Source organism: Sarcophilus harrisii, chromosome 3, assembly GCF_902635505.1.
Source record: "Sarcophilus harrisii chromosome 3, mSarHar1.11, whole genome shotgun sequence".
Taxonomy (NCBI): Eukaryota; Metazoa; Chordata; class Mammalia; order Dasyuromorphia; family Dasyuridae; genus Sarcophilus; species Sarcophilus harrisii.
Window position 1 is genome coordinate 274,471,471 of NC_045428.1, and position 509,387 is coordinate 274,980,857.

Here is a 509,387-nt window from a genome sequence, read left to right on the forward strand (position 1 = left end):
CTGAAATAGCATTTTACCACTGCTCTTCTGACTCAAAGTCTATGGTTATATCCCTCATTCTAGTTAGCTGCCTAATTATCCATTTACATTTAAACTCTATACTGGCATTGTTGTGTCAGTCAACAAACATTTAAGTTCTTATTATTTGACAGGCCCTGGGCTAAACTCAAAGAAAGGTGACAAGAAAATCTCCATTCTCAGAGATCACACTTTCTAATGGGATTAACATGTAAGTGTATCACAGGCTTTGTTTCACTCTTCCAATTGAAGAAGGCTGTATCGTTCTAGGGATCCTCCTGAGAGATTGAAAGACTACAGCAACATATTACAAAGATCATATACTCTGAACTGACTGAATATATACCAATGCAGAGCTGCTACAATAATAGTAAAACTATAAAACATAACTGGCCATAGTAAGAACAAAAAAAAAGCAAAAATCATGTTTGTATCAATAGATGGAGAAAATCTTTTGACAAAATAAAATACTCATTCCTGATTAAAAAAAAAAAAACATTAAAAAGCTATGATGTGATTTTAAAAGACAAAACCATGCAAGAAAAGGAAAAATAGGGGCAGCTAGATGGCACAGTGGATAAAGCATTGGTCCTAAGTTCAAATCTAGCCTCAGACACTTAACACTTCCTAGCTGTGTGACCCTGGGCAAAGTCACTCAACCCCAATTGCCTCAGCAAAAAAAGAAAAGAGAGAGAGAGAAAGAGAGAGAGAGAGAGAGAGAGAGAGAGAGGGAGGGAAGGAGGGAAGAAAGAAAGAGAAAGAAAATTAAGAAAGAAAGAAGAAAAGGTAAAAACAGTAATTGTGCTATACAAATGAGGTATAAGATTAAGAATTAGGAGGGAAAAATTAGATGGGGGAGGAGAGCTGGCAGTTCTGAAATCCTATTCACATTGGAAATGGGTTGAAGAAGAAACAATACATATATATCAAGAAGGGTATAGCACCTCCAAAACTTATAAAGAAATAAGAGGGGGAGGGAATAGGATAAGGTGGGGTTCAGAAGAGTTTAGATTGACAGGAGTGGAATAAGGTGTGTACATTAATAGGAATGGGGTAAAGAGGGAGGGAATGTAATGCCAAAGGTCACTTTTAATGGGGTGACCAGTCCCTACAATTGCCCTATTTCCTAATTCTGCCTTAAGGTCATGACCGTCCCCTCTTAATGGTTGAGATAAAGGTGTTATAGACATTCCTTAATGTCATTAGAATATCAGTAACCTCCATCTATGAGGCTATCCCCACCTAGGTCTCTGCATTATGTCATTGTTCTTGTTATTCCATAAAAGGCTTGCTGTCCCAATACTCAGGGCTAGACTCTTTGAGATGATAGTCTGTCTAGCCCTGGGATCCATTGGTCCCAGTATTTCTCTCCATTTAATAAACTATTGAATTGTTCTCTAATCTCTGTCTTGCTCAGTTTCTTTTGGCATAACAGGAAAAGATGAGAAGAGAAAATACAGGAAGGATTCTTGGGCTGGGGAGATTAAGTAATAGCAAAGCAAGTTAGCAGGTAAAAGTGAAGTAAAGTAAAAGAGTTAGCAGGGATAGGAAACAAGAAATAAAACATATGAATGTATATATGTTTTTGTGTAGGTGTGTGTGTGTGTGTGTGAACAAACATAAATATATATGTGCTTAATGATAGCCTGCTTGAGCAGGTAAAGAGAAGAAAGGGGAAAAAAGAATAAAGTAAAAAATGCACAGCAGAGAGCAAAGGAAAACCTATGAGGAAGCAAAGAAAAGATGAACAGTTCTAAATACAATATGTTTTATTATTATGTTTTCTTGAAATGGAAACTTATTTATACATATTTTGAATCCTCTGGAATGTTCTGTTGGACATATAACAATGGTTTTTTTCCCCCTTTTTATTTTCTATTTAAGTTTTAAAATTTAAAAAATTTATAACATAGGAATAAATAGAATTTTCTTTAAAATGATAGGCAGTATCTATCTAAAATCAGATAGGTGGTGAAATAAGTTGGTTCTAGAGTCAGGAAGACATATTTCTTCAGTTCAAATCTGGTCTCAAACACTTGCTAATTGTGTGTCCACGGGCAAGTCACATAACCCTGTTTGTCTCAGTTTCCTCTTCTGTAAAATGAGCTAGAGAAGGTAAAGCACAATATCTCTGCCAAGAAAATCCCAAATGGGGTCGTGAAGAGTCAGAAGAAAAACAACTGAGTAACATACAAGAGTTAGATTTAATTCAGATATGTTAGAGGCCAAAAAAAAAAATCAGGGGTATTATCATTTTTATTCAATATTGTGTTACAAATCTAGCTATGACAATAAGACACTGACACTTGTTTGTTCATTCTGTGAGAAGACTGTTAACATCAGGAAAGTCCCATCTTGACTTACAAGTGAATTGCATTTAAGTGAGGCAGAGATAAGCAAAGTCAGCTTCACTCTTTCCTTCAATTATGGTTGTCCATGACAACCATGGCAAGACAGAGGCAAGGTGAGGACTTCTGATGCAGTGGCCTTTTTGAGCTAATGCTTTTCCCAGTTCTCAGTTTGTCTGAGGCAACACCTATTCAGTAATTAAAGACGAGGTAAGAATGAGGGCAAAAGGGGGTTTATTTGCTTTCCCAAAATCAATCTGAGAGGGGAAGACTCTGAGATTTTCTAGCCAGAACAGAAACAATTACTATTCACACTCACGCTGAGCCATCAACATCTGAACAACTGGTAATAAAACACTAAAATGAAATTGAAGGAACAAACACAGGAAACAAAATTATCACCTTTTGCAGATTACATAATAGTTTACTTAGAAAACTTGAAAAAGTCAACTAAAAAACTCACGGAAATATCCAAAACTACCAGCAAAATTGCAGCATAGAAAATAAACCCACACAAATCATCAGCATCTTGGTATACTGCCAACCAAACCCAGCAGGAAAAGATAGAAAAAAATTCCATTTAAAATAATTGAAGATAATATGAAATACTTGAGAGTATCTGTCAAAAAATACACAGGAATTTATATGATCATATATAATCATTTTTTTGGGGGGAGGGGGGTCATAACATACCTTTATCTGCACACTGCACTAAGATAGAAGTCTTTCTAGAACACAGTCAAATTATTATCAAGAAAGTTTTTTTTCTTTTAATACTTAATCACATTTCTAGATGGATCAGCATTTAGTACAAATAATACAAATTCACACAAAATATATACAAAACAATTCTTGGTACTTTATGATAGGTGTGGAATGAGCTTATAACTATGTCCACATATTTGTCTTTCATTATTAAAAAAAAAAAATCTCTATATATTATGTTCCATTCAAAAAGCTCCTAGTACAGAGAGAATTGAACTTTAATTTTATAAAATACTCTTTACACAATTATAGATCTTGGATTGGAGAAATGTTAATTTTTCATGGTAGGCCAGATCAATACAATAAAAATCACAATACCATTTAAATCAATTTATTTATTCAGTGCCACATCAAACTACCAAAGGATTGCTTAATAGAGCTAGATAATAATGAAATTCATCTGGAAGAATAAAAGGTCAAGAATATCAAGGGAATTAATTTCAAAAGTGGGGAAATTATTAAACTCTTCTTATGCAAAATGACTAATATGGAAATGTTACACATAATTGAATATCTATAACCTATATCTGATTTTTTACTGTCCAAGAAGAGGGAAGGAAAAAGGGAGGAATAGAATTTGGAACTCAAACTTTTAAATAAAAATGTTTAAAAGTTGGAAAAATATATATATATAAAAACGTGAGAAAGAAAGACAAGGCACTAGCAATACCTGATTTCAAACTACAAACTACAAAACTGTAATCTTTGAAACAATTTGGTACTGAGTTAGAAATAATGTTGTCCTAATTGTTGTTCAAATAGCTGAGATCTTTGAGTTTATCACATATTGAGTTAGTGGTTTCATTTGCTTTGTCTTTTGTGTACCTCATCTGTTCTATTGATCAACCTATTTCTTACCAGTACTAAATTGTTTTGATAATTATGGTTTTATAGTATATAGTCGATCAGGTATTGCTAGGATGAGGGAGCATATTTGGAACTAAAAATAAAATAGAAATAAAAAAAAAGATTTTTGAAAAAAGGAATAATGGATTTTGCTCTAGACTCTTCTAACTAGCCATGGATCTCTGTGCTTCAAACATGTTTCTTTTGTATGACATATTATTGGATTCTCTTTTTAATCCATATTTTTTTTTAGCATTTCTTCTGGGTATATTTATTCTATTCACATTCACAGGTATAGCTATTAATTGTGTATTCCTCTTTCTCCTGTCTTCATATACTTTTTTCTTTTTGATACCTTCAAAGAAGATGGTAAAATGGGAGTTTGTATAACCCTAGAGATCTATGAATTTTCTTATTAAATTTCCCTTCATGTTCTGTATGCCAATGCAAAATGCTTCATTTTGCTTGTGACTGCCTTGTACTGATGCTGTCACCACCCATTTTTATTCTGAGCTTTGTTTCTGCAATAGAAACAAAGTGTGTGTGTGTGTGTTTGTCCAATTCAGATTAAAGTGAAGGTTTGTGGAATGCCTATTTCCTTTACTCCTTTCTCTGTTTGCATACTCTTCATCTCATGAATCTCTATTATGTGAGATAGTAAATTCCATCTCCCCTTTTTTCTTCTTTTCTTCCCAGCATATCTACAATTCTCTTTCATTTTTTTTCTTCTAAAACCATCAAAATAGAATAAAACCACCCTCAGCTCCATTGTCTGTCTTATTTCATTTTCTTTGTGACCCTTGTTGACACTAAAGGTTCTAAAGAAACGTTTGTTTCTTTTCTCTCTCTTATAATGTAAAAAATTCATGATTGCATAATCCCTACAAAGATCAAATGCATTGACTTTTCTTTTTCTCCTTTTCTTAACTCTTGAATTTTCATATTTTTACTCAATTCTGGCTTTTTTAAAACCAGAAATTTTATTTTACTTCATTAAAAATTCCTTTTTACTGCTCTGGGAATAGTTTTTCCAGATAAGTTATTTTTTCTTATAAACCTTATAAACCTTTGTTATTTTTCTTTTGTCATCTTATATTCCAATCTTTCCTTTCCGATATGGGACAGATTCTTATTGGCTCCTTGAAATTTGATCTCTGATTTTTTTAAACCTATTTTTAATATTTTTTCTTTCATTTGGAGCTCTAGATAGAACTTCTTAAATAAATTTTTTTTTAATCTGAGGCTCTAATTGGACTAGTGTGTTTACTCTCCTAGATCCTTCTTGAGATTCTCTCAGTCCATTATATGTCTTCATTGTATTAGACATTTACATCTGTCCAATCCTAGAACCAGCTTCCACTTTTAGTTAAAACTTTGTACATAGGTCAGACTCTGCTCTTTCCTGTACTTGTGTAGAGCAGATATTTTTCTTTGTTCTTGATTAAGGAACTAATACTAAGGCCAGGCTTCATTTTATCTAAGTAATTTCTGAGTTTTGCTGGAAACTGAGTGGATACCCATCAATTGGAGAATGGCTGAATAAATTGTGGTATATGAATATTATGGAATATTATTGTTCTGTAAGAAATGACCAGCAGGATGATTTCAGAAAGGCCTGGAGAGACTTACACCAACTGATGCTGAGTGTAATGAGCAGGGCCAAGAGATCATTATATACTTCAACAACAATACTATATGATGATCAATTCTGATGGACGTGACCATCTCCAGCAATGAGATGAACCAAACCATTTCCAATAGAACAGTAATGAATTGAACCAGCTACACCCAGTGAAAGAACTCTGGGAGATGACTAAGAACCATTACAGAGAATTCCCAATCCCCATCTTTTTGTCCACCTGCATTTTTGATTTCCTTCACAGGTTAATTGTACAATATTTCAGAGTCCGATTCTTTTTATACAGCAAAATAACTGTTTGGACATGTATACTTATTTTGTATTTAATTTATACTTTAACATATTTAACATGCATTGGTCAACCTGCCATCTGGGGGAGGGGGTTGGGAGGAGGGGAAAAATTGGAACAAAAGGTTTGGCAATTGTCAATGCTGTAAAATTACCCATGCATATAACTTGTAAATAAAAAGCTATAATAAAATTTTTTTTTTTTAAATTTGAGTTTTGACTCAGTTCTGATGGCTCTACTACTTAGGTTTTGGTTTAGGTTTTTCTTTGTCTCTTTTTCCATGAAAAGTTGGTTCCATCCCTTGAAGCAAAATCTGATAGGCTCTAAACAATTTTATTTGTTCTGGTAGACCTGTCAGACCATAAGTGTTTTGCTTTCCAGGTACTGCTTTGGCTTTTTCTCCTGCTCTAGCTCAGTATGTATGCTACCTGGTGGCAGAGCTTCTGGGATACTTATCTCCTACTGTGGCTCAAAATCAGGCTCATTTTCTTTCTACCTAGATCATTCATCAACTCCCCTGTTGCTGTGGAGGCTACTACCATCCTCCCAGTTACCCAGGCTTACAACCTAGGTGTCATCCTTATGCTCTATTACCTCCCCAGTATCAAGTTCTGTTGTTTCTCCTTTCATAGCATCTCTCTTCTGTGCTCCCTTCTCTCCTCTCTTTGGGGTTGTCCTGGTGCAGGTCCTTTTCACCTCCTGCCATGACTGTTGCAATAGCTTACAGGTTGGTTTCCCTTCTTCAAGTCTTCCCTCCACTCATCTGCCAAATTGATCTTCCTAAAATGAAGGGCTGACTATATTTTTCCCCCTCCCCTTTTTAGTAAACTTCAGTGGCAGCTTATAACTTCTTGAGTTGGATATAAATTCAATTCTCTGTTTGTCTTTTAAAGCCCTTCATAACCTAGCTGCTTCCTACCTTTCCAGTCTTCTTATGTAATGCCAAAGAAACTGAGGCAAGATAGAGATTAGAGTTTTTAATATTTTATTTGAAAGGAGAGATTGTGCTGCCCCCATGGCTGATGTCCAAACCATCCAGCCAACAATGTGAGTTCTCAATGACATATATATGCAGGTGACTCAGCTACAGGGGTAGACCAAGGCAGGGTTGGTGTCAGAGCAGTGAGAGTTGGAACTGACTATCAATCTGGTTCTGACAGGGTAGGGGAAGGCACAGGACATTCTGATAAATTGGGATTACAGAGTGGGGAGAGGCACCCAACATTCTGATGATGTCTAAGATAGAAGGTCTTTCTCTTTATCTGGATCATCATGAATAGAAGGGAGGGGTGGTGTTGCAGGGTTGGGCAGAACAATTAAGAACTGAAGCAGAACAATTCAGGGAAACTGAGTCAGGACAATACAAGGGAACTGTGGCACAACAGATCATAGCACATTCTTTCTGTTATGGTGTACAATGTATTCCTGGTTCTGCTTGTTTCACTCAGCTCAATTCATGTAAATCTTTCCAAGTCTTTCTAAAGTCAGCTTGTTCATCATTTTTACTAGAACAATAATATTCAATTACTTTCATATACCACAGTTTGTTCAGCCATTCCCCAACTGATAGGCATCTTTTCCAGTTCTTTGCTACCACAAAAAGAGCTGTTGCAAACATTTTTGCACATGTGGGTCCTTTTCCTTCCTTTAAGATTTTCTTGGGATATAGACCCAGTAATGACTATGTAGTGTCTTAATATTTCCCTGATGCAATGGAGGTCCTAGAGAATGAAGAACAAACAACAACAACAACAATAATTAGTCAAGATAAGATGCAAATTTCCATATTGCAGAGGATTTCCATGCTGGGAATTGTCCCTGCTAGTGCTGTATAATCAAAGGTTTTGATGAAAGAAAGAAAGAAAGGAAGGAAGGAAGGAAGGAAAGAAGGAAGGAAAGAAGGAAAAAAGGGAGGGAGGGAAGGAGGGAGGGAGGGAGGGAGGAAGGAAGGAAGGAAGGAAGAGAAAGGAAAAAATAGAGAAAGAGAAAGAAAATTTAAGAAGACCAAAACAATAAGTATAATTGCCATTATGTCGTTTAGGATAGTCATCCAAACTGGGGTAAAACTCCAAAATTTGAAACATATAAAATTCTATTAATAATCTTTATTTAAAAACTGATAACTTTGTACCTCTAAAGAAAACACTCTTCATTTCTGACTTTCATCCTATAACCAACTTAGTTGCCTCCAATATATTGCACAATATGTAACAGCTGATTTTAAATACAGTGTTTCCTTTGGAAACTATAATATAGTATAATAGTAATATAATAAGTATAATATAATAGTAAATAGTATACAGTATTTCCTTTGGAAACTGATCTGATTTTTTTTAACCCCTTTAAACATATTTCTACATTAGTCATGTAGTCAAGAAGAAACATAACAAAAGGAAAAAATATGAAAAAAATGAAAATAACATGTTTCGAACTGCATTCAGATTCCATGGATTTTTCTCTGCATATGGATAACATTTCTATCATGAGTTTTTTTGGAAATGTCTTGGATCATTGCGTTGCTGAGGACTGTATTTCATAGTTGGTCATCATAAATATTGCTGTCACTATGCACAATGTTCTCCTGATTCTGCTTACTTCACTCGGCATCAGTTCATGTTTCCAGGTTTTATTGAAGTCCACTTGTTTATCATTTTTTATAGAACAATAGTTTTCTATTACATTCATATAGTACAATTTGTTCAGTCAATCCCCAATTGATGGGTATCCTCTCAATTTCCAGTTCTTTACCACCATAAAAAGAACTACTCTAAATATTTTTATTGTTCTTTTCCCTTCTTTACAATCTCTTTGGGACTTAGTAGTGGATCTAGATCAAAGAGTATGCAATTTGATTGTCCTTTGGGCACCAATTTCAGTTTTTCCTGAAGTGTTTATTAGGGATCACACTGAAATATTTCCAATCTAAAAAAGATTAAAGACTCCTTTTGGAGACTGAATCAAAGGTATAAGTTGGAAACAAACTTTTGGAAGTATCAATGATGAACAATTGGCATGGCTATGGTTCTTCTGACCTGCCTTAGAATGGCTTTATGAGTATACATGTTAGTCATAGGACATTTCATAAAGTAACAGTTATGTCCTTGATTGGATTATAAAAGACATTTAAGAAATATGTCCATACCTGTGTACTACTTATAATTAAGATAAAATCTCTCTGTCCTGCAGCTTTGTGGTTTTTTAATTATCATATGCCTTCCAACAAAGGCATGTTGCAATCTTAAAATGATGTCACTTTTTATCACAATTAGTGGGAGAGTGTATGAATTCTATTCTCTGCTTTTTTACCTATGATTCTTTTCCCTCCTATTTCCCATGGGCCAGTGTTCCATTTATAATATAGTAAGTAATATAGTAATATAATATAGTATAGTAAAAAAAAAGAACAACTAGTAAGTATAATATAGTAAGTTGACCTATCTAGGACAACTAGATGGTAAAGTGGATAGAAGCACTGGGCTTGAAGTCAGGAAGACTCACTTTCCAGAATTTAAAATTGATCTCAGACACTTACAAGCTGTGTGAACTTGCATAAATCACTTGACACTATTTGCCTCAGTTCCTCATCTGTAAATAATAATTTTTTTTTAATGGCTGGAGAAGAGTTATCAAACTGTCCATACCCTTTGATCTAGCAGTGTTTTTACTGGGTTTATACCCCAAAGAGATTTTAAAGGAGGAAAAGGGACCCACATTTACAAAAATCTTTGTGGCAGCCCCTCTTTTTGTAGTGACAAGAAACTGGAAACTGAGTGGATGCCTATCAGTTGGAGAATGGCTGAATGAGTTTTGGTATGTGAATGCTATGGAATATTATTGTTCTATAAAAAATAACAAACTGGATGATTTCAGAGAGACCTGGAGAGACTTGCATGAATTGATGCTAAGTGAAATGAGCAGAACCAGGAGATCATTGTACATGGCAATAGCAATATTATACAATGATCAATTCTAATGGATGTAGCTTTCTTCAACAATGAGATGATTCAGACCAGTTCCAATGGTCTTGTGATCAAAAGAGCCATCTATACCCAGAGAGAGAACTGTGGGAAGTGAATATGTGGTTCACAACATAGCATTCTCGCTCTTTTTGTTGTTGTTTGCTTGAATTTAATTTTCTTCATCATTTTTTTCCTGGTTTGACTTGATTTTTCTTGTGCAGCAAGATAATTGTATAAATATGTATGCATATATTAGATTTAACATATATTTCTACCATATTTAACATATATTGGACTACTTGCCATCTAAGGGAGGGGGGGGTGGGAGAAGGGGGAAAACTGGAACACAAGGTTTTGCAAGGGCTAATGTTGCAGAATTATCCATGCATATGTTTTGAAAAATAAAAAGCTTTAATTAAAAAAAATAGATAGATAAATAGATAAATAAATAAAAATGGATGGAGAAGGAATTAGCAACCACTCCAGTATCTCTGCCAACAAAACCCTAAAAGGTGTTGTGGAGTGTTAGACATGACTGAAAAACAGCAATTGACCCTGTATCAAATTATGTATCCTTAGGGTTTTATAGATACAAAAGCATGTTCAATGTTCAACAAACATTTATTTAGTACTTACTTGCAAGTACCTACTCTTGTAATTTGTTTTCAAGAACTAGCTAGTTGAATTCTGTTTCTAGAGAACATTTATTCACTCATTCATTTAGCAAACATTGATGAATTGTTAGCTACATTTAAGAAACCAGGTGTTTGATGCTGGGGGTGATGAAAAGATAAATGATCCATTCATTAGCTTGAAGCAGGGGATTGATGTATACATAGAATAGGAGAGAAAGGTGATAAAGGGGCTATGAGAGTTTATAGGAAAATACCATCACCTGGGGCCATGTCTTGCTAGGGAGATAAAAGAAAGCTTCTTGGTAAAGGTGATGAGATTTAAAGCTACCAAGCTAGTTATGTGACAGAAATAAAGCAAAGAGTCAACAGGAATAGACAAAAATTGACTTTTATTTGTTACCTATCCTATTTTGCTTATTCCATAATGAAATTCAGGGGTCACCAATCAAGCTGATATTTTCTCTTTTTCTGACTTGATATTGAGTCTTTTAGTTTTTTACTGTCATCTTTACCACAAGATGATGGAAATGATAGGACAAATGTGTTGAAAACAGATATTTGTTATTACTTAGGATCATAGCTATGATTTAGAGCTGGAGATGAGGTAGTGATTGAATCCAACCTTTAAATGATTTGACCCAGATTTTGCAGGTCATAAATATAGCAGGGACTGTAGTATTAAAAACCTCATTTTAAAAAAAGGGGCTAAAATCAGACCATCTAGTTTTAAGTCTGTGGATTTGAAAAATGGGTACAAAATTTATTTATTTCATTATAATTTACACTTATTTGATTATTAACACCACTAACATCAATGAACCCTTTTTGAAGAGATTAAACCTCCACTGGGTCTCTGGACTCACTCTCCCAATCTATCCTGGCATTCATTAGTTAGATTTCTGAGTGGCAGCTGCTATTTTTCCCTAGGTTTTAGTGGTAACCCTGAGAGTGGCTATATTCCTAATGTGTAACAAGCTCTTCTGGAAGTTTTTCCTTTAAACAATTAAGTCATGTGGTGATTAAAAAGTTTTGGGAGACATAATTCCTGGATAATTTAATCACTTTATTATTAAGTCCAGCACGTTATTAATAAAACGACGTCCATTTGGCCCTCTCTGTTAGACTAAAGAGTCATGGGGACAGTTCAGGATATGTTCTTTTGGAACAGAAGTGGCAATCAACTTTGATTGATTAACACAATGAGAGGCGGGCTCAATTAAAATGAGAGGCCAAGAATGACATCATGTCACCCTTGGACAAAGAATCTTATCTCTATATCCAGATCACCACCAGCCTGGGGTTACATAAACAAAAGAATCTGTCTCCACTCAAGCTGGAGCAGAACACTATGGCTTCCACAGCAGGGTGGAGTCCTAGTCCAATCTCATTATCAGCAATGTTCTTCAAGACACTGAATTTTTAAAATCAGTACTTTAGTAGAAGGGGAGAACCCTGGATCTCCCCAAATTATTGGTTACTAAAAATTATTTCAGCCAGCACTCACTTACAAAGCATTGCCCCCCAAACCTGGACCATATTTTCCCACAAATATACACAGGGTTCACAGAAAGAAAGAATGTGTGTGAACTTAAAATACATTTGTAGTGAAGCACACAATAAGGAACAAATTAAGTTTGCTGAAGGCCATAGGCTCCATGATGGATGAATCCGGACGCTCAGCTGAAAAGGCGCCTTGAATGGGGGAAGGTGTCTCTCTTGGACAGGTTAGGCTTGTTCATGGGTTAGTTCACTACTGGACTAGGTCAAACAGGTTGCTCGGCTGCTGAGCTGGCTCCTAATTGCGTTCAGCTGGAATTTAGACTAGATGGGGCAGGTTGATTAGCTCCTGGGCAGCTGTTGCAATATTGTGCAGGAGCACTATTCCGCCACTAGGAGGCTGCTGCTCCATCTGGGCTGGGCAGATGGCTCATCTGTTGTACTTTTCCCTGGGTGTGTGGGGCATCTGCTTGGATGGGTCAATGAGCTAGATTTTCAAAACTTGCTCTATTTTAGGAGTCACATTGCTGTGTAGTATGCTCTCCCTTCATTTAGAATGTCACAGTATTCAATTGGAGTATGACTGTACACTTTCAGGTAGGGCCAATGACTCTTATTCTAGGACTGGAAGAAGCCTCATTTATTTATTTATTCATTCATTTATTCACTTATCTATTTATTTTTATTGCCACACAGTTTTAGCTCTGAGATTCATCATCTACAGGAATGAATTGGAAGGATTAGTTTTGTGCTACCAAACTTGCCTAGATTGGGTTTCCCACAGTTTTTGATTCCATTTATACTTACGATGATCTGATAAGATACCTTTCCCAGACTCCTGTTGTTTCTTATGTAGATGAGTGTCTGGGTGCAAAGATAATGAAGAGGTAAAGGCGTCTTAGAGGAAGTTCGTTGTTCCGTTGGTCTCTTCATATGCAATGAGCCAATTAACCCCAAGACACTTTTTAAGGCATGGAATTTCATCACTACATCTGAAGGTCTTCCCTCTTTACATTTCAGTGCCTGCCTTTTTGCTCTTACTTTCACCTTTGTTAAAATGCAAATGGAACCCAGGAATCTCATTTAATGATATCCACAAGATTAGGGAAGGAATCAGAAAGTTCTACCCCAACTTATATCAAAAGTAAAAGAATGAATTGTGAGACAGTGGAAGGTTCAGTATCAGGCAGAGAGTTGAACCCCATGTATTTGAATTCCTAATTGAGATAAACCAAAATAGACTCAATGGAATAAACAAATGGACTCAATGGTTAGTTATTAATTGTTAGATGTTTGATGTTAGGTGTTAGAAGGAAAATCTTCAGCCGTATATTACAGGGTTCTGTCCGGTTCAATATTTTTGCCAATGATTTAGATCAAAGTCTCAGGCTAAATAAGGGTTAATTACCAAGGGTGACTAAGAGATTACTAAGGCTTACTAAATTCAAAAGAAGAGTTCAGAAAGACGGCCATAGACTAGAATGATGAATCAAAACTATCAGCATACAACTGAACAGAAATGAAAATAAAATGTAACATGTTTTCAAAATATTTGCATAATTGAAGATGAAATTCTCACTTCATGTGAAAAAGTCCTACCTGCCATCTGGGGAGAGGGTGGGGGAAAAGAGGGGAAAAGTTAGAAAGAAGGTTTTGCAAGGGTCAATGTTGAAAAATTACCCATGCATATATTTTGTAAATAAAAAGCTATAATGAAAAAAAAAGAAAAAGTCCTGGGAGTTTTTATTGGTTGTATACTTAGACAAACCAGTTACCTGGCTGTCAAAACAAAATTGAAACTACAACCTTATATGGTCATAGGCTGTAGTAACAGAAGTACTGTTCAGGATCAGAGAGACACTTAGTACCTCTATTTTATTGTTGAGACACAGCACTGCCCAGGTGCTCTCATCCCAGAAACTGCTGTACTTTACCAGCAAATATGAATAAAGCAGAATTGAATTAGCTCAGAAGAAATGTGAGATGCACAATGTTAGAGAAGCCATTCCAAATGTTCATAGGGACTATTTGTGTTTGACTTGTGGTAAAGCATTCTGAGGTTGTGGATTGGTCTAATCAGCTACAGTCAGATACAGCGTAACTTGACTAACATAGTGATGTCATTTTGGTCCTCCTTCAAGAAGGAATGACAACAACCATGTCTCTCAATTTATGACCCCATGGACCACTGCATGTCAGGCCCTTCTATCATCCACTAAGTCTGTCCTGTCCATGTTCGTGTTCCTTATTTCCATGACACTACCTATCCATCTTATCCTATGCTGTCTCCTTTTCCTTATGTCCAATCTTTCCCAACACTGGAGGCTTTTTCAATGAGTCCTAAGTTTCAACTTCAGTATTAGTCAACTGAACCAAACTGGCCTCTAACCTGTGGATGGTCTGAACTGAAGAGGAGAAACAGGAGAGTCAGGAATCAAACTGGAAGTTTAGTTTCAAAGTGAGGGAAATAGTTTGCAAGGAAGGAGGCAGATTAGATACATTTTCCAGGGGCCCTCTCTAGTAGGGGACCCAAAGCAATGTGGGGGAGAGCCCAATAGTTATACCAACAGCTACACATCGAGCTGTAGCCCTGACAATGAGGGATAACAGAAATAACAAAACAAGTCTGATTCATAGCAAGGGTTCATGACTGGAACATGGGTACTTGTCTGGGTTTTTCTGGTGCTTGCCAAGCACAGAGAACACCTGGTGCTGATCAAAGCAATACAATAATTTTGTGATTTTGTGACTGTTGTTATGTCAAGCTCAAGGCACAGCCTGATTGCTGGATCTTAGTTCTTTAAAATCTTAGTTCTTCTTATGTCTCCTAATATCTTGACAACTTCCAATGAATATTCTGAGCCTTGTGTCGAAGTCTTCTTCAGCATCATGATTTGAAAGCATTAATTGTTCCTAGGCTCAGCTTTCCATATAGTCCAATTTTCACAGGTATATATTGCTATTGGAAAAAACAGTTTTGATTATATGGATCTTTGTTGGCAAGGTGATACCTCTGCTTTTTATTATGCTGTCCAGATTTTACCATAGCTTTCCTTCTAAAGAGTATCTTTTAATTTCATGGTTATAATAACTGTTTATAGTGATCTTTGAGCCCAAGAATATAAAATCTGACAGTGCTTCCATTTCTTCTCCATTTGCCAGAAAGTAATGGGACCAGCTACCAAAATCTTAGTTTTTTTGATGTTAAGCTTCAAACAAGCTTTTACACTCCTTGCTTGTTAGGTTTCATTTGTGGTATCATATTCAGTAATGTGTCAAAAGAAAAGTTTTGTTCAGGTCTTTGCCCTCAATAACAAAGCAAAGTCAAATAGAGAAAATTAGGAGTTTATTATAGCACCCAAGGCAAAAGTATGTTGAATGTGGTCAGGCAATTATTCCAAACTGACCTGCTGTTTTTACAGCAACTTTTTGTTATAAGAGAAAGTGAAAGACAATTTTGACAGACATACATGTGTGGGTCAGACAGCATTTAATAAAAAAGCTGGAGAGATATCTAGAAGCAAAGCAAAGTTTATTATACGATCTCGAGAATAGGGCGTCCCACCCATCGAGCAGACAATCTAAGGGAGGAAGCACGGTAGGGGGCAGGGTCAACACTTTTTATCCTTAACGCAAATACCCCCTCCCACCACTGACCCTCATCCTTATTGGCTGAAGACCTTACATTCTAACCGAGGGAACTACCCAAGAAATTGAACTTGACCAATAAGTACATAGTTGCCCATATCTGACCTAAATAGAAAGACACTGATATCATTCATAGGAGGATAACAAGGGAACTTAAGTATGCCCTTGACTTGATCCTTCAGGCCTACTCCACTCAGAAATAGATGGAAGCCTTACTCATTTTTCACAACTGTCTTAAAAGATCTCACCTCATCTCGTTCATACATTTCCAAAAAGGGATGGGTCATTAAATCTTAGGTCTTCTCCCTTTGCCACATCATAGGGGAATGAGATCAGAGATAAAGGGGCATGTGATTACTTGCTGCCTAACAGGGAATATAAAGAACAAGGGGATAAGATTAAAGTACATACCTCATCTCCCAACAGACTAGTTAACCTGTATCTGGAAGATAAGTAAGAATGGAAACCATGGGGTCATTTAGACTGACTGAGTATAAATTTCAATAAATAAGAGCCTCTTTTTAAGAGAAACATTGATAAAAATGAAATGTGGCAAGAGTGATGAGAGAAGTCTTAACGCCATGCCTTACAAAGAAAGACCCTAGTATGTTTATAAAGCATGGAAAAGACATAGAGAGAGCTTCAAATATTTGAAAGACTGTTCTTTTTTTTTAAAAAAAATAATTAATTAATTTCAATACATTGCTTTATAAATTGTGTTGGGAGAGTAAAATCAGAACAAAAGGGAAAAAACCATGGGAAAGGAAAAAAAAAAAAAAAAAAACAGAAAAAAGAAGTGAACATAGCATGTATTGATCCCCATAGTTCTTTATCTGGATGCCGATGGCATTTTGCGTCCAAGGTGCATTGTGATTTCTTTGGATCACTGAGAAGAACCAAGTCTTTCATAGTTGATCATCTCACCTTCTTGCATTGTGTACAATGTATTCCTGGTTCTGCTTATATCACTAAGCATCAGTTTGTGTAAATCTTTCCAGGCCTTTCTAAAATCAGCTTGTTCATCATTTTTTTTTAACAGAACAATACCATCATATACCATACCTTATTCGGTCATCACTCACTTGATGAGCATCTACTCATTTTCAATTCTCTGTCATCACAAAAAGAGCTGCTACAAACATTTGTGCACACGTGGGTTCTTTCCCCTTGAAAGGCTGTTCTTTATGATATTTGACTTTTAGATTATGTTCTGCAAACTTCAGAATGCCGCCCCAAATCGTCGAGTCCCTCAAAGCTATTATTTATTAGCTTTTCACCATTCTGGGTCTCATTTTTCCCCATTATAAAATTAGTTAGATCAGAGGGTCTCTAAGCTTTAGATTTATAGGCTGTGATTTGGCTTGTTATTCCAGAGAACTAAGGTCACTGGGTAGAATGTACAAGATTGAAGATTTAAATTCACCATAAATAATGGCTGCTAAGGACCAGGAGATCATTATATACTTCAACAACAATACTATATGATGACCAGTTCTGATGGACCTGGCCATCCTCAGCAACGAGATCAACCAAATCATTTCCAATGGAGCAGTAATGAACTGAACCAGCTATGCCCAGAAAAAGAACTCTGGGAGATGACTAAAAACCATTACATTGAATTCCCAATCCCTATATTTATGCACACCTGCATTTTGATTTCCTTCACAAGCTAATTGTACAATATTTCAGAGTCTGATTCTTTTTGTACAGCAAAATAACAGTTTAGTCATGTATACTTATTGTGTATCTAATTTATATTTTAATATATTTAACATCTACTGGTCATCCTGCCATCTGGGGGAAGGGGTGGGGAGTAAGAGGTGAAAAATTGGAACAAGAGGTTTGGCAATTGTTTTTTTTTTTTCTAGTTTCAGATATTTTATTTTATTTTTTTTATTTAATAGCCTTTTATTTACAGGATATATACATGGGTAACTTTACAGCATTAACAATTGGGTTTGACAATTGTTAATGCTGTAAAGTTACCCATGCATATAACCTGTAAATAAAAGGCTATTAAATAAAAAAAATAATTGTGTAGCAGAGAACAAAAGAACAATTTACAAGGAAATAAAGAAGAGATGAATAAAAAAAAAATAAAAATAATGGCTGCTAAGCAACGTGAGCCCTCGTCTCATTGTAAAGAGACTCTTAAACTTACAACTCCTTAAATGGAACCTTAAGATTCATTTTTTTAATTTATCAAATTCATGCTCCTGTTGCCGCTTTACCTGCTTCCCCTTTCCCGTTGCGCTGCCCCCCACCACATCACCCATTACCTGGTCAATGTCTATCCTAGTTGGTTTCTTCCTCAGCTGGGGGAGGGGATAACATGGTCTTCGCTACCAGCCCGGCGCTTTTCCCCTTCTGGTTTCCTAGACTTACTTTCTCATAACCATAAAAGGAGCCACTTTTAAGCGCTCCCCTCGCCAGTCCCCCGCCGCTTTTTGGCCTCCTCGGGTCCTCGTCTCCCTCCGGCCCTGCCCAGGATAGGATAGGATAGGTCCTCATCTCTTATCCCCCCCAGCACACTCCAGTCTCGCGGAATCTCGCGACGCTTCCCGACAGGCCGACAGCGTCTGGGTCGGCTCGGAGCCGCTGCAATTGCGGCTGCGGCAGCAACAGCTGCCCCCGTTGGAGAGGGTCGGACGCGGGCGCTCCGCCTGCGCCTCGAGGGGCGTGCGCAGCCTCGAGGGGCGATGCGCAGCCTCAGGGGCGTGCGCAGCCTCAGGGGCGATGCGCAGCCTCGAGGCGTGCGCAGCCTCAGGGGCGTGCGCAGCCTCGAGGGCGTGCGCAGCCTCAGGGGCGTGCGCAGCCTCGGGGCGTGCGCAGCCTCGAGGGGCGTGCGCAGCCTCGGGGCGTGCGCAGCCTCGAGGGGCGATGCGCAGCCTCGAGGGCGTGCGCAGCCTCGGGGCGTGCGCAGCCTCGGGGGCGTGCATGCCAGGGCGCGCTCGAGGGCGGCCTCTGCAGCCCTGCCCCCAGCCCCAGGCTTCCCCTCCCGGGAGCCCTGGGGCTTTAATGCACAGACGCTGACTTGACGTTTGCCACCCACCCCGCCCCTTTCCTCCCCCCTCCCGGTCCTAGCCCGGCCCTGAGGGAGCCGGGGCCGGAGCCGGAGCAGGAGCGGGTCCTCCCCGGCAGGCGGAGCCTCGGAGTAGAAGCTAGAGCCGCGGAGCTGCGGTTTGGAGGGGCGAGGACTGGGTGGCTGCCGCCGCTGCCGCTTCTTCCCTTTTTTTTTTTTTCAATTTTCATTTGAAGGGAGCAGGAAACACGGCGCAGCTGAGCGTAGCCAGCCACGATGCACCAGCAGCAGCGGCAGCAGCAGCCGCCCCGGGGTAGCAGCGGCAGCAGCAGCAGCAGCAGCGGCAGCAACAGCACCACCAGGAGCAGCGACAGCGGCAGCGCCGGCAGCAGCGACAGCGGCAGGCGGCCCTGAGGAGCCGGAGGGAGCCAGAGAGGGGCCGACTCCTGCTCCGCCCCACCCCTCGCGTCGCCCTCCCCCGGTGCTCCCCACCCCCGGACCCCCAGCCCCCGCGGCTTCCCCGGACCGGGGGACCCCCCCGCCCCCGATCTCTCCTCGCCGAGCTCTCCGCCTCCGCAAACTTTCACGCTGCCTCTGCTGCCCAGCCTGGCTCTACACCAATGGGTGAGTGCCGGGGGCTGGGGGGTCGGGGGGCCGCCTGAGGGGTCTCTGGGAGAAGAGGCGAGCGCGAGAGGAACGCAGCCACCGGCCCACCCCCGGCCGGGCTGGGCAGCGGGGGGAAGGCGAAGAGGGGAGCCTCTCCTGACTGCGTCTCTTCCACCCGATCAACTTTCTCTCCTCGTTTGTCTGTCCCCAGGATGGGCCGCGGGGTTTGCGTTTGCGGCGGTGGGAGAGCTTCTCCCCATCCTCGTTATCTCCGCTGCTGCCGAACTGGGGAGATGAACAAGTTAGAGAGAGAGAGAGAGAGAGAGAGAGAGGGAGAGAGAGAGAGAGCACCCCCCCCACCCCCCGAGCTGTGCAGTTTATCTCAGGTGGCTACTCATCCCCTTCCTCGAGCTTGTCACTGAGCGGGGTGATGCGCAAATCTAGGGCAATGCATTAGAGCTCAAGAGCGATGAAACGCACACCCAAGCGTGCCCACTCAGGATCCAGCCTGGCTGCCGGCGAGATACAGCCTCGGCGGTTAGACTCGGGCAAGGGGAGGGGGTCCGAACCGGTTCGTGGTCACATACACACCGCGTACGGTTGGCCGGTCACTGTGCAGACAGGAAATCCCAGCGGGCGTAGGTGGGGTTTGGCATCTCAGGACCGAAGGGGGTGTGTAGGGCACAGCTGGTGATGGAGAGGAAGTAAGCTACCCAGCCCGCCCCCTGCCTCCGAGGCTGCGGGGATTGGGAGGTCTCGGGAAGGTGAGAAGTGAGGTAGAGAGAGCGCTCGCTCTCTCTCTCTCTCTCTCTCTCTCTCTCTCTCTCTCTCTCTCTCTCTCTGAGGGTGGTCTCCACACCCCCTGGGTCAGCCAAGGAAGCCGCCTTTAATGACCCTACTTAGGATATGGGGAACCGACGCTGACAGCTCTGAAATTCCCAAGGTCTCCAGGGTCCCCGGTTTAATGTTAGACGTGTCTGAGAAGAGGGCGGGGAATGCTTTGCGGTTCTCCTTTTGCCTGGAGGACCCCCGAGAGCCGTAGGAAGATGCATTTTAGGGAGGATGAGGGGGGTGTGGTTCACTTTTTTTTTTGGAATGGGCGGGGAGAGTTTTCCCTATCCCTCCTCCTCCTCCTTCTCTTTTCCTGCCTTGGAACCGTTCCTCTGCTGGCTGCTGTTCGAGCCGGCTTAAATACCGAGGAAGCTAAGCCTCTCCATGCTGTTGGCCATTTAAATCCCACGCGGGTTGGCTGCCTCCACCCCGGGAGCCTGCGGCAGCTTTCAGAAAAGGACAGCTCTCCGAGTGCCTCCTGTTTGCACCCAGGCCCCTGGAGATGGTTCTAATGAATGAATCCTACCCAGAGGGCACAGGATTGGTGCGGGAGGGAGCTGTGTTTGACAGTGGCATCGCTGACTGCTCCAAAGTGTACCCACAGGCTGCCAGCTCCTGATGGGCCAGTCTGGGATCTGATGTAGCATATGTCTGTGGAAGGCATCTCTTTGTGTACAGTCAAGGCATCTGTGTTCTCTCTTTCTCAGTGGCTGAGGCTACTATGTTTGTCACGTTAAAAAAAAGGGGGGGGGGAATCTTAAGGCTGGAAAAGATCTTAGAGAGCATCAAATCCAACTCACCTCATTTGATAGCAAGAGAAACTGCGGACAACCCCAAATTCCCAATTTCTCTGAATGGGCAATCTGTCTGAAAAGGTTGAAACCCATTTATGTGTTTATTTATTCAATAAAGATTGCTTCTTATGGTAGCAACAAAACATTTAAGTAAATACTTTGTCCTTTTGGTTCTGTAATCTTCAGCATGTTTTGTTGTCAGAGTGAACCAGACAACTGCTTGGTGTGGAGATGGTACCTATTTAGCTGGTTGACTGAGAGAGATTTTTTTTTGCTGAGTCAGGTCTCTTAAACATTTTGTGATTGTCTCCTCCACTCAGACTCTTCTTGACCCCATTTGGGGTTTTCTTGGCAGAGACACTGGAGTAGTTTACCATTTCCTTCTCCAGCTCATTTTACAGATGAGAAAACTGAGGTAGAGTTAAGTGACTTGACCAAAGTCACACAGCTAGTATGTATTTGAAGCCAGGTTTGATGGGGTCCAATACCATCTACTTCAACACCTAGCTGCTCCAGTAATGGTAACTAACATCTATGTATAAGTCCTATACATAGGGCTTACTGTCAGCCAGACACTTTACAATTATTATCTCATTTGATCTTCACAATAACCACGGAAGGTAGATGTTGTTATCCTTATGACCGATAAGGAAACTAAGACAAACATTAGTTAAATGACTTGCTTTGGCTCACACAAGCTGAGGCTAGATTTGAATTAATGTCATCCTGACCCTAGGCCTTGCATTCTATCCCCTGTTCAACGCTTTGTTCTTGAGAACGGTTAGCTTTTTCCATTCTTCTCTTTTGGGTCCTCTTAGATTACCCACTAATCTCATTTAAACATCTGATTTAGGTTGCAGATTCTGACAAAGTGGGGCCTATTAATTGAAGTTAAAATTCAGAAACACTAATTCTGTATATTTTAGAGAAGATAAGAGACATATAGGAAGACTAAAACATAGCATAAACTATTATTATTTCCTAAAGTTATGTTTCAAGCAAGAAGAAAAGGAAAGGATAGCTCCACTGCTTGGGGCAGTGGTTTAATGTTAGCAGAGGAGAAAGCTTGAACTATTTAATCCTTATTTTACTTACATTTTTCTCTTAACTGTTTGATTTGAAAGGATAGAACACTATAGTTGAAAACAGATTGAAGTCTGAATCTAGGTAAAGAGATAATAAGAACACTAAACCCAAATGAACTACATCCAGGATTATTGTAAGGACTCAGAGTCCTTTGATCTTCTATTTGGAGAATAGGAGAGGTACTTTTGAACTGGAAAAAGGCAGATACCTTTTTTAAAGAGATAAAAGAAGCCCAGAAAAATTCTAGATGGATTATTCTAGGGCAGGTGGATGAATATGAATGAATTAAAAACATTAATTAAGCAGTTAGTTAAGGGATGGGGATACAAATATAAAAAGCGACAGTACCTGTACTTAAGGAGTTTATATTCTGATAGGGGGAATCAGTATATATAAAAGAGTGGTAATCAGGGAGGAGAGTTTTGATTAGGAAAGTAACAAGGATGGTAAGTGGAGTCATAGAACAATTGGTTGTCATTTCCTTTTTAAGAATAGAAGTATTATTTGTGATTATTAAGAAAGGAAGATGATGATTACTAGAAACCAAAATGGGTTCATTAAGAAGTCATATCAAACTAAGTTGTTTCTCTAAAAAAACAAAAAACAAAAACAAAAAAACTATTTCTTAATTGTTAGAGTAGGAAAACAGTGTAGACATTATGTATTTACTTTTTAACTAAGAATTTGACAGGTACCACTCTAATGGACAAGCTATAATACTTCTAGGTGAGTTTGGAACTGGTTGAACACACAAGTAACATCCATCTTGAAGGACATCTCTATTGTCATGCCAGAGAACTCTGCTTGGCTTTAACTCATTTACTCAGTGACAACAACAAAGAATCTATAAAATGGTCATTGCATGACAAAAGTAAAAGAAAAATTCTTAGGTTCTAAGAAGAAATTAAATCTTATATGATTAGAGGTAAAGGAAGAGGATCAGAATTAGTAAAAAGAATTTGGAAATTTATGAGAAATAGATGAATGGTTTGGAAATATTTAGCCTTTAAAAAATCAGATTTATGATAACTCTTCAAAATAGAAAAGTAATTAGACAGTTCTATAGGACTAAAGAGTAGAACTAGGAGCAATTAGTGAAAGTTATAAGGAAACAAATATTTAATCAATTTAAGAATCTTACAAACTTGCAAACAAATAGAGCAGTCTAGAAATGAAGGGGACTGGCTTTAAGAGTTACTAAGTTGCTAGAAGTATGTCAACAGAAGCTGGATGACAATCATTTATGTAATCTTCCCACTAGTTGTGACATTGCATTGCCCACTAATTTCTCATCCTACTATGGAAATTCTCTTGCGTAGTTGATACAGAAAGAGAAACATTATTCTAAAATATCAAGATGTAATACTTCAGAAAATGCATATCATACTCTGATTTGGCATGTATAAAATGTCATTCACTAAGCTACAAGATGCTTTCTAGAAATTAAATAAGGGGAAATGGGAACAATATAGCTTTTGATACTGTTGACCATCTAATCTACCTCATCCATATATCTATATATTCAGCCTTGATTTCTAGTCATGCATCATCATTTGATGCATGGAGCAAACCTTCTTAAACTTTTTCCACTTGCGACCCCTTTTTGCCCAAGGAATTTTTGCTTTACTTTGGTTATATAGGGTCATAAAATAGGTATGCAAATTAAAAATTTAATGAAAAAAATCATAAATTTATTTTAAAACAACTTCTTTGTTTTTCATATAATTTTATCATTTATTAAAGACAAAAGCAAATAGCATATTAATGAGATGGATGTGCTTGTTTATTTTTACATAAAGAATTAAATGTTTGTGGAATATTTGATATTATAGGATGTAGAGAGTTCAAAAACCTTTAACTGTTGTCAAAATTTTTTATAAATCTGACATTCAGTTATGTGACCCTATATGGGATTCCAACACACAGTTGAAGAAGTTTTGTCATTGGAGAGAGCCATCTGCTTCCAGAAAGATGATTATGGGGACTGAATGTGGATCACAACATATTATTTTCACTTTTTTTGTTGTTGTTTTCTTGGTTTTTTTTCTCATTTTTTTCCCCATTTTGATCTGTTTTTTTTCTTGTACAGTATGATAAATATGAAAATATGTTTGAAGAGTTGCTCATGTTAATATATATTGGATTACTTGCTATTTAGGGGAGGGGGGTGGAGGGCAGCGAGGGAGAAAAATTTGGAACCCAAGGTTTTGCAAGGGTGAATGCTGAAGACTATCTTTGTATGTATTTTGAAAATAAAAAGTTATTTTTAAACAACAACAAAAAATTTGTCAGAGGAGGCAGTGAGTGGGGCAGCTAGATGGCACAGTGGATAGAACACTGGCCCTGAAATCAGGAGGGCCTGAGTTCAAATCCAGTCTTATTAATTGTGTGACGCTTGGGCAAGACATTTAACTCCAACTGCCTTGCCAAAAAATAAAATAGAGGAGGCAGTATGATATAACATTAAGAGCACTGATTCTGGAGTCAAAGGACATGGATTCAAATTATGCCTTGGTTGTTTATTTTGTGAAATTTGAATAAGTCACAGAAACTCTCTGGGCCTCAGTTTCTTTATCTGTAAAAATGGAGAAGCTTGGACTAGATGACCTAGGGGTTTTTAATCCTTTCCTTTGGAAGTCTTGTGAAGCCCAAGAATAGCTAAGTGGTAGAGCACTGGGCCTGAAGTCAGACTCATCATTCTGAGTTCAAACCTGGCCTCAGACACTTAGTTTTGTGTTTTTGAATAAATCACTTAATTCTGTTTGTCTCAGTTTCCTCATTTGTGAAAGGAGCTAGAAATCACTCTAGTATCTTTGCCTAGAAAATGACAAATGGGGTCACAAAGAATTAGACACAAATGAAAAATGACTGAAGAACAACAAGAAGAAGCTCATGGGCTCCCTCTCAGAATTATATATCTTAAATATATAAAAAAAATACACAGGATTACAAAGGAAAATATATTGAAATAAAGATGTTGTTTTTCACCATTGACGTTTACTGACTTGGATGTCCTGGTTAAGAACAACTCTTTTAGTAGATCTCAGATACTGGGATTTGTGGTTCCCTAATATCTCTAGGATCCACTGTAAAAATGCTCTTTTTTTGGTACTTATAGTGTTTCACAATCTTGCCCTCTTCTTTATTTTTCCAGTTTTTTCTTCCCTGTTCTTTCCTAACTGCTTTTTTGCTGGTCTTTGCATTTGAATACTCCATCTCCTGACTTGGTATCTTTGTGATGGCTGTATCCCATGGTTGGAATATTCTTCCTTACTTCTGTCTACTAGCTTTCATCAAATCTTAGATCAAATTTCACTTTCTAAAGGAGCCCTTTCCCAGTCTTCTCCAGAACTGGTGTCTTCCTTCTCATCTACTCTGTCTAGAACTAATACTTAAATCTCTTTGCATATTGTCTCTCCCATTGGAACGTGAGCTCCATGAATGGAGGGACTGTGTTTGGCTATCTTTGTATCTTCTTGGTACTTGGTTAAATACCTTTGGCTGACGAATCTTCTCAAGTTCCATATCTTCCCTCCTAAACTTTTCCTCCTGACTTGCCTTTGTTTCTGTTGCTTCATCATTGTCTTTGTAAACCAGGATTTTTATTCTTAGTTTTCCTTGATTTCTCCTGTATTAACTCTCTCCCCTTTTCATGCACTTACCAAAATGTGTTGACTCTCTGACATCTCTTGAATCCTTATTACTGCTTCCCTGAACTATTTTTATAGATTTCTAATCTCCCTATTTCTCCCCATTTACAGTTTTTCCTTTCTCTAATACATCTTTTACATAGCTGGCAAAAGGCACAGGTCTGATTGGGTCACTCCTCTGCTCAAAAAACTTCAGTGGCTCTCCAGTGTCTATATGATAAAAATTCACATTTTTTAGCCTGATGTTTGAGGCCCTTCACAGCATGGCAGCTATTTACCCTTCTTGTCTTATCTAATTTTATTCTCTTTTGACACATACTTTCTAGCTTAACTGAATTACCTACAACTGCTCAACACTAGACTCTATCTTCTCTTTGAATTAATGAATGATAAGACACAAAGTGTTTACTTACTATGTACTAGATACAGTGATATACAAGGTGATACTAAAAAATAAAATTAAAGTACTTTCTCAAGGAATTTTCATTTTAACTGGGAAAAATAACACACAAAGAGAAGAAAAGAAGGTTTACAGATGGCCAGGAAATAAAATGGAGGCCTCATTTTTGCCAAAATAGGAACTTCTTGCAAAAACCTCTCAGAGCACAGTATCTGAGGGACAAAGTCAAGGTTCTTTTGGGATGAAGATTATGACTGAAGAACAGGCATTTAGAAATGACTAGGCATCCACTCAGATTGTTCCCTATCCTATAAATGCACCTCCCTCATCCATCTGACTTATCTGCTTTTTGAATCCTTGTCTTCAACATTCAGCTCAGATACTACCTATTCCATGAACTTTCAGTGATTCTTGCTCTTTCCTAATCAATTTTTCCATATACCATACACATTTATGGGGGTAGTTCCACCTCTTCTCTTTCTCCCTCTTATTTCATTTTTGTGTATGTATCCTCAGTACTTGGCATTTAATAGGTGATTAATAAATATTCATCAGATTACATCGAAAGTGAGCATATTAAAGGAGTCCTTACCACTGTGTGATTATACTGAGAGCTATTAGAACTAGTGGATCTGAATTTTGAAATGAGAATTTTTGTATCTCCACTTCTGAGGTTTAAAGACATTTGTTATCATTTCTAGGTTCTGCTACATTAAAGGTTAACTGTTACACACTTGTTTATATTAAGAAATGTAAACTCAGAAGAGAGAAGGCTCTCTCAGTAAAAACCATTTCATTCTAAATACAGACAACATTAACTCTCTTGACTTTTGTGTTAAAGTTATGGGCCTGTCAGTTTGCAAAATGGTGGCAATAGCTTTGTTTCACAGAGGTGGTGTGAAATCTACCCAAAATAGGATTTGTCAGATTTTGGAAACTAGAACGGCAAAGCAAACACATGAAGTTGTTTTTTGGGTGGCCCATGCCACATTGGCTTTGGTTATCATCATAAGTATGTCCAAAGCATTAACAGGTAATATTTTTAATGGATTAATTATTCTATCTTTAATGGAGGAAGGGCCAGGCATACCATTTTTCCTCATAGGTGGGAATACAACAAACATCTGGTTTGGAAGACTGTGCTGCAAGAACTATGTTGTGCATACCACAAATAGAAAAGAATCTCTTTAAAATCAAAAAAGTCAAGCCTGTCTTCCTTCATTTGTCACCTCAATGTTTTCCTTGTATCTCTAAGAAAATTCAAGAGTCCTTTCTGTTTTTAGTCACTCTGGTTTACTCTTCATCAATGTGGCTATCAACAAGGGCAATTTTTTCCCTTTAGAAAACAATTTTCAGGAATTTTAAATTGTCAGGCGTCAGTTCTCAGAGTCAGAGATTCAGTGTGAATATCTAACTTAATATATGTGTATATATCACAATGGTGAGAACAGTGTTCTATTGAAGACAATCTGCGTTTTTTTTTTTTTTTTTTTATGAAGCACGAGTATTGGCCTATTTGTGATAAAATGGATACATATATATTTATTTTAATAGGCTTTTGCAGTTTATTCAGTATATTGCTAGGCACACAATAGCTTTAGGTCCTTTTTTCTGTTTCTGCAAAAGAAAAAATGTGGTTGGTATGAAAGATTCAAAACTTCATTATCTATAGATTTACATAATCTATCCATTTAGAACTTATACTTCTCACATAACTATGTACAGAATGATTTTCTGTTAATGGAGCAGACAGTAAGGCTTACATAAAACATCTTGGCCTGATAGTGCCAAATCCTTTATATTTCAGTGAAATTGGTCATTCATGAAATATCTTGTTTCTAAGGTCCAGAAAACAGGCCCTTTGGATTTTCTGGTTAGATTTTATTGCTAAGCACTGGTTATATCCTCTTAAGAGGTACTATTGTATCCCCAAATTTCAATATAACAAAAGACTTGCTGACTGCAGTTTATGCCTCACCACTTGATAGGACCAAATTCCAGAGAAGATAAATTTAAATAGTCCTTTGGTATTTCTTGTAATGCTCGATAAATAACTCTTTGGTTTCAGATGACCTAATTGGCCCCCAACTTCATCCTGCCAGAACAGAAGCATTATCTCACTTCCTTTATGTTTAATCAGATAATTTCCCCTCAGGCAACTTTAGTGGTGTTTGAACTATTAACTCATTTTCCTATCTTCTGTTCTAGTAGGATTCAAGTAGTTTAAAAAGGCCCAGGTCTCCCACTGGATCCAGGGCTATCTCCAGTCATCTTGATCTGTATCTTGCCACTGGACCCAGATGGCTCTGGAGGAGACATTGAGGCTGATGACTTTGTACAGCCCTCTCATGCTCACCTCCCTGAGTCATGGGTCTCTAAAGAATGAAGGACAAACAACAAGGGAGATTGTAGAAAGAACACTGAATTTGGAATCAGGTAGCCAATCTTAGCCTGCACAACTCTTTGAACTATAGTTAGAATATGCATTTATCTTCTCGTTCCTTCTCTTGTTAGAAAAGATTGAAATAGGTTTTTTGTTTGTTTGTTGTTTTTAATAAGTCTTGCCACATTATCAGGATTTACATCGTGGATGCACAGTCAGTATTTGTTCATCATGGTGATACTTGCTTAGTTCCATCATGGTATAATTAGTCTTAGACATAGAAGCTGGTTATGGGTGACGTAGTACCGACACTCAGGCCCTCTGTCCCTTAAAAAGATGTCTGCTGGTTCTTTATATCCTGCTGCAGTGTTTGTGAAACCCATTTGGCAGATTGCCAGGATTAGGTTTTGAAAGCCTTCTATAGTACTACACTAGTAAATAAAGAAAAGTTGATGAAGAAGAGGGGGGGTGATATCTATCTAATTGTCCTTTCAAGGCATAAAAGATTTCAAGGTACAAAATCATTCACTGAGACTTCTTAACTGTCTTAAAGCAACAACAGCAACAACAACTGATAGCATAATGATTCCTATTATGGAGCCATCCTTTCAGTGAATGAAAGAAGAATCAGACTAGTAAAGCTTTTGTATTTTTGACTGTCTTTTCCCCTGTTCTTATAATAGTAACGTCATCTTTTTTCACTTCATCTCGGGATAGCTGAGTTGTAAACCTAGAGGGACAGGGTGGAGGCTTTGAGTAAAAGAAGTTCATTCTTCCATCTCTGCAAGTGTCTCCTATGGATTTTTCTTCCCTGAACTAGCCTTTGGGACTGTGTTTGACCTTCTTGTATCCTGGCCCTCACATTTACATTGATTCATGAAATCACAGAATCTTAGAGTTCAGAAGGGCAATTGGAAAGAGATAGAAAAAAGCTTTTACAGTGGAGAGGTAGAGAGGGAAGAGAGGGTGAGAAAATGAGCTGTACTCTCATTAGAATTGGCTCAAAGAGGAAATAGCATAAATATTCAATAGGGTATAGATAGATTTCTTTCTCTTACCATAGGAGGAGATATGGGAAGTGGGGGGGGGGGAGGTGATAAAAGAGAGGGCATATTGAGGGAGGAAATGGTCAGTACTAAAACACTTTTGAGGAGGGACAAGGTGAAAGGCTAGAATAAATGAGGGGAAATACAGTTAGCAATGGTAATTGTAAAAAGAATTTAGAAGAAAGTTTCTCTGATAAGCTATCATTTCTCAAAAAAAGAGGGAACTGATTCAAATTTATAAAGAGGAAAAAAGAGAACCATGCCCTAATTGAGAAATGATCTGTACTCAAAGGGCTATAAATTCATGCATATCCTTTGACCTAACAATATCACCATTTGGCATGAATACCAAAAGAGATTTGGGGGGAAAAATGAGGAAAATGACTTATATTGTACAAAAAAATATATTCATAGCAGCTTTCTTCTCAGAGCAAAAAAATTGGAGACTGAGGGGATGCTTATCAACTGGGGATGGCTTAATAAACTGTGGTATGTGTTTATGATGGAATATTATTGTGCTGTGGGAAATGATGAGCAGGATGCTGTCAGGAGGAGAAAAAAAGTCCTTTACAAACTCAAGCAAAGTGAAATATACTGTATAAAAAGTAATAGTGATGTTTCTGGGATGACCAGCTATGAATATCTTTGCTATTCTCAATAGTACAATCATCCATGAGGACTCTGAAGGACTTAATGATGAAAAATTCTATCTATACCCAAAGAAGGAACTGATTGTGTCTGAATACAGACTGAAGCATTCTCTCTTTCTCTTTCTGTTTTTCTCTCTTTTTTTTAACTTGAATTTTTTTGAAGGTTTTTATTTTCATAAGGGTGGGAGATCTATGTTTTTTTTTCCCCCCACAACTTGACTTTTATGGAAATGTTTTGCATATTCACAAATGCTTTATTAATCGTGGGTGGAGATAAGGGAGAGAAACTGGAACTCAAAACTTTTAGAAACAAATGTATCATTTTTTTGTTGTTGTTTTGAATGTAACAGGGGGAAAATATTAAATAAATAAAATAAAATCAGAAGGACAATTTGACCAATCTCACTTAATAAGTAGATGAGAAAACTGAGATAGATAGTGGCAGAACCACCAACTGAACTTTAAACTCTCTACTACCTCCTATGTTTTCAGTCATGAAATTAAATGTTTGATGATTTTTATTAATAATCTCTACTTAATAACCCATTTACTATGGAACACATAAAGTCTAAGTGTCCAGATTTGAGATTCTAGTTCACAAAAGAAACTGGGGTGGGGGAGGGGAGAGTTAAGTAAATGTAAGAAATGAGAAAAATAAATACAATTTAGTTCTTTCAAATTTTTATTTCAAGGTGACTTTCTTTTTTCATTCCCTTTGTGATGGCGTGTGTCATGAAAAGAGGACAATATATTAATTTGAAGGACCCACCTGAGTTTGAATGCTAGCTCTGTAACTTTCAAAAATTCCACAACTTATTTTGAAGAATAAAAAGCCATTATTTTAAAAAATTTCATAAATTAACCCGTTTATTATTAGGCTGTGGGTTATAGATTCTTTTTGCTCAATAGTATTTTATTTTTCCAAATACATGTAAAGATGGCTTTTAATATTCATTTTTGTAATACTTTGTGTTCCAAATTTTTCTCCTTCCTTCCCCTCTCCCAAAGACAGCAAACAATCTGATATAGGCTAAACATAAACAATCCTTGTAAACATATTTTTATATTTGTCATGTTGTGCAAGAAAAATCAGTCCAAAAACTCAGGGAAGAAAAAAAAAAAACAAGAGAAAGGAAAAAAGCAAAAAAGGTGAAAATACTATACTTCAGTCTTCATTCAGTCTTCAAAATTCTTTCTTTGGATGCAATTGCCATTTTTCATCCAAGTCTATTGGAATTGTCTTTTCACTATATTGCTGAGAAGAGCTAAGTCTACCACATAATTTTGTTGTTATAGTGTGTAATGTTCTCTTGGTTCTGCTCACTTCATTTAGTATCAATTCATGTAAATCTTCCCAGACTTTTCTGAAATCAGTCCTCATCTTTTCTTATAAAATGTTAATATTCCATTACATTCATATACCATAATTTATTCAACCATTCCCCAACTGATGGGCATGCACTCAGTTTTCAGTTCCTTGCTGCTATAAAAAGGGCTGCTACCAACATTTTTGTACATGTGAGTCCCTTTCCCTTCTTTATGATCTCTTTGCCATAAAGGTCCAGTTGAGACACTGCTGTATCAAATGGGTATGTGCAGTTTAACATGGTAGGGCTAACACTGCCCTTTTTGTCATGGTCCCTTTATGAATTTCCTTCTGTTCTTCTCTGGGTGTTTTTTAATGCTGTATTGATCCCCCCCCCCCACCTTTTTTAAAGCATCATCATCATCATTATTACTTTCCCACTCTCTTCCATAATTCTCCCTCCAAAAATGAGGGCCTCTTTTAAAACAAATTAATGCAAAGAAGCAAAAACAAATACATTGGCTGTGTCAAAAAATAAATGTGTGGCTCATTCTGTAATTGTCACCACCTTTCTGACATAAAATGGGAAATAAGCTTCATCCCTAGTCTCATTGAACTCATTGATCAACTTTTCAAGGCTGTTCTCCTTTGCAGAGTTATAAGTAATTGTATAAGAACTAGAACTTGTTAATCATTAAAGAACACTGAATAGCCACATGGAGTGTTCTGTAATAGTCTGATCCAGACATTTGAGCCATAATATATCTGTTTGAAAGTTTACAGGAAAGTTTACCTTTCTGTTTGTTTGTTTTATTAAGAAAGGATAGACATTGAATGTAAAAAGTTACAGAAACGATTCCTGTATCTGTTTAACATACAGTGGTGCTTCAGCACTTATTTATTTCAACATTTGTTACTTTAGTACTGGATGCAGGTAGGACTGTCAGATTGGAGCCCATGATGTTGGGATTGTTTTCATGGGTGGCCAGGTCACAGGACAGGTCCTTTAGGGCAATATGACTGTAGCTTATAGTGTCCTGGATCCAAAAGCAGTAGTAGTACTGGAAAGGCCATGCAGGGACCAGGATGCTCCAAAGAAGGGGAAGCAGCAGGAGAAGGAGCAGCAGCAGTAGTGGGAGCCCAGATGGAGACAGTGGAGGACCCAGTAACCCTGAGCCCTGGGCTGTGGTCAGAACCTTGGGTGGAAGGTGTTGGATTATAGCTTCTATTTCTCCCTCCAGGCCTCCCCCACCCCAAGGAAGCTTGGAGAGTATAAAGGTCACTTCTTTTCAGAAAAGGAGTTGGGTCAAGAAGAGAGAAGTCTGGCTGGGCTGGGTTGAGTTACCCTGTTTCTCTGCAGCTGGAAGCCTCATTTGCCTCTTTGGGGAATTGGATGGGGATGGATGGTTAGGCTATGGACTGGAAATATATTCATTATGGGGAAAAATCATTCTATACTCATTGTTTTTGCTTTTTGGAACCAATTAACAAGTGCCAAGGTACTGCTGTAGTAATTTTATAGGTCCAAATGTCTGCACCATACTCTTAAAAATTTTAATTATTTAGTTTTTCATTTTTCCCCAATTATATGTAAAAATAATTTGTAACATTCATTTTTAAAATATTGAGTTCTGCATTCTCTCCCTCCCTCTCTTCTTCTTCAATGAGAAGGCAAGCAATTTGATATAGGTTATACATGTGTAGTCATTGGGCCACACTTTTAAAGAAAGTCCATTAAAATTAACTTTTGCTCTCCTAATGTTCTTTATATATATATAATTTTAAAATTGATGTCTTTTGTTGTTTTTTTGTATTACCATAATTTCTCTGAATCTCTTTTTTGTCTTTCAGAAAGTTATCTCTTATAATTGATGACATTTTGTTTGCTTTTTGCAATAGGCAATTAGGGTTAAGTGAATCACCTAAGGTCATGCAGCTTGTAAGTGTTAATTGTATGAGGTCAAATTTGAACTCAGGTCCTGTTGACTCCAGGGTCAAGCTCTATCCACTGCAACATCTAGCTGCCCCCATGGTCATTTTTTTTTTTTTTTAAGATAGAAAAAGGAGAGGAAAAAAATCATTTTGCTAATTTTTGAAAGAACTTGGAAGATTTGGCAACAGAAAGAACATGCATATTAAGTATAATGAACAGCCAGTGCAAAAGTATGGAGGTGGAAAATGTCAAGTTTGAGGATCAGTGAGAGCCAGCTTGACTGGACCATTTCATGTAGGAAGGGAAGTGATGCATAATAAGTTTGGGAAGATAGGTTGGGGGCAGATTGTGAATTATTTTAAAACCCATGAGGAATTCACATTTGATCTTAGAAACAATATAGTCATTGGAGTCTGATCATGGTAAGAACTATGCTTAATGCAAATAACTTTGGCATATATGTAGGGGTGAATTTGTAGTGGAGTAAGACATGAGCCAGAGAGATTAATTAGCAGCATATACTAATGGTCTAGGTGAGAGGTGATTGGTGAGAAGGGGGAAAACAGAGCTAGAGCAGAGATGTAGAGATACATATCACAGGCTTGGGGAATTGATTGGATAAGTGGGATGAAGGGTCCTAGAGTATTCTTGAGCAATTCTGAGATTCTCAATTCTAGCAGGATGGTTGTGCAGAGACTATTGTGTATGGGAGTGAGGTGGGAGGGCAATTGGAAGGTTCAGATGCCAAAGATATGGTAATGAGGTGAATGTTGAAAAGCAGTTTTTTTTTTTGTTTTGAGATTTTTGTAGTTCAAGTTATGTGTTTGCTATTGTGTTTATAAAACATCTTCTCTTTTAATGTTGCTTATGTTATGTAAACGTTTCTTACATCTATCTTCTGTTTACCCCATTACTTTAGGACCTCAAGGGGAAACATTTATGGTCTAGCTTATGGGAACTTTCACTCTGACCAATTTGACAAGTGAATTGAATTAAAAAAAAAAAAAAAGGATTAACTGGAGAGACACACACACGCACACACACGCACACACACACACACAGAGACAGAGAGAGAGACAGAGAGAGACAGACACTTAGATAGTTCAGTTGATAGGAAGTTTGGCATAGAATCAAGAAGACTCATCTTCCTGAGTTCAGATCTGGCCTCAGATACTTCCTATCTGTGTCACCACTCTGGGCAAGTCACTTGTTTGTCTCAGTTTCCTCAAGTGTAAAATGAGCTGGAGAAGGAAATGACCAACCAATCTTTGCTGAGTAAATTCCAAAAGGGATCACAAAGAGTTGGACCCTATGGAACCATAATAGAGAAAATGGGCACTTTAGAGTTCTTCTAGCATCTAGCATGCCATGTACCTCTCCAACTCATTATCTTTTCACTAAGCTCATCCCCCTCTTCTTAACATCCTTATTTCTATTGAATATATAGTTTTCATTTAAGTTTGCTTTCATCTTTGTTTTCATTTAGGTTTGCAACCTGAGTCATCTTTGACTTACTTTTCTTTCTTACACCAATATGTTGCTAGGTCTTGTGGATTCTACCTTCCCCACATAGCGGTCCCCGTCTCTCAACAGACCAACCTCCTTTGGTTTAAGTTCCCTAATTACTTCTTCTCTGGACTATTGCTGTTCCCTCCTATTTCGGCTCCCTGCTGCCAAATTGTCTCTAGTCCTTTTTCATGCTGCTGTTAAACTAATATTCCTGAAACACGTATTGATACCAGACTCCTGCTTGAAAAGCTTCAGTGAAACCTCCTTATTGCCTTTAGAATAAGTTACAAACTCCTCTGTTAGGCATTTAAAGCTCTTAATGGTCTGGCTGTAGTCAGCCTTTCTTAGATGAGTTCCTCTTGTTCCTCCCTTGTGCTCACCCAGACAATCCTGAAATTCCATATAGTCAGCCCTCTCTCAGCCACCTCTGAAGCTGTACATAGTCTAGCCTTCTCCCATGCTAACAGTGCTCTCTTCTCATCTCCTCCTACAATTCCTAGCTTAGAATGTGAAGAATCTTCGTGAGACTTTTGATTCTTCATTAGGCCTTTTGCTAATTGAGCTTCTTATTAATTAGTGGGTTTTTCCCTATTTCTGTGTTGTGCTTTGTCCTTTGATCTAGAAGAGGGCCATGACATCAAGGAGATGATGACATGACATGCAAGTGAATTGGATTGAAATGAGGGAGGACTGTGTAGAGTTGCCTGCTTCACTTTCTCCTCCAGAACCATATGGGCTCAGTAGCCAGAATCAGATTAGGATGACTGGAGATGGCTTAGGATGCAATAGGAGACCTTGACATTTTTAAGCTAAGGTCTTTTAATAGGTCTAGGTTGGTCTAAGGCAACACCCAGTCAGTAATTAAGTCTAGGTAAGAATTGAGGTAAAGAATGACCTTTTTTACTAGTCAAAAGAAAAAATCCAATTTGGGAAGGGAAGATTCAGGATTTCTGGGCAAAACAACAATTACCATGGGCCCAAACAGTGACCAACTGGGGTCTGGCCTGGGACCTGTTGTTGGTCAATCAATGAGTTGGGTTTAAACCTTGGTCCTTAAGAAAGAAATCAAGCTGGTAAACCCCAAGATATCTTGGTAGCTTTTAGAGATTTAAAAATAAGAATTATATTCCTTTGGGAAGAGCAGCTCTACTTGTACAGGTTGTTTGTTCTTCAAGGGAACCATGACATCAGGGAGATGAGGATGTGACATACAAATGAATACTGTTTCTGTCTCTCTGTCTCTCTGTCTTTTTCTTTCTCTCTGTGAATATATATACATACAGATATTTATATTTATAGAGAATATACTTATCTATATTAGTATACTTATTAGTGTACACTGTATTAGCATACTTAGTATCACACTTATCTGTGTTAGTGCAAGATGCCCAAAATTAGAGAATCCATCCCAGATGTTCATATGGATTATTTGTATCTGACCTGTGGCAAAGCATTCTGAGCTCCTATGGGTCTGATCAGTCACAGTTGGACACATTGTAACAACTCTTAACATAGTAATGTCATTTTGATCCTTTTTGAGAATCAAGGACAACAGTCATTCCCTTAATAGAATATATGCTCCTTGAAGGCAGGGACTGTTTAGTATTTGTTCTTGTATCCTAAGCACTTATCATATTGTCTTGTACATAATAGGCACTTATTGAATAGAATTGAGATAATAAGTTGTTGTTTAGCCCTAACTCTTTATGGCTCCATGTAGGGTTTTCTTGGCAAAGATACTGGAGTGGTTTGCCATTTCCTTCTCCAGCTCATTTTTACAGGTGAAGAAACTGAGGCAAACAGGATTTAATGACTTGGTCTGGGTCATACTGTTAGGTAGTGTCTGAGATTTTAATTCAGGAAGACTGACTTCAGGCTGGCTGCTCCATCCACTTTTTTGTCACTTACTTGCCAACGATTTGTTGTCAGCTAGCTATTGACTGAATTTAAACCTTTTAGATTGTGAACTCCAGAGCTAAAGGCCCAGGACTGCCTTTTCCTTTTTTTGTATCCCCAGAATTTAGTATAATGTCTAGCAAAGAGTTGGTGCTTAATAAATGGTTTTTGACTGACTGATGACTGATCCTTGTTGAGATGTGGTAGTTATCACTTTGGGAAAGTTGTCTTGGCTGTTATGTGGTGCATGAATTAGAGTAGGGAGAAGCCTGAGATAGAAGATCATTTAGAAATCCATTGAAATCTTTCTGTTGATGGGTGATAAAGGACGAAAATAGGATAATTTCTTTCTTTCTTTCTTTCTTTTTTTTTATTATAGCCTTTTATTTACAAGATATATGCATGGGTAATTTTTCAACATTGACAGTTGCAAATCCTTTTGTTCCAACTTTTTCCCTCCTTCCCCCCACCCCTTCCTCTAGATGGCAGGTTGACTAATACATGTTAAATATGTTAAAGTATATGTTAAATACAACATATGTATATATGTCCATACAGTTATTTTGCTGTACAAAAAGAATAGGACTTCTTTGAAATAGTATACAATTAACCTGTGAAGGAAATAAAAAATGCAGGCGGACAAAAATAGAGGGATTGGGAATTCTATGTAATGGTTCTTAGTCATCTCCCAGAGTTCTTTCGTGGGTGTAGCTGGTTCACTTCATTACTGCTCTATTGGAACTGATTTGGTTCATCTCATTGTTGAAGACGGCCACGTCCATCAGAATTGATCATCATATAGTATTGTTGCTGAAGTATATAATGATCTCCTGGTTCTGCTCATTTTACTCAGAATCAGTTCGTGTAAGCCTCTCCAGGCTTTCTGAAATCATAGTAGGGTGATTTCTGAGTGAAGAGAAATAAGGAGGTTACTGCAGAGGCAGAAATGTAGAAAAGATATGGCAGCAGTTTGGACTCTTGGAGGTCAATGAGAGTAAAGGAATGGAAGATGACTTAAAGGAATGAATCTATTGCTAGAATTTCAGAATCCAAATCAATGGTGGGTGAAATATTTGGGGCAGCAAGATCTTCCTGGGATCCTTAACTTGCAACTAGAAGATGGCTTCATATTCTTTGTACTCCTTTTGCCTTTTCCTTCATGTATATCCTTAAAAAAATCAACTTCTGCACAACAGCTGTTGTAAAGTAAATAACACCTTTTAAGAAATGGTGCTGACTGAAAATGTAGAGGAGGTAAGAATGAATTTAGACAAATTTAAGAATAGGATATATAATGAGTCATTAAAGGACCCTGGAATGTTTTGGGGGAAGGCTATATACTAAACTTTTAAAGTTTATGTAACATGGAATAACCATATTTTCTCATTGATGCCATTGTCAAAAATATATTATATTAGTCTGAATATAGTTCTTCCCTTCCCCACAGTCCACCTCCAATCTGGTTTCAGATACTAGCTATGTGATCCTAAGAATGTTGATTAATTTTTGTCTGCCTTAAATTGCTCAACTCTAAAATGGAGATAATAATAGTGCCTACTTCCCAGGATCCTTATAAGGAACCAATGATGATATTTGTAAAGCATTTAATATAGTAACTGGCATATAGTAGGCACGTAATAAATATTCCTTCCTTTCTTTCTCCTCTCCTTTCCTCTTCTTCCTCCTTTTCCTTCCTTCTTCCCTCTTTTTATTTCTCCTCCTTCCTTCCTTTTTTTCTTTACTTGCCTTCTGTTTCCCTCTCTCCTACCTCCTTGCTTTAGAACTATAACTGTTGTGAGTAAAAGGATGTCCGAATTTAGAGACTTTTGGTGGTACTTGTATTCCTTTAACAAGTAGTAGAAACAACTGGGCTTTCCACTTAGTTAATTAGAATTAATTAATATAGGAGGGTATCAAAAGATATCATGTTTGAATGAGTGAGAAAGAGAATTTTAAAAAAATCTTTTGTGAGGCAGTTAAGGTTAGGTGACTTGTTCAGAGTCACACAGATACAAAGTGTTATGTATATGAAGGATTTTTAACTCAGGTCTTCCTGACCCAGAAACAGTTCTATTCACAGTTTTATCCTAACTGAGAGACAGATTTTTGAACATGGGAGCCTTCATCTGTGCTTTCCCCAACTTCCACTTCCTTTTACTCAGCCTGGGGTGGATGGGTGGGGAAACGCATCGAATTGGCATTGCAGTTGAAGATCATCTACCTGTTCCCTTTCCTCCTTCTTCTGCCCACCCCTCAAAAAAGCAAAAAAAAATTTTGTCATCCATTGGTGAGAAAACAACTAATCAGCAAATAAACTCTTAATAGTCACTATTTCCCCACCACTTAAAAGTATTTTATTTTTTCCAATTATATAAAAAGATAGTTTTCTTTTTTCTTAAAATTTATTTATTAGTTTTCAGCATTTAAGATTTTGATTTCCATTTTTCTTTCCCCCTACCCACCTTCTTCAAGATAGCAAGTAATCTTATATAGGTTATAAATCTATAATCATATTAAATATATTTCCACCTTACAATGTTGTGATAGAAGAATCATAACAAAGGAGTAAAATCATTAGAAAGAAAAAAATAACAAAAAAGTGAAAATAGTATGTTTTGATCTACATTCAGACTCCATAGTTCTTTCCCTGGAGGTGAATAGCATTTTCCATTGTGAGTTTTTTGGAATTGTCTTAGATCATTATGTTGCTGAGAAGAGAAAAATCTTTCATAGTTGATCATCATATAATCTTGCTGTTACTGTGTACAATGTTCTCTTGGTCCTGCTCACTTCATTCAATATCAGTTCAAGTAAATCTTTCTAAGTTTTTTCTGAAATCTGCCTGCTCATTATTTCTTCTAGAACAATAGTATTGCATTTCATTCAAATACCACAATTTGTTTAGTTTTACTTCAGTTGATGACCATCCCTTTAGTTTCTAGTTCTTTTACACTGCTATTACTATATTTCTATATATAGGTCCTTTTCTCTTCTTTTGGATCTCTTTGGGATACAGACCCAGTAGTGGTATTGCTTGGTTCAAAAGGTATGCATAGTTTTATAACCCTTTGGGCATAGTTCCAAATTGCTGTCCAGAAAAGTTGGATCAGTTCACAACTTCATCAACAATGTATTAGTATTCCAATTTTCTTACATCTTCTGTGACATCATTTTCCTTTTCTGTCATATTAGTCAATTGGATACCTGTGAGGTGGTACTTCAAAGTTGTTTTAGTTTGTATTTCTTTGATCAATCGTGATTTAGAGCATTTTTACATATGACTATGGATACCTTTAATTTTTTCATTTGAATTGAAGTCCTTTTTTTAAAAATAGCTTTTTATTGACAAAACTTATGCATAGATAATTTTACAACATTGACCCTTGCAAAAATTTCTGGTCCAACTTTTCCCCTCCTTCCCTCCATCCCCTCCCCTAGATGGCAGGTAGTCCCATACATGTTAAATATGTCAAAGTATATGTTAAATACAATATATGTGTGTATATATATATATGTATATATATTTATACAGTTATCTTGCTACACAAGAAAAATCGAATTTAGAAAGAAGGTAAAAATAACCTGGGAAGAAAAACAAAAATGCAAGCAAACATTAACAGAGAGAGTATAAATGCTTTGTTGTGGTCTACCCTATTGTGAAATAAGGGTATACAATGAATAGAAATCAGAATGAGTAGGAAAGATCTTAGATATTATCTAATCCAATCATCTCATTTTGCACATGAGGAAAATGAAAGGGCAAATTATTTCTCTAAGGTCTCATCAGTAAGTGAGTAGCAGAGATAAAATTTAAGCCTCTGGCATTTACACTTTCTCTGTTACTGTTTGCTTGCATTTTTTCTTCCCAGGTTATTTTTACCTTCTTTCTAAATTCAATTTTTCTTATGTAGCAAGACAACCGTATAAATATGTGTAATTGGTTCTGTTCATTACTGATCAATTGGAACTGATTTGGATCCTTTCATTGTTAAAGATAGCCATGAAGTCTTTTTCTTAATGGCAGCTTTGACTGAAAAGTCAGAGCAGAGGTCTGAGGCTTAAATTTTATCTTTGCTACTTACTTACTGGTGAGACCTTAGAGAAATAATTTGCCCTTTCATTTTCCTCATGTGCAAAATGAGATATTTGGGTTAGATAATATCTAAGATCTTTTCTACTCATTCTGATTTCTATTCATTGTATACCCTTATTTCACAATAGCTATTATAGGTAAATAATACATAAATCTTATTTAATCTAAATCATATCCTATAAAAATTCAACTGTAATTCAACATTTTAAGAGAAATGGTCTGGGAAGATTTTGTCATCTTTCTTTCCTGGTCTCCCTCTTCATGTTATAAAGATTATTCATATGATTTTAATATTGGATTTTAATGACAAATAACATTAAAAAGACGGGAATAGGCATATATGTAGTATCTCCTATGTGCCAAGTGCTTTAGAAATATTATTTCAATTACCCAGGCAAGGGTTCTGTCAATAAAAAGTTATAATTATTAAAAAAAAAATCTCATTTGATCCACACAAAAAAAAGAAATGTTATTTCATTTGACCCTTGAAGGCAGATGCTAGTATTATCCCATATTTTACAATTGAAGAAATTGAAGCAGACAGCAGTTAAGTGACTTGTCTAGGAACATACAAACAGTAAGTGCCTGTGGTTGGATTTGAATTCAGGTCCACTTGACTCCAGGTCCAGTGCTCTATCCATTGCCCCATTTAGCTGCATAGATATACCTGCTTCCTAGCAGCTTACAACCTAACATTGGATTATATTATATTATAAACAATACAATACAAAATATTAGACTTTTTTTTAAAAAGACTTAACTTGGTAGCTTCCTTTTCTCTTTCTCCTATGAACTCTCCTTCCTATAATTTTGCTATGTTGTTACCTGGGATAGCTTAGGTAATGATCTGATATTCTGAAAAGTGGTCCATTCTCTAATTTTTCACTTGGCAGACTTTAGGAAATAAAACAAGGTGTGCAGTTAGTGCTAAGTTTCTAGATTTTCCCTTTGATAGACTTATTATCATGGACCAAAACTCATCCCCTTTCTCTTTCTTGCTTAGTGGTAAGCTGAGAAACTTGCCACACTTCCTTCTTGGTGTATGATAAGTGTGTTCGTTAGTCACACTTCTGTTTTGCTTGAAGACTTTCTGATAAAAGTAGGTAGAGCTCTCTTTTCTGCAATGTTCTCATCCTGCATTTTAGGGAAGTGTCCCTGGGCCCCTTTGCATCCTGCAACATGAAATGTTTTGGGGTTTTTTTCTTGCTTTTCTCTTAAACTGTAGCTTCAGCAAGAATCAGTCTTTAGTGATTGGATTCACTTTTTCTCTCCTTCCCCTAGAGCACAGTTGCCCAGAAAAATGACCTCCTGTCAAAAATCTAAGCTCTTCAGTTTTGTAAATTGGAGGTGGCAGTCCCTCCTAGTTTCCCACTTGTGTTGTTTCAGTTAATATAGTTAACCACTGCTAATGTTTAAGGACTGTTATAGAACTGTCTTTTGCCTTTTAGGGGATGGGGTGGGGTGGGGTATTCTTAGCATGGAGCATATTGCCTGATACCTGCTTAATAGATATTGAGTAATTGACCAAATAAAGGATTATGGCTGCTTTCTTAGCTCTGCAATAGCCTTGATTCTGCTCTTTGTGAGCCTGGCAGTCTATAGGATCTCTCTCCGGGATAAGTTGGTTTTGTTGTGGGTTCTTTCAATGGGTTTCAGGGAAATATACTTCTGTAAGTACCATATGACTTAGAACAAGTTGCTAAACATAGTGGTTCAGTGGTATTATTCTCCTGTCACTTAGGAATGGGTGGATTTTTTTCCCCTTCCCAGTCTTCATTATCCCCATAGACAAGTTTGTGCCAAATGGAATCAGACAGTGTTTAAAACAGTTTGGCCACTAATGTAATGTACAATATTATATTTCCTGTCCTGTCATTCTAAAAAGTGTTTAAAAAAAAACCTCATAGTAAAGTTAAATAACATCTTTCTTTCCCTGTCTACCTCTTCATATTATAAAAATTATTCATATGGTTTTAATATTGGATTTTAAGTATAAATAACATAAGTTAAGAAGAAGGAAATAAGCATGTAAGTAATACCTACTATGTGCCAAGCACTGTGCTAAGTGCTTTAGAAATATTATTTCATTTGACCCTGGGATGCAGATGCTGCTATTATCCCACATTTTATAATTGAAGAAATTAAGACAGACAGCAGGTAAGTGACTTGCCCAGGATCATACAAATAGTAAATGCCTGTAGTCAAGTAAATTCTCCTTGACTCCAGGACCAGTGCTCTGTCCATTGCCCTATCTAGCAGCATAGATGTACTTGCTTTCTAGCAACTTACAATCTAACATTGGATGAGGTATTACAAGCAATATAATACGAACGCATTTGTTAAATACCTACTGTGTGTAGAATGCTGTAAATATCAGAAGATAAAGAATGACTGAAGAGACAACATAAGGGAAGTTGTGGTAGTTACTATAGTAGTTCTTTTTTTATTATAATACAATTAAGATGCATGAAGAATAAAAAATTTGGAAAGACAAAGTAATTTAAAGGAAGAAAACAGACATATATGTTGACCTTGATTATATAAAAGTAAAAAATAAAAATGCTAACATAGTTTTAGATCAAAACAAAATCTAAAAGAAAAAGTGATAATCAGCTGTTATAACATTTTCTACATTGACTTTTTTTTTCCCTTTCAAAAGCTAAAATTTTTAAAGATAAAATAAAGTATGGATAAATTAGAAGATGGCTGTAGATTGCAATTGTGTGGTCATTGCAAACCATTGTAAAGGTTAGAACTATAACTTAAATCTTCATGAATTTTGCATGTAGGATGTGTGAGTTACTTTCTAGAATTAGGAGTCTCTGAATAGAAATTAGCATCTTACTTAGTCACACACTTAGACAATAAATAAAGAAATCAAAAATAAATCACCCCGGTACCCTACCCCCACAAGTAATAGTCTCATCTTAATATATCCCTTACTTGCCTACCTTCTATTGCAAAAATAACTGTGAGTGGGTTTCCTTTTACAGATGTGTATCAAGCATATATATATTTTTAAAGTGGTGTGGGTATTTGTTGGGCTTTCATAGACAATGCTATGACCTGGGTCATTGTAATTTTCTATAGCTTGTCAAACGTTGTCTTTTGGTAGTCATTGTAGTAGAAACCCTTACTGGTAACTGATTCATTTGAAGCCTAAGTGTTCAGAATCCTGGATATACTTAGAATATATAGTTTAGTTGTTTTTATTAAAATCTACTTATTCCTCTTAAGTGGTCATATTAACTTATTGCTTTAGGATATCATGAATCTTATCTTTCTGATGGGACTGGGAACCTGAACTGAAGTAACTCTAGATAATTTCATGATAGGTGGTTTGTTTTCCTGATTCCAAAAATCTACAGAGGATGAAGACTACGGTACTTTCAGTTTCAGGGCTAGTAGTATAGAACTGTGGGCTTGGAATCTGGAAGCTTCATCTTCATGAGTTCAAATTCGATCTCAGACACCGTGTGATCTTTTCTCATGTTTTCTTATCTGTAAAATGAGCTGGAGAAGGAAATGTTTAAACCACTCCAGTGTCTTTGCCAAGAAAATCCCAAATGGGCATAAAGAATCAGATAGGATTGAAAAATGACTGAATTGACCTTCAGTTATATTTTCAGCACCCAAGACACTAATGATCTTTGCAAAGTTAAAGGAAATCAAGGAGAGTTATTTAAGGGAAAATTACTAGTCAGGAAAGGTCATCAGAAACATCACTAGAGTTAGTGGTTTTGTGAGCTGTGCACATAGTTATTTACTGATCATTCCCTTACTTTCCTGGGCAAAATTGGGAAAGTGAGTTTAATACCCAGGTTAATAAGGAGTGTGAAGAGGAAGCAGGGGATGGTTTTAGGAAGGAACTACTCAGCCCTTTTGGGAGGAAGTAAAGGAAGGTGAATGGTGAGACTGCTATTGTCTTGGACAAAAATAGAAAATAGAAGAAAAAAAGTGAAGATTTATTTTTATTCATACTCAGGCATAAGGAGACTTGTGTGATCATCTTTCTTAAGCATTCATGCCCTTCAGCCATTAACCTCTTCAATAATTTGTCTCTCCTTAGTCACTTGGCATTGTTTGTTCCTCAGTACTGTTCTGAAGGTTTTTATTTTATATGCACATTAGAACTCTTTTAGCCTCATGGGAAGGAGCTATAGAAAACAGCATCATTCCCTTTCACACTGAATGTTTCTACTGAAAAGAATTTAGGTCAGCTCTAGTATTCTCTTCAAATCACAGGAAAAACAAAACAAATAGCAAAATTAAACCCTGAATCAAAACTCCAGAAAAGTCTTTTCAGAAATTCTTAGAAATAACCATGGAAATGACTGTAGAAGGTCATTGTAGAATTAGATCTGATATGAAAAAACAACATATTCAAGGCATTAATTTTAATCTGATTAATTTTAATATCTGAAAATGGATGTCATAAATTATTATTGTAGTTGGGGACATATAGCTCATTTGGTAAGAGTTTATAGGTGATAAGGGCAAAGCTCATAGATTTGATTTTCCAGTTGGACAAATTCTGTTCCTGATCCTAACTAGCACTTTTGCAGTTAGATGCTTATGGTCAGTTAATCAACAAGCATTTATTAATTGATTTCTATAAGTTAAGTGCTAACATAACCTATATTTATTAAGTGCTTATTCCTTGACAAACAGAAAAGGCTCCTTTTACCTCGGCTCTAGGTTATTGCAATAACCTCCTAGTTATTCTCCTTTCCTCAATCTTTCACCATATGGTCTATCCACAAACTACTGCCCAAGTAATTTAGTTTAAGGACAGATCTGACTTAGTGACTCCCCTACTTAGCCAACTCTAGTGGCTTCTGGTTATCTCTAAGATAAAACATAAACTTCTTTGTTTAGCTTTTAAAGCATTACACTAGTGATCCAAAGTTGCTGTTCCAACCTTATTGGATATTCCTTTTTTTAAAGCTGTGATCTGGCCAGACTAGCCTTTTTTCTAGTTAGTCTTCACTCAAAACATTCCATCTCTTATCTCCAGTACTGAGCCATCATCCATGCTCAGCATGTACTTATTTCATGCACTACCTTCTGTATGAAATCTTTCCTGGTTTCCCCAACTGCAAATTGCTCTTTTACATGAGTGTTTCTACTAGATAGATTTCAGATTAGCTGTTACATTTACTTTAGATCATGAAAAAACAAACAAATCAATAATCAACAATAACAAAAAAAATCAAACCTCAAACTAAAATTCCTTGGAAATCTTTAAAGAGAATCCAGTCAGGTTATTTCTAACCTCAAACCCTCCCTCCCAAACTGTCTTGTATTTAATTACTTTGAATATATATATGTGTGTGTATAATAAACATATAAATGTAATGCTATATAAATATAAATAAACTCAACACATGGGTACACATATATGTCTTAAATTTATATTTATGATGGACATTTATTTGATACTGATATTTTTATATGTACTTGTCTCACCATTAGAATGTAAATTTACTACCACTAAGGATTGTTTCGTTCTTAGTATTTATGTATCCAGGGCTTATGACAGAACCTGGCACATCAATAGGTGCCTAATAAATACTTGTGAATTGATTGACAGTGTCAAAGGCTCAAAGGAGATCAAGAAAAGATTGAGGATTGAGAAGAGGCAAATAGATTTGGTAATTAAACAATCACTGGTCATTTGAACAGGTCAGTTGAATACTGGTATCAGGAGATCCAATGCAGAGGGTATAGAATGAGAGGAGAGGGAGGGATTTAGTATAAATAATACAAATACAAAATTGAGAGAGCTTCTTCTCTTCTGTAGCTTTCCTCATATATAGTCTATCAGGTAGTATAAACATATTTACAGATAAGCAAATATTCTAGATACACACATACACATATATTTTTATACATACACATACAAACAAGTACATGATTGGAAGGAATTAATGATGAAGAAAGGAGGTAGTACTTGAGTTGATTCCTGATCAATAGATTATAAACTTCTTGAGAGTAGATATTATCTTTTGCTTCTTTTTTGTGGCAGAGTACCTGCCTGTACATATTGTTGTTCAGTCTTTCAAACCTACTTAAGTCTTTGTGGACTATAGCAGGTTAAAGCTGTTAATGTGGCTTTCTTGGCAAAAACACTGGAGTAATTTGCCATTTCCTTCTTCAGTGGATTAAGGCAAACAGGGTCACACAGCTAGTGAGTATCTGAGACTAGATTTGAACTCAGATCTTCTTGATTATAGGCCCAGAGTTCTATCTACTGAGCCTCTAGCTTCCTGGCACAGCACATAGTAGGTAATTTTTTCAAGAGATCAAAATGATCTGAGTTTGGAGAACAGCAAGTAGATTGGTTTGTCTGAAGTACAAAGAATATGAGAGTCAGTAATGTGTAATCAGCCCACAAAATCCAACTGAATCCAGACTTTGGAGGGCTTTGAGTTCCAAGCAAAAATTTTTTCCTTTTGTTCAAAGAGCTCTGGAGAGCAACTGAAGCTTCTTGAGCAGAGGACGGATGTTGTCAGACCTGTACTTGAGGAATATCATCAGTGTGTGGAGGATGAATTGGAAAGAGGAAAGAACTGGATATAAAGGAGACCAATTAGGAAACTGTTGTAGTCTTCTGGAAAAGAACAGTGCCGACCTGGACTGACACGATTATGGTATAAGCACAGAGAAGGGGAAGTATGCAAGAGGTGGAAGTAAAAAAATAAATTAGGCAACTTTTTGTTAACTATTAATCAAAAAGGGAAGTGTGAATCTCAGTACAAACCCATTACTCCTACCATTAAATAATTAGCATTTCATGCCTTGATGAAGGTGTGAAGAAATGACTTAAGATATTTAGGCTTGAATGTGGAGGCCTAAGAGAAATAAACAGAATAAAGCATTTATTAAGTGCTTCCTGTGTGCATAGCACTGTGCTAAGGGCTGAGGGTTGGTGGCAATTAAGTGGTGCAGTGTATAGAACACCAGGCCTTGAGCCAGGAAGATTATTCTTCCCTGTGAAGACTGAGTTAGCACCCTGGATGCCTTAGAATCAGCCGGAGTCAGGATAAGCAAAAGTCCTTGGTCTTTATTCTTGGTTTTTAGGGGTAGAAGTGAAGGGGATGGACGGAAGCTCTCCACGACCTCCCTTTTCATCCACCGCCAAAAGTGACCCTGGTTTGTCTTACTCCACCCCCTAATCCCTCCTACAATTATCTGTATACACCAAAAGATGGAGCCAGCACAGAAAGGCCATTTTCCAAGCATATGCTAATAGAATATTTTCCAATGGGTAATTAGCCTTAAGTGCTCAGTTGTCTGATTCAAGTGCACCTATTTAGAGTTTCAGCCCTCTACATCTCCCTCTTTCTTTTGTTTTAGAATACAAGTGGTCATCCTCCCCTTTTTCCCCCTGACTTCTCAGGAAAGGGAGATGAAAAACACCAAAAGGAAGTGGGGATTGCTAGCAGGTTTCTGGGCTAAAGGGTTTTACTAGAAACAGAAATGCACAAACCCATCAGCATGGGAGGTATTACACAAGCACATAGAAATAAAGCACAGGCTAGCAGTGATGACTCTCCCCACAGTCAGTGCAGGCTCAATGTGATGCAACAAACATGAATTGTACATGCAAGTAGTGATATAACAAACAATATGGATCAATATGGTGTTGTAAAAGATTTCTAGAAGTCCTAGAAGGAGGGTATGTAAACAACACATACACCTTCTTCAGCAGCCAAGAGATAGTCCAAAACCAATCTATTGTCCATTGCTTCACGTGTCAGGGAATCCAATGATCCCTGAAAGTTTTTGAAGTTCTGCAACAGTCTTTTTATGTGTTAGGAATGATTCCTGCAGATTTTGAAGTCCTGCAACAGTCTTATCCAGAAAATTCAATGATTCCTGATGGTTTTCAAGTCCTACAACAGTCTTATTATGTCTCAGATAATCCAATGATTCCTGAGGATTTTGAAGTCTAACAATTTTTGATGTCCATGAGTCAAATGCCATAACTGCCATGCCCTTTCAGTGGTGGGCACAGTCAGCGATGGAACCACCCGATGTTTCTTGGGTCTTCTCCTTAGTTTCAAGGGTCTGCTCCGTCTCTCTCCACTGGACAAGGTGAATATGGCTAAAGGTCATTATTCAATTTCCTAGGAAACATTCTATATATATGACATAATACAATTGGCCTTAAAGAATACTGCAAGTTATAGAAAAAAAGAAAAGTTTTAAGAACAGCCAGATGAGGAAGTGTAAGGAGAAAGAGAGAAGAGAAAGGAGAGATTAATGGAAATATCGCCAGAGGGCATAGGAAGTTAAGTGAGGTTCAAGGGCAAATAAGGACCTTTATCATTGTAGTATTCACATAGTTGATCTCCTACTAGTTTCCAATTATTTGTCCCTATATCTTCTTTAAGAACCAAGGGGATGTGGATTCTAATGTATCTAAAGTCCAGCGATCTGCTTCCAAATTACAATTAAACCTTGTCCCTTGATCAACGTAAATATGCTTTCTATAGCACCCCCTTGGGGTGGGGGATGGGGGAGAATCTTTTCCTAATATCTGCCCCATTTCATCTAGAAAAGGTTACTAGTTTAGCCTTTAACAAAGTAAGTTCCCTGTTTGTCTATTAAAATACTCCCCCTATTTCCTGGTCATGGAGACTTCTTCAGTGAAATTAGGGTCCTTGGTCCACACATTGGGCACCAAATATGAAAACTGAGTTAGCACCCTGGATGCCTTAGAATCAGCCAGAATCAGGATAAGTAAAAGTCCTTGGAATTTATTCTTGGTTTTTAGGGGTAGAAGTGAAGGGGATGGACATAGGATCTCCACGACCTCCTTTCTCCTCGTCTACCACTAAAGTCACTCTGGCTTGTCTTACTCCACCCCCTAATCCCTCCTACAATTCTCTGTATACACCAAAAGATTCAGCCAGCACAGAATAGTGGGAAGGGTCATTTTCCAAGCATATGCTAATAGGGTATTGTCCAATGGATAATTAGCCTTATGTGCTCTGTTGTTTGATTCTAGTGCACATAATCAGAGTTTCAGCCCTTTACACTTCCCGAATTCAAATCTGACTTCAGACACATATTAACTATGACACTGGGCAAGTCACTCAACCCTGTTTACCTCATTTTCCTCATTTGTAAAAATTGAGCTGGAGAAGGAAATGGCAAACTACTCTACTATCCTTGCAAAAAAAAAAAATCTTGAATAGGGTCATAAAGAGTCAGATATGACTGAACAATAACAAAACAATCTCTGCTTACAGAGATTACATTCTACTGGGGAAGACTACATATGTACATATATAGAATGTTTTAGTACATGGTGTTTGTCAGTCTGAAAAAGAAGGAAGAAATGAAAGAAAACATTTCTTAAGCATCTAAGATTTGAAATTTTTTTCTTTTTGTAAGGGAAGGATCAGGACAAGTAGGTAGTGCCATGGAACACTCTCCTGCACTGGAGTCAGGAGGACTTGAGTTCAAATGTGACCTCAGACACTTATTAGCTGTATGATCCTAGGCAAGTAACTTGATCCTGTTTGCCATCTGGCAGTTTCCTCATCTGTAAAATGAGCTAGAAGGAATGACAAACAAACCATTCCCATATCTTTGCCAAGAAAATCCCAAATGGGGTCATGAAGAATCAGACATGACTGAAATGACTGAACAACGAAAATCTCATAGGATTATTTTTAAGAAAGTATTTTATAATTTAAAAAGTGCTGTGATAGTCATAGTGGAGAAAGGAGAGAGCATGTCAGGCATGGGAGACAAAGAAAGTTCCTGGAGCTGAGAGATGAATTGTCTTGTTAATGGAATGCCAGGTCAGTGTCACTTGATTGAAGAGTGCTATGTTGGGGAGTAAGATGTGGAAAGGTAGGAGGGGGCTAGTTTAAGAAAGGCTTTGAATGACAGAATTTTGTATTTGATTCCAGAGGCAATAGGGAATCACTGGAGCTAATATTGACTAGGGGGCTAGCATTGTCAGAGTTTCATTTTGATGAATTGCTGACTTCAAAACTGCTCCTAGTTTTGCATGTGATATCTCTATTAACTTTAGTGTTTTAACTGAATTGTGACTACATATCTTTGGGTACTTTTTCTACCCATACAGATTAAAACTTCTCTGTATCATGAATTGATCACCAAAGATTTTGATCATTGAATCATCTGTCTCTTAGCTGTGAGCTTTTCTGTTTTGGAGAGGCTGGGTCTCTGAATAAGGGAGCTCTATTTGTCGCTGGGTCCATACTTGAAGTTTCCTAACTTGGGAGGACCTGTCAGAGCTTATAACTCTCTGGATATATACTTCAGTATTCTATGATTAGACACTTCTTCAACACCACAGATCAATGGAGTCATCCTTCATTAGAGGGTTTATGACACATGGGACTTTAACTCCTTTTGTCAATAGCCGATGGTGTGAGGAGGAGGTATACTTGTACTTGCTTTTTCATTTAGTCCCTCTGAAATCCTAGGAGAAAGTGAGAAGTAGCCACTTCTTAATTAAGATGAATTCTATTATAGTTATTCCTTCCACATCACAACTTTCCCCATCATGATTTTGATTTTAAAATATTTTGGTTTGACATAAGAAATTTAGTGGAAGTTTTGGGGAGTGTTGCAGAGCTTATGACCAAATACTTAATCCAAAATTTACAGTGAGGTATTGTAAACATCCCATAAAAAAGAAAAAAAATCATCCCTCTCTCTCTACCATATTGCTTCCCCTCCAAATTAAGTACACATAATCACACATGCACTGCCCCCCTCCCCTAAGTATATTAAAGCAAAAAGATGTGGATAGAACACCAGGCCTGAAGTCAAAAGGACCTGAGTTCAAATCTGGTCTCAGATACTTAATATTTCCTAGCTGTGTGACCCTGGGCAAGTCACTTAACCCCAAATGTCTCAGGAAAAATAAAAAAGCAAAAAGAGTCCACGTTTGCCATGTTCAAAAATGTGCATTAATTTTGTACCTTAAGTCCCTCATTCTCATCAGGAGGTAGATAGCATGCCTCTTTGTTAGTCCTCTGGAACTGTCTTTGGTCATTGTTGTGGTCCTAGTTCCTTCTTCCGTTCCTCCCTCCATCTTTCTCTCTCTCCCTCGCTCCCTTCCTTTCTTCCTTCTTAATTTTTTCCCTAACTTCCTTCATCTCTCTCTCTAGTCCTCCCTTCCTTTTTTTCTTTCTTCCTTCTTTCCTTCCCTCTATCCTTCCTTCCTCCTTCCCGGAATCTGAGAAGTGCAAACTGAAAATTTATAATTATTTCTATTTTGCAATTCTCAATTTTATTTTAGAGATTTAGATATTTGGATTTTTTTCATTGAGGACTGTCTATTCATATCATTTGGTCAGAGATTAGATATATTTAAAAAAAATATGTTGACTTGCATTAAAGGACCAGTAATAATGTTTTTTAAAACTTGTTTTGTTTAGATTTCAGAAGAAAGTGCTTATTTGAAAGCCAAGATGAAAAAAGTAATTCTTTTGGTATCCCAAATACCAATTACATCCTTACTTGCTTTGGAGTTCATATGAGTGTGGCTTTTGGCTACAAGGGATATTAGAGATCATCTTGTCATTGTTTTCATTTTACAGATGAAGCAAATGAATTTCCAAGATAAGATGCTCAAGGTTGCCTGGATTGTAAGTTTCGGAGCTCATAGTCAAATCTAGGTCTTCTGGCTCTTGAGTCAGTACTAGTTTTCCTGAACCATACTGTTTGTTTTTCACAAGCTGTTGGTATTGGTGTTAAAGTACTGGCAAGAATCTGTTGACTTTAGATCAAGTTCATCTTATCAGGTAGTATCAGGTAATAGGTTCAGCAAACTCTTTTGCCCATGATAGTAGGAAAAGTAAGCAGCCAGAGCCAGAGATCTATCTCAGTTTTAGCATATAGAAATAATAAAGTGCCTTCATGATTTCTAAAGATTGCCTTCTATTTGTATTTTTTCCACCAATACTTACTTCTTGTGATTCATTTGGATACAAATGCCACCACCAAGAGGATTCTAGAAAGCTATTTATTTATTTACTTATTCATTTTTTCATTTATCTATTTATTTAATTTTTTAGGAATTATGAATCCCTAGGCAAAGAATCAACAACTTTAGGGCCATGTGTGATATCCACACCATCTTATTGTTTGGTCAAAGCTTTCTCTGATGGCATCCTTTATTCTGGTTTGTCTTTAGTTTGCCTTATTTTGTTATGTTTGGACTCTTGTCCACCATGCACTTTTCTATTGCCCTGATGCTCCTTTCTTCAGGGATTATGATATTGCATGACTTGCAGTTATAATACTAGTAGAATATTGTTATGAAAAAGATAGGCCTTTGTTTCTGTGAGCTTTTGAGTTCATTTGAGGTTGTTTTAGTTTTCTAAAAGCAATTCACCCAGTTTTCTTTTTCTTTAATTTTGGGCCCCATCTATAGTTCCTCTGCATTTTTGTTGTTTTTCAGTTGTTTTCATTGTGTGTCTGACTTTTTAGGATGCTATTCGAGGGTTTTCTTGGCAAAGATACTAGAGTGGTTTGCCATTTCCTTTTCCAACTGATTTTTACAGAGGAGGAACCTGAGGCAAACAGACTTAAATGACTTGCTTAGAGCCACATACTTAGTAAGTATCTGAAACCAGAGTTGTACTCAGGAAGGTGAGTCTTCCTGACAACAGGTCTTAACACTCTTTCCACCGAGCCCCAACTGCTGTCTTGCCAAGACTTAAATTCTGATGATGAATGAGCTCTGTGGTTATCTCTCTGGACAATAGTTGTCTTCAGTTTTTTTCTGATTATTGGGCCACACTGTTTTTGAGTACCAGGTATTCCTGGGCTTCATGTAACAGAACAATATCATTAATATATAGAGCTTCTAAAGGATTTCCCTGTCTAAAGAGAATCCCTTTTTAATTTATATTCTGCTGTGCTCTTCTCCGTGATAGTGGAGAACACCTTTGGAAGAATATATGCCTTGCCTCCTAATGATGAGAGAGTTACTGAATGAAGTTACCTCTGCTACGTATTTTTGGAAATTCTGAATAATTTTGCTGTATGAATGAGAGATTCCTTGTTGAGGGAGAGAGCCTTTAAGGTGACAATCGGCTCCAATGAATTGAGAGTTTTTAATAATCAAAAATTATAATTATAGTGAGTTCATAGTCTTTAGATCCCTCAGTCAAGTGTGTGATTGTAATGATGTAGTTTGCTGTGGAATATTGCTTGCAAAAGTCTGCCTTTTCTTTACCATTAATATTCATCTTTAAGAATGCTCTCAATGGGCATAGATGATTCTCACAATCATTTTATCTGCATTGGAAAGTAGGAGTATAAATTGGTATAGAGGCAGTTAGTGGCACAGTGGTTAGTGTGCTGGGCCTGGAGTCAGCAAGACCTGAATTTACCTATGACTTGAGACACTTATTAGTTGTATGACTGGACAAATCAAGTATCTCTATTTGCCTTAATTTCCTGAACTTTAAAATGAAGATAATAATAGCATCTTTTTTCCAGAATTGTTGTGAGTATCAGATGTTAGAATATTTGTTTTTGAAAAAAGGCACTTAAATGTTTGACCTGTATTGTATTGCTTGCTGTCTTGGGGAGGGAAGAGAAAAGGAAGGATAAAAATCTGGAACACAATATTTTCTAAAGGCAAAAGTAATTTGGAAAAATAAAACAATTGGCACAGTGCCTAGCACATAGTAGGTGCTTTTGTAAGCACCTTTTCCCTTCCCTTCCTCTACTGGCTTATTTTCTCTCAGTTGCCTTTTGGGAGGATTAAGTAAGATGAGATATTTTTTCCCATGTCTTTGTAATCTTACTTGAAATGCTTAGTAAATCATTTCTTCAAGGTTCTCACAATTGTGTACCTCGAGTACCAATCTCTATGTAGACTTGAATCAATTAATCTTGGAATATAAAAGATGAAATTTTATTACATGTAAATTGGAGCCCTAGATTTGGTTTTGAAAAATTAACTGTATAAGTACAGAATGTTATAAAAACACACTATAGTTCATGTGAAAAAAGTTCTGTGATTTTATTGGAATGCATACTAAACAATACTATAAGATTCCTCGAAACCTAATGCAAACTTAAACAATGTCAATATTGTACAAAGAGGTTATAATTCTACTGTACCCTGCTCGGGCTAGACCACATCTGAAGTATCTTGTTCTGTTCTGGCCATGCTTTAGGAAGAATGTTGGCAAGCTGGAGCATTACCTGAGAAGGGTATCTAAGAGAATGAAGGCACTTAAAACTATACCATGTAAGGACTGGATCAAGAAATTGGATGCTTAGGTTAGAGAATAAAGGATTTAAGGAGAATATGAAAACCTTCTTCTTGGATCTCCTGGGTCATAATGAAGAAGAAAAATTAAATGTGTTTTATTCCTGCCCCTCCAAAGGAATAACTAGAAGTACAAAGAAGCAGATTAAATTAAAATTTTTTTAATTTATAGAATAAAACAAGCATTTCTATAAGAGTATAATACAAAGCTTCTTAAAACTGTGGTTTGTGATTCCATAGAGTATCCTGTTATTGAATGTGGATGCCATGAAATTATGATTTATTATCAGCAAATGTTTGATTTGTATACCTGTTTTATATACCTATATGGCTGGGTCATATAAAAATTTCTTGGGCAAGAAGGAGTCATGAGGGGAAAAATTTTTAGAAGCCCTGGTATAATAAATAAAGATGATTGTACATGAAATTACAAATCTATTTTGCACAACTTGCTATTCTATTTAAATATATAATAAAGTTATCATTTAATTCTTCCCCCCTTTTTTCTTCCCTTTTTCTCCTCACCTTGCCCTAGAGATAGCTGCTATTAGACATAAATATGTATATGTATATATGTGAAGCCATTCTATTGAACCTTTTTTCCTTAATTTTTTTGGATGTAGTGTCTTCTTTGATATGTCCCTTTTAGTCAATTTGGGTAGTTATAATAATCAAAATGACTTAGTCACTCAAATTTGTTCTTAAAAACAATATTGTTATTACTATATATGATATTCTCTTGGTTCTGCCCATTTGCTTTTCATTGTTTCATGCAATGTGTGTTAGTTTTCTTGTAAGCATTAGAATTAACACATAAAGTACTAACGAGCTAATTAAGAAGACGATTATAAGTGTGTGGTCATGAAAATATATGAGTTCTTCTATGATAGGGGAGGTAGCATCTTGAAAGCCCAGCTGTATAGGATATGGCATGATAAGATATACAGGGCTTAAACCTATAATTTAACTATGGCAAAGTTATGTAATGGTTGTTACTAATATCTTCTGGAGAAAATCATAATGGTTATGGGGTTGACTTGAAATCAACTTTTTTGGGGTTCGATTCCTTCCTTTCTTGTTCACTTAAGCTTTAATGAAAACTGGTTGTTCGAATGTGTGATATGGTGGAGGGCAACCATAGTGTCACTCGATATTAGTAATAGTTAGTTCTATGGAAGATACCTCTCGTTTTGATGCAAAAACCTCTCAGATAATGAAGACTATTAGGATGACGGCTGTAAGATTGATGAAGGAGCCCATTGAAGATAGGACGTTTCATGCTGTGTAAGCATCTGGATAGTCTGAGTATCGTCGAGGTATGCCTGAAAGTCCTAGGAAATGTTGTGGGAAAAAGGTTATATTGACACCTATGAATATGATAGAGAAGTGGATTTTTGCCCATATGTCATTTAGTTTCATGCAAGTCTATCCGTGTTTTTCTAAGAACATTGTGCTCCTCATTAAAGAGGCAGATTTTGGGGCATCTAGTGGATAGAGTGTCAACTCTGAAATCAGGAGGACCTAAGTTCAAATCTGGCTTCAGGTATTTAGCACTTCCTAATTGTGTTTTCCTGGGCAAGTCACTTAACTCCAAGTACCTCAGGAGAAAGAGAGAGAGAGAGAGAGAGAGAGAGAGAGGAGAGAGAAAGAGAGAGAGAAGGAAAGGGAGAGGAAGAGGGAAAGGGTGAGGGAGAAGGAAAGAAAAAGGGAAAGGGAGGAGAGGGAGAAAGGCAAATTTTGACTAGATATAATAAGAAAAACTTTATCTTAGTTGATAGGAACCCATAAGTGAGGGGAGCTGTCATGTGAAATAGATACTTTTCTGTTTCTGAAGGTCTTTTAGCAAAGGCTGAAGGATCACTGGTTGGAAACTTTGTACGATGGTTTGCTAATCCAATGTGGTTTGGACCAGGTAGAGATTTCTTCTAATACTTTGAATCCCCTAGCAGAATCCTAGGAGGCAAGAAGGTTTGATGTAGAGTAGAAAAAAGGACATTTTTCCTGTTTTTCTGTTTTTGATCCTTGCTCTTCTTATTTTGCATTAGATGCTAGTCTAGATTAGAATGTTGGTCACTGAGGGGAACATAGAAAGTTGGAAAGTAGAAGGAAACAATATTTTTGTTGCCCAAAGAAGAATAAAGATTTGTATTTCTGTTCTTTTAACATTTAACCTTGGGGAGAAAATACCATAATGATCAAAAGACTGAAAACGTGTCATCTTATTTTTTTAATTGTAAGAAAAACTCATTGAGGTAGGTACTACAGATATACTTTTTCCTATTTTTATATATAGTATTAGGAATTGCTGTGAACCCTAGAGGGGCTATAGTACTTTTCCTTTCCAGCTTTGGACTTGTACATATGAACGAAATTCAACTTAGAGTGAATTCTGGCATCTATAGAGAAGGTTTTAGATCTTTTCCCCTCTTATATTCTTAATACTCCCTTTCTCCTAGAAAATCATTTATATCTTAGAACTTGCTCATGCTTAGGGGGAGTGGAAAGGACACTCAGAAATAGGACAACTATTTATTTCTGCTACATAAAGAAATGAGAAACACAAGATTTATAAGTAACATTGACAGACTTTTATTTTTTTATTTTTAGTCTTATTTTTAATATACATTGTTTTATGAATTATGTTGAGAGAAAAATCCGAACAAATGGTAAAAATGATGGGAGAGATTAAAAAAGCGTAAAAAAGAAGTGAACATAGCATGTGTTGATTTATACTCAGTGTCCTTAGTTCTTTCTCTGGTTGCAAATGACATTTTTTGTCCAAAATCTATTGGGATTGCTTTGGATCATTGACCTACTAATACGAACCAAGTCTTTCATAGTTGATCATTATACATTTTTGCTGTTACTGTGTACAATGCATTCCTGGTTTTGCTTGTTTTGCTCAACATCAGTTCATGTAAATTTTTCTAGGTCTTTCTAAAATCAACTTGTTGATCATTTTTTATAGAACAATAATATTTCATTACCTTCATGTACCACAACTTGTTCAGCCATTCCACAATTGGTAGGCATCCACTCCTTTTCCAATCCTTTGCTACCACAAAAAGAGCTACTACATACATTTTTGCATACTCTGGGGCTGCCGTATGGAAGCCACTCAAAGCAGAAAAGGCAGCCAGGGAACCAAGATGCAGACTTAATTCAGATAGTTCTGCTGTAGCTTCCATATACTTACAGCTGCTATATTGACAAAGTGTGTGTGTGTGTGTGTGTGTGTGTGTGTGTGTGCTTGCTTGCTGTCTTAGGAGTGGCCAAGGAATCTTGACACACCAGGTAAACAGTGAGAGGGTTTTTCTTTCTCTTAAATTTCTGAATTTTGTTCTGAATATTATTTTAATAGAATAGAATATTATTTTTCAGATTGTATGTAAAGATGGTTTTCAACATTTTTAAATTGAAGCTCAAAACATATGCAAGAATAATTTTTTAACACTACCCTTGCAAAACCTTGTGTTCCGATTTCCACCCCACTTCCTTCCTCCCCTTCCCCTAGATGGCAAGTAATCCAATATATCAACATTATTTTTGTAAGAGTTTGAGTTCCAGTTTTTCCCCTCTCTACTTTCCTTATTTTCCCTCTCCCCAAGACAGCAAATGGTCTGATATAGCTTATATATGTACAGTCATTTTTAAAACATTTCTGTTGGGAAAGAAGTCAGAACAAAAGAGAATAACCATGAGAAAGAAACAAAACAAAACAAAAAGATGAAAATAGTATCTGTGATCCATATTCACTTTCCCTGGATGTGGATGGCATTTTCCATTCAGTTTATTGGAAATGTCTTGGATCACTATTTCTGAGAACTAAGTCTATCATAATTGATCATCCCACAATGTTGCTGTTACTGTGCAGTTTTCTTCTGATTCTGTTCACTTCACTCAGCATCAGTTCATGTATGTCTTTCCAGGCTATTCTGAAATCAGTCTGTTCATCATTTCTTATAGAACAGTAGCATTTTATTACTTTCATATACTATAACTTATTCAGCCATTCCCTAATCGATGGGCATCCACTCAATTTCTAATTCCTTGTTGTCATACACAGAAAAAAGCTGCTATAAACATTTTTTGCATATGTGGGTCCTTTTCCCTTTTTTTATGAGAATTATTTCTTTCAAAAGTCACTGGGTGAGCCACTCCTCTTGGCTGAGTGGCCATTCTGTTCTGATACAAACATCTCATTCACATATTCCCATTCCACTGTAAGAATGAGGGCTGGGGATGAGAGAGGGTGAGATCATCTAAAGTTTGCTATATCTTTCCAAAGCAATAGAAATTCTTCAACAGTGAATCATATTTACCTGCAAATGGCCAGGGTGAAGGCTTAGCACCACAAAGGATATGCTTTAGATAGAATAGACCAAGAAGTCTTCCAAAAAGTCAAGTGACGCTATTCTCTAAGAGATGAAATTAAGGGTCACTATGGAAACTATATTCTAGGAGATTTTTTTAAATGTGCTGAACCACTTATTTCCATCTCTACAGATTCTATAGTCCAATCCTTTTTTTGACCTTTAGCTTTATGTGGTTTTAAATGGTCTTTGAGAATTTGTAAATGTTGTTCCTTTACCTTTTCTTTGATCAAATTTACCTACTTAAAAAGAAGACTTTTTTGGTGTCAATTTGATCTCTGTTTTTAGTTTCTCATCTGCTATTAACATTATTGACTGACCATGACCATACAGAATGATGAAATTATAAGATAGGAACTTCTATTAAACCACCCTAATAATTTTATTTTACTTGAAAGTGACCTTTTCATCTTTTTCATTTTATAGGCATTTTTAATTGAGAGAGTCCCTTTTGTTTTCCATTAAGCCTTTCTTCCTTTAAGATAACTAAAGGACTAGATTCTACAGGAAGCCTTTCCTGTTCACTCTTCAACTGCTAATGGTATACCTCCTCCCCTTGCTTTGTACTTGGCACATATTTTTATTTATTCCTTTTTTATTGATATTGTAAATTTTAAACTATGTACTACTACTTGTATCCTCCTATTAAAATGGAAACTTCTTGTGAATAGAGATTGTTTCATTTTTTATACTTTTATCCCCCTCCCACTCCCCAGTGCCTAATGAAATACCTGGCACACATTAAGGATTTTATAAGTAAATACGTTTATTTGTATTTGTACAAAGGACTGTACATTCCTTTCTCTACTAGCACAAAAAAAGTCATTGGAATAAGAGTCAGGAAGACTTGAGTTTGAGTTTCTATAGCGTTATTGTCATTTGACTTTATTCAAATCTTTTCACTTCTCAGAACTTCTGATCTTTCATGTTTAAAATAAAAAATGGTTGGGAATGGTATGTGTGAGTGGAGTTGACTAAAGGTCCTTTTTAGCTACAATAATCTGAGTCTATTATTGCATATTATCATATGATGGGGAAAATGCTTGAGGTTTAACTGTGTATTTCTGTGGATAAACAGTCCCCATTTCTTCTACTTATGTTAAAGTACTGCTGGAATGTGTTAGTCTTTTAAGTAGCTGCTGGAATGTGTTAGACCATCTGAGAAAAAGATTAAAAGGAAAAAATAAATCTGGAGAAAGTGTACCAGGAAAGTTCTTTAAAGTATTTTATAGCAAGAGGTCCAATAAAATTGACATAGTTACTGTTGGAGATTAATGAGTATATTTTCAGGACATAAATTTACTTCTCTCTTTTTAAAAAAAATAGCCTTTTATTTTCAAAATATATGCAAAGGTAGTTTTCAGCATTCATCCTTGCAAAAGCCTTGTGTTCCAAATTTTTCTTCCTCCTTCTTCCATTCTCTCCCCTAGACAGCAAGTAATCCAATATATGTTAAACATGTATAATTCTTCTATACATATTTCCACAACTATCATGCTGCAAAAGAAAAATCAAATCAAAAAGAAAAAAAATGAGAAAAAAGCAAGCAAATGACAATTTATAAAGGTGAAAAAACTGTTAGAATCCACATTCAGTCTCTACAGTTCTTTTTCTGGTTGCAGATGGCCTTCTCTATCACAAGACTATTGGAACTGGCCTGAATCACCTCATTGTTGAAAAGTCATATCCATAGGAATTGATCATCACATAATCTTGTTACTGCTATGTACAGTGTTGTTTTGGTTCTATTCATTTCACTCAGCACCACTTCGTGTAAGTTTCTCCAGCCCACTCTGAAATCATCCTGCTGGTTATTTCTTACAGAACAATAATATTCCATAACATTGATATATCATAACTTATTTAGCCATCCCCAACTGATGGGCATCTATTCAATTTCCAGTTTTCTGCCACTATAAAAAGGACTGGTGCAAACATTTTTGCACATGTGTGTTCCATAAATTTATTTCTCTAGGAAAAAAAAAACCCAAGCATAGAATGTAGCCTAATCATTGAACCAGTATTTATTTTTTAATTAATAAGCATTTATTTTTCTCTTCCCCTAAGATTTCCCCCCACTCCACGCAAAAAGGAAGAAAGAAAAAAAAAAACCCTTGTAACAAATATGCATTGTTAAGTGAAACAAATTCCACATTGAACTTGTCAAAAAAAGTATGTCTTTTTTGGTATATAAAGTACATTACCTTTTTTTTAAGGAAGTGGGTAACACCTGTCACTATCAGCACTCTGGAGTCATGGTTGGTCACTGCCTTGATCAAAGTTAAGTCTTTCAGAGTTGTTTGCTTTAGAACATTTCAGTCATTATCTCACTCAAAAGATACTTGAATGCTTTTCTGGGAGGGCCATAAAGTATAATTTATAATCTCTTTCTTTGAGGAACTATTAATTTAGTTAGACAACATATACATAGAAATGTTCAATAACAATGCAAAGAGTTAAATAAAGATAACAAAATAAATAAAAATTTAAAAAAGAAAAAGGATGTGACATTAATATTAGCTGATATTTTTATTGTACTCTCAGGTTTGCAAAGCATTTATATAATCTGAAAGCAAATTATTAAATGAGTGATCCAGATAGACTATTCATTCAGTTAGAAAGTCTAAAGATGGAGAGTGATTTGAATTGTTTTGGAAAAAATATAAGGCAGAAGGTGGAAGTTGAGTTGATTTATGCAGTATGGGTAGAATTCACATGAAAAAGAAAGAAGGCATTTTATCTTGAGGTGAGAATTTGTATGTTATAGTTAAGCATAGATAGACCAGGTCATATGGAGTGGCAAGTTAATGTTGGGAAATTATGAATAAGTGTGGAAATGTAGGTTGGGACCAGATTGTAAGAGATCTGGATGAGGAATGGAGCTAAACACTTTGTCTTTGAAAAGCTAAATGAAGAAATACTTTCAGACTCCTTAATATTTTTAGAATTGTTGTTATTCATTTGTTTCAGTCGTGTCCACTCTTCATGACTCCATTTGGGATTTTTTGGCAGAGTTACTGGAGTGGTTTGCCATTTCCTTCTCTGGCTTATTTTACAGATGAGGAAACAGGGTTAAGTGACTTGCCCAGAGTCATAGAGCTAATAAGTTTCCAAGGCTGAATGAGTTTTTCTGACTTTAATCAATCTACTGTGCCATTTGACTGCCCTAATATAATGGCAAATCTAGTTTGTTATTACATATTACATATATTATCATGTGTTCTATACATATGTATTATATTAAGTAGAACTGTTATTTGAGGTAAGGGACAATATGTTATCACAGAAAGTTGTCCTTTGGTCCCTGTATTATGGTAATTAACCACTTCAGTGGCTAGGTAATCATCCCCTTTTAGCAAAGAGATAGAAAGATTCCACAGAGTTGGGAAATTCAAGAAAGAATACTAAATTTTGGTCCAAAATCATGACTGTATTCTCAGCGACATAACCAGCTATGCTCTTCAGTGATACAGATTGCTTTCTGTCCATGTCTCTCCATTCAGTTCGGCTCTTGCTCTTCTCTCGTGTGTCTCAGGGATTCAGCCTTCCTCCTCACATTCTGGCAATAGCAATAGGGCACAAGAGCTTTCCATCAGTTATCCTGTATAACTTTCATCCATCTTTTTCACTCCTGTGTCTTTGATGTCCATTGTGAAGTATTTCAGCCTGTTTTTTTTCTCATTATATATCTTTCTTTGCCTTTGAGCTGTCATCAATTTTACTACTTTGAAAACCCTAGAGTTTCATGACTTTCTGCCATATATCACCAGAAGTATAATGGTATTAAAATTATATGGACTTGTGTTGCAGGGAGAAGTTGAGGGTTCAGAACATTATGGTTTTCCAAAGGTAATCTAGCCCGTTTGTTTTCTCCTTTCCCACTGAACGCAGTGTTTGTACTAGATGTATATGTCTTGGTGGAGATATATAGCATCCAGCATTTCATGGTCTGGGTAGCAGGCAATTTTCATTTTCTTGTTTTTCCTATAAGGTTACATTCTTTGGAATGGTTTTTGTATATTATTTTGGAGGTTCTGAAATGTTCTGGGTTCTATTGTAATCAGCACAACATTATCCATAAACAAGGGATTTGAAAAACCTCATTGTGTATATAGCAGGGACTCTTGATTTTTTTCTGTGTCTTGGATCTCAGCAGATGTTTCATGAATCCTATAATCCACCCCTCTATCCCAATCTCAGAATAATGTTTTTAAATGTATAAAATAAGATACATGGAATTACAAAAGAAACATATTACATAAAAATAAAAGTAAATTTTTTTTCTGATCCAAATTCATGGATCTGAACTCTTAAACCCTTAATCTATAGCGAATTACTTATATAGAAGTCATTTAACCTGAATTGCTTAAAAAAAAATTGTCTGAACTGTTTTTTTTAAAAGAATTATATGCATAACATAATGCAAGTCTTCGAATGCTCCACAAAATATTGCAAAGCTAAATACTTACCTTTTCTTTTTTTTTTTTTTTTTTTTTTTTTTTTGCTGAGGCAATTGGGGTTAAGTGATTTGCCCAGGGTCACACAGCTAGGAAGTATGAAGTGTCTGAGATCAAATTTGAACTCAGGTCCTCCTGACTTCAGGGCTGGTGCTCTATCCACTGTGCTACCTAGCTGCCCTTACTTATCTTTTCAATAAAATCTCCTTTTTAAATTTTTTAAAAGTCCTATTTATTGTTGTTCATTTGTTTCAGTGGTGCCCGACTCTTTGTGACACCATTTGGGGGTTTTCTTGGCAGAGATATTGAAGTGATTTGCCATTTCCTTCACTGGCTCATTTTATAGATGAGAAAACTGAGGCAAACAGAGTTAAGTGACTTGCCTAGACCAGAAATGAAAACACAAAAGATGAGCTCTTGACAGTAGAATTGTCACTATCCTTTGCACCACCTGGCTGCCCCCATTAAGCACTTTTACACATTCTGATTAAGGTTGCATGTAGTGAGTGCTGGCCAATCTTTTAAAATGACTTGTAGTATTTAGTTGTTTCCTACAAAGGAAGTTGTAGCTCCGATTATCACTGGGAAATAGTGACACTTTTCCCTCCTTGTATGCTGTACCACAGAAGAATTGAATTCAAGACTGGGTTTTCACCCAGAAGTAGAATTCCTTTCAAATGCCCTCCCCATTTCTGCCTTCACTCCTCATACCTTGCTGGTTGATGGGCCATACTACAGAGATTAGAAATTGTGAATAGGGAGTATCTCCTTTATATTAAGTATATCTATATGATAAAGAAAATATCTTATGTGTTTGCTTCCTTGTCTTACTCTCTGAGCCACCACATTCCCTCCCCCATCATGCCATTTTTTTCTCCCTTCCACATTTCAGACTTCCACTCATTTCCTCAACAGTTTTTCCTGAAGTACCTCTCATAGTTAATAATAGCTCATTTTTACTGATATATACATATTCCCAGAACACCATGACCTTAATATTATTGTATCATTTAACATAGATGAATGGTTTAAATTCTGAATTCAATTGTTCATTCATTTTTAAGATGCCTTTTAAAGATCATTCCATAGAAAAGTAATCTCCATGTTGTGTGCTTGGAATCTCCATTAGTATTTTAGAGTGTTAATATTGTGCCTTAAAAGCTTCTTGCTATAGTGAATAAAATTCATTGTTTTGGTAGGGTCTAAAAACACCAGGCAGCAAAAAGATCATAAAAAAGGGAAAAGGACCTATATGTGCAAAAATGTTTGTATTTTTTTATTTGTTGGCAAAGAACTGGAAGCTGAGTAAATGCCTATCAGTTGAAGAATGACTGAATAAGTTATGGTATATGAATGTTATGGAATATTATTGTTCTATAAAAATGATCAGCAGAATGATTTCAGAGATGCCTGGAGAGACTTACATGAACTGATGCTGAGTGAAGTGAGTAGAACCTGGAGATCAGTTCCAGTGATCTTGTGATAAAGAGAGTTATCTATACCTAGAGAGAGGATTTTGGGGACTGAGGGTGAATCATAACATAGTATTTTAATTTTTTTGTTGTTTGCTTGCATTTTGTTTTCTTTCTCATTTTTTCCTTATTTGACTTGATTTTTCTTGTGCAATGTAATAATATGGAAATATGTATAGAAGAATTGCACATGTTTAACATATATTATTTTACTTGTCCTCTAAGGGAGAGGGGAGAAAGGAAAGGAGGGAGAAAAATTTGGAACACAAGGTTTTGCAAGGGTGGAATGTTGAAAATTATTTATGTATATGTTTTGAAAATAAAAAGCTATTTTAATAATAAAAATAAAATTTCTAATGTATAAAAAATAAAAACATGAGGCAGTTTCTTAACTTTTCAAATTGACTTCTCAGAATGCAAAGTGAAGTTTTTTGAAACAAAAAAAATAGTCAAGAAAACAAAGAGTTTCTGAAATAATAATCATTGGAATTAGGAAGGGTACTAGAGCAATTCTTTGCTCCCCAGATGTTTGTTTTAGGTTAATTAGGTCAAGGGAAAGCTGCCCTAGAAATGCTAAGTGTGGACATTAAATAGGAACTGTTCAGTTCCATTGTGAGGAAAAAGATAGTCAAAACAAGAAAAAGATAAAATAGTTTAGTAAGCTTAAGTTGAATGTATGAATTAAATTTTTTTGATGAATTCATTTTTCAGACAAAGATATACTTAAAAAAAAAAGGCAAGTAAACATACCCATGCCCACTCCATAACTTGTGGACCTTGTAAGAAAATATGGAAGACTTTGTGGGAAATTCAAAAGAATAAATAATAATAGATTAGGAAACTCCTGGAAAATAATCCTCAAATATGGAGCATATGAAGATTAAAGTTATCCATGCTTACTTTATAAATAGATGAGTTTATTTACTGAGAATCTATAGTTATTTTTTATAAAAGTATTAGGGGCCTACCAAAAAAAATGTTGAAAGTAGTGATGGATTGGTAACCTTGTTATTAGAGGCTGTTATAAGACAAAGTGCCCAAGTTGACCTTGTAGCACTTCTCATTTTGCTTTATTAGTTTGAAAATGAAATGAGTGAAATCTTTTTCTGATCTTAAGCAGTACTCTCAAAAAGTTAAATAAAGAACATTTCATTGCATGACTGACTAAAAACAAAATAAAACATACAACAATCCTAGGAAAAGACTTCCTAAGGAGCAATACAGTTTCTCAGTCACTTAGTATCAAGGGGCATAGGTTGTCAGTGAATATTTACTAAACACCTACTATATGCCAGGGATATATCTATATCTATTTAGGGGATGTATATATATCTGTATATTTATGTAGGGGTATTTATTTATGGGGACGTATCTCTCTGTATATATAACGGCAAGGAAAAGGAATAAACATTTATATAGAGCTTACTCTGGACCAGACACTGTGCTAAACAATTTTTGAAAATATCTTGTTTGATCCTTATAATAAATTGGAGATAGGTGTTTTTATGTCCATTCTACAGTGGAGGAAATTGAGGCAAACAGTTCAAATGACTTGTCCATAGTCACACAGTGAATATATAAGTTTAGATTTGAACTTAGATCTCTTTGACTCTAGGCTCAGTACTCTATTACACCAACAGGTGACTTAAAAAAAAAAAAAAAAAAAAAAAAGGTGAAAGACTCTGCTTTCAAAGAGCTCATAATCTGAATGCCTCTTGGGTTTAATATGCTTATGGGATATCCATTTCAAAATGTCCAATAGGTACCTGGAGTTGCCGGATGGTTAGGATTGGATAAGTAGATTTGAGAATCATTAGCATAGACGTGATAATTGAATCTGTGAGAGATAATGATATCACTAATGATATCATCCTGAGTCCATTAGAATTGCTTCGAAATACCAGATTGTTGAAAAGAGGCAAGTCTGTCACAGTTGATCATCACATCATCTTGTTGCTGTGTACAGTGTTCTCTTGGTTCTGCTCACTTCATTTAGCTCAAATAAAAGGAAAAGATTTAATTTGAAAGCAAGTTTGTTGCCTATGGAACAGGCATTCCAGAGAGCACAGTGGAAGGGGAGGGAAGTATTGGGGTGGGCCATTGAAGGGGGGTGGATTATAGGGAATGGAAATAAGGTGTCAGGCATTGAGAGATGGCTATGGGGGCTCAGAATCACCAGAATGGGAAACGGTATAACTAGAGGGAAGTTTGTTAATCAATAAGGGAAGATTCCTAGATAAAATTTCAATGTGTATGGGTCTTTATCCCGAGGATGGAGTCCTTTCAAAGTCTTAGCCACTTCAAGGGAAAGGAAGTAAGAAGAAATTTAAGTTGAATAAATAATGTTACTCCCCTACTTCCAAGCAGGAGACTGTCCAAGTGTGGGAATGGTCCCCCTCCTCTTCCCCCAGGAGAAAGGATAGGCAGAAGAAACATGTCCAAGATAGAACAGCACTGTATCTTCCTCCCACAGGGGCAGAAAACAGACATGCATTGCCTTCTCTCCCTGATCCATAGCCAGTGGCACCAGGCATTGCTCCCCATAGTACCTTCTCCATTTATTTTTGTTTTTCCTTGTAATTTTGCTGGCTCCTGTTGCTGGGTATTGCTGTTATCAGACAAAGCCACATATGCAAGTTTTGTTTTGATTTTTAAATTGGATTGCTAAAGCAGATGGGCAGCTTTCCTGGTCATTGGACACAATCTTTGCCATCTTAGAGGGTAATCTCTAGTTTTCTGTCCGGATCTGCAGGCCCCTTCTCAGGGGCTATGACAGCTCTCAGGATGCTGGGCCAGAGTAAGGGACTGTCTCTCCATGAAGTTATTCTTTGGCATCTCTTCTGCCTCATACAAACTCATACAAGGAGTAAGAACTTATGGGTCTCCAACTTTAAAAGGGGACCTTTTCATCAACTCTAGGTTCCAGTCTAGTGATTTTACAAAAAAAGCTTTTATATACTTTTCTCCCTCTAATATCTGAGAGAAGGGACCCCCTACCCTAAGGAACACTTTTTAAGGATCAGCAAATCTCCAATTAGAATGTGAGCTCTCTTTAGGATTGGAGCTATTTTAACTTTTCCATTTATATCCCCAGTGCTTAACATGGTGCTGGTAGGTGCTTGTTTTTCTTTCTTTCCTTCAACACTGGGGCTTATTTAAACCATCGTGCATTATTATCCATATTATTTGCCAGTTATGCCTTAGGCAGAGAGGGTAGGTGGGAGGGAAAACATATTTTCTTCAAGTCACCGAATCTCAGTTTTGAATGGAGCAAAGGCCATCTTGTTCACCTCATACCTGAATGAGGAGATATTCTTTTTTTTTTTAACTTTTTTATTTTTATTTTTTTAATAAAGCTTTTTATTTACAAAACATATGCATGAGTAATTTTTCCAACATTGACTCTTGCATAACCTTTTATTCCAAATTTTCCCCTTCTTCCCCCACCCCCTCCCCTAGCTGGCAGGTAGTCCAATACATGTTAAATATGTTGAAATACACATTAGATCCAATATGTGTGTACATATTTATACAGTTATCTTGTTGCACAAGAAAAATCAGATCAAGAAGGAAGAAAAAGAAAAAGCGAGACAACAAATAACAACAGAGAGCGTGAGAATGCTATGCTGTGTTCCACCCTCTGTTCCCACAGTTCTCTCTCCGGGGGTAGATGGCTCTCTTCATCACTGAACAAGTGGAACTGGTTTGAATCATCTCAATGTTGAAGAGAGTCACACCCTTCAGAAATGATCATTGTATAATCTTGCTGTTGCCTTGCATAATAATCTCCTGGTTCTCCTCATTTCACTCAGATCAGTTCCTGTAAGTCTCTCCAGGCCTTTCTGAAATCATCCTGTTGGTTGTTTCTTACAGAACAATAATAATCCATAACGCTCATATACCACAATTCATTCAGCCATTCTCCAATTGATGGGCATCCATTCAGTTTCCAGTTTCTGGCCACTACGAAAAGGGCTGCCACAAACATTCGTGCACATACAGGTCCCTTTCCTTCCTTTAGTATCTCTTTGGGATATAAGCCCAGTAGTAACACTGCTGGATCAAAGGATATGCACAGTTTGATAACATTTTGAGCGTAGTTCCAAATTGCTCTCCAGAATGGTTGGAAAGGATCTATTCTTTAGCACTGAGGTTCTTAAACTTTTTCTACTTCTAACCGTTTTATGCCCAAGAAATTTTTTAATTTGGGAATACAAGTATATAAAGTAGGTATACACATTTACTGATAATAAATCATAAAGAAATTAATTTTAAAAATTCTTTGTTATACACATAATTTTATTATTTATTAAAGACCAAAGAAAATTTGCATATTAATGAATCGTATGTACTTGTTTATTTTTACATAAAGAACTAAATCTTGGTGGAATATTTGGTATCTTTTTCTGTTGCCAAATTTCTTTTTATGCTCCCATGCTTAGTTATGCAACCCCTGGATGGGGGTCTTGACTCACAGTTTTAGAAAGTTTGCTATAGCATACCAGACAAAGGAGTCAGGCTTCCAGTGTGGGGAAATCTATGATCTTTCAAAATCTATTGAGCTTTTCTGGGGAAGAGGTAGGTCACATTTAGTTTCTGAATCTGGTAAAAAGGTTCCAACATAGCAATTTACAAGCAACAGGAGAAAAAAATAGATAAGTAGATTTAGAAGATGAGTATTAGGTAGTCAAGGGATAAAATTGAAGAGAAAAAGGTAGGCTTTGGTAAAACAAAAGAAAACATTTCAGGTTGCAATAAGCACATACTGACTTAAGAGAAAGCTGAAGACTGCCCTCCTCTACTCTCATCCACCACCAAACCTTGAAAGTGAATGTAGTAATGTTCTAAGGATTGATGACTGACTAGTGGACTCTTTGGAAGAGAGATTAAACATTAAGGAATAATTAGAGTGATGACTAAGAGATGAAGGGATTTGGAATCTAGAACTAAGGTTATTAACTTCACAGTGTACCATAGAAACCTTAAGTAAAGATCTGTGATGAAAGGTGTAATTGTATTGCATTGGGATTGGGGGAAGAATGGAGAGATAGTAGGAAGAGTGGTTGGTTGGGTAGGATGATATCATTGTGAAAAGAGTGATAAGAAATCATCCATGGCCTTTAGGAAGCTCAAGAAGAGTAATGTACATATTGTTCCCATGAGTCACCATGGGACAATGAAGCTTCTTAGATTCATTTGAAAAGTGTATCCTCCATTCCTGACTTTTTACAGGAGATAGTAAAAGGAGTCTGTGATGATAGAAAATGGATTCCGAGGGCTAACAAGGAATCTTCAGGTTATCTTGGATTTAGCTGAAAATAGGAGAAATATTATTGTAGCCTCTTGCAAGAACTTGCTGACTGATATGAACCATATAATTATAGTATTGATTGTCAAATATTTTAGGATGTGTGAAATGAGAGGAGGGCAAGAATAAGAATTCCACAAGTTTTTTCTTTTTCAGATTTTCATTTTGCACCTTATCTCTTGATGAGAGAGAGTGGAGGGCAGGGTGGGAGGGAAGGGAGGATGGGTGAGTGGGAGGAAAGGAGAGAGAGAGAGAGAGAGAGAAAGAGAGAGAGAGAGAGAGAGAGAGAGAGAGAGAGAAATGTTTAAGTAAAAGCCCTCAGCTAGTATATGTGCTGGTGTGTTCTCTCCTTTTTTTAGGTGATACTGTGGGTAATTTTGTTATTCTATTGTATTCCTGTCAGGAAAACAATTAAGTCTTTGGTTAATAAGACATTAAATCTGGTCACTAAGGAGGAGGGAAGAGGCAGAACACTTAAATTAACCATTTTGAAGGAGAATAAGTACAATGATAATTCTTTCTATAGCTCAAATATTCTTTTCCTAACATACTTAGGGATTTCTGACATTGCAGAATATACCGTTTTACTAAAAAGGGATCACATTTGCAATCTTATTTCTTAAGAAAAGTAGTCTATTTTAGAGAAGCAATATAGCTTAGTGGATATAGAACTAACCTTGGATTCAGGAATGCTTGGTGGTATTAGTTGTGTGGCCCTGGGACCAGTCACTTAACTTTTTTATGCTTTAGATGACTTTTTAATAAAGTTGTAAATTTCAAAGAAGGTGGTTCTTATGTAGGAGATCTCAGTATCGTAGAAATCCCAGGTGTGGGTCTCCATTTCTTAGGAAACCCACTTTTTCTTGCTAGAGTGATCTTTTTATTGCTTTCTTACTTGGTTGGTCCTTTTCAGTTTAGTTTTTTTTTTCTTTAAACTTTGTGTCACAGTTTTTATTTTGAAAATTCAACTTCAGATTAGACAATATAAAGACTTAGGGATGAAGTGGAAATGGAAGGGTAGGGTATAAAAGAGACATAAGGTATGTTTCATCACAAAATGTTTATGCTGTGTTTTTAGGGGCACTTATGAAAGAAGAAAGAATGTCTGAAACCTAGGAGCTCCAGAAGTAGTCTAAGGGATGATTGTTTTATGTAGTTACTAATTTTGGAGACTGTTCTATGAGTATAGTAGTATGGGAGGAGAATCAAGTGATGCTGAGTAAAATCTGGGGCTGTGTTCACATTTCTTGTGGGTGCAGAATAATACTGAGTTCACATGATTATGGTGAGAGAACTGGACAGTTGGTGCTGACAGGTTGGAAACTTGGGAGTCAAGGAAGTGACTGGAGGGTGAGTGCATATATATATATTCATGAGGGTTGTGTGACTGTGATTTGGAAGCTTCCTACAAGTTACTGAAGATTGAGAAGAGAGGATGTGAATAGGAGAGAAGAGCCAATTGAAGAGAAGACCTACTAGTTAGTGACACTGTACTATCTAGTACATAGTACATAGCAATGTTGAAACTCAAAATCAGTCTTTTGTCCTCTGAGGTGTATCAGATACATTGCTGTATCTGAATTATGGGCATTTGGACCCACATTTTCTCTTTTTAGGAGGAGCATATAAATGGGAGTCTAGGTTGGAGTAATAGGGAAGTGGTTGATAGAGAATGTTTTGTTTTATTTTGTTTTTTAGCTTAATTTTTGTACAGTGTCATGCTTAGTAAATAGGTTTCACAAAAATATTTACAGGAGATTTGGTTAACGACCCTCTGAAGTAGGTGCTTGGTTATCAGATTTTATTCTATCCTGTTTTTATAATTTCTTATTTTTCATATTTACTCATGATTATTTACAAATTACAAGTAATTATTACAAATGATTACTTATTATAATTTGATAATTGTACTTATTTGCCTTTCTTATGTTTCTGTTTTTTGGAGATGTTTTCAAATTGATATTCTACTCACATTTTTTAAAAAAGGAATATAGTCCTTATTTTATTTTATTTTTATTGTTATTAAATGTTCATCTTATCTTGATGATGATTAAGCTCAACTTGGTCATTTTGCAGTTTAAGTGCTTTGCTCTTTGGAATATGTTATTCTATTTCCCTCTATAATTTCTTGTGGGTGCAGAATAATCTTGAGTTGTTCAAGTTTCCTTTTCTTTATTATATTTGAAGATCTTTGTTTTGTCTTCTTGTAGAGTTTGCTGTTTGTCATTGAAATAGTTAAATTTAACAATTATATGTTGTAAGAGTTTGAAGTATAAGGTTTGGAGTTTTAATTTTTTTTTTTTTTTTACTGGAGAATACCTGTATATGCTTTCCATCATTATTTTGTTTTCTATATTCTGAAGTTTTAGACTATTTTCATATATATTTCCTTTTATATTTTTTCTTTCTGGGAGATATGATTCTTTTTTTTTGGGGGGGGGGAGAGGGTAATTGGGGTTAAATGACTTGTCCACAGTCACATAGCTAGTGTCACTTGTCTGGGGCCAGATTTGAATTCAGGTTGTTTTGTCTCCAGATCTGGTGTTCTATCCATTATGTGGGCTACATAATTCTTAAATTGCATATCTTGTCTTTGAGATGAATTACTTTAGCTTATATAGAGATCATGTGATCTTTTAATGTTATTCACTTTTGGTTCTCCTTTGGCAGGTTACCCTTCACTTCAATATTTTTGTATTCTTAATTTGATTTCTTTTTTGCTTCTTTAAAAGAGAGCAACTTTCCATTGAACATTGCTTTTCTCACTTTTTTCTTTTTTTTTTTTAATTTGCTAGTTGGGTTTTAAAATTCCACATTGAAAGCTTTAAATTCTGACCTGTATTTACCTATAATTTCTTATATTGTGAATTTTATTTCTCTTTTAAACCATTCAACGATTTCTTGTTATTCGATGTTCCCTTGAGAATCCATAGAATTTCATCAAATGTCAGTCTACTTTCCTTTGTCTTGTAATAACTGAAAAAGAAAGCTTTCTAGTCTATTTAAGAATTATTACTTATTCTTCCTTTGGGTTTTAGAACTCTCTCTTGCCTTATATACTTGTTCTGGGCTCTTATTGATTTTTTTCTCTTTAAATCTTTGCTATTTCACTCATTTTTTTGTTTTGTATTTCCCTATTACTTTCTAACCTTTCCCCCTTTGCTGGTGAACATCTTCTTGAAGCTGGGTGATAAACTGTTAGTCTTCTCATGCTGTGGGATTTAGGGATTCCCAGACTATGATACTGTCTGATGTGACAACTCCAATCTGAGCTGGGTTTCAGTTCCAGTGCAGTTGTGCATATTGTCTTCCTTCCCTTCTCTTGCCTAATCTTCCTTGGCTCTTGTCTTTCCTTTTTCCGGTCAGTCTGAATCAGCATTTACTGCTTTTTGTAGCTGTTGGTAAAGGGGAGAGAAATAAGCATTTATTTAGTACCTGTTATGGTCCAGGAACTACTGTCAATACTTTTTTTCTTCAATACCTTATTTTTCCTAGTTACATGGAAAACAAGTTTAAATGTTTGTTTTTAAAATTTTAATTTGCAGATTCTCTCTTCTCTCCACCCCATGGGAAAACATATGTGAAGTTATGCAATATATTTCCATTAAAATCATGTTGCGAAAGAAAACATAGATCATTCCCCTCTCCCCCAAAAAATTCCTCCAGAAAAATAAAGTTAAAAAAGAAATGTGTTTCAATTTGTATTCAGACACAGTTTTCTCTTAAGGTATTTTTCAATTGTGACTCCTGAATAGCTCTGGATCATTAAATTCCTGAAAATAGCAAAGTTATTCATAGTTGATCATCTGTGGTCAATACTTTTTACAAATGATTATCTAATTTGATCCTCACAACAATTCTTCAATGTAGGTACTATTATTATCCCTATTAAATAATTGAAGAAGCTGGGGCAGAGGTAAATTTAGTTGCTCAGAATTATTCAGCTAGTAATTGCTGGAGACTGCATTTGAAATAAAGTCTTCATGATTACCAGCTTTACACTCTTGTCTACTGTTGTATCAGCTGGTAATTCTAGAAAAACTCTTAAGTACCCTTAGGACTATATAACCTAATGCCAGCCCTGGACAATAGGCAGCATGTTTTCATTTTTCATTACATTTCCCTTGTTTGTATAACTAGTAAAAGCTAAACATTAAAATGCCTTACAAGACATTTATATTTATTTATTATTTAATAATATTCTTTAATTCCTTTTATTGAAGTTCTGGCAGAGCTATAATTACTATGTAACAGGACATTTTACCAAAAGTATGTGTTCTAATTAGATCAGGTGGCACTAGGTGGTATTAGGTAGGACAGTGGGTAGAACTGGAGTCAGAGAGATTTGAGTTCAAATCTAGCATCAGATGCAGGCTGGATAAATCACTTAATCTCAGGGCAGCTAGGCGGTACAGTGGGTAGAGCACCAGCCCTGAAGTCAGGAGGACCTGAGTTCAAATGTGGTCTCAGACACTTAACACTTCCTGACTGTGTGACCTTGGGCAAGTCACTTAACCCCAATCGCCTTGCCTCAGGGGGGAAATATATATATATAAATCACTTAATCTCTGTCTGCCTCAATTTTTCCATCTGTAAAATGAGTCAAAGAAGCTAAAGAAGAGCCAAACAAAAATCCCTCCAATAACTTTGCCAAGAAAATTCCAAATGAGATTATGAATCAATGGATGGGACTGAAAAATAACTAAGCATCCTCCCCCAAAACCCCAACAATGAGTTAGGCAGTTTGCTAAGAACTTTTGCAAATATCATATTTGATCCTTACTTCAACGGTTCAGGTTGCTGTTGTTATTCCCATTTTACAGTTGAGGAAACTGAAGCAAACAGGTTAAATGAATCTAGGACTATGTGATAATATAGTTAGAAAATAGATAAGTATTTGTGTGAGTATGTTTATACATATGTGTATATATGCAAAGAACTAAAACAAAGTCCCTGCCCTCAAAGATGAGAAGCCAGGTGTTGCACTGGATCTGGAATCAGGAAGATCAGGTTCAAATCTGGTCCCAGACACTTACTAGCTGTGCAACCCTGGGCAAGTCATTTGGCCCTTTTGGCCTCAGTTTCCCCATCTGTAAAATGAACTGGAAAAGGAAATGACAAATGAACTCGTAGATTTGCGAAGAAAACCCCAAAAGGGGTCACAAAGAGTCAGACACAACTGAAACAACCGAACAGAAATCCGTTTCAGATGATGGCTTACCACATAGTTTAAAGGTCAGAGGTGATGTTTATTTTACAGTATTGTCTCCTCACAAGTTGTGTTGGGCAAGATAAGCTTTTATGGTAGTTGGGAATGTCAGAATGATATATATTGTGAATCTTTTTTACTTAGCAGTAATCTTCTTGGCCCGTTTACTCTTTCAATTGTATATCTTTGTCCCAGATTTCCCTCTTTTGCGGTCTCCAACTTCCTGTCACAATTTTTAACGGATATACCTTAATATCAATAACACTTTAAAAAATACCACAAAAAACAACAATAAAAGTACCACAAGCTTTGTTTCTCATCTCCCAGTTCTTTTCTCGAGACTATTTCTGCCAAACGTTAACAATGAATTCTTTTTGGGGGATAAATAGACTGAGATCCGTATCTTTTGACACCAAATGTATAAATTGTAGTCAGATTGAGGATCTCCCTCAGGTCCCTTCTACATTAAAATTCTAAAGGATCTCTTGAGCTGGTATTAATGAAGCCTGGTACAGATCTTAGTTTCACTGCTTTCCTCCTGTCACTTTGGCCACTTTGCTCCCGGATCCTTTTCTTTGTACACTTATAAAGGGATAGGATTAGTTTAGATGATTTCTGATGTTCTTTCCAACTTCAAATTCTATCATATCTCTTAATTTTTTTTTTAAGGTTAAACATTTATTTTCTTTCCTTCCACTTCTCACTCCCCCCAACTTAGAAAAAAAATTAGAAACAAAACCCTGTAACAAATATTCATGGTCAAATAAAACAAATTTCCATTTTGTTTTATGTCATATTTTGCATATTCAATCCATCATGTCTCTTTCAGGAGGGAGATAACATTCTTCAGCATTGACATTTAACTGGGGTTACTCTGACTCCATATTTTGAATTATAGATTTGTTTTGTTGACTTGTTTCATTCAAACTTAGTATTTTTTCTTAAATTATCAATCATCTTAATTTGATCTTATTCTTGCATGTATATGTATCTATATGTGGTCTTATTTTTTTTCTCTTCCATAATGAAATTGTTCTTCTTTATTTGGGGGAACAAAAAAAATCATTTGTAGGATCAAAGGTTCATAGATTTATTGCTGGAAGAGTGGCTAAGGCCCAATGCCCAAATTTAAGAGTAAACTGAGGCCCCAAAAGGCAAAATGACTTGCCAAAAGTTGTATAAATAGTTATGACCAAATTGCAATTTGAACTCAGATTCCATGATTCTAGGTTGATCACTGTTTTTACTGTACCACAGTACTTCTAGTGCTTCTATAGCTTTTTATAAACTACAAAAACTTTTTTCTTTATATTCAGTGACAATCAAAAACATGTTTTCTTCTTTATCCTTCCATTTTAAAAAGTCGTATAATTATTTTTAATTTAAAATTTTTAATTCTAAACTTAAACACCAAAAAAAGAACATTTCCATAGACATAGCAGAACACAAAAAAGAGGACTCTATTTGAAACCATGTGAATTTCTGTATTTCTGTTGCTTAATTATTTTCAGCACAGTTTACTTGGCTGGTGAAATTATAGTGCCATGGGCTCGTTTTAGAATGGTTTATTTTGGTTAATCTACATTTTTTCTTGTTTCTTCCTATTCTGTGCTGGGCATTATTCTGGGCACAGTGGAGATCCAGAGAAGGAAAAAGACAAGCTTGAAGGGAAGGATCTTTTCTGTTCAGGGAAGAATGTAATCAGGAGCACTTGTCTCTGCATGGTACTCAAGTGTTTGAAATAAATATTATGGTATTATGTGAAATGTGGCCATGATAGGCCTGGCTTTGAATTATAGCTGGCAATTAGGTTTCTTATGTGGTATTTCCTGGCTTACTTTTTTGAACTGTATAATTGGTGTAATGGGTTGTGTCAATATTATAAAGAATTGATTATGTTGATCTTGGAATACCTGTAGTTTTTTGGTCAAAACAACTTTAGTAATATTTGGAGAGGATTTCATCATGATGAGATATTATTTCCAACAATTTTTTTTGCTCTACCTAATGTTACACCTGAACCTACTAAGGTTTAAGAGGAAGTAGAAGAAGATAGTAAATATTTATTAAGTGCCTACTTTGTGCCCAGTGTTGAAGATAAAAGACAGTTCCTGATTTCAAAGAGCTCACGGTGTAAAAGGGTAGAAAACATACAAACAACTAGATATATACAAGGTATATTAGAAATAATTAATAATGGAAAGCAACTATAGAGCTAAGGGGAATTGGAAAATTGTAGAAAATTAGCTTTTATTTGGGATTTGAAGGAAACCAGGGAAACTAGGAAACAGTTTAATACTCTCTGCTCTGGTTAGACCTCTGGTTTTCTTTTTGGCACCTTGTTTTATGAGGGGCATTGTCAGTTGACACCTATACAGAAGGATTGTTGTGATGATGAGTGAGCTAGACAACATATCCTGGGGTGGCTGTTTAAAGGAAATGGTAATTTTTAGTTTGAGGGAGAGAAAAGATGCAGGGAACAGTAGTTGTTTTTCAGTTATTTTAAGGGTTCTTATGGAAGAAATTATTTTTGGAGGGAATAGAGAGGATCAATAAATGGAAGTTACAGAGAGACAGATTTCAGCTCAGAAAAAAAGGAAGAAGTTTCTAACAGTGAGCAATATCTAAAAATGTAAAGAGCTAGCATTTTAAGAGTAAATTTCTGTCTCTGGAGGTCTCAAAATGGGTTTTTTTTAGCAATGTTATAGAGAGATGCTCCAAGAAGTGATTATACAAACCATTCTAATCTTTGGGCTTCAGTTTCCTTCCTTGTAAAATGAAGTATTTGTATTATATTTCTAATTCCCCTTCCAGCTCTAAGTCTTATTATTCTATGATCCTCAATGGTTTTTATGATTCTTTGATAGTATGATGTGTAGGCTATCATGGTTAAACTGTATGAGTGGATTAGATGAAGATATATTGAATCTTCCAGGAACTTTAGATGATTCTAAAATCTGGGAAAGATATAGGCAACCTTTATTAAGGGTAGCAAAAGTGACCCTCAAAGCATTTCTTGATCATATAAACTCCTTTATGGGTTTTTTTCTTTTCTTGTTGATAATTTCTTATTTTTTAATCTTTTTCTTCCTGCCTTCTTTTCCTCTTCCTTTATTTCTATTCCCCCTTTGCCCTTTTCTTCTCGACTGTCTTAGACCAGCAAGCTTTATCTTAGGCAATTTTTTAAAATTCAATTTTATTTTATTTTCAGTTCCAAAATCTTTCCATTTTTCTTCCCCTCCCTTACCCATTGAGAAGGCAAAAAAAAGTTTACAAATACATACAGGTAAGCAAAACAAATCCTTAAATTGTCCATGTCCCAAAAAAAAAAAAAAAAAGGATAGCAGAGAAAAGAAAAGAGAAAGGAAAATATACTTAATCTCCATTCAGTCCATCAACTCTCTCTTTGGAGATAGATTGCATATTTTATCATGTGTCCTTTAGAATTGTAGTTATTCATGGCATTAAAATAGAATTCCTAAATCTTCCAAAGCTGATTATCTTTTCAATATTGTTTTTATTGCATAAATTATTCTCCTGGTTCTGCTTACTTCACTTTATATCAGTCCATACAGGTCTTCCTAGGTTTTTCTAAAACTATCTCTATCATTTCTTACAGTGCAATGTTATTTCATCATTTTCATATATCATAACTTATTTAGCCATTCCCTATCTGATGAGGTCTCCTTCAGTTTCTAATTCTTTGCTATCATGAAAAAAGCTACTATAAATATTTTTGTGTATATTCTTTTCTTTTTCTTTGATTTTTTTTGGACTAAGAGACCTATTATTAATATCATTAAATCAAAAAATATACACAGTTTAATAGCTTTGGGCATAGTTCCACATTGCTTTGCTGATGGACCATTTCATAGCTTCACCAACAGAGTATTAAAATTAGGTTATAGGTTTTTAACTTTTTGTTTTTGATCTCTTGGACTTCTTCGACAGTCCCAGGAAGCTTATGAAAACCTTCTCAGAGTAATAGTTTTAAATGCATAACATAAAATTCATAGGATTACAAAGTAAACCAGTTTTGCTAAAACAGTCAACAAAATATTTAACAAGTTTAGGACTCCTGATTAAGAATTCTTGCAATAGGTAAACACTGTTTAGTCTCTGCCTTGTAGGTTACCATTGTTAATAGTTAAGCTAGAGAATATGCTGGTAGAATGCTCAGATTAGGGGCTAAAGTCTGAAGTTATTTTGGTTCACTAACCTATCTCACTTTCCGTTAGGTATTCTCATAGCCTAGAAATCACTAACTAACTTGGTATGCATTAATAGTTAAGAAAATCTTGGTGAGCACTACTGTACACTGTGGTAAAGTAGTTCTAAAATCCCATACTGGGGTTGGCTGTTAGGAAGCCTAATTCTTGGATAGAAGTTGTTATCATTGTTTGTCCATTGTTCTTGAAGATGACCATAACATCAGGGAGGTGATGCTGTGACATGCAAGTGAATTGGATTTAAGTTTGGACTGTGCAGAGTCACCAGCCTCACTTTCAGCTCTGGAACCATCTGGGTCCAGTGGCCAAATATAGATCAGGATGATGGGAAGATGATCCTGGATGTAGTGAGAGACATCGGCTTTTTTAGCCAAGGTCTTCCGCTGGTCTCAGTTTGGCTGAGAACCTACCTTGACAAGGAAATAAAAAGGTCCAGTGCTAAGGACTGTATGTAATATGCAAGACTACACAGAGGAAGGAGAGATTTTGTGTTTAAGAAATGTTATTGAGCTTAGTAGGCATATATGTATATACCTACTAAGTTGTTAAAAGTATGTATTGTATAGGTGTTCCTATTCTTCTTTTTTAGTGGAGTTATTATGAACATATTAGGAGTTTGGGTATTTAAAAATTCGAAGGTAATTAGATGAAGATCTATCTCTCCACTCTCTCACCATTTCTTAGATTCCGCCCTTCCTTTGGTATGGTGGAAATAATTTGGAAAACTTGGATTCTAGTACTGGTTCTGATCCTAAATTTGGGCCATCTCTAAGATGAGGAAGAAAGAGCTCCATATTTGAGAGTCTGAAGACCCTTGTTCCATTTCCAGCCTTGCCATTCCCTAGCTGATTTTGGTCAACTTATTCATCTTCCTTTATGAAATAAGAAAGCTATTTTATCTAGATGATCTCTAAAGTCCTTGCTAGCTCTGGATCTCATATTTTAGTTTATGACCAGCTCTCCCATTACCCATAATTAGTAATTCTATGACCATTTTAGTTGAAGGAGTCTTATGTCAGATACTACTGTTGGTTTCGGATAAATTCAAAATGTCTATTTTACCTCCTCTGATTGAAAGTGTATTTTAGAAAAAGCTTTGTTCTATAGGGAAAAGTTACTTGTTGACTTCAGTTATTACTGTTTTACCCAAACTTTGGCATGGTTTTGGTTTTCTGACATTTTTCTTTGGTTATTTCTCAGAGGGAAGCATTTCATATCTATCAATTAGTGGGGTCCTCTTGAGGGCCAGAACTTTATCATTTGCCTTTATATTCCCCATGCTTTAGTACAATGCCTGACCCATAAAGCACCCATAGAGTGCTCATTGACTGCTTTTTATTGACTAACATAGACTTTGCCCCTTCCTTCTAAATTAATTATTGTTGCTTTCTCATTTCCTTAAGAAATGGATGTGTGAAGTTCTGAATTTTTTTGGCTCTCTTTTTAGCTAGAATGTCTAAGTTGCCTACTGTTCTGCCTCTGTGGTAGCTGTAGCATTGCTTTCTAAATAGCAAGTTGATGAACCTTTTTCTGATGGGAAGATATTGCAATCCTTTATAGTTAGTGATAGTCATCTTTAATCCATGATGTTGTTTACTACCATCCTAATTGTTATTTAGTTCTAATTTAATTTAATTTATTCTAATTCTATCTAATTTGATTTTTTAAATTTTATGTTCATGCCAGAAGACAGGTCCACAAAGGATTAATATTTAAGATTCCATCTAAAGTCATCTTTTATCCTTCTTATTTCTTTGCAGCTATAGATTTGTCAGGAAATGACTTCTGGGTACAGAACTTATACAGGGGTAAAGGTATACTTGGGTTAGATTCTGTACTATGTGCATATTCAGCACTGCATTTAACCCTTAAAAAATAGAAAACAGGTCCCTGTTTTTTTGTTTTGTTTTGTTTTTGTTTTTGCTGAGGCAATTGAAGTTAAGTGACTTGCCCAGGGTCACACAGTTAGGAAGTGTTAAGTGTCTGAAACCATATTTGAACTCAGGTCCTCTCAGGCCTGGCACTATCCACTGAGCCATCTAGCTGCCCCCGACCCCTGTTCTTAAGGAGTTGGGAGGGAGGATAGAGAGAGAATTGATAAACCCAGTCAAAAGATGAGGAATATTTAATAGGATACATATTACTTCTTCATGAGGTAGCTATTGTACTGGATTTATACAACAGATATTAGGAGATTGGAAAAGAATACTTTAGAAAAGAATGCATCAGAGAATTTTCCTAGTGCATTTTAAATATAATTGTTAGCAAAATTTGATCCATGTATTATTTTTGAGGATTGCATTTCTCAAAATCAGTCAGTTATTAAGCACCTTCTGTGGAGCTTAGCAAGGGGGATATAGATACAAAAGGGAGAGTCAGCCCTCAAGGAGCCTTCTATCCAGTAGGAGAAACCAAACACTCAAAAGGAAGCTCTAAAAGTTGGGGAGGAGGAAAGGTACTCTGAATGGAGGTTGATGGAAGAATCCAACCCAGTGGAAAATGAAGTGGTTGGCTTGGGAGACTTCTTTAAAATGGAGACTTTGGGAAGAATTCTTGGCTCTGCCTCCCAACCCTCCTGTCAGAGAGTATTGAGGATACTGATGAGGAAGGAGTTATGAGGCTGTTGAGATCTCTTAGAGTGACAGATTTCTTGATGCTGATGTTCCAGGGAACCTGATAGAGTGCAGAACAAGAAATTGTAGCTGGGTGGGGGAAAATGCTTAGATAGAGAAATGTTTATCTGTAGGAAGTTCAAATGAATAATATTCAATTTAACTTAAGTATTTATTGAGTTAAAGCACTATCTATAGCACTGCAATCTGAGGAAGGAGAAGTAGAGAGGTTAAAGGTGGGGGGAGATACAGGGGAACAGATAACAGAATAAAAAGATGGTTTTTGCAGGCTTTATCATACAGCATCATGGGGAGACCTCATTGGAACCTTTCCATCACCCTATGAGAGAGATATTATCCTCATTTTAGGGATGAGTAAAGGGAGACTCCAGAAAGTTAAAAGCCTTGCCATAAATCACGTGGCTAGTCTATGTCCCAGGCACAAAATCTTTCTAACCATATAAGTCCCCACTCTTTATCCATGGTACGCCTGTGAGGAGATCATGGGGGAGGCACCAGGAAGGAACACAAATGCTCACAAGGTTCCATGTTAGGTCATTTGTTATTCACTTGCATAAGCCTGTAGCTGTCTGACCCTTCCAGGACTTCTAGACATTGAGAGATGGTTCTCTGCCTGGAGGCAACTAGGTGGCTCAGTGCAAAGAGTGCTGGGAGTTCAAATTTAGCCTCAGATATTCATTTCCTGTGTGATCCTGGGCAAGTCAATTAATTTCTCTCTGCCTCCATTTCCTCATCTGTAAAATGGGGATGATAATGACATGTAATGCCTCAAAGTTACTATAGGGATTAAATGAGGTAATATGTGTAAAGTCCTTGTCATAGTGCCTGGCACATAGTGGATGCTTATATTTTTGTTTTTTATTTGCTTCCTTATTTAATTATTAATTAACCGATATTAATTAATTATTATTTATTATTATTTTTATTTGCATCTATGTATTTGATGATTATTGTTGGGCAGATTCATAGGGACCAAGTAAGGGCCAAACCCAGGGCCAGCTACTGAGTGACCCATATTGTAACACTCTCCCCCTCCTTTCCCATGGATCACAAGGGAATTGTGATTAGGAAAGCTTGCTAACTTTGCAACCAGGGGATTAGATGAAGTTTGCTAAATTGATTATGACCAGGAGAGCATTGTATTCATTGCCTAAATGCAGCTGACTAGAACCAATGGGATACATAGGAATTTTCTGGTAAAAGGCAGAGCAGTCAACCATGGAGTCACTGCTGTCAGTCAGGGCCTAGCTGTGGGCCAATCCTCACAGGTCATAGCCTTAGTGTTTAGAAGGGAGTTTAAGGGCTATCTAGCATAATTGTCTTGTTTTATAATTTAAGAAGCCAAGAACATAGAAATTGTGGCTTGCCCAAGATCATAAGGTTCTAAATAGCAAGAACATTTATTGGAACCCATTCCTCTGCCTCCAAATCTACCACTTCTTCCCTTGCACCATGATAGAAAGTTTCAGATCTTTGTTGAAATAAATAAAGCAAAAGGAATTCTAGAAAGGATTATCACAGGATATATCGTGGACAGACTTTTTACAAGTCCTCCAGTCATGGGGCAGTCAGAAGAGTGAACTTAGAAGCACAGGACCTGAGTTCAAACCTAGCTGTATCACTTGACTCTGTGTGATTGTGGGCAGAACACTAAATCTTCACCTGAAATGAAAGTTGAATGTCATTCAGTCTTCATTCTGAGTCTTCATGACCCTATTTGGGGTTTTCTTGGCAGAGATACTAGAATGGTTTGCCATTTCCTTCTCTAGTTCATTTTACAGATGAGGAAACTGAGGTAAACAGAGTTAAGTGACTTGTCCAGGGTCACAGAGCTAGTAAGTGACTGAAGCCAGATTTGAACTAAGAAATGTGATCCTGCACTTCATTCTCTCTGCCACCTAGCTATCCCCTGGGTTTGAATGAGAGGATCTCTGAGATCCCTGTAGCCATCTCCTGATCCATAGATCTTATCATAGAAGTACATACTCAAAAGAGTTGAAGTGATTTGTCCACGATTTTACAGACTGAAGTAATCTTAAAAAAAAAAAAAAAAAAAGATATGCAATTCCATTTACTGCAGGAAGAATGAATTATTCATTTTGTCTAGCCTCCCTCAACCAGCTTCCTGTTGTTCCCATTCAAGGAAAGAAAGAAATACCCTAGAAAGAAGAAGGAAGGTCAAGTTCAGGAAGTCATTCATTTTCTGAAGTCTTACAGTTAGAACTGGCTTAGATGCTGATTCACCAGTAGGAATTAGTCAGAGACAGAATTGTGATGTGGAGCAGAGGTAGCCAGTGCTGAACCAGCAAATGTCTCCCAGATCAGATTAAAATATAGTTGAGAAATATTTGACAAAAAATAGAAAAACACAGTAAAACATAGGTAATATTACATGTTAAAAACTAAGTTAATATGTGACCTATAGGGTTCTCATTTATAAAATGAGTTAGAGAAATTGAGAAGGAAATAGCAAATCACTCCAGTATCTCTGCCAAGAAACCCCCAAATGAGGTCTTGAGTCAGAATGAAGACTAAACAACATACAACTTTCATTTCAGATGAAGACAGTGTTCCACCCACGGTCACACAAAGAGTCAAATGGTACAGCTGTGTTTGAGCTCAGGTCCTGTGTTTCTAAGTTCACTCTTTCCACTGCCCCGGGACTAGAGGATTTCTAAAATCTCTGTTCACTATAAATCCTGTGATAATCCTTTCTTGAATTCCTTTGCTTATGTACTGGTCTGTTTCTATTTGTCTTTGACATCAGTGATGTGGGAGAAAGTTTGTTTTTGCCATTCTCAATCCAGGTGACCTAGATATAATTTATTACTTCTTTGACCATGACCTTTCATGCTTTCTATTCTCCCTTCAGGCCTTGGCACATATTTAAAAAAAGTTGTTTTTTTTTTTTTTTTTTTTTAACATAAAGATGTCTAATCACAGACATACCTACCCCTAGGGAAGGATTCCATCTGTCCTGCTAAAAACTCCTTAAAGAATACCCATCTGGAGGGAGCTGGGAGAGCTTAGGAGGCATTTCAGTGCCAGATTCCACTGGGCCTCAATGGCCACAGTAAGTGAAGCTCCAAGGATTTTTTGTTGTTGTTGTTGTTGTTGTTTTAAATGACTGCAGTTGACTTATGGGAGAGAATGTCCATGATTTCCAGCTGCTCCTACTCTCTGCTGAGCCATTATCTGTAGTCTAATCTTTTCCCCTAAAATTTGTCTTCTGACCTTATCCCAACATATCCATTAAGTCATAACTCTTTTCTTTGATCAAAAATTTGAGGTTATAGGATATTGGAATTCTAAAACATCAAAAGGTAGAGTTCATCTGAACTATTTTAATTGAAATAAGAAACAATTATCAGAAAGTCTCTGACTTATTCAAGGTTAAACAGCTTATTATGAATGGTATTTGCCTGAGTTGTATTCCCAATCATCTAACCAGTTACCTAGTTAATCCAACTTCCATTACTTCATACCCTTTTTTTCTTTCCCAATATCCTTACCCACAACATGATTATTTAGCAAAGAGCATTAGCTTTGAAGCCAGAGGAACCTGAATTCAAATCTTAGTTTTGTTATTTGTGTAATCTTGGGCAAACTATTTAATCTCTCTTGATCTCAGTGTCCAAATCTATAAAATGAAATGGACCATGTGACTTCTAAGCTCTAAATAATATGTCATAATAATGTCATGTTCTAAATAAAATAATAATTCTCTCTAAGTAATAATGATGATAGGAAGCTAGGGTGCGTATAGTGGGCCTAGACTATTGTCCTGGAATCAGGGACACTTGAATTCAAATCCAGCCTCACTTACTAACTATGTAATTTTGGATAAGTTGCAGAACCTCAATTTCCTCAACTCTAAAATGGTGGTAATAAGAGCAACAATTTATAAGATGTTGTGAGGACCTCATGAAGTAGTGAAAGTGCTTAGCACCAGTGCCATAGTAGATACTATATAAATGCTACCTATTGACATTATTATTCCCTAGAATGCCTCAAAGCCTCCTAAATGATATTCATAAACATCTAAGAATTCAGCTTAATAATCCATATAGAATAAATACTAGCCTTGAAGTCAGGAGGACCCGAGTTCAATTGTGATCACACACTTTATACTTCCTAACTGTACGACCCTGGGCAAGTCAGTTAACCTTAATTGCCTCACACACACACACAAATAAAAAAAAAATCCATAAGGGAAAAATCAAGTGGATAAAGATTTTCAATTGCTCAGACTATGAGAAGCAGTTAGATTGAACAGTCCTTATATATCTTGAATGGTTTGTAAAGATGAAAAATGAACTGGGCTCAGAATTAAATTTGAGTGAGAAAAAAAGTTTGGATTGTGTTTGAGGAATTTCATAGTGCTTTCTTTAAACTCATATTCTTCTAGTGATATTCTGTGGTTGTAGTATTCATGATTTGCTGCCTCTGAGTAATCATAATTGGGGGTGACCCAAACGGTGATCAATAAATATTTAGAGGATGGGTGTAAATTGACTACAGCATATTACAAACACTGAATTAATAATTTCATGTAAGAAGTAGCATCCTACATAAAATATCATCCAAGAGATGCATGACCAGAAAGGGAATTTGTCCATTTGTGTGAACAAGACTAAAGGATAAAAGATGGACATTCCTTTTGTTACATGAGTTTTCTAGAACAGAGGTCAGCCATACAGCATGAAATTGACGTGTGGCTCAAAACTCAGGCTCCTGAGGGTGACCTGAACCAGATTAAAATGTAATTGGGAAATATTTGACAAAATAAATAAAAATACAACAAAACAGATAATAATAATATCTGATTTTCTAAATCATTATTCAGCCCACTGGGCTCCATCTTCGATGTGAGTCTGATATTTATGCTATTAGCATATAGCATAGATCCCTTTTGAGGATTGATGGGAGAATATGGAGAAAAGATTTTTTCACTATTCCAGGAAATCCATATATCACAACTAAGTGTAAGTAAATCACTCTGTAGCATTGTTGATTTGGTATGTGTTTATATGTTTCTGTGTATTTGCATATTTACAGGAGGGGTCAGTCCTGTTGTCCACTTTTAGATCAAATATTATAATGGTGGAAAAGGCACTGGCCTAGAAAGCAGGAGATCTGGATCGTAATTATGATTCTTTTGCTAACTAGCTATTTGATTCTGTATTAGTTATTTTCCTCTTTCTGTGCCTCAGCTTGCTCAACTTTAAAAATTAAGGGATTGAATTCAGATGAATTCTTTTTTTAAAAAAGAATTATAACTTTTTATTGACAGAACCCATGCCAGGGTAATTTTTTACAACATTATCCCTTGCACTCACTTCTGTTACAACTTTTCCTCTCCCTCCCTTCACCCCCTCCCCCAGATGGCAAGCAATCCTATATATGTTAAATATGTCACAGTATATCCTAGATACAATGTATGTGTGCAGAACTGAACAGTTCTCTTGTTGCACAGGAAAATTGGATTCAGAAGGTAAAAATAACCCGGGAAGAAAAACCAAAATGCAAACAGTTTACATTCATTCCCCAGCGTTCTTTCTTTGGGTGTAGCTGCTTCTGTCCATCCTTGATCAATTGAAACTGAATTACATCTTCTCTTTGTCGAAGAAATCCACTTCCATCAGAATACATCCTCATACAGTATCGTTGTTGAAGTGTATAATGATCTCCTGGTTCTGCTCATTTCACTTAGCATCAGTTCAGATGAACTCTTTAGGTGCCTTCTGTATTTAAAATTCTATAATTCTGTGATTCCTTGAGATGGGGTATTTTGAAGGGGTTCCTCGAGATCGGGTACTCCCTCTTCAGGGGAGTCTGGCCTCTTGATAAATGCTCATGGTACATAATGGTGAGTCAAGAAATGGGAAGGGTAATGGAAACAAGGCCCCAGGTTATGTGCTTTCTGGATTTAGCAACCATTCCATTATAGCCCAATTTTTTATCTTATGATCTTTAGCACAACAATGCTGTGATTGGGTTAATAGAGCTTTTAAAGGGGGTGGAATGGGTTTACACATCAAGAAAAATGGTGTGGTACATGATATGTAGCAAGATATTACTGGTCAAGAAGGAGGGAAGCCCCAAACAAGAGAAGGAATTTGATTTTGGGTTCTTTTTTTATTAAGTCAAATACAACTTGATACTTTTTATATATTTGCACAGGTCTAACTGTTGATAGTCCTGACATAGCACATACTGGGTACCTACTAAATGTTGTCAGTGATGTCTGCTAAAGGATACTGCTTTGTTTAGTGTGAATTGGTAAAGAAACTTTGATCTATTTTGGTTTTTCTGAGGTGTTAAGATCTTGTGAATTTGTATATATAAAGCTCTTGGAACCAAAATGAATTAAATGTGTTTAAGTTTCTGTTGTTATTTGGAGAGTCTTAAGTCTAAGGTTTGAGGCATGGTGCCTCAGAGAAATTGAATAATTTGTTTTTGGAACAAAACCTGATATTTTGAAATACTTGGTAGTTGGATTACAATGTTTTGTTTTAAATCTGTGTTTAATCAGTTGTTAAGTCCTGCTTTTAGTAATAGATCCACAGCAACTTTCACATCTCTCCTCTCTTCTCTGTTCTTACTACCTTAACCTAAAAGAGATTCTCATTACCACCCACTTGGTCTGTTACAACTAACTATAACTGACTAGTATAACTATCTACCCCTATTTTCTCTCCTATCTATTCTATATAATACTTTATAGATTAATTCTCCTTATTCAGAGATCTGGTAATATGCTTCTATGTACAAAGCTCCTTTGATATTTCTTATTGCTTATTGAGTAATGTTCTTTTTTAATTATTTCATTTTGTCTGATTATACATGTATATTAACTTTTTAAATACACATTTCTTTATGAATTGACCTTGGAAAAAAATCAGAACAAAAGAGGAAAACCATGAAAAGAAAAAAAAAAAAAAAGGGAACATATTATGTATTGATTTACATGTCCATAGTTCTCTTTCTGAATGCAGATGGTACTTTCTATCCAAAGATAATTAGGATTGCCTTGGATCACCGAACTACTGAGAAGAACCAAGTCTTTCATAAGTTAATCATCACACAATCTTGTTATTACCATGTACAATTTTGTGGTTCTGCTTGCTTTGCTCAGTATCTGTTCATGTAAATCTTTCTAAAATCAGCTTGTTCATTATTTTTCATAGAACAATAATTTTGCATTACTTTCATTACTATAACTTATCCAGCCATTCCCCAATTGATGGACATCTATCTACTGAGTAATGTTCTAACCCTTTGGCCTGACATTCAAGTCTTTCCACGTTTTGGTCCTCTTTCCTCTACACATATCCTATTCTCTGATATTGGTGTCTTTGCCTTTGGTTATATTGTCTTTACTTCCATTGCTCCATTCTCTCCTCCCAAAAATTGTGATCTTCTGTTCATCTTCTAAGACCAAAGTTACTTCTTTTATGAAATGCCTACTCATTCTTAGTCAGTAATGATCCTTATACCTTGAAGGTCACCTAGCTTTTGATTTCAAGAGCTTCTCTACTCATATGTAATGGAAAAATAGAACTTTAGATAATTAATAAAGGATTCTTTTTTTTCTTTTGGTAGTATTAGTAGTAGTTCAGTAGACACAAAGGTAGAATGAATATACACCAGAGACAGAGATAAGTAAAAGCACCAAAGTGGAAAAAATGTATGATAGCTTCAAGTATGGCTTGATCATAGAGTCAGTGGAGAGGAATAATAGGAGATGAGACTAGGAAGGTGGCTTTGCTCTAGAATATTGGGGATCTTGAATACTAGGCAGAAGATCTTGAACTTTAATTTACTCTGTAGGTAATTGGTAACCATTAAATAGTTTTGAGCAGAGGAGTGACATGACCAACTTTATGTTGGAGAAAGAATAATCTGGCAATGGTATAAAAGATGAATTGGTGAGGGTAAGAAGCAGAATAAAAATATTTCCTAGTAGGAGGTTGTTAACAATTGTCTTTGTGATAATGATGGCCAATGCTGAGGAGGTAGGTAAGTATGTGAATACAAAGGAAGGGATGAATGGAGGTAATATTTGGTGAGAAGATTTGAGAGATGAGAGTAAGGAAAATTCAAAGATAAATGTAAAGTTTTCATTGTGGGAGGAATGGTGGTTCTGCTGATGGGAAAGGATGTTGTCAAATGCTGTTGGAGGAAAAGGCTTATTCAGTTAAACAACACATTTTCTAAGCACTTATAATGTACTAAATACTATGCTAGGACAACAAAAGCAAAAAAAGAAAAAGCCCAGGGAATCCTGCAGGGAGATTAGTTTTCTGTTGTATTTTTATAATTAATAGTGAGCCCAGTGGGGATCTATTGCTCTTTACAATCCATTGTGTGATTATGAACATGTTCACTGCTGTATGGTAGGTATTAGTAAATGCTTGGTTGACTGAAAGTCGGTATATGGAACAATATTATTGATACATGATATCTTTTTTTTTTTTTTTTTTTTAAGGCAGTTGGGGTCAAGTGACTTGCCTAGGGTCACATAGCTAGGACATGTGAAGTGTCAAATTTGAACTCAGATCCTCCTGACTTCAGGGCTGATGCTCTATTCACTGTTCCACCTAGCTGCCCCCGGGATATCTTTTTTAATATTAATGAAGTCCAGTTTTTTCTTTACCTTTTATATCTTCTTCCCCTTTGTAAAATACCTTGTCACAACATCTCTCAAAGTATGGTCAGGAACCTTTAGACACTCCAGGGACCTTTGAGAGCATCTGTGAGGTTAAAACTGTTTTTAATAATAATACTAAAATGTTTTAATTTCTAATAGTTCTAAAATATATTGTTCTCTGAGAGCAGATTTCTTGTGGGGCTTTTGGAGGCAGCCTTAGTTTCAGTTCAGCATAATAATCACTTCAAATTCAGCCAATAGCTAAAGTCCATATCCTTTATTGTCCTTCAAAATAGCCTGGTTAGCTTTCTTAGAGGCCTATCTCCTCCTTGGTTGCCACTTGTCCTTTACCTCTGCCAACTTCAACCTCTAGCTCCCTCTGAATCCAAAGTCTCCGACCAGCACAAAGGTGGAAGTCGGAATGACTCTGACTCTGCCTCCCAGAGAGAGGGCTTGTGGGTTTCTGACTTGTGAATCTCCTGAAGTCTCTAGTGGGCTTGTCCTTTAGTGGGCTCCTCCTTATATATGCTCTTTTAAAGGTGTGAACTCTAAAGGTGTGAAAGGTGTGAACTCTAATGTGTGAACTAATATGTGATCTTAAAGCTGTGAACGCCAAAGGTGTGAACCAAGTACATAAGCATTGTCTCTATCAATTCCAGTGACTTAGTACCAGTTTCAAGTTCTGACCCATAACAGTTAATAATGATAGATATAGCACATGTAAACAAAAAACTTTGGGTCCTCGGTAATTTTTAAGAATGTAAAAGGATTCTGAAACCAAAAAGTTTGTGAACTGATACCTTATTGCTTATTATATGTAAAGATAATTTTAAATTATAAATTATAAATTAAAATATATAATATAATTTATATAAATTATAAATTAAAATATAAAATATTTTATATAATATAAAATACATATTTATATAAATATATAGATATAATTATACATTCAATAAACTTTCCTTCAGATTATGAGATTTATTAGGGTAAGGATTTGTCTTGTTTGACTTTTGAATTTGTTCAAATGCTTGGCATAGGGCTCAACACCTTGGTAGATTCTCCGTGAACATTTTTTCAATTAATTGAAGACTAGGAATGTATTCAGTCTATAGATATTTGTTAAGCTAAGTTCTTGGGATATCTTGGGATAAAAAAGAAAAGCAATAAAATCTCCACCCAAAAGGAGTTCATATTCCAATGTAGAAAACAAGCTATCTTGTGTCTAGTTATTTACATGCTTTTCTGTGTGTATATATATATATATATATATATATATATATATGTATGTATATATATGTTGTTCATTTGCTTCAGTTGTATCCAACTTTTCTTGGCAAAGGAACTGGAGCAATTGGTCATTTCCTTTTGCAGCTCATTTTACAGATGAGGAACCTGAGGTAAACAGGGTTAAGTCACACAGCTAGTAAGTATCTGAAGCTGTATTTGAACTGAGAAAGATGAGTCTTTCTGATTTCCAATTCTATCTTCTGCATCACCTAGCATACATAAATACATACAGGGAACAAGATATCTGATATATATCAAGCTATGTACAAATAATACAAGTGTTCCATGGTTTACATATAGATAAGACATCTGCTATGTACTATTTATACATTATATATAACATTACACACATAAAGGATAGCCGTAATGTGTCTAGTTATTTACATGTTATGACACATTATATACACACACACACACACACACACACATATATATACACATTACATAATATTGCTATATATATAAGATATCTTATATGTACCTAGTTATTGACACATTTTATATGGTCATACTACATAATATCATTACATATATGAGATGTTGCATAATATCAATACATATGTATACAAGATGCTACATGCTGTCTATATATATATATATATATATATATATATATGTACATACATACATTTTGTGTATATATACATCCCGTAGCATGCATATATAAAAATGTGTCAATAACTAGGTACATACAAGATGTCTTGTATGTTAGATTTCATATATATATATATATATATATATATATATATATATATATATACATACATGCACATATATAGAATATCTTTTAGGATCTTAGTTATTTACTATCTGTTATGTGTGTGTGTACACAAATATAATATAATGAAAGGTCTCCTGAAGTATAGCTTTCAGGTGAATCTTCAACAAAGCCAGGGACACTTAAGAGTGAGACTGAGAAAGGAGGCACAGAACAACCTGTGTATAAAGCACAGAGGTTCCAATATGGATGAAATGTTGTGTTCAACAAACTACAAATAGGAGAGAGTAGTTGAATCATAGAGAAAAGTATTATCTCGTGTATGGTTTATCCATGTTAATTCCAAAATTCTTCCTACCATAAATATAATTATACCAGAACTGTGAAATAGTTTGGAAATCTATCTAAATTTCTCTGCTTTGTATTCCCTCTGGTGGAGAGTCACAAGTAATGCAGTGAGCAAAATTTGTTGGGGCTCTGGGTGTGCAAGGACATAGGGCAAAGGATTGGTTATCAGTGAATGGAATTCATGTGAATTCTGGAAGAATGGAAATATATGGCTTCTTCTTCTTTTTTTTTTTTTTTTTTTTTTTTTTTTTTGGTTTGTGAAGTAATTTGACCCTGTAGATTGTATTCTCCTGAGGGGAAAGGAATAGATGTTTTATTTTTTGTCTTGTGGTTGTTGGACTTGATTTGATTTGACAGTACCCTGTAGAAATAAATATGGTCCTAATTGGTCCTGTTGTAATGATAATATGTAGAAAAACACAAGTCTTTCAATTACTTCCAATGAATCATAGAATTTTAGAGGTGGGAGGCCTTCAGAGATCTTGTAGACCATTTTGAAGATGAGAAAATTTAGGTTGGGAGAAGACAAGTGAGTGGCCCCTTGTTCTACAAAGTTACATGACTGGTTTGTGGCTGAGTTCAGACTGAAATCTGGATCTATTGGTTTCTAAGGTATTACTCATTTTAATTTGAACCTTACCCCTTCACTGTTTCTCCCTTTCTTCCTTTCTCCCTCTCTCCCTCCTTCTTTCTTCCCTTCCTTGCCTTCCTATGCCCTGCCTTCCCCTCCCCTCTTTCCTCTGTTCTTCCCTCCCTCCCTTTACCATCCCTCTTTCCCTTTATCCTTCCTCTCTTGTCCCTCTCTCCCTCCTTCCCTTTTTCTCCCTTCTTCCCTCCTTCTTTCCTTCCTCCCTCCCTTCCTTCTTTCTCTCTTCCTTTTTTCCCTTTCTTCCCTCCTCCCTTCCTTCCTTTCCTTCTCTTCCTCTCTCCTCTCCTTCCGACTACATGGGGTATCATACCTTCCTTACCTGTGGATGTTTTGCCCAAAGGAATATACATTTTGATTTTTGAAATCTAGGGACATATCTTTATATTGTTTGGGGGCTAGATTTCTTTTTTATGAACCATGATTTAAAACCAAATCCCTCTGGTTTCCACTGACTGGGCAACAGTAGGTCCCAATTGAAGCTTCACTTAGTCATTATTTGGATTCTGATGGCTCCGAGTGACTGTAAATAGCATCTGATTTGGCCAGAAACCCAAAAGATCTTCTCCTCCCAGATTGATTTTTTTTTAACTAGGTAAAAGAATCTGTTCTTTGCCTCATTTTTACCTATCTTAATCACTGAATAGGCAGTACCTTAGTCAAGCTGAGACATAAAAAGGCTTGAAAAAGCCAAGGTCTCCCATTGCATCCAGAACCATTTCCAGTCCTCCTAATCTGTATCTGGCCAATGGATTCGGTGGCTCTAGAGGAGAAAGTGAGGCAGGTATACAGCGCTCTCTCAGTTAAATCCAATTCAGTTGCAAGTCATGATATCTCCTTCCTGGTGTTCATGGTCCTCTTCAAGAACAAGGACAAACAACAACCTATTTTCTTTTGTTTTTCTATCTCCTCTGTCTCTCTTCCTCATTCCTTTTTCCTTTCCTCTCTGCTCCAATCTGCCACTGTCTCTTTCCTCTGCTCTTCCTCACTTTCTCTTCCCTTCCTGACTCTTCTCCTTTCCTATCTTCCTTTCCCTTTCTCCAATTTGTTCTAGGATTGAACTTCATCAGTGTTATACAACTCCAACCATATTTCAGAGCAGCAAAATATCTGTTCTTTCTGCCTTTGATTACTGTGTACTTCACAATGTCATTGGATCTCTGGATTAGGAACTGGATGAAGCAAAGTGAGAGAGGGGAGCAAAGAGGCTACTTTGTTCTTCCTGGCTTGGTATTGGACAAGTCACAACAGCAATTCTTTTTTCTTGGTTGCAAATCTTTCTTCTCCCTTTTAAGTCTTGATGACTGTAGGGGAAAAGAGGAAAAGTGGAGAAATCCTAAAGCCTGGGGTAATGAATCTGGAACCCCAACTGCTTTGGGCTTTTTTTTAATGCTAATTTAAACATCCAGGGCATCTTTGTTCCTTTTGGCAAAAAATATTCGTGGGCATTTAGGTGCTATCAAGCAGAAGAATTCGACATCTGCAGCCTACACTTCAAAATACAACAAACCAGATTAAAATACTATTGAGAAATATTTAGCAAAAAAAAAAAATGAAAATATAATATAACAGATAATATTTTAAGCCAATATGTGGTCTCTGGTAATCCTTATATACTGAATAGTGGCCTTGTTTCCACGGGTATTACTACTGGTATTAATGGGGAAAGGGAATATTGGACCCCAAAAGTATATTAGGGTGATGGTTTGTGTGTCATGAAGTATATCAAGAATTTGTAGGCTTGGATCATCTCCAAATTAAGAGGCAGAAATTTTATTATGCTCAAATGGGCTAAATTCATAAGGGGTTTTTAGCAATTCACAAGGGGAAAAACAATAGAGGAAAGAGAGAATTCCCTAGCAGAACTTACAATTAATCAGGGGAAAGCTGCCATTAAAGAGGAAGATGCCATTAAAGCATGGCAGGTTCCTAATGAATCCTGGACTCTCCATATAGTAGATTAAATTCCTTTTTTTTTTTTTTTTTCTTTTTTTTAAAGGAGTTTTGAGATGGTGGTAGTGTTATAATATAAGTAGGTCCTTTTATAGGGAAAATATAATTTTAGGATTTGACATAATAACTTGGTTTTCTGATTAGATACAATAACTGTGGAGTTATGTTGGTTTTGTCATTGCAAAGAATTTGGCTAACAATTCAACCTGGGCCTTCATCTGGGGTGAGACTGTAGTTAAAGGCCCAATTAAGATCAAAATGTCAAGATAATCAATGTTCCTTCCTGTTTGCCACTGGGAGTAGTTTGAACTGCAAAATTCAAGGATTCCCCAAATTTTGGTCTATTTGTTCAGTGCCATACCAATCAAGCTGCCAAAAAATTATTTTAACGGGGTTAGAAAAAAAAAAAAAATTCATCTGGAAGAACAAAAATATCAAAGGAATTAATGAAAAAATAATAATAAAAAAGAAGGTTGTCTAGCCTTACCAGACCTAAAACCAGACTAAAAACCTTTAAAAAAAAAAAAAAAAAAAGCAGCAGTCATCAAAACCATTCACTACTAACTAGCTAAGAAATAAAGTGGTGGATCAGTGGAATACTTTAGATATCCATGACAATAATCAATGACTATAGTAACCTAGTATTTGATAAACCCTAAAACTATGGTTTCTGGAATAAAAACTCACGGTTTCATAAAAATTGCTGGGAAAACTAGAAAATAGTATGTCAGAAACTCGGCATACACCTATAGCTCATACCCCATACCAAAATAAAGTCAAAATGAGTACATGATTTGGGTATAGAGGGTGATATCATAAGCAAATTAGGAGAGCCAGGGATAGTTTACCTATTTGATCTTTGGAGAAGGAAGGAATTTATGATCAAAGAAGAACTAGAGAACATTATGCAATGCAAAACGGACAACTTTGATTACATTAATTTGCAAAGTTTTTGCACAAGCAAAACCAACACAAACAAGATTAAAAAGGAAGTACAAAGCTGGGAAAATTTTTTTATAGCTAATATTTTCTGATAAAGGCCTCATTTATTTTTTCTTTTTTAATATTTTTTGAAGCTTTTTATTTTCAAAACATATGCAAGGATAATTTTTCAACATTGACCCTTGCAAAACTTTGTGTTCCAATTTTTCTCTCCTTCCCCCTACCTCCTCCCCTAGATAGCAAGTAATTCAATATACGTTAAACATGATAAAAAATATATGTTAAATCCAATATAGGTATGCATATTTATTCAATTATCATGTTACACAAGAAAAATCAAAAAGGAAAAAACAAAAAAGAAAATAAAATTCAAGCAAACAACAACCAAAAAAGTGAAAATGCTATGTTGTGATCCACCTCCTCCTACAGCCCTCTCTTTGAATGTAGATGTCTCTCATTATCACAAAATCATTGGGACTGAAAGACCTCATTTTAAAAATATATAAAGAACTGTGTCAGATTGATAAAAATATAAGTCATTCCCCAATTGATAAATGGTCAGAGGATATGTACCTTTTCAAATGATGAAGTTAAAGCCATCAATAGTTCGATGAAAAAATGCTCTAAATCACTATTGATTAGAGAAATGCAAATTAAAGCAACTCTGAGGTACCAAGTCACAACTCTCAGATTGGCTAAACTGGCAGGAAAAGATAATGATAAAATGTTGGAGGGGATGTGGGAAAACTGGGACACTAATGCATTGTTGGTGGAGTTGTGAAATGCTCCAACCATTCTGAGAGCAATCTGGAACTGTGCCCAAAGGGCTATAAAATTGTGCATGCTCTTTGACCCAGCAGAGCCATTACTGGGCCTGTATCCCAAGGAAATCATAAAGTAGGGGAAAGGACCCACATAAAAATGTTTGTAGCAGTTCCTTTTATTTCTAGCAAAGAATTAGAAAAGGAGTGGATGTCCATCAAATGGAGAAAGACTGAACAAGTTTTGGTACATGAAGGTAATGAAATATTACTGTTCTATAAAAAATGGTGAACAAGCTGATTTTAGATTTTAGAAAGACCTGGAAAGATTTACACGAGTTGATGCTGAGTGAAACAAGCAGAACCAGGAATACACTATATACAATAACAATAAGAATGTGCAATGATCCACTATGAAACGCTTGGTTCTTCTCAATAGTTCAGTGATCCAAAGAGATCCCAATGGACTTTGGACAGAAAATGCCATCTACAATCAGAGAAAGAACTAAGGAGACTGAATGCAAATCAACACATGCTATGTTCACTTCTTTTTTCTGGGTTTTTTTTTTTTTCTCTCCCATGATTTTTCCCTTTTGCTCTGATTTTTCTCTTTCAATATAATTCATAAAACAATGTGTATTGAAAATAAATAAACTAAAAAAACAAAACAAAACAAAATAAAACCTAAGCAGAGGTCATCAAAATCATATGGTACCAGCTAAGAAATAGAGTAGTGATCAGTGGAGTAGATTAGATCCACAAGACACAAGAGTCAGTGATTAGAGTAATCTAGTATTTGATAACCCAAAGACTCCAACTTATGGGATAAACATTATTTGACAAAAATTGCTGGGAAAATTGGAAAATAGTATGGCAGAAACTAGGCATTGACTCACATCTAACACCCTATACCAAGATAAGGTTGAAATGGGTTCATGTTTTAGACATAAATATTTTAGACATAAAGGGTGATACCAATAAGTAAATTTGGAGAACAAGGGATAGTCTACCTCTCAGATCGATGGAGAAAGAAGGAATTTATGACCAAAGAACTAGAGAACATTATGAAATACAAAATGGATAATTTTGATTATATTAAATTTAAAAGGTCTTGCACAACCGAAACCAATGCAGCCAAGATTAGGAGGGAAGCAGAAAACTGGGAAAAAAAATTTTCCATCCAAGGGCTTGGATAAAGACCTCATTTCTAAAATATATGGAGTATATTATTTGCTATTACTGAGTCTTTATCCCAAGGAAGTCATAAAGGAGAGAAAAGGACCAACAAATGTTGGTAGCAGCTCTTTTTGTGGTAGCAAAGAAATGGAAAATAATTGGGGAATGGCTGAATAAGTTGTGGTATATGAAGGAAATGGAATATTATTGTTCTATAAAAAAAGGATGAATAAATTGATTTTAGCCTGGAAAGATTTACACTCACTCATCCTGAGTGAAACAAGTAGAACCAGGAATACATTGTACACAGTAAAAGCAAGATTGTGCAATGATCAGCTATAAAAGGCTTGGTTCTTCTCAGTGGTTTGGCAATCTAAAGCAATCCCAGTAAACTTTGGATAGAAAACACTATGCACACAGAGAAAGAATTATGGAGAATGAAAGTAAATCAACATATGCTATGTTCACTTTTTAAAAAATCTTTTTCTTTTGTTTTTTTTTAACTCCCATGGTTTTTCCCTTTTGTTCTGATTTTTTTCCTCCCAACATGATTCATAAAAAAATGTTCATTTTAAAAAATGAATGTACATGCATGTATGTACAGAAAAAAATATATATATTTTTAAACTCAGACTTTGTCTTAATGGTGTCAATACCTGTTATCTAAGACTTGTCAAATTATCAAAGATCTGGGGTCTTCTCCACTTTTATCAATATAATAGATAAGAGTACTGGAATCAGGAAGACTTACATTCAAATCTTGCTTTAAGTGGTAACTACCTTTCCTAAATCTATGCCTTAGTTTCTTGATCTGTAAAATGGGGATAATAATAGCATTTTCCTCTCAGATTATTGTAAAAATCAAATGAGATAATAATATGTGCAGCTTTTTGCAGATCTTAAAGTGCTATGTAAATACTGTTGTTATATATTATTTTAATTATTGTTATGATGAGTATGATAATGTGCCATGAGCTAAAAAAGTCTGAGAACTATTAATATTAGATGTGTGATTTCATCTCTTGATGATGGCAAGATTAGGCTGCTTAACTTCTACTGAAGTTGATAGAAGGTGGAAAGGGAAAGATATTCTCTTAAGATTTCTAGGGTAGTTTGGCACATTTTGGTTGCTACTAGGCTTCCTGTATCAGAAGAATAAGAACATTTATTATCTACTCTATTTCTAAGGGTTGAAGCTGGTTTCTGTCTTCGTTATGGTGCTAAAGTCATAGTTAGGGTAGTAAAGTCTTATGGTGATAGAGCTCTGGTTCTAATCTGCTGAAGGTGTGGATTTTTCCATCTTCCCATCCTTGCATGCAGGTTGCCCATGTAAAAAAGGTTGCCATATTTGCCTTAACATTCAGCATTTTTCTGTGGCTCGTATGGTATAGTTCTTTGGGTTCACCATTATGGCAGTGTTATTTTGTGTATTCATAAATGGAGAATCCATTTAATTTTGACTCCATGGTGTCTCTGGTAATGGATACCAACATTAACTTCTGTCCTGGTTCTCTGCTTTTGTTCCAGTGGAGGCGATAGTGGAGTTTGACTATAAAGCTCAGCACGATGACGAGCTGACAATCAGCGTGGGTGATATCATCACCAACATCAAAAAGGAAGATGGAGGCTGGTGGGAAGGACAGGTCAAAGGCAGAAGAGGTTTGTTCCCTGACAACTTTGTAAGAGTGAGTACAAAGTGAAACTGTTTTTGTGTTTTCTGTGTACAGTTTGCTTAAATCTAGTTGTGATTGTGTTTGTTGCTTACAGAACACAATTGTCTAATTTGAAGATTAATCTCATTATACTTTGTTTTTAGAATGCATTGCTGGTTAAAAAAGTTACTTGGTAATTGGGTATTATTTCTCATAGCCAGAATGGACAGCTGTGCTCATGATTTCTGTTCTGCCTGTTTTAAAATGTCCTTTTTATATTTAGGGTGGTTTCTTCCTCCCCAAACTGTTATTTAATAAATGGGATTTTCATTTTTCATGACATCCTTAACAATAATGTATTCATTACCATGTAGTATTATTTGTCTAAGTACATAGTACTTTAGTCCTAGTTTCTATAATATACAATGGCAACATTTTTATTTGTGTTTTTGAAACATTTCTGAGACCAAACCATTTAAAAAGATATATTTAAATTCATGTTAGTTCTGTAATGAACTTTTATATATTATATATATTATAAATATTATATATATATTATTTCTTAGCTAATGAAATATAAAAAATGTAAAATACATCAGGATGCATATTTGCCTTATGATAGTTTCAAGAACTTTACCTTTTAGGCATATGGTTTTTCCCCTACATTTAAAATGCAGCTAAAATGTATCTTTACCAGCCCTTATAAGGTGATATAAAAATAAAAGCATTTGTATTATTTCCTTCTACTATGTTCATGTAATTTTTGGCCTAAGATATTTCAGATTTTCATTTGCCATTGCTCCCCCCTCCCCACACACACACACACGCACATTGCTTGTAAAGAGAACAAAGTAGTATTTAGCATCAAAATTTTTATATATTGATATAAATATACACTTTTTTTTTTAAAATTGTTCATATTACAAAAATTGTATATTTTACAGAATTTTCTCCTTGGGAATTCAGAAAGGAAAATGGCATATTAATTATATTGAATTGGATATTATTATATAGTTACTCATAGTTCACAGTAATTTATGTATTTCCTCTCCTATTACAACCCTTGAGAGTAAGGCCCTTGTGTTTTTTGCTTTTCTTTGTAGCCATAATGAATCTTAGCACAATGACTGGCCAGAAGGGAGCACATAGCAAATTCCTGGGTCAGACTAACTCAACTTCAGATTTTCCATTTTTCTATTTCTTCATATCCAGTTATATTTCAGTTCTATTTTTCTTCAAACACCTGTGTGGTGACTTCTTTAGTTCCGAACCTTACTTGTTCATTAGAATCTTCTTGTTGTTTGTTCTTCCTTCTCAAAGAGGACTCTCACATCAGGGAAGGGATATCATAACTAGCAAGTGAGTTGGATATAAGTGAGTAAAGACTGTGCAAAGTCACCATCCTCACTTTTTCCTCCAGAGCCATCTGGGTTCAGTGGCCATAGACCAATTAAGTCTGCTTAAGAATTGAGGCAAAACATGTTTAATATACATTGGATTACTTGCTGTCTATGGGAAAGGTTGTAGGGAAGGGAGGGAGGAAAAAAAACTTGAAACACTAGGTTTGGCAAGAATGAATATTGCTATTTCCATTCACTCTGAGTCAATCATGGCCCAAATAATGACCAATTGGTGCTTGGGCTGGAACTGGGACCTATTGTTGGCTAGTTAATAAGAGTCAGAATGATTTGGGTTTAAAGCATGGTCCTTAAGAATGAAATCCAACTTGCAAACCAAAGATATCTTCAGATGTTTCAGCAATGTCCCCGAAAAAAACAGAAAACAAAAAATCTGGTCATCTTATCCTTCTTTTTTGATCCGTTCTTCACATGGGTGCCTGAGTAATTTTCTCTTTTTTTAAATTTTTTATTTTTTTCTGAATGATATTCCTAATGTATACCTCTGTTCAATAATTCAATACCTCTGTTTCTGCTCAAAAAACTGATTGGCTCCCCATTGTCTTTTCCCTTTCAAATCTACTTTATATGTTCATATTTATCCTAATTTAATCTGTGTAAAAATTCAATTTTTTGTTCATACAAAATAATTCATGTTTTGTATTTTGGAGTTCATTCCTTTAAAGATGTACTTGAAAAAAATAAATGAACACAATTTAATTTTTCTCTGACGTCCCTTCTTCTCCCTCAAATCTTTAGCATACCCTAGTAGTTCAGTGTTATAGTGAAATATTATCAGTGTGGTGCAGAATTTAACTGGGACTTCTGGTTAACAATATATATCAGATAGAATTTGTTTTAAAGAGTGAAAGAGTTTAAAAGAGTGAAACTCAACACTGAAAAAAATTGTTATCTGGCAGGCCTTTCTAGTCTTGGATAGACAGCATGGTGTACGTAGTAGATAGAGACATACTCTTGATGTTAGGAAGACTTGTTTTAAATCTTGCCTTTGATACTTATTAGCTGTCTCTACATCTGTGTATTTGTAAAAAGGGATTTGGGGGAATCATAAGATTATAGGATTTAGAGCTGTAAAGCTCCTTAGAGATCATCTAGTCTGAATCTCTCATTTTATGGATGAAATTGAAGGCTCCTGAGGTTAAATGAATTGCCCAAGATCTTACAGGTAGCATGTGGCAGAGCAGATATTTAAACTCAAATCTGCAGAATCCAAATCCAGGTTTCTTTATACTATTCCATGCTGTCTCACAGGATTATTATAATTAAATGAGATAAAGAATGTAAAGCATAAATGTATGTATGTATATGTAAATCCAGCTTTTAAAAAAAAAAATTTGAAGAAACTTTTGTAGATGGGTCATTGATAATTGACAATTCATTTGTTCACTGTTTTCTCTTAATAGTTGGAATCTCAGATAAAGCACATGTAAATGATTTAGCTCTGAGCCTTAAGTCTTCCTGAGCTGAATGAATAGTTTAGGGATTTCATCTCATCCATAGAGCTGATCCAGGGAAATTTTGTTACCAGCTCTAGAGCATTCTTCTTTCACCATTTTCTGAATCTTCGGTCACTGACTCCTAAATCATCATAAACCTTCTTTGCTTCCTGAAGGTGATTAGTTCTCTAGTTTCAGGATGTTAAGTGGCTCAGTGACCAGGAAAACTCGAAATCAAATCCTGTCTCAGAACTAACTGGGCAAGTTTGCTTTAGTTTCCTCATGTATAAAATGTGGGTAATAACATTGATCTCACATTTGTTGCAAGGTGACATGAGTATGTTCAGTTGTATATGACTATGACCCTGTTGGGGGTTCACCAAATGTTGGAGTATAGGAATGTTGGACCCTGAAAGTATATTAGGGTTACAGGCTGGTGGGATAAGGTGTCTCAGAAGAATTGGTAGGTTTAGCCCTTCTCCAAATCAAGAGGCAAGTATTTTATTATAGCTGACTAAATCCCTATTGGGTTTTTAGCAAGGAAAAGGGGGTACAGGGAAAATAACTTTGGGGATTGGGATTATATCTTTTTTTCTGACTGGATAAAGTAATTGTGGAGTTATGATGATTTTATCAATGCTAAGAATTCAGCTAACGATTCAACCAGAGGCCTCAACCAAGGGCATATAAGAAAAATCCACCTAAAGGTAACAAAAGACCCAATTAAGATCAAAAGGTCAAGATAATCAGTGCTCCTTACTGCTTACTTCAAGGAGTAGCTTAGTCTTTCTTTAGACTTTCTTTAAGTCTATTTGCTGATATCAATGTTATGCCCAATTATCAAAAATCTGAGTTTTTTCTCTTCCACCCTCAACCTTTTTTTGGAGTTTTTTTGGCAAAGATAATGGAGTGATTTACTATTTCCTTTTATGGTTTATTTTATTGATGAGGAAATCGAGACAAATAAAATAGCATTAAGTGACTTGCCCAGGATCACCCAGCTAGTAAGTGTCTGAGGCCAGATTTTAACTCAGGAAAATAGGTTTCCTTACTTCAGGCCTGGCTCTCTGTCCATTGTGCTACCTAGCTGCTATGTACATGTATAGAACTTTGTAAAGTCTTAAAATGCTATATAAATGATATCATCATCATCATCATTCAGAAATCTGCCATCCTTGATCTCTGATTACCCTTTCCTCTTTCTTTTGTTTCTGTCACCATCAGTCATTCATTCAACAAGCATTTAATTAAGAGCCTTTTATGTGTTAGACATATTTCATAAAACACAATGTGCCGCAGTTGGTAGAGAGCTGGCCTGGGAGTCAGGAAGACTTCCCTTCAAGTCTCATCCTTGACAACAGACAGTGTGACCTCAGGAAAATAAATCACCGAACTTCTCAGTGGCGGAGGCAGCTGAGACATAAATTTCAGAATGATTGATGATACCTGTAGATAGAGGGAATTTTATCATTGGAAGTTCCCTGTACCGGTGAAATCACAGGCTTGGTAAAAACAAAAACATAGATATAATGCACTCATACAGAGGCAAAAATGTTCTCAGATCTTAAAAGAATTTATATTCTATTATAACACTTGAATGGTTCCTGTAAATCTTTCCAGGTCTTTCTAAAATCAGACTGTTCATCATTTTTTATAGAACAATAATATTCCATCTCATTCATACACCATAACTTATGCAGCCATTTCCCAACTGATGGACATCCATTCTGTTTCCAGTTCCTTGCCACTACAAAAAGGGCTGCTATAAATATTTTTGTACATATGGGACCTTTTCCCTCTTTTATGATTTCTTCGGGATACAGACCCTGTAATGGTACTGCTGGGTCAAATGGCACAAGAATGGAGCCAAGGTGGCAGAGTAAAGGCAGGAACTTGCCCAACCTCTTTCCCAAACTGTTCTAAATTCCTTTAAATAATGACTGAATAAATTTTAGAGCCCCCAAAGACCTAAAGAAATGGAATAGAACATTTTTCAGCCAAAGGCAATCTAGAAGCTCAGCAGAAAATGTCTATTATTCCAGGGTGGGAATCCAGTATTCAGTTCCAGTCCAGGGTGCCCTAGCCCTAGCCCAGGCCCCATCTCTGAGTCAGTGGCAGTACTGGTGACTTCCAGAGCTCTCAGCCCAGAAACACCAAAGAGGACCTAATGGGTCAACAGAAAAAGGCTGTGGAACCAGAGTGGGACAGTGTTCAGTCCCAGCATGAGCCTGGCCTTGGTTCCAGCTCCAGCCAGACCCCAGCATCACCAAGGCAAGACCTCTGAATCAGCAGCAGTGCTGGAGGCTTCTGGACCTCTCAGCCCAGGACACCAGAGAGGACTCGGAAATTCAGTGGAGAGAAGGGTCTGTGACAATGGAGTGGGAGTCAGGTGTGCAGTCCCAGTGCAGCTCTCCAGTCAACAGCACACAAGATCTTACAGCTACAATGAGGTGGGAGCATATCTAACAGCTCCAGGGCAGAAAAGAGGGCTTGTGATCAGATTCCTAGAAGGATTTTTGAAAACAAACCCCTGAAGTAGGGACAGTGCCCCCTCCACCCTGGAAATAGAGCTCTACTTTTAACAAAGAGTTAAAAACAGAGTGATAGGCTAAGAAAATGAACAGAAAACAAAAAAAAGTTTCTGACCATTGAAAATTATTATGGTGACAAAGAAGATCAAAACACATAGAAGGTGATAACAAAGTCAAAGTTCCTACATCCAAAGCCTCCAAGAAAAGCAAGAATTGGGATCTGGCCATGGAAAGAGCTCAAAAGGGACTTTGAAAATCAAGTAAGAGAGAGGAAAAATTAGAGAAAGAATCGAGAGAGGTACAAAAAGGAAATACAAAAAGCTAATGAGGAAGTTAGGCACAGTTTTATAGCCCTTTGGCCATGGTATCAAATTGAAGAGCTTACAGTTTAATGAGGGAAACAACATTCAGACAAATATATACAAAGCAAACTATATATATAGGATAAATAAATAATAGAGGGAAGGCACTAGAACCGCTGAAAAAAGAGAATAACAAATTCAGGATTAATACATCAGGCTGAGTGAATTAGAAGCGAGGAAAAAAAAGAAGAAACAACCTTATAATTGGTATAGTCCTAGCCTGGATGGTATCTCTATTTCTTAAGAATTTTAATCTTGCTGTAGTTGCCAGGCATAGGTTAGTTAATTAGTCAACTTTGGCATTATTCTTTGTGCCTCAACTCAAATCTCAATCATCGCCCAGTCTTGCAGACTCTACCTTCTCATCATTTCTTGCCTTCATGCCCCTCTTTTTGGCTCACATGACTGCCATCTTTGTTCTCATCACCTCTGGTCTGGATAATTGTAGTAGTCTCCCATATGGTATTCCCTTCTTAAATCTTCCCCTTCCCCCAGTGTACCGCTGCTCTAATCTGTCCACTACACAGCCTCAGTAATTTCCCTTAATTTCATGTCTGATCATGTGATTTGCTTAAAGTGTCTGAGGTAGGATTTGAATTTGACTTTTCCTGACTTTTCCCAGTGCTCTTCCTAGTGCATTACCTAACTGCTCCTAACAACCTCAGTGGTTCTTTATTGCTTCTAGAATCCATATAAACTCCTCTATTTAAATTTCTTCCCAACCTCAATCTTTCCTATTTTTACAATCTTCTTAAATATTACTCTTCCACTTCCACTTTGTAAGCTAGCCATACTGGTTAAAACACCACATGATATTGTCTTCCATCTCTTGACTTTGGTTGTTCCTCATATTTCTCCCTATACCCCCATCTCTCAGAATCCCTTATTTACTTTAAAAAGCCACTCAAAGTACCATTTTGTACATGAAACCTTTCCTGATCTTCCCTGTGACTAGCACATGCTCTCCTCAGAGTATCTCATATTCATTTTGAATGTGTTATGGAAATTCTTTGGTATGTGCTGTTTCCTCCCATTAGAACCAAACTCCTTGAAGACAGGAATTGCTTGATTTTTGTCTTTACATCTTCAGGGCTTAGCATAATGTCTTGTTCAAGGTAGATGACTAATGAGCACTGATTGAGAGTTGCTTTTTAGCATTATAGGATAATTTATTTAAAAGTGGGAAAGATCTTTGAGACCCTTTGATCCTCAGTTTATAGCTGAGGAAACTGAGACAAGTAATTTGCCTAAAGGTTACACAGACAATAAATATGAAACTCCATATCCAACATTTTTTCCATGGCATTATTCCTTCCTGTTATAGATGTAAACATGTAACAGAAACATAACCATTTATCAGCATCAAATGTGTTCAATTTTTGTACATTACAAATTCTTCCTTCTGTACCTCATGAAGCAGCCTAGAGTAAGGAAGAACTATTCTTTTCAATGAATGATGTGGGCATGAACATGGTGGGTACTTGTCTTTTTCTGTGTATTATTGTGAATATTCTTTTTCAGACATGAAATGTGGGCAATTCTGCCCCACTGCAGGAAACATGGCAGTGACGCGTGGTTGTGGCAGAAAGTTGGGGAGAATCATGGTAGAAGTGAGATAATTTAGAAACAGCTTGCCTTCCTCATCCTTGGTTATTTTTCTTCACTGAACATTATAACTTTCCTGAGTCAGGGAATTATTAGATTATTTAATCAACCATTTAAACATACATATTCCCTTGAACCCTCAACAAAACCTTTTAAAGTTATACTGAAGTACATGACGTGTAAGCAGTCCATAATTTTACATTATAAAATAAGAAAATGTGGGAGGGTAGAGTGACAGAAACCAAAATAAGTTTTTTTTTTTTTTTCATTGTACTTGAAGATACAGGAGGAGCTGGAACCTTTTCTATTTTTCATCTCACAAATGGAGATGTAGAAAGCAGGAAGCTGTGGTGAGGGTAAAAAAGAATATGTTTGTGGACTTTTTTTCGGTTATACTTGACTGTGTGTGAAAGAGTAGTACCTCTCTGCCTGCTTATAGACACAAATGAGTACAAATGCATTTTCATTAAAAATCAGTGTATGTTTTTAAAGTAAATCTATACTTTGATAACTAAAATACAACTGAAATTTAATATTAATATTCTTGAGAATCACATTTGCTAGCTTGATTTTATTGCTTGCTGCTGCTTTTTGGAGAGGATGGGGTGAGTTGGGTAGCTCATTTGCATATCTTAGTGCCACATTCAAAGAAGGAAAGTTTGAGTCTGAGCTTTTTAAAGTACAGTTCAGTGGAGAAGTGGTTCACCATTTTGCATATTTGTGAGACTACTTATGGTAAGAATTGTTACCTTTCCTATTCTACTCTCTATGTGAAATGAGCTTTGCATACTGAAAGCCTATGTACTTTAACACTAAGATAGACTAGATTTTGTAATGAATGCAGAAACAAAAACAGAGTTAGTTTGCTGTTCTCTCAGAATGTTTCTTCTTACTGCCTTTTAAATTACCACTTGCTTTTGTCCTGAAAAATTATTATCTTGTGGAGACAGTAATTTTGTGAATTGATTCTTTAGGAAATTGATATTTTTAAACAAGTAAAAGGAATTTTTAAAAGGAGTTCAGAATGATTTTGGCCACAAAATTTTGCCTTGAATTTAATGTATACTTATAATTGTGTAGCTACCTATGGCACCCTTGCAAATATGAACTTCCTCAAAACTTCTATAATATGTCTCTTTAGGTACTAAATGATTTGGGAGTATGCATTTTTTAAATATGTAAAAAATAAAATTTCTTTTAAAAAAAGTTTTAATTAATAAAATTCCTTGGAAAGTCAAGGTTTTACTTCAGATAGAGTACACTTAACAGAAAAACAAATTATTGTAGAGGCCAGGGAATGAATCTCTATTTAGTTTCAGTTTGGGAAAATGATTTCTGCTTACTATATATTCCTATTGGTTATAAATACATATATAGTACTTATCTGATTTTGTTTAAATGTGAATAAGTCTATGGTTATTTTTCACTCTCTTCTATTTTTCCTTTTTTGATATACCTTGGGAAACCTTAGTATATAAAACCATCTGTACTTTTTGATAGATAGTGAGTTGTTTTTTTTTTATGTGGAGGGGAAATAAGTGTTCCTAACCCACCCATACTTGTAAATACAATTGCCACTCATGGGTCCATTACCACAATCAATCAACTCAGCAGATTTATTTAACCTGCTCTGTTTCTGAGCTGGGATGGTTTGGCTCTCCTCCTGAGAGCTCATCCCTAATGTTCTGGAATTAGTATGGACCCTCACTGGTTTAGTTTAGAACTCCCAGGCTTAATCCCAGCTATCTTGGACTCTCTGGTAATAGGATTACAGGTATGTGCAAACATGTTTATTCTAGGTATATGACTTTAGGCAAATGCCCTAATTTTCATGAATTTCAGTTTCCTCATCTATAAAGTGGTAATAATATTTGTGCTAGTTATCTCTTGCAAAGGTCAAATGAAACATTGTATATAAAGTGCTATTATTACTTTTAAATACATTTTCTTTGTCTTAAAATATGTTTGTCAATAGATGTGTCTGAAATATCAGTACTAAGAAATTTTAACTATAGTTATTTTTATAGCATTATTTATAATGAAGGAAAAATGCATTCTTAGTTTCAATACAAGAAGCTAGGAGTAATAGGACATTTTGATTGTAGGTGGCAGGAGTTGAATTAGGATTACATTAGAAACTCCTGGCCCAGTGCCTATATCCCCCTACCCCTACATCTGCTTAAACTTAGTATAGAGTGAAAAGCATTGGAGTGAGAATCAGGACATCCAGCTTAGAAACATAGCCCTGCTTAAGTAGAAGCTGACTGACTTGAAATCCCTAATGGGGATTGTAGAAGAGTTTGTATTTGATCCTAGTAGTTATGGAAAGCTTCTTGAGATAGAGAGTAAATTAATATTTTTAAACCACAAGTTTGGCTGTGTTGTTCCCTAGCTCAAGAAACTTCCCATTATTGCAATGGAATGGAGAAGAAGAGAGACTGGATACAGGGAGACTAATTATTGAATCAGTAAATAAATATTAATTTTCCATTATGTGCCAGGCACTACATTAAGCATTGGTGATACAAAGAAAGCTTTCTAGGGACAAACAACTATGTATAAACAAGAGGTAGATAGAATACATCGATAGGCTATTGCAGTATTGTGGCAAGAGGAAATGATGTCCTGAACTAGGATGATAGTGGTTTTAGTAGAGAAAGGGACAGATGTGAGAAATGTGGAGGACCAAGACTAAATAACTGATTAGTTTTTTTTTTTTAAATTATCCTGTTGGTCATTTCTTACAGAACAGTAATATTCCATACTTTTCATATACCACAATTTAGTCAACCATTCTCCAACTGATGGACATCCATTCAATAACTGATTAGTTTTGGGATTGAGTGAAAGTGAAGAGCCCAGCGTGATTTTTAGGTCGTAATTCTGTGAGATTTGAAGGAGCTAAGAAGGTTAGGAGGTTAGGCGAACTACAGGAGAGGAAAACTAGAATAAATTTTGTTTTGGATAGGTAGAATTTGTTGTGCCTATGGGAAATACATAAGGGAGAATACAAATGGCGGGTAGCCATTTCAGTTCTCTGAGTCCCACTTAGCTATAAAAGAAGGGGTTAGGATGCATGGGACCCAAGGTCATTTGCAGCTTGAAAAATTTTAGGGCTCTATAAGCTTAATAATTTGGGGAATTGGGGAACAAATGATGGTTGCCCTAATGGCATTTGGGCAGTGACTCAGACACGATTGTTCAATTGTTTTCCTTGGCAAAGATATTGGAATGATTTGCCATCTTCTTCAGATCATTTTACAGATGAGGAAACTGCGAGTTTCTTCAAATATTCTTAAGTGAATTGCCCAGTATCACATAGATAGTGAAGCCAAATTTGAACTCATGAAGAAGTCTTCTTGAATGTAGGTAGGCTTAGTGATCTATCCACTATGCCATCTAGCTACCCCATAAATGAATTTTTGGCAAGTAGGATAAAAAATTTTTAGAGCTTATAAGGGGCTTTAGAGATCACTTAGAATTGGGGATTCCTTCCTATAGCCTAATAATAACCATGAATATGATTATGATTCCAGAGACAATATAAATATTGTATTCAGATGTATGAATTAATCTAGCTTAGTAGACACTCAATTTTATAAACATTTTGGAACTAGATACCTCTTTAGAATCATGGCAATTGTGAAAGGGATCTTGGAGATTTTTTTTGTTCTTGTTTTATGTATCATGGATGTCATTTTGGTAGTCCAGGGAAGCTTTTTCAAAATAGGTTATTAAAATTAAAATTTAAATTCAATTTAATTAATTAATTTCTATATGATTATATGTAACAAATAATAAATTAATCACAAAATTAATAAATTAATAAAATTAAGTTAAATTTTAAATGAATATAATAAAAATAAAATAATGAAAGAAACTATTAATATTGAAATAATTACTAAAACATTAAAGATTAAAAAAAAGTTTGTAGATCCCAGGTTAAGATCATCCAGTCCAAGATATGACAGCTAACCCAGTGGACTCATGATGAAACATTCTGTCCACCGGGAGACAGAGTGAAGGAACTCAAACTGAAGCTTCCACTTTTCTTTTTTCCTTCTTCTTCCCTCTTTTCTTTCCTTCTTTATTTTTTGGAACATAGTTAATGTGAAAATTTTGCTTGACTCTATATATTTGTAATTTTTTTTTTTTTTTCCTAAATGAGTTGGGGATGGGTGAGAAGTAGAGAACTCAGAACTGAAAATAAAACAGAATAAAAAGAACCTCTAATCTGTTACACTCTCCTCATTTTACAGAAGAGGGAGCCAGACCCTCTAGAATTCAGGGGTCCTCAAACTTTTTAAATAGGGGGCCAGTTCACTGTCCTGAGGGACAGACTGTTGGAGGGCCGGACTGTAGTAAAAACAAAAACTTTGTTTTGTGGGCTTTTAAATAAAGAAACTTCATAGCTCTGGGTGAGGGGGATAAACGTCCTCAGCTGCTGCATCTGGCCCGCAGGCCGTAGTTTGAGGACCCAGCCTTTTTTTTTTTTTTAGTGACAGAGTCAAGCCAAGAACCTAGTCTTCTATATGCAATGGAATTTTATCTGGGAAATCAATGATACCCTTTTCTTTTGTCTTAAAAATATATTGTAGGTGATGAGATAGGAATGGGAAAAATCATTTACCACTATGAACAGATTATCAATTTTATATCTGTAACTTGGGAGTTATAAAATTCAATTGCAAAGCACCTCACAACACCCCTGTGAGATAGTTGCTATTATTATCTGTATTTTATAGAAGAAGAAACTAAAGTGAGAGAAGTTAGATTATTTATTTGTCCAGAGTCACACATGTAGTAACTTTCTGAGGCAGTATTCAAACTCAGATCTTGATTCTAGGTCCAGCAAGCTATCACTGCCAGACAAATTTCTTTCTCCTCATCTTTGGCAGCTAGTGCTTATAAAATGTAAAGTTTCTCCTTTTGGTGAATATTTCTTTAGGAGCCAAGATGTGCAATACTTCCCGTATTTTATGCTATGAAGGAGGATTGTTAGAGAGGATAGATTTATATGCTTGAATCTAATTTTGTGTGTTTTCTCTTCTTTAAATCTCTGGTTCCAATTCTATTTCTTTCCATTGTTGCCTTCCATTGCTAAAGTTGATGGAGGGCAGGGAAAGATATTTTATTTAAATTTTATGTTTTTCTGGAAGTCCATTCCCATGCTGGGCACACATTAGGTAGGCCTTTAACAAATGGTACTTCACTTGAGTTAGAATATACTAAAGAAGAAGCAAGAGAGATGGGGAGGAGTTTTCTCCAGGTTGTATTTTCTTATTGAATGTAAAACTATAATAATGGGCAGAAAAATAATCAACTCAAATCATTTACCCAAAATAAAATTAAAAAGTACCATTTTTGTCTGTAAGAACTCAAGCAACTGTAGGAATCAATTCAATCTTACTCCTCTCAAAACAATGTGTTTCACTCTTAGAAATAGTATAGTAAGGAGAGGCTAGAGTAGGCAAGCTTATTTCCAGTTAGTGTCAGCATCATCTATAATGGATTCACTTAACATTAAAACTGTTGATATTCAGTTACAGGATGTGGGGCAAGTCTGATGACTCAGGAAAACAGATATGACAAATTGCTCATTATTAATCCTAAATTATGATTCATTATTATTAGCTGTTTTTGATATTGGTGACTTAAAATAATGGAATCTTGTGATATCTGTTTCTATTTTATTTGTGTTTTTAAAAGTGCATGAATTATAGATCTGAAAAAAAAAGCTTCATAGGTTTTAGCATCCAACATTAGCAAGACAAAAATCCAAATGAAAATAATGAAAAATGAACACTACATATTTTAAAAATATGACTAGGCTGATGACATTTGAATTCTATTTTCATAGAATGTCTCATGCTATTACACTAATTTGGTAACTTCCTTCCTTCCTTCCTTCCTTCCTTCCTTCCTTCCTTCCTTCCTTCCTTTTTTCACCCTTCCTCCCTTCTTCCTTTCCTCCCTTCCTTCCTTCTTCCCTTTTTTTCCTCCTTTCTACCTTCCTTCCTTCTAACACAGGTTTTGTGATAGTCCTAGATTTGACCTTGGCACTAATTTAGATACTTCAGAGATTTTTGTGTGTTCCTGGAGAAAAAGATAAAGGGAAAAATATTATCATTGTGAATTTTATGTAAGAAATCTGATTGGCAAATGAATTCATTTTAAATGATAGAAACATTTACTTCTATGGCATTGAATAAATGTATGTTAAGACTTTGAAAAAAAATATTATGGTATTTTGGTATTGGTAAATTGTTTCCCAACATGGGGTCAGTTTCAAAAAATACTTTAATGTAGTATTTTAGTGATATTTGCATAGATTCTTTCTTTAGTGACTCATCCTGGTCCTACTCCTTTGTTTCTGTGTGACCTTGGGCAAGATGATCATTCTTTCTGGGCTTTAGTTTTCTTCTCTGTAAAATAAATGGATTGGATAAGATAACATCCCTTTCATCTTTAGATACTATGGTCCCATGAACTTTGACCTGAAGATTTCTCAAGTCATTATGATTCTTTTGATTTTTGCTCCCAAAGACATTTCCCAAATTGTTGTAAGCTCATTGAAAGTAAGGATTCTAACACATAAGCTATTAATATGTGTCAATTGATAGATGGTATCTAGAGAATAAGTCACAGTGGCAAGGCATTAGCAATAGGGAGAATAAAGGTTTTTACATCAAATCAGTCCATTTGAAGGTAGTGGTTACACCAGCAATTCAATGTATAAAGTTGTGAAGTTTACCAGGTTGTGCTGAATTGTGGTACCCTAAGTTCTTCCTCCCTCCTTTTTTTCTTCCTCCCTCCCTCCCCACTCCCCCTCTTTCTCTTTCTTGCTTTCTTCCTTTCTTGTCTTTTTCTTTCTTGTCTTCCTCTTTTTTCAACTAACAGGTTTTCTTTTAGGTGACCTTTTCTGGAGATTATTACTTCCCAATATGGTCAAGAAGTGGAAAATGACTATAATTGGTTACTTAAACCAAAACCCCCAAAGCTTTCAGCCCCCTCCTTTCCTTTTTTTTTTTTAGGCTGTAAAGCTCTAAAAGATTATTCATATGAGTGGTGCTCTTGGAGAGTTTTAACCACATTGTAAGTATTTCAATCCAAAAAACACATGCCAAGTGTATAGTTCATTCAGGCTGATGTATTTTTGCATGGGAGAAAATGCAATGTCTCCAATAACAGGAAATGGCTCTTTCCAAGTTTGCAGCACAGAGTAAACACTATGCTGTGGATGAATTTTGTTGAATAGAAGAGGCATTAAAGGAATATATGACGTCTTTGAGATTTTGTAATATAGTGGAATAAATGATGGATCTTTGGACTAAGAAATATAGCTCATTGATATAGCTCATTCATTGGTTGAAGTATTTCAGATGCCAAAGAGTTAAGGTCATTATCTGGATTTTAATTTTAGTCAGTACTGGTATATAGTGAAGGAGATGGAGGGTTAAGCTGGGTTGGACCTTACTACCTTTTGTGACCACAGGCAAGTCAACCCACCTATATAGGCTTGTTTAGGAGGAGATGATGTCCTTTCTAGGAATAAATTTTTGGATCCAAGGAATTGTTTAGATTTTAAATTTGGTAAACTTTTTTTTAACCTAATTATTTCCTTTAGTTAATATTTTTCCATTATTAGGAGTGGTGGGTAAAATATATTTTTAAAATCTGCCACAGAAATAATAAAACATATGTCATATTTTTCTTTCTTTAGCATTTGTGCTGGAGAAAAATCCTTGTTTTCCCTTATTGTTTTAATAGGCAGCTAGATAATATAGTTACCTTAGTCAGTTACTTGCAAGGTAACTCTGAGCAAGTCATTTAACCTCTCACAGATTCACTTTCTTCATCTGTAAAATGGAAATAATAGCACCTAAATCATAGGATTATTGTGAGGATCAATTGAGATAATATTTGTAAAGTGCTTTGGAAATCTTAAAACACTACATAAGTGGCATTTATTGTTGATTATTATTAATTATGAAATACAATTTGTTTGCACTGTTTTAGTTTAGTTTTTCTGGAATTACAGACAGATTTTCTGAGTTCATAGATTGTATTAAAGAAAGTATATTTTATTTCTGTTTAGTTTTCTAATTCGAAAATAGGTTTGAGATAATAGAATTTAACCTCAATTGAGATAAAGGAGGGGGAAATCCTATTATCTTTCTGTGAGTGAGAAAAATTTAGCCAATAGTTTTCTTGGAATTCCAAGAAGGTGAAGATAATGGAATGAAATGAATGTGTTTTCCAGGACATATATGGGTTTATATAGCATTTGCTAATATGGACTTAATTTCTAAAGTACTTTTTACATTCCTGTGAATTAAGGAGATAAAATCAACCTGAAATATATATTTTATCAATACCAGTAAGACTTGCTGTATTTGCTTATAGGAAGTATTATTCTACTACTAGTTGTATCAAAACTGTCCCCTCACCCTACTGTTTGTTAAATAAATTAATTAAAACCAACACAATAAGCCATGTCTAGGATCTTACAGCTGCTATTTATTAGCCAAAAAGTAGCATGAGTTTTTATTGTCCCTGAGTTTTTATTGAAAATTTTATTGAAAATTCTTGCTCTAAATTCAAACAGTGAGTATGATCGACATTTGCACTTGTGTAAGCCTATACTTTTCCTCTGTGTGCCTCTGAAATGAAGACTTATCAATCCATTCCCTTCAGATTCTAAGTTTAAAGGAAGAGCTTTGGAAGGTCTTACTGTGAAGTAAATATGGAACAAAAGACTCCTGGCACCTAAACAGAACCTTTCTTTTGAAGAGGGCAAGATATTTAGAAATAGCTTCTGGTAACATTCTTGGTAATTATGGAAAGCGCAAGATCTGGACTACACTACTACCCACAAGTGTGATTTTAAGTAAACATCAACCTTTTGCACTTTCATTTTCTCAGCTTTAAAATGGGAGCCTGTTCTAAGTAATCTTTAATTTAGTTTTATTCAAAGATTCTTCTTTAGGAGCGTATTTATATTTATAAAATACCATGTAGACAGTACAATATTTTTTGATAGCATACAACTACATCATCTATCATTTCTTCCACAACCATTGTGATAAGAAGTTGACCACCCTGCCCTCTATTCTTTCTGCTGGCTTTGCAGCAGAGTGCAAACTAGATTATGTTCTATGATGCTGGAAATTAGTTAATCAACAAACATTTATTAAATACCTCCTTTGTGATAGATACTTTGCTAAGTGCCTGGGATACAAAGAGTCAAAAGATGCTTTCTAAAAGCTTAAAATCTAGTTGGAGAGACAGCATGCAAACAAATATATACAAATTAAGCTGTATATAGAATAAATAGGAAACCATTAACAGAAGGAATGCAATTGGGATTAAGAGAGGCTTTCAGTAAAAGATGGAATTTTAGTTGGAGATCAAATGAAACCAGGGAGGTTAGTGGGTGGAACAGAAGAGGAAGAGGATTCCAGGAATGAAGTACATCCAGAAAAAAATGCCAGGAGTGTAGAGATGGAGTATCTCGTTCATTGAACAGCCTCTTCTATCATGCAAAAAAAAAAAAAAGCTTTGAATATGGTCCTGGGAACAGACTGAATCTGTTTTTCAAAGACAAACTTTGCTGATCACTGAGAGATATATCACCATTAGGTTGACCATCTGGTGATGAAACTTTTTTGGCAGCAGCAACTCATGAAACAAGGAAAAATTTAAAATGGTTCTCACTTCTCTGTGGCCACCTTCTGTTTTTCTGCAGTGAAAATGGCAAAATTGGAATAAAGGAAGCAGAAATTTCTGAGTATTCCACAAAATTTAAATCATTAATGAACTTTGATCATCTGTTTTCCAAATATGAAAATCCTTGTCCAATGATCCATGTTATTAGAGGAACTAAATTGTATTAATCTTGTCATTCTTGTCATTTTGACATTAATCTTATCAATTAAATCAGAAGAAGGAAGAAAATAGCAATTAAATAGGATAGTTGAAGGAGTTGGTACCATAGGCTTTATTATATTCCCCAATGATACAAGAAATATTATGTTAGTGGATATTTGGTCATCATGTATTGCAGTCCTAATTATAAGTATTTGCAAGTCTACCTAATAAGTAGCTACAGGTATGCATCAATATTAGTTGCTGAGAATGAAATAGTGAAGGATTTTATAAAGAACTTATTGTAACCCTTCAAATCAAATAAATATATATTCTGATTCTTGGGGACTTCAGAGAAAAGGTGAAAATGGGAAAAATATATGAAAAAATATGATTCAGAAGGAAAAATAAATGAGAGAGGCTAATATATGGTATAAAGAAAGTATAGTAATTACGTATATATATGACCTACCATTTAGTTTTTACCCTGAATTATTTAATTAAGCTATTGTAAAATTTTAAACTGGGAAATGGACAACAAACATTAATTTCAAGAGACTACAATTTCTAGAAGTTAAACTAATTTACACTAATTACCATAAAAAGAATAGCAAAAGAGCCCAGGAAGCACTGAGTCAGCAAATGTTTGACTTGCAAAATAGGGGAAGATGACCACTAAGGGCAACAACAGGTTAGAATACAAATCCATTTGTAAAATTTTATGAGGAAAAATGATAGATGATTATGAGCAGTCTCATCTCATAAAGCAGAGAGTAGCAGTGCAAAAAAATCTCTGAAAGATATCTAACTAAGCAAAGTCATACAAAGGGCATTCAGAGATGAAAACTTAAAGAAGACTGCACCCAGAAGAAAACTGGAAAAGATTTTCAAAATTTGTATAAGTATTTTATCATTAAGAATATAGAACTATTTATTTAGACTGTAATATCACAGTCTCTGAGTTGCTGATAGAAGTAGAGATGGCAACAAAGAGAACAGTCAGTCAATCTTTAAATATCTATTAAGTGCCTACTGTATACCTGTCACTGTACTAAGTGTTAGATATATAAAGAAGGGTAAAGGACAGTTTCTTCTCTTAAGAAGCTCAGAATCTAAAGGCATAGACAGCTTGCAAACAAACAACTATATGCAAACCAATTACATATAGTCCAAATTAGTAATAATCAACAGAGGAAAACACTAGAGTTAAGAGGATTAAGAAAGGCTTTCTATATAAGGTGAGATTTTAGCCAGCAATTGAAGGAAAGCAAGGGAAACAGGAGACAAAGATGAGAGGGAGGACATTCTAGGAATGTGGAACAGCTAGTGAAAATAATCTGGATTTGGAAGGTGGAGTATCTTGCTTAAAGGAAATCAAGATTATTATCGATGGCTTGTAGAGGTTGTGGGGGGAATATAAGGTATAAGATGGTATGGTAAGAAGGGCTTTGAATATCAAACAGAATTTTATAATTGATCTCGGAGGTGATAGTGAGCCATTGGAATTTAAGTGCTTTTGTGTATCTGTGTATGTGGATTTTACCTATTAAAAGAAGAAGAATATTGGGAAGATGTGCAGGGATGGGAGGGATCAAGTGAGAGATTTTTGATGATGAGAGTTAACATGGGTATATTTGTAGAATTTAAGGAAGCAGCCAATAGACAGGGAGAACTTGAAGATAAGTCAAAGAAGGGGGATGATAGAATGTGCAATGTGTGGGGAAAGCAGAATGGAATGGAAAGGCTTCTTCAGGTAGAGGAATTTGTTTTCGCAAGAAATACCTCTTCTTGTAAGACCGCTGTGAGGGAGGAGATAGGTACAGAAGGCATCTGGGTGATATGAGCTGTGAAGAGAAGAGAAAAGAAAGGAAAAAAAAAAAAAAAAGAAGAGAAAGAGTTTTTATCAAATGGCTTCGGTATGTGTGTGTGTGTGTATGTGTGTATGTATGTATGTGTATGTGTCTCTGTGTGTGTAGGAAAGAGGGAGAGAGACAGAGAGTCAGAGACAGAAACAGTAAGAATCAGAGAGAAACACAGAGAAAGACAGAGATAGAGAGAGAGAGACGGAAAGGGAAAGAGGAGGAAAGGAGGGAGGGAGGGAGATGAAGGGAAAGAGGAGAGAGGAAAGACACCCCACTGACCTGATCCAACAGTATGTCTGTAGGGGACCAACAAAACAGGTGAGCAGTGAGTTAGGTTTATTATTGAACAGAAGGGTAGGTTCCTTTTGGGAAATTGCAAAGCACTTTCACCAACCTCTGGATCTTCTTATAAAAACAGAGGTCCCCTTTTCCAATACAGAAATGGTACTAGGGTTGCTGTATGGCAGGGAGGTCTGAGATAACACTCCTGCTGAAGAACCAAAGATGACACACAGGGGGTAATAGAACGGAGTTTGGTACTCATGGACAGTCTGCAACACCTAACTAATGAGGAACTCCAGAGGATGTCATCAGAGAATGATGTGACAGAAGGAAAAGGTGGGCTGGTCCAAGACTTAGATGACAGGTAGGTAGGCAGAGTGCTCCACCAGTGCCCTCTTGAAGTGGAGGAAGGACCTCTGACAAGGTGAACGGTGGACTTTTGGGAGGGCAGAGAAGAGAGACACCCATGAGGAATCAGGTGTGGAGACTGTAACTTGAAAAACTAGAATCAATTACATCACAAATTCATTTGAAAATCCAAGTAGCTATTATTTGGCAGAAAAGTGATATAACAGTTAAGGTCCATAGAAGATTAGATTTCTCTAGGTTTCGAATGGTATTATATTCTAGGCCCATAGTAAATATTAAATAAATATTTGTTCAATTAACTGGAAATGAATATATGCTTTCATGGATAATCTGAAATGTTGGAGTGTTTAATTTTTAATAGACCATAATTTATTTAATATGTCATTAAGTGATTTGAATTAAAAAGGAAAGATCAAATAGTTTCATTAAGCTATTATTGTTGTTCATTTACATGTAATTACTAATTATAATAAATAATGAATGTTTGGAGGGAGAATTCATTCATTGGAGATTTCATATAGTAAGTGTTATATAATTCATTGTATTCTAGGAAACTATTCTCACTACCTTTCCACCCTTATCCTATTTGTCTATGATTTTCGTTTTTTAAAAATAATTCTCAAATTGTTATTGTTGGTGCAAGAAAAATACATTTATCACATGTTTTTTATTTTCATATGCTCTGATTTCAAAATAAGTTTTTGCGTATTTCAGATCTTGAGTCTTTTTTCTGTTTTGTTTTCTTTCTTTTTTATTATTATTATATCTTTTTATTTACCAAACATATGCATGGGTAATTTTTCAACACTGACCCTTGCAAAACCTTCTGTTCCAACTTTTCTCCTCCTTCCCTGCATCCCCTCCCTTAGATAGCAGGTAGTCCAATATATGTTAAATATGTTAAAGTGTATGTTAAATACAATATATGTATACATAGTTATACAGTTAGCTTGCTGCACAAGAAATATCACATCTAGAAAGAAGGTAAAAAAAAAAAAGCCCAAGAAAGAAAACAAAAACGCAAGCATTGTTTTCTCTTTCTTTTGGGATTATAATAGACGGAGACTGAAATTTATGGTGTCTTAGAGCAGTATTACAGCTTTCCCAAGACCCTCCCAGAAATTCTATTTGATATTTAATGAAAGAAGTGACCTTTGTGAAATATTAAATAAGAGGAATTAAGTACACATACTCTTGATTATTAGTATTAGAATTATGAATTTTGAAAGGATCATAACTACACCTCACCAAAAGCTTTATTGGTATAGAAAGTTAATAAGATTTAGGAATGAAAGATATCTTCTAGAAGTGGTCCAAATTTTTCTGATTTTGAATATCTGTTTCTGTCAGGGATGGTTAAAATATTTGAGTCACATAGTTAATTTTTACTATATTTTGTAGAGTTTTTTTTTTTTTTAAAGGAGTTCTGTTCTTGAAAGAAACTTTTTTTAAAATAAATATATAGATGGATTGTTCTCATCATTCTAGTTGTATTAGATATTTTTATGTAAGGCTTACTTTTTTTTCACATTTTCATTCACTTTATTAAGGCATTTGACTCTCTTCAGATTTTCTGAATTGTTTTATGTTTTTTGTGGTTAAGTATGGCTTGAAGTAGATGAAAAACTCAAGGCTATTTGGCCCTGTGGTTTGGTGTCATAGTGGTCTTGTGAAAGGAGCCACAGAGTAAGATTTAGACCACTTGGGTTCTAGCCCTGGTTCTGTCAATAAGTAGTTGTGTGATTGGGATGTTTCCTCAGCTGTAAAGGTAGTCTAATTGCTCTCTCCCAATTTTGGGGGATTTTTGCAGCTAAAATAAGACTTTAGACAGTATTTTGTTGAATTAAAAGGGTGATAGAATTATTTGTGAAAAACTTCAGCATCAGTTAATTAATTTGGCATAGAATAAAATAGAATAAATTCATTGTGTCTTTATTAAAATTAAAGATGAAGGTTCTGCTTTCCCTCCCTCACTCCCGAGTAATCTGTAACCACTCTATCAGAAGTGTTTAAATGAAAAATATCTTTGTATGTATTACTCCCTCTTTATTCTCACTGGCATCTTTCTGATTCATATGCTACTCATCCCCCATCTGAATTATAGACATAGGTCTGTCTCTCTTTCTTCAATCCTTCTCTTGTCAGAGTCTATACTGGACAATGCTGTCAGATTAATCTTCAGAAACCACATTTATCATGCTATTGACCTGCTCAGGAAGTTTCCCACCTTTTACCTGAAAGATCAAGGCCAAATCTACCTTTCCAGCTTGTAGCTATCACTAATTTTTGTCTTAACTCTTTGCTTCAGGTAGATTAATGCTTAACATGCTCGGCTTATTCCTAAATTATTCCCTTTGCCTTCTGTTTTAGTTATCCAATTTGTACCTGATAGCTTGTTCAAGTTTGTTCAAGCTTGACCCACTTCATTGAGGCTTTGATTTGGTCTTTATTAGTTTCCCCATTCAAAGAACTCCCACAGCATTTATTTTATTTTCCCATTTGTTGTAATAGTTAATTTTAGACTACTTGGTATTATTAGAAAGTACATTTATATTTTATACATAGATGTCTTATCTTTTCAACTAGGCACTGGACCTTCAGAGGACAAGTATTTCTTTTGTAGAGAGTTCCTGGGCCACTGAGAGATTAGGTAACTTTTAAAGGGTCATATGGTCACTGTGTCAGAAGCAGAACTTGAGTTCATGTCTCTTTGGCTTAAAAGGCTGGTTGGGCTGGGTCCCTAACTTTACACCCACACACCAACCTTCCTCTCAATAATTTTACATAAGGAACCTGATTTAATTAGATAAATAAAATAATTACTATATTAATTAATTTATAAATAGTGAGTGCTTTTTTAAGCACATGAAAAGTATTATTCTCTAAGTATTTTAAATAGTACTTAAGATTTCCCTGCAATATTATTTATATTATTAAACTTAAAGTTGTGTTTATTGATCCAGCCAGAAAAGTTTAGAAACTTACTGTTAGTGCCTCACTATTTAAATATTTGAAGCATTTTTTTCTTTAAGTAATAATTATACTAATTCACATATATGTGTATACATATACATATATATGCATTGTGCATGTGTGTATATATATGATTTTGGAAGTTGTGAAATGCTTTAAATATGATATATGGAGATGCATATGCATGTAAATATGTACATGTATACATGTGTACATATATGTGTGTATATGTAATTTTGGAAGTTATTAAGAACTTTAAATATTTTATTTCTTTTTATCCTTACAACAACCCTGTGAAGTAGGTACTGTTAATACTTCTCCCTTTCCCTCCCCTCCCATTTCTTCTCCTCTCCAACCATACTAATGTGGGACTGTTTTGAATGACTATATACAGTTGAATTAGACTTTGTTTTTCTTGCTTTCTAAGTTGATGGGGAAGGGAGAGGAAAGAGGGACAGAATTAAAAATCAAATTTAAAAAACATAGGTGCATGCATGCATGTGTGTACTTATTTAAACATACATATTCATATATATATATATATTTCATTTTCCTTATCTTAGAAGAAAAAATTATCTTTAGTATACTTCTCCACTGATTCTTATTGAATTCAAAGCTTTCTTCCTTTGTATTGTCATTTGCACTGGACTTAAAGTAAGAAAGGCAGGTTCATGTTTGTTTATTAATTGGGTGACCTTGGCCAGTCATTTTACCTCTAAATCTCGATTCCTCATTTGTAAAATACTTGTATCTATCTCCCATGTTGGTTGTGAGGTGTACTCCATAAGCTGAGTACTATGTAAATGAGTCAGCTAGGTCAGGTACTTTGGATCTGTGATTTCATCAACATGGATTTTCCATCTACCAGTGGACACTATAGCCGAGCCAGCCCATGTAAACCAGGTGTTTGTTTAATATATTCCATTTGTGTCCCACTCTCACACATGATATTACAGTAGTTGATCTATTTCATATACTAGTAATTAGCACTGGATTTTCTGTGGCACTAATTTTATGTATTTTGTATATTTATGTTTTTTATGATTTTGTTTAAACTTATAAAGCAGAATAATATCAAATCATATGTTCTTAGATTCAACTAGGTATTACCGTGTACATTGGCTGAGTTATCAGTCATATTTAAATACTTTCTCACTTTGTTTAAAACAATTTTTATTAATCTTATTGATTAATCTCTGCTGATTCTCTAGGGTTTTCTAAGTAAACTGTCTTTGTCATCTGCACATAGTTTAATCCTTTATTTAAAATATTCAAAAATAATATTTATTTATTTATTTTAAAAGACTTCAAGACTTGGTCCAATTTTTTGTCTGTCTCCTTAATTTCTTGTTTTGTATGTTATTATTAATATTGTTATTTGGATAATGTAATAATATAGAAGGGCTTATCAGTAGTTTTTGTAAGGATATTGGGATTTTGATTTTGGCAAGCATGTTGAGATGAAGCTGCATTTTTAAATGGAAATGTTTATCATGGATTCAGATTTAAATGTATTTGACATATTTTCTGATGTCCCTAGAAATCTTAGAGTGCTGACTCACTGTCCTGTGGAAATCTTAGAGCTAAGCTGCCTCAGCTAGTGAATTTGATCAGTTTCTTATGATTTTATCTAGAATGACTTAGAGGATCAAGGTCTTGTGGGGGAAAAAATGAGGAAAGCAAGAATGCATGGCTAGCTAACTGACCTGCCTAGCATTAGATAATGTCTGTTCAAGCTTTTTTTCAGTGTTTCCTGGACAGTTGTAGTATAAGTATGGAAAATAGCATTAATGATTTTGAGGTTGGAGAGCTCTTTCCATATGCTTCTATGTTCATGGTGCTGTTTATAGTTTTTTTTGGAGAGAAAATGGAAGCCAGAGTATGTGTGAGCTTTGAGAAATTCAGCTTGTGTTGAACCATGATTTTGGTGGAAGGGTAGGGGAGAAGAGTGGTAAGATGTGTGCTTATGGAACTCAGCTGTTGTTTTTTCCTCTCTGAAATAAAAAAGTTGCTTAAACCCGATTGTTCTTTCTCCTTAGATGAAAAGCAGGAAGATAGGGTGCTAACTGAAGGCTGACCTTCATGTTTTTACCTGTAGTTCAATGTGTTCTGCCATTCTTTCTTCTCTCCATCATCTTTCTTCTAAAAATAAGTGCTTCCCATTTTTATGTCTCTTGTATATTTTCTTTTTTCTTCTCCTCCCTTTCCCCCCATGTATTTCCTTTTCCTTAATGTATGTGAGGTATATCCTCTTCCTATTTTCTTAATTGAAAATGGATCTTAGAGCAACTTGGGATACAGGAAAATCTCTATTGACCTCCTGTCTGAATGACTATCCTCCCCAACTTCCTATTTTCTTAATTGAAAAGGGATGTTAGAGGAACTTGGGATACAGGAAAATCTCTACTGACCAAGATCTTATCTGAATGACTATCCTCCCCAACACATTTATTTTCAACTTTTGTTTTTGTATCCACAGTGCATAATATGGTGCCTTTCACCTAAAGGGTATTTATAATTCAGTAAACATTTATTAAATGCTTACCATGTGCCAAATACCATGCTAAACATTAGAGATACAAAACGAGAAAGAAAGTCATTACCCTCAAGAATATTACAGTCTAATGGGGGAATATGACATACGAAAGAAAGCTGGACAAAGGAGGGCACATTCTTCAGTGGATTTGAATCTCAGCAGAGACGCAGATGCAAAATAGAGCATTTTAAATAGTGCATATTGGATTGACTCATAGAATTTTGTCTTGGAAAAAAGTTGGAAAAAAGAATTTATTCGTTGTCTGACTTCCTCATTCAACAAATGAAGACATTAAAGTCAGAAAAGATGAAAGGACCTGACCAAAGTCACTCCAGTGGCAAGGAACAAATCTGGAACTGGAATTCAGATCCTCTGGCTACAAAAATCCACCGTTCCACATGGATTGAAGAATGGGTCCGAATAAATCCTTAATTATAATTTATAATTTTATAATACAGTAAATTCTGAAAGTCACCTATCGCTTATTTGTGAGCAAATTATTTGCTTTGAGGATTTCTCCCCCTTTTTTTGGTTCTGTGAATTCAGTGTTCTACGTAGTTCCTGGTCTTGGAATTTCCTCTACCATAGAAGTATGCAAGGGTTCTGCAATTTATAGTTTTAGAGCATTGCTGGAGGGAACTTAGAGATTGATTACTCAGAATTTCATGCTAATATCTGTAAGAAAGTAGCTGGAATCCTTGAAATCCCTTTTATTTCTTACACCAAGCTCCCTTTTGAATTTGAAGTCTACTACTGTCAATTTGAAGATCTTTCCTCTGTGTCTGGACTACTTCCTGAGCTGAGTGTAATGTTCTCTACCAACTTGAGAGAGGATTGAGATCAAGAAAGAATCTGAATGGCTATATAAAAGTCTTGAGTGTATGTCATTATGTGTCTCTTCATTTCAAAGTCAAATGTAAATGGGTTTTGCTCATTTTTATTTGCTCATTCAAACATTTCAAATGCCTACTATGTATAAAACATTGTGCTAGATAGTAGAGACAGACCTCACTCTTGAAGAGTTGACAGAGGAAAAATATGTACACAAATAACTAAGAGAGAAGGAATAAGACGAATGAAAAGGAGTGGTCCCGAAAAAGTGCTGTTAGATTTTAAAGGAGGGGGGAATTATTTTGACTTGGAAAGGTCATTTTGAATTTTATAATGCCTTAATCTTATCTCCTTCCTTCTTTTCCTCATCCAAAAATTTTGAGAAAAAACATAGTAGGATATTTAAGTTATAGTAGACTTTCAAAAATATTCACTGCCCAATGGTTATATAGAATCTTTTGAATAACAAGCTTTTAAAAAAATATTTAGTATTCTTAAAGCTGATCTGAATTTCAGTTTTTTGTTTAAAACCTCATTTCCAAACTCCCTTAATTCTGAAATTATGATAATTTGGATGGAAGGAGAACTGGGTTTTTTACCTTTGTAGGATAATTAACTATAAAACTAGGCAAATTCATAGTGTAAAAAAGATGAAAAACATACTCAGCTTTAGGATTTGTGTACAAACTTTGCTCCCTTAACTAACACAAAAACTGTGTCTTAGGCCAGAATAAAAAGGTGTCAATGATTTTTCCTGAAAGAACTGTGCTAAAATCAAATTATGAATAGAATCACTTTCTTCTCACAGGACATGAGCAAGCTCTATGTCATTAATCTCTTCCTCTTTTCTCTTCCCTAGTAATATTTGTAATTGTCTTGATTTTGACCCAGTTTTATTTTATTTTATTTTATTTTATTTAATAGCCTTTTATTTACAGGATATATGCATGGGTAACTTTACAGCATTAACAATTGCCAAACCTCTTGTTCCAATTTTTTACCTCTTACCCCCCCCACCCCCTCCCCTAGATGGCAGGATGACCAGTAGATGTTAAATATATTAAAATATAAATTAGATACACAATAAGTATACATGACCAAAACGTTATTTTGCTGTACAAAAAGAATCAGACTCTGAAATATTGTACAATTAGCTTGTGAAGGAAATCAAAAATGCAGGTGGGCATAAATATAGGGATTGGGAATTCAATGTAATGGTTTTTAGTCATCTCCCAGAGTTCTTTTTCTGGGCATAGCTGGTTCAGTTCATTACTGCTCCATTGGAAATGATTTTGTTGATCTCGTTGCTGAGGATGGCCTGGTCCATCAGAACTTTGACCCAGTTTTAGAGGAAATGTACCAAAATGTTTAAATGATAGAGACTTTTTTTTTTAACCAGGTAGAGATATTCACTACCCATAATTCCTTCCCCCCATCATCTCTAGATACTGAATCTATCTGATTAATGAGATTTCCCAATTACAAACATGTTTTTAAATGCTTAATATTCTTAGAGCTGATGTGGGCTCTAAATGATAAATTTGAACTAGTTGATATTTTTGAAAACTTTTCAAGTATTTGTTCATAAGAAGCTCTTAATAAAATTTTAAGTTGAATCTTATGTCCCATTTTCTTTCTATTCATTTGCACTACTTTCAAGTATTTGATTTGGTCACCAATTCCCAAATCTACTCTTTTATGATTCTATGTTTGGTTACTTTATGAACTTGAAATGACTAAAACTGTATTTTTTTTTTTTTTAAGAATATTCTTTTTTTTTAAGAATTTAATTTGCCCATCACCAATTCAAATGGACATTCTCTCAACTGGTACAAATTCATGAGATCTTGCTTTATATATGTAAAATCAAAGAAAGAAGGTAGTTGGCTTCTGCTAAAGAGTTTCTTTGATTAAGGGAAATATTTTAGACTGTAATTTTGGTGAGATTTGTACATGTGCGAGTTATCTACATACCATAGTATGAGTGGGGTGTTTGCTAGTGCAACTTTTATTGGAGAAAACATATATTGGAGTCAGCAAGCACCATATGCCCCATTTTGTGCTAACTCTGTGCAGATCATGTGCATACATTATTGGGGGTGGGGCAGGAATTGTCTAGAGCATTTCAGCTGTCTTAAATAATCCACATCTTGCTGTTACCACAGAGTCTGCTGTTCTCCAACTGTCTTTTCCTCTGATGCTAATTATAGTTTTTTCATGTTAGACTATGCTCTTCCTCTTTTTCTTGCAGTCAGAAATGTCCCAAACTCTTAACTGCCAGTGTTTTTGTTTTTTTGGAGAGGACACTCCATTTAAGTTAAAGAAAAAGATATGCAGAAATCAGATCGAATCTGTATGTTTTTATCAGGAGTGGTATGGTGGGCGTGGTGTTGTGTAGGATGGTAGAATAATTTTTCTGACCAATGAATTAGAGACTTTGTTCAGAAGTAATATGTTCCCCCTCTTTTCCAAAATAACTTTCAAGATCAGTTCATTTGAGCTACTTACTTCATGTTTAAATGAACATTCTTTTTCACTTATCAAAGCCCTAGGACAGCTGATTTATCCAGAATTGTAAGTAGGCTATATATTTTGGTTTTTGTTATGTCTTGATCTTCTCCAGTATGATAAAAAAGATAACTTGCTGATGCCCTGTGTGTATTGAGAGTGAAGTGATTTTATTACTAAGTTGATTAAAACATACTTCTTTCTTTCTGATCTAAAGCACAGCTTTCCCATTTGTTGAGAGAACAAAGTTTTTTATTTAATTCAGAAGGTCAGATTATAATTCTGTAGTGATTTTAAAAATTCCTTTGACAGGTTTGCAATGAGGTTTACAAACCTCATGTAAAATCCTTTTATTTTTACAAAATAGAATAGTCCCTTTCATCTCCCGTCATCTCTACGGCTTTTGGTCATGAACTCTTCTATCCATAGATTTGAAGTGTAATTTCTTTCTTGCCCCTCTAATTTGTTTATATCATTCTTTATGTCTAAGACATGTACCCATTTGGAGTTTATTTTAGTATTTGGCATAAAGTGTCAGTACATATCTAGTTTTTATTGAACTATTCCCAGTTTTTCCATATAACAATTTTGAAAAGTTTCTGAAGCATTTATCTAGCTTGGATGCAGTTTCTTACCTTTGTCTTTTGGTATAGAAAGATGTTTGGAGAGGGAGGTAGGGAGAAAGAGCAGGGGGGGAGGGGGACGGGTTTCAGAGAATACACTGCAGATGGTTATGTATATCAATGAATTGTATAACTGTAAAACCAGTTACTATGGTAGTAAAAATTACAGTTAAATGAGTTCATAATATTTCAGACGTTATGGGTAGATTTGGAAGTGTGACCAAATCAAATACTTGAAAGTAGTGAAAATGAATGGGAAGAAACTGGAAGGTGAGATTCAGTTTAAATTTTTATTAAGAGCCTCTTCTGAACAAGGCTCTGTATGATACTAATAATAGAACATCAACTTAGCATCTGTTTAAAGAGCCAAGAATTGCTCAAACTAGTCCTATGACAAAAACCAACAACAATCAATCAGTTAAAAGATTTTCAAAGTTTGGGATCTTCATTTTACATACAATTTACATACATATTCACACATATATAAAAGCTTTGTATTGTAAAATTAAGTACAAAGAAATGAGTTCTCCTGGCTTGTTTAGAGAGCTGAAAACTTAATGAATAATTATATTTACTCACTCTACAGTTAGCACTCTGTTTAACTCTACACCTGCAGCAGCTGTCTTCCAAACCATGATAAAGTTTGCTGCAAACCTTTTCCTGCAGATAATATCTGGGCACATTGTTCAAGAAATACTGAGAGTCACTTTGGTTAACATAATGTGCAGATGTTAAGATCTAAGCTTGTAGGCTAGACTTTGGCTAATAGAGGGAGAGGAACTGTTAATAGATTTACTGGGGCCTCTATTATATACCCTTTTACAAATATAGTCTTTTTTGGTAATGAGTTATCTTCATTTCATCTAAGTTACTCATACTTGTATATGGGACCTAAATTGCTTGAATTTCATAAATGTGTATGAATTAAACTTTTGCTGATTTTTCTAGTCCAAGCCTCTGTTTTTATTTATTGTTTTTTATAAAATGTCACATCATCAAAGCTCAAGATCTGAACTTAAAAATGCACATACTCTTCCATTGTCAAGGATGAAGCCATCATTAAGAAATTTACTTTTGAGGGGACAAGTCCCCCTTCATGGAGACAAATAACTCAATTCAGCTTTAACTGGAAACAAAAATAACTTGAAGTGCTTCTTGGAGTGAATTGTGTGTAACAGTGTTAGAAATAATGGGTTTTGAGTTTAAGATGACTACTCAAGGGATCCATGTTAGCAGTGTGTGTCTGTGTCTGTCTGTATGTATGTTTTTCAGAGAATACACTACTTAGGTAGGTCATCAAAAAAGGCCAACAGTTTTAAGTGACCTTCTATTAAGAGCCTTAGAACAGTATGTATAAAAACCACATGTATCTGTATTCATCCTGAGTGAATGAGGAGAAACCATCAGATGAGCCTTGATGAAAACTATCTTAGCAATTCATCTAACTTGTGGTTGGGAAGTAAGGAAATTACACAAGTGGTTGTCGTGGTGACTTTCCATCAATTTGTTTCAATTCACTCCTTCATAAAAGAAGGATGTATTATTCCTTGAAGAGGAGCTTGTTTTTTAAACCTGAAATAATCATTATATGTAGTTAATCTGCTCATTATGCTTTTCATAACCGAGTTTAACTTGGATTAGTATTTTTTTACAAATCAAGTCAAGTCAACAAACAATTGTTAAGTCCTTTTTATGTGCCTGGTTCTTACACTTTTATTTACACTTGAAGTCCTCTTCCCCATGTTATATGTTTCACTTCTTTTTAAAGGGAGAATTAAATGCTATACTCACTATTTATCTGAGAAGTATATATTAGCATTTCTAGTAACTTTTAGTACATTCACAAGTCTGATAATTTAATGTATATTATTTAATGTTGCCAATACAATTAAACATGCACACTATAGCTTATCATTAGTTTAGCAGCTTTAAAAGAACTTAGAGAAAATGTTAAACAATTAATGAATTACCTTTAAATAGCTCACAACATTTGGATGGATAATTAATTAACTATTGATGACAAATCATCCCCTCATGTATAATTTGGAAAGTTTTTTTGTTTTAAATTATTTTTGAAATATCACAGAATAATAAATTAAATAAGTAAGTATTGTTTTTAAAAGTTTCTGTTCTGTTTGAAGTAAATTTCTTATTGTATCAATCCCTGGTATTAGCCTAGGAATACTTTTGATACCATAGCTCTCTTTCCTTTATGGCCTAAATCTTTTCTGATCTCTATACTCAAGGAAAACAGGGTTAAAATTTGAGTAATCCTTAAAGAGTTTTAAACATAGATTTTGCCCTCAAAATGAAAGCCTTCTGCCTTCCAATTGATTTGTTTCACACAAATGCTTTTTTTTTTTTTTCCTTACCGAGACCTGTCTTTGCAGTTTCTTTCTTCCTGCCAAGAATAATGGGAAAGCCCTCTTATCTTGGTACTATTTTTCTGTTCAGTCAGAATCCAAGTTTCTGTGAGTCATTAGCAAGTGTTCAGGGGCAGCAGCATTTGGCTATACCTCTGTTGCCAATCTTTAGCAGATTTTTGTTCTCTAGTTCTTAAATATGGCGCCATCATAGACACAGGGGAGTAACTTTCAGATTTCTATTTCTCTCTCGCTCTCTCTGTGTGTGTGTGTGTGTGTGTGAAAAAGATTATTCCCATTTTATTAGTAAGTTCCCCTCCTGTTAGCTGTCTAAATATATACCCTTGGATTCACACTCCCAATTTTGCCAACAGTTATATATATTTAATTTTTTTTATTATGAACTTCACTTCATAAACAAAAATCAACATTTCTATAGGCAGAAGAAGAGAGAAAAAGAAAACTCCATAGCAAACCACGAATTTACCATTTATAGCTTTTTTTAAAAAATGTAGATATCAAATTTAACTTGGTAGTACTAAGATTGGCCATCTTGTGTGTGTTTTGTTAGGAACTTTTTGCAATCTTCTTTTTATTTTTTAAATGCTTTGTTAATGCTTTTTTCTTCATTAAAAAGCAAATAAACAGACAAGCCACCGCTGTTAGCTATGGGACTTTAGTATTGTAACTGTTAGGACTCAATAAATAGGATTTGTTCCCAGTGGTACCAAATAGGCCTTTATAGTTTTATGCAGTGGTCTATTTAATGTAAACATCTTTTTATTGGGATAGTAATACGAAGTGAAAGTAAACCCTTTTAATTTCTTTATTGTATTCTTAACATGAGGCAGCATGGTATAACAGATAAAGAGCTGGGTATAGGTGCTGGCTCAAGTCTTGTCTCTTATAAGTACCTGCTGGAAGATGATGTCACTTTTCTCCTCGGTGCTCCAGATAACTAATTGTTGGAAGATTTTAAGTTACAGATAAGTTGCTAATCTGTAGTAATGAAAATGAGTTTTCATATTGGAAATTTCACACACATAAAATTAGAGGTTCAGATTCCTTTTTTATTCCCATCTCTTCATTAACCCCCTCCCTCTAACCCCTAATAAATAAAACTCAGAGAACTTAATGGTAAAATTTTGTTTCTATAAGGACTTCTGAAGTTGGATAGTTTTTACTTCTTATTAAGTGAGATGCTGTTGTAGAATTCTGAGTTGCTGGTTACAGGGGTCAGATTAATTTTTCTGACCTAACATCTGGGGAAAGGGTGGAAAGATGGCATTCTGTCAAACTTTTCAGATGCAGGTTCCAAAGGAGAACTAAAGTAGAATGCTTTCCAGTTAGTCTGTGCTTGATAAAAATATGAACAAAGACGAGGAGGAGGAAGGGTGAGGCTGAAATCATTCATTATCTGAAAATGCCCCTATGAGAATTTTCTAGTGTATGAATTTATGGTGATAGCGATCAAGATAGTTATAGGGTAGTGGGTGGAGGAGGAAGGAAAGGGGAACTGTGCCATAAAAATGAGAGAGAGAGGGAAGAGGGACTTGTATGTTTAAAATCTTTAAAATTTTCACATAAAATAAAAGGAAACCAACCTTTTTAGAAATTGTGTCTTGTACACAACATTGGTTCATAATACTAGACTGAACAATGTATTTTATTTTTTTGGCAGGGAAAAGATAGACATGCTGAAAGAAACTACACTAATTTTTATTTTGGGGATTCTGCTCCCATTTTCTAAGTGATTATCGTGATGTACTGACTTGGCAAACTTGTATTCTAATGGGATGAGTCTAAGAATAAAAAAGGTTTGGGAATTAATTAATATTTTAAGTACTTTATTTACATTTAGTGCTAAGTAATTAAGCTTCATTGATTTAGTTCAAACTGTCTTTTAAAATACAATGAAGCTGTCTCTCAGAGGAAACTCAGAAATACAGTCATAGAATCTCGGAATTTGAAGGGAGCTCAGAAGTCATCTATCCCAATCATAGAGAACCAGAATTCGCTTCCACATGTCTGATAAAGGGTTATGCAGCCTTTGTTTAAAATACCCCCATAGGGAGGGAGAACTCATTATCTCCAAAGATTCTGAGTTTCATTAGGTTTTTTATTTTGTCCCATGTGATTGAGCCCTTGAACAAAGTGGGAAAATAATGGTTTTGAATCATTGCTGTTAGATAATACATGATTAGGAGAACATATTCCATATTCCATTATTAGTGATTTGTTTTCATCTTGGGAAGAACACATCAAGTTATTTCCTCTAGGGGCTAGTTTTAGGCCTGGAACTACATTTTTTTTTTCCCCAATGATATAACTGAAAGCATACCCCAAAAAATCTATAGATGAAACTGAGATAGATGTAGTTAGAATTTGAGAATATAATAATAATGATGATGATAGCATCTTACGATTTATAAAGTAATTAACTATATGATTTTATTTTATTCTTATTACAATCCAGTGAAATAGGTGCTTTCCCCCCCCGCATCTTTCAGTTGAGAAGGCTGAGGCAAACAGAAGTTTATATGGCTTGCCCAGATTTACTTAGCTACTAAATTTCAGAGGTGTCAAGTCCTGAAATAAATCAAAGACATGAGTGGAGGAATGAAGTATCTTTGATATTACAGGGTAGCAAATCTGCCACCCTGGGAATGTCCTGTGACTACAGAGCATAGTGGATTTCCCAACTGCATATCCAAGAAAAAGGTTCTTATATTTTTAGGAGAAAAGGGGGAGGAGGTTGTAAGAGATAACAAGGCTCAGTTAGGAGACTCTGGTTGTTATGAGCAATCTGACTAAGGGAAAACACTACATTTTGGCTCTTTTGTCCTTCATGTCATGAATCCCAGTGGATTGAGGCAAGGATGTTAAAAGTTGATACCCTGCTTAAGCTATATTTCTTTACAAGGTAAAATCTCAGGATGAGGTTCCGTGTAAGGAACCTGTGGTTCAGCTCAACTTGATTGAGAATAAATATCTTAAGAAGAGGAATGTAAGGGCATTACTAAAATTCTGACATTACTAGGATCTTTAAGAGTAAAATTACATTTGATATTAACAATTTCTTGTCAGAAGCCACTTTTGAACTCAGTTCTTCCTGCCCCCAGGCACAGTGCTCTATCCATCCCACCACCTACCTTTCTCTTATGTAGTGACTGAAAACTTTTCAATATAGAGTTCATACCTATCTCAGCTTGTATTTCCTTGGTAAAACCTTTGGGAATCAAGAGTCTTACAAACAGAAGTACTGCTATAGAATTTTATCACAGCAAAAAGATAGAACATAGGAAAAGTCTAGAGATGACCAAAATGTAAAATGTTTAAAAAGAAGACCATGAGAAAAACTTCAAGAAACTGAGATTATTGACTTTGAAATAATCTGAATCTCATAAAGGGTGTGGTGAGAGGGAGAAGGGGACATTTAAGGAGAGGGAAATATTTATGCCCATTTCTTATCTCTAGAATGATGATGATGAGGTTTGGCTCCCCTCAAATCCCAGTCAGGGAACCAAAAATGATGAGGTTTGGCGCAGGGCAGGGAGGTGTGGGAATCCCCTTCTGGTTGGCGCAGGTCCTTCACAAATGAATATATGACGTTAATTCCGAATGAAATTATGAAGTTAATAAAAAAGTTAAACTGGCAAAAGAAGTTTATTATTAGAACTGAAAAGTCAGCTTTTTTTGCCACCTTAGTGGCAAGGTCCCGACAGAGAACTAAAGAAGGGTAGGGTCCTGTTAGGGAAATAAGTGAGAGAATTAAAGAGGGAATAATGCTGAAAAGAGAGTATCTTTTCAGAGGGCAGAGGGTCGCAGATATGCCAAGGAGAGAGAATCATTCCCTGGCATGATTCCTGCTTTTGGACTTCTGCAAGGAATTGAAATGAAGGAAGCTTGTTATATGGGTAGCTCTTGGTGGGGGCTGGGAGCAGTTTAAGTTGAAATCAAAGTAGAGAATCTTCTAATTGAATGAGTGTCTCTGGGCTAATCTCCAGCTCAATAGATGTCCTTAGAAATCTCTAGCTCCTTCTAAGTAGGAGTGGTCCTGCACTCAACTAGTCCCACCCAGATAACAGAAGGAAACCACTTTATCTTGATTCCCTGGGGCTGGTCCCTCAGGGGAGAGTTTCTCTGAGGGAGTTTCCCAAGCTTTCTCCCCAAAGTCTGAGAGAGGGAGTTTCAGGGTTCCCCTCATCAATAAGAAATAAGTTTAAATGTTTAAAAACAGGAGCATACTGGTTAGGTTATAATATGTGTATGCAAATTTTAATTTTCAGTGACAAGTAAAATTTAAATGCACAAATAAAAGTAGAATGATGATGATGAGGTTTGGCTCCCCTCAAATCCCAGTCAGGGAACCAAAAATGATGAGGGATCCCCCCCATCCCCAGATCCTGAGATGTAGTTTTTTTCCAAGTATTTTCTAGCTTTCCCACTTTAAGATAACTTAACAGTTAATTGATATGCATCTAGCAAGGAGTGTATAGTTGGTCTCATCTAGCTGCTCTGCTTAAACTTCCTGTGGTACCTCTACAGTTGTGAGGTAAAAATTCAAATTCTTGCCTATCTGTATGTAAGCAAGCTAAAGTAATAACAGAGAACTGGAAAAAGAAAGAAATGCTTCTCTTTGTTTCTAGAAGCTAAATAATTATGCATGTGTCTAAAAACTTCAGGTATTACTGATTGTTAGCTAGCACCAACTAAAAGATATGTTTTACATTTAACAGATTCTATTGTTTCATTTTTGTCTCTGTATCCTCAGTTTTTACATATTGCTTGGCCTGTAGTACTATCATTTAGTAAATTTTTATTGACTTATTGATTAACTGTACCTACATCAACATTGATTTTGTGATCTTCTTTAACCTTGTCTGTGTATACTAAGGGGATATCGGGGTAGAGGCAAAAGAACAATGGATTAGAGTCAGATTGGCTCTGTCATTGTGTGACCTTGGAAAAAAAATCGTTTAACTTCTTGGGGCCTCCTTGGTTTCTTCATTTGTAAAGTGAGAGAGTTGAACCTGATGATCTAAAAATCTCTCTCCATGCTAAATCTTAAGTATTGTTGCTGTTATAAATTTTAAAAGTCATGTGGTTGTATTCAAGTTCTTTTGGTTCTTCTCTCTTTTTCTTGTTGTCATTTTCCTTAAATGTCTTCCTCTATAGAATTGACATCAGACATTTCTGATAAAAGTTTTACATCTATAAAAATGTATAAGAAACTGGCACAAATTTGAAAGTAAGAGCCATTCTATAGTATGTCAGTGATCAAACCCAAGGGAGGGTTCGTAGGTAAAGAAACACAAAATAATTGTGTTTTAATTTAAATATAAAGCAATTCTTTGGAGATCATGTATGTTGACTATTATAATTACTACACCCTCAGTCATCCTGCCGAATACTTCTTTTGTCACCCTTGCCACTCCTACTACTGTATGAAGTTAATGGAAAAAGAAAAGGAATGATTAAAGAGGAAAACCAGTTGACTAACTTTGGAAACCTTGGACAGTTCTAGTTATAAGAAAATCTTTTCTTAGGAAAACAGTGAAATTTGACTTTCTTTAATTTCTGTTGTTTCTAATTATTCATATACACAAAAAAGCTGATCAAAAAATATCAGTGACTATCTCCTCATATACCTATATATTCATCTTTAAAATATAGGAACAAGCTATGCCAGTAAAAAGGACATCTTCAAGGAAGGTATGAAGAGTAGACAGGTTTTCATAAAACATTTTCTGACACTATAATCACACAGGTGACAAAAAGTACAGTAAATATAAGATCCCACTGTGTTTGTTGTTTGTTGACAAAACATTTGATGAGATTGAGCAAAAGAGATTATAATTCTGTGACCTTGACCTGCTTCTTACTGCCTTTATTAGATTGTTTGGAGGTCTGATTTATAGCACTCTTGAGTATATTTGAGGGTTCCTTGAGAATGTCATTAAACCCGAAGGAACATTTTTAGAATCAGCCTTCCCAAGTTTCTTGGAGTCTGACTAGCTCTGAAATGAATTGAATTCTTGACATTAAAAGATCTGGAGGGACTCTCTAGAAGTTGTTCTGTTAGGAGCTCACCCTTTACTTGGTAGCTAAGTGCTTATTGGGGGTTTTGGATATTTGAATATCGGCCCTACTTCTTTGGCCTATGCTGATTAAATCAGAAATCCTGGATATGAGAGTTTTTGTTTTAAAAAAAGATCAATTTTTTGCTACTTATGGCTACCTTCTTTTTGTGTCTCAGGCCCATTATTATTTTGGTGGAAGAATAGTGGTTGGAGTGGAATTGGAAATGTGGTTCAGTAATGGTGTTGAATATAATGAAATATGAGTTAGTTTAAATTATATTGAATATTAGTTGGAAAGAGCAATTTTCTTTGACATACTTCTTTTTTGAGGGGAGAGGATGGGCACACTTCTTAACCTTTTCTGTCTCATTAACCCTTGGATAGTTTAATAAAGCTATTGGGATACAGGCCCAGTAGAGACACTGCTGGATCAAAGGGTATCCACACTTTGATAGTCCTTTGGGCATAAGAACAATGTATTTTAAATAAAATACATGCCATTACAAAGGAAACCAATTATATGGAAATAAAAATGTAATTTTTTTTTTCCCCTATCTAAGTTTATGAAATCAATTGGGGTATGTGTGGGTGTGTGTATGTAATTTCATACTATAAAAGGGATGCTGAAAAAAAATCCACCTTTCTATTGTTATGTAGCTAGGTCCTGATTAGAATAATGAATGCCCTGAAGTTACATTATTTAACTTCCCACTGGGAAGTCTTTCTATTAGTATATAACCTTAAATGATTCTGTAACAAGCAGTAAGTCATTAAGCATTTATTAAACATGTACTATGTGGCAGGTACTGTGTAAAACTTGGGCTACAAAGAGAGACAAAAGATAGTCCCTGCCCTTGAGGAGTTCACAATCTAATGGACAGCCTCTTTTGAGGATTCATGCACTCTAATAGGGAGCTAGCATGTGACTTTGTAATATGTATTGGCTACATCAAAAGCCCAGATTACAATAAAAAATCATGTTATATCTGGGAATTGAGATATCAAATAATTTCTAAATGTCATGATGCTTCTTGTTCCTCAGATATGGCATGTATTGAATGCTATTAAATCCCATTTTGCTGGATTCTGACATCTGCTATAAAAAGATAGAGTTCAATTATAATTTTATTACTGTACTTGATGTAAAAGTTACTAGAATCCTTCTCTGGTAAGGGCTTAACCAGATCTAGAAGAACATTGGATGAGAAATAAGAAAAGAATCATCTAATGTCATTCAGTAATTTCTGTCATTCAGACATTTCTGATAAAAATTTCACATCTATAAAAATGTATAAGAAACTGGCACAAATTTATAAGTAAAAGCCATTCTATAGTAGGTCAGTGATCAAAGGACCCAAAGGAAGGTTCTTAGGTAAAGAAACACAAAATAATTGTGTTTTAATTTAAACATAAAGCAATTCTTTGGAGATCATGTATTAAGTATTCCTTCAAATCCAAATGTATTATCATGATGAATGGAGTTTTTGTTTAATATCTGTCAGAAACAAAAAGAAATACCTTCTCTGCCTTCAAAGTATTTAGTATTTATCCATTAACTTAAACATTAAATCATTAGAAGTAAAAAATAACAATAATTAAATGCTCTATTATCTACTATAGACAAACTGGAAAAAATCTGTGGGAAAGATTGAATTTGATTTGAACTTTGGAGAATAGATCGGACTGGAATGAATGATGAACAAGCAGGGAAATTTCCAGATAAATGTATTTTTGGCTTTTGCATTTTTAATTGATACTGATCCATGTGGCATATGATATATGATGAATATGAAAGAAAATGTTGATTTATCTGTAAATCTCTCAAATCCTTTTGGGACACTAGGGACTATGGAAAAATGTGTTCTAGAACATTATGTTACAACTCTGCTAGAAGGAAATCTTAAGCTGATTTGAGTTTGTCTATTGCTTTGTGCTTTATTTGAAGGAAATAAGAAAAATGACTATGCTTACATGCTTGAGAAAACAACACTTTTGTTTTCACCTGTAACACGAGTTTCCTAATCAACTTGACCTTGTTCACATGTCAGTTTGAATCAAATATTATGAAGATACAATCTTTTAAGAAGTCATTCAAATCTATTGTGCTCCTAAATAACTAGTTTGAATTTTCATTCTAAAAAATAATTGTTTTAGAATTGTTATAAGGAAAATACAATTTTAAAATTTTCTTGTAAAAAGATATATTTATTTCATGATTTTATTTTGACCATATCACCGCCTTTTCAATGAAAAACTGAGTTTAAAATTGGATGACAGGGATTGGCAGACTCTCAGAAATGGGGTGTCAATTTGTTAACATATTTTTGTGAGTGGGAATTATTGTGGTGGTCCAAACTAGGCAAGCATCCCAAAGAACTCTAAAGATGATTGTAAATGACTTTAATTAGATGATTATAGTGCTTTCTTCCTGTCAGCTGTATTTTACATCACACTCAGATTGAAGATATATAGACACATTCAAAGGCTACTGTAAGTTGAGAGTAATCTCATCCAATGGACGAAGGCAGAAATCTGTATTGGATAGAAGGCTGATCTTAGAGTTAGGAAGACTTGGGTTCAAATTCTGCCCCTGCTGCTTACTGAGTGTAACCTTAAGCAAGACACTTAAACCTCTTAGTGCTCAAATATCTTAAGACTAGCAGTTGCCAGAAGGTACTAACTCTTTAAATCTAAGTGATTACATTGTGAGGTGAAAAAACAGTGGACCTGAATTCAAGATGAGCTGAATTCAAATATGATGTCAGACATATATTAGCTGTATAAATCTTGGTAAGTCACTTTCATTTAATTTTTGCCTCAGTTTCCTCATCTATAAAATGGGACTAATATTAGCATCTACCTCCTAGAATTATCATAAGGATCAAATGAAATAATATTTGTAAAGCACTTACCATAGCACCTAGCACATAGCAGGTACTGTATAAATAAATAATAGCAGGTCATTATTATTGACTTGCATTGATAGTTCTTCCCAAAGCACTTATGAAATCTTATTTCCAGTGAGAAAAAAAAATGTAACACCAAAAATACATTTATTCATTAACTTAATAGCTAGATAACTCACTGATTTTTATCTCATGCTTTTGCAAATTAACAACATTTTTTGTAGTTAGTTTTAACTCTGAAGTAAAATACTGAAGAGTAATTTGTAGTTGGGAAAAAAAATTCCAGAAACTGAAGATGAATTTATAATGGTATTCCATTGAATTTTGTCAGAAATAAGACATTTAATATTTGGAAAGTAGTTTTGTATAGTTTTTACTAGTGTGCTATATAGATCAGCATAGCCGTATTGAATACTTTTATTGATTGAGTGCAATGGCTTATTATTTATCTTGAAAATTAGTTGTATACCACCTCCTTTAGGTGATTAAGAATGATAGTTATAAAGTGACTAGGACTGGCTAGTCAAAACTAATGTATGCTCTATTCACTGCACCACTTAGCTACCCCACCTAAAGGATTTTTTAAAAGATATTTATTTCTTTCCCTCCTGATCACTCTCTTTCCATCACTCCACCCCTCCCCACATAAAAAAAAAGAGAGGTGATACTTTCTTCTTGAAATAATATCTGTGAAATTAATTTGTAAAATAAAATAAAATGTTATTATAATCTCATTTATTGTTATGTTTAATTATTTTTCATAAATCCTGGCCAATGCATTTTGATAGATAGACCATAGGTATGTTATAGCCCAATTTTCTTTTTTTATTTCATTATCAGTGTTGTCCTTGATAGGTCTAGATTATTCTCATAAAACTTTTTTTTTTAAATGATGGGAAAGTAGGAATATGGGTTAATGGTTGTTGGTGTTTTAAAAATTGTCTTAAAATAATACCTGCATTTTTTCTTAAGTGTTTTCTAGTCTTTCTACTTACAGTAACTTAATAATTGATCATTCAGTGTTCTCAGAATAGTGTTGGCCCCAGCAAGGAATGTATATTTGGTCTAATCCATCTGCTATATTTACTTCTTCATATTAATACTAGAGGCGGCTCCATTTTCTTTGATGGTAAAAAATATTTGTTATACAACTCTTGATAGATCTTTTCCATTTTTCATGGTTTTTATACTCCAACTTTCATCTTTAAATGTTCTTAAGATGATTTGAGTTAATTGAATCTTTCACCAGATCTTTTTCCTTCTACAATTCATCAATTTTTTGAGAATGGTGCTATTCATAATCTTCTGTCATCTTGTATTAGGTGTGATAAGTGGGTTTTTTATTTTAAATTAGTATTACCTTTACATGTCATGTCTCTCCATTTAATAAGGAGACAAGTAATTTTCTGTCTCAGGTGATTTCTAGGTTTGTGATTGGTTAAAGTTCCATAAAGTAATGGAGTTGTCTTTTCCTTATTCTTCCTTTTTTTCTTTTTAAAGTTATTTTTTGTCAAGATAAAATCAATTAAAATTAATCTGCATTAGTAGAAGTTTAACCTTAAGGGTGAGGGAGATAATATTTTGTATTGCCTACTCTTGTTAGACCTTACGTTACAGTAAGTTCTGATGCCACAAATCCAAAAAGATATTAATAAACTAGAGCTGGTCTTGAGGAAGGCAATTAGAATAGTAAGTACACTGGAAGCTATGTCATAATAGAATCCACTGAAGCTTGGATAAAAGCACACTTGGGTTAGCGATGAATATAAAAACTATTTTCAAGTTTCTGAAGGGCTGCTGTGAAATAAGAGCACATTTGTTCTTGACTGTAGAGGATATAATCAGTACTACTTAGTAGAAATTGCTGAGAGTTAGAGTTCAGCCTGATAGAACTTTCTTGTGTTGAAAGTATACTTACAAATAGAATGGACTGCCTCTGGAGATCATGGATTCCCATTTATATGGGGTCTTCAAGGGGCAATTAAATTATGACTTATTGGGTATGTTTTAGCATCAGTCTTGGTTAGGTTCAGGGTAGAAGAAATGACTTCTGAGTGAATTTCTTTTTTTATTGTAATAATTTTCTTTTTTTTTTTTAATTAACAAGCATTTATTCTCTCCCAATAAAAAAGAAAAAAGAAAAAAAACTCTTAAAAATATGCATAGTTAAGCAAAATAAATTTTCACCCTGACCATGTCCAAAAATTTATGTCTCATTTTGCATCTTGAGTCCATCACTTCTTCATCAGGAGGTAGGTAACAAATTCATCATTACTCCTCTGAAATTCTGGTTGGTTATTGTCATTGTAGTGATCAGATCTGTGAGATTCTGTGATTTAGATGATCCCCTTTAAAGTCTCTTTCATCTCTTAAGCCTAAATCTTCCCTATTGTCTAATCTCAACCCCTGCCCTTCCTCCCAATAGGTCTTTCCAGGCTGAATTTGACTAGCTTCTTTTATAACATTTTCAGACTTTTTATCTTTTTCTAAGCGTACTTGAGTTCATCATTGCTTCCTTTAAATATGATTCCTGGGATTTGATGGAAGAGAAATTAAGGAAATATTAATATCTGACAAGTAGCTACCTATTAATTTTGTCACTAATTTTTGTCACACATTAGAGTGTAGCATGATGCTCTCTGAGTACCATACTAGCTGTGGTAGAAATAATCCTGACTGGAATGCAGGAGATTTGGATGCCGGTTCCAGGTTTTTCATGAACTAATTGTGAGACTGCTCAAATAACCCTCATCTATAAAATGAGGAGATTGGTTTACATGGGCACATGGTAAGAAGATGATTTCACATATTACAGCACTTCTTAAATTCTAGCATGTAGGTGGCCATCTATACATAAAATCAACCCAAAGGTACAGTCCTCCTTAAAAATAACATCTTGAATCTAAGACTTCCTTCAAGTGTAGGAGTTGTTCCTTGCCTTATTTTTAAAACAAATAACAAAAAAAAAAAAAAAAAAATCCCAAACAAAGCAATGCTAGAAAAAGCATTTATAATTTTACTTAGTTCCTTATTCCTTAGGCTCATGCACCAGAATCACAGAACAAAAACAAGCTTTAATTTTTTTTCTCTTTTGGGAACTTTCATTTTCTAGACAATCTTAAAGGAAGTCATCAGTGATAATCTGACAATGAGAAAGAAAAAGCAAGGAAATAGCAAGAAAACACTGGATAAAAATGGAGCACAGTGGGAGTAGCTTGAGAAGGAAGTTTGAAACTAAATGACTTGCCTATAGACACAAAACTAATAAATGTCTGAGGCAGAATTTGATGTCAGGTTTTCCTTATTCCAGGGCCCACTTTCTATCTTTACTTAAAGTTCTTTGTGTGACAGTCTATGTTTGGCAACTGGATTTGTGATTTCACTAGTATTGAAAACTCTCCTGGGTGAGGAAACTCCCTCCACCAAGGCAGGTCAGCACCCTCTTTGCAATTTTGCATTTTGAGTCTTTCTTAAAACCTTGAAATGATGAATTACCTTTTTCTATGTGCACTTGAATTGGTTGTTGCTTCCTCTAAATATGATTTCTGGAAACAAATGGGAGAGAAATAAGGAAATATCCACACCTGACAAGTCATTGATTATTAACTTTGTCACTATCAGTTATTCGAGTTATTGCCCAAGATCCCACAGCCTATATGTGTCAATGTGACTTGCACCTATATTGTCCCTGACCTCATCCTGGTTTGGGGACCAACTGTATCATCTACCATGTTAGGCTTACCTTAGAATTCTATTAGCAAGAAAATTCCAAACTTTTCCAAAAGCAGATAAAAACAAAATCATTGTCAATTCACCTACAGAATGAATTAGTGCTTTAAAAAGTAGATATCTTTTTTATTTTGTGTTACAAATGTAAAACATTCAGTCTGTAGCTATTGAATGTAGTAATAATTGAAAAAAAAAAAAAAAACAGGCATTTTCTTTTTTCTTTTTACAGAATTGTTCCAGACCAATAGTCTGTTGTATAGTGACAGATAATAGTTTTGTTTAGCTTTTTCCTTTGTTATCCAGGAGAATTCATAAGATCACAGACAAAGTTGGAAGGGATATTATAGATATGGGATTCCACCCTTGTGTTTTACAGCTAAGAAAACTAAGATCCATTGAGATTAAGTGATTTGCTTTTATGGTTATTCAGGAGGTAAGCAGTTAAGTTGTGATTAGAAACAAGGTTCTCTGACTTGAAATCTATCCCTCATTTTGCACTGTTTTGGTTCAATGTATTTGGATATCTGAGGAATGACTTTGGTGTGGAGGAAAAAAGACAAAGAATATCAATACAACTTAAAAAAAAAATAAGGTCTTCTTGAGTGTTTCAAGGTAGAATTAGTTGTAAATGTTATTAATAGAAAACCATCTTTCCCCTAAAAAAATAAGCCCATAGTTTTTGCAGAAAAAAAAATGAGGCAGTGAATATCTCCAGGAATGATGAGCCTTTAATTGTCTGTTTTTGAAATGAGGTAGAGAAATGCATCATTGATTTGCTCTGATTTTTTCAGTGTGCTGGTGAGCACATCGTATTTCTGAAAATAATTACAAAAGGGGAGTAGGTCTGGTAGAAGCAGCCTCATATTATGATGAAGGCCCCTGAAGCACCATGACTGATGACAAGCAAGTAGACCTGTCAAAAGCAGTGACAAGATAATAGCGGAGAGCAGCTGTGCTGAGGAGCATTATTCTCTCAAATGCCCTTTTAATTAATTGATATTCCTTAGAATGTCACTAGGTGTTTCTAAAACGATCCCGTCTTGAAAAACATGACATAGGTTCTGTAAGCTATTTCTTTTATGTGTATGTATAAAAAAACCTGTCTCCATCCCTATGGTTGATTTGATTTAACCCTCTTACAAGCTAATAACTTGTGATTACTTGAGCTCCATTGCCAAACCAGTAAGTCTTTCCCATGAGCATCTCTAGTGGCATTTACAAGTCAGGTTGAAGTCTAATCAAGCACCTGATAGCCTTTTAGTCATATCCTACAATTACAGGAAGCTGTGAAATAAATGAAATGTCCAGTAAAGCCAGTTAGTGGTATAGGATTAGACCTCAGGGGTTCTATATCTAAAATGTAACAAAAAATTTAATTTAATTTTTAAAAAGAAAGAAAAAGTTGCCCGAGAAACAGAGATTAGGCAATTTCTTCATGGTCACAAAGGTGATGATAGCTGAATCTGTATGTAATTTTTCCCACTCCTTGAAGTGTCCAGATAGAGTTTATCATAGAAGAGCAGAGATTTTATTTGATCACATTTATTTATTTTATTTTTAATTTATGGAATAAGAGAAGCATTTCCATAATAATATAACAAAAATATGATTGCACAAAAATGACAAATCTCTTATGTACAATTTGTTATTCCTTTTAAATATATCATAAAATTATTATATAAATTTCTTTTTTCCCTTTCTTTTCCTCTCATTCCCCAGAGATGGCTACCATTAGACACAAGTAGGTATATATGTAAAATTATTCTATACCAACTTGTGTTTATCAATTCTTTTTTTGGATGATTGATAAATGGTCAAAGGATATGAACAGGCAGTTTTCCAAAGGAGAAATTCAATGATTATAAATTGTCATATGAGAATTAATAGATTTTAGAACAAAGGATCATTTCTAATTTAACTCCCTTATTTTAGGAATGAGGATACCAAGTCCCAGATTTTCCTAAGATCACAGTAATAGTAAAGTTGCTTTATATTAAAGGGAATCTACTAAATATTACTATGTTGTTATGCCTTTTCTGAATCAATTGGAATAGGTTTTAGTTTATTATTACTTTAGAATTTCTGCACTAGTGCGCTAGGGTCCATTTTCCTTGACAGTTCTATCGATTTGTTCCACACTGCTCTCCTCAGCATTAGAAGGAAGGGGTACTCTTCCCTCAAGAGTACTGGTATAGAATACGCTCTCCTTTGATGAATTGATTTGCCTTCCTTAGCTTAAAGATATGTCTTTTATATGTAGATATTTTTGTTTCCCCATCTCTTTATCTTTTTTTATTTCTTTTTTTTTTTCTTCCTTTTTACATTTCTACCTTTCTTTCTTTTTTTTCTTCCTAAGGAAGGGGGAAAGAAAATTTTACTATTGTTTCATTTTTTTTTTTAGTTTTAAAAAAAATATGAATTTAAGACACTAAAAAAGAGAGTATTTCTGTATTTACAAAAGAATATAAAAGACTATTCTGTGTGAAACTGACTCCATTTCATACTATTTTTTTTTCATAGTTTATTCTGTTTATTTCTCCTGGTGATTTTTTGTTGTTGTTCTCAATAGTGTTTTTCCAAATACATGTAAAGAGAGCTCATTTTTTGCAAGACTTCCAAATTTTTCTTTCTTCTTCCCTTATTCCCACCCCCTTCCCAAGACAGCAAATAATCTGATAAAGATTAAATATGTGCAATTCTTTTAAACATCTCTATATTTTTCATGTTGTGCAAGAAAAATCAGACCAAAGTGGGGGGGGGGGGGATCATGAGAAAGAAGCAAACAAGCAAAAAAGGTGAAAATACTATGCTTTGATCCATATTCAGTCTCCCTATTCTCTCTATTCTTTGTGAATTGAATTTTTCATCTTAACTTTTGGAATTGCCTTGAAACATCACATTGTTGACAAGAGCCAAGTCCATTGTATCATGCTACTTTTAAAAAGAAAATCATATAGTAAATTCTATACTTTATTTTCAAAATCTACCCTGTTTATTTGTGTATCCTTCTAAATTCCCTTCTGTTTTTTCTGTTCATTTTTAAAATTTAGTATTAAAAGGATTTTTTAAAATTATTTTTATTTTTAGTTCTACATTCCTTTTCTTTCTCTACCTCCTCCTTGATCCACTGAGAAACCAAGAAATATGATACCCATTTTACAAATTTAGTCATGGTAAAAGACTTCCACATCAACTATATTCTGAAAAAAAGCAAGAAAAATAAAGATTTTTAAAAATATGCTTCATAAGTTTTCTCTCCAAAGGGGAATAGTATTTTTCATCATGAGGCTGTAGGAATTGCCATGGTCATTACACTGATGCTAAGTCAGTTGATCAACAAATCAACTGATGATGATGATGATCAGTTGATCATCGTTGCACTATTTTTTTTATTGTATAAAATATTCACTGTGCATTAATTCATATAATTATGAATATGAATTATATTATATGAATTATTCCCAGCTTTTTCCAGAAACCACCTCTTCATCATTTCCTGTTGTATAATAGTATTCTATCACAACTGAATACTACAACTTGCTTAGCCATTCCTTAATTAATAGACATTCCCAGTTACTACAAAAAGAGCTGCTGACAATATTTTTCTAATGTGGATTTTTCTGTGAGCTATTTTAAAAGTTTTAATAATTCTCTTTGTATTATTTTTTTTTTTTGGTATCAGTTTTGCTAAGCCTTTCTACTCCCTCCCTCCCCGCCCCCCCCCAAAAAAAAAAAAACTTCATGAAAGGAAGAGAAGAAAAATAAAACCTTTGAGATAACTGTCAAGTAAAGAGTCAAATTAAATGAATCCACATGGAACCTTGTCCAAAAAGTATGGTTTTACACCTTGTGTCCATCACTTTTCTGTATTTTATCATAGATCTTTTAGATATATCTTTTGTCATTTCATTGATCAGAATTTTTAAGTCTTTCATCGTTATTTCCCTTCAGTTTGTATAGAAATTATTCCTCCTCACACCCATTTCACTCTGTTAGTTCATACTATCGAATATTCACTGAAATAATCTCATTTATCATTTCTTATGATGCAGTAATATTCCCTTGCACATAAGCATATCACATTTAGTTTAGCCCATTCTCATCTGTCTAAGATTCAATCTAGGATACACCCTGATTCTAATTCTTTTCTTTGTTGTTCCCCTTTAATATTTCACCTTTATAATTAGAAAGTTTATTTTGCTTAAGACTATATCCTTGTTATCTTCCTTAACTCCATACTTTCCTTATCCCTGGATGTTTCCCTGTAGAATTTGATGTTCAAATATAGTTTTGAACACTATTTCTAGTTGTATAATTCAAAGCACTTAAACGCTGATTGCCTTAATTTCTTTTTCTATAAGATGGGATGATAATAATAGTACCAGCAAAATAATGTTTTGGTCATGTATACTTATTGTGTATCTAAGTTATATTTTAATATATTTAACATCTACTGGTCATCCTGCCATTTAGGGGAGGGGGTGGGGGGGGTAAGAGGTGAAAAATTGGAACAAGAGGTTTGGCAATTGTTAATGCTGTAAAGTTACCCATATATATATCCTGTAAATTAAAGGCTATTAAATAAAAAAAAAAAAAAAAAAAAAAAAAGATAATAATAGTACCAATTTACTAAATGAAATAATAATTTAAAGCACTTAACACAGTTCCTCGCACAGAGTAAACATTATATAAATGTAAATTAATTATTTAATTTTTTTTTTAGTGCCCATCATATCATTAAGGCTTTGTTGTTTTTTTCCCCTTTATGAAATTATTAGCACCACATCATTGTGTAGTTCTTTCTAATTGTTGAAATAAATTTTTCTTTCTAAGTTTCTCTGAACTTCTGTGTTTGATTTCAAAATTCCTACTCTGCTCTGGTCTTTTCTTGAAAGTCCTCTATTCCATTAGAGATCAGTTTTTCCCTTTCCTTTCCAAGTGGGATTATACTCAGTTTTGCAAGATAAGTTATTGTAGGTATGCCTATATCTTTGGTTTTTGGAATATTATTTTCCAAGCTCTCCTTTAGTTTTTAGTAGAAGCTTCCATATCTTGTGTGATGCTGGTTGTTGATCTTTTGTGCTGGAACTACCTTTCTTTTCTCTTTTTCTTTTTATTCTGAATTCTTGAAGTATTTTTTTGACATGGAAGTCCTGTGTTTTTATTTTGACACTCTTGGGATTTTTCTTTTCAGAATACTTGTCAGAAGGTGATCAGTAGATTTTCTTGTTACTTTTTTCTGATCCTAATAAAGATTGGTAGTTTTGAGTTATGAGTTCTTGAAATGAAGTATTCAGGATTTTTTCTAGTCATGGATTTTGGGCTCTCTGTTGATTTTTAAAAATTATTTCTCTTTTGTATGTTTTTCTATGTAAAATATTTTACATTTTCTTCTATTTTTTCAATTATTTTGTTTTCAATTTTTTTATGAGATTATTAATTTTTGTTTAATTTGTTCTAGTTTTCAGGGAGTTTATTAAGTAAGATTTGATACTTATTTTTCTAAACTATGTAACCTTCCAGTTCTTTCCACAAGAATTTTATTTCATTTATTAATCTCTTGTTTTATTTCTTCTAAGTATTTACATAGTTCTTGTGGAAAATCCACATTTTTTTCTTTGAGTCACTGTTACACTGTTAGTTATAGTTATCTTTCCTTTTGAGGGATCCCTAGGTTTGCAATAATTTTTGGTGCAGTGTATACTTTCATTTACGTATCTTTCTACCATTATTTCTTGGAATAGGGTTTTATGCTAAGGTAAGACTTCATAAATACTGTTGTGTGAAGTGCCCAGCTCTGCTTGAATTCATCTTGGGCTCTCTGGGTTCTTGTGCTCACTTATACCTTTTAGTCTATCTTCATCGGCATCTCAAGATCAAGTATTAGAAACCATAAAAATTGCTATTGATTGCTACTCTCTGGGACTTTCTGACCATCTAATCATCCTGGGATTTTCTCATGAAGATGCACTATTCTTGCTGCCTTTGGACACATAATTTTCAGGCTATATGTGTCCTGCTTCTGGTTGTGCAGGGGAGGCTACCTTCTACTGTTACTGGATTTCTTGAGATTTATATTATACCCTCCCCACCTTTTTTTCTTCTTTCAATTTTAGAGTGGAATAAATAACTTACCATAACTTTTCTTTGAGTTTTTGGTCATTATTTAGTCTAGTATGTAGTTAGGGTTTTTCTGGAGTTCTTATATGAGAGCTGGGCATCTTCCTTTTGTTCAGGTAGCCATCTTGGCAGAAAGTTCCCTTGGTAAAGTTTCATTTTGAATGGTATTGAGCTAAATTGGCCTTTCCCAAATGAGAGAGAGGTCTCTTTCTGAAAATTCTAATTGGAGTGACAGGCACAAGTGGGTGTACTGAAAAATCAGAATTACATTTTAAACTTGAGAGAGATACTGTGCTTTTTTAAAAGCTAAAAAGGGACATTCAAGGGCAAATCAATGGTTTTGTTTGACTTTTCTTTCTTTGGAGAGAGAGTTCTATAGTGTGTGATTATGTTGCAAAAAAACAAAACAAAACACTCAGGCATTAATTAAACTTAAAAAAAAAAAGAAACAAAAAATGAATTTTTTTTTAAACAAAAAAGAAGTCAACCAAATTTTTTTTTATTATAACTTTTTATTGACAGAACCCATGCCTGGGTAATTTTTTTTTACAACATTATCCATTGCACTCACTTCTGTTCCGACTTTCCCCCTCCCTCTTTCACCCCCCTCCCCCAGATGGCAAGCAGTCTTATATATTCAACCAAAAATTAAAACAAAATTTCTATTTAATTTTATTAGTTCAATTTGCTTGTCATTGTGCACAATGGACATTTTACCTTAACACCACCAATTTTTTAAAAGTAGTTGGCTTGTAAGTCTCCCTCACTCATTCTTTCCCTACTTCTAAAAATAGCATATTAAGAACCACTTCTTTGCAGACCATTGTGCTAGATGTGGGGAAAATAGAAAATTTAACAAAAAACATGATTTAAAAGATTTCCCCCTTTTCTACCCTCTTCCCTAATGATATGTAATCCAATATATGTTAAACATAGTAAAAATATGTTATATCCAATATAGGCATACATATTTATACAATTATCTTGCTGCACAAGAAAAATCAGATCAAAAAGTTAAAAACAAAATAAAAAATAAAATTCAAGCAAACCACCACTAAAAGAATGAAAATGCTATGTTGTGATCTATCCTCAGTCCCCATAGTCCTCTCTTTGGGTGTAGATGACTCTCATCATCCCAAGATCATTAGAACTGGCTTGAATCATTTCATTATTAAAGAGAGCCACATCCATCAGATTTGATCATCATATAATCTTGTTCTTGCTGTGTATAATGATCTCCTGGTTCTTTCCATTCTCCAACTGATGGGCATCTACCCAGTTTCCAGTTTCTTGGCACTACAAAAAGGGCTGCCACAAACAGTTTTGCACCTGTGGGTCCGTTTCCCTCTTTTAAGATCTCTTTGGGATATAAGCATAAAAGAAATACTGCTGGGTCAAAGGATATGCACAGTTTGATAACCCTTTGGGCAAAGTTCCAAATTGCTAACCAGAATGGTTGGATCCATTCGCAACTCCCCGAACAATGTATCAGTATCCCAGTTTTCCCACATCCCCTCCAATATTTGTCGTTATCTTTTCCTGTCATCTTAACCAATCTGACAGGTGTGTAGTGGTATCTCAGGATTGTCTTAATTTGAATTTATCTGAGCAATAATGATTTAGAGCACCTTAAGAAGATCTTATTCTTGAAGATAAAAAAAAAAAAATTATCTTTTTCTTCTCTACTTTCATTCTTCCTTCTTTACTTTCTTGGGTGAATCTTCTAACTCATGGCAATGACAAAAAAAAATAAACAAATCCAGAATTTTAGAGTTGGAAGTTTCATGTTCATCTGCTATAACTTCCAGTCTGATGAAGAAATTTCCTTTCTTATAATTTCTTCCTACTATAGATAATAATGCTTTAAAGGAGATGGTCTGAAAAGTCCTCAATAATTGTGCAAATTTTTCTAGATGATTTTTAGAGACACCCAGACTTTACTAATACTTTACTAATATAAGTCACTGAAGAATAAATGCTAATTTTCTAAAGTCTTTGTTTCTTCTAGAGACATTGTAATAAGTAAACACATTCTTTGAATTTTGGGGTACACTTGGGTTTCCATTGAGCTGTTTATTTGGTTTTGTTACATACCCCACGAAGCACATTTTCCAAAATACATAATAATGAAAATGATTTTCTTTGAATAAGATCATCATTAGAGCACCATTTGTAGAATTTATGGTCATTTGAAATCACTAGGTTCTGAAAAAATTCATAAATGTGAAGTAAAGTAGCTATTCCTTTAGAATGATAAAATATATTTTTATGTTATTTTGAATAGCACAGAGCCTCAAAACATAGTAGGTGCTGAGTGAATATTTGTTGTCTGATTATACAGAACAAGAGTTAATATGCTCAAAAGATTTTGAATCATCATATTCACTGTGTGTAGAGTTGGATTACACTGAGCTCTTGGCAGGTAAAATTAATTCTGCCATCTAGATTTAATGCTTAATCTAATAATTTCCCAGTGATCTGGAATTAGGAAGACTGACAATTTAAGATATGATGTTGAGAGCATATGAAATGACATTGGAGAGATCTGCTTGTTCAAGTCACCAACTTTAAAGGCATAAAATGAAACCTTCCAGGAAAGTCGGTAGGCTTGAACAAAACTACTTAAAAAGGAGAAGATCAAGTCAACTCAATCATATAGCATACATTCAGGAATGAATGAAATAAGAAAGAAAACTAACTGTTGTCTGGTTTACACCCTTTACTTTCATGATGCATTTGTAGGTTTTGGAACATAAAACAAAAGGTCATCATTCTTTTGCCTACTTGCATTATCTATGGGTATTTTCTTACTTTATTTGGAAGAATCTAAAAGGAAGTTTATGTTTTGGAATCCTTGTGCTGATCATGCTGATAAATTTTCCCTAATGTGAGATTATTAGGTGGAGCTTGCATAAAAGAGGTTTTAAATGGCACTGTGTGTTATTTCTAAGAAGAGGAGTTAGAGAGGGATGAATTGTACTTCTGTGGAGGGTATAGGGCAAATTTATAGTATTAGATTTTATGGTTTTTTAAATATCTTTGTCATGTATTATTTTGAATTTAACCTCCAAAAATTATAATGTTGTTTGTTATTCAATTTTACACCCCACCCCACTCTTATATATGTGTGTGTGTGTGTGTGTGTGTGTGTGTGTATATATATATATATATATAATGTGTGTGTGTGTGTATACACATATATATGCTTGTGTGCACATTTATCCATATAAATACATATTCCAATGAATAAGTACAAATGTATGTTACAACACTGGCAATATACATGTTTTTTCCACTTAGTCTTTCTTATATGGATGGTTAAGCCAGACTGCTTTGAGTGATAACAGATTTCTTTCAGGAGGCTCTATAGTGTGCTAAGGCTTGAGGCAATTAGCATAAAATTAATTGAATGGCACCATTCTTTATGATTAATAAGATCCAATATCATGTAAAATTATAGTTGAATTCCCATTTCGTTTACTTGCTGGCTTAGGGTTTTTCTTTTTTGGTCATTCTGAATCTTCTCAATCAGTGACCACTGCTGGTACCACCAAAATGTTTTTACTTTAAAAGTAAATCCTGTTTGAAGCTGATTGTGCAATTACATCTGAAGATTTAGTCAGAGGAGAAATACTAAAATACTAAGAAAATGTTTTCTGTATTGACATTGTAGTTTTTAAAATGTATGGTGAAAATACAATTACAACATGGATATGTTATAGAATTAGAATATTATCTGATTTATTTTAACATTTGCAATGTTCTTTACATATTTTATCTTGATCTTCACAATAAACCTCTGAAATAGATGTTAGAGATATTAGAGATAATACTATCTCTAAACATGTATAATAATAAAACATCATGTTTTATACATGAAGAGACTGAATTTGAGGGTTTTTAGGGACTCACCCAGGATCATATGGTTTCGAAGTTTCATAGGATGGATTTCTGCCTTGATCGTTCTGCCTCCAAGTCCAGTTTTCTATTATCTATGTGCTACCTATATCTGAATAAGCTTTGTTGCTAAGAAATGAGGTTTGGGATACATTACATACATCGTGGTTTAGAATTGAACTGGTGGTTTAAGGACTCTAGTTCTAGTCTTAGCTCTATCACTGTTCATTTGATTTGGCAAATAATTTGATTTCCCTGCTTTTCAGTCTGCAAAAAGAAGGGTCTAAATGGCTGCTAAAGATTCAAGTCAGTTCAAATATTTCACAATTTTATAGTTGTAAAAAGTTAAGATTAATGCATTTTATGCAGATGATGATGATGCAGATATTTTGTTTTTTGATGATGCAAAGATTTATTAGTCAGGTCTATTTGGCTAAAGACTTTCTGGAAATAGATGATCTCACATCATGTGTAACATTTGTGATTTCTTGGCAACAGTTAATACTAGATCAACTTTATGAAACATTGGGTAACAATGTGCCCTCAGCATGTGAACTTTTCTTTAAGAACACACATTATTAAAAAGGAGGAAAACCAGGGGCCCAAATCTGTCTTCAAAACAGATATACTGGGATTAGTATAACCAAAATGAAGCTTAATATCTGGAAACTAGAATTTAGAATCCCAAATAGGGAAGAAGAAGATCCAATCTTTGCATAAGTTGAGATTTGTCATTTCATTTCATTATAGTACTTATAGACTCAAGAGTCCTGGATCTGGGAAATGGGTAGTCATTTCATCTCTCCCCATCATTCTTGCCTTTCTGTTTTTCTTTTTGTGCCAGGCACCCTGAAAACCAACAAGTTAATGTCCCCTTCTGTGTTTTAGCTATTCCCACTTCCCTCTTGCTTTCTTGTTTGCCCCAACATCAAGATATCTATAAGAGGAAGGCCACCTTTCAAGACATTTTCAAAATTTTCTATAAATATAAAACTAATGTTATAGAAGGGGATTTCTGTTTAAATATAGTTTAAATTTAATACTGGCTTATATATATTTTTCTAGTAACTAGCTTTAGATAATTTACATGGGAGTTGAGATATATGCTTATATCTGTGAGGGGACAAAAGAGACCAATGAAAGCTCAGGATTCATTATGACTCAAAAATAAACCCTAAAGAAAATAGAAGGCCTGCTTATCTCCTTCCCCTTGTTCTCTGATAACACTCTCATCTGTTAGGTATTTCAAGAAAGATTTAACTACAGAATACTGTGATGGAAACATGTTTTTGGGCGGAAGGTAACAGTAACAGAAGAAAAGGTTAATGGTTTCACAAGTTATAAGGGCTCTTAAAGTTTATTCCTGCTCATAGTACCAGTTATAGGAAGGAATTAGATCTATTGTTCTTTCCCCCTCACCTTTCTCTCTCACATCCCCCTTTAATTCCATTTCCTAGAAAATGTAGAATGCTTAATGGTGCCAAAGTGGACTGAATGTCCAGTCAGGAGTCAGGAAGACCTGAGTTCAAATGTGGCCTCAGACATACTATTTCCTCATCTATAAAATGAGCTGAAGAAGGAAATGGCAAACTACTCCTGTATTTTTGCCAAGAGAAACCAAATGAAGAGTGTGTCACTCATGAAGAGTGGACACAACTGAAACAACTGACCAATGATAAAGAAAATGTAAAATACACGCAAGACTCAGACAAACCCATAAGCAAATGACAGCATTATCTTCCCTTTCTAGAAGGAGGATGAGGAGGAAGAGGAGGAGTAGTAGCAGTAGTAGTAGCAGCAGCAGCAGCAGCAGCAGCAACAACAGAAACATTATTGCTGTAGCAGTAATAATGATGATTATAGCCAGCAATTTTAAAATACTTTAAGGTTTACAAAATGCTTAAACAATATTATCTCAAATTAGTCAGGGATATCACCCCCATTTTACAGAAGAAATATCTTTCCTCTGCCCTTTCTACATTAAACCCCCAAGTTCTTAAACCCCTCCAGGCTAATTATACTATTCTGTGGTTTGGAATCTCCTGTGACCAAAAAATACATCTGGGGTTACCAGATAGGGAAAGCCCCTTTCTTTCTTTTGAATTCATATAATTCATATAACTTACTGTAACTGTGAAGTATATAGTATATTCCATTTCTCCAATATTGAATCTTTGGTCCCTGACAGCATTTTTTCCAGGATCGGAGGCCACATAGAATCTTATTCTTCCAGGAGATATACTACTTGGGAAATCATCCTTCTCTTGGTAAGAAGGTGAGGTCCCCGAACTTTTAAAATATGGCGTTACTAGTGAGACAACTCCCAAGTCTAGTTACGTCCAGGAAATTTTCTCTTCTCTGGTGAGGAGACTGGTTCCTTACATAAAAATCCTCTTTTTCTAGAGAGTGGATTCTAGGATTCTTGATTGCTTGAGAAATCGCCCTTAAGAACTCTTCATGGCTTCCTTATATTGATTAGGCTTCTGTCTCTGTAAGTCTTGTTCCGGGAACTCAACACTGTTCAGATGCCATCCTTTCTTTGGTCACATAGGCAAGTTCATGACTGTCTCTGTCTTGTCCCCTTCTTGGTCTCTGCCCTAGTTATCAATAAGAGTTGCTCTCTTGTGATAAAGGTTGGTCGGGGATGATTAGTAGGTTTCTAGGGTTCAGGAATTTACCTCTTGGGATATATTGGCCGAAACATTTAAAATTACTCTGCATTTCTAACCTGACAGCCATTAATTCTGTGGGGAGGGGAATTCCCCTTCATTACCCTTCAAGATATATTTTCAAAATTTTCTATAAATGTGAAACTATATGTTATAGAAGGGGATTTCTGTTTAAATATAGTTTAGATTGAGTGGCATATGTATATATATAAAATTTTTTTCCCCTAGTAACTAGCTTTAGATAATTTACATGGGAGTTGAGATACATGCTTTTATCTGTGAGAGGAAAAAAGAGACCAATCAAAGCTCAGCATTCAGTATGACTCAAAAAATAAACCCTAAAGAGAATGGAACATGTGGTTTCATTTACAGAACATTTTTGAAATATATTTTTTGTTCGATTTGGCTAAGATGAGTTGAGGGATAGACTACTTAAAAGTGTGTAATAATCTGTGACTAAAGAAAGCCATTAGTTAACTGCTTTTCACTGAACTAAGGGTGTTAAGAAGAATGGGGGGTTACCTCTAATTTTAGAGCTTTCTTTATCAATTAGCAGGATTTTCAATGTTTTCTTAGTTGTGACAGAAACATTTAGTCCCAGGAAAGCATCTTTGCTGCAGTGAAAGAGTTGCATCAGGAACTCATGCCATGCCCAGTCTGACTAGTATTTGAATAGTAGGAAACCTGTTATTTGACTAGTGGGAAAACACTACAATGAGATGAGAAATAGGCAATTTCCAAGAAACACATCTTGAATAGATTTCATAACTATCATGTGACACTTGCAATGGGCGGGTGGAAAGGAAAACTAGAAATTTTGGATTCAAGTTTAATCCTGAATTTCCATTCTACTCTAGCACCATCATTTCTCTCCAAGAAACCTCCCTCATATTTCTCATTTTCTTTTTATTGATTGCTTTTTCTGTCTCCATGAGGGTATTACTAAAATTATGAATGCTTACTCTGGCCATTTTTTTTTGGCAGAAAATAATATTCCCTGATCTCATTTTAACACTTCCCTTTAGTTTTCTCAATCAATGATCTTTGCTATACATAGCAGAGGGGCTTGGGAAAGAAATAACTGTTGTTTACTCAAATTGCTGGATAAGGAACCCCCACAAATTTTTTTTTTTATGTTAGCAATTCTCTGTTTATTAACTAAACCGGCCCCTGACTCTTTCTCTTCCCCATTCAAATATAACTATGACACTTTCGTGATCACAGTGATGATGATTAATAATAATTTTATTATTGCCATTTTAAAAAATGGAGTTCACATGTAAATGGTCCTAGAAGTGGCTATTTCACAATTGTACTTTTTTATTTGGTGCTCAGGAGACAGTTATACAACTAGATAAAATTAAATGCCTTTTGTAACTGAGCAAATTATTTGGATTTAAGTTTATCTTAAGATAAACTTAAGTTAATCTAAAGTGTCTTCAGGTTGACTTTGGTAGGGAAGAAAAAGATGTGGATATTTAGATCTTATCCTATTTTCAGAAGATTTTGATTTCCTCTGCTAGCTCTTCAAATTTTGAAAATTTGTTATTCCATATAACTCTGTAGAGTCAGAATTTGGCATGGCGACATCTATTAAAAATATTATTCTTGAGTTTTTATGGGTTGGTAGGTGTTTGGATTGTTATGGACAGTGGTTCATTCTGCAGTTATATAATGATCTAGTTTCAGGACAGTTTATTGAATAAGTTTTCTGGGTTATTTCCCCCCTCTACTTATCTGTATCTTATTTTTAAGTGTATATTCAGAAGGTGAACTTTGAATTTAAAATGCTTGTGAAGATTCTTTAGCTGCTGAATTTTTACAGGTTGCAATGGTTCATGAATTTCTGTCTTTTCCTTGCAATACATTATCATCCTCATCCTCATCATTCCCTAGAGGATGACCTCCTTTTCAAACTCTTAACTTTTAAAAGTTGGCTCAAGCACCATCTCTTAAGTGAAGTCTTTCCTGATCTCTCCAAGTTTCAGTGCTTCCTCTTCAGTAAATTACTTTATATTTATTTTGTTTATGTCTTTTATATTCTTAACTACATACCTATTGTCTTCTCCAATAAAATGTGAATTCTTTGAAGGCAGAGATATCTTTCTTAATATTTCTGGTGCCTGATGTTATGTATCTTATGAAACCGGCATTTAATAATTCTTAGTTCATTGATGGAATTATCCTTTTCTCCGCTGGACAATGTAGAACTTTTCCAAAATGATTCAAATTATGTATGACTTCCTTTGTTGAGATTATTTTTGTTTATCATTTAAAAGATGAATTTGTAAAATATTCTATCAACCATAACATGTTTGCATTTCCATTATAAGCAGTGTTTTGTATTCTTTTAGATCATGAGATCTTGCATGTAGTATGTCCTTAATAAATGTTAAGTTGAATTTTAAGTTAAATTGAATATGTTTGAATTGAATGCTGAGATACTCAATATCAAATAATATTGAGTACCATATAGGTTAGTGTCTTTAAATATTTCTAGTGGATAATAATGAAAGAATTTTTCACTTTACACATAGACTGTGACTGAGATTATGTAAATGACAACAGAACTGAAAAGACTAGAGTAGTGGCCATGAGCAACAGTTTAAAATACTAATAAAAATTTGTTTAGTGATTTTTCCATTTTGTTCCATAGAGCATGGATTTGCATTTTTAAGTTTTTAAAAAATTTGGTCTAGATTTCTAATATTTTCTCCCATAGGATCTTTAGGTATGGAAACTTATTCCATTGATGCATTTTTTTGGTGTGAAATTTATTTTTGTTTGTGATTAGTTTTTAAAAATTTGTTTTATTATTATTTTGTTTTTGTTTTTTATTATCTTTAAAAAAAATTTTTTTTGGAAGGCAATTGGGGTTAAGGGACTTGCCCAGGTTCACACAGCTAGGTGTATGAGATTAGATTTGAACTCAGTTCCTCTTGATTCCAGGGCTGGTGCTCTATCCACTTGCACCATCTAATTGCCCCCATTGTTTGTTATTGTTGAGTTGTTTTCAATCATGTCTGCCTTTTCACAGCTCCATTGAGGTTTTCTTAGCATAAGATACTGGAGTAGCTTGCCATTTCCTTCTCCAGTTGAAACCTATGGCCTCTTAGAATCACATAGTCAAAAGCACAACTTTGAACCCCGGTTTTCAAATAAGATAATGTGTGTAAAGCAATTTATAAACATTAAAATCCTATGTAAATGCCAGCTACTTTTATTTCTGACTCCTGACCTAACCCCCTTATCTATTCACTTCACTACAATGCATCTTTGTACTATTTTGCATTGACATTCATATGATCAGAGAATGCAATTTTCTTTAGAAAATGGAAAAATAAGATAGTAAAGGACTTAAGATCAGTTAGTCATGAACTAGACTCCTTATAGGATTCACAACTTTTCTAGCCACTTTAGTTAGAATTATATATACATATAGCACCGTGCCTAGCACATAGTAAGCACTTAATAAATGTTTATTTGTATTGTATTATGTTATTGGATAAATATAATTTTTTTAAAAAATGAATGAATGGAGAAGGAAGGAGATGGAGAAATGAACAAAACTGGATATTCACAGAGCACATATATTTTGTAAGGAATATTGTTTTAAGGAAGTAGGGTATAGAAAAAGAAGAGCTTTGGATTTGAAAAAAGATCTGGGTCCACACCCTGGCCCTGTCACTTGCAAGATCTGTGACTGTGGGTTAATCATTTTACCTAGTTATTTGGGGAGATACATTCCAGGCATTCTGTGATTAATGATTCATCTTCAGCTGAAGTGAGGAATCCTCATCTAGTACTTATTTGTAGCTTTTATCTTGGGCCTGAGAGTGAGTCCTGGTTCCTTCAGTAATGGAGCACTAAGTTTGCCGAAGAAAGAGTCACTAAGGTCAGTCAAATGGCTAATCTTTAGAAATAGAGGTTTAAAATCTTGAAAAGAAGAATAGTTAGAAATTAGCAGGAGCTTGTTCACTAATTTAAATTGCCAAAAGTTCAGATTCCAGTTTTACTCCTTATTCCTTACTTTCTGTGGTGCTAGAGTCAAATTAGTCAATGATAAAAGAAATTAATTCAGGTTATTCCTTGAAAGGTCAAATACTGTAAGTGAAGCTTAACTACTTTGGCAAAGGAGAAGATTCATTGGAAAAGACCCTGATGTTGGGAAAGGTTGAAGGCAAAAAGAAAAGAGGATGGTAGAGAATGAGATGGATAGAGAATGGATAGAGATAGGTGGTGAGACATGAGAGATAGTGGCAGGTAGAAGGGCCTGGTGTGCTATGTTCCACTCTATGTACTCAATGATTATTTAACATTTCATTCTTTCTTTCTCTCTCCCATTTATGCTCCTATTTTCCTTCATTCCTGGCATGCCAAATTAGGATTTCCAACATCAAGAAAATGTCTTGATGTTTTTTAGAGAGAGGTGGAGATCTGTGGGTGCAGACAGTGCTGTTACAGTACCACCTACTTCTTCCAAGGATATCAATCCCAGCACAAATATTAATTTTTCTCATTCTACAGATGCGCAGACTGAGGATCAGAAAGGTTGTATGACTTGAGAAAGGTCATGGAGATAGTAAATAGTCAAGCCAAAGCCCCCAAATTACTTTATGCCTTCTTACTACATAATAATCTTTTGTCATTTCCACTGTGTATGCCATGTTAGCAGTACACATAGTTGTAACTAAGCAGTGGTCAGTGCAGGAGTTCCAGTCTTCTAAATCATTACAGTAATATAGTTCTTTAGTGTCTTGCCCTGGAGAGAAAACATTAAACATCAACATGTACAGTTTCAAATTTGAATTTTTCCTTTAAATCGTTTGTTAAATACATTTTACAAATAGCTCAGTTGGACTGGGTAAATTATACTAGAAGAAGATTAAGACTTTTAAATATATGTGAAGTAAGTATATAAGTATATATGTACTTACGTGTATGTACACACACGCACACACACACACTAAATCATAATTTTTTTTTTTCTGAAGCAATTGGGGTTAAGTGACTTGCTCAGGGTCACACAGCTAGGGAGTGTTAAGTGTATGAGACCAGATTTAAACTCAAGTCCTCCTAACTTCAGGGCTAGTGCTCTATCCACTGCATCACCTAGCTGCCCCATAATTTTTTTTTTTTTTTATTTGAAAAGAATGACAGTGAGCACACAGTTACTATTTATAGTGAAAATGTACGGAGATAACTAGGTGGTACAATGATTAGAGTGATGGATTTGTACTTGGGAAGATTGCTGTTCAAAGCCAACCTCAGATACTTTATAGCTGTGTGATGCTTGCCAAGTCATTTAACTTTCATTATCAGTTTTCTCATCTGAAAAATAGAAATAAGAAACTTAGCAAAGTTCTAATGAGAACAAAATGCAGCATCAGAGTAGGATTTAGTGTAAGAAAATAATAACAGTGGTTTGAAAATAATCTTGTTCTATTAAAATTTATAAACGGAGTTTGAAAGCTTTTATGTTGTAGCAGAGGATTTCCCTAATTTTAAAAGTCACAGATTTAACACATTTTCATACAAAGCCAATGTGTTTGTTTTGCTTGACTATAGTTTTTTTTTTTTTTTTTTTTTTAAATAAGGGAAGGCTTCTATTGAAAGAATATTCTCAGAGATATGGGGGGGGGGGGTGAAGTGCATTAGAAAAATAATTTTAAAATAGAAAAAAACCAAGAAATTCAGAAGACAACACAAATGAATAATTCACAGGTTTACATACAAGTCTCTTTTTTACTCTTTGTATCTGGAAATATTCATGTTTATAAATGATTGATAAGTTCACAAAAAAGAAAAATTTAAGAATGGATGTGTTCCATTTGGCAAAAGTATGACAGGTCTGCTTATGTTTTTATATGTGTGCCAAAAACTCAGAAGAACTGGAGAGCGATGAGCTGTGAGATGTGAAGCTTAATGTTCTCTTTTCAAACATTTGAGTCTTTAATTACAGATAAATATTATTTACTCATGATGTGGTAATACTGAAAATAATGGGCATTTCTGTTTTACTCATAAGTGAAAATATGAAATCATTCTTCCAGAAGAATCAGGGATAAACTATAATTGGTCACTTCCTCATTCTTTTGTTTTCACTTTTTAAAAAGTCCGAAATTAGAATATTGTTATTTAAAGTTTTTAAAATTTGAATCTCAAAATATGTTCTTTTACCTAAAGACAGGTATCAGAGACTGTTGCTTCTATCTCTGTGCTTTATGTTTAACTGTAAGGATGGCAGAGTCATTGCCTGTATAGTTAATTTCTAAGCCTAATAGTTAATAAGCATTTATTAAGCTCCTACTATGTGACTTATACTTAGGCTAAGCACTAGACAAGTACAATATCTGTCAGTCATTTTTCCAAAGCTCATTTTTGATGTAGTGTTTTGAAGTTTGCATATATGTGTTGGGATGACCTATTGTTATGTTTGGATAGAAATGATGCAAGTTAGGTTTTTACTTCATTTAACTCCATTGTTTGGATTTAGAGATAGACTCCTATTCACTTCTGAACTTTGATTCATGAGTTTGGGTGTTACATGAATGATACTATTTATTTTGAATGACTTGCTAACCTGTTGTTATTTGCATTAATTTTAACAAGACCAATCATGAAAATCAAAACTTTGTTAAGTGAAATCCCTGGGCAAAATACTTAGCTTCCTTAGACTTCAGTTTCCTCATCTGCTTCCAGATCTATATTTTTAGCCCTATATGAGTCCTTGCGATCCCATCTGTCAAACAAAGCATTCTTTAAATTATGGCAATGAGACAAAGGAGGTCAGTTCTCCATTATCTGCTGCTGCACATGGTTGGGTGCCTGTTCTCTAATCTCTGTTTTTCATTCATAGTTTAATCTTAACTAAAGAATTAAACCTCCAAGGAAACTGTCAAAGGACAATAAAACCTGGTAATCTTTGTGACTTAAATAACCAAAGAGATTTTGTGTTGCAATTTAAAATCCATATTAATAATACCCAGTGAGGACATTCACGTACACTGCCTTAAATTGTAAATTGATTAGAAAATAATTGCCAGGTCTTGATCGCCAATATTATCTGCTGCTGTATGTGTAATTTGAAAGCATACAAGGAGCCTTCTATTCATTGGAAGAAATTTTAGTAATGGGATTTCAGCCCAGGATGACTCAGTGAACACTGATTGAGAAAATACTTCAGTCTTTTCTTTTGGCTTGGGCTAAATGTTAACTGGCACATGCCCTCAGAAACAGTTTTTTCCTTTATGCCAACCAGTTATTCATTATAATTTCACAGAATGCCTCTAAGTAAAAACTATTTCAGTTGCAACTAAAATAATGTCTCTTCATTTTTGAGTTCATCTCATAATTAAAATAGACACACTAGTACTACCTGTAAAAACAAATTGAGGAGAAGGGAGTGCTAGAAGGCCATATTTGCATTCAAAAAAATATTGTATCAGACTGTCCTATTGGCCAAGTTGATTGGCAGTTTAGAAGTTTTTGTTGAGTTCTCAACAGATTTATTTATAAATTTTGAGAACGTGCAAAAAAATTTATCCCTTTCATTTCCATCTAAAAATAGTTCTCTGGGAAAAGAAGTTACTGTTTTAAAAATAATAATAATAATAACATGCAAAATCAGAAGCAGTACTAAATACATTTTTCAGTGGTTTTTGCTATAAACATAGAATAGAGAATCAGTCTCACAATTGCTATGAAAAGAATTTCTGGAGACAGTCACAAGGTTTCTGGAGTGCAGTTGAAATTGGGATGCTAAAAAATAATCCTTTAAGGAACATCTACAGCTGTGGTTCTCAAAGCTCCCAAAGCTCCCCAAATCCTTTCAAGTTATTTTGCAAAATCAAAACTTTTTATAATAATATTAAGATGTAATTTGCCTATTAAAATCCTACAGCGATTTCCATCTACACATCTGGGTAAGGACAAATCTCCTTTTCATATACTTCAACTGTTTATTTTAATTTTCAGCATATAAAGTGGATTGAGTGTAGAAGTCAATACGATATTCAGCAGCCTTTTATTAAACTAGACATTAAGGAGATTTGCAAAATATTTTTAAAAATACATTCTCATTGTTTTTTGCTTTGGAAAATATAGCTACTTTTTCATTAAAGTATTATTTATGTTAATATGTAATGATTTTGCAGTTACAACTTAATTGATTAATAAATATTTTAAAAGTATGTTAGTTTTAATTTCTGATATGAGAAATATTTATAAATATTTGGGGTCCTCAATAATTTTAAAAAGAATTAAAGGAATCCTTAGACTAAAAATCTGAAGAACCATTGATCTATACTATCATGGCTTATCTCCCTCATGGCATTACTTTTATACTCCAAAATACAAGTGAGATGGAGAATACCTCTTTTGCTTCGACTTCAAGAGAAAAGATCAGCATTCTCAGGTTGGGTGCTTAATCTTTCTGGGTTTTTTTTTTTTTTGTTGTTGTTGTTTTTGTTTTGTTTTGTTTTGTTTGGTTGTTTTTGTTTTTCTTTTTAGGAGAAATTAGAAGGAAGAAGGATCTAGGCTAATGAAGTTCAAAGTCGGAAATGTGTTCTCTTCACATGTACTAGAGCTTTCTTGGGGCATTGGGAGATAATAAGGAGGCAATCCAATTTTGTTGATGACTAAAACATATGTAACATCTAGTAAAGAAGAAATTCCAAGGTACAAAAGAAAATTCTTTCTTTCCCTCTGCTACAGGTATATGTTTTCTCCAAATTATCAGGTCTGAGCCTGAGAAATGCTTCCTCATCTCAAAATTAAGCCTTAGAAAGCAAGTAATTATAATGGGGACATAAGGCAGGTAGAGTCTAAAGGCTATCACAGCATAGAATTTATAGTTCTGCTCTATGTCTTATCATAATTATAGTACCATGTACATCATTCCTGTGGGCTCAATATGATTATTGTTATTGCTTTAGTACTTGGCTTCAAGCAGTGTAAAATTGTTACCTTTTTTCTTTCTTCCCTCCCACATTTTGAAATGACTCATTACTTGTGAACTTGTTACTTGATTTTATGGTTTATTTTATTTGGGTGTATATGAAGAAGTCATATGACTTCTTCACAGGTTAATTGAATTAACCTTCTGTACAAAAACAATATAAAAAAATTGGCATTTCTTTTCCAAACATTCTCCTTAGAGAAATGATTTTCGAGTTGTTCCATGATAATTCGCATAGCTTCCTGTAGCTTTGAGAAATTAAAATGCCCTGTTGTCTACCACCTTAAATCATGTAGTATGCATGACATTTCTTTGCTTTTGTCACTGGTCTTAGAATAATTTACTTATTAAGGCTAGAATATCCTGTGTAGAAATTTGTATCAATATAATTTCAAGAACTTATTTAAAGTCCTTTTTGTGTTCCATTGGTAAAATTCCTGATTCTTCTTTCCATAACTTTGGGGTTGAAACGATTTATTTATTTTATTACATATTTTTTAGAGCTGAATTTACTAAAGATTTATGTTATTTGCATTGATGTCCCCCTCTTTTAATACTTAAATTTTTGAGATTTTGACTGTTTAAAAAGCAATGATTATCCATATATCTATCTATTTGATAGAGACAAGGAGGCTGAGTGATATGTAATTTTTTTTTTTTTTTTGCTATTGTCCTATTGCTCTTTAATATAGTTATTTTCTATCACATCATTCATTTTAGGAGCTGTGGTGATAGTAAGGAATTAAAATTAAGTTGGAGCTACCTATAGTGCATATTTAGTGGTAAGGAAAGCTGGCCTTTGCTTGCATATGGATTGGTCCATAAATAACAATTTTGTTGCCCTAGACAGACACTCATGGGGGTCGTGGGGCTGACCAGCTGTACAAAATGAATCTTCAGATCAATTTTGCAATATATAGTGTGAAAATTATTCATGAAGTAATTAAGACTAATTCAGTTGAGTGGGAGGGTAAATTAGTAACTAAAATGGTTTAAGAGTATAGAATCTTAGAGCTGGGCAGGATCTCCATGGTCATCTGATCCAACTTATTGTATTTGATGTGTAATGAGCTTTCTCTTCCATCAGAAACTTGACCAAAATTGTTACCCCAGGTAGAGGAAAATGTTCTTGTTTGAGAGTAGGAGACAGACCTCAAAGGAAGGAAAGAGGAAAACTCAGGGAAATGGTGAGATTGGGGTTTGAAATGGAGGGGAAAGACAGGGAAAGAGGGAGATAATGAATATGCTATATGTAGTTGACTATCTCCCAAACCACCTAAACTCAGGCTTGCTCCTTCCCCTTTCTTCGCTAACATCTGAACTTAATGCTCTCTTTAACTACCTTTTGCTGTGTCAAAGTTTTTGCACTCTGACTTTTAGTGTCTTTTAAGGTTCTCACTTAGGAAACAAAACCTCCATGGTTTTTGCTAAGTGCAGTTTTGAATTAGACCCTAAGTAAATAGCACTAAACTGTACAATAAAATTTAGTAATGCAGAAATAGAAATGAACTCATTTTTTCCTTTGTAAAAGAAAGCTTTTTTCTTCCATATTTAGTCTTCTCCAGCTATAGTACATTAATATATTCAGTTAAAACACTATTTCCCACTGAACAGTTGCTATATTAATATTGATTGATTGATTAATATAGGAAAAAATTCTCATGCTTTAAAAAATTTTTAGACCAGATTTGTGTTTTAATTTGTATAAAGAATTCTCCCAGATATGTGAATGTTATGGAATATTATTGTTCCTATATAAGAAACAATAAGTAGCATGATTTCACATAGACTTACATGAACTGATACTAAGTGAAATGAGTATAACCAAGAAAATATTGTACACAGCAAAAACATGATTATGCAATGGTCAATTCTGATAGAGTGACTCTTCAATAATGAGATGCGTCAGACCAATTCTAATAGACTTGTGATGGAGAGGACCATCTGCACCCAGAGAAAGGATTGTGGGAACTGAATGTGGATCATAACATAGTCTTTTCACCTTTTTCTTGTTGTTTGCTTTTTTTTTTTTCCTTTTTGATCTGATTTTTCTTGTGCAGCATAATAAATGTGGAAATATTTATAGAAGAATTGCACATGGTTTAACCTATATTGGATTATTTGCTATCTAGGGGAGATGAGGAGGGAGAAAAATTTGAAATACAAGGTTTTGCAAGGGTGAATATAGACAACTATCTTTGCATATATATTTTGAAAATAAAAAAGTTATTATTTATAAAAAAGAATTCTCTGAGAATAAATTTTCTCTACCAGTACAGATTATCACTTACCCTGCAACCTAGGACCTTCAAGAGTTGCTTGGGTGTACTTGGAAATTTGGAGATTTGTCCAGGTTCCATAACCTGGCTGCAGGTACAGACTCCCCTGTCATGCTTCTCACGCCTAGTACCTTACTGTCCCTTTGGTAGGCTCCCCCATTCCCCCTGTTTAGCTTCCTTTTATGTATTGTCTTTTCCTATTAGAGGAGCAGTGGGCTGGTGCAGTAGGCAGCATACCAGACCTGGAGTCTGAAAGACTCATCTTCCTGAATTCAAATTCAGTCTCAGAAACTTGACTCTGGGCAAGTCACTTAATGCTTCCTGCCTCAGTTTCCTCATTTATAAAATGAGTTGGAGAGGGAAATGGCAAACCACTCTAGGATCTTTGCCAAGAAAACCCCAAGAGAAGTCATGAATAGTTGAATACGACTGAAAAAATGACTAAAATAACAACAAATTCCCATTAGAATGTAAGGTCTTTGAAGTCAGGGGGCTGTCATCTTTTTTATTTTTTATTTTTTTGTTGGAATGGGGTGGGTATATGTATTTTCAATACTCAACACTGTGCTGGCATGTAGTAGTTGCTTTATAAATGCTTGTTAACTGACCACCAGACTGACTACCACTTCACAGTATCTCTTTATGGGGAAAATTCCTTAACTTTAGTGATCTCCATTTCAGATTAAGAAATCAATCAACATACACAGATAAAACCAGTTTCTCACTGGTTTTGATAATGATGTAAAAAAGTAGTTTTTGAACATTTACTATGGGCTTAGGATTCTGTTAGGTTCTGTGTAGCACAAACAATAAAAAGCAAAATCTTACCTTACATTACTTACAGGTAAAATGGTAAAAGATCTTAAGTGATATTTTTTTTTTTTCTTTTCAGTATCCAAGTAAATTAGAGTATTGAAGCGTTTTATAAAGGAGGCATCTACCCTCTTTAAGTCTAAGAGAGCACATACCTAGCTATTCTCAATGTACTAAGAAAATGTGCTAAGTACTTTAGCAATATTTTTTCATGTGATTGTCAAAATAGTCCTGTGATGTAGGTGCTATTTTTTATCTCTATTCTATAGATAGGAGATCAAGACTGTCAAGGATTAAGGAACTTGACTAGGAGCTAGTCAACTAGTTATTGTCTGAGGTTAGATTTGAATTCAAGTCTTTCTTCCTCCAAGCTCAGCACTCTATGGATTGCCCTACATAGCTGTATCCATGTCTCCATCTCAGGGTACCAAAAGATCTGATAGATATGATCACTTAGCTCTTTGAAAAATCATGGCAAACTGCAGAGTTGCTGTGGGATTGATTTTCATGACAGTGAAGAGAAGGGTTTCTTTCACCTATGGGTCTATAAGTTGTTTTATACTATTCTCACTGGATAAGGTCAATGAGAAATTGTTTCATGATAAAGACCAAGAAATGTAGACTAGATGATTATAACAATTATCATTTGCATAGCATTTTAGATTTGCAGACTTTACAAATATCATCTTGCTTTATTATCACAACAACTTGAGAGGAGGGAAGTGCTGCTTTTAATCCCCATTTTACAGATAAGGAAACTGAGGCATACAGAGAGTAAGTGACTTGCTCAGGGTTACCAACTGGTTAAGTGTCTTAGGAAGAATTTGAACTCAATTACTGTTGATCTCTGGACTAGTACCAGATACATAATAGTTAAATTAGATGGATGTAGAACTAGCTGAATAGCTTGTCTCAAAGATTAGTGAATGGATGTTGATGTGAATCTTAAGTGGAATGTCATGGGGATTTGTTCCTGGCCCCCTTTGTTAAACATTTTTTATCAAGAATTTAGAGGAAGGTAGGGATGAAATTCGTGAATCCCTCCCTCTGAGATTATCTACAACTTTTTTTGTGTGTACTGCTTCATTGTATATAGTTGTTTGCATATTGTTGCCTCCAATAGACTATGAGCTCTTTGAGAGTAGGGACTGATATTTTTGTTAGTTTGTTTGTTTTTGTCATTCTTTGCATTCCCAATTGCTTAGTAGATTTTTAATGTTTATTGTCTTGACTTGAACTGGAATAAGCAGGAAAGAATGGCCCACTCTGAGTGGCAGAATTATGATCCATAAATTTTTTTAGAGGGAACAATGATGGGCCAAATAATACATAATATCAGCTAATATGAAATATAATTTAGATAAATATGGCACTCTATTGTTTGGTTGAGAATATTAATCTTAAAGGATATGAGTTGGTACCCATTTGTGTGAAAAAGGCCTGGGGGTTTAATGGATTGCTGATTCAGTCTGAGTCAGCACTGGCAATCAGAAAAGACAAGATAAAATTGCATGATTGCTAAAAGATAGCATATAGGAGAATAGCAACTTTCGAGAATTTGAAGGGCTGTCATAGAAATGGGGTTAGATTCCTCCAGAATATAGAATTAAGATTCTTCTTTACAATGGCCTATGGCAAATGAAAGTTGCAGAGTGGCAGAAACTTTCTAATGATTAGAGCTGCCTAAAAGCAGTGGGCTTAGGAGATAGTGAGTTCCTCATGGAGGTCTTCAAACAGAATTAAAATGTCACAAAGGCAATTCGTATTCATACATGGATGAGATGGGATGTTCTCTGAAGATTTTATTCATAGATTCGGTGATATAGTTACTTCTCTGGTTCCACTTGTCTGCTGAGTCAAGTGCAGACTTTTTGTGAGGTTAGTACACAGAGTTCTCCAAGATCTGGCACCCCTCTATCTATTGCAGCTTTTTCTCATACCATTCTCCTCCTACATGTATTCAGTGCTTCAGCCCAGCTGTGCTGTTTTGATTTTCCTTATGTGCTCAGTACTTTCCGAATCATGCTCATTCTATTTCCTGTACCAATACCTATTTACTTTATCAACAGGAAATCATACCTTCACAAAACTTAGTTAAAAAGTAGGTTTATTACAAGAGGAATGAACATGCATATGAAAATCAAAAGGAGTAAAGAATTCTCAGTCCTTACAAAAATTTACACTTTTTAAATAGCAGGACAAAGGAAGGAGGGAATATGAAAAAGGAGTATGACTTGGAAAGGAAGGGTGGGAATAAGACAAGATCATTCTCTATGGGGAAGAGCAAGTGATGGCAAAAGCCACTTTCTTTTCGCCTAGGACCTGCTAAATCATGAAGATAGGAAAGTACACTTACCTGCTAAGGACTCCAATTGCAAAACCATTATCCCTGCCTGACACAGACTGGTTGGTGTCCCATCTTGCTCCCAGATACAAACAGGGAATCCAGGGAATGTCACCCCAGGGAGGGTTTCATTCTTGACACATTCAAGATCTTCTACATGCTCTGGATCCAGTATTTCTGGAAAATCTGGCAACCCAAAAAAGACAAGTTCAGGGAACTCTTAATAACCCTTAACAAGTTCTATCATTTAAACAACCTATCATTTAAAAAATAAATTTAAGAATTTTTATTTTAACTTTCCAACTAGCAACAAAAACTTTCAGAGACAAACAAAAATTTAAAAATATAAAAAGTTTAGGGGCAGCTAGGTGGCTCAGTGGATAAAGCACCAGCCCTGAAGTCAGGAGGACCTGAGTTCAAATCTAGTCTCAGACACTTAACACTTCCTAGCTGTGTGACCCTGGGCAAGTCACTTAACTCTAGTTGCCTCAGCAATAAATAAATAAGTGAATAAGTAAATAAATAAGCAAACAAAGTTTACAGATGACTTTATTACCAAGAATGTAATTGTTTGTTATAAGAACATACTAATTTTAACAGGATGAAGAAAAGCAACCTATTACCTTCTCTGTTTTCTTAGTTCTTTTTCAAGTGACACTTTTATATAAACTTGACTTTTATATAAAACTTTAAAGTTCTCAAAGTGCTTTAGGTAAAGTCTTTTAATTGAGATTCAGAACAGTTTACATTCCATGTTGCTGTTGTTCAGTTATGTCCAATACTTCATGAACCCATTTGGGATTTTCTTGGCAGAGTTTCTGGAGTGGTCCGCCATTTCCTTCTCCAGCTCATTTTGCAGGTGAGGAAACTGAGGCAGGCAGCATTAAGTGACTTTCCCAGGCTCCTATGGAGCCTGGTGCTCTATGCTCTATGGTGCCACCTAGCTGCCAATAATAATAATATTAAGTAGCTTACATATTACCATCTCCATTTTACAGATGAGGAAACTAAAGCTCAAATAAGTAAGTGACCACACAGCTAATAAATATAAGAATTAATGTATTATTTAAAACTTAACCTAAATCCCATCTTCTTCAGGAAGCCTTACTGCAGGAATGACAAAAAGGGCCTCTTTCCCCTCCAGGCTACCATCTCTTACTACTCTTATGTACTGGCCATCTATTTTTTTATATTAATAATTATTTGTGAGACTATTGTATTTCCCTACTAGATTAATAATTTCCATGAAGGTAGATGCCATGTCTTAATCTAAACTTGTTCATTTTACAGCATAGCATTATGCACACAGGAGTGTTTACTGAATTAAATTAAAATTCTTATCCTATATTTTATTATTTTGCAGACTGACATGTTGTAAGCTCTATTTGTATTCTTTCAGGAGTAAGAAAACAATTTTGAGTTTAATGTGATATATTCAACTTCCAACTTCTGGCATCTCTATTATGTATCTAGTAGTCTTGCCAAGTTCTAGTTTTTCTTACCTTCTCTCCTTTTGCAAAGGAAGACTATAGTTTGAAAGGCTTCTGTTCAGTTTAATTCAACAAACATTCATTAAATGTCTTCTTTATGCCAGTGCTTGTAATTTGCAAGGACAAAAAATAAAATGAAATGGCCCTACCCTCAAGGAGCCTACCTAGCTGTGTGACCCTGGGCAAGTCACTTAACTCTAGTTGCCTCAGCAATAGGCATCTTAATGACCCATCTTAATGAATATTATTTATATACTGTTACTGTAAATTGCAGAGACTTCTACTATAGCAATATCTAAAAATAGTTTGTGGGAAAAACATAGCTAAAACGGTCAAATGAGGGATATAGTGAAACTGATCAAATCTGAATTAATAAATCATACAGATAAGAGTGATTCAACAGGCAATTTTCAATTCATGGATTTTGGTGCAGCAAAACTAGTTCAGTGATTAGAATCTCCCCTACCAGCCCTTTCTTCTTTGTGTTAATTCCTAAATTGTATCTGCATAAAATAAAGTATAAAGTTGATATTTAATTGGTAGATGCCTGTCTGGTCAATAATAAAAAAAATATTATTTTTTTGCATTGTAGAAGCTGATAACTTAACAGAAAGGTGTAATTCTTGTTACTAGAGAGCCTTTATTAAACATCCTAATACTCTTTTCATCTGCGTGGCTGATGCTAGATTGATTTGTTATTTTAGATTGGGAGTGTATCATCTGAAATGTGTGACACATGGGAAAAAGATGTACCAACCCCTAAGCAAGAGTGTTCAGCCTTCAATAAGAAGCATTTCTTCTCTTTGTCCTATACATTCACAGTGCTTCCAGTTTTTTTCTGCCCAGAATTTCATTCCCTAACAACAGGAGGGGGGGAAAAAAGATGAATACTATTCTTTAGAGTGGAGCGTTCTTGCTTGTGCTAGCTGCTTCAGGATTCTTGGGAGATATATTGCAAAATGTGTGAACTCTATAGTCGCCAAAGCCTAGGGGAAATACCCTTTGCCTGTTTGGTTCCAGGTCTCTTATACTTCTAAATCCTACAATCCTCAGATTTTTAACAAAAAAGACATCTTAAATTTATTTTAGATTCTGACAGTACTTTTATAGGACCCTGGTAAATGATGAGCAGATAACATGTTTGACTTGCTACATAGCTGTTTGGTGATGTAGCTTTTTGAGATATATACTATGTGTTTGCAGGTGTTTGGAGAATAACTAAAATTGGCTGATGAACGTGCTATTTGTGACAGAAAGTTCTGCCAGGGTAGTTGTTTGTGAGGTTCTGCCATTTGTGTAGGTGGCAGAAAAAGCAGAAAGACATGAATGTGTGGGGGGAGATGTGCTATTTCTAGGATCCAATTCAAAACTTTTCATCTATAGAAGAATTGACTTTGGTGAATCCCTGTTTTTTTGTAGCAAATAATAAAAAATTAGTTTCTTTTATGCATTAGAAATAGCATGACAACTCAATAGAAACTCATGACAGATTTCAAAAGGGGACAGTATGCCCAAGTGTGAAGTGCCATTTTGCATTGCAAATTTTATTATGAAAATGATTTTTGTGACTTTCTTGCCCTGGAGCCCAGCCTGTTCCTAATTTGCTCCAGGGTACACAACCGTTGCTTACAGGTCCAGTTTTGGTGGTGGAGATCTTTCTTTTTTCCTCTTTTTTGGCTCAGGAGACAGAGAAAAATGGTTCCAACTTATTCTCTTTATATGTGTGAAAATCATTTTTCCCCATGCCAGCATTTTGTATTCAGTCTCATTTATTTTTGCAGCCTCATTTCATCTCTTTGACACAGAGGTAGGGTGGACCTTAATAAAATGCAGTTGATGGACTAAACTAATCCAAGCAAGTGGCCACTGGTTTGTTTCTATTATCCTAACCCTTTGTGTGTGTGTGTGTGTGTGTGTGTGTGTGGATTGTGTAGGGAGGAAGGGACTGTTATAGGAAAAGAAGCCATTGGGGTTCTAGTTCTTGAGAAAAAAGACAAGAAAATATGAAGAAAGCAACTAAGGTATTAGATAATAATAGAATGCCTAATTATTACCTGAATTATAAGAATTAAATAAGGCTTTTGAATTCTTATACTTAAAAAATAACAACCTATTTCTCTACTATGCTATCAAAATATTAATGAGAATGGAAGTTGATTCTAGAAAACATTTCAATTCATGATCTTTTAAAGATTTAATAGATATATGTGTTTTGACTTTAAAAGATATAAAATAATCTTTGATCTATGTGGATTTGGGCGGGGAGAGGGAAAGCTTTATACATCATTTTTTCCTATAGATACTTTGATGAATGTGGATATTTCTTCAAAGGGATTGATCCATATTATCTCATCTTTTGTGATTCTTGTCCTTTTCCTTCCATAAATCCTTTATAATGCAGCTGTCTTTACATTAGGAGATTTTTATATGGGTTCTTTGAACTTACTTAAACATATTTTTATGACTATATTTCAAATATGATTGGGTTTCTTTTATAATCCATTGTATTTTATGTATTAAAACATTATCCTAAAAGGGGGTCCAAAAGCTTAACTAGACTTCAAGAGGATTCCTTGACATAGAAAGGTCACTTACAATTTTTAGGTACTCCCGGAGGAGCACACACAGCTTGTCTAGCTATCATCTCTTTCTTTTGCCACATTATCTCTTTTCCTAGTCACCTCTAATGATATCTTCGATTGTGTTTCTCCTCAATTCTTCATTGGTGATTATCACAGCCTATTCAAATCCCATATGCTCCTTTGGGTGACCTGAGAATTTAATTCTTAGAATCAGTGCTACTCTATTACTTGTAATCATCTGTCATCGCCTAAAAATTTCTGATGTTATTAGTCCATGCTATTTCTCAAAGGTAATCTAAAATACTTCTTATTATTCATTTCTTGACCCAACTTATTGGTTTATCTTCAATATTCATCTAAAATATATTTGTCTACAGGTTGTCTAACCAACTGCATGTCACAGTCTAAATAAGGGGCATTTTTGGATTTACTTGAATTTCGTATGTGAATAATTAGGCCTAAATCTTTTCAATAATTATGTTCCTTATTTAAAAAAAAAAAAACTGCAGTGTACTGAGGTTTGATTAAAAAAGCATACAATGTCATTTGTAGATAAGGAATCCACAGATCCTCATTATTTAGAAGAAATCCCTCTCTTTTGGATTCTGCCCTAGAAATTTTCTACTATGTTGGTGTTTTTTTGGTGAGTATTCATCTCCCAATTTTACGATCTGCTTCAATATTGTTAAAAATAGGATGGACAGAATTATTTCTCTTATCTTTCAAAGAATCTTTTAAAACTTCTCTTAAGTTATAAACATTTTATTTATTTGGGGAGGGGCAGTCAGAGTTCTGTGACTTGCCCAGAGTCACACATATTTGGTAAATATTTGATATTTGAATTCAGGTCCTCCTGTTTTCAGGACTGGTGCTCTATCCACTGTGCCATCTAACTGCCCCTTATGAACATTTTAATAAACAAACAAAAAAGAGGATTGTATATGAAATTGTGCACTTCTGTGTGAAATTTGCTCTTCCCCACATCATATATCTTCTTCTTTTTTAATAATTCAAATTGATCGTGGTATCCATAGCATTGCCATCTTGTCTGTGTTCCCTCTTAAGCTTATTTCTATCTTCTGTCTATTTGTAATAATTTAGAGAGCTTTAATATCTTTTCGGACATATTTAGCATTGCTATCAGTATTCTTCCACTACCTACTCCAACACTACCCTCCCATAAAGAAAATGAAAAGCCCTCTTTATAACAAGTATAGTCACACACAGATCTACACATTGTATATGAAAATGTCTCATTTTTCATTTCTAGTCCATTACCTCTCTGTCAAAAGTAGGGCAGCATGATTCATCATGAATCTTCTGGAGTCATTTTCTGCCACTGTTTTGTTCATAGTTTTAAAGTCTTTAATATATTAGTTTTTTTTTCTCCCTGAGGCAATTGGGGTTCAGTGACTTGCCCAGGATCACATAGCTGGGAAGTGTTACATGTCTGATGTCATATTTGAACTCAGGTCCTCCTGACTTCAGGGCTGGTGCTCTATCTACTGTGCCACCTACTTGCCCCAGCAGGTGTTTTTCTTTACAGTATTGAAGTCATTGTATAAATTGTTCTCCTGGTTCTGTTCACTTCACTCCTCATGAGTTTACAGAAATCTTCCCAGGTTTATTTTTTCATCATTTCATTCTTTTTCATCATTCTAATTGTTTGCTAATATTGCATTACAATTGAATATTAAAATGTGTTTGGCCATTCCCCAATTGATAATGACACAATTTGTTTCTGATACTTTGCCATGAAAAAAGATATTGTTATGAATACTTTCAGACATATGAATTCTACCCTTTTCTCTCTCAACAATTCTCATTTTCCCTTTTTTGTCATCTTTACAAATTTTATAAGTGTGAGATAGAATCTCAGAATGTTTTAATGTTCTTCTCTTCTGTTATATTAGTGAACAGTTTTCATTAGGTTATTGATAGCTTGTTGCCCTAGTTCTTTTGAGAACTGTTTATTCACCTTTAACCATATATGTATTACCAAATGCTTTTTCTTCTTACAAATTTGTTTTAATTGCTTATATATCTTATATATTATACTTTTGTCAGAAATTTGCTGCAAGGTTTTTCCTCAGTTAACTTTCCTGTGTAATTCTAAATATAACAATGTAATTCTTAAAAAAAAAACAAAAAACTTTATGTAATCAAAATTTATCTCCTTTGATTTTCACTTTCTTGTTTGGTCAAGAATTTTTTCCTTATCCATAGTTATGCAACGTATTATCTTCTCTTATCCTCTAATTTGTTTATAATATGAACCTTTACTTTACCCATTTGGAGCTTATTATAGTATATGGTAGAAAATTTTGGTCTAAACTTAATTTCTGCCAGGCAGTTTTCTAGTTTTATATGAAGTCTTTGTTATATTATTTTGGGAGTTGTGAGTATTGGGTGTACCAACTACTATGTTGCTGCTATGTTTGATTTATTCTGGGTTTTATGTTATCGTTATAAGCAACTTTTCTATTCTTTTTTTTTAACCAGTGCCACATAATTTTGACTATTATTATTTTGTCATATCGCTTGAGACCTGGTGCTGCTAGGCTTTCTTCCTTTCTACTTTTTTTCATTATTTATTTTGATATTCTTGATCTTTTACTTAAATAGATATGTAAAAAACCTTTTTTTTTGAAGTTATTTAATGTGGTACCAAATCTGCAAATTCACTTATATAATAAAAATGACAATAATGAATAAAATGAAAGTATTAAAATAGTCCAAATATAAATAAGTGATAGGATCACAGATTTTGAGTTAAAGGAAGGGAAAAAGGGAAAGAAGCAAGCATTTATTAAATGGCTATTATGTGCAAACACTGTCCTAAAGCTCATTTGATCCTTATAACAACTCTGGGATGTAGGTGCTATTATCATCCTCATTTTATAGTTGAGGAAACAAGCCAATTGTCAATTATTTAGATTTTAATTCATGTTTTCCTCACTTTAACATTAATACTCTATACACTGGACTACCTAGCTGACATAAAGATACTTTAAAGGATACCTTAAAGACCTTTCAATTCAGCTCCCTCATTCTCAACATGAAGAAACTGAGGTATCAAGGGTTTATTACCCAAACTCATCTAATGATAAGTTTCCTTAACTATACTGTTGCTGATCTTCCTAGTGATACCCCCTCCATTTATTGCTATTAGTTTTTGGTTTCTGTTTTCTGTACCTATACACTGATTGGAGGACCTTATTTCTTTTGGTTTTAATCATTGGTATATTTGTTGGAATTTATGGATTGGGCTTCCCTGTGGCCTTTTGTACCCCCATCTTAACTATCTATGTCAAAGGTTCTTATTTGATTTTGATATGATGGGGATGTGTTTTGTTGGAGATGATCCTGATTTGGTATTTTGAATCAAATTATTCAATAGCTAAATATTGTCAAATATTCATGGATGAAATTTTTGATCCAAAAATTTTGACCCAGAATCTGGTCTCCTACTTTCGGAATTTAGAAGTGATGGATAAGGATATTAAGAGTTTTTGAAGTTCAGATTTAAGAGTTAAAGCCAGGAGGCTGGTCTCAAACTGGGTTCCAGCATACTTCTACTTTGGGATCTCCTGGGAACTCTTGTAGGTACCAGGGTTGAATAATATTTTAGTTTCAAGGTTTTAGGGGTTTTTTAGGTGAATTGCATGGAATTTAGAACTATGTAGATAAGTACACCATAAAAGAAAATCCTTTGAATCCCAACAGATTAAAAAAAATTATGTTCGCAATAACTCATATATCTTGGATATTCTCTCAAAATAATGCTTTTAAATGCATAAAATAAAGGCAGTTGTTGAAGTAAATAGAATGCTGGTCCTCAAATCCAGGACCAGTCCTCTATATACTTTATCACCAGCTGCCTTTAAAAAAAAAAAAAAGAAAAGTGAAAGATACTACTATAGAGAAGCTCACTGCTTGATTACTGTGGGATATCCTCTGCTTGATTACTGTGGGATATCCTATTCACGATGTCCAATAGGTATTTGGAGGAAGTGCAAGACTGGAGGTCAGCTTAGTGGTTAGATGTGGATAAGTAATTTTGAGGATCATCAGCAAAGACATAATTTTATATACGGGAATTGATGAGCTCACCAAGAGAAATCACCCTGGACAGGATGTTCTTCTGTGAATTAGCTTTCAACATCTTCATTTTCACTTGTCAACTAGTAATAAATTTTCCTAGCACACATTACATTCCATAGAATGATATGACAGAAACTTTCCTGCAAAAGAATCAGCTTAAGGTTTGAAACAAAGCAAAGTATTTGCCTGCTCAGTTTTCCAGCAATCCACTGAAATGAATCACTTCCTATGTCTTTCAAAACCTCTTTTAGCCAGGGACAGCATTAAGAAAAATCAATTATTGGGTTCTCCCATAGTTAGTTAGCTAGCATTTATTGAGAATACTATGTACTAGGCACTGTGCTAAGTACTAAGTACAAGGAAAGGCAAACTCTCATGTCTAATGGGGAGAATATAACATGCAAATGACTGTATACAGACAAAATAGGTGCAAGACAAATTGGGGCCCGGACTCAGAGGGATGACAGTAAGATGTAAGAGAACTGGGAAAGGCTTCTTGTAGAAGGTGAGACTATTTAGGAGAATGTAGGAAACAGTGACAGAGTATTTTGGGATTTAATGGACCAAAAAGAAAAGTTTCTGAGGGTACCTTATGTTTGGCACCTGGTTCTTTAGCATTCAAGCCATTTGATTGTTCATTGATCACTCGTTTCAAACTTGTCACTTATCAACAACATTCTCTATACATCTTCACTTGATTGGTGAGTGCTTGTGAGAATTTATTGCTTCCACTATTTGCTATAGTTATCATTCTGTTGCTCGTGTAATTTGTCCATGATCACACAGGTAACAAATGAAAAAAGCCAGAATTAGAATCCAGGTTTTCTGACACCTGATTCAGGACTACACCACAGAGTGCATCTGTGTGGATTGCAGTACATGTTTGACTACAAAAGGAAAAACTATATATTTTTTTTTTTTGGCTTCTTCTTCAAAGATTCAACCTGAAAAAAGAATGGAAACCCAGCTGGTGTTTGGCTTCACTCCTGGGTAGATAATAGACTGCTTGCCATAGCTATAAACCTTATCTCAATGTGATCCTGGCATTTTAAAAATAACTTCTCCCACTGTGTCATCAGCCAATGAAGGAACAGGTCCTACCCTGAAGTATTGCTCTGAAAGGCAGGTGCTATGACTTTAGAACGGTCCACACACAAATAAAACACTGTGTGATACCTGATGATGGCCCAGATTTATCTGTCTCTGTGTAGAAAGGAGGCTATTTGGACCACAGGAATTTAACTTGAAGCCTCAGAGTTAGAATGAGCCAGCTGTTACCTAATTTCTCTGGTGATCAAAGTGGAAAATGATGAGGCTGTTTTGAATAGATCCAATGACCATAAATTTAGATATGCTACTAATATCATCCAGCATTGTATATAAAATCAGTATGAAGTAGTTCTTCTAATCTGTGCCATACATCTGTGTGGATCTTTATCCTCTTCTAGAATCTGACTCTAGGATTTGACTTGAAGTGATAAAGTATCATGGGGGGCAAAGTACCAGGTAGGGTTTGGAGAATCCCAACTCCTACTTAGTCTTTATTGCTAGCCAACTGGGTCATTTATTGTTATTGTGTAGAAGAGTGGAATTTTGTGAAGTAATGTGAAATAATTGTTAGAATAGAAAGATTTTAAAACTAAGAGTCTAAGAATATGATTAGTCAGTCCTAGTTATCAGAGAGGAATTGAGAACAGCCTATGAGTCACTCCACAAGCATTTATTAAATCTTTACTGGATGCCAGGAATTGTGCTGAGTACTTAGGATACAGATTGTTGAAAACACAGTTTCTGCCCTCAAGGAGGTCACATTCTAATGGGGAAGATAACATGGAAATAACTAGGTTTCCATTTCCATTTATAAGATACAATACATATTTGTGTGTGTGTCTGAGTCTGTGTCTTTGTATGTAGTGTAAATGAGAAGTATTGGTGGTAATAGCAGAAAGAGAATGGAAGGGTCTGCTGCAGAAGATGGGATCTGAACTGAGTTTAGATGGAAGCCAGAAGACAGAATTGCAGGAGGGAGAATATCCCATGATGTGAAGCAACCTTTACGAATCTATGAGATCTGGAGATGATGTATCTTTTGGGAGGGACAACAAGGGCAATGTTGCTGGATTCTAGAGTTCCATGGAAGAGATTTAAGTAGAAAAAGGCTGGAAAGGCAGGAAGAGCCAGGTTATAAAGGATTTTAAAAGCCAAGTCCAGGATTTTATATTTGATTCTGGAGAAGTCACTGGAGAGTCATTTGGGTAATGTGGTCAGATCTATACTTTAGAATGATAAGTTTGGCAATTGAAAACAGTGAAAAACTGAAATAGTATCATTTTTGTTAAAAGTGGTTTGTGATATTGGTCAAGTCATTTCTTCATGAACCTTAGTTTCTTTGCCTGTGAAATATGGGGCATCTGACTAGATGATCGTTAGGGGTTCCTTTGAGCTTTCTTTTTTAATTTTAAATTTATGTTGATATCTTTTGTGTTTATGTCACCTAAATTTCCCACTGTATCCTTCTTCCTTTTTCTCTTCCCTTCCTAGGAAGCCATCTCCTATAATAAAGGAAAAAGGGGGGAAATTAGTCAATGCCTTGGATACCGTCTGAGAATCTATGAAATTTTCAGTACCTATAGACCCCTCCCTGTGCAGAGACTAGAGGGAATTTTTTTCTTAAATCTTTGCTTGGGACCAAACGTGTTGTGTGTGTAGTAGTAGTAGTAGTTGTTGTTGTTGTTTTTTTTCATTTATGTTATTGTAGACCTTGTGTATATTGTTTTCCTAGTTCTTCAGTCAGCTTTTCTATTATTGTGTGAACTGCTTTACCATCTTAGTATAAAATCCAGGAATCCAACATGCTCTGATTTTCCATCCCACACTTTCTTTCTTTCAAAAAAATTCATTACTATTTCATTTGTAGCTTTATTTTAATGAGAGGATGATTGAGTACTACGGTACCATGAGCTGAAATGCTGGGGAAGAGTAGAAGAAAATTTTCTCATTGTATCAGAGGCTTTTTAAGAGAGATGCATAATTTCTCCTCAAAGCTGTTGTTCTTTATTTCACAATTTGTCAATTAAGTCAGTAAAGTAAATTAGTAAAGCACTTATTATGTGTGGACATTCTACTTAGTACTAGGAAGGCAAAAATAGCCCCTGCTCTCAAGGATCTTACATCGAAATGGAGATAACATGCAGATAAATGAGGTAATGTAAGATTAGAGTGGCTTAAGGTAACCTGAAAGAGTTTCTAGCCCATTGTGCATTTGTGGGAGAATGTCCCACGAGTTTAAGGGATATAATGTTTTGTGGCTATGAATGTCACAATGTCACTGTAGTCGATACATTTGCCATGACCTAATTGCTAATTATTAAGAGAAGCACACAAGGAATTAGTATTGAGAGAAGTCCCAGTGGATTGATCCTAGAATGCTTGGTGGCCACCATCACTGTCAAACACATCATATTAGACTGAGTTTGTGGCTGAAGGGGTACCTTAATAAGTACATAAATAACTTCATAGTTCAATCCGTGGGTTAGAAACTTGGTTCTTGGGACCACCTCTGGTATTTGTTTTTCCCCTTTGCTGGTTACATATTACCCCTTTTGTTTTGTTCAGATGTGCTCTTATTTTATAAAGGCATGGTCTTATTTTTACAGGTAGTTTTTAACACATTATAATCATGTGAAAACCTCAGCATTCATGATGAAGTCCTGTGACTGTAACAATTAAACAGGGGAAAGGCAGGAAGTCACACTCCTCATCCTATGCTTTGCCCATAATATTATAGTAAATGTTTAAAATTAAAATGTTTTTTAAATGAGGATCTAAAAGGAGGAATATTAGTCTACAAATGAATCTGTTACCTGCAATAAACAAGGAAATCATTGTAAGGAGCATTTTTTTTTTAAGTAGATGCCCAGGATCACAAAGCTAAGTAACTTAGGCTAAGTTGGAACTCCTCAGAGTTTTCTGAGCACTCCATAACCTCTGTATCCTAGCTACCTTCAGTCATCATGAAAATCAACATTTTTTACTTAATTTTTTTTCATCTAACTTGGAATTAAGTACTGAGAGGTGATCTGTGATTATGTCATTTGATCTCAGTTATCCTGTCAGAAAATTCCCTAAAACTATATATTGCTGACAATTTGCCTGTTTCTATTGCTAGAGGGAATTTCCACACTGGAAGTTCTCCCACTCCCTACTCCCAATAAAAAAGTTCAAAAACCAGTTTTTTTGTTTTTGCTAACTGCATATAAATTCTAATAGAGTGTTATTTCATCATGATTCCTGGTTAGTGTAATGCTATATACAATGCTAATGATTTAAAATGCTCTTCTTGAATCCCACATGGTCACCTTATGGCTTCAATAAATGGCGTGTACTCTTTGGGAGGTTGTAAAGTGTTGACAGACTCTTTCGGCATGACTTTGACAGGTCTCAGGATTTCCATCTTTAAAAAAGCAAAAATAAATGGTTCTGACCACATAATAAATGATATTGGGCTAATTCATTTATTTGTAAACCACAGTCTTAGCAGATGGCCTCTGAGGTCCTTTCTTGCCCCAGATCCACAACCTTGGCCACGTATTAATCACATCCTTGCAGTTGTCAGTTTTCTGTTTCATAAGACCCTCTTTCAAGTAGATAAAACAACTTGGGGGGAAAAAATGTTGGAAAGAACATGTGTTGGTCTCAAGTCTTGCAAGTCAGTGTTATTGTAGTTCACAAGTAGAATGTTTTTAGAAGGAAGAAGCTTAAAGTACTCAATGAGACATCCTAAAATTTCAAAGTAGTCCTATTTTTTTTTTTTTTTTTAATCCCTACAGGAGATAAAGAAGGAGATGAAGAAAGAAATCCTTTCCAGCAAGCCTCCCGAGAAGCCCATGCAGGAAGTGTCCAATGGAAGCTCTTTGCTGTCTTCTGACACAATTATAAGAACTAACAAAAGAGGTATGACAAGAGTTGCTTCATAATGTGAATCACTTAATTAACTTAATTATTATTCTCTCAAATAGATTATTGAATTTTTGATTGCCAAAAGTTAAATAAAATGCACTTACAAAAATATTTTCATCATGATAATAGGAAAAAAATTCAACTGCAAACAAATCCATCCAAACGAATGATGATCTGGAGACAATGTTCAGAGAACTTCTCTGGCAGAAGAGAGAAGGAATGATGAAGGGAGCATTCCTTTAGTGTTTTTTTTTTTTTTTTTTTTCTCTTTTTCGAAAGCTTTGGGATTATTTTCTATATCTCTTTATGAAAAGCCATTTGGACAAATGAATTAACTTTCAACTGAGTAAGGATACAAATACATTTGGACACAGTATCAGATGAGAGAAAGTGCTTTATGAAATGTTAAGCCTATGAATATTGCCTAAAATAATAATGATTATTTTATAGTACCCGAATTTTATGTGCCATACTCATTTATGCTAGAGTCAAAGGACCTCTTAGCATTATGCTGGCTTTGTCCTTCTGGAAATTTTTCTTCTGGGTACTGAGGAAGCATGTAAGTGGATATATTTAGTTCACAGTACCTTGTTTAACATTCATTAGCAATTCTTGGCGATGAGCTTCCTATCTCTAGGGATCTTCAAGCAGAAGCTGGATGAACACTTGTTGGGAATGTGGGTGGATGGCTGTTCTCCATTTGGGTTAAGGGTTGAACCAGATGGCTGTGAGATCTCTTGTAACCTCCTCTGATTCTTTGCTGTTGCTTTAGTTTTTGCTAAGCTTTCAGTTACAAGCTTGTGGTAGTTAATTTTCTGTTTTGTACACGTATATATTTATACAAATATGTGTATGCAATCTGTTCTTTATTTGACTTGCTTTGTTTCAAAGATAGAAGATCATTCAGAGGATACTGCCTATTTCCAGTATATTATATTAGAGTGCTCTATATGTATCTATCTTTCTATCTATCTATCTATCCATCTATCTATCTATCTACTTTCCTTTTATCCCTTCTCTATTTCTCTATCCCTGTTTGTCTGTCTGTTTGTCTGTCTATTCTCAGTTTTTTCTTCTTTCAGACTTCATTAACATAAATTCAATATCCATTAGAGGGAGAATCCTGTAAGTAGTTACAAAGGAAGGAGAAGACACTAAAGGTAGTGTCTCAGAAGTCCCTCAATTAGAGATATAAAAAATAGTGATTCCATCACTAAAAAAACTAAGACACAAGAAGGTTTTGAACCTGGGTTCAGGAGGGCTATGAACTTGGATAGGGGAAAAAATTTACATCTTTAATATAATTGGTTTCCTTTGTATTACCTGTGTTTTTTATTTTAAACAATTAAAAACATTATGCTGAGGAGTTCATATATAGCCCCCCCCCACACACACACAAAAAAAGTTAAGAACCCCTGATAGAGAAGAAAGAAGACAAGTTTATGGAATGATGGGGGTAGAAAAAGATAGTGAATGGCTGTCAGTCTCTTTTTTGTATACTGCTCTAGATAATGGTGGTGTATCTCTGCTCTTCTTGTCTCCCCTCCCTTCCTATCCATCCCTATTGCCCTTTTTAGCCCAATCCCTTTCTTACTTAATACACTCTCTCAGCCTCCCCTCCACCCCTCAGCTGTTCTGGTTAGATTTCCTTTTCAAACATGTTCAGAATGAATATTTGCTCCCTAGTTGCTAGAAGCTGTAGTGTTTATATTTTGCATTTAAAAGTTTCATGCTGCAGAGTAGGAGTCTCTTGGTTGTAAGAATTAGTATTATACTGTAAGTGAAAACCACAGACCTGCAGAAAGCATGATTCAATACAATCTTGAGAATTGGTTTCATAATTCTAGAGGCTTGGAAAAAAAATGGTTCAGGTCTCTAAATTTAATTTGGTACCCACCCACAGTTATCAGTATGTCCTTCCCCTTTCTGGATACTCCTACATTGTTGGTTTTTTTAACTGTTGTACTTCTGCCTAAAAGTACACTCAAGCTGTGAAGCCTACAAATTCACATCTAAATCAAACAAACATTTATTAGGCACCTGCTATGTGAAATTAAATCTGAATCAGTTTAAACTGAATGTGTATGGGAGGGAACAGTTTTCTTTGCTGGGTGGTACAGTAGTTACAGAGCCAAGTCTGGAGTCAGGAAGACTTGAAGCCTCATTAGCTCTGTGGCCCCAGGCAAATCATTTAACCTCTGTCTGCCTCAGTTTCCTCAACTGTAAAATGAGAATAATAGCAGATTTACTTCACAGGTTTCTTGTGAGAATTAAATAAGATACTATTTGTGAAGTGGTTAACACAGTGTCTGGTGCATATTTTGTTGTTGTTTAGTCATTTTTTCAGTTGTGTTTTACTCTGTGACCCCTTTTGGGGTTTTCTTGGGGAAGATACTAGACTGGTTTGCCATTTCCTTCTCCAACTCATTTTACAGAACTGTGGCCAACAGGATTAAGTGATAATAGATGCTGTATAAAATACCTAATCCCTTTACTTCTTCCCTATTTTAGAAGTTCTTTAACCTTTCATGTGTTTGTAAGCCATTCTGGCAATCTGGTAAAACCTATGGAGCTCTTTCTTCTCAGAACAGTATTTTTAACTACATAGAATAAAATACAGCTCCAACCTGTTGCCAAGGCCTATTGATTTCACCTTGGCAACATCTCTCAAATATATCCCTTTCTTTCCTCTGATACTGCCATCATTCTAGTGTAGGCCCTTATCACCTCACATCTCAATTATTGTCATAGCCCGCTGGTGGACTGCCTCAAATCTTTCCCCATTTTAATCCATCCTTCATTCAACCTCTAAAGTGATTTCCCAAAAGAACAGGTCTGACAATGTCACCTCTCACACTTAATAAACTCCAGTGGCTCCCTCCTGCTTCCAGATCAAGTATAAAACCCTCTGTTTAACTATTTATAACCTAGCCCTTTCTTGCCTTTCTAGGTTTATACCTTAAACCCAACATGTACTCTTTGATCCAGTGATACTGGCCACGAACTTCACAGTCCACCTCTTGGCTCTGGATATTTTTCCTGGCTGGCCCCTAGGCCTGGAATTTCTCCCTGCTCATCTCTGCTCACTAACCTTCCTGAGTGCCTTAACTAAATCCCATCTTCTACAAGAAGTCTTTCTGAAACCCTCTTTATTCTAGTGGCTTCTCTCTTAATTAGTTTCTATTTACCCTATGTATCACTTGTTTGTATATATTTGTTTGTATGCTGTTTCCCCTATTTGATTGTAACTGTCTCAACCTCTTTTTCTTTTTTTTTTTTCTTTTTAATGTATTTTTCCAAATACATGCAAAGATAATTTTTGACATTGGCTTTTGAAAAACCTTGTGTTCCAAATTTTTTCTCCTCCTCTCCCTTCCTTCCTCTCTAAGACAGCAAACAATCTGATTAAAAAAAACTTTAAATATGTGCAATTCTTCTAAACATATTTCCATATTTGGCTATCTCTTTTTCTGTCTCTAGTGTCAAGAACAGTGCCTATCACAAAGTAAGGGCTTAGTAAATGTCTGTTGACTGATTACAAAGGAAATCGATTATATTGATAAAGTTGTATTTTTTTTCTTATGCAAGTTCACAGACCTCCTCCCCCACTCCTCCAGGTCCTTCCAGTCTGTCCATTGTGTTCTAGATCATGGATCTCAGATGAAGAATCCTTGATATGGAAGAAAAATTTAACCAGTCCCTGACATCCATGAGCTTATATTCTGATAGAAGAAATGAAACATTTGCAAGTAGTTGTAATAATTAAAATACAACACAAATAGTTATAATAAAATTTACAGTGCAAAGAAAGGGACAAGATTCAGAAGAAAGAGAATAAGTTTGAAGTCTAAGGACCTGGGTTCAAATAACTGCCAATGGATGATGGAGCAAGTTCCTTCAACTCTTGGTTTTCTCATCTGGTTGGAATAAATCTCTCTTCTGTGGAAGGTGATCCTATGAGGTCAGGTGGAATGACCTAAAAGATTTAAGGAAGGAAAGATAATTTTTGGCTGAGAGGAAAGGGAAGGCTCCCAGAGAATGTTGATGGTGCCTGTGTTGGACCTTGAAGGAAGGGAAGGGTTTCCATAGGCGGCAATGTGAAGATGTTCCCTGCATGGAGGACAAATGTATGGATCTACAGAGACAGTGGAGGGCCAAGAAAAGGTCAGGAAATTGCTAATGATTCTGCGTGGTTAAACCAAGGATTGTTAACCTGGGTCTAAGAATCTTTTTTTTTTTTTTTTTTTTTTTTTTAACATTTTGATAACTGTGTATGTAATTGATTTCTTTAAAAATTTTACTCCTACACATCTGTACCAACTACTATGACATATACACATTGCTTTCAGCACTCCTAAACTTATAGCATAATAAAATCATAGGATTTAGAGCTAGAAAAACTTCTGAAATCATCTAGGTCAAGGGGGTTTCTCTTAATAGTATTTTAATTTTTACACTTACATGAAAAGATAGTTTTTAGCATTCATTTTTGTAAGATTTTGACTTCCAAATTCTTCTTCTTTGCTCCTTTCTCCCTCTCCTGCCCAAGATAGCAAGCAAACTGATATAGAAAAATCAGAAGAAAAGGGAAAAAAATATGGGAAAGAAAAAAACAAAAAAGTGAAAATAATTTTCTTCAATCTGTATTCAGTTAAAGCAAGGGTTTTTAATGTGGTATTCATGAATTTGTTTTTAAGAAATATTTTTAATATGAATTCAATATAATTGTTTTTCTTGGTAATTTTTTGTTTTTCATTTTATGAATTTATAAACATAATTTTGAGAAGAGCTCTATTGGATTCATCAAATTGTCCAAGGGTCCATGACACACAAAGGACCCCTGAGGCAGATCAAATGAAATAAGCATTTAACATAACTATACATGGAATATAGTACCTGCTATTGAAGTTTTTCTTTCCTTCCCCCTTCTTTAGACCATAGACACTTGAACAGGAATAGTAAGTTGTGTAAACATAATTAGTAACCTGAAATGAAAGCCTAATATCATTACATAGATATTATAGATAAAAATATTTAAATAGTTAAAATAAAAGTGGAAGTAACTTTTCTTATAATTGTTTCTATTTTCTCAAGAATTTGAGATTTGGCTCAGGAAAACCAGGCTTAGATACTTCCCTAGATACTTAGTAACTTTACAACCTTCTCTGTAACCTCTCTGGGTCTCAGTTTACTTATCTGTAAAATAAAATAGTCTGATCCTTCCAGTTCTAAGTTTACAATCTGTGAACTAAAAATGGCTTTTCTTTTCCTTACAAAGATTCTCATCACACAACAACAAAAAAGGCAGTAGAATGTATTAAAATTTCTTTTTCATTCAATGCTACTTTTGTTTAGGCCCTAACTCGCCCTGATGCTCAGTAAGACCATCCTAATTTCTTTTGGACTCTGGATTTAATGGAGACAAATAACAGTGTGCCAGTATTCCAGAGACTAAGTACATTGTGGACCATCTGTAAATATGAAACAATTAAAAAACAATCTTTGTTTTGTTCCAGGGCTCATCACTGACTCACTGTGTCACCTGGGCCAGACATAAATCTCTAGTTGTTTGGTGACAGGGTTGAAGTGAAGCATTGTGCAAAAGGAACCAATGACTAGATTTTGTCCCTACCCCCACTAACTCAAGACTAACAGTATTCTAGCACTACTGATAATAAATCAAAGTAAGTAGATTGATTGGCCCTGTCAGATCAGATAAATAGATCATTGTGTTGAAGTCAAAAGCTACATTTTTCCCACCCAAATCAATGAAAAAGCATTTCCCTTACCCTCAACTCTCCTCACCCCTACCCCCACTAGGGTTAGAGGCTAAATTGGTGGGATTTCTCTAGTAATTAATGACCTCTTTTATCCTCTTGGTCTTAATTTTTTCATATATTAGGGGAATCAGAAACTCTTTATTCTTGATGGATTTTCCCCATAGCGATTTATCCTTAGAAAGGATTTTTTTTCTATTACTTGTTCTTAGATGTGGGAGAAATGACTTTTAGAGAGTTGACCAGGAGAATCTATATGCATTTTTGTTAATTTATTTAGATTTACAGATTTGAGATGTAGCCTAGTATTTTAAGTTTCATTTTCCTTTGCTGCATTATCTAGAATGAGCTATGAAGCCTACTGGAATTTGGCAAAAATCCCTATTCCTCTTATTTATTTAAAAAAAAATAGAATTTTATAATCAAGGTATGCTGTTTTCTTTATGTGGGCCTGTCACTTTGTGTTAGATTTGTATTAGGTTTAGCAAAGAGAAATCGAAATCAGTTTCTACTCTCAGCTCCAGATGCTTTCATTCAGTTGTATCTCATATAGCAAAAGATTTCTTGAATTTGAGTTTGATTTAGCTGCCATCTCTACCAGTACTATCTAGTTGTTGCAGTATGTTTTTTGGCATGACAAAACATGATAATCAATGTATTGCCTAACTTTCATACTTGGAAAATGATAGCCCCCCTCAATAGGAGATAGGTATGAAACCTTAAAGTGAAACCTAAAAATCTAGAGTGGTCACATTTTATAGTAGTTAAAAATAAAGGAAGTTTGAGTAAATATTTACCATCATAATAAAAAATAGTTTTGGGGACAGATTAGTTACAGCTTTTTCTGTAACACATGCAGATTTCTTCAGTGTTTGTTTAGGGATAGATATAAACAAAAAGAGTTTAAATCTCGGACTGCGTTAAAATGGATAATGAACAAGTAAGTATCCACAGTTGGCTAAGCAGACATAAATTTTATATCCTGGTCATTAGGAAGCTGAGGAGCTGTTCTGTTTGTGCAAACACCTGGATCATTTCTAGTGCCATGACATGGATCACAGGGAGAGAGCATCTTGCTGAAAATAAACCTTTAATTCAAAGAATAAAACTTGATTTTTTTTTTTCCATTTTGGTTTTGTACAATAGCCACCAACCATATTTCAGAAGGTTATTCTAAACTTAAATATGTAACAAATCCAAGCCAGAAAATCTGGACTCTCTCATAATATTACACAGATCCTTAAGTAGAGCCAAATGTCATCCTTATTCATCAGGCAGTGACGCATTTTCTCTTACTTCAGAAGAAGATTTATTTTCCTTTTTTGCCTGCTTTGTAAACCAGTAAAAGAAAATGGTGATCGTTTCAATCTGGGAAAATTGATATCTGGACAAGTCTGTTTTTGTTTTTTGTTTTCCAAATGGATTCAATTAACTGATGCTGATAAAATGTATGCTAAAGGCTAATATATATATATTTAAGAGTATTTTTGCTCAGTTCTTCTATTTTTAAACCAATATGTGAAGGATGTATGTAGTATTTCCTTGGGGGGGGGGTTGTTGTTGTTTTCAATTGAAAATATTCTTACTAAGAATAAAAAAGTTTCGATATTGTCTTATAACAGTTAAATATTTTTAAGAATACATTTTACTCATATTTTTTTATTTTTATATATTTCCCAGAGCATCTCTCCCATTTCCTTTTTCAGAGACCACTCCTTAAAACAAAAATTTTATTTTTTGTAGTAATTTTATTTTACTTTTTTTCTTCTTTTCCTTTTTTTATTAAAGCTTTTTATTTAGAAAACATATGCATGAGTAATTTTTCAGCAAAACCTTGCATTCCATATTCCCCTCCTTCTCCTCACCCCTCCCCTAGATGGCAGGTAATCCAATACATGCTAAATATGGTAAAATATATGTAAAACAAAAATTTTAAAAAGATCATAATAAAAATAGATCAGCAAAACTTATCAACATATCAGAGAAGTCTGACATTATGTGTAGTGTTCTACAGCCCTAGTCGCTAATTATGCAAAATGGGGGGATTATTTGATTGAGGTTGGCCTTCATTATAATATTGCAGCATTCACTTTTTTTTGATCATCTTTTTTTCTCTCTGTTTACATTGTGATTGTTGGTAGTACTGTTTGTCTGCTTTTGCTTATTACACTTTTCATATGAGCATATAAATCTACCTGTGCTTCTCTTTATTCACTGTATTCATCATTTCTTATAGCACAGTGATACTTCATTACATTCACAGACTGCAACTTGGTAGCTATTCCTGAACAGATGGCTTCTAGTTTGTTTCCTGTTCTTTTAAAGTAGTTAAATCTTAGATGGTATACTTTGAACATATTTGTTTGGAAAGTCACTGTTTGATTTCTAAACATTTGTTTTGCTTAAGAATGTAAAATATCAGCCCAGAGGGCTATAAAATTCTGTATACCCTTTGACCAGTATTCTTAAGAGGTAAAATAGACACCAGAAATGGTAAATATGAAGTAGATTTGGGAGAGCAATTGTTTGTAAAAAAGAATAGTATATAAAAATAGCATAACAGAGATTCAGTTCACAACATGGAACAACCATCACAAGCTACCTATAACAGATTACAAAAGGATGCTACTTATTTATGTGAATTAATACATAGGAGTTAGGAAGGAAAGGGTTTTTTAACAATTAACAAGGGGAAAGAAAAGCTCCCTAGTGAAACTCCCAGTTAACCAACGGGAAGAAGCCATTAAAGGGAATATGTGATTAGGTGAGAGTATACCATTGTCTGTCAGGCTAAATCCATGGTGGAGTTTAGCAGACTAATCCCCAAAAGAGGTTAACAGAGAAAGGGGATTATACCATTGATTAATGTGCTAACCCTAAAAGGGATTTAGCACCCTAAAAGATTAGCTATAATATAGAGAAAGATGTCATGAAGGGATGGAGCAGAGGAGGTTTGAGAAGAAAGATACCAGGAGTTGGGAAGCCATGGCAGGCTAACCAGAAAAGAGATTTAGTAAAGAGCTATATATGCTGGGCAGATGTTTTATAGGGGAAATATTATCTTGGGGGTTTGCCATAACTTGGCTTCTTGATTAGTTACAATAAGATGGGGTTTCTTAAGAGCTCCACTTTGGGTGGGATTGTAATCAAAAGAACACTTGAACAAAAGACTATTTAACAACAAAAGTCTCACATAAGGTTGAAATGATCTCATCAGTACCTTTCCTGCTTGTTCCTGGGAGTATTATAATTATATCTACCTGGGACTTAATATCACTACTAAGTCTACATCCCAAAAAGATCTAAGGAAAAGAACCTATTTGTATAAAAGTATTTATAGTAACTCTTTTTCGAGGTGGCAAAGAATTTTTGAAGTTGAAGATATGTTATCATTTGGGGAATGACTGAACTAGTTGTATATGATTATGATTGAATATTATTATGCTATAAGAAATAAGAAATGCTATAAGAAAAGAGAATGGTTTTAGAAAAACCAGGGTGGTCTTAGACAAACTGATGCAAAGTGAAGTGAGCAGAACTAGGTTAACATTGTACATAGTAGTAAAAATTCTATGAATGTAATCAGCTTTGAAAGACTTAGCTACTCTGGTTAATACAATGATTCAAGAAAGTACCTAAGGACCAACGACAAAAAGTGCTGTCCCACAGAGATTATTAATGAACTCTGTGTACAGACAGAAGCATTATGTTTTTTACCTTGACTGTTTTTTGGGCTTTTTTTTTTTTTTTTTGCAACATGGCTAATATAAACATGTTTTGATGACTACACATATTAATGAGTAATATATTGTTTGCCTTATTAATGGGTAGGGGAAAGGCTAGGGGAAGGAAGAGAATTTGGATCTCAAAAAAGTTTAAAAAGGAAATATAAATAGAGCTAATACTGAAAAAGTGAATGTCTTAACAGTTAAATATAAAATATTTCCTGACATTTTGTTCTACTGTTCTTGAAAGGAAGTATTCAGGACTTTGACTACTTAAATATAAGCTGATCCAGTTCTAAATTGTCCATTCCACACAATCTAAATTATAAATTGTTACTGTCTTCTCTAAGAATTCGGTTTGTCCTGACTTGTGGTTTGAATTTCACTAGTAACATTATTGATGTGACAAGTTAAATATCTGAGGCCGTAGCTGATATTGATCTGTGTCAAGTACAAGGTTTTATTTCAGGTTTCTAATTTCTTCTTACCTGTTGATTTGAAAAGGAGTCCTATGCCTTCTTCCATTCCTTCCATTCCTTATATTTTGAGTGATGATTTTTTTCCTTCTTTTTTTCTCCTTTTGTGGTTATTTTGGTGTTACTTTAAAAAAAATTCTCTTCATGTCATTTTCTTTTATGGTGAGTCATGGGATGGCACTTGTTTTCTTTGTTCATTGTGAATGTGAACCCACTGCTTGAGTTTCTTGTTGGTTTTATATTTCCTTGTTTCTATTTCTAGTTTATCATGAATCCGATGTTTGATAAGTCTTCTTGTATTTTGTCCATTATATCCTTTGCATTTATTATTGTTATGTACTCTTTGATATGAAAGGTTTTACAGTCATTTTATTGGTTATCCTGCTACCTTACTATTTTTCTACGGGTAGACAATCTGTTCTTCTTATTATTATTTTAAAATCATTAATCTTGCTATGTACTTGCCTGAGTTTCCTTTTAGGGACTCTTATAATACCAGCTAGTTGCATTTAATATATTATCTATAATAGGTGGTGATCTGTTATTTCATGTGAGAGTTCATTTTTAATAGGCTAATTCATTCATAGTAATGATTTGGAAACACAGCCATATAAAAGTATTTTTAAAGAAATTATATACTTTTTTCCATCTCATCCAGACAAGGCATTGATTTAAAGGTTAGACAAATTTAATAAACATGTGTCTTGTTTATACTTATTGAGAGATAGGATTATTGAATGCCTGCAAACATATCAGGAACTGTGCTATGGCACTAGGGATACAGAAACAAAAATTAAAAATAAAAAAAGTAAGCAGTCTTTCAAGATAAGGGATAGGGAGGATACCCAGAATAGTATGATACAGGGTGATAGCTCATCCTATGGTCTGCTGTCAAGGTGAAGGGAAAAGCAAATAATACTCTAGTAATATTTGAGGAAGAATAGGACATCATTATCTAGGACAAGAGTAGAGCACTTTTTTTTTCTGCCAAGGGCCATTAGGATATTTATAACATCATTTGAGGACCATATAAAATTATCAACTTATAGAATTCAAGTAATGGGAGGTTGTACCTAGCTTTCAACTCACCATCACCTGTGGTCTCCTTAGCAAATAATTTCAAGTCCTTATATGGCCTGCAGGCCAGAAGTTCCCTACCTTTTCATCTAGGAATATTAAAGAAATCTAAATGGGGGAGGTGACATGTAGGCTGAATTGTAAAGGGAGATGAGTTTGAAAGTCTGAAATGAGGAGAGAGTGAGATTCAGGTGGATGGTTTGCATGTGTGCTTGAAGATGTCAGCACGAGTTTGGGAAACAGAAACCAAATTTGGTCCATGAATGGGAGGAATGTGAAATAAGGTAGACCGGAACTATGGTAGAAGGGGTCTTATGTGTCAACTAGCTAAAAGAGTTTGTCTTTTAGCTTAGAGATTAATAATGATGGTTTTGAATAGGGGTATGACAAGATTAGATCTGTGTCCTGGGAAGACTATTCTGGCAGCTTCATGAGAGTGGATTTGAGAGGGGAACTGCTTATGATTGTCCAGGAGGGAGGAAGAATGATGATTGTCTGACTAGAGAGAAGAGAATGATGGCCAGTGATTTTGTGGAGGTCCTGAGCAACTGATTATACCTTGGGGGTAGGGGGTGAGGATGTGGAAGAGCAGAGCTTCAGAAGTGACGTCCTATTTGGATGATTAAAAAGATGGTGGAATCCTTCTCAGGGTTCCTTGTTAGAAGTCAGATTTGATCTTGGGCTTTAATTATGCCTCTGCTACTGACTCTGTGACCCTGGGTAACATGATTCCTTTTAGCACCTCATTTTCTTTGAATTACTTCTTGAGCTAAATCCATGATTCTGTGATCACTTAAGACAGGGGCAACACACTGAAGTCTGTTGTCCCTTCAAATAATGATAGTAATAGTTAGAATTTACATAGTGCTTTAAGATTATAAAGCAAACCTTATTATTAAAAAAAAAACAAAATAAAAAAAAAGATATCATTTGAGCTTCCCAACAGCCCTGGAAGTAGGTGCTTTACAGATTTTTGCAGATTAAGCAAACTGAAGCAATTAGAAGTTAATGACTGTGATCACATAGCTAGTAAATATCTGAGGTAGGATTTAGACTTTAAAAAGGTAGGGGGGGAGAGGGGAGAAAATTTCTTGTATAATGATGGGAATAAAAAAAACATGCATATATGTATATGTATGTATATATAACATTCTGCTTCTCTATCCCACTTTATATTATAATGGGGGGTGGGGGGGAGGGAGAATTAGCTCCACCATAGGAAGACTTGAGTTTAAATCCTACCTGTTTCTGTCAAAAATACTACCATTCTTCTAATCTTCCAGGTTTATAATGGTTCTGAAGTCCTCACTCACCTTCAACTCACATGTCTAATCAGTTGCCAAATATTGCAATTTCTACCTTTATAACATCTCTCACATCTAATCCCTTCCTGCTCTTCACAAAGCTGCTACCTTCATTCATTTTCTCATTACCTCTCTATTAGATTATTGCAATATTCTCCTGATGAATCTCCCTGATTCTTAAGTCCATCCTCTGCTCTGCTGTCAAAGTAATATTCCCTAAGCATAATTCTGACCATGTCAGTCCTCTGCCCAATCATCTTTGGTGGCTTTGTTGCCTCTAAGTTAAAATAGAACTTCCTCTGTATAAATTGAACCATATAAACTGTATAATCTTTCCTCTCAAACCTTCCCCTCTTTCTAACTTTGCTCTCTCCAGGGTGCTTAGCATAGGACCTACACATGGTAGTAGATGCTTAATAAATTCTAGTTGGTTGACTGACTGTGTTAGCAGTCATTCTGGCTCACAACCTAAGTTTCATCTTTGTCTCTTCCCTGTACTCGCTATCTCCATCTGTTTCCAAGTTCTATGAAAGCTACCTTTAAAACACATGTGTACACATCCTTTTCTCTTCTGAGATTGGCTCCCACTGTGGTACAGGCTCTCATCACCTCTCACTCAGAATATTATTATAATCTTCTAGTTGGTTCTTCTACTTCCAGTCTCTTCCCATTCCAGTCCATTCTCTACTTAGCTGTCAAAGTGAACTTTTTATAATGTAGGTCTATGTTACTACTGCTCTTCCCTATTTCCCATTCTATATACTCCACTGACTCTCTTTTGCCTCAAAATCAAATATGAAACACTGTTTTGCATTCAGATCCCTTCATTCGCTCCCTTTTCTTCCCCACCCCATTTCCATTTTTCTTTCTCCTTCCTCTTCTCGACATATATGAAATGATATGTGATGGTCAGTGACTTTGTCTTGTTTAAGGAACAAGAAGGATGCCATTCTATCTCCTATTTCTCTGCATTTTCACCGATCAATCCTCAGCTCCTGACTTCCCTGGCTTCCTTTATGTCTCATCTAAAATTCACCTCCTGGTAAAGGCAGAGCCAAGACTGTAAAGGCAGGAACTTGCCCAACCTCTCCCTCAGACTGCTCCAAATTCCTTTAAATAATGACTCCAAACAACTTTTAGAATAAGAGAACACCCAAAAAGATAGCGTTGAATATTTTCCAGCTGAAGGCAACTTAGATGCTTAGCAGAAAAGGTTTAAGGCTGCAAGGTGGGAGTTGGTGTGCATTCCCAGCACAAGCTGCACCAGCACAGCCCTGCCCCAGCACAGCATCGGCAAAGCGAGAGTCTTGCTTTAGCACACTAGATCTTACAGCTTCTGTGAGGTGGAGACACTCCTAACAGCTCCAGGGCAGAAAAGGGGGCTTATGGTCAGGACTCTAGAAGGACCTCTGAAAACAGCAGCACAAAATCCCTGAAGCTTGGGAGAATGCACCTTTCACCCTAGAGACAGAGCCCTTCTTTAACAAAAAGTTAAAAGCTAAGTAATAGGTTAGGAAGATGAGCTGACAACAGAAAAAGTTTCTGACCATAGAAAATTATTATAGTAGCAAGGGGGATCAAAACATACACTCAGAAGATGATAAAGTAAAGCTCCTACATCCAAAGCTTCAAAGAAAAATAAGAATTGGGCTCAGGCCATGGAATAACTGAAAAGGAACTTAGAACATCAAATAAGAGAGATAGAGGAAAAATTAGGAAAAGAATTGAGAGTGGTGCAAAAGGATATATAAAAAGCTATTGAGGAGAAGAATTCCTTAAAAAGCAAAACTGGCCAATTGGGAAAGGAGATACAAAAGCTCATTGAGGACAATAATTCTTTAAAAATTAGAATCGAGCAAATGGAAACTAATGACTTTATGAGAAATTAAGATACAATAAAACAAAACCAAAAGAAAAGAGAAAAGAGAAAATTTGCTTTCTGTAAGAGGCTTTTCCCATCTCCCTTAATTTGAGTGACTTTCCTGAGGTTGTTTTTAATTTATTCTCTTTATACCTTGTTCATATGTAGTTGTTTTCATGCAGTCTCTCCCTTTAAAATGTGAGCTCCATAAAAATCTTCATTTGTTTTTGTATTCCTAGTCCTCGGCACAGTGCCTGATATACACATAGTGATTAATAAGTGCTGTTTGATTTATTAACTCTGTTTAGCTTTCCAAGTCCTTCACAATATTGTCCCAACCTATTTTTCCAGCTTCTCTGAACCTTATTTTCTTTGATGCAGTCTTTCATTTAGTTTTGACTAAATTTGTCTTTCTCTCTGTTCCTTACACACAATACTCCATCTCCCATGCCTGGAATGTACACCTACCTCACCTTTGAGTCAATGAATCAGAATCCTTCATTTCCTTCAGGACTCAAGCTCAAACACAGCCTCCTCCAGGAAGCTTTCGCCGAGCCTTCCATATGCTAGTGATTTCTTTTCCCACATCATTTCCCACATCATCCTGCATCATGTTTAGCTATTTTGTTGTTTATTTAGTTTATTAACTTTATATTTATTTGTGGCTGGCACAGTGGATAGAGTGCTGGGCCTGGAGTCAGGAAGGTTCATTTTCCTGAACCAGAAGGTTCAAATCTGGCCTCAGGCATTTACTAGCTGTGTGAACCTGGGTAAACCACTTAATCCTGCTTTCCTCAGTTTCCTTATCTATAAAATAAACTGGAGAAGGAAATGATAAATCACTCCAGTATTTTTGCCAAGAACATTCCAAATGGGGTTACACCGAACAACAAATTTATTCTGTTTTTATCAATGGACTTGCTGTCTCCCTCATCTTGGCATGGAAGCTCCTTGTGAGTAGGGATTGTTTTATTCCTTGTATTTGTGATGCCTGTGCCTGGCAGGACACAATTTAGGTGCTTAATTAAATCTTGCTAAGTGATTAACTCTTTGAAAAGAGATTAGGAGAACTCTCTTGGTTGTCTATTTTCTTTTACTTTTCAAAACTAATAAAGCTATTAATAGCTGACTTTTATATACTATTTCTAAGATTTGTAAAACATTGTACAACTATTGTCTCATTTGATCACGTACTACTATAATAGAGGCTATACATCATTACACCCATTTTGTGGCTGTAGAAACTGAGATGGAGAGTCTTGCCTAGGGCTACAAAAGTAGCTGGTAAGGATGGTGACAGAAAGTATCACCTTTCAATTATTTATTTGTTTCTTGCTTTAGTTTTGCTCACATTTTTCCTTAGAGAGAGGGGGAAAGGGAGAGAAAAAGAGAGAAAGAAGGAAGAGGAGGAGGTCACAGATGTCTTGAAATATCCTTCAGGTTTAGAGAAAAGGGAGATTGTGGTTTTGTAAGCCAAAATATGAGAACTGCAAGCAGAGTACATCAACAAAAAGTAGGATAATTAAAGAAAGGCTTAACAACTCATCCAAATATTGATACCTAGATATAATATGCCCACAAAACACTAAAATGTATCTTGCATCAAGTATCATCAATGGGGGAGGAGGGAGGGAAGAAGGAAGGAAGGAAAGAAGGAAGGAAGGAAGGAAGGAAGGAAGGAAGGAAGGAAGGAAGGAAGGAAGGAAGGAAGGAAGGAAGGAAAATAAGGATAGATAGGTAGATAGAGTTTGTGTTTTCCCCAGCAGAGTATTTTTCCCACTGATAGTTTTTGACCTCTCCAAGCCTCATGCTCCTGTTTGACTCTTATCCATGTAGTTTTACTGACTCCCAAGGACAGTGCTCTATCTACCATCACATTATCTAGTCTTTCCTTTTTCTGGAATGGTAGTTTCTGTTACTTCTCTGGCACACAAAGATGTTTCTGAGAGCTAATTTCACTAAGCATTTATTAGGTGACTGCCTAATTATTCCATTGTATGTTTTTTGTCTTTATTGTTAGGTTTGTTATTTGTATGTGGTGGGGACTGACATTTTTGCTATTATTCTGTTAAAATTATTTTCTAATGGATATGAGGGTGGGGGGAAGGAATGACTAGATTTTATGCTCATGGGTTGTGGTAGGACTATTTGCTCTTGCTTGATGTTACACTGTGTTAAATAATGAAAAAGATTGACCATGAGAACAAAGAAAGCACTATTTGTTTTGTCTTTGTAGTCACTGGCTGTTTGAAATAGAGGAGATCTGGGATTTTTTTTGTTAAAACATGCCATTTTTTTCAAATTTCCTTGTGAGGAAAAATATATGAATCAATAGTCGTTTTAAATTAGGGATTTCTGAGCTTGTGATCAAATTTCACTGATTCCTGGGTTTCAAAATCACCTTGGATTTTTATCTAAGAAGCTTTCTCTTAGGCATTAAAAGATTGTTTTAAAATTGTATTGAGAGTTCTCTTCTCACCTAGAGGGAATAAAGAGGGCCAGAAGGAAGGGGGAGAGGAAGAGAGTGGTATTCCTCATACCTGGGATACTTAAAGGAGAAAAGAGACAAAATTTGGGTAATCCAAAAGCAGAAGGTTATGAATTTAAAAGATATGCCTAAACATATCTATGTGCACAGATTTAAGGATTTACTGTTTGTGGAAATACTTTTTTTTTCCCCCTTTGGGTGCCTTTTCTCAGACTGTCTAGAGTCCGTGGCAAAGACTATTTAATCAATGGCTGCATATCTGATATATTAAAGGGAGCTGTTACATGTCAAAATTAGTAAGATTTTACTGTTAAACAATAAAGAATGTTAATTTCACTCTTTTTGTTATCTGTGCAGTACCAGGTATTACTGTCTGGACTGAGAATGATAGTAGGGAAAAACTATTTACTGTTAAAAAAACAAATTGGAGAGTGAAATATAAAATTTCATATACTTGAGATATATCATGGTTTAAATGGGACACTTTAAATCTGTTTCCCTACTTTTTAGTTTTTTTGTTTTTAAACTTTTTGAGTTGTGAGAACCATTTTTAAACATCTTGTTTGAGCAAGTAAGGAGCTATATACTATCTCATCTCCATTATATACATCTGAAATATAACAATCATGATTTGTGTGTTCCCGATGTGTGGGACTGGTGTGGACAACAGTCCTCCTTCCCTACAATTCCCTTTCTTCCTTCTTTCTCTTTCTGTGGAACATATTCAAATATTTTGTATTTTTCTTCTCATTTCCTTTTAATTCATATAGAGCTTGATGCGTATGTTGGGACAAAGGACTAACCTTTACAGTCTAGTTGTTGTGCTATTTGTATTTGTGTACAAAGTGTATGATTTGATCTTCAGATGTAATTATAAGCAAATTATATCAGGCATTCAAAGAAAAATGACTTTCAACTGTATATAAACTATTAAAATTGGGGGAAATTTATCAAATTCCTTTTATGGCACAGATATGGTCTTTTTTCTTTTTCTTCCTTTTTTTATGGGGGGTGGGGGGAGCAGGGCAGTCAGGGTTAAGTGATTTGTCAGAGTCACACAGCTAGCTAGTAAGTGTCAAGTATCTGAGGCTGGATTTAAACTCCAGGCTGGTGCTCTATTCACTGGGCCATCTAGCTGCTGGTCTTGATAGCTAAACAAGGGAGAAATGAAGTAAAGATAATTATAGAACAATACCTTTAATTAGCATTGATGCAAAAAGTTTAAATATAATATTAATAAAGTGGCTACAGTGACATTTTAAAAATACCATATATTATGACCACATTTGATTTTTTTTTTATTAAGGAGTGTAAGGTTAGTTCAATATTAAGAAAACCATAAATAATAGTAGAATGTTAATAAAAACAAAATTGCATACTTAATAGAGAAGAAAAAAGTTTAGGAAAGATACAGTACTCTTTTATGTTAAAAAACATTTTTATGTTAAAAGCATAGGAATTAATGGATCCTTAAGGTGATATATATATATATGTGTGTGTGTGTGTGTGTGTGTGTATGTAATATCTATCTAAAACTACAAGCCGTCATTACAAGAAATAGAGTGTGCTTCCCATAAAGATTAGAAATAGAGAAAAGAAATTTAGAAGCACCTCTGTTATTTGATATAGTTCTAGAAATGCTAATTCTAGAAATAAGAAAAACGGAATTGAAGGAGTAAACATAAGAAACAGGAAAATTATTGTTTTTTGCAGATAATGTGATGGTTTATTTGGAGAGTCCTAAAAAGTGAACTAAGAATTAATTGAAACAACTTCAATAAATGTAGCGGGATATAAACTATGATTCTTGGAGACTTGATGAAACATGTTTCCTACTTGTTGACAGAGAGGTGATAGTCATGAAGTGCAGAATGAGATAGAATCTTTTGGACATGATCATATGTAGTTCTTTTTGGCTTGACTCTATTATCTTGTTAAAAGGAAAGGGATTTTTTTTGAGGAGGAAGAGGCAGGAACAAGAGTGAGCTAATGATAACAATGCCAAAAAATGAGAAGAAAAAGAAGAACAATGAAGAATTTAACAACGATGCACAAAAGATCACAGAAAGGAGCTTCAGAATAAAACAAAAACAAACTGGACTACTTTGGAACTAATATGCTTTATGCTTCATGAAATAAAAAAAGCTGGATGTAACAGATTCATGGTTTTATATACAATCCTCTTTTTGTGTTTTTCCTGGTATGTGGAAATATTCTCTGTCAAGGTCAAAGTAACACACACACACACACACACACACACAATTAAAAAAGAAATCCAGAATGGTTATATCTTCAGAAACAGGTCATGACAGATTAACCTTATTTCCTGTCTTGACAGATTTATAGGGCGATAAATCAGAGGATTGCTGTAACTGTAGTTTACCTTTATTTCAGAAAATTATTTAACAAAGCTTCAGATATCCTTTTCTACAAGATTGATTGTTAGGTTGATTAAAAATATTCAATTGGAATGAAACAATATTTATTAATGTCTTAATATTAATGTGAAGGATGGACTCTAGTAGAATTCCCTAGAGGTACACTCTTGGCACTGTGATATTTAGCATTTTTAAATGACATTGATGAGAACACACATTTTATGCTTATCAAAATAACTACTGACAAAAAGCTAAGTGGATAGCTTAAACACACACACACACACACACACACACACACACACACACACATATATATATCCTTCTTTCTTGGTAACTTTGTTAACTCCCATGGGTTAAATTGTCAACTTTATGAAGAAAAATTCCAAATCTATATATACTACCCTAATCTATCTTCTGAACTCTAGTCTTACATTACTAATTACCCTTTGGAATCTCCACCTTGAGGTCCCTCATGCACCTGAAATAACACATCCAAAAGAGAATTCATTATATTTCTCCCTAAATCTTTCTTTCTAAACTTCTTTGTTATTCAGTGGTTTCAGTTGTGTCCAATTCTTCATAATTCCATTTGGGGTTTTCTAGGCAAAGAAATTGGAGCAATTTGCTATTTCCTTCTCTAGCTCATTATATAGATGAGGAAACTGAGGCAAACGGTTAAATTTCTGCCCAGGATGAGACAGGTAATAAATGTGTGAGGCTGGATGTGTACTCTGGTTTTCCTTTCTACAGGCCCTGCTGGGGCAAGGATGAGAAGATAAGTTTAAAAGTTGGAATAACTGAGAACATGTAATTAGGCTGCTCACAATAGGAGCTCTGAGTGGTAGTAGCAAATTTTCTATAGTATATAAGCAGGTGGTGCTGGAGGCAGCTCTAGCTATACTGTTAAATTATCAGAGTGAGCATTTAAATCATTTCAGAAATCACTACAAAAAAGTTTTATTTATTGTTTTGTTGATTAACTAGAGTTAAGAAAAGTGCTTATAATGTGGATTAAACAAAAATATGGGCAAATATTCTTCCTTTGCCATTTTACCAGTATTCCCCCCTGCGTTGCTCCATAACAGGGATTAGCAAACTACCACCCATTGTCCAAGTTCAGTTTATTGTCTAGGTATTCTTTTCCATATAGAGGAGGTAGGTGTGGCAAAGTGGGGTACAGAGGGCTCTTTTCTAATTTAGGAAGAACAGGAGTCAATTCAGGTTATTGATACATGCGGCTGTGGAAGTTTGGAATAGTCACTTAATCTCTGAATGTTCCAGCAGCCCTTTAAGGTCATGACAGAAATGGGTACTGCTCTGCTTTGGGGGACAGTTCCTCATTGTCATATGAAACCACAGGTCCAGGCCCCGGGCACCTGCCAAACATCTCCAGGAATTCTCTTCTTTTAGAAATAAGGAAACTGGGGCAACAAGGTGGCTCAAATGGATAGAGCCCCAGCCCTGAAGTCAGGAGGACCCAACTTAACACTTCCTAGCTGTGTGACCCTGGGCAAGTCACTTAACCCCAGTTTTCTCAAGGAAAAAAAAGAAGAAAAAAAAAGAAATAAGGAAACCGAAGTTCAGAGAGGTTGAATAACATAATCACAGTGTGAGCACTAAGTGTGAGAAGCCAGGTCTTCTGGATTTCAAGTTCAATATTCAGTCCATTATGTCCTACTTGTATATTTTAAAATATGCATATGTGTATAATATAATATATACACATACATGTGTGCACATGTATAAGTGTGTTATACCTGCATACATGCGTGGAGTTCATATATGTATGTGAATGTCACAACAATGTGTTCATGTGTGTACTGTGCATCTCAGAATAGGTATGCATGTGCATAATGCAAGTATATAACATGCATGTATGTGTGCGTATATGTATATAGACTGTATATATATAATTATATTGTGCATATATGAGCATTCATATATATGTAAGACAATTTTTACTTTTTTAAAAGTCACATCCTGCAAATGTGGATTTACATAAATAATTCTCCAAATCAGAGTAGCCAAACAGACATGCAGACAGACCATCCACTGCTTGATTCAGGGGTTGGCTTCCTAGTCCCTTATCCCCCTCCTTCAGACCTTGCCCGTCCCCATCCTCTCTCCTGTGTGGCCCCCACAAGCCTTCTTCCTCTCAGTTCTGGCCAGGCCCCCACGTATCTGTCCCCAGCTTCTTATTCTCCTCCTCCTTTTGCTTCTCTGTCCCAATCCCCCACGTATTCTTGAATCACTTGCTGTTGCAAGTTTGCCATTTTTACATAGAGTTCAAAGGACAGCTAGGTGGTAGGGTAGAGTTGGGAAAATCTGAGTTCAAATTGGCCTCAGACATTTGCTAGCTGTGTGGCTCTGAGCAGGTAACTGCCTCAGTTTCCTTATCTGTAAAAAGTGCTGCAGAAGGAAATGGCAAACCGTTCTGGTATCTTTGCCAGGAAAACCACAGATGGGTCAGGAAGAGACTGAAACAAATAACACAGAAGATTCACTTACATAAAGTGAGAACTATGTGTATATGTGTATGTGTTTAGGAGTATATGAACCCACATAAATGTATACATATACAGATCTATGGTTCACATAGACATGTGTAAATATGTGTTTATGTGTGTGTATATGAATGTATGTCTGAGTAAGTATATAAGTGTATGCATGCACTGCATAAGAACACATGTATAGTGTCCCCAGGGCATTTATGTAAATGTTTATATGCATACATATGTGCATGTTGAATGAATGAACGAAGCTCCCACAGTATTCTCTCAGAAACTACTGGAGGAGAGTTGTACAGGAATTCTTTGTCTTTCCTAAGGAAGCTCCATGGCGACTTCCTTCTTCAGTGAAGTCCAAAAAGCAGCTCTGTATTCGGCTAAACCCCTTTCCTTACTGATTTGTGGCAGTGCAGGCTGCTGTTGGCTCTTTAGCTCCTTGATTACAAGTGAGTTAAGTGGGCGTTTGAAATGCTTCACTTGTCAGCCTGCAGAGAGTGTTCACTTTGCATTCAGCTCAGTGCCCTTCAGAATTTCCCCCATAACTCAATTTAGGGAGGTAGGTGGAGAAGTCATTCAGTCATCATCACCTCAGGCTTTTTTCTCTTTAACAGCTTTTTAATATCGCCTAACATGCTCATTTCCCCAGTGGAAGTGGGATAGAATCATTCCCAATAAAGTGACCTGCAGCTACTCCCTCTATACCCATTTTCAGATGAAGGTTTATTCTGATAATTGTAACCATGCCTCTATCGTAGTTTTCTTTCTCTGTTAATGGTGCAAAGAGAACCATTTGTCTCTATGAGTAAAATTTTGCATGTGTTCATTTTAAATGAACAAAGATTTTTTGGGTAGATTTTGACCCTCCATTGCTTTATTTTATTTTTGGAGACCATATTCACACAGACTCAGTATTCTAGGGAGGAAATATAGGAAAAGTATCCTTTAGCTGTCTTTATAAAATTAATAGGCTTTTGCTTCAGGAAGTCTTTTTACCCATTTGGCCCTTGCCTTTTATAGAGAAACACTATATGACTAACCTGATAGGAAGATCGCAGTATTCTAGAAAGGAATTTGCAGGGTGGGCTAGTTTACTCTCCTTAACTTGCAAATGAAGAGAATTGATGTTAGCTTAGAAGAGAATTGAGGTTAGTCTAGGTTAAATGACTTGCCCAAGATAATCTCTTGGGGCTCCATTTTCCTTCTCTATAAGAGGAGAAGATGGACCCTTGATCTCTAGGGTTCCTTTTGGGCATAGAATTCTATTAGTTGCTTTAAACAGCAAACTCAAGGCTATGTAGCTAATTTTGTCTGAGAAGGACCAGATCTGAGGTTTCCTGCCTCCCAGATTAGTGTCCATGCCATTGTACCAATGTGGCTTTTCTTCTGAACATGCCATAAAACAGTATGAAGCCTCTTTACGTCCATCCTGGGCTGTATCTTAGCCATATTTATTTCCTGGTTCTTTATGAGTATGCCTTCATGCAAATGTTCTTAACCTTTGTATGGGTGTTATTGACCCCTTTTGGCAGGCTGGAGAAGTCTATGGGTTTTTTATTGCATAAATGCATACATTTAAAAAAATTTAATGCATAAAATAAAGTGCATAAATTAAAAATACATAGGATGACAAAGGAAACCTATTTGCAAATCAGTGAGCTACTGTGTGTGTGTGTGTGTTTATTGATATTGATTAGGAAGAAAATTTTCTTACAGATTATATGCTTGCATCTCTAATTGATTAGCCAGATTGATACCCAAATAGCTTGCTTACAGTCTTTGACTGCTTCCTAAATTAGGCCATATTCTACAGAAGGTCTAGATAAATCCATTCATTTCATCTTTTCTGAGCAGGTTCTACAGACCCAGCATTAGGGCGGGACTTGCATGATACAAAAAAAGCCTGTCAGAAAATTGGTAGAAAAAATTACATAATTGGTAGAAAAAAGAAGATGTATGCTTCAGACAATAAATGTATTGGAAGGTCAAGATGAATCCAGTCTCTTCTCCCTTTTATCCCTATTTCAGTTGTTGGCTTTAAGGTGTTCATATATATTAGGCTTTTCATTAATTCAAACTGCCTTTCTCAAAAAGTGGATTTGAGAATATTCAAATAAACAAATAAAAACTACAAACGAGAGAACTTTTTGTGCATAGGTTATAATTTACCCTGGCAAAAGGGAATATTTGAAACAGTAAAGCAAGCTCCTACATCCATTGAACCATGAGTTTGAATCATGAGTTTATACTCTCAAGTATAAATATAATATATATAAATATTTATATAAACTTCAAATAAAAGCAGAGCAATTTTATTTGTCTTAGAAAAATCATCAGTATCCTTAATGAATGGTTACAATCATCTTGAAAGCAAATGCAAGAGCTGCAGTCATTTGTCATTCACTAGGCTAATATTCTTCTTGTTTTCCTATTTAATTTGCTTGGTGAAGGTGCGATGGGGTCCTTTTCCTTTGTTAAATCTGATGGGAACCCTCCATTACCTGTGGAGGGTACACAGGAGGCAGTGATGTCGTTCAGCATATAACCTTATACAAAAAACTTGCTTTCCATGATTTAAAAAGCAGCCACCAAAAAACCTCCACAAGCAAAGCCTCACGTAATCCTGATTTTATTTGGTGAGCTTGCCCAATATTGCTGCCTGTTTTTCTTCGGGTTCACCCTCATTTTTTTGAACGCCTTCCATCTGTGCCAGTTTTTACTGCTAGCCTGGCTGACCTACTAGAGCTCCTGTTAACTGTATAACTCTGAGGGGAATGCACATTGGGCACGGTCAGAAGAGCACTCTGCACTTGCCCATTGGCACAGCCCTAACTTGGAGAATTGTCCATCCCCTGTGGAGACAGACAACGTCCTGTAGTTTTCTAGAGCTGTACCAGCTTGCAAAGTGAGAGACACATTCTGCTGGAATCTGGCCTTGGGCTGCTTTCTGGTCTGACAGCCTGCAGCGTAGCTATAAGCTGGCATTTGCAGAGCTGGGGAAGGGCATTCAGTTCAGCTGAGCTGAAGCACAAGTTGAGAAAACAGGACTATTAGGAACCGTTGACCCGCGTAATAGGAGGGCAGGCAGCAGCCATTCTCATTAGCAGCAGCACGACACGCTGGTATTTGTGGATCACATCTTGTTAAGTTGCATAATTTGGCTCATTTGTCTTCCTGTTCTTCCTCAAAGTCTATGAAACATTCAGATGAGGGAGTCAAAACGTTGTGATTGCTGATTATTTCCTTTTCTGCCTGTTTCTTGAGGTCTCCTTAGAAACCATATTCACCTTATGCAAATTTAAGGATTTTAGCCTTTTAGAAAGAAGAATCCACAAACACAGAAAATGATCATTTACATTTAAAGAAAAATTTAAATACTTAGGGTTACTTCCTTATTTTATATTTAAAAATGCCATTTTGATTATTTTAAATGAATTTAATTAATGTACACCTGATTTTCATGAAAAGACTGCAAAATGTTCTTTAATATTCCCTATACATGAGGCTGGTGTTAGCATTGCCATATTTGTAAAAACCGAAAGACAGTGGATTCATTTATTGTGGATAATCATGAACTGGTAAGTATCTTCCCAGATCTGTGATATACTTTATAAAATGTACTGTAATTTCTATCTTTGCTGAAATGTAAAAGTTTGTGAGCTTCTGTCCTGTGAAAAATTAATGCTCTGGAAGGAGTAGGTTTTGGAGAAGGGGAAATCTTGTTTATAGTCAACAAACTAAATTTATTTAGACTCTCCCCTTAGTTGTTCCTTTGAAAGTCTTTGGTATTGAATAACTCTGCATGGGGCATTTTAAAATGAGATTGGGCAAAAACACTATAAATATATTACATTCTCTTTGGCATTTTGCCAAATACAGCCTGGCTGAGAAAAAGAAAGAGTATAAAATGATTTTGTTTGTTCTTCCCTTTTCTCTTTAAGATCTTGAATTTCTCTTGTTCTATCTTTGATTTTGGTATACATCTGACCTTTGGAAACACAGAGAATAGATAATACAAAGTGTTTGGATGGCTTTCCCTTTAGATAATGTGAAAGTAGAAACAAGATACTTGGGGCCATTCTAGGGAATATATCTGCACCAGAGAGGTAGAAATGAACAATGGCTTTGTTTTAGCACTAAGATACTCTCATTGTATTCTCTTGTGGGCAGAAGGCCAGGGTAGCCAAAAGAAAATTGTATAAGCTAGTTTTAATAATTTAAAAAGCTTCATTAACTGATTAATGAATGTGGAATTCCCTGGACTGTACAAGAATGCAGTCCTATAAGACAGTTCAGTCTGTATCCCATTTTTGTAAATGAGAAAACTGAGACAGAACATTCAAGTGTCTTTAACCAAGGTTGTTTCAATGTTTGCTTGTGGTTGGAATTATTGGCTCTACTGTGGTTTTTTTTTTTTTTTTTTTTTTTTTTTTTTTGCTTGCCTTCTAATAAGATAAGGAAAAGGTTGTTTCCTTTTGCATACTTCTATCTTATTATTAATAATAATGATAATAATAGTTGATATTAACATGGCCCTTTCTTCATAACAGTCCTTTGAAGTAGCTAGTGTTTTTATTCTTTAAATTATTATTAATATATATTAATACATTATATATAATATTAATATAACATATATAATGATAAATATTATTACAGCACATTTGTAATTATGAGATATCTTCACTGTAGAAGTATTCGTATGCATTTTTTAAATGATTAAGTCATTTTCTTTATTATATAGAACATTTATAAAAAGGCAGGCCAGAGAGTTGATATACTTGGGGGGAGATATGAATGCATTCCACTCCTAGGTAAATGGCAAGTGACCAATCAGAATATTGGATGTGGGAGCCACAAAGGACCGGCCTCATATTACCAAAGGTGAATCATTTAAACTTCCCTGAAGCTGCTTCCTCATTGGTTAAACTGTACTAATACCCACCTCGAATGTTGACCTCACAGGTTTGTTGTGAGACTGGAATGAGGTACCACGTATAAAACATCTGTGCACATTTTAAAATGCCATATTGTTAGATGTTACTAATAGTCTTGTTAATAAACCTTATGGCTGGCATTTTGATTCAGAATTGTATTTATCAAACAGTATACCTTCCTTTTTTAATATTACATTTTAGTCAGAATTCAGCATGTTAGCAGATTTCTGTGGCTTTTTTGAGGAATATGATTCAAGGATCTAGGATATTGAAACATAGGAGTCAGGATCAAGGCTAGAAAGCACTGTTCTTCAGCTTTCTGCTTTGTAGTTATAGTTCTAATTCTTATCACTGGTCCTCAAAAATGATCTTTCTCCTTGGGTGTGTGTGTGTGTGTGTGTGTGTGTGTGTGTGTGTGTGTGAGAGAGAGAGAGAGAGAGAGAGAGAGAGAGAGAGAGAGAGAGAAACAGAGACAGAGAGATAAAGTGCTTTAGCAGTGCTCTTTGAATGAATATAAATGTGGGAATGAATTTGAGTGTATTGAGTGAATTCATTCATTGAATGAATAAATGTAGAGAGTGGGTACCATGATGGATTCTGAGTAATTGGAGTAAGATGGAAATATGAGAGCCAGAATATATTGTAAAGGGCATGGAATTTGGCACCTGCCTTAGAATTGAAAGGGACCTAAGAGACAATTTAATCGTGACTTCCAAACTCATTCAACCAAAGCTACTCTCTCCAAAGTTACCGGGTGTCTCTTAATCACCACATCTACTGATCATTTCTCAACCCTCATCCTAATCAACCTCTTTGTAGTATTTGTCCCTGTGTATCACCATTTGCTGCTAGATGGCCTCTCTTCTCTTGGTTTTTGTAGATGTTCTCTTAGCTCATCTTGTACTTGTCTAATCCCCTTAATCTCGTTTATTGGATTTTTAATTCATGTTATATCCATTAATTGTCGACTCAGCACTCTGTCTTGGACTCTTTTTTTCTCCATATACTTTCTTACTTTGGCAGTCTCATCAGCCCCAGTAACTTCAGCGATCACTTCTCTTTAGGTAAATAACTGGATCTATATATCCAGCCCTCATCTTTTTCTTGTATACCTGTATCACTTCATTATTGGACATTTTGAACTACTTGGCTCAACAACTCAAATTCAACATACCTAAAAGAGAACTCATTTTTCCCTTTCAAATTTTCTCCTATTCTGAAGTTGTCTATTAATGTTGAAAGCATCACTATCTTCCCAGTTATTTTGGTTTGAAATGTTAGTGTCATTGGTGGCCCATCAATCTCACTCCTGTCAGTCATCACATCTTACAGTTTCTGTCTTTACATCTCTCCTCTATGGGCCCTTCTCCCTGCTTACACAGCCAATAACTTAGTTCAGATGCTCTCCCCCTCTCTCTGTGACTGTTGCAGAGCCTTTTTAGTGGATCTCCCTGCTTCAAGTCTCTTCTAACTCCAGTCCATCTCTAACTCATGATTGTCCTAAACCATAGGTCTGACTATATCACTTCCCCCCTCAATAAATGCCAGTCTAGGATCAAATAAAAGTACTTTGGCATTTTAATTTCTTTCTAGTTTTCTTATGCCTTAATCCCCTCCACATACTTGCTGCCTACTTCATTTTTCTCACCCATAAAATCCCCATGTCTTTGTACTGACTTTTCTCTGTGCCTGAAATATTTTCCCTTCTCACCTTTGCTTCTTAGGTACTTACTCCAAAATAGCTCAAATGTTCCTCAAGTCTTTTCCAGGTCCCCAGCTGCTCATAATCTCCCACTCACAGGTTACTTTTCAGTCAACTCTGCATTTATTTTACAAATCCTAGTTAAATAACTAAATAACTAGATAAATAACTAAATAAATAAAAATCTCTTGTTTTTCATGTTGGAATGTATGCTCCCTGGGGACAGAAGTAGGGATTTTGTTGTTGTCAGGAGTGTTTTTGCTCTTCTTTGTATTCCCGATACTTAGCATAGTGCTTGGCACATATAGGCACTTAATAAATGCTTGCTGACTTGACTTTCTACCTTCATTTTAATTCACTTAAATTTCTATTTATTCAATGATGTCTTTCTTGACCCCCCCCTCCTTCCAAATGAAATTGATTTGTGTTTGTTTAGTTCCATAATATTTTGTTCGAACATATCTTTTATACTTTTTCCATTATTCCTTATTTCATGAGTCAGCTTGGTGGCATAGTGGATAGAGTATCAGGTTTGTAGTCAGGAAGATCTGAGTTCAAATACAGCCTCTAACACTTTCTAACTGTGTGTGACCTGGCCAGGTCACTTAAATTCTGTTTACCATAGTTTTCTCATCTGTAAAATGGAGATAAAAATAGAATTTTTTTAGGGATCAAATGAAATAGTATTTGCAAGCTTAATATAGTGCTTGGTACACAGTAGGCATTTAATAAATGCTTATTCCTTTCCCTCTCTCACAAGGCTTAGAGAGTTTATGTTTTTCCCAAGTGTACATGTCTCTTATTTTTTTACCCCATTAGATTCAGAGTCCTTGAGAAGAGCATCTTTTGTCACAGCTCTCTGTGCTTGAGATTCCCAGTTCCCATCATGTATACATTAGTATGCCAAGTATGGAGACTTGCTTCACCAAAAAAAAGTGGTTGTAATTTTTTAGCTTTATATTTTCAAAACACATGCATAATTAGTTTTTAACACTCACCCTTGCAAAACCTTGTGTTCCAAATTTTTTTTCCTCTTCCTTAGACAGCAAATAATCCAATATATGTGAAACACGTGCAATTCTTCTATACCTATTTCCACAATCAACATACTGTACAAGAAAAATCAGATCAAAAAGGAAAAAAAAGAGAAAGAAACAAAAAGCAAGCAAACAACAACAAAAAAAGTGAAAATACTGTGTTGTGATCCACATTCAGTCTACAATCCTCTTTCTGGATGCAAATGGCCCCCTTCATCACAAGTCTGTTGGAATGGGCCTGAATCACCTCATTTTTGAAAAGAGTGGCTGTAATTTAGTAGATATATTTTGGGAGTTGTTTGAGGCTCAGAGACATTAAATGACTTTTAGGTGTTCACCCAGCAATAAATGCAAGGAGTGGGTCTCTAAGACTCCTCACATCCAGATCGCTAAGTACCATAGCTAGTGCCTTTCCCTTTGCTCCTAGGAAGCCCTTAGTGACTGTTTCTTGAATTGTTAAAATTTTTTTGTTAAATCAAAGAGCTCCATATTTCTTGCAGGTCCCTAAATGTCATAGCATTGTAAAATAATTGATGTCTTTTTTTTAGCGAAACTACTTTTATTTAAAAATAGAACATATTTCATTCTTGGACACAGCAGTAGTCTGTTGTCTCAGCAGGGACCTTTAGTAAAGGTTACTTAAACATGATTTATTGGGGGAATGGAATAAAGTGAAATCTCATTGCAATGGAAGGGCTTAATGAAGAGGCAGAGACCTGATTGAATACCCAGAGATCTAGACTAGCCAAGAGAAGAATGGAGCTTTACAGTAGGGATGACTTGAAGAAATAGGGTTTTAGGTGCAGGTGGATGTGGATCACTTCCTGTTTTGTTATCTTTCAAGAGAGAGACTCCTTTCCCACTGGTGATTTCTTTCTGCTATCCCCATTTTGATAAAGGGCTGTATTTTTCAGTGCAAGCATAGTTCTTGATGCATGTTTATTGATTTGGTTTGACTCTCCTAGTCTGATAACATTCTCTCAATGTTGGGATCATAGAAGTTAAAAGTGGAAGGTATTTTTAATATAAATCCCTTTTTTAAATTTTTAATTTTTTAATCCCCTGATTTTATAGGTGAAAAAATTGAGGTCCAGAATTTGCCTTACCTTATGTTGTTTAGGTAATGTGTAAACTAGCTAGAATTAGTTTATTCTTTATAATTATAGTTTATATTATTGGTCTATTGAATCTAAATCTAGTGAATTTCTTTTTTTTACACTGTGGCTTTCCCAAGGTTAGGTCCCAAATGAAAGTTCTTGCCCCTCCTCGAGATGCCCATGAAGTCCAACTGGGCTCTAGCTTAACCAATGTATCACAGCCTCAAGCCTACCAAAGTGGATTTTCTTTTTGCTTATCCTATGTTTTCCATGGCATGAGTTGAGATGTCGTGGCACTCTAGAATACAGTACTGGCTGAATAAAGACCAGTTAAGGGAGTGTAAGAAGCTTGAATTAATTGGTCGCACAGCAGGAAAAATTTATAGACTTTATAAAGTGCCAGGGGTTCTCTCAGAACCTTATTGAGAAGATTAGCATCAGATTTTTCAAAACAGATAAAGGCCAGAGGCAAAAGTATAGTCCAGCTTCAAGAAAACAACTGGCAGAGAGGGCAAACATAATTAATAATTCATAGTCAAAGCAATGTTTCTACAAAAAGAGTAGCAGATTAAAAGAAGAGCCAGTTCCAAATCTTAGCATCCTTTTCTGGGTTTTAAGCATAACTATCAGGGGGAATAAGCCCATTAACTGTTTTTTTTTTTTTTTTTTTTTTTTTCTGAATGGGAGACAGCTCTTTTAGAGAATCGAAGAACAAGGCTAGTCAGACCTGGCTTCAGATTTCTTGGAGCAATTGGTAAGATGAAAAGTAGGTGATTCTACAGGGCAGCAGACTACTCTAAGACTTCTTTGAAAACTCTCCAATTTGAGTTTCAGATAACTGGATCTCTACTCCCTTGGTGAACCACCATTAGAATATTATTAGAGCCTAGAATGGTGGAATGTTAGACTAGGAAAGGCCCTTAAATGGAAATAATTTAACTCGGCTTTTTAAGAAAAAATGAAACCCATAAATATGAAGTGATTTTCTGTCTGAAGTCACAATCTGCCAGAGCCATCCTCTCATACTAGTTGTCTTTTCATTAAATCTTATTATGATTTTTCTGTGTTTAAAATTATTCCCTCAGTTATACTTTGTAATCTTCTATCCATCACAGATTCATTTGTTATCCCCTCCCTTTTTTCTTAACACACTTCGGGAGTAAAAAGACTCTGTATTGTTCATTCATACTTTAGTGTGAATTGATTTAAACAAGTCATTTTCTAAGTAGATTCCACTTTTCTATTTTGGTATAAGTTTTGAGGTAAAGAATTAAGTAAGAATTAGTTTAAACATGTCTTTTTCCAAACAGAGACCATCTTTCCTTTTTGGGTGTTGATTTTGGTGGAGTTAGCATAAGTTTAAAGGTAAAAAATTAAACAAGAATTAATTTGATGGTGTTAGTGTAAGTTTGGAGGTAAAAAATTAAACAAAAATTAATTTAAACAAGACTTTTTCTAAGCAGAGACTACCTTTCCATTTTGGATGAGAGTTTTGAAGGTACTGGTATTAAGTTTAGAACCTAAGACAATGGCCATGTCCACTCATCATGGTTTTTATCTGGTCACTGGACCCAGATGGCTCCAGAGTTAAAAATGAGGCTGGTTAAGGATCTCTTTTCAGCAAATAGCCTGAGAGAGGAGAACCTCAATGCTTTGACCTTCATTTTCAAGTTGTCACTTTTCTCTGAATTCCTAATCTACTAGCTGCTTATGCCACTTGTTATATTATGCTGTTTCATGTGATCAGTCTTTTTATGTGAATGTGTTTACCTAAAACACTTATGTTCCCATAAATATATGTGAACACCTGAAGGACAGAGACTTTTTTTCCCATTGTACTTTCCCTGAAGCACTAATCAAGTTGTATGTTTTGGTTCATATTGATAGATGTTGGTTGATTGATTAAATTAAATAGTTTTATGATTCTTATTCAAGTTTTTAAAATAAAGGAGTGGAATATATTAAATGTTCTTGATCTATAAAAAATTAAACTCAATATCTATATTTAGTTGCTTTTATTTGTGTAGCCCTTGATGAATGTTTTCTTTGGGGGAAGTGATCATCCATAGATCTGTTTTACAATCTCTTCACTCCACCATCCCACACCACCTCTCTTAAAATTCCCTTCCTAAATTCAGAGGAAAAGTCAACTTTGGCACAACTGTGCTCCTCCCAACCTTCCCCTTGCTTGTTGTACATCCCCAGGTAATTTCTGACTTTGAAGTAGTAAATAAATGGTTTCCTGTTTCTCTTGCAAATATGCTATTTTCTCACACTCCCCGGTGAGCCAAGCCAACTTTTTCTGGAGAAAACCAAACAGCACTTGTTAATGGCAAAGGGTAAGGTTGCAGCAGCTCAATGCTTAACCTCAGCAAGGGGTTTTTGTATAGAAGAAACCAGTTTCTTCCTTATTTGGAGTGACTGGCAGCTTCCTGAACCCTCATGCTTCTTCTACATTACATTACAAAAATGCAAGGTAAATAGAAATTCTACCAATTATGGGCAGAGAACTTGGGTTAGCAAGAGTAAATAGTTTGGCTTGCATTGCCAAAGGTATCCAGAGACCCCAGGATTTTCCTGCTACCCTTGGGATTCCATTTTCTCCATGTTTTCTGTTTAGTTCTGTTTGGATCACGTTTTTGTTATGCACTCATTTAAGTCATGTCCAGCTCTTTGTGACTCCATTGGGGGTTTTCTTGGCAAAGATATTGGAGTGGTTTGCCATTTTTTCTCCTGCTTATTTTAAGATGAGTAACTAAGGTAAATGGGTTAAGTGACTACCCAGAATCATGCTGCTAGAATTTAAACTCAAGTCTTCCTATTCCAGCCTTGGCACACTATCCACTTAGGCTCCTAGCTATTTGGATCATATTCTCTCCTGAAAAGGGAAAGATTAAGAACTTTCATAATGCCATAAAAGGTAACAATACCTCAGTTTAATTTCTCCAGTAATAAAAAATAATAAATAAATAATAATTATATAATACAATAATTAACAATAATAAATATATAATAATTATCTATAATATAATTAAAGATAAAAATAAAAACAATAAAATTAAAAATAGTTAAGAAAAACAAAACAAAGCATTGTGATATCCTCCAGTGATGCTCATAAATGAATTGTGGCGTGGATCATTGTCAGCATCTGTTGAGGAACAGGTCACAAAATGTAGAACAATTACTCTTTAAGGCAACTTTAAGACGGGTAGCAGCTGCATCCTGTTAGTCACCTAATGAGAGACAGCTCTAAATAATATCTGTAAAGGACAGATCAATGGTGAGAACACAGATTGGGGAATAGGGTTTTTTACTTGAATTTTGCTACTAATTTTCTTACTTTTCCAAAAGCCTGTCACTTATCAAGAAAAGCAATGCATATTGGTGAGTTTGTTTTCTCTAGATCAAGCCACACCACCAAGTTGCAAATGTACATACAGACTCAAAATGCAGAATGCATTTTTTGGGGGATAGTGACTAGTGTGGTAATTAGTTATGCTTGACTATTTATGTTTATTTTAAGTGTTTTGTTTTTGTTTTCCCACAGGGAATTGGGAGGAAAAGAACATAAATGCTTGTCGATTGAAAATAATGAAATTTAATTTAAAAATAGGAAATGGGGAAAATGTTCATATGGTTGGTAATCTCTTCAAAATGTATACTCTGCAGCAATGGGGTTGATGTGAGGAAGGTAACTGTGGATCCTCATCTACTAAATTTGTGTGGCAATTTAAGATTGAGGAGTGGAGAAGCTCTTATGTGGTTTTGGGAGCACAAGTTCTGGAAATGCAAATTGAAAAGTGTCTGAATGTTAGCACTAGGACACTCATTGTGTCTGTTGTCTGAGAACCTCAGGGCAGAGATGCTCACCTCCACAAGGTTGGGCCCAAACTATACACCAAATTTATGCAGAGGTTGCCAATCTGTGTGGGTATACTCAGACATATCTTCTAAAGAACTGAAGCTGTGGCTTCATCCTTTTGTTACAAACTCCTCAATGGGATTTGAATTCCTTTCATTCCTTTGGTTACTTACTACACTCCTTATTGCTAAAGAAGCTTGGCACAAAGTCAAAATAAAAGTAAATGAATTTTAAATGTAAGTGATTTTTTTAGAAAATATGTCCTAGTGTGTATATATTTAGCCACTGGACTAAGAACTGGAATATAGTTTTTTCCTCTCTCCTCCTTTAGACCTCATGTGTTTTATTTTTTTTTTTTTATTAATAGTATTTTATTTTTCCAGATACATGCAAAAGTAGTTTTCAACATTCATCCTGTTAAGACTGTTGTGATCCATATTTTTTCTCCTTCCCCCAAGACATCAAGCAATCTGATATAAGTTAAACATGTGTGATCCTTTTAAACATATTTCCATATTCCTCATGTGTTTAACTCTGTCATGTGGCTACCACATCCCATTTTGTATTTATCATAAAGAGAAGAATTACATTGGGAGTTCTTAATTTGAGACCTGTAAACTTATTTTTAGAAAAATATTTTTAAATAATTTGATAACTATTTCAACACAATTGAGTTCCTTTGTAATCCTTTCTGTTTTATATTATACATTTAAAAACTTTATTCAGAGAAGTGTTCTATAGGATTCATTAGGTTATCAAAGGGGCCTATGATACATAAAAAGCAAAAAAACTCCCAGACTAGGTTTTACTTACACTCTTGTCTAACCCAGGGTCTTATAGGGTATTCTATACACAGTATAACATTAACAAATCTCCTCTGAAAGCTGTACCGCTGATATTTCTATTACTCTTCATAGTGTACCATTTGGTTTGGGAGCTCAGGTTTCTGGATGGGGGTCTGGCCAGTCCTTCCCTTGGTGTCCATGGTGTAATGGAAAGAGTTGTTGTTGGTCAGTCATGTCTGACTCTTTTTGTCTTTCCCATTAGGATGTCCACTCCTAGATTTGTTCATAAAAACAGGGATCATGATTTTGCCTTTCTTTGTATTCCCAGTGTACAACACAATGCTCTGCACCTAGTATCTAATAAATGCTCAAGGACTGACTAATGAAGGTATTACAGACATCTGCCCACAAGTGCTTAAAAACTGAGAGAGATGAAGGCTTCCAGTTCTTTCTGAAAGGTTTGTGGAAGCATTGGACAAGACTGGAACAAGATGAAAAGGTCTGAATGAGTTGTGATGTCATCTCTAGTAGTAAGAGCATCCATATATTTGAAATCTGCAGTTCTTCCAAGTCTATACATACATTTATACACACATATCCATATACACATAACCATACATGTACATACATGTGTGTACACATACTGTATATATATATATATATATAGCCACACACACATATAAAATACACACTCAAAAATATAAAATATGCACACACATATAATATATACTACATGCATATTGCATATACAGACATACAGTATGCTTGTGTGTATGTGTGTGTGTATACACACACACACATACACACACAGTTGCAGTATGGAGATTGTTTTTGCCTCTCCCTTCCCTTCCCCCAGCATAAGAAATAATAATCCTTGAGGAGGAATATTTGTATAGTTTCTCCCACTGATCTTAAGAGTTATAATGAGGAGAAAGAAAGAATATGAAATAGGAGTCATCCAGAAGAGAAGAAAAACACTAAATTTTTTTTTAAAACTTTCATTTTAAATGAAGAACATCTTATTATTGGATTAGAGCAGAGGTTCTCAAACCTTTGTTCTCAGTATCTTCATGTTAAAAAACTATCGAGGATCTGTTCAAAGAGTTTTTGTTCACATGGGTTATATTTATAGCTACTTACTATATTAGAAATAAAAAATAATTTTGAATTTTTACTCTCTGAAAGGATTTCAGAGACGCCAACAATTCTTTGGACTACACTTTGAGGACCACTGGATTAGAGCAATGGTGTCAAATTCAGATAAAAAAGGGAGCACCCCAAGCCATATATATAGGATCCTTGCCAGTAGCATATTGAGTTAGAAAACTATATTTTAACATGATCTACAGTCTATTGTATTTTTACTGACTTTATTAAATATTTCCTAATTATATTTTAATCTGGTTTCAGAAACCATGTTTGAAACCTCAGGACTAGAGGACGATAGAGATTCCAGACCCTGACTGTAGAAACAATGAACTGGGGGTGCTAAAGCTGGGAAGGTTAGGAGGACATTGTGGAGAGAGGGGAATGGCTTTCACCATCACCCTTCTCTTCCTTAGAATCACAGGGACCACATAGCTCAGAGGAGGGGCTGGTTCTCTGAAGGAACACTGAAGATTTACACCTATCTTTTTGAGTCATTAGTCAACAAACACTTAAATTATTTACCTGGAAGCACAGGTGGGGATTTAAAAAAATATACAAAAAGGCAAAAAACCTGAATCTTTGATCTTATGGAGCTCACATTCTAATGGGAAGGAAAGCATCCAAGTGATCATATACATACAATATCAATAAAGTATACATGGGATGTAGTCTCAGAGGGAAGGTGCTAGTGTTGGGAATAGGATTGAGGAAGGATAGAGAAGGTTCTCTTACGGAAGGTGGCATTTGAGTTGGGTCTTGGAGGAAACCAGAGAAGGCAGGAGGCCATGGAGAAGTGGGAGAACATTCTGTGCATGGGAGTGGGCAGCAAGTGAAAAAGCATGGAGTTTATCCAGAGAAAGAACTGATAGAGTCTGAATGCCCCGTCAATTAATATAATGATGAATTAAGTGAAAAAATTATTCTTTTTTATGTTTTTTTCCTTTTGTTCTGTTTCTCCTTTCATAACATGATTAATATGGAAATAGGTTTTACGTGATTGCACATATATAATGTCTATCAGATTGCTTATCATCTTAGGGAAAAGGGAGGAAAATTTGAAACTCAAAATTGTATGAAAATAAATTTTAAAAATTGTCTTTAGGGTAGCTAAATGGCATAGTGGATGGAGCATTGGTCCTGAAGCTTAGGAGGACCCGAGTTCAAATTTGGCCTCAGATCCTTAACACTTATTAGCTATGTGATCTTGGGCAAGTCACTTAATCTCAATTTCCTTGCCAGAAAAAAATTCTGTATATGTATTTGGAAAAATATAAAATACTATTTAAAAAAAAAGTTATGGAGTTGGGAGATAGGGTCCTGTGTGAGGAACAGCAAAATCACTGGCCCATGTGTATGTGAAGGAAGGTAAAAGTTAAGATTGAAGAGGTAGGAAAGAATCAGATTGTGAAGGGATTTAGAAGCCCCTTTCTCCCAAAAGAGAGGATTTTATTTGTGATTCTGGAGGTAATAGGGAGCCACTGAAGTTTGTTGAATAGGAGAGATGATCACCTTGGCAGTTGAGTGTTAGGTGGATTAGATTGGGAAGAAACTTGAGGGTGAGACACCAAATTATGCAGTAGTCTGAGATAGAGAGGAAGGTCTGCTTCAGGTGGCCATTGTGTGAGTAGAGATATGGGGACATATATGAAAGGTAGTATGATGATCGAAATAACTGGACTTGGTGGCAGATTGGCTGTGTGGGATGAATGCAAGTAAGTCAGGTGTGACACAAAATTGTGAGCCTTTGTCAGTGTGACAGTGGTGCTTCTGTGGACTGTTGTAGAGAAGTTCAGAAGAGAAATTTTGGGGGAAAGATAATGACTTCTGTTTTGGACATACTAAATTAGAGATATCTAAATAATAGCCAGTTTGAAATATCCAAGAGGCAATGGGTGATACCAGTAATTTGGGACAAAGAATAGATCTAATACTTATTACCTGGGTGATACAGGGCAAGTCACTTAGCCATTTTGCCTCAGTTTCCTTATCTATAAAATGAACTGGAGAAGAAACCCTTCACATCCAGTATCTTTGCCAAGAGGAACCCACATGGGTTTATGAACAGTCAGACATGACTGAAAAACTATGGGATAAACAGGGAATTAGGAGCCTAGCAGCTGAACAGCTGCAAACTGAAAATACTCTTTAGGATGGTGATTAACGATGGTAGCATTGGCAGACACTACACCCCCAGGTAGGGAAAAAAAAATGTTTAGTACTTTTCTCTATCTAGTTACTTTAGTGTGTTTTCTTATTGCCAGCCAGAAGGAGAACATAAAACTGGCTGTTTTGAAGCAAGATAGTTTTTCATTGAAAACTCATTCTCTTCAGCAAGAAAACCTCATCATAACATTGTAAAACTCAAGTTTAATGTTCTTCCTCAGGTCTGAGGATTTTTAGGCAACTCAGGTATTCTAATTCTATATGAATTAATTCTATATGAATTCTATATGAATTAACAACTGCTCTGTAGATGTTGACCTGTTGGTGACTGGGTCAAGATTAATCTGTTAACATTGGTTTAGTGTTCTGAGATGACGGGGAAAAAGATTATAACTAGCAGGGGATGTTATTTCATTTTCCCAACTGTTGAGGGAATTGGGTGGTGAATCACAGCTACCAAAAGTAGATTGGGCTGCTTTGGGAGAGAGTGGATTGTCCCTTCCTGTGTTCACCCCATTAGGATCCTTTTCTGGCCTGAAGACAAAATTCAAATGATCATTACTTGTGAAGGATTTCTATTCAAATATCAGTAGCTTTCTTGGATGCCTTCTAACTCTGTAATTCTTTAAATTCCCCAAGATTTCTTCCAAATTCAGCATCAACTTGTTGAATTGAACTGCATAGAGATAAACAGAAGTGGTAATAATGTTGGTGGGAGATTTAGCTTTACTTTGGTCAAGTTATTTTCTTTTCTGACTCTCAGCAGCCTCCACTATAGAATTATGAGGTTTGGATTTCACAGTCTCCAACCTTCCTTTCAACTCTATATTTGATTCTTACACTAGTAAGAATTCAATAAATGTGGTGCAGTGGATAGAGCACCAGACCTGAAGTCGGAAGGACTCAAGACACTTAACACTTCCTAGCTGTGTGATCCTGGGCAAGTCACTTAACTCCAGTTGCCTCAGCTAATAATAATAATAATAATAAAAATAAAAAATAAAACCTAGTTTTGAGTAAGGCGTACTTTACCAAAGGGATTTATGACTGAAAAAAAAGGTTGAGAATTCTTTAATTAGTTTCATCCTCTTACTTTGAAGATGAAGAAACTGAGGCCTTCAGAAATTAAGGTTAAAGAAGTAATAAAAGATGTTAAAAGTGTAAGCCCCTTGAGGACTGCCTTATGCACTTTTTGTATCTCTGTAGCACAGCAAAATACCTGGCACATAATAGGCACCGAATAAGTATTTTTATGGAGACTCTGGTTTTCAGTCTGGTCCTCTCCAAATTTACAACTCTTTCCTTCTTCTAGTCAGCTGTAATTAAAAATCAAAGTGAAAGACTAAAATTGGATATATTTGTTTTTTTAAATAATGGCTAGAGCTACAGAGAATTTTTGCCTTTTACTAGTTCATCCAATTCCATTCACTAGGTTCAGGGCCAGAAAATGTTTTCTAGAGTCATCTCTTTCTACCTGTATATATGAGCTGTGCGTCTCATGTACGAGTAAGTTTCTGTTTTCCTGGTTTCCCGAGTAAAGCTGATGTTATAAAACATTGTCCAGTGTCCAGACCTTAAGACTTCAAGTTCCCTGGTGGGTTTTCAGGTCACCTTCTGACACAGAAATTTGGTCTGTGAGAAATATAATTATTTTGTTGCTAGATCCTGAAGCTGCTTTTGCGTACTTCTGTAGGAGTCACTTGAGCTTTTCACTTTGACATTTATGCAGTCTTGGTTTTGGTCATCCTTTTGTTCAAGATGGTAACTTGTAGCTTTGCTGTTAGTGTATTGCCTCTGGCAGTTACTAGCAAGGTAGATCTTGACTTTAAAAGGTATTTAGGTCAAAAGATGATGTCATAGCTTTCTTGTTATGAGCAGCTGGTGGCTCACAGTGGGTAGAGTATGAGACTTGAGTTTTCTCAGACACTTAATGTGTGGCTCAGGCCATGTCATTTAACCTATTTGCCCCAATTTCCTCATCTCAAAAATGAGGTTGCTGATAGCATCTATATCCCAGCATTGTTGTGAAGAATAATATTTGTAAAGCACTTAGCCCAGTGCCTGACACATAAGGAGCACTATGTAAATGTTATCATTACCAAAAAATAATGCAAATTACTGATTATTATTATTAATTATTCTTAGAGCTAGAAGAATTTTTAGGGATCTTAGACCACTCCTCTCATTTCGTAGACAAAGAAAGAGTAAATGATTCGCCACAAGTCACTTAGCTTATGAAGGAGCAGAAATAGAACTTTTCTCCTCTAGTTTTACAATAGTCTTTCCAGGTCATCATACCCCTCTGTTTGTATATCTTTTTTTTCCTCTGGATAGTCCTGTCTCATCTATGTAGACACCTGGATAGTTTTCCCTTTCATGCTATTTGTTCTGATTTTAAGGAATTCAGTATCTAGCTAGAACAAGGCAAATAATAGCTTTCTTAGTAAAAAACAGAAGACCTTTCTTTATAATGTGGGGTATGCTTGGTGGGAGAACTAGGACAAGTCTTATGAAATCCTTTTTCCTTGTTATAGTAAGACATATGTGATATGTCACTAGATACTGTATGTGAAGAAAATTATTTGATCCATAATATAATCAAATCATGTATTAGCAAGGAAGTTCCCTTCAGAAGAGATGGTAGCCAGATATGATATCAGACCTGTCAGGTTTTGAGTCAGAGAAACTTGGTTAAAAATCTTGTCTTACTCAATAAACTTTAAGGGGCAGGTGGATGCTACAGTGGATAGAATTACTGGTCCTGAAGTCAGAAGGATCTGGGTTCAAATCCAGTCTTCAGACACTTAACATTTACTATCTGTGTGACTCTAGGCAAGTCACTTTTTGCCTCAAATCCTTTGCTCTGTCAATAAAAGGCTTCAAAAATCAAGTAAGAGAAATTGATGAAAAAAAAAATTTAAGAACAAGCCAAGAAAAATGAAGATTATGAAAAGAAAGTCAGGCAACTAGAAAAGGAGATCCAGAATACTATGGAAGAAAATGACGCCTTGAAAAGTAGAATTGGTCAAGGGGAAGCCAGCAAAGTTATGAGACCAAGAAATAATAAAATGAAATATAAAGAATGAAAAAAAGTAGAAAAGGAGACATCTCATAAAAATATAGATCCGGAGAACAAATCTGGAGAAAATATAAGTATTATTGATATTACCTGAAAGCCCACAATTTTAAAAAAAGAATCTTGTTACAATAATTCAAGAAATAATTAAAGAAAATTGTCCTACAGTATTACAATAAGAGGGGAAAAGTAGGAATAGAAAAAAAATCCACCAATCACTACTTGAAAGAGACTCTTTGAGGAAAACATACAGGGACATCATAGCCAAATTCCAAAAATCCCAGGTCAAGGAGAAAATATTATGTATGAACAACTAGAAAAAAACAATTCAAATATAGCAGAGCCACAATTAGAATCATACAAGACACAACCCACTACATTAAAAGACCACAGATCTTGGAAGAATAACCCATAGAGCAAAAGAACTGGAGTTATGGCTGAAAATATCATACCCATTAAAGTTAAGTATAATAATGGAAAAAAAAAGGACATACAATAAAAGACCTGAGCTTAATAGAAAATTTGACATATAAGATCCAAGAAAAAAAGGATATTCTGTTTGTGTCTTCTATATGGAAATGTAAACCATATGTCTAAGACTGTTATTATAATTGGATAGTGTAAAAGAAAGATTGGGGTAGGGTCAGTTAGGTGATGCAGTGGATAGAGAACCAGCCCTGAAGTCAGAAGGACCTTAGTTCAAATTTGGCCTCAGACACAACACTTCCTAGCTGTGTGATCCTGGGCAAGTTACTTAACCCCAATTGCCTCAGGAAAAAAAAAGAAAGAAAAGAAAAGAAAGAAAGAAAGATTGGGTAAAGCTGAGGGTAGAGCAAAATCATGTAGGAAAAAGTAAAAAAGAGTAATTATCTTATACAAATGAGGTGTAAGAGATGAGATTAAAGAGGGAAAAATGTGTGTGTATCTTAAAAAGTACAAAAATATTCTAAATTCAGGAAAAAAATAAGGTTAAGGGGATAGGGAGGGAGAAAATAAGGGATTTTTAGAGGAAACCCCATTCACATTAGATCAAGGATAGAGAGAGAACAACATATACATTTAGAAAGGAATAAAATCTTCTAAATTTATAAAGAAATAAAAGGATGAGGGAATAGGATAAGAGCAAAGTGTATAGAAAAAATATATAAATGAACAGGAATGGATTAAAGAGGAATAGGGTGGGGAGATTCTGGGGGAGAAAGTTAAAGAATAGGAGGGCAAGGTAACAGGTAGAAGTAGATCAAAAGAATCAGGAGGAATAGGAAATAAGAGACACACCAATATAAAATAAAGATCAGGAGTAGAATTTATTAGATTAAAAAAAATCAGAGTTAATAATCATGATCTCAACAAAGTTAAAGTTAAAACAGATTTACTTAAAAGAGGAAAATAGGGAAATTGCACTATATGTTAGCCATATTAATCAATATTGTAGTAGACTATTTAAAATAATTAGATAGTATAAGGTTGTAATAATGATGTGGTGTAAGAAATGATGAGATGGTGGAGTTAGAAAAATATGGAAAGGCTTGGACTTGTGAAGGAAAATGTTATCTACCTTCAGAAAAAAAAGAGGACAAATACATACAATATAGCCTTCCAAAGAGGGTTAAGAGTATATGTGTGTGTTATATATATGTATATATGACTATAGAGATCTATATATGTAAATATTTGTATGCATGTGTATGTGTGTGTCTGTCTGTCTATCCATTTCTGCACTTACTTGTAGCCTTCTTGGACAGGACAAGGAAGTGGGAAAAACAAAATAAAAAGTGTACAGCTAAGAAAAAAAGAAAACACAAGGAAGCAAACAAAAACAGAAAATGATAGATAGCTCTGATGTTTTAACTTCTCTGGGGCTTTTTATTAAATAGGGCAGTTGGAAGCAATTTAATAAATGACTTTTGAGTTGGCTTCTAAGCAGTTGAATCAAATAAGCATTTGTTAAATGTTTATTATAGACACTGTGGCCATGTTCTAGGCTTACAAATACAAATAAAACTATAATTCCTGCTCTCAAGAAGCTGATATTAAAATAGGGCAAACAACATACAACTTTGTGTATATAAAAGAAACATACAGTAAAAATGGAAGGTCATCTTGGAGAGAACATACAGGTAGCATAAGGGACAAGAGAAAGGTTATATTTGAACCAATTTAAATGAAACTTGGAGGCTGAGATAAAAAATAAAAGAGACTACCAGAAGAAAGTCATGGTGCAGGGCAGCTAGGTGGCTTAGTGCATAGAGCACCAGTCCTGAAATCAGGAGGACCTGAGTTCAAATCTAGTCTGAGACACTTAACACTTTCTAGCTGTGTGACCCTGGGCAAGTCACTTAACCCCAATTGCCTCAGCAAAAAAGAAAGAAAAAAAAAACAAAAGAAAGTTGGGAGATGAAGTATTAAGGTCTTTTCAAAGGCTACACTGTATGTGGAGTGGGGTAAAATATAAGAAATGTTACAAGACTGGAAAGATAGGAAGGAGTCAAGTTATTGTGACAAATGAACTGTTCTCTCCTATTTAATAACTGATTATTGTGTTAGGATCAGTTTTTCCCCTTTTCTACTTCCTCAACCAGAAATCAAGTAGCTTGGAAAATTTATCTTAGACATTTGCATGGACCAAAATCTAATTGTTCAGTAAAAGAAATTCTAAGTTTGGGCTAATGGGTATATTTTGCTCATTGTGTTTGCTTGATAGGTTCTGGGAAAATGTTGATGTTCCCTATTATCAAGGTAGATGATATGGAAACTGGTGAATCTTTGACCAAGATTTGAGCGACCTAAGCTACATACCCCAAGATAGCTCATCTCCTATTTGATTAATCAATCAGAATTGAGCAGGCATCTCGCAGGGACAGTTTCTCTTTGAAATGCATATAAGCTGTAACCCCACTGCCATTAGGAGTCTTCTGTCTAGATGGTCAAATGACCTTCTGGCCTTATTAATAAAATGATTAGGTTACCTAGAAACTACATCTTTCAAATTTTTTAAATGTCACATTATGGAGGACATTCATTGCCAAATGGAGTACTCAAGTATTCAATCTTGAATTTATCTGGGGTTATAGGGCTTATGATGCCATGGAAATGGAGGAATAAAACATTATTTGACTTTCTACTTTGGATAACAAGCAGGAAGGGGTCCATCATCTGCTCCAGAGATTCATGTCCCCATTGATGTTGCTGCCATTGGGTCTGTTGGCAAGAAAGAATCTTGAGAATTGTTCTGTTGGATATATCCAGTGTCTTGTTGTTATTAAATTATCTTGGCTCTTTTCTTAAAGAAAAAGAGATTGAAATATTGTTTGTCAGTGTCAGGAGAGAATCACCAAATGTCAGAGCAGGAAAGACCTTTACATGTCATGGAATTCAAATACCAGTTTTGTAAATGAGGAAAACAACCCCAAACAAGACTAATGATTTGTTCAGCATCACACAGCTAGGCTTTAACAAATCTAGGTCTTATGAGTCTGGCTCTCAGACTATTCCTGATAGCTCCAGATTTACATATATCCTACTGATGAGTCAACTCTGTCCATTCAGCCACTAAAATGATTTATATGTATCCACCTACCCAATAAACTCCAGTAGCAAATACAGAATGCTCTGTTGGCGTTCAAAGCCTATGCCCTCCTACTTTTCCCATCTTCTTAGGCCTTCATTCCCTCACATATTCTTTGATCCCATAACATGGCCTCCAGGATGTTCCATGAACAAGACATCCTTTCTCTTGGCTCTGGGCATTCCCCCTAGCTGCCTAGAATACCCTTCCTCCTTTTTTCTGACTACTGACCTCCAACTAAATCCCACTTTCTCCTGGAAGCCTTCCTCAGCTTTTCTTAATTCCACATGCCTTCTCCCTGTTGAATCATTTCCCATTTATGCTGTTCAGCTTGCTTTCTATATATTTGTTTATATGTCTGTGTAAGTGTATATGTATGTATACACACATATATGTATAGATAGAAAGATTTTTTTATACCTTGTCTCCCTCATTGAATTGTAAACTCCTTGAGGGCAGGGATTGTCTTTTTGTATCCCCAATGCTCAGCACAGTGCCTGGCACATAGTAGGCACTTGATAAATGTTTATTGATGAATTATTATCCTGATTATTTAAATTATGCTTCCGCCCCATCATAGATCATGCGTCTATTCAAATGTGCTTTTATTTAGAATAATCCAGACGGAGGAAAACGAAAGAGAGAGAATTAGGCTACCAACCGAATAGCATGCAGAGGCTTTTGAGGAATATTGATTAGCCTGGCTAGGTGATAGAATAGATCGGCCTTTTCCCTTTCTGGTCCCCTGCTGTTTGCAGACCGGAATGCGCTCCGCAGGGAGCTAGTATTGCGGCTGCATGTGGATCTCCTTGCCTTAGAGCAGGCTTCCCACCAAATCCCTACGGGGACCCACATAGCTTTAAAACCGTTTGGAACGCTTCTTTTGTCACCATCCCCTTGCGACTTCATGGCTGTGATGGAGAGGGATGAGGCGAGGGACTGGCCCCGGCTCAGAGTTCTGCAGCGCTCAAGCCTTCCTCTGTGTCAGCTCTCACGGGAAGCGGAGAAATGAGTCCCCTGCCCCCAGAGAGCTTAGAGTTTGGCTGGAAGCGGTATAGTTCCAACAGTTACCAAAGGGAGAGTGCTTAACCTTTTGTGGTGGTGTTTTTTTTTTTTTTTCTTTCACCTTTTGGTCTGATTTTTCTTGTGATGAATAGGGAAGTATCTTTAAAAGAATTGCACATATTTAGCCTATCTTGGATCCCTTGCTGTCTGTGGGAAGGGGGAGAGAGAGAGAAAAAAAAATTTGGAACACAAGATTTTGCAAAGGTGAATGTTGAAAATTATCTTTACACATATTTTGGAAAAATAAAAATAATAAAAAGCTATTTAAAAATCCCTAAGTTCTCGGGTTCTAGGTTAAGAATTCTTATACTATAAAGTATTATTCTATATTGGATTTATTCATTTCCCAGGTCATTTTTGACTCGCAAATCTTTATAAAAATTAGATCGCTGAATCATAGATTTAGAATTGAAAACTGAGGATTAATTTTTATTTTTTTAACAGATGAAGGAACAGATTGGAAATGTTGTCCAAAGTGACATAGGTAGAGGCAAGATTTGAATCCCAAATCTGCTTTGCACAAAGAATATTGGGGAAGGGTAGTGACAATTAATTATTATGACTCTTATTTGTGGGTTTTTATTATGTGGATTATGGAAAGTGCTGTGAGCTCAGTCTTTTTTTTTTTTTTTTTTTTGCATGGGTGATTTTTCAGCATTGACAATTGCAAAATCTTTTGTTCCAATTTTTCCCTCCCTCCTTCCCCCAGATGGCAGGTTGACCAATACATGTTAAATATGTTAAAGTATAAATTAAATACAATATAAGTACACAAGTCCGTACTGTTATTTTGCTGAAAAAAAGAATTGGAGTTTGAAATAGTGTACCATTAGCCTGCGAAGGAAATCAAAAATGCAGGTGGACAAAAATAGAGGGATTGGGAATTCTATGTAGTGGTTCATACTCATCTCCCAGAGTTCTTTCGCTGTGTGTAGCTGGTTTAGTTCATTACTGCTGTGAGCTCAGTCTTAAAGGTCTTAAAAATAAAGAAAAAAGAATTTCAGGGGTAGGGAAATAAATTATTAATTTTTGTTACTGCTTTAGTGAAGTATAGATTTAGTTTAGTTTAATTTTGTTTTTACCTTGATTTGATTTATATGATTCTGGAGATAGGAATTATTGATTTATATGACAAGTATGGTTATCATACAAAAATATGACTAGTCCCAGTTCACATGGATTATAAATGGGGTAGTTCCCATATGCTTCCCTTTTCCCCCATAGCAGATCAGTTTTACCTTTTGTTTTTGTTTTGTTTTGTTTGTCAAATTCTCCCTGTCCAGTCTTCAGCATTTGAATTAAACTATTCTTTTATTTTTTTCCTTCCTTTTTTAAAATAGTATTTTTTTTTTCAATTACTTATGTAAGTCTTTCCAGGTTTTTCTGAAATTTGTTTGCTCATCATTTCTTATAGAACAATAGTATTCCATTATATTCATATAGCACAATTTGTTTAGTCATTTCCCAATTGATGGGCATTTCCTCAATCTCCAGTTCTTTGCCACCACAAAAAAAAGAGCTGCTATAAATATTTACATTTGTCCTCCCTTTTTAATGATGTCTTTGGGGTACACATTTAATAGTGATATTGCTGGAGCAAAGGGTATGTAGAGTTTTATAGCCCCTTGAGCATAGTCCCAAAATGTCCTCTAAAATGAATGCATTTACAACTTCACCAATCATGCCTTAGTGTCCCAATTTTCCCACATGTTCTCCAAAATTAACATTTTCTTTTTCTCTTAATCAGACATTTCTTATTTCTAGGTAATACTCCATTAGTTTAAAAAATACTTTGGAAAATAGCCCCAGTGTGCCTAGGATTTGGGGTTTTATGCTTCTCCTACAATTTGATAAGTTATTCATCTTCATTTCTACCAGATTCAGCAGTTTTTTGTTAAATTTAAAAAAAAAAAGACTTTTTAAATGATGTATTGTCTTGTTCATTCCTAAGAGATCAATGCTGATGTACTCCTTGTCATCTTCCAAAGATCATAAGCAAGATTTGTGAGCTTTAATCCATCTTTGTGCTCAGGAAACTTTATTCATTTTTTAAACATTTTCAGAAATTTATGTATTTACTTTTTCAAAGGCTGTATCTGAATATTCTGTTTTTCCTTTTATTTAGAGCGCAATCGAAGACGAAGATGTCAGGTAGCTTTTAGTTACCTGCCCCAGAATGATGATGAATTGGAACTGAAAGTTGGTGACATCATAGAGGTAGTAGGAGAGGTAAGCAATTTTTTATGCACTATGTGTATGATATGGACATTCCTAGTTCTTGGAAATATTGGTTTCTAGAATCTCATACATATGAATCTCTTTGATTATATCTTGGCCAGAATATCCATGAGGAGCCAGTGACAGAATCATGTTGTTTTAGATTAAAATAGGACCTTAGAAGGCAGTGGAACTATGCTCAAATAGAGTGCCACATCTAGAGTCTTCCTGAGTTCAACTCTGGTCTCAGATACTTGCTAGCTGTGTGACCTTGGAAACTCACATAATCCTGTTTATCTCAGTTTCCTCATCTGTAAAATGAGCTGGAAGGAAATTTTGTACTACTCCAGTATCTTTGCCAAGAAAATCCAAATAAAATCATGAAGAGTCAGATATGACTGAATTTAGAGTGGCTAGGTAGTGCAATGTATAGAGTTCTGAGTTTAGAATCATTAAAATGTAAATTTCTTGAGAACATGATTTTTTTTTTCATTTTTGAATTTATATTACCATCAGCTAGCATGTTGCTTAGCATGATAGTTGTTTAAAAATGCTTGCTGAATTTGATTTGAATTAGATGATCCTTTAAGGTTTGATGATGGGAAAGAATGCATAGTAGATAAAAAGTAAAAATAGAAACATTAAGTTCCAAATGAATATTTGACCTAAAATGTAGATCCTAAGTGAACCAGGCTTGTATAAAGTAGCATATATTCTCAGTCTTAGCTATTATGTTCGTTTGTTTTGCCCCTATGGTTTCAAGTTTTTCTATTTTCCTGATCATTTCTTTCATTTATCTAGAGATAATTTGTTATAAGGAAATGATGTGTGGAGAAGGCTTAGCAATGTGGAGTAATCGTAAGAAATGAAAATAACATTGATAAATTATTTTTTTAAATGTGAAAAGTAAAATTCTTAATTCTTTAAAATAGATTTGAGGAAATAATTAAATTCCTAAATTGCTTTTAAAACATTATCCTTAATTTACCATTTAAAGATTAATCTAATATAAAGGTTTTATGTATGTCTGGTTTGGGAAGTTTTCCATAATCATTTTTGCTTTGACTTAAAGCTCTTAGATTCCTATAGACAATAGTTGCTTCAATCAACTTCAATCAAATAGTTGCTTCAAGAACTAGGCAACTCAAATATAGTCACTAATATAAAGTGTTTATAAATATATATCTTGAAATATTAGAAAAGGTAAATGGCTAAATATGTTCACTATTTATCTTGATTTTTAAGGGGGAATCATAGTAGGGCCTCATTTCCTTTTCAATAATATCTAAGTTTTTGAGCAGTGACTTAAGAATTCATTTACAGGAGAGGGAGAAAATTAGCCAAACAGTTAGGTCTTAGTTAATTATTGCTTAAACATGTTTGGAACAACCCACTTTTCTTCTTTTTACATCAAAATAAGGAATCTCTTTGTTTACATTTTAAGATATATTTTATTGATTTCTAAAATTGTCACTCTTATCAGATGTTTGTGATTAAAAATGATGGTTTATTTTGCAGGAGGTGGCTGCTTGTTCACATACCCCTTACCTAATTAACCCAATTACAGAAATAAGCCAAATTCCCCTTTCTCCAAAAGGAAGATGCTAATATTTGTTCTCCCTAACAAATTGTTGTCAACATCTAGTAAGATCTTTGAAAAATACTTTTTTTTAACAGAAAGGATTGAGTTGTAAAACAATATCTTAAAGTGATATCCTCTGATAAAGAAATCAACAGTGTCTTTTTAAAGATTTCAGTTAGATTTTGGTTATTTTTAGTTCAGATCTTTCCTGAGAGTTTAAGATTACAAGTATTGGAGAAGGATTCTGGGAAGATGGTGGAGTAGGTTAGTAAATTTCACCCACAAATAGAACAAAATTTTGCCTTAGGGTGAACAGAGAGGTGAAAAATCAAGAAGATTTGGGGTAGAATGGGGGTCCTCCTGGTACAGCCTGAGAAGATCTGAAGAAAGACCAGGCTGGGATTAATCCTTGTGAAGTGCAAATACCTCCTGGCTAGCTCTGCAGAAAGTGGGGAATGACCTAGCTGGGTATGGCGGTAGCCTAAGTGGTAACCACAGAAACTTTCATCTTCTGGATTATTGATGGGGAGTTGGGGTCTGAGTCTGGGAAGACTGAGTGAATCTTGGCTGATTGGGAACCCCCGGCCCAGCTATGCTGCAGGGACATGGTCCTGGGCAAGAAGGAGCTTGACTGCAAAGGCATCCTACAGGGCACCGCTGGCTGTGGGCACTTGCAAGAGAGTTGAGCTCTTGGTTTGGGGGTTCCTGGTCAGACTGAAAAGCTGAAGTAAAGCCGGAGACGTCATTCCCCTACCCGCTTACATTAATACCTCTTATTAAAAAAATATGTCAAAGAAGAAAGAGTCCCACCATAGAAACTTACCATGGGAACAGGGAAAACCTGGGTTCATCTTCAGAGGCAGACTCTGGAATAAAAAAGGCTTCTACCCTAAAGAATAATGTGCAATAGTTTCCTGCTCAGAGAGACTTCATAGAAAAACTCAAAAAAGAATTTAAAAATCAAATGAGAGCTATGGAGGAAAAACTAAAAAAAAATTTTTTTTTAAACCATCCAAGAAAAACAAAGATTACTAGAAAAGGAGATACAGTCTCAAAGACAAAAATAACTCTTTGAAAGTTAGAATCAGACAAGAGGAAGCCAGTGAAGTTATGAGAGAACAAGAAATAACAAAACAGGTTATAAAAAATGAAAAAATAGAACAATGTGAAACATAAGAAAAACAACAGATCTGGAGAATAGATCAAGAAGAGAAGATATAAGAATAATTGGACTGCCTGAATATTGTGACCAAAAAACAAAAAAAGGACATTCACACAGTAATGCAAGAAATAATCCAAGAAAATTGTCTTGAAGTAATAGAATATGGGGGGAAAGTAGAAATAAAAAAAAACCCACTGAATAACACCTCAATGAGATCCTTTGTGGAAAATACATGGGAACATTATTGCCAAATTTTGAAACCCCAGATCACAGAAAATTTTGCAAGAAACAAGAAAAAAGCAATTCCGATATGTTGGAGGTACAATTAGAATGGTAGAGGATTTATCAAAAAAGCCACAATAAAAGATCCAGGTCCTTGAATCATATCTACCGACAATCAAAAGAATTAGGCCTGAGGCCAAAAATATAATAGCTAGCAAAATTGCCTTTCATATTGAATTTAAAAAATGGACATTCAATGAACTTGCAGATTTTCAGGATTTTCCATCAGCCAAATGTGAATTTAACAGAAAATTTAGCTTATAAAAACCAATATCAAAAATCAGTGTCAAGGAACTCAACATGGACCAGTTGTTTATATTTTTTTCACATGGGAAACGTATAGCTTATGTTTAAGATTGACAACAATAGTGCAGCTTAAAAGAGAGACTGGGGCAGGGTTAAAATAAATAAAATAAAATAAATAGAAATGAGGTGCAGAGGAAGAATAGATACAGAGGCACTAGAGAGGGAAAATCTACTCACATTGGGAATAGGTTCAATAGGCAACACTACATATATAACATGAAGAGTATTGCACTCTCAAAAATCTATAAAGAAATAAGGGGAGAGGGATAGATGGAGGAGGAAGCAGTGGGCGTGGGAAGAAGACAAGGAAGGGATCCATGAGTGGGGGGAGATTAAGTAATAGTCAGTCAAGGGGCAGAATTAAAGGAAAGAGTCAGCAGGGATAGGAAAGATGGGGGGGGGGAGGTGTATCTACATATGTATATATAAATATATCTTTTCTTAACTATAGCCTTCTTGGCTTTGGGGGGATGAAAGGGCGGAAAAGGATTTAAAAAGTAAAAACAAGAGAACAGTTTACAAGGAAGTAAAGAAAACATGGACACTTATGAGTATAATTTCTTCTACTAAAATAGATACATACACACTTTCTTGATCTGCTAATTTGTTGTTACATATTTGGAATCCTCCCTGATGTTCTGCTGGGTACATGACAATGTTCTATTTTATTTTATTTTATACTGCTTTTCTGGTTTCCTTTTTTCTTATTCTTTTTCTTGAAATAAAACAAATTTCAAAAATTTACAAGTACTTTTATAAAAGCCTGAATTGACTTGTGAAAAGACAAGGCTGAATTCATTAGTTGGTGTGTTTTTTTCTTTTTAAGACCTCTGAGTCTTTTATGTCATCAGATTTGTCCCTGAACCAATAAAGAAAGCTATGGCATTGATTTTTCTCCTCTTTCCACTTGCCATTCCCCAAGGTAGGGTAAAGAATAAATCCTTTCTTATCCACTTATGACAAATAGTTGGCATTGTTAGCTTTAAATAGCTAATCAGGTCAATTGTAAACTGGCACTAACTCAAGGAGTTATCCAGTGAAGTCTAGAAAACAGGATACACCATTTTAATTCCTGAATAATTAACTTTCAGACTCTGTATTTTTTTTTTTAAGAGGAGTACTTTAAAATATCCTGACATGGAACAAGCTGTGTATTTAAACTGAGTGACCTTACCATTGATTTTGTAGGAATTCCATGATTGAGAAACTCATAGGATCATAGATTCAGAACTGGAAATGCCCCTGAAGGAAATGCCTTTTTTTTTTTCCTTGATAAGGGCTTTGAAGCACAAGTGATATAGCTAATAAATATCTGAGGTTTTACTCCAAGTCATTTATCCATTTCATAGCTTAAAATTCTGCCTTATCTAATAAAATAATAGCCTAGGTGTTAGCAACTGCTGGTTTTGGTCCTGTTTTGGTAAAACATTTTTTTAAGGCCATTTTTTTCTCATCTATAAGCACATTAAACTAGATAATTTTTCAGTTCCTCCTTTATTACATTTCTCAGTTGTATGCAGAAAAGTGGTATGAAAATAAGGTTAATTAATCTCAACACTGCTCTTAGTTCAATCGTAAGTAACTACACAGGAGAGCCAGGGTGCACATTATGGGGAGAAAATGGCATTGGGCAGCCCTGACATAGCTTCTGTAATGCAATATCCGGGCCAAAACTTTCTGGCTCAGTTGGTATGACTCAGGAGGCGGTGAGTCTCATGCCCATCAAGCTTATGCTGTAAGGATGCTGTACATCTCACCCATGTGCAATATGTACTCTGTTGTACAGTTTAATCTCCCCTTAGCCCATCCAGTGGGGGTAATAACATATCTCTCATCCTTTTCCCTTTTGTCACTGTGCACAGACTGTGGTGTCACAGCTATACTGACAGCTTGAGGGTGTTGCTTAAGTGAAGATATATTTTGTTTTCCCAGTAGGCAACCCACAGAGCCAATATATCAAGAGTATTTCCCTGAGGTATTTCTGACTTGAACTGCTTATTACTGGTCACATGGAGGGAGGGAGAAGGGGGAGGAAATCTTTTGGGGGCATTTTGGCAGAGCTCTGTTGCTCTACACAGTATTGTGAGAGCTTTAGATTTTCTCAGGGCCCTCCTTGGTGGTTGTCTTTGGGAAATCCTTGATTCTCTTCTACCTGGGCTGTGATTCAGGAGAAGTGAAAGGTAATTTTATGGTTCATTTATCTAGGGCTGGAAAAAAGGTAGCCCTCCATGCAAATCCCTTAAGAATTTTGCTATTAGGTTTGTAAATGATTTTACTGGCTCCTTTCATCCTAAAATAGGCAGCTCTAATGAATAATCTATCTCAATGGGATTGACCTAGACATGTGGCATTATTTAAAACTATGGTTTAGAGTTGTCTAAATTTGTCTTAAGGCAGTTCTTCAAATGTCTAGCTAGTTGTTTAGAATTTTCTCTAAAAATATGGGATAATCAACCACTTAATTAAACATTTGTTAAACGCCTACTATGTGCCACGTACATGTCTATAAAAATATAAATATCCTCATATTCACAGAGCTGAGAGCACTGCTATTATAATAATTATTTTGCAACATTAGATTTAATTTTTTTTCTTATTCTTGAATATCTATTAGTAAATAATATCCCTATTGGATATTAATTAAAGAGTTTGGTCTGATGCTAAGTAGACTTCCTATGTGATATTTGGTGTTAAGCTTAGTGTTTTAAGCTTTACAAAGAACTTGGTTCACAACCACACCATTGTGTTAATAAAATATGTTTGAAGTCTTCCTTGATATCTTGGTTCTTCCTCCCTGCCCTCCATCCCCCTATGTCTTTCCTAGTCTGGATGACACCTTAAATATCACAGCAAGAGTCAGTCAGCCAATAAGCATTTACCATTTGACAAACACTTTGTTCTGATCTGGAGATAGAACAAAAAGCAAACTTAAGCCCTGTCTAAAAGAGCTCATATTCTAAAAGGAGGAAGCAACATATAAATAACAAGATGCAATCACTTTTGCAACAATGGGACACTTGAATGCCTAAAAATCACCATGCTGTCCAAAATTGTACAGGACTTATGGGGAAAATGAGATAAAGTATACAACTCAAAAATTTAATCAGTAACAAATTTTTAAAAAGACAGAAGCCTAATAATACTGTTAGCACAATTTTATATGTATTAAATAGTTAAAAAAATATATGCACAAACTATAAATATATGGCATACTATATATAATGGTAGTGGCCACATCCTTAGGCTGCTGCTCTGCTCAAACCTAGGTTTCTACAGTTTCAAGACTCTAACAAAGTCAACTTGTTTCTGGGGAGAAAGAGTCCTCAGTGGTTCACAGCAACAGCAAAATTATACAATGATCAATTCTGATGGAAGTGGCTCTTTTTAACATCAAGGTGATTCAGGGCAGTTCCCATGATTTTGTCATGGAGAGAGCCATCTGCACCCAGAGGGAGGACTGTGGAGATTGTGTGTGGATCACAACTATAGCATTTTCACTTTCGTTGTTTTTTTTTTTTTCTTTTTCTTGTACAGCATGATATATATGGAAATATATATAGAAGAATTGCACATGTTTAACATATATTGGATTATTTGCCATCTAGGGGAGGGAAAAAAATTTGGAACACAAGGTATTGCAAGGGTGAATGTTGAAAATTATTTGTGCATATGTTTTGAAAATAAAAAAAAAGCTTTAATATCCAGACATTTGCCCATTCCTCCCCCTTCAAAAAAAAAAAAAAAAAAAAAAAGAATCCTCAATGGACTACAGCTCTAGGCCCAAACCACAGTACAAAGTGGAGGAAGTAGACCATTCCTTCAAAACTTACAGCTGCAATAGCAGCACCAGAAGTTATACAATAAATATGGCATTTGAAAAAGACTTAAATTGTATGCATTAGAAAGTTGTAATTAATCAGTTTTTGTAAAATGGTGTAGCTTTCTATGCTTACTTAATTTTTTTGAGGTATAACCGACTTTTCCTTAGATGTCAATCATATTGGAACAATTTTACATATCCAAAACAAATGTTATAGCAGAATTGCTTGTACATATATACATCATACATAATACATACATATGTATTATATATAAAGAGCATATATGATGTATATATGTCTATGTACTATATATAATTTATTTATATATTTGTAAGTATGTGTATGTATATATACACAAAGTAGATGAAAAATAATCACAAAGGATGACAGAAAGTAGCAGCTGGGAGAAGTGGAAATGATTTCCTGAGGAAGGTAGCATTTGAGCCAAAATTTGACCAGAAATAAGATAAATCAGCCAAAGGTGAGGAAGGAGAATAATGAAAGCATGGGGAGTGCAGGGGGGACAGCCAATGTAAAAGCAGAGATAAGTAATGCAGCATCATGTTTGAGAATAAGCACGTAGGAAAGAATAGTTGGACTTGCAGGGAGTATGGCAAATACCTTGGGAGGAGGTAGCAAATTAAGTCTTAATGAGATGGAGACATAGTAGAGATGAGAAATGGAGGAGCTAGAGGCAGAAATACCTGGATTTGAATCCTTCCTTAGATCTTCCCATCAAAAATGATTTTCAGATCTATATGTCCAACCTTAACCTTTTTGATGACATGTAACTGTTCATCACCCTACCTTTGGTATACTTTGTACTAGATAGCCTATAGACATCTTAAACTCAATTTGCTCAAACCCATGTTATCTCTCTTCCCCTATTTCCTAGCCTCAAACCCTTCCCCTTATAGACAAAAGGGTGAAAATACTAAGCTTCAATCCACAGTCAGTCTCCATAATTAATTCTGTGGATGATTGACAGATAATATTTGTAAAATTTGTAAAATACTTAGTGCAGTGAACAGGCACATAGTAGGTGCTTAATAAAGGCTTTTTTCCTTTTAGGGATTAATGAATAATGCCAGATCACCTTCTATGGCACAATGAAATAATCAGAGTAGGACCTCAATGGAATAATAATAAAAATAGTCACAAACATTATATAGTTTAAAAAGCACTTTCCATATATTCTCATTTGCTCCTCACAATAACCCTACGAACTAAGTAGTTCTTATATCTTTACTATTACTGTTATTTAATAGATGAAGAAACTTATGCAGAGACAGGGTATAAGATTTATCCAAGATTTGAAGCTGGTCAATGACAGAACCAAATTTGTAGCTAAATCTTTTTACTCCAAATCTGCAGTTTTTTTTTTCCTTTTTGTAGTGGAGGTAGTGTAGAAGAGAAGGGTAGATTAATGTACATATAGTTTAAGGGTAGAGTCTATGTCTTATTTTGTCTTCATTTCTTGCATTTAACAGTGCTGTAATATCTTAATATGTATTAATAATATTGGATAGTTGGGTGATGAGACACTAACTGTGTAAACCTGGGCAAGTCAATCTTGTTTGCTTCCATTTCCTCAATTGTAAAATGAGTTGGACAAGGAAATAGCATTTAATAAATATCTATTTAATTGAATTTTAAATAATTCTTTAAAAATCCCTCTAGCTTTAATAGTTCCTGAAGCCTAAAAGATGACAAATAGACTTTGCATTTGATAATTTATTCCTGTATTTTTTAAAGTGTATGGTCCCTTATTACCTATGTAACAGGTATTACTAGTTGGAGCCTAGAAAACAATCATTGTTCCCCAAAATGTGAGAGATTGTGGTGTTAAGATGTATGACATGATGTGGTGATATCCATCCACCAGTATCAAAAATAGCTGAAACTCTAAGTTTATATGTCTATACTGTGCCTCAAATGGGACAGTGTCAGTACCTCATTCTTCCAGGAGCTTGCTCTCGGGAAGCTCACTCAAGCAGATCAAACAAAGGTTCTCAGAGATAGATCAATCACATTCAAAGTCTCTGAGAATTCCCTGCTGAGGGAAAATATATCTTCTCTTTTATAATCTCCCATGCATCTTCTTTTTATACAAGCAATCAGTCACAAGATGACACATTCTTATAGCACAGGATATTTTTAAAGCCCAGCAATAATACTTTTAGATAATAAACATAACCATTTCTTTAATAAAAAGGCAAAAGAAATAACATTATGGATTGTTGTTGTGGTTCAGTCATTTTTTAGATGTGTCTGACTCTGGGACTCCATTTGGGGTTTCTCTGGCAAAGATACTGGAGTGGTTTGCCATTTCCTTCTCCAACTCCCTTTACAGATGAGGAAACTGAGACAGATAACAGTTATCACTTAGCTATCCAATATTATGGATACTAACATATTAAAGCATAAATAACATGTCACAATATGCTCTAAAGCCAGATCACTGCCTCCCACCAATGCCCTGATATCCATGATGAAGGGTGGTCACATATTTACAGCAACCTTGCAAGGAAACATATGAGGGAGGAAAATTTATATGCTTAGGTAGGTTAGACTTCACAAATATCCACACTACACAGAACTTCTTTTTTATAGTATTTTTCTTCATTTAGTGAAATCCCCATCTCTACTATAACTGGCATTTAAAAGTTCTTTTAATTAATCATCTCCCTTGAAAGATTATTTAGATATGTTGGTTCTTAATGGGAATCTTTTTTTTTTCAATGAAAAAACTACAAAGCTCATCAAACTGGCTATGTCTTTTTTTTTTTTCATTTTTGTTCATTTATTTTTGAGCTTTTTATTTACAAAGCACATGCATGGGTAAATTTTCAACATGACTGTTACAAACCTTTTCTTCCAAATTTTCCCCTCCTTCCCCCCATCCCTCCCCTAGATGGCAGGTAATCCAATACATGTTAAGTATGTTAAAGTATATGTTAAATCCAATACATGTATACATATTCATACAAACTGGCTATTTATTAATTAAGCATATCAGCCCAGTTTGTTGGTCACTTTTTCAGAGGTTGTGTTGTTCAGTCAGGACAGAGATCACAGAAGCACAGTTCAGGTTAATGATTTAAGCCAGTAAACTGAACTGAAAACTGTTTTCCCTTTTCAACCCATAGGTGGCAACAGAGAGCAACAGACCCTAAGGAAAAGCTTTCACCTTTCTCCATTTCTAGGTGGTACTGAATTGCAACAGGTGTTTCCAGAACTCTTAGACAATGAAATCAGTTTGCTCTTGGACCAATAAAGCATCACTTAACTGAAACCTTCTGTCAGTCCACTGCTTCTAATTGCTCTGGCACAGAGTAGCTTTTCAATCCCCCTCCTATATCTTCAGTTTTTCTCTTCAAGTTCTCCTGTCTCTTCAGTGGCTTAAATGGGAGCTTCCTGACTCTCAGTGACTTACTTTTCATTTGAAAAGTCACAGTTCCCCAAATTTTTCCACCAAGTTTTTTTTAAATCATAATTTAGTCTCCAGATGTCTATATGATTTTTCCTTTTCTTAGTTTTATTTTTTAGTTATTAAGAATTTGTTATTTATTGTTAAGGATAGTTTATATTTTTAGTTAAGGATTAAGTAATTTCACTGATGTTCCATTATGCTTTTCAACTTTGAAAGTTTCAACACAATAATACACTTATTATATACCCTTTAATTGTGTTTCTTTACACTCATGTTTCTCTAGTTTTAATAAATAAAAGATCATTTTTTAGTCTTTTTATGCCATTTACTGTACTATACATACCATTAAACAGTACTTCACAGATGAAATATCATTCGATCTTGATGATAAAGAGTTTGGGATTTAATTTTTATCACTATTGCTTTATTATATACAGCCAATATATATGTATGAAGAAATAGGTTTCAGACATAATTTGGGCAGTTTGAGACAGAAAATGAAGTTCCTTTTCAAGTCTTATTATCAAAATAGTTCTCTATATCAGTAGCAACAGCTTATGTCATTTGACAGTTACAATGATAATTGACAATATAATTTTCCCCTTTATCCAAAAATACTTTTTCCATCTTTCTGATTATTATTCCTAATTACAAAATTATTTTCATCTTTTTAATTACAAAACTGTTCCTGTATCCAAAGAAAATTCCCCAATACTAAGAAGCTCTCTGAAACTACAATACACTCAACAAACCCTTCACAACATTTACAATCATAATCTTTGCTCAAGACAAGCAACAAGAGAGAGAGACAGAGACAGAGACAGAGAGACAGAGAGAGAGAAAGTGAAAAAGAAATAGAAAAAAAAAAAAGAAAGAAAAGGAAAAAGACACATAAGGAGCTGCGCTAGTGGCTGGGGAAGGACATAGATTCCCGGTCCTGACCTTTTGCTCCATGAATTATAATTATAAAACAAAGAGATGTTGTACCTTAAATCTACTATCATCTTCTAATACCTGATCAATAATAAGATGAAATTATAAGAAAGTTGGAATTTAAATTTGCCCAACCAGGATGAATAGGCTTCCATAGTAAGTTTGATTTTAAAATGTCGTTCAGTGATGAGGCTTGGTGTAATGGCATGTTCTGCTCAAAAAAGCTTTGATTTAGGAGAAAGTTAAATGAGTTCACAATTGTGCATTATATTTTTATTGATACTGTACTATACTGTCAATCTCATTGATTTTAGTTCAGTCTTTTGGGGGGGAATTAAAAATTAGACACAAGCCTTTCTTTTTTCTGTAAGGCCTATATTACTCAATTTAAATGCATATTTGTTTTTTGTCCTTTTTTTGTGCAGGTGGAGGAGGGATGGTGGGAAGGCGTTCTCAATGGAAAAACTGGCATGTTTCCTTCCAATTTTATCAAGGAATTGTCTGGAGAATCAGATGATCTGGGAATTGCCCAAGAGGAGCAGCTTATAAAGCCAAGTAAGGAAGCCAACCCAATCAAGTCGGCTACTGGCTGTTCTTTTCCAACCCTGTTTGTTCTTCCTGGTGCTAAAATGATAAATTCAAAATCTCAGTGACTTTTCTCATTTTTGCTTCTGTTGCTCACTATGTTCTTAATATCTCAGATGTGTGGCATTTAGCCATGAATCTTGTGAAGCTCTGATTTCCCCTTAGATTTATGATTGCTATTCTTTTTGGAATTGATACACCAATAATGTTTGGTTCCCTTTTACCTTTCCTTAATATTGTAAAGCTAAATGAAACAAAATGTAATAATATCTTGTAACTCTTGGAACTAATTGGTGGCAAACTTTTGAAAAGTCTATGAATATAAGGTACCCCATGTGTACCCTTCTTAAATATCATATAATTGAGGTTGCCAGGCCAGTGGTGTATATTCTCAATTGAGACTGTGAGAACGAACTATAGATCTTTCTCTCTCCAGGGGCTGAGTTTGTTGCTACATCAACTCTGCTGCCCATGGCGGTTCATGGAGCAAAAGGTCAGGACCGGGAATCTATGTCCTTCCCCAGCCACTAGCGCAGCTCCTTATGTGTCTTTTTCCTTTTCTTTCTTTTTTTTTTTTCTATTTCTTTTTCACTTTCTCTCTCTCTGTCTCTCTGTCTCTGTCTCTGTCTCTCTCTCTTGTTGCTTGTCTTGAGCAAAGATTATGATTGTAAATGTTGTGAAGGGTTTGTTGAGTGTATTGTAGTTTCAGAGAGCTTCTTAGTATTGGGGAATTTTCTTTGGATAGAGAAGGAGGATACCTCAGTCCTACTGAGTGAATTCTTCTCTATTTTCAGGCTGAAGAAAATCTCCCCAAATAGTTTCCTAATTTTTAATTACCATGACCTTTTAAGAGGTTTGTAACTATTAACATCATATAGTAAATAATACAAGTCACTACATCAAATCTTTTTTTCCAAGGAAAAGTCTTTTAATCTTAGTGATTTACTGTGTACTGGTTTATCAGGACAGATTTGCTGCCTTGATAAATCTGTGTTATGCCTTCTACCTGCTTTTGTGAATGACTTTATGATTCTGTTGTTTATTTATTGAAAGGAGTTAGAAAAAATGTCAACAAATCTACCTTTTAATCTTAGTTATTCCAGGGCCCAGATATTCGTGACATAATACTTTATAGCTTATATATATTTTTGAGGTAGGCTGTTTAAGTATTCTTTTCATTTTATGGATAAAGGAATTGAAATCCAGAGAACCCAAAGTTCTAAAATTATTGTGACTGAGTTAGAATTCAAGCCAGGTCCCATGACTATCACTTTCCTCACTATACTATATCACCCAAAGAAATTCCCACTATGCTTCTGTAAGAGGGCTGGATTTGGAGTCTTAGAGGTATAGGATTCAAATTCTGACACTATTTCATATTACTTCTAGGGAAGTACTATGAGGGAAGGCTTTAAATCCTGTCTCTGTACCCTGACTCCCTTTTTTTGCAGAATAGGAGAGAGACTACCAATCTTGAAATATTTGGTTGCAGTAGTTGTGATAGATTACCTTTTGGTTCTTGCTTTCTCTAGGTAGACTAATTCACTATGACTAGATAATACAGTGTTCTAAAAAGGGAGACTATTCCCATGATTCTCGTGGAATTCTGATAAGGCTTTGGTAACCTTCGTAACCTTTATATTTAGAGGCTTAAGAGGAGGTAGAAGAAATACATTTTAAAAATCACCCTGGGCTACTACTGTTGCCTGTTAAATTGAAATTTTATCTTTCGCTGCCCTGACAGGTATCTGTTTTTCAATAACATTTGCTACTCTGACTTGGCTTTTAGTATAGCACTACATTGAAATATATGTAAATGAGTGTGATGATAGGCAGAAGTTAAATATAGTTGGTTGTGCTCATTTGAGTGGAAATCTTTGCTTTTAGCCTATTCTCCCCTTCCCTAATATGTATAGATTTGCTACTTTGACTGTGCCCTGAAGATCAAAGGGGACAAATGTGGCTAATGCATCAGAATGCGTTGAGTTTTTCTCTGTGGAATGGGCTAAAATCTTGTAATTTAAGGTCTTTGTCCTAGCCTAGTCTACTTCCTATTGCTTAATTTAAGTTAATTTTCATAGGGGCTTACATTATATAGACCCATTTAGGGGCATATAAATTTCCTAATGTTTGACTCCAATATGGTGTCACTGTATAGGGTTTTCTAATTGTTGGGATGATTTATAGAACTGTATAAAATCTTTTTTACAGTTATAGTTAAAATATGAAAGGCCCATATGTAGATTGTATAAAGAGAACTGTATAAAGAACTATAAAAGCAAAACAAAACTATATATTCTTAGTCATAGAACTTTAGAATTGAAAGAGACCATATAGATTTTCTTTAAATTTTTTATTCTACAGTGATAGAAGAAACTGAGAAGGAGAAATATGAAATGACCTATTTTACATCATAAAACTGTCAGCTTTTCTGATTCCCCATTCAAGTGTTCATTCCATTGGACTATGTTACTTTTCAAACATGATGTCCTTTAACATTTCTAACGATTCTAACATTTCCTGAAGCTGAAATAAAATTTTGTCAGAAATGTAACTGTACTAAAGTTGGTAGGAAATGTTTAATTGGGCATTACCTAAAAAAAAACAAACAAAAACCCATACCTGTTTTCTTTTCATTGTAATAGAACTTGTTGATCTCAAATTTACTCATTCCATTTTTGAAAAAAGTATTGATATAGGGAAAAAAAGAGCTAAGTGTGGAGTCTAGATAAGCTGGATTTGATATTTATTAATTTTGACATTCCTCAAACATTAAATCTCTTTGAATCTTAGTTTCTTTATCTGTAAAATGAGATAATTGGACTAGATCATCACTAGGGTCTCTTCTAGTCTTAGATATAGGATTGTATGAATTTGAGATTTGTGATTATCTGTAAAAAGAAATTTTTTGATTCACAAAAAAATTTACCTCAAACTTTATGCCAGCTCTTATTTTTCTTGCCAAAATGTGTGAAGATATGAATTAGAGTAGTGAATAGAACTAATGCTATAAGTTATGATTTTCATGTTTAATTCAAAATGTGATAATTTAATCCTAAATTTAATTGTATTAAGTTCTCTCCTAGAATGTAGTTTCTTTTAGGCCTTGTGACATTTGAGGGACTATTATGTTCTGTATTTGACAATGCAATTGAATTAAGTCATTTCTGTAAAAAATGATAGAGATCAACATCTCAAGAATGGAGGTGATTGCTGGTTGTTGTCCTGTTGAAACTTGTGAAACTTCTTAAGAGAGTGATCCCTGAATTAGGAGAACTATGGAAGTCTATCTCCAGGCAATAATAATGATGATCACTTATTTGTATAGTGGCCTTAGCTTTTCAAAGTAATGATGCATTTATTTATCTGGGTTAGTGATATGAGAAAGACTCAGAATTCTCCATATTAATTTCTAAGGGCCTCCTTGTATTCACCTGGTGATTCAACTAGTTTCAACAAATAACATTCACTGAACCAGGTGGAAGACAGAAATTAAGTGACATAATTTGTGACCTAATAGAACTCTTGTGTAAGAGAATCTAAAATTTCTACTACCCTCCCTTGAATTTTTGATTCAAGTGACTTTTTGAAATATACCTTAGGGTGGCAGGTATCAAGTGACAACATTTGTGGGGCATCTATTCATAGTTCTAGTTAATTCAACAATTTAGTTCAACAAGCACTTTTTAGATATTTGCTGTATTTAAGACGCTGTACCAGTCTCCAGGACTACAGGCAAAATAAAGAACCTTTTTTGTCCTCAAGGAGTTTACATTGTACGGGGTGATTGTTTTGACCAACAACTAATAGTCTTATATCTTTGAGGACTCCGAGGAAGTCTTGCTTTAATCTAATGTTCTCCTGAATGGTGTTTTGCAAGGGGGTAACTGCATTAACATAGGCCCAAGACCTGTGTCCTTGTTCTGTGAGCTTCTACAATTTGTTTTACTCTGATTGTGATTCATGGAGAAGTCAAGTAGACCTCTAAGCTATAGAATTCCATTGCTAGGATTATTGAGAGAAAAAGGTTCAAAGGCTGGAAAAGCAAAGTGGCCAACTTTTGTGGTTTAAGGCTTCATGTTAGGGAAAAACTAAGAATCAAAATGTGGAAATGATTGTAGGAGAATTTAGAAATTTACTTTATCTAGTTTTTGGGAGCAGAGGTGTCAAGAAACCATGCCTTTGCATGCAAAAAAACAATGTTTTTATCTGTGAGTGGCAGGTATGAGTTGAGCGTGCTTTGTTCACTTTTTCTTGGCCCTGATTTGTTTTCACGCATGTAGTAGAGATTGGAACATCAGTGGAATTAGATGTTTGTTCAGGATGAAGAAATAGTTTTTCTCAGTCTTGATAAATGGTATTTAGATCTAAAGAATCTAGACACTCTTTTCCACTGACGATGAGGAAATTTATAGCTGTATCATGGAACTATAGTCAATTCTTTGCAGCATATGCAACACTTTAAATTTCAGCTTACCCTTTCTTTTATATTTTCAAAGTAATTCAAATCACAAATCTTGTTTAATTAAATAAGATTTTCAAAGAAATTTGTTTTAAACAAGTCACTATATAAAAAATATTAGTAGGGGAAAAGTAAATTGAAGGCTGAGTTGTAATGTTTTATTTATTCACACACATATATGCACTACCTGTGTATACATATACATATATAAATACATAAACACACAGAGACATAGATAAATACATATATTATACGTGTATTAAATACACACATAAAACACATGGGTTATTTAACTGACTCAAAAGCAGCATGATATACACTGGAAAGAATGCTAAGCACATGGCTAGAATTCTAAATGATTTCTGCCACTTTTCTGGGTGACCTTGGGCAAATAGACCTCAATCTCCTCATCTGTAAATGAAGGGACTTGCACTAGACAATCTCTAATGTCCTCTGAAGTTGTAGATCTATAATCCTATAATTTGTGTTTTTGTTTTGGCTCAGCCAAGTCTATTGGTAGGTAAGGTATTAGCATTGAGGAAAGGCTCTACCTGTTCAGATCAGGAACTGATCAATTTATGGTTTTAAAGGGAGCACCTTGACTTGAGAGACACAACTAATGTGTTGAATCACATTTGCTCTTCCAGAAGAATTAATTTTGTGGAGAGATACTGATCCTTTGCAATCTTCACCTCTATTATCTCTCTCTACCTTAAAGGCTATTTAGTGTATTCCCTTCTTCTCCCCCCATTTTACAGATGAGCAAACTGAGTCCTAGGAAGGTTAAATAAATTTGCCATATCTAATAAAGATTTGAGAGATTTTGAGACAAAATATAACCCAGATCCCCTGATTATGGATCTATTGCTGAATACTTTTTAAGTATACATATTTTTTCGTACTGTCTCAGTATTTTATTGGTCATACAGTTTTTTAGAGCTAGTAAGAACTTCTGAGGTCTGAACTCTTTTTAATTTACAGGTCAAGATCCTGAAAAGTTTAAATAACTTGAGAATTAGTGTCAAGCCAGGGAGTAGAACTGCTGTCCAGTAATTCCTAGCTCAATATTATTCCATCCAGGCACTGACTACTTAAATCATTTGGTCTGTATATTTTATATTAGTCAGTCATACCTTATCTAATGAGAAACAATTAAATGAATAGTAATTTCTAGTTATATTTCTCCTTACTCTCTCTCCCATGCCCCTGACTTTGTATCTGAGAACTACTTAGAGTTGCATGAATAATAAGCTTTATTTGGAGAGAGTGAACAAATAAATATTACTAAACTAGTGATGCATCCCTACTGATTACTGTGTAATTAATTACACATTAATGACTGTGACTTCAATTTTAAATAAGTTTGCTAACAAGTAAGAATTTTGTTTATTTTAGGCCCAGCTTAATAATTTTCAGATCTTGGGTCTGTGATTATTTGTGAGACTAAGACAGTGCTGAAAAGAGAAAATTTTAAAATTATGAAAAATACCTCAAAGCATGTAAGGGTAACCGTTAATAAAATGATCAATCTTTTGTTTTATGAGAAGGAAGAAACTTAATTGGCTAATGAATGAGACTGTTATCCTTGAGCTCTGCCTTCCAGCAGAAATTAAGATTGAGTTTTTAAAACCTCTAATCATCCTTGAAGTGCTTCAGATAATTGTTTGATATTATGTATTGTGATATGTATATAAGTGCATGACCATAGATCATCATATTATTAGGAAAGAACAATTAGCAAATTCATTAAAACTATCCCTAGTTTTGTCAAAATTAATCACCTGCGTTAAGTGGGATATAATCATTTAAATCATTATCTTAAACAAATGATTGTATTTGAATTTGCAGTTATTTTGAATTTCATAAATCATATATATGGTTTATGAATACATTCATATATACATTCGTATATAAATACATACATATGTCTTTGTTAATCTGATAAATAATTGACCTTCACAAAAAATTATGGGCATTACCTTTATGAGCTTGCTGATTACTTTTCCTTGTTGGTTGATCTTCAGTCAGAATAATATATATAGGCAAACATATATACATATACATATAATTCATAAATTTATAAAATAAGCATTTTTATTTGGCTCATGTCCCAAACAGCCTTTCTGCAGATAGATAAATAAGCTTTCTAGAAGGTCAAAACCCTCTTTACTCTGTGATCTTTTGAATTACTTAGGACTATTCAAAATCAATAGGACTCCTGTTATGAATTAAGCTAAGCAGAATAAATAAAACATTTTCTGACTGGAAACTAGTTTCTAAGGCTTTTTCTGCTTTTAAGGTCTTCAGAAAAAATTTTGTCAATTTCCTATCCCACCTGACTCAACCCAGGTATGAAACACACATATCAATTTGGTCTGGAGTGCTGGAGATTTATATACACTTACAGGAGGGGGTAGGTTTCCATACCTTGGGCAGTACAGGTACTACACACCTGGGGACTGTCGCATTGATAACACTTCTGAAGGGGCAGAGAGGAGGGGCTGGTTTTCAACAGATAGTTTCTGGGATTCTTTCTAACTCTGATTTTTCATGGTTGTTTTTCATTGACTTAGAGAAGAAGTTAGCACTGATTTGTCTAAGACAGAGCCTGACAGGGCCAGAGGAAAAGGTTTTCCCATATTCATGACTGTGTACTTTTTATACAGTAGTGAGTCTTAAAGCAGAGCAACAAGTGGGATCTAAGAGGTATAGATGAAGTTAGTTAAGAATTAAAACCATAAGGACATCAGCCTTTATATTGTAAATAATTCTTCAATGGAAGTGTGCCTTTGTGCACATCATTATTGTTATTATTATTTACAAAGATGTGTGATATTGTCTGGTATTTTAATTAGATACAGCAACAGAACACTTTTATTTTGATAATTTAATAATAAATTTAAATTATTGTTTATTATTTAAATGTATTTGTCATCAGATCATTTCATCAGCATTGGGTCTCTATAACAGAGAGTGTGTGTACTAAACAAAATCAGACAGAATGTACTCAATATACTTATTCAGCAATCTACAGGCACTTGATGTTTTAAAATTGCTATTGTTTTAAACTATTTGTTCAATCATATGGTACTTATAACTTCTACATGTAGTCCAAAAACCTATTCAGGTTAAATTTTGTGTCCTTGGAGTTAGATAGAGGTTGACTTTATATACAGTAAAACCTTAATTTCCCAGAGTGTCAAGTAATGGTATGTTCTGGTTAACTCACTATTAAGCAGAAAACTCCTTTAGTTGAAAAAAAATTCAAAATAGGCTTAGTAGTGTATTTTTTCCTTCCTTTCTAAATAGGATGTACTAAGGACTATGATTCAGATTTTTACAATATTTCTGAGTCACTGCGATGAGTTTTCTGTGTACCAAAATGTAATGTGGATGGCATAAGATATCAAGGCTGAATTTACTCCAATATATACATATCTTACAGGAAATGAAACAAAAACTATGAATTCTACATTGATATAAGCTTGTAATATTTTCTTGTAATTTTTTTAAAATTTAAATTTAATAAATAAATTTAATTTAATTTAATTTAAAAATTAAAAAAAGAAAAGCTTATAAGCTTTTTTGGTCATTAGTCTAAAAGTGGAGGGCAAGAAAAGAAAATGGAGAGTTCTGATTAGTTGGATTCTCATTAATGAGATTTTACTGTATTATGTTAAATGTTGACAGTAACTTTCTTATTCTTGTAGCTACACATCTGTGTTTGTTGTCTTATTAGCAGAGAAAAGGACTAATTCCATTGGGCATTTTTATCATAGGTTCTTTTGGCTTACTGTATAGTCATGCTTCTTTTTTTGTGTAACTATTTTAATCATTTTTCTGTGAAAAGCGCTTACAGTACTGGTCGTTGAAGGAAAGTTCAGTTAAAGATTCTTCCTCTCCCTTCTTTTTACCATCATTTGCTCCCCCTCTCCCTTTTTTTCCTTTTTTTCCTCCTCCCTTCTCTTTTCTCATTCACTGTCAGGAAAGACTGCCTTTGAAGGGACAATTCTGTACAGAGTGGCTCCGGGAAAGATTGACAGCTACAGACGCTATAACAGTGAGTGAACTGAAACTGTCGAGAGACAGTTTTAAAGATAAGATCCTGGTACTTGTGATTTCGATCTAGCTGCGCTTTCCCTACACGCTGATGCTTATGTGGAATGTGTCTGCTTGGACTTCTCATCCCAGACCCTGCTCTTCTTTTGGCTGAAATGTGCAGAAAAGGAATGTTCTTTTCCCCATCAGCTTTCCTCTTTGTTCTATTTGCTCTCTTCCCTTAAAGTATATGTAATGTGTGCATGAACAGTGTTTATAGAGAAGGAAAAAGAAGTCTGTATACCAAGGGGAAGCCTACCATCCGTCCTAGAGTCTGTCTCTTGTGGGGTATCTCAGGTACTATAGTAGAAATAAATATTGATACTGTACTTTGCATTGATGGGATCTGCCTGCTAAAAATATTTTTTATTGATTTGTCATTTTTCTAATCCTAGGATTGTTCTGCATGTCCAAACTGACAGAATCCACTCATGCCCTCTGATATGTCTCTTTGATATATGACATTTTTAAAGTCACATCTTAGGATTCTTGAATGTAGAAAATGTCATAGTGTTTAAGCATAGTTGATTTTACCTCATAAAACAAAATAATCTCTTAACCTTTCCAGCATACCCCCCCAGAGAATCATTCCTCTGAAACTGCTGAATCTCTTTTTGACCCTTTCCCTTAATAACCCTCCTCAAAGGTGACCTGAAATAATCAATGAGCTTTCCTTTCTGTGTTTTTCCCATAATCCCTTCTGGGGAAGGGAGCAACTAATAATTTTAACTCAGTATGAGGTATTTCTTGTTTTATATCTGGTTTCCACCCTAATTTTTCCAGTTGTATTTTTTGTTCTTGGCCTTTTACACGATTTTCTAAAAGAAAAGGGTTAAGGCCTAAAAGAAAGTGAGTCGAAATGATTTTACTTCCTAAACAGTATTAATAAATGTTCCTTCCTTTGAATGTCTGGACAGGATTTTGGACTTAAGAAATATTCATTTCTTGGTTATTTTCAGTTAAAGGAAGTTTTAATATACTTCTATGGTACCCTGCCAAAGATAACACTAAATGGTGATATTGCTTTTATGGAATGTCTCTTGAGCATCATCTACTGTGGTTTGGAATTATTTTTTTAAAAAATGTTTCTAAATAGAAAGCTGCCGCTGGAGCCAAGAGGATCTGACTTCAAATTCTACCTAGGGATGCTTAACTAATTTACTTCCATTTCCTCAACTGTGAAATGCAAATAATAGTACCCACCTCCCAGGGTTGTTGTGAGGATCAAATGAGATAATAATTAATGCTGTGCCTGGCACATAGTTTAGTGCTGTATAAATGTTAGCTATAGTTATTATTATAAATTTAATGTGAAGGTACATTATGTGCCTTACTTGACCACAAATCAACCTATGGCATACATAATTTTGTAGTGGGCATGAGTGGGCATAACTTTTGATTTTGTGTGAGGTCTTTGCTTTGAAATTTTATATTCATTAATATACACTAAGGAAATTGCTACATGATTCATAGAAATAATAAGCTTTAAACCATTCTGAAGTAGCATCAATGAAGATCTTTATTACAAATATTATAAATTGAACAAATTTATGACCAGTGTTAATGTTGATAAATCTGAGAAGAACTTGTAAGGTTTTTATTGATTTTTTTCAATGAAAAAAAATTACTCTTTTTGTGAATATTGAAAAAAAAGATATATAGGGTATAATCATTAACATCAACTGCCATTCAAAAAGGAGTTGGAAATATTTGACTGATTAATGTGAACAGTTAAAAGTAGAGCATTTAAAAATAGGCAAGCAGATCCCAATAGCTTATGGGGGCAGGGAATTCTTGAAGGCTGAAGTCTTGGGAAGCAAGCTCTGAGAGATTCTACCAAGTTTAAAAAAAAAAAAAAAAAAAAACTCTGAATAGAACTCTGGCAATAAATAGTCCCCCTAATTATGTTTGGAGAATTGTATTCAGCAGAAGGTTGACCATTGAATGCTAGATTTTCCTGTCTACTGATATTCATGAAGACTGTCAATAAAGGAATGGAGAATGCACCAACTTTGATGAAACTATAGGTCCTTACAATGTAATTCATGTATTTCGCTTAAAGACAAGTATAGCTGTAAAGCTAAAATCCAAAGGGTAGAAAGTATGTGATAAGTTCAGTAAACCCATCAGGGAAATTTTATGAATCTTATTTTAATCCTATCTTTTGAGGAATGGGAGAATACTTCACATTCCTTAAAGGAGATTAGAGCAGGTTCTGATCTGTCCTCCACTTTGTCTGGTAAAAACCAACAAGAATAATAATAATAATATTCTGGCTAAGAGAATATCCTTCCTTTCCCTTCTCCCCTCAAATACAGAGTTTTGGGAATTTTTTTCTTCCTAAGAAGAATTTGGGGTTATTAGTCTTTGAGAAACAATCCATGTTGTAGAAAGTAAATGCATTAAAGGGAAATGACAAAATATTTCAACTCTCAAATTATATTTCCCATAGGAATATTTCTGAAAAAAATGTACAAACAAATGAATGGATTGCTATTTTAGGGAATTCTCTCTGTACTTGCAAATTTATATAGGCTATAAATTATAGAAGATACAAAATGCACTTGGCATATTTCTATTCATCTTGATGTCCACTATCACATATGCTGTTCTTTTATAATAAAAAAAAGTCTTATTATAGATTTCTTACACATAGTAGATATTTGATAAATGTTTATTGTATTGAATTAAACACCAGATTTTCATGATGGCTCTTCCCCCACATTTCAGTTCAGCTAGTAAAAGTCATTTGACTGAAAAAACATGTCTTGGAGGAATTTTCTCAAAACTGAATTATAGTGATAATTTTTATATACTTTGTTCATTTTCAGTGAACTTTTTCCTTCCTTAGAGCATTTTTACTTTGACTTTTCAAATCTCAGCAATTATTTCAAATTATACTTTATATAGTCAAATATTTGGCATATCATTCTTGTGTAGTTGGAGGATAATCTCTTATTATTGTGGTTTAAAGTTTATTGGTTTGACTCTAGACTTAGAAATTGACTGCTTGTTGAGTTCATAGCCTTTACCTAAATGTCTACAGATTTGAAGAGTTTTAAGAGAAGATTATAATTCTTTAATTATATATAATATAAAATTATAATTCTATAATAATATATATAATATAATAATAAATATATATTAGAATATAATAACGTGAATTAAATTGTGCTCTTCTTCTAATAAGAGTAACAAACATAATCTGATTAGCTGAATTTTAAAAACTAACACATTTTGGTTACTCGTTAGACTGTCTTCATGGAGAACTTTAATGAGAAGAGACTTCCTCATTGGAATGATTAATTTGAAACAAAAATAAAACAAAAAAAAATTTAGATTGGTGAAATTCACACTCATGTTTCCTCGCTGATGACTTTAGTGTTTTATAACTTTAAACATGAATAGCAAGCCTATTAGAGATAAGAGAAATGTGAATTATAGGTCTTTGTCCTGTGAAATAGGATTCAGCTTTTGGGGGGAAAGGAAGCAGATAAAAGAAGGGAAAGGATAAAATAATCCTCAGAGGGCGAATCTGGCTTTGGAGAGTAAAAGCTTACTCTCCAGATATGACAGACAGTGTTCTTATTAGTGAAAGAGGTTAAACTGTCTTAATGTCAAGTCTGGTTTAATACATTCTTCAAGAAACATGTTTGTGTGCAATTCTTCCTCATGAAGCTATCCAAACAGATTTGATTCTTTGGCAGTCATAATTTTGTGTGGTTTCTTTAATTGCCAATTTATTTAAATAGCTTTTAGCTTTACAGTTTCCCTTTAGGAAACATTTCTTTGGACTCTAATTGCATAATTGAGTTGATATGAGTCATACGGATTGAAGGTACAGTATGTCAGCACTGTTTGAGAAGTTGGTCCATCCCACCATGAAATGGATTTGGGTTAGAAGTTCTTTTAATTAAAACAAAACATAGTATTCCCCAAACTCAGTATGCTCAGATTACCATCCCCAATCTAAATTGTTCCATGGAGCATGATCATGTAACGACCCTCCCAAGTGGGTCCCATGCTGGTTAGGATGTTTATAGTGGCGATGTTCTAAGAGCCCCCCCCTTTGCCCTTCCCCCTTCTCTTGGCAGGTCTGAGGGAAACTACAGGCTCAGAAAGTGATGGCGGTGACTCAAGTAGTACCAAATCAGAAGGTGCCAATGGGATGGTGGCAGCCGCAGCAATCCAGCCCAAGAAGGTCCGAGGCGTTGGCTTTGGGGATATCTTCAAAGACAAACCCATCAAGCTAAGACCAAGGTCAATAGAAGTAGAAAATGACTTTATACCCGTGGAAAAGGTAAGTAATACAGATTTCTGCTTTATTTGATTGTATTCCAGAGCCTGATGGAGATACCCTGTTTGAGGTTTCTGAACGGAGCTTAAAACATTTGCTCTTTGGGTAGCTGATTCACACCCTCACGATGCTGTTGCCTACCTCTAAGCCAGACTTTGCAGGAGAACCTCAGTATTTCTGTCCCACTTGGCTCTCAACTCACATTGTTTTACTCTTTTCAGTTTATGTTTTTTGGAAGCTTTTTAGGGGCTGTATTGCCAAGGGAAGACAATGTTCTGGTTAAACTTCACTCACGCCTTCTATCCTTCCCTCCCCATACTTTTAACATCAGGAAATAGTTAAACAGAATTTGCTATCATTTTCAAGCTGATTCCCTTTGGGGGATAACAGTCTTCCTGTTTGTGACCTTGACTGCAGACCCTGGGAGCACAGTGGGAGGTGAGGACTACAGGAAGGAATTGTATACTTCTTCCCTAGTAATTTCTAAGTTTGATTAGTTAAAATCTGCTGGAAAGAAAGTCTCCCATGAGTACAAATTATTGATATGGTTGGTGATTTGGCATGAGGATGCTGGCCCATTTTCTTCCCTCTGCAGTTCTGCATTGGACAAGAAGTGACCGTGAGTGATGTTGCAGTTTGAGTGCTATGGTTGCCATGACAGTGAACCTTGGCTAATAACTTCTGTGTTGCTGTCTGTGACTTTTACTGTGGCACACCTCTAAATGTTACACTTTTCAGCTTTTTGGCAAACACAGAGATGTTTTCCAGATAGGAATAAAATAGATCCATTTTCACTGTAGTACTTCAATGGTTTTAGGTCTTAAATTTATATTTTGAGGAAGGGAAGAAGGTTAGCTGACAAAATTTCATGTTGTGGGAATTCATCTGAAGATTCCTTCTTGTTTGTCAATTAAAAAAGGTCTAACATCTTCTACTAGTGTCATGGAATTTACATTTGCATGTAAGAAGAGCTAGCATCTATTACTCGAGCTTTAAGTTTGAAGAGCACTTCACAAACATTATCAGATTTAATACTCACAACAAACCTGGGAGGTAGATACTATTATCTTTTGTAATTCACAGAAGAGGAAATGCTGGAGAACAGAAGTCAGATTTGAAGTCAGGTCCTCCTGTCTTCACACCTATCACTCTATTTACTGTATCAAGCTGTTGTTTTTTATGGTATTTTATACATTAGAATTAAACTCTTAGAGTGACACTCTTTGGTGGGATATCCAGTTAATTTATATGTCAGGGTTTTAGAAGAAGATGACAAAAATCTACATATCAGAATAAGTTCAATTTTTCTTTCTTTTTTTTTTTTTTTTTTTTTTTTTCAGTAGACATCAGAATGAAAAATCCTGAGGTTAGAGTATCTTGGACTGATACTTTGCTTCTTTTAGTAAACTGTGTAAATAGTTGTTCATCTGAAAAAGATTTGAAAGTTTGAGTGGACTGAGGATTCAAGAGGAATCAATAAAGTGATCCAAAAGAAGCTAATATGTACTTAAAGGGATGTTTAAAGAGAACACTTTGTAGGCTAATGCAAGTGACATTAATATAGTATCTGTATCAATAAGGACTCATCCAGAGGGTTGGATTCAGTTTTAGGCTTCATACTTTAGTTTATTGCTGAACTGGAAAGTTTTGAGGGAGATAAGGACCACATTGAAAAAGATTTTGGAAAGCAATCTGGAATTATGCCCAAAGAGTTATTAAACTGCCTATGTGTCCTTTGACCCAGCAATACCACAACTAGTTTTCTTGTTTTAGCTATGACTTCTTTTCTTTCAGGCCTTCCTCAGATTTGTAGCTAATATAGTACAGTGGAAAGATCACTAGTTCTAGAGACCAGTTGTGGATTTGAATTTTCCTTCTTATCATTTACTATGGGTTGGAACTTGAACAAATCATTTAGCTTCCATGGGCCATATTTTTTCACTTGTAAAATGAGTGGGTTGTACTAGATAGCCTTCCAACTCTAAAGTTGTTTTGAATTTATGAGCCCATGGTTTTATGGGCCCATATTATTGTGAGAAGTACCAGACTTGAATCTCTTTTACTAAGTTCCTTCATATTGAGATTCTAGTGGATAGAGTATAATTGTTTTCAGGTTTTACTTACAATTTTCTATATAAATTGCTTTGGTTTTTAATTTAGAATTACTAAGGAGATGAGGTTATGGGAATTTTTTTTTTTAAATCATTCTACTAAAGTTCCATTCTGATTTTTCATCTTGCAATAGAGGCAACAGATAACAGATTTTAACAAAGTAGAAAATAGTATCTCTTTTGTAAATTGATTTTCTTGTTATTGAAAAACCAGATGCAGAAAAATGACTTGATAAAGATTGTTTTTATCCAAAATATCTATTATAGTATGTTTGGTTGAAATCTGCATGAGAGATATATACAGAGATGAGAGACAGATAGGAACGAGCATTGATCCAATTTAGTAAGAGACTTAAGAGTTCATTTAATCTAACTTCTCTTTTACAGGTAAGGAAACTGAGGCCTATTTTGTTTTGTTTTCTGCCTTGAAGGGGAGCAGTGACCTCAGGACTTAGTGTAATACCTGGCATATTGTAAATATTTAATAACTATTTGCTGACTTGTGTGACTTGCCCAAAGTCACACAGCCAATCAATATTTAAACTCAGGTCTGATGATTACAAGATGAATATTGTTTCTACTGTGCTCATAGAATATTCAGATTGATAAAATCATTAACTTTTTGAAGTATGAAGTATCAAGGAATATAGTGAGCAGAAAGATGGCTGTTATGGATATCCTATTCATCTTGGAGGATGAACTTGGTTTAGAAATTCCCCTAGCCTGTCACTTTTGGTAAAGTCTTTAGAAAAGTTTTCATTTTCCTTTGTCATGTTGGCTGGCAAAAAAAATTTAAGAACCAAGAGATGTTTTGAAATGATCCATGTCCCATTCATTTTATTTATGCCATGAGTGATGAAGTAGATTTTTACAGCTTGAATTTATTTATTTAGTTTTGCTATTTTAGACATTTTAATCATGTCTGATTCTTTGTGACCCCATTTGGGGTTTTCTTGGCAAAGATACTGGAATACTACAGTAGTTTACTATTTCCTTTTCCAACTCATTTTACAGATGAGGAAACTAAGGCAAACAGGGTTAAGTGATCTCTTAGAGTCACACAAGTAATAAGTATCTGAACCTGGTGTTCCTGACACTCTATCCTCTATACCATTTAGATGTTTCTTTAAGCAGTTGTTTTTGTCCATATTTTTTCCTTTTTCCTCAACCCATCTGGGGAGATATTTTTTGTAGGTGAGATTCTGTCTGAAGCAAGAGACATTGCCTTTGAGAATTACACTCATTGTTTTTATTTTGTAGAACAAAATGAATCATAGTTTGACAGCATTTATTAAGTTAGTCATAAACACGTCACCTGTAGAGGATGAAATAGAGTGATGGTTTCCTTGTAATACTAGTTTGATAACTTGTTATGAAAAATTTAACCCAGGTAATCACTCCAAACTGCAAATATTATTTTCCTGTCAAGACTTTGGGGAATCAATATCCACATTTCTGAGCAAGTAGTTAATTTTGTTCAATGATTTACTTATAATATATGTTTGTGTATTTGTTTTCTTTTTAGTATTTTATTTTTCCAATTACATGTGAAACTAATTTTTAACATTCATTTTTTTAATATTTTAAGTTCCAATTTTTTTCTCTCCCTCCCTCCCCCCCTTTCCAAGACAGCAGGTAATCTTACATACATGTACAGTCATTTTAAACATATTTCCATATTAATCAAGACATATGTTTTATTATATAAGTTTTTTCAGGTCTTTTCTTTAGGAGCTAACTGTAATCAGATAAGATACATGTTATTGATTACAAAATTTATGTTAAATATATTTTTACCATGTTTAACATATATTGGATTACTTGCTGTCTAAGGGAGAGGGGAGAGGGAAAGAGGAGAAAATTGGAACACAAGGATTTGCAAGAGTTAATGTTGAAAAATTATCCATGCTTATTTTTTGAAAATTAAAAAGCTTTAATTAAAAAAAGAAAAAGAAAAAAGTTAATGTTAAATTTATAATAATTAATTAATTTTGAGGAAATGATATAGTCTCACCTCTTCCCATATTTCCCAAAGGAAAATAGCCATTAGCATGAGGGCAGGTTTCTAAATTTTTTTTTTTTGCTGAGGCAATTGGGGTTAAGTGACTTGCCCAGGATCACATAGCTAGGAAGTGTTAAGTGTCTGAGGTCACATTTGAACTCAGGTCTTCTGACTTTAAGGCTGGTGCTCTATCTACTGCACCACCTAGCTGCCCGGTTTCTATTATTTTTATTTTATTTTATTATATGGTTTGTTTATTTTAAATTTAGTCCAGACCTGTGATAACATTGTTATAGGGAATTCCCTAAAACTTTCCACCAGCCACAAAGACATCAAAGAAAACTAAAACTTTCCTGTAGTCTTCACTCAAAGGGACAGATTGGGGGAGGTCCTAAGCCAAGTTCATCCTGCAAGAGGATTTTGTTATCCATAGCAGCTACCTTTGTGTTCATTGGGTTCCTTGACACTTCGTATTTTAAAAAGTCTGTGATTTTGTCAGTATGGATATTCTACAAAGCAGTGGAAATAGGGTGAGGAAATTCCCTCTTTCAATACACATCTGGAATTATTCAATATGGAGGCAACAGTCAATTAAGTACCGGTTAAGTGCCACTAAGATACTTAGTGCTGGGACTGTAAATGTAAGCAAAAAAGAAAGACTTCTTAAAGAACTTATGTTCTGTTAAAAAAAAAAAAAAAGTTAAAGAAATTTCAAAGTATAAAACTACAAACTTACAAAAAGCAATATTTTAAAGGTTAATTATCTAAAATTTAAATGTTTTGCTAGATTTCTTATGCAAATTCAATATAATCACAGTCTTGCTCTTAAAAAAAAGAAAAGAAAAAAAGAAAATCCTGGGAAGATTTACATGAATTGATAGTAAGTGAAGTGAGCAGAAGCAAGAGACCATTGTATACAATAACAGCAATATTGTGTGATAGTCAATTATGAGTTAACTATTCTTAGTAATACAATCAATGATCCAAGACAATTTTAAAAGACTTATGATAAAAAATGCTATCCACCTCCAAAGAAAGAACTGTTGGGAGTTTGAATGCAGATAAAGCCATACTTTTTTTTATTTCTTTATTTTTCATTTATTTGTTTTTGTTCTGTGTGTTCTTTTGAAACATGGATAACACGGGGGAAAAAACCTTATATTCTGATGGGGAGGGGGAGTAGTAAGACAACATACAATAGAGAGGTGAGAAGAAGGCAGGGGGAGCATTGGGAGGTGAGTTGGGGAAACAAGGTAAAGATGCAGGGGCTTGATGGCAAAGTTCAGGAGGGTCAGAAACAGCATGAAAGGGAATGACAGAGAGGTATTCCAGAGTCAGACTTCCCCAGTTGAAGAGGAAAATTCTAGGGTGTGAAGACGGTGTGTAATGGTGATGAAGTCTAGCAGATTGCAAAACTAAAACCTTTTATTGTCTTGACTCTTAGTTATATCATGTGATCAAAAATACCGTTTGCATTTGCATTCATGACTTTATGGAAAGGATCTTTTTTCTTCCTGAACTGAAGTTATATTTGAGGGGAAGCAAGGGATGTACCACTATCCCTCTGTGCCAGTGATCTCAGAGTGAACTCTTAATCCTTACTAATTTAAAAATTAAAGACATATTCATGATAGAATTGAAGTGCCAATGGAAAGAAAATTTCCTGAATGATTATGAATATCTGTTATGATGGTTGATAGGGAGTTCTAGTCTGCCAATCTGTTTTGAAGAAGAATCCACCAGGTTCCCCTATGCTAGAGGCCAGAGTAATAAAGAGAAGGTGTTCAATGTCTTGTATGGTGTACCCATGGAGGCAAGGCCTTGTCATTTTTTTATATACTTGTAAAATACCTGCAGTATAAATATGCTTTTCCTTCTCCAATGCTAGATTTGAAAACAGGGGTTCTGGACATGGCTACTATGGGAATATATCCATTCTATGGCTTTGTTTTGCTGGGTATTGTTTTTCTTAACTTCTCATTGCCTGGGAGAAAGGGAGGTGGAAAGAAGAGAATTAAGAATTAAAAATTAAAATGATGCATTTCCTAGCTGTGTGACCATGGGCAAGTCACTTAACCCCAATTGCCTCAGCAAAAAAAAAGAAAATGATAGTTTTCATGAAATGAAAAGCTTCAGTAATGAATCTATGCAAATTTATTTATATATCTTTGGATTCCATCAACCATATGGTTAAATGAGTGGAGCAGACACTTAACCCAGCTGAAGGCCAGAATGTATGATGTGCATGAGTCTATTAAGACAAGATGTGGAAATCTGAAGGGAGGATGGACTCTGGTGGGAGTTGGATAGTGGAGACAGGTTTTGTCAGAGTGGGACTAACTGTGGCTTTGTCTCCTAGGGAAGGGGAATTACTCAATAGCAAAGGATGCAAATCTATAAATAACAATTCAGGAACTGTTTTTCTTTACCTGTACCTGTTTTATTGACCTTTAGAGTCTAAAAAAAGGAAAGAGGTCAGGTCTGGTGGTGGTCTAGGACATGTTAAGGAAACTTGGTAACAAAGCAGAAGACAGGAGTGACTGCTGGACTGTGTTCTTCAAATGAAGGCTGAATTTAGCAAGACTCCAAATCATCACCTGTAATAAATACTGGTGACAGGTGCAAGTGAGGGAAGGGAGATAATACTGGGGCTTGCTTTACCAGGGACACATCTGCCTCCCCTAGCCTGGGACCTTTTCCTTCCCCTTTCAGGATTGTTAAACTCTCCTGCTCTGGGGTTGGACAGAAGGGTTAGTTTGAGAACATGAAATCGAAGAGAAGATCTGAAACAACGCAGTTTAAAAAGGTCAGTCATCTCAAAGGGACTGTTTCCTGAATTCCCCACCCTCAAAAAAATTTTTTTTTTTTGGTATATAAATTCCCAATTGGTTTCACAAAGGCATTTGATTGTAATTAGCATGGTAAATGGGGAGGAGGCAACAGCATGTTGGATAAAGATTCTTGGAAAAGTAATTTCTCTTCTTCCTTAGTTCTTTGTTTCTTCATTTTATTAGGGGAGAAGCCCACTGTCAGGGGTACCAGAAATGCTTATGGGGGACTAGAAGTGAATTCCCCAGATATTTCTTTCCCTTGAAATTTTGCCTTCCCATGCTACTTAAATTTTACCTGCAGAGAGTGAAGGGCTGGTGGCAATGTGGTGGTGACCCAGATGTCTGCATGTACTTCTCTGGAGATCTGATTTAGAGTAGTCAGTGTCTCCATTCCCTTCCATGGCTCATTGACACCTGAAAGAAGTTCAGTAGCCTGATAGAAAGTGATAGCTTGGTGGGATAACTGTGTCAATCCCCTTTCTCCAGCTTCTAATGCCTTCCCTTTTCTTACCACTTTTCCTTTATTTCACATATATTTTATATGAACCTACACATGTTGTCCACCCATCAGAATGTGTGCTTCTTGAAGGAGTAACTATACTTTTCTATTCTTAGTCCAGTGTCCGAATATAGTAGGTGCTTAATAACTGCTTGTTAACTGAGAACTGGGTTCTGGTCCCTCCTTTGATGCTAACTCTAAAGCCTTTGACACTGTTGTTTTTCTTCTTCACTCTAGGTTTTCATGACAGTCCTTTCTCCTGATTCTCTTTCTCTTTGTCTTTTTTTTTTTAATTTTTAAAAAATGTATTTAATATTTTTATTTTTCTCAGTTACATTTAAAACAAATTTTTTACATTTGTTTTTTAAAACCATGAGTTCTAGATTTCCTTCCTTATTCCCACCCTCAGCCTCCATTAAGAAAGCACATGTAAAGTTATTCAAAACAGTTCCATAAAAGTCATGTTGTGAAAGAAACATAGTTCTCCTTCCCTTAAAAAAAAAAACCCTCAAGAAAAGGAGTATGCTTTAATCTGTATTCAAACACAATCAGTTCTTTCTCTGGGAATAGAAAGGATTTTTCATCTTAAGTCTTTCAGAGTAGTGATGGATCATTGTATTGCTGAGAATAGGAAAATCATTCACAGCTGATCATGCTATAACATTGCTGTTACTTTGTACACAGGACATTTCACTTTGCTTGAGTTCATGGAGGATTTTCCAGGTATTTTGAAAAGCATCCTATTTATCATTTCATATATGTGTGTGTGTATTCCATTATAAGCACATATCACAATTTTTTCAGTCATTCTCCAACTGATGGGCATCCCCTCAATTTCCTTTTTTTTTTTGTTCTGAGAAAAGAGCTGCTATAATTTTTTTTCTTTTGGGATTCATGTTTAGTAGTGTATATCCCAGATTCTTAAACTGTAGTTCATAACCCCATATGGGGTCTTATATATGAATGTGGACGCCACAAAATTTTGATTTATTATCAATAAATATTTGATTTGTATACATATTTTATATGCCTTTATACTGGGGACATGTAAAAATTTCTAGGCAAAAAAGGGTCAGGAGTAGATAAAGTTTAAGAAGCCCTGATCCATACCAAAGGAGGGAGTATCATATCAGTGATGAGAATATAGACCTTTTTAGGTCTATCCATAGGATCTTTGGATATGGACATAAGGGTTTTTGGTTTTGCGTTTTTGTTTTTTATTTTAAATCTCTGATAGCTACCTTTGAATGTGAGTCATAGGCTTTCTTTTTCTAATTTGGGCATATCTTAGAATACCTTGTCCCTAAGCATCCACTTTGTGCACAGAGATGGAGAGTTTTATCAAAAAGAAATATAATCAGCTCTCACTTTCTATTCATTCTCTGGCTCTCCTATTGCTTTGAGTTTGTGTGCAAGAAAACCTTATTGTATTTGCTGTATTCTCTTATTTTAGAAAGATGGGTGGTATTTGAAGGTGGTAAATGTCTATAAACAAGGCTCTGATGTCTTTAAGTGTGGGTGGGATTGAGGCACATGTTGTAAGATTGGTAAAATGTTTTTGCGAGACTTCATATGCATTCAAAATTTTTAAAATACATTTTATTTTTATATTACTTTCATATTCTGATCTATTATTTTCTCATCCAAAGAGCCATTCCTTATAAAGAAAAAATAAATAAAAGCAGGTCATCAGAGCTGACCAACATACTTGCTAACATTGTATTTTGGTACATAGTCTTAATTTTTTACCCTCTGCAGAGTGGAGGGAGGGACTTGTTTATATTTCTTCTTCTGGACCAAGCTTGGATATTTTAATTATACAGCATTTGGAGCTGATTTTGTTCTTGTTCTTCCTATTTATATTGTTGCTGGAATACTTTTTTTTTTTTGCTTACTTTAGTTTGCATCATTTCATATAAGTCTTCCCCCACTTCCATGTAAACTCCTTATTTATCATTTTTGACAGTTTAATAATATTCCATTTCATTGATATATCATGATCTGTTTAGCCATTTCCCAATTGATGGTGTCCTTTAGTATTAAAAAAAAAATTTACCTCTGAGAGTGTTCACAATCTGAGTCTTATACTTTGATATTTCTGGGTCTTATACTTTGATATTTATGTTGTGGGATACTCCCACCATCACTGCTCATCACAATTCCTTTGGATTTTTGTTATGTGTTTAAGGAGTTAATATGATCAGGAAAATGTGTCACTTAATGACCAACCTCTGACCATTGGTCTGTGAGGGTGGTTAGGCTAGTCTAGGCGAAAAGAAGGAAGGAACGAAGGAGTAATTCAGATAATAGTTTTCAGATAATATTCACTGTTCAGTTTGTGTTTGAGCCTTCTTAAGCTTGGTAAGACCAGGATTTGTATCTCATTCACATAAAGCCCAAGGTCATCTTCAACCTGTGGTGAGACCTTGAAATAGGACTTTACCAAATGGTTTTAGGGTGATACACATAAATTACTTTTGTTGCACAATGCCTTTAGTACTAAATACTTATTTTTGAGAGGATGATGCATAAAATATTTTTAAAAGCTATTTAGGGCTTCTTTTTTTTTTTCTGCTCCTAAAAATGCTCCCTCCCCTTCCTCCTCCCAACTAATTTTCCTCATCCAGGTACTTCATATAAATCACTTATTTGCATTATGCTATTGGAGTTTTAATAAACAGCATTCATTAAGCATCTGTCATGCAGAGTACTATACTAGGAATATGGAGACATGTCAAAGAAAGAGTAGGCAGTAGTTTACTTGTGAATCCAAAATCATCATTTATAAGACTTAAGGACATTTTTAGAACTAAAAAATCAAGGGAGTCTAATATATATATAGAAATGTATTATTGTAAGATATAAATAAGGAAATATCAATGAATACTGTCCTATGGAAATCCAATATGTTATTTTTATGACGTGGGTTCTTACTAACAGGATTCAGGCTTCTGCTTATTAACTGTTGTGACCTTGAGGAAGGAACTTAACCACTCAGGATATTCATTTCCCTGACAATAAGGGTTTTGGACTCCTCATTCAAGTCTTTTTAAACTCTAAAACCCATGATCCTATTCTCAAAGCACTGCTGTAGGGGAGTCATGGATTATTAATGAAAATCCAACCAACAAAAATTTTCTATGAAAATCTTGTTGATCCAGTTTCACAGTTTAACAATGGGATATTTACCAAGCACTTCTGAGAAATGAGGGAATTGTCAAAATTAAGTAATTAGTAACAGCAGAATGTGCCTGTTTAGATATTTCAAATAATTTGAAAATGTTTGTTTTTGATGAAGTGGCAGGAAACACATCAGGCATTAACACAATAGACATTAGGGTTGATTTGATTGCCTTCTTCTTAAAATTATAACCATTGAATTTTAGTGTAAGAATAGATCTTAAAAATCACTGTACCTTGGGCTCCCAGATTCATAGTGAAAACATTTTGGCCAGATACTGTTTTATTTTCCAGTTGACATAATTTTCTATATTTTCAATGAGTGTAAAGCATTTTGTTGAGTTATCAGTATTTTTGGGAGAATTACACCTTCCTTCCTTCTTTTTTTCTTTCCTTCCTTTCTTCTTCCTGTCCTTCCTCTTGTTCTTCCTCCTGTTCTTCTTCCCCCCCACCTCATTTTTTCCCACTTCCAGATTTTCTCCCTACCCCACTCCTGAGAAGTCAAGGAAAACACAACTCATTAAAAATATGAATAGTCATGCAAAACAAATTCTCACATTAGCCATATTTTGGGAGAATTTTCTACCACCAGAATTTTCAACGAGTTTAAATTTCAATGTTCAAATAATGCCATGTCTTGCCTCCTTGAAATGCAGAAGGAAAAGAACCAAAATGCTTTGTATCTTCCATTTTGCCATTCTGCTTCATTCCAGGCCTCCTAAAAAGGCCTTTCACTGTAATCATAAACAGATTCCTGTGCTTCTTGGGTATATGCTAGTGTACCCTTTGATTGACTGTTTTTGTTGGCATCATGTCACTTCAGCAGCAGTATGACTTCAGTGAGTAGAGAACCAGGCTTGTATTCAGGAGACCTGGATCCCCATCCTACATTAAACACTTACTAGCTCTGTGATCAAGGGCAAAACTCTTGGAAACTCAGTTTCCTTGTTTGTAAAATAAAAATTGTAATTCTTTCACTATCTACCTTACAAAATAACTGTGGGAAAAGTGTTTTGCAAACCTTTCAGCACTAATAAATGTAAATTATTATGTAAGTTATGTATGTGTATATATTATTCTAAGGTATGCAAACTAGTGTGTGTATGTGCATGTGTGCCTACATTATAGGAATGTGTTCCATATGACTGTTTACCTAAATATTGTATGCCAAAATAGGCATTGATATTCTATTACATAAATTTTAGATAGAAAAAGGGTGCAATTGAAATAGTGAGAGGATTTGAAATAAAATCATATGATATCTCTTTTTCCATCCAAAATGGTTATGACAAAATTTGTCAATACCCCTTTTTAAATTACGCTATTCCTGAATAGGACACTCTAGAGATGATTGGGCAGAACAGATATAAGACACTAATCTCACTCTGGATATTATTATTAATGCAACCCATGATTGCATTAGCTTTTCTTCCTGTGAAATAATATTGAATCTATAATCTGCTACAGTCTCTAGGTCCTTCTCTATGTGAATTGATCCCCTACATTAACTATGCTTCTCCTATATTGTACTTCTGCAATTGATACTTATAATCAAAGTATAGAACTTCATATTTTTCTAATTAAATGGTCCAGCCCATTGTTCTTGCCTGTTGGTATCTTTTTATATCCCAGCCTACCGTTGACATGTTAGCTGTTTTTCCCCAATTCTTTGTATTTTGGAGCTTTGATAAGTATCGCCATTTTTACTGAACTTTTTGGTGAACTGAATTCATAGAAGTGGTTCAAGTCACTGAAAAATGTTGAATAGAATAGCATTAGAAACAGGTACCTGGGACAGTATGCTAGGAAACATACTCCAAATTTATGCACGTAGGCACACACACACATACATATATGAGTATGTATATATATATATATATATATATATATATATATATATATATATTCATCACATTAAAACAGTTTTTAACATTTTTTTTTTAATTTTGAGATTCAAATTCTATCCCTCCTGATGATGATCCCCCTGAGCTGGTAAGGAATCAAATATAGGTTATATGTGTGCAATCATGTAAAATATTTATATTTTAGTAATTTTGTATAAGAAGACTCAAAAGGAAAAAAATCAAAGTGAAAAATAGGATGCTTCAATTTGTATTCAAACAATATCAATTCTTTCTCTGGACAAGGATGATATGTTTCATCATTAGTCTTTTGGGATTGTCTTGAATCATTGGATGGCTGAGAAGAGCTAAGTCATTTACAATTCTTCATCAAACAACACTGTTTTTACTCTCCTGGTTCTGTTTGTTTCACTTTGCATCATCAGTTCATCATCCTGCTTATCATTTCATATAGCACAACAGTATTCTATTACAATCATATACCACAGCTTGTTTAGCCATTCCCCAACTGAGGTACATCCTTTCAACATCCAATTCTTAGCCCACCACAAAGAGGTTTTTTTTGGTACAAGTAGATCCTTCTCTCTCTCTCTCTCTCTCTCTCTCTCTCTCTCTCTCTCTCTCTCTCTCTCTCTCTCTTTTTCTCTTTCTCTCTGTCTTTTGGATATAGACTTAGTACTGATATTGCTGGATCCAATGGTATGCATAATTTTATTTTGCCTTTTTATGGTTTTCTATGACCATATACAGCCTCTCCATAATATTATTATGCCTTTAGGCATAGTTCCAAATTGTTCTGCAGAATGGAAGCATCAATTCACAATTCCACCAATAGTGCATTAGTCAAATTGAATAAATTTAGTTAATACTTTTGATTCTTTAGTTGTTCAGTCAATTTTTGTTGTTCTTTAGTCATTTTTCAGTCATTTCCAACTCTTCATGATCTTAATTTGGGCTTTTTTTTTCTTTCAAAGATATTGGAATAGTTTGTGGTTCCTTCCCTCAGCTCATTTTACAAATGAGGAAACTAAAGCAAACAAGGAAGTGACTTTCTCAGTCATATAATTAATAGATGTTTGAGGCTGGATTTGAACTCAGCTTTTCTTGACTCTGATACTCTATTCACTACACCAACTAGTTGAACCAACCTAATTGTATTATTGTCTGATTGATGTTTCTCTTTCTTGTTCACAGTGATTTTTCTTTTTTTGAGAACCTTTATTACACGCCTCACTGAAATACACACATTATAGATCCACTGGATTCCTTTGAACTACTGGTCTAGTAACCTTGTTAAATATAAATTATTCTGTTAGGAATAGCTTTTGTTGAGCCCATAGTGGCCACTGCTGCCACCCAAGGGATTAATTAAAAGGGGGTGGGGTGAGAGCCTCTTCTTTAGGTAGCTTTCTGTGATCCTAATTTATTTCTACATTCCTGTAGAATATCATTCTTTTGTAGAGTAAACCTTTAATAAAGATTTGTTAAATTTAATGGAATTGCATAATGAATCATCCAACTCATGATGCTTGAAAGACCACTTAGGGCATAAAGTGACTTCACAATGGTATGACTGAATCTCAGAGCACAAATTATTTATAGTCATATAAATCACAGATATATGGCTTACTCACCATGTCTTTATTGGCAAGTTTTAACCATAGTAAATCTTGCTTTTCAGTACCAACCCATTTTATCTCCAGGTTGAAAGTCCTTCTCATTCTCAGCTCCCAAACATTAATGAAAACAAAACTTTTGAGGGGAAGGGTTTGAGGGTGGGAGGTACTTTGGACTCCCACTATAACTCTGATTTCCAAATGGACTTTGTCTCCAAAACATTCTGATATTCCTTGATCTTGCTGATCACTCTTATGTGTCTCCTTCAGTACTTAAGTTCCCTATTATGCTTTCTAAAAATCTTGAAATTATTTAGCCCTTCTCTCTGTTAGTTGTTACTAGGTCAATTCTCTATTTTGCCATCACTGAAACCATAAGTTCTATTTTGTTCTAATTCATAGTCTAGCAGTCTTGGCATTCTACAAATTTAGGGATCAGCCCATCCAAATCCATCATAGAGCTGAGAAAACAGAATCTCAGGAAAGTTAAAGAAGTTAAATGAATTGTCCACTGTCATACCTTTTGTGTCTGGTACTATGGAACTGAAACCCTGGTCTGTTGCCTCCTTGTCCAGGAACATATTTTTAATATTTTTTCATATCCAAATTTCTAGTTTATCTGTTGCAAATGGTCTCCTTTTTTTTATTTTAGTTTCTCAGTTAATTTCTGGCCCCCTGCAAAATAAATATTTTTAAAAATGCACATTTCTCACTTAATATCTATAAATTTTTTTTTCCTCTCTACCATTTGGTCTTAATACTTTAATAAGTATTTCATAAGTCCATGTTGGTGGTCATAGGAGCTTAGATCTGCTGTTTCCAGTCTGAATTGATTGGTCCCTCCTCAGGCAACAGGCCTTCCTCTCCCCCAAACTTACAAAGAACAGCCAATCACTATTAGTTCTTCTGCTTCTCAGAATTCAAGACCTCAAGAAAACTGTCAGCCTTGGCCTCTGTGGTACAAGAGACACTCATCTGGCTGGTTTTATTATATTTGTGTGAAAGAAACATCCATTTATAGTAGGGAAAATATTAATATTTTCAAAGAACTTGAGAAGAAAACTATCTATCCATGGAATAATTATAGGGAATAGTTCTCTCCTTCCCCTTTCCCTTCCCCCTCCTTTTTTTTTTTTTAAATAGAGGAGCATATGTCTCTCATCCTCTGGAAATGAAAAATCATAAGGTTATGTTGTTTGTCTAATGAAATAGAAGTATATGAGAATCTCTTTCTCAATATTTTTCATTTGTGTCCGACATTTTATGACCCCATTTGAGATTTTTTTTGGCTGAGTTACTGGAAGGATTTGCCATTTTCTTCACCAGATCATTTTCCAAATGAGGAAACTGAGGCAAATGGGGTTGTGACTTGCCCAGGGTCACACAGCTGGATTTGAACTCAGGAAAATGAGAACTTTGTTCCTTGTTCCAGAAACCCTGAAAACTTTCCCAAACTTTTGGAGTTTTCTTTTTACTCTTAAAAAATATATATATATATTATTTGTATTCTAGAGGGCTGGATCTGGAGTCAAGAAAAACTGAGTTCAAATTTAGCCCCAGACACTAACTTTAGCTGTGCCCCCATGGACAAGTGGCTTAATGTATGTATTCTATGAAATGAGAGTAAAAATACCTATCACTAGGGTTCGTCGTGAGGATCATTTGTAAAGTGCTTTGTAAACTTTAAAAAAAGTGCTATGTAAATGCTAGCTGTTATCATTGTCAGCCTCATTCTCATCACCATCTCTGTTTTTATGAGCTCTGGAGGTGTTCTTTGGGTGAGTGAGTGTTCTCTCTATCATGGAACCTCACCCACGACAAGTACTCAGTGAGTGTTATCCCGAGTTGCTTTGTCCTGGTGAGTACAGGAGTAGTCCCTTATTTTGGTGGAGGGTTAACAAGATGACGGAGCAGAGAGTTGTTTGAAAGTCCCGTGGTTTTCTATGACCATATACAGCCTCTCCATAAATACAGGGTAGGAAATTTCCAGGCTGATGAGTTGTCTGACTTCAGTGAGGGTTTTTTTTTTCCTTACCTCTTTCAGATCTCTTTCTGGTATTGTTCTTGCCCAAGTTATCTCAGTCAAACTGAGACCTGCTGAAGATTTTAGCTTAAAAAAGAGCAGTCCCCTAGAGCATCCAGGGCCATCTCCAGTCCTCCTGGTCTATATCTGGCCACTGGACCCAGATGGCTCTGAAGGGGAAAGGGAGGCAGGTGACCTTGCACAATCCTCCCTCACTGAAATCCAATTAATTCACTTGCATGTCATGGCATGACCTCCCAGAAGTTATGGTCCTCTTCGAGAACAAAGGACAAACAACAACAATCTCGATGAAGAAAAATATTAGGAAAGCAATAAAAGTGATTATTTCATATTTAGTTTTTAATGTATTTGCATTCCCCTTTTAGAGGAGGGAGAAGGGGAATAAGCAATTATTAAATACCTATGGTATGCATTACACTGTACTAAATACTTTACAGCTATTTTCTGATTTGATAATTTATTCTTACCACAATGCTGAGAGGTAGGTGCTATTATTATCCCCATTTTAAAGTTGAGGAAACTGAGGCAGACAGCAGGTAAGTCATTTTGTCCAGGATTACACAAGTGTCACTCCTAGTGGAACTAGAACTGAATACAGGTTTAAACATAGGATTGAACTCTAACTCCATATCATACTTTAAAAACAGTAATAGTTGAGCTGTCAGCTAAATTTCTCTGATTTAAGAGAAAAAAAAAATCCACCAATATCCATCTAAAAACTTCTGTTCTATTTCACTCTAAATGATAATGTGGTATGTGGTCCTCTTTGGGGGAATGGATTCTTTCTAAAAATATTGAGAAATCAGGTGGTCCTATGGCATCTTGGGTGTGATAATAGAGATGTGTTTGTTCTATGTACTTTTTAAAAAACTTGCATTGGATAATTTGGAAAGCACTAATTTTTTGCTTTTGTGGAACCAGGGAAATGACAAGTTTTTTAAAAAAAAACTTTCCTGGGAATCACCCAAGATTTTGTGAGTTTCCAGTTAGCTTTGTTGAAGAACATAGGTTTCCATCTAAAAGAATGGCTTAATCAAAGCAGTATTTAATTTGGGTTGTGCTGTTTTCCCCTTCATTAACAGACTTATCTTCTAAACCATTTTAAAAAATTCAATTCAAAAACCTTTATTGAGCACCTAATCTCAGAATTGTGGAAGGGATTTCAGATGATTTACATTCCTGCCCAAAGTGCTCAGAGATGTTTGGAGAGGGGCAGGGAGAGGGAGAGAAAGAAAAAACACAAAGGGAGATAAGAGGCAGAGAGAGGGAGGAAGGGAAAAGGGATAAAAGAAGGAGAGAGAAAGGGGGAGGGGAATGGAGAGGGAGGAAGAGAAGAGCTCACATCTGACTGTGGAAATCAGAGAAAGTTTCATGGAGAAGTTATCATGTAAGCTGATTCAGAAAGAATCAGCCTGTTGAAACTGCAGGCAAGGAAGCGTGTTGTGGGACTCTGCATTTTAAGGAGAGAATGAGCAATGGGATCAACATTGGTCTGATTTTCAAATCCAGATCTTTCTGATTTCAAGGCCATCGTTTTTTCCACCAAGCCAGGCTATCTCTGTGGGGTCAGAATTAGGGTTGGAAACATTGGCTGTATCCAGATTGTTGAGAGCTTGGATGTTAGACTTAAAAGTCTGGATTTGATTCAAGGTAGGAACATAATAGGCAGCCCAATGTTTTTCCAATAAATGAATATACTCTAGCCTGAATTGTAGGGAATTGAATCAGAGAATTTCACCAGGCAGTGGGAAGAAGTTATCTTAAATGTAACAATTAACCATTAAGCCTACTTGAAACAGAAAATTTAAAATTGGGTGTATAATAAATTATAATAATAAAGATCACTCTTCAGCTAGCTATCATCTGAGAATTTATAATCACCCAAGACTTGCAGAAGATGTGATTTAAATCTGTAAAAATGGTGATCAAAAACATATGTTTCTATATATATATATATAGCTGTTAAATATTCAGTATTAATGTATTAGGAAATAATTGCTAATGCCTTCCATCTTGAACTGTCTTGTATTAAACTATTTTGTAATTTATTTTTTTTAAATTTAATACATATGCTTTTGTTCAGTTGTTTCTTAATTGTGTCTGATTGATTCTTTTTGTGGGGTTTCCACATGTGGGGTTTTCTTGGCAAAGATACTGAAATGGTTTGCCCTTTCTTTCTCTAGCTCATTTTACAGATAAGGAAATGGAGGCAAATAAGGTTAATGACCTCAACAGGGTCACATAGCTATTTCTAAGGCCAGATTTGAATTCAGGAAAATGAATATTCCTGATTCCAGGGCTAGTACTCTATCCACTGAGCCACCTAATTAATTGCCCATATGCCTGCTTGTATATACTTAAATAATAGAGGATTTTTGAGAGTAGGGTTTGGGTTTATTACCTATATTATACCCACAGCCCCTAGCACAATGCCTGGCATATAACAGGTACCCAACAAATGCCTACAATAGAAGTGGCAGACAGTACGGAAGATTTATTTAAGCTTTCTCCCTCCACTCCTTGAAGAAACATCAAGAATAATAGCCTTGGAGTTAGGAAGTTCTCTCTTCTTTCTCTTCAGATAATTAAACTTTGTCTTCTCTAATTCTTTTTATTTAGTAACTGTTTTAAGTAATGAAAGCCTATTTTAGTCCTTTAAAATCATATATAAATATATTTAAGTTTTAGAATTTCCCTCACATACCACACTGGGTCCCTTCTTCCCTTCCTTCTTTTAATTTTCTTATAGTATTTGCCAAAATAGAATGTTTTCCATTTGGCCGTTGGACAGAAGAACTTTGGCTTGTGGGCTCCTGACAGATGTTCAGTGGGTGACTTGTTCAGGAGTTCACACCTGAAACAAAGAGCTAACCTTTGATAGCTCCCTGGAAATAGAAGAAGGGAGGGGACCTTCTCTGAAGCAACTCAAACTCTGAATAGTTCCGGGCTTCCTGAGTTAATAAACAAATCCTGGCTTTGTTTTCCTCCTAGCTCATTTGGTCCCAAGTGTGACTCAGTATTAGGCTTGGTCTTTTAGGCTTTCTGCCCTTGGCTCTTGGAAGGAAGTGAGAGGACCTTTTTAAACTGTAGGAAGGCAGAGCTCACTTCACGATGGGAGAGGAGGTATTTCTAATTTTTTTTTTTTTTTGCCTTTAGCTAAAGATTTAATGCAATACTATAATTTATCATATATATCATTTTGTGGCAAAACTTTTCATGTGTTTGCATCAGGAGATTAAAATGATATACGTGTTATTTTAGGATCTCAGTTAGGAGATGCTTTTATCTGCTAAGGAGAAACTGATGAGGAAAAGGATTATTTTCTGAAGACAAATATTGTCCTGGAACTGTTTAGCTCTTAAAATTCCCTCTTCCCAACCCCCTCCCCCACCCTTTGGTCAATCTGGTCATTAACTTTCACAGATGTTTCCAATTTCTGTGTCTTGGTTTTCATATTGAAGGGAGTAATTTAGATTTGCAGTTTGCATAAGGAATAACTGTTACACCATGTTACAAAGATGTTTAGCAATTACAGATGTTTGCTTAGCAGACAGAAATTCAGAGCTCGATTTTCAGGTTAGCCCAAGACAGAAGTTCTTGTCTGTTGAAAAGAAAAGGATCTATAGTTTTTCTTTTTTGGGGGCACAGATATTTGGCATGTTCAGTATGCTTGGAGAAATTGTGATCAGAGTCTTTGAAGCCTGGTGAATAACGACTTGTACTAGAGGTAATGAAAGCAAGAAAATATTCATTTCACAGACCTTAGCAATTTCTTTACATTTATGTGTACAAATAAGAAATGCTAAATTTGTTCGGTAAGATCTTTCCCCATTAACTATTAACATAGACTTTTCCCCTTGTATGTGAATTTTTGAAAATTTTTATATTTAAAAGCAGAAGTCTGTTGTGTTAAACATGAAACGAAATGCCCCGATTGACCACAGAGTGACATTTATAATGTGTCATGCATCTTCCTTCTTCCTGTCTCCTATTTAAAAAAAATTTTTTTGAGAGGAAGAAGATGGAAACAGGGACAACGTAAATGAAATTTTCTTTAAACTATTTTGATGTTTTTTATGATTATTATATTTTCATAATTCATTATTATTTTAAAAAAGAAAAAGGATATAAGGAAACCCCTCAACATTTTGTTTTAATATATCTGTTTCCAGTAGAAGAACATAAACATTTTCTAGTGAATTGAAAATTGCTGCTACCTGGAGATAGGCAGTGAGTAGTGCAAAGGGTAGTTATGTGCTTTAAGTGTTAGGAAGTAACTAAGGATGAAAAAAATATTAATTTGAAACCAGTCATTGCAAGCCGATTTTGCTATGCTATGTTGATAGTATTATATATAAAGAAATTGTCAATCTTTCTTACCTCACTGCCAGATTTTACTTGTAATAAGTTTTGAAAAATAGAAACTAGAAATAGAGAAATATACATCTCTTTATATGTATATAGGCAAAATGAGTGTGATGAATGGTCATTTGGAAATGAGTGGTAAAAGAATGATTCTGTGTTGTCAATGAAATGTGGAAAAACTTAGCAGTACAATTATCTCTCTTCTTTATTTCCCCTCAAGTAGAATTGCCACTACCAAACAAACAGCATCAGATTCCATCCATCAATCACCACTGTATCCACTAGAAAGCTTTAGGTTTTAAAGAAACCAGCTATTTGAAATGAGGAGTGAGAGGATTTTTTTTTTTTTAAGTACACCATACATTCTTGTCTGATTTGCAAGACATAAGGGTGACTGCTCTTTTAATATTAGTTTTGCTTTTAAGCTACCAGAGGTTAAAAACTAAACAAAACAACTTCTTTCCCTCTGGAATATTCCTCCCATTTCTTTCTTATGTGGATGAAAAAAAATAAAGAAAAGAAGGAAGAAAAAGAAAAGGAAAGAAATAAACAAAGAAGGAAAGAAGAAAGGAAAGGAGAAAAAGAAAAAAAAAAAAGGATGAACTCCTCAAAGAGTTTGGTTTGACAACAGTATTCTATTAGGAGTCCAATGCTATGAGTTCTGGTTATTGCTGACATCAGCTGTGATAACCCGGACAAGTCACTTAATCTTTCTTTAGATTTAATTTCCTTTTTGGTAAAATGGAGACAGTGGTTCTTTGCACTATATAATTCATAGAACTGTATGAAGACAAAATAAGAGAAAATATATGTAAAGATCTTAGAAAATAAGCTGCTATTATTAACAATGAACTAAAGTTTAAATTAAAATTTCTGGGTTGCTTCCCCTTAGATGATGAATTTGAAACATTATTACTAAGGAGAAAGGCACGATTCTTATCCTATTGATATTATGCTAAGTGTATAAGGAAAAATCCTGCTTTTTCATCACCTCACTTTTAAGAAAGTGGAGTTGGGGGCAGCTAGGTGATGCAGTGGATAGAGTACCAGGCCTGAAGTCAGAAGGACCTGAGTTCAAATCTAGCCTCAAACACTTAACGCTTCTAGCTGTGTGACCCTGGGCGTTTAGTCCCAATTGCCTCAGCAAAAAAAAAGAAAAAGAAATTGCAGTTGTCCAAGAATATGGTATATGTTATTCCAGATGCAACCCCCTCCTGCTGAGAAATGGCAATGAGTGGAATGTTAAGAAATAGACTATAGTATTAAATACCAAAGATAGATGGTTGTTTTATGCAATGGAATGTTTGAACTAATTGACCCTAATTCTTCGAATTGATCATACTAAGCTTCAAATATAGAGTGATTCAAAAAGAAAAGATTTAAATTAATCATAGGAAGAAAATCTCCAATTTCTAGATTCTTAAAAGTTTTCTATACTGGAAACTCTTTTTCCTTATTTTAAAAAATTAGTTACGAGTTCACTGTTACTGATGCTAGAGATGCTAGAGACCCCAATTCCTCATCAATAAAATAGAAATGATTCTTTCATAGGGTTGGTAGGAAGATGGTTACAGATTTATATCTGGATCTTTATTTCAATTTATAAAGTACTTTCAGAAATCTGTGTTATCCATTATTGCTCAATTTCAATTATTAGAATAATTATTACCCTATTCATTATTACCTTGTTCTAATACTTCGTTATAGTACCATAATAACTGATAGTAATAATGACAGTAATAACAATAACAGCCAGCATTTGTAGAATTCTTTAAGATTGGCAAAGCATCTTATATGTATTATTTCTAATTGAATCCTGTGAAAGAAGTGCTGCTATTATCTCCATTTTATACTTTGAGTCAAGCAGAACTGAAGTGATTTGTCCATGGCCACACAGGTAGTGAGTGTTTGAGGCTAAATTTGAACATTGTTTTTTCCTAATGCTACATTCAGCACTCTACCCACTGGTCAACTTATATATATACATACATACATACATACGTATGGCCAGGGACTGCTTCCTTCTCACTCATTATCTTTTGTTCAACTTCATTTCCCTGCCTTTGTTACAAGGGAGATTCAATGACTGGGGAGAATGGAGTCATGAAGTTTTTGGGGAAAAATAAATCATTTTAAGTGAGAGGTTGCATAAGCAGAACATTATAAATTTATTCTTTATTAAAAAGATCATCAAGTCATTTAATTTCATTTTTGGTAATCAACATAAGACTACCAAAATACAGTCTAAAATAGCCATCTATTATATAATATCTTATGATACCATTTGGTTGACAACCCCAGTCATGACTTGACAAATAGTATCATTTAAATTAATCGTAGAAAGAAAATATTCGATTTCTAGATTCTAAAAATTTCTCTATGCTGGGAACTCTTTTTGCTTATTTTTTAAAATTATTTTGTTTTGTTGTTACTGATGCTAGAGATCCAAATTCCTCATTAATAAAACAGAAATGATGTTTTAGTATCAGGATGCCAGTATTTGATTCTTAACTCTGACCCTAACTTTTTGACCATGAGCTAGTCCCCTTAATCTTGAATTTTTCCTTTATTTGTGCAATAAGGATTATACTACCTGGGCTCCTTATCTGATAAGGTTATTGTGAGAAAAACACTTTGTAAACCCCTCAGAGGAATTTTGTTGCTGAAGTTGTGAGTCCTGGAAATATCTTATCTGTCACCTACTTTTTTTTCCATTAAGAATTAGGCAGGCCAATCCTATTAGATTGTAAATTCCAGGAGGCTAAGGATTATTTATCTAAATCTTGTTTTGCAGTGGTAAATATTTGTTGAATGAATGAATGAGAGGTGATAAACAGATAAAAAAACTGGTCCAGGGGAAGATAGCCAGTGAAATGAAGAGTAGATTAAGATGTTTAAACTACCTTGGAATTAACATTTACTTATTTATTTTGCTGAGGCAGTTGGGATTGCCTTTCCCAGGGTCACACAACCAGCAAGTGTTAGGTGTCTGAGGTCAAATTTGAACTCAGGTCCTCCTGACTTCAGGCTAGTGCTCTATCCATTATACCAATTAGCTGCTCCCAATTAATAATAATTTTTAAAAATTCATTTAATTTTTAATTTAAGGAATAAAATAATATTTCGATAAATTAATATAATACAAAAGATAATTGTACATGAAACTGCAAATCTGTTATGTACAATTTGCTGTTCCTTTTAAATATATAACAAAGTTATCATGTAAATTAAAAAAGAAAAAGAATTGCAATGGTCCATGTTAGGAGAAGTGAAATTTGACATTTGAGAAATGTCTGATTTAAACTACTTGTGTTTCACCTAGTTTTGGTGAGGGAAGAAGTTAGAACTATAAAAAACTGATTTAATTCTTCATTCTCTTTTGATTTGGTAAGCATTTGCACCCATCAATGATTTTAATATTTTTTTTGCTCCATTTGTTTCTGTAGCATCTGCTTAGCCTGCCCTGCTTATTTCAGCTTTCTATTTGAGACTTTCTGTGTCCTCACTCCACTCCTTCCTGACCCCTTTATACTTTCTTTCTCTATCTTCCCTTCCCTCATATTTTCTCTTTGTCATATATTTTTTTTTCCTTTCTCAATACGTTATTTTTCAGCACTCTCAGATTTCTCTAAAATCCCTTGAGTTATATTTATAAAATTAGTAAAAATGATTATGAAAGAATTTATGACAGTCACGAAATTTTAGATTACATTATAGCTCTAGGTCTTTGCTGTAGTTTGACAATGATTGTTTTTCCAATCTTTTGACATTTTTGGAAATAGACATAATTGTTGTATTTCTAAGGTAGCTTTTTATCCTTCTCTTCCTTTCCTCCTCCTCCATCTTCTTCAATGATAGTATGTCATGAGGTCTTAAAAAAACAATATATGGGTAACAGTTATTTATACAGTAACATGCAATAGTTAACTACAGAATATCTATATAGGGGTTAGAGCTTTATAATCCTAGGACAGGGGTTTTCAACTTTTTTATGTTGTGGACCCTTTTGGAAGTCTGGTAAAGCTTATGAACCTCCTCCCAGAATAATATTTTTAATTGCAGAAAATTAAATATATAGGATTACAAAAAAAAAAAGCAATTATATTAAAATGTTACCAATCTTTTTAGAAAAATAATTTATGAAACCCATGTGAAGATGTCCTGGAATAGATGATATTTTCAATGACTAAGCAGGACATAGATTCAATTTCTAAGATTAGCATTCTAGGATTTCTCAAGTTTTTTATATAATTATTGCAGAAATAATCTAAGAATATATAAAATTCTAGATCTTACATTGTTTGAGTCTTTTGATTAATGACAAAGACAAGAGGAAGAACCTAAAATGCAGTTTTTAGATTAAATGAACTGTCAAAGATGGGGCGTTAGTTCTCCAGGTAAGGAAAATAGTTTTGTAAATCATAAAATTGTTGAATATATACAGTAAAATATTTTACTTAAAACTATTAACTTTAGGAGAAATGAAGATTTCTGACATGGACTGAACACTGAAAATAGATATTAAAATGATTGTGAATGGTTATAAGCTGCAATATCCGGAGACATACTGATTCAAGTACCTTGAATGGACACTATATTAATGGAGTAGAAAACAAGAACAATGAAGGGGAAGTTGCAGGAACTGGAGGTCATTTAACATGGATATTTTAGTATTGTCTTTGTTTCTATTATTCATAGTGTTTTTCTGGATTGACCTTTTTTGTTCTTTATGATATAAACATCTTTCCAAGTTGATTTGAATTCTTTATTTTTATTGATCCCTCATGGAAAAGTAATGGTTCATTTTTGTCATCTATTACAATTTTTCAGCCATTCTCCAGTCATTTGGCTTTTTAAAAAATTTTGGCTGTTATTGTGTTGTTTGGGGGCAGATAATATTTTTCGTCCTGTCATTAATCTTCTTAGGGTCTAAATCTCATAGTGGGTTAAAGAAGTTGATAGGTAGTCATACATACACTATTCTTAAATATAAGGTAGTTTGAGGAGAAGGGTGTTAACATTTGGGGAGAATGAGGAATCAGAAATGGCTTCCTGCAGAAGATGGTGCCCTGAACTATGTATTCAAGGAAGAAAGGGGCTTTTTGGAAAATTTTTATAATCTTTCTTATAACTCCAACTTGTTTTCCAAAGTTGTTGACTATTTCACAGCTCTGACAACAGATTAACATACATATCTCCTCACATACCTACAAATATAGAATTTTCCCATCTTTTATCATTTTCTATTATATGGACATTATACACACATGTGCACACACATGCTACTACACACATACACACATACGCACACAACAAACACCCAGACAACCAGAATACATTCTCATGAAACGTGACAATATAACTGAAAATATATATTACTTTTTATTTTGTGAGTTTACTGACTTATAGGAAGATATAAAAATAAAAAAAGGTCGGTTGCTTAACTTTAAAAGTATGATACCACCATTGCTGATGTATTTGACCTGGGTTTTGTTTGCTTCTTCATTATGGCTTGATTGTCATTGTTATAATTATTTATGTTTATTTTTCTTCCCCCTCCCCCCCCCCACACTATGCAACTTCCAGAATGTTCTCTGAATTTCATCCTATCTTATAGTATAGTAAAATTACATTCCATTCACATCCCACCTTTCAGCCATATCCCAATCATCAGGCACATGTTTTGTTTCCAGCTTTTTGTTATGATCAATATTACTGCTATGAATATTTTTGTGTGCATGCATTTGCCATAGCTCTCTCCAGGATATGAAGGATTCTCTTATGGAAAATAAATGATATGACCAGCTGTTCTTCAGGTCCTCTAGGGATTGAAAAGAAATAAGGTTTAACTTGCAGCATATCTGTGATTTAACGAAACAGACTTCCTGATGGTGAAGGTTAAAAAATACCAGGATGTGGCAATAGGGAAGATGTGGAAATTCTTACTAAAAATCCCTAAAAAGAATCACATGGATAACTTAAAGGTCATGGATAGCCTAAGGTAGAGGGATAGACTAAATGAGCCTGAGGCATTTTTTTTTACATTAATATCAACATCCTCTCTAGCAGCAGCATTAGAAGCAATTTTTTAAAATTAAATTTTAGAGTTTTTTTTTAAATTAGGGAAAAAACTCACCTTTTTTCCTACTCAGTTCTCTCAACCCCAGCTGAAAAAGAAAGAAATAAAAACCCCATTACAAACAAGTATTTTCAAGCAAAACACATCTCTGCAAGATGTACATATATTTACTCTGCAAGTACATATATTTCATTCTATATTGAATCTTTTAGATAAACCACATTGGCTATGATGGTGGCAGTGGTATTAAGCTTAGCATCAGGTTTTTTGGGTTGTTTTTAGGGATTTGTGAAAGGCAAAATCCATACTCAGAAGGATCTCAATTGTATCCTAAATGGACAGTATTGAAATAAATTCACAAAGAGTTAGTGAACAACAGATTTAATCATGCATAAACATACAAAGCAGGGATGTTTCTTCTCCCAAGCAGATAGTAAGATAGAATATTAAAAATTAAAGAAATGCCCATGAAAAACATTTGTCTTAAATGTAGGGTGTTTCTAAAGTCTTGGTGCAGTTTTAAGTTTAGATACTTAACATTGTTATTTTAATACTTAATACTTTTAAGGTTAAATAGCTTCAAATAGCAATCAAACTTTTTGAATACCCTATATATAAAACTGTAATAATTTGTCCTGGGTTTTCCCTGAATAGACAGAGTTTGGAGAGATCTTAAATTTTGGTCACCTAGTCCAGAGGAAGAGAGAATGGGGAATATTATTTGTTTTGAGGAAGACAGGGCAAAAACCTGTGGATAGGGAATGTAAATCAGATTGTATTAGTACTCACAGTTGTCAAACTATTTTAGAACTGGAAGGGGCACCTGTTGGTATTTATTTATATGTTGAAAACTAAGAGATTTATCTAACATGAGTTAGCTTAACAGTAACTAACATTAAAGTCTAAAACTATCTCAATAATGTATTCTTTGTCCTCTGGTTTCTTATAATGTAGGTAAATAGTCTCCTTGAGGACTTGGGAGAATGGTGTCTTTGTTGAGTATTTATCATAGGTCCTGGCATGTTGTCACATGATAAACATTTATTGATTATTATTAACAAAACTCTTAAGTATAAACAGTTATAATACAAGAGCATAAGAAAAAAAGTCTCCTTATTTGTAAAATAAGGATTGACATAAGGATAATAACAGAACCTAGTTCCCAGATTGATTAGGAGTATAAAATGAGGGAGTGTTTGTAAATTAATTTTGCAAATCTTGAAGCACTTTATAAATACCAGCTCTAATTCTTTTATTTTTAATTGAAAATTTTGAGGAACGGAGTAACTAGGCAATTAGAAATCTTGCTGAACAGATAAATAAAAAGTGATACATAGAGAAGAAATCATCTGAGGGCTCCAACTTACTAATTTTTTATGATTGGTTTAGATTTTTTTTCCTATAGAATTTGCCACTAGTCATTTCTTTCAAGTAGTGTACAATTCATATTTTGAAGCAAGATTGTATTTGATGCCCATTTTCACAAAACTTTATAGTTGCCTTTGTGATAGTAGAAATGGCAAAATGATATTGTCTTGGACTTTGATAAAATGTTTCTAAATATTTGATTTGCAAATTGCTTCCGGAAGGGAAAGGAGGAAAGAATGGAGAATTCAGAACTCAAAAATTAAAAAAAAAAAAAGAATGTCCATTGTTTTTATGTGTAATTGTTTTTAATGAGTAAAAAATAAAATATTATTAAAATAAATATTTGATTTAATTAAACAGTTGAAATGGGTCTAAGTTTGCATACTTATCCAGTCATCTGGAAAGTTAATGGATAAACATTTAAGGAAATGATGCTATTTTCCTATATAGAGTCAAATGCTTTCTAAAGAGATTTAGCTAGAGCCCTTATTAGATGAGCCTTATAAGTGAAAAACAATTTTATTTACAGCTTGAAAGAGGAAATTTAATGCTATAATAATGAACTCTGCTTGGATAGAGAAATGTTGCTTATGAAAATCAGGATGGAGATAATGTAAGATGGGAGGAAGAAAAGGTTGATTTTTGTTGGTTGAAAAAAATAAACTTAATTAAAAAGAACTCAGATATTATGAAATGATAGTAGAAGGGAGACTACTGGAATGTAAAATTTCATTTATCTGTGCATTAGAACATATTAATTATATTAAGTCTACATTTTCTTAGTGCAGTTTAATGCTGTTATCTTAGTTTTTAGTCTTTTTTATATCATGGACTCCTTGGACTGTCTTGGATTGTTGAAACTTATGCCTGTCTCAGAATAACTTTAAAATGAATTCTACTACTATTACTACTATCACTACTACTGCTGCTGCTGCTGCTGCTGCTATTACTATTATAGCTATTATAGCAACTATTACTGACACCAGCTAGGTAGCTTATATAGTACCTTAAGTTTTGCATAGTGATTGATCATATATGTTAACTTATTGGCTCTTTGTATAAATTCTGGGAGGTAATACTATTATTACCTTTTTTTTTTATAGATTTAGGATTGACTTTGGATCAGAAAGCCAGGAAAGAGTCCGAGGCTGTGTTTAAACTCCATTCTTCTTGACTCCAGTGCTCTCCCCACTGTGCTGCTTAGTTACAAGAAGTAAAATATATAGAGTTACAAATGAAAATAATTATATAGAAATATGGTATCACAAAAATTTTTTGAATTACTTTTTTTTTAAATTAAAGCTTTTTATTTTTCAAAATATATGCATGGATAATTCTGTGACATTAACTCTTGCAAAATCTTGTGTTCCAATTTTTCCACCTTTTGCCCACCCCTTCCCTTAGATGGCAAGCAGTCTAATATATGTTAAACATGGTAGAAATATGTGTTAAATCCAATATATGCATATATATGTATACAGTTATTTTGCTGCACAAGAAAAATCAAATCAGACTGGGAAAAAATGAGAAAGAAAATAAAATGCAAACAAACAACAACAAAAAGAGTGAAAATGCTATGTTGTATCACAACATTTTTAAAAAACAAATTTACAGACTCCAGATTAAGGACATCTATTATAGAGAAATTGTTTATTTCGGCATATATGTTTCTCAGTTATCAGAAGCTAGCCAAGAAATCTTCCCTTGCCTTTGCTACAAATAAATAAAATCAGGTTATTTGTTGAATGGATGGATGAACATGGAGATGGTCTTTTCAGGCAATAAGCAATGTAAGAAGAATAAATACATCAAAATTGTCTTAGTACCAGGGGATCTAGCCCTCAGTTACTAAATATTATAATTAAAATTTTAAAAAAATAACTTTTTAATTTCAAAATACATGCAAAGATAGTTTTCAGCATTTACCCTTGCAAGACCTTATATTCCACATTTTTCTCCCTCTCTTTCCCCATTCCCTCCCCTAGACAGCAAGTAATCCAATATGTTAAACATGTATAATTCTTCTACATATATTTTCATATTTATCACATGCACATATCAAAAAGGAAAAATATGAGAAAGAAAACAAAAAGCAAGCAAATAAAACTGTGAAAATACTACGTTGTGATACACTCAGTCCTCTCTCTGGGTGCAGATGGCTCTCTCCATCACAAGATCATTGGAACTGGCCTAAATCACCTCACTGTTGAAAAAAGCCATGTCCATCAGAATTGATCATCACATAATCCCATTGTAACCATTATAATTTCTATTGGATTTATAGATATAAATTATAAAATATATAAATAAATTTATATATAAATTCTATTGAATAAACACAGGAGGATATGAAATGAAGAATTCCTTATGTTTTACTGTTGTGAAGAACAGTGTTGTGAATTGTAAACTAATCGCCACCAGGGCAGCTGGACAGGAGTTGTGACAGGGCTGATCACAACAGAATCTGATGAGTTGGGGTCCCCTGCCAAGCCTTTCTCTGTGGTAAGGGTGAGCATCACTTTATTTTTTTTTCCTATCACTTATAGCCTAAAACCCTTTGGATCTTACCATCTCTTAGAATGAGGGTCTCTAGATCCCTGGATACTGCCATCTGATTTGCTGATGTCCTCTAGAGGCACTCAGGCTTTTTTCTCTGTTCTATAGCTGAATTATTCCTCCCCATGCTCAAGTGTGAGCTCGATTGTGTCATTTTGTTTTCTCTTTGTATCCCCAATACTTAGCCCAATTCCTGACACATAGAAAGCTCTCAGTAAATGGTTTTCATTGATTGGTTGCTGTGTCTTCTCCCCCCACCATACAATCAAGAGGGACTTGATTCAAAACCTGATTCTTACATCTAATAGTGGGAAAACCATTTAGGAAGTCTCTTAATTTCTCATTCTGTAAAATGGGGATATTTGTGAATGTTTAGGGTGTTTATGTGCTTCACAAACCTTAATGTTCTATTAAAATGCAGGGTTTTATTCTTAGAGTGGCTCTGTTGCAGCTGAATGCATAGTGTTCCTTGGTAAGAACTTCTTACTGGCATGGAGGAGAAGAATGTTTGGTTTGGTTCATGTACTACATAGTGTCTGGCATAGGGGAGGGCATTCCGCAAATATTTGTGGAAATGAACTGACTACATCTAGTGTATGGAAGGCATTCCCTTTCACCCTGACTTGCCAGTAGAGAAAAGAGTCTTTAAGAATGACTTTTGGCAGGCACCCTGGATTTGTGCAGGTATTATGAATGTGAATAAAGTCTTTCATTAAGATTCATCTATCTCAAAATATTCCAAACTGACAGTGCCCACCTTGAAGTAATTTTGCAAGTCAGATCAAAGTGAATTGAAGATTTCAATTGACCTCTGTTCTCATTAGAGTTTTTATTACAGCCATAAGAAGAATATATTTTTAGCTTAGAAATTTGGGTTCTACATTGTACCCAATAACAACAAGATTATGTGATGATCAACTGTGATGAATTAGCTCTTTTCAACAATGAGGTGATTTTAAGGCAATTCCAATAGATTTGTGATGGAAAGTGCCATCCACATGCAGAGAACTATGGAGACTGAATGTAGATCAAAACATAGTATTTTTCCTGTTTGTTGTTGTTTGTTTGCCTGGGATTTTTTCCCTTTTTCATGGTTTTTTGTTTCTCTTTGATCTGATTTTTCTTGTGCAGCATATGATGAATAGACGAATTGTATATGTTTAACCTATATTGGATTGCTTGCTGAATTGGGGAAGGGGAGAGGGGGAGAAAAGAGTAAGAAAAAAATTTGAAGCATAAGGTTTTGCAAGAGTGAATGTTAAAAACTATCTTTGTATGTATTTGGAAAAATTAAATAATATTAAGGAATTAAAGGGGAAAAAAGAAATTTGGGTTCTTTTTTCAGCTGATGTATGAATGCTGAGCTTTGTCAAAGATGCCCCGTATAGTTTTTTGTGTTTGCTCCTTGGAATCTAAACTATGAGGCATTTGCTTCCCTGACATCAACCAGCTTTTAAAACCACATTTATTATTTGGGGAAAACAGGGTTTGTGGAGACATGTCTAAAGAAAAAGTGACTAAGTCAGTGGATAGCTCAGGTTGCTCATAGCATGGCTGAGGAAATGAAATTGGGCATTACTATCCATAGGTAACAGTTTGGATCCAGCAGGAAATACTTTTCATGTGATATAGTGCTTTATAGTATCACTTTAAAATTAGATTTAGTAACCTTAAAGCTATATCTGTTGTATGATCTTTCCCCACCTCTTGTTGAGTTTGATCTGTTTGTCTTCCTACCAGGGTTTTGCTGCATAGTGGTTGGTTTGTTGCTTTTCCTTTTTTTTTTTTTTTTTTTTTTTTTGGATCATGATCTCTTTCCACTCAGTCTCTCTTTCTGATGAGAAGCTTTTTTTTAAGGGGGAAAAAATCTTCTCATATTTCTGTGTAAATAAAATGAAAGCTCCTATGGTTGTTGCCTTTTTAAACAGAGGGATGTGAATTCAGTAAACATTTTTACTGAATCATACAGATTTTTAAATAAATGCTTGCTAGAAAATACTTCTAGTTTCAATTTTATTTTATTTATTTTTTTTTGGTAAATCTTTTTATATGATTAAATGTGTTTCCTAACTTAGGAAACAAACTACACTTATGACAAAACAAAACAAAGGTAACAATTGTGATGCTAAACATAAATAAGTAAACTCTCTGATAAAGTAAAAAAGGTCACAGAATTCATTTTAAATAAACAAACCCAGAAACCAGTAGTAATCACATTACAAGAAACACATTTGATCAATGAAAAATTTAAATATATTTGAAATGAGAAAATTTGCTCTATAATTTATCTTATTACCAAATCACAAAAAACTAGAGAGGAATAGTGATATATAAAACAAAGTTAAATTTCAACTAGAAAGCACTTTAACAAAAAGGACATATGAAAGATTCTTTTTAATATGAGCATATGGCAGTTATGAATGTCTTTGTATATACATGTATAAATGCATCTGATAGTTCTGCAGTAAAATTCATAAGGAAAATCACATAGTATTGCGAGAGCAGCTGCTAAAAATGAATAATATTGGAGATTTTGATATTCTGTTATCATGTTAAGTGGTTGCAGGCTCTGCCCATTTTAAAAAATAGTGCCAAGCACTTTGCTAAGCACTTTATAAATACATTAATTCATTTGATTCTCATAACAACTTTGAAAAGTAGGCACAATGATTATCCCCATTTTAAAATCGAGGAAACTGAGGCAAATGGAAGTTAAGTGACTTGCCCATAATTAAACAGCTAGTAAATGTTTGAAGCTGGATTTAAATTTAGGTCTTCCTGACTCCTATTATAGTACTCTCCTTCACCACCTAGTTGCCTCATTGTTAAAGAGAATTTCTTCATCTAGGATTTTCCTAAATCAGTAAAAGCAAAGGTCCTATTTTAATTTTCATCCCTATTCTTATCTGATTATAATTAACCCAGTCCTTCTCCCCTACTCACCCTCCAACCTCCCCCTTCCACAACTATAAAACTAAATAGAATATTAAATAAATATGAGCTTATAACTATATGGAGATAAGCAAAGAAAAATAAATATATATCTTTTGGTAGGTAATATATTTAGCACTTAAATAAAAATTAATTCTGAGCTGGAGAATAAAGTAAGTTAAATACACAAAAATATGCTGCTTTTACAGATCAGAATGCATTAAAATGATCAATACATAATGATACAGTGAACAAAAGATAGAAGCCATTCTGACAATTTTTTCCTTTGTCTATATTGTGAGTATATCCCAAGGCTCTTTTTGAGCTGCTTTTCTTTCTTCTTCTTCTCTGTATTCTTATTCGATAACTTCTTCAGCTCCCATAGTTTTAATTTTTTATGTTTATATAGAGTATTCCTAGAGATATATGCATACAGTTCTAGAATTTGTCCGGAGTGCTTGCCCTTGGACATATCTAATAAACATTTCAAACTGATTGTCCTATAGGTATCCCATATTCAACATGTACAAAACAAAACATAATCATTTTCCCCTAAACAACTATCCTTCTTCTGAACTTTGCTATATTTTAAAACAATTTCAAATGAAGGTTATTGTTATCTTTTGTTTTATCATAGCATAAATTCCCCCCTATCTCTTTTTCATTCCCCTTCCCAGAAAATCATTCCATATAGTAGTTGTGGGGTTTTTTGTAACAAGAAAAAATAGAAAAAATCAGGAAAATTCAAATTTGACATTACATGCAGTGTTCTATATTAATGAAACTCTATAAAGGAGTAGAGTAGTTGAGTAGTTGTGACTTCTGATTTCTTCTTTGGAACCAATGTTGTAATTTGCAATCTTGCAACATTCATTTCCAAGAGTTTTGTGGTGGTTTTCCTCATTTACATTGTAGTAATAGTGAATATTGGATTTTTTTTTCTTTTTGCTTTTAAATACGTTTACTTCATACAGCATCAATTCATGTGAAACTCTTTGCTTTTTCTGTACTTCAATGTTCTAGTACATTCATGTACTATAATTTGTTTAGTCATTTCCCAATTGGCAAATACCCACCATTTCCAGTTTCTTTTTAGCTTCTACAAAAAATACTGCTTTAAGTATTTTGTTAGATAAAGAGCCCTTATTTTTATCATTGACATCTTTGATATATCTTCCTATCAGTGTAATATCTGTCAAGGGGATGGATGTTTTATTCTCTTTCTATGCATAATTCCAAATTGCTTTCCTAAATGGTTACACTGATTTAAAGTTATCCCAACAATGCATCAAAGTGCCTATATTTCTGCAATCCCTGTAGCATTGATTGTTTTTGTCTTATTACACAAGCCACCTGTGAAGTAAAACCTCAGGATTCTTTTGATTTATGTTTCTCTTGTCATTGGTGAGTTGGCATATGTTTTCATATAGTTCTTACTAGTTTGCAAATTTTTTTTTGAGACCTATTTGTTCCAATATTTTGACCATTTATCTACTAGGGAATGACTTTTGGCCATATATCTCTGTCAGTTGTTTATATTTTTTTGTATCCTAACCCCTTATTTGAGATGTTTGATACAAAGTTTTCTCCCTCTATTCAACAAATTTCCCCCCGCCCTTTTTTTTTTTTTTTTTTTTTTTTTTTTTTTTTTTTTGTTGAAGTCACTGTCCCATCATATTTCTAGTTGCTCAGGTTTTTAAACTAGATATTATCCATCATCAGAGATGAGTACATGCTGCTGAATTCTGAATGTAATGAACTGAGTTTACTCTTTTAAAAAAATAGAGGATTAATTCAACAAACCAACAGAAAACAAAAATAAGAAAGATACAATCAGGATCAGAGTAGAGAGTGATAAGATTGAAAAAAATAATTGAAATGATAATCCTTATTTGTAAAACTGAAAATTTTTGTAAGATAGCAGATATTTCAATTAAAAAATAAAACCAGCAAACCCATATTAACAAAATTAGGAATGAAAAAGGTGAGAGTTAAAGGGTAAAAGAAATCAAGCAAATTGTCACTATTTTGATAAATTGAAAATCTCACATACACTACATGATTAGCAAGGCTAGCCAGGTTGTCACTCACTTCTTTTGAGTTAGAAGTCTTTTCTAAGCATATTTATAGCTCTCACTGGTGAAACTTGAGTTGTCACTCACTCTCAGGATCATGGCTTTCTGTTTCTGAACCAACTTACTCCCTCTTCCTCATCACTGGGATATGGATTTCTTTTCAAAATCAGCGTGTCAAATGGCTGTTTCCAGACAAAGGGCAAAGAAAATGTCTCTTTTGCTATCATTAGCTCACATATTCTATTTTGGGGTATGGATTTTTCAGGTCTTTGCTAGTCTTACAACAGTCTAATAATGGTCTCCACATTTTGCCTTAATGACTTTGACCTAAGCTCGAGCCATCATTATAACCAGGCTAAATATTCTCTTTGCCTTATCTGAATATATGAACCCCTAAATAGATACAAAACACATTTCAGAATTTCTAGATAAAGATCATGACTTCCCCCATCATGATTTTGATACATCACTGGTCAGTATAAGAAATTAAATGGGAATTTTTGGGTAGTTTTATGGAAACTGCAGACAATATGCAAAGAGCAGATGACACAGAAAATGTTGAGAAACTCGGAAATGCATAAAATATATATATAGTATTGTGTAATAAATACCATAAGCAAATCAGTGTTTTGTGTTTTTTTGCATTTTTAAACTTTTTTATTTTTATTATTTTGATTAAAACTGTTTATTTTCAAAACATATGCATAGATGATTTTCAATCTTCATCTTTGCAACATCTTGTGTTCCAAATTTTTTTCTTTCTCTTCCCCTCACTCCCTCCCCTAGAGGGCAAGTAATCCAATATGTTAAACATGCAATTCTATATATATTTCCAAAATTATCATGGTGCACAAGAAAAATCAGAACAAAAAGAAAAAAATGAGAAAGTAAACAAAATGCAAACAATCAACAAAAGAGTGAAAATACTATATTGGGATTCATTTTCAGCCCCCCAGTCCTCTCTCTGGGAGCAGATAGCTCTCTCCATCACAAGACCATTGGAACTGGCCTGAATTACCTTGCTGTTTAAAAGAGCCACATCCATCAGAATTGATCATTGTATAATCTTGCTGTTGCATGTACCACCTTCTTTTGGTTCCTCTCACTTCACTTAGTATCAAATGTCTTTTCTGTTAGGAAGGGGATGCCAGAAAATTTTACGTGGATTTTTCAGAGTGCAGGAATACCATGCTGGTAAAATCTCTATGACATGAAAGGGATAAGTGTAAATTCAAAGTAACTGGTGGGAACAAACTTGCATAACTGGCTACTTTGACTCATGTAATGAAAGGGTACAAACAGTTCTGCTAATAGATGAAAGAGGCCACTGGATCAATCCTGACCCCATGAAAAGCACATGCTTCCCTGAAGCTGGGCATCTCAAACACTCTCTTGCTGGGACTGGCTCTACCCTGGCCCATCAGCATCCCCTTAAGGTTTACTTTTTAGGAGCTGCTCCTAATATTGTCTCAGGTTTTTTTCCCACTTTCAGAGACTTTCTCCTCCATTCTTCTTACCTTGCTTTCCCAGCCTGCCCAGCCCTTTTCCTTTTTTTTTTTTTTTTTTTTTTTAATAACTTTTTATTGACAGAACCTATGCCAGGGTAGTTTTTTTACAACATTATCCCTTGCACTCACTTCTGTTACGATTTTTCCCCTCCCTCCCTCCGCCCTCTCCCCAAAGATGGCAAGCAGTCCTATACATGTTAAATAGATTGCAGTGGATCTTGGATATAATATATGTGTGCAGAACCGAACAGTTTTCTTGTTGCTCAAGGAGAATTGGATTTAGAAGGAATAAATAACCCGGGAAGAAGAACAAAAATGCAAGCAGTTTACATTCATTTCCTAGTGTTCTTTCTTTGGGTGTAGCTGCTTCTGTCCATCCTTGATCAATTGAAACTAAGTTAGAGCTTGTCTTTGTTGAAGAAATCCACTTCCATCAGAATACATCCTCATACAGTATCATTGTTGAGGTATATAATGATTTCCTGGTTCTGCTCATTTGCTCAGCATCAGTTCATGTAAGTCTTGCCAATCCTCTCTGTATTCGTCCTGCTGGTCATTTCTTAGAGAACAATAATATTCCATAACATTCATATACCACAATTTACTCAACCATTCTCCAATTGATGGGCATCCATTCATTTTCCAGCTTCTGGCCACTACAAACAGGGCTGCCACAAACATTCTCGCACATACAGGTCCCTTTCCCTTCTTTATAATCTCTTTGGGATATAAGCCCAGTAGAAACACTGCTGGATCAAAGGGTATGCACAGTTTGATAACTTTTTGGGCATAGTTCCAAATTGCTCTCCAGAATGTGCCCAGCCCTTTTCCAAAAACAGGATCACTGGAAGTAGGAGTAGTCTGCTCCAGATCAAGGCTAAAGCACATACAAAGCTTTAATGAACTCCTAAGGAAGTGGGGGAGAGGGAAAATATCTGCCTTTATTTTGCCCTTTCCCCATCCTCCCATGGACAGTGCTTTTTTGCAAAACTTAAATGAGTTACACTAAAACATATCAGTATCTATATCTATGTAGATACCTATATAGATGAACACACATAATATATATATATATATATATATATATATATATATATATATATATATATATATATATATATATATATCATGTTGAATTGGATTTAAGTGGAGGGCTATGCAAGGTTACTTGCCTCACTTTTTCACCCAGAGCCATTTGGATCTAGTGGCCAGATAGAGATCAGGACCATTGGAGAAAGCCCTAGATGAAATGGGAAACCTTGGCCTTTTAAAGTTAATATTTTCAACAGGTCTTAGTTTGATTAGGTCACACACCAGTGATTAAGGCTAGGTAACAATTGAGGCAAAAAAAAAATGGTCTCTTTTACCTAGTCCTAAAAAAAAAAAAAATCTGGGAGGGAGGGGAAGACCTTCAGGTTTTCTGGCCGAAACAGGATCTAAACTATGACCAACTGGAGCTTGGTCTGGGACTTGTTGTTGGTCAATCAATGAGAATCAGTCTTACTGATTGGCAACTAGGTAGTATAGTGATGATTAAGCATCAGGCCTGACATGTGAACACCAGAAAAATTTCCAAATGGGGTCATAAAGAATTAGATGAATAACAACAAAACAACAAACACTGCTGTATATTAGTATTATAGCATATTATATAGAATATAAACCAATATAGAATATGCTATATATATTGTCTTTATATATACTATATTAATATGCAATATATATTTTGATATATTTTAATAAAGCTCATTTTTTAAGCTTTGCCCAAAAGTGCACTGATCATACAGCAAGGGGAGACAAGGTGGTAGTGGACAAAGTTGTTGGTTTGTTTTTTTGCCCTTGAGAGAGAGGCTCTCTGCATTACAAATAATATATACTATATTGATATACACGTGCATATATATACAATGTTTACTATATTATTATATAATAGAGCATAATATTTTGTTATGTATCTTTAATATATAATAGAAGCAACATATTTTATTAACACACACACACACACACACATATATATAATTATCTATAGCACTACAAAACAATCAAATTTAACTAAATTAGAAGTGGACAAGGTATCTAGAGCAATTTCAAAAGGGGAATCCACTATTAATGAGTACAGAATTACAAAAAGGTAGCAGACACAGATGGACTTACAGGTTAATTTTACCAAGCTCTGAAAGAACAAGTGTTTTTTATATATAATGTTACATATTATATAATTATATATGTATATATATATAATTATAACATAGAAGTTAATATTGTTGATGGTGAAAGACACCCCAACAATGTTAGGATCCCCAGGTTGGTGACCTAGGTATGGCAAAATAATTTGAAAATTCAGTTTGTCTCCAAGTTAAGGGACAAAGATTTATTATGTTGACAACAACTGTCAAAATTCCAAAAGAATTAGTGGAGTAAGAAAATAAATTTATAGAAAAAAGATTGAGAGGTCCCAGTATTTCTATACACTGATATATTAATTTTATAGTTTAGAGATAAAATTGAGGAGTGGTCTTACGGGTGGAGTTAATGAGTGGTTTGGTATCATATCATTATTGAATTTTATGGCTTAGAGGTGGAGTTAAGGTTGATCTGGTATGCACTTCATTATTGTCTTAAAAACCTTGTTTATTACTGACCCACAGATTGTTTTGTGACAGCCAGTATTGTTTATGGAACTACAGCACTCCCAAGGCCAGGTGGCCTTATTACTGCCACATCTCCTTTAGCAGTTGTACCCTGTCAGAAGGATGCTTTAGATGTGATTAAGTACTGATATGCAGAGATACACTGATAAGGTAGATTTATTCCATAATTCACACCATTAGGAGTTATCTGCTCCACTGATTATTTGGGGTAGTAAAGAATCTCAAACATTAAATATTTCAGGTAGTCAGTGTACCAAGGAATATAGCTATTCCTATGCTTTGTAAGGATTAAGGATTAAGTACAATGCACATTTTAAATAGTGACATTTCAGTGCAAAAAAGAGAGATAATAGCCTTGCAGATTTAAGTAGCAGAATAGTCTTCCACTTATCACCTCCTTCCCCGAGGACTGAGTGAAATTAGAATATTTAGAGACTTAGGAGAGAAGGTCTTTGGGACTTCCAGATCTCCATTCCAAAGGCAGGTTACATAGTTGAGACTGAGGCCCAGAGGGATGAAGTGATTTTCCTAATGTCAGACAAGTGAAATTCCTAGTTGTACAGCTGAGATTCAAACTAAGGTCTGACTCCAAATTCAGTTCACTATGATGCCTCTTAGTACATCATGAATGATTTTTATGGAAATATACTAAGTCACTCTCACCACCCAACCTTCTTTATTTTGCTCTTTAGGTTACATATTACAGAATAATGTTAGGACAGTATTTAAATCAGAAGTCCTTGAATGAGGATCTTTTATCAGTCTTACACCAAAATCTTTTTATGTCACCTTTATTGAAGAACTAACCATTTTTATTTTTTTTAAAAGAATATGATCAGTTCTGTAAGTATTTCCTGAAGTGATTAAGGTCATGATCAGGCATACCAAAACTTCATCTTTCTCTTTGTATCTCTCTGTTTCTCTTTCTCTGTCTCTTGTTTCTCTTTCTCTTTTGGTAACTTCAGTTAATAGAAATATCTCTTGGGTTCATCTTTGATAATACTGAAAAGAAGTCTTCTTAGAGGGGGTTGCTGAAGGATTGAATGATTCTGGAAAAAATGTTTTTCCAGAATTTCTCAGAGTTCAGTGTCTTGCTTGTTAAATCAAAACTTCATCCCATTGTGTGATCCAGATTAGGGCAAGTCCTCCTCATCTGTCCCTCTGCTGGGGAAGCATATTTTGTTTTTGAACCTTATAAATTATAACTTGTAAATAGTTAATGTAGAGAAATTTACAAAGGAAGCCCTTGACTTTTTAAATGTTTTTCTCTCTCAGCAGAAATGCTTAGAATTAGAATTATTTAATTAATAAACATGTGTATAATACAGAGTACAATAATTTTTCTTCCACAGTTGCTTTAAGTAATGCTACTTTTTTTTAGTTGAAATTGCAATTTTGTTTGTAGCAGCCTTTTTTTGTAATGGCAAGAAACTGGAAACTGAGTGGGTGCCCATCAGTTGGAGAATGACTGAATAAGTTATGGTGTGTGGATATTATGGAATATTATTCTTCTGTAAGAAATGATCAGGAGGATGATTTTAGAGAGACCTGGAGAGACTTACATGAACTGATGCTGAGTGAAGTGAATAGAACCAAGAGAACATTTTGTACATGGCAATGTACAAGATTATGTAATGATCAATTCTGATGAATGTGACTCTTTTCAACAGTGAAATATTCAGGCCAATTCCAATAGACTTGTGATGGAAAGAGCCATCTACATCCAGATAGAGAACTGTGGGGACTGAGTGTGGATCACAACATAGTATTTTCACCTTTTTTGTTGTTGTTTCCTTGCATTTTATTTTCATTCTTATTTTTTCCCTTTTTTATCTGATTTTTCTTGTGTAGCATAATAATTGTGGAAATATGTATAAAAGAATTGTATATTTTTAACATTTATTGGATTACTTGCCATTTGGGAGGGGGGAAAAGAGAGGGAAAAAATTTGGAACACAGGGTTTTGCAAGGGTGAATATTGAAAATTATTTATGCATATGTTTTGAAAATAAAAAGCTTTAATCAAAAAAAAAAGAAAAGAAAAGAAAGAAATCACAATTTCATTTGTGACCTTTTAACAGCAAAAAAATTTTTTTTTTAGAAATTTCAGAAGATTCTAAACTCAAACAAAGGATCATAAATCCAGAGCTAAGTGACCTCAGAGGGATCAAGTTCCTTCTATCTCACTATTACCTTCCTCTTTCTCCTCCTCCCCTCCTCCCAATATTTTTTGATTGAGGAAACTGGGACCAAGGGAAGTTAAATGATTTACTCAGAGTGGAAAAAATTATTGCTACTGGACTTCCTCTATGTTGCTAAAATAAGAGCCTTTGTGCAATGGATTCTTTATGTGGAGCCAATCCCATCCTAGGATTTTAGAATTAGATAGCTGATCATTCCTTTATTCCAGTTCCCTATCTAGCCTCAGTATTCCCTACCTCTCTCTTCCTTTCTGTTTCTGTCTCTCTATCTCTTTGTATCTCTCTGTTTCTCTTTCTCTGTCTCTTGTTTCTCTTTCTCTTTCTCAGTTTTAGGAATCATATTATGAACTCTTTATTGGACATTTTTTAGTGGATGTACCATTGGCACCTAAAATTCAATATATACATTCAAAACCAAACTCCTTATGTTTCTCCCCCAAAATCATTCCTTTCCAGCCAAACTGGCGTTTTTGCTGTTCTTCATACCATACCATTTCCCATGTCTGGGCCTTTTCACTGATGATTCACCAACCCTGAAATGTACTCTATTCCCATCTCTACCACTTGAAATTCCTGATTTCCTTCAATACTCAATGTAAGCATTCACCTTTTTTTCTGCACAAGGGCTATCCTAGTCACCCCATATGTTAGGGCCTTTTCCCAAAGTCATCTTGTATGTGATTTGTATTTGGCATACATGTACACACATATGTGTATATATGTATGTGTGTATACACCCACATAGATACATATGCTTATATATTCCTTCCTCACCCCTTTGCCCAGCAGTGCCCTGGGTAAATGCAGTGATATTTTATGGTACTTATTTCTCTTTCAGTGATTAATATTTTGTCAACTAATATAATACTAGATTGTACTTGAAGTCTAATCATCCACTCTTATTTCTCTCTTTTCAGTCAATCATAATCATAGTCATAGTTAATAAACACTTATTAAGTGCCCTGCTATGTACCAAGTATTAAATACTGGGTATAGCAACAGAAAAATAGAGAGCAGCCCCCACTTTCAAGGAAATGATAATCTAATGGGAAAACACAACACACAAAATGGGAAAAGCCTATGGAGGGTGGTATGTTCTGGGTGGAAGAGGTGGGGGTCTTGGGGTGAATGGTGAGGAATTATTCAGAGAAGGGTAAAATGAGTGTGGCTGAGTGGGAAATGCAGAGGTAACTCTTTAAAGAGAAAGTTACTCTATATGGCTGAAAAATGTGAAAGGTATTAGAGCATCAAATATCTGGACATTTTTAGATTTCTTCTAACAAGATTACTTGTAAAGTCATTTGAACTTACTAGCAATCTTGTAAGAGGGATAGATAAATAATTGGTTAAAGGAAAGAGGGAAAAGACATACAGCCCCTGAGATAGTGTGTTGGATCTGGAATCAGGTAAATCTTTATGCCTCAATTTCTTCATCTATAAAATGAGGATAATAATAGTGTAGACCTCTCAGGGTTGTTGTGTGAATAAAATGAAATAATATTGGTAAAGTACTTTCTATAGCTATTATTATTTCTCAAGGATATTGTCATCTCAGACAATATCCATGTAGAGATACTATAGATATCCCTTCATGTGGGGAGTAAGGATACTATACATAGACACATAAAAATAGAGCTAGCAACACAGTATATGTTAAGTACTAGATGATTGCTGTGGCATAGGATTTAGGCCTGGAGAAAATTTAGACCTCCTGGACCAAGGGTTTCTTAACTTGGGATACTTCAATTTGTTTTTTAAAAGAAATATTTGAATAACTATTTCAGTATAACTGTAGTCCTTGTTAAATTCTATGTATTTTATTTTATTTTACTTTATGCCATGAGGAGGATATAGGTTTTCCCAAACTACCCAAAGAAACACACACACACACACACACACACACACACACACACACACACACCTGTTAAGAATCCTTGATCTAGTCCATGGTACATATAAGAAAAATGGGGATGAGAGATGATGTGACTTATTCCAGAGTCACCTAGTTAGTATACAGAGAAGCCATAATTTTTACCTTTGCCTCTTTCCCCCGGTCTTTTATTGACCATTATCCCTGAATGGATGCAGCTTCGGTCAAACTGAGACCTGTTGAAGCACTTAGCTTAAAAAGGTCCAGAACTCCTGTTGCATCCAGGGCAATCTCTAGTCGTCCTGATCTGCATCTGGCCACTGGACCTGGATGGCTCTGGAGGGGAAAGTGATGTAGGTGACCTTGCCCAGCCCTCCCTCACTTAAATCCAACTCACATATTTGTTATGATATCACCTCCCTGATATTATGGTCTTCCTTGAGAACTAAGAGCAAACAACAGTAACAATAAGAACAGAAGGAAATAGACTGAAGTTCTTAGGGAAAGGTGTTATGAAAGAGATGGGGCTTGAATTAGAGCTTAAGGATAAGTAGGATTCAAAAAAAAAAAAAAAGAAGAAGTAGGATTCAGTTGTGAAGAAGAAAGGATAATATCCTAGGGTAAGAGAATATGTCAAGGCTTTATAGAACATTTAATTTTAGAGCTGGGAGTGATTTTATAAATAAGATTTTTTTGGAGTCATGGACTTTGATAGTCTGATGGTAGGTAGGTGGTACATATTTTCTTAGTTTTTCATCAAACTTTTCATGATAAGGTTTTATAAAAACCTTAGAGGAATAAAACTCAGACTACTTCCTCAGGTACTCTTTTAATATTCTCTTCCCTACCACTCACCCTCATCCAAATTAGTAACATTCTGTGATCACATGCTGTATAATCATTGGTCCCTAAATAAATCTGCCTTAGATACATCTTATTATTCAGTTGTGTCCATGTCTTTATAACCTAACAGATTTTCTTGGCAAAGATACTGGAGTAGTTTGCCATTTCCTTCTCCAATTGAGGCAAACAGATGTTAAGTATTTGCCCAATTATCAATGTGTCTGAGGTCAGATTTGAACTTGGGGCTTTTGACTCGGTGAAGCATCCATCTAATTCCTCTTTAACTACATGTGGGAAATAGTGAAAGAAAATGAAGGCAGCAGGAATATGCATTTAAGGCATTGGGCTTAAATGGGGAGAAAGGAGATGTTATATAGTATAGTAACAAAAGAATAGCAGAATTGAATACAATATGTTTTATGAGATAATTTGGATATCAGGGAACTGATTTTTTTTGTTGTTGTTGCTATTGAAATGGGAAAACAATACTTAAGATTGTCTTTTTAGTGCTTAAACAGAAAAAAATAGAAATTCTGTTAAATCAAAATTTTAGGTCATTTTAATTCTATAATGTTTTATGACAAATGCATTTTTCTTTTACAAGGTAATTAACTTTATTTTAATAGATGGAAGTATCCTTTTATTTTAGAAGGTCTTTGATTGAATCATAGAATCATGAAATTCTAACATTAAAAGTGACTTTAGAGGTCTTTTAGTCAGCCTCTAAATGGTATTAATTTTGTAAGGTCCAGATCCAGGGCAATAAATACATAATTCCTACAGTCAGTTTCAGAGTAAGTCAAAGAAATCCTTTCATTTAAATAACAGAACATTCTATTGAGGAGAAACTTGTTCTTGTTTTTCCTGTTTGTTCAGTCTCCTCCCTAAGATGACGTATACTTCTTTCACTTCTTCAGTCAGTTTCAGCCTATGTATGCACTGACTGAGGATTTCTCTTTTTTGGTAAAAACAAGTAGAGATCAAGCTTGACTCCAAAGAAGACATATGAGAACGTACATCCCATTCTTTTTAAAAATGGGAAGATCTGTGGTTGTGAAATACATCATATTTCATTGATGTGTTTGTTGATTATGTTGAAGAATTTCTTTTCGTTTTGGAAAATTCCTTGTTTTAAGGGATAGTTTTATGAGAGGAAAAGGGTGTGTGTGTGTGTGTGTGTGTAAGAAATACCTATGTGTAAGTATACATATACACACATATTAATATAGTTATTGGGAGACTTAGGATGGGAACTTTGTGAATTTATTTTATTTTTTGCAAGGCAGTTGGGGTTAAGTGATTTGCCCAAGATCACATAGCTAGTAAGGATTAAGTGTCTGAGATTGGATTTGAATTTGGGTTTTTCTGATTTCAGGGCTGGTGCTCTATCCACTGTGCCATCTAGCTATCTATCCCCTCAATTTATTTTTAATTTTTATTGCTATCTTTTGTTTTCACATCACCTAGTTCATATACAAATTTGAATACTTCATATCACATGGAAATTTATATGTAAGCAAATTTTATACTTTATATACAAATAAATATGAAGTAGATAATGAGAAAATAAAAGATAGTAATAAAAAATTAAAAAAAAAAATAAATCCAGAAAGTTCCATGCTAACTCAACCAATTAAGTATCTTGGCAAGTCATTCATCTTTTCCAGTCTGTTTTCATGTCAGTTAAATGAGGGAGTTGAACCCATTGACCTGTCTAGCTTTAATCCTATGAGCTCTAGCAATGAATTTCAATAATAGTCCATATTGGTTTTTGATGTGAAATATATCACTTTTAAAGTTAATGATTTAGAAATAAAATTGGTGAGAATAATTTTTGAGGGAAATTCTTTATTAACTGTAAAATCACAACTATATATTCCCTTATATGCATACATATATATGCACATGCATGCATACACACACACACACACACACACACACACATATATCTCTCTCCAATGTTAAAATAACAAGAAGGGGTCTCCAAAATATTGGGTAGATTCTATAGAGAAAATTTATGGAAAAGGTCCATAGGATTGACAAAGTGGGGAGAGAGCCTCATCTGTATTGGTGAAGGGAGTAAACACACAAAATCACATTTCCATGTATCCCAACATTCTTAGTGTAGTTTTAAGTTTTAATAGCTATAAGTACTCACTTTTGCTACTTCTTTACACTAAGAAATGTAGAAGACTACACTGTCTTAAGCTGTAACAGCTATAAGCATTAAGTTCTTGCTATTTCTTCTTAGTGTAGTCTTAAGCTTTAATAGCGATAAGTACTTCTTGCTGTTTCTTTCACAGAAAAAGAATAGTTGGGGTCAGAGAAGTAGCAGGAAGCAAGTGCTTATAGCTTCCTTCTTACATGAGAAAATGGCACATTTGTGAAATTAGCATCTTGTGATCAGAGTCTGCCAGAGTATTTAAGCATTTATTGTACCTTATATACAAGGTCATTCAATAAACATTTATTTGATCCTGGTATTGATCTTGATTTCTTACTTCAAATTCTCTCTGACATACTAGTGACTTTCTGCTATTTCTCCTAATTTTTCCTAGTGGTCTCTCCATTAGGCCGTGATTGCCTTGCATTGACCTGACCATTTTTTTGAAGGCTACAAAACAGAATAGTAGATATCTTACAAATAAATCCTATGCCTTGTATGGTCTTAATTCACAGGGTGTCTACTGGGAATATACCTATTCTCCTACTTCACTTTTTAAAACAATAATGGTAGTCTAGGAATAAGAAAAATTGTGGGCGTTTGCTTATGTTTTTCAGAGATGGAACATGCAGCTTGCTGAGCAAATAGAGTAGATGTGTTGTCACACACTGTGATGGCCCACCCTTCCAAAGCTCATCAGTGCCTTTTATTTTACAGTGGGAAGCTCATTTTTAGTATCTATAAATAGCCTACATGCTGTAGCATTTCTTTTGTTTAAAATCTGTCTTTAAATGAAATTGGGCTGCTGGCAACTGTGGCATGAGCTTCTAGAACTCTGGAATCTTTTTATTCTTTAGACATTTATCTTCCTATATATGTGGCATCTCAATTTTAATTTTGAGTTGTAAGTGTGCTTTAAATTTGCTCCTCTTTAAAAAAGTTATGTTGTGGGTGCTCATACTGTTTAGAGTAGCTTGTGTCATCAGTTTGGCATAAATTCAGGGGAATGCTGTCATCCTGTAGGTTTGACCTGACTTTGTCAGCATCCTGGTCTCATAAAAATGTAGAATCAGTAGCCAGAATTAAAACTGATACACTGGTCTCTTGGAGTAGGAATGCATTACATTGGAAAGGCTTATGTCATTTATACACTGATTTTTCCGTCCTATAAGTAGTGGTTTCTTCATTTCAGTACAAAAAGCAAAAATTATTTCTGGCACTTATTGAAATCATATGATGGTTATCTGTGTTGATGGAGATATTAGCAACTAAAATTCAAAGAACCAAAAATAAAGAAGAAACTTAACTCTGTTAAAACAACATACAAAGTTTTTTTTTTTTTTTTTAATTTAAATATATCTGGGAAGGATACTGAGAAAAAGATGGGTTTATTATTTAAATAATATTCCTTATATTTTCTATTTTTCCTTAGAGATGATTAAACAGTATAATTATGCATCACTTTGTGGGGTTTTTGTTTTTTGATTGATTTTGGTCTAAACCAGTGATTTTATCACTGTAGGAAATTCCCTCTTCTGACATCAGTTGGAAATTCATCATCTAGCAGAGTTGCCTGGGGCACCAGGAGATGAATGACTTGGTCAAAAATCACACAGCTAGTACGTGCAAGTGTTAAGTAAATCTTGAACCCAGGTGTTTCTGACTCAGAAACTAGCTCTTTATGCTCTATATTATGCTGCTTATTTTGTATTCTTTTAAACTAGATCCACACCATGTCTGTTGCATCGTGGACATCTTCCTATTCGTTTCCCCTTCCCCTTGCACCTAAGCCATCTTTCTCATTTCCTTTTCTCTACAACACAGACTTTCCCCCTTGAACCTTAGGTCTCACTGTTGAGCTTTCATCCTATCTCCCCAGTGCTTCCCTGCACATACTTCCTTTCCCTCTTTTTATTTCCATATTTTGCATTGTTTTCTCCCATTACTGTATAAGCTCCTGAAGGTCAAGGGCTGTTTTGCTGCTTTATGATTGTATCTCCAACAAAATACCTGGTAACATAGTAAGTGCTCGTAAGCTACTTTTATTCATTCCTCCCTTATTGCCACTTTTTTTTTTTTTAAAGGACTAGCAGAGATTAAAAATAAAGGAAGGAAGGGAATAACTTGAAACTAGGGCAGAATCTTTTGGGTAATAAGTAGGCCATATTCCAGCCTGGTGATGAACGTGTGTGTAGGATTAATCAAGAGTGACAGTCCATTTGTATACCTGTCAGTTTGTTCTCTTTCCCTTCCTTGCCAAGTCAAGCAATAGTTTGTCATTTAGTCTGCAGACAGTGAAGACAAATGTAAGCAACTGTTGGGTGAGGTTTTTGCTTGTAGTACATGGAGGAAGCGAGGAGAGACTGGTTCAGACATTCTGGTCCTTCTGTTACACACCAAGTGGCTCTAGCTGGATCCTTTCCTGTGGTAGTTTCCTGGAAGGTGAGGAAGGATGTTTTCTGAAAGACTTCTTGTAAAAAACCTTTTTGTTTCTTATCTTTTCATATCAAGGGACCTTTTGATCCAAGGAAAAGATGGCTGGTTATATGTGAGAATCCCCTTTTCCCTATTCTGCTTTGCCAGGAGAGATTTAAAGCTATATGGTCTACCTCAGGGGATACCCAGGCCTGTTTCCCAGCTTATTCTCCCACATATCATCTGTAAATAGCCTGGGTGGCACTTCCACCTATAACTCCTCCCTCTTAAAATTAACATTCAGTTCCACCTGACTCAAATGAAACCAGATGTGAGCCAGGAAAGGACTAGGGGAAGGTAAGTCAGAGGTTCTCCATATTGTTTCTATTCTGAATTTTTGGGAGAGACTTTATGATTTCATGATTAATTTTTATTTATTTATAGTTATGATTTATATTTATATTTATGATTTATTTATTGTTCTGTGGAGTGAGCCCCACTTTTTTTTTAAATGTTTAGTTGATATAAAAGAGGGGAGAGGAGTGCTCTGTTCTCCCTGGAAGCTCTGACAAATGGTCTGAAGCCATATCGGCCTTGTGGTTAGCAGAGTGCCTGGCATACAGTAGGTGCCTAATAAATGTTTACATTGATTGATTGCTAGAAAAAGTTGAAGCTCAGTATGATATGTGAAACACTAATAAAGTTTCAACCGTTCTTCGTTGTTAATTCCTGGCACTTTTAAAAAATAATTGCCATTGAGGAATAGTGGAGAAAGGGCTGGCTGGCCTTGGATGGAAATAGGAAAAGAACATTGGATTTAGACCAAGAAGACTTGAATTCAGATCCTAGCTCAGGGAGTTGTTAATTTTGTCATCATGGGGAAATCATTTAATCTTTCTGAATCCCAGTTTGCAGGATATTTGTAAAGTGGCCTAAATTCTTTTTATTCATTTATTTATTTATTACTTTTGTATCAAATGTGACATTTCAGAAATTACAGATAACTTCCAATGAGGAAACTCCCTCCTCTGATCTGTACTTAATCTGCATCTTGTCTAGTCTTAGAGAATTAGTTTCCTTTGCCTCATGGAGGTTACATGCCTAGGGTCACACTGTCAGGATGTGTCAGAGGTAGAGCTAGACAAAGATTTTCCTGGCTCCAAGGCCAGTTTTCTACCAACTGTGCTATGTTGCTTCTAGGAATTACCCTCAAGTTATCTACTTCAAAGAGATGCTGTCCCTAGGTGTCCCTGGGCAAGTCATTTAATCTATTTCCTTCAGTTTCCTCATTTGTAAAATGGGGATAATAACATAGGGTTTTTGTGAAGGTAAGATGAGATAATTTTTTATGAAGATGAGATAATAATTGTAAAGTGCACAGTATCTAGCACATAGTAGTTAAGCCCATAGCTAAAGCTAACATGTTGGCTATTATTAAAACCATGAATGTTAGCTATTATTATTATTATAACTGGGTAAGTGCTTTTAGCTAAGGAATAGCTTCTCCAAGATTATTTTGGTTTAATTTTATTCACTGTTGAACAATTATTGAACAGTATCTGAAGCACTGTCTGGGTTATGGTAGAAGATAGATATGTATTGCTTTTAAATGTCAGTGTTCTGTGTCTCTGGAGGGACCAAGGTGTCCAGTGATTACAGAAATACAAATTGTAGAGTTGGGATCCTGGTGGACATCTAGACTAACCTGTATCCAAAAAGAATCTTCTGTAGAACATGATTTAATTAGTGTTGGTAAGTGATTTTCTTGCTTCTCCTTGCGCATGTTGAAGCAGAGGGAGCTCAGTACCATAGAGACAGCCCATTCCATTTATATATCTCTTAACTGCTAAGATTTTCCTGATTTCCAGCCACAGTTTGCCTCTTTGTTTCTGGATTTGTCCTTTGAAGCCAAATAAAGGCTGAGGTCCCTTCCATATGATGTCTCCACATGTTTAAAGAAACTTCTCATTTCCCCTCTTAATCTTTTAACGTGATGGGAAACTTTAATGGGAAAAGGCACTTATGATTCCAGAGTTGAAAATCACAGCTCCCCCAATGATGTTGGCCATATGACTGTTAGAAACTGTTGGTTTGACACATTTATAAGGTGTATTGGAGTTAGGGGATTAGATAATCTTGCAATTGTAGATTAATGTCAGACTCTGGAGTACCTTAAATATTAGGTGGAAATTTTTGAATTTTATCTAATTGGGGATCTATTTCTGTTACTTAATGGTATGATATCATAAAAAAAAAAAAACAGAGAGAGAGAAAGAGAGATAATAATACTTATACTACTTCCTTATAAGACCTTATAGACCTTTCTATGTTATGTAAATGAATTGTTATTTAAGAGTTTTGAGCAGATGAATGGACATGGCCATGTTTGGCTGGAGTGTGAAAAGGATGATGTTGGTGAAGGGGAGAGTGGAAGTGGGATGACCTTTTAGGTCATATCAAGTCCAGGCTTGTATTAGGGTGGTAGCAATGAAAACAGAGAGGGAGGGGATGAATGCCAAGAGGTTATGGAGGAAGAACTGGTAGGATTGCATACTGATTTATTTTAGTTGTGAGGAAGCCAGAAGAGTCAAAGAGAACCCAAAGTTATAACACAAAGTTGTGAATCTTGAAGATGGAATAAATGACAATTAATGGGGATTAGGAAGAACAGCATGGGGGGCATCAGAGATAGCAGATTTGGGGGCTTGGGGATTAATAAGCTCAATTTTCACATATTAAAGTTGGGAAATTGGTAGAAGCACATTAGAAATGTCCTGTAGATACTTGGAACAAATCTAGAACTTTTGGAAGCAGCCAAGGGCTGGAAATAGAGATTTGGCAGCTATCTCTGTTAAAGTCTTGATGATGAATGAAATTGTTAAAGTTTATGGAGAGGAGGGGAAAAAAGGGGGCAGGGACATAACTTGGAGGAGGGAAGCTACCTTAAAACTTTAAGAAGAGAATGAAATGCCAGTAATGGAGAAAGAGAAGCAGTTAGATGAGTAGTTGGTAGCTTCTCAACATGTTAGCTGCTGCAAAAATCTAAGATGAGGATGAAAATATAATTGAATTTGATAATTCAATGTTTTTTTTTTTTAGTTTTTTTGGCAAAATACTTTTAAGAAATAATGAGAGATTGATAACAGGTGATATATTTCCCATGTACAAAATTTGGCTAAAAAATAATGGAGAGATGTGACAGTATATGGATGAAGCAAAGGGAAGACTTTTCTAGCTGTGGAGGATAAGATTTAGTATATCTGTGGACAGATGAAAAGGAGTTGTTAGAGAGGTGGAGATTAAAGATATTTGGATGGATTTGTGTTTTACACATACAAGGTGAGATAGTATACAAAACAACAGATTAAACCTTGAGCTTTTATGTCTTTCTCAGGGGAAGTATGTGAACATGGAAGATGTATCTTAATAGTACCTTATTCTATTAGACTAATGAACTGGGATGTCAGTAATATAAAGGAGCTCACTTTGTCACCATAGAAACATAAAGTGCTAAAAGATAGAACTCTCTTCTAGTACAAAACAGTGTCTTGTTTATTTCACCTTTGTATCCACATGATCCCAGCACAATGCATTAACTATAGAAAGTTCTTTCTTTTAATGATTATTTTTAGCTTAAAATTTTTTTTGAGTTTTAAATCATCTCTTCCTTCAGACCCTCCTGCACTCAATGAGAAAGCATGTAATATGATGTCAATTATGTGTATGAAATCAGTGTAAAACATATTTACATGTTAGCCATATTGCAAAAAAAAAAAAATCAAGAAAAATAAAGGGAGAAAATTATACTTTCATTTGTACTCTCTCTTTTGAGGTAGACGGCATTTTTCATCATGAGTTCTTTATAGTTGTCTTGGATCATTGCATTGATCAGAATAGTTAAGTCTATTACTATTGTTCATCATTACAAGATTGTTGTTACTGTGTATGATGATCTCTTAGTTCTGCTGATTTCACTTTGCATCAGTTCACATAAATCTTCCAAGATTTTTCTGAAACCACTCTTCTGATTTGTTACAACACTATAGTATTCTCCCACAAACATATATTACCATTTATTCATCCCATTCCCCAATTGTTAAGCATCCCCTCAATTTTCAATTCTTGGCAAGCACAAAAAAGAGCTGCTATAAATACTCCTTGTATAAGCATATCCTGTTCCCTTTTATTAGATCTCTTTAGGACACAGTTCATGGTAAGTTTTTAGTATATAATTGTTAAATATTTCTGAGTTAAATTGCAAACAAATCATCCAAAAAAGGATAAGCTGAAAATTGATCTTTTAAGATCAGCCAGCAGATAATTAAATTTGTCCAGGATACTTAAAAAAAATCGTTCCTTGATGGCCCAGATATGACTGTGACATTTACCATTCTATTTTTGCCTTTGTTTTTGCTCTGCTTGATGGATCAAGAATAGAAACATGTTGGGTTTTTGGTCACTAAAAAAGAGACCAATGGATTATAAAAGGAATTTTCAGAGATTCCATTGTAGATAATATTTTAAAAGATGACCTTATGGCCCTAAAATTTGACCCTCTGGAAAATTTAGATCAAAGTCTTCTCTCACTACCCTAGAATTAGACAAGAATTTTAGTATGCATGTTCAGTAATCAGGGTTGAATGTTACTTTGAATGTTTCATTTTTTAAAAGTCAAACTCTGAAAGCCTCAAAGCACCAAATCAAAATGTCATCATGTAAAATGTACAGAATATTAGGCAAAGTATTTTTAAAAATTCATGTAAGGTTGAAAATTTGAATTACCTACTTCATGTGATTTATTCAAATTTAATGTCCATTTTTACCCTAGGAGCATGAGGACATTTTTCTGATTTAAAATGGAATTACAAATCATTATCATTTAAAGGAAAACTTCTTTGGTCCTGGTTCCATGAGTGACACATTAATTTTGTTTCCTCCCTTCATTCATGGATTTTCTTTGTGCAGAGAGATTTTTATACAGCCACTGAGATTTATCACTTGCTGGCTGAGTTTTTGTGTGTAGGCCGTGAGTTTTATTATACTATCTCCCTTGTATCCATGGAAACAGTGGTTAGAAATTAAGTAAGAATCATGCTAAAAAGTTGGTAGCCACAAAAAGGCCCTCACCTTGTCTGCCTTCATTTTTTTATGAATAAAATGAACTCTGAGAAATGCCTGTTTTCATAGCAACATCCTTAGGCAAGATACTATTTAGCATTCTTTGTGGTTGATTCTCTAACAGTTGGTGATAATAGAATTAGCTTTAAATTTAAAAAGGAAAATTAACTCATATTAAGCCAGTGTATTTTAATATAATTGAGCAGTTAGAGATGTGAGGACACCGTAGGGCTTAGTGGGTAGAGAGAAGGCTTTAATCAAAGACCTGTATTCAAGTACTGTGTCTGTTATTACAGGCTGGACAAAAATCACTTAATTTCCCAGTTACCCAGGCAACTCCTTAAGATGACATATTGATAAGTAAATATCAATTTACATTGATAGAGAAAGTTTCCTCAGTGGGAGTCCCTTAAATTCCAGAGTGCAGCCTGAATCAGATTAAAATGTAATTGGGAAATATTTAACAAAATAAATAAAATATAATATAACATAGTGCCTGGAACTTAGTATTGTTATTGTTGTTCAGTTTTTTCAGTCGTGTCTGACTCTTTGTGATCCCTTTTGAGATTTTCTTGGCAGTGATATTGGAGTATCAGTATCCTTCTCCAGCTCATTTTACAGATGAGAAAATTGAGACAAAGAGAGTTAAATGACTTGCCCAGGATCTGAGGCCACATTCAAACTCAGATCTTCCTGACTCCAGACTTAGTACTTTATTCATTGTGTCATCCAACTGCCCATTGAACATAGTAGGAACTGAATAAATGTTTATTGGCTAATTGATTGGTTTTCAATATGTATCTGCAGGCATCCATTTGAATTTGACACTACTGTCTTATAATGTCAGAATCATAAATCTGGTTCTAAAAAAGATAGCAATATGGGATTAAAGTATCTGTTTAGGATTTGGGAATTTAGACCAACAGGATGATTTCAGAAAGGCCTGGAGAGACTTACACGAACTGATGCTGAGTGAAATGAGCAGGACCAGGAGATCATTATATACTTCAACAACAATACTAGATGATGACCAGTTCTGATGGATCAGGCCATCCTCAGCAACAAGATCAACCAAATCATTTCTAATGGAGCAGTAATGAACTGAACTAGCTATACCCAGAAAAAGAACTCTGGGAGATGACTAAAAACCATTACATTGAATTCCCAATCCCTATATTTATGCACACCTGCATTTTTGATTTCCTTCACAAGCTAATTGTACAATAATTCAGAGTCTGATTCTTTTTGTACAGCAAAATAATGTTTTGGTCATGTATACTTATTATGTATCTAAGTTATATTTTAATATATTTAACATCTACTGGTCATCCTGCCATTTAGGGGAGGGGGGTGGGGGGGTAAGAGGTGAAAAATTGGAACAAGAGGTTTGGCAATTGTTAATGCTGTAAAGTTACCCATGTATATATCCTGTAAATAAAAGGCTATTAAATTAAAAAAAAAAAAAGATTTGGGAATTTAGCAATAGTTTAATTAATTTAGGTTTAAAAATAATCTTTAATCTGAAATATGAAAACTGCACCTTTTCCCTCTCAGGTTGTTTATTTAGGTCAATAATTAACATTAATAAAGTATGTTGATAAATAAAGGGAACAAATAATCCCAAAATACTAATGAGTTACCTATATTTTAAATTTAGATCTTTGTCCAGTTATTTGTCATTATAATTCAGAAATAGGCATGTGTGTTGGACAGTAATTTAAAATTTTAATGTAAAAATTCATTATTTTAGCTGTTTTTATTTAATTTACAATCCTGGTTTCAACCCTGAGTTACTCTTATTAAATAAAATTTATTTGTTTATTTCAGACGGTTGGGAAGAAGTTACCTCCAACAGCAGCAACTCAAGAGCCAGCAAAAATAGAAATGGACAGCAGAACAAAGAGTAAGTGTCTACATTTAGTCCCCTTATACTTGAAAGCCACTAAACCTCTTTGAATGTTTAGAATTGATTTTTTTATGACATTTTAAAGTGTGAAAACACACACATACATACACAGCATACAAAAGACCTCAGTAGAATGCAGCCAGTAGGAAAATATCACGTGTTATAGTTAGATTCAGAACTTTATTGCAATCTATCATCTTGTCCCTAGATCCTTTATATAAATCAAGAATTCAGTGAGCTTTTGCCTCAGTCCATACCATTAATTTCTTCCTTGACATTTCCATTGTTTTAGAGTCTCTCTGTTAAATAGTTATTTTGGTTAAATTGACTTTCCTGAAGGTAATTTTTAGGTGCATCAAGAAGAAAGGAGGAAACAAATATAATCTTATGTTGGAACTTTTAAACATTTTTTAAATTCTAAACTTAACAACTTCATATGCAATATGAACATTTCCTTTTACAAAGTAGACTACAGATAGAATGTGTGAAACCATGCTTCTCTATTATGTACAGCTTGCTTAAAAAAAAAAAGAATAAATTCAACAAGCAAGCAAGCCTTGAAACCATCATAATGAACCAAAACAAATTTACCTGTTTACTATATCCAAAAAAATCTTTCCATTATAGATAGCATCGGTTCTTTGAAGTCATAGTTGCTCATTGCATTGTTCAGTAACTCATGACTTCTTTGTGAGTCCTACTTTCTGTTTCATAAAAGTGAAGATTCATGGAGGATTTGAAAATAGGTCAGAGCACAAGTTTAAAATGATACTGCTTTTAAGATAGAGTATACACTATTTGTTTTAAGAGTTTACCCACATCTTCATTCATTACATAAAATAGACAAATATAGTGTTCAAGTGTTGTATTAGGACTCTTGGAAAGGATGCTTGGAAATGTCGTGTGAGTGTGAGAATACATACTTAAAGCAAATGGAATCAAAAATATTTTGGCCAGTCTAACTCGGTTAACAAGGATTACTCAACATAGTACTTTGTATTTTAGGAGAGGATCATATTGGGCATTAGTCTTCTGTCAGTAAACAAGTCATTAAGTCTGATGAGTCCTCAGTCTCATTATTTGGCACATGTCACAAACACACCTGTTTTTTCCCCCCTTTAATATTGTTTTTCCCCCCTTTAATATTGTTTAATATTGTTTGACACTTACAAACAAATGGCTTGGGAAGAACCATAGACCAATAGCTTTATCCCAGAGAATACTATGCTTTCAATATAGGCCTATTGGAACCTGCAGCAGAGCTAGATACACAATACTAAATCCTGTAGCATACGAGAAAGTCTTTGCTTTAATCCCATTTATCAGGAGATTTCCATTCAATTCTACAAATATTTATTAAATGGGGCAGGTACGTGGTTCAATGCATAAGACTCCTGGTTCTGGAGTCAGGAAGACTCATCTTCATGAGTTAAAATATGGTCTTGAGTAAATCACTTAACCCCATTTGCCTTAGTTTCCTCATCTTTAGCTGGAGAAAGAAATGGCAAACCCTTCTAGTATTTCTGCCAAGAAAATCTCAAGTGAGGTCACAAAGAGTTGGACATGACTAGAAAACAACTGAAATTTATCAAATGTCTACTATGATGGAGGAGCACTCTGTGTGTCTGAGGGTAGCAGGAAAGAGTAAGGAGAAGGATTGAGACCTAAGAAGGCAAATGAATTGTCTCAAAATGTCAGATTTGGGATATGAGCCCAGATCCTCTGATTTTTAGAACCAATGCTCTTTTCTCTATACCTTTAACTTGTTTCAGCCACTAACTAGTGATGTGAATTAAGGCATGTTAATCAGATAACAAGCATTTATTAAGAGCCTTTTATTTGCCAGTATTGAGATACAAAGATAATAGTAAAACAATCTTTTATTTTGTGAAATATATGTAAAAAATATATGTCAATTCCTTTGGGGCTCGGTTTTCTCCCCTGTAAAATGAATTTGTTCCACCACATGACAAAACAGCTTGTACACATGTGAAAAATATATGTCAGTTCTTTTGGGGTTCAGTTTCTTCCCCTGTAAAATGAACGTGTTTCACTAGATTATCTCTGAGGGCTCTTTTGGAGCTCTGACATTGTCTGATTTTGTTGTAGAAGCAGTGAAACTTGGGTTGAGATCAGTTTTAGAAATACTAGGACTTGGGTTGAGATCAGTTTTAGAAGTATTGAAACTTTGGTTGAGATCTTTGTCATGAAGGAACTTAGGTTCTTATTGGATAACATTTATACCCATGAAATAATTAGAGCAAATATTCTTAACCTTTCTGTTATTATAGACTCCTTTGACTACCTATTGAACTCTATTCAACTCTTCCAAGAATTTTTAATCGAAGGAAAAGCTATAATTTCAGTTAGAGATTAGAGAAAATAAAAGTGGGTTTTTTTTTTTTTTGGTTGTTTTTTTTTTAACCCATCCAAATTCATGGATATCTTGGAAGTCCTTGTTTGCCAGGTTTAGAACCCATGAGTTAGAGAATAATCAATTACCCAAATCCATGTATGAGAGTTGAAGTAAGTTAAGAAAATAGTTTGGAGTTAGGGAAATCCTTGAATAGGCTGGAGGTAGAGGAAAAGGATTAGAGATAGGAATCTTTATTTTCACCCTTAAACAAAATTGACAAATATTTTTTAGGTGTCTACTGTATCTTCATACTTTCTAAATCTGCTTTTGGCTTTTAATATATGCATTCTTATTTTGAAATATCCCCTTCGTGGTACCACATGTATGTTTGTACCACAGGGGACTCCAAAACCACCATAGTTCCTTTTTCTCATATATAGCTACTTAAGAAACCCTGCTTTCTCTTTTCCTCTCCTATTTCTCTGTTTCCCTTTTCCTGTACCTTTACTCCATACATACACTCTCTCTCTCAACAAATCTTAAAGCAATATATAAAGACTAATTTTTATTCCGTGTCCCTGAGCCACAGAGGTACAGGAAATGACTGTAGATTATTCAGAGCTAGTCACCACCATGACAACAATATCCCCACCCAAGGCTAACTAATTGGAAGTCTGATGGAAGAAAAATGTCCAACAACATACAGGATGGAAGCTACTATATCTCTGATTTTTGAGGATGGTAGAGTGCAGAAATATCTTTCAGACTAGAATTATGATATAAAGCTGTTAATATGAATTACTACATCTGAGTGGAAATGAAACTTTGATCAGGATTTTTTCAGATGTTCTACATCCCCTCACCAAAAAAAAATCCTTTATAATAATGAAATTCATTTGGAATGTGGGTTTATGAGCAGATTGCCATAATCTGTAAAACAAGAGGAGAATTGTCTAAATAGTCATAATGAAGTATCCTTGAGTATTCTTCCTACTTTCCACATCTGGAATTTTCTTAATTTTGTTGCAATTGATGAAGATTTCTATAGTTCCTTGGAAAGAACAATAGCCTGAAGAGAATCAATTAGCTTCTTTCTAAAATAATATTTTAGTCTTGTAGAATCAAAGAACCAGCTGAGCATATGATGTAGAAGAAATCTGCTTATAGTTTATGCAGAAGTGTCATAGGCCTTCGAAATCAATTATGATTATTGTGTAAAAAAGTGTTATACTTTCTCTGATTAGCCCCACCTCACTTTCCAGATTCACTTACACTTTATTTATTAATTTATACAATATTGTCTTTCATAAATTCTTATGTCTTTATAATTGTTCTCAAGTTGGTTTTTGTATATGTTCCATCTTTAAGTAATTTGATAAATCCTTAAATAGCAAACACATTTTGTTCCTAGGAGATAGAAATATGACAGATTCTTGGTCTGGTTTTGGGGAGGGGGGAGGTTGATTTGTTTTTAATTTCCCAGGCAATCACCTTCAGATTTACTTCTGATTTCTGCAAAAAAAGACAGAAAAAATAAAATAACTATCTTTCTAGCTGGGAGGGAACAAATTAGAAAGAAAAATGTTGGTCAGCTTTATCACATTTTCCCCCTTTTAGCTAAAAAAGAAACAACATGGTATAGTGGTGAGAACACTGGAATTGGAGCTAAAATCTCAAATCTTACCTCAGCTCTTTCTAGTGACTTTCGAGTCACTTAATTTCTGTGTACTTCTGTTTCCTAATCTGTAAAATGAGGTGATTGAAGTTCATGGCTTTTAAGATTGCTTCAAGTTATCAATCTATGGATTTTATGATCTTGCTTCTGTATAGATTCATCTAGTATATTCACATGGAAGTGATAAATATCACATTTTTTATGTATGCCTTAATTTTCTGTTTAACTTTGCCCAGCTTTACAACTTGAAGCCATCTTCTCTCTGCCCCCCACCTTCTTTATAGACCAATCTACTTTTCCTCAATGCCCTAGCCAAATTGACTGTTTGGCTGTACCCAAACATGCCCCACACTTTCCTGAAGGTTATGCTCTTTTTCTTCAAAGTTTAGACACATTTTTCTATCTTGGAAACTCAGACACATTCATGTCTTACACTTCTTTTCTGTATGTTCTCCCCTTCCTCCCCCAAAATGTTTTTTTGTAAAGCAGATAAAGCCAAAGCCTCAAGTGGTTATTCTCTCTACAGATGAATCATCCTCAGGATTCAGGCTTTAGACCAACTTGGTTTAAAATATTGTTTGCTTTGCATATGCATAGGGCATATCGATGTCCTGTTCCAGTTTCATTGTCAGATCAACCTTGAAGCAAGATGGAGTGTAGTTATGTAAAATGTGGTTTAAACATATTTTACATAACTGCACCCCATCCACCCCTCTCATACACATGCATATCACACACCCATACACACCCACATATACATATATAAATACACATATATTTAACAAACATCTTTTACACAGTATATGCACTTGAAGATATCTATTTATATTCATGCATATATACCTATGTGTGTATGTATATATATATATATATATATATATATGTATATATATATAATATAAATTATGCAGTAGTTTTTATTTTTTTTTAAACAACTGAGTATTTCCATTCAGCTGATCCTGTTGAACAACAGGGATCTGGTCTTTCTGTCCATTTTGTCATTTTGCACATATTCCAGGCATAAATGCTAAGGAATTGCTGTTTTCTTTATTGTTATTCAGTTTACCATCTTTCCATCTGTCAGGTCTACCTGGCTCACAACCAATTAGTTCTCATTTGTGGATTTGTTCAGTCAGAATCAATTCCTAATCTCCAGTCTCTTGAGCAAAACTATTCCTTTTTTTTGAATTTACTGTATTTGTGAGTTCTCATCATGGAGCTAGAATGGACTTGATTTTTCTTCAGAAGCAGGTAACGTGGCCTGGGTCCTGCATTCTCTTGTTAGCATAGAATTGATAATCAGGCAAGGTGTGCCCTGATAAAACAATGCAGAACTCTGTCTATATAAAGTAATTTCACTGGTCTTTCATCTCAGAATTCCCTTAGTAGAGAAGATGCTTTGATCCAGGAATATTAGGAAATATACCTGTTTAAGTTGATTTAGTGTCCAACTGCTACTCTCCCTGTGAATGGTAAAATGAATGTCTATTTGATCTTGACCTATGAATAATTAGATATCTAGATAATCTAGAATTTTGAGGGAACTATAGACTTAATATCAGGACTTGAAGTCAGGGTCCAGGTAGATTTGGAAGAAGCATTCCACGATGCTTTTTGTATTGGCTCCCATATCATCTCCCCATAACTGGGACCATTCAGGTCTGAGTGAATGGTCTCGAAAAGCCCGTGGCAGTTCTGGGGTCCTTTACTTTCCAGTCTTGATCCTTCTTCTGCTGCTCTTGTAGGCACTTTCTGGAATCACTTCCTTTGTGTCCTAGCCCCAAACCCAAGCTGTTTGTTCAGATCAGGGTGATGAGGCAGTTGGAGAGCAAGAGTCACCATATCTTGATAGCATAGGCTTTAGAGGTAGAACGGACCTTAGTGATGATTTTCTTGTCCAGCCCTTCTCATTTTACAGATAAGAAAATGCCCTGAAAAATGAAATTGGAGAATTTAGGAAATTGAGGGATTGTTTCTGTCATTTTTCTTTGATTTTGAAAATTTCTATTTTTAAAGCATGAGTGTCTGTCAGCTCACAATGCACATTTTAGAAAGAACTAAAAGAGCCACATTCCACATTCCCAGTGTAGAATAAGGCTTAAAAAAACTTGATTGTCATCATTACTTTAAAGTAAATTTTTAAAAAATCTCTTTATAGAGGTCAGATGTTATAAGGACAGCTTTATTTTAATTTTTCTATTTGAAGTCTAGCCCAATTTGTGTTTTGCATCTTACTCATGCCTCAGCCTCATATTCTTGAGACTTTTTAATCATCTGTCCCTAACATATCTATCTCTGTAAGCTAATCTACTTTCCCTTTGCATTTTGCCAGATGATTAGCAAAATTGGTCTATCCAACCTTTCCCCAAATTTGCCTTTGTTTTTTTGATGCCATATTCTTTGACCAAAAAGTTTTCATTCTAGCGTCTCTGCCTGTCAAAGCCTTATATCCTTCAAGGCCTAATTTCTTGCTATGTCCTCCATGAAGCTTTTCCTAAATATGGCCCTGATCCCATATCTGCTTAGAAAGCAATTCTCTCTTCTCCTTTGAACTTCTATAGTGTTTTGTCTGTCTCTTAGAGAACTTATTACATACATCCTTGCATTTTGATTATTTCTGCACTTGTCTTCTGCTCACTGCAAGACGTGATTTCATGTTTTTACCCCTTTCAGTGCTTAGTACATTACCTTATCATAGACATATCATAAGTTCCTGTTACATGATTGAATGACTTTGGAAACAGTTCCTGTGTAGTTTGGTTTCAAATGTGTTTGTGAAAATAAATGTCACAAAGGCAGATCTTCCTGCTCCAGCACCCCAGGGCATACAGAAAAGAAAGCCTTCTAAAACAAAATTCTTATGATCAAACAAGTTATTTTGAATAACATGTGATTTTTTTACTTGCCTGTAAAGTCACAAGGTTATTAGGAAGCTCAGATGAGATGAAGAACTTTATACTTTGATAAGTTTTTTTTTTCATATATGTGTCAGTTATCATTGTGACTTTTTGGAAAGTGCAAATAATGCATTTCGTTATAAGGAATAAATATAATATAAATAAAATAATTTAAAATGTAAATTACTTCCTTAAAGCCACAGTCAACAGTCAAACTAGAATCTGAATCAAATCATCTGACAGTCAGGCCATTCTCATGGATTGAGTGCTGCTAGTGTAGAATGTTCTCCCCTAGTAAAGAGGGAACAAAATTTTCCCATCCTGGCTTAAACTCATGAAGGTCTTCTTTATTCAAGGTTGTTCATGACATGTGGGCTTCAGCTCTTTGAGGTTGTTTTTTTTTTTTTTTTAAATGGACCCACTGAGTCAGTTTTTTTTTTTTTTTATTGTAATGTTATTATTCATTTTTTTGCATCATGGAATATCTGGAAATAAGTTTTTAAAATGAAAGCATGAAGGTTTTGTTTGTGAGCTAATTGTGAAGCATCAGAAAGGTCTGAGCTCCTTTATTTAGAATATCTTTCTGTGATTACTTTTAGTGCTTTAAATGATCAAATAAATTATGATTAGCGTTTTGGGAGGCACCATGTTATAGTGGAGAGAATGTGTACTTAAACTAAGGAAGACTAGACTACACATCTTCCTTTTGGTGCTTAATGAGCCAACTGATCATGGACAAGTCACAATACCTCTCTCAAGTCATTTTCTTCATATCTAAAATGCACATAAGAATTCTTGTATTTCTTATGTTACAGGGTTGTTGGGAATCATCAGATGAGATGTACAACTTTGCAAAATTTAATTTTTTTTTCCTATATACATGTCAGTTGTTATCATTGTGACCTTTTGGGGAGTGTAAATAATATATTTTGCTATAAGAAAATGTATATCATTCATTTATTTCTAATCCCTGGCTCTATTTTACATTTTTTTAAAAAATTAATTTAAATTAAAAAAAAAACAAAACAAAACATTTCCAGTTCTTAATTCTCTCCTTCCCTTTCAACTCTCACTCATTGAGAAGGCAAGAAATATGATGCCTATACATAAATCATGTAAAACATTTGCACATTATGTATTATTTTGATGTAGCTATTTCCTTTTTTTTTAAATAGAAGGCCTGCTTATGTACTTAGAGTTTATTACAAATTAAAAAAGATTTAGACATATCTATAGAAAACTAAAGATGTCTCCTTACATTTTTTACAGCTCTTTCCCCCCCACATCCCTGCTATAATTCTTCTTTCCTCCTACCAGAGAATCATCTCTTGTAACAAAGAATCTGGAAGAATTCCAAAGTAGAGAGTACAAAGCTGGAGCACGGTGGGGTGGGTAGAGAAATAAATTAAGATCCATTGTAAAGTTGAGAGGAAGAAGATTACCTGGAAAAAGATGGGAGAGAAGGAAATAACATATGATAGAAGAAGAAAATCAGGGTAATATAAAGCCAATGAGAGGGGTAAATTTCTTTTCTTTTTTTAACTAATAGCTTTTTATTTTTCCACATACATGCAAAGATAGTTTTCAACATTTATTTTTGCCTTGGCAGATAGACTCCCAAGTATTTCAACATTCACTTTTATAAAACCTTGTGTTCCAAATTTTTCTCTCTCTCTACCCCTCTCCCCTCCCCTAAACAGCAAGTAATCCAATATAATTAAACATATGCAATTCTTCTAAACATATTTCCACATTTGTCGTGCTGCCCAAGAAAAATCAGATCAAAAAGGGAAAGAAAAAAAAAACCAAGCAAAGAAACAACAACAACAACAACAAAAGGTGAAAATATTATGCTTTGATCTACATTCGGTCCCCATAGTTCTCTCTCTAGATGCTGATGGCTCTCATTATGATAAGTCAATTAGAATTGCCTTGAATCATCTCATTGTTGAAAAGAGCCACATCCATCAAACTTGATCATTATATAATCTTGCTGTTGCTGTTGGTTCTCTTGGTTCTACTCACTTCACTTAGCATCAGTTCATGTCTCTCCAAGTCTCTCTGAAATCATCCTGCTGACCGTTTTTCACAGAACAATAATATGAATAATATGAATACCACAATTTATTCAGCCATTCTCCAACTGATGGGCATCCACTCAGTTTCCAGTTCCTTACTGCTACATTTTGCACACGTGGGTCCCTTTCCATATTTTAAGATCGCTTTGGGATACAGACCCATTAGAGACACTGCTGGATCAATAGGTATACACAGTTTGGTAGCCCTTTGGACATAGTTTCAAATGGCTCTTCAGAATAGTTGGATTAGTTCACAACTCCACTAACAATGTATTTTTCCTGTCATCTTAGCCAGTCTGACAGGTGTTATCCTAATTTGCATTTCTCTGATCAATAGTGATTTAGATCATCTTTTTATATGACTAGAAATGGCTTTAGTTTCTTCAGCTGAAAATCATCTGCTCATATCCCTTGGACAGTAATCAATTGAGGAATGGCTTGAATTCCTAGACATTTGAGTCAATTATATATATTTTAGAAATGAGGCCTTTATCAGAAACACTGAGATAGGGACAAATTTCAAGAAAGAGATGGTCATTGTGTAGCTACACAGACATCAGGGAGAATAACAGTCAAGACCATGAGGATCTTGGGGAGATTGTTCAAGTGTCATGTGGGAGCCAGATGGTAAGGGGTTTGAACAAGAGTATCAATTGCTGGTATCTAAGTGGGTTGGGTATGTTTGTAGGTAATAGGTCATAAGTAGTAAAGCATTTATAAAGTACCTACTGTCTTCTAGGTACTATGCAAAGTGCTAGGAATACAAAGAAAGGCAAACAAGCAATTTTTACTTTCAAAGAGCTCCAAGTCTAATGTAAACAAATATGTATGTATAAGAATTAGTCAGCAGAGAAAGACACTAGCATTAAGGAGGAATGGGAAAGGCTTCATCCAGTAGCTGGAATTTCACTTGGAACTTATAGCAAGTCAGGAGGCAGAGTTGAGGATGGAGAGAAGTCCAGGTATGGGGAATAGTTTGTGAAAGTATCCAGAGTCAGGATACTTTCTTTTCCTGTTTCTTATGTTAGGAAATGCAAGGAAGCCAGTATCCATTAGAGTGTCTCTGCTACTTATATATTTGGGGGTATAGGTGTTCAAGAAAGAATAATACTTCTGGTGTGAGACCTCCTGAGCCCTTTGTAGGGATGCTTTCCAGCATTGGTGTCCAGCTAGTTACCCACCTCTCACCTGTGGCTCCAAGAACATAAGTCTGTCTCAAACCCATCAGTGAGTTAGAAGGGTGTCTACCCCAAATGTCTGAAGACTTCCTGGGCAGAGGGAGCAGATGTGAATGGTTTGTTCCAACAAGCCATGCAGATGGTGGAAGTAGATTCGGTGGAGTACTTATAATATGGTTAAACATGAAAAATAGCAAGATTATATGCTATATCCCAAGCCATTCATCTTGATTTTTGTCTTGCCATTAGATTTTGGGAGAGAGAATGAGGGCTAATGACTGTGCAACTCTGTCTCATCTGATCCAATTTATGTGTTACTTTAAAGATATCACCCATTATTTTTACTATTTTTAACCTACTTCAAAGTCTTGTGCTGATGGACAAGTGGATATATTGGGAACTGTAGTTACAGCTCTGTTTACAAACAACCTGGGACAAAGGGTAATTTTTTTTTATTAAAGGTTTTTATTTTTTAAAACATATTTTACACTTCACTGAAGCAATAGGGGATTCAGCAGCCCCTTGGGTGTCTCTGAACAGCTTTTTTAAAGGACCTTCTGGCATGAGGAGGGGCTAGAAAAAGATTGTTTTACTCAGACTTGCTTACTGCAGCAGGTGGAGGTCCTACCTCATGGTTGGAACACACAAAAAAATGTAATAACTTTTGGAAAGATGATTCCATTCATCACTGGTATATGGAATGTGGGAGTGCTTATAGACAATAGAAAATCTAGTAGACCTGAAAGATGAACAGCTCTTGTTGTGCAAGAACCCAGTGAGTATTATATCCAAATAGTATCCCTGAGTGAAACAAGGCTAACAAATGAAAGGCAGCTTACTGAAATCAAAACTGGATACACATTTTTCTGGAGTTGCCACATTCATAGGGAGCACCATGAAGCTGGTATAGGTGTCTTGATCAAAACTAGTTAACATGCTTGCCTGCCTCCCAAAAGAAATAAATGACAGGCTTGTGACAATGTAATTGCCACTTAAAGGAAAATGTCAAGCTATCGTCATCATGATGATTTTTAATGTAATCAAAGAACATTTTTACAAAGACCTGGAAACCCCAAATAGGAGAGGTTTGTAATTCTGGGTGACTTTAACATCAGATAAGGCACAGATGATCCGACATGTCAAGAGTCCTTGGGAGCAGTGGGGGTTGGAAAGAGCAACAGCTCTGGTCCCTTACTTTTTTTTTAATTATTATAACTTTTTATTGACAGAACATATGCATGAGTAATTTTTTTACAACATTATCCCTTGAACTTACTTCTGTTCCGACTTTTCCCTTTCCTCCCTCCACTCCCTCTCCTAGATGGTAGGCAGTTAAATAACATGTTAAATATGTTATAGTATATCTTAGATACAATATATGTGTGCAGAACCGTATAGTTTTCTTGTTGCACAGGAAGAATTGGATTCAGAAGGTAAAAATAACCTGGGAAGAAAAACAAAAATGCAAACAGTTAACACTCATTTCCCAGTGTTCCTGCTCTAGGTGTACCTGATTCTGTCCATCATCGATCAATTGGAACTGATATGGTCCCTTACTTTTGATGGCTCATGCGTCTTCTGACCTCATCATCAGCATTACCTACATGCAATAAAATGTCAGGGATGCACCCTCACAGCAAACACTGGGATTTAATAGATTATATCATTATAAGGAGAAGAGAGAGGTAGAAAGAGTAACAAAGGCCAGTTATGGTGTAGAGTGTTGGACTGGTCATAGGGTCATTCTCTTCAAACTCAACATTCACATTCAACCAAAGTGGTGATCCCAAGGCAAGATGACTACCAAAACCTGAACAGTTTGTTGCTAACTTGGAGGAAAAGTTGAAGCAATAGTGGAGCAGAAAATAAGTGGGCAGCTTTCAAAGATTTGGCAAACAACACTATATTTACTCATCTAGGCTAGAACAAAATATCAAGATTGGTTGGATGAAAATGATGGGAAAATCCAGAAGCTGTTAAAACAGGAGAAATCCATAGGGTTCACCAGCAGGATAATTCATCTGTCTCTAAGAAGTCAGTATTTAACTCCATCAAAAGTAAAGTGCAAGGGAAGCTGAAAGACATGCAGGATTCTTGGGTCAGTAAGAAGGCAGAAGAAATCAATTTTATATTGATGGTAAAAATAATATCCAAAGTACATTTATAGTGCTCTAAAGGCTATTTATGGCTCAGTGTTGTCTTTCACCTAAACTACTCTGAACTGATGGGTGAAATTTGGGTGCCTGAAGAAGTTCATCAATTTTATAATAGCATGCTTGCATAGATTCTAGATAATGGATAATATTCTCAAACTTTTCCATGGGTCAGTGGAGTAAAGTATGACTGTGTTTGATTCCATGCTTTTTAACATGATGTTTTCAGTGATGTCAGATTTCTCCCATGAGAATGAAAACAGCATCAAGGTCAGCTACTGCACTGATGGTAAATTATTTAACTTGGAAAGGCTGCAAGTCAAGGCTAAAGTAGAGAAGGTATAGATGTGTGAATTTTTGTTTACAGACAATTGAGCACTCAGTACAGCCTCTGAGGCTGAGATGCAACAGAATATGGATTGATTCTCTGCTATTTGTGTTAATTTTGGCCCAACAATTAATACCAAGAATACAGAGGTTCACCACCAGCCAACCTTGCACCACTCATACATGGAACCTTTAATTATAACAAATGGAGAAATTATGAATTCTATGACTAAGTTCACTTACTTTGACAGTATACTTTTCAGGGATGTTCACAATGATTGCCAGAAATAACTCAGTATTTGAAAGGAGGCTCTGAATAAAAGTGTAGGAGAGAAAACACAGTAGACTTCCTACCAAACTGTAGAGCCATTGTGCTGACCTCATTGTTATATACCTGTATATGTCAGTGTCATGCCAGGAATTGAATCCCTTCCATTAGAATTGTCTTAAAAAGATTCTGATCACCTGATAAGGTACTGGAGGTCTTTTCTCAAGCTGAACTGCCAAGCATTTAAATTCTATTGTAAAGAGCACAGTTTTATTGGATTAGCCACATTTTTCAAATGCCACATCTACATTTGCCTGAAAAGCTATTTTATGGAGAACTCGCCCAAGGGAGACACTCACATGGAGGTCAGAAGAAATGATAAAAGCTTGATGATCTCAAGCTTTCTTGCAGAACTTTGGAATTGATTGGGAGACGTGGAAGATACTGACATAGATAGGACTGCCCAGAATGGTGTGCCCAAATCAAAGAAGGCATTGTGCAAATCAGAACTGCAGTAGCTTAAAAGAAATATGAGATGTGCAGATTTAGAAACATCTCTGCTCCAAATGTTCATATGGACTATTTAAATCCCAGCTTTGGTAGAACCTTCCAAGTCCGTATTGGTCTGATCAGCCACAGTCAGACACATTGTACCTTCACTCCAAGTTAGTGATGTCATTTTGGTCCTCTTTATAAATGAAGAACAATAACAACCAGTCAGTTTATTTGACCTTTGGCCTGCCTGACCCTCAATTTCCATATCTAGAAAAGAAGGGAGTTATATGAAGTGGCTTCTAGTGTCCCCTCCAGTTTACCATGTATTATGATCCTAAATGATTTTTAAAAAATTAATTTATTTTTAATACATATTGCTTTATGAATCATGTTCAGAAAAAAATCAGAACAAAAGGGGAAAATCATGGGAGAGGAAAAAAAAACAGAAAAGAAATAAACATAGCATGTGTTGATTTACATTCAATCTCCATAGTTCTTTTTTCTGGATGCAGATGGCATTTTCTGTCCAAAGTCTATTGGGATTGTTTTGGATCACTGAGCCACTGAGAAGAACCCAGTCTTTCATAGTTGCATGTTCTTATTGTTACTCTGTATAATGTATTCCTCGTTCTGCTTATTTAGCTTAGCATCAGTTTGTGTAAATCTTTCCAGGCCATTCTAAAATCAGCTTGTTCATCATTTTTTGCAGAAAAATAATATTCTAAATGATTCTTTTAAGAAATTTAGCTGATGTGAAAGGACAGTATTGAATTCAAAGAGCCAATAGAGCTCAATGAAAGTTTTTAAAATCAGAGACTTGAATAGAATCCCTGGAAAAATATTAGAGAGGTCAGCTTTGGAAAAGGAAAAAAAGAGTGAAAAAAGTAATGAATCAAAAAATACACCAAAATTTGAGGATATTCGAAGCCATTTAGGATGTGGCTCCAGAGAACATTTTGTGATGAAGAGGAGGGAAGATGAGGAAACTGGTTTCAGACAACCTTTGTAAGGGAATTAAATTTGCTTTTCTGAAGTACTTTGAGATTGTTAAATTGAGAATTGTTAAATGAGAAGCAGTGAGGAAATTGCGAGATATGTGTGCACATTTGAATTTGTGGATATAGATACATATAGCTGCATTATATAGCTTTCTCTTATGCGCTGTAATGTATTCCAACTTCACTACATGGTTGTGTGATGTTGGGCAAGGCATTTAATTTTTCTGGGCCTTTTTCAATTTCCTCAGCTAAGATGAAGAAATTAGATTAGATGATGTCTGAAGTTCCTTTTAGCTCTAAATTTATGATTCCTTTGAGATACATGCATACACACACATTAGGCAAAGTACCAGGCTTCTCATTAGTAGAGACTAATAATTGAAGAAACACTAATATCCCTCCTGGGCCATCCCTTGTCTAAAATTTGCTTGTAAGAACATCTTAAAGACAAAAATATGGTATTCTGTTAGAAGAGAATCTTGTGTTTTAGTCCTTGCTTTGCCACTACTTTTGTGATTTTGTGAGTTATTTAAACTGTATATTTCCTTTGGAGAGGCTGCATGATAGAAGGGATAGAGAGCTAGACTTGGAGCCAGACAATCTGGGTTCACATTCCATCCCTGACACACAGTGTTTGTGTGATCCTAGGCAAGTGACTTCTTGTTGCTCTGGACAACTCTCCAGAACTCTTAAGTTACAGAGAAGTTGCTGATCTGCAGTGGAAGAAAGGTAGTTTTTTCACCTGGGAGGGTCCTTTTAGATCCAGTCTATAGGCCTGTCCTATTTATCTTTGAAACGGAATAGTAATTATCTAACTGTCTTATTTATTTTACACACTTGTAAATATATGGTGTGATAATGGGAGGGAAAGCATTTTAATAAAAATACAAACCGTTGTATAGATTAATTGAGGTGGCTATCTGGCTCAGTGGATGGAGTGCTGGTCCTGAAGTCAGGAAAACTTATCTTCCCCTGTTCAAATCTGGCCTTAGACACTTACTAGCTTTATGACTCGGGGCAAGTCACTTAACTCTGTTTGCCTCAATTTCCTCATCTGTAAAGTGAGCTGGAGAAGGAAATGACAAACCGTTTTAATATCTCTGCCAAGAAAACCCCATGAAGAATAGAATAGGACTCAAAATGGTGATATTATTTACTACTTTGTTTAATAGTTCTTCAGACAGGCTATTGGAATAGTTTTCCTACAAGCACCTTCTTTATTAACTTATTTAACAGCAGTTAATGGGAATAGGACCTATGGAGTTTGCACTAATTTTTTTTATTATTCATTGTTCTGTCAGTGTTCTAAAAATGACCATACGTCTACATAGTCTTAGGATGGCTCAATGGATGATAAAATAAGCCATGAGGCTTATTTTGTTATAGATAGTGGATTTCCAGGACTATGTAAAACAGTGTTCTTTTGAAATAGTGTTTATTCAAGATTGTTGTGATTTTAACATTTGCTGCTAATGATTGAGAGAAATAATGAATGAATGAATGAATGAGTGAATGAATGATAGTTCTTTCTCCCCTAGAAGGTTTTCCTTATGGTTTTTTAGTCCTTCAAAACTTTTTTCAGTTGTAATATTTGGATGACTCAAAAGTGGCAATATTTAATATTAATAATATAAGGAAAATGAATACATAATAATATTTCATAGTGGGCTTTATTTAGCAACATACATGCCAGGGAATATTTGAGAATTTTGACATTACTAGGGTAGATAATGAAGATAATAAAATATCCAGGTAGTACAGAGCACTGGCCTGGAGTCAGGAAGACGATTTCAAATCCATCCTCAGGTTCTTACTAGCTATGGGATCTTGGGAAGGTCATATAACCTGTATTTGCCTCATTTCCTCAACTATAAAATGGAGATAATAATAGTACCTAGCTCCTAGGGTTATTTTGAGGCTCAAAAGAGATAATATTTATAAAATGATTAGCACAGTATCTGGCACATAATAGGTGCTGTATAAATGCTAGCTATGTTTGTTATAAAGGATTTAGAGGGGTATTATGCTGGATAAGGTTCTGAACTTATAGTCAGGAAGACCTGAATTCAAATACTTTTCAGACATTTAACTTTGACTCTGGACAATTCATTTCATGTGTCTCAGTTTCAGTTTCTTACCTGTAAAATGCAAATAATAAAAGCACCTGCCTCATAGAATTCTTGTGAAGATCAATGAAGTAACATTGTAAAGCTTTTGCAAACCTTAATGTGGTCCATAAATACCATTTGTTATTATAGATAATGATACATATACCAACTTTGTTGTCTTTTGACTTGGTCTTCATATTTCTTTATGGTCTAGGAGTCATGGTATATATTCGCCTTGTCTCTCCCACTTAACTGTAATCTCCTTGAGGAAGGGAGCTCTGTCTCACGCAGATCTTTCTTTTTCACTGCTCAGCACAGTGTTTTATACATAGTTGGTGCTCAAATAAACACTGAATGGACATAAATGTAGATTATCAGTGATTGATGAATTGTGCCTCTTGTGAAGCTTGGAGTTTCAACACTAATAGTTTATTCAAGTAACTAATGCTTTCAAACCCAAACATGAAAAATGTTTACACATTTGACTAACTAGCTGATTTTTAATGAATCTATAATTTCAATAAACACATTGATTATAGATAGTATAGTGTGTTAGCCTTGCTGAAGAGGTAAATTTATTTCTAAGAGTGACTGATTATATGGACAATATATGTATATATTATATTGAAATAAATATGTAAGTAGTTATAGAGTTATTAATATATAACTATGCAGAGATTAGCCCATGTATACAGACAAAGTTTAGAGCCATTTGAAAATTTTAAGGTTGCTAATTTTTATATATCCTAAACAAATTAAACAAAATCTCCCTCAAATGACTGTTCTAGTGATCTTGTTTTCCTGCCTCTTCAAAATCTAAATACCTTCTAATGTACAAGTTTTGTGCCCATGAAAACAGTAAATAACTATATTTTCAAACTATATTTTCATCCTGCTAATTTACCTGGTATTTCAATTTTTCAGTATTTTTAAATTGGTAGTGTTTTTTTTTCTTTGAGGCATGGCTCAGATAAAGATGGGTAATAAAAACCAAAAATTGGTGGGGTTTTGTATATGAGCCATAATATGAATGTAGATATATTCTTGCATGTATATGGATATGATTTTTTTTAAGGCAGTGGGTTAAGTGACTTAATCAGGGTCATACAGCTAATAAGAATCAGAGGCTGAATTTGATCTTGGGACCTCTTGACTTCAGGGCCATTGCTTTATCCATCACATTACTTAGGTGCCCCATTGGTATATTCTTGGAAATAGATGTGCATATTAGGCCATATAGCCAATATCATTGAAGGTTTCTAATTGTCTATTTATATAAACAAAATTGCATGTAACTATTTAAACTTAGTTTAATGTTGTTAAAGGAAACTGCTGAGTTTTCTTCTCAGAATCTAGCTAATCTTATTTATATTATTGGTTCTCCTGTACAACATGTGAATTTGGGGAATGTTTGGGAACAAGACTTCTTATTTAGTAAAATAATGTGTGTGAAAACTGGATGGAGGAAATTGTTTAAATTTCTTGTTACTAAATGTAGATTAATTATATTAGTTTAAAAAAATTAATTGATACTTAGAGTTATTTTCTTATTTCACTATTCCATAAAATAAAGCAATTAGTAGGACTTATCAATTTCAGATTGTCCTTGAAGAAGGTGGGGGAAGTATAATCTTGAGTATTATCTATTTATGTTTTGTTATATAATGTTACTCAATTTTCATGTGTTCTAGATGTTTTCTCCTAGCCTATGGATGAAAACATGTTATGAGAAAGCTATTTGATTACAGCTCTATAAAAATCATGTGCCTTTTTTTTTAATAGGTAAGGATTATTGCAAAGTCATATTTCCTTATGAAGCACAGAATGAGGATGAACTGACAATCAGAGAAGGCGATATAGTCACCCTTGTCAATAAGGTAACTGAAATATTTTATCTTCTGATATAGACATATTATATCTATCCTTGAGGCAAATTTGTTAATTGATATCAGACACATGCAATTCTTTGCTTTTAATTCTCATACATATGGATTGCTTAGCTAGCAATTAAAGTTTAGGGATATCTTGAAATTTTCCATCTTTTTCTTCATAATGCTAGTGCTCTCTACTAATTATTTCTTATTTATCCTGGATATTTTGATACATGTTTGTTCACATATTGTCTTTAACATTAGATTGTAAGCTCCTCAAGGGCAGGGATTGTCTTTTTGACTGTTTTTCTATCCTCAGGACTTAGCACAGGGCCTGGCACATAGTAGATAATTAATAATCATTTATTGATTATTACTGAATGATTTAGAAATTTCAGTGACTCTGTAATTTCTCATCCATTAAATATATTCTTCCTATTTTTGTGCCAGTTCCAGATTTTAAAATCCAATGCAATAATTGTGCTTTCATATGTGATAAGCCAGGAGGTGTTCTGAATATATTAGCTCTCTAGTCACAATGGCTCAAGGATTTTTCCTTCTTCTAAATGTGATTTTTAAATGTAAAAACTTAAAGACCACTTTTACAAAAAGCTTATATTTTAATTAAAAACATAAAAACAAAAGAATGTTTAAAAAAGGAAGAAAAAAGATGTCATTTGTCATTTAGATTAATCAATCTGCCTCAGGGAAATATATTTCTGCTATTTGGACTAGGACAGGAAGAATTAACTGTTACTGCACAACTAATACTGTAAATGTACCCAAATTAAAAAAAAATAAGGAAAATGTGTTTTGAGAAGACATTGTCATTAAACTACTTACAATCTTGCAGGATTGAACATATGTATAAAAAAGAATGAATGAATGGAAAAAGCATTTGTGAAACATTTTATTGTGTATGAAGAGCTAATGTGAAACACTGTATTACAAATGGAAGAGTGAGGCAGTTCTTCCTCTCAAGAAGTTCACTTTCTAATCCCTGTAGAGGTAACATCAGGGAAGGAGATAAAGAAAAATTCCTGGCTTTACTGGAATAGATGAATTTTATTTGAACAATTTCAACTTCTCAAGGTGAATGGAGGAAGGGAAGGAATAAGAATTTGATTACTTTAGAAAGCAATCTTACATTTGCCTCGCTACTTGTGGGATAAACTTCCCTTGGTGTGACTTTCTAGAGATGGAAGAAAGGGTTATAAATGCAATTTAAAGAAAGGCTAAGTAGAAATAGCTTTATTCCCTGAAATCACAAACGTCAGCTTGGTTTGATATACATAGGTCAGCCAGATCTATGTGAGCAGTTTAGATAAGTTGTGGATTTATCATAAATTGAATCTAAAATGCCCACACAGATTGGGATGACTTGATCTGAGAAAATGCTCTAAGTCATCTCTTCTGTATTCAAAGTCTGATTTCTTTAACAACTCCAATGTGGTAAAGTACTTTTTTTGAAATAATATTCCATTCTTCCCTTCCCAAATTATTATGACATTTGTCAGATTCCCAGAGTGCCATTTTCAAAATGGTTTTCATATACATTATTTTACTGGATCCATAAGAAAATGTAACACTAATACTGTTATCCTCTTTTTCCAGTATAAAAAACTGAAACTTAGCTTGAGTAGGTGATATCTTTACTGTCACACAGCTATTAAGTAGTAGAGCCAGGAATCAAATCCAAGTATTCTTTATTCCAGTTCTCATTTTCTTCTATATCCCACAATCTTTATTGTTTCAACTGTTTTAAAATATATATATATCATTCCTTTGTTGCTTAGGGTAAAAAAGGAGGAGGGGAAATTATATCTTTTATAATTCTTCAATTCAAATCAGAAGAATCCCCCCACCCCACTTTTCTTTGATTGTATAACCCCTTGTTCTAGTGCTTTGTCAAACTGAGAGCTTATAATGCAGATATGTTTGATGTGTATATAACTGATGCAACTTATATAGCTTTTTATTGCCTGTGTAATTTAGATAACTTTTAACTAGGAGATTGAATAACTCAGAAAGTTATTAAGTGTGAATGAAGCATGAAAGTTATTGTCTTACTTGGAAATTTATATTCTTTTGCTCTTAATTGTAGAGGTAATTAGAAAGGACATTTCCTTGTATAGATGAAAGTTCATTCTTTGCAGTTAGAGCTATGTTTCGTGTAAAATTTATTCTTTTCCATTCCAGCTTCTTAAATACTCAGAAAAAAAGGGAAAAGCCACAAGAAAGAAAAAAAAAACTGCAAAAAAAGTGAAAATAGTATATTTTGAGCTTACACTTTCTTTTTAATAAGATTCTCTCATTTCATTTTAGGATGATGGAAGTAGCATGGTATAAGCATTAGGTCCAAAGTTTAGGAGCCTGGGTTCAAATCCCACCTGTGATGCTTACTGCTTGTATAATTTTGGGCATTTCTAAAATGAGGAAAATTGAACTATGTTCTTTGAAATCACTTTCAGTTCTAGATCAGGAATTAAATTTAAATTTTATGATTTCTAATTGAATGATAAGTTAAACTCAGTAGATCTCAAATTTAACTCATTACCCTAATCTTTCCATTCTCACTTATTCTTCCCCCCAACTTCCTATTCTCTGTTCTCTAGAGCCAAAACCTTCAACTCAGCTAAATCTTCTTTCTCTTTAGCTTTTCATATCTAATCATGGACCACATACTATTGTTCCTTCTTTTCCTCCTCCTCCTTCTCCTCCTTTTCCTCTTCTTCTTCCTCCTCATCCTCGTCTTTCTCCTCCTCCTTCTCCTCCTCCTCCTCCTCCTGCTACTGCTGCTGCTGCTGTTGCTGCTTCTGCTTCTGCTGCTTCTGCTGTTGCTTCTTCTTCTTCTTCTTCTCCTACTGCTGCTGCTGCTTCTGCTTCTGCTTCTGTTTCTTCTTTTTTTGTTGTTTCTTCTGTTTCTTCTGCTGCTGCTTTTCCCTTTTTCTAATTCTTCTGCTGCTTCTGCTTTTCTTCATCTTTTTTCTTTTTCTTTATCTTTTTTTCTTTTTCTCACTCACCCTCCCATCTTCCCTCCCTTCCTCTCTCCTTTCTGCCTTCCCTCCCTCCCTCCCTCTCTCCCTTCCTTCTTTTCTCTCTCCCTCCCTCTCTTCCTCCCTCCCTTCTTCCCTCTTCTTCTCTTTTCTTCTCTTTTCTTCTCTTCTCTTCTCTTCTCTTCTCTTCTCTTCTCTTCTCTTCTCTTCTCTTCTCTTCTCTTCTCTTCTCTTCTCTTCTCTTCTCTTCTCTTCTCTTCATCTTTCTTTTACTCTTCAGTTTCTTTCTATTCCTACTGTTATCCCCTCATATTCAGATCCCTGTCACCTCCAACATGGGTCATTGCAGTGGTCTCCTAGGTATATTAAAGAGTTTAAGTAGCTTGCCTAGAATGATGAGGCAAAGATGTGTCATAAGCAAATCTTCCTGATGCAAACTCTGACTCTTTATCTTCCAAATCATGCTGTCTAGACATTGATTTTTTAAAAGACATACAGTTATTTAAACTAGATCTCCCTCGTTCTGATACCTGTATGGTTGTGTTTTTGATACTCTGTGTAGATTTGTTCAGTCTTTCAGGAGTGACCTCATAGACAGTTTTCTTGGCAAAGATATTGGAGTGGTTTCCCATTTCTGTCTCTAAGTTTGTCTTCATTTTACAGATGAGGAACTGAGATATATGGGAGTTCAGGGGGTTGTTCTGAGTCACATAACTAGTAAGTGTCTAGAACCAGATTTGAATACATGCACTCTGACTCCAGGGCTGGCACTCTATCCAGTGAGCCATCTAATTGCCCCTAGTGCAAAGCTTTACACTTATCTGTATCATTTTCACTTTGTTGTTTCAATTCAAATCCTTTCCTCTATTGAGATTATTTTTGAAATTTGATTCTGTTTCTTGTCTACCTTCTTAAAAACTTTAATTCCCTCCTCTTCCTGGCCTCACATTCATGCCATATAAAGGTAGAAAAGATAATTCAATGTTTAAGATTTGGATTTAAAAAAAAAATCCACTTATTTTAAAAGCTTATTCTGGAACCTCTGGCTATATGCTAATAATGGCAGAGATAGTGTTTGTGATGGAATTAAGTAAACTAAATGTTGTTAACAGTAATTTAAAAGCAAAAATTCTTGGATTATTTGCCTCTAATAATGGGAGAGTACTGCTATTGCTAATGGTACTTTTTTGGGGGGGAAGGGGCATTAAAGCTCTTATTTGATATAATGCCTTTCCATAAGAAGTGTTTAGTCAATGTTTAGTGAATGGTGAAAGATTGTAGAATAATCTTTGAATTCATCTTTAAATCCATTTAGATCATCTTTTTCAATGATTCTTGTAAAATATAATAAATGTAGGTTCTGGTATCCCTGAACATTACAGCATTTTTGGATGTATATGAGTATGAATCCTGGGATTCCTGTTCTCTAATTTTTAACTATTAAGGCTTTTAAAAATCTTTTTACTTTATTTTATTTTTTATTTTTAAATTAATTTTTTAATTTTTATTTATTTATTTATTTTTAAATTTTATTTATCTTGAATCTTCTATGATATTTCCATTTTATCAGCCTCAAACTCTTTCCCTCTTTCAAGCAGTGAAAGGGCTGATAACAACAGCAATCAGGTTTTATGTTTTAAAAATCCACAATTGTAATTTTCATATAGTTTTCAAAAAAAACGAGTCAGACAACTTAAATTGATGCATAAGAATATATTACAGTCCCTGGAAAAAATATATGAAAAGCCCTAAAATATTTGTATCTCTCCTGGAAATTAGGATTCAATTAGTAATTATGAGAAATTCTACTTTTGTATATTTATACAAAAGTTGCTGTGGGCTCTGGAAATTTCCCTCCCATGCAAAACACACCTGTGCTCAGCTGTTATTTTAAGTTTACTCAAAAATACTTTTATGCTTTCTGGGTTATTGCCACTTACTTCCCTGGAATCAAACTTAGATTATATTTGAAAAGGGACATGAAACTCAGTAGCTATTTTTTGCATTGTCTGGCTATCAAGTTGAAAAGCTTTATTGGGGGGGGGGGGGAGGAAAGGGAAGAGAGAATAAAATGGCAAATTTTAAGCCCTTTTAAACTTATTCTTCCTTGTGAACTTAGATAAGAAGGATTCTGAGACTGAATTTTCAAATAATATTTATCCTGACCTCCTCATTGGTATACATGATAAACACATGCTGGAAATCAGCTCCTCAAATTGATTTTTATGCTAAACTCTTGGTGGATAATTTTGGGATGATAGATTTGTGATTTCCTTGGCATATAGAATTCCATTGGGAAATAATTCTTATACCAAACAGATCAGAAACTTTTGTGAGCCTTAGAGTCTTAAAGAGTTGTCTGGGGTCCTTAAAAATTAAATGACTTTTTCTAGAGTCACAGTAGTTAGTAGGTGTCAAGGGGACCTTGACAAGTTGTCCTTACTATCCTGATTCTAAGACCAGCTTTCTATTCACTGTGTCACTATATTGCCTCTTGAAGCTTGATATTATGCTTATGTATCCATCATATTACCTTGTATGTATTACCCTTAAGGGTAAAGAATTTATCTTATTTGAATTATTTTATATATCCTTTTTTTATCTTCTAGAAGCCTAGCACAGTACTAATACATAAGGAACAATTGATACCTTTTAAAGTTGAATTCTACCCTCTAAAGGGAGATACTTGTAACTTTCAAATTTTCTAGAACCTTTCATACTCTTTGGATTTTACATTAAAATTAGAAAAATATCAGTGTGATGCAGTGAAAAGAGCCCCAAATTTGGAATGAGAGGTCCTGGAATCATATTTCAACTTTGTTATGCTATTTAGGATATCCTTATGGCTTGCTTTTCATTTTCTTTTCTTTTCTTTTTTTTTTTTTTTAATAACTTTTTATTGACAGAACCCATGCCAGGGTAATTTTTTACAACATTATCCCTTGCACTCACTTCTGTTCTGATTTTTCCCCTCCTTTCCTCCACCCCCTCCCCAGATGGCAAGCAGTCCTATACATGTTAAATAGGTTACAGTATATCCTAGATACAATATATGTTTGCAGAACCGAACAGTTCTCTTGTTGCTCAGGGAGAATTGGATTTAGAAGGTATAAATAACCTGGGAAGAAAAACAAAAATGCAAACATTTTACATTCATTTCCCAGTGTTCTTTCTTTGGGTGTAGCTGCTTCTGTCCATCCTTGATCAGTTGAAACTAAGTTAGATCTTCTCTTTGTCGAAGAAATCCACGTCCATCAGAATACATCCTCATACAGTATCGTTGTTGAGGTATATAATGATCTCCTGGTTCTGCTCATTTCACTCAGCATGTAAATCTTGCCAATCCTCTTTGTATTCATCCTGCTGGTCGTTTCTTACAGAGCAATAATATTCCATAACATTGTGGCTTGCTTTTCAAAGATTACTGATAATTGTTGTATTGGGAATTTGTGACTTTAAGAATCCATATGCCTGCTTCATTGGTGCAAATAATTTTGGCATATTTCCATTTCGACATTAATCAAAATCATTTTTTGTTTTTGTTTATTTATAAAACCTGAAGTCAGTTGAGGGGCCTAAGGAATTATATCAGGACATCATAGTACTTGTTTTCTGCAGAAACAATTTATGGTTTGTTATTCAGATGCCTCACAGCTTCAGAAAAAAGAAACTTCTAGGTAAAATAACCAGATGGACTCAGCCTCATGTGAGCTTTTGGTTTTATTTTGTTTTTTTTTGTTTTTTTGTTTTTTTTCTATTTCTATTTCAACACCATTCTTTTTTAGGTTTTCCTGCCTGTCTCTCCTTTCTTCTCATTTGCAGGGTATTTTGGTTTCTTTTTTTTTTCTTCATTGCTGTCTTTTCTACTTATAGTAGAAATAACTCTGGATGTGGAATCAGGGAACCTTCCTTTGAATCCATGTGTCACTAATTAGTTATTGGCCAAGTTATTTAACTCCTCAAAGATGCAATTTCCTCATCAATCCATTGAATTAATGGCCTCTAAAGTGTCTCTTACCAAAATCTAAGGTCCTACCGTTTCCCCCATGAGAAAAAGTTAAAAAGGAGCATGGTGGTAAAGAAAAGGATTATTCTACTTAGATTATGGAGTGATATCTTATCAATCAATTAATGAAGATTTATTAAGCATTTACTGTGTGCCTAGGGATCCAAAGCATTGAGGCTTTAAAAAAAAAAAAAAAAAAGATGCAAAAGACAATCATCCCCTGCCTTCTAGGAGTTGACAATCTAATGGGGGAGATGAGACACAAAAATATTATATGCAAAGCAAACTATATGTTGAACTAGCTTGCAGTGATCTCAGCTAAGGAGGCTGGCAAGGAGGACATCCTCACACAAAGAACTCTTTTGGGGTGGGGAAAGACTCCTACCTAGACTCTAAATAGTCTTTCTAGGAGAGTGAATGATTTTCATATTTTATTGTCTCATGACCCATAGTATAGTAAGGATACAACTTTAAAAAAAACATAGTCTTTTAGAATAGTGCTGAGTTGAGCCTAGAGATAAGATTAATGCTTTCCTTGGCTTAGGGAAGATTCCTTCTTGGTGATAAAGTGGGAATAAATTCCCTTTCCTCTTTTGTTTCCAAACCTTTTAGAAAAGCTAAAAGTCCTAAGGTTGAAAACATCATTTTATTTTATTTTTTTATTTTATTTATTTTTTATTTAATAGCCTTTTATTTACAGGTTATATGCATGAATAACTTTATAGCGTTAACAATTGCCAAACCTCTTGTTCCAATTTTTCACTTCTTACCCCCCCCCCCACCCCCTCTCCTAGATGGCAGGATGACCAGTAGATGTTAAATACATTAAAATATAAATTAGATACACAATAAGTATACATGACCAAAACATTATTTTGCTGTATAAAAAGAATCAGACTCTGAAATATTGTACAATTAGCTTGTGAAGGAAATCAAAAATGCAGGTGTGCATAAATATAGGGATTGGGAATTCAATGTAATGGTTTTTAGTCATCTCCCAGAGTTCTTTCTCTGGGCATAGCTGGTTCAGTTCATTACTGCTCCATTGGAAATGATTTGGTTGATCTCGTTGCTGAGGATGGCCAGGTCCATCAGAACTGGTCATCATATAGTATTGTTGTTGAAGTATATAATGATCTCTTGGTCCTGCTCATTTCACTAAGCATCAGTTCGTGTAAGTCTCTCCAGGCCTTTCTGAAATCATCCTGTTGGTCATTTCTTACAGAACAGTAATATTCCATAATATTCATATACCACAATTTATTCAGCCATTCTCCAATTGATGGGCATCCATTCATTTTCCAGCTTCTAGCCACTACAAACAGGGCTGCCACAAACATTTTGGCACATACAGGTCCCTTTCCCTTCTTTATAATCTCTTTGGGATATAAGCCCAGTAATAACACTGCTGGATCAAAGGGTATGCACAGTTTGATAACTTTTTGAGCATAGTTCCAAACTACTCTCCAGAATGGTTGGATTCATTCACAACTCCACCAACAATGCATCAATGTCCCAGTTTTCCCACATCCCCTCCAACAATCATCATTATTTTTTCCTGTCATCTTAGCCAATCTGACAGGTGTGTAGTGGTATCTTAGAGTTGTCTTAATTTGCATTTCTCTGATTAATAATGACTTGGAGCATCTTTTCATATGACTAGAAATAGTTTCAATTTCTTCATCTGAGAATTGTCTGGAAAACATCATTTTAAAGATGAGAAAGAAATTACCAAGTGTCCCTGGAAAGAGCTATCATGCTGACAAACCTAGTGGAAAGGAAAATTTTTGTGATTGAATAAAAAAGTTAAATATAGTCCTAAGATCATGACTTTCTTTTTTATAATTTCTAAAGATTTTACTGTGTAATGAATGAGTGAGTCATTTGTGTCACAGAATGTCAAAATATGGCTTGTCATTTTGTGCCCTACTGACACAATTTTATTCGTGGACAAAAGTCACAACATTCCTCAAAACACTGCAAAGTCAAGAGAATAAAAGTAGAGCTTGATTTGCCCCCTTGTCAGCAGGAGACCAAGAAATGGTGATGGATGGAAATAATGAGAATGGCTTTTGAAAGCAGGTTTTGGTGAAAATCATTCTTTTTTTCTACCTATTTGCTGTCAAAACACTAAGCTTTTTAATGGGCCGAAGTGTTAAGGATTGGTATGTGAAACAAAATTATTTTTTGATTTACTGGTAAACAATCAAAAAATTCCTTCTGGCCATTCAGCTGTTCACTGCTGGAAATTTTTCTGTTGCTAATAGTTTGTTAATGCATACTTTTATCTCTGACTTCATCTTTCTGTATAAGTTCAATAATAATCTTCAAGGGATTCCTGTAGTTCTTTTTTTTTCTCATTTGATCCTAATCTAAGAAATTTCTCTACTTTGATAGCAATGGATATGGTTATTTTAATTCCTCTGATGCTTTCTTCAGTAGAGTGGGGTGCGGACTTTTTTCTGATATGAGAGAAGAAGCCACAATTATTCAGAAATTTGAGATGCTGATTTTTCCCCTCCTATCTATCTCTGGTCTCTGTATTTGTTCCAAGAAGTCTCAAATTTTGTTGGTTAATGAGAATTGGTCATTCCCAATTATAATGTTCTCTCTTCTGAGGTCAACCCTATGTCATGTTAATTCGAATTGTTTATCAGCTTCACTTCTCTCAATTAATTGTATTTAACTAATAATTCTTCTGAATAGCAGAAAGCTCTTTTATATTCATACTTATATTTTGTGATTTAATAGCTGATTGGTGATGTGGAAATTGATTTTTTTTTAAAGAAAGGAAAAGTATTTTTAAAAATCTTTTTAAGAGATCATAAAAAAGGGAAAAGGACCCGCATGTGCAAAAATCTTTATAGCAGTCCTTTTTGTAGTGGCAAGGAACTGGAAACTGAGAGTTTGCCCATCAGTTAGGGAATAGCTGAATAAGTTATGGTATGTGAATGGCTGAATAAGTTATGGTATGTGAATGTTGTGGAATATTTTTATTGTATAAGAAATGATGAGCAGGCTGATTTCAGAAAGGCCTGGGAAACTTACATGAACTGATCTGTGAAGTGAGTAGAACCAAGAGAATATTTTACACAGCAATAAGAATATATGATGATCAATTCTGATGGACGTGGCTCTCTTCCACAATATGGTGATTCAGGTCAATTCCAATAGACTTGTAATGAAGAGAGCCATCTTCATCCAGAAAGAGGACCGTGGGAACTGAATGTGGCTCACAACATAATATTGTCGTCTTTTTTTTGTTGTTTGCTTTTTGTTTTCTTTCTCATTTTTTTCCTCTTTTTGATCTGATTTTTCTTGTGCAGCATGATAATTGTGGAAATATGTATAGAAGAATTACACATATTGCACATAACATATTGGATTACTTCTGTCTGTGGGAGAGGGAAGAAAAGGAAGGGAGAAAAATTTGGAATACAAGGTTTTGCAAAGGTGAATGTTGAAAACTACCTTTGTATATATTTTGAAAGTTAAAAAAAATAAAAAAATATTTTTTAAAACTTAGTTCTGTACTTAAGAATAATGATCATTTTCAATAATATTAATTCTTGCCCTTTTCAAAAAACCTCCTATAGGCAATACTTTATCTTTCTCTAAGATATTTCTTATTTTACTCAAGAGTTGAGAGGAAAAAATCAAATTGTACCACTGCCTTACTGTGTAACATTGAGAAGTAACTCTCTTCTATAACTTCAGTTTCCTCAATCTTAGCATGAAATTGGCTAGCCAATCTTGAAGTTTCCTTCAGACTTTACCATCCATAACTTTGATCTCTTTTCCTCTTTTTCTCCTTCCTTCTTCCCTTCTCTTCTTTTTTTTTTCCTTCTTCCTTCTGTAGTAGTCCTTCAGTATTCTACCATAGTAGAATACAGAGAAATTTCCACATTCTGATCTTTTTTTTTTGCAAGTATTTTTACATTTCAGGCTTCTTGGAGAGGATCACAAGGGCAACATTTCCTAATAATTGAAAAAAATTGAGCAAATCTACAGAAAGAAGATGGGACAAAGCTATAAGAAGGTCCCACCAATTAGAGGCAATTTATCAAATACAAATGAAGAAGCTTAGGGAAATTACTGGAGGAGAGAGAGAATCATTATTTAAAGGAAATATTTGTCAAGAAATCATAAATTTTCTGTGGCATAAATTGCTCATCTGAAGAATGTTGGAGTCGGACCAAATCATTTTTTTTTTTTTTTTTTTTTCTTGCTGAGGCAATTGAGGTTAAGTAACTAGCCCAGGGTCACACAGCTAGGACGTGTTAAGTGTCTGAGACCACATTTGAACTCAGATCCTCCTTACTTTGGGACCGATGCTCTATCTACTGTGCCACCTAGTTGTTCATAAATCATCTTATGATGATTTCTATTTATCATAGATAGATAGATAGTTCCATTCTGACTCTGAAATTCTATGGTTCTAAGGAATTCTCATATATTATCAATATAATCAAAATTATATCCAGTGAATATAGTGGGAGAGACAAAATTTATAATATTCAGGCATATCAAACCACAGGCTCCCTAATTAATCTTGGAATGAAATGTGAATATCTTTGGGGCTAAATAACATAAACCTCTTTTCTCATATGACTTATAAATTGGCCCTGAAATCTGGCTGTTCTTAATCTCTTTGAAAGAGATAACCTGAAAGTTTTGGGCCATGGAAGATCTACAACTTGCCAGAATGATAATCTTATAGAGTAGACTCATTTGGGATGTAGATGTTCAGGTTTAAAAAGGAAAAAAAAATCCACCTTCTTGCTTTTGAATGGTTAGATCCAGTAAAATCTAATATAATCCATTGAAATAGCACACATGTCCATTAATGTGGATGGCTGGTCTTTGAGTCTAGAAGGAACACATTATCTCCCTTAAAATATTGCTGAGAGGTGAATTCTCTTCCTCCTCATCTCTGCAACTATAGAAAGGAAACAGGCCCAAGGAAAAAGAACAAATACTCAAAAAAGGTAAATGTTTCCTAGAAGCTTTACCTCATAGCACTGAGATCAGTTGTAAAGAGTTCTGAGAAACTATTCATAAAAATTGCAGATTTTCTTTAAAGTAGCCTTTTTTCCCCCTCTTCTGTTCATACCTCATTAATTCCCACATACCCACCTCAAATTCAGTCCCATTTTCATTCCCTGGTGCATAAATGGGGTCTTGTTCTCGGTTTTGCCCCCTGGTTATATTTTGTCCATTTCTCCATGGAATCTGGAGCCAACAGGGGATTGAAAAGCCTCTCTGATTCCCTTGATGACCTGAAAATTTGCTTCTCTTAATTAGAAAAAGAACAGGGCCATGCAACTTTTGGGGGTGTTACCCAATTTAATTAAAAACTTATTTCTTTCCTGGTGTGAGTTAAGTATCATTCCTCCTCCAATTGCAGCTTCCTAGACTTCCTCAATTTAGGTTCCAGGGACTGGTCTGGTTAATTAATGGCTCAGTTAAAACCTCAAGCAAGAGAGATACAATATGCTGAGGCATCCTTTTTTTCTGCTCCCTGTAAGCTAAGAATTAACTTTTCTTCTTATAAGGGAAACTTCTTTATTTTAGCTTCTACTGGAAACTTTCCACAAGGTTTAGTAATCAGAACTGAAGACGGTTTTATAATTATGAGAAAGATGTTAAAACTTCTTGTTGAAGTTCATTCTTTTGCCTCTAGGAAGGATTTTCAACTATATTATGTGAGATGTATGGATCATTCAATAAACTGAATGAAAAAATTCCTAGACAACGAGTTTTGGGTCTTTACTGAGGTCCCTGTTGTGGTCATATTTACCCTGGGTCAGAAGGACCAAGGGAGTTAATAACAGAGGTCTGAGTAAGTATAAACAACGTTGGGATTGGCAGAAAAATAGGGGAAATTTGGAGATATAAAATGGGTTTATAAAATTTGACCAAATGGCAAAGAAGAAGCCTAATAGAAATAAAAAGAATCACTGATGTGAAGGAATTCTGGTATAGTTTTTTTTTTTTTTTAACACATTAAAATTTAGAGAAATGATGAGGAGAGTACAGAAAAAAGTTAACCCTTTGTGTCATTTACACGTTTGAAAAATTGAAGTGAACTTTCTCAGTTACTAGGGGATTCTTACTTCAGATATTGTGTATGCATGTATAAGATGGAAATGTATATATTTAAAATACATACATACATGTAATATAAATATACATATGTCTATGTTATGTAGACAAACATACACATATTACACGTAATTTTACATGAGTATACACACACACAAATTCTTTCACCTAATTTTTAGAGAAACTAAAAGATTTAGAGCTTAAAAGACTTAGAAGGCCAGAATTCTTTTTTTTTTTTTTGCCCATTTTTATTATATACACATTTTTCAGATGAAAGATAAACTATATGGTAAAAGTCTCACAATAGGGTGAGTAATGAAATTGAAATTAAATCCCTGTCCTTATCTGATCAAATTCTCTTCCTACTATCCTATTCTTTCTCTTTTTTTTTTTTTTTCCAAGCATGGAACAATTTTATTTTTTTTTTATTTATTTTTTATTATAGTAACTTTTTATTGACAGAATCCATGCCAGGGTAATTTTTTTTACAACATTATCCCTTGCACTCACTTCTGTTCCAATTTTTACCTCCCACTCTCCACCCCCTCCCCTAGATGGCAAGCAGCTATATATGTTGAATATGTCCTAGTATATCCTAGATACAATGTATGTGTGCAGATCCAAACAGTTTTCTTGTTGCACAGGGAGAATTGGATTCAGAAGGTAAAAATAACCCAGGAAGAAAAACAAAAATGCAAACAGTTTACATTCATTTCCCAGTGTTTTTTCTTTGGCTGTAGCTGCTTCTGTCCATCATTGATCAATTGAAACTGAATTAGGTCCCTTTGTGAAAGAAATCCACTTCCATCAGATTACATCTTCATACAGTATCGTTGTTGACGTATATAATGATCTCTTGGTTCTGCTCATTTCACTTAGCATCAGTTCATGTAATTCTCTCCAAGCCTCTCTGTATTCATCCTGCTGGTCATTTCTTACAGAACAATAATATTCCATAACATTCATATACCACAATTTACCTAACCATTCTCCAATTGATGGGCATCCATTCATTTTCCAGCTTCTAGCCACTACAAACAGGGCTGCCACAAACATTTTGGCACATACAGGTCCCTTTCCCTTCTTTAGTATCTCCTTGGGGTATAAGCCCAGTAGAAACACTGCTGGATCAAAGGGTATGCACAGTTTGATAACTTTTTGGGCATAATTCCAGATTGCTCTCCAGAATGGTTGGAGAAGGCCAGAATTCTTAAAGAGTATTTAAAAAATAATGAACATTCATAAAATGCCTTCAAGATTGCAGGGATGCAATTTCACTCTGATAAGCAACAAGCTATAACCAAGTGGTGAGAAAATCCTGAGAAAAGACCCTAAGGAAGAACAAGTTAACAGTTGAGATAAATAAGCTTGAGAATGTTTGAGTTGGGTAAAGTGGGTATTTATTTTATTCTAGGTCATTTCTGTTATTTTGAGATTTGCCTTACTAGGAAACACTGCTATGAGCATTACTTAAAATACATATTTTATTCTGAGGTTTTGGTTTTGTAGAAAACGCTTTTCATATGCTCCCTGATGAGCCCCAAAGTTGAGCCAATCAGTTAATCTGTCCTGCTGCTCACCAGGTGGTAGATAATTGAAATGCTTAGAGAAATTAATCAGGTTTCAATAAGTAATGACCTATATGGAACTTTAAAGTAAAAATGACAGTCACATTCTTTTGTTGAGAATGACTCACTAAAAGCATTAAGTGCCTGTGGAATGAGAAAATTAATAAGATAAAAGAACAATTTAATAATTGACTTGTTCACATAGAGATGATGGCTGCAGATATATATTTTTGAACTCTGACATGAGTATCCATTAACACTATGTGTGGTTTTAAAAATTATAAGATATTGGGTATGTGAATAAAGTTATACTTAAGAACCATTAATTTCCCTTCCAATTTGATGTGGCCCTTAACATTGGGCTCACTTCTGGAGTAAAGAGAACTGGGAGGGAGTTCAGAGAACAACCATAAGGAGGATCAAAAAGTTGAAAAATATGAAGCTTAAACAAATGGCAATTATTCACTCCAGTCTCTCGGAGAGACTGGACATGATTTTAAAATTCCTTTTCAGTTTTATAGCAAATGTTTAAAGATAGAGCTTTTGTTCTCATAAGAGAAGGGAACAAAAAGAAATGGATTTAAATAGATTTAGATGATATATAAGGGAAAACTTCTTGATAGTAAAGAGTTTAAATTTTTGAGGAGATTATTAAAATGTGGTACTTATATATCTCTTCAATGAGATTTTTGGAGATGAGATTAGTTGAGTTTAATTGCCAAAGATGCTTTAAGGTCATATCTGAAGACAGATGAATGAATAATGGCTGATCTTTGACTATATATATTTTCAAGACTGCAAGGGAAAGTTGTGGAGTATTTTTTTTTAACAGAATGATTGTGTTGATATGGAAGAATCAGCATCTTTGTGAAATAATTTCTACCAAATGAAGAAGCTGAGTGATTTGCATAGTGAAAATGAATCAGTAAAGGAATGGGCATTTTTATTTTATACACTTTGTATTTCTGAAAATGCAATCTCAATCATTTTGATTCTGAAAGAATGCTTCTTTACAAATTTAGAATAGCAAGGCAAGATCTCCTATTCCAGCTCTCTCCTTTTACAGATGAGGATTCTGAAGCCAGGCAATTAGATGACTTTCCAAAGAAACCAGTTCCTTTGGATTCAAATCTAGCATTCTGAGTAGGGGGAGGGGGGTTGTTTGTTTATGAAACAGCTTTTTCAGAAAAAGGTTCACAGTGGTACTCATTCCCCTTCAAAAGGTCCACTGTGTGTATGCATTAAATAAAATGTAGAGTTTATTTTGAGATTTTAATTTAGCAGAAATTGCATTTCATGTTTCCCCCTCATGAGCTCCAAAGTTGGGCTTATCAATAAATCATCTTTGTTATTCACATGGAGAAGAAAACAGCAAACCATTCTAATATCTTTGCCAAGAAAATGTCAATAAGGGTCATGAAGAGTTGGACACAATTGAAAAATGACTTAAAAACAACAAAACTGATGACCTGGTAGCAATACTCTGAAATGCTTGGAATTAATCGGGCTTCAATAAAGAATGACCTACTTATATACACACCACACCTCCTCTTCCCCGTTCTAGCCACTTAAGCCAAGAAGTGAAGGATGATATAGCCTAACAGATAGAGAGCAGACTTTAACGTCAGAAATACCTGGAATCCAGTCCCACATCTAGCATTCACTGGAGTGATCTTTTAGTGCCATAGGCAATTTCTAAAACAGTAAGTTTCTAAGCAGGCATTTCCTCATCAGGAATTCCCTTTATCATCATAGGTTCTCAAACTATTTGGTCTCAGGACTCCTTTATACTCTTAAAAATTATTGGACCCTAGTGGAACTTTTAGTTTTATGGGTTTTATCTATTGCTACTTATATTAGAGATTAAAACTGACACTTTTTAAAATAGTTAATCCATTTAAAAAATAATATGTGTAATACAATATTACATAGTTCTATAGCTTAATTTTTAACTCAAAAATAAATTAATGAGAAGTGGTACTGTTACAAATCTCTTTGATGTATTGCTTAATAGGAGACAACTGAATTTTCCTATCTGCTTCTTCTTTCAATCTGTTGGTTGTTTTGTCCAAAGAATATGAAGAAAATCCAGCCTCATACAGATATGCAATTGGAAAAGGAAAGAGTATTTTAATAGACAAATAAAGGATTAGTTTTATTATGAATATAATTTTTACTTTATCAGTCCCTGAAAGAGTCTTGAGGACTTTCAAGAGTGTGCTACTGTACTTTGAGAACTATTTCCTTATACAAATGAATTCACATGTTTGGTCTCTCTCCCCACCAAAAAAAAAAAAAAAAAAAAGTCATGTAGTACCTTATTTTTTGTTTAAATGAATAAATGAAATTTTTATTAAATCCTTACTATGATGGGTATAGGGGTGTAGGACTGTGGATGGTGGTCACTTGTCTGACACTTGATACCTCCTATCTCTTCCTCAGGGTACCTGACTGATTCAGGTAGGTCTGCAGACCTCCTGTGAATATGGCAGTCAATTGGTTGACAGGTAGTAGAAATGACTGTCCCTTTATATGTGTAATCTGGGGGATGCTGCTACTGTCAGAACATTTTATCTGTCTGTTGATGACAGTTAGGCAGTACTTAATGCTAGTGGTCATGAAGAAGGTGAGTCCTTTCTCCACAATGATTTCTCCTTTTAATGATGGCTGCAGGGGCTGAGCTGGAAGGTGTTTGGAGGATATGTCTAATCTCAAGGTTATTGATTTTTGAGGCCTGCTCATCAAGGATTGAATCTTGATGGTGGTAGTAGTTTGACTTGTCTGGCATATATTGATTCTCTTCACTCCCTCAGAGTATCTCACTAATTAAATTAACCTGTATCTCCTCCTTTTCTCATCCTTTCACTGGACTTCACATCCTCAATTAAAGTAGAGAGAGAGAAGAGGGAAAATCACCAAAATTCAGTTTTTTCTTTTTTACCTACCTATATATGTCTGATGAGAAATTTGAATAGAAGTGAGTTTGAAACTACAAATAGATGTTGCACTTGTGCACATATTTTGACCAACCAGTTCATTTCATAGGGCAGTTGTCTGAAAAATGGTATGTATTTTCCCTGATATAATATCATAAATGATATTTAGAAACCTGGTAGACCAAATGTAATTCCTGGTTTTATGAACAAGGCACACTTTGATAATTAATTTACTTGAAGAATATGCACACTGACAAAATTTCCAGGGCTTTTAACCATAGCTGTGTTTTTTCTAAAAATGAGCTGAGTTATTATAGAATAACATCTATTAGTCATTTCTTTGAGAAGATATAGAATTAGGATGGCTAAACTGCACTTCCATTTTCTTCTCTTTACTCAGTCATCTGTATTTGATCCAGTCTTGAGTGAGGTGATAATCAAGCTTGGAAAGTGAAATCAGGGAATGATTCCAGGCAGGAGCTTGATGGGATAGAAAGCAACAAGAAACAAGAGAAATCCTTAAAGCAGTAGGAATGGAAAGCCAATTACAACCTGGCTCCATCTTCACCATCCAAATCAAGTTCACATTACTCAGAAGTTCCTAAATTAGAGCTGAAAGTGACCTTAGAGCCTTCTCTCCACTCCCCCTAAATCTAACCCTTCTTACAGACGGGGAATTTCATCTTAGTTTTGCAAAGGTGATAAACGACCCAGCTAGGATTTGAACTCAAGTCTTATTCACCAGGTTCAAGTGCTTCTTGGTTAGCATTTTTTGTACTCTATATATATATATATATTTTTATTTAATAGCCTTTTATTTACAGGATATATGCATGGGTAACTTTACAGCATTAACAATTGCCAAACCTCTTGTTCCAATTTTTCACCTCTTACCCCCACCCCCTCCCCTAGATGGCAGGATGACCAGTAGATGTTAAATATATTAAAATATAAATTAGATACACAATAAGTATACATGACCAAAACGTTATTTTGCTGTACAAAAAGAATCAGACTCTGAAATATTGTACAATTAGCTTGTGAAGGAAATCAAAAATGCAGGTGTGCATAAATATAGGGATTGGGAATTCAATGTAATGGTTTTTAGTCATCTCCCAGAGTTCTTTTTCTGGGCATAGCTAGTTCAGTTCATTACTGCTCCATTAGAAATGATTTGGTTGATCTCGTTGCTGAGGATGGCCTGGTCCATCAGAACTGGTCATCATATAGTATTGTTGTTGAAGTATATAATGATCTCCTGGTCCTGCTCATTTCACTCAGCATCAGTTCGTGTAAGTCTCTCCAGGCCTTTCTGAAATCATCCTGTTGGTCATTTCTTACAGAACAGTAATATTCCATAATATTCATATACCACAATTTATTCAGCCATTCTCCAACTGATGGACATCCATTCAGTTTCCAGTTTCTAGCCACTACAAAAAGGGCTGCCACAAACATTCGTGCACATACAGGTCCCTTTCCCTTCTTTATAATCTCTTTGGGATATAATCCCAGTAGTAACACTGCTGGATCAAAGGGTATGCACAGTTTGATAACTTTTTGAGCATAGTTCCAAACTACTCTCCAAAATGGTTGGATTCGTTCACAACTCCACCAACAATGCATCAATGTCCCAGTTTTCCCACATCCCCTCCAACAATCATCATTATTTTTTCCTGTCATCTTAGCCAATCTGACAGGTGTGTAGTGGTATCTTAGAGTTGTCTTAATTTGCATTTCTCTGATTAATAATGACTTGGAGCATCTTTTCATATGACTAGAAATAGTTTCAATTTCTTCATCTGAGAATTGTCTGTTCATATCCTTTGACCATTTTTCAATTGGAGAATGGCTTGATTTTTTATAAATTAGAGTTAATTCTCTATATATTTTGGAAATGAGACCTTTATCAGAACCTTTGACTGTAAAAATATTTTCCCAGTTTATTGCTTCCCTTCTAATCTTGTCTGCATTAGTTTTGTTTGTACAAAAACTTTTCAGTTTGGTATAATCGGAATTTTCTATTTTGTGATCAGTAATGATCTCTATGTACTCTATATTTTGACCAAATGGTGATACTTGCTTTTCCCCTTCCATGACTTTCCATCTTCTACCAAAATGCCTTTGTCTAGGCTGTCCTCTGAATCTGTACAGATTTTCTCTCTTACCTCCACTTCTTGGAATACTTAACTTCCTTCAAGGCTCAGTTCAGATACAGCTTCCTACAAGAGGCCTTTCCTGATTCCCCACTAATTGTTAGTAGAAAATTAACTTTGTTTTTACTTCTCTGTGAACATAAGATATTGGATGAAACTCCCTTGGGTCAGCCATTTCAACTTTATATTTTTATCCTCAATGTTATATTGTATATAGGAGGCACTTAAATGGGTGTTGAATTGTTTTGAAATGTATTTTTTGGAAAAGGGAAATTCCTTTGCCTGCTGGCTATTTTTAGGTGGACATTTCTAAGTACATATGTTAGATTAGATCTTTGTAAGTTGAACGATGTCCACTGGATAATAATTTTTACATTATTTTAAATTTTCATGATTGATATTCTTGCTACATATTTCCACACCTCAAAAGTACATCAGCAATATCTATAATTTACCTTAAGAGAACAAAAAGCCAAAATTTCTTAACTTTAACATGGAACAATTTTTTAATAATAGCTTTTTATTTTCAAACTATATGCAAAGATAATTTTCAATATTTACCCTTGTAAGACTTTGTGTTCCAAGTTTTTCTCCCTACCTTCTCCCCATCCCCTCCCCTAGACATAAATAAATCAATATATGTTAAACATATGCAGTTCTTCCATACATATTTCCACATTCATCATGATGCACACACACACACACACACACACACACACACAATCAGATCAAAAAGGAAAAAAAAACCGAGAAAAAAAGCAAGTAAACAACAACAAAAAAGGTGAAAATGCTATGTTGTGATCCAAACTCAGTTCCCACAGTCCTCTCTCTGGGTGCAAATGGTTCTCCTTATTACAGAACCATTAGAACTGGCCTGAATCATCTCATTGTTGAAAAGAACCATGTCTATCATAATTGATCATCGAATAATCATCTTGTTGCTGTGTACAACAGCAATGATCTTCTGGTCCTTCTCATTTCACTTAGCATCAATTCATTTAAGTCTCTCCAGACCTCTCTGAAATCATCTTGCTGACTGAAACAATAATATTCCATAACGTTCATATACCATAATTTATTCAGCCATTCTCTTACTGATGAGCATCCACTCAATTTCCAGTTCCTTGCTGCCACAAAAAAGGACTGCCACAAACATTTTTGTACGTATGAGTCCTTTTCCCTTTTTTATGATCTCTTTGGGATTTAAGCCCAGTAGAAACACTGCTGTGTCAAAGAGTATGCACAGTTTGATAGACCTTTGGGCATAATGGAACAAATGTTAATCATTAGTTCTAGGTTGAGTTTTTTTTTTTCTTTTTCCATCAGCTTTAATCTAAATGATAACATCATAGATTTAGAGCTGGAACCTATTTTAGAAATCTAAGAGATCAACGTCCCTCATTTTACAAATGAGAAAATTTAGTCATAGAGCATCTAAGGGACTTGCCTAGAGTTATAAAGTTTGTAAGTGTCTAAGGTGGGATTTGAAATTAGCTATTCCAAATTCTAGTTCAAAATGCCCTTTTCCTTGTACCACATTACCTATTTAGAGGAAGATTTTTAGATCCCATGCAAATCTTCAGCCAGTCAGGGGTCCTCAAACTATAGCCATGGGCCAGATGCAGTAGCTGAGGATGTTTATTCCCCTCACCCAGGGCTATGAAGTTTCTTTATTTAAAGGCCCACAAACAAAGTTTTTGTTTTTACTATAGTCCGGCCCTCCAACAGTCTGAGGGATAGTGAACTGGCCCCCTATTTAAAAAGTTTGAGGACCCCTGCACTAGGGGCTCCATAAAAATGGGTCTGTACTAGACAGGGTTGAGATGCTTACCTTTCTATGGGGACATTAATACATCTATCTATCTATCTATTTACAATCTATCTATCTATCCATCTATCTATCTACATACACATGAATTCTATTTAACATTATTAACATATTAATGTGTTTAATAGTTATATAATGTAAATGTTACATATAATAAATAATAATGTATAAATATGTAGTATAAGTATTTAAGATGTAAATGTGAAAAATAACTGCTAGATGATGGAAAATTCAAATAAATATAGTGTCTGCAAATGAATATTATGAGTCCAGAGTAGTACCTGAGACTTCCTTCACATGTGGACCCCTAGAAAACTGGGTCAGCATGTGCCTCAAGCCATCTATTTGAGTTCCTACTTACATATTTCTTTTACTAGATGAACCAGAGTAGCTGTTAGTTCAAAGCAATAGACATTTAATCAAACAGCCTAAAGGTATACTGTGTCAAGGCTTATCATTCTACAAGTAGGAGAGGGCATAAAGGAAGAAACATGCATGAAGCGAACATTTATAGCCATGTAACTCATGATGTCCTTTGGTGCTATCTTTGTACCACTTTGAAGGCATCTCTCCTAAACTGCACTTTATTGCCATAGGCTCTGATGGACTTGCCTTGCTGAAATGCTATGGCAGCTGCTAAGATCTTGGCTTTGAAAATCCTATATCCTTAAGCAATTTTAGCTCTTTTGAAACGATGGTCCCAGCCAGCTTCACATAATTAGCTTAAAAAGCTCTTAGACATTGTCATTCTCTCTCTCTCTCTCTCTCTCTCTCTCTCTCTCTCTCTCTCTCTCTCTCTCTCTTTCTTTCTCTCGACTTATAGTTCTTTTCTGGTGCCATCAATATTTTCAGCATCTCATCTGATTTACTGTCAAAAAATTCTTTTTAATTTCTATCATATTCCAATCCTTGCAGGAGTTTCATTCAACAAAAATGCAATGTAGGTGGATAAAACTTTTGTGGGGATCCTCCCATCATCTTCCTACAAATCTACTGGTATTCCTTACAAATCATAGTGGCCCGACTGGGTGGGGAAAAATAAAAAGTTGTGATCTTTGTCCTATTTCTGAAACTTTACTTTCCTTCTTCAGAATTCCTCACCCTCCCCATACACATGAAACAAAATCTGACTCTCAGCTCTCAAACTAAAAGCTGAAAGGCCTCAGTTCTCTTTCCTAAAATTCATCACCATTCTTCTTGACAAATGTTGATTATTAGAGCCTAATGTTATTTACCAGGCTTTACGTATATGTCTCTTCTCTCTGATAGATTATAACTTTTAATGAGTTTGAATCTGCCATATGCTTTTTTATAATTTCCTGGAACCCCATACAATGCTGGTCACATAATAATCAGTCTGTCATTGAAATAACAACTGGATTACTCTTTACCAGGATTATAGTCTCCTCTCTTGCTTTATTCATTCTTGATATTATTCTCATTCAAGACTGAGTCTCCAAGCTCTGAGGCCCTTCAATATGAAATGTATATTATTAACCGCTGACTTAATTAGTAAGTCCAGAAGCAAGACAAAAGCCTGGTGAATCAGATTATTTTTTGTTTTGTTGTTCTCAGTGGCATCCAGCTCTTTGTTACCTCTTTTGGAATTTTCTTGGCAAAGATAGCAATGTCTTTTCCTTCTCCAGCTCATTTGATAAATGAGTAAACTGAGGTAAACAGGGTAAATGACTTGCTTAGGGCCACTTTGCTAGTAAGTGTCTAAAGCAAAATTTGAATGCAGATCTCCCTGGTACTCAATGCACCGTGTTACCTCAATGCCCGAACTCCAAAAGTCTCCAAAGAGGTATAGAAGTTAAAAGATCTATAAAATTCTCTTTTTAAAACCCAACAAAATGCTTTGTCAATACTAATAATTTTTATTAACAAGACAAAATATACTTACCATCCAGAAGGCCATTTGTAAAACATATAGCTGTAGCTATTGCATAAACATGAATGTAAATGAAAATATCATGTAGTAAAATGCCAATGAACTATGACTTGGATCTACTGTTAGCATGGGGGAGAAGGGGAGATATGATAGAGAAGCAGATTAGACCACAGATTTATAGCTATGAAGATAAACATTTTGAGTCTAGTAGAAAGACTAAGTGATTTGAAGTAATTTGAGTGAGTGAATTTTCCTAACGGAGAAGTGCACTGTTAGACACAAAGATCTCTCTGCTGAAGGACAGAGCCAGAGATTATAACACTGGGGATTTAACATTAACTATACTGCTGACTTTCAGTATCACTTTAGCTAGGATCATCAATTCCTCTATTTTCTATTCCTTGTCTGTGAAAGGAAGATAACTTTTTCTTTTATTTAATTTAAAATTTTTTTCTAGAACTCCCCAAAGAAATATATGTTTCCTTTAAAACCCAATGAAAAATAAAAAACAAAATCCAACAAAGTGTTTTATAAATTCTAATAATTTTTTTTATCATCAAGGCAAAATATGTCCAACATCCTTTGAATTAAAAGAAGCCATTTGCTAGATGTATGACTATAGCCAATGCATAAATGTGAATGTAAATGAAAATACTATTCATTGAAATACCAATGAGCTATGAACTAGTCCCTTGCTAGCAGGAGGAAAAAGATAAGCTAGAGAATTCAAGAGGCTCCATCTTATAACAATGTAAATAACAATTCAAGATAGTGTGTAACTGTTATCTGCTAAATGAATCACATAGATAGTTCTTCAGTAAGAATTTCCAAGAAGAAGTCACTTCAGACAGAGGTGAGATTTTAGTGGAGACTTGAAGGTTGTGTACTATTTGAATGTAGTAGGATTTGAAAGAAGAGGACAAATGAGTGAAACAGAATAAATAAGAGTCCAGAGGTGAAAAAATTCAAGTGATGTTTGGGGACAGTGAAGAGCTAAGTTTGTATGAAATGGAAAGCTTGAGAATCTGAGCAGTTGCAATATAGATGTTATGAGTTCTTGGTCCTTGGATATGTCATAGGGAGGGGCATTAACTAGAAGGAAAAGGTGTGAATTATTGTAAACAAACTGAGGCAAACAGGGAAGGAGCACTGACGGGGCCTTTCTTGCATAGGCCTTTGCTGAATTCCTTAGCTTGACAAAATCATCATGACCCCCATAATTACTGTATCCAATTGGAAAACCAACTTATAATGTCAGCCCCTGAGGTTATTTTTCTTCTATAAAAGAATCTACTGGTACCACAATTTATTTGCTAACTTCTTTTAGGGTTTAGCCTGCTTACTTAGAGTCACAATGGCTCCTTTTTGGGAACTTATACCACTAGTCAATGGTGTAATATTAAAATCTTTGCTTCTTGATTTGGAAAAGGTCTAAGCCATTTTTTTGATACTCTAATCTAATCTAATCTGATACTCTAATTTTGAGATACTCTAAGATGCTAACTCTAAACCCCAACAGATTTGGGGGGTTTAAATTCAAACCCCATCATTTGGTGGTCCATACCAGGAGAGTTCTGAAATTCCAATATATTTTGGGGGTTCACCTCCACTCCTCATCTTTTGGTGGCCTGTACAGGGAGAGTTCTGGAATCTTGATATATGTTTTGGGTTCAGCATTCCATACCTCATCAGATGGAAAGTCAGCTTGTATCCAGCTTGAAGAGGAATTTGAATGTGACCTGAAGGACTTTATCATCCCATAGGTTGCAAGGTACTTCTAAAATTTCTTGAGCAGGTTGGCTATCTTAGAGTTCCACTAGTCCAGAGTTTTGGTATTTTGCTAATTCCTTTTAGTCTTGTAGCAGTGTGCAAGGTGGATTGGACAAGGAAAATTGACATCTGTGAGACCAGTTAAGAGGTTACTAAAACACTATTTTGGGAGTTTGTTTTTTTTTTTTTTTTTTCCTTTTTGTAGAACTCAAGACCATTATTTCTGTATTTTTTGATTTACTTTAGAGAATGTTTTAATATTATCTTCACCTGACAAAGGCTGTTCCATGGGATAAAGAAATTTACTTGAGTCTTGAGTATTTAGATAAGAGTTAAGGGAGGAATCTCAGCTGTTCCTGGCTCCTTGGTAACCTATAAATCCTCCTCAATAAGCCTATTGTGAATCCTCTAAAGACAGTTTAATCTGTAACTTGATTCAGTTTACCTGATGAAGTTTATTTCCTTGGGAGATTATGATTCTGTATAACTAAATTTCTTCAACTTTTATGTCATTGAAGGAAGAGTGGAATTATGGCTCTGTCTTCTCATGAACTGGTTTGGCCGAAAAGGAATGTACAAGATTGCAATATGTTGCAAATAATTCTCTCCTCACTTTGACATCCTTTTTCCTATAAGAAACCTTGTTAGAACTCTAATGATTTTTCAGGTTTTCTCTAAGTCCTGAACTTATGCTTGCACATAATAATAAGACTTAGGTTTTTACCTCCATAATTTGTATGTGGTAGTAAATATGTATTCAGCAACAGTTAACCATCACATGAATTCAGAGAGGAGAATATTTCTCTTATAATAGTACTGAGCATGAGATGGTAAGAATTTGACTTTGTACGATGGCCATGTGAACATAAAGGACTAATTTTTGCTTCTTTGTAGTGGATTTTCTAAAATTATAAAACATGGGTTATAATATAATTTAAATATATAATTATATTTATACATATAACATATATATAATTCATATAATTATACACACACACACACACACACACACACACAATAGAGTTCTGAGTTCAGTCCAGCCACAGATCCTTACTAGTGATTTGATCCCAAGTGAGTCACTTAACCTTTTTTTTGGTCTTAGTTTCCTAATCTATACATTGGCAATAATGATAATAGCAACTATGTCCCAAGATTGCATCAAGAATCAAATGAGGTAATATTTGTAAAGTACTTGGTACCTAGGAGGTGTTTAATAACTACTTATTTACTTCCATCCTATACAGTGTCACATCTCCTAAACATAGATGCTTCCTAAAATTCTGACCCATTTTTATCCCACCTTGTTCTTTTTTTATACTATGATCTCATCTATTCCCAGGAATTCAAGAATCATCTCTATGGAGATTTCCTAAGTTACATAAAAAAAAACCTTCCTTTTTCCTTTTCTTCTCTCTCTTCCTCCCTTCTAGCCCCACGCTACAACTGGAAATTCATATATATATATAGATATAGATATATCACAAACTGAATAAGTTTGAAGTAGAACTCATTTTCCCACTCAAATCCCTAACTTTCCTATTTCTGTTGAAGATACCACCATCCTTCTAGGCACCCAGGATTGCAATTTTAGAATCATAACGATTCTTCTTCCTCCCTTACCCCCTATATTCAATCTATATATAAATTTTACTAATTCTCTCTCTGTAACATGTGATGTCTGTTACCTAGTCTCTACTCACAAAGCTACTTGAATTCAAACTCCAATCACTTCTCACCTGGACTGTTGCAATAGGCAGGATCTTTATCAATCAGTTGGTAAACATCTATTTAGCACCTCCCACATGCTAGATAGACACTATATTAAGAGCTAGAAATACAGAAAGAGGCAAATGACAATTCCTGCACTCAAGGAGCAGGACACAATATACAAACAAATTATATAGAGGCAAAATAATTAACATAGAGAAGGTAATAGAATTAAGAGAAGTTAGGGATGGCTTCTGGTAAAAGATAGGATTTTAGATGGGACTTGAAGGAAGCCAAGGAAATCAGTCAGAATTGCCACTGGTTCACTAACAGGTAAGCCCTGGGAAGAACTGCCTCCTACAATATAGTTGCTGCTTCCCACTTGATCTCTGTCTGGTGCCCTGGTCCAGGGAGCAACGCTGGTAGAGAAGCTCTTATCTGATATATCACCTGCACAAATTTGAGGACACAAATTGCAGAGCTGCCCTTGGCAAGGTGTAGTTTCTTTGAAACTAGAATAAAGAAAAAAAAAATTGGGAAGAGGAATGTGACTAAGGAGATTCAAAGTTTAGAATTGAGGAGAAGAGGGATTTTGGGGTGAATGTCCTGTGTTTTCTGGACAGATTAGATCCTCTACTTGCACAGAAAAGAAGTTTAAAAGCAGTTGTAGTAGAATTAGATTGTCAATAAGAAAAGATTAAAAGTCTTGCAATGAAGGACTGAATGTTTTGCATGACTGCACATGTATAAGACACAATGATGATGGAGACAAAAAAATTTAGGTTTAGGTGCAGTGAGGAGGAAGGAGAAATGGAAGGATGTCCTTCTATGTTGGACTATCCCAGCAACTAGTGTTGAAGCAACTCAGGACAAAAAGTACCTGAAGGAGCTTCCTATCTGTGCTCCAGTTCTAGAGAGTAAGATGCCAACTGATACTAATATCAATAATTGTTATTTCAGACACATTCTTGTAGTAGAAAGAAAGCACAACTTCAATCGAGTGTTTGTTAAATGTCACCATTTAGGCCAGGAACTATTCTAGGCACTGAGAATATAAGGAAAAAAGAATGTAATGATATCTGTTGGCAAGGAGCTTATGTTTTAATGGGGGAAACACTTTTATTTATCAATCTGTCTGTCTATCTATGTATGTGCATATATATTTATGTGCATTTAATTTGTATAAATTTATGGTTTTTCATAATGAAGTCCATGTTTTTGGGTAGAATTGGAATTTTATTCACTATATTCAAATGGCTCTTCAACTTTCTTACATTTAGCTATTTAGAAGAATTCATAGTATTTAGAGCTGAAAGAGTCCTTAGAGATGGAATGATAAGGGAAATAGACCTTTATTTTATTTATTTGTTTGTTTATTAAAATCTTTTTATTTATAAAACATATGCATGGGTAATTTTTCAACATTGACTCTTGCAAAACCTTTTTTTCCAAATTTTCTCCTCCTTCCCCCACCCTCTCCCCTAGCTGGCAGGTAGTCAAATACTAGATTGCTATATAGTTATTGACTATTTTGTTCTATGAACCTAACCTGTTTCACTGATCAACTGTTCTACTTCTTAGGCAGTACCAAATGGTTTTGATGAACACTGCTTTATAATATAGTTTTAGATCAGGTACAGCTAGGCCACCTTCATTTGATTTTTTTTTCCTTAGTTCCCTTGAAATTCTTGACCTTTTGTTCTTCCAGATAAATTTTGTTGTTATTTTTTCTAGGTCAGTAAGATAGTTTCTTGGGAGTTTGATTAGTATAGCACTAAATAAGTAGATTAGTCTAGGGAGTATTGTCATTTTTATTATATTCGCTCAACCAATCCACGAGCATTTGATATTTTTCCAGTTGCTTAGATCTGACTTTATTTGTGTGGAAAGTTCCTCATATAGTTCCTGACTTTCCCTTGGCAGATAGATTCCCAAATATTTTATAGTATCAACAGTTATTTTAAATGGAATTTCTCTTTGTATCTCTTGCTGTTGGATTTTGTTAGTGATGTATAAAAATGCTGATGATTTATGTGGATTTATTTTGTATCCTGCAACTTTGCTAAAGTTATGGATTACTTCTGATAGTTTTTTAGTTGATTCTCTAGGGTTCTCTAAGTATATTATCATATCCTCTGCAAAGAGTGATAATTTGGTTTCCTTATTACCTATTCTAATTTCTTTAATCTCTTTTTCTTCTCTTATTGCCAAAACTAGCATTTCTAATACAATATTGAATAGTAATGGTGATAGTGGGCAACCTTGTTTCACCCCTCATCTTATTGGGAATGCTTCCAGTTTATCCCCATTGCATATGATGCTTAATGGTAGTTTTAAATAGATGCTACTGATTGTTTTAAGAAAAGTCCATTTATTCCTATACTCTCTAGTGTTTTTAATAGGAATGGGTGTTGGATTTCATCAAATGCTTTTTCTGCAACTATTTAGATAATCATGGTTTTTGTTAATTTGGTTATTGATATAGTTTTTGCTATTAGTTTTCCTAATATTGAACCAGCCCTGCATTCCTGGTATAAATCCTACTTGGTCGGGGTGTATTATCCTGGGGATGATTTTCTGTAATCTCTTTGCTAATATTTTATTTAAGATTTTTGCATCAATATTCATTAGGGAGATTGGTCTATAATTTTCTTTTCTCTGTTTTCATCCTACCTAGTTTAGCTATAAATACCATGTCTGTGTCATAAAAGAAATTTGATAGGAGTCCTTCTCTATTTTTTTTAAATAGTTTATATAGTATTGGAGTTAGTTGTTCTTTAAGTGTTTGGTAGCATTTGGTAGCATGTAAATCTGGCCCTGGGGGTTTTTCTTAGGAAGTTGATGAATAGCTTATTCTATTTCTTTTTCTAAAATGGGACTATTTAAATAATTTATTTTCTCTTCTGTTAATCTGGGCAATCTATTTATTTTTAGATATTCCTCCATTTCACTTAGGTTGTCAAATTTATTGGCATAAAGTTGGTTAAAGTAACTCCTAATTATTGCTCTAATTTCCTCTTCATTGGTAGAAAGTTCTTCCTTTTCATTTTTGAGACTAACAATTTGATTTTCCTCTTTCCTTTTTCTAATCAAATTAACTAAAAGTTTATCTATTTTGTTGGTTTTTTCATAAAACCAACTCTTAGTTTTATTTATTAATTCAATAATTTTTTATTTTCAATTTTATTGATCTCTCCTTTTATTTTTAGAATTTCAAATTTGGTATTTGATTGGGGGTGAGAACAAACTTTTAATAAACACCTGTGTTCCAGATATTAAGCTAAGAATGTTACAAATATAGTTCATTTGATTCTAACAACAACCTTCCAAAGTAGGGGCTGTTTTTATCCTTTTTTACTGATGAGGATTTTGGGCCTGACAGCACTTAAATGATGTGCTCAGGGTCAAACAGCTAGTAAGCATCTGAGGCCAGATTTGAACTAAATTCTTTTCCCCCTCAAACCTAGGGGCAAATCACTGCCTCAACTTTTTCCCCCATATATAATATAACATAATATCTAAATATAAAATAAAATTATTTATGTACACATATGTCACATTGTTTAGCTCTATAACTATATATATAACTATAAAGGCATATATTCATATTTAAATATAAATGTACATATGTACATATTTATTTATATAGTACTTACCCTTTCTTTTTTCTTTTTCTTTTTCTTTTTTTTTTAAACAACTCCAAGTGTAATGCCAATCTTTTTATTTCTTTTTTTGGAAATTAGAAGATAGCTTTCTAGGCATCAAGTGTTTCCAGTATTTATATGAGGCCTCCTAAACCCAATCCATTCCTTGCTGCTATGGCATGTTGCTTCTAATGATGAACAGAATTAATTATTTAGCCAGTTTCTTGGTTATTCTTGTGGAGTTTCCTTGTGTGGCTTTGGTGTAAATAGCATGTTAAAAATCACACCATTGATTTTTCCTGGAAATAATCAACTTAAATGCCCTTGATTCCTGTCCATCGCTATACAAACCCAAGGATTTATGGATTTCTGAGTGATAAGATTGTTATTTTAGCCTTCCTTAATTTATAACTGGTTTGTGAAAGACAATCTCCCAGGTTACCTGTAGAATATATTTAATTATAGTTTTTCTGTGTAGAGGTGTTGAACAATGATTTTATTTTACCTTGAAGGATACCTTTTCTAGTTATGAAGGTTACATGAACAGTAAAGCAAGTTCTCTTACAATTAAAAACCTCATTTTTATCTTTCAATTCAGAAATGTTTCTTTTATGAACATATATTGCTTTATATTGGAAACAGAAACACTAGTTTTTTCAAGACAATATGTAGGATTTAGAATTTAGAGAATCCCTAATAATAGCCAGTACATTTCCTTCATTCTACGGATGGGGAAATTGGGAATCACGGTGAGTGACTTATCCAGGGTTACATAGATTATAGATAGCAGGACTAGAGTTCAAAGCCAGATTCTGTCTCCATGGCCAATGATTTTCCCCCATGCAATGTAATATCTTGGTTTTATACTTGGTATATGCAAAATTAAGCACCATATATTTTATGGACTCTTAAAAATCTTAGATAGTAATAATAATATTACCAATAATAATTATTATTTCAGGTGCTAAAAAGAGAATATATCCACCCACTGTGGGTGTTCTTCAGGACTCTCTTCTGGGCTCCCTTCTTTTCTTCTTCTATGATACTTCACTTAGTCTTATCAATTCCAGTGGATTCATTATTATCCAGTGGATTTTATTATTATCTGATTATTCTCACATTTACTTGTTCATTGCTAGTCTCTGTGCTGCTGATGTTTAGTCTTGCTTCTCTACTCTTTCTTGGAGATCTCAAACCGCATGTCCTGTAAACATGCTAAACTCAATATGTCCAAAATTGAATACATCATCTGTTTCCCCCCCCCCAAACTCTCCCTTCTTTCTAACTTCCATATTATTCTTGAGAGCTCCATCATCCTTGTAGCCATCAAGGTTCATAACCTTGCCATCAACCTCAGCTCCTTACTCTTTCTCCCAACTTCCCAGTTTGTTGCCAAGGCTTGTTCATTTTATGACATTTCTCATATATACTCTTTTTTCTCCTCTCTCTATGTTGCTGTCCCAGTGCAGGTCTTTATCACTTCACACCTGGACAATTGCAATAGCTTTCTGATTTATCTCCTTATCACTCGTCTCTCTGCAGTCCAGTCTATCCTCCATTCAGCTTTCAAAGTGATCTTCCTGAAATATTGTTATATAAGAAATGATGAGCAGGCTGCTTTTAGAAAATCCTGGGGAGACTTAACATGAACTGAAGCTGAGTGAAGTGAATAAGAGAACATTGTACATAACAGTAAGATCAATTGTATGAGACTTGGCTCTTCTCAAATGTGGTGATCCAAGGCAGTTCTAATAGACTTTGGAGGGAAAATGCTATCCACATCCAGGGAGAGAACTATCTTTTCACCTTTTTTGTTTGTTTATTTGCTTTTTCATTCTTGTAATTTTCCCCCTTTTTTGGTTTGGTTTTTCTTGTGCAGCATGACATATATGAAATTATGTTTAGAAGAATTGCACATGTTTAGTCTATATCAGATTGCTTGCTGTCTTGGGAAGGAGGAAAGGGAAAGGGAAGGAGAAAAAATTTGGAACACAACAAATGAATGTTGAAAACTATCTTTCCATGTATTTGGGAAAATAAAATATTATTGAAAGGAAAAAAGTGATCTTCCTAAATTACAGGTCTAACCATGTCATCTCTTCTCCCTTCATGTACATACTTAATAAGCTCCATTGGCTCCCTCTTTGCCAGTATTAAATATAAGATCTTTTGTTTGGTATTCAGTTCCCTTTATAACTTGCTATCCCCACATTTCCAATCTTCTTATACTCTTTACATACTCTTTGAGTCAGTGACATGGCATCCTTCCTGTTTCTCACATACAGGATTCCCCTTCTCAACTCTGGACCTTGTCATTATCCGACCTCAGATTCTTCCTCATCTCTCTCCTAGTTTTCCTTCAGTTGCCAGCTAAAATCTCACCTATAGGAAGCATTACCTGGCATCCCTTAATTCTAGGGTCTTCCCCCTGTTGATTATTTTCAATTTATTCCATTTTCAATTATTAATTTCAATTTATATTCAATTATATTCTATTTCAATATATCCAATTTATTTAATATTCAATTCAGTTCAAAATATTCAATTCAATTTCAATTTATACTCAATTCAATTTATTCAAATATATTCAATTTCAATTCAAATAATTCAATTGAATTATTGGATTCAATATATTTTCAATATATTCAATTCAATTAAAACACTCCTTTGTGTATGATGGACTATATGATGTCTCCCCCAGTTGACCTTATTGAAAGCAGAGGACTGTCTTTATCTCTGTATCTTCAAGACTTATTAGCACGGTACTTGGTACTTAATAAATACTAATTGATTGCGTGACTGTAGTTATGTGAGAACTGAGTTTGAATTTGATCTTTGATATTACAAGTGGCCCTAGGAAAGTTGCATAACCTTAGAAAATAAATACTAAAATATATATCCTAAAACGATAAAATACAATTTGCTTTGCAGTATAAGGTAGCAGATAGAGAGCAAAGAATCAGTAGGCAATCAGTAAGACTTAATCAGTTGCCTATAATGGCTCATGTATTGAATCTCATACTAGCAGTATGAATTCAGGCAAATCCCTTCTCCTCCCACTATCTCTTTTGTTTGTCCTTTGTTCTCAGAGGACTATGACATCAAGGAGGAGATGCTATGATATGCAGGTGAGTTGGATTTCAGCGAGGTAGGGCTGGCCAAGGTCACTTGCCTCACTTTCTCCTCCAGCACCATCTGGGTTCAGTGGCAAGATATAGATCAGGACGACTGGAGATGGCCTTGGATACCATGGGACACCTTGGCCTTTTAAGCTAAAGTCTTTCTTAGGTCTCATTGTACCTTTGACAACTCTCTTTAAAAAGAAAGGTAAAAAATTTTGGATTCAATTCACTGAAGTTCATTAAAGAAATATTCAAACAGTTTTGTTATAAGAATTTCTTGTATAAATTAGTATACCTTTAAAGGCAATGTAGTGATGAAACAACAGTATATTTATTAGACATTCAACATTTTTATGAACTTAGGAATTTTGTTCTTAGCATCTTAATTCTCACAATGCAAGTGTTTTCAGATTCTTTTTGAAACACATTCTTAATTTCCTTATAATTACTATTCTAATTAGGGGGAATATATTCTAGGAAAAAATCACAGTAAATCTACTACTTGTGATTTGTACACTGTATATGTCTTTTGGATTTTATTTTATATTGCATATTAAAAAGGCTTTCTTTTAAAGCAGATCCAGATAATTTTGTAAAATCTATTGTGAGAACCCATTTGCCTGGAAGATAGTAAATCTAGTTTTAGTATTCATGATTTATGGCTTTCATTGGCAAGCGAGAGAGTAAAATCAGTGCTTTATTAATCTTTCATAAAAAACACATTTAAATTTAGTAATAATTTATTGCCAGACTAAGCTAGATGCATATGATGGTATTTGGTACCACCAAAAATATCTTCTCTAAAAGCTCCACTTATTGATGTTTCTTTATAATAATGCTGTTGATAAGATCACCATTTATCCTGACAGAATTGATTTAAACAACTCAGAGAAAAAGAAAATGACTCATATTATATTAGAAGAAACAAGCATTAGTCAAGTAGTGGCCCAAGCACTAATATTATAAGAAGTTATCTTCAAGGATTCACTTTTCATTTTTAAAAATTGTTATAATTTACTTTTTGCTTAGTATCAAACTTGCCTTTATAGTTTTATGATATGGCTTTTAGTTGGTCCATTAAAGATCTGAGGACAAATTTCACTCTTAAAATAAATAGAATTCAGAATAGTATATGATAAAAGAGATAGAAAATGTATACAAGTTCTAAGGAAGGAAAGATCATTGCTGATTCAGGAGTATTCAGGGGCACTTCATGGAAGGGTCAGTATTTAAAATGATATGTAATGGTAGATTTATTGATACACTGGTTAGAACACTGGGCCTGGGGGGGAGAAAACCTGAGCTCAAAGCTGCCCACAATTTCTTCTTTTAAAAAAATTTTTTACAACACTTCTGTTTTACAGTTTTCAAAATATAAAGGCTATAATCAATGTGTTTGCAGCCATTTTATCCAGTGAATCTCACTTTAAACTACTTAAAGTGATATATTCAGATGAAACTCATTTAGGAAGCTTCTTTACCCAATATAACATAGTGTAGGATGATAACCAGCTGTCTTTAAAAAAATTTTTTTATGTGCTCATTTTGCTTTTTATTCGCTTATTTATTCATTTTATTTTACTTGCTAATATATTATTTTTTAGCTTTTTTTAATATTTAAGTTCCAAATCCTCTTCCTTTCTGCAGCCCCCTCCCCAGCTATTGAGAAGGCAAGGAATATGATATCAGTTTTATGTGTGAAGTCATGCAAAACATATTTCCATATTAGCCCTGTTACAAAAAAAGAACAAGAAAAATTTTTATAAAATTGCGCTTCAATTTCTAAATGTATTCAGAGTTCATCAGTTTTCTATATGGAGGTAGATGGGAATTTAAATGATGAGTCCTTTGAAATTGTACTGAACATAGTCACTAAATCCTTGACAATTGATCATCATTACAATATGGCTGTTACTATGTATAATGTTCTTCTGATTCTGATCATTTCACTTTGCATCAGTACATATAAGTTTTCTCAGTTTTTTTTAAAGCATCCTGCTCTTATAACACAATAATATTCTATCATAATCATATGTCGCAGCTTGTTCAGCCAATCCCAATTAATGGACATCCCCTCCATTTAAAATTCTTTGCCACCACAAAAATAGCTGCAATAAATATTTTTAAATGGTTCCTTTTTCTTTGAAATCTATGGTATATAGATCTGGTAGTGATATTGCATTGTCTTAGGTTATACACAATTTTGGGGCATTGTTCTCTAGGATTGTTGGACCAATTCACAATTCCATCAACAATGCAGTAATAACTTTAGTTGTTCATATCTGCTCTGACATTTATAATTTTCCTTTTCTGTCATATTATCCAATCTTATAGGTATGAGGTGGTATCTCAGAGTTGTTTTAATTTGCATTTCTCTAAATAATAGTTAGAATATTTTTTTATTACTATAGATAATTTTGATTTCTTCTGAAAATTGCTTGTTCAGATCCTTTGACAATTTATCTATTGGGGAATAGCTCTTATTTTTTTAAAATTCAACTCAATTTCCTTTATATTTGAGAAATGTGCCTCAGTTTCTTCAACTGTAAAATGGGGTTCATAGTAGCACCTACCTCCCAGGATGATAATGAAAATGAAATACAATGATATTTATCAGAAATTTAGCACAGTGTCTGGCACATAGTAAACACTAAATGAATGCTTACTTTGCTTCCTTCTCCTTTCCTAAAAGTTTCGTAGAAATTTAACAGACCAATATTAGGAACTAAGGACTTTGCAGAGGCACAAAGAAAGAAAAACATTAAATGCATACATACATTAATCCAGTTAGGCATGGAGGATAAGACTTGAAAGGTAAGGAGATGATAGCTCACATAGGGCCTTGAATCATGGACCAAGGAGCTTGGACATAATTCAGTCATAATAATACATTTTTAAAATAATAGCTTTTTATTTTAAAAATACATGCAAAGGTAGTTTTCAATATTCACCCTTGCAAAACCTTGTGTTCCAAATTTTCTCCCTCCCCTAGATGACAAGTAATCCAATACATGTTAAACATATGCAATTCTTCTATACATATTTCCACAGTTATACTGCACAAGGTCAAAAAGTGGGGAGGGATGAGAAGAAAAAGCAAGTAAAAACAACAAAAAAGGTGAAAAAACTGTTGTGATTCATATTTAGAATATGTTCTAAATGTTCTCTTTCTGGATGCAGATGGCTCTCTCCATTATAAATCCATAATACATTTTATCATACATTTCTGTAGTATTCTGGGATTTCCTAGGCACTTTCCTTATCACAACTCTGTGGCTGTAGTATAAACCAGAGCTTATTAAAACTTTTTTCACTCACGACTCCTTTTTGCTGAGAATGTTTATGTGACCCTGGGTATATAGGTATAATAATTAAACATTTACTGATAACAAATCATAAAGAAATTTATTTTTCACAATCCCTGTATTCATATACATGAGAGGTCATGAACCACAGTTTAAGAATATGATATAAACATCATTAATCTTATTAGATTAAAAAACAAAAAGAACAATTGAGGCTTAGATTAAAGGGACTTTCAGTCAGTTAACAAACATATTAAATACCTACTATGCGTTGGTTCCTTTGTTACTCTGGGAATACAAAAACAAAAATATAGCAGTTTCTGCTCTATAAGTTTACATAACCAAGTGTCAGAGCCAGTCTTTAAAAGCATGTTTTCTTATTCTGAAAATAAATTTTTATGGAAATCTTTTGTGTTTTTAATTCCTTCAATATGCTTCCTCTTCTTTCTCCCAGAAAGCCATTTTACAAACAAATAATAATTTTAAAGACAAAAGAAAAAAAAGGGGGGGAAAGTAATACATCAAAAATGACTAAATTATGTATAATACACTATAGTTGTAGAACTTTCCCACTCTGCAAAGGGATGTGTTGGGGATGTCTCTTCATATATATATTTTTGAGCATTACTTGTAATTTTGCAATATTCACTTTGGATTTTTTTTGGTTATCTCTGTTTATATTGTTATAGACATTGTGCTATGTTATTTTCTTGGCTTTGCTTACTTGATTTTGCATCAGTTCATCTCAATCTTTTAATGCTTTTCTGTAGTCATCGTCTTCCATACTTCTTAGACATAGTAAGTTTCCATTATGTTCCTTGCTATTTCCCAATCAATTTATTTCTGATTCTTTACTGTCATAAAAAAATGTTGCTATAAATATTTCATGTAGATCAAGAATTTATTCTTATCAATAACCTTCTTGGTATGTAAGTCAGATAATAGGGTCTCTGAGTGAAAGGATTTAGATATTTTTGTCACTTTATCTTTATAATTCCAAAATACTTGTGCTGATTCACAGCTCCACTAATAATACACTAGTATTCCTAAGCTCAAAGACCAAATCACAGGGACCATTGTACAGTTTTTATATATATGTATGTGTTGTGTGTGTGTGTGTATACACATACATACACATCCATTTATTTATTTGTTTGTTTGTTTTGCTGAGCCAATTGGGGTTAAGTGATTTGCCCAGGTCACATAGCTAGGGAGTGTTAAATGTCTGAGATCACATTTGAACGCAGGTCTGCCTTACTTCAGGGCTCTATCCACTGTGCCACCTAGTTGCCTCTAGTTTTTATGTTTTTTAATACAATTTTTATTTTAAAATATAAAAACCTTTCTTATCTGTCAGTCTCTGTAAGATAGGCTTATAGGTAGGCTAATTTGCCTGCTCTTGTACTGGTATTTCTATTTTCCCACAAACTCTCCAACACTGATTATTCCTGTCTTTTTTTATCTTTGTAAATTTGCAGGTTTTGAGGTGGAACCTCAGAAACCAATATTTATGGCTCTTCCTCAAGTACTTTTTACCTTTGGAGGGTTTTGGATGGAGGAGTGGATGCTTAAATAGATAATTATTAGCAAGGACCTTAATGCAGAGAAGAACCTGTATAAATGAATGAATGAATGGATAATAAAGCACCCATTAAGTGTTTATGATGTTCCAGTTACTGTGCTTAACTCAGGATACACAAGAAGGAAAGCAAGACTGTACTGCCTTTAGGTAGCTTACATTCTAATGCGGAAAGACAACATATAACAGAAAAGGGGTGGTAGTTTATGGAGGCATTATTTGGAAATGTTTGAGAAGGGAGGTTCAAGTGATGGATCAAGGTAACGTAATCATTGCTCACCCAGAATAGTCCCAGAATTAGAGTCTAACATTCTGGTGGATGGAGGAATGAGGGAGTTGACTGAATGTAATTTTGGGAGGGAAGTCCCTATTGTGATGTATTTTAGAGTGACCATTACACGGACCTTATATTTCCCCTGTGAATTTCTACTAACTATAGGTTATGCTAATACTACTTTTTTCCTTCTGTCTTTCAAACTATAATGTTGATGAGTTTACTTTAGTAACCAGCTTATGGGAACATTGAGGGAAAATTGAGCTGATCCCCCAGCTGTTTAGAATAATTACATCTCTTGGGGATTGTGGGGGGAGAGAGGAAGTGGTAACAAGCTGAACCCTGAGAGCTGTGGGTTCTTATATAGATGGAGCTGTCTCTCTATAGTCCCTTGAGGTTCTCTGCAGAAAGATTTCACTAAAAAATATTGAAAGATGCTTCCTTTTAGCATGGTGGAATGCTATAGGGTATGAAATCTTGAGGGACTTGGAGCTCACTTAGCAGCTTATTCATATTCTACCCGGGCAACCTATACAGTATTCACTTTCCCAATTTACGCCTCCACACAAGCAGTCTTCTCAAACCTTGTTGCATTTGATAACTTGGAAATCATTTACCAACAGCTGTGAGAGCTAACCACCAAAGTAGAAATGATGTGGCAAAGTGGTATGAAACTTTAACTTGGGCCAGGTGTTAAACGAATTCTTCACCCACCGTCCCCCTCCACGTGGGTTGGAAATGTGAATAATTTTGTTTTGTGTAGTGCTCATCCACACTCAAGTAAGGTTCAGGGTTTTCTGAGAAAACCAGGACTTCCCTTTTAGCAGACTTAGGGACTAAAGTTCATCCAAGCTGTTAATATCACACATATAGTCTGATATCCTACAGTTTCCCCTTATGCAATATTGCTTTGGTTACTGCTTGGATTATTACTTTTTTTAACTATGCAGAGGGGGAAAAAACTCAAAATGTGGGCCTTTATTTTTGTTGTGTTAAGACTAAACCGAGAGTTCGTTTGAAATGCTTGGAAATGAGTGAGCTAACCTGGAAGTGATGAATGATAGCAGCTTCTGAAAGCTTCCTCCAAGGGCATCTTGAAGGCCCTCTTTGATTTTCAAGGATTGTTTCTTACAATATTACTGCTGTGAAGAATGGAAGCTGAGAATAAAACCATAGAAAGTTAGATCTGAAAAAGACCTAGAAATCATATAAATTTAATCTCTTAATTTTACAGATGAGGAAACTGAGGTCCAGAGAGTTGAAACCAATGGGTCATACATAAGATTATAGATTTAGAAGTGAAAATAGCTGTTAATGTTCAACACTTTGGCTTTACAGATGAATAAAATGAAATCCCCAGAGGTTAATTGATTTGTTGTAGTCCACACAAGTGATAGTGATTTGTTTTTCTCTATGCTAGACTCCTGAAGTCTCTGAATAGTCAGAAAAGGAATTTTCTTTAGAAGCAATGACAGACTAATAAATGCAGACTTTTACTACACTTGCATTTCTTTTTCTTCTGTCACTTCACTACTTGTAACTGAAAGAGGGAAACAGAAGAGTATCCACTATCCTCAGAATTAGAATTCAAATCCAGGGCTTATGCCTCCAAATCTGGTAGTTCTTCCATGGACCACATACTTCCCCTCAGTGACTCATACAAAATTATACTATATAGCTGATTCCTCATGAGGAAAGTGCTTAAGTCTTTGAGCTGTATAGAAATGTGAACTACTATTACTATCCTTATCATTATGCATGAGATCCAAAAGGATGGTGTGACATTACAAGATGACACATAGCTTAAAAGCATAGTTTTTTTTATTGTTGTTGTCTTTCATTCTCAAGTATTTTTTCTTCCTATTCCATCATAATACTTTTTTCTTTCTCTCTTTGTCTAGTTTGCCTAGGCTACCTGTAACATGGTAGACAGGATAAGTAATGAAGGCCAATGTCCCAGCTCAGACCTTTTGTCCCTTCATTTCTAATTTCTTTTTTCCTGGGATGCTTCTGAAATCAAGAGAACTTAGTTGCCAATTGACTTAGAAATAGGTGACAGGGAATTAGTCATTCCTCTTTGTCCTAAGTATACTTTGAAGAGGGTGATGATTTATCATTTTTTTCTCAATAGTATTTTATTTTTCCATATATATGTAAAGATAGTTTTCAATATTCATTTTGGTAAGATTTTATATTCCATTTTTTTCTCCCTTTTTCCCTTCCTCTCAAGACAGCAAGCAATCTGATAAAGGTTAAACATGTACAATCCTTTTAGACGTATTTCCATATTTGTCATGTTGTACAAGAAAAATCAGACCAAAAGGGAAAAAACACAAGAAAGAAAAAACAAAGAAAGTTGAAATTACTATGTTCCTATCTACATTCAGTTTCCTTAGTTCTCTCTCTCTCTGGATACAGATGGCATTTTTCATTCCAATTTATTGGAATTGTTCTGAAGTGATGATTCATCATTAGGAAGTGTTAAAGGTCCTGCTCTCCCTACTTCGGTAATACTAGAAGATGTTAGTAGTAGCTTCCTTGGATGCCTGAGATATATATATATATATATATATATATTTTTTTTTTTTTTTTTTTTTTGCTTTGCTCTTAGTTTTATCTTTTAACAAGAAAAGCAACATTTACATTTTATAAAGCCCTATTAAATGTTTTACTCCAAGTACCCACCTAGTAATAGAACATAAAGATGATTTCTTGGTCCCTTCAGAAAATTAATTTTGGAAGAATAAATACCCCACCTCGGGAATTGGTTTTTGTATGATTAATTCAGCAGTGAAAAGTTTATCTCCATATCTTCATCTTGGGAGCAATATCAGGGTCTAAGTGTACTCAACCAATAAGGCTTCCCTTTTCTTATCTACTTTCCTTTCAGACTTATAGTTGATATCTTTTATTCTTTACCTGTGCCTGCTACAAAATTTAGCAGTCTTTGGTTCTTATAGTACTCTCATTTCTCTATTGGTTAGTTTCCTGTTCATCATGTTAACTGCTTGTATATTTCAGCTTTTGGTTTTGTGTGAGAAAACCTCATCATCATTTTCACTTCTCATTTTGATGTCAAAATAATTCTTCTGGTTTTGCCTTAATTTAGCCTGTGAGTCTTTGGGGAAAAATTTTTTTTTCTCAAGTTTTCTGTAGACTGCCGTCTCTCATCAGATATCCTGATATTAATTACCATTTCCCTTCTGTTCTTTCAACAGGCTTCATTTTTTTAGTCCTCTTAAGCCAGTTATACTGGCAACTTCTGCCCCATGTTTTTTGGTTGGTTTTTTTTTTTTTTTTTTTTTTTTTGGTGTGAAGTTTATATTTCTTCCCAGCAATCAGAACAAGCAGACAAGTATTTTAGCCTTCCTTTGATCATGGCAACTCCTATTTCATTTCCATATCCTTTTAAGATAGATAGCATATTTTTTCATGATAATTTTATAAGATAGTTAGATACAAGTGTTATTTTGATCCTCTTGCAGATTAGGAAATGAGTCATAGACAAATTCATGCTGTGATTTCCAATAAGGAATAGGGGCAAGATAAGTCCTAAAATAATCAACCATGCCAATTAGCATTAAAAAAAAAAGATACATTGGATAGAAAACCACTCCACAAAGTTCTATTTAAAAAATACTAGAAGTCTGTCACATAGCTTCATGTTATTTATTGGATGGAAATTGCTTCATTAATTTCATAATAAAAAGGAAAATTACTGTGATACTGTAATTTTTCTTTTACTGTTAGAAATGGAACTAAATGAAACATAAACACTCATTCAGGAATACTGAGAAAGCAAGAAAGAAAAATTTCAAAACAAAAACAAAAAACCACAGCAAAGCAATTATGAATCAGATAAAAAATAAATGTGAACCAAGTCCATGATCTTGAGGTCACAACTAAAATCTAAAAATCATTGTCTTGAATGGTTAGTATGAATAAGTAAGAATAGATGAAAGATAGGAGTATCTCTAGCAGCTGATATTAGAGCCAGCTTTTGAATAAGGGGGAAGGCACTTCACTTGGGGAGAAGCAGGGAAGACATTGTAGGTGGCCAGAATTTATCCAGGAACAGAGGTTAAATAAAGGAAGGGGAACTAGTGAGATTTTTTTAGTTTTTTTTTTTTTTTTTTTTTTTTTTTTTTTTTTGCAGAGAAATTCTACTTCCAACTTCCCTTCAATTAAAAAAAAAAAAGCCATTATCAATTAAAAAACAAATTAACAATGTGGATTCTCCAGGATTACATCAGATTCTTCTACTAGAGAAACTGAGATAATATAATGCAAATGCAGAAGTAGAAAAAAGCATTTCAAAGTTTTTTGATTGCAATTATCCCAAAAGGATGCATGCACAATATCATTACAGCAATTCAAATTTTGTTGCGTTCAGTCTAGTTAATTTTTAACTTAGATGGGAATCTTGTCCTTATAATTGTTAATTCTGAACTTAAATGCAAATATTTATTTCCTGAGATCAAATTTAAGAGTATTTATAGTATGATTTAGAGGGAAGAGGGGGAAGGGAATAAGCATTTTTATAACACCTGCTACATCTCAGGCACTATACCTAATACTTGTACAAATATTATCTCATTTAACCCGTACAGTGCAGGAGGTACATTTTTAGGAGTGCCAGCATAAGAAGTGAGGATATCATTGAAGAACCTTATGAAGAAGCATAAAGGAAATAACTTCAGTACCTGGTTTCCAAGCAAAAAATTCAACTATAGATAGAGATAGCAACATACAAGGGAAAGAACTCCAGGTTGGGACCCTGAGGGCCTTAGTTCAAATCTCATTCTACTGCTTGCTGCACCCCTACCTTGGACAGCTACTTACTCTCTGTTGGGCCCAATTGTCTCATCTGCAACATGAATGAACTGAACTTGCATGGTGTTGGTGCCTGTTTTACTCAGTATGTGACAGGGCATTTGGATTACCAGATTGTTTGCTTGGGCAATTACTACATTGCTCACTTGTTTCATTCATACAGTTCTGTAACCCTCATGAATCTCTGCCCATTGGGTTTTCTTGGCAGATGTACTGAAGAGTTTTTCCATTTCCTTTTCTTGTGTGGTTTCCTTCTCCAAAGCTTAAGTGATTTGTCCAAGTTCACACAGTCCAAGTTCTGCAGCTGAAGAAAGAGAGAGACAGAGACAGAGAGAGAGAAAGATACAAAGAGAGAGAGACAGAGAGACAGAGACAGAGACACAGGTACACAGAGACAGAGAGAGAGAGAGACAGACAGACAGACAGACAGAGACAGAAAGGGACACACAGAGAGACACAGAGAGAGAAACAGAGACAGAGAGAGACAAAGAGAGAGAGACAGAGACAGAGAGACAGAGAGAATATCCATTCAGTATGTCTGCTATTTCTCAACTTCTTCCTTTTTATATTTTAGGATTGCATCGATGTAGGCTGGTGGGAAGGAGAACTGAATGGAAGACGAGGAGTGTTTCCAGATAACTTTGTGAAACTTCTTCCACCTGATTTTGAAAAGGAGGGGAATGTAAGTATATATATTTTTTAGTTTGTAGGCTCTAAAGAGATGGGATTTCTTTTCTTCTCCAGGAATTCTTTCTGGCAAGCTCCCTCATTTCTATCCTTTATACTGGCTGACACATTATCCACTTATTAGTGTCCACAAATGCAGTTGGTTATGAAGACCATTTTGTATCTTGCTGTTCTTTCCATTCTGGGTTCACATGCAGTCTGTTCAGTCTTTCTTTATGGGCTCCAATTTTATTTTCATCTTTGCCTCTGACTTCTGTGCTAAAAAATGTTTTGGTTCCATTGAACTGCCCCATCTTGGATAGGTTGCATACTGGGTGGATGTCTGTGCTGCAATTGCTTTCAATATGACATGAGAGAATAGACATGAAAACACTTTGAAAAGTTAAAATTGTCATCTCTATAAATGTGAGGTCATGGTGATATAATTATGATAACAATACTGGATTACTCAAGTTCAACAGTGAGTCATTTCTTCTTCTTCCCCTGACTGATTTTTATCCATATTAGCTCACCATGGAGGAGCTGCTTCTGTTCCAAACTGCCCTTCAGGACTGGCCATTCTTTCAGTGAGTATAGATGTGGACTTGGTGAACTGGCCACCCACCAAAACTCTCGCTCTGTTGATTCTTTCTTGACACTGCAGTGAATATACATATATAGAAGTGACTAGAAGCTGGCTGTTATCTGTTCTGACTAATACAGTGATCCTGTGTGCTTTTAGACTGATCTGATACTCAGTACTGAAGGTCAACCAGTCAGTCAGCAAGCATTTATTAAGTGCTTACTGTATACCAGGCAGATCTAGTTTCAGAAGACTAATTGTAAGAGTTGGAGAGATGATGATGTTTTTCTAGTTATTCCTAAACATTTTGCAGGATATACTTTGTAATAGAGAGTTATTTGATTAAAGCTACCTACCTGCTACAAAAAGGAGAGAGCAAAACTTAACATACAACTCATTATAGTTCACCATGATATATTGAAGCATATTAGATTTGACTGAATTTATAGTGACTATAGGGAATATGAAAACTGCCAGGGCTTTTCTCAGGTCTTTCCAGATGAAAGACAGTTTCTTCTAGGCTTAAAGAGTTTCTGGTCCTTAATAAAGTTTTTACTAATACTAATACTATTATAAATACTAGCATCTATATGAAATAAACAAGACAGGTCTTTACAGCAATGCAATTTGAGGCTAAATCAGTTTTACTAATTTACACAGAAAAAAAATGCCATTTCTGATATAATTTCTTTTTTTTTTTGATTGTTATTTTTTTAATAACCTTTTATTTACAGGTTATATGCATGGGTAACTTTACAGCATTAACAATTGCCAAACCTCTTGTTCCAATTTTTCACCTCTTACCCCCCACCCCCTCCCCCAGATGGCAGGATGACCAGTAGATGTTAAATATATTAAAATATAAAATAGATACACAATAAGTATTCATGATCAAACTGTTATTTTGCTGTACAAAAAGAATCAGACTCTGAAATATTGTACAATTAGCTTGTGAAGGAAATAAAAAGTGCAGGTGGGCATAAATATAGGAATTGGGAGTTCAATGTAGTGGTTTTTAGTCATCACCCAGAGTTCTTTCTCTGGGCGTAGCTGGTTCAGTTCATTACTGCTCCATTGGAAATGGTTCAGTTGATCTCATTGCTAAGGATGGCCAGGTCCATCAGAACTGGTCATCATATAGTATTGTTGTTGAAGTATATAATGATCTCCTGATCCTGCTCATTTCACTCAGCATCAGTTCGTGTAAGTCTCTCCAGGCCTTTCTGAAATCATCCTGTTGGTCATTTCTTACAGATAATAATATTCCATAATATTCATATACCACAATTTATTCAGCCATTCTCCAACTGATGGGCATCCATTCAGTTTCCAGTTTCTAGCCACTACAAAAAGGGCTGCCACAAACATTCGTGCACATACAGGTCCCTTTCCCTTCTTTATAATCTGATATAATTTCTTATCGTGTCCCCATTTTTATTGGATTTGAAGACCCTAGCACTGCCAGTAGGTTATGATGAATATGATCGAGCTTATGGACCTATTATTCTGAATTTCTGATTGTTTCAATCTTGGTAGACATTCAAGAACTTCAGCATCCCCTTGTACAGGGGGTTATTAATTGGGGAAGAAACTATAATAGTTAGACCTTCATAATTAGCCCAATTTATCTCAGGGCATGTAGTCTGCCTAATCCCCTAGCTTCTTAAAATGTGGTTTGCAACCCCATATGGGGTTTTGTAAACAGAATGTGGAGATTGCAAAATTATTATTTATTATTATTATTATTGATAAATATTTGATGAATATGAATATACCTATTTTGTATAGCTATATACCCGGGATCATAAAAATTTTTTAGACAAAAAAGAGTCATAAATGAAAAAAGTTTAAGAAGCCATGTCTTAGTCAACTCAAGAAGCATTTATTAAGCCTTCAAGGTCTTGGTAGTCAAAATTTTTATCTTGGAGAAAGACGGTCTTCCATTCTCTTTCCTAGAGCACACTTACCAGTAGCTGACACAGATTATCTAATTTGATACTTATAATATCCTTGTGAGTTAGATGCTACTATTATTCTTCTTATAACTAGGGCATATAGATGGAGCAAAAAATAAAATATTGAACTGACATCCAGAAGACCTGAATTCAAATACTATCTCAGACACTTAATAACTTGGGCAAATTATATTATCTCTCCAAGCCTTAGTTTTCTTATTTGTAAAATGGGGATAATAAAACACCTACTTCCTAGGTGATTGAGAGGATCAAATGAGGTAATATTTGTAATGCACTTTGCAGGCTTTAAAGTACTATATAAATGCCAGTTTTTGTAACAACTGAAGGAACTGGAACTCATAGAGAAAGGAAGAAAAAACATTTTGTTAAACTTCTTTGACATGCCGGGTACTGGGCTAAAAACTTTTATAAATATTATCTCATTTGTTCCTCACAACAACCCTGAAAGATAAGTGCTAATATTATCCCCATTTTGTGGTTGAAGAAACTGAGGTAAACAGAGTGATCAATCAGGTTACAGACCAAGTGTCTGAAATTAGATTTAAATTCTCTAGGTCTAGCACTCTGTCCACTGCACCATTTTGCATGGTGATTATGCAATCACCAAAAGATTATGTGACTTTCCTATATTCGTGTGTCAGCCCCAGTCTTTTTTTGCCCCCCAAGTCTGGCATTCTTTCCATTCTGCTACCTTGCTGAAATCTCTTGCTAGCAGGACCAAATAGAACAATATCACTATAATGTCAAATCCCACCTTCTAAATCCTGCCCATATTTAAGGAGGATAATAAATTCAAAAAACAAGGCAGAGAAAAAGAAATCTTCCACTAAGCAGCAGCCAACTCTCCTGTCTTTAATGAACACAGCAGAGGGAATGAATTAAAATCAAGGTATAGAATTAACTAATAGAAAGAACAAAGTCAAAAATTTAGTTATCAAAAATCTAGCTTGCATAGAACTTTGCTTCAGAATCATGCACAGATGTACTTCCCAACAGAGTTTTGAGATCATATCCTACCCCTCAAAGGTGCTGGCCTGAAGTAAGATTTTTGAAGGATGGGGATGTTCATTATCTGTCCCTTCCTACTTTGTACTTTAAAGCCTTTTAAATCTACCTCCATAGGCCAGAATCTTTATGATATCTCCCATCTGCTAAGTGCAACAACTTCGTAGAGGATACCCCTACTCCCACAGATTGCCTCCTTTTTCTATCCCTATTTGGTTCTCAGCTATTTCTTATATTGAAAAGGAATTGTATGGCATTAAATAGCAGGCCACAAGCTTAAAGTGTGACTCTTTCCATGGATAATTTATATTTGAATAGGAAATTCTTACTATTATCCAGAATATATATATATACATATATATGCTTCTGGAGAAAGAACTTCTACCTTCCACCTCTGCTCTCTGATCAGTCAATCTCAACTTTCAGAATATTAAAACAAAATTGATATAAAATCTGTTAAATTTTATCACACTGTCAGCAGTGTGGTACAGTGGTTAGAGAACAAACCTTGAAGTCAGGAAGACTTGAGTTCAAATGTTGCCTCTGAAACATGCAGGTTGTGGGATCCTGGACAAGACGTGTAACTTCTTAGTTTCCCAAATAATTCTAAGACCATTAAGTTGCAAAGCAGGTGCCCTGTTACCTGGGTAATTTCCTTAGAGGGAGCTCTCTAGATCAATGAAATCATAGATCTGGACCAAAGAAACAAAATGATTCACTTTGGTCTAAAAATATTTTCAGGTTTTCACAGGATATTTATCTTTTAAAATACCTTTTATCTATTTTTTATCTTTATCTCTTTATCTTTAAGGGCTTAATCTCATTTGAGCCTCATGAAGGGTTTTTCCTTTTACATGTCCATGAATTTTATAATCTCATGGAGAATAACTCTCCATTAACTCTCTTATTTCCCATAACATCTAGATTTCCTGATATTTATCTTAATCATACTTATAATAGACATAGATTTACTTTTTTTTAAACTTTACAAATTGTTATTTTTTTTAAACACATATTGTTTTATGAATCATGTTGGGAGAGAAAAATCAGAACAAAAGGGAAAAACCATAGGAGAGAAAAAAAAAAAAACGGAAAAAAAAGTGAACATAGCATGTGTTGATTTACGTTCAGTCTCCTTAGTTTTTCTGGATGCAGATGGCATTTTCTTTCCAAAGACTATTGGGATTGTTTTGGATCACTGAACCACAGAGAAGAATCAAGTCTTTCATAGTTGATGATTGCATATTCATATCATTATTGTGTACAATATATTCCTGGTTCTGCTTGTTTCGCTCAGCATCAGTTTGTATAAATCTTTCCAGGCCTTTCTAAAAATCAGCTTATTCATCATTTTTTATAGAACAATAATATTCCATCATATTCATAAAACACAACTTGTTCAGCCATTCATTTCACAACTTCATCAACAATGCATAATGTCCCATTTTCCCCACATCCCTCCCAACATTTATCATTATCTTTTCCTGTCATTTTAGCCAATCTAACAGGTGTGAGGTTGTACCTCAGAGTTGTTTTTTTTTTCCACTTATTTTTTTTAACATACATTGCTTTATGAATTATGTTGGAAGAGAAAAATCAGAGCAAAAGGAAAAACCATGGGAGAGAGGGGAAAAAAAACAGAAAAAAGAAGTGAACATAGCATGTGTTGATTTAATTCAGTCTCCTTAGTTCTTTTTCTGAATGTAGATGGCATTTTCTGTCAAAAGTTTATTGGGATTACTTTGGATCACTGAACCACTGAGAAGAACCAAATCTTCCATATTGATCATAGCACATTCTTGCTGTTACTTTGTATTCAGAGTTCTTTTAATTTGCATTTCTCTAACCAATAGTAATTTAGAGCATTTTTTCATATGACTAGATGGTTTTAATTTCATCATCTGAAAATTATTTCTTCATATTCTTTGACCACTTAGCAATTGGGATATTACTTGTATTCTTATTAATTTGACACGATTCTTTATATATTTCTCATTAAATATGTATATATATATATATATATATATATATATATATATATATATATTTAGAAATGAAACCTTTATCAGAAACACTGGCTGTAAATATTCCCCCCACTCAGCTTTGTACTTTCCTTTTAATTTTGTTTCTGTTGGTTTTGTTCGTGCAAAAGCTTTTTAATTTAATGTAATCAAAGTTGTCTGTTTTGCCTTTCACAATGTTCTCTAATTGTTCTTTGGTCATAAATTCCTCCCTTCTCCAAAGATATATATCTCCATATATATATATATATGTATGTTGTCTAACTTCTTAGACTTTATGCTTTTTGAAAGGAAACTGTATTTTTGCCTCTTTTTTTCCTCCCTAAAACATTGCTCCCTTGCTCTCCTAATTTGTTTATAGTATCATATTTTATGCTCAAATCATGTATCCATTTTAATCTTATTTTGGCATGAGGTGTGAGATTATAGGTCTGTGCCGAGTTTCTGACATATTATTTTTCAGTTTTCCCAGCAATTTTTGTCAAATAGTGAATTCTTATTCCAGACCTGAATTTTGGGGGTTTATGAGATATTATATTATTATAGGTCTTAATTATTGTGTCCTGTTGAATATTGATTTACTAATATGACTTAGGAAGAGGAATCATAAACAACTTTGAACCCTATATCTCCAGGAAGGATCTTTGTGTGTATATAAGAGATTCCTATATAATGGCTATGGTGTCAAACTCATATAAAAACAGTGACTCCTAGTCCATACATAAGGATCCCTGTAGGTCACATATTGACTTAGTCCTAAATATGTATTATTTTAAAAATTTTGTTAAATATTTTCCAATTATATTTCAGTCTGATTTGGGCTGCACTAGGTAGTATTGTGGGGCCATTTTTGCTGCAAAAGACAGAAGAGTGTATGCTCTGTTCATTTGTCCCAGGACTGCTATTTGGGGAAGAGATCTGGGCCACCCAGTCTTCATTTCAGCTTCTGACACCTGAACAATTCTACCCTCTGAGTATAATTTTGACCCTCTGACAAATTTCTATAGCTGGTAAAACTTGGCCAGTTTCTCACAGTACCAAAAATTTATTCTCACACTTTCTTTCAAGTCTTTGATTTTGTTTGACACTGAACAGTTACCCCAGAGCAATTCTTTAAGAAAATAAGTTACTGAACAATCTCTTGATGTTCAGTGGGAGAAGGAATTCCCTCCCTGGGAATCCTATTCATGAACCAAATCACAGGAGCACCTTTTTCCTATCTCATTCCCCAGAGTCACCACCCCATCCTCCTATGTCCAAGGTCCTGCTGGAGGACATGTACATGCATAGGTGTTCCATTCCAGGCCTGTAATATTCTCTCTCCTGTGGTCTGCTTACTTGAAATCCAAATTTGAACCATTTTTTTCTTCCCCCCCCCCCTTCTTTTTTTAACAGGAAGAGTTTCTCAACTCCTAATTCTAATGTTTCTCTTCTGTTAAACATCCTATTTATCCTGTAGATAGTTTGCTATAAATATATACATATATATATATACATACATACATACATATATATATATATATATATGTATGTATGTATGTATGTTGTCTAACTTCTTAGACTTTATGCTTTTTGAAAGGAAACTGTATTTTTGCCTCTTTTTTTCCTCCCTAAAACATAGCTTGGCACATAGTTGGAGCTTAATGAACATTTATTGATTGATTGATGTCCCACAACAAAAATGAATAAACCTAGTAAGAGTATAAGTAACTGAGATAGAGGGGTGGGCAGCAGGAAGGGCCTCTCCTTATTTTACTTGACTTACTTTTTGGAGGAATATGGGAATTTTTAGGCAGAGGTAAAGAGCAAGTGTACCCTAGATATAGGGAAGTGTATGTGCTAAGGTATCGAAGAGGAAGATGAAATATTTCATATAGGTAACACTTAATATATGTCTAAATAAAATAAGATATGGCTGGCAGGAGAGGTAGGGGATAGGGTAGTAGAGGGATTTAAATGCCAACCTAAGGATTTTGTATTTCATCCTAAAGGTTATAGAAAGTCTGAATATTTTTGAATTGGGGTGGGTGACTGTGTTTTAGAAAAGTATCATTTTGGTAACTATGGGAATGGGCAGCTGAGTGGTGCAGTGGCTAGAGTGCTTCAGGTCTGGAGTCAGGAAGACTCAAATCTGAGTTCAAATCTGTCCTCAGATACTTTCTAGATGTGTGACACCAACCAAGTCACTTAGCCTCTGCCTCAGTTTCCTTGTCTGTAAAACAGGGACAACCATAGTATCCACTTCCCAAGAGAGTTGCGAAAATAAAATGAAATATTTTAAATGCTTTGCAATCACTTAAATGCTACATAAATTCTAGCTATTTGCTATTATTATTTAGTATAAGCAAGAGATGAGAATCTGAATTAAAGTAGAGATAATATGAACAGAGAGAAAGAGACAAATGTAAGTAGAAATAAAAAGCAAAACAAGGTTTTGGCAGGGTGAAAGGCTGAAAACTGTCTTTGCATATATTTTGAAAATAAGAAGCTATTATTTTAAAAAATAAATTAAAAGAGGCCTTTCCTAGTCCTTTTTACTTTTAGCATTTTTCAAAATTATTTTTACATGTAGGTAGAGAAAATAAACTGCTATTAAGTGGAATTTTAGCACCTTTTCTCTAATATCCTCCACTTTTCATTCATATATACATATATATATATATATATATATATATAATATATATATATTATATGTATATATATATATATCCTCTCAGCATACCCTGTGTCACTTGCCCCCAAATCCCAGCATCCATGTTGTCCTAGTGTCATGGGTACTTTAAGAGAGTCTTTATCAATCTTCATGGCTCTGGCTGGAGTCTTTTTTTGCCAAAGGCTGAGGAAAAAACATATTTTCCAGTGTTGGAGAAAAACTCATACACTGTCTAATCTAACCCATAACTGAAAGAAATCTTCCTATGGTGTACCTGACTGGTGGTCCTCCAGCCTTTGCCTGAGGTCCTCCAGGCTTACTGCCTGACAAAACAGCCCCTTCTACTTTGATTTAGCGTTGTTAGTTCATTTGTCCTTCTATTGTGCTTAGTTCTGTTCTCTGGAAACATGAACAAGAAGTCTAATCAAGTATTTATTATTAATGATTATTAACAAGTATTTATTAAGTTCCTATTCTGTGCCAGCCACTGTGCAAGGAAAGCAAAAAATAGGTCCTGCTTTCAAGGAGCTCATAGTGTAATGAGAGAGCCCGCATCCAAACCAAAATATATTTGTTGTTGAGACATTTCAGTCGTGCTCATCAGGTTTTTCCTGGCAAAGCCATTTTCTTTCCCAGCTCATTTTGTGGATGAAGAGAGACTTGCCTGGGATTTATGTAGCTAATAAATATCTGAGGTTAAATTTGAATTCATGTGCTTCTGACTCTAGGGATAGTACTCTATTTTCAGTTCCATTCTAGCTGCCCCAACAAGTATACATAAACAAGATATATATATAGGAAAAGTGGGAGATGATATCAAAGAAAAGGTGCTAAAATTCCACTTAATAGAAGTTAATTTTTTTCTAACCTCATGTAAAAATAATTTTGAGAAATGCTAAAATTAAGGAGGACTAGGGAAGACCTCTTATTTTCTTTTATTTTTTATTTTAAATAATAGCTTTTTGTTTTCAAAATATATGCAAAGATAATTTTCAACATTCACCCTTGTAAATCCTTGTGTTCCAAATTTTTTCCTTCTCTTTCCCCTCTCCCCTCTCTTAGACAACAAGTAATCCAAATATATATTAAACATGGGAAATTGGAAGGCCTCTTTTAGAACATGAAATTTTAGCTAGGACTTTAAGGAAGGCATGGAGCCATCTTGAAAATGGGGAATTTAGAATATTTGATCTCTAAAACAGCTCTTTTACCTCTCAATACTATGACTTTTTTTTTTTTAATTTGATTCATACATTTACTTTAAGACTAGAAAAGAGTATACTAACTCTGAATATCAACAGTCACCACCCATTTTCACAGACTTTTAGTTTAGCTTGCAAGTATAATGCTAAATTTACATAATCTGAATTATGCAAATTAGATGGCAAATGCCACAAGGGCAGAGACCATGTCTTAATTATCTTTATTTCTTATCCTCTGGGGCCTACCTAGCATAGTGTTTTGCATATGCCAGTTGCTCTATAAATGGCTGTTGCATAAGTGAATGAAAGAATGATCTATTGATTGGTTTAAGAAAAGATTTGATGGCTGTCAGAAATTAAAAAAAAATACTTCCAGTATGACATTTTATTTTGGCAAGCATTCAGTTCATTGCATATATTTTTTCCTTAATTTTTAAAGCCAACCACCCTTATATTTCTTGTTATTAAAAACTCATTATTGTCACATCCTTATTCTATAGGAGATTTTAAGATTGAGTGACTAGAGACCATGCTGTAATTTGCCAAAAGTTGATGTTGTAATGATAATCAGAATCATTAACGCGTAGTCACTGTGTGGATGAGGGAATATGAAACAGTCTGCCACCTGTTTTAGACAGATGTCGTCTTGTCTTGCCAATGGCTGTGGTTTAAATCACTCGCTGGGGAAGGAAGAGAAATTCTTATGATTTAGGGAGAGAGAAGGAAGCAGCATTCATTCATTGAGACAGTCCTTGAGCTCACTTAAAACTGCTTAAAAATTCTTTGGTGAATTCTGATGATTTTATGCAAAGGCATGGATTCAAGCATTTACTCAGGAACATATGGAAGTTCTGGCTGTGTTTCCAAGAAAGTGGTCTACAGGTTCTCTCTGTCCTGGATGCCTTTGGCTCTGTACCTAAATGATCAATGCTGGGATAGCAATGACTTATCTCTTGTTGCACATTTTAGATTCTGTTAGCTATTTATGTTACAAGATTCTTTGGGGATCTATCCTCGGTCCTGACATTAGCATGGATTTCCAGAAGCAAAAGATTAAATACTTTGAAAGCATGATAAAGCAGCAATGAAGCAATTTTCATAGACTATAATAATTATATTAGAATAAAGGAGAATTTAGATTCCTGTAAGACCAGAAAAAACTGTTTCCCAGAGTCATTCTTTCTTAGAATAAGAAACCAGGAAAAAGATTTTTTAGCTTTTTTTTTTTTTTGGAGAAAGTAATTTCCAAAGGAGACAGAGAAACTTGGCTCAGAAGGACAGAGTAGAGAAATAGAGAAAAAAAAAAAAGGCTCAGATAAAAAAAGAGAAAGTGTTTCTGGTCATGTGTCCTCCAAACTGAAGAATTTTAAAGCTGGAAGAGTTTGATAATGGCTGAATTTCCCACCATCTTCCAACTAGCTTAAAAGATTAAAATGCTTAGTTCTTCACATTCCGCCAAAAATAAATATTTATTTCCTACCTACAAGATGCAAAACTACCTAAGAAATAATCTATCTAGAAGATAATGTATTTTGTATATATTTTATATTGATTCCAGGGTAGATGGTAGTTAATGCTCTTAGGAAATTTACATAGAGAGGGGGATGAACATTAAATATTAGCTGCACTTGAGCTGTAGTCAGATTCCAAACTGATACCTATTTGTATTATTACAGAATCATAGACTTGGAAGGAATCTCAAGGACCAACCCATAAAATTAACAAGAATCCCTTTTTTAAAAAAATACATGCAGTCAGTGGTCCTACCTTTGTTTGAAGACAACTATGGCCTCCTGAGTAGTAATATCTGCTACAGCCTGGTTTTGAGCAGATAGAATGCTGGGTTCTAGAGTTAGAAAGAACTTGAAATCAAAATCAGTCCCAGATACTTATTACGATTTTGGATAAGTCATTTAGCTTTTATTTCTCTCAGTTTCCTCATCTATAAAATGGAGATAATAATTTCATACCTATCTCCCAGGGATGTGTTGTGAAGATAAGATGAGATAGTAATTACAAAGCATTTTGAAAACCTATTAGTTCTAGGCCATGATAATAATATTAATAATGATAATTAGATTATTTCTAATTTTTTCCCATTATATCAAGCCTCAATTTGCCTCTTGCCAATTTTTACCCACTGTTCCTGTTTCTCTCTTTCTATCCCTCTCCAAGATTGTAGTCCTTTAGAAATTTGCAACATAGCTATTATGTACCTCCCTGCACACTCTTTTCTTCTCCAGATTAAGCATCTTCTTTCAGGGAATCTCCTGTGTTTTATCTCAAGGTCCTCTATGATCTTAATTGTTTTCCATAGAACACTTGCTAGCTTATCTAGAGTCTTCCTAAAATGAGGCACCCAGAACTCAATGTAGTATTTCATATATTGTCTGATCGGGATAGACTTAGAGTAGACTGCCACTTCTCTGAGAAACTCTGTGTCCTTCGGTGTATTTTAGAATAAAATTAACTTTCTTGACTGCCATATAGCATTGCTGCACTATTGAAGTCCATTATTTTCCCAGGTTTTAGTCTTTTTTTTTTCACACTGTGTATGTTTCATCTGCCCTATTAGACTGCAGGTTCTAGAAAACAGCAGCATTTTTCTTTTCTAATATCCTATAATGGGCCTTTCCTAGAATTAACTACATAGTATCAGATATCTAAGGTACTCAAGATCAGAGCTTGTATTTTACTTAACTCTATATAGCTCCTATCACCTAATGGGGAGTGTTGCATACACAATAATAGGCATTTAATAAAATTTCATCAAATAAATTAATATATAATAGGTGTTCTACTAGTTTAATATTGGTGGAATTGAGAAATGATCCACTCTCACTGGAAAACAATTTTGAATTATGCTAAAAAAAAAAAAAAGTAACTGAGTTATATACACAAACACAGCAATACTAAAACTAGGAATATACACAAAGGAAGTCAAAGATTCCATATACTCATAGTAGTATTTTTTATGGTAACAAATTGAGTGCCCTTAATTTGAGAACAGCTGGGCAAATTCTGTTATATGAATATAATAAGATATTACTACAGTATGAGAAATGACAAATATCAAGAATTCAGAGACATTTGGGAACATTTATACAAACCAACAACTAAAATCAGCAAAACCAGAAGGATCATTTACAAAATGATAGCAGTGTTTTCATAAAAGAGAGTAGCCTTGAAAGAAATCATCAAATCTTTGATAAATGCAGTGATTTCAGAGGATTAATGGTGCGAACACAACTTCCTTCTCTCAGCAAAGAGGATATGAGCCTTCAGGAAGAATGGGGCATACAATTGTCAGATATGGCCAATGGGTGTTGATTTATTTTGTTTAATTATGCTTCTTCATTACAAGTTGGTACAGAGAGAGGCCCTGAGATTAGTGAGAAGTGATATCAATGCTTTTTTAGAAAGAATACAGATTTTTTTCTTTTTAAAAGGAGAACTAAGAGTTTCTTAATATATTATAAAGTAGTAGGAAAAAATACTGAACTTGAAGCCAAAAGTTCAAGTGTCACTTTATTTATTAATTTTGTGATTTTTTTTTTTTTTTTTTGGTACTTTGATCTAGACTGACTTTGGTTTCCTTAGCTAATTAGAAAAAATTAAATAATAAACTTTCTACCCCACAGAGTTAAATAGTAAAACACCAGACAATCACAAGTTTTTGTTATTGTTGATGAAATTTCACTTTCATTCTTTGTCTTCCATATTGGACCTCAGATAATACTTTGGCAACCTTTTTCATTTTATGCATAAATTAATGCATTTATTTATTATATAGTACAATATATTATTCTTATCCATACTGCATGGATAGACTCTTAGTGAGGTTTTAAGCAATTAAATGATTGATTATTGATTGATTAAAGCTTTAATAAAGCTTAAAAGCCATGCTAAGACTTTTGAGACATCTTCAGTAGGTATCTGATCTTGTGTCCCCAGATCTTAAGTCTTCTCCTGTGCCCATCACAGAGCTCTGTACTCAGGATTATCTAAATAACTGTTTTATGAGGAACAAATTAGGAATAATAGAGAGAGCAAAAGCAAAAATAGCCCCTGATCTCAAGAAGCTCACATCTGGAGGGGTAGAGAGAGGAAATCTGCTCCAAGGTCATATAGGTAGCATGTGGCAAGGTTTTCTGACTGTAGGTGCAGAATTCTTCCCGTTCCTCCACGCTGCTTATTATTCTCCTTTGTGAACCTTAATTTCCTCAACTGTGAAATTAGAGGGTTGAATTCATTTAACTCCAAGACCTGTTCAACTTTAACTTTCTGTATTTTTTCTCTACAAATAGCATTTACAAAAATCAGCTGTGTTGAAAATAGTACTGTTTTTTTTTTTCTTTTTACATATTATCAAAGTTGGTGGTAGAAAGGGGAAAACTGACTAATTGGGGAGTGGGTACTATCTCCAAAAATATATGATTTTTAAAATTTGCCTTAGATTAAAAAGTTTCATAAAAATTTCAGAAAGTAGATAATAATTTATGACTATAAATCATTAAGGAGGTCATTATTGGCTAAAGTAACCTAGCCATTTAGTCACCTCCATTAAGTTATGTTTTGGAATTTCAAGAAAAATCTAGTTACTGTAGGAAGCTTTTTTAGTTTTTTGTTTTTAAATTGAAGCATGTGAATACCTGTAAGAAGATTTTTGCTGCAATATTTTACCAGTGGTTTCTCTGTTCTACATCTTTTGTCTTTACTGCCCTAATTCCTAGTTACTCTTTTATTCCACATAGCAAGGTTTGTATATAAATTTAGTGTTATTACTTGGATCCGTGCCTAGTCAAATCTTAATGACTTTCTTCTAGAGGTGAGTAAAGTCAAAAAGACAAGTCAACAAGCATTTATTAAACTGACACTGTGCTAAATACTAGGGGTACAAAGAAAGGCCAAAAACCTCTAAAACAAAACCAACTATTCTCGATCTTAAGAAACTCACAATCTAATGAGGGAAATGGCCTATAAACAATTATATACAAACTAAATAGATACACATACACACATGTACACATTCATATAGGTATATATTTATATATGTATATATACATATATATATATATATATATATACACACACTTATCATAAATTGGAGATAATCTCAGGAGGAAGGCACAGAAATTAAGGGGGATCAGGAAAGGCTCTTTGTAAGGATCTTTTTTTTTGTTTTTATTGTTAAACATGGTTGAAATATATGTTAAATCCAATATATGCATACATGTTTATACAATTATCTTGCTATACAAAAAAAATCAAATACATCAGAAAAGAAAATGATGAAGAAAGTAAAATGCAAGCAAACAACAACAAAAAGAATAAGAATATTCTGTTGTGATCCACACTTAGTCCCCACAGTCTTCTCTCTGGGTGTAAATGGCTCTTTTGATCATAAGACCATTGGAACTGGTCTGAATGATCTCATTGTTAACAGAGTCATGTTCATCAGAACTTATCATCCTATAATGTTGATGTTGCTATGTATAATGATCTCCCGGTTCTGCTCATTTCAATTAGCATCAGTTCATGTAAGTCTCTCCAGGCTTTTTGAAATTATCCTGTTGGTCATTTCTTAGAGAACAATAATATTCCATAATATTCATATACCACAATTTACCCAACCATTCTCCAATTGATGGGCATCCATTCATTTTCCAGTTTCTGGCCACCACAAAAGGACTGCCACAAACATTTTGGCATATACAGACCCTTTTCCGTTCTTTAGTATCTCTTTGAGATATAAGCCCAGTAGAAACACTGCTGCATCAAAGGGTATGCACAGTTTGATAACTTTTGGGGCATAATTCCAGATTGCTCTCCAGAATGGTTGGATTCGTTCACAACTCCACCAAAAATTTATCAATGTCCCAGTTTTCCCACATCCCCTCCAACATTCATCATTATTTTTTCCTGTCATCATAGCCAATCTGACAGGTGTGTAGTGGTATCTCAGAGTTGTCTTAATTTGCATTTCTTTGATCAATAGTGATTTGGAACACTCTTTTATATGAGTAGAAATAGTTTCAATTTCATCATGTGAAAATATGTCTGTTCATACCCTTTGACCATTTATCAATTGGAGAATGGCTTGATTTCTTATAAATTAGAGTCAATTCTCTATATATTTTGGAAATAAGGCCTTTATCAGAACTTTTAACTGTAAAACTGTTTTCCCAATTTGTTGCTTCCCTTCTAATCTTGTTTGCATTAGTTTTGTTTGTGCAAAGGCTTTTAAATTTGATATAATCAAAATTTTCTATTTTGTGATCAATAATGATTTCTAGTTCTTCTTTGGTCACAAATTCCTTCCTCCTCCAAAAAGTCTGAGAGGTAAACTATCCTATGTTCCTCTAATTTATTTATAATCTCATTCTTTATGCCTCAATCATGAATACATTTTGGTCTTATCTTGGTTTACGATGTTAAGTGTGGGTCCATGCCTAATTTCTGTCATACTAATTTCCACTTTTCCCAGCAGTTTTTCTCAAAAAGTGAATTCTTATCCCCAAAGCAGGGTTCTATGGGTTTGTCAAACACTAAATTGCTATAGTTATTGACTATTTTGTCCTGTGAACCTAACCTATTCCACACATTGACTACTTTCTTTCTTAGCTGTAATGGGCTGAGGTTTGAGTTGATGCACTGAGGTCCCAAGTACGTGAGGCTAAATAGTAATTGGGCTACACTCTATTAATATACATGCTTGGAAAGAATGGTCCCTGCCCACTCTCCGTGCAAATCCTGATGTGTTGTATAGGAAATGACGATTTTGGTGGGTGGAGGCAGAGACAGGAAGAGAAGCTGGGAGAGATTGGGCCTGGTTTCCATACTCCTAGCTGCTGGTTGTGTGGCTGCTGGTCTATCTAGCTTCTTGACTCAGCTGCACACATTGCTATCGCCGATTCTCTTCCACCTCTGATCCTTCTTCACTGAGAATAAAGACTGACGATTTTCCCCTAACCTGAGTTCCTGACTCCTGCTGATTTAAAATACGCCATCTTCACACTTAGCTAGTACCAAATTGTTTTCATGACTGCTGCTTTATAATATAGTTTTAGATCAGATACAGCTGGGCCACCTTCATTTGATTTTTTTTTCATTAATTCCCTTGAAATTCTTGACCTTTTTTTTTCTTCCATATAAATTTTGTTGTTATTTTTTCTAGGTCATTAAAATAGTTTCTTGGGAGTCTGATTGGTATAGCACTAAATAAATAGATTAGTTTAGGGAGTATTGTCATCTTTATTATATTCGTTCAGCCTATCCAAGAGCACTTAATATTTTTCCAATTGGTTAGATCTGACTGTGTGTGGAATGTGTTTTGTAATTTTTCTCATGTAATTCCTGACTTTCCTTTGGTAGATAGATTCCCAAATATTTTATGCTGTTGACAGTTATTTTGAATGGAATTTCTCTTTGTATCTCTTGCTGTTGGATTTTGTTGGTGATGTATAAAAATGCTGAGCATTTATGTGGATTTATTTTGTATCCTGCAACTTCGCTAAAGTTGTGAATTATTTCTAATAGCTTTTTAGTAGAATCTCTGGGGTTCTCTAAGTATACCATCATATCATCCACAAAGAGTGATAATTTGGTTTCCTCATTTCTTGGAGCATCTTTTCATGTGGCTACAAACAGTTTCAATTTCTTCATCTGAAAATTGTCTGTTCATATCCTTTGACCAATTATCAATTGAGGAATGGCTTGAATTCTTATAAATTTGGCTTAATTCTCTATATATTTTAGAAATGAGGCCTTTGAATATAAAAAATGTTTTCCCAGTTTATTTCTTCCTTTCTAATCTTGTCTGCATTAGTTTTGTTTGTATAAAAACTTTTTAACTTAATATAACCAAAATTATCTATTTTATGATCATTAATGGTCTCCAGTTCTTCTTTGGTCACAAATTTCTTCCTCCTCCATAGTTCTGAGAAGTAAACTATCCAATGCTCTTCTAATTTATTTATAACATCATTTTTTATGTCTAGATTATGAACCCATTTTGACCTTATCTTGGTGTATATGGTGTTAAATATGGATCGATGCCTAGTTCCTTCCATACTAGTTTCCAATTTTCCCAGCAGTTTTTCTCAAAAAGTGAATTCTTATCCCAAAAGTAGGGGTCTATGGGTTTGTCAAACACTAAATTGCTATAGTTATTGACTATTTTATCCTGTGAACCTAACCTATTCCACACATCGACTACTTTCTTTCTTAGCCAGTACCAAATGGTTTTGATGACCACTGATTTATAATATAGTTTTAGATCTGGTACAGCTAGGGAGCTTATTTTTTTCAATAACTTTTTATTAAAAGAAAAACAAAGTCAAAATACCCTAATCAAAATGTTCTGTTTGAAAGTCATATTGAAGAAGGAAAACCCTCATGTTATGGGTACCATTAAGATTTAAATAAACTAAAGAAAATGCAGTATGATTCCAGAAGAAAACAAAACAAAGCAAAACTGCAAACCATCCAAATAAGCAAATGAGACACCTGGCTACAGATTAATCATGCCTGATGGAGGCAAGACAGACAGTTCACCTAAAGTCTGATTCCTGCCCTTTCAGGACTCTTCTCCAGCTGCTTCGCCATAGTCTTCCCCTGCAACAGCTTGGGCTCCAGATAAAAACCTCACATTTTGCATACCTGGAAGCCATTGACTTTGTTGCAGATGCACACACAAACCCTCTGTCTTTTATCTCCAATATTTCTCATCCTCTAGTGTGACTCTGTGCCTCATCCTGTCACATTTTATGCTGTTTATGCCAAATACGGCACAGCAGTGAGGGCTCCCCTTGGCACAGGACAGTGAAAACTTGATAGGTTTTAATTTAAGGCTTTGTTTTTTTACACTACGATTCATGCTCTAATCAAGATGAGGCTCTTGTAAAGGGCTAAGACAGTAAGTGATGGGCCAGACAGAGGACATTGAGAGGGTACCAATTTTTAGGGCAAGGCTAGGCAAATTCTGAACTTAGACCCCGCCAGCTGATGAGAAAGTTACCTTTATTTTTTTCTTTCGTTTTTTTTTTTCCCTTGGCCAAATCAGTTCCCCAATTCTCTTGAAGACAGGTTAATCAAGTGAAGTTTCAAACAGCTTTAATATGTAGGCAGACATACACACACACACACACACACACACACACATCCTCATTTTAATTAATAGTGATAATAAGAACAGCTGAGTCTTTTGATTCCAAATCCAGTGCTGTTTTCACCCAGCAACAGCTACCTCTATTATCAATCCAGAGAAGGATAGAGGCAAGAAAAATAACAAAGGGAAAATTATTGTAGGAGTAGTAAGTGAAAATGAGAAGGTAATAGGGAAGGGAAGAAGGAAGAAAAATCATTCAAATACCACTTAATCTATATTAGCTACAGGAGTACTCTGCTAAGACCTCTTCAAATATTGTTTCATTTGGTCTCTGGGAGATCAATGCTATTTTTATTCCCATTTTACAGGTAAGGAGACTGAGGCAAGCATTATTTGACTTGCCTGAGGGTTATATAGCTAGTAAGAGTCTTAAGTCTGTATTTGAGCTCAGGTCTGCTTGATTCTGGGCCCACCTAGCCACCTCTAGAAAAAACTAGTTTCTCTTTTTCTTCTTGACAAAGATAGTTGGGGAGGAACGGTTGATCAAAGTGTGATGTCTGTAAGCAGAGGGATGTGACATTTTGAAGGGATAGACATCATCATTCCTTATGGGCACCAGTTCTTCAGTGTCACTTAAAGTGGTGGAGAAGAATTATGGAGGGCCTTTTTTTTTTTTCTTTCCTTCCTTCCTTCCTCCCTCCCTTTCTTTTCTAAAGCCAGTGAAGAAAGCATTATTCAAGATCTGGAAGTTTGTCATTATTTCTATCCTAAACCGTTTATGTTATATCCTCCTATTTTGTCCTTGGTAAGATAGGAAAAGAATAGACACCATTGTCACTGTAGCAGGCTGTCTTAAATTTGAAGATTCCTAAAAGTCTAAAATACTCCTTAAGCTGCCTCTGTATTCTTTTGTATAGTCTAAATAAATCCAGTTAACTAACAGTTTTTATTCTCTAAATCAGCAAATCAAACACAGGGCTGAAATGCAGCTTATAACACTCCTAAGCAGAGCCTGAATCAGACTCAAAAGCAATTGACTCAAAGGCAATTGAGAAATATTTATTTTTTAATTATAAAAGTTTTTTATTTTCCCCTAGCAAGTAATCCAATATATGTTAAACATGTGTAATTCTTCTATACCTATTTCCACATTTATAATGCTGCACAGAAAAAAATCAGATCAAAAAGAAAAAAAAAATGAGAAAGAAAAAAAAAGCAAGCAAAAAACAACAAAAAAGATGAAAATACTATATTGTGACCACATTCAGTCCCCATAGTTTTTTCTCTGGGTGTAGATGGCTCTCATCATCACAAGATCTTTGGCACAAGCCTAAATCATTGCATTGTAGCAAAGACCCACATCCATCAAAATTGATCATCTTACAGTCTTCTTGTTGCCGTGTATAATGATCTCCTGGTTCTGCTCATTTCACTTAGCGTCAGTTCATGTAAGTCTCTCCAGGCCTCTCTGAAATCATCCTGCTGGTCATTTCTTACAGAACAATAATGTTCCATGACATTCATATACCATAATTTATTTAGCCATTTTCCAATTCATGGGCATCCATTCAGTTTCCAGTTTCTTGCTACTACAAAAAAGGGTGGCTACAAACATTTTTTCACATGTGGGTCCCTTTCCCTCCTTTATGACCTATTTGGGATACAGATCCAGCAGAAATGCTGCTGGATCAAAAGTTATGTACAGTTTGGTAGCTCTTTGGGCATAGCCAATTAAGAAATATTTAATAAAATAAATAGGAAAAAAACTAGAACATAGATAATGTTAATATGTCATTTCTAAGACCAAACTCTGCCTTAAATATTTCCACCTTAGATCTGCCATCATGTTGGAAGATGGGGAAAGTTCTTATCCATTTCATTTATTTCATAGTTCTGGATTATCTTGAATCATTACGCCAAGTAGTATATTTTATAGACTGGCTGAAGAGAGCATATTCAATTGTGATTGTCAATTATGACTTAGAACACTTGGATTGGCGGCAATCCAAGCAAGGGTAGCCCCAGTTCCTTAGCCAAAGCACTGTCTAGATTAGAGAGACTAGATTTAAATCCAAGCTCTGCTACTCATTTATCTTGGGATTTTGTCCAATTTCCTGAATTCTCTGCACCTCACTTGCCTCATTTCTCTGATGAGGGAATTGGACAAGAGGATTTGATGACTGTTCCTTTATAATATAGTTAATAATAATAAAAGATTCCTTTTAGCTTTTTAAATCCTATGGCCCAGTCCTAAACCCCCATGCTTTGTGAAACTACTATGAAGTTTAGTGATATTCCCAAGAAAGATATAAGATCCATAAGAGAATGCTTTTTTGTTGGTCATTAAGGATTTTTATCTTTGAGATAAAGTTCCAAAGTTGGCTGTCTCTTCTCCTTTGGGTGGATACTGTAATTACTTAGTGGTGCCCATTCTTAATTGTCTGTTCACTGAATTGCCTCCCTGTTTGCCAACCTGACCATTTCCCCCACTGCGAATGCTTCTGCTTTGGAACTAGTTCAATGAAGGTTATTACTAACTGCATGACTACTTTCCTTTGTGTCTGCCAAAAAATGATAATAGATGAAAGAAAAACAAATAACAGCTGATGTGGAACAATCCATTTTGTCTTATCAAGGGTGTCAGGGGTAGAGCTGCTGGGTGGATGAGCCTCCCAAATAGGATAACAGCTGTAGAGTGGCAAGAGACCAAGAGATGGAAATTTGACCCCCACCCCCATTCCCACCGCCATCAGCAGTTCCTTTAGAGAAGACCCTCAGTCAGAAGAAGCAAGTTTCACCTCCAGGGGTACTACTTAGGAATCTTTGAATGGTTCTGTCATTCACCTGATTAAATCTTAATTGCAAATTCTATTTTGGTGGCGGTTGCTTTGTACATGTTGGTTTTATGCCCTTTTTGCTGAGCCTGGCTTTTTCCAGAAGACTGCTACAAATTTAGAAATAGGGAAATGGTATTGCATTTGTCAACTGGAGTTTTGTTTTGCAGGCTGAATTAATTTTAGTGCTTGTATGAGGTGCCAAACACTCACATCCCCAGAGAGTGGGTTGCTCAATTTTGTGTGTGTGTGTGTGTGTGTGTGTGTGTATGTGTGTGTGTGAGACTCTTTGGTCTTGTCCAAACTGTAGTAAAGAAATACTGTCTGTAGTTTTAAAGGAGTAAATGGGTTTGCCAGTAGCTTCATGTTTTGTGTTTTTGATTAATTTTTCAGAGACCTAAGAAACCACCTCCTCCATCAGCTCCTGTCATCAAACAAGGAGCAGGTAATGCACCTTTCAATTTTTTAAAAATAAATTGTTTTCTTGTTTCTTTGTCAAATTGAGGGTATGTCAGACAGGGAATGAGAATATGTAAAACCTATTTAATGTGCTAGGCACTTTTATAAATATTATCTTATTTAATCCTTCCAATTATTTCTGTGAGGTAGGTGCTTTTATTTTCTCAATTTTACAGTTGAGAAAACTAAGGCAAACTTGTTCAGGATGACACATCTAGTAAATGTCTGAGGCTGAATTTGAATTCAAGTTCCAGTGCTTAGCACATGCCAGGCACATAATAGGCACTTGATAACTGTTTATTGATTAATTGACTCCAGGCCAGCACTCTATCCACTATGCCTGCAGTTACCCTCCAAGTAGTCTTGGAAGCAGTTATTATTTGAACAGGATTTGACGTCTGAGCAATTATAGTTTGAAAAAGGCTACAGATTCATAAGAGAAGCAAAAAACAAAAAACCACTTATTTTTGGTAGGTGTATGTTTAACTTTTGGAGCAAAACACTTCCCACCATCACCATCAATCCTCATAAGAGGCAATCCAGGCCTCCAAACACAGACACAAACACTTCCCACCATCACCATCAATCATCATAAGAGGCAATACAGGTCTCCATACTAGTGATAACAACAATAGATAACATTTCCATTACTTTTTAACATTTGCAAAATGATTTAATTTTCAATTGATGTCCACAACCACCTTTGTAAACTAAGTATTGTCAGTATCATCAGAAAAAGACATAGGTCCAGAAAGACGGAATGATTTGTCCATGGTTGCCCAGGAAAGAAATGTGAGAAGCAGAGTTTGGAGCCCAGGTCTCTTTGGACAAAAGTCTGAACATTCTTTCCATAATACCATGCTGTCGGAAAAGGGGCACGACATGGGACAAATCACTTTACTTCATGATCTATGAAGTTAAAGGGTTGGATTATATGATTTCCAAGGTCCCTTCCAGCTCTGATATTCTGTATTCCTTTCTCTTCTGTCTCATAAAAGGGATCCCAGTTTTTCCACACAATGTGAGTTAATTTAGTTAATAATTCTGTCCATATGTGATTTATCTAGAGGCTTATTGTGTATCTGGGGGGGAAAAGTTTTTGTTTTCTTCAAACCTGTTATTTTGTTGGAGGCAACTTCCATTCAGAAAACTTCCTTTCTGAGTGCAGATCATCTCTTCTTTAAATTATAGTCTGTGGCACTGAGAAATTAAATGATTTTTCCCTAATATGTGTCAGAAACTGGACTTAAATCATCTTTTTTTTTTTTTTACCATCTTTTTTTTCTACTAAATCCATCTTTTTGACTCCAGACACTATACCATGCTGCCTCCCCATTGAAAAATGAGTAAATTTAAAATCCCCCTCTCTCTACTTAGTTCAAAGGTTCCATTATATTCTTTTGTTTCTTTCCCCCACCAAAATTTTTCTAGCAGTAATGGCTTAGTGTCCTGATTGTTCATCTTGAAAATATTCCAGTTTTTGTGTTGCTTAGACTAGTCTCAAATATGTCAGTGTTGTTTAGTCCTTGTAGAATAGGATTGGGGAGAATTATTGGCAAAATTTAGATGTCATCTCAGTGTGATTGGCTAAAGATGCTATCATTTTAATTCACAGTAAATTCTCATACACAAAAATGATGCTGTATATTTGACCCAATAGAATTCATTTTTATAAAACAAAACAAAACACAAACACCTAAAAACACTCCATTTTTGAATAAATCATTAAATTTTCCTTGCTACAAATAAAGCTAAAGGCTGATTTTGCAAGGGAGAAAAAAAGGAAGCAATCCTGAGTTTGTTTTCCTCACAATTTTCAATTTGAAATGCTCAGTCACTCACTGATTTTTCTGTTTGTCATGCACTGAGGCAATTTAAAGCCTTTCTTTAGAGGAAAAGTGCTACAATATAGCATAATACCAGAAGACTTTCTGACTTAATCCAAACCCTTTTCCCATTCCCTTGGTCACAGCTGATGATTAAAAAGATTAAATCCTGAAATGTGGGGATAATTAGATCTATTTTGTCGCCATTATTGTTGCTATGGAGCAGTTTAACTTTGCCACCTAGTGGCTGTTGTATTGTAAATAGTTTATTGGGCTAGAATTATGCCAGTCCATTTGATTATTTTCCAATGGCAGTCAGAGGGCATGGCAGGAATAGGGGGAAACAGAGGAGAAAGGAGAGAAAGAGAAGGAAGAAAGGAGGAAGATAGAGGAGGAAAGATAATGAATATACGGAGGAGATAGTGATCTGTGCAGTAAATCTGAAATCTAGAATATTCTTAAAATGTTGAGTTTAGGGTTAGATTCCCTTTGCGATCTTTCCTTAGTATCTGATTCCTTCAGTATCTTTGCTGAGCTATTTATTTTTATTTATGACCAGGATTATTTTTTTCAATAGGCACAACAGAACGGAAGCATGAGCTTAAAAAGGTACCTCCTGAAAGACCAGAAACTCTTCCAAACAGAACAGAAGAAAAAGGTATGGAATCAATTCTCTATTGGCTTTTCTTAGAGTAGTAGATGAAGGGAAAATTGGTCACTGATCTATTTAGAGATGTTTGATCAATTTGCTTTTCCTTGATGCGGTAATGATGACCCTAATTACACTAAGCTCTATGAGAGCAAGAATGGTGTTTTTTCCTTTTTATATATCCAAAACACCAGCATACAGTAGTTTCTTAATAAATGTTTATGACTGGCAGGTTAACTTTTTTAGGGAACTATGTCATGGTAAATAGAAGAAAATTAAGTAATTGATCTTTGTGTGAACTTCTTACGATCAACAAGATCTCTGGAAGAGCTTTAGTTATTTCTAGATTATAAGCTTCTTGAAGGCAGGGAACTCTTATCTTAAATTACTTGAGGTCTTCCCACACTGCTTAGCTCTCTTGTTTAGTATGACATGTGTTCAGTAAATGTTAAAAGGGTGATAATTTGAATGGATTTCAAAAGTTACTTTGATTAGACACTAAGGCTGTTGAGGCAAAAATCACATGTTCAGGTCTGATTTATGTCATTTCTGAATCAAGGACAAATTGTATAACATTATTTTTCTTTATTAAATTTTATTTTTCAATAGTTGAACACATTTTCTCTTACCTTCTTCTAGTGGAATAAGAAAAAAAGTATAAAACCCTTGTAACAAATAATAGCTTTTCTTTTCAAAGTATTTTCCTACATATATTGCCTCCTTTGTATCTCACAATAACCCCAGGAAAAGGGTACTAATGTCACCACTTTGTAGCTGAGGTGACTGAGATTCTAAGAGGTGAATTCAAAGGGATTTCACTTTAAAAAATGGACATATATACTCATGTTTTATATATATATATATATATATATATATATATATATATATATACTGTTATATAACATATAATTGTATAATTATGGTTTTATACTAAAGCTATACTATAGAATTATAAATAATATATATTTACCATAAAGACTGCAATAATTTATTGCAATATATCATATTACAGTAATATTTTGTGACCTCTTAAATTTGGATAGTCTCATAAAATTGTACATGATTCATCCTACTAGTGAAGTGATTTGAAAAAATGGCATAGGTAAAAACCTGTGCTAAAAAAAAAAATCAACTCCAAATCAGTAAATATTTATTCAGTGCTTACTCTTTGCAGATCACTGTTCTGAGTCCTTTACCTTGGAAAAATGACAAGCTATATATCCCAAGTAGCTGATCCAGAGAACAATGACTGCTTTCTTGTTACAATGAATTCTGTACAACAAATATACCTACACAATAAACACTTTCTCTATTCTAGGCTAGTTTGCCAACCATTATCAAGGAAAGAACTTGATAATATAAATAAAACAAAGATGATAGAATGTGCAAATCACCTGTAGATTATCTGTCTGTCTGTCTCTCACAGACAACCCTTACCCCCACACCCCTAAATGTGAATGAAATATTCTCATATATAATTATGTAATGTGATTATAGAATGACTATCTTTTTCTAGTAAATGTTATGTTTAATACACATTACTTTATGAATCATATTGACAGAGAAAAATCAGAGCAAAAGGGAAAACCATGGAAGAGAAAAAAACTTCAGAAAAAAAGAAGTGAACGTAGTATGTGTTGATTTACATTCAATCTCCATAGTTCTTCTGGATGCAGATGGCATTTTCTGGCCAAAGTGTATGGGGATTGCTTTGGATCACTGAACCACTGAAAAGGACCAAGTCTTTCATAATTGATCATCGTACATAGAATGACATTATTATTTTGAAAAATGTACTTTTACACATTGACTCTATTTGTTATAATTTGATTAATAAGAGAGAAAATTTCCATCTGGTACAGGGATTTTTAACTTGAGGAACATGAACTTTAAAAAACAGATATTTTTGAAAATTATTTTAATATAATTGGTTTCTTTTGTAATCCTAGATATCTTATTTTATGGTTTTGAGAATATTTTGAGAAGGGGACAGTAGGCTTCACCAGATTGACCAAAGGGGGATCCATGACACAGGAAAGGGCAAGACTCGCTGCTTTAGTATAAAGGTTGGGCCTGGGGAAGACAATAAAAAGTAAATGATTCTTATCCAATTCCTTAATTCCTTGACCATAAGCATTCATTTGTTTGCCTAGTTCTCATGTAAGGAAAAAAAAATACTGTTAAGTGCTTAAGAAGGACACTTCCTAATATAGATATTTTCTTTGTGAATTCTTAAAAATGATTTAAAGAAAGACCAGAGAGAGAGCAAAAACTGGATTTACAGAAGCCTTCTGTTCCTGCCATCCCTCCAAAGAAACCTCGACCACCCAAGACCAGTTCTCTCAGCAGACCTGGTGCACTGCCTCCGAGAAGACCAGAAAGACCAGTGGTGCCTGTGACACATGCCAGGTATTCAAGACTATTTCTTTAGATGGTGTCTGGCTTATTGGTTATCAGCCAAACTTGTGCAGAATGTAGAGCGAGCCATCTCTCTTTGTTAGAGATCCTCAGATGTGGCAGGGTTGGAGGAGGTGGGGAAGGGAATATATTTGTGTCTGTCTGTCTGTTTCTCTCTCTCTCTCTTCCTTTCTCTTTCCTTCCCTCCCTCCCTCTCTTTTTTCTCCTCTTTCTTTCACTCTCTCTGTCTTTTTCTCTCTCTTTCTCTCTGTCTCTGTCTTTCTCTGTCTCTTTCTCTCTCTTTTTCTCTGTCTCTGTTTTTCTTTTTTTTTCTCTCCCTGTCTCTCTGTCTCTTTTTCCCTCTCCCACCCCCCGCCATCTCTCTGTGTCTCTTTCCATCTCTCTCTTTCCATCTCTCTCTCTCTCTCTCTCTCTGAGTCTGTCTCCCCAGCCCCCCGCACTTTTTCTCTTCTCCACCATCATCTCAAGATATCAGTATAGATAATTATACATAAAGAAATTTCTTATGTCTGTATGCTGAAAGATTAAACAGTTCGCTCATAGGGACTTGAAACCAGTATGTGTTAAAGGCTAGACTCAAAGAGTTTTTCACAACTCCACCCTCTATCTCTATGTTTGTTAATGATAGGTTTAAGTTTTTGTTTTTTCTGGGCGATGAAAGATTCCTTTTATCACCACATATTGATATTTACTAATAATTTGAGAAAACTGTATCATTCCAGAACACTAAAGTCTTTAGAGCGCACATAGCTTCTGCTAATACAAACCATAGCCCCTCTACTCCTCAGAGATGAAGTTCACAGATTGCTTTAGGACTGACTCAGTTACCCTACTTCTGGTGATGAACTTATCTGAACCAGTCTTCAGATGACAGACAGATCTTCAATCACTGGCAAATCAGTATAGTGTTACAAGTAGTTCCTTCCACCATTAGAATGTCATAAAGAAATAATTCTAGTAGGATTTTGTCATTTTATAGTAAAGATTAAATATTTTAATGCAGAATTATCTTAGTTGGGGCAACTATACATGAGGTCCCTTACAGCTTAAGAACGAAATGCAGCCCTCCTCTGAAAACTAAGAATAGCTTTTACATTTTAAAATACATTTTCTTACCATTTAAACACTTTAAGAATACGTTTTTAAATTTTACTTTTTAAATAAAATTTTAAATTAAATCTATTAAAAAAATTTTAAACTTTATTTTAAAGTGAAAAAATATTCACTCTATAGCTCATTGGCTATACAAACAAAGCCTTGAACTATTTGGATCCTCAGGCCTTAGTTTGCCAACCGCTGATCTAGATGGATTTGACTAAGATCTCTCCCAATTCTAGATGTATACTCTTATAATCTTCTACATATATAACCACACATAGAGTTTCTAAATAGTTAGTTGTCTTTTTTTCCTTCTTCAACCTAGTTTCTTGTCAAGTTGTGATATGTTTAAGTTAACACAAAGCAGAACAGACGTTCCTTCCCTTTAAGTGGAAAAATAGCTTGTACAATTTTGCAAGTCCATCTAAATAAATCAACATCATTGTCACAACATTTTAGTACTTTTGACACTTCCAAGTAAAAAGTTTGATTAGGGAATATTCATTTAAGGCCATCCAAATATACACAAAATTGTAGAGCACTGGATAGTTTATTGGTGTTGAAAGTGTTTTTCAGTAGACTTTGAACATATGAATGAGTGGATGAGCATGTATACATACATGTACCCCTGACCTTATATAAGAGTTCAGGCTTCAAACTTCTGTTCTATGGGGGCCAAGAACAAAGTTATCAGAGTCAACTTGGCTAAATCTACATGAAGAGTAAACACTGTAAGTGTTTCTGGGTATTTTTTTTTTTTTTTTTTTTGGCACAGTGCTCAATTTCCCACAAACCCTTTTAAAAAATACCTTCCTTGGAAATGCACACACAAAAATCTGCTTTCTTACATGATTATGTCTGGTATTAGAAGATTCTTACCATTTTTGAGTTTGTTACATAAATCAATCAATAAAAATGCTCTAACTGTTGTTGATTAAAGAAATGCAATTTAAGACAACTCTAAGGTGCCATTTCACACTTCTCAGATTGGCCAATATGACAGGAAAAGATAATGATAAATGTTGGAGGGGATGTGAGAAAATTAGAACACTAATGAATTGTTGGTGGAACTGTGAATGGATCCAATCATTCTGGAGAGCAATTTAGAACTATGCCCAAAGAGTTAACAAACTGTGCATATTCTTTGATCCAGCAGTGTTTCTACTGGACTTGTATCCCAAGGAGATTATAAATAAAGGAAAAGGACCCACATGTGCAAAAAATTTTGTAGCAACTTTTTTTGTAATGACAAGGAATTGGAAATTGAGTGGATGTCTGTCAGTTGGGGAATGGCTGAATAAGTTACGGTATATGAATGTTATGGAATATTATTGTTCTATAAGAAGTGATCAGCAGAATGATTTTAGAGAGGCCCGGAAAGACTTACATGAACTGATGCTAAGTGGGAAAATTGTACATAGCAACAACAAGATAATGTGATGAACAACTATAATGGACTTGGCTCTTTTCAACAATGAGCTGATTCAAGGCTATTCTAATAGACTTGTGATGAACAGAGCCATCTGCATCCAGAGAGAGAGCTATGGAGATTGAATGTGGATCAAAGCATAATGTTTTCACCTTTTGTTGTTTGCTTGCTTAGGTTTTTTTCTTTCTCTTTTTTTTTCTTTGATCTGCTATGATTCAACAATTCCTTAATCATTGAGGCCATATTTTATTTCAAGGTTTTTGTTGTTATAAATATTGCCATTTTGAATATTTTTATATATAGAATCATAGACTGTCACTACCTCCTTTGGGGTATAAATACTCTCATAGGATCACTAGACCATAGGATATGATTTTTAGAAGTAACTATCAAAAACTTGCCTAATTCCATTTGGTTTTTCCAAATTGGCTAATCCACTAATAGAGAAGTACTATGTCCATCTTCCCACTTTCAATATTGAACTTTATTTTCTTTTACAATCTTTGTTGTTTTTTTGGGTATAAGGTGACAAAACGGTTGGTTTAATTTTTCTGTGATTATTAAAATGAAATGGAACCAGTTTTCAGATTGTTTTTGATAGTTTTGTATTCTTTTTCAAACTATTGAAGACATTTCAATAATTCAGGAAATGTTTTTTCATTGTAAGGCTCTGAGTTAATTGCTAGAGAATATAAATTCAAAATACATAATAGTCTTTATCCTCAAGGACCTTCTATATTACTGTTTTGCATTTAATTTTCAAGGAATTATAGTAAGACTAGTTCAATAAATATAAGTCCTAGATAAGAGCCTTTTATGATGGTTTGCTACATAATTTATTATATAATATTATTACTATGTAAGTGATAACATTTATTGCTTCTGAGTATTTTGTGAAATTTTTTTTATCACATGGATTTTTTTAAACTTAGGCAAAAGTGATAAAATTTCCACAAAATCCTTCTTTAAATTCTTCTGGTGGCATGGAGGTAGGCAATCATGAATTCTTGGAGACCATGATTATAGAATGTTATTTCTTATAGATTTTTACTGTGCAGAAAAAAGACTTTTGAGTTTCACCACTCTAGTGGACCAGATCTTTTTTTCTGAAAAAGTTTAGTACATCCCTAATGGTTTCATCACTTGATGATAAAGGTTTTTGGCCATAGTAAGTTATGAAACAAAGAAAATAAATAGCTTTCATTCCTGTGCAGTGCTATTCTTCTCCTGTAATGATAGATGCAGAATGAAGGAAAAGATGCCAGAGGGTGCTACGAATCACAGCATTTATATGCTGTCAACAAATTTTAACATGGATGTTAGAACTATAAAGGCAAGATCATTGCCAAGTGGACAGAGAGGCACATATTGCATGAAGAGCTGTCAATCTTATTTTTCTTGACATTCTTGCTAAAATGGACTGGAACTGAAGGCAAGCTATTGTTTCTTATAGAACAATAATATTCCGTAACATTCATATACCATAACTTATTCAGCCATTCCCCAGCTTGATTTAGACAAGTCTGGTGCTTAAAGCCTGATATTAGAACAAAATGAAATACTCATAGACCATTTAACAAATCAGTTAAATTATTGACTAAATCAAGTCAATAACCATAGATTTAGTCCTTATTGTGCACCAGATATTAGGGATATAAAGAAATGCAAAGATGTGCCCCATTCTCAAGAAGTTCACAATGGAAGAGCCAATATGCTAAAAACTAAGCACAAACAAGAAATTCTCAAGATATTTTTAGAGGAAAAGCACTAAGATGAAAGACTAAGAAACGCTACTTATAGAAGGTGGGACTTCAACTGTCGTTTAAAGGAAGCCAGGAGGTAGGGATGAGAGAGAAAGAGAGAGTTCCAGGCATAGGAGATAGTCACAAAAAATGCATTGAGTAAGAATATGAGATCTTGTTCAAGGAATGGCAAGAAAGCCAAGAAGCTTAATTAGCCAAAAGATAACTCAGCAATAATAGACCAGTGATTGAGATAGAGGGCCAACCCCTTGTCTCCTTATAGATGTGTGGCTGGTCAGCAGGATATATCTGGTATGGTGAGTAAGATGGATGTGAGATATCTGCCCTGTCTGGAGGACAATGACTCCTTGTAGGCTAGCTTTTTAAAAAAGTTCTGGGAGACCAGCAAGCCCCATCAGCAATTCAAGCCTTAGCATCCTGGATTACTCAGTTTGAAAGATAGCTTCCCTGCCTTTTTAAGAAAAAAAGTAGCTTAATGTACATGGAAGATACTTTTCTGGCAAGGGTAAGAGGATGGCAGGTAAATAGCTATCATGTTCCACAGCTGCCTTTATGATATAATCAGAAATTAAGGAAGATCTTCAGCTCAGTAGGTGAGGATATGGACTAGTTAATAAACATGGTTGAATGGGGTTAATATGATAATAAGATCACAAATCCTTCTATTTGAGTATTTTTGACAGTTTGACAGAAAACTGTTGTTTAAAAAACACAAGCAGCTGAGTCATTCATAATAAGTTTTAAAAAAATATTGTGTTCTTTGGCAGGAAGATTTTCTATATAAATAAGTCAAAGATAGTATCTTTTCAGTGCCTGATACAGCAAAGTACTTTGGAGAAAAAAGATTTTTTTTTAAGAGCACAAATAGTTTCTAATATATGTAGAGGAAGAGGTCACCTAAGTAAAGCCTTGATATGAAAAGATAGTAAAACCTGCCAATTTTGACTAGATACATTGTATGAAGAGTCAAAAATCATGTTAATTTCATTATTTAGTTGTTCAAGCAGTAATAATGATATCCTTTGAGGTAAAATAGAGCCCTTCAGAATTCCTTATCTATTTCCCATTATTTAATGAGGTTTTGTTTTCCAAACTATTGGTTTGATTTCTGAATAACAGCTTATTTAAGAGATTGTGAATTTCTTTGCTTATCTTTGTGGTTTTTTGCTCGCCTTTTTATTTTCTCCTCTTTGTATATTTTCCACAATTTAAGTTTTCATACTTTTTATTTGTGGCAGAATTGAGATTTTTTTCAAAAACTTCCCCTACACTTAATGGTATATTAGAACCATGTTCCATGAAGAATGATATTTTTAAAGTCTATATAAAAAAATCAACATGAACAAAAATGGTATATCAGTTAAGGATGGATATTTTCTAAAATACATATGCTCTCTTCCCACACGCAACAGCTGGGGAACAGATGAGTGAGAGAGATAACTTTGTGGATCTCAGCTTTCCTATTGGCATTTCTAAGTGACCTTGATAGGTTATATGTCTCAGAAAGTCTCACCCAACTCCTATAAATGACCCTTGGAAATTTGCCTGCCTGTAATTGGCAGAAATGGATAGGGCTGAGGAATAATGTGAGAAAAATAGAAGCTCCATCTACATATTTTGTTTTATTGTATGTTTTACTTAGGGGGAAATGATATTTCCTCTAGACTTTGTTGGCCTTTCAAATCGCTATTTGTTCTTACTGGAAATAATTTACATAATGCCTGGTTTTCATGTGTGGGGGCCATTTTACTTTGTACCTTTATGGTCGTCTTCCCTGGTATGATTCAAGTATATATTTCCAGGCTTATCTCATTCATTTATTCATTCATTCTTATTCAATAAGTTAACTTAGTTCATTAGTTTTATGGGTCCTTAATTTTTCTGATGCAGGTACTCAACTCCATCCAGTCATGAAGATTGCAGTCTATCCAACACTTTTCATCTATAGTAACTCTTGTCCATGTCTTCCCTTAAATCCTCCATAGGAAGCCTATGGTATAGGCCAGGGGTGGGGAACCTTTTTTTCTGCCAAGGGCCATTTGGATATTTATAACATCATTCCATGGACCCTACAAAATTATCAACTCATACAACTCAAGGAGTGGGAGATTGCTCTACTTGACTTTCAGCTCATCATTGTCTGCGGTTGTGTCACAGATGATTTCACAGGCTTTATGTGACCCACGAACTAGATGTTCTGCACCCCTTTTTATAATCCTTCCACTGAATCTTTCCATCTTATTTGATTTCCAGAGCTTATAATGTTATTTGTTTAGCTTTAGTTAATATTTCTTATTAACTAACTGTTTTATAAAGAATGAGAATTTTAGAACCAAAAAGAAACTTCTTGGTTGTGAACCAGAGCTTGGAGAAAACATATGCTTTGTGGTTTGGCTCATGAGACCATGTCAAATAAGGTCCTTGCTGACATGGACATATATCATAGGTTCATGTCTGTTGAGTAAGAATTGAGTCTGTTGAAGATTGAATCTGTGAACTGAATCTCATGAAAGGACAGTGAGATGCACGCACAACTTACAACTATTTTTTAACAAAGTTATCTGCCATCTTCACCTTTGTCTTTTTAACTTCTTTGTAAAAACAAAAACAAAAACTGGACAACATTTCTGTGTCTTATTATCCCAATAGGAATTAGGAAAAAATTGATTAGGAAACAATGGACTGAATAAGTCACCAATTCTATTGTGAAAGCTTGATGGCTTTTCTAGAACAATGGAATGGTTTTCTTATGTTTGGTGTTGAAAACTTAAAACTGCTTTTGCCCAAGTGATCAAGAACTGGATAAAAATCTTCACATTAGGTTTTTGACTGGAGGGCATCCCTCATCTTACAAATATTTTCTCTTATTTCCCTGCTCTGCATTGTAATGTGTTTTTGGAAGTACCACACAGGGAGATAAATGTCTGATTTTCTTGAGATGTTTTTAGCTTAAGGCAAAAATTAAGGAAATGTTAATGTACTAATGTCAGCCAAGTTATTAGAGAAATGAGGATGTCTCTCTTGAGACTAACCTACCTGCAAAGAAGTTAATTTTTTTCTCTAGATTTGGAAAGATTTCAGATTGTCTAAGCCATTTGGTACACAAATATGCAGAAGATAATCTTCAAGCTAATGAAAACTCAAATGTATAACTATAATACTGCCCCAAAGCACAATTTTCAGAAAGGGCTTCTTTATCCACTGTAAATTGCAAAGTAAATGAACCTCAAGAGAGAACAGGTCCCCATGTATATTCCATAAACGATAAGATAAATACCTAATTTTGACTAAGCTTAATGTTCTCCAATGCCCTCAAGAACACACTTGAATTTTACTATACTGAAACCATGAGTCAAAAGATAAGAGATTCAAGTACTTGTTTGGGGCTCTAAGAATTGAGCAAATCAATTCATCCCAGCAGGGACCTCACTTTTCCCACCTAAAAAACTTCTCAATTGGACTAGGTACTTTAAAAAATCTTTTCCAGCTCTAATATTCTGTGGTTTTAATATTTATTTATTTCTTATTTTTCCAACATTAAGGGATAAAAAAGACAAGTCCTTGATAGGGAGAATTTTTTTAAATGGAGTTAAGGAATCAAATGATAAAGTAAGAAACCTCCATGTTCTCTTCCATCCCCCTTAAAAAAATTTTTTTTAAGATTTTGAGAGCTCACTTCCCAGTCTTTGGAATTTCATGTTGAATACCAATCTCTTTTGGTTTCTTTTAGTCTGTTAATTAGCTTAGGAAAAAAATCATGGAATCTTATCTTCATTGATTCTGTAGTTTCCAGGGAAGTCTTGTTTACTTTTTTTTTTTTAAATCCTCACCCAGAGATAGGATGAATTTTATTATATATATTATATATATGATGTAAAACCACATGTTAAAAATGTTCCACATCCCCTGATAAACTTATTCATATAGTGTCATTTAGTGGACAAGTTTAAGAGTAAGTAGCTTAATCCCATCTGGGTCTGAATCTCACACCTATAAAGTTAGACTAGATAATTTCTCAAATTCCTTCTATTTCTAACTCTGTGTCCTTTAAGAGTCACAGACAACCAGAATCAGAAAGTGGGACATTAAGAAATGCACATAGATGTATAACCTAAGCTGATTGGTCCTTCAAGTGGGATCTGATGAAGTTTTTCAAAAGGGGCACAGACAAGGAGTATGCTGGATCTTTCATGAGCCCATTATTAAGTTTTCTGTGGGAGCATTTATACGTGAGAAATTGGCAAATGCTACAAATCAGGGCTTGATTTCTTGTTTTATTGATTGTTTAGACTTAAAGTGATGGAGGAAATGCTAATGATTAAATTAGACTTAAACTTTTGGTTGTTAAAACATTTACACATCTATGGGCACCTACCAGTAGCTGGAGAATTCAATCCAATAATTTAAAGTGACTTCTAGTGTCATAAGATGCTGGGTGAATATGAATTGCAGAGTAAGTACACCTCACCATCCCTGGACTTGATCTGCTGGCTCAGATCCCAAATTAGACATTGGAAATTCTACTTAGGTTATAAGCCTGGTTCTGGAGAGTCCAGTGTGTTTTCTGACAGTTCTACAGATCTGGCCTCGGAATGGGGAAATTAGGTAGCAAATTGAGTGGGGACTGTCCCATTATCTTTTTACTTTGCTCTTTGGGAAATCTCCTCCACTAACCTATAAATAGCTAAACTTGTTTGTGCATATCTAAGCAAGGACACAGTGAAAGAGGACAGCTGCCTGAGAAAAATCACTCTAGTTCCTGTTTCCTGTGCCTATGGTTCATGCCGTCTTAATATGTAACCAGGAGATTTCTTGGGATCAAAGAGTATCTGTGATTTTCTTAGGACAGTTTTGACTATCAGGTAGGTGGATGTGCTGGAACTCTGAAAAAGCTAGCAGTAACCCTACTTCTGGAGCTCTCACTTTTTTTTTAATGGAGGATATTTGGGGAGAAAGTATATCCTTGCCCTCTGGTTAATTATTTAAGAGAATAATATGACTGACACCTGAGAACTTGGTCCTGAATTCTAGTCTTGCCTTCCCTACTTACCATATATGAAATCTTGGGAAATCACTTAGCCATTTGAACCCTTAGTTCTTTATTTGTAAAATGATACTTGCACTACTGACTCACCTGTTTATCATAAGGGAAACCTCTATAAATTTTGAAATGTAATATAAATGTGAGTTGTGACACCTGCTGTAGTTGAGATGCCGGTAGAGACTTCACAGAGAAGAGGACATCATTTAGGATTGTTTGTCTTCCTTAAACAAATGTTGGTGTTCTTTTTTTGCTGTTGTTGTGGCCATTGTTACTGTTCTTTGGATTTTGGTAGGAAGAGCTCTGGGAACTGGGAAATGTGGATTCTATCCAGGCTTTGTGACCTTGAACAAAATCTATTTCCTCCCACATTTTACTAGATCAGTGTTAATTTAATTGAGGATTCCTTAGGGTTGATGAATGAGTGGATAGATATTTAAGAAACTATGGGTACCTAACTTTTAGAACATTTTGAAGCCAGAGGTCATCTTAAAGGCCTCTGCTGGAGTTGGAAGCTAAATATTTATAATTTTATATTTTAGCGTTGATATAATTGACATATGATTTCATTATTGGAAGCAGAATGTTATGGTTCTCATAACATTTCCTCATTGTATACTTACTTGCATGGGGATGTGGATAAGGATTGACCTATAATTTTATTGGTAGAAGGAACTGCAGGGTGTCAGGTGGTGGAGTAGACAAGTTTGGAGTCTGAAAGGTCTGATTTCAAATTTTACCTCCTACTTAGCTGTGCAATCCTGAGTAAAGCACTTAAGCTCTCAGTGGCTTTCTCCTCAATTTGTCAGAAACAGAGGTTGGACAAAACAGTTACCTTTAAAAAATTTTTTTCATCATTAAATGGGAGCAGTAATTTTCACAGAACCCACTTCACAGAATTTTGTAAATTTTTCATACACACAAATAAGATAAGTATGCAAAGTGCTTGGCAAACTTTAAGGTGTTATCAATAAATGTCAGTTATTATTGTGCTCTTCTTATCTTTTTTGGAATTTGAATAGAAGTAGTTTCATTCTTGATATTAGGTCTCTCTTTAAAGGAATAGTATGATAGTAGATGTTGGATAAGTCACTCTAAGATTAGTATCTTCATTTTTAAAATGATACAGGTGATCAGTGGTGCTAAACTCAAATAGAAACTGATTCATGAAAGCCCACATATTGACTTAGAAAACCCCATCTTAACATTGTTTATGGTGTACTACAATTTTATTTATTTTGTTAAACATTTCCCAGTTACATTTTAATCTGATTCTGGCTCCCTCGTGAGTTTTGCAGGCTACTCTAATTTGACATCTCTTTCTGAGGTCCCTTTCAACTTCATGTTCAGTGATCTAGAGTTTGTTTTGGGGTTTGTTTGTTTGTTTTAGCATTTATTTAATTGAATTTAATGAAATCACTGGAAATTCTATTTAATTGAATTTAATGAAATCACTGGAAATTCTATTCTGATTTTTATAAAAATTGAGTTCATATTATAGGGTCCTTCATCCATCATCCCAGAATGAACAACAATTGAGGGTCATCACCTAGCCATCTCCATAAGAGATAGATTACTCATCTCCAGAATTTTCTTTGCCACTTCTTGGACCTCAGTAAAATATCAGGGTCATAAGCTTGGGCTAACTTAGGCTAAACTGGACCCTGCTATAAAACATATGTTCTCAAACTTTATATAAAACTTACACTTTTCTCATCAGCTTCTGTGTGAAATCCTTGGATTTCATATCACTTATCATTTTTATAAGGATATATTTCCTACTTCATAAAATTATATAGTATTTTAAACTTTTTTTTCAGTTAATAAGCATTTGTTTCCTATTCCACCTACCATCCCATTATAAAACAAACAAACAAACAAAAAAAGACAATCACCTTGTAACAAAGGTACATAAAAACACACAAATTCCGACATTGGCCATGTCCAGAAGGGTATAATTTCCTTCCTCTCTTTGAATATGTCACCTCTTTATTAGGAGGTGAATAGCATGCTTTATCACTCCACCTGTGTCCTCTAGAATCAACCAGTCATTGCATTGATCAGAGTTCTTAACTTTTTCAAAGTATTTTTCTTTCTAATGTTGTAGCATATAATGTTTTTCAAGAATAATAATTATAATAATCATGGAGCCTCTTTGCCTGAAAAGCTTCAAGGGAAATACTTATCTACCCTTAGATTTTCTTTACTCCCCTAAAGAACCCATAAATCATATAGTATTGCTGCTAGAATTTTTTTATTTAATTGTTGTTGTTGTTCAGTCATGTCCGACTCTTCGTAACCCTATTTGGGATTTTCTTGGTAAAGATACTGGAGTGATTTCCTTTTCCTTATTCAGCTCATTTTACAAATGAGGAAACAAAGTTCAGTGACTTACCCAGATTCACATGGCTAGTGTCTAAGGTCAAATTTGAACTGAGGAAAATGAATCTTCCTGACTCCAGGCCTGGCACTCCATCCTCTACACTATTTAGTTGTTCCCAGAAAGGTCCCTAAAGATTACCTATTGCAAGTTACTCATTTTACAGAGAAAGAATCCAAGGTGCTAAAAGCGTGACTTATAAGTCATAATGGTAAATTAGTAAGACAGTCAGGCTTTAAGCTCTGATTCAAGTCCTCTGAATCCAAATTTGATCCTCTTTGTAGTTTATCACACACTGCCTTTGAATTACTCACAAGAAAGGGCCTAAATTATATTTTTCCCCTTTAAATACAGTAATACCATTTAATAAATGGAAATGCTATTTGTTTTGGCAGCCTCTGAGTTTGTGGCTACTATTTAAGGACTACATCTTAATTGATAATGTCAGTAGCTTCAAACATGTGCTTCAGGAAAAAAATGCAGAAGTTCTGTTTAAAAGAACACATTAGCATTGTTGTAAGATCCTATAAATACATTAAGGGGAATTTACAAATAGACACTTTAAAAAGTCACTTCCACACCTACAGTCTGATCATTGTCAAAACACCAGCTGCAGTCCCCCTACTTAGAAGGATCAGAACCTTTTTTAAAAAACACCTACAGTGTTGTTTTTTTGTTTTGTTTTGTTTTTTTCAAAGTAGGGTTCCTTTTGGCTCCCCTATAGGAGATTCTTTTAGCCTAGAGTTTGTGATTGGCTCTTCCCTTAACGGATCATAAGTCAGCAGAGTTAGAAAAATGTGAAGCAAAAAACATATTTTCTGACATGCCACCAGCTTGGTTCGTTGTGAGAAGGAATTGGAATAGGTAATGAAATTTGTTTCCAATTCTTAAGACTCCTAGCTTAGCTTTAAAGTCATATTGCTTCCAGAAATCAGGACAAGCAAATTCCCATGAGTCTAAGTTATCAAGCAGGGTTCTTTCCCTCTACTTCTGAAAGTCTGTTCTGAAAGGACAGACTGCTGTGCAATGTAAATATAAATGTGTAATGTAAATGCTGGGTTAAGCTCTGAATCCAATTCTGACTCCTGTGCGTAGGAATGTTAGAGAATTAAGATAAGGGTTAGCAAAACTATTTGGTATTGGCTAAGGAATAGATTAGTTGATCAGTGGAATAGATTAGGTTCAAGGGATAAAACAGTCAACAAATATAGCAACCTAGTCTTTGACAAACCCAAAGATCCCAGCTTTTGGGATAAGAACTTACTGTTTGATAAAAATTGCTGGGAAAATTGGAAACTAATATGGCAGAAACTAGGCATTGATCCATACTTAACGCCGTACACCAAGATAAGGTCAAAATGGGTTCATGACCTAGGCATAAAGAATGAAATTATTAATAAATTAGAGGAACACAGGATAGTTTACCTCTCAGACCTGTGGAAGGGGAAGGTCTTTATGACCAAAGCAGAACTAGAGATCATTGCTGATCACAAAATAGAAAATTTCGATTATACCAAACTGAAAGTTTTTGCAAAAAAATAATCAGACAAGATTAGAAGGAAAAGCAATAAACTGGGGAAAATATTTTTTAAATAAAGGTTCTGATAAAGGCCTCATTTCAAAATATATAAATTCTCTAATTTTAAAAAAATCAACCATTCTCAATTGAAAAATGGTCAAAGGATTAAACAGACAATTCTCAGATGAAGAAATTGAAACTATTTTAGTCATATAAAAAGATGCTCCAAGTCATTATTAATCAAAAATGCAAATTAAGACAACTCTAAGATACCCTACACCCTGTCAATTGGCTAAGATGTCAGGAAAAATAATGATTTGTTGGAGGATCGGGAAAACTGGGCATTGATGCATTGTTGGTGGAGTTGTGAACAAATCCAACCATTTTTGGAAATAGTTGGAACTATGCTCAAAAGTTATCAAACTTGCATACCCTTTGATCCACAGGCTACTAAAACCATATCCCAAAAGTTATAAAAGAAGGGGAAAGGGACCTGTATGTCCGAATGTTTGGGCCCCTTTTTAGTGGCTAAAACTGGAAACTTGGTGCCATCAGTTGGAGAATGGCTGAATAAATTTTAATAAATTTGGAATATTTTTCTTGAAATGAAACAGGATAATTTCAGAAGGCCTGGAGACTTACCTAACTGATCTGGTGAAATTTGGGGAAGGAATCATTATTACTTCAACAACAATAATATGACCAGTTCTGATGGACCAGGCCATCCTCAAAGCGGATAACAAATCATTTCTAATGGAGCAGTAATGAACTGAACTAGCTATGGAAAAGAACTCTGGGAGATGACTAAAAAACCATTACATTAATTCCCAGTCCTACATTTACCCACCTGCATTTTGTTTCCTTCCAAAGCTAATTGTACAATATTTCAAGTCTGATTCTTTTTTGTACAGCAAAATAACGTTTTGGTCATGTATACTTATTTGTAAATTTATATTTTAATATATTTAACATCTACTGGTCATCCTGCCATCTAGGGGAGGGGGTGGGGGGGTAAGAGGTGAAAAATTGGAACAAGAGGTTTGGCAATTGTTAATGCTGTAAAGTTACCCATGCATATATCCTGTAAATAAAAGGCTATTAAATAAAAAAACAAAAATAAGATAAGGGTTAGGATAAAATGCTAAACCTATGCTCTGATCATTTCTGGGAGTTTAGACCTAGTGCAGATCATACCACAAATATATCAGTCCCATTCAGAGTTTGGACTAAGGGAAATTATGAAAGTGACTCCCTAACATACAACAAGGGATACTTTTAAAATATTTTTAATGTAAGTGCATATTTTTTTCTTTTTCTTTCCTTTCCTTTTCTTTTTTTGGCTGAGGCAATTGGGATTAAGTGACTTGCCCAGGGTCACACAGCTAGAAGTGTTAAGTATCTGAGGCCTGGTTTGAACTCAGGTCCTCCTGACTTCAGGACTGGTGCTTTATCCATTGCACCACCTAGCTGCCCCATTCCTACATATTTTAATGCTAGATAATTGGATTGCTCATGGTTTGTAGATCTTTTAGAATCCTAAAACTAAAGCTGGCTAGGATAGTATGTATAATCAATAGGATTAGGACATAGAATCACATTGAGCTTTACATTTTGGCTCAGATATGTGGCATTAAGCAAATCATTCAACTTTTCACAATCTCAGTTCCTTCATCTATCAAACTATTTGCATTAATTATCCCCCAGGACTGTTGTGGAAACAGTGCTTTAGAAGTCTTAATTTATATTTTATAATTTATAAATTTGTAATTTATAAATTAGCATTATATAAATGTGAGCTGTTTTTATTAACTTGTCCAACCCCTACTTTGGCAGATTAGGTAATCAGAGATTCAGAGGAGTTGTCACAAGGCTTTTAAGTAGAGCTGGGTGTCTCAAAATCCAGTCAAGCATTCTTTTCACTAAGTCAGTTTACATTTGTTTTACTTGTAAAGTATTTAAACCCAGGCTACTGGGACTTGGGGCAGCCAAATTTCAAAGATTGCATGTTTTTTTCTCTTTTGTGCTCTTTTACCTTTTAATAGTATTTTATTTTTACAATTACATGTAAAAATAGTTTCCAGTATTCATTTGTGTAAGATTTTGAGCTTTAAATTTTTTCTCCCTCCCTTCCTTATCTCCCTCTCCCCAAGATAGCAAGCAATGTGATACAGGTCATACATGTTAAATTGTTTTAAACATACTTCCATATTTGTCAGGTTGTGAAAGAAAAATCAGACAAAAAAAGGAAAAAAATGATGAGAAAGAATAAGCTAACAAACAAAAGAAAATGAAAAAGAAGAAAATACTGTACTTTGATCTGCATTCAGTCTCCATAGCTCTTTCTCTGTATATGGATAGCAATTTTTTCTCCAAGTTCCATGGAATTGTCTTGCATCACCACATTGCTGAGAAGAGCTAAGTCATAGTTGATCACCACATAATCCTGCTGATAATTGTGCAAAATATTCTTTTAGTTCTTCTGCTCACTTCACTCAACACTGGTTCTTGTAAATCTTTGCAGACTTTTCTGAAATCAGCCTGCTTATCATTTCTTATAGAACAATAATATTCCATTACATTCATATATCGTAGCTTATTCAGCCATCTCCCAATTGATGGACATCCACTTAATTTCCAATTCCTTGCCACTACAAAAAGAGCTGCTGTAAACATTTTTGCACATGTGGGTCCCTTCCAGGGATTGTATTTGGACAAGATATTTAGTCTGGGAATGATGGATGAGGTTCAGAAAGAGATCTGCCAATCTGCCTCCCTGGGATGATAGGGTGTGGATTTTACGCTGCCTATATATGGAAGATCCAAGTTTTTCTTTCTTTTAAATATGTATATATTAGTTTGTTCTGCCTTCCTTATTCACCGTCTGACTCCCAATGTGGGGCTACTGAATGCTCAGATTGAGGGGGATTTGCTCATTATTCATGTATCCTAGGATAGTTCTGTCTAGGCAAAATATAAATTTTGGTTATGGATAAGCTTTTGGTTTTTAATGTATTCAAACAAAGATAGGACTTCCTAGGTACAAATGTAATTTAAGCAAATTCTATTACATCTTTTGTGAATGTATAGAACCCAGTTATTTAGACTCAGGCAGTATTAAACTGATAAAAGTGAAAAACAACTGCTTTATCCTTTTCCTAACGCTGGAGAAAAAGGATAACTAATGAAAAATTAATGTTTTTTCTCTCATTAATGTTTCTTCTAAATCCTTTTCTTTTGGAGGATTAAACCCTTTCTACAAATTAGTATGTGATAAGGCCCTAATAGAATCAGTGAATAATACAATATATTCAGTGAATTATTTCTAGTAATTTGGTTTGGAAATTAGTTGTTTAAAAGAAAATGCAATTTTATTATTAAAAATTTTTTTTAACTTGACAAATACTAATAACTTGAACTTTTTACATGGAAAAAAAGTATGTGACAACACAAAGTAAATTATATTTCAGTTTGGAGTCATTTTTTGAAAATAGTAATTGTACACTCAATTCATCATGGGCAGGTAGGTGGCATGGTGGAGGTAGTACAAGACCTGGAGTCAGAAAAACCCCTCTTGCTGCCTTCAAATTTGGCCTCAGAAACTTACTGCATGACCCTAGGAAAATCACTTGATCCTATTTGCCTCAGTTTCCTCATCTATAAAATGAGCTGGAGAAGGAAATGGCAAACTGCTCTTTGCCATTTATCTATCTTTGCCAAAAAGACACCAAATGGAATTATAAAAAGTGAGAGATGAATGAAAACAACTGAATAACAAAAATGTTCACCACAGGTCCAAAAGTTTTCCTGCTTGTTCATGTTTCCCTCTGAACTTCATTCTGTATATTTTTAAGGGCTTCACTGAACTTCCTTTCTTCCCTCCTTTCTTTTTTCTTCTTTCCTTTCTTTCCTCCTTCTTTCTTTCCCTCCTTTCTTCCCTCTTTCCCTCCTTCCTTTTCTTCTTTCCCTCCTTTCTTCTTTCTTTCCCTCCCTTCCTTCCTTTCCTTCCTCTTCTTTTTTCCCTTTTCCTTCTCCCTTTTCCCTTTCTTCTCATTTTCCCCTTTTTTCCCCTAGGTTCTCCCTTCCCCCTCTTTTTTCTTTCATTTTCCCTTTTTTTTTTTTTTCCCATCCTTTTCCTCTTTTCCCCCCTTTTTCCCCCTTTCTTTTCCCCCCCTTTTCCCTTTCCCCCCCTCTTCTTCATTTTCCTTTTTTCTCTCCTTTTCCATTTTTCTCTTTTTTTCCCCTTTTCCCTTTTTCCTCTCTTCCCCCTTTTTTCCTCTCCTTTTTCCTCCTTTTCCCCCTTTTTTCCCCCTCCTCCCCCTTTTCTCTCTCTTTACCTACCATTCTAATTTATCATTAGAGTAAATATTACTTAGGTAATTGAAGACAAAACAATTTAGTGTTGGTAAATTAAACTTAATGCCTTAAGTTGAATCAGAAGTGAGCTTATTACCTGTGAGTTCTCTCTAAAATCAATCAAGTCAGCAAGCATTTAAGTGCCTTCTATGTGCTAAGAATTGTGCTAAATGCTGGGAATATAAAGAAAGGCACAAAGCAGTAGTCCACCTGAATAACGTAACAGCCAAATTGTAGACAGGATAAGTTAGAGATGATCTTAGAGGAAGGCACTAGCATTAAGGAAGATTGGGAAAGGCTTCCTGTAGAAAGTGGGATTGACAGCATCCCTGCCAGAGTACAGAGTTGGAACTGAAATCAAAAAGACTGGGTCAGATCTTGCCTCTGACTCTAGTTGTGTGGTCATAAGCCAGACATTTCCCTGAGATTCAGTTCCTTCATCTGTAACACTGCAGTCATAATGCCTTTTAATACCTCCATCCCAGGATTGTTGTGAGGCTTAAATGGCATGGTGTATGAAAGTGCTTTGAAAACTTTCCTTAAATATCAATTATTATAATTTTGTTATTTAATCATTTTTTAATTGTGTCAGACTCTTCATGGCTCCATTTGAAATTTTCTTGGCAAAAATACTGGAATAGTTTGTCATTTCCTTCTTTAGCTCATTTTTATAGATGAGGAAACTGAGATTAGCAGGATTAAGTAACTTATCCAGAGTCACAGAACCAGTAAAAGTATGAGGCCAGATTTGGCAACTCACTAGGGTCTTCAGACCCCAAGCCTGACATTCTATCCACGGAGCCACCTAGTTGCCCAAAATTAAAAAAAAAAAGTTTTTGTTATATTAATTAATTAATTGATATTAAAACAAAAAAGAACTGAGAATCTGACATAGAGCATTTTGGGCATGCTCTGAACACACTGTAGCTGTCATTTTCTTTGTTTCTTCAGAATTTGGTTCCTCTTTCCTCATGTTCCAGCCAAAATCCCATCTTCTACCAGTAGCTGTCCCAATTCCCCTTAATTTTAACTCCTTCCCTATGTTGATTGTTTCTGGTTATCTATATATAACTTCTTTGTGTTACATAGTTAATTGCATTTTGTCTCTCCCATTAGACTGAGTTCTCTGAGAGCAGAACTCTGTTTTCCCTTTCTTTTTATTCTTAGCACTATCCCTAGTGGCTGGCACTTAATTAATTTTATTGATTATCTGACTTTTAGTGAAACCAAATGTTGGGAAAAAGAATGATGATCATAGTGAGGACCAACAATTTCAACACCCCTCTTCAACCCTAGCCTAGGTCCAACATGAGGTTTTCTTGGGGCAGCTCTCCTGGGACTGTTTGCCAATTCTAAAGGTTCATGATGCAATTTAACTGGCATCTGTATTAGTCCTGGATGCTCCCCTTCACATTCATATTCTTCCCCTCACCAAACCTCTAAGGTTCATAGCCACAGTTGGTTGTAAAGTACAATTCCTGAACTGTGAATGAGGAATAGAAATAGGAAAATTTGTTAGACAACAAAACATTATGTGGGAATTCTTTCCGTACTTCCTCCCCCAAGGACTTTGTTCCTTTCCTAAACATTTTAGAAAAAAAAAAAAAGAATGGAAAGGAGAGAGATTCCTCAATTCGTCTACATCTTAGGGGATTTGGGGCCAAAATTTCACATTTATCAACTAAGATTTTTATTTTTCCAAATACATGTCAAGAGAGTTTTCATTATTCACTTTTGAAATACTTTGTGTTTCAGTTTTTTCTCCCTATCTCCTTTACCTTGCTCCTCCCCAAGAAAGCAAACAACCTGAAGATTAAATATATGCATATCTTTTAAACATATTTCCATATTTGTCATGTTGTACAAGAAAAAATCAGACTATAAAAGCAAAAAATATAAGAAAGAAAAATCAACCAAGCAACCAAACAAAAACAGATGAAATAATATGCTGCCAACCACATTTAGTCTCCATAGTTTTCTCTCTGAATGCAGATGGCTCTTTCCATCACAAGTCTATTGGAATTGGCTCGAATCACCTCATTGTTGAAAAGAGCCAAGTCCATTACAGTTGATCATCACATAATCTTGTTATTATGTATAGTGTTCTTTTGGTTCTGTTCACTTCATTTAGTATCAGTTTTCGAGATCTTTCCAGGTTTTTCTGAAATCATCCTGCTCATCATTTCTTATAGAACAATAATATTCTATTACCTTCATATACTATTAACTTATTCAGCCATTCCCCCAATGGGGGGCATCCACTCAATTTCCAGTTTCTTGCCACTACAGAAAAGGGTCGTCACATACATTTTTGAATCTTGGAGACATTAGTTTTCTTTGTGCAAAAACTTTTTACTTTAATGTAATCAACATTATCCATTTTGCATTTATAATATTCTCTAGTTCTTCTTTGGTCATAAATTCCTCATTTCTCCACAGATTTGACAGATAGATTATCCCTTGCTCTACTAATTTGCTTATAGTCCCACCCTTTATGTCTAAATTGTGAATCCCTTTCAACTTATCATAGTGTAAAGTGTTAGATATTGGTCAATGCCTAGTTTCTCCCATACTATTTTTAATTTTCCTAGCAATTTTTGTCAAGTAGTGGGTTCTTATTCCAGAAGCTGTAGTCTTTTTTTTAATCAAACAGTGGATTACTATACTCGGACTATTGTTTTCTATATACTTAATCTGTTCCACTAATCCACTATTCTATTTCTTGGCCAATACCAAATAGTTTTGATAACAGCAACTTTATAATATAGTTATAGGTCTGGTACAACTAGGCCACCTTCCTTTGCATTTTTTTTTTTTTTTTTGCTAATTCCCTTGATATTTTTGATATTTCATTCTTCTATATGAATTTTAATAGTTTTTAAGCTTTGTAAAGTAACTTTTTTGGCATTTTAGTTGGTATGGCACCGAATAAATAGATTATTTTAGATAGAATTGTCATTTGTATTATATCAGCTTGGCCTACCCATGAGCATTTGATATTCTTCCAGTTGTTTAGATCTAACTTTATTTGTGTGAAAAGTATTTTGTATTTATGTTCATATAGTTCCTGGATTTGTCTTGGCAGATAGATTCCCAAATATTTTATATTGCTTACAGTTATGTTAAATAGAATTTCTCTATCTTTTGCTGCTGGACTTTGTTGGTGACATATAGAAATGCTAATGGTTTATGTGGATTTATTTCATATCCTTTATATATATATATATATATATATATATATATATATATATATATATGTTTGATTTTTCTTTCTTATAATCATCTCCTTTTTGGTCTGAGTTTTTCTTGTACAACATGACAAATATGGAAATATGTTTAAAAGGATTGCCCATATTTAATCGGGATCAGATTGCTGTCTTGGGGAGGAGAAAGGTAAGGGAGGGAGGGAGAAAAAATTGGAACACCAAGTTTTTTAAAAGAATCAGATATTTAATCTATATCATAGGGGTCCTCAAACTTTTTAAATAGGGGGCTAGTTCACTGACCCTCAGACTGTTGGAGGGCCGGACTATAGTAAAAACAAAAACTTTGTTTTGTGGGCCTTTAAATAAAGAACCTTCATAGCCCTGGGTGAGGGGGATAAACATCTTCAGCTGCTGTATCTGGCCTGCAGACCGTAGTTTGAGGACCACTGCTATATCAGATCATTTGCTGTCTTGGGGAGGAGGAAGATAAGAGAGGGAGGGAGAAAAAATTGGAACACAAAGTTTTTTTTTAAAATGAATTTGGCAAGATAGAAATTATATTTTATATGTGGTTTATATCAGTTTGCTAAAGTTAATTATTTCTAATAATTTTTAGTTGATTCTGCAGGATTCAGTAAATATATCATCTTCAAAGAGTAATAGTTTTGTTTCTTCATTGCCTACAATTCTTTCAGTTTCTTTTTCTTCTCTTATTGATAAATCTAACATTTTCAGAATAGTAATGGTGATAGTGGGCAAGCTTGTTTCATTCTTGATCTTAGTGGGAATACTTCTATCTTATTCTTATTGCATATAATGCTTGCTGATAGTTTTAGACAGATGCTACTCATCATTTTAAGGAAAATTCTCATTTATTCCTATGCTCTCTGGTGTTTTTTAAATTAGGAATGGGTGGTGTATTTTGTCAGATGCTTTTTCTAAATCTATTGAGATAAAGATATGATTTCTGATAGTTTTGTTATTGATACGGTCAGTTATACTGATAGTTTTCCTGATGTTGAACCAGCCCTGCAATCCTGATATAAAGGATTTGTGATTTATAAGGAAACTGGGTTAATTAGTTATACGATTCTCAATTCTTATAAATGAAGTTTTTTTTTACCCTTTAATTTACATAATCAGCCTTTGCCCTCTTCCAAATAAGTGAGCAGAAAGATTTAGGTGCCACATTTGCAGTTTATGGAAAATAATAAAACTTTCCTCATGTGAATGTACAGTGAAGTTATCTGTGTGTGCCCTTTTATATAATGAAGTGTTTGTTAGTTGTGAGGTGATTCCTGAGGGAAGATGACTTCTCCTTTAGATAATAGGCATGTAGGTTCTCATCTACTTTCCCCCAAGAGTATTCTAACCTTTCCCACTAAGTGCCAGATTAATACCTTGACAGATTTCAGCATGACATGATATAACCATCAACATATCAAAAGATGTTTCACTCACAGGCTACCTAATCTTCCACAGAGATAATAGCACATTTTTATTTTTTATTTAATTTTTTATTACAGCTTTTTATTTACAAAACATAATTTTTCAACATTGACCCTTGCAAAACCTTGTGTTCCAAATTTTCCTCCCTTTCCCCAACCCCCTTCCCCAGATGGCAAGTAATTTAATATATGTTAAACATGTTAAAATATATATACATATATATTTATACAGTAATCTCAGCATATTTTTTTTTTTTAAATCAGAGTTCAAGGAAGCTAACTTTTGATGAGTAGGGCTAGCCAGGCTTGTTTTTGGATGGAGTCCTTTCTGCTGCTGCTGTTCAACTTCTCTGATTTTGTAAAGATAATTAAACTGTGGGGCTGGGTCCCGTTACATTTCACCCAATTTTCATGGTTGAATGCCATTTATTTTAGCTTAGGATTTCATTCCTGAAACAGTACTGCATACGGTGGTAAACACTTGTCCTCAAAATAGGCTTCTTTCAGAGCCATGTGTCACAGAGAGAAAGAGTACAGTACATTGACCAGGCTGCATCAAGATAAAACTAATCCTTGTGGCAATGAGACTGGTTGGCAGCAGCTTTCTGTGACAAATGATTGCGTGGGCTCAATGATTTTATGGAAGTATAAAGTTCCATCTCCTCCACATAAAACACTCTCATTAATGGGTTCTGCACAAGAAAGGGGACAGACAGAAGGGGAGAGACACACATCAAATATTAACTATCTGGACTTTTTTATTATTATTATTATAGGAGCGACAATACAAAGATTGATTTGGTGGTCAGTACGGTCTCCAGCACCTCAGAGAAGGACCTCTCAGACAGGAGCAATGACATTGGTAAGTAAGGACAATTTTATAGTTTTGCAAAGTTATAAATAACTTTGGAGCACTTGGCTTGCTGTAATCTGCTATTCCAGGCAGTAACTGCATAGGAGGTAATATGGCAAGATTAATGATACTTTCTTGGTTTTGTCCAATTTTGTGAAGAAGGGAAATGAAAGTGGTTTCCACATTTAAACAACATTATTACTTTTTTTTTTTTTACTTAATTTGGTTTTATATCTAATGAAAGTTGTCAACAACATTTTTTTTTTAAGTTAAAGACTCATGAATCTTCAAATTTTGTGTTAGAAAATGATGCAGAGTAGAGAAGTTTGGTCCTATCATAGGTAGATAGATACCAGTCTTCTTGAATTAACGAGTTACTCAGGGTCTTTTATAATCCTGGAAATCAAGAAATCATATGATTAACATGAAAATAGTTCATACTTTATCTTTATAATTGAAGAGGTTCAAAGCTTAGTAAATATTTTGTGAAGAGGAGAAGAAAATAATACTTCCAGTTGCCATTTTAAAAGCAGAAAGATCTGATTTGTGTGTAGCTTACTTAGGAAACCTGGTTTTAGGGACCAATTTTATATGGAAACTTTCCAGGGTCATCTTCTCCAGGCACTCAATAGACACATAGCCCAATGGACTTTGTAAAAGGTAGAAGCATTTTGTGCTCTAAATATTACTTCCTTACTATTTCTTATTCATGTGTATTTCTTTCTAGAATCATATCTTTTCATGCATTAAGTAACAGGCTTAATAATGTTGAGGGATGCTGAATGTCAAGGTATAGAATTGAGTTGACAAAGAAAACATTAAGCAGAACTAAATCTTTTATCTTTGTGGAAGAATGCTTGCTGTGGATCTTAATTGGTTACTAGAATTTCAGTAAATGGCTATGTTGAAAAGGAAGCATTAATAAAGACCCTGATAGACTTTTGATGAAAATGTTATTGTTTTAATATGTTTGTCATGTTGAAATAAAGAAACAACATCATGTAGAGGACTTAGAGTAAAAAGGCTTGAGTTTATTTCTTGCCTCTGATACATGAACTCTTGGAACCTCCATTTTCTCATCTGGAAAATAGAACTAGTAAAAGTCCCATGATGGAAAATGTTATATACATCCAGAGAAAGAACTGACATGTTCTGAATGCAGATTGAAACATACTATTTGCAATTAAATGCTTTTTTGTTTTTCCTTTTGTTTTGTTTCTTCTTTCACAATATAACTAATGTGGAAATATGTTTTATGTGATTGCACATATATTACCTATATGAGATTGCTTGCTATCTTGAGGGGAGGGAAGGGAAGGAGGGAGAAGAATTTGGAACTTAAAATCTTATAAAAAATGAATGTTAGAAATTGTCTTGACTTGAAATTGGAAACAATGAAATATTATAAAATAAAAAAAAATTAAAATAGGGTTAGTAATAATTACACAACTGATCTCACAGATTCTTTGGCGTGGAAAGGACATTACATTTTTGCATCTAGAGATGACTAGCCTCATGGATGTTTTTGGATTGGATTTGTGATTTCAGTTATGTAGAGAACTTCTAGTGAGGGTATAGAATTCCCTGTACCAGTTCAAACTGGCAACTGATTTGTAATTTGCAATTTTAAGAGAGTTGTCAGAGATCTGAGAGTGATGCACAATTGGTCACATAGCCAGTATTTGTCTTAAATCTAGTTCTTCCTGACTCCAAGATCAGTTCTGTACCAGCTACATCACCTTACCTCAATTCTTAATGAGATGACATTATTCAGTCTCCCAAACTGATACAAATATACATATACTATTTGATCAGATGTCCTTTTATTTTTTATTTTTTTTTTAGGGAAAGAGAACTCAAATGATAAATAAAGCATCAGATAGAAAGGCATACGTGTTTTATTCCCACTTGCCCCAGTGGAATTTAAACTCTTAAGGGCTTAGGTCTTTTTATTTGCTTACTTTATCTTTGTATCTCTAGTGTTTTCCACATAATGGTTACTTAATTATTGGATTGTATTAGATGAAAATATAAAAGGAATGAAGATGACCAGTTTGTTTCTGTGTTTTGGAGAGGGGATAAATCTGGTTTTAAATCAGAATTTGAGATGGTGATGAGGGAAAATGTCCATTTGAAAATTAAAGTTATGAAATGGGAATTCAGAAAAAAAGTCTGGATAGGAGATGTAAATTTGGGAGAGTCATTTCATAGCCCTGATAATAGAAACCTTTAAAGTGGATGAAATCCTTGAGAGACAGTGAATCAATCAATAGAAAAAAACTGATGTCTTGCCCATAGAGATACCCATATAAGGGGAGGACAGTTCCACTGATTCCCATCAATTTCGATAAATTTCTTGGTTACAAAAGAACACTTTTTGATTGAAGCAACCATCAAAACCCACTGTGAACAGGGCCTGTACACTTTGAAATAATCAAAGCCATTGTGTGAGATCCATGGCTGGATTACATAATAAGCGATTTGAATAAAAGAAAAAGCAGTTTCAGAAATAAAAGATCTGGATTTCAGAGGTTGAGGCAAGCATGACATTTCTGGTACAGCTTTGAAGAACAAAGGGAGGACTGAGCTGTGACAGAGAAGAAAGAAATCTAGAGGAGTCATTGGTTCTATTGGCATCTCAGAGCAAAGGACCTAAGCTGAGGAAAGTTCCAAGAAAAGCTCAACCTTTTCCCTCACCTTCCCTCAACTATTTGTCTAACCACAAACATTTTAATATAACCCACTGTTTCCTTACCCAAACATTTCCAGTAAACTAAATTTTGCCTCAGTTGCAAAGAGACCTAGGATTAATTAGTGCAATCATAAATGTTAGATTGGATAATAAATCATCTCTGCTTAGGGGTTAGAAATTTCCTGCATTGGGGGTCAGAACTATTGTGACTAAATTCAGAACTTTTCAAATAAAATAAAAAATCTTAAAACTAAAGAGAAAGGAACCAAGTGGGTTGTTGAGAGCCATTGTATTGCCCCTTAGGCTTAAAATCACTAATTATTATAATGGCTAATTTTATGTAACAGATAAGGCAATTTAGATAGTGTAGTACATAGAGTGCCTGGCCTGGAATTAAGAAACCCTGAGTGCAAATCTAATTATAGCCACTTACTAGTTATATAACTGGACAAATCTCTTAACCTCTTTCTGCCTTGGTTTCCTCAACTATAGAATGGAGACCATAATAGCACCTACCTCCCAGGGTATGAGATAATAAATAGTAAATGAGATAATATTTGCGTGGTTTTTAGTACAGGCCATGGCACATAATTGGTGTTTAATAAATGCTTGATTCCTTCTTTCCTTCCACATTAAAGAGCAAAAAGGAGAAAAGGTTATAGAAAAAGATAGGTCAGAGGTAGGAAAACCATGTTTTGTAGACCAAAGAAGGTGGGAGCATCAAGAAAAAGGTTTTGAGTTAACAGTGTCAAATAGAGCAAAGAAATCAAGAATGAGGATAACTCCAAAGGTGATATTTTCAGTATTTTTTGTTTGTTTGTTTTATACTTATGGCATTTGTTTGTTGCTTTGGATCCCGGAGGAAATTATTATTTTAGAGTAGGGATCACTATAATTTTGTCTTTCAAAATTAGTTTTAATGGATATTTTTTGTTTTTTATGGTATCACAATTTCCCTTGTATGTCTCTCCTCCCCTTCCCAAAGAGTCGTCCATATAACAAATAATATTTTCTTTTTAAAAATAATAGCTTTTTATTTTGAAAATAAATGCAAAGATAATTTTCAACATTCACCCTTACAAAATCTTGTATTCCAAATTTTTCTCCCTATCTTCTTCCCACTTCCTTCCTAGACAGCAAGTAATCCAATATAGATTAAATATGTGCAATTCTTGTAAACATATTTATACAACAAATAATATTTTCAAAAGACAAAAAAAAAAAGAACATATCTGCACAGTTAAATATGCAGAAAATATTCGGTAATATGGGCAATGTGCCACACTTTTGGACCTCTCAACTCTACATAGGGGTGGGTTTGGGATTATCTTCTTATATCTTTTCCTGTTTTGCTGCATGAATTTTTAAATATTTTTGTGTGTTGTTATTACCATTAATATTATTGTAGTTATTGTGTGTATTATTTTCTTGCCTCTTCCTATTTCCCTTTGCATCAGTTTAGGTAGATTTTTTTCATGCTCTGTATTCACTATTCATTATTTCTTACACCACAGTAACATTCTATCACATTCATGTACCACTTTTTGTTTATTTCCTAATCATTTGGCATCTACATTGTTTCCAATTCTTTGCTATCACAAAAAAAAAAAAAAAGCTATGAATTTTTTGTAGTATATGGAGACTTTTTTTCCCTCTCCTTAGAAGGGGGGAATTATTTATGAAAATAAAATATTCTGAAAAGTAGTTCAGATGTTTGAAACAATTCAGATATAGTGGAATAGACTATTAACAGGGATAAGGACTGCCCCTATGGTTTAACTGATACTGAGAACTACCAGGTCAGGAAATGCTTTTTCTATCAGTGCAAGCAAGTCAACACCTTTTTTTTTTTTTTTTTTGGACAATTGCCTAGGATGCACATTAGTTTAATTGACTTGCCCAGGGTGACACAGTAGGTAGGAGAGGCAGGTCTTGAATTCAGATATTCCTGCTTTGTAGACTGGCCCTCTATACTACTTGTGCTGGCTCTCTTTGACCTACTGACTCTTAGAATAATGATGCATTCCTTTGTAAAAAAAAAGCCACTAATGCCATCATTGTCAACTATAAATAAAACTATTTTCTTTTAGCAAAGCTATTGTAAGAGAAATATCTTTTTTTTTTTTTTTTTATTTAATAGCCTTTTATTTACAGGATATATACATGGGTAACTTTACAGCATTAACAATTGCCAAACCTCTTGTTCCAATTTTTCACCTCTTACCCCCCCCCTCCCCTAATGTCAGGATGACCAGTAGATGTTAAAATATATTAAAATATAACTTAGATACACAATAAGTATACATGACCAAAACATTATTTTGCTGTACAAAAAGAATCAGACTCTGAATTATTGTACAATTGGCTTGTGAAGGAAATCAAAGATGCAGGTGTGCATAAATATAGGGACTGGGAATTCAATGTAATGGTTTTTAGTCATCTCCCAGAGTTCTTTTTCTGGGTATAGCTAGTTCAGTTCATTATTGCTCCATTAGAAATGATTTGGTTGATCTCGTTGCTGAGGATGGCCTGATCCATCAGAACTGGTCATCATCTAGTATTGTTGTAGAAGTATATAATGATCTCCTGGTCCTGCTCATTTCACTCAGCATCAGTTCGTGTAAGTCTCTCCAGGCCTTTCTGAAATCATCCTGTTGGTCATTTCTTACAGAACAGTAATATTCCATAATTTTCATATACCACAATTTATTCAGCCATTCTCCAACTGATGGACATCCATTCAGTTTCCAGTTTCTAGCCACTACAAAAAGGGCTGCCACAAACATTCGTGCACATACAGGTCCCTTTCCTTCTTTATAATCTCTTTGGGATATAATCCCAGTAGTAACACTGCTGGATCAAAGGGTATGCACAGTTTGATAACTTTTTGAGCATAGATCCAAACTACTCTCCAAAATGGTTGGATTCGCTCACAACTCCACCAACAATGAATCAATGTCCCAGTTTTCCCACATCCCTCCAACAATCATCATTATTTTTCCTGTCATCTTAGCCAATCTGACAGGTGTGTAGTGGTATCTTAGAGTTGTCTTAATTTGCATTTCTCTGATTAATAATGACTTGGAGCATCTTTTCATATGACTAGAAATAGTTTCAATTTCTTCATCTGAGAATTGTCTGTTCATATCCTTTGACCATTTTTCAATTGGAGAATGGCTTGATTTTTTATAAATTAGAGTTAATTCTCTATATATTTTGGAAATGAGGCCTTTATCAGAACCTTTGACTGTAAAAATATTTTCCCAGTTTATTGCTTCCCTTCTAATCTTGTCTGCATTAGTTTTGTTTGTACAAAAACTTTTCAGTTTGGTATAATCGAAATTTTCTATTTTGTGATCAGTAATGATCTCTAGTTCTGCTTTGGTCATAAAGACCTTCCCTTCCACAGGTCTGAGAGGTAAACTATCCTATGTTCCTCTAATTTATTAATAATTTCATTCTTTATGCCTAGGTCATGAACCCATTTTGACCTTATCTTGGTGTACGGTGTTAAGTATGGATCAATGCCTAGTTTCTGCCATATTAGTTTCCAATTTTCCCAGCAATTTTTATCAAACAGTAAGTTCTTATCCCAAAAGCTGGGATCTTTGGGTTTGTCAAAGACTAGGTTGCTATATTTGTTGACTGTTTTATCCCTTGAACCTAATCTATTCCACTGATCAACTAATCTATTCCTTAGCCAATACCAAATAGTTTTGGTAACTGCTGCTCTATAATATAATTTTAGATCTGGTACAGCTAAGCCACCATCATTTGATTTTTTTTCATTAATTCCCTTGAAATTCTTGACCTTTGTTTTTCCATATGAACTTTGTTGTTATTTTTTCTAGGTCATTAAAATAGTTTTTTGGGAGACTGATTGGTATAGCGCTAAATAAATAGATTTATTGTAAGAGAATTATCATATGAAATTGTAGAAAATTGCTATTTCAGATCAAATGTAGGCAGCCAAAAAAAAAAAAAAAATTCTAGCTTCTAGTTAGAAGGAAAATCACTTAGTCTTAAAACTAAGTTGACATTTTCTGATTTTAGCAGACTTGAAACATTTATTATCTCTTGGTGTGAAGTTGCATTTTGCTTGACAAGATAGAAAGCAAAGAAGGTCTCAGGTGGGGACAGGGAATGAATGGAAATGCATATTAAATTACTCATCTCTCCATAGTAAAGGAAATGCTTTTGGTCAGATTGAATGGGAGTGAGTTGAATAACATAACATTTGCTTTTATGATGCCTAAATTTTAATAATTACCTACTTAGAAGGATTTATTATTCCAATTCAACCTCACTGAATTCTATAATTATTCTTTTATCAGCAAGTAAGAAGTAACCTTTCAAAATATGGCATCTTGGTTGATTTAATAAATTCAAGAAAAGCTGTGATTCTTTTCCCATCACCTCTTACAGCTTTTTTAAGATTCTTTTTGGTTAGTGATTCCTTTCTTTTCCTTTCTATTCATATCTCATCAAGTTCTCTACCTCCACTCCTTTACCATGGGTAACTTCCTCATCACTAGATAAGGGTAAGGATTTTTTTTCCTATGTCTTTTTGAGACTTGTCAAAAATAGTCTGCCTTTTTTTTTTTAACCACACTTTAATAACCCATCTTGGTACCCACATGTGACCTGCTATGAAAATAAATGGATTTGCACTGTGTAATAGCTTTACTTTCTAACAACATGTCTGCCTCAGACTTCTAAGGAATGTGTCTGGCTTGGGGCCTGTTTATTTATTAGTGCCAAAGGATTTAATCACTTTGATCTGTTTATAGAAATAGCACCGAGGTAATTGCATTAATACTTTTAACTGAATTTGAAGCCCCTCCCCCCAGATTAATAAAAATACACATTAATTTATCAATTCAAAGGAAAAAAGCTAGAAATACTAGTGGATTTTTCGATATACGATTGTTACATTTTTGAAAAAGGCTATATAGATGTCAAATTTTTATAAACAGATTTGTATTTTAAATGCACTGAAAAAAAATTTATCTTAACCTCTGATGGAACTATTTGTGATACAGATTTTTCTCATTTATGCATTCAGTACATTTTAATTTTTGAATTCATATTTTCTTAAGTCAAGATAGACCCATGTATTGCTTTAGTGTATTCTGTCTGAGGCCAGTCCTTTGGTTCCATTTTAAGGTTCAATCTTTAAATATGTTCTTGTAAGGAGTTCTTGCCTTTATTTATTTAATGTTGGTAGAATTATTCTTCCATGCTTGTGTAGACTGAATATTGTATTATATACCAGGTTCAGGTGTGTCAGAACCACATTAGGTATCAACTGCAGATTAAAATCTGACCTACAAAATGGAATTCAATATTCCCTATTGCTACATTAGGTGCTCTTTTTTATAAGAACAAAACCCTCCAGGCATGGATTTATAAGAAGATTGGAGAACTGAAAAAGAAGGCAAATATTTGTAATAAATCAAAGGGATTAATTTTTCAGAAGCCCCATGGTGGCCTAATTATTAAATGAATTTTGTATTCTATCCATAAAATGTATGCTTCACTTTATATAATAAACTATAATTGAAAAAATGTGAAAGTCTAATTATATTTAAAATATGTGAAAGCATTTTTATTATTCTTATAGTAAATTGAAGAAATCATACCTAATTTATGTGCTTCTTAATACTAATCTAGGCAAATATATACTTGTGTCATTTTCATGAACTTTTCTTTCTCTACAAAGCCATAATTCTTCTGATGTTCCCATTTTCAATCACAAGGATCATTCAGTCAGGAAGCATTTATTTAGCACTTATTATGTGCCAGGTACCATGTTAATCAGTGCGAATACAAAAAAAGGCAAGAACATGATCCCTGCCCTTCAGGAGCTCACATCCAAATGGGAGAGGCAGCATGGAAAAAACTGTATACACAAGGTTTATGGGGCATGAATTATCTTATGATATCAATGATTATCTTAGTGGGAAGACTCTAGTAATGGGAATTGAAGGACTGGGGACCTCGAAAAGGCCTCCCTCCTACATAAGGTAGAATTTAAGCTGAGTCTTGAAAAGAAGCTAGGATAGTCACAAAGTAGAGTTGAAAAGGGAGAGCATCCCAAGAATGAGGGATAGCCAATGGAAAGGATACCTATTCTTCAGATCTCCCAGAATTGCAACCTGGTCATTATCCTCATTCTACTTATTCTCCCTAATCCCACTTGGCCAATCAGTTGTCAAATCTTGCCTTTTAGACTTCAGTATCTCTTGTAATTATCCCACCTCACTGATCAATAAGTAAAGTTATTAAATTTTTACTTAGTTCCAGGTTGCACAAAGGAGCTTACAGTCTAAGGGAAGAAGACGACACACAAAATCAAGCTGAAAAGCTGGTATGGGGAAGCCAGTGTAAACTCAGAATGCAGAACTCAAGCCATGAAAGCCTTATCACCTCTTGTCTAGGAAGAAAGTAAAAGAGAAACTTTTTCTCAGTGGTAAAAGTAAGGCTATTTGTAGATAAAACAGAGAAGTCATTAGTAGGGGGAGAGATTGAAGATGCACATGGGAAATCAAAGATTAGGTAATTACTAAGCTCCCAGAGTTATGTGCCCACTTGGGTAGCAGATATATGATAAGGTATCAGATTTCCTAAAGTTTTGTATTGTATTCTCCCCTTTCTCTCTCCTATAATCCCCTCCCATTGTTTTTATTCCCTATCATTTAGTGATTGCTGAAACATGTTGACAGATTACTTTAGAGCTACTAAAATTGGCTTCTTTAAGCAAAAACAAAAAACCCTTTTGATGTATTTAAAGTATTTAACTTCTACAAACGATTATCAATAAGGAATTTTCACTATAGGCACTCCTCACATTTTACAATGCTTTCCATTCCTGGAAAACATATAAGTTGCAATGATGTAATTCCAGTCTGATTTTCCAGTAGACACAATCATTTAATTGTATTTAGGCTTGTAACCAATAGCCAGTTTCCAAACTTTTTTAAAAAATGATGACAAATGCCATATTTAATCAACTACAAATGACATATCCATCTGTCAAACAGTATAAAGTTTTCTTTAAAATATATATAAATATGGAAATATTTTTTGTAGGACTTGATATGTATAATTGATGGCAAGTTACTTTTTCAAGAGGTAGGAAGAGTGGGAGGGAAGAAGAGAATATGGAACTCCATGACCTAGGCATAAAGAATGAAATTATTAATAAATTAGAGGAACATAGGATAGTTTACCTCTCAGACCTGTGGAAGGGGAAGGTCTTTATGACCAAAGCAGAACTAGAGATCATTACTGATCACAAAATAGAAAATTTCGATTATACCAAACTGAAAAGTTTTTGTACAAACAAAACTAATGCAGACAAGATTAGAAGGGAAGCAATAAACTGGGAAAATATTTTTACAGTCAAAGGTTCTGATAAAGGCCTCATTTCCAAAATATATAGAGAATTAACTCTAATTTATAAAAAATCAAGCCATTCTCCAGTTGAAAAATGGACAAAGGATATGAACAGACAATTCTCAGATGAAGAAATTGAAACTATTTCTAGTCATATGAAAAGATGCTCCAAGTCATTATTAACCAGAGAAATGCAAATTAAGACAACTCTAAGATACCACTACACACCTGTCAGATTGGCTAAGATGACAGGAAAAAATAATGATGATTGTTGAGGGATGCGGAAAACTGGGACATTGATGCATTGTTGGTGGAGTTGTGAACTAATCCAACCATTTTGGAGAGTAGTTTGGAACTATGCTCAAAAGTTATCAAACTATGCATACCCTTTGATCCAGCAGTGTTACTACTGGGATTATATCCCAAAGAGATTATAAAGAAGGGAAAGGGACCTGTATGTGCACGAATGTTTGTGGCAGCCCTTTTTGTAGTGGCTAGAAACTGGAAACTGAATGGATGTCCATCAGTTGGAGAATGGCTGAATAAATTGTGGTATATGAAAATTATGGAATATTACTGTTCTGTAAGAAATGACCAACAGGATGATTTCAGAAAGGCCTGGAGAGACTTACACGAACTGATGCTGAGTGAAATGAGCAGGACCAGGAGATCATTATATACTTCAACAACAATACTAGATGATGACCAGTTCTGATGGATCAGGCCATCCTCAGCAACGAGATCAACCAAATCATTTCTAATGGAGCAGTAATGAACTGAACTAGCTATGCCCAGAAAAATAACTCTGGGAGATGACTAAAAACCATTACATTAAATTCCCAATCCCTATATTTATGCACACATGCATTTTTGATTTCCTTCACAAGCTAATTGTACAATAATTCAGAGCCTGATTCTTTTTGTACAGCAAAATAATGTTTTGGTCATGTATACTTATTGTGTATCTAAGTTATATTTTAATATATTTAACATCTACTGGTCATCCTGCCATCTAGGGGAGGGGGTGTGGGGGGGTAAGAGGTGAAAAATTGGAACAAGAAGTTTGGCAATTGTTAATGCTGTAAAGTTACCCATGTATATATCCTGTAAATAAAAGGCTATTAAATAAAAAAAAAAGAGAGAATATGGAACTCAAAATTTAAAAGAAGAATGTTAAAAAAAATTTTTTTACATATAATTGAGAGATATATTATTTATATTATATATATATAAATTCAAAATATAAATAGAAAATATATAAAGTGTATAATAGGACACAGTGAATAGAATGCCAGGCTTAAATTTAGGAAAATTCATCTTCCTGAGTTCAAATCTGGCCTCAGGCATTTGCTGTGCTAACCTGAACAAGTTACTTAACCCTAATTGCTTCAGTTTCCTTATCTGTAAAATAAGTTGGAAAAGGAAATGGCTCTTCAATATCTTTGCCACGAAAACTCCATATGGGGTCATGAAGATGTGCACATGACTGAAAAACGACTGAACAGAAACATATTATATATAACCCATATATACATAACTAAATAGTAACATGAAATTTGATTTACTATGGTATAGTAATATAACATTCAGTATTATTACTACTTTTTTTCTTTAACATATATAAATAGCAATTGTTTCTATATGGCCAGAAAACCTGAGGATCTTCTCTTCCCAGAAAGATTTTTTTTTTTTTTGACTAGGTAAAGGAAGTTATTCTCTGCTTCATTACATAGGCTTAATCATTATTGGCTTTACATCATTACAACTTATATGTTTTCCAGGAATGGAAAGCATTGTAAAATGTGAGGACTGCCTATAGTCACAATTCCCTATCGATACTCTTTTGTAGACATTAAATACTTTATATACATCAAAAGGGTTTTTGTTTTTTGCTTAAAGAAACCAATTTTTAGTAGCTGTAAAGTAATGTCAGTGTTTCAGCAATCACTAATTAATTGATAGGGAATAAAAACAATGGGAGAAGATTGTAGATGAGGGAAAGGGGAGAACACAACATAATATTTCAGAAGTCTGATACCTTATCATCTCTCTGCTACCCAAGTGGGCATGTAACTCTGGGATGCTTGGTAATTACCTAATCTTTGATTTCACCTAGCATCATAGGCGTTGTTAAAGACCCCAGCTTAAAAAGTGGGTCTCCCACTGCATCCGGGCCAGCTCCAATCATCCTGATCTATATCTTGCCACTGGATGCAGATGGCTCTGGAGGGGAACACAGTTGGGGACTTTGCACAGCCCAACTCATTTACATCCAATTCACTTGCATGTCATGGCTCACCTCCCTGATTCATGGTCTTCTTAGAGTAGGAAAGATAAAATAGCATTCATAAGGAACACAGCCTTTTTCTCCTGACACTGCTACCTCCCTGCTATTGGCTTTCATCACTTTACCTATGAACCATTGCTATAACTGCTGGTGGGTTTCCCGCTTCTTCCGCTCGGCTGTCCCATTAGTTCCCTAATTCAGACAACTAATCCTGTCACTCCTTGAGGTTCTCCTTCTCTAATCAGTAAACTCCAGGAGCTCCTTGGAACTCTGTTAACTTTCAAAGCCCTTCCCAACATCATCTATTCCAGCCTTTCCAGTTTTCTTACACCTTACTCCTAATCACATACCCTTCAGTCTAAAGATTATAATCCTCTTGCTGTTCTTCAAGCAAAACACTCCAACTCTGGACAGCTTCACCATGTCCACATGGAGTGGATATCTCCTGCTTCTTATCTGTTCCTTCTGACAGCAGCGGGGTGGCTCAGTGTATAGAATTCTGGGGCTGGGCTCTAGAAACCTAAGTTCAAATGCAGCTTAAGCCACTTAGAGCTGTGTATCTCTGGACAAGGCTTTCTACCTTAGTTCCTCAACTATAATAAAAATAACAATAGGACCCACCTCTGAGGATTATTGTGAGGATCAAATGGTTAGATAATATTTATAAAGGTCCTGACACATAGTAGATGATTAATAAGGACTTGTTTCCTTCTACCTTCTTCCTGGCTTTCTTCTAGTCCCAGGTAAAATCCCATATTCTTTAGAAGCCTTTTTTGATCTGTGTTAATGCTAATTACTTCCCACTGTTGATTATTTGCCATTTATCCTGTATTTATTTTATTTGTTCAGGGTTGTTTTACTCCCCCAGTAAACTGTGAGCTCATTAAGAAATAGAGACTTTTACCTTTTCTTTCTATTCCCAGCACTTAATACTATATTTGGCATGTAGTAGGTGTTTAATAAATGTTTCCTTGACTATCTGACTGGACTGAACATCTTTATGATGGTCATGGGACTCATAAGGGCTTTTTTCAGGGAGATTTGGACAATATTTTTGAGAATACTTTTTTTTAAGAGATTTACAAGTTCTAAAGGCTATTCTAGAAAAGACCCAAGGAAAAATTGCCAGTGGAAGTAAGCATAAATCTAGCTCTATTATCTCAAAATAGCAACAAATATATCAGAATAAAAGAACAATCAAAATAGATGGAAACCCTCTGAGTAATGAAAAGCTGAAGAAATAAAACTGAAGAAATGTGTTAAGCCCACATCCAAAAAATTCCCCAGGGAAAGGGGTAATTATTATTAAAGAATAAAGAAAAGAAATGTCTCCAGCAAGAAAGACCAGTTCAACAAAAAGATCCCGCTCTCTCCAAGAAGCAAACTGAATCTGTGTGAGAACCTTTTAAGTAGTTAATAACCTTATTAAGAAGAAAAAAGGGAAACCAGAAGATCTGGCATTTGTAAAGATGGAATTAAAATCATTGAAGGAAAAACTAAGAAATGAAACAATGATTTGACAGCATTTTATAATCTAAATAAACCACTGACTATATTCTCTGGAGAAATTTCTGAACCCAGTGAAAGACAAAAGTGAAGAGGTAGCAAAGCAAATATATATATATGTATTAAAGTACTGTACTGCTGAGAGAAGATATGAGATGTGGGAAAGTAAAGATAACAGCTAAAAGACAATTTGATAAAAATATATGAGAATTATTAACCTACCATAAATATATGGAAAAAAACAATAAATTTTAATGCCATTGTTTAGGAAATTATATAAGAAAACTCAAGCATGTTGAAAATGAGCAAAGAGATCAACAGAGAAATACTGAAAACTTTTACTCTAAAATCAGCAAGAATGTCCCCTATGGCCATTATATACTTTACATAGTTCTAAAAGTACTATATATAGCAATAAGACAAGAAAAGTAGGTTAAATAAAAATTTTAAATATAGAAAATAATTTAGAAAACTCAAAAGAATTGACCCAAAAATTCAGATAATTTCAAATAGATACAAAATAAATCCACACACACACACAAAATCATCATCAGTATTTCTATATATTGCTAATTTAAAAAAAAAACAGGAAAAGTTGATAGGTTAGAAATAGCATTTCAAAATCAATTTATATGGAAGTAGTAACATGGGACTTATAAATACAAGTAAGAATGAATGTTTGTGGTAATATAGGATGGTTTGAATAATTGGAAAATCATTTCAGGACTTATGGGCATTGTTATTGTAATAAATATTTTAGTACTAAAAAAATTTATCTGCAGGTTTGACACTAACATTAAAGTTTTAAGGGGATATTTTATAGAATTAAAATGATCAAATTCATATGGAAGAATGTTGCAAAACGATGAAAAAATGTGTAATGGCATAGCTACATTTCAGATTATGAGATTATCCAGTGATTATCAAATCTTTTATGTTAATCAATAAGATATGATTCAGTGGATTAGATTAAAAAGGATTTAGAAGCTAGTGCCTACAGTAAGTGTTCTTACCTTTTTTGGGTCATGGTCATGGTCTCCTTAGACAAAACAAAATTGCCAATTGCCCCATCTTACCTACCCTCCACCATAATTTTGTTTTAATTCATAACTGACAGAAATGCTAAATTTCAGTTAGAGATTAGTGAATATAAGGATATGCTTTTTTAAAAAATCTAAATAGAAGAATCCCCTTAAATCTATCCCTGAATCTCTTGGGAAATTAGGGGCCAGGTTCTGGACCTCAGATTAAAAACCCTTGATTTTCAGTGAGCTCTCCTATTGGAGAAATCCAAAAGCGCAGATTCTCAGGGAAGGAATCCACTATTAAATAAAAATTCTTGGGCAAGCTGGATGTAGTTTGGTGGAAAATGGATAAAAGTTCTAAATATCATAAATCATACCATATGAAATTAAAGGAGAATGAAAGGTTAATATCTTTTACAACTATGGACTCCATAAAAATTCTTAACTAGTTATAATACAGAGAAAAATTTAAAGATAATCAGATTATTTTAATTAATACATATATTTATTCAAAATATGACTAAATTTATTTGAAATAAAAAAGCTTTTGCATTTAAAAAAAAAAAAAAAAAGCAATGAAGCCAGGATTAGAAAAAGTGAAAGCCTAAGAAAAATCTTTGCATTAAATATTTCTACTAGAAGCCTGAACTACAAAATCAATAGAAAATTGAATAGAAGCTATAAGCAAGCAAATAAAAGTTTTCATAATTGATAATAATCAGAAAAGTATAAAATTGAATAACTGAAGTGGCAGTTCTCAAACTTTTTGGTCTCAGGAATTCTTTATACTCTTAAAAATTCTTGAGGACCTTAGAGGTTTTTGTTTATGTAGGATATGTAGAAATTTAAAACTGATTAATTTTTCAAGTTTTAGTTCATTTTATATAATAGTATGTCACATATTAATATGACATTCTAGTGAAAAATAACTTCTCAAACATTAAAACATGGGAATAATTTCATTGTTTAATATATTTTTGTAAATCTCTTTAATGTCTGGCTTAATAGTAGATAGCTGGATTCTCTTATTTACGTCAACCTTCAGTTTGTTGTGATATGTTATTTTGTATATAGCCCTGGGCTTCCAGTCAGAAAAAAATCTGAATTCTCATCTGATCTCACACCCTGATTAGCTGTGTAGTGATCCTAGGCAAGTAATTTAACCTCACTTTGCCTCAATTTCTTCATCTGTAAAATGTGGATAATTATAGCACTTAGCTTCCGGGATTGTCATGAAACAAATGAGATAATATTTGTAAAGTAACTTTAAATTATTTTATTAGCATACATCATTATATTATTATATATTATATAAATTAGCTTATGATAAGAGCTATATGTGTTAGTTTTTTCTTTTTTTAAATTATAAAAATCTAGTCTCACTTGGAAAAGGGAAGAGTATTTTATAGGTAAATAACATCATAGTATGATTATAAAATTGTTTTTCACTTTTTTTGAATCCTTAAAAAGATCTTGAGGAACCAAGAGGGTTTTTTAGATCACACTTTGAAAATTTATTTGAAAATTAGTCCACAAACTAATGACAGAACAGAATATAGAAACCATATTATTAAATAAAATAAAACTTTTAAAATAATAATAATAATATATATATATATATATATATATATATATATATATATTATATAATTAAAATAAAGAAAAAAAATCAGACTTAGTGAAACTGTAAAAGAAGACATGTTAATTGATTTCTGGTTAGAGCTCTAGGTTGGTCCAACCATTTTGGAAAGCTTTGTGCACTTAAAATGAAGATACAAAAGGGCTCTCACTCTATAGTCTCACTAATAAGTTTCTGTCTTGAGAAGGTTATTGAAGGAAATAAAGACTTATTTGTATAAAATATGTTACAGGAGTACTATTTGTATTTCCTGGACAGCTAAGCTGGCACAATGAATAGAATGACAGGGCAGATGTCAGAAGGACTTGAGTTCCAATATAGCCTCAGACATTTACCCATGGGCAATTTTTTAATCCTGTTATGTTCTTGCAAAAAAATAGGATTATATCCTAAATATTCCTTGCTTGTCTAAATAATGATCATCTGTAAAATCACCTAAATTTTTGTCTAATTTACTCAAATTTTTGTACTTTGTGTTATTTCAAAGCATTAAAATATATTTTATCTTAGACTTTTAAAGACCTCAAAATTCATTTCACCACTTTTTCACAATATTCAAAGATGTTTTCTGTGTTAGAAATTATGCTTTTAAAATGCATTTTATTTTATTTCTTGTCCATCATCTTTATTTTGGAATGTATACTTCTTCATTTCCACATAGCTATAACAAAGAATTTTTTTTATTAAAGCTTTTTATTTACAAAACATATGCATGGGTAATTTTTCTTTTTTTTTTTTTTTTTTTTTTTTAAATTTTATTTTATTTTATTTATTTATTTTTTTAATTTAATAGCCTTTTATTTACAGGATATATACATGGGTAACTTTACAGCATTAACAATTGCCAAACCTCTTGTTCCAATTTTTCACCTCTTACCCCCACCCCTCCCTAAATGGCAGGATGACCAGTAGATGTTAAATATATTAAAATATAACTTAGATACATAATAAGTATACATGACCAAAACATTATTTTGCTGTACAAAAAGAATCAGACTCTGAATTATTGTACAATTAGCTTGTGAAGGAAATCAAAATGCAGGTGTGCATAAATATAGGGATTGGGAATTCAATGTAATGGTTTTTAGTCATCTCCCAGAGTTCTTTTTCTGGGTATAGCTGGTTCAGTTCATTACTGCTCCATTAGAAATGATTTGGTTGATCTTGTTGCTGAGGATGGCCTGATCCATCAGAACTGGTCATCATCTAGTATTGTTGTTGAAGTATATAATGATCTCCTGGTCCTGCTCATTTCACTCAGCATCAGTTCGTGTAAGTCTCTCCAGGCCTTTCTGAAATCATCCTGTTGGTCATTTCTACAGAACAGTAATATTCCATAATTTTCATATACCACAATTTATTCAGCCATTCTCCAACTGATGGACATCCATTCAGTTTCCAGTTTCTAGCCACTACAAAAAGGGCTGCCACAAACATTCGTGCACATACAGGTCCCTTTCCCTTCTTTATAATCTCTTTGGGATATAATCCCAGTAGTAACACTGCTGGATCAAAGGGTAATGCATGGGTAATTTTTCAACACTGACCCTTGTGAAACTTTCTGTTTCAACTTTTCCCCTCCTTTCCCCTGCCCCCTCCCCTAGTTGGGAGGTAGTCCAATACATGTTAAAAACCAATTGAGCAAAACTAGCTAAAACATTGGTGAAGTCTTGAGTATAAGAACACTGCACCACACTCCCTATTCTTTCCTAAAAAAGGGAAAGGGACTGTTTTGTTTCTAAAAAGATGGAAATACTATTTTTGCAATCTCCCATACACCTCTATCCATGCACAATTTTTATTTTTATTTTTGCATCTAAAGAGGATTAGGATCATTTTCCTTCGCGCTTCACACTTGTAAGCAAAATAATTGTGACATTTTTGACTAATAGTGAATATAACAACTAGTATATATTATGTGCTACTCATTATGCCAATATTATGCCATTTGATCTTCACAACAAACATGGGAGATAGGTGCTATTATTATTCCTATTTTACAGATGAGGAAAACTGAGGCAAACAGAAATTAAGTCACTTGGCCAGGGTGATGCAGTTTGTTATGTGTTTGAAGCTAATTTTTTTTCCTGAGGCAACTGGGGTTAAATGACTTGCCCAGAATCACACAGCTAGGAAGTGTTAAGTGTCTGAGGTCAGATTTGAATTCGGGATCTCCTGACTTCAGGGCTGCTGCTTTATCCATGAAACTAGATTTGAATTAAAGTTTTCTTGATTTCAAGCCTGGAGCTTCATCCACTAGGCCATCTAGCTGCCTGAAGTAGTAAAAATAATACAAGTCTGTGGATAGGTCTTTCTGCCATTTTTGACGTAGGACAAAGAGATTTTGCCCTTACTTTTGTCACTGCTAATTAAAATGAAAGCTTTTGAACACAGTCCAGAATGTGATCATTTCTTTGTTTGCCCATAGAAATAATTAAGTTGGTGTCTGGAGGTCAACCAAGGGAGCCTCTTCCAGGAATCAGATAATGTCAGTTTGTACTCTCTGATTAATGTTGCTTTTCCATTACCCTGTGATCCCCTTTCATTTGAGAAAAAGGTGGTATTTCTTTATGATTTAGCAAAAGTCTCTTGGACCAAAGTCTTTTTCATTTTCTCTACCTCAGAGGTATAGATCCAGAGATGAAATAAAACAAGTACTTTATTCAGTATTTTGTGGGGTATTTGTATTACCCAGATCAAAAAGGTTTGAGTTTCTTTTACTTTATCATGGAAACATGTTTGGGATGTTTTTAGCATTTAAAAATCAAATATTGGTGAAAAAAAAGATGAATTTAAAGTACTTTTAAAAAACCCACAGAACTATTTTTTAGGATAAGTGTTACTGTATCATCTAGAGCTAAATTGACCAATTTATATGCTAATTGCATATAAAAGCTGGAAGGGAGAGATTTATGTGTATGCTCAGATGTCATTTGACTTTTATTTAGTTTTCAATGCCACCTTTACTCCCTTCAGCTGAAAGTATTAGGTAGGAGTGGTAAGGGGAGACCATTATTTACAGGTACGAAAAAATACTTAGAAAGCTAACTTAGCATCCCAGCAAAGATCTTCAACTTCCTTGGGAAATAGCATGTATTCTAACCAAATAACTTGCCTCCTCCAGAATTTCTTTCTTTTAAATCCTTTTAAATTTTTCTAATAGTCATGGGGGTGCTTAGCCAAAAAACTTGTTCCTTCCCTTCTGTAAAATTACTGTCTGAAATCTTCTTTCTATATATTCCCACTTATTCAGTTAAAGTTAGGAAGGAAAGAAATAAGCACTAGGGGAAAAGGTCAGTGGACCCCTTCAAGGTAGAATATAACAGACTAGCCTGATTTTAGATCAACAGAAAGCGAGGTCACCTCAAGCAAATCATTTAACCTCCAGCTTACTGTCAAGAGGGAAGAGAGCCAGGAGGAAATGGGGAGAGAGAAACACAGGTTTTGGAGAAAGCCAGATGTGGAAGCTGCTGCTGTCTTGGGTGGAAAAGGAACTTTGATTTGCCAATTATAATAGATATCCTTGTACGTGGAACTTTTAGATTTGCAAAATGTAAAATATTATCTTATTTTATCCTTACAATAACCCTGGGTGATAAGTAATGTAATTACCCTACCCCACACAGACCCTTTTACAGATGAGCAAACTGAGACAGGAGTTAAATGACTTGCTCAGTCACACAGCTCATATGTCTATCTCTAAGGTCACATTAAAATTGAGATCTTTCTGATTTTAGTCCAACTCTCTATCTATTGCTCTACTTAATTGCAAATCAATGTCTTGAAGAGGAGATAATATTCATTAATTCTCTCTCAACTTGTCTCCTGATTTATCTCTATCTTGGTAAAAGGATTGTAAACTAATACTTGATTATCTGTTTTCTGTAAAATAGGCTCACATTTGCCATAGATTGCACAGGGGTTAGAATTTTGGATTTAGGGAGTTTTGAGTTCAAATGTAGCCCCAGACACTTACGAAGCTGTTTGATCCTGGCCAAGTCATTTAAATTCACTGTTCTTCCAGTTTTTCTTCTGTAAAATGGGATAGTAGCAACAGGGTTGTAGTGAAGTTAAAAATTTGTAAAGAACTTTTCAAACCTTAAAGCACTCTATAAGTGTTAACTATTATTGTTAACATTTTCACAAATGCATTGTTCTTGAAATGTATGCTGCAGACTGCAAGTAATTATCCTAAGAGAAAAGATGATTGATGTAGTTGCTCAATTCCCTGAATAAGGCATCTGAACTCTTGTCATGTAGATCTTGGGCATATTTGCCCAGGCCAGCTGGCGAGGCTTCCTTATTAGGTCAATCTCACTATATTTGATTTAGATTTAATACACTGAATATTTTCTTCAAAAATAGGTTTGATAAAGTAACATAACTAACATTTATTAACCACCTACTATATGCTACTTTCTGTGCTAAGCACAAGAGAATATAATGAAAGGTAAGGGGGGAAAAGCCACAAATTAGTCCTTGCCCCCAAGGATGTTACAGTCTAATGCAAAACTATGTACAAACAATATTTATATACAATTTATTCCCAATAAATATAAAGAAGATGGGACTTAAAGTGACACTTGAAGGAGGCCAGAGAAGCCAGGAGGCAGAGAGGAGTGAGAGCATTCTAGGAAAGGAAAATATCCAGTGTAAACATTTTCAGTCAGGAGATTAATTATAGTAGTATTTACTAACAGGTTAAATATAGTGCTATTTAGAAAGATGAAAGTAAGAAAAAAAAAAAAAAAAGAAAAAGGAATTCCTTGCAAGCAAGCAATCAAAGAAGGAAAAGAAAAGAAAGCCTGAGGTCAGTTTTTAAAGAAATGGACCTCCCTATGTATAAGTTCAATACCTTCTATTAAGAAATGTCAACTGAAGCCAGTCTCCCCTTAACTTAACCTTAATTTTCTTTATCAGGTTGAATAAGCTTCACCTAAAAGATTCACTTTGCTTAGTATGAAAGTGCTTTAAGCTATCTACTTCAGGAACATTTTAAGGTGAAAACCTTTCCCCTTTCCTTCTTTAATGCCATGTTAAGATATCTTCAGCTCTTAAACCTTTCTTTTTTATATAATAATAGCTTTTTCAAAATACATGCAAAAATGGTTTTCAGTATTCACCCTTGCAAAACCTTGTGTTTCAAATTTTTCTCCCCCTTTCCCTAGACAACAAGTAATCCCTTATAGGCTAAACACTTTCAATTCTTCTAAATATATTTCCACATTTATTATACTGCACAAGAAAAATCAGATCAAAAGGAGAAAAAATGAAAAGAAAAAAATAAGCAAACAAACAACAACAACAAGAAGGGTAAAGTACTATGTTCTGATCCATATTCAATATCCATAGTTCTCTCTCTGGATGTAAATGGCTCTTCATCACTATTGGAACTGGCCTGAATTACCTCATTCTCGAAAAGAGCCTTGTCCATCCCAGTTGATCATCACATAACCTTGCTGCTATGTACAATTAAATCTTTCTTTTTAAATCTAACTATCTTAGATACAGCCTTATTTTGGTCTTCTTCTCGAATGAGACTGATGATTTTGTCCAGCTCTGTTTCACTTAAAGCCAATTTATGAACCAGTCAAGATATCACCCATATAGTATCATTGGTCCTCCTGGAAAACAAAGAACGAATGACAGCAATATAAGGTCCTTGAAGACAAACCCTTTTCACCTCTTATCTTTGTACCTACAGCACCATGCACATTTGTCAGCCAGGTTCAAAATCTCAAATGGATCCCCATGATCCATTTGGGAGCCACATCTTCTCAGTCCTATCTCAGAACTCATTCATGCCCTTCTCTCTGTTTTCACAGCCATTATCCTAATGTAGATCCTAATCTTCTCTTGCCTCAACTATTGCAGTAACCTTCCTAATTAATCTTTCTGCTTCAATCCTGTCCTTTCTCCAATCCATCTTTCACTCAGTTGCTCAATCTCTTAACAGCACAGGTCTGATTATGGTTCCTGCTTTTTTCACATGCTTCAGTGATTACTTGTTGAATCCGGACAGAATGAATTATGGAAACTCTGTCTGTGGTATATAGATCCTTTCCCTCCCTGTCTCCAGCCTACATCTTCATATTTATTACACATCAGTTCATTTCATGTGCCCCATGGTCCAACCAAACAGACCAACACAGGAAATGCCAACACCCATCTGCTGCATCTTGCACAGGCTTTCCTTCTTGTCTAGAGCTCATTCTCTCTTGGTCTCTGCCTCTTAGGAATCCTTAGTTTCCTTCAAAGCTTAGATCAATAACCACGATGGATTTAGCTCTTCTTAGTTCTCAGCAAAATAATGATTCAAGACAGTTCGAAAAGATTCAAAATAAAAATGCAGTCCACATCTCAGAAAAAGAACTATGTACTCTGAATACAGATTGAAACATACTGTTTTCACTTTTTGTTTGTTTTTTCTTTCTCATGGTTTTTCCCTTTTGTTCTGATTCTTTTCTTCACAACATGACCATTGTGGAAATATGTTTAACATGAATGTACATATATATTCTATATCAGATTGTTTGCTGTCTTGGAGAGGGGAGAGGGAAGGAGAACAATTGGAACTCCAAATTGTACAAAAGTGAATGTTGAAAACTATCTTTACATGTCAGTTGGAAAAAAAATAACTAAAAAAAAGCTTAAATCATATTAACTTTTCCATGAAACCTTTCCTACTCACTTCAGTTGGTAATGCCTGCTCATTCTATGAGATTATTTTATATATTTTGTATTTCTGTGTACATGAGCTATTTCCCCTGATTGAATGTAAGCTTCTTTTTTTATTGTAGTAATTTTATTTATTTTTAATATATCTTGTTTTATGAATCATGTTGGGAGAGAAAAGTCAGTGCAAAAGGGAAAAACCATGGGAGAGATAAAAAAAATAGAGAAAAGAAGTGAATATGACATATGTTGATTTACATTCAGTGTTACTTAGTTTTTTTTGTTTTTTGGATACAGGTGGCATTTTCTTTCCATAGTCTATTGGGATTGCTTTGGAGAATATAAGCTTCTTTAAAGTGTTTTTGTGTCTCCAACATCTAATTACTAGATTGTAAATTCATTAAGGTGGTTGTCATCCTTCCTTTTTTCCCCCCTATTTATTCCCCTTATCTATCTATAGAACAGCTAGACGGAACAGCTGGTAGATACAAAGTCGAGCTTTATTTCAGGAAAACTCATCTCTTTGTGAGTTCAAATATGGCCTTGGACACTAGCTTTGTGACCCTGGGCAGGTCATTAAACCCATTTGTTTCAGCTCATGCATCTGTAAAATAATGTACAGAAAGCAATGGCAAACCAGTCTAGTACCTTTGCCAAAAAAAAAACAAAAAACAAACAAACAAAATAAACGAAACCAAAAAACAAATGAAACCAAGATGAGTTGGATACAACCGAAAATCTATCTCCCATGTCTAGCACAGTACCAAAGTCATATATTTGTTCAATAAAATCAAAACTCCTTTACCTTTCTTTCTTTTTCTTCCCAAATAATTTGATTCAATATTAAACACATGGTAGGTACTTAATAAATGTTTAGTGAATTACTTGATTATAAATTCCTTTAAGGTGGCTGTCATATATTTTTTTGATGTCTTCCATAGATTCAGGTGCTTAATACATGTTTACTGAGTTAAATCAAAACTCTTGTATACTTTGTTTTCTCCTTCTAACTGCCTCTCTGTTTCAGTGAAGAGTTTTGTATTGCTTAGCCAATGTATAATCTTTAGTCTGAGATACAGTAAGAAATTATGATCTGTAAAAGTTAAATAATTTTTTAAAATTTTATCTTTAACTTAAATACAAAATGGGGGGAAATTGCCATGTGCACAACTGAATAATTTTTGATTTTTACTTACACACACACACACACACACACACACACAGCTTAATAGTTAAAGATTTATTAAAAGTAAATCTTTCTTTTAAAAAATTACATTTGGGTAGAAGAAATTGTATGCTGTTGTTTAAGATGACACAATGTGTAATTCTCACAGAGAGATATCAAGATTTATAATTGCTTTGCTTACCATTGAATTATATAGAGCTTCTGATTCATGAAGAAAAAATATACTAAGTGTCATTGGTGCTGTTTATCAGGAATGGATAAAATATTACTTGTGTCCAATCTAAAAGGTTGGGGCACTGTGATGCAAAAGAATATTTCTTGTGGTTTTCCTATCTTTTCAGAAACTTCCTCAGCTCTTAATTGTTCATAATGCTACATACAGACCATAGTTTAACAGCCCATGACTACACTGAAGTACTGTGCTCTAGTGGAGAAAACATCGAATTTGGATTCAAATACCACCTCTTCTTGTTCTGTGTGTAATCTACCATGTCACTGTCTTTTAACAATTCTGTTTCCTAATCTCTAAAATGGGGGAGAGGGGGAAAACAGAACTAGATATTTTCTAAGGTTGGCTTCCAGCCTTAAATCTGTGATAAATCTGCTACATTCAGAATTTACTTTCCTTCAAAGCTTCATAATTTCCTGGAATAGAATTTTTAATCAATGAGTCATGCCCCATTTGTTTTTGATAAATAGGCAAGTATTTATTTAATGCTTACTTAGTGCTCAGCACAATATTTTTATTTTTTAACTAATTTATTTTTAACATTCATTAAAAAAAGTTTAGAGTTTCAAATTTTCTCCCTAACTCCCTTCTCTTACCCATTAAGAAGGCAAGCAATAGAATTCTTATTAGATGTAATACTGTATTCTTGTGATGGGATTTCATAAATTGGATGATTTGTTATTTGAAAGAGACCATGTGACATATACATAGTAGAACAGAATAATGGATTGACAGTCAGGAAGCCTCAGCTGTAAAGGAAGGATTTGGCTAGATGGTCCTTTGATATCTCTTCAAATATTGGCCTTTTATGATTCAGATTCATAGAGGCAAATCTTTCTATTTTCTTTGATAACTTTTCCTTATTTCCTATTCCAGCTAGGTGGTGCAGTGGATAGAGTGCTGGGCCTGGAGTGCTGGAAAGCTCATCTCCCCGAGTTCAAATCCCACACACTAACTAGCTGTATGATGCTAGGCAAATCATGTAACCCTGTTTGCTTAGATTCCTCATCTGTAAAATGGGCTGGAAAAGGAAATGGTAAACTACTTCAATATCTTTGCCAAAAAAACCCCAAATGAGGTCATGAAGAATTGGACAGAACTGAAAAAATATCAACAACAAAGTGGGAAAGAGTTTATCATTGTATAATGGAAAATAGTTCAGGTTTTGAGCAGTACCTTCTTGAAAATCAAGTTAGCTTTATAAAGAATCTCCTTCTCTAGGTCTTCATACTAATATTCAAGACCTCAACTACACTGGGTAAGGGAGGGGGAATAATGGTAGGGCAAAACAAAACTTCTTGATATCTTCCCGAGTGATTAGCATAATCCTTTAATTAATATTTAGTGAAAAACACTCTTTAAAAATTCTCTAATAAACTAGACAATTTCCCCTTTGAAAAAAATCTATGGAAAGAAGTATTGATCATTTTGTAGATGAAGAAACTGAGGCACAGTGAAAAATTGTGACTTGCTTTAAGTTAAGCATTTCTAATCCTGTGATGCTAGACTACAAAAATGAACATGAAGAATGATATTAAAAAAAAAAAAAACTAGCAAAGAGCTTCATAGAGAAAACCTTTGAGGATGGCTGTCCTGAGTCAAACATGACAGTCTCTTTTCCATGTTTTTACCATCTGTGCTTTATGTGGTAATTGCAAGCATTGTGACTGGTCTGGGATGTCCATGGAAAATGATGGCAGATTTTCCAGTTGAAGTAAATGAGAATTGGTCCTTATGGAAAATAAGCAAGTTTAACATGCTACACAGAGTGAGAAAGATCCCTTCTGACTATACTTTGCCATTTTCAATAAGAATTATCTTTGCTGTGTTAAAAGAATTTTTTTTTCTCCCAGGTATCACCAAAGTTCCATCTGACAACTTTTCATCCCAATGAACCTAGCTTTAAAAAGAACCCTATTGTTTCTCCATCTCAAAAATTTTAGGATGGCTTATAAGCTTTGAGACTTTTTTTTTTACTGAGAGGAAAAATTCCTAGCTGGGATTAAAAAAAATTCATTCAAATTTCAGCTTGATTCATTTCAAAACCACGATGAAAAGTATAACATTTCCCTTCCACCACAAAGGGTTAGTAATGGAAAAATCTGCCTTCACTAGAGCTACCATAACACAATCATGGGGAGCATGATTTATACTTTAGTGATTTAAAAATATGTGTATGTGGGTCTGGGTGTACAACTGTATTGTTTCTTCTCCAACATTTGAGGAAGTAAGGACATATCACAGTTGGTAGTATATAGAAATATACCAGTATAACCTCAAATGCATGTAGTTCTCAGCTACTGGTCTCCCAACCAGATGAGTCTTTTATCAGTTCAAAACTGTACTGCCATAAATAAAGCCATGTTTTTTTTGTACCCAAAGCCATGGTAAGTTAGGCTGAAAGGATGACTTATGCGTTCTCTGTGAGTGAGCCTCACTTCACATAATTTGATTCCATTAATGATAAAAAGGTTTTCCTTTTGTGAGAGAGGATCAGAGGTCTTATAGTAAGAATGATGGCCAAAGGAAGCATGTTAGTTGAGCCTATAGGTGTTAGCTGAAAGGAATCTTATCTCCTATTCTGTGAGACTCAGAAGGGCTCCTTAGGCAACTACTGTCCATTAAAAAAGGTTTCCTTGTGCAGTGTATCTGACGAGAATAGTGCCCAGAGCTCAAAGACATAGTTAAACTCTTTCTCTATTCACTCAAGGCCAGGACACTTGATCTTAAACCTGTCCTCCCTCCTCCCTTCCAATTCTCCTCTCCAAATTCCTCTCTTCTCTCTCACTTCCTCCTCTCCCTCCCTCCCTTCCTTCTTCCTCTTCTCCTCTCCTTCCTTTCTTCCTTCCTTCCTTCCTTCCTTCCTTCCTTCCTTCCTTCCTTCCTTCCTTCCTTCCTTCCTTCCTTCCTTCCTTCCTTCCTCCTTCCTTCCTTCCATCCCTTCCTTCCTCCTTCCTTTCTTCCATCCCTTCTTCCTTTCCTCTATAGTGGAGAAGAATCTTCTAGAAACAGTAGCCTCTAGAAACAGAAAAAGCCTTTTCTACAAACTAACCTTACATGATGTAGTCCATGACTTCCTTACTGAGAAACTTTGAAGACAGATTATAGGGTGAATATTGAAAACTGGCTGAGAGGATCACAGTTTATACTTCCAGGGACTTTCCAAGATGGGTTATTAATCACATTCATACTTGATGATTCATTAATCAAATAGAGCTTTGAGGACTCACCTACCTAAACCATCATTTGTGGAAGGCAAGGAAAGCAGAAAAACAGTGAAACTATAGTAGATACTAACCTTTTCTTTTAAAAAAAAAATAAGTTTTAAAAGGCTTAACCTATGTAAAAGGGTCCCATCAAACTATGACAAGTCCTTGAACTCTGAAAGAAATGTTATGTAGATAAGGTTGAATGGTAGATGAGGGAGTAGGAATTTACCCTAGATCCAGGGCAGAAGAAGTTGAATTCTTGCAACTCTTTAAGAAAGAGGTGTAGGAATTCACATAAAAGGTTCCTAAAATAGAAAAATGCTGCTTAAATTGAACCTGGGTCCAAGTTCCAGTCTCTTCTGAGTTGACTTTTATAGAACCTATTTATTTAGTACTTCAAACCTCTAGTTGTTTCCAGTCTAACACAATGCCTTCCATATAAGAAGTGTTTAATTCAATCAAACACATAGCTACTATGAACTCATAGGAAGGGAGGGAGACAGACAGAGGCAAGGAAGGAAGGAAGGAAGGAAGGAAGGAAGGAAGGAAGGAAGGAAGGAAGGAAAGGAAGGAAGGAAGGAAGGAAGGAAGGAAGGAAGGAAGGAGGAAGGAAGAAAGGGGAAGGAAGGAAGGAAGGAAGGAAGGAAGGAAGGAAGGAAGGAAGGAAGGAAGGAAGGAAGGAAGGAAGGAAGGGAAAGAAGGAAGGAAGGAAGGGAAAGAAGGAAAAAAGAGAAAGAGAAGCAGAGGAAAGAAGAGAATATAAATGTAATTAATTACATCACATATCCTACTCTCAAGATACAATCTTATGATGGGAGTAGAGACCTGGAGGAAGATAGGTATAAATAACTTTGATATAATAGAGAATGTAAGTGAAAATGAAGAAGTCCTGAAAAAGTGCAATGAAAATTTTGAGGATAGAGAAATTAATTCACCCACCCCTTGGCTTTAAATTCACTTTTCCAAAGCTTTCTGTCCTTAGCAGCAAAATTCAGAAAAGAGATTAAATTTTAGCATCCTTTTAGTCCCAGTTTTAAATCTCTTCTTGCTCTCAGTGTCCCGTTCCCACTCCCGCCCTCCCTCTTGCTCCCTTACTGGACTCTATCACTGCCTGGGGCCTCATTTTTTGTGATGGCCTTACCAGATCTAGACTTTCTTAATCACAGCCAACACTTAAAACGTATTTTCTGTTTCTTTCCTTTAGAGCCCTGTTAGGTGACTACCTGACTTCTCTGTTAAACCAATTTATTTTCAAATGTTGATATTGGTGCAAGGTTATTAGGTTACAAATGAATTTTTAAACATTTTGTTTAAGAGAATGAGAAGGGGATAGCATGAAAGGTTTAGGCATCTTAGTAAGGCCAGCAGGAAAGAGTTGGGGTAGGGGGAGGACCCTTACTTAGGTCATTGACTTCTCTACCTCAAGGGAGAACCAATCTTTGGAAAGAATTTGAGAATATCACATGTTTGCTCATTTCCCACACCCAAGGGTTTGTGAGGCTGTATTAAGTTTTACACAAAAACCTTAAAAGCTCGTATAAAATAATTACTTCATTATTCACTTACCAGGTGCAAGAATCATATAAGTGAACCAAATGTCAGGTTCATGTGATTGTGATTTACTAGCTTCTGTTGACCAATGAATCATGTTTGACTCTGCTTAGCTCATTTCAGGAGCTGATGTCCAAACATGTTGTTCAACTCCAGTATCACATTAACAGGATAAGCCATATTATTTTGACTATCAACAAAAGAAGGCCAAAGATTTGTTTATCAACTTTTTCCTTGTCTAATCATTGTATTTGATAGAATATAAAAGGCATTCCTTGTCCCATCAGGTAACAAAATAGTGCATTCCCAGGCTTGAAGCACAATGTGCCTTTGGGCTCTTCTCTCTCCACCAACTATTTCTACATTAGTTAATGACTCACAAACACATCTACATGCATTGATAACATTTTTTTTCCCTCCCTGAAATCTTTAGAACCTTGATTCTCTCATTCCCTTCTCAATCTACCTTGCCTTCCAAAGCTTTCTCGTGCCCCCTTTATCAGTAAAATGTATGTTGATATATATGTTTTACTATCATCACTTAATGAAATGAAAGCTCTTGGGAGGCAGGATCTATCTCATTGCTCATCATTTTAACTCCAGTGTCTGGCACGGTGCATTATAGGTGCTTTAAAATGTCAGTTCAATTGCATTGAAGCCATTACCCCAAATTATTTTTGAAAGATGATGTAACTCTAGAAATCAGAAGGGGTGTCTAGGCCAGAAGATCTCTGCTGGGCACATAGTAGATGTTCAATAAGGATTTGATTTTTTTGATGATATCCAGTCTCATCTTCAGTTTACAAGATGTTTATTGAATATCTACTATCTGGGTAGCTTGGGAAGACCTTATAGTCTAGTTGAAAATATAAACAACATCCATATACATGAAAAGTTATATAAAAATACAGTATATTGTAGGACAAAATAACAAGTGAATGATGGGTTTGGGGAGATATTAAATAACAACAGCACAACCAAATGGATTTCCTAGGCCTTTTACAAGGATGCCTTTTGTATTCGGGAATCAATCACTAGTAATCAATATACCCTTTGCTATGGTAACAGTTTTTGGTAACTGCTTTTTCTATTGATGCAACTAGAACACTTTATCTATTAAGTTTTACCTTTAGTGGTGAAAGAAAGAGGCTTCTAAGAGCAGTGCCCTCCCTTTTTTTCTACAGCTATTCTAAGATTTATGGAAGCAGCTCTTTCCATGCTGAAGGAATATTCATGCAGTACTTTCCCTTTCCCATAGTAGCTTGCTTAACTGAGAGAGAAAATTAATTCACTCATTTCCTGTAATATTTTTTGGTAAGGCCCTCATGAATACCTGGATACCTAGAGAGATAAATTATAAATAAATAAGTAGGAAAGTAGAGCATTTATTAAGTGCTTTCTATGTGCCAGGCAGTGTACTAAATTCTGGGAATACAAATAAACAAGCCAGATCCTCTCTATCTTAAAAGGGGCTACATTCTAATCAAGGAAGACAATTCATAAAGAGGTGAAACAAGAGATAGAAAGGTAGCATCGCCAGGAGGAGTGAGGCAGCAGTTATGGTGTGGAGAAGGACCAGAGTCAGGTCTGAAGCTCACTTCATATGGGGTGGGGGGAAATGTATTTCTTTGTGACATGTGAAGGTACCCTCAATCAATTCTTCTTATTCTCATGAGATTTTTTTTTCCCTTCCATCACAGTTATTTTCTTTTTCTTTTTTCTTTTCTTTTAGACCTAGAAGGTTTCGACTCTGTGGTATCATCTACAGAGAAGCTCAGTCATCCGACAACAAGCAGACCAAAAGCCACTGGTAGACGGCCTCCGTCCCAGTCTCTCACATCTGTAAGTGATTCCTAATCATCACTGTTCCTCTTCTTTGCTTGTAAAATCAGAGATGATCTAGGATACCTCATTGGAGAGGTAGTGATTTCTCCAAAGCAGTTTATGCAAGTACAAATGGAACATGTTAGAATCTGAATTTTCTGTTTATGATTTCTGTTCTGCATATCTGTGAAAAGAAAAAATGCAACAGTCCCTTTTCCTCCTTCCCCTCTTCCAGGCCATATACTCCCTCATTTCCTTCATTGGAGTGGAATCAGAATGAAAGAAATGATCGATGATAAAAGGGGTTAGTCCAGACTAACACACACACACCCCCTCCACCATCATCAGTATTTACTAATGAGGAAACTAAAATCCAGGGAGTTTAGAGCCATAAAGTTTCATGCAAGGATTCTTAACTGAAGTCTCTATTTTTTTTTTAATTTTGATAACTGCATTTCAAATGATAATTTAAATAATTGTTTTCTTTTGTGATCCTGTATATTTCATTTATTTAAAAACATTATTCCAAGAAGGAATCCATAGGTTTTATCAGATTGCCAAATGAGCCCTTGATGTGGTTCTAGAACCTCTAGAACCCTTACTGACATTGTTATCCATATAGATCATATGTAAGACAATAGGTAGTATGTAAGGTAATTATTTATGTCTTATATTAGTGAGGGGCTTTGAGTTGGGAAGCATATGTAACTAATAGGATCACAGTTTTTAGAACTAGAAGAGACCTCAGAAGCCATCTAAAGTAGTTTTCATTTTACAGGTGAGGAAACAGGTTTAGGAAACAAAGTAATTTCCTAAAGGAAGGTATAAGTAGGAAATGGCAGAGCTAGGATTTGAACTTAGATCCTCTCTCTCTCTACCCCCTACCTCCCATTCTCTTTTCTCTATTTCTCTCTCCCTTTTCCCTTTCTTTCTGCCTCTCCCTCTTCTTCCCCCTGTCTCTGTCTCTCTCTATTTCTGTCTGTCTCTCTCTTCCTCTCATTTTTCTCCTCTTCTCTTCCCCCCACTCTCTCTTTCCCTCCCCCCCCCCGCCACTTTCCTCACTTTTCCATCTTAGAACTCTGAAGATCATTATGTATATGCCACAGGACAGTGGATAAACCATTTAATTTCTGGATAAGCCTGTTTACTTAATTGTAAATGGGGAAAATAATATCTCATAGGGTTATTGTGAGAATCAAATGAGAAATGTGCTTTGCAAACCTTAAAACATAATATAAAAATGTCATTAATAAATAAGTCCAGAATGACATGTTGGCAAAATATTCAGATTAGTAATGTTGAAAGGGGGCCTGGGTTCCACTATCATCTTTAGTGTTTTCTGCCTGTGGGACTTTGGCCACATCCATTAATCTCTCTTGGCCCCAGTTTCCTCATTTTAAGAAGCAGGTTAGACTAGATAGACTCTGAGGTCCTATATGTGGCCCCAAAATATCCAGTCAGATGTGGAATTTGCCCACAGAATGGAAATGATCCCCTTCTCTCATGCTGTTGAAGAGAACAAGGAAATAGTTCTCTCCTCCCATGACATGTTCTCCTTGAGATACTTTGGGCTGTAGTAAACCTAGAGAGATTTCAAAGCAAAACATCATAAATAACAGGTAGAATTGGAATAATTCAGAAATAACATCCTTTAAACAATTTAAATGTGGCATTTTGGGGATCGGTAGAATAGGAGACCTGATGTAATGTCCTGGTTTATTTACCTGGTAAGCCTTACTTTGCTCATCTGTTAAATGGGAATAATCCTGCTTTTCCGGGTTCCCAAAGGCCATGGTGAGCATACAATGAATGATCTTACCTGGCACATCCATGATATTAACAAGACTTTCTTCCCTTTCTCTGTGCCTCACCTAGTCTTCCCTTTCAAGTCCTGATTTCTTTGACTCTCCAAGCCCAGAAGAAGATAAAGAGGAGCACACTTCCCTTGCACACAGAGGAATAGACGTGTCCAAGAAGACGGCAAAGACTGTTACCATATCACAGGTAGGGGTACAAGTACGTGTGAGGTGCCTTTGGGTTCCCATTCTCTCACTCTAAAGACTCTAAAGACAAATTAGGGTGAACTGGAAACACAGACATTTAGGGGATGCTCAGATAGCATCAATTGGTTTAATCATTAAGGCAGAGAGCATCTCAGTGAAATGCCATTGACTTTTTGGAAGCTTTAGTTATAGTAGGTAGGTGCCAGCTGGTTAGAATTCCTGAGATTTCTAAGTTCAATATTTGTTTTCCACCACAATTTCCTCCTGTACCCCTTCCAAGCCTCAAAAACTACAATCTAGCAGCTCCTAAAATAAATACATAAAATGCTGTGCCTTCCTTTTAGCTTTTTTCCCAGGAGACCTAATAGTCCCTCATGCACAAATATTTGTCAGATCATGAGATATTTTTGGAAAGGTCTGCCTTTAAATTAGTGTAAGGGGTTCTCATAGGAGGCAGCTTGGACTAATAATGAGTAGAGAGAGCTGACCTCATTCATGAAGATCTTGGTTTGGGCCTTGTTTTTGACATTTACTAGCTATGTAACCATGGGAAATTAGCTTAATCACTCAGTGCCTTCAAATAATTAATTGTGCTACAGATTTCAGAGAATTTGCTCATCTGCATTGGGAAGGGTATTTTCCTCACAGACAACTAATTCCATATTCTGATCAATAAAATCATAGGTCTGGGCCAAAAAAGGACCAGACTGTTAAAAGAAAACAGAAATAACATTCCCATGAAAGGAAAGAATGACATATCTAAGGGTGGATTTTAGGTGTTTTAAGTTTTAACATTTTGTTTCTGTAGTCCTCTTTAAAATATCCATTTCTAAGCTGGTGTGAGCAATTTAAAATAATTGGTCAATAAGAAATAAGGGAAGCCAGATGTAGCCCTTTTGTATGATGAATAGGGTATATGTATAACTAATATGACCTTATAGCTATTGTCTCCCTCCCTGATCTTTGATCCAGCTTCATTGGCCTCCTGACTGTTCCTCACACAAAATACTCCATAACATGATGTTTCATATTTTGGCTCTTAGCATTTTAAATGGTTATTTCTCATTCCTGAAATGCTTGCCCTCCTCATCTCTGCTTCCTGACTTCCCAACTAAAATCCATTCTTCTGCAGGAAGCCTTTCCTGGTCCCCCTTAATTGTTGTACCTTCCTTCTGTAATTTCCTACTTATTTTGTGTATAGCTTGTTTGTACATAGTTTATTGCATGCTGTCTCCCTCATTAGATTGAGTTTCTCAAGAGCAGGGAGTATCATTTGCCTTTTTTTCTATCTCTAATATTTAGCACAGTGTCTGGCACATAGCAAGCTCTTAGTAAATGTTTGTTGACTGACTAGAGAGCATCTGGAATATCTTCTAACCATTCTGGCATTCCTGGGAACATGAACTAAGATAGAAAATAAAATGTTTACTTATTATAGAATCAAGATATCTCCTATGTTTATTAGAAATTTTATTATGAGCATACATGTTGAGACATTTTTGAGAGAAATATAATTCTCAGGGATTTTAATTTTTTGCATTTTCCAGGATTGTGGTACATGCATCTTTTAAAATAGTTGCAATCTAATGTAATGTACATTACCCTGAAAATAATATAGGCAATTAGCATTCCTGATATGGCAAACACTGTGTTAAGTTCTAGGGCTACAAGGAAAGGCAAAGATTCTCTCTGCTTTTGAGGAGTTCACATGCTGATGAAGGAGACAACATGGGAAAACAACTCTATATAGACAAGTTACAGTTAGACTAGACTGGGGCTAATCTAAGAAGAGTGAGGTTGAGATAACCAGGGATTAGGAAAGGCTTCTTGCAGAAAACAGGATTTTACATGGGTTTTGAAGGAAGCCTGGGAAGCTGAGAGATGAGGAGGGAGAACCTTCCAGGTGAGGGGGCAACCAAGTATTCTGTGTAAGGTACAGCCAGGAGATGTCACTGGATTGCTGGGTATGTCTGAAAAATAGGAAATGCTTTGCAAATTTGCATGTCAAACAGATAAAGAGGCTTGCAATTTATTTAAAATATCATGTCAGGGTTCCTTTAATAAATCTAATACAGGATTCAATTTTCTCATCCCATCCACCAAATTGTCTATTACTTAAAACAAAACAAGGTAAGCCAGTCTGAAAGCTTCTGTACCTTTCAAGCGAGCCGTTAGTGACATCTAGTGGTAGGGTCGGCCTCCAGTTTTCTTACATAAATATGGTGTGTTTTTATTTACTGTGGTCTCTGAGAGAGTTTGCATAACGGACCGCCTGGTGGGAAAGGGCAGCTTTGGCTGTTTTCTGGTAGACCCGAGCAGGCTGGCAGCTCATCAATGGATTTTGTTCCTCGTCTCCCACAGGTATCCGACAACAAAGCCTCCTTGCCTCCAAAGCCCGGAGGGATGGCTGCTGTTGGGAGCAGCACACAAACTGCACTCTCTTCCTCCTCCTCGTCTTCCCTTCACTCAGCATCTTTGGGAACAGCGAGTCACCGGTCAAACTCCCCTTCCCTGTTCAACATTGAAGGAAAGCCAAAGACTGAGCAGTTGAGCTATGGTCAGTCAGCTGTGGAAGAGCTTAGGACACAAGTGAAAGAGTTGAGGACCATCATTGAAACGATGAAGGACCAGCAAAAGTGAGTGTTTTCGGAGTTATCTAATTCTTCTTTTCAGGGGTTTGCTTGTGATCTTGTTTGTTTGTTTTTTTTTTCTTCCCTAGAAAGCAAAATCTTAAATTACAAATCATCCTGCACTCAGATAGGGTACAAAATCTGAATTGGCTGGTGGCTTAGTATATCCCAAAACTCTGAAAAAGTTTGAGGGTCTACCAGACTCTCTTTGAATGGTGTAGAAGATGGCATCCAGGCTTGAATGAGCTTTTAGGGCCTACTCTCATAGGACCCCAGACCAAAGGATACCCAGAAAGTCCCTTAGATTGACAGGTGGGGGTTGGCAGGAAGTAGTGTTCCCCCAAAGCAAGACTTTCTGAACTCTTTTCAGTTCCAGATTGGGGAGTTCCCAGACTTACAAAGGGTAGGGGAACCTTCAAATTATCAGCACTATCATTCAGTTTGATAACAAGAAGTCTCTGGGGTCCACTCCATTCTGTGCTTGACTGTAGTGTGATATTTGAAGCCCTACCATATCCTCCCAGTCTCTGGCTACCCTCATTACAAGCCATAGAAGAACTATAGGAGGAACAGACAAATATTAAGGTAGTGTTCTTATAGTCTAGGTCTTCTCTAGTACATTCCTTCATATTCTCTCAGCTTTTCTGAGGCAGAGATTGAGACAATGGTGATGGGAGGTAGTGGGTAGAACTTAAATATCTTAAAACTAATATTGAAATAATCAGAAAGCTTTTAATTGAGTTCATACTCTATGTAGAGTTATTTTTCTATTCATACTATAAAAACAATTTTTATTTTTTATATTATTATTTATAATAATTAATCATAAAAATAATAAAAAAGTAATTGGGGTATTGTCTGTTCCCTCAATACATTTACAATCTAATTGGAAAAAGCAAGACATAAATAGTAAGAAATAATGACACATGATTTCCCTGACTATAGTATCTTCTCTGCTATAATGAATCCCATGAGGGATTCATTATAGTACCTAAATATCTTCCTCATATACCATTTCTATCTTTCAGTCAAGAACTCAAAATGGCTCTCTCTCCTCTATTCAAACTCCTCTCCTTGTCCTTCATGGTTCATCATCAGTATTGTGTCTCAGTATTTCTTAACAAAATCCTTATACTCAGATCATACTCTTTTCAGTTCACTGCATATGCTGGTCTTCAGGTTCCTGCTTTTTCTCATATTGTTCTTGCTGTCTAAAGTGCTTTCTACCTTTTCCTCTGTGGATCAATGCTCAGTTCTTCCATCAAGAACTGGATCCATCAAGAACTGGATCAATAAGCATCTCTTCCAAGAAACATTTTTTTTAAAACCCTAATATCCCACTATTGTTTTTTATTTCATAGCCCTCTATATTCATTTTAAAAATTTTTTATTATAGCTTTTTATTTACAAGAAATATGCATGGGTAATTAGCCCTGTATATTCTTATAGTTGGGTTGTGTTTTTTATATGTTTATCTCATCATCTAAATGTATTGAAAATAATTACTTCACTTCTTATCTTTTTTGTATCCTCCAATATCTATTATAATATGGGGTATCCAATAAATGCTTAAGGCATATGTTCGTTTCAATTTAACAAGTATTTTTCAATACTATTATTTTATGTACAAAGCAGTACAGGGTGTTAGGGATACAAAGATGACAATAAAAAAACAACCCTTAGGGAGCTTATATTCTACTGAGGGAACATGACATGCTCAGAGACAAGAAAATACAAAAGTGTTTTTGACAATGGCCAAAAGGCAATGGCAGCAGCAGATTTACATTATTCTTATAGGCAAAGGTAGATATTGTGGGCATATCTTTGGTAAAGTCAATATATACATCTTTTTGGGGAGCAGATTTAGCAACCATTAAATAATAGGACTTAGATATATGTGCAATTTTTTTGAAATGTGAAAGCACTTGCTTTCATCTTACATGGTTTTCTTATTTTATTTATTTGTTTTTGAAGAATGAGAGAACTAACAATTGGGGGATCAGGAAATAAATATTTTATTCAGAAGGTGAGACCTAAGCTGAACCCTGTAGGAAGGTAGGGATTCCAAAAGGCAAGATTGAGTGAATTCCTGAACAATATATAGATGATTAAATGCAAAATCAACTAATTTGTTGAGCAGCTGGAGGAAACTTGTTTTACATCAATCAGCAATCATTTATTAAGCACCTACCTGTGCCTGGCACTCTGCTGGGGATATAAAAAAAGGCAAAAGACAATCCCTCCCCTCAAAGAGCTTATAATCTAGTAAGCTAGTGTAAAGATGGATATGGTATAAGTTCAAATGTATAGTACCACTAAAGGAACCCATTTCTTAGGGAATATTATCTTGATTCTATGTGTAGATTTACCAAGCACATTGGAAATAAGACTAATGCCCAGAGGGGGCATTTTAGCTCCTAAAGCAATTGTTAACCCTCAAAAACAAAGCAGCTAGGAGGCATAGGGGATAGAGTGATAGGCTTGGAGATAACAAGGCCTGAGTGCAGATCTGGCCTCAGACACTTCCTAGCTGTGTGACCCTGGCCAAGTCACTTAACCCTATTTGCCTCAGTTTCCTCATCTGTAAAATGAGCTGGAAGAGAAATTGGTAAACAAGAAAACTCCAAATGAGGGTAGAAAGAATCAGATGACTAAAACAACTTAAGAACAACAAACTTTTGCAGTCAACTGTGATTATAAGCCATTTGAATTAAATCTGTGATTTTATGAAATGGTTTTGTGTCTTCACAAAATCTGTTACTATTTTTATTATCTTGGGGTTTTGTTTAATATAAATTTGATTTTAGCTTTCATCTATAAGTAGAGATACTAGAATATGAACAAGGGCATTAAAAAAGAATATAGACTATGAACAAAGGCATAAAAAAGAATATAAGAAAAACATGTAAGATGAAAACACATGTATACACACAAAAATTGCACATATGTCTAAGTCCTATTATTTAATATTTGCTAAATCTACTTCCAAAAGATGTTTATATTGACCTTACCAAAGGTATGCCCACAATAGCCATCTTTGATGATAAGTATAATGTTCTACTGCTGTCATTGCCTTTAACTCCCAGGTTTTAGTCTTTGTGTCCACAGGGTTTGAAGGTTGGTTATTGTGTTTCTGCGCCCCTTGCTCTTCATCACTTCTCTCTCTGACTTCTTCATGCTCATCTTTTCTTATGGCCCAATAATAGTCTATTAATTATATGACTTAATCTGTTCTGCCATTCCCCTGTTAATAGATCCATGTTTTTTTTCTCCTCTCAACAGTATTACTAGGAGTATTTATGTTACAGATAAGGATCCTCCCCTTCCTGCTTTAAAACTATTGAGGTATAATCCTAGTGGTGAAAACTATGAAAATGAGTGAATGAGCATGCATATTTGTGTAACTTTCATTGCATAATTCCATGTTATTCTCCTAAAAGACTGGAAAGCATCAGTGGTGTAATAGTGTGCCTAATTTTTAACCATATTTGTGCCAAACTGGATTGAATTTTGCTAAATTTTTATCCTTGAAGTGCGGTAGACACTCAGGCTTATTTTAATCAGTATTTGTGATTATGAAAAAAAACAGGGTATTTTTATGAGCTTTTGGATAATTGAATTTATTTTCCCAAAGATTGCCTATTTGTGTGTACCTTGATGCCTTGTCAAATTTAAAGACTCTTGGTCTAATAATACTCTTATACTACTTAATAAGAGATTTTTGATAATCAATTAAATGCCACCAATAAAACTTGTAAAAATTAAAAATCTATGAGAGGAAAAATGTAGCTTGAAACAATTATCTTTCCAAATAAATATAATATTTTAATTAATGTTAAATAGCAATTTGGTAAATATGTTGTTATCAAAGTTATATTACAAGGATATGAGGAAGTTGCTCTTGGCTATGTCATTTAAACTTAACCAAGGAAAACAATGTATCATTTTTTTGTAAAATATTATAAATTAGGGAGAATTTAAAACATTCCAGAGCAAAAGAAATATTTCAATTTAAATAATCAAGCTTCTCTTTAAAAACTCTTTTCCATTTTCAGAAGAGAAATTAAGCAGTTATTGTCTGAATTGGATGAAGAAAAGAAGATTCGTCTTCGATTACAGGTACATGATAGCACTTTCTGTGGGTGGACTTTAGGGACACATTTGGGGAAGTAAAAAGAACTGGGAACTAGGCAACCTGGATTCCAATTGCAACTGCTGCTGTGTGATGTTGAGAAAATTACTTTAACGTCTTTCAGACTGTTTTCTTCATCGATAAAAGGACAGGATAGGTATTTTCTCAGTTTCCTTTCATCTCTAAAGTTCTTTACATTTGGACAAAGACTAGTTCCAGTATTTTTATTTGAAAAGGAATTATTGTTTCTATCTAAATTAAAAAATGTGTTTTACTGATGCCAATTAATCTTTAAAGATTTTTTTTTATTATTATAGCTTTTTATTTACAAGTTATATACATGGGTAATTTTACAGCATTGACAAATTACCAAACCTTTTGTTCCAATTTTTCCCCTCCTTTCCTCCATCCCCTCCCCCAGATGGCAGGCTGACCAATACATGTTAAATATGTTAAAGTATAAATTAAAATACAATATAAGTATGCATGTCCAAACAGTTATTTTGCCATGCAAAAAGAATCGGACTTTGAAATAGTCAGATTAATATAGGTTTAAAGAATCTCCTTCTTTGGAAATGAATAAATCTGGGAAGAAGCAACAACACACCCCCTAAAATGCTGATGCCTTGTTTGCAATTCATTTTAGATTTAGATATCTGTTCTATAAAGAATGTTCCCCAGCTGGGGGGCATGGAGGTATACGTTTATAATCCCTGACTGGTGGAATGTTTGAGGTTGGGATGTGTCTGCACTATGTCTGGTCCCAACCCCGTCCAAGGAGAGGCAAACAGGCCTAAGTTAGAAATGCCCATCAGTGGCAGGATTCAGCCCAGAAATGGCCTCAGTGCTTGCAGGGCAAGATACTGAGACTTAGTGCTTAAAAATAAATAAACAAATAAAAGAATGTTTATTTTCAGGTGATGTTCTTATACATACTGCAAAATACATTGGGAAATCCCTATTATATATGGCCTGGTGGTGCCTGTCATAACTTTGAGCCCCAGGGATATATATCCATATTTAAACTTCTTTTTCTGTGCTAGCCAGGCTTTGTTAGCCCCATCCTGGGATGAGCAGTTACACTGCCCTCTTCTGGTGAACTCTGAAATTGTAAAAATAAGTTTGACAGAAAACACAAAGCCTTCCAAGAGAAAGACACAGACTCTTCCTTTAGTTTAAGCGGGGTTTCTGGGAGAAATGAAGCTAATGTAAAAATGAAGACGAGACCAGTGGGCAAAGCGTTGGGGGATTCGCTACCTCCTCCCCTCCCCCCAATCAATAGCACTGCTCAGTCCAGCGTCTCTTGTTGCAGTACAGCCTGTACGGGACACTATGTGGTGCCATAGTTCGCCAAGTGCCAGGTCTGGAGTTGGGAAGATTCATATCCGGAGTTCGAATCTAGCCTCACTCTGGATGCGTCACTTAATCCCGTTTGCTTCCGTTCCCTCATCTATAAAACAAGCAGGAGAAAGAAATGACAAACCACTTCTGTGTCTTTGCCCAGAAACCCCCAAATGGGCCGCAGCTAAAAGAACTGACTGATAATCACAACACAGCCTGTTTGCGCACCTTTTTGAGAGAGTTGGAGCAGAAGATTGACCTTAAGTCAACGCACACATGGATTTGGGCAGATGCTCCCTGTGGTAGAATCTCAGAATCCTTCTGAAAACCTTGAGATAGCTTATGACCTTATACATATAATAGGTGTTGAATGAGAACAAAAAAGGAATTATACCACTTATTCACTTTCTACTCCATAATGTATAATTATATAATCTCCATGTGAATGATATATATTGACAGAAAGAAAAGGAAGGAACAAAGGAATGAAGGAAGAGAAAGAAAGGAAGGAAGAAAAAGAAAGAGAGAGGGGGGAAGAGAGAGAAAGAAAGGAAAAGTCGATGGTGTAAAGAAATATATAAGGGGCAACTAAATTGAGCAGTAGATAAGAGTACCAGCCCTGGAACCAGGAGGACCTGAATTCAAATCTGGCCACACACTTATTACTCATTAGCTAAGGCTTGCATGTATATGTATATGTATATATGTGTGCATGTATATATATATATATATGTATATGCACTCTGCATGGGTGCATATATATATATATATATATATATATATATATATATATACACATATTGTTTTTATCAATTTGTTTAGGCTTTCAGTTTTCATTTTATTCATATACTATTAGGAATTATGTTTAAAAATTTACCAAGTTTTGACCATAAATCATAAGCCAACTATATTTCCCCTAGCCCAAAGTTGAGAAGCCCTTTTTAAATGTCTGCTGTACACCAAGCATTGAGCTAAGCCCTGGGGATATATTAGAAGGAGGGAAAGGATCTTTGCTCGCTGCTAGCTCACAGTTTAATAGGGGAAGCAATATGTAAAAAACTATATACAAATCACACATAAATAGGATAAATTTAGAGATAATCAACAAGGAAGGTACTTCTGGTATTAGGTGTAACATCAGGGGAGATGAGGCAGCAAGGTGATCCAGGAGATTGAGCGCCAAACCTGGGGTTGCTTCAAATCTGACCTCAGACACTTACCAAATGTGCAATTCTGGGATAGTGACTTAACCTCTGTCTTCCTCAACTTTCTCCTCTATAAAATGGGGATAATCCCAGAGTTCTTGGAAGGATAAAATGAGAGAATTCAGTTAGCTAGGTGGTACCTGGAATCAAGAAGGTTTGAATTCAAATTTGACCTCAGATGCTTCACCTCTGCCTGCTTCAATTCACTCATCTATTAAACAAGGATAATAATAGTACCTATCTCTTAGGGTTGTTGTAAGGATCAAATGAGATTGTATTTATGAAGTATTTTTCAAATTTTAGAGTATATTATTGTTATTACTATTATTATATATACACCATTATATATAAACACACATACATTTATATATATTATATATATTGTTATTATTTTGAGAACTTCTTTTACAAAAGTTGGATTTTTCTCTGAGACTTTATTTTCACACAATTAATTTGTTTCCTTTTATTTTTTTTTTGATAGATGGAAGTTAATGATATAAAGAAAGTTCTTCAATCAAAGTGAATTCTTGATAGATGAAATGTTACATTATTCATCATGAATCTGAGACTCAGATTTCTGCCCCAGCCAAAATAACTTTGTGCCAAATGATTTAAGGTTTGCCTCGACATTTCCCTGTTTGAAGGATTAGCACAAAAAGTTTTGAATAGCACAACACAAAATTCCATCCTAGAGGAAAGACTTCCCCTGTGGTGTGGTTGTGTCTTAAAACTGAGTGGATTGTGCTAACAGCTTCTCTACTTCAAGACCACAAGTGAAATGAAAACTCAGGCAGTTTAGTCCATAGTGGTACTATTTTGATGATATTTTCCATAAATAAAATGTATTTCAGATTATTGGTTTACAAGCTTTATAATTTTATGATTTTTTTAAACGTCTTTTGTCACAAATTCCTATAATGTTTGTACTACATATAGTTAGGAATGAATGTTTACTCTTTCTTTTTGCTTTGAATAGAAAACAGCCTAATTTTAATTTTTGTCTTATACTTTAAGATTCTCTTACATATGCAATTTTATGCCCCTAAACAAACTATCACCTTGGAGAGAAATTTTAGCTTATGTATAATAGTGTATTTAAAAAAAAAAAAAAGGATAATCTGGTCTTTGTAATGATCTGTGCCTTCTTTTCACCACCCTCTTGGTTGGAGCTGTTTTGATCCAACTACCATGATTATAATCCATTACTTAAGTCCACAAGAGGCCCTTCTCTTAATAGATAGCTCCTCTCAAGTAGCCAAAGGTCCCTGGAGGTGGCTATGTATTTGAGAGTGCTATGTCTTACCAGCTGTGTCTTTTTAAGCTGTCCTGGGTTTGGGTTGTTCAAGAAACCAGAAAATTCATCTCTGCTTGTTTTTTCATTAGCCAAGTTAAATTCCTGCCTCCTTTCCTTGCACCTTTTGAGTGAACAGAATATGCATTGCTATAGCAAAAATAAATAAAAGGAAAAATGCAAATAAAAACAAGGGGGAAAAAGTTGTATTTTTTCACGCACAAGATTCTCTGTTGTGTTATCATTTAAACTGCATTTATGTATTGCCTCTTGCCTTTGCAACCTTGTAAATCCGACGTCACATAGGTTGAATGGAATTGGGGAGGGGGGAGGGAAAAGGAGGGTATGTGTAACTACATTGTAGCAGCTACTAGTTCTTTCCTGCTTTTATGGATTACTTTTTTTTTTTCCTTTGAAAGGAAACTGTTTTCTTGTCTGCTTTATCTGTATAGTGGATGAACTGTTTGGCCCCAGAAGATGCCTCTGTTTCCTCATTTTTAATGATATTTGAATAAGGGTCTGTATTGCAAGAAATATCTATATCTATAGATATATACATGCATATATATGCATATGTATGTATGTATGTGTATGTGTGAATTTGGGGAGAGGGGGGGTCTAATTAATTGCCTTGGAATTAAATGCTGCTTTGTCTTTTTCCTGAGTTTTATATGGAAATTACTAAATATCGATAGATTTGCACAATCACAAAGAGTGAAAATTGATAGTACTTTACAAAACTCTCCCATAATTTAATTAATGATCATATAAAACATCACAAGTAGATCTTTCTTGCTTTTTTCTCCTTGCCTCACTTCCTTCATCCTTCCTCCACATAAATATCAATTGGTGCTCACCGATTTTGACATTTTGTTTCCCAAAAAGGATTTCCTTGTATGCTTAGCATTCCATCTCCATGAGATTCCCCATTAACATAATTTCATGTATGTTCATCTCCAGATTCATCTAAATAGCTCAGAGGAGTGGCCAAAGCCCTCCTTCTCTTAGGTCCCTGGGAATGTGATTTTTAAAGAATTTTCAAAGTTAATTGCTAATTTCTATAAAGGCTTTTGCTGTCTGTTATATAAAAAGAGAGAGTGTAGGAGGTTGGGAAGGAGATGTTGGTCGAAGGAAGGAGAAAGGGATGGGGAAGATACACTGAATTATATATTTCACATACTTTTGGAATACTGCTTAGCACCCAGCCATAGCTGAATAGCTGCTGTTCACTCTTTATAAAATGAACCTCACTTGACATGTAAGGAAAAGCTTGGAAGTGTCATTTTGGCAAAATCTCTACATTCAGCATGGACTGATCAGGCATCTATGAAAACTAATTTTTTTTTTTGGCTTCATTTTATAAGATTGTACTTAGGAGTGTTAAGTATTGTGCTTTGTAAAGAAGATTATTAAAATGAGATTTTGTGAAATTATTTTTGTTCCAAGTTTTCATGGTTCAAAAGGAATGATTTGGGACTGGATGTAGGCTATTTATCTTCACTCTACATTTTATTATTTTAACAGAACATGATTTTGAAAGCACACACAGTACACCCTCTTAGCCTCTGCCCTTCTTTGAGAACTCAAATGATTCATTAAAATCTGTGGATATGAAAATACATTTTTAGAAATTTTCATTTTTATATTCAGAGATAAACAAAATACAAATGATCTGTGAATTCTTTTTTAAGTGGTAATAATTAAATATTATTTCAAGAATCGTATAAAATTACTTTTATTTAAACATTATCTACTAAGAGGCATATTGGAATATGTAATTATTTTTTTTTTTAGTGATAGCCAATCTCAATCATTGGATTTGCATCACATGGAACAGAAAATGGGGCCTTATTTGTTTCTTTTCAGCACCAACTTCTTTATAAGAAAACCACATAGGGTGTACTTTGAGTATTGTCAAAATTTGTACAATAATAGCTCTTAGGTTATGCATTCAAAGTCCTTTGTTATATTCTTCTAGCATTACTAAAATAGCTTTCACATTCAACTTTGTCTGTGCCAGACATTTTAGCACTCATTTAAAAGCTTGTTTCAGCTTCAAGAGCACCCTATGAGAAGATTTCCATTTTGAATGGGTACAAATAGGACTGGCGAAAAGCAGCTGACCTTGTGAAGGAGGAACTTGACAGCATCTTCTGAGTTCCAAACACACAGCAGGTAAGTCTGAAGGCTAGGATGGAGCATGATAGTGCCAACAAATCCTGGAACCAATGAAACTTGTAAAACTAAAATTGGAGATACTGCCAACTCTTGGCTATAATTAGATCCAAGAAAAGAAAATGTCTTTCCAGAATTACTTGTCTCCATCCAGGTGGCTATTTTCTTTACCATTATAGATCACAGTCCTTTGTGCCTTTGTAATCACCTTTGTTAGTTTTTATGGAGAATTCTTCATCAACACATACATTAAGTTTTTACATCTTAGTGAGAAACCCTCCCCCCCAAGTTTTCACTAGTAGCCTTAAACATGATGAGACAGAGTTGAGTAGAATGAAGTTTTACTTTGATTATTAATAATCAAGAACAAAGTTTCATTCATGAAATTGTGAAAAAGTTAGTCCTCTAATCAAAGACATTATAAATTTGTCAAGAAAATAATCATTATTTCACATCTTAATAATATTCCTTTAGAACAAGGGTTATTAACATAGGATCCAATGAATGCCCTTCTCCTCCCCCCAACAGATGATCAGTGGATAGATTTCAAGGGGATCATGAACTTGGATAGGAAAAACATTATTTTAATTTACATTAACTTTTTTTTTTGCTGATAATTCAACAGAGCCATTTATTAAGAGAAATCGTGCTGCTTATATATCTTAAAACCATGTTATTATGAAAGGCATTGTTCTGTGACCAACTGTTTTCTATGATCTAATTCTAATTCTCTGAAGCAATATTGTTAGTTTCCGGAGACTCCATCTTGTGTAAAGTTCACAATGCCCCAGTAATTGTGCCAGGACTTTATATTTTCTCATGATTTCAAGCTTAAATGCATCCTTCTTTAATCTTAGGAGGAGGGGAACATTCCAATGACCGAAGTCCCTAGCTTCCTGGGAATTCTCTACATCTCCCCCTTTTTTATTTATTGAGGTGCTCTCAGCTCTTGAAGTCTGAGATCCTGCCTGCAGCCATTCTCCTCAATTCTTTTAACAATAATCAGAAAACAGCTTATCAGAGTAAGTTCCCAGCAGAAATATATAAGTTAAATTACAGCAAATTGCATTAATTTCTTAACTGAATCAATTTAGTCTCTTCTTCAACTAGGAATGTAGGCTATAACATATTCTGAGAAAGGAGTCTATAATCTTTACCATTCTGCCAAAGAAGTCTATAATACCCACAAGAAAGGTGGAAAACCTCTAACTAAAAAATGAACAGGCCAAATGAAAAATATTATGTATTTTGTCCCTCAATTTACATAATCTCTCATGCACTCAAGAATGCATGAATTGATGAATTGATAACAAGTAGGAAGTAATGCAGGAACAGGGAAGTGATTGCAACTCTATGGGATTAATAAGGGAAGGCTTTCTCGAAAAATTGAGTTTTGTATAAAAGTACATGAATCCAAAGAGAAGATTGGATTCAGTCTAAAGATTTATCTGTCTGGGAGATAAGCTTTGCATTAGTAACAGTTGATGTGGAGTAGGATGCAATTAGCAGGATGCAATTAGAATGCTAAAATGAAGGTGTTTGCCCAGTTTGTAAAGCAGTGGGTGAAAGCACATAATAAGGGGTTTAAATTTGATGAATTTTAAGTCATAGAGAAAAGCACTTTTCCATTCTGTGAATGAATATATTTACAAATCTTTCCTCCGTCTTCACGACTAGACCATTAGAACTGAAAAAGATAAAAAGATTTTCCATGGGTCACCAATGCACTGTTGGTGAAGTTGTGAACTGATCCAACCATTTTACTAAGCAATTTGGAATTATGCCCAAAAGGCTATAAAATTATGTGTATCCTTTGATCCAGCTCCTAGTTCTATATCCCAAAGATATCCAAAGAAAAGTGGGGGGAAGACTTATGTGCACAAAAATATTTATAACTTTTTTTTTTTTGTAGTTGCTAAGAATTGGAAATCAAAGTCATGCCCATCAACTGGGGAATGGCTAAACAAGCTGTAGTATATGATTTTTGTATGGAATGTTACTGTGCTATAAATGACAAGCAGTCAGAGTTCACAAAAAACCTGGAAAGTCTTGCGTGAAGTGAACGGAACCAGGAGAACATTGTACATAGTAACAGCAATATTGTTCAATGAAGAACTGTGAATGACTTGGCTATTCACAGCAATCCAAGACAATCCCAAAGGACTAATGATAAAGCATACTGTCCTTCTCCAGAGAAAGAACTAATTGTTGATTGAGTACAAACTGAAACATGCTATTTTTCACTTTTTTTCCCTTTTATTTGAGTCTTGTAGAAAATTACTAATATGAAAATGTTTTACAAATGTTTGCACATATATAACCTATATCTGATTGCTTACTGTCTCAAGAAGGGGTAGAATTTGAAACTCAAAACTTTAAAAAATTGGAGGGAAAAACAAATTAGTCTACCTTCTTTGTGCTATAATTGATATAATGGAGATGCAGAGGGAATAAATTAATTGAAGTGTGACTGGATGTTTTCCAGCCCTGGACTCTTTCAGTTATACTGCATGGATTCACTCATTGGTTAAGTTATTCACTATTCCATTTCCTTAGCCCAAAAATAGTACCAAATACTGAAGTGTGCTTCATTCCATGGAAAGTTTTATTGCAATGCAAAATAAATAAATAAATAAAAAATCAGGTGAGGTGTGTACCCTAAACATAATAATTAAAGTGCATAGTTAGAACTAACTCTAACATCCTGGCTCATCTACCACCTCCCTCTTAACATTGCTGATAATGGTGGCTGAGGATCCAGTGTTTGCCATCCAAGACTAATCACTCAAACTCCGGGTGACGACTCAGCAGCAGGTGCAGATGAAAGTTAGTTCTCTGAGAGCATTTCCATGTCAGCCTCTGTGTTTTTCAGAAGTTACATTTTTTTTTCTCCTTATCAAAAGTTCTATTTTTTCTTCTTATCAAAGAACTAGGAATTCAGAAAATACAAACTCAGTTTTTCTAGACAAAATAGTTGTTATTCTAATCACCTTGGAGCCTGGAGAGCTTGTCTAAAGTCCATGGTACTAGGAAGGCTAGCACAATCAGGGCTCTTCCCTCACTCACTTCCTATAGGAAGGTCAGCAATAGACACCCAGGAGAATGTGAAGGTTGTGATGTTGTAGGCAAGTCCTGTTACTACTGTGAAGAAAACCCATTTGACATTGTGGAAGTAATCTGACTGTGAGTAGATAGAGTGCCAGGCCTGAAATTAGACAGATATTTGTTCAAATATGACCTCAGACACAACTAGCTGTGTGACTCCCAAGCAAGTTGCTTAATCCTGTTTACCTCAGTTGCCTCATCTGTAAAATGAGCTGGAGAAGAAAATGGCATATAATTCTGCTTACCAAGAAAACCTCAAATAGGGTCACAAAGAGTTGGACGTGACTGAAACAATTGAACAATAAAGTGCAAGTTATGTAACCTATTTGAATTAGGTTCCTTTTCTATGAAATGGGGCAATAATAGAACCTGTTTCTCAAGGTTTGTGGTGAGAACCAAATGAGATAAAATGTGTAAAGGTGTGTAGCACAGTGCCTGGCACATAATAAACACTATATAAATGATAGAAATTACTATGATCATCATCCCTACTAGCTGTAAAGTCATTTAACCTCTCTTGGCCACAGTTCTTCATCTGTAAAATGAGGGGTTGATTTCCCCCTTTTATCATTTCCACTTTATCTCATTTTTAATCTCCCTTTCCACTACCTACTTCCCTGCTACCAACAAACATTCCCATGTCTCCCTCATTTACTTTATCCATCCCCACTAGGTACCATCATATATTTCTCTTCCCTTTTGTGACTAAACTCCTTGAGAAGCCCTCCACTTAACTTTTCCCTCACTCTCCTTAACTCTACAATTTGGCTTCCAAGGACATCATTCAACTGAAATTGCTCTCTCCAAAGTTACTAGCCATTTTGTACATTCCAGATCTAAAAGCCTTTTGTCAATCCTCATCCTTCTTGATCTCTCCACAGCCTTGGACAGTGAATATCTTTCTGCAAGTTCCTGACCTGTGTTTGGGTCATACTGCTGCTGGACTGCACTCAATCAATTAACTAGAAAGTTGTGTTGATTCAGCATGGCAGAATTTGGGATTTCTCTTGTGTATCTGGGATTTCTGCCTTGGTTATTCCTTTGAAGGATGGACTAGTTGCTGGAAGGAAAGCTATGCCTTGTGTTTGGGGTCTGAGCCATGTTGCTATTATTTGAATGTTTTACTTTCTGCAAGCCATCCCTACCAGAAAATGCTAACCCAAAGTGAGTGCAGTTCCCTTTCTCAGTCTACCCTGGATCTATAATGCAGGAGAGTGGATGACAAATCTGTTAGTTTGCACCCGTCTCCCTTTCAGTGACCTGGTTTCTGGGACTGACCCTTATCAGTCTGGGAACTTCTCTTGTCCTGGTGCCCACACTCTCCCTGAGCACTTTATTTGTGCTTCTGGACCTTCCCAGATCCAAAGATCTGCTTCCTTATGCCAAACTGGGCTGGATAAATGATTGACTGTGACTTTTTCTGGGACAGAGTACAATCTTGATGCATTTTCTAGAGTTCAGAAAACGATGTGAAAGCAAGATTATTGCTTTCTCCTTCTTGGCTCCCCACACCCACATCATTCCACTTCTAAGAATGAAGACATTTCCCCCTATATCCGACCTAAATTTATCTCTTGAACATGTAATCCCCCTTCTCTGTGATTCCTCTTCAAGTACTTGAAGATATCTATCATCATCTTCCATACTTATCTGCTATCCTGCCACCACCCGAATCTCCTCTTCTACATGATAAAAACCATAATTCTTTCAATCAATCCACATTTGACATGAACTTGAGACTCTTTACAAATTTGATTGCCTTCCTCTGGAAGTTTTTCAGACTATCAGTAGCCTTCCTAAACTGTGTCACCCAGAATTGAACATAGTCCCAATACATTCTGACCAGGACAGAGTGTGGCAGACAGACCTAAATAATAGCTTCTCCTTTGCCTTTCTTTCTTTGCTTTAAGAGTGCATTGCCTTTCTTGGCAGCTTCATCACATTTTTCACTCTCTTGACCTTATAATCTATTTATCCCCTTAGATCTTTTTCAGGCAAACTCTTCTTAGCTATGTCTCCTTCATCTTGTTCTAATGAAGCAGATTTTTTTTTTAATTCAAGTGTGACTTTACATTTAATGCTATTAAATTTTATCTTCATTAATTTTACCAGTTGTTCTGGGTCATCAAGATTCTTTTGTATCCTATCATACAGTATATTAATTAAGACCTTTCAACTTTGAGTCATCTGCTGATCTGATAAATTCAATGTGTCTGCTTTTATCCAAAACACTGATAGTTTTGTTTCACCAAGCACAGATTTCTAAGACATTCCCCTGGATATATCTTTCCCAGTAAACATAAAGTCAATTAATGCCTATTCTTTAGTTCTGACCACTTAATCAGTCCTAAATCCACATAACTGCCCATCTCTCCATTGTGTCCTTAAGAATAACATGAGAATCTTTGTTTGGTGGATAGAATGCTAGGTCTGGAGTCAAAGATTTGAGTTCTAATGCAGTCTTAGACACCATATGGTCAAGTCACGGAACTGTTTGCCTCAGTGTTCTCATCTGTGAAATGAGGATGATAGTAGCACTTATCTCAGAGGGTTATTGTGAGGATCAAATGAAATAATAATTGTCAAGTGATTAGCACAGTACCTGGCACATAGTAAACACTGTATAAATGTCAGCTGCCATCATTGTTATCATTCTTAGTTAAAATAATTTTTTTGCTATATTTACTTTGCTATATTAATGTAGTAAACTATTAAACTAGGCAAATTAATCTAAGTATCTCCATTGTTCTCTTGATCTAACTGGCTTACACCCAGTGAGTACAGGAGCAGGGAGGCAGGAACACAATAGCTATGGGTACTTGCAGGAGGGGGGAGCTCTTGGTTTGGGATTCCTGGTTAGAGAGAAGAGCTCAAGTGAAGCTAGAGTCATCATCCCCCTTAGCCCAAGATTAGTGTTTACATTAATACTTCTCATTAAAATAAAAAGAAGAATCAGCAAAGAAAAAAACTCAATCGTAGAATCATAATTATTGTGGAAAGAAGGAAGAACTTCAGAGGAGTACAGTGAAGTAAAAAAAAAAAAAAAAAAAAGCCTCCTCTACCCCAAAGAGTATTGTTAAATGGCTCCCTGACCAGAAATAATTTATAGCACTTTAAAAAGACTTCAAAAATCAAATGAGATTGAGGAAAATTTTTAAAAAGAACCATCCAAGGAAAACAAGAAGATTAAGAAAAAAATTGATAGTCTTAAAGAAGAAAATAATTCTTTGAAAATTAGAAATGGTCAAGGAGAAGTAAGTGAAGCTCTAAGATAACAAGGAATAACAAAAAAAAAATGAAGAATTAAAAAAAATAGAACATAATATGAAATATATATAAAAAACCAAACAACTATGGAAAACAAAAACAAATAAGAATAATTGGATTAACTGAAAGCTATGACCAAATAACCAAAGAAAATTATCCTGGAGTGATAGAACATGAGGGGAAAGTAGAAATAGGAAAAAATTTACTAATCACCATCTCAAAGAGAAACTCTGTGGAAAACTTTTAGGAATATTATTGCCAAATTTTGAAACCTCCAATTTAAATATAAAATTCTATAAAAAATAAACAAACAAAAAAACAGTTCATATTTTAGAACTACAATTAGAATTATACAGGATTTTTCAGCCACTACAATAAAAGACCTCAGTTCCTGGAATAATATATATAGCAACAATCAAAAGAACTTGGCCTGCAACCAAAAATATCCTCTCTAGCAAAATTAACCATAATAATGAATGAAAAAAAAAAAGAACATTTAATGAACTTGCAGATTTTCAGGACTTTTTCTCAACCAAACCCAAACTTAAAAGAAAATTTAACACAGAAGATGAAACATCAAAGATTAATTTCAAGCAACTCAACAAGGACAAATTGTTTTTTACATGGAAATGTATTTTTAAGATTGACACCAGTAATTGGGTAGCTCAAAAGAAAGATTGGGGTAGAGTTGTGTATGATTTGACTCTCAAAAACAAAACTGTCTAAGAAAAGGTAAAAATAGTCATTATACGAATAAGACACAGAGAAAGAACTGACACAGAAATTTTGGGGGAAGGAAGGCTGGTAGTTCTGAAAACTTACATCAAGAATGGCTAAATAAGGAACAATACATACGTGTGTGTGTGTGTGTGTGTGTGTGTTTCTATAAAGAAATAAGGAGGGAAGGAATATAACAAGGTGGGATATAGAAATGTGTGTCAATTAATGTCAGTGGGACAATTGTTTTAGATTAATGGAAAAGAGATAAAGAGAGAAGGAAAGGATAGTATAGGATAAGGTAAGGTACAACCAGGTGTTTAGATTAAAGGGAGTAGAATAAGGTATGTAGATTAATGAAAATGTGATAAAGAGGGAAGAAAAGAGTGTGGGGGAGAAATAAGGAAGGGGAAAGTTAAGTAATAGCAAGGCCAGTTAAAGAGTAGAATTAAAATAGAAGGGTTAGCAGTAAAAAGAAATCAGAGATAGATACAAATATTATAAGGATCAGAGTAAAATTTATTAGAAAAAAAGTAGATCTAGAAATCACTGATTTCCAACAAAATCAAAGATTCAATCAAGAGAGAAATCTACATTATATGTCAACCATATTAATATTGTTTTAGATGAATATTTAATATGTGTAAAATGTGTATGTGTATATAAGTGCACATGCATGTTGATGTATTGTGTACATAGATCTACATGTGTGTGTGCACACATATTCATATATATGTATATGTATATATAACTGTATCCATGCTTAACTATAGTCTGTTTGGAGAGGGTGGGGGGAATTAAAAGGGGAAAAAAGAATAAAGTAAAAAGTGTACTGCAGAGAACAAAAGAACAACCTCCAAAGAATTAAAGAAAAGATGAACAGTCTTGCATATAATCTTTTTTATTATTACATATGCTTTATTGAAATGGAAATTTATTGCTACATATTTTGAATCTTAACTGATATTCTGCTGACCACATGACAATGTTTTGTTTTAGGTTTTTTTATTATTTTTATTTTGTCTTTTTAAATTTTGTTTTTTACTTATTTTGTATTTAGTTTTAAATAAATATAAAAAATAAAAGAGAACAAATGTTGTTATCAAAATATTAAACAACAAGTTCATGGACCTCCTCTCTCATCTTCTTCCATCCCCTTCCCCAAGATACAGTCCTCCTATAGTGTGGCTGTGAATGACTAAGGTCTTTTTGCTTTAAAAAAAAAAATGATTATAAATGAAACTGCAAATATGTATTTGCTATACCTTTTAAATATATAATACAGTTAACTTGTAATTTCTTTTTTTTCCTCCTCTTCTACTCTGGAGATGACTACCATTAGATACAAATACACACACATGCATATATGCAAAACCATTCTATACATCTATTTTTAAGTTCTTTCTCTACATGTAGATAGTGTCTTCCTTCATATGTTCTTTGTAGTTAATTTGGATATTTATAATACTCAAAGTGAATTAGTCATTCAAAGCTGATCTTAAAACAATATTGTTGTTACTTTATTCAATGTTCTCTTGGTTCTGCTCATTCAGCTCTTCATTATTCCTTCAATCTTCCCCACTTTAGATGAAAATTTATGAGGTGAAAGTTCTTAAGGGCTTGTCTGCTTCTCTATAGAGATACCCAATGACCAAGGTCTTAAAGCAGTTTTGAATAAGAGTTGTGAGACTGTTTGAAATTATTATAATTTAATTTTGTTGATTCTACATAGTTATTAGGCTAGACTAACTATTTGCAAGCAGTCTCTTCTCTGGTTTCCCTATTCCTATGACTAAAGCTCACAAAAATACAGCTGACTCAGAAAGCAAGGAGAAGTTTTCCTGGTAGATGAAAATTCAAGAATAATAATTCTTTTTTTTTTTTTAGCTTTTTATTGGCAGAACATATGCATGGGTAATTTTTGCAATATTGTCCCTTGCATTCACTTCTGTTCTTACTTTTCCTTTCCCTCTCTCCACTCCCTCCCCTAGATGGCAGGCAGTCTAATACATGTTAAACATGTTAAAGTATATCTTAGATACAATATACGTGTGCAGATCAGTACAGTTCTCTTGTTGCACAAGGAAAATTGGATTCAGAAAGGTAAAAATAACCTGGGAAGAAAAACAAAAATGCAAGTAGTCCAGATTCATTTCCCAGTGTTCATTCTCTGGGTGTAGCAGATCCTGTCCATCACTGATCAATTGGAACTGAGTTAGATCTTCTCTTTGTCAAAGAAATCCAATTCCATCAGAATACAGCCTCATACAGTATTGTTGTTGACATGTATAATGATCTCCTGGTTCTGCTCATTCACTCAGCATCAGTTTATGTAAATTTTTCCAAGTCTCTCTGTATTCATCCTGCTGGTTGTTTCTTACAGAACAATAATATTCCATAATATTCATATACCATAATTTATTCATTTTATAATAATAATTTATTCAATTTATTCTACAATTGATGGGCATCCATTCATTTCCCAGTTTCTAGCCACTACAAAAAGGGCTGCAACAAACATTTTGCCACATGCAGATCTCTTTCCCTTCTTTAGTATCTCTTTGGAATATAAGCCCAGTAGTAACACTGCTGAATCAAAGGGTAATTCACAGTTTGATAACTTTTTGGGCATAATTCCAGATTGCTCTCTAAAATGGTTGGATTTGTTCACAACTCCACCAACAATGCATCAATGCCCCAGGTTTTCCCACATCCCCTCCAACATTTATCATTATCTCTTCCTGTCATCTTAGCCAATCTGAGAGGTATGTAGTGGTATCTCAGAGTTGTCTTAATTTGCCTTTCTCTGATCAATAATGATTTGGAATACCCTTTCATATGAGTAGAAATAGTTTCAATTTCGTCATCTGAAAATTGTCTGTTCGTATCTTTTGACCATTTATCTACTGGAGAATGGCTTGATTTCTTATAAATTAGAGTCAATTCTCTATATATTTTGGAAATGAGGCCTTTATCAGAACCTTTAACTGTAAAAATGTTTTCCCAGTTTATTGCTTCCCTTCTAATCTTGTTTGCATTAGTTTTGTTTGTACAAAAGCTTTTTAATTTGATGTAATCAAAATTTTCTATTTTGTGATCAATAATGATCTCTTGTTCTGTTATAAATTCCTTCCTTCTCCACAAGTCTGAGAGGTAAACTATCCTATGTTCCTTTAATTTATTTATGAACTCGTTCTTTATGCCTAGGTCATGAACCCCATTTTGATCTTATCTCGGTGTACGGTATTAAGTGTGGGTCCATGCCTAGTTTCTGCCATATTAATTTCCAGTTTTTCCAGCAATTTTTGTCAAATAGTGAATTCTTATCCCCAAAAGTTGGGATCTTTGGTTTGTCAAACACTAGATTGCTATAGTTATTGACTATTTTGTCCTGTGAACCTAACCTATTCCACTGATCAACTAGTCTATTTCTTAGCCAATACCAAATGGTTTTGGTGACCGCTGCTGTACAGTTTTAGATCAGGTACAGCTAGGCTGCCTTCATTTGATTTTTTTTTCATTAGTTCCTTCAAAATTCTTGACTTTTTGTTCTTCCATATGAATTTTGTTGTTATTTTCTAGGTCATTAAAATAGTTTCTTGGGAGTCTGATTGGTATAGAACTAACTAAATAAATTAGTGTAGATAGTATTGTTATCTTTATTATATTCACTTGGCCTATCCAAGACACTTAATATTTTTCCAATTGTTTAAATCTGACTTTATTTGTGTGGAAAGTGTTTTGTAGTTTTGCTCATATAATTCCTGACTTTCCTTTGGCATATAGATTCCCAAATATTTTATGCTATTGATAATTATTTTGAATAGAATTTCTCTTTGTATCTCTTGTTGTTGGATTTTGTTGGTGGTGTATAAAAATGCTAAGGATTTATGTATATTTATTTTGTATCCTCAGCTTTGCTAAAGTTGTGGGTTATTTCTAATAGCTTTTTGGTAGAATCTCTGGGGTTCTCTAAGTATCCCATCATATCATCTGCAAAAAGTGATAATTTGGTTTCCTTATTACCTACTCTAATTCCTTTCATCTTTTTCTCAACTCTTATTGCCAAAGCTAGTGTTTCTAATACATTATTGAATAGTAATGGTGATAGTGGGCAACCCTTGTTTCACTCCTGATCTTATTGGGAATGGTTCCAGTTTATCCCCATTACATATGATGCTTATTGACAGTTTTAAATAGATGCTCCTGACTATTTTAAGAAAAGTCCATTTATTCCTATACCCTCAAATGTTTTTTATTAGGAATGGATGTTGGATTTTATCAAATGCTTTTTTCTGCATCTATTGAGATGATCATATGGTTTTTGTTAATTTCGTTATTGATATAGTCAATTATGCAAATATTTTTCCTAATATTAAACAGCCTTGCAAGGAATAAAAATTCTTATTGGATAAACAGTGACCATATCTTTTAGCTTAACTATATGATTGTTGCTAAGAAGAAATAAGCAGAATTGAGGGAAAAAGATGGTATTGTGTCTTTTCTGAGAACAGTAGAGTTTGTCCCCTACCTAGAACTTCCTCTAATGTTGGGCAAAATGCATAACCAGCAGTATGAGTATGAGACTTCCTACTGCCTGGGTCTAATGGTAATTTGATCAGGTTAGGGACAGTTCTGCCACCTGGTGGTTAAACAAAAAAGAGTACTTGAGAGCAAAAAGAATAAAAAGGGAGTAGTTTAAAATAGGTACCAATCAACTAATCAATAAGCATTTAATCAAAAGAGATAGAAAAAAAATTTTTTTAAATGCAGAATGTTTTGATAGGATTTTTTTTTTAAAGATTTTTTTTTTTTTTTTTTTTTTGGTAAAGGGCCAAGCTTTAGTTTTCTGGAAATCTTCTTATAAATAATATCTCATGCTCTGACTGTGCTAAATAAATAGGCTATGTTCTATTGTGGAATTTTACATTAACCTGGTTGTTAGTACAGTGGTAAAGAATGATAATGATATACAATAAATAAGATGAAACTTCAGTCAGCATTCAATTCATTTGGGCATTAAAATTACAATACAGAATGTATTACTGAGATCTCCTGCCTTTAAGCCTTTATCACTGACTGTCTCTCATCCCTGGAATTTTAACTTGGATTTTGAGAATGTCTAATTTCTTTTTAAAACATGTGCACCATCTCCTATCATGAGTCTTCTCTTGATTTTTCTTCAAAACCATCTTGCATATATTTTGCATTTAATTAGAGATGTGTGTGTGTTGTCTTTCCTGCCTGGACTATAAGCTCCTTGGGGACAGACACTGTTTTTGTCTTTGTCTTAGTGCCCTGCAATGTCTAGCACAGTGCGTTGTACATATGGGGTGTTCAAGGAGGACTAGCACCTCTGTTTTGAAGACTTACCAAGCCCTTTTCAGTTGTTCATCCATCTTTGGTGTCTACCTTCACCTACCTCTCACCTGTGGCTCTAAGAAGCTGTAGCATACCTGGTGGTCATATCCTGTAAAACACCTTGGCAGACAGCTAAACCTGGTTGAGGGTAATCAATAAGCCTCAAATCCATCAGTGAATTAGGGGAATGTCTATCCCAACTTCCCCTGGGGATATGAGGTAGATCATAATAATTTGTTCCAAAGGCATGGAGATGGTTGAAGTGGGTTCTATAGAGCTTAATCAGACATCAAAGACTCCAAGGTCATCATTGAATCCTGGGTCATCTCTAGTCATCTTGACTTTTGTCCTGCCATTGTACTTTAGAATCTCTGCAAGGGAGAGAGTGAGACTGATGATTGTGCAATTCTATTGCACTTAAATCCAATTCTTCTGCAAGTCAAAACATCACTCAGTGATGTCATTGATACTCTTTAAAACTGAAGAATGAACAACAGCTTTGTACATAATAGGCACTCAATAGATCTTTGTTGATTTATGAGATAACATATGTAAAGCATTTGGGAAATTTAAAGTATCTTATGATATCAGCCATTATCATTTTTGTCATTGAGAGACAGCATGGTGTAGTGGTTAGAAAAGTTGCTTCACATCTAGGAGGACCTGAATTTAAGCTTTGCTTTTGATATATATTCAATAAATGATCCTGGGCAAGTCACAGCCTTTCAGTGCCCCCAGAAAAATCTTCCAGACCCTTCCTATCTACACTGGTAAAGGGATTTTCCTCATAGGGAATTCTCTGCATCAGTGAGATCATAGATTTAAGTCAGGGATTGGCACATGACTATCTGAAGTCCAAATCTAGCTGGCTACCTATTTTGTTTGACAGTAAGCTGAGAATGGTTTTTACATTTTAAAATAAAGTTTTACTGAACTTAAAAATATCAAAAACCAAAATGGGCAAAGGACTGTATTTGGCCCTCAAACTAAAGTTTGCTGATTCCTAATATAAATTAAATTATCATAAACAATTTTTATTTATTTAATATGTTAGTAAATCAATTAAGTAAAATTTTAATTAATTATGATTATGAGAAACAATGATATTATTATGACCATTGTTTATTATTTGTTATAAAGGAAGAAGGAAGTTGGGGCAGTTAAGAAAGTGTGGCTAGTTTCATTCAAACCATCACCACCATAGAAATCACAAGAAAAAATTTGTGTCAGATAATGACAGGTCATCTTCCTTACTGGTACATATTTGCTTTTAAGTTGAGATTCCTTTGTCTTTCATTCAAGACCCTCCACAATTTGATATCACCTATTTTTTCCAGGCTCATTTCATATTACTCCCTGCCATGCAATTGATATGCTAGTCAAAAGGACATTATTCTCTTTCCCTTGAACCTACCTTGCAATTTCCCACTTTTATGCCCTTTCACACGTTGCTCTCTGTTCTTCTTTTGCCTCTTCATCTGTTGAATTCCTACATATCCTTTAAAATCTAAATCAACTGTTGCTCCTGAAGTCTCCCCTGATCCTTCTTATAGACAATGACTATAATCCCAACAGACTTCACATATTATTTTGTTTTGAAAGATTCCTATAAAACCTATCATGTAATAATGAGAGTTATTAATTAATTGTGTGTTATTTATTATACTATAAGCTTCATGAGGGCATGCATTGATGATGTTTTAACTAAACTTTGCATTTTCCTTAGCTAAATCATTGCTTTGCACACAAGAAGCATTCATAAAAGTTTTTAAAACTATAAATATGTATGTTTATATGGATATATGTGTTTATATAGCTGTATCTTATAGATATGTTTTATATATATATTTTTTTATATCTGTAGACATAGATATAGATATCCCTATAGGAAGGATGACAAATTACTAACTGCGGACACCATAAATAATATTAGTAAACATTAATTATTTTTATTATTAACAATAATAATAATAATTTTGACAGTTCAGCATAGTGTAGTGAAACTGATGTTGAGGACCCTGAGTTTAAAATTTAGCTTTAATGCTTACTAATACTTACTCTAATGCAAATAACCTCTTTTTGTAATGAGGACATTAGATTAGAGGACCACCAAAGGCCTTTGAGTTCTAGCTATATGATCCTACAATCATTCTAAGCTATGTACCCAACTTAGGTGCATCTGCGTAGCTCAGTGGATAGAGTACCGAGGTTGCAGTCAGGAAAACCTGAATTAAAAACTGACCTAAGACATTTCTCAGCAGTGTGACCCTGAATCAGTCACTTAACTCTGTCTCAGTTTCCTCATCTCTAAAATGAGCTGGAGAAGGAAATGGCAATAGTATCTTTGCCAAGAAAACTCCTAATGAGTTTTGTGTGGAATGAAGAGTCGGACATGACTAAAATGATTCAACAACAGATGCACCCAATTGCTAAAAAATGTTTCTCTTTGGGGTTTTGGAAGGTTGCTGGACTTGCTGCCTACAGCAGTCCAATGGGTTATTAGACAGCTTGATCAGCCAACAGCTGCAAAAAGAGTGGGTATTTTTAGCTCTTATTAACTGTGAATCTGAGAGTTAGAGTTACAGGAAGCAACAGGCTCAAAGAGTATAGGTTTTTTAGGAAAGAAAAGACTAAGCATCACACGTGTGCCCTGGAGAAGGAAGGTGAAATTATGACTGGATCTTTGTGAAGATAGTAGTTTATATGAAGAGAATCAATCGGCAAACATTTATTAAGTCCCTACTGTGTGCTACAAATAAGAATTACAAAAAAGAGGCAAAAAATAGTTTCTGCCCTCAAAGAGTTTATAATCCAATAGGGAACACAATATGCAAATAAACATATACAAGGCAAACTAGCTACAGCAGGGGTCCTCAAACTTTTTAAATAGGGGGCCAGTTCACTGTCCCTCAGACTGTTGGAGGGCCGGACTCTAGTAAAAACAAAAACTTTGTTTTGTGGGCCTTTAAATAAAGAAACTTCATAGCCCTGGGTGAGGGGGATAATCGTCCTTAGCTGCCATATCTGGCCAGCGGGCCATAGTTTGAAGACCCCTGACAGGATCAATAGGAAATATTAGAGGGAAGACGTTGAAATCAAGAGCCGTTAAGGAAGTCTTCCTGTGGAAGGTGTGGGGGGTGGTGGTCAATAATTTACCCATAGGAGGGATTTTAAAGCATGTCTTGAGGGACAGTCAGCTATTGACATGCATGGTATCATCTTCAAATAAACAATGGGGTGTAATGGAAAGAATGATGGATTTTAAGTTCAAGAACCTGGATTCAAATTCCAGTTCTGCCACTTTACAAAAAGCCCCTCACCGTCTCCATTCCTCCAAATACAGCTATCCCTTTCACATTGTGAGGGTTAGGAATGTGGTACCTCCATCATTTCAAAAATCTGGGTAAATTTTTTTGGACCTCCTTTTGCAACAGAGAAGAAATCTGATTTTTTTTTTCTTTTATGGGGTGTACCGTATTGTAAAATTTGGGATAAGTATTTGGTTATAGACTATATTATATAATATTATACATATGTTTCATGCATTTCTGAGTTACTAAACTTTTTCTGTGTTATCTGCTGGCCTTGTGTGTCATCTGGGGCTTTTGCAAAATTCCCCCAAATTTTTCATTTAATTTCTTATGTCAACATGTGATATACCAAAACTGCAATGGGGAAAATTGCAGTATGGAAAGAATAACTATAGACATTTAGACTAAATGATCTCCAAGGTCTCTTCTAATTTCAAATTCTATGATCCTATAAAAAACAACAACAATAATAATAACAATAATAGCTAGCATTTACATAGCATTTGCAAGGCACTTGACATGTTATTTTGATTCTTCACAACCTTGTGAAGCAGACCTCCACTTTACAGATGAAAAAAACTGGGGCCAAGAGAAATTAAATGACTTGCCCAGTATCATACTTGCCAGGATCAGATTTTCCTAACTCCAAGCTCAATGTTCTATAAATTAGCTACCTTGCTGCTTTCAAGAAGCAGCTACAGATATAAATAACAAGCATTTATTAAGCATTTATTAAGTGTCCCTGCACTGAGCTAAGCCATGCTGTTATAGGAACAGAAATAAAACTCCCCCCACAGAGATTACATTCTATCGGGAGAGATAATCTATATGTACTTGTTTTGTTCATTCTTCATTTCTAAAGGGAAAAGGGTGAAGTAACTTTCAGATGTATTGGATTTAAGTGAGGCAAAGTTGCACAAAGTCTTCAACCTCGTTCTGTCTTCCAGAGTCTAATTAAAGTTAAGTGCTGGACAAAAAGTCAGGGTGACTAGAGAGGACCCAGGATACAGTGGTTGACCTTGGAGCCTTTGATGTCTGACCAAGCCCTAAGTGCTCCATAGCACCTGCCTCAGCCATCTTCATGGCCACTGGAACAAGTTATTGTTATCTTCCCATTTCCCCAGGTGAAGTCTTCCCATGCTTGGAATAGACATCCCCCTATTTCACGTTGGTTACCTTCAACTAGGCACCCTAGGTACACCCAGGGTAGATGAATAACCCTGAAAAAAGCTCAGCAAGACACAACAGAAGTGCTGAGACACCATGGAGAGTTATGGAGGCAGGAGATGGAGAATCACATAAGTGCAACAGTAAGTGGATCATTATGGTTGGACTGTGGAGGAAAGAAATGTATACAAAGCCTTGAAAAGTAAAAAAGTGCCAACATGTGAAGCACTTTAAATACCTAACACTGGAATTTATACTTGATGCTAGGGAAAAACATATAAATGACAAATTAATAATTTCATTTTCACTTAACTGGATCATCTTTGAGTACTTGCCTTGATAAAAAAAAATCGTACTTTTAGCTCTGGAATGATCAATATATGTATGTGCCTTGCTTTCAAAAATCTTTCTTTTGATTATTTAACATTATTTTAACGTATTTAACTTCTTTATTGAGATTAGCAGCATCTTGCTTTATTCTTACCCCAATAGAAATGAATTGGAAAAGAAGATAATCGAGTTTTCCTCCTACACGCTAGCTTAACTCTCAGAAAAATCCTTTGAAATGAGAACTCATAATAAAAGAATTTCATCTTCAGAAAAGTTGTGAGCTTGTCAGACAGCAAATTGAAAGAATGTAACTGCATACCTTCTATGTGAGGGTGTTATATCAGTCTGAGATATGAAGCTCCCTATCCTCAATATGGAATGGGAAAAGAGAAAAGTAAGAGGAAGAACTGGTGATGGGGAAATTCCTTCTGAGCCAGGTCTTCAAATGATGGTAGTATCATCATTGTTTTAAAAATGCTGAAAATATAGATCAACATTTAAATTTATAGGGACAGTTAGGTGGTGCAATGGATAGAACGCTAAACTTGAAGTCAGGAAGAGTCATTTTCTTAAGTCAAATCTGGTCTCAGACATTTGCTAGCTGTGTGACCCTATGCAAGTCATTTAACTCTGCCTCAATTTCCTCATCTGCCACATCAGCTGGAGAAGAAAATGGCAAAAAAGCATCTTTGACAAGAAAAATCCCAAATGGGATCACAAAAAATCAGACAGAACTATAGTCTCAACAACAACAACATTTAAATTTAAACATAAATATAAAATAAAATTCAAAATTTAAAAAATCACTCTGGTTGCTGTCTGCCATAATCACTGTGAGTGCATGGAATCAAGTTGATAGTTCATGAGTGCATTTTAGCTGATTATGCAATTTGATATAATCAAGAGACACAGATTGGTGTTAATTAAAAAAAAAATCTGTACTGGGACTTAGAAGCCTAGGTTCTGTTATAACTAACTCTCTCTGTGATTTTGGCCAAGTCACTTTAACTAGACCGCAGACTCCTTGTTTACAAAATAGAGAGTTTTACATTAAGTGATGAACTGAGCTGGGAGAAGGGGTTGGTGCCTGGAAAATTGAGTGAGAATGCTGAAATTTAAAGGGCACCATTAGTACTAAAGTTCTTCCCCATTATAAGAAACAACTGGGTTTAGCATCTAGTTGTGAAAATAATGTAGTAAAGTAGGGAGCTGCCGGCTGTTGCAGCAGTAGCTACAATCCAGGTGAGTTCTTCTTCCTCTTTGCCAGCCTTCCCGTCCTTCTCCTTTCCACCTTTCTAGCAATATTGGGGGAAAGGGAGAGGAGATTGCATTATACCATTTTTCTCAAACTCATTTTCTGCTACTTGCACTGGGTGCCAATATTGTTAATTAGGGTCCTGGTGGTTTCTAATTCCCCTCAGGCTCTCACATCTCATAATTCTAAGCCATGATCTATTTTCTGTGATAATGGAGGGCTGCAGTACGGGGATAATCCCAGAACCATAGATAGTCCAAAAGCTTTTCTACTTGGCTTTGGAATGGCTCATTGTGATTTATCTGTGGCTCCAAGAAGCTGTAGTATGTCTAATGGCCATATCCTGTAAAACACCTTGGCAGACAGGTTAAACCAGGTAGAGGGTAACCAGTGGGGCTCACACCCATCAGAGAATTAGGGGGATGTCTATCCCGAGTATGTGAAGACTTCTCCTGGAGGAATGGGTGGATGACAATGAGTTGTTCCAGTGATGGCTAAAGCAGGTGCTGTGGAGTCTTGGAGCTTGGTTATACATTAAAGACTTCAAGGTCACTCATTTCATCCTGTGCCATTGCTACTCATCCTGATTTTGTCTTGACTCTGGGAGAAAGAGTGAAACTTTGTGCAACCTTGCCTTACTTAAATCTAAGTCATTGGTCTTCTTCAAAAACAAAGGAACAACAACAACAACAATTATTTCCCACCATAATTACCTGGCCAATTATGCTTTTCTAGAGCTATTATTAAGGTGAACTTAGAGTTTCTGTGCATGTACCAACCAATGGCAGGGAAAGGGGGAAATAGAGGAGGAGGAATAGCCTTTGTTAGTGGTGGTGAGTTGTATTCAATTGGGACCCCATTTGGGGTTTTCTAGGCAAATATACTGAAGTGCCAGTTCTTTCTTCAGCTTATTTTATAGATGAGGAAACTGAGGCAAACAGGGATAACTGCCTTGCCCAGGGTCACACCCTGCTCAGATATGTCTGAGGCCAGAATTTAATTCAAGAAGATGAGTCTTCTTGACTCCAAGTCCAGCACTCTAGCCACTGCACCATTTGGCTGCCTAGGAAGTAGTCTAGAAGTGTGCTAATGGGAAGAATAAAGTAGAATTACATATTTGCACTGGATAAGGGATATGTAAATAATTTAACAGTTGATTCTTAACAGTTTTCAGTATATTCAAAGGTTTATTTTTTCAATTATAAACCTGGTTGTAACAGTTGACAAGTATGGCAAGGGGGACAAGAATTGTAGATACCAGAGGAATTCTGAGACAGAGACAAGGATTCAGAGAAAAGCAGATAGAGCTACCCTGATAGTACTTTTGCTAATTGTTTGCACCTTATTAGCCCTTAGATATATCTAAGCCCCTAGATATATCTTAGATATATCTAAGAAGAGAACAGATAGAAATGAAAGACTGACAGAAAGTAGATTGCATTACCTGAGTTATTCTTGTGTTTTTTGACAAGATATATCAGATTCAGGAGTCAGAAGTCACCAGACTAATTATGAATGTTCGGGCAGGGGCAGATGCTCTTGTGAAGGGACAGTTCCTCTGCATCCCCTCCACTAGCACTGACAACATGACATACATAGCTGAGACTCCTGAATTTAGTTCTTCACTGAGTGGAGAGAATATGGGGGTGGAGGCAGGGAAGGAAGGAAGGGCTGGAATATCAGCAAAAGAGACACACTTGTCCCCTTCCTATAATATTAACTGCCTACCTGCCCTGGCTACATGTTAAGACAGTGTACTAAGGCAACTTGGCACTCTGGAAAAAACTAGATTTTAGACCAGTTTTTGCCACTAGTGTGACTTGAAGCAAATCATTTAACCTTCTCTGTAAAATGAGTGTTTTATTCAAGATGATTTTACAGGACGATTATAGCTCTATAATAAACAAAGCTCCATGCACCTGGGATTGCAGAAAATACCTGTCATTCAGTCTCTGCTGTATTTTAAAGAGTATCACTGATGAATTCATTATACCTACAGGACTTCAAGACTGTGGGCACTACCTCTAGTGGTGAAGTTCACTCCTTGAATGTACTTGAGGCCTTTCCCTCATTCTTTTATTCAATCATTTAATCAGCCAAGTATTTGTATAAAGTCCCCAGTCTAGGAGCAAAAAATGAAAAGATTGCTTATTCACAAGGGGAACTCACATTCTAATAAGGGAGACAAGTGTATACAAAGTAAATATTGTATAAATATAAAATAAATATTGTATAAAGCTGATGGATACAAATATCTATAAAGCAATTAAATACAGATATAATTTTGGAGGGAGGAACACTAGCTGAAGCTGGGGAGAATCAGGAAAAGCTAAAGGAAAATAACTGAAAGGACCCTTAGAGGCCACTGAGTCCCAACTACCTTATTTAATAGATGAGGAAACCAAGACCTGTATAGGTTAAATTAATTGCACAAAGTCATACAAGTAAAAAATACCAGAGGCAGAATTTGAATACAAGTCCTTTGACTCTAGAATTAGTGCTTTTATCAATAATAGTAATATACAGCAGTTAGCTTAAACTTATCAGATATTTCTCTGTTGTCTTTTGGTCTTCTGCAATTTTGATTCTTCAAAGCTTAGTGTGTTTCATGATTGTAATTATATCATACATTCTTCCCTAATACATCCCTGGGTGAATACTGGTGTTAAGAATATGGGTTACTGAGAAAGCAAGTGGCTTGAGGTCACCCCAAAGTACTGTGCAATTTTCCAAATGAGATTCCATTTGTTTTCTGCATTCTTTTAGAGAGCAATGGATTGTTGAGAGGAGCTTAAAGTCTTGAGCCTCATCTCTAGGTGTGGCCAAACTGAAACAAGAAAAAATATTTTAAATATGCCACAGCTACAATTAGAGTTGTACAGGATTTATCAGCAGTTACAATAAAAGACTGCAGATCCTAGAATCATATCTACTGACAATCAAAAGAACTAGACCAGTGGCCAAGAGCCAATATCAAAGATTAATTTCAAGGAATTCAACATGGATAAATGCTTTATTATTATTTTTTAAACATGGGGAATATACACTATATGTTTAAAATTCTTATCAACAATAGGGTAGCTCAAAAGAAAGACTGGTAGAGTTAAGATAAAAATCGTAATTATACAAATGAGTCACTGAAGAAGAATAGACACTGAAAGATTAGAGGGGAAGGAGAGTTCATAGTTCTAACATCAGGAATGGATTTAATAGGCAACACTACATATATACCATGAAAGGTATAGTATCCTCCAAAAATCTATAAAGAAATAAGGGGAAAGTGATGGGCTGATGGGGAAGGGAGGGATCAATGAGTGGGGGGAGGTTAAGTAAAAGCAAGTCAAGTCAAGGAGCAGAATTAAAGCAAAGTCAGCAAAGATAAGATATATATGTGAGTGTATGTGGAGTGTGTGTATATGTGTGTGTGTGTGTGTACATATGTATACATAAATATATTTTTTCTTAACTATGGCCTGCTTGAAGGTGGGGAGGAGGGATGAAAGGGGAAAAAAGAATAAAGTAAATAATGTGCACAGCAGAGAACAAAAGAACAATGTACAAGAAAATAAAGAAAAAATGAACACTCATGAATATAATTTCTTCTACTAATACATATACTTTCTTGATATGCTAATTTGTTGTTATATATTTTGAATCCTCCCCAATGTTCTACTGGGCACATGACAATGTTCTCTTTTGTTTTGTTTTATTTTTGTTTTGTATTCCTTTTCTGTTTTTCTTATTCTTTTTTTTTAATAAAATAAAGAAAAAGAAAGAAAGAAAAATGACTCACTATAATTTTTTCTTGGATTTTCCAACAAGGTCTCATTCTTGTGTATTTTCTAAATCTTTGTAGAATAGATGTGAAGGAGTTACTAGATTGTATTGCTTCCTCCTACTGCACTATCTTGGCTGGTCTCCTTGCCCATTTTTCTAACTCAATGGCCCTTTTGTTTCTTGCACACTTGCATAAGCAAAGGGAATCCAAATAAAATAAAATCTGCAGAAAAGGACTGAACATGTTAATCCAGAAAGATATATTCTACTTCACTCCAGCATCTTTTCTCCACTACTTGAGCTCTGCAGATTTTACTAATGCCAGATGGGTAACCTTTCCAGAAGTACCCTTGGATATCATGGGACTAGAGAGTCTGATTTGAACCCATAAAATATAAATTGTTGCCACTCTGGGATAAGATAACTATCTGTGGAATGGATCTTATGACACTGAAGTTGGATCCATTTCAAAAGAGGGAAATGAAAAGAAAATGAAAGTTGTAGAGTCATTTAGTCAAATGCTTATTTGTTATAAAGATTGTGTTTTTTCTGTGTGTGTTTTTTTTTAATAAGGGGGAGTGGTGGAAAAAAGAAGAGTGTGAGCAATAACATTGCCAGCAAATAAAAGAGAACCAATGAGATCTTTCTAAACATGCACAGAAGAGAATAGAAAAAAAGTTCATAAGCAAACAGAGTTTTGAAAGAAATAGTGATATTCGTATAAACTTAAAAAACAATATAAATAGAAATTCATGGTTTTGCATGATATTCTTTTTTCTATTCTACTTTGCTTATGGAAATACTCCTTTTATTTTTTTGGTATTCATCAATTCAGACTTTTTAAAATGCTTCAAAATTATCCTGTCACAGTTGAAAGAAAGTCTCAAAACACTTCATGTTGAAAAGTGCATCAGAAAAGAAATTTTTACAAATCTGAGAGAGAGAGAGGCAGATACAAATATTTGTCATCATACTAAGACCATTCATTAGGCTAATATATGAGCTGTCTTGTTGTGTCACAGTTCCCTTTTATTGTCCTGACTCAGTTTCCTTGAATTATTCTGCCTTAGTTTCCCTGGTTGCAACCCCCCTTTTCTGACCATTAGAAATGAGATAATTAGGGCTGTGGAGATCTGACATTCCAGAAGATAAGACTCCAGATGTCCATCTATATCTCTAAGTCCAAGACTTCGTGGCTCTAGTTGGACAACTCCTAAATCCTCCTAATTTGTAAGAATTTATGGTCTTACCTCCAACCTGTCAGAACCAGATTGATGGTCCCTGCCTGGAGATTCCTGATCACCAGAGTATGGACTCCACCTCCCTTTGTATATATATGTCATTGAGAACTCATATTTGCTGCTAAATGCTTTGAGACATCAGCCCTGGGAGCAACATGCCCCCAGCACAATCTCTCCCTCTCAGAAATCCAAATAAAATGTTAAAAACTCTCTAAACTCTATCTTGCTTCAGTTTCTCCAGCATTACAGTCTGAAGGTATCTGCTCTAAATCAAAGGAGATAGCAGAAGTCTGAGTGTGGACATTACAGAAAAAAGATTCTATTTCCAGAGAAGCAGAACCAGAATGAACATTACAGGGGACTTAAATGGGGACACCAAAGTGTTGCCTGATTTTGCCTCACTACACTCTGCTTTTTAAAGCCATAGAAATAAGGGATACCAAGGTCCTTTTTAATTCTTAAATTTTTATTTTATCGAATTTTAAAAAGATTTATTAGAAACAATAACCATTAATAATAAGTCAAATGAACATACAAAGTATACTTTTCACTTAGGCTTTAACAAAATAGAACCAAATGAATTCACCAAACATATAGCAAAGAAAATTCTGATTCTCTCCCTTTGCCTCTCTTTTTCTTCCTTTTTAATTGTTTCTTTTTTTATTTTTAAGATTCTGTAGTTTAGCACATGTGCTCTGAACCCACCCTCTGGGGTTGGCTGTTCTTAACAACCACTCCCTCAGGATTCTAGCTTTCTCAGGGTATCTCTTTTCTCTGCGTTCTTTGACCTGAGTCCCAATAGTTAAGTCCCACCATTTGTTTGGGGACCAGTGACCAGCACCCTAGTTCTATTTAATAGTCATTGCTTGGTTTTCTTAAAGGAATCATTATTTCAAAGGTACATCAAGAACAAATATAGAAACATTTCTCTCCCCAATTCCTGCCACTGCAGAAGTGTATGGGAAAAGGGCTCAAAACTTAGCTCAGCTCCAAGTGCATATCCAGATGCAACATGATTTCCAGGTGAGCCTCTATCTCAGTTACTGATACACTGGGTTTCTTCTTGCTGCTCAGGGCAATGATGCTCCCCTGTTTGGGAAACCTAGACTCCAGAAAAGTGGATTGCCAAAGAGGCTCCAGTCAGTTCATGGCTGCAGACTCAAACTCTGGAACAGCTGGATGAAGAGGAGCCCTCTGAACCTTTCCAACTCACAAGGTTTAGCTCCACTCCACTCACCAGTTGCCAAGCTCCCCTAGGAGCACTCAGGCAGAGTCAATAGCTAAAGCTAACAGGACTTTTTGAATTCCTCTGCAGCCAGAGTCTCCTATCATCATGTGAGACAACCAGAATCAGTTTCTGAATTGTTATATGTGTTCCATTCATTACATGCTTCTCACTGTCTTTCCAACTCACCGCTTTCCTTATATGTCATTACAATTCTCCTTATTTCTCCTTTATATATAAGTAATATTATTTTGTTTAAATTACTAGCCAGTTAGGCCATGTATGTGATGTGTCTCCATAATTAATAGTTATGGAAGGATGGTATTTCAATTTGGAAGAGATGATATTTCAAATAAATCTTGAAGGATATACAGAATTTAGGAAAATGTGGATTTAGGGAAAGGAAAAGAACATCAATCAAATCAATAAACATTTATTAAGCACCTATTATTTGCCAGTTAGAATAGCCTTGGGCACTAAGAGATGAAATCACTAGCCAGGATGTCAAAGGTAAAACTTGAATTTAGGTTTTCCTGATTCTCTGGCAAACTTTCTTTTTACCACTCCACATTGCCTCTTAGGGTCAGACAGACTTTAGGAAAATTATTTTAACAGTCATGTGAATGATAGGTTGAGTAAAAGGATGATAGCAATAAGACTAGTGAGGGGGCTATTTTTTAACTTTAATTTTTAAGCTCAAAATGAATTTTTATTTTTTATTTTCAAAATATATGTAAAAATAGTTTTCAGCATTCACCCTTGCAAAACCTCGTGTATCAAATTTTTCTCCCTCCCTTCTCCCCTCGCTATCCCCTAGACAGCAAGTAATCTATGTTAAGCATATGCAATTCTTCTATACATATTTCCACATTTATCATGCTGCACAAGAAAAATCAGATCAAAAAGGAAAAAAAAGAGAAAGAAAACAAAAAGCAAGCAAACAAAGGGGAAAATACTATATTGTGATCCACATTCAGTAGGGGGGGCAATTTAATAACTAATATTTTTATAGTGCTCCCTTAACACTATGTTAAGTACTTTATAATTATTATCTCATTTGATCCTCACAACAACTCTATGTGCAAGTGTATCCATTTTATAGATGAGGAAACTGAGGTACAGAAGTTAAATGGTTTGCCCAGGATCATATAGCTAGTAAGTGTTTGCAGCTAGATTTGAATTCAGATATTCCTGACTCCAGACTTAGCACTCTGTCCAATGAGCCACCTCAACATTTTTAGCCCCAAGAGGCAACATGTTGTAATGAATACAGATGTGGTCTCACATGTTTAAAAAGGCCTGAGTTCAAATCTTGTCACTTAATCTCTTAGGGGTCCACACAGTTTTCTAAGATTCTAAGTTAGAGAGTATATGCCAGTTTACATTGATAGAGAGGATGTCCTCTGTGGGACTTCTCTCTCTCAATGAAATTGCATTATTAGGAAACACTCCCCACCCTCATACCAAGCATAGTCCCTTGCATACAATTGGCAGTTACTAAATGTTTTTTTGAATCTAATAGACTAAATGATTCAGAGACACCTGGAGAGACAATGAACTGATGCTGACTGAAGTGAGTAGAACCAGGAGATCATTGTATATGGCAACAGCAAAATTATATGATGATCAATTGTGACAGACGTGGCTCTTTCCAAAAATGAGATGATTCAGACCAGTTCCAATGATCTTGCGATGAAGAGAACCATCTATACCCAGAGAGAGGACTGTGGGAACTGAGGGTGGATCACAACATAGCATTTTCACTCTTTTTGTTGTTTGTTTGCATTTTGTTTTCTTTCTCATTTTTTTTCCTTTTTAATCTGATTTTTCTTCTACAGCATGATAATTGTATGACTATGTATACATATATTGATTTAACATATATTTTTTTAACATGTTCAACATATATTGAATTATTTGCTATCTAGGAGAGGAGGGGGGAAATTTGGAATACAAGGTTTTACAAGGGTCAATATTGAAAAATTATCCATGTATATATTTTGAAAGTAAAAAGCTTTAATTAAAAAAAATAATAATAAAATAGTTTGTTGCTCAGTCTCTCGGATTTGGGGTATCCTTTGGAACGTTCATAAAATTAGAAGTATATTCTTCTTGTGGAAATATTTAAGTGAAATTACTTTTTTGAGTTATATTTTGAAAGAAAACATTTTTAATGGAATCGGTCTCAAAATTATTGCAACATTGCAGCACTTAGGAGACTAACTTTATCTGGCCACTCCTAAATTTTAGGCATGCTGCCACGAGGTGGCAGTACTTTGTCACAGTCACATGGTGTGAGCTTCACATCTGCTTTTTCTGAGATTTATGATGGTGATCCATTGAGTTGGCTTGCCCAGACTTAACTGTGGAATTTTTATATTTATTAAAAAAAAGAACAAGTGAATATATGAAAGACTTGTGATTTCTTCAGTTTATGAACTTCCTTTCCAAGACAATCAATCAATAAGCAAGATAGGGAAAGGAAATCATTATCATCATATCTAACATTTATCAGTCACTGTGCTAAGTGATTTATGATTATTATCTCATTTGATCCTCATAACCACCTTGGGAGAGAGAGAGATCCTAATATTACCCCCATTTTACAGGTGAGTAAACTGAGGCAAATAGAATTTAAGAGACTTGCACAACTAACGTCTGAGACGACATTTGAACTCAGATCTTCCTTACTTTGGACCCAGCATTCTATCCACTCTGTTCTCTAGCTGCCTCATTTATTATCAAAGCAAGCATTTATTAAGCGTCTCTTATTTGCCAGAGACTGTTTTAGGTATTAGAGACAGTAATACAAAGAATGAAATAATTCCGCACAAAGAACCCCCTTCTAATAAAGGAGATAACAAGTACATATATGAAGTAAAAATACAAAGGAATACAAAGAAGTTAAATAAAAGATAGTTTGGGAAGGAAAGCATTTGGGAAATTAAGAAATGATTTGCATAGAAGATAATGCTTGAGCTATTTATAAAGAAAAAAAGGATTCTGTGAGGTAGAGGTAAGAAAGAAGTGAATTCCAGGCGTGTGGAATGGACAGTGGAATGAAGAAAAGAGATAGAGTATTGCTTGTAAGGAACAGAAAGAGACTAATATGGGTGGATTTGCAGAGTCCAGGATGGGGATTAATATCTAATGAGACTAAACAGATAGGTTGAGAACACATTTTAAAGGGATTTAAAAGCTAAACAAAGGAGTTTATATTTCCTAAAGCCAATAGGAATTGATTGAGTAGAAGAATCATTTGGTCAGATCTGTGCTTAAGAAAAATAATTTGGCTGCAAGCTAGTAGAATGACTTGGAATGATAAGAGTCCTAAGGTGGGGAAACTAGCAGACTGTCACATTAATTTATGTAATGTTGGGAAGGGAAAGAAGATTTAGCTAGTCTTTGGGACATGAATAGAATCCTTTACCAACTGCATATTTCATAGAGATTTGTTAGGTCTGCTGCAGGAAAATGCTTGTGATGAGATGCCTTGGTCCCCAGTTCAGAGCATTTTGAGGTCTTCTTTTATTACTTACTGACTGTTCTTGCTAGATGGGCTAAACTAGGTTGAGAGTAACCAGGAAGCTTCAAACCTGTTGATGAGTTAGGGGATACCTACCCCAAGCATTTGCAGGGAAATGGGTGGATGACGAGAATTAGTTCCAATGGTCATGAAGGTGGTTGAAGCAGGTATTGTGAAACACTTAGAGCTTGGTCAGACATCAGACACTAAGGACATCCACTGTATCCTGAGCCATCTCCTGTCACCCTACTTTTGTCCTGGAAAAGATTCTGGAAAAGAGGGTGAGACTAATAACATTGTTCAACTCTGCTTTGATTAAATTCAATTCATCTGCAAATCAAGACATGATCTTGTGATATGATTGGTCCCCTGCAAACAATAATAATAACAACTGTGAGATAAAGAAAAGCCTTTTAATTGGCTTCTCAGCCAGAACTGAATGAGCACAAACACAGAAACAGACAAAAATCTCTTTTCTCTGGTATCTTTCAAGTGCAGAGGAAAAAGAAATGTTTCAAGCCTCTTAGGAAAGAGCTAACAGCACCTGTTACCTTATCTCCCTATGTGTATTGCCATGTGGTTCCATCCTTCCAAGATGGAAGGTTTTATATTTCAAATCTCTTGATAAATAGCAATAAAAGTACCTTAACAAAAACAAATTTATATTAATTTAGTTATCAGTGTTGTCTAGGAGTTATCAAGTAGTTAAATGATATTGAGGTACTAATTACTATTGACGAGGAAGATTAGGCGTTTCAATAGCAAAAAGGCATCCCAACCCCTTATGATTACTCTTAGAATCAATGAGGGCAATTAAAATCTATCTTTGGGGAGACAGGTTCATTGACCTGGGAGGGCAGTTGAGTGTGGGAGAATAATTCCTCATTCTATTTTTTAGGGCAACTTTTGAGGAACCTCATCTTAGGCTAAAACTTCATCAGTTTTTCTTCCCATCATGCCTGGCAATTGCAATAATAACTTCTGGTTCTTGAGGATGGGTTCACATATAAACCCTGAGGAAGGAGTCTCTTATTGTCCAGTAATATCATCACTATGCTAGAATCATCTCTGATTTTGAGGTTCTCTAACGTTAACATGAGTTCTATATATTCCTTTGGGACTGATGCTCTGAATACTCCAGCAGCTAGCAGACCCAGTAGAAGGGTTTCAGACATGGAGTTTACTTTCCAGAAAGACCTTTCACTAGTATTCCAGGGCTACAATTAGGCTAAGACTGTGCTCTGCAACACTATCTGCTCAAAGCAGGAATATGTTACTCCAAAGGAATAAAAGAGAGAACAGTGACAGATGGAGCCAAAGTATCATGCATATTTAATAAGAGATATATAAGAATTACACATCAAGAAAAACAGAAATATCAGAGAGAATATTAGTGTTACTAAATACAGAAGTGATATTATTGTGGGAATATATTCTAGATGAAGGCTTCTTAGAACTTTTTTATGTGATCTTGGTATATAAGTATATAAAATAAATATACTCTGATGGACTTGGCTCTTTTCAACAATGAGATGACTCAAGTCAATTGCAATGGACTTTGATGGAGAGAGCCATCTGCCTCCAGAGAGAGACTATGGGGACTGAATGTAGATCATAACATACTATTTTCACCTTTTCTTTTGTTGTTGTTTGTTTGCTTTTTTTCCCATTTTTTTTTCTTTTTGATCTGAGTTTTCCTGTGCAGCATGATAAATGTGGAAATATGTATAGAAAAATTGCACATGTTTAACATATATTGTATTGCTTGCTGTCTAGGGAGGGGTGGGGAGAAGGGAGGGAGAAAAACTTGGAACACAAGGTTTTACAAGGGTGAATGTTGAAAACTATCTTTGCATGTATTTTGAAAATGAAGACCTATTATATCAAAAATAAACAATAAATAATAAAATAGATATACAAATCAAACATTTACTGATAATTTTATGACCCCCGTGTGCAATTGCATGATCCCATATGGAGTCCTGAACCAGTTTAAGAAGCTTTGTTATAGACTATCTGGTCAGAAGAAAGAATTTGAGAAACAGATAAAAAAAAAAACAAAAAAAAAAAAAAACAGGCACAGAGAATGATATGGTGGTAGGAGACTTCAACTATCCAACTATCACCTGGAGTTTCTTTTGCTTAAAGCAGAACAAAATAAATTTGTGACTTGTGTAAATGACTATTTCATTCTTTAAAAAATGGAAGATATACAAAGGCACCTATTATTCTAGACTTAGTTCTTTTTTTTTTTTTTTTTTTTTTTTTTTTTCTAGACTTAGTTCTTAACAACAAGAACTAGTTATTATCATTCTTGGCTTATCTCTCAACCTCCATATCCAAACTCCGGCCAAGGCTTATCAGTTTCTCCTTTGCAACTTCTCTCCTCTGATATAGCCACTACTCTATTGCAGACCCTTGATCACTGCAAGGTGATTATTGCTTGCTTGTCTCAAGTCTCTCTCCACTGCAGTCCATTCTCTATTCAGCCACTAAAAGGATTTTCCTAAAAGGCAGATCTGATCATTTCACTTTCCCTGCTTAGGGAACTCTAGTAGCTCTCTATCACCTCCAGGATCAAAAATTTTCTGTTTAATGTTCAAAGCCCTTTATAACTTAGTTCCCTCCTACTTTTCAGTATTCTAATATCTTACTCCCTAACAGAAATTCTTTGATTCAGAGACACTGGCCTCTTGGCTGTTCCACAAACAAGATACTATCTCTCGGTTTTGAGCATTCTCTCTGGTTGTCCCCCGTGCCTAGAATGATCTCCTTCCTCTGCTTTGATTGCTGATCTCCCTGGCTTCCTTCAAGTCCCAGCTGAAATTCCATCTTCTACAGTCTGTGAAAGACTGTGGAAAATTTTAATTCTAATGTCTTCTCTCTTTTAATTTTTTCCTATGTAGCTTGTTTGTGTATTTGTTTGCATTTTGTCTAACCCATTAGGGGAAGCTTTTTGTGGGCAAGGGTTATTCTTTGCCTCTTTTTATATCCCCAGTAGTTAGCCCAGTGCCTCAAAAAATAAAAGGTATATAATAAATGTTTATGGACTGACCACTGAAAGGTAGAAACCTGTATAGTAAATGACACTCTAGCATACCATCCATAATATAGAAGGAGAGAGAAACCAGGAATAGTATGATGTGAATCTTAGATTTTGGGGAAAGCAAATTCTGATGGATTCAAGATAAGTAAGATCTAATAGTCAAATATTTTGAGGAGACAGGTGACCAAGGGAACATGAAAAGCTCTTAAGAATAAAATTTTGAAAATTCAGGTAAGAAATGCTTCTGAAGGGACTGTTATGGGTACACAGTCAGCTCATTGGCCAACTCAGATTTTTAAAAGACAAGTTTAGAGGATGTAAACAAGAGAGTTAATAGAATAGCACAATACTGTAAGAATTATGTCAGGAATGTGGGTAGTGATACTAAGTACAGTAAAAAGGTGTGTGTGTGTGTGTGTGTGTGTTAAGCTTTATTGGGAATAAGAAGAGAATCAAAGACAGCATTGCTTCTTGGGTTAGAGGAGAGGCTATAATAATGGATAATAATAAGAAATCTGAGTCCTTAACTCCTATTTTGTTTCTGTTTACTCTTCCAGGGAGATTGATCATTGAATTGGAAGGACAGAAAAAAAAAAAACCAGTAGGGAGTCCCAAGATAAAGGAAGAGATCTAGCTACCCTTAATGTGTTTAAGTCACTACTAATAGATCAAATATACCCTAAGATTCTGAAAGAGGTGGCAGGTAATTACTGGGTCATTGTTAATAGTTTAAAGATCTTGGCGAATAAGCTAAATGCTATATTCCAGTGATCAGGGAATGTTGTCCCACTTTTCACAAAAGGGAAGAGGGTGAAGACCAGCAAAGTTGACTTCTGTTCCTGACAATATTCTATATTTTTTAAGGACATAGTGTCTGAGCACTTAGAAAGAAAAGAGTGTTCACCAAAAGCCAGCATAACCTCAAGTACAAAGTCATACCAGGCTAACTTTAGTTCCTTTTTAAAAAACAAGATAATAAAAATTGTAAGAGGGGGCATGACTTAGTGGACAAAAAGATCACTTTGGAGTTCATGCTCAAATACAGGTTAGCTGTAGAATTCCAGGTGCCCCCCATAAATTATTTATAATCTTCACATTTGAATCTTTTATCATTTTATGTAATTATAATGTATTTAGTAGAAAAATATTATTTGGGAAGAACCTTTGAAAGATTTTTTTCTGTCCAATTTTGGTCAGTCATTTAAAAATCATGTCCACCTCTTCATGATCTTATTTGGGATTTTCTTGGCAGAGATACTAGCGTAGTTTGCCATTTCCTTGTCTTGTTCATTTTACAGATGAGGAAACTGAGACAAACAGGATTAAGTGATTTGCCCAGCTAGTAAGTGTTTGAGGCAAGGTTTGAACTCAGGAAGATGAGTCTCGCTAGTCATCTAGCTGCTCTGTCAAATAAAACTTTTTTTTTTAAGTCAATAAACCATACATGTATGTTCTCTATCTCTCAATTAGCATTGTCATTGTAAAATATGATTGATATGGAAAACTATCTATAAAAGATATGATAGTTTACTTAGAAAAACATAATTATTCAAGATTATAGCTTCAGCTAAGTTTTAGTTTACAAAACAAGCCAAAAAGATCAATAGTATTTCTTTATAGTGAAAACAAAAATTAAAAGATAATTATAGAAAAGGAAATACTATTCAAAATAGCCATAAAATACACAAAATATTTTGGAATTGATTGCTAAAACACAGAAAGTACTTGTAGAGATTCAGTTATGGTCTTCCTTAAAAAAAATAAATAGAAGAATATTCAGTGCTCATGGTTGGATCATATCAATATAATAAAAATTATATCAAAGTTAATTTATAGTTTCATTGTTATACCAGTCAATCAGAGAGATACTTTATAGAATTTGATAAAATAACAATTCATTTGGAGAAATGAAAAATTTAGAATAGGCAATGAAAAAAAATTAAAGTAGGAATGAAGGAAAAATAACACTTCTAGACTTCAAAATATAATCTAAAGCAGCAGTCATCAAAACCATTAGAGGCATTGATTTTGAGAGAGAGAAAGAGAGAGAGAGAGAAGAAAAGAGAAAGATGAAACAGACTAGAGAAGGGAAAATCACACTGTTACTATCTTCCCTTTTATCTTTAACACTGTATACATCTTGTATGGAATTTTTTTTTTTTAACATTTTGTGTTCCCCAACAGAATATAAGCTCCTAGAGGGTATATTCCTAGTGCTTAACACAGTTCCTAACACACTTTAAAATGCATGTTGACTGATTAAATGTCAATGTTATGCTCATTCTCATGTTTGAGGGTCAGACTTGCTACATTTCATCCCTAGGAGGGGGGGGGAGAATGGGGAAGAAGGGTAGGTGGTTGGAGGTGGTCTCTTTTCTTTGCCATAAACTCAAGCTCCAACTGTCAGTGGGGCTCAGTGACTAGCAACCCAGTTCCATTTAACCACTTAACATCAGGTTAGCTTTTACAAAGAAATATTTATTTCATAGACATAGTAAGAATAAATACAGAAATAATCCCCTTCCCTATACCTCAGGGGTGTAATTCCTCCATATCTCACTTTAGTCTCTGTGAAAGGGAGGGAATTTAGGCTTAAATTTTAGCTCAGTTCTTTTTTTTTCCTCTTTTTTTAAATTATAGGTTTTTATTGACAAAACATATGCATGGGTAATTTTTCGACATTGACCCTTGCAAAAACTTCTGTTCCAACTTTTCCCCTCCTTCCTTCCACTCCCCTAGATGGCAAGTAGTCCCATACATGTTAAATATGTTAAAGTATATGTTAAATATAATATATGTATACATGTTTATACAGTATACTCTACACAAGAAAAATCGGATTTAGAAAGAAGGTAAAAATAACCTGGGAAGAAAAACAAAAATTTAGCTCAGTTCTTGCACACCATTAATCCCATCAAGTTTAAGTCCAAAACTCAGCTGATCTAACCCCCTTGACCCTTAATCCTCAGGTTATCTCTATTAGACTAGCTGCAATAACCAGCCTGTATTCTTGCATTCCTAAACCCCTACAACCTGATCAGAGATCATAGGCTAGCTCAGAGACTCCCCTCCTTGTACCTAGAATAGGAAGAAGGAAAAAAAAAAACTTAACAGAAAAGCCAAAATCCCCTTTCATGGGGCTGTGTGGCCAAGGGATGAGGTATGAAAAAGGCCCTAGGGCCTTCACTTATTATTGTATGTGAAAGAGTCTCACTCTTTCTCTACTTTTTAATTCCCTGAAACAGATGCTGCTGCTTTAGCTGGAATTATTTTCATAGAAGTCTTTTCGTTGTTGTTGTTCAAATATGATCACTGCAATAGGAGGTGAGCAAATATCCCATATTTTTGTTTCTCATTAATTTTGGGTATAAGACCAACTTTGCCAATTACTGTATTTGCTTTTCTAAGGAGAACTTGTGAAGCTGTAATTCCTTCTTTGTTTTGCTTAAAAAAAAAAAAAAAAAAAAAACGAACTTAAATGATTTATTTCCTCCACTATTCTGGATCAAATATGGAATAAGCATTTATTAAGCACCTACTGTGTCAGGCACTGTACTAAATGTTTAAAAAGATTATCTCATTTTGCCCACTTGTTGGCCAATAGACAAGAATCTCCATTTACTATGCTAACCACCCAGCTGATGATGAGATGATTTAAAATGGGGTTTTTATCCTTTGTATTACATGTGTCATGGGCCCTTTTGATATTTTTTCATTCAACTATGTATTTTTTCTTTCTCAAGTATCCTCTTTTGACTGGATAAGAAATATTTAAGGATGACATTATTAAGTGAAAAGACTGGGAGAGAAGTGAAATACATTGTATCCAACTAAAACTGCTGGGAATATTTAGAGCAGTGGAGAATGCTCAGGGAGAACTCAAAGAATTTTTCTAGGAATCACAGTATACATTTTTAGTTGTTCTTTTTGTCATTATTTGCTAAAAAGAAAAAAAATAAATCTGTAAAATTGCACCAAAGCACTAGGACCAGATTTCTGGATGTAATCAGTGGATACTTTTGTGAGTTTTGAAATGGAGTCAAACTTGGAAATGATTAGTTTAACTACTATTGGTATGGACAAATAGCATTAAGGAAAATAGAGACCTACTTTCAGTTCAATTCAATAAACATCATCTACTATGTTCCAGGCAGCCTGCTAAACTCTGGGGATACAAAAGGAGACAAAAAGCTCCTTACCTCAAGGAGTTTACTAGCTAATGGGGAAGAAAACATGTAAATGAATATATACAAAGCAAGCCATCTACAAGGTAAATAGGAAATAATTACAAAAGAGAAAGAACTCTAATCAGGAGGGGTTGGAGAAGGCTTCCAGTGGAAGGTAAGAGTTTAGTTGGAATTTAAAGAAAGTCAAGGAGGGTAGTAGTTGGAGCAGAGGAGGGAGAGCATTCCAGGCATGGGGGACACAGAGAAAATGCCCAGATCCAAGAGATGGAGTGTCTTGTTTGTGGAACAGTCAGAGGCCAGTGTCACTGAGTCAGAGTAGTGTTAGGGAGAAGGTATATCAATAGAAGGGGATTAGCTCTGAAGGGGTTTGAATGCCAAGAAAATTCTGGAAACAATGGGAAACTC

General features: G+C 34.8%; 1 protein-coding gene across 6 annotated transcripts; it reads left to right on the forward strand.

The window, feature by feature from the left end:
- Window positions 1-19,140: 19,140 nt before the first annotated feature.
- On the forward strand, window positions 19,141-472,725 carry SH3KBP1 (SH3 domain containing kinase binding protein 1). 6 transcript variants are annotated; one of them, XM_031959528.1, is made up of 20 exons: window positions 19,141-19,290; window positions 100,829-100,986; window positions 185,324-185,447; window positions 233,607-233,710; window positions 245,643-245,772; window positions 246,239-246,295; window positions 254,250-254,324; window positions 258,457-258,662; window positions 314,776-314,851; window positions 333,170-333,264; window positions 377,553-377,660; window positions 399,421-399,472; window positions 401,890-401,970; window positions 404,211-404,370; window positions 427,393-427,478; window positions 458,599-458,708; window positions 460,566-460,694; window positions 463,055-463,329; window positions 467,379-467,442; window positions 470,483-472,725. In XM_031959528.1, exons 1-20 carry the CDS (start codon window positions 19,287-19,289, stop codon window positions 470,522-470,524), a joined length of 2,136 nt encoding a protein of 711 aa, XP_031815388.1. In that variant the 5' UTR covers window positions 19,141-19,286; the 3' UTR covers window positions 470,525-472,725. The 6 variants fall into 6 exon arrangements, with proteins under 6 accessions (XP_031815388.1, XP_031815390.1, XP_031815389.1 ...); XM_031959530.1 differs by lacking the exon at window positions 254,250-254,324; XM_031959529.1 differs by lacking the exon at window positions 246,239-246,295.
- The last annotated feature ends 36,662 nt before the right edge of the window (window positions 472,726-509,387 follow it).

Coding starts and splice junctions, on each gene's coding strand:
- SH3KBP1 (XM_031959528.1), top strand. Junction 185,448..233,606: donor TATAAGAACTAACAAAAGAG/GTATGACAAGAG, acceptor CCTTTTATTTAG/AGCGCAATCGAAGACGAAGA. Junction 333,265..377,552: donor TAGTCACCCTTGTCAATAAG/GTAACTGAAATA, acceptor TTTATATTTTAG/GATTGCATCGATGTAGGCTG.